Here is a 576,716-nt window from a genome sequence, read left to right as displayed (position 1 = left end):
TTATTGGGTATATGAGAGATTTTGATACAGGCATACAATGTATAATAAGCACAATAGGGTAAATGGGATATCCATCACCTCAAGCACTTATCCTTTCTTTGAGAGAAACACTCTTAGGATCCTTGCACATGTAGTCATGGCAAGATTTTGTTGTATTTTAGAATTCCAGACAATATGAAGTCTAGCCCAAGTCTACACAGCTAAAGATCTTAAACTGAAAGTTCAGGACACATGGACAACAAAACATGGTTGCTAAAATGAAGGGGAGCATAAATAAACGCACATCATCAAAGTAAGAAGGCATAAATAGAATAGTAAGGAAAACTATTAAATAGAGTGAATTGTATAAATGGAAAATGGGAACTTATATGGAGAAAAACAGAAGAGGGAAATGATATAGAAGTGTTTTGTTTCTCTCCAAAATTACACAAATGTGATTCCAGGCATTGTGATGAGGAGCCAGGAAGAAAGAATAAACAAGAAATTATAGGCACATAGCAAAGGAGAGTGGTTAGCATATAGGACTTAGGCAATGTAGTGCAGTATTATGGAAGCTGAGAAATCTAAGGAAGAATAATTATTGCTCAGCTGGGACGGTACTTTCCTCCTTGTTGGATTCCTGGATATAAAGCCCAAAGAGCGCGTGACTTTTCTGAGAAGTTTCACTTAGTTTTCATCAGTGTTCTCCATTATCTGATTAAATGATAAATCTGCTTTCATTTAAATATATGTATTCAATGCTTGCTAGGTAAGAGTTACACAGGATAGGTGTCTAGAATTTAAAGCAGGGATATTTCCTTTTTTTTTTTTTTTTTTTTCCCTGAGGTAAACTTTGAAAGAAAAGCAGAAGCAAAAATAAAGGTAAAGAGATTAAAAAAAAAAAGACATTGAGGCTGGGTGTGGTGGCTCATGCCAGCACTTTGGGAAGCCAAAGCCAGTGTATTGCTTGAGCCCAGGAGTTAGAGACCAGCATGGGCAACATGGCTAAACCCTATCTCTACAAAAATACAAAAAATCAGCCGGGCGTGCTGGCACATGCCTATAGTCCCAGCTACCCGGGAGGCTGAGGTGGGAGGGTCATTTGAGCCTGGGGTGGGGATGGGGGTACTGGGGGGGTTGTGTGGAGAGGGGTTGGAGGAGGTTGCAGTGAGCCAAGGTCACACCACTGAACTCCAGCCTGGGTGACACAACCAGACCCTGTCTCAAAACAAACAAACAAACAAACAAACCCTCCCTAAAACAAAAGGACATTAGGCATTTAAAAGTGTGCTTTATTGTAATAAAAAAAAATAGCTCAGACCCACCTCTAGCTATTTGAATCTATCTCTTAATCTTTAAAATGGACTTTTTTTTTTTTTTTTTTTTTTTTTTACCTGTAGTAATTCCCGTGTGATTTTTAGTTTTCTTTGGTTTCTAGATGATAGATACACCAGATTCCTCATAACTTATACTCTGGCAATAGGACCATTAGGATTCTGAAAGTATTTCTTCCCGTTTTGACTTAGTAGGCTTTCACATCAAATACTGTGACATGCCTCTGAATTTCTCTCTCTGTGGCCAGGAATAGAACAGTCTAATACATAGCACTTTCTTCCCTCTTGCCTTTCCCCTCCCCCTCATACACCTGTACCCCACGATTCCTCCTTTCATGGCAGAACTGTGACTGTAAAGTTGTGTTATTCTTCCAGCAGTGAACTTCAACAGAAAGGACAGGGCTCCTAAATGAATAAATTTGTATCTGGTTGCCAGGACCTCCAATGATCTGAATGTAGTTTTGCTGTCATCAAGAAGCCCCCTTTTTCTCTCTTCCATTAGACTAAATATAAATCTTTGGAATTCTTGCTAATGTTAAAGTAACAGTTTCCTAGACTTCAGAGTTTAAGTGTAGTCTCATAGGATTTCAGACCTTTTATTATTTTTTCCCCTGGCCTTTTCTTATGGCTATGAATAGAGGAAGTTGGAATGTATCTTTTGTGATTTGCTCTCTTACCTTCTAATTTGAAGAGCTTCTCAATAAGCTCGAATTGTTCCAAATCAAAGCTTCTGCAAAATAAAGTGGTTTGTAATCATATACACTTTTGCACTGTTGGCACATGTGCTTGGCTACTTTTTTAATATAAAGTACTTTTGGGTACCTTTCGGAGAAGAGGATAATTCAACGATTTATTTAAGAGTTGACTCCTCTGGAGCTTTAATATCATATCAGTTTCTTAGGAAGGCTAGCTGCTGGAAAGTTAATGTGTGATGACCACGTTCCCTGGCTGGGGGTAAATGAGTGCTATGGGCATTTTTTTGCTTTAAGTGACTTGATTGGGTACCATCTTTCATGGCACCTGGAAAGCCAATTAATAGAGAAAGTGAGTTATTAATCTTTTTTCAGCTGTGCAAGAAAAAGAGTCAAAATATAACGGGTACATTCTTCTAAGTGTGAAAAATTACCCACTTTGTCTATTTCATATTTCTTAAATTCCAAAATTAATGACTTTTCCGGAAAAATGCATGTATCTCTGTGGACACAGAGTTTATGAATGCAAGGGGGCATTGCTGGAGAGTTGAAAGGAGGACTTCTGGGTAGGAGAAAAAATCATATACACCTTGAAATGTACATTTTTCATACTTTCATATGATTAGTTTTTCAGAAGGACTGTTGTGGAGATAAGCTGCTTTTCTAAAAGCAGCTACATTTAGCTGATGCTAAAATAGGGGTGATAGGTAGTGGTTTTGATTTTAAGTCACTCATAGGTTATTTTGCTGGGCTTTTGGCAATTCTGCTTTTGGTTGATAAAACCACGTCTCAGATTTAGGTTCCTATGCAACTGCTGGAATACTAAGACATTGTAGATAAAGACTCCCTGCTGGCTTCCTACTGACAGGACACCTGATTGGTGACCTGTACTTCTTACTGTTCCACACATTTGTATCTTTCTCATACTGCTTGTTCTGCTAGGAACACTTTCACCACCTTTACCTGGGAAACCTTGTTCATTCTTTAAGAATCAGCTCAGTCACCATCTCCTCCTGGAAAGTCATGACTGAGGCTCCAGATTGAGTTCAGTGCACTTCTGTTATAATCTGGCTCTTCCCCTTATGGAATTTGACTAGAATTGTAATGATCTGTCCCTGTGTCCATCTTTACTATTAGAATATTAATTTTTCTAGGCAGTGTGCCTTACTTTGCCCTAGAAAGACTGCTAGGATATTCTAACACTCATCACAGTGCCCAAAGATGTTTTTTGAGTTCAACCAAGACCATGATTAAAATGGAATTATGAAGGTCTGCATTCAGATTCCTTGGTGGCAGTCTGCCTAGGAGGCAAGGGGTAGATGAAGGGAGTCTGTTCTCAGGCGAGTGGTTGGCTGCTTTTGCATGAAGATCAAGTAAGATCAGAGTAGTTGTCATTTGACAAATTCCTTTCAAGCAATTGCTTCCATGTGTCAGAAATGGTTACAACAACAATTGCTACCATTATGCATTAATGATAATGCATTAACAATAATGCTTATAGCATTTGATTTCCTATAAAGTGTTTTTCAAATATTTGTTATATCATTTGATCCTAACAATGACATTGAGAAACAAGGATTCCTTTCTATTACATTTTGCGGGTGAGAAAACTGATCCTGGAATGGATTCATTCATTCAACAAAATTTTGAGTGTATACTATGAGCTAGGCTCTGAGGCACAGGAAAGTAAATAAGACAGATACGGGCCCAATCTACACAGAGCTTACATTTTAATGGGAAAGACAGACCCTAAAAATTAATTACATAATCAATTGTTTAATTTCAGCCTTGATTAGTGCTGTGAAGAATTAAGTACGTGTCTGTACACATAAAAGAGAGAACATGAGACCAGTGGAGCAGATCTTGTATGAAGAGTTAGAAAAACAACTTGTATAAGGGATGGGTATGTTGAAATAAAGGAATGGGCAGGAGTTATCTGGGGAAGGGAAATGAGGAATCAGGGCATGGGAAGGAGATTTACACCTCTGAGCAGCTAAAAGGAAAAGTGTAGGTAACCCTGGGAGAGTGGGGGGAAACAGAGCAGGTGATAGGCAGATGAAAAAAAAAATTAGTGGGTTTTGTTAGTAAGAAGCACACGAAGACTGTTAGGTTTGTTCTTTACCACAACTTCAAGCAATTGCTTTGGGGGAAAATGACTTGATATAAAAAGAGGAGAAGTGAGTTGGCCAGAAAAGTAACCACAGAGCCTGAGATAATGCAAAGCACCAAACGTTTTCAGATCTTAGAAGCCTTTTAACACATTTAAAGATGTTTATTTACATCCCTACTCCATGGTGATGAAAGCTGACCCTGAGCTGGGTCATCTCAATTTTCTTTCCTATTGAGTTTCATTGTGGGGTGTTCACTCCAAGTTTTCCCAGGTCTTGTTGTAGCCGGTGAAAAACTATGAACATATTCAGCCTCATTTTAACTAAATTAACTAGACTTGCAACCTCAGTGTCAGCGAACAATGAAAGCTTACCACTGAACATATGAAACAAAAATGAAATTAGCCAGCGGTAGGAAACTACAAACAGCTGAGGCATTCAATTGTTAGCCATTTGAAGGATTAACTTCTAAATCATGTAGAGCTCCCTTGGTAGTTTAACTAGTTGGACACTCAAGGGTATATAAAAACACACTTTAAAGTAGAAATGTATTTCTTCACCTATAAAATAGAGATTTATTGGCAGGTTGTGATATTATTAATACTGGATTTCCTTGCCTTGGCCCGTGAACTTAATCATATTTTCCTTTGCTTTCCTCACTTTCAGTCTTGCAACTAGGTTTCAAAACAGATACCATAGAATCAACTACATCTCCAGTCAGGTAGGAGGACATAACCGTCTAGGTGGACTGCTTAAGAATTGTCTAAAAATCTCTGCTTATTTCTCTGGAATTCTACTCTTGCCCTGTGCTGTTGTTTTCCACACTCCAGATTTACACAGCTCATTGAATATTCAACCAGGCTTAAAGATTTTATTTGATGGTTATTTCAATAATAATTATGGAGGCTGCCAAACTCTCCTTACCCTGTTAAAAAACAAACAAAAAATAAACCTGCCATCATAACAATAAAATCTCACCAGTAAGATGTTTTCACGATATCTCAAAATTCAGTTTGGTGGTTCTTGCAGGATTGGTAGACCTGTTCTGAATTTACAGCCAAAGAAACTCAATTAACGGCCATTACTATCAATTATTTTTGTACATTTCAACAGCATTTGTTGAGAACCCAGAAGCTTTTTTAAAAAGAATGTTGGCAACTTGTATTTTAATATTTCATTAAAACAAGTCCACTAGTTCACCTATGTAGGTGTTTATTCAATTGGAGGCTAATTGAGTAATTAGGATTGATGAATTTTATATGGAGTTTTTCTTTTTTTAAACCCAGGTTAGAAGGCAGCTGGAAGAGGCTATTTTCTGACTGTTTCCTATTATCAGAATCTCTCTCTATGTAGATGTATCTATAATTTTCCCCATCACCAAATCATTTTCAGGAAAGAGCCACAAACTGGCATGTTTCTTTTCTTTCTTTATTTAAAGAGGCTGAAGTGAAAGGGGAAAAAAAAAAGAGTGGAATCACCAAGAAAACCCCAAACAAATAAAGTGCAAACACAGAGTGACAAGCACACTCAGACTCTGGATTGGTTATGGATGAGACGACAAGTATATGATGAAATTAATGACCCTCTGTCAACTTTTTAGATCTCACTTTTAAAGAGAATGGACCAAAAATCAATAGCCCCCAAACCACCAGTACTCCAGTGAACCAGTCTTTCATTTATCTTGCTGTTGGCACTCAGATAGAAATGCAGCCAAGCACAGCACAGAGCCTTCACTGGGAGTCATCATCACAGGCAATGTTGGAGCACCCCAGTTAAGGGTCAAAGGTGTGTACCAAGGCTTCTTTGAGAAGGACCCGCTTCTAAATACCAATATCAGTGTTCGCTTTATTCAGCTGAAGTCCATTTGGCATATGCACATCCAGTGTTTGGGTTTTGAGAGGCTGCCTGTTGGACTGATGGATTCCTAGCCCAGCAATAGTAGGGGATGGCCAGGGATTGTACTCACTCTGGTTTTATACCTTGATTCTTCAAATTTTATATCTCAAGTGTTCAGATGGCAACAAAATACAACTTTAGAATCAAAGTAAAGTAGACATACAAGTTTTAAAGATGTGAGTTTGTAAAGACATGTGATTTTTACACCATGACTGCATCATGGTTCCTAAGTAGCATAGTGTTTGAAGAACTCTTGTTAGAAAAGGAGCAGGTAAAATGTAGAGTTTATATTCAGACTATTATGAGCTAAAGCCCAGAAGATCTGTAATTGAGCAAAAGAAGAAAACATTTTAAATACCAGATGAGTTGTAATTGAGCTTGTAATTTTTATGGGTATTCTTAGAAGTAATCACTTACCTCCAAGGTCGAATTTTCTAGAAATAAAATTGGTTAGTATATCATGAGGATTTTCTTACAGTGAGAAAGTCATATTAAAATGTGAAAGATAAATTAATCTATACTAAGTGTTCAATAGCTCTGTTAACAGCTGAGGCCAAAGTGAAATGAAATGATGTCATTATGTTAAAATGGATGTCAACACACACAGAAAAATTCAGTGTAAAATGAGAGAGATCACATTTTGATGATAATCTAAGACAAGCGAAGTGTTGGCCATTTATCTGGCTTTGTCCAAATGGAATTTAATCAATGGCTGTCTTTAAGGTTTTTATTTTATTTTATTTATATAATGAATACTTACAGAGCACTTACTATGTGCCAGCCGCTATTCTGAGCACTTTATACATAATAGCCTATTAAATAACAATACTAGGAAACAGATATTATTATCCCAGTTTTACAAATGTGGAAAAAGCACAGAGAGGTTAAGTAACTTGCCCAAGGGCACATGGCTAATCAGTGACAAAGCTGAGATTAAAACCCAGGCAGTTCAACCCAGAATTCATGCTCCTAACCTTTAAACAAGGTTGTCTTAAGAATGAAGAACTTAAAACATCAGAGGGAACTTAAATAAAGTACAAATGTATAGGTGAAAAGAGCTTAAATTGAGAAATTTGTTAGTAATAAGAATTTTGTTTTTATTCTGATTCTAATATAAGTATTCATTGTAAGATTTTTTTTTTTTTTTTTTTTGAGACGGAGTCTTTCTCTGTCCCCCAGGCTGGAGTGCAGTGGCGTGATCTCGGCTCACCGCAACCTCCACCTCCTGGGTTCACGCCATTCTCCTGCCTCATTGTAAGATTTTTAAAAGAAAAAATTCTTCCACATAAAAAAGAGGTGAATTGAGGAAACGTTTTCAACATTTTAAATATTAAATATATTTGACTTGATATTTGGAGCCTGAACAGTGACAGTAAGGCAGAGAAAATCAGTAAACACTTTAAAAATTTACTATTTAATGTTTAATTTAATTTCTTAGTAGAAGAAAGAAAATTTGAATTTTGTATTCTCAACATAGACAAAGATTTGATGATTATGACCATGAACAATGGTGGAGTTGCTCTTCTTCTCACCTGAATTGGGATAGCTGTATACAGAAGGAAGTTATAATATATTATAAATTGATATAGAAAAATACCATTTAAGGGGATACATATGGCCATAAAGCTCAATAGATTGAATAATATACAGTAATCCATCAGTTTCCTGAAGAATTTTCCCCACTTTCCCCCATGTAATGCCCTCCGAATTTGCTTATTCTAATCCAGTGAGAATTAGAAAAAGCAGGTAGAACAAGAGTGAATAAAAGTAATAAGCAATGAATGAGGGTCCATGGTGCTTTTCAAAAACTAGAGTGTGTGAGATTTACACTGCGAGACATCCTGATGGACAACAAGGAAGGTTTTTGGATAGTGTTTTGAGGTTTTCTTTTGTTTCCAATCCAACAAAGAATCTTGCTGTTATGAAAATGATCACAGAGGTGTGCTTTACATTTAAATGCACATGCCAAGTGTAACTACATTTTTACATTCCAAAATTTAACAGACAACTGTTTTGAAATGCTTTCAAAACAAAAATATTCCGTGTCTCAATTGCTTTGGAAATGTTAGCAAAACTCCACATGTTAATCTTTAATATGGCCATATGCAAGAATCCTCACACAAATGTTGTCTCACGTGATATAGGAATGGCATCATTACCTTGGATGTCCTGGCTCTGACATCCATTGTGCTGTTGTTCTCAAGGGTTCTTTGGCCGGTGAGGTGGGCATGTGAGTCTTCTCTTCTGCCTGGTTTCCACTCTGTGGGTGTCTCTCAGCAAGCTTTGCAGAAACTTCATAGATTAAGGAGGAACCTTCATTAGTCAAGGGCATATATCCCTTGCAGAAAAATAGGTGAATTAAAAAAAATTTTTTTTGCAGTCATACTTTTAGTTCTCCTAACAAAATTATATTTGATAAAAATATGATAGGCATCTGCAGTTGGTATCTGACACCATGACAGTGAAGATGCAAATTACCATTTAAAGGGAAACAAAGGCCATCTTACTGCAGTCTCCCAACTACTCCCAAATCCAATGGCAATTGGAGAAATGAAAAAATTTAAACGTATAACTTGATCCATGTAAATATTTAAGGTTTCACTATCAAAGTAGAACAAGTTACACAGAATTTCTCATATGGCTAAATCATCTAAATGAAAAATTCAAATATATTTGAGGATGACCTTAGAGTTTAAAATATAATAATTTTCTTATTTTTATTCTGTTTCCACTCATACTGATTGAAGCTCATCTATCTGGAGGCAGAATCTACCTCCCTTGTTCATTTTATCCTTTAAGTAGAGATGACACTCAGCTGCTTAAATATTGCTTAACACTTTTAGCAAAACCAGATGCCAAGCTCCATTTTGTACACTTTTTTTCAGTTGAAATAACCAACTTAACCATTACAAATTCGTCTTTAAAACAAACCATCTGAACAACAAACTAAATATGCCCAGGGAACAGGTGGAGTTCTTATGTTTTCACATGAGCATCAAGCTAATATCTGTGCAAGATGAATGATGCCGTACAGGAATCTCTGCTTAATCCTTCCATTTCCCAGTGGGGTGGTTTCTTTTTTAATGCCCGGTGCCTGGGAAAGGGAGTCCATTTCCTTCTACTTAACTTGCATTGTAAAATTACACATGTGTGTTATTTTGTATGCTCACAGACATATAAATGTGTGCCCACACTGTCCATGAAATATCTTGAACTGAGCATTTGTCCAAGTGCTTCATTAGCTTAAATGATGAAAATGAGTTTTTATGCTTGCCAACAGGAAAATTTTTTGTCCTACTGAACCGGGCTTTGAAAAGCAGTTTATATCTCAGCTTCTTATTTGGTAAATAAAAATTAGTCTTTATGTTTCTCACATGAGGTTGTTCTTTAGTATTTGCATTTTTTACGAAGTTTCATAAACAAGCAATTTAGACACAAGAAAATTTTGTTTTTAAGAAATTTTCAAAATAATTATTCTGTAAATCCTAGAACATAGACTATATTTGCCTTTGGCATATACATTTACAAATAAAGACTACCTTTACAGCATTCATTAATGGCAACAATATTACTTGTTGAGTTTGAAAGAAAAAACCCCAAGCCCCTATCCAAGACTGTTTCCAGTTTTTCGTAAGGATGTTTTCCAGTGTGATACAGATAAATAAATTTAACAGCATAAAAATTTCAAGTCTTCATTTTTTTCCATTAAGCTAAATAGAAAATTAACTGATTTGAGTGCTACCATATGAATTCAAGAAACACATATGGGACATCTAATTTTTGCCAGGAATGTAGTATACACTAAAGATTAATGTTGTAAAAGCAAAACTTCTCACTCCTTGCTCTCAGGGAGCTCCTAATCTAGAACATTGTTGTCTTCTTTTTTCTCTCCTGCCTGCTGGCAAAGATGGGAAAGAGCCCTAAGTAAAAACATCTGGCTGTCTGACATTAAGCCCATCATTCAGCATGTGTGCAATTTTCTCATCAACAGCTTAGTCTTTTGGTGTAAGAATAATATTACATCTATATAATGCTTGAACTCTGGCATGTTGAGCTGTTACCTTTGATTGAAAGTATAGGCTTTCCCTGCTATCTGCTGGCTACCTTCACTGGCTAGAGGACTGAGTTGTTGGTAGAATTTGCCTCTCACTGGATCTCTAGGTTCATGGAAAATCTACTCAGAGGTGTCTAAAATTTACACTTTAGAATGCCACCAGGGTCTGGCGATTGAGAGCCCAGTTACATGCTCTGATAGTGAATTTGGAAAGGGATAACAAAGTTGTATAACAAAGATGAAGTAAGAAGGTAGTTCTTCTACAAAAATATCCGCCTATTATTTTTTGGTGACTAAATGTAGACCTAAAAGGCATGGCATGAAACCATCTCACCAGGGTTCCTACTGCTCCCATTGGTCTGTAAGATCCTCGGAATTGGCTGAAGCCTTTGATTTCCCAAAAGATGCCTTAAATCATGCTTTCTATAAAGGTTAAAGAACTACTTTGTCAGCTAGGTGTTTTGCTACCGCTACTTTTGCACACACAGGTAGCTGTGATTAACATATGCTTCTATAACTTATCACTTCCAAAAATTTATTTTTTCAAAAATGGAGAGCAATAGTTTGTGTTGTTCTATTGTTGTTTTTTTAGACCTGTGTGAGCTGGTTCAGAATTGCTGGGAAATGTGGCACAGTGGGAACCAAGAAGCCTGGGTCTTTCATTGCTATTTATTGGCTAAACGACCTTCGCCAAATCTCTGAAAAGTTAAATTTTTCGTATTTGAAAAATAAAGATTCTGTATAAGTAGAGGCACAGATTTCTTTGCAGTCCTAAAATTCTAGAGTTCTTCAAACTTTGCCATGATGTCAGCTTCCTCTGGGCAATAACACTAGCCTGGTGTTTGTTTACATCTTTTTTATGTAAAAATATCTTTCTGTTTGAACATCCATCTGCACCATGGTTTCTGTCCCAGATGATGAGTCTGATAAGACCACAGCTTCGATCATTTAGAAGTTGATCATTTTACAGCTAATGTGTCAACTAATTTAGATAATAGATGAAGTAGGAAAATAAGAGAGTTGGGGTGGGGCAAGTGGAAGATTCAACCCTAGCAGAACTGAACTGTTGTGTCCGATATCAATATGCCCTGTTCTTGGGAGAAGATCCTTGGTACAACTGCTTGTCTGTTTTAGAAAAAAAAGAAAACATTGGTTTTCTCTAGGAGCTGGTATTTAAGGCTGCAGGTTTACTGGCTGAGAAGGAACAGGAAGGCAGGAGGGCACCAAATAAAAGATAAGGATTATTTTCCAAAAAGGCCCTGGCCAACTGATACCTGAATCTGGAACATGATCTTCCATATATCTTGGACTTTCCCGTAAATTAATTGGTTCCCCTTTGTGGATGTTTTTGGCCCTTTTCTTATTTAATCCTTGTGTGGCACCATGATTTGCTATCACACTGCCATTTCCTCTTTGTGCTTTTGACAAAACCTGAGTCTATGGAACCTGTAGTGGACGGGGCTAATGGGGGCCTAGTTGGTACTTGTCCAATTTCTTGCAAGGAGACTGAATCCACTCTCAGTGAGATTTGTTCTGAAGGGCAGAAGCCAAGTCTTGTCATGTAAAATAATAAATGTGTTTCAGATAACATATTCTTGTACTTTTTTCCTAGAATAATTAGAACATTCATACAAATAGATTTAGTCTCCTTGAAATGTATTTAATTGCCTCTGTTATAAATGACTTGTAAACATGTCCATGCCATCTAATCTTTCTGATTCTCAGTTTGTAAAATGAGGGTGCTGAACTCTATGATCTCTAAGGTCTTTTCCAACTCTAAATTCTATGACCCGATACTTCTATTGTTTAGACAAAAAATAGGTCTGTTCTGAAATGTTCTGTAAGTTAGGCAGCAATCCAAACTGACTTTTTAAGAATTCACATAAGAAAAAAAAATATTCTCACATAGAGTTCTATAGGATGAAGAGAGGGCCCATTCACTATTTGTTTGCTCTCTGTGGGAAAGCTATTCTTTTTTTTTCCTCTTTGAACAATATAAGGAAACAACTTATCTTTTACAATTTTTGGATTCAGTTCATGGAGGGTGTCAGTATTGTCTAGTGTTCCCAATGGGGACGTGGGAGTCTGAGATCCCAGGACTGGTTCCCAGCTTTTCTGCTCCTTTTGTGACCTTCAGAAGCCACAAAACAACTCTCAAGACTCAGTTTATCTGCCTGAGAAATTGGGCTCTTACTTCTTTACCACAGGGAAAACCTATTCTTAAACATTTTGGAAAAGGGTTACAGCAGCCTAAAGAGTTAAGAAGATTAACTTTAGTGTTTCGGGGTGTATACTAATGCCGGTCTTGGGTGCTTCTCCACTACCTAGCACCAGATGGTTTTGTACAAGTAGTATAGGGTAGAGCATCACAGGCCTAATTCAGAAACTATAAGAATCCAACCAAAATGGGGCTGGCTTGAACTGGAGGTGACCTTAGTACACCTGAAACAGATTTGCTATGTAAAGTGTTAGTAAATCAAGTTGAAAGATAAGAAAATGTAGGATTTGGGGCAGGGGACAGGTTGAGGGGGAAGAGGGAAGACAAGCCTGATGATTTTGTTGGAACCATCTACTTCTATGTAAACAGTTATCATTTAAATTAAAATGAATCTTAGCTATAGCTTGGGCTGAGCAAATTGTCCTGCATTACTGCAGATATTTTCAGTAATAACTGAAAACTAAAAGCAAGCTTCCTATATTGTCTGGTCAACTTTTCAGGTAAAAACAGTCAATAAAGTGTGAAGAAAGTGTGACAAACTTAATATTGTTTTACTGATTTCTCCAAATTAACATGAACCAGTGAGGTTTTACTATTGTCAGAGACTTGAAACAATCCAGATGTTCCTAAAAATCTCATGTATGGAGTGGGTAAATAATATTGCATATAGTTTCATAGTAACTGCTTGATTCAGAAATAGGTTGTAAATTTCAAATCAATCCCTAGAACCTCACTGCGCAAAACACCAGGTCGACAAAATAATTATGTTTGAGGTTTATGGTTTAGGATCCAACTATAACATCAGATCAGCTTTTGTGAGTAAGAGTACTATTTGATCAGGATTACATCAGTAAGCATGAAATGTGCACTTGGATTTCCCAAGCACATGTGAAAATGGGAAACGCTCTAAAACAACCTTCCCAATACAGGTAGAAATAGCCGTTTTGGATATGTACTCCTTTGGCTTTTGTGTAAGGGAATCAAGTCATCATTCAGACATGTTTAAATGCTGCACTTGAGCTGCTTTTTTGCAAGGCATGAACATGCTGGAGCTGCACCATGATTCATCATATTAAACTTCATTTGGTAGAAACATTACAAGGGAACAGGTTCTCTGTTTCCTAGGAAGTGCCTCTGCTCTACATTACTTCCCAATCGCCCTGCTCACCACTGCCCCTTTATTTGTTTGTAGCCTGTACCCTTAGTCCGGTGTGCGGCTACATTTGGACCAGAGACCCCCATCCTGTGAAAAATTTAGATGGCTATAGCAGTAATCAAAAATACCAATAAAGTGTCACCAGTCCTCACTGGTGATGTGGGATGGCGGGTGAGTGAGATATAAAAATAAATCATGAGGCAAGACATGATTGCTGCTCAGGCAACCATTTCCAAATGTGAGTGCACCCAGGTTGCATAAATGGTTCGGAATATTCTCCGTTAGGCCAAAAGGCTTGCAGATAACAGCATCAACTCATCAGGCTCCAAGGCTCCCAGGGACTTGGGAGCAGAAGAGTTGTTGCTCAAGTGGCCAAGCCAAAAACATTTATATCTGGGTGCTGTTGGATAAGTGGCATCTGCTGACAGGAACTGCTTGGAGTAAAGTTGGTTTTAAAAAATAAGCACCACAGCTCTCTGTGTTTAATACAGGACACCACAGCTATATTTGCTTAATGCGGGAAGCTTTCTGAGGTGTAAAGAATGGTTAAGTAAATGAGTGGGATACCATTAATCTTGGTTTGTTTCAGCACTACGTCTTTAGCAGTTGAAGGCGGGGGTGGAAAAGAAAAAGACTTGCTCCTAGCTCATAACCTGAGTGTTAAAACTGATGTCCTTCCCATTAAGGCCTGTAAACTCATTAGCACATGGCAATTTATCCTCTTTTATTTCTTCTCAATTATCCTATCATCCATTGTATCTGGATCTGATTACCCTTTCCCAGAGTCAAACATTATCTTGTAAATCATTTGCTTTAAGTCCAAGCCTGCCATTGCGCAGCTTGGGATTTGCTTAGGCAGGTAATAAATCAATTAGTATTAAACCTATGGTGTCATCTATTTTCTTTCCTTGTGCTTAGAAAAAGGAACACCTGAAAACCTAGCTTAGATTACATCACATTTTTGTGTATGCTTTTGAACAATACAGAGACATTTGCTCCTATTCCAAGGGGAAGAAAAGATAAGGGAAAACAAAACAAAAAAAAACAAAAAAAGAAATCCAAATCCTCAGTGAGGGCCTGGAAGACTGATGGCATTACGGGTATGTGGCCCTCATATTTCAGAGGTGGCATTTTTAGTAATAATTGGGAACATCTATTATTCAAACATGAACATCAGAGATTCCATTTAAGATGATAGTCTCATTTTTATCCTCAAAATACAGTTATGGAGGCTAAAAGAAGATTGTGGTTCATTTTTTTCTTCTATTATTCTTTTATGTATGTTCTGTTTCTTAGCACACATACAAGTTGGCCTGATATGATCAGATAAGAAGAGTGAATAATTTTTAGGTGACTGTCCTCTCTTCCCTTATATATTCTAAAGGATGTCTCTTCTCCCTTTAAGTACTATACTAATTTACTTCATCATTTTATCTGCACTCCTGGAGCTAGTGCTTAATCCTGTGGCCAAGTTTCTGAACAGATAGCCCAAGCAAACAATTGTAGCTCAAAATTAAGCCCTGTGAGTTCCTAAATTAAAAGAAAAAAAATCCTCTTGGGCATCTCAACAATGAGTAGCCTCTCCTAAGTGATGCCCCATCCATGGGCTATATTAATTAGTGGAGATTCTGGCCCTCCTGCTTGGGGAAGGGGTGCCTGGAAGGGACTGTCAAACACGTGGCAGGGCCCCAGCAGGGGAGCTGGTTTTAGCTATGGAGAACAGTGATAGAGCTGTGAACAGAGCTGGAGAACGATGAGGTTGGAGGGATTGGATGGCAATTAACAACAACTGGCCCTGGGTCTGGCTGCTGAGACAGCAGCCAGCCCAGCCCGCTGGATGTACTTTCCTCTACATCCTGCCGCTGACCGGCCTCACATCAGGGCCTCCTGCCTGCTTCCAGTGGTTCTTCTGGTTTCAGTCCTGGTTTTCATGTTAGAAAAGCACACCCAGCGAGAACATGTGTGTGTTCTTCCTCCTATGGGTGGAGGGAAGAATCCTAATTTAGTAGTTTGTTTATTACTAATACTGCTTAAACTTTCAGTGCGTAGTATTATGGTGGGTACAGGGGTCGCAGATAACCATACAGCTATGTGGTCCCACCTTTATGGAGGGGATGATGGAAAGCACCTCTGGAATGGTGCAAAGTCCCTCCCCTAGGACAGGGAATTTGAATCATGGAGTGGGCTTGTTAAAATGCAGACTCTGATTCAGCAGGTCCATGGTGGGTTTGGAATTCTGCATTTGCAACCAGCTCCCAGTTGACATGGATGCTGACAGTCCATGGCACTTTATATTTTCTTTTCTCATGGCAAGAGTAACTTTTCAGCCATTTACCCTATTATAGTCATTTACAAATGCATCCCTTATTTCCCACTAGGTTCCAAGCCCCTTGAAAATACACTGTTACTGACTTGGTGAATATATAATGATTAATTGCCTTGATTTGTCAACTAGGGGTTCTGGAATCTAAACCCACTTCTGCTGCAAATGAATTTTGTGACAATAATCAACTTTCACTGAAATCCCCCCATCTCTGTATTGTACAATGCAGGGGGCAGGTGTGGACTAGAATTTGGGTGTTATTTAAAAGCAAGAGCAGGACCCAGGTGTGAATGAAGGAAAAGATTCATGTAGTGATGGGTCACAGGGAACCCAAGAATGGATATAATGTCTTTAGGGCTCCGGCATTTTTTTTTCTTCCCAGGATGTGGATCCCATGTTGCCAGACCTTATATATTTCCAAGAAGCTGGAAATCTGATTTTTTAAATTAATGTAAAAATCCTCTCACTTTTAAGTGTTGACAAGTAAAATCATTTTTTTAAACGAAAAGAAACACTGATAATGAAATAATAGACTTTTGCAGGCCAAAGACTGCCTATGTTTGCCGCCTCTGGCTTGGACTAGGCTCAAAAGCTTTCTACCAGAAACACATAAGAACTACATTCACAAATAGCAGCCATGTCAAACCAATAAGAGCAACATTCATGATGGACAAACCAAACCAATTCCAATGGTGATTTGGAAGTAGCTGGTGTCTCAGAGCTCTGGACATAGGATCCTGCGTTTCATATGTAAGACTGGTGGAAGGGGCTGTACGCTGAGCACTGGCAGGTCATATGAGCTCTCTCAAAGGTATTTGCTCCATGTATGGCTTGTAGTTGGGTTTGTTCACATGTTTACTGTTCTGGAAGTTGTGAAACATGTTTCCAGTTTTTGAGGTGGCTGTACTCACCTGTAAAATGTTCCGAAATTATGAGAGTCATTCTCATAGAGATAATGGGGCTTATAGGATAATCCAAAGGAGGTGATAACTCATCAATCAGAGAGTAATAATCTTTACCTTTTAACTTCTATGATCCCTTTAATAGGAACCACTTGTTCAACTGTCAATGTTTTTCTCTCGACTCAAGTGCCATCACCAGCCCTGATTAGAGACTACTACACTTTTCCCCAGAGGTGGTGCAGTATAAATGCAGAGATATACTTTATTTTACATGGATATAAATATCCCTAAATTAGGGTGTGCACTTTCTTCATATAACTTTATTTGGTTGCAGAAAAGAATTGAGGGTCACAGAAGAGTATTATAAGAGCTGCATCTTCAGTAGTTCACAACAGATCCATACCTATCCATCACTTTCTGATGTTCAGTTTTTCTGACTTGAGTTCTCTGGAGTTAACCTTATAATGACACTTAGCCTATTTAAATTCTTTTTTTCCCCATCCTTCTTAGATTGTGTAATTGTTACATTCACATGAAGATGTGTCATGTCCTGAGTTTTATATCCTGGAAAACATGTAGTAAGTCAAACTTGCTCAGACATGATGACACCGCATAGACATGGCTGATTGTAAGAGGAGACAAATGGTTTAGTCTTAGATGTGAGATAAAAACTGGGGTTACTGGCAAGCATTAAATATTTATAAAGCAGCCAATCTTTGGTAGTCATCAGGGAGTATTTCTGTATGAGGCATGTCAGGCTTTATAATTAGTTATGGGACTTATTATTTTTTGAGTTTTTTGCCATGCTATTTTCTGCCTATGAAGGCCCATTATTTTAAATATGTAATAAGAAGAAAGAAATATTGTTTGAGAAAGTGGTCACTTTTCAGTTTTTAAACTTTTGAATAATAATTTATGTGACAGACTCAATCTAGTAGTGACTTTGAATTTTTTAAAATTACATTTTCAAGGATAGTGTTACACCAAAATAAAGATCCTGAACTTTAGTGTAAGATAAAAATAATTCTAAATTTAGGTATCTTCATCTGTCTTAAAGCTTTCTCCATTAGGAATAATGAAAATAAAATAAAAGACACAAAGTAAACTTCACATTTTCTTCTGGAAAACACTGTACTTTTGATTCTTAGCAGAAATGGCCTTGTTAATGCTTATGGCAGTTGTAAATATAACTAAGAAAGGGCTTTTTTTTTTTTTTTTCTGAAAGAAAGTTGCTGCATTACCGTCATAAGTTTCTAAAAACTCTTAAGGGAGAGGAAAAGAAAAAAATCCTCCAAACCTTAATAAAAGTTCCCAGCAAAACCATTAGGGATTTCAATTATGAAGCTGTTCTCAAGACTCTTGTAAAGGTTATTTGTTGAACAATTTCTCTCTAACAGTGTATGACAAATTACTCGCTTGGCACTGTAAATGATGCACAAGCCCTTTAATTAGAATATAGCACTCGATATCTTTAAGACCTTCTAACATTTCTTAGTTAATATTATTCCTCATGAGCCTTTCCAAAGAAATGAGGACTTGTTTGTAGAGTCAAAATGGGTGATGGAGGAGGGTGGACAGGGACCTTGCACAGGGCTGGGAATACCCAGAAGCCACACAAAGAAAGGAAGGCTCTGACCCCAACAAGTTTTGATTGCAAAGGCGACTCTGATAACAGAGTTTTTTTTATTATCCATTGCTTTTAGCCTTATTTACCATCAGGCTCTCTTGCCACAAGCATGCTTTTTAGTTCTGACAGCCCTGAATTATGGCCATTGTGGGATCCTATCTCATTAACTGAAATGGGAGAATAAAACATCAAACAATCATAAAAATAGTTTGGCACTGTGAAACCACTTAGGAGCAGCTGTCAAACAGGTTGGAAGATAAACTTCTAAATAAAAAGAATAGAGAGAGCTGCAGTGTCCTGCCATATGCTTCCTCGGCATTATAGACTCCTTAATAATATGAAGTGCCCGTGTTTATGCAGAATAGGCCAGACACTCCATATATGATATTGATTATGCCTTAACCCCAATTTAGTAAAGACCTACTCCTCCTTTTCCTAATCAGATATTGCAGAAGCAGTTTTCTGAAAGAAAAAAAAATGTCCCTAATGCCAAGCCATATTTTATCTGCGAAGGCTGTGGCGGGAGATAGGGCTTTGTCTTGCCACTGTCATTGTGGCTAGGAGCCCAGTTTTAGGACAGCAAAGCCCCTCTGGGGCTCTTCTCCAGCAGTTTCCATCCAGCGATTCAAAAACATACATCTTTATCAAGCTGTTGTTGTCAGACAACATTAGATAATTAATAGGCCATTTGTCAGCCTGCACAAAACATGTTAAAATCCCAAACACAATCAGGATAAATATAGTTGCTTGCTCTCTGAAGGCTTTTTGTTCTGTCATGCAGCCATTGCAGGCAGATATTTGCTATTAAATGAGACTCATTATTAATCACATCTAATGTTAATTAATTAACCACCTCTGTATATTGAGGGCTCTCTGTGACTTTCAATTGTTTTAAGAAGCTAATTGGTAACTTAGCAGTTTACATCTAAGTTACTATTTCTCATTCCATTCATGTCAGGATTTTATTTGGTGAAATATATTTGTTTGCATTTGAGAAATTTCCCCTAAAAAGCCAGCAGTTAAGAGTCTGTGCGTAACTATGCAAGAAGTGATTAGGGAATGAAAGCTATGGAAAAATATGTAGCTGCCATTGCTTTTTCTCATGCCTAGCTTATTGAAATTTTTTTTTGTTATTTTCAAACCTTACAGAAAAATAGAAATATTCAAATCTAATTTTTAGTAGATGATGAAAATAAGGATGATACCCAGGGTTAGCCAAATTAGGTATTCATTCATTCACTCACTCATTCAATAAATATATGGCAAGTATGTGTGGTCAGCTATTGGTCAATTCTAGGTCTTGTGGGAAACCTGGCCCCTCTGAAGCCAGCACAGAACTGCATTTTAGTTGTTTGAAACCGTGAGCTACTAGAAAGCAGGGACTCGACATCCATGATACATGTCCCCTTTGTGTCTAGTACTGTGTTCCTTTACGTGGTAGATGCTGAGTTTGCATTCCTAGAACTGAACCAACAAATTCCAATACAATGTAAATATCTTCTAAATTCTGATTGACTCATGCAGGAAGATGCATAATATAATTAACAGAAATAATATTATCAACATTGCTCCATCATAGGTTTATGTAGTGCATTTCAGTTTACCAATGGATTTCCCATATGTTAACTTATTTCATTTTTAAAATGTTAACTTACTGAATTAAAAAATTTTTAACAATCATTTTTGTCCTACAAATAAGGAAAAGGCCTGTGTTTCCTAAGCAGGCTCAAGCTTGACTTCTGTCACTTGGCCTTTCAAAGAAACCAGCTTTGCTCTGCCAGTCTACCAAGCCGTAGTTGGGCATGCGGCCATGAGTAGTGATGACCTGGCTTACCAAAGCATCTGAGAATATTGATTGATGTCTATTGGAAGATTTGATCCATTCAAAGTTTTTTTTAAAATCGATGGCTATTATTTGGGAAGGACTACCTTGAGGGAACACATATATAAAAAAGCATTACTAGAGACTAGTACTTTGAGAAGAGGAATTATTTGAACATTTCATCAGATAAACAGACAAGCAGAAGGGGAAAAACCGTTCCCCATCTTTGTGCTTTAAATTATCAGTTAGTGGTGGGGCTTTATGCCTCAGTTTAAAGCAAACCATGTCTATTTTAAACATGCTCACAGGATAGCTTTTTTCCACATCTATTATGAAAATATTTTTAATGTCTTCTGTAATTCTTATTTGTATGTAATTATGAATGTCTCACTAAGTGATAGAAATTTTGTGTAAACTGTATTTTACATAGAAATAAAAATCACAAAAATAATTACATAGAAATAAAATTACAAGAATCATCAATGGTATAATACACTAAAGACATCTCTCTAAAGTGTAGCATACAAAATATAATTTATAACATTGCTCACTGAGACCTAGAATATTTTCCCTCACTATCTGGAACTTGTTAGAAATAGGCATAAGAAAGAATGGGACATTTTCCAAAGTTGATGACATGGACGGTGGAGTACCTGGAGATATATGTAGTGTTGAATAAACAGGTAAACATGTAACAAGCAAACCAAAGACCCAACAGCCAAGCCAGAGCTTTCTATCTACTTTCCCTTCTCTTTATAACCACTGGAACCTCTTCACAGCTAAGATGGTTAATATTTTCATAGTACATATTCCTATACATTTTTACAAGTAGAGTTCTTTTTATGTGTAAGACTTTTTTTTACAGAATACTTTTTAAATTGGAAATAAGATTTTGTGCACTTCTGAATATCACATTTTGCTTTTTTTTTTTTTCATCGTCTTAACTAAGGTCTAAATGAGAGAGAGAGAGAGACAGAGAGAGAGAAGTATTTTCAGTCCAAATACATAGGGCATGAAAATCTCACACACACATGCATAGGACAACTTCAGAGCTTAAATTGTTTTATCCCTGTTGAAGGGCTGTTGTTGAATTATACGTAGGGTGGAGAAGATGACTGGATTAAAAAAATGTCCTTTAGCTAACAAAGATCTAGATTGGAATTTAACTTGAACCAGTCTGAGTGATATTCCAGAGGCTTTTATTGCTGGAAATAATATTGAATGGAAAACAGTTACACTAAGTGGAAATATTTTATATCATAGGTTGCCATACTCTAGATTATAATTATATGGCTTTTGCATTCGGTTCCCATTATGAACTTGTGTAAGATCCTTTTCTTCTTATGCAGAGTCTTGGCCTCGTTTGTAATAACAGCTCCTGATGCACAGCTTTTGTGAAAGTATCTGCTTTTACTTTTTAAAGGTAAACTCAGTGGTATGTATGTGTAAGGAAGTAGGGATACTGGCCACGTTGACTAAATCCATTGTCGGGATCTGTGTGTTTTCACGCTCTCTCTCTGAGGTAAAAAATGAAGGCTCCCTTCAAGAGAACACAGCGTGACTACTCCAACTGTCTTCTCTGGCCTCTTTTTTTGTCATCATTTTTTTTTTTTTCATTTTGTCCTGAAGATGTAAGCTGCTGTTGTCTAGAGGGAGAGGAAAAGGTTTTTCCTAGGGATGTTAATTTCAAGGCTGAGTAGTTTCCAGTCACCAGGCCTTGCTGGAAGTTTCCTTCAAGATTTGCCTGGAGGCAGCAGGGGCCTATTTGTCTCACCTGCAAGGAACATGGCCTTAAAAAAAATAACAAGAACTTTTGGAAGCTTTTTTAATTAGCACCTTGGAGTCTTTGGCTTTAGACTGCTTATTTGTTAATTCTTGTGGTGATTTTCTTCCTGGTGCTGTGTGTTTAAAGTATTAAATTGTGAACTTCCCGTACAGTCTTCAAAGCTTTTTACTCAAGTTGCCAAATAGGTTTATGTTAGTGTCTTGAGCATGACACATATTTCAGAAATAATATTTGTTCTGGCATAGCCTAATAACTATAAAATTGAGATGCAAACCAGAAAAAATTTCTTTAAAGTCCGTAATGCCATTTTAGAGGGAAATATTCTTTATTCCCTAGACAGAGTAAGAAGCTGCTCTTGTCCAAATTATGAGTTGTGAAACCTTCAGACATAAAAGAAAGCAAAATTGTTGACATGTTATTGGGATATAACTTTTCTCCCCAGTGTTTCTTTGTTGTGGAGAGAATAAGGAAAAATAAAACAGCAGCAATCTTTCTACAATATTCTTACAGAGGAAAAAGAATTAGAGGGAATATGCTACCCAAGTTTACACCTGCTTTGTACCTCTTTGGTCTCCAGTTTGACACCATTAAGGAAAGTGAGGATTTCAGCCAATCACAGTTGATGGTTTCATTGTATTTCTTTTTTTCTGATGGTATCACATCCTATATTTCTTTACATATTGTCTCAGACATACATGCATGTTGTTGGATAATGGGATATTCAGCATAGCTTACCGCCACCCCACCAAATTATTAAGCTATTTCAAAACAAGAAATAATGCTGAGGGAAAATTTGTATTAGCTTGATTGATTATCTTATTTTAATCCATATTAAAGCTTTAAGTCTCTAGGCGTGGCTCTTTACTTCTAACACCTCATAAATTATAGCTATAATGAAGCAGTCATTTATCCTGAGCTGATGATAAATGGCTTGCCCTAGGAGGAACTAAAGAATAGGCAAGTAGATCATTTTCATATTTGGTGAAAACAATATTAAGTACCCAGACCTCAGTGATTGCCCTAATAAATGAATAATCTGAGGTGAGGGGCTTGGCAGTCAGTGTAAAAAATAACCTGAGCTTTCTCTATCATTTGTCAGGCTTTGCTATGACAGCATGCATTATGGGTAAATGAGCAATCAGCAAGAACTATGTTATGGCTGGGATGTTTTTGAGAAATTTATCATATGCATTGCTTAGTACCTTAAGACCTTAAGGCTTAATGGCTATAGTGCATGACTGCAAGTGAGCACAGTTCCTATTTACCATGGTATGCTTCATTTGTGCTCCATCTCTCACCTTAAAGAAAGAAAAGACCTTTCTTGATTGAGCTTCATTTGGCTTTGCTTTTAAAACTTTAAGGTCTTTGTATGATGTTCTCTCTGTTGACAGATACTACTCCTGGTAGATTGGCTAAAGGAGATTTTGGAGATGTGATTTCAAATAAAATTTCAGGATCAAAAATTTATCATGGTATGGAGGTGTCAAAGTCTGGATTCCAGTGTACCTGAAGCCAAATGTATTATGGAAAGTGACATTACCTCCTTATAATAGTATTAAATATTTAATGGTACTTCAGAATTAAATGATTTTCCACCCTCCTCAAACCACCGAACAGTTGATCTCTTTCATTTATTATGGAATTGGAAATAACCAAGAGTAGTTGAGATGTGAATGCTTCATTGGAATTATGCAATGTGTTATGACAATGTCTGAATCACTATGGTTTGCTGCCATGTGTAGTGAAAAAGGAAAACAGGATGCAAACTCCTCTTTCCAGGCCAGGGGTCTCACATGCACACTCCTGTGGATGCTATTCTAAAATATTTGATTAAAGAGAATGTGGCTTTACCAGTACCTCTCTTGCCATAATATCCCAAATTTACAGGTTCCTTTGAAGTTAGATGTACACTGAATTAAAAATCTGGCTTTACCTCTAGTTGGATAAATTTATTTATTAGTTACTCTGAACATCATTTTACTCCTGTGTAAAATGGTGAAAACACTATCTTGAAGGATTGTTGTGTGGTACAAATGAGATAATGTATAGAAGATGCTTAGCATGTGATGGGTGACCTATAAATAAATACTAAGTTAGTTCTATATCTTCTTAAAATCCTGGTCAGGCACCTAAGCATTCTCATGGTGTATAACATGAGTGGCATTTTATAAGATATGGTAGCAAGGCTAGTTGCTCAGTATATTAGATCAAGGAGCTCATGAGACAAATTCAATTACATGAAAATATTTTTTGACTGTCTACTGTAGGTCAGGTTCCAGTGATGACCTAAAGATCACCTCGCCATTGGTCACCATCATCACTGTAATAGCTTCTAATTTCTCCCCTCTCCTAGCTCTCATCCACAGCAGTTTCCAGTTAAATTTCCAAACTACAGATCTGATCACACCATGACTCCTAGTTGCCCAGCCATTTAGCACCACAAACGAGGGTTTAAATAATATACTTCCGACATACCATTTCAGCTTCATATCTTGCCTCCTCTTTTATGCCTATATTCCAGCTATGCAGAGTTACTCACTAATCTTTCATTTGTAGGTCACATTTGTGTTTTTTCTCTGCCTAGAATGTACTTCCTTCCACTCAACTGTCTTGGCATGGCCAAATCCTCGTTCGAGATGTATTTCAAATTTGAGCTCTGGTGTGTAGCCTTTCCAGTCTTTCCAGGTTGAGATGGTTTCTTCCTCTTAGTTGTTTCCTGAATACTTTGTATGTAATAAACCACTCATCATGTTGTGCTGTAAACATCTGTTTGTGTGCTCTGCTTCCCACTATGGATTCCTTGAAGACAGTGACAGAGTCGACATTTTTACTTCTAGAAATTAACATGGTACCTGGAACACAGTAGACACTTTATAAAGGTACTTTGTAAACATAAGAATCAATGAGAAAGGTGTGATTCAGCCTTTCTTTGGACATCTCAAACTCAGAGTCAGAAAAATTCTCAGTGGGGGGAGATAGTAGATAACCATCCACCTCTTCTTGTGATCTTAACCTACAGAGCCCCACATCCTGCATTATTCATCAGTTCCCTCCCCCAATCAACTAAAATTTACAAAACGCCTGCTTTGCCTGGCCGCCTTCTAGCTACTGAATGAGAAGGTGCATTTTTATAGGAGAAGATGGAGGTGGAGCAGGAGAACTCTAGGGTATGGGTGGCAGAGGGCACCAATAAGACTTAATTCTTCCACCCTTGGGAATTGTAGACATCTTCATGAGGGGTCAAGAAACTGGGTGGTTCAGAGCAATTTCCTTTACATCTCAAGGATGAGGAAGACTTTAACTAACGTAGAATCTTCTAGATTGTAGGTAAAATGAAGGAGTTGGATTTCAATATTTTATAATGATCCCTTTTCATAACATAAAAAATTCTTAGACCTGTAAGTATTTATTTGTTGACAAAATTATACTGAAAAAAATAACTGAAAATTCAGTAACTGTTAATTAATTTTCCACTTAGTGAACCACAGTGGCATGTGCAGGGAGTGCCTAAAGCTTGGTGCACCCCTGAACGAGCCATCCTGATAGGGATGAGGGCAGTAGCACTGCATAGTCATTAGGAGCATGGGCTTTTGAATCAGGCAGACTTGGGTTCAAATCTTGGTTCTGACACCAGGTGTGTGATCATGAGATCATTCATGAGAATAGCCCCATGATTCAATTACCTCCCCCTGGGTCCCTCCCACAACATGTGGGAATTCTAAGAGATCCAATTCAAGTTGAGATTTGGGTGGGGACACAGCCAAACCATATCATTCCACCCATGGCCCCTCCAAATCTCATGTCCTCACATTTCAAAACCAATCATGCCTTCTCAACGGTCCCCCAAAGTCTTAACTCATTTCAGCATTAACCCAAAAGTCCACAGTCCAAAGTCTCATCTGAAACAAGGCAATTCCCTTCCACCTATGAGCCTGTAAAATCAAAACAACCTAGTTACTTCCTAGACACAATGGCGGTACAGGTATTAGGTAAACACAGCCATTCCAAATGGGAGAAACTGGCCAAAACAAAGGGGTTACAGGGCCCATGCAAGTCCAAAATCCAGTGGGGTAGTCAAATTTAAAGCTCCAAAATGATCTCCTTTGAATCCAGGTCTCACATCCAGGTTACACTGATGCAAGAGGGGGTTCCCATGGTTTTGGGCAGCTCTGCTCCTGTGGCTTTGCAGGGTAGAGCCTCTCTCTTGACTGCTTTTATGGGCTGGCACTGATTGTCTGCAGCTTTTCCAGGTGCACAGGGCAAGTTGTCGGTGGATCTACCATTCTGGGGTCAGGAGGATGGTGGTCCTCTTCTCACAGCTCCACTAGACAGTGTCCCAGTGGGGACACTGTGTGGGGGCTGTGACCCCACGTTTCCCTACTGCACTGCCCTAGCAGAGGTTCTCCATGAGGGCCCCGCCCCTGCAGCAAACTTTTGCCTGGGCATCCAGGCATTTCCATACATCTTCTAAAATCTAGGCAGAGGTTCCCAAACCTCAATTCGTAACTTCTGTGCACTCACAAGCTCAATGCCACGTGGAAGCTGCCAAGACTTAGGGCTTCCACCCTCTGAAGCCACAGCCCAAGCTCTGTTTGTCCCTTTCAGCCATGGCTGGAGTGGCTTGGACACAGGGCACCAAATTCCTAGACTGCAAACAGCCTGGGGACCCGGGGCCCACCCACAAAACCACTTTTTCCTCCTGAGCCTCCAGGCCTGTGATGGGAGGGGCTGCCATGTAGGTCTCTGACATGGCCTGGTTACATTTTCCCCATGGTCTTGTTACTTATGCAAATTTCTGCAGTTGGCTTGAGTTTCTCCTCAAAAAATGGGTTTTTCTTTTCTACTGCATCATCAGGCTGCAAATTTTCTGGACTTTTACACTCTGTTTACCTTTTAAAATGGAATGCTTTTAACAGTACCCAAGTCACCTCTTGAATGCTTTTCTGCTTAGAAATTTTTTCTGCCAGATACCCTAAATCATCTCTCTCAAGTTCAAAGTTCCACAAATCTCTAGGGCAGGGGCAAAATGCCTCCAGTCTCTTTGCTAAAACATAGAGTCACCTTTGCTCCAATTTCCAACAAGTTCCTCATCTCCATCTGAGACCACCTCAGTCTGGATCTTATTGTTCATATCACTATCAGCATTTTTATCAAAGCCATTCAACAAGTCTCTAGGAGGTTCCAAGCTTTCCTACATTTCCTGTCTTCTTCTGAGCCCTCCAAACTGTTCCAACCTCTGCCTGTTACCCAGTTCCAAAGTCACTTCCACATTATTGGGTATCTTTTTCAGCAACACCCCATTCTACTGGTACCAATTTACTTGTTTTCATGCTGCTGATAAAGACATACCCGAGACTGGGAAGAAAAAAAGGTTTAATTGAGCTTACAGTTCCACATGACTGGGGAGACCTCAGAATCATGGCAGGGGGTGAAAGGCACATCTTACATGGTGGCAGCAAGAGAAAATGAGGAAGAGGCAAAAATGGAAACCCCGATAAACCCATCAGATCTCGTGAGACTTATTCACTATCACGAGAATAGCACGGGAAGGACCACCCCCATGATTCAATTACCTCCCCCTGGGTTTCTCGGACAATGCGTGGGAATTCTGGGAGATACAATTCAAGTGGAGATTTGGGTGGGGATACAGCCAAACCATATCAGTGTTGCTCATGAAAGTTTGATGGGGAGTGTCTAGAAATCTGTGACAAGAAGGATGGGCTACGTCGTGACACATCTGGTAAAGGCTTTCAGGTATCTTCCTTGATGTGAGAACTGAGAGTCCTTATAAGATTTGAGAGTAGGTGACAAGATCAAAGTGATACTTCAAGAACTCTGAAAAAGATTTGGAAGTAGACAGTAAGAGAGACAGGGCAAAGGATAACTTAAACATGTTTCCAAAGTTATCTGCTATCAGTACGAAGAAAGAGCCCTGTGATGCAGTTACGAGAAACTTATGAAAGAGTGAGTTTGGGGATGAAAATATGGGGATTATAAGAAATTCTCTATTTAGTGGGATTTAATGTGAAAAGGGCTCACAGACCTCAAGAGAGTGGAGGAGCCAGAGCTAATTATCTAGTGCTGAGAGTCCTCTTCTGTCCTCAGAGAGAACTGAAGCAGTTGTTCAGAGTAGCTGGACTTTTCCCTCTGCTCCTCAGGGAGGGATTGCTAAAATAAAAGCCCAAATTGAGCTCTGCTGGGTTTTCAGATGAGCAGGGCAAGCATCAGACCCAGCACTGTCGGTGGCAAACAGCAGAAGAGTATTGAGAGGAGATGAGCCTGTTCAAACAGGATAATGAAGAATAAAATAAATGCCATGGGATTGGATAAGATGGAGGCTGTTGGCAAAGTCAGAGAAGGGCTTTTCATGGAATGATGAGAACAGAAGACAAGTTAAAGCCTTAACTGTTTGAGGGCAGATAGAGAAGGCATTCTGTTTTTTGTTTTGTTTCCCTGCTTCTTAACACTGTGATTGGTTCCTAAGATGGGCAAAGATATTACAATATAAACGTGGGTATTTAATGCAAACCTATTTCATAGATCACAATAGGTCTGGGGGGAGATTGGGGCTACATCTCTTCCCCCTTCTTTTCGCCCCACAGAGAGTAGTGCAGCGCCTTAAACACCACAATAGTTACACCATAAATATTTTATGACTGAGTGAGGGTAATGAAGGGACCTAATGTGAGGGGCATGAATGGAATCTTTGATGGTGGCATTTGGAAGAGAGTCAAGGAGCCTGCTCACAGGGAAGAGACCCCACTGGAATTTCCATTTGCAATATATTCTTTTCCATGGGATACCAATAAATTTCAAAGCAGATTGGAAGGAGAGAAATCCCAGTTCTGGTAGATACTTTCAAATATTATGAGTAGAAAACGTAATCTTTATAAACTCATTGTGAATTTTTTTTTTTTTGACGCTGTGGTGGAATAACTCCTCTTTCAAGGGGTTTATTCACTGAAATTCAGCAGACAGTTACTGAGCACCTACTGAATATTAGACACTGGACTACGTTCTGTGGAAGTGTTGAAAAGAATACAGACCTCCACTCAAATGGCTGTAATACAAAGCAATGTATTAGGGCCATAAAGATACTACTCCATTTGACCAATTCTGTATTCAGGGTCAAAAACTGTAAATAGAAAAAAATGTGAAAACCTCATCGATGGTGGTGTTTCCAAAGTCGTGGGGAACCTTGAGTCCAGTAGTAGAAAAAAGACCACAAAAACTGTTTCTGTGCCTTCATCTGCAGTAGCCTCACTTTTAGAAAACTCTTCTCATTTACTTGTTTTGCCTGTTTGCCTCTTTTGATGTCTTTATTCTTCCACTAAGTTAGTGGTTCATTGTCTCTACAATCTCCTTAATATGTGATTCTTTGACATGAAACATCTGAAGCTTCCTTTCCTGGCATGGAAGAGATTACATTAGTATACCCACCTAATTGGGATGCTTACCTGCCTAGTCACTATGGATATTTTTATCTTGTTACTAGAAACCTCTTATGTTTTCTGTGCTTACTAGAACATAAAAGCAGAATATTAAAACTTTCTGATTCATATAGAAGTTACTCATAAGAAGTGTGACACAAGCCTGGGCAAGGTGGCTTACACCCTGATCCCAGCACTTTGGGAGGCTGAGGTAGGCAGATCATCTGAGGTCAGGAGTTCGAGACCAGCCTGGACAACATGGTGAAACCCCGTCTCTACTAAAAATACAAAAATTAGCTGGGCATGGTGGTGCACGCCTGTAGTCCCAGGTCCTTAGGAGGCTCAGGCAGGAGAATTGCGTGAACCTGGGAGGTGGAGGTTGCAGTGAGCCAAGATCATGTCACTGCACTATAGCCTGGCCAACATAGTGAAACTCTCTCTCTACTAAAAATACAAAAATTGGCTGGATATGGTGGCTCATGCATGTAATCCCAGCACTTTTGGAGGCTGAGGTGGGTGGATCACCTGAGGTCAAGAGTCTGAGACCCTCATGGCCAAAATGGTGAAACCCTGTCTCTACTAAAAATACAAAAATTAGCTGGGTGTGGTGGCACGTGCCTGTAATCCCAGCTACTCGGGAGGCTGAGATAGGAAAATTGCTTGAACCTGGGAGGTGGACGTTGCAATGAGCTGAGATTGTGCCACTGCACTCCGGCCTGGGCAACAGAGAGAGACTCCATCTCAAAACAAAACAAAACAAAACATTAACCAGGTGTGGTGGTGGGTGCCTGTAATCCTAGCTACTCAGGAGGCCGGGGCAGGAGAATCACTTGAACCCGGGAGGTGGAGGTTGCAGTGTGCTGAGATTGCACCACTGCACTCCAGCCTGGGTGACAGAGCAAGACCTCTTTTTTTTTTTTTTTTTTTTTTTTTTTTTTTTTTAAAAAAAAAAAAAAAGAAGAGAAGAAGAAGTGTAACACAGCTAAAAAAAAAAGCATCTTTTATTTCTGATATTCCCATCTGCCAAAAATTTTATGCATATTTGACATAATTGCAGACAAGTCCATTGTAACAACTAAAGTGTTTCTACGTGCATGTAATACCATGGTGTTATCTGAGATTTGAGATGTTGTACATCTCAAATTTGCTAAGGAAATGTAAAATGAACACTCTTCTGTCTCCTATAGGTCTTTCTATTTTTTGATAAATATACAATTCTTGGGTTTGGCGAAAAGGACATATGCTTACTAGTATATGTCAGTGAATGTGCTAACAGGCTTGTACTGGTTCAGAGTTTTAAAAATGGGTATGATTCAAATATTTAAGTTGCTATATACACTCAAAGTATTGTTTGGTGATAGAAATTATTATTATTGTAAAATTTTTAATTTGGTACAAAATCTTTGTCATACAGCACAGAAACGTGAATATCTTGGTTGTGCTGCTTTAGAGATGAAGGTTCCGTCCAAGGCACCAATGGCGTCAATTTCTCCTGGAGAGCCGTGGACTCTGTCCACTCAGCTCAGGCTGAGCTGTCACATCAGCCAGCTTGGGAAATGGCTGCACGTGTGTCTACCCAGGCTGCCCAGAGCAATGTCCAGGATTATTAGACTCATTGTTATCTGTATTCCTCATGTCAGTGCGGTTTCTGCTCCTCTAGATTATTTAAGCTATTTGGGAAATTAATTGTGCACCTAAGGTATGGTCAGCTCTGCAGATAGGAGGATCAGTTGGCCTCTGTGCCTTTAATGAGATGAAATTTTCTCAACGATCCTGGCATTTAATCCTTGGTAGACCACCCAACATGAATCTCTCTTCATATCCAGAGGTGATTACTTGACTCATGGGTCTGGGGTGAGCTGTCTAAACTGGTGGAGAGAAGGGGCTAGTTGTGTTTAATTTCTCATCTCCCCCTCCCAACATCACCAGTATGAAGGGGAGAGAGAAGTTTCCTTCAGAAGCTTTGGAGGGCATATGGTTTATCCCTAAAAAGATGAGCCACGGTAACAGGTCTCATTACAAGTGTGACAATTGCAACTTGACATAAAATAATCCAAACCTTGTCAATTCACTCAATTGCAAACTATTTTGAGTGTCATCTTTCCCCACCCCAACCCCACTCCCTCCTCCCACCCCATCCCCAACCCTTCTAGCACCTTACATGCCAACAGCCTTCCATCTTCCTTCAATCCCTTGCTCATTGGGTTTCCCCTGCCTGGAATGCTTTTCTTGGACCTCTACTTGGCAAATTTTACTCATCTTCCAAGGCTTCCTTCGTGAAACCTTCCTTGGCCCCAGCATGGGCTCCACAACCCCTCTTTTTTGATTCTCTTTTAAAGCATTTAGCATTTCAACAAGAAGGCTTCCCAACAGGATTGTGAGCTGTGTACAGCCAAGCAAAATTTTCTTAATTATTATTATTTTATTATATAATTCTTGATATATTGAAAAGAATATATATATACATATTAAACATAATATATATGATGTATGTAGAAGTAATGGAATATAAAAATAAAATGAACACTTGTGAACTCACTGCCTAACTCAGGAAGTGGAACACAACCAAATTATTTTATCTCTCTATGTGCATTTTCCCTATTTCATTCTTCTGCCTTACTCTAGAAGTAAGCCCTCCTCTGAACTTTAATCATTCTTCTACTTTAAAAAATGGTTTTATTGCTTATGTATGTATTACCAAACAATACATTGTTTGGCTTTGCTTGTTTTTGAGTTAGAAATTTTTTCCTGGGTCTTGCTTTTCTACATGCAATATTTTGTTTCCAAGATTCACCCATGTTATTCATTTGCACTGTTGTATAATATTTCATTCTGTGACTCTACCACCGTTTATTTATTCATTTTCTTGTGGATGTATCTTTTGGGTTTGCAATTTTTCATATAAGGAATGTGGACAAGAACAGCCTCAAACATGTCTTCTAGTATGTACATACAAGACTGGAATTGGCATGTCAGGGATATATCACAAGATACTACAATATTGTTTGGAAGTAATTGTGCCAATTTACACACACACCAGCAATGTGCAAGAGTTTCTGCATTCTTCACATATTTATGCCACTTGGTATTACCCTATTTGCCAATCTAGGAGATGTAAAATACTATCTTATTATAGCCTTAATTTGTATTTGATTTCACATGTTTGTGGACCTTTTGTGTTTCCTATTTAGTGAAATCCTCTTTATGTCTATGGCCTATTTTAACTTTGAGTTTTTGTTTTAGTCTTATTTATTTTAGAAGTATTCTGGATACTAATATATTCTGGATACTAATATTTAGTTAATAATATATTAACTATATTAATATTAAATATTATTAATAACATTAATATTCTGGATACTAATCCTTAGTTAATTATATATATTTTTAAATATCTTTCCTAGCTTGTCTTTTCTTTCCTTATGCTATTTCTAAATGAACAGAAGGTCTTATTTTAATGTAGTCTGTTTTATCAGTTTTTGCTTTTATGGGTAGTAATTTGTAGGTCTTGCTTGAGATTGTCTTTAATTTATATTTTAATCTTTGCCCCCAGCATCCAACCTAGATTCACAATTACAGTAAATCTTGGTTGAAAATAATGAATTACTAAATACTATGGACAGAAGATTAATAAAAAATTATTTCATTTGACAAGCACATATGGTTTTAAATGATTGGATCGATCACTGCGTATTGGAACAAGAAAACCCGATAGTACCTGAAACGTTTCTTCATGTGCTGGCTGTGGCCAGCTCTATGGCCAGCCAGTACCCCATCCATATCCCTTCACCATTTCTGTGCATGCTTGCATGACTTCCAAATGCTTTGCCTGAGACTGCCCGGCCAGAGCATGGGGCAGGTCAGAAGTGCGAGGAATTACATCCCCTGGGATAAGCTCTCAACAAATGACTGATGGGAATCGGTGGATAAAACCCCAGATCCCTCACCTCAGCTGTGCTGATCTAGAGTTCCCCAGTGCTAACTCGATTGATAGCAAACCTTTTGTTGACTTCTGGCCCTTCTCTGTCTCACTGTCTACTCCCTTAACCCACGTTTCCTGGGACCACCTCTGAAATAAACTACGGACTCTTGAACCATTGTCTCAGGGTCTGCTGGTGCAATTAAGAATGTTTGAATGTCAAATTTTGACTCAGAAACTTGAATACTTATGATTTAGGATTGAAGAATCTTTTTTAAAAAAAACAAGCAAAATGTTCTTATTGTTATCCTGTAATTGGGCAGCTATTACTGGGTGAAGCAGAGTGAGAAGGTGTGTAGTTTAGGGATAAAGTGCGTGGGCTCTAGAGCTAGACAATCAGGGTTTGAATTATGGCTTTTTAAAAATCATTTATTCTTTTTCCTAATATTACTGTAGATGAGAGTCATATCTACCTCTTGGGCTATTATGAGGATTAAATGAGCTAATATATGTAGAGTGCTAAAACTAGTGTTTGGCTCATGGTTGTGTCATATACTTTCCTGGAGCCATTGAATAATAAAACATCCCTTGATACATTTTAGGAGGATGAGATTTTTATGCATTTCTTGTCACTCTATATATGACATTGCAATTAGGCTCTGCTAAAAGTTTAGGAAGTCTGGTCTAGCCATTCAGAAATAATTTTCTAATTGGTTTTAAGGAAAAAGTTCTAATCTAAGTGTTGAACACTACTCTGAGACCCCCTTTAGCACCTGGAGAGAAGGAAAAATGCCATATGAAAACAGGTTTCTCTATAAATCTATACTTTTCATTTTTCTTTAACTCTAGAATAGCTTTACCCTTATTTGCTGGGTGTTACAGGTGGACAAGAGGGAAATATATAAAGAAGGTTTTTGTCTCCAAGAATTACATTCCAAAAAGTTTGACTCTGTTAAATGGAGAAAGTTGTAATTTGAATCTTTGTGGTTATCAAAGAAGGTGCTTTTGTGAATATTATGTTAACTAATCTTGGAGATTCTGTCGGTGGATCCGGTTTGAGTTCCCTAAACTTTTCTCTTCTTATGACTAATAATTGCAAAAAAGTTAGTATTTGGATATCTCCTATACCTTTAACAATAAAACTTCCTCTATAGAAATTAGGCTTTATCTGAGACCCAATTTAATAGATTGATTTTAGTTAACCAATACATTTTCCTTGCATTTCAAAGTATTTGGGACATAGCTTAGTTCAGTGGCAAGTTAACTGGATTTGAAGCCAGAAAATCTGGCATTGTCCACCCCTAATTAGATTTATGACAGTGGAGAATATTAGTTTAATATTGTAAGCCTTGGTTTCCTTATCTGGGAGATGGAGAAAATAATGAAATCTAGTTACAGAGCTGTGTGAATCATAAAGTGAAATACAAAACTCTAATTGGTTCATAAAAGATTTTATTTTACTCATGAGACTTTTAAAGTACTCTGAAATTATTTTTAGCTATAGCAAAATAACTTCTTCATAATTTTTTTCTCTTATATTCTCTATGATTCCAGAAAGAAAATTATCCTTAAAATATATTTTTTCTAATGAATAAAATAATCTTGTTATGTCATTCAAACTCAAATATTTTCAGTTGTATTGATTTGGACTCTTTAGTCAGAACATAAAAATTTATTGAGAATAAAAAATTTCCAAGAATTTTAAATATTCTTAATCCAGAAAATAATGAATTAATAAATACTATGGACAGAAGATTAATAAAAAATTAATCTTATTTGTCATATTTGTTTTTCAATATAAATAACATTGTTTATCCAATTCAGTCAGTCTAACACATAGTTATTGAGCCCTAATTATGTGTTAGTTACTGTATTAGGCACTGAAAAGTGGTTGAAAAAAAGGAATTTTTTATTTGGCAACATAGTATCAATGTCAAAAGAGAAAACTATAATTTCTCCATTAATTTTGCTAATCCAAATCGTATTGAAGAAACTGACGTGTAGAAAAGCCATTTAGGGCCAGGCACGGTGCCTCACACCTGTTATCCCAGCAATTTGGGAGGCTGAAGCAGGCAGATCACCTGAGGTCGGGAGTTTGAGACCAGCTGGACCAACATAGAGAAACCCAGTCTCTACTAAAAATACAAAATTAGCCGGGCGTGGTGGCGCATGCCCGTAATCCTAACTAGTTGGGAGGCTGAGGCAGGGGAGGCGGAGGTTGTGGTGACCAAGATCGCGCCATTGTACTCCAGCCTGGGCAACAAGAGCGCAACTGTGTCTCAAAAAAAAAAAAAAACAAACAAAAAGCCATTTAGCCAGAATTTCCCTTTTGTTTTTTGCATCATAGACTCAGAACCAATTGCAAAACATAAGCACAATGTGATATTTCTTACTCAGCTATGTAAACAAAGACATGCCTACAAATAAGGGGATATGCATCTTCTTACCATATTCAGAAATAGTCAGTTGTAGTCTGCTTTTTATGTCAACATATTGTGAAAGATAATTGAAATTCCAGCGAGTGCCTAGTTATTAACAGTGGAGTTGATGCCATTATAATCTTGTAAACATCCAGACAAATACAGCCAGATACATTGAAGAATGATCAAGTGTTGTAACCCACTGTAGTGCTTAATAATGTTACCATTTTGGTCCATTATTGGAATGTTGTATCTACTTGAATTAATGTTTATAATGGCACTTTACTGCTATTGTCTGCTTGTTTTTATACTGATTTATGTGGTTATTAGACTGATTGCAATTTATGTTGAATTTTTTCAAGAAATGCAGTTTAGCAGAAGCACAAGTCATTCTAAATAAACTGAATTAAGAAATCAAAGATACAGAAGACACTAGTTTTGGCCCTCTAATTGTCTACAGCAAGAAAATATATATTTTAAAAGGAAATATGAGTTCACAAGAAGATAAATAGACACATAATCCAGAGGCCAGTTGCTGGCAGAATTTCTTAGTTTGATGTGACTCTCTTTTTGACAGTTCTCCTAAGGTAGGTTATTTTGGAGAAAACATATGTTTCCATTTTCTCTCCCTCTGCTTCCCTTTGAGTCCCCAGGCTCCACTAGGGTCACAGAAACATTAAGGCTTTTGTCACTGTGATTAATAGCTCTTAAGATCATCTTTAATTCACTCACTAATGACTGAGGGTCTTTCTGCTCTCCAAGTAATCGGGTGATGTATGAGCCGATAGTACACCTTGTGGCAGAGGTGAAAATCATTCAGGCAATGCAAATATTGTCACGGGAACAAATGTTTTCCCTGTTAATAAAAATTAATGAATTCTACCCAGGAGCTAGTTAAGGAAGCTGTGGCGAAGAAAATCCAAACACAAATAACTTCTTACTGTTAAAAATCACTTACGTATCCTTTCTAGATATAGAAAAAGACCATCATTGCTGCATATTTCCATAAGAGATGAAATAATGACAAACTATAGAAATGCACTATGTTGTTTTTAAATTATCTTTTTCAGGTTCTTGAGTTTATTTAAAATTGTGAACTTTGGCATCTTATTTGTTTTAACCTTGGTTAAACTACAGGCTTCCCGTACTGTACTAGCCTAATGAATACATTCCTCTTTTCATAGCCTAGTTAGGACCAAGAATTATAGTGGTCAGGGTTTATAACTATAAAGTGACGTAATGAAGTTTAAATTTGAAGAACTCCTTGTAACACATCATAAAAGATTGATGAAACAGACTGGAGATTAATAAGTGGTTCGAATAGTTTTGAGAGAAAAAACAACAAAAACATTTGTTAACTCTATCATTATATTTATTGAATTCTTTAAAAATAAAAACATCTCCTCTCTTAAAAATTTGCCCCACATCATTAAAGCTTTTTCCTTACTACATCTACCTCAACCCCAGTTCATTTTGTAAGACAATAAATGTACAATGTTGTGAGGTGTGCCTGCTCTTTATGTACAGACACTTGCTATAGAATTAAATCTGCTGTCTTTTTGTTTCATTTTGATAGTCCATGATTCTTTCTTCTAATGACCAAAATTCATTGTCTCAATGGAATAAATATTTCTGAAATAGCTCCCAGTCCTTCCCCTATCATTTACATCTTAGAACAAAACAAAACAAAAAAAAAACAGTAAACTTTTTAAAGACATCATTTTACCTCTCCACAGTGCTTATCTACAAAGGAACATATTACTGAGGAGGAAAAAAGCTCAACTTGTTACTATTATTTCTGGTAGGCACCCAAGGAGAGTAGCTAATTTGTTCTTCATCAATGCCAAGGACAAATTAAAACAAAAAACCTAACTGAATTATGCATTTATATGTGCTTGCTTCTAAAGTATGCTTATTTTCCCCAGAATGTTCAAATGAAAACATAAAAAATTTGACTGTATATTTGTTTAGTGTCTCAGAATGTATATATACAATTTTTAAATTAACTGAATTTTAAAATTATTGGAGGACATGTGATATTCATTATCTAAATAAACTAAATTTGAAAAATATTAAAGGGAACATAATCTTAATTATCAATTACGTTTTGACACTTGGAGAATGGGTAAAATTAAAGAGGCAATTTCTGCCCCCTCCCCATTATTAACAATAAACCCTTTTTTTTTTCCCAGATGAATTCAGATAACAGCTCTCCAATGTTAAACTTGGAAGTAGGATTTTTCTCTAGATAGGTGCTTCTCCAAACGCGGTCTTTGAATCTCCTGCGTTCAAACATTTGAAAGGTCTCACCCTACAGTCACAGTAAATCTCTGGGGACAAGCCCTGTGTATTTGCATTTTTAACAAGCACTCTAGATGATTTTTTCACAAAGGTTAAAAACTACTGCTCTCAATGTTATTAAAAGAAATTTCTTTTTTTTCTTTTTCTCTTTCTTTCTCTTTCTTTCTTTTTCTTTTCTTTCTTTCTTTCTTTCCTCTTTCTCTCTTTCTTTCTTTTTCCCTTCCTTCCTTCCTTCCTTCCTTCCTTCCTTCCTTCCTTCCTTCCTCCCTCCCTCCCTCCCTCCCTCCCTCCCTTCCTCTTCCTTTCTTTTCTTTCTTTCATTCTGTCTGTCTGTCTGTCTTTCCTTTCTTTCGAGTTTCGCTCTTGTTGCCCAGGCTGGAGTGCAATGGCGTGATCTCTGCTCACTGCAACCTCTGCCTCCTGAGTTCAAGCGATTCTCCTGCCTCAGCCTCCTGAGTAGCTGGGATTACAGGTGTGCTCCACCACACCCAGCACATTTTTGTATTTTTAGTAGAGATGGGGTTTCACTATGTTGGCAGACTGGTTTTGAACTCCTGACCTCAGATGATCCACCCGCCTCGGCCTCCCAAAGTGCTGGGATTACAGGTGTGAGTCACCACGCCCAGCCTAGTCAAATAAATTTCATCATGACAACATTGGTTCTAATATATAGAATACTTTTTTTCCATTTACATAAAATGAATTTTCCGCAATTGGGTCTCACTGTTTCTATAAACTTTTATATCTTACCCTTGATTCCAAAAGAAAAATGTTGAGTTTACACAGCTTCAGTACATACCTGGTGAGTAAAGGGTTTGGGCAAGTGCAGACAGCAAGGAAATCAAATATGAGCTTTTTGCCCAGAGAAGTTCTAATCACATAGTAAACAGTTAGAATTTACACGGGTCTTTATTTAATTAAGCCTGAGAACCACTATTTAGTTGCAGCTGGAGCAGAATCTTGGCACAGAATAGAACAATCTACTGTAGCCTTTAACCTTTTGCCTTTTAACTGTGCTTATAAGAATGTGTGTTTCTTTAAAAAGGTGCTGCATATCTTTAAGCACTGTTTGTAGTCTTTGATATAAGGGTCACCTCACTGTGCACACATTTTAAAATTCAATAGTAAAGAAAAAGAATGAAATAGATGTATAGCCTAACAGGGCTTTTTGTGTTCTATGAGGTTGAAATAATTTATCCACATGATGAACTTTCATATTTTAAATGTTTTCTGTAATTTTTAGTGAAGAAGGTGTATGTCTGTTTGTGTGTGAGAGAGGGAGACTTTGACATCTGCTTTACTGTTTCATAAGTCTTTGAGATCAGCTAAGGCTAAATAATGAGAAGAAAAAAATGACAGCCCGGCACAGTGGCTCACGCCTGTAATCCCAGCACTTTGACAGGCTGAGGCCGGTGGATCATCTGAGGTCAGGAGTTTGAGACCAGCCTGGCCAACATAGTGAAACCCTGTCTCTACCAAAAATATAAAAAAGTAGCCAAGTGTGATCGTGCACCCCTGTAATCCCAGCTACTCAGGAGGCTGAGGCAGGAGAATCACCTGAACCTGGGAGGCAGAGGCTGTGGTGAGCTGAGATAGTGCCACTGCACTCCAGCCTGGGTGACAGAGCAAGACTCTGTCTAAAAAAAAAAAAAAAAAAAAAAAGACAGTAGTACTATCACAAAAATGACAGTGGAACTATCACTTTTCTTCATGCCAAAGGGAGAGAATTAAACAAGATTCATACTAGGTCTCAAACTGTTGTCTCTCTGGCCTACAGTCAGTTTGTAGACACATGTAGTTTGGCTAACACAATGTGAAAAAAAAAAAAGGTGAAAAACCTCACTCCAAAATCCAAATTTCTGACTTATCTTGAAGTATCAGATTATTTGGCCATATCAAACCAGTTTTCTCCATGGCAACACTCAGCCATACCCGATAGCAGCTCCCTCCTTTAGATGGAGCATGGCCTCTCCTACCCCCTTGGGTCTGTGCCATCTCCTGTTGCCTTACACCTCATTTATCTGGTATGCTGGATGCTCTTAGCCATTTCTGTATGTAAGTACTAATTCATGCTACTGAATTGAGAACCCCAAACAGGAGAATCTAAAAATCTCACAACCATGTGTGTTTGGCTTTAGGATTTGTGGCAGACCAGTCTACCTAATTGTATTTACCATGGAAAATATTGAAATTAGTTTGTGTGACTTTGAATCTAATCAGGTGAGTAAATCAGGGAATCCATCAGGGAATTACAAAGTAGAGAAGTTAACTTGAGCTCAAAGTTTGAAATAAGGGCTTTTTTTTTTTTCTTGTGGTACCATTTGGCAACAGGTCGAGAGACTTTTATTTTTTCTATGTAGATCTTAGAGACCTATAATTCTGGAAGACCCTGGTTTTGATAATGTTCTACTAGCAACAGTAAGCCAGTGGGCAGTGCCAACTTTAGAAAACAATTATCAGGACATCTATGCAAGGTATCGCAGCCTCTTAGTAACCACAGGAAGTTCCTAGCCTCTTGCCACAAGCTTGAGTTTCCAAGGCTGACAGGTCTCTGCTACTCCCTTCCTACTCCTCCCACTTGAAGAAAGGCCACAAGTTCAGATTTCCCCACCAGCTAATGACTTTGGGTTTGTCTAACTCTGCTGCAAGCTCTTTGGCATAGTTCAACCTTGCTTCTTTCAGAGGACAAATCTTATCTTTTTATTAGCAAACAGGATGGCTTAGATATGTCTTTATAGGACATTTGCTGGAGCATAATTTAATATGACTCATTTCCCCTTATATATAAAGACAGTGACTGAAACAGAGAAAGGGAAAAACAAGCCCAAAAATGTTATTAGAAACTTGCACTTGAAAATGTGTAAAATTCTACTGGAGCTGGGGGATTTATTTAGAATGACTTGGCATTCTTTGCTTGGATGTCTAAATAGGCCTTGTGATACCATTTTTGGCCTCGCTTTGAACCTAGTGTAATAAAGAAGGAAATGAAAGCAAAGGTAAACCTAAAGTATTGTTTTACTCTAAATGCTTTCAGTAAAGGGTCTTGTTATCTAATGATTGGTACTAGATGGCTGGTATAAATCGTACGGTCTGTTCTTTGCACTCATGGCTAAAGGAGGCAAAGGCAAAGGAAATCAATTGGAACTAGCAGGTAACAAATGACCAGTCTTAGGCAAACATAGCAGGTAGGGAAAAATAGACTTGTGGACATAGATTACTAGGAAATAGTGAGGGAGACCTTTTTCTTCTTATTCAAAATCCAGTGCAATTATTCAAAGTAACTAATTAGACAATTATGAAACACAGGAATTGTTTTATCTGTTACCACTGTAGGCCTAGAGCCTGAGAGCTATTAGTTTTCCAAGAGCCTAAAAAATTACTTGAAAAAAATTACTGGCTTAAAAATATGAATGAAAATGATAAAATCACAATTAATAAATGTTTATTAATGTGGTACTATGTCATCCAGTCCACTATAATTCAAATCATCTAGAGTTGTGTTTTAATTATATTAAATATAGAGTGTGGTTACATTTTAATTTTTAATATAACATAGGATGCAGCTTCCAAAATTAAGTAGCTAGGACAGGCAAAAGTCTTAAAATGGCCCTGATGAAAGATTGCATTTTATAGCTATATAACATTTTCTGCCAGAGGCCATCCAGAATATTGGAAATGAGGATTTATTGAAAAACAAATTACCTTTAGCTAGTTCTATGAATGGAATGGACTTACTGTTCAAAGTAGAATCTTACCAGGGAAGGCATCAATGAACATTCTACTTCTAACTTCTCTAAACTCATGCCATTCTTAATCATTTTTCAAAGTTTAGTTTCTTCTTTTAGAGTTAAGTGCCCTTCTGCAAAGTACAAGTCAAACTATATCTTTGAACTTTCAGCTGTAAGAGAGACAGTGGGACTCTGCAACACAGAGACTACCTGATTGTGCATTTATGCCATTCCTCTTGCTTTGTTGTTGAGGATTTTTTATGCACAATATCTTATTTGATCTTCACAACAATACACTGATGTAGAGAAGTGGTGATATTATTGACTCCATTTGGCCAATAATGACATGGAGACTAAGAGGGATTAGTGACACAGTATAAGGTATGCAACTATTAAGTGTGGAAGGGCCTGGAACTAAAATCTTTTCATGTTAAATCCATTAAACCTGTTATGACATCTAGCTACTGGACATGTATGAGTTAGGATATTTCTAGAGCCGAATTTTCAAGATGTTTTCTCCTTATAAACTTTATATCTCATCTGGTAGAAATTATGTTTACTCATCCGTGCAACATTCAGGCAACAAATATTTGTTGAATATGTGCTATGGGTCAGATATCATGCTAGCCTCTGAGCTTGTGATGGAGAATAAGATAAATACATTCCTTCTATTTTGCAGCTTGCATTTGAGGTTACATTCACTGCTTAGATGGAATCTGAGTCAATGTAATCTATTATTTATACTGCAACATTATTTAATTAAAAAAGTGAATCTCCCCCACACCAACCCTAAGACAGACAGATACACACCCACACACATAACACCTATACACAGTGGTTTAATAGGAAGCTTGATTGAATTGTCCAGAAGTTTGGGGATCCTATAGCTGGAATGACAGGAAAAGCTTATATACAGCATATCTGATCAAGTATTCTGAGTTTTCATTCTGACTGTTACCATAGCATTTTATATTGACAAGGAAGTTTAGAGTTGACTCCAGTCTCTCATTTTACCTGACACTCGTGATACCTTTTGTATATCCTTAGCTAAAATTAATTATATTCTGCCTATTGTTCCTGTGGCTCTTTGGTTATACCACATTCATATATTTTTGGCTTTGTTTTCTAGTATCCAAGTGTCTGGCTCCTTCTCTAGACTATGAGCTTCTTGAAGATGGAGTCTCTTTTCATTTTCTTTGCCCCTTTCTTTTATTTTCCTCCTTTCCCAGTGCCTAGCACAGAGACTTCCAGGTGATGTCAGGGTGAAAACTCAGACCAAGGGCATTGACCTTTGATTCCAATCCCTTTTACCACAAAAGCTCTCATTCTTTTAGTTTGTTGGTCTGAAAAAGTAGATAAAAGCCTTAAGAGTTTTGTTTATAAGAAATAAATTGAGATAAAAGATACGTTGCAAGTAGAAAAAAGGTATAACAGAGTGTGTATGACCTCATGAGCATATTCTTTTCCAACAAATCTTAAGATTTATATATTCGTTTGCTAGGGCTGTCATAACAAAATATCACAGACTGAGTGGCTTAAAGCAGGGGTCTACAATCCTGCAGTACCAGTCCATGGCCTGTTATTATTAGGCCTGTTAGGAACTCGGCCGCATAGCAGGTGAGCAGCTGGCAGGTGAGCACTGCTGCCTAAGATCTGCCTCTGTCAGATGACTGACAGCATTCGATTTTCATAGGCAAGTGAACCCTATTGTGAACTGCACATGTGAAGGATCTAGGCTCTTTATGAGAATCTAATGCCTGATGATCTGAGGTGGAAGTTTCATCCCAAAACCAACCCCCCACAGTCCATGAAAAAATTGTCTTCCATGAAACAGGTCCCTGGTTTACAAAAGGTTGGGGACCACTGGCTTAAACAACAGACATTTATTTTGTCAAAGTTCTGAAGTCTGGAAGTCCAAGATCAAGGCTGGTTTCTTCTCGCTGTGTTGCCCAGGCTGAAGTGAAGTGGCATGATGTTGGCTCACGGCAACCTCCACCTCCCGGGTTCAAGCAATTCTTCTGCCTCAGCCTCCCAGGTAGCTGGGACTACAGGCACCTGCCACCAGGACATGGCCTTTTCTCTGTGCCCACGCATTGACTGTGTTCTAATCTCCTCTTCTTACAGGGACACCAGTCATATTGGACTAGGGCCTACCTTAGTGACTTCATTTTAACTTAGTTACCACTTTAAAGACTACCTCCTTATGGCCACATTCTGAGGTATTAGAGGTTAGGATTTCAACATATGAATTTGAGGAGACACAATTGAACTCAGCACTTCATTAATTTATTTCTGTCTCTAGTTACCACTTAGCTATCTTTCATACACACGTTTTGTCCTGAAAAGGAGTTACAATGGTAGAAAAGATAGCAATAATCTCTCAACTCCTCTCTGTGATGGGATGCTTTTTATTTTAATAAATATTCTCTCCCTGGCAATTCCATCTTCTGTACAAGAGATTGCTGGAAAAAACTTAGACCTGGACATAACTCACATCTGAGTGGAGATTTCCATTAGCTTCACCACATCAAGTTCACCAGTCCTTTGGTCAACACAAGTTCATCTTCTTTTTAATAACCAAATGGACAAGTTAAAGCCTATTATTATTTATAGTCAGTAAGGGCAGTGACTTTCTTTTGAATAGGTGAAGAGTTTTCCTTTTATTTTAGACCAAGAATTAATTTGTGTGAAAATGTCAGTCTGTAGTATACTCCGAACCTCATTCTTTGACATAATTAGCTACCTAGGCTCACCTAAATGAAGTGCAAATCCTTCACCTTAAAAAAATACAAAGCCATTATACTACATTAAGAGCTAAAAATAACAGTACTTGATAAAGAATACAGAGACTAGCATAGCTCTGTGACTTTAAATGATAATATATGTACTTAAACATCATAATTTTTACTAAAAAGTGAATTGGAAATGCTTAAAAGTTTACATATTAGTATTTCTGTTAAATGTGAGGGAAAGGGAATACTGATAATTAAAAAGTTCAAAGAGGCTTTAAAAAAGAATTCATACCTTGAGAAGCTCTCTGTTGTATATCCATGCTTGTTATTGAAAAAATGTAATCTAGTGGAAAGAATGTAGGCTCTGAATGTAGATTTCTCTGGTTTTCAATGTCCTCGTTTGTAAATTGGGGGTTGATTAATTTCTACCTAATAGGGTTGTCACAAAGATTTAACTTGTATACATACAGTATCTGGCACATAGTAGGCATTCATTAAATGCAGTCTCTTCCTCCTACATTCTCTGTTAGCCTTATGTTACTAACTGGATGGCTACATGATACCAACATTTTATGATTTTGCATTTGGCAAGAGGATTCTGAAGACTGTATTGCACAATCTTCTCTGCTCCACGTGCAGCTCAATTAATCTCATATTAACTGCAATTACTCTTCTAGCCCTTTTACTTCAGCAATTACTAAATTTGTGACTGCTATAAACTGGTTCTCATATGTTTCATGCTATTAGTGCAGAAAACTATTCATTGACTTTAAATCAGATGGATTTCAAAAGGTGAAAAACACTTTTGAGGTTGAGTGAACTGAGAAGGATGGAAGGCAAATATTAATTCACCACCATGTTTGGATGCTCCAGGTGTCTCCTATGAGCACAGCGATGCCATTTACCAATCTCCCGGTGACATGCCTGAGCATCAGAGGTTCCTTTTCCCTGCCTGAGTGTCCACTGTCTTGAAGTTGTGCTATAACTTTTAGCTTGGATTGTGCCTCAAGATATTAAATGACTTTCCCACTGAACTGTGTCACTAGGGTCTCCCAAAGGATCATGCACTTACCTGACAGAATCATTGGGAAAATGCTAATGACTTCTTTCTTAAAATATTATTAAAAGTTTTTAGCTGAAGTTTTCACATGGGCTTTTTGCAAAAAGAAATTTGTGTTACAATGGATGGAGCAAACTCAGCCAAAATTGTATTTTCGTGTTGGGAGAACTGTTGGGGGGAGTTTTACTAGATAATGGCTGCCATTTTATTCATTGATTTTTCACATAGAAAAGTATTTCTGCAGTGTTTATTGTAGAATATTGTTAAAATACAAAACATAGCAAAGAAAACTATAATATACAGGCTCACCCTCAGAGATAACCACCTTCCACTTTATCCATGTGTTATCTTTTCATCTTTGTTTCCTTCTGTATGGATCCTGTTACCAAAAGGCTCTATGCTATCTGCTTTGAAAAATTGCTTTACTTTTTCACTCACTGTGTTGCAAACATTTTCTCATGTTGTAGAATACTATTCTTCTTCATCATATGGCTGCACTGAATTCTACTTTGTTTATTTCCTCAAAGCTTCTATTGTTGGACATTTGATTGCTAAGATTTTTCATTATTATAAATAATGCTCTAACACTCAGACACAGTAAAATAAAGTGGCTAAGAATGTGGGCTTTTAAATATGCTCTATCGCTTACTGTTTGACCAATCAAAATGCCTTTTCTAAACCTTTGTTTCCTCAGCTGTAAAGTGATATACTGGTCGGACATACCTCATAGGGTGACTCTAAGACACTAGATATAAAGTTTTAGTATGGGGCCTAATTCATAATCAACAAATGTTACATAGGGTTGTTTCTTTATTAGATATATTTTCTTGCATAATCTTATTTCTGTAAATGGAATTTCTGAATTAAAGGTCAGATCTTTTTAAAATTTTTGATTTGTATCAACAACTATGGCCATATCTGGATAGAATTTGAGGGAATGCCTACATGTTAAATACAGATCAAGTGTATGGACAACTTGAGATTGTTAATCATAGCTCCGTTTTCTTGTGCAAAGAGCATGGACATGCACATTTCTTCTCTCTTAGTTGATAAGTGATCTGGTGCCACTGAAGTCATCTGTGTAGTACATAAAAAATTGAAAGTGCTCCAAGGACCTCTGAGACAGGAGAATTAGATTTTTATTCTGTAAGCTTATAAATTTTCATTGATTCCAACTGGTTATCTGAGGCACATGCAAGTGGGGGAGTTTCTGCAAATGAACACTAAATTTTAATTTTCCTCTTTTCCCTCGATTTAGCTTGGGACATCTGGGTCTGGCTTTTCTTATTGTAGTTAAGCTGAATATATGGTGTTGAGTGTTTCTGTAGTATATAACAGAGTCTTTCCTTCAACTGAATCTGAAACCCTTCCAAAGTCAGAAGGAGAAAAAAAAAACTAACCCTGAAAGAAATCACTTGTTTGACTGTAATAATCTACAGAAACTGGTTAAAGCATTAAACAAAAAAAATAAATGAATCAGATAGTTAGAACTAGTATGTCAGGAAAATAGAACATAAAATGCCTCTGGAATCTGTAGGATATTTTCTGGTACAAGGGGTTTCTGAGTCATGGTTCATTTACAATGTCTGTTTCCTCACTCGGGGAAGGGTTTCTAATAGATTCAAGGAGACTCTAAGCTTTGCAAATGTCTTGCTCAAATAAAGGCAGCTCTGTGAGGGAAGAGATTTGCTCTGTTTATGGAGAAAACTTGCCAGTCATGTTTCACATTGTGTACCCTTCAGAAGAACAACCATCTTCTTTCACACGATGGTCAAGATGGAGGTTTGTACAATTGTGTCTTCGAGGTCTCTGATCATAGAGGTCATGAGCTGTGACTTTTTTAGACTAACTGGAGATGGACCGCCAACTTGTTCTGGAAGTCGTGGTAGACTTAGAGAAATGCACTGCCAATCAGATCAGAAAAACTTTGAAAGCTTCCCTAAAGTTTTACTACCATAAAATCAGTTGCAGGGTTTAGCTGTGCCACTGAAAGGATGCTATTTTCAGCTTTTAAACCAGAGCATCATGGTCTTTGCATGGTAGGAATTTGACGAAACCTCAGCAGTCTTGATGATGCTTGTCTTAGTTTTCAAGGTCAGACTAAGAAATTGAGCTCTTGAGCCAGGCCTACAGGAGGTGGTCTCCCAGAACACTGAGTTTTTCTTTATTTCGATTGGAATAACTACAGGTCTGTTGAGAAGATGATGAAATGTCATGGGCTTAATGGAAGCTTTAAGCATTTGACTATAAATTCTGGCAGAGGAAGAAGGCTACATTTCTTGGCTTGTTGCATCTTAGACTAAATCTCTGGGACCATTGGAAACTGAGTAAATATCATCCGACTATGTCAGGGCACATCTGTCTTCTACTTATATCCCAGCTTGGTTTTGGTTCTAGATTACATATTACCTCTGGCAATTAATGATGGCTTAATTAATAACATAATGAGGATTTCGTATCAGAAAAGAAGTATTCAAAACTTCGGAGGCAGCTTAAGTGGGGCTTAGGAGAACTGAATCTTTGTTTTTGCTTGGAAGTTTTTAGTGAGTGTGGACAAAGTATGAGTCTCCCCTAGACCTCAGCCTCTTCATCAGAAATGGGACGGAGTTAATATTTGGTGATCCCTGCATGTTTCCTATTAATAAGGCATCTTATTAGGAATATGCTAAAAAATCTCACTAATTTCAAAGATGTCTACAAAGAATTCCCATCCAGTGATAAATCTGATTAGTTTTGATCATCTTTTGTATAGTTTCTTTATCTTCTTCCAAAATAAGGAGACATTTTCTGTTCACTGCGCTTAAATATCTGCAAGGAATTCTATACAGTTTCCCCTTACAAATAATCAGTTTCCCCTTTCAGGTGATCGGAAAATTTGAAATTGAGAAGAGTATGGTTACAAGCTCTATGGAAACATAAAACTTTTTAACGGAAAGGAACTTTAGGCAAGCCCTGCCTTCCTTGAAACCAAGAGAGGTTAATTGGCTTATGGAAAGTACCAATTTTTCTGTTTTCTTTTTCCTGTTGATACCTCCATGTGTGAAATCTTCCTTTGAGAAACTTCTGCCTTTTGTGAATCAGTGACATTGCAATGATTCTTAGAGTCTAGCTTCTTAGTGAGTCTTGCTACTAAAAGTGTGATCCATAGACCAGCAACATTAGAATCTCCTAGGAGCTTATTAGAAATGCACAATCTCAGGGTTCAGCTAGATCTACTGAATCAGAGCTTGCATTTTAAGAAGAACTCAGGTAATTTCTATGTACATTACGGTTTGGTAAGCACTAGTAGACACATGACCCCAATTTAGTTATTTTTTCTGCTTACCAGAGCACTCTTTTTAAAAATAAGGACAATTGTTACAATTTATTGTGTACCTTCTTTGCACTGTACCATGTCTCTTATTTTCAAGCTCCACAAAATTGGTAGTATTTTATTTTACGTATAAAAAATACAGATCTTCAGAAAGGTAAAGTAACTTGTCCAAAGTTGCATGCTGGTGAGCCACAGAGGCTGGATTTAAAGTGAGTATTTTTTTGACTATGAAGTCCATAAAATTTTCACTGGGTTATGCATATGGTTCAGGGGATCTGGGTAGGTGAATCTCTGCCAAAAGGCCAAATTTAATTCTTAAGTCTTATGAGTTTTTGAAAATTTTAGTGTTCTATATCTTTAAAATGTGAATAATTGTCTTTCTTGACTCCATTAAATGACATAAATTCCTTTCCATTCGAATGAATGTGATCTGAACTGTTAGACAAAAGCTTTTGGGTTCTAGGTAAACAAAAAAGAAAGAAAAGAAACAACCAAATATGAAGTTTTGTATATGTGAAAAGAAAATTTACTCTTTCTCTGTAATTTGCTGTATTATATGAATAACATATTTTGTTTCTGGTGTAAACTCAGTTGCATTATTAATAGTTTTACGTATTTGTTTTTTGTCTTGGACTTTGATTAGATTAAGCACCATTAAGGAATGTGAATGATCATGGCATTCATTTTATCCTATCAGAACACATTGGTTTTCTCTTCATTATTACACTAATTCGCAGTAAGTTTTAACATTACACACACAGCAACTTAGGCAACAAATAAAATAACAAAGGGATGTGAATAAAGTCTCAGCTAGAACTCTGACTTTCAAACATATAATTGAGAGTATTTATTGGTACAAATGAGCCTTATACTGGTAACTAGGAGAGCATCTATCTTTTTTTAAAAAAGAAACCAATAAAAAGAGCAAAAATAAAACTTACAATTGTTATTTGTTTATGAAATATAGATGATTATATAGTGAAGCATAAATAGTCTTTCTCTTAAGATTGTCCAGGTTCTTTACAAAAAGTTAAGCCCCTAATTCTTTATTCTATGCTAATTATTCTTCAGAAGCCCAGATTTTCACTTGGATTATTACAGCTAATCTATGTTAGAGACAAGAGATGTTTAATCATGTCCACCTATTTATTCTTCAGGCTCTCACCTCTTACCTTCTGGGGAAGTTGCTAACTTAGAAATACCTGAGAATTTCTGAGCCTGAGCAGTGATATCTTCCAATCGTAGTGCAGAAAAGAATTGTAAACATCAAGAAGTAAGAAATCAAGTTTTTTTTTTTTTTTTTTTTTTTTTTTAAAACCAGAAAACCAAACATGCTATAAGTGATTGGTTTGCCAACCACAGAAAGTGAAAATTCTTGTTGGTTAGCCTAGGCTATAAGAACAGGGCAGTGAAGTAAGGAGGCAGGAAGAAAGAGATCAAAGGAAAGCAAGAAGAAGACAGTGTTAAGAAGCAGAAGAGCAAACATGACACCATGTAAAAGATGCACTAGAAAGCTGGCAAGAATTAGATCTACTGCCAATGGTCCACTGACCAACAGGCAAAGGAGATTGGCAATGGACCTCATGGGGAGAAAGGAAAAACGTCATTTAGAACAGCACAGCAATCTAGAAATACTTGTTATATGGCAAACAACTCCACATTCCTTAACAGTGTCCTGAATCTGCTAAATTCTAGCATGGTACAATTGTGTTCACAAAAGTGAGAAGACAAGAAGATAATACATTTTAAAATGATCTTTCATATTAATAATAAATGATCAACATTTAAAAGCCATCAGAACCTAATCGTTTAGCCTTCAAAGAACTAGAAACCTTCCCTTTTTACCTGGTTTTGACAGATAATAGAACCCTTTCCCTTAGACCATGTCCTACCTCTTAGTCCGTTCTCTGAACCTCATTCCAGTGGGACTGGAGTTTGTCATGACTGCAGTGACGTCATCGGAGATGTAGTTACAAGAAAAATACAGTACACTGTCATCATTGCCAAATGTGCCCACTATAATATAATATTCTATGGAATGTTAGGATCCTTTACAGAAGATGAAAACATACCCTCCATAAAATTATGTTCAATGGAACATTGACGAAATACACTTTATTTTAGTTATCTTCAAGGTTCATTTATACATACCTATTTTATTTCAAAGTGCATGTTCTTGTTCAGTTAAAGCATCTTCAATAACACTTTAGTGACCATCCTATATTAAAACATCATAGTCTTAGGAATTATGGGCTTGGTTTGTGAGTTTGAAAATTCAGTTCTTCATTTTCAAGAGAAATTGAAAGTAAAAATTGAGTCATGAGGAAAGCCTATTCCTTGAAAATGATTCATAGTTGAACCAGAGGAGTGGGGCTGTCTTCTCCCTTTTCACTCCCTATAATTGCGTCCTTGGAGGAAACTGCCATTCCCTATTTCTAGGGGCTGGCTTCCCATGAGGAAATATGTTTGCTATTTGCCTCATTGTTCAGATAAAAAGAAACCACTGCTACATTTCTTCTGTTTCTTCATTTTCAACATTTCCCCATAATTTGAATTTCAGATCCATGGGTTCTTGGTATTGAAAGGAATCTTAGAGAATACCCAGCCCAACTTATCATAGGAATTTAAAGATGTAGTCATGGTGGGTTTGCTGCAGCGATTGGAGCCATAATGCAGGTCCCATGCTTCCATGCTTTGCAGGTCAGAGCTCTTTCTAGGACATCACTCTGGCTATGCCTGGGACAACTGCTGGTCTTGCCCAACGATAGTTGATTGGTGGAGAGACGCTTGAGCTTGGTAAGTGGAAGACCCACTGTCTTCCACAATGGTTGAACTAATTTACACTCCCACCAACAGTGTAAAAGCATTCCTATTTCTCCACATCCTCTCTAGCATCTGTTTTTTCCTGACTTTTTAATGATCGCCATTCTAACTGGCATGAGTTGGTATCTCATTATGGTTTTGATTTGCATTTCTCTAATGACCAGTGATGATGAGCTTTTTTTCATGTTTGTTGGTTGCATAAATGTCTTCTTTTGAAAAGTGTCTGTTCATATCCTTTGCCCACTTTTTGATGGGGTTGTTCACTTTTTCTTGTAAATTTTTTTAAGTTCCTTGTAGATTCTGGATATTAGCCCTTTCTCAGATGGATAGATTGCAAAAATTTTCTCCCATTCTGTAGGTTGCTTGTTCCCTCTGATGATAGTTTCTTTTGCTTATGAGAGGAAGACTAAATTTGATGATACTATGGATCATTTCCAGCTCTTCATTTTCTTTCCTTAAAGATACGTTGTGACTAAAAGAGATGGGGCCAAGCCAAACCTCAGGTGGCTTAAGGAGAAAAGAGGTGTGATTACTAGGATGTTTCTATATCTGAATTTAATGAGTGGAAGAATATGTACCATCCTTTCCCTTGTGGGTTTTTATTTTTCCCCTAACAAATTTGCAATTCTTTACTCAGAAAACAACCTGTAAGTGGTCAGCTTCTACTTTCTGTTTACAAGTAGCAGAGTTAAAAGTAAATTCTAGAAATGGGAAGTACACACAGACAAATTAAATGTTTTTGACAGTTACCTAAATGGCTGTTTAAGAAAGATTTTTATCTTTTTCTCACTGATGAATTGCCTTAGGATTTTCCAAATTGTTCTGCCATTGTCTCCTTTCACCTGATGTCAGTGGCCTCCAACAACTTCTCTACCTTGCTTGACAAACAGGAGTCCCTGCTAGTCATCCAGAACTCATGGGCTTTCTGGCTTGCTCATTGGAACTCAGCACCTTTGGCATGTTTCCTACTGCTGAGCTGAGAACCGACTTTTTCCCAATGTTGTCACCAATTTTCCTGTGGCTGCTATTGGTCCTACTACTTCATTCCAACTATAAGTTTTTTATTTTTATTTATTTATTTTTATTATACTTTAAGTTCTGGGATACATGTGCAGAATGTGCAGGTTTGTTACATAGGTATACATGTGCCATGGTGGTTTGCTGCACCCATCAACTCTTCATCTACATTAGGTATTTCTCCTGATGCTATCCCTCACCTTGCCCCCCACCCCCTGACAGACCCCGGTGTGTGATATTCCCCTCCCTGTGTCCATGTGTTCTCATTGTTCAACTCCTACTTATGAGTGAGAACATGCAGTGTTTGGTTTTCTGTTCCTGTGTTAGTTTGCTGAGAATGATAGTTTCCAGCTTCATCCGTGTTCCTGTGAAGGACATGAACTCATTCTTTTTTATGGCTGGATAGTATTCCATTGTGTATGAGTGCCACATTTTCTTTATCTATTTTAACATCGATGGGCATTTGGGTTGGTTCCAAGTGTTTGCTATTGGGAATAGTGCTACAATAAACATACGTGTGCATGTGTGTTTATAGTAGACTGATTTATAACCTTTTGGTATATACCCAGTAATGGCACTGCCAGGTCAAATGGTATTTCTGGTTCCAGATCCTTGAGGAATTGTCACACCTTCTTCCACAATGGTTGAACTAATTTACACTCCCACCAACAGTGTAAAAGCATTCCTATTTCTCCACATCCTCTCCAGCATCTGTTGTTTCCTGACTTTTTAATGATTGCCATTCTAACTGGCTTGAGATGGTATCTCATTATGGTTTTGATTTGCATTTCTCTAATGACCAGTGATGATGAGCTTTTTTTCATATGTTTGTTGGCTGCACAAATGTCTTCTTTTGAGAAGTGTCTGTTCATATTCTTTGCCCACTTTTTGATGGGGTTGTTTGTTTTTTCTTGTAAATTTATTTAAGTTCCTTGTAGATTCTGGATATTAGCCCTTTGTCAGATGGATAGATTGCAAAAATTTTCTCCCATTCTGTAGGTTGCTTGTTCCCTCTGATGATAGTTTCTTTTGTTGTGCAGAAGCTCTTTAGTTTAATTAAATTCCATTTGTCAATTTTGGCTTTTGTTGCCATTGCTTTTGGTGTTTTAGTCATGGAGTCTTTGCCTATGCCTGTGTCCTGAATGGTATTGCCTAGGTTTTCTTCTATGGTTTTTATGGTTTTAGGTCTTACATTTAAATCTTTAATCCATCTTGAGTTGATTTTTGTATAAGGTGTAAGGAAGGGGTCCACTTTCAGTTTTCTGCATATGGTTTACCAGTTTTCCCAATACCATTTGTTAAATAGGGAATCCTTTCCCCATTGCTTGTTTTTGTCAGGTTTATCAAAGATCAGATGGTTGTAGATGTGTGGTGTTATTTCTGAGGCCTCTGTTCTGTGTCATTGGTCTATATATCTGTTTTGCCACCAGTACCATGCTGTTTTGGTTCCTGTAGCCTTGTAGTATAGTTTGAAGTCAGGTAGCGTGATGCCTCCAGCTTTGTTCTTTTTGCTTAGGATGGTCTTGGCTATACGGGCTCTTATTTGGTTCCATATGAAATTTAAAAGTAGTTTTTTCTAATTCTGTGAAGAAAGTCAATGGTAGCTTGATGGGGATAGCATTGAATCTATAAATTACTTTGAGCAGTATGGCCATTTTTATGATATTGGTTCTTCTTATCCATGAGCATGGAATATTTTTCCATTTGTTTGTGTCCTCGCTTATTTTCTTGAGCCGTGGTTTGTAGTTCTCCTTGAAGAGGTCCTTCACATCCCTTGGGAGTTGTATTTCTAGGTATTTTATTCACTTTGTAGCAATTATGAATGAGGTTCACTCATGATTTGGCTCTCTGTTTGTCTATTATTGGTGTATAGGAATGCTTGTGATTTTTGCACATTGATTTTGTATCCTGAGACTTTGCTGAAGTTGCTTATCAGCTTAAGGAGGTTTGTGCCCGTTTTCAAAAGGAATGCTTCCAGGTTTTGCCCATTCAGTATGATATTGGCTGTGGGTTTGTCATAAATAGCTCTTATTATTTTGACATATGTTCCATCAATACCTAGTTTATTGAGTGTTTTTATCATGAATGGGTGTTGAATTTTATCAAAGGCCTTTTCTGCATCTATTGAGATAATTATGTGGTTTTTGTCATTGGTTATGTTTATGTGATGGATTACATTTATTGATTTGTGTATGTTGATCTAGCCTTGCATCCCAGGGGTGAAGCCGACTTGATCATAGTGGATAAGCTTTTTGATGTGCTGCTAGATTCGGTTTAGTATTTTATTGAGGATTTTCACGTTGATGTTCATCCGGGATATTGGCCTGAAATTTTGTTTTTTTGTTGTGTCTCTACCAGGTTTTTGTATCAGGATGATGCTGGCCTCATAAAATGAGTTAGGGAGGAGTCCCTCTTTTTCTATTGTTTGGAATAATTTTAGAAGGAATCATACCAGCTACTTTTTGTGCCTCTGGTAGAATTCAGCTGTGAATCCTTCTGGTCCTGGGCTTTTTTTGGTTGGTAGGCTATTAATTAGTACCTCAATTTCAGAACTTGTTATTGCTGCATTCAGGGATTTGACTTCTTCCTGGTTTAGTCTTTAGAGGGTGTATTTGTCCAGGAATTTATCCATTTCTTCTAGATTTTCTAGCTTACTTACACAGAGGTGTTTGCAGTGTTCTCTGATTGTAGTTTGTATTTCTATGGGATCAGTGGTGCTATCCTCTTTATTTTTTTTTATTGTGCCTATTTGATTTGTCTCTCTTTTCTTCTTTATTAGTCTAGCTAGAAGTCTATTGATTTTGTTCATCCTTTTTTTAAAAAAAAACCAGCTCCTGGATTCATTGATTTTTTTTCAAGGGTTTTTTTGTGTCTCTATTTCCTTCAGTTCTGCCCTGATCCTAGTTATTTCTTGTCTTCTGCTAGCTTTTGAATTTGTTTGCTCTTGCTTCTGTAGTTCTTTTAATTGTGATGTTAGGGTGTCAATTTTAGATCTTTCCCATTTTCTCCTGTGGGCATTTAGTGCTATAAATTTCCCTTTAAATTCTGCTTTAGCTGTATCCTAGACATTCTGGTACATTGTGTCTTTGTTTTCATTGGTTTCAGAGAACTTATGTATTTCTGCCTTAATTTTATTATTTACCCAGTAGTCATTCAGGAGCAGGTTGTTCAGTTTCCATTTAGTTTTGCGGTTTTGAGTGAGTTTCTTTTTTTTTTTTTTTTTTTATTATACTTTAGGGTTTTAGGGTACATGTGCACAATGTGCAGGTTTGTTACATATGTATCCATGTGCCATGTTGATTTCCTGCACCCATTAACTCGTCATTTAGCATTAGGTGTATCTCCTAATGCTGTCCCTCCTCCCTCCCCCCACCCCACAACAGTCCCCGGAGCGTGATGTTCCCCTTCCTGTGTCCATGAGTTCTCATTGTTCAATTCCCACCTATGAGTGAGAACATGCGGTGTTTGGTTTTTTGTCCTTGCGATAGTTTACTGAGAATGATGTTTTCCAGTTTCATCCATGTCCCTACAAAGGACACGAACTCATCATTGAGTGAGTTTCTTAATCCTGAGTTCTAATTTGATTGCACTGTGGTTGGAGAGACTGCTATGATTTCTGCTCTTTTGCATTTGCTGAGGAGTGTTTTACTTCCAATTATGTGGTCGGTTTTAGAATAAGTGCTATGTGTTGCTGAGAAGAATGTCTATTCCTTTGATTTGGGGTGGAGAGTTCTGTAGATGTCTATTAGGTCTGCTTGGTCCAGAGCTGATTTCAAGTCCTGGATATCCTTGTTAATTTTCTGTCTCATTGATCTGTCTAATATTGATGGTGGGGTATTAAATTCTCCCACTATTATTGTGTTAGAGTCTAAGTCTCTTTGTAGGTCCCTAAGAACTTGCTTTATGAATCTCGTTGCTCCTGTATTGGGTGCATATATATTTAGGAGAGTTAGCTCTTCTTGTTGCATTGATTCCTTTATCATTATGCAATGCCCTTCTTTGTCTTTTTTTATCTTTGTTGGTTTAAAGTCTGTTTTGTCAGAGACTAGGATTGCAACCCATGCTTTTTTTTTCTTTCCATTTGCTTGGTAAATATTCCTCCGCTCCTTTATTTTGAGCCTATGTGTGTCTTTGCATATGAGATGGGTCTCCTGAATACAGCACACTGATGGGTCTTGACTCTTGATCCAATTTGCCAGTCTGTGCCTTTTAATTGGGGCATTTAGCCTGTTTACATTTAAGGTTAATATTGTTATGTGTGAATTTGATCCTATCATGATGCTAGCTGGTTAGTTTGTCCATTAGTTGATGTAGTTTCTTCATAGTGTCAATGCTGTTTACATTTTGGTTTGTTTTTGCAGTGGCTAGTACCAGTTTTTTCTTTCTATATTTAGTGCTTTCTTCAGGAGCGCTTGTAAGGCAGGCCTGGTGGTGACAAAATCCCTCAACATTTGCTTGTCTGTAAAGGATTTTATTTCTACTTCACTTATGAAGCTTAGTTTGGCTGGATATGAAATTCTGGGTTGAAAATTCTTTTCTTTAAGAATGTTGAATATTGGCCTCCACTTTTTTCTGGCTTGTAGGGTTTCTGCAGAGAGATCCACTGTTAGTCTGATGGGCTTCCGTTTGTGGGCAACCTGACCTTTCTCTCTGGCTGCCCTTAACAATTTTTCTTTCATTTCAACCTTGACAAATCTGATGACTATGTGTCTTGGGGTTGCTCTTCTGGAGGAGTATCTTTGTGGTGTTCTCTGTATTTCCTGAATTTGAATGTTAGCTTGTCTTACTAGGTTGCGGAAGTTCTCCTGGATAATATCCTAAAGTGTGTTTTCCAACTTGGTTCCATTCTCCTGTCACTTTCAGGTATGCCCATCAAACATAGGTTTGGTCTTTTCACATATTCCCATATTTCTTGGAGGCTTTGTTCATTCCTTTTTATTCTTTTTTCTCTAATCTTGTCTTCACACTTTACTTTATTAAGTTGATCTTCAATCTCTGATAACCTTTCTTCCACTTGATTGATCGGGCTATTGATACTATGTATGCTTCACGAAGTTCTTGTGCTGTGTTTTTCAGCTCCATCAGATCACTTATGTTCTTTCTAAACTGGTTATACTAGTTAGCAATTCCTCTAACCTTTTCTCAAGGTTTTTAGCTTCCTTGCATTGGATTAGAACATGTTTCTTTAGCTCGGAGGAGTTTGTTATTACCTATCTTCTGAAGCCTACTTCTGTCAATTCGTCAAACTCATTCTCCGTCCAGTTTTGTTCCCTTGCTGGCGAGGAGTTGCCATCATTTGGAGGAGAATGGGCATTCTGGTTTTTGGAATTATCAGCCTTTTTGTGCTGGTTTTTCCCCATCTTCATGGATTTATCTACCTTTCATCTTTGCTCCATCTTTGGATGGAATTTTTGCGTGTTGTCCTTTTTGTTGATGTTGATGCTATTATTTTCTGTATGTTAGTTTTCTTCTAACAGTCAGGCTCCTTTTCTGCAGGTCTGCTGGAGTTTGCAGGGGGTTCACTTCAGACCCTATTTGCCTGGGTCTCACCAGTGGAGGCTGCAGAACAGCAAAGATTGCTGCCTGCTCCTTCCTCTGGAAGCTTCATACCAGAGGGGCACCTGCCATATACCAGCCGGAGCTGTCCTATATGAGTTGTCTGTCGACCCCTGATGGGAGATGTCTCCCTGTCAGGAGGTATGGGGGTCTGGGACCCACTTGAGGAGGCAGTCTGCCCCTTAGCAGATCTCGAGTGCTGTGCTGGGAAATCCACTGCTCTCTTCAGAGCAGGCAGGCAGGAACGTTTAAGTCTGCTGAAGCTGCACTCACAGTCACCCCTTCCCCTAGGTTCTCTGTTCCAGGATGATGGAGGTTTTACCTATAAGCCCCTGACTGGGGCTGCTGCCTTTATTTCAGAGATGGCTTGCCCAGAGAGGAGGAATCTAGAGAGAGGCAGTTTGACTACAGTGGCTTTGCTGCACTGAGATGGGCTCCGCCCAATCCAAACTTCCTGGTGGCTTTGTTTACACTGTGAGGGAAAACCACCTACTGAAGCCTCAGTAATGGCAGACTTCCTTCCCCCAACCAAGCTGGAGCATCCCAGGTCGTCTTTAGACTGCTGTGTTGGCAGTGAGAATTTCAAGCCAGTGGATCTTAGCTTGCTATGCTCCATGGAGTTGGGATCCACTGAGCAAGACCACCTGGCTCCCTGGCTTCAGCCCCCTTTGCAGGGTAGTGTATGGTTCTGTCTCGCTGGAGTTCCAGTTGCCACTTGGGTATAAAAAAAAACAAAACGAAACAACAACCAAAAAAAACCACAAAAAAAAACTCTTGCAGCTAGCTCAGTGTCTGCCCAAATGGCCCCCCAGGTTTGTGCTTGAAACCGAGGGCACTTGTGGTATAGGCACCTGATGGAATCTCCTGGTCTGTGGGTTGCAAAGACTGTGGAAAAAGCATAGTATCTTGGCCAGAAATCACAGTCCCTCATGGCATGGTCCCTCATGGCTTCCCTTGGCTAAGGGATGGAGTTCCCCAACCCCTTGCGCTTCGCAGGTGAGGCAACGGCTCACCTTGCTTCGGCTCACCTCACCCTGCTTTGGCTTGCCCTCTGTGGGCTGTACTCACTGTCTAACCAGTCCCAGTGAGATGAACTGGGTACCTCAGTTGGAAATGCAGAAATCACCTGCCTTCTGTATTGGTCTCACTGGGAGGTGCAGATCAGAGCTGTTTCTATTCGGCCATCTTGCCCAGGAATCCTCCTATGTTTTTAAAAGGAAATCTGCTTTTATATATTTTCTAAAACAATTTGAATAAAGTGCAGGGGTTGTTAAACTCACTGGTGTTATCTTGACCATGAATAAAACACAAAAGTAAGTGCTCAATGGTATACAGTATTTCAGGAGCTGAAATTCAGCAGTTACTGAACTGAACAGTTGAAATTTTTGAAGAGAAAAGCTGTAACCCAAACTGAGAGATTGTTCCAATCATTTGAAAAGCCAGTGGTTGGTTTATAGTCACATGAAGATTAGTGACATTCATATATGTTTCAGTTATATTATATTATTTAGATCATAATGTTCCTAATGTTCTTCACACCTGACTCAAACTTTTCCTTTTTGCCTTTCTTCTGAAGTCAAACATTATTATAATTAATATTTTTAAAGTATTTATACTGGGAAGAGATGAGACATTTTGGCATTTAGCTTAATTTTCTTTGGAAGATGCTTATTTTCCTTGTCAGCTGTAGGGGGAAAATCCTTCTATGAAAATCAATAGATCCTAGCTTTCAGGAGCATTTGTCTGGTATGACTTTGATGGCATATCCAAGAATTGCCAAAGGAGTGTTTGGCAGATTGCCAGATGAGAAACACAGGGAACATCATCTTTCTTTTTATGGAAAACAGCATGGATTTTGAAGAGTAAGATCGTTGTAATAAAAATAACCCAAAGAAATTTTTTAAAACTTTTAATTAATTTATTTTTATCTTTTAAATTTTTATTTATTACTTTTTTTTTTGAGACAGAGTCTCACTCTGTTGCCTAGGCTGGAGTACAGTGGCACAATCTTGGCTCACTGCAACCTCCGCCTCCTGGGTTCAAGCGATTTTCCTGCCTCAGCCTCCTGAGTAGCTGGGATTACAGGTGCCTGCCACCACGCCTGGCTAATTTTTGTGTTTTTAGTAGAGACGGGGTTTTCCATGTTGGTCAGGCTGGTCTCAAACCCCTGATCTCAGGTGATCCACCTGCCTTGGCCTCCCAAAGTGCTGGGATTACAGTCATGAACCACCATGCCCAGCCTTATTTTTATTTTTATATGGAGTCTTGCTCTTTCGCACAGGCTGGAGTGCAGTGGCTTGATCTTAGTTCACTGCAACTTCTGCCTCCCGGGTTCAAGCGATTCTCCTGCCTCAGCCTCCTGAGTAGCTGGGATCACAGGCGTGCACTACCATACCTGGCTACTTTTTGTATATTTAGTAGAGACAAGGTCTCGCCATGTCGGTCAGGCTGGTCTGGAACTCCTGGCCTCAAGAGATCTTCCCACCTTGGCCTCCCAAAGTGCCGGGATTACAGGCATGAGCCACTGCGCCCAGTCAGAAATTCTTTAACATAAATATTTATGTAAGGTGTGGATGGCACCTGGCCTTGCAACTTTTGAGTTCTTTGGTGCTTTTGCAGAAGTCATTGTTCTTATATTGGAAATGCCATCTGGAGTCACAATATGCAACTTGGATCAGTGGAGCCTCTCAGAGTGTGGACGTCAGGAAACCAAGCATACATCTCCTCTACAGCTTCTTCATACAGTCAGGAGGGAAATTCACAGTGCAGTGCCTATCCTTGGGTTTTAACCTGCAAGCCGAGTCCATGATATACTGATGTTCTTTACAGAAGGATTTTTCTATAGCATGAAATATCTAACAGAGAGAGTTTCAAGAAAGTCATTTTTATAAACATTCCTGCTTGTGGTTAGTTTGGGATTTGGATTCTTTAGAGAGCAATACCTTTCCTTTCGGTTTTATGACCACCTTTTTCTTAATGCTTAGAAAGCAAAGAGTTTTGCCAAACATTTTTTTTTTCTGGCAATAGTGTCATTTGGAAAATGAAAATTGAAAGGCTCGGTTTCTCTTACTAAAGTCTTCAGATATTTATATGTAGTTTAATAGTTTCATCCTAAGAAAGTAAAGGACCTTTCCACATTTGTTAGCATATGGAATGGTGATATACATATACATACACACACACACACACACAAACATATGTATATGCATATATTCACATGGAGATAGGCAAGATTACTAAATTCAGTAGTGGAAAATGGGCAGGAGCTATGCTTACAATTCATTTCTATCCCTGATTCTATCTAAATAGAAGACTAAGCATTTCATGTGTTTGTGGACTATGGGTAAGTACTTTTAATTTTTGCTAACCATTGGACAACTCTGCAGATAATAAAATAATGACAATGTTTTGCATTGTCAATTATTTTGTCCTGAAATAACTAGTCTTTGAGTTCATTGAAAACATTTAGAGAAATCTAAATAATCCAAGCAGAATGAAAGGAAAAGGGCGGCTGTGTTTTGATAGACGTCAATGAGCACGACTGGTTGAGTCTAGTTTGTGATGAGATATTTATTCCCTCCTAGGCACAGTTCCACAACTCACTTAACTTTGTAAATGTGGAGGAGAAATGTCAAATGATGTTTCCTATTTGTCTAGCACTTTTCTTCTCTGATAACAAGTATTACTCATGCTGTATTTCACAAAAAACCATGGAATCTCAGTCTCCAGGGGGAAAAGTTGAGATATTGTCATAGGCCTCTCTTATTGCCCTTCCTTATAAGAAGGCATCAGGGTACAAAGGACACAATAAGTGAGGACAGGTCTCGTAAGCTGCCAAAGGCCATGTCAATGAGATTCCAAAAGAAAAGTCGGTCTTTATTCTATCACACTGTCACATCCAAAAAGGGATAGCTGATGGACAGAACGTTTGATATTTTAAAAACTACCAAACAAAAAGCCCAGCTTTTTCTCCACAAAGTTCTCCAGAAGTATTAGGAAACAAATGAATGCAAATATAATTCAAGTTAAGGTACAATTTTAGCATAGTTGCTTTGTCACAACTGTTTTTCTGATGGCCATTCTTTGGGTAATTTTTGTGCTAAGCCATTTTGGATTTCGCCTGATATGTTGATGGCAGAGTGGTGTATCTTTATGTGCATGGAAAATAAACGTGAAAAATGACTTATTGTTGCTGTCTGAAAGCTCCTCAGTTTCTGAATTATAAGGCAAATTAGGCCTCAGATTTCATTTTTGTAGCCATAGTATCGGTGAATGATAAAAACTAGAATATCTGAATTTGTCTATATCCACACTTGTCAGAAAAGAGAAACAAGGTTAAGTAGTTGTTTAGAAAAGCCCACAATATTGGTTTTTCTCTGACTTTAGGTTACTATCCTTTCAATAGTGTTAAAATTATAATGATCAGCCTAGCTGCAATGGATGCATGCTCTTCTGTCTCATGAATCCAAAGAAAAATTGTTAGCTAATTCAAATAGTATTTGCCATGGTCAGTGAAGAAAATTGCCCTTTGAAGTGCTGCTAAAGTCATGGGAGTACAGTTATGAGGGTTTCAAAATGTGTAGCTGGAAAGTCATTCTTGCAAAGCATCTATTTGAAAAACAAACGTATTTAAAATAATTGAAAAATAAAGTAGTGCATCACACAAAACTACTCAGTTTAAAGCAGGCAGAATCTTGAAATATAGATGGCATGAGTGTAAAATGTTACAAAATATACTCACCTGTGGTTTGGGGCTAGATAGGTTGAGGATAATATTTTAAAACAAATTGCTATCAAAAACCCTTCAAACCACACCATGAAAATCCTGCAGAGTTGGTAAGTGATTTTAAGCAGAGAACACTAGTGACTCTCCTTTGGGAAAATGGAAAACACAAACAAAATAAGACAAAAGAATCATTTTCAAATTCCTGAAGGGATGTAGATTTAGGAATTGAAGCAATTTCTATTCGATTTTATCAAGTTAGAACATAAGATAAACTAGCAACAGATAATTTGCAATGAGTCTTCTAAAGCTGAAAGGAACTATGAGAGTCTTTCTTCTTAGCTCGGGCCTTAGGTTGGTGAGATATTATTTGCTCAACTTTATAAATGAGTTGACTGTGACCCAGAGAGGTTAGGTGACTCTCTCACTGTTGCAGAGCTATGGTAAATAGGGCATTCTAACCTAGGCCAATTTTCCCCCTTCTTAAGCATGTCTGAAACTACATTACTCTGTTGTGGTCTGTGAGTTTATTATTTAATATATGTGGCATCACCACATTTCTTAAGCACTCACAGGGTTGGAAACACCATGCTAGCTGTGAGGAGACTGGGATTGCCAACATCAAATCTGTGTTGAATAAAACACTTTACCTATTCTGTTTTTTTTAATTGTCACAAACCTCCTTTTAAAAAGTGTTATTCTTCTGTTTTTAACAGATGAATATAAAACTGAGGCCCAGCCTGCTTACATTACTTGCTTGAGGTCAGTGGTTAGCATACAGCCAACCAGGATTAAAAGCTAGCTCTGTCTATGTCCGTAGTGCCTGCTCTTTTTATTATTTCTGTAGTCTTCATGGGAAAGGAGAATAAATAATAGTACTGTGGTTGATAATTTCAAAGTTTTTAGTATCTGACAGGAGAAAGTTCTTCAAAGAACACATCTAAAAAAATCAAGACATCAAGACTGTGTTTTGGGAATCCTAATCACTTCTTAGTGAGAACTCTTCATTCTTGCTCTGTTGTTTTACTTACTAGGAGTTTTCCTTTACTGCATATTAATTCCTAGTCCCTGTGGTATGAGAAATTGAAGGAGCAGGAAGGCCTGCCTGGCTCAGTGGGACTAGGTTGCTATTTAGTCTGGCTGTTTCCTACCTTGCATGTCGATTGATTATCCTGCCTATCATGTGTTGACATATTTCCCTTGCTGTACTGATTATACATGGGGAGTGCTAATTCTTTTATTGGGTTAGAGTTCAAAGGTGCTCATCTGTCAGCAAAAAGTCTCTCATTTCATGGCCTGCTTGGCCTTCTCTTATATCTGTCATTTTTATACTGTTCTCGGAAGTTTTCCTCTTATTTCTGGTCCTCATTCAATAGCAAAGATCTTGAAGCATTTTCCTTTGTAGAGGGCTATTTTGTACAGTTTTGGAGACAGATTCTGTTCTTTGAAGATATGCAGAATATTGGCATTTCACAGACTGTGACTGCAGCAGTGGAAATCACACTGTATCCTGCTCATTGTTAACAACTCTGTTGGTGCAGATCTCTAAATCTTGGAATTTTCCCAAACATGGTCAGTCTCTGAGGCCAATAAGTAGATGGATCCAAACTTGGATTTTGCATGTCAATGTCACAGTATTCTGGATAACCATCAAGAAATGGAACTCCTTGGAGAAGAGTCTGAGGAATGGTGATTTGATTACATATAACAATATAAAGTCTCTCCTAATGCCTAAATTCTTTGTCAGTGCATCTGTGGAGTATAGATAGGTAAATGTTTCCATACAGATAGATAGACAGGTATTTCTTTCCTCTCCTAATTTTGGATTAAAATCCTAAGTAGAAATATCCTCAAAAGCTATTATTTTGGATTATGTGTGAGGAAGTATTTTAAAATTAGTTTGAGGCGTTTAAGATATAAGTAGCATGCCCTTCTTGAGAATACTGCCAACATGTCACGAGTACATTTTGTTGTAGTTTTATTTCAATTTTTACTTTCCTTACAGGCCCCACTTAGAATTTGATTGAAATAATAACAAATGTTCTATTACAGTAATAATAAATTACAAAAAATGTTTTTGTGAACTGGTAAGATAATCAACGATGACTGGCTTTTCTCTAAATTTTCATGAAGCTTTGACAAGTTAGCCTTCAGTGTTGATATAATATGTGTGTAAATCTTAAGTTAGAGAAGTAGCTGGAGTTGGTTGGACCAACCTTATAGAGAGGAGCAAAGTGAAGCCAAGAATCGAGTAGCCTTCTTTTGGAAAAGAAAGAAACGTAGTTGTTATTGTCAAATTTTAATGAGTTTATTTGTCATTTGATAGTTTGGGTACTGTAAATGATGGGAGAGATGGAACTATTAGAATAACCTTGAAATAAGACAGGTGCAGTGGCTCACGCCTGTAATCCCAGCACTTTGGGAGGCCGAGGTGGGTGGATCATGAGGTCAGAATTTCAAGACCAGCTTGGCCAAGATGATGAAACCCTGTCTCTACTAAAAATACATAAGAAAAAGTTAGCTGGGCGTGGTGGCAGATGCTTGTAATCCCAACTACTTGGGAGACTGAGGCAGAGAATTGCTTGAATCCGGGAGAGGCGGAGGCTGCAGTGAACCAAGATTGCGTCACTGCACTCCAGCCTGGGTGACAGAGTGAGACTCTGTTTAAAAAAAAAAGAAAAAAGAATAACCAAATAACCTTGAAATAGAATAATATGAGAATATTATGATATTATGCTTGGGCTCAAGCAGACTGGTTTTAACGAGGTGAGACACATGAACTCTCTGAGACTTAGTTTTTAAAATCTGTCAAATGGGACTGTTACCTACTTATGCAGTAGGTTTTAGGGTGACATTAAATAAGATAATGATGTAAAATGCATAAGATAGTGTCAGTCTGGCACATAGTAAGTATTCAGTAAAAGTCAAAACTTTGTTGCTTTCCATGTTCTCATTCCTATCCAAGCGAGCTTCATAACACAAACTAAAAATGATATCTTCATCAGCCTTCAATGGCTTTTCTTGAGTTTATACGCAGACAGGACTTTGCCGATTATGGTACAAAGCAGCTACACTTGCGGCTCTTTCAAGGAATTTACTTCCACAATCACATAGAGATTGATAGACTCATAGAATATGAGCTGGAAAGGACCCTGGGGGCTCTCTGCATTCAGTAATTTTACAGATGAGGAAATAGATTCCCAGAGAGATGAAAAGACTTGTTCAGAATTTCCCAGTTAATTAGTGACAGTGCCAGGAAAAGGATCTGGTTTTCCAGAAGCGTAATCTATTGTTCTTATTTATCTACCCTTCTGGTTTAGGAAACAAAGATTATGGTTGAATATCCTGAGTTGTTTGTCAGGATGAACTATTTCAAAATGTTATAGTCTTTAAAGCTACATGGCTAATTGGGGAAAAAGTCAAAGTGTATGTACGAGATATCATTAATGGCTAAACAAAATTATAGTGTAGAAGCATGGGTGGTGTTACCTAACTGTGGCTAGGGAAGTCTTTCCAAGCTAACCCATAATCTTCAACATTCTCCACACTCCTTTTCTAATTATTTGATGAAGTCTATTGGCATTTTCTCATTCTTATGCAAAGTGCTCTGTAAACCCAGCTTCAACCCCCTCTCCTTACCCTTGTTCAATTAAATTCATTTCCATATGCTACTCTGATACAGAAATTTGGGGGCCACTCCTGAGAAGTACAACTACCCTTTTTCTCATGTGCTTACATGTGAATAGATACTGAGAGATTTTAAGAATTCAAGAGGTAGTACATTTAGGGGAAGGGGGACAGTTAAGTACCTAAGTATTAGAAATAGGATGATAGTTAAGTATTAGAAAGTACTAAATGGACATATTGTTTGCTGCAAGTACACTAGCTGTATTTCTCAATATGGCTAGTTTGTGGAGTTTTATAGACTTATATGGTACTATTAACTCTGTCTGTATTGATCTGGAACATTCCAAGAAGCCAACAGCAGTCACAAGGCCTTGAGAGTCTCCCCATTGCACAAGCTGCAAATTTACATGGCAAAAAAAATCTCAGTAAGTCGAGGACACTGAATTCAAATGAAATAGTACTACACTCTTCTTTTTTTTTAGCCTGGATTATTACAACATATAAAATCCCATTATGCATATCTGAGTCTGGCTGTGATACTCTTTATCTGTTTTGAACAAATTCTATAATTGTGCCTTTATCTTATGCAGTTGTATCTCTCAGAGACTCTTTGTGGTTTAAGAAAGATCTAATAAGAGAGAGAGAAGAAGAGAAGGAGGGAGGGAGGGAAAGAGAGAGCAGGCAGTGGTGAGGAGAGACAGAGAGAGAGAAAGACAGAGAAAGAGACTAGATGCTAGAGAAAAAACCCTTTTGACCATATTGTCTAGCACAGCGAGAGAACACTAGCAAAGCTGTGACTGGCAAGTGTTCATAAACTGTTATCTTCCCCTGGGAGAAGCCAGAGTGGTCATTTTGCTGTGCTATAACTGTAGGCGTTTATTAAAAATTCATTCAAGGCTAAATCATATCACGGAACAATGAATATGGAGGACCAGATCTGTGTGTCAAAGAGAGGAGGCCATATCAGGGCCTGATTGCTTTATTTAGTGGAGTCTGTGTCAGGCAGACAAGGGGAATGGGAGGTTTCCTTGGAGGCTTTTGTGAAGCTCTATGCTTCTTCTGGGGGCTCGATTAGAATAATCAGAGGCCTTGGGAAATTCACACGGTTTTGGTGGTGCTGCGATCCATCATCATCCATCATACTTGTGCGCTGGGTAACTGGGGAGCCAAATACCAGGCCGGCGGGGTGGCCAGAGCCTTCTCTGCGTGGAGCTCTCTGGTCTGCAGGGCAGGACTCCAGGAAGCCTGGCAGTGGGAGGGGTGGAGGAGGCTTCAGAGGAATTGGCCCATCGGATCAGCCTGAGCTTGGGGGGCTTCCCCCTCCAGCAATCCCCATAGGCAACAGTGTGGGATCACTGTACTATACTTTTAAAGATTTTTGGATTGTTTGCTTTGGATTTTCTCTGCTGGGTTTGTTTGGAGTTTATTTCTAATTTATTTTGAGCTTGCTTTTTGTTTGTTGATAGGCCTTAACAATTTTTTTTTAACTCTCTGGATTGTTTTGTTGTTTGGCCTTCTCCCTCTGTGCATTTCCATTGTGGGAAAGATTGGCCTTTGTCATTTCAAATTAGGCAAGACTTGTGTGGTGGTGTGTGTGTGTGTGCATATTTTGCAGGGAGACAACCAATAAAAACTCCAGTTTATATATTTCTTATATCCTTAGCAACTTTTTTCAAACTATTTTTTTTAATCTAGGAAGAAATTTGGTTCTTAGTTATTTAAAAAAATTTTTAAACTCTTGAATCAGAATAGGGTCTAGTTCTATAGAAAAGCATTTATTGCAATATGATCTCAGAGCCAGACTGCCAGAGAGTCCTCTGTGAGACTGGGTTGCTCAACAATGACTGATTTGGTCTCTCAGTTCCCAAGCAAAAATATTTGGCAGCCAAATATGTAAATTTTTATCTATCTTCCATTTTGGGTTTTCTCAGGAAACCAGGGACTGAGTTAGAACTAAGTGCATGTACACTAATAACCAAACTTATAAATCTAAATTTTATTATGTTCATCAGTTAAGAAAATAAAATTTATCTTTTTATGTTTCAGAGGGTTAATAGAATTACTAAATTTCAAAAGCCAAAATAAAAAAGAAGCTTATTGTTTGATCTGTGTTTTAATCACTTGGGCTTATTAATATAGAGCCCCTGCCATCTTGTTTTTATTTTATTCCATATTATTTTATTTACTTTCAATGGCTATCAAGTGGTAAACACAAGCCCTCCCTAAAAGGGATTTATTGTCATTCTCTTTTGGATGGTGCAAATAAGTCCATAAAATAAATGTCTTGCAGTTCATTCTTCCTTTTATATCTCTTAAAATGAAAATCCCAAACAGAATGCCTAGAAGTATATTGCAATTTGACAGGATTTGCTTTGTGTGCATAGAGAAAATATGACTTGTAAAAAAAGGAAGTAGAGGAATATACGTACATGCTCTGTGACACTATTTTATTGGTATCTATTGCACCCATTACAATGAGACTCTTGGGATGTTGGACCTAAATTACAATAATCATAAATAATGTTAAACCATAATAAATAAAACCCAACTTCTACCCTCTCTCTGTTTTCCCTTTTCTATATTTTTTTCCACCAAGAAAATACACAAGTAAGTAATACAAAACAGATCAATTTGGGGAAGTATCAGATCTCCTCTGGGGAAGAAGGCACATAGGCTGAGGGACCTGTGGGCTGGGGAGCCACCCAGTCCTGTGCTCTGGGGATTTGGAGTTCTGGGATGGGAGGATAAGCAGGGAAGGACACTGTATAGAGAATGTTGATTTTGCAGGATTTCCTGCATATTCAATGAATGAGTTTTAAAAATTATCTTAACAAATTACTTTTCTTGACATTAAGCTACTTTTTTTCTCTCAAAGGTCTCAACAGTAGGAATAAGTAACATGTAAGTTGAATTTTGCTTAATAAATGCCTATCAAAACCGCTGAGGTCGGGAGTGGTTTTGGAGCCTTTCCTGAGGAATACCACTTCAGGCAACACTGAGCAAGGAAAGGGGTGTGTACCTGGCAAGCACTTTGTGAAGGCAATACCTGAGTTAGGATTGCCAAAGTATATTGAACAACGTAAAGTGTAGGAACATAAGGGTGATCAGGATAAAGGCACAGCTACTAATTTCAAGGCATGAGGTTTGTTAGGGAATCAACATTCCTTAAGAGTCTGCATGACCTAGTGAAGGTGTCTTCTAATGTTTTACCTGGTTTTCTTTTTCTCTTTTTTTTTTTTTTTTTGAGACCGAGTCTCATTCTGTTGCCTAGGCTGGAGTGCAATGGTGCAATCTCGGCTCACTGCAACCTCCGCCTCCAGGGTTCAAGTGATTCTCCTGCCTCAGCTTCCTGAGTAGCTGGGATTATAGGCATGCGCCATCATGCTCAGCTAATTTTTGTATTATTTTTTCTATTTGTACATGTAAGAATGACATTTTTTTCTTACCATCCCCATGCTGATCTTCTGATCTCCAGGTTTCCTTCAAGCAAAGGAAAAGCCTGTTGGTTCTACAGCCTCATTACTGTCTAGATGCCCAAGGCTCTATGATTGCCTCCCAGTGGCTCAGGGCTCCTGATTCATTGTTCAGTAGTCTAATCACTTCCTTGTTCAGTATTCCAATCTTCTCTCTGTGTCCTCAGCCCCCATATGTGACCCAGTTCCTGGGAGTGGCCAACTTTACTGATCACTGATAAATTAACTCATGACATAGTGTATGAGCTCATTGAAATTTATTTTATCCCTGTTCCACTGCCTTACTGGACTCTCTTTACTTCCTAAATCTCTCCCTCTTATTCTTCATCCTCCAGCATCACAGCCCCTTTTTTAAGCTCTCATGATTTCTGTCATGGACTACTGAAACAGCCTCTGACTGGTCCATCTGCCTTCTGCCACTTTTAAATTTCTCCTCTTTTTTTGAATCAGAGTGATCATGCTAATATCCAGTTCTGATCTTTCCATTTTCCATATTGACAATAGGAGAAAGGCCAAGCTCTAGGGTATGGCATGAATCCTTTGATTGTTTGGATCCTCACTACCTCTTTCTCTGCATGTGCACCTGCTCTCTTTCTCACTATAAGTCAGACAATACTGAGGAATGCTTAGTCTCATGCACATGCTAAGCTCTTTCATACTTTCATACCTTTAGATATGTCCTCTCTTTTTCTAGTATGGTCTTTTTTTCCCTTGTCTTTTCTCTGGGAAACAACTTCAAAGCCATCTTTCTTCTTCAGCTTATTCTTCCCTTCTTAGGTATGGCCACTTCTTGACAGCCTTCCCTAGCCATTTCTACCCTAAGACAGAATTAATGCCCCCCTCTCCACTGAACCTTGGACGTAGTTTGTTGATCATGGGTACTGTGTTTTGTTTGCATGTCTTCCTTCTCTACTGAAATGTTGCTCTGTGAGGCCAGGAATGAGGCCAGGTATTTTGGTTTCTAGAGTCCACATTCAGTGTCTGTGTAGTCCATAGTAGGTTTTTAAATGTAAATGGAAAGGAATAAACAATTAATGGTCAGAACTCTTGGAGATGATTTTACCTTAGCCCAAAGAAACAATGCTAAGTGGATCAGAAGTGGGGGCAGGAGAATTTCATGTATGATAGCAGGTTGATCAGGGCTGTATGTTTTTTGAGTTGGGGAACCTAGCTTAAGGCAGGCCCTTTTCTACCGCATCCATGGAAGCTAAGGGGAGGGAATACGTGCGCATCACGTGCTGTCTGGGGTTTGGCAGAGTGGAGACATCAATGCTGATGGTGCCCAGATCCCGGCACTTAACAGCAGACCCCATAGGTTATTAAAGCTGAGAGCCTATCTAGGAAGATTAGCTGCAGGAAGTGCTTTAACCACGGAGCAAACAGGCAGTCGCTTGATTAGTGCCTCAGACAGGCTATGGCACTGTGGTGTTGGGTTTCCATCTGAACCATTACTGGGATATTTGAGATCTGGAGCTTCAGTTCTAGCCTGACCTTGCATTTGATTTCTGAATCCATGCCTCAGCAAAGAGCCTTGTTTGCTTCTCTTAGACTGCATTTCCAAGCAGTGAGTTTTGTGTCCCCTGTTTTTGGATATCTGAAAAGGATGCTGAGAATTAACCCACATGGTGTTTGTTTAGGTGAGAAATCCTAAATAGCTTCTGGTACTAGGAGAACACAGTAGCAAATATATCTTTACGGTAATGTGTTTTAAATCAAAAGGGCTCCATATTTTCCCCTGTGTTTGAATGTGACATTCTTGATCATTCCAGACCCACCTGTCTGAGAATGCAGGAATCAAAAACAGGAGTCACTCTCGAATTTCACCTCTATTTAATCCATCACAGAAACATACTGGCTTTTCACTGTATATATATAGAAAACCACACCAGGACATTTAAACAAAGTGACACAGATCATCAGCAGATCAACTGGGAATGACGGCTCAATCAAACAAATGTATGTTGAGAATTTCCAAAGGGCAGCTCTCACAGCAGCCAAGCCAAATTTGTTTAGTATACATGAGTTAGCTGCTTAGAAACATTCACTGTGTTGCATGCCAGATGATGACTTTTCTAGGTAAACATCCATTTAGCAGCATATATCCATCCATGAAAGTGTTGGCGTGATTTTGATCTATTCTTTTGGACTCCTGAAATTATGACTTCATTCCACTCGTAGCCAAGTACCGAACCCACACATGAACCATTTAGGTTAAAAAAAAAGGAGGTGGGAGCTATACACTTATTTCAAAATGTAATATAATCATTTAAAAGGTAGGAGAAACTCCATAAAATTGACAGGCCATTTCACTTTTCTGACAAGTAATAAAGTAAGCATCATTAAAATGAACGTCAAATTTCAGGGTAGGGAAGCAGCAGGGAAAATACCTACCTTGTTCTTGGTATTTGGAATAGAATGTGGAGTATTTATCCTACCTCAGTCTAAACTTGGAGACATTCTTTTTGGGTAAGGGGTTGGGAGTTTATTTATAATTGGAATTTCATAATCAGATCCCAAGTAAGAACATTTGGATTCTTCAGAAAAGGGCATTTATTTGTCTTATTAATTCTTCTATTTGAACAATTTACTTTTCTCTTTTAATAAGTGTCACTTAAAGGATGAAAAACTGTACTGAGCACAATCTTCAAGTCTAAAACAAAAAAGCAAAATGTTTCTTTAAAAAACTCCACAAAAACATAAAACAAAACTTTCTGGCAGAACTTTCAAACTCTAGGCTCATTCTTACCATCTGCTTTGAAATCTAGCTTGTGTTGTACAAAGTTTAGCTCAGTACTCTAGTTTATTTATCAAAAGCTTCTCTTTCTGATTCTTTTTCAACTAGAAAATTCTTACTTCTGGGGGCACATTTGCAAGCAGCAAGCTTGAGAATTCTGTTTTTGGACCAAAGGGTAATTATCTAAAAAGTGTTGGAAGAGATCATCGTTTTCCAACTTTAACTTCTTCTAGAAGAAAATTTGACACATGTCACTTACTTGGGCAAGCATTCTGAATGGTCAGTAGTCTACAGTTCTAGAAAATACCTCTTCCCATGGTGGCAATGACTTCTGTAAGTGAGAGCTCCTCTGAAATCTGTCAGATTCAGAGCTAAGTGAGGTACAAAGTACAACTTTCAAAAACAAAACTCCTCATAATTAACATTTTTTTATTATACTTTCAGTTCTAGGGTACATGTGCGTAAAAGTTGGTTCAATTTGAATTTGAGCATCTAGTGTATTTATAGCACCTAAGGGAAGATATAAAGGTAAATGAAACACAGCCCTTGCCCTAAAGTCACTGGAAATCAAAATGAGGAGATGGACATAAATAAAACTCACTCTAATAGCAACAGGCAATTGACAAAAGGATATGTTTTGAGGTACGTTTTATCTACTTTGTGATCCATAAAGCAAGGAACTCACTCTGGAGCTTGAGGAGATGATGAACATGAAGAGTGGGAATGCTTAACAGATGAGATGACACCTAAACGGGGTCTGAAAGGGTTTCAATGTGTAAATCCTCAATTCTGCCTCTTTAGCAAGGCCTTCCATACCTGAAGTAGCCACCCACTCCTACATTTCACCCTGCTTTTTCTGCTGAGCACCTAAGACTTTCTGATGTTCTCTATGTGTGTGTTGGTTTAGTTTCCCCCTCTACCTGTCAGGCAGTAAGGTTCACAGGGGCAGGGGTATTGTTGGTCTTGCTCACTGCTCCCACTACAGCTCTCAGAACAGTAGGAGGCCCTCACCAGGGAGCAGAGAAATGGAGAAGAAGATCAGAAGGCCGACAATGAAAACAACACAGAGAAGCCGCATTCGACAGGATATTTATGGACACAAAATAGATGGGCACATTGACTGTGACCAGTCATAAAAGAACTTTGTGAGATCCTCAGAAAGATGTGGCTGATTTTTGTGAAGAAGGTTGAAGAACTCTAACCCTCCTACATTTTTCTAAAATGAATGTCAATCTTGATGACCCAGGATAAAGTTTTATTTGGAGATAAATTTAGTACTCATCCATGAACAAGTGTATGATATGTTCTTCAATCCCTTTATCCAGGTTTTTAAAATGGGATGTAGAACATTTTTCTATTTATATTATTATTTATGTGCCCCCAAATGTGTATAAATTAGTGGCAATCTTTAAATCCATAGAGAGAGCACTAATGTTCATGCATATAGAAATGTAGTGACTTGAGTTTGCCCCAGAATAATCTTGGACCAAGTGAGGATTTGTTGCAAACAAAAGATTTTGTTTAAATACAAATAAATAACAAAAACAATAGCCTGCCATGTTTCACATGTATTTAACTACTTCTACAATGTAAATTTCACACAGTCCCAAGGATATCATTTATCAAAGCTCATCCCAGGTATTGGGATGAACCAGAAGCTTTCAAAGTGTTGATTGATCACTCTTTGCTAGCAGTTTACTAGGATTACACAGCCATTCCAAAGTCAACAGCCCGGAAGAAAATAATACAAGGCTTGGAACAAAGGCTGGAATGTTAGGTTAGCAACTGCCTTACATTGCAGTAATACATCAATTAATATTCATAAAATGTCTAGAGGCATGACCTGGTAAAAGCTCAGAATGAGCTGCCCATGACAATTCAACCTTTTTACCCCCAAAGGAATCCTTTCTACTCCTCACTTTCATATAATAGAACTTTGGGAGAATGCTGGGTGGGATTTGCCCATCTCTGAACCTAACTGAATTTAAAACTCTTGAGAACGTTATCAAGGTCATGTCATGTATACATACTCTGGGAATATCTGTCTCATGTTCATTCATCAGCTAAGGTTTTTGGAGGTTCACCAACTGCACCATAGCAATGGAAGAGCATCAAGAAAGTTCTTCATGTTCTTTTCTTTGCCAGGTGTTTCAAAGCACACATTATTTTTGAAGTGATGGAATGGGATATTTGTGGGAGGAATTGAACTGCCTTATCCAAGAGATAGGGAAAGAGATAGGTTAATCTTTTGACTTCCCTCATATCCTACACTTTGGGCTGAAATAATGGAATAGGTTTTCGTTCTCTATCATTAAATATTGCTCATTGTTCATTGGCCAACAATGCCTCTTTCAAATGTAAACCTTCTTCCAACATTGTTTAGCCCAGGCTGCTTCCCGCATCATCACAGAAACTATGGCAGGGGAGTGTTGTGGAATTAGCTCATCTTTTTGTACCATGTCAATGACTATGTTGATCTTGTTTTACATTTGGTTTCAACAAGTGTTTATTGAGAGATTTATTAATAGGAGAGTGGTGGAGAATGAATTGTTCATGAACCATTTCATAATCTTTTGCTATCTGAGTACAGGTAGACCTGAAAGACAATGACATTTTAGATCTGTCACTTAATAACTTTTAGCATTTGTATATTACTCTAAAGCTTGCAAAAGATGCTCAAGAGCATCATTTATTCTGATTCTTATTTATTTATTTTTTTGAGATGAAGTCTCACTCTGTCACCCAGGCTGGAGTGCAGTGCCATGATCTCTGCTCACTGCAACATCCGCCTCCTGGGTTCATGCAATTCTCCTGCGTCAGCCTCCCGAGTAGCTGAGATTACAGGCATGCACTACCACGCCCAGCTAGTTTTTGTATTTTTTTTAGTAGTGACAGGCTTCACCATGTTTGTCATGCTGGTCTCGAACTCCAGACCTCAAGTGATCCACCCACCTGGGCCTCCCAAAGTGCTGGGATTACAGGCGTGAGCCACCGTGCCTGGCCTATTCTGATTCTTAATACAGCTTGGTGTCATATTTTGAAAACCAGTGTTGTCTTATAGAAATACAAATGTGAGCCACATAGTAATTTTAAATTTTCTAGTAGTCACATTAAAGCAGGTAAAACAAAACAGGTAAAACTAATTTTACTAATATGTTTTATTTAATATAGTGTATCCAAAATTATTTCAGCATGTAATCAATAGACAAAAATTATCAACAAGATATTTTACTTGTTGTATCAAGTGTTTGAAATCTCATTTGTATTTTTAAAACTTACAGCACATCTCAAATTGGAAATAGCCACAAGTCATGTGCTCCATTTTCATATGTGACTCCTGGCTACCATATATGACAGCATCAAATATGAATAAAGAAACTGAGGCTCAAATACATTAAGAGAATTTTCTGGGGTTATATAACTAGTTTGGTGGACTTGAACCCATTGTGTTCTTCTGGTTTAAACAGGAATTGGCTTGGATCTATGGTTTATAGATTATTTGAATTTCTTGCGATATTGTAAACTGATACTATAGAACAGGAAGCTGCAGATGTTATGAAAAATGATTCTATCAGGTCAGTAAGAATTCTTTATCGATAATTCTAGAAGTGCCATATAATTGGTACTTTTAAAAATAAGCTTCATATGGAATTCAGAGGCACGGCCTGGTTTGGGGATAGCTTCTATAGTTTCTGGACTCCTTAAGGCTCATTTCTGTATTCTTCCATTTTTATATTTATTTATTTAACAAATTTTATATTTATTTGTTTATTGAACATTTACTATGTACCAGACACTATGCTTGGTGCTGCAAAGGCACCAGTGAAGAAAACACACAGGGTCCCTATCCTCATGAAGCTTATGTTTTACAGTCTATAAGGTATGGCTAGTTCCTGGCAGGTGCTGCTGCAAATGTTGGTGGAAACAAATTTAGTTGGTAATGTTTGATACTGGTTTACTGTTCTTCTTCCTGAAGAACTTAGTAAAAGTCTTGAGAAAAGGACATAAATATGCATTATCCATGTAGAGACTTTTTGTTTGTTTTTTATTCCTTTTTTTAAAAAAAAGAAAAATTTGTTTGAAGAGGTTGCAATGTGAAGAGGACATGATATAAACTCTGAATTGATTGTGTTTGGTTGTTAATCTATCAGTATCTTGAGCATTTGGAGTGTGTGTTTATGTGTGCACATATGAGTGTGTGTAAAATCTAGTAGTCACTTTCCCTTTCTTCAGTGGGGCATTTTTACCATACCTTTAAGCAGACTAAAGACACAATTTGTGTGATGCCTTTTGAACATTTATGATAGAACTTCCCAATTTAGAGAAGGAGAAAAAGGTACCAGCCAATTTCAGTAAAATTGGCTTGCTTTGGCTGATGTTTTCAACTCAACAAAATCACACTGAATCATTGTAATGAACTAGAAACATTGCTGGATCCTGGGGATTTGGCAGTGAAACAGGCACCCATGCTCCCTGTCCTCATCTCCTTATAGTCTAGTGGAGTTTTGGTGGAGGTGTGCTTTAATCATCTTTCATACTTGGGCTCTCTTGAATTTGGAGTGTGCATGATCTTTTTGTGACTCACCAAATATTTATGCAACTTTGTTGCAGTTGTTTATTTGCTCATTTGTTTTGTGTATATATATTTGACCTGATGTATATAATGCTGTTTCTTGGAAGAATTTATAATACACTTCTTTTCCATCTAGAAAAAAGCAATTTGGCTCAGCTGGTTTTTCATCAGCCAAGCATTTTCATTTGACCCTTTAAGCTATTTAAACTTCGAAGAAAAATGCAGATATGCCCTACTCTTTGAAATGGTGTCGACATCCAGGAGGGTTAATTTAAAAATTCATAAATCCTTTGTACTATGCAAATTAATGACCTGTAACCTTTTTTCCAGGTGACTTCTTTTGACTCAACTATGTCCAAATAAATATGTTTATTTAGAAGAGTTCAATGCTACCAAAACCTGACACGTTAAGCATCTCCTATGGCTCACAATATGTACCAGAGATGTGGACCACCCTCTGTTTTCTCATTATGTCAAATAATAGAAAGTGGAAATCACTCTAATCCTTTCTTCTGTGTCTGCCGTACCTCTGCAAATATGATAAACTCAATCCAATTAAAAGTCATTACCTCTCAAGGCTTGGCCACAGTCTATACCCCTTTGTTTCACAATCCTCTTAATTATCTGCCTTCATCACAACTAGAATTTCTAGCCAGCATTCACTTCAGCTTTCTCTTAAAAAAATGGAATATCACTTTTAGAGTTGATCATTGAGGTCATTTTCTGTGCCATTCACTTGACTCTATTTAATGCAGCCTTATATTACATAAGTTAAATCCTCCTGGGCATTTGCCTTATCTCCCCAACAAGATTGTAAGTCCTTTGAAATCAGCAATTTCACTTTATTCTTTTTTGTGACCCCCTCATGGTGATTTACATGTAGAAGTCTTGTTGGCTAAACGATTAATGTTTTGTGGCATATGTTGGATCATAGTTGTTAAGATTTAATAGTGGTGATGAGTACTAAAAAGTTGAATGAAGTAGACATATAAATACAACAACAGCAACAAAACAACAAAGCAACAATAGCAAAAGCCTGTTAAATTATTGTGTATTCTATAGACTTCAGGTATCTCTCCTGTCTCCAGCAGATTTTCTTAACATTATATGCTTTTGATAGAATTATAACATTTATAATTTTTTCTCATTAGCAGTCATGGTTCGTATAGATTTACATTGCTTTATCCACAATATATTTAAGTTAGCAAGAATTTTAGGTGTTTAGATGAATAAAGTGAAAATTTTCTTGCTTTCTTTAGCTCTGAGATTCTACAATGCTGTTAAAATAGATATTTCAATTGATTATCCTGAGGTTTAAGCAATATGATGCCAGAAGATTTTATTTAACTTAATTAGCATAGCTATGGTCTGTTAGAAGAAGCAGTTAAATAAGGTTTACCAGAATAAATTCATAAAACGATCAGCAAAAGCACAAAAAAATCACTGAGATATTGTTTATTCTAGTGAATAACACCTGGGTCTAAGTAAGAGTTATTTTATATCATGTTGATATAAGTGGACAGCAAAATATTTTATGATTATATTACTAAATATGAAGCTCCAAATATGTGAATTTTGGGTATTCTTTTTTTATAAAGCACCTTGATGAATGAAAAGCTCCTTTTTTGAGATCTTTTCTCCCCCACCAAATAAATACAGCTCTCAGAATGAATTTTGCTACTTTGGCTTTTTGTTAAGTTACTTTGACTATTGTAGACATAGGTAGAAATTATTTGAGAAAAATTCATTATCTGGTGGGTAGTATAAGACACCAGAAGACAATAGTACTGACACTTCTCTAAGAACTCCTACTCCAGATTGGTGCCATGCCACCAGAGTTCCAGGGTGCTCTGGCCAGTCCCCATTTGAATACATCACTGTTCTGAGATCCATCAGGACTATCTCTGGTTATTTTGGAATAACTTTCAATTCTAGCTGGAAGATAAATATTGTGGTTTGGATCATTTGTAGGCTGGTGGGAGTTTCATTGGTATCACAGCAGTCCTACCTGATTCACAATAGAACTTCTGGGCTCTTTTCAGTGAAGCAGATCAAGCAGAAATACATATTTAGTTGACGTGGGAACTACCCACTGCTCTATGCTGTTTTCTCTTGGCTTACTTTGTAATGGAAATGTGGGCATGCCATTTTAGAACCTGTCGCAATGTTTCATCATTTTATGAGTTATTTGGAAGCATCAGTGAGGGTAGATAATCCCCCCAAAATATTCTGATGCTCACATTACTATTAAGAGCTTAGTGATACTCAGAAATAAATGTGAATGGCAACTGCTTTTCTACCAATAATCAAAATAAGAGGTTTCTTTAAAGATGTAATACATATATAGCTCTAGCGAACCTAGGGATAGAGGTTCTACGAGACTGGCCTGCCCAATTGCAGAACTACTTATATTCAACTCTTTTAACGCTCAGCACTTTTCCTAACCTCATCTTAGGCCTTATTTTATTTCATTGTCATATACGTTACCATCTATGTCTTCACTACTGAACTTTAAACTACTCGAGGGCAGACATTTTATCTTATTCAACTCTATTTCTATCCTTAGCAACTTGCACAGCTCCAGGCACAACGTGGTATTTATTGAATAAATGTTTTGGAATGGGTAAATGAATTCAAGTCTGAGCAGTAGCATCTTTGGCAAAGATTATCACCTCAACACTTCAATCATCGAATTCCTCTTTTAATGCTAGAAAAGGATTTAAATCTGTGCACTTTTCTAGTCTGTCCACAAAATTTCAGTTGGAATGTGCAATTGAAGCATTCACACAAAACTAGTGAAGTCTGTGACATCTGTTTAATCCTTCAGTTTTCATAGTATGGAGCCCACCAAAGATTTTGAAAGTCAAATGTATATTTATTCCACGAAGGAAACTTTATCAAGCAGTGCAAAAGTTTACTGGCACTAGCTGGTGATATAATGGGTAGCTTAAATCCTGCTAACTGCAAATAATTCTTCAACAGTGTTTATGATTGTGGTAGAGTTTAGTGAGGCAGAAGTACAGATAACATAAATATTTCGACAAAAGCCGATTGTACTGCAGCCATAAATAAATTAGACCCAGTTTGTAAATAAATTTAGTTTTTGCCAGCAAACATTTATAATCCTCTCTTGCTGCAAACGATAGTAATTTATATAGAAGAGGTCCTGAATGCATTTTTTTTTGAAAGTCAGTTCCCATTAGAAGGCAGTGCCTGGTGCCCATCAAGTGTCTTAGACTGTGTGACTCAATTAGACATGAAGGATACTGTACAGACCACCTAATGCTACTAGTTATTGTACATGTTGATAATGACAATTTCCAGAGACCATACATAGTTTGGTAGTCTATGAAGTTGTCATATTATATCATTCCCTTAAATACCTAGCTTGTGTTACCACTTAGCAATGTTGAAATTACCCCCTCTCAAATTATAAGTGCTATTTGGTGTATGTATACACAAACACATAGCACATCTGTTCATATTTTTCTGCAAACATTTTTAATCAAAATATATAATGTTTTCTCATACTTAAAAAAAGCAAAAACCTTCCTTTATGTTTTCAATGACATTCTCTTCATCTCTGTGGTTTTGAATGATTTTATATTTAATATGATGTGGTATTGGGAAACTCAATATGGGGGCCTTTAGAGCTTAGAATGGGGGCAGAAAATTGCACTCCTTAGCAACATCTAAACTTGTTTAACACTGAAGATACTGTGCTTGCAATGGGGTAGAGTTCAAGCTAAAATTAGCTAAATCAAGGAATTTTTTCCACAGAATCACTTTAAGATGAGAAAGTATTGTTGTCTTTTAGTTATCAAACCTTGTGAGAAAAAAGACCATTGCTCATTTTCAAATAAAACATTTTGAGACTCTAACAAAATTTCAATCTTCTGGGCACTCTCTGCTTCTTATCAAACCAAGAGTGTGGTTAAGTTAGTGTTCTACTGCTCGTTCATATTCCTTTTTACTGGCAAGCCATTGCTACAACTCCCTCTTCTGCCAGACATGCATAATTATTTTCTTTTCTTTATGTAAGACTCCTGGCTGTAAGAAAGCTCTTCTGTTTTGTGGTAATAGGGAAGGGTCTGCATCAAGTCAGCTGTGAAAATGAATTTGAACTTACATTTACACTGTTTATCCAGTTCTCCTGCATGCCTGTCTCTGTTTGCCATGTGGTAGAAGGTAGATCTCAATCTCATTTACTTTTTGATCTTCATCTTTTAGGGGTTGTTTTGAATATTTTCACCCAGAATATATTAGAATTATAGCCTCCTTGCTACAGAGTGCACACCATCCTCCTTCCTTTAGCGTGTAGCTCCTGAGTTTTGGTCTCTCCCTTGGAGGCAAGAAGGATCTCTGCCAAAAGCCACCAAGCCACACTTAGGTAATTATAATAAACAAGTTGGGGCTCTCATTTCACATGCAGAGCTGAATGAAGCAGAGCTGTGGTCACAGGGATCCCAGTTGTTCCTCCATTAGCAATGGCACATTAATGCTCCCTCATGTCTCTGCCCACCTTTAAACACTTTTTTTTTAAAGGAAGTAAATCCGGTCACTCTTTAGCATGTGAAGGGGTGCAGCTTTCTTCTGAAACCACCATCAACAACATAAACAAATTAGAGGTAGTAAACCACACGTTCTGCCCACACGTAAACCACAGTCCTCACCAGAGGGCAGTCTACTTAATGTGAGAATAACAGCCCAGTTTTATAAGCCTCTACTGGGAATAAATTCCAGTTTCACTGGTTAGAGCAAGGTTAGGCAGCCAGAGCACAGTCTCTCCTAGGTTACATGTTGGGAGAGACCAAACCAATTCTCAGAGTGTCTTTCCAGGAAATACATTTTAAAAGCTTTTGGTACACCAAATTTTGACCACCTTCTGGTTTTTACTATGTAGAACTGGGATTGCTTGAGTGGAATGGACCTGGGGATGAACTTGTCCAATATGCTTATTTTATGGATAGGGGAACAGAGATCCCAAGCAGCTACGACTCTCAGGCTCTGCCTCTCAAGGTTACTCCAGGGTTCAACAACATATTGACGCAAGCACAACTCCATGCCAGGACTTGTGACCCTCCTGCTTTCTCCAAATGCAAATGGCATGGTTTACAATCCTCCATCTTGACCCATATGGGAGTTGTAAAATATTCTCTATACCTTCCTGATGCTGATATACTTCCTTTCTTGACAATGGTTAGTCCTCAACTACTGTGTCCAGCCCTAAACTAATGTGTTCCGTCATCAGTAAATTCCTGACTGTGATAGTCTTTTCTTAAATACCTGTTTAAACAGTAATTTAGATAAGAATGTCCCATTTGTGTGCAACAGGAAATGCCTGCCTTCTTTTAGATACGCTGGCAAATAATTACTGTAGATATGGCTGGAATACTGAAAGGCTGTACTCTGGTCATTTCAGATTGCCTGAGGAGTAACCACCCAGTCTGCTGCAGTATGAATTCAGGACGGTTCTACTTTCCTCTAAATGAATCTGAAGGAAAATCACTTTGGGGACATAGAAAGCTTATGAAAAAAAAAAAACCCATCAGGTCCATCAGAGGTTGCCAAAAGTTTCTTAAAAATTTGTACTGGCAAAAGAAAGTCGAGGCACATAGTTAAAATGTAAAAGAAAAGCTATCTATCTGATATGTGATAAGTCTCTTCTTACCTGGTCATTCCAGTGGATATTGGTGACGGTGGCTCCTTAACAACAGAATAAGCCAAACATTAACCAGCTTGTGTTTTCCTTTGGAATAGTACTCACAGAACTTTAATGTCTTTGCGTTAGCTGTTTTAGATTCAGTAACTAGATACCAAATGGCTTTACTGGTACCCCAAGTGTGAATTTTCTAGCAATTTCTTTCCATTACCGTTTGACAAAGCTTAGTTCCATCTCTGAAGAGAAAGCTTTGGAAGAGGCGAAGCCCATTTTTTAATAGCTTAGGAGCTACTAGTTTAATTCCCAAATAATACTTATTCAGTGAAATGTCTGTGAAATTCCTAGAAGAGTGGAAAATCTCTTAACCAGAATTAAAAGCCACAGGACATGCAACAGTATGCCACAATACCAGGAGAAAAATAAAAGTTTGCTTATCAATTTAGTCCCTTATTTTCCATCCATATCACATTCTTTGCCATCTCCCTTGCTGTCTTGCCCCCAATACTTCCATTCTGAGTCTTTTTGACAGCTCTTAAATGAAATATTTTTAGGAAACACTGGGGGGAAAGTTCTGTACGGAAGACATGGAATAGCATGGTACAATGAAGTAGCAAATACTAAAAGTGCAAGGAAGCTTAGAAGGTCATTAAAAAAATTCCAGTGCCAAGCCATGTTGATAGATTATTTCCAAACATAATGGTGTCTAGAGACACGGGTTCTACAGATTCAGTCCAGTGTCCAAACACTCCATTTAAGTCTCTTTTCTTCTCACTCCCCTCTGGAGCAGGACATGCTAAAGACTATGTCCATCAGCAGTTCCCATTCTATTCCATGTCTCTGTTTTCTAAGCCTGTAATTCTGCACCCTTGCTACAGTCCTTCACAGCTTAAGTCAGTTTTCTGGAAATTCATTTTCCCTACTTTTACTAGTTTCCTTTCTTCGTTTCGTTGGGATCTTAAATTTCATTATCTTGGGGCCATTCTCATAGAAGATTTTGCTGGCCAGTTCATAGCCTCCTTCTTTGTTCTGTTTGTGCATCTGGCATTAGTTGAGCTCCACTCTTTTCCCCAAGACCAGCACGTGTTTATTCACTGTGTTGCTGGTGCAGAAGAGCTGGCTCCCGAAGTCCTCTGCTTTCTCACAAACATGCCTCTGTAACTGCTCTGGAATTGTCCTAACACGGGAAGAAGAGCATGTCCGGTTTTAATTTTGTGAGGAAATTGATGTCTTCCCCCTCCCTTCCCTGCCGCACTGTTAGCAGGCATCAGCTCATGGACTTGTGCTCATGTGCTCACGTCCTACCAGGAGGTCCCTAGTGGGGCTTTGAGGTTTGGCCGAGCCTGCTCTCCTCCTAGAGCAGGGCACACATCCTCCGCTCTCAGCCACGTGTAATCCTTCCTGTCTGCTTGCGAGTTGGGCACAAAGTACTGGCGCTTGGGCCCACCCTCTTCTTTAGTAGCAATTAACCTTTACTACAGAGCTTCCTTTGAAGTTTGCTCATGTTTTTATTACAAAACTGCAATGAGGAACATAATGGGGGGAAATGTCTAAATTTCTGAGTTACCTAATCTGTTCAATTCCCTAGTTGAGCTCCTCTTGGCAGTTGTTTCATGTAGTTATGATCTCAACCAGTCTGCCTGAGATCTCAAATCATGTTTCTGTCTCAGCCTATTTTTAAGATTAGGGAGCTATTACACACACACACACCCCTACACACAGATTGCAAATACACATGGATGTGTGTATTATATGCATATATGTGTACAGTTGAGTATAAATAATTAACTTCTTAATAACTACAGAAATCAGTCTTACTTTATAGTCAAAGTATGTATATATGCTCTTAATAAATATTAAACTTTTTAGTTGCTGAATATTTTCTATCAATGAATTAATGTGAAGAGTAGAGAGAAAAATTATTCGTGTTACTATCACTAATGATAATGCTGAGTGATAAGTATTATGATGGGCATTAATGGTGAAACTCAGGATTTTGAATGGCATCTGACCAGATTTGCAGTTAAACTAGGCAGAAAGGCCAAAAGAAACAAATGGTGAGTTATATAAAACCCGCAAAAAGAGAAGGCATTTAGGCCAGCCTTGCAAATAAGAACCGAAGAATTACGAGTGAAATGGCATTTTTTTCTAGCCTGCCGTTCACAGGCGCTCAAATAAATGAAATCATTTTTTTTTTTTCTGCTTTTCACTCAGCAGTAAATCACTCATTGGTAATCTAAGGTTGGTAGAAAAGCAACTATGAAACTCAAATAAAATTCAAGGGAATCTGTTTTTCCCTTCTGTACGTAAGGACTTTGTAAGAAAAATGTAAAAATCACAAAAGAAATATAGACTTAGTTCCATAAAAGTTAAAAAAAAATCGAAATACCAAATGGCAAATTTTCTACTAGGAAAATTTAAAATACAATATCCAAGGGCTAATTTATTTATCATTAATAAGACAGACATAAAAGCTTAATTAAAAGTGGACAAAAACAATGAACAATTTGCAAATAAAGAAGTTTGAATGACAAGAACATTTAGTTTCTGTAATCAACTGATATGTGAATTAAGCAGTAATAGATATATAATTTTCTTCATTAAAAACAAGACATAATAATAAATGCCAGTATAATTGGTAGAAGTGTAAATTGCTATACACTTTCTGAAAAGCAATCTGTCAATACCCACTAAGTTTTCTTATAGGAATCTAACCTAAGGAAATTGAAATGGATGAAAATAAAAATTTAAGTTAAGGAAGGCTCATTTTCATGATAGTTATGGTATCAGAAAATTAGAAGCAACATAAATAAAAGCCATGGAAGTAGTTCAGCTATTGTGGATTCATATAATGGAATATTATACAGCAATTAAACGTAGTTTTAGAAAATAGTAAAATATACATAAGGAAGTGTTTATAATAAACTATAATCCAGTGAAAAAGTAAAAAACCAAAGTATTCACACATTATGGCTACAATTTTGATAGAACAAACGAACTTTAAAACATATCTTTAAAGATCAAAAAACAAGTTGCCTAAGAGTTAGAGGGAGGACTGGGTTTGGACACCCAGCTAGTCTCAGCTGACTTTGGATAGATTGAATATCAGGTCCTACATCTGCAAAATGGAAGATTATTCTTATCATCATTTTCTCAATGGATTGTTTTGAGCTTTAAAATGAGAAAATGTGGATACACCTATGGAAGTTACTATTATTGGTATTATTTCTGCAGTTTCTTCTCTTTGAAGGTTCTGATATGTTTTCAAAATGGAATACTTCTCAAGTGGAAACCTATGGTAGTTATTCAAAGACACATATAAATAAATATAATCTAATCAAAATGTGGCCTTTCCCTTGGTCTCTGAGGAAATTAGAACACTTAAAATTTGAATTGAAGAGGCTGACTTCCAAGAGCAATTTACCAAATCATTTGTCTCAAATCCAAAAATATGCTGTCTTTCTTTCCTCACTCAGTCAATGACATGCCTAAAGGATGCATGAAGCAAATTACAGTAGCAGACAGCTCAGCTCCAAGAAGTTACAAGCGTTATTTATCTTTATGGGACCACTGATATATATGGCACTTCTTACCTGATACTTACCTATTGTAAATGTGCCCAATCTGTCAGTGTGATATCTGAGAAATGCTTTAATTAACTATAGTTATAGCTGAGGGAAAGGATCTACCAATTTTTCCCCGATAACAGAGATTTAATGGCAATATGATAATTGAAGTAATTTATCATTTAGATGAAATGTTTTAGCAGCTTTTTGGATAGTTCTTTAGTAATGTATATGGAGGCATTAGTTTATTTTGGTTTACGCAAATATTCAATGTGGTGTGATAAACTGCATTTGCTGTTGAAAATTTCATAATGCTAGATTACATTGAAATATTGTTGCATGTTTTGATACGTAAAACTCAGCAGTTTAATATTTTCACTTTTGTCATCACAGCCTTTTTTATATTTAATTTGGATGATATTAGATTAAAAGTGGCTTGAAAACACATTGCCTGCGCTTGCATACATATTTAGTGCTTGCATATGGATGAATAGGTCCGTGAGTTCTTCTTGTGAATTTACTTGACCTATATAAGTTGTTCTTTAGGTTTAATTGTACATTTTTGTCATTGTAAGCAGAATTGCATTCAGGCTTTAAATTAAAATTCTTCTGTGCAGCTGCCTGGGCACACACGTGTATTTTGTCTCCACAGGAACTGAAATCTAAATGCACTCGCTTAGATTATGCATTGGGAGAGTTTGTGGGTAATTCAGAGGTCACGGGATAAGCTATGCCAGTGGGAGGGCACAGATGGGCTTGTCTCTATGCTTTTTTTTTTTTGAGACAGGGTCTCACTCTGTTGCCCAGGCTGGAGTGCAAGAAGGTGATCTCGGCTCACTGCAACCTCTGCCTCCTGGGCTCAAGCAATTCTTGTGCCTCAGTCTCCAGAGTGGCTGGGACTACAGGCATGCACCACTATGCCTGGCAAATTTTTTGTATTTTTAGTAGAGATGAGGTTTCGTCATGTTGCCCAGGCTGGTCTCGAACTCTTGAGCTCAGGCAATCCGCCTGCCTCAGCCTCCCAAAGTGCTAGGGTTACAGGCGTGAGTCACCACACCCAGCCTCTATCCTTTTTTAAAGATCACTTTCATGAAACTGAAAGTATGACTGATTTGACTCTATGAGGAAGTAGGGGAAATTTTACTGATCTTTAATAGATAATTACTGTAGGAATATTGTTCTATTTATTTTGGTGCCTTTTGGTTTCCTCCTGCTTGCATGGACACATTTATAGAGTACACAATGTTTTACAATTTCTATTTCTCAAGAAAAACAAAATTCTAACAATGGGGGAGAAATCTCTTTAAGAATGTGTAAAATAACTTTGCATTTACAGTAGTTGAATGTTACAGTTCTGAAGAGATGTTTTTATAGGTTTTTACCTGTACTAAGACCATTAGTGAGCTTTTAAATGTTAGGTTGAAGTGCAAAATCTCCCTGAAGGCTAAAATTAGATGGACTTTGTTGAGTATGTTTGGACCTTAAAGTATACTTCTCTGATAATTTTTCTTTGGAGAATTATTAAAATTGTTTCCTTTGATGTTGGGTTTGGAGAAAAGTTGACAATTCATCATGTTCTATTTCTGTAGGTTTAAAGGTGCTTTGTAGGATCAAAAGTTTCCTATATTTGGTAAAAAAGTATTGATTTGGATTCATAGTTTAATAAAATTATATGTTAGATTAATTATATATTTAACAAGTGTTCACTAAACACCTATATGCAGATCACTTGGACAATTCTGAAAAAGTGAGAGTCCTAGTGTTTCCCATCATGGACCTATTTCCTAGTTGGGAATGAAACAATCATACACATTAAACCATAAGCAGCAATGCATGGTATTCGATTGCCAAACTGAGGGATAAAATTGTGTAATAATTCAAGGAAAAGAATACTAGTGTTAAATGGGATGGTGATAGGACCAGCTGGAATTTGACTCAGGAGGATGACTAGAAGTTTGTTGGGCAGAGGAGCAGAGAGAGGAGTGCCAGGCAGGAAGAACTGAAGAAGAAATGCTCACTGAGCTCAGAAGAGAGTAATAACTTTACTCTAGCTTGGGGGTTCCCTTTGAGGAGCATTGAGAATCAGATGGAAAGGAAGAATGGTTTCAAAACGACAGAGTTTTTAGTCCAAGCCTAAGAGGTTTATACTTTACCTGCAGACACTGGAGATTATTGAAGGCTGTCAAACAGGAAAATAGATCTGCCAGGAAGGTAAACTCAGCAGTGTCAAACAGGCTCGGTGTTGATGGATAGTGGAAAGAAGCTGGAGGCTGAGACCCATTTAAAGGACTATGAAAATGTTTAGGTATGAAAATGTGGATTTGAAAGAGTTGGATGAAGGTTAGAATCTTGCAAGAAGAACAAATAGCATTTAGTGACTAAACAGTTTAGAAGACAAAGGAGAGAAAATGGCTATGTTTTTTTAAAGCCTCAAACATGAATAATTAAGAGAAAGATAGTATTCATAGCAGAAAAAGGAAAGTGGACAAGAGACTCAATTTGAGGGCAGATGATAAGGTACAAGATTTTGGACATGCTGAGCTTGAATGATAATGAGCTTGTATGTTGAGAACCTATGTCCCATAGGTATAGGGTTGGGTTCTGGAATTCAGTTATGTGCTTGGTTTAAATGGCATTATCTCAGTGTTTGAACCAAGAACCAAGCATCTCATTAAACATTACTTTTGCATGTACTCTCACTTTACACTTTACAAAACTTTAAGAGACAGGAGTCATTACTTGATGGGCAATTGCTAATGAGTGTTATAGTTTGTTACAATAATGAATCTGAATAATGAAAGTCTTCTATCTTCTAGCCCAAAAAAGTCTCTTAGAAGACTTTAATTTATAGAACTGCAGGGTTGTTAGGGTCTTAAAGTCACCTAGTTTAATCACCAACTTGATGCACGAGTTAAGGATGATGCATCATCCTTAACTTGGGGTTATCCAGGCTGTAGTAGAACCCTGATCATGGAGCTGGAGGCAACCCATTTTACCTTCTGTTTTTGTTTTTTTTTTTGATATGGGCTTTCCCTCTCTTGCCAGGCTGGTGTGCAGTGACACAATCATAGCTCATTGCAGCCTTCTCGAGCTCAAGCAATCCTCCCGCCTCAGCCTCTCAAGTAGCTGGGACTACAGGTGCATACCACCACACTCAGCTAATTTTTCAAATTATTAACCTTTGACTAGCTCGATTGAAGTCTGTTTCTTTGTAATTTTCATTTGTTTTTCTTAGTTCTTTCCTTGAAGTTCTATGAGTCAAACAAATCAGGTATGACTTTCAATTTGTAATCCTAGCAGACAAGAAACATGCATTCATTTGCTCTAAGACAACTGAAATCCCCTTTGACTGGTTTCATAAAATCCCCACACAAGTTTCATAGAGGTCTTAAGGTCTCCCATGGTCCACTCGTTTACTTCAAGTGTGGCGCCGTGCTGCCTTGGGGGTCCTCAGGGCCTCAGTGCTCAGTGTCCTAACTCTTAGCTACGCAACCCTGCTGTCTGCTCAAAGGTCTTGCCACCTCCCCAGGTGCTGCTCCGTAAAGATGAGCAGTGCCCCATACAAAGCTTTTCTGATCTCCCTCATTTCTCAGTCTGGAGGAAATTCTCTGTCTTTCTGGTCCATGTCAAGGGACCCTTCCTCTCTCTTTCCCTGCTGGAAAATTTACCTAATTTCTTTAACGATTTTAGCTTTTACGAATATCCAGAGGCATCACTGGCTTCGGGTAACTTTAACTTTCTGCTCTGCATAAGTTACTGAGGCAAGGAAATACCAAGGGCTTGGTGACATGTTCAAAATTGGAAAGGAAATATAGAGAAAGAAAAAACACAAAGTAATATTCCAATAAATAATCCTGCCACACACATTTAAGCCTTGTTGCACATGGCAGCCTTTGGAATTCTTGATGACTCTCCTGCATTTATTCCAAGATAACATTGCATGACAAAACTTTCTAACATAATTTAGAATCCTGTCAGCTCCCAATTTGGAATTGTTTGGGGGTTGTAGTTACACACGTTTACTTCTTGTCTGTACTTTAGTCAGACCAATAATGAAGTTGCTGATTGTTTCCCAGATGGATAATGAATTGAACTAGCCCATGCAAGTATTGACAATTGAGGATTAGCTCATTTGATTTATGGATTCACCACAGATAAACCACAGAGGCCGTAATCTCTAGCCTCTCCCTGGCCTGTGAATAATAAAGATTTTAATGAAGGCACATCGTAACAATGGTCTTTCCTATTTAGCCTTCAAAGGACAACATAATAAGGTGGCTACCCCTGTGGAATTTTGTCTCTTCAATATCAGAAGGAATTCATGAAGTTCTTATTTATTCACAGACAATGAGTGTGTATATGGCACCTACCCTGAAATACCTTTGGAAGACATGCCAGATGCAGATGGAGTAGCCAGCACTCCCTCCCTCAATATTCAAGAGCCATGCTCTCCTGCCACATCCAGTGAAGCATTCACGCCAAAGGAGGGTTCTCCTTACAAAGCCCCCATCTACATCCCTGATGATATCCCCATTCCTGCTGAGTTTGAACTTCGAGAGTCAAATATGCCTGGAGCAGGACTAGGAATATGGACCAAAAGGAAGATCGAAGTAGGTGAAAAGTTTGGGCCTTATGTGGGAGAGCAGAGGTCAAACCTGAAAGACCCCAGTTACGGATGGGAGGTAAGAATATATTTTGAGTTAACGCATTTATATATTGCAGCTGTGTAAAGAAGAGATTGTTTAAGCAGCCACAAAATAAGCAAATTATATTTGTTACAATATGTTTTCAACAGGTTTTTAAGATTAAACTTCCTTTACAATCTCACTTCTTAATACAAGCAATGTATTGCTTAAAGATATAGCATGATAGGAAGGAACCCAACCTAATATATGGTCAAAGAATAGTATTGATTTGAAAAAATACTAAAGGAAGAAGATATGATTTTATAGTTAACATTTGGAAACATTGTCTATGACCATATGTAGCATGTGGCATTAGCAAACAAGCATAATCATATGACATGTTTATTGCATTTTATCTTTTTTGGGGTGGGGAGTTGGAGGATTGGAGGAAAACATTTGCTTTCTCTACTTTGTGGCTATGAGTTAATTTGGTTTTATTTTCATTTTGTGCTATGTTCTTCTAATATATTTTCCCTCTCTTTTGATAACCCTGCTTTAATTATACATACTTCCAGAATGTAAGCACTGTACTCATCACTGAATTATGTTGTGGTTCTTTATATTCAAATGATTTAATGAGTAATTTGTGCATCAAAACAGAGGCACAAAATGGTTATGAAAATTAGTCACTCGTTTCAGCCATATTTTTCATAAAATTCATTTGGCAACATCTAAGAATTAGAAGTTATAGTCTGATTAAAGAATCTAAGTTAAATTTATTCAATAAAGACAGGTAACTATGTTATTCTTCTGAGTGTAAGTTTTATACAGATTCAGTAGATATATATACTTTCCATTTATTTCTGTAACTTGAAAGCTTTTGTGTTTGAATCATTACATCATAATTTCTGGAAAATTTTGTTTCTATCTGAAAAACTTGTAGGCAGTTTCTGCAGGGGTAAGATATTTTTTAGAGATGTGGTTGACCTTTGGTTTCCATAGCATTTCAGTAGACAGAAATCAGATAAACTAGATTTATTTTCATATGTTTCCTTAATATTTATGATCATTAATAGAATATCTGGTTAGCTTTTAAATAGAAATGAATATTCAGTGCCTTCAGGACTTAATTTCAACTTTTTGTCCTCTTGCTTTATATGTATCCTCTTGTGAAATCTGTTCAAAATGCCATTATAAAAGCAATTCTTGTTCAAATTCTGAAATGCCAGCATCCGGCTTTGACATGATTCAAGTGAGAAATCCTTCCTTAGTTTCATTCTTAACCATAGCCCCAGTAAAGCTGAGATTTAGCTGCATTGCCTTTAGACACATGTACTGATAAGAGAGTTTTAAAAAATCACTGTAGCATTAACTGATATGTGAGCTGAATACGTTTTAAACCAAATGCGTACAAACTTTACGTCATTATTGTTCACCTTAAAATAATGGCTATAAACATTCTAATAATAAGTAACTCATTAAACTTTTATTACAAGATCTCCAGAGTTAAGCAACAAGTGCAATACTCATCAAGATTATCCAGAAGGCTTGGAATAAACCACAGCTTAATAATGAAATCATTTTTCAATTACAGGCTTGGTAAATGCAGGACTGTGCCTTTTTAACATAATACCTATGGATTGGTGGATGAACCTGGGAAAAATTCTGCATTTGGAGGAAATTAAAAAATAATTATTTTTTTCTCCTTGCAGTGAAATGTCTACAACATATACACTGGCAAATATTTACCTTGAGATATGTAAAATGATTCTTTTCATTATGTCAAAACTGAGTTGTTTTTATTGCTTGGAATTCAAGACACCTTTATAAAGTAGTTCCTGACTTTTTGGCCGAAGATCACATATTTCCTTTCTCCTCTTTCTCCTTCAAGAATTCAGCTGATGGCCAATTCAGTAGTTTTTCCCATCATTTTAACGATTACCCTTCCTTTTGAGAATGTGGCCTGTCTGCTCTTTAGGTATTATGAAAAAAACCAAAGAAATGACTTTTTGTAATTTTGGCAAACTTGTTTTCCACAGAGGAGCAGTTGAGTTCTTGATTCTTCTTAGGTTTTTTTTTTTTTTTTCTTTTAATCTTACCTAGTTAATACAAAACCCAATCATGATTAGCAAGGGCACTTTCTCAAAGGCATCTCACCCAACCCCTGCCGGATGACTTTTATTTGTCCCCATGTCATCTTTTTCTCAACTCTAGCTGTTTTTTCTCCTATTTAGTTAGAGATAATTGTGATTAACTAGTGTGACCTCTCTTTTTGATATGCCTTCATTTTTGAAAAAAATAATGAAGGAGAAAAAAAACCTCTTAGGCCTCCTCCCAAATAAATACAAACAGAGAAAATCCGTGTTCAGCAAACAATTGTTGAGGGACTACTATGCATCAGATTCTGCATTAAATGTTCCCCCAATGGAAACTCAGCCTATTATAACTGAAAAAATCATTGCTGTCTCTAGTAGGACCCTTGCTCTTTTCTTCCTGCAAAGCTCCCCTTCTTATACATTTCCTGTTTTAATGAATTCCATTGCCATCTATCTAGTTGTTCAGTCCAAAAAAAGTGTCATTTTGATACATTTCTCTCCCACATCAACCATGTCTAATTGATGGTTTCCATATTGTATTAAGTCCCCAAACTTACTTACTTTCTTTCTTTCTTTCTTTTTCTTTCTTTCTTTTTCTTTCTTTCTTTCTTTCTTTCTTTCTTTCTTTCTTTCTTTCTTTCTCTCTTTCTTTCTCTCTTTCTTTCTTTCTTTTTCATTTATTTATTATTATTATTATACTTTAAGTTTTAGGGTACATGTGCACAATGTGCGGGTTTGTTACATATGTATCCATGTGCCATGTTGGTGTACTGCACCCATTAACTTGTCATTTAGCATTAGGTATATCTCCTAATGCTGTCCCTCCCCCCTCCCCCCACCCCACAACAGTCCCCGGAGTATGATGTTCCCCTTCCTCTGTCCATGTGTTCTCATTGTTCAATTCCCACCTATGAGTGAGAACATGCAGTGTTTGGTTTTTTGTCCTTGCGATAGTTTACTGAGAATGATGGTTTCCAGTTTCATCCATGTCCCTACAAAGGACATGAACTCATCATTTTTTGTGGCTGCATAGTATTCCATGGTGTATAGGTGCCACATTTTCTTAATCCAGTCTATCATTGTTGGACATTTGGGTTGGTTTCAAGTCTTTGCTATTGTGACTAGTGCCGCAATAAACATAGGTGTGCATGTGTCTTTATAGCAGCATGATTTATAGTCCTTTGGGTATATACCCAGTAATGGGATGGCTGGGTCAAATGGTATTTCTAGTTCTAGATCCCTGAGGAATCGCCACACTGACTTCCACAATGGTTGAACTAGTATACAGTCCCACCAACAGTGTAAAAGTGTTCCTATTTCTCCACATCCTCTCCAGCACCTGTTGTTGCCTGACTTTTTAATGATGGCCATTCTAACTGGTGTGAGATGGTATCTCATTGTGGTTTTGATTTGCATTTCTCTGATGGCCAGTGAAATAAATACCCTTTATTTCCTTCTCCTGCCTGATTGCCCTGGTGGGCTTCATCCCTGGGATGCAAGGCTGGTTCAACATACACAAATGAATAAATGTAATCCAGCATATAAACAGAACCAAAGACAAAAACCACATGATTATCTCAATAGATGCAGAAAAGGCCTTTGACAAAATTCAACAACCTTCATGCTAAAAACTCTCAATAAATTAGGTATTGATGGGATGTATCTCAAAATAATAAGAGCTATCTATGACAAACCCACAGCCAATATCATACTGAATGGGCAGAAACTGGAAGCATTCCCTTTGAAAACTGGCACAAGACAGGGATGCCCTCTCTCACCACTCCTATTCAACATAGTGTTGGAAGTTCGTTCTTTCTTTCTTTCTTTCTTTCTCTTTCTTTTCTTTCTTTCTCTTCTTTCTTTCTCTTTCTTTCTTTCCTTTCTTTTTTCTCTTTCTTCTTTTCTCTGTCTCTCTTTCCCTTCCTTCCTTCCTTCCTTCCTTCCTTTTTCTTTCTTTTTTGGTCTTATACTTTAAGTTCTAGGATACATGTGCAGAAGAGGCAGGTTTGTTACATAGGTATACACGTGCCACGGTGGTTTGCTGCACCCATCAACCCGTCATCTACATTAGGTATTTCTCATAATGTTATCCCTCTCCTAGCCCCTCATTCCCTGACAAGCTCTGGTGTGTGATGTGCCCCTCTCTCTGTCCATGTGTTCTCATTGTTCAACTCCCACTTATGAGTAAGAGCATGCAGTGTTTGTTTTTCTGTTTCTGTGTTGGCTTGCTGAGAATGATGGTTTTCAGCTTCATCCATGTCCCTGCAAAGGACATGAACTCATTCTTTTTTATGGCAGCATAGTGTTCCATAGTGTATATGTACCACATTTTCTTTATCCAGTCTATCATTGATGGGCATTTGGGTTGGTTCCAAGTGTTTGCTCTTGGGAATAGTGCTGCAATAAACATACATGTGCATGTGACTTTATAGCAGAATGATTTATAATCCTTTAGGTATATACCCAGTAATGGGATTGCTGGGTGAAATGGTATTTCTGGTTCTAGATACTTGAGGAATCGCCACACCGTCTTCCACAATGGTTGAACTAATTTACACTCCCACCAACAGTGTAAAAGCATTCCTATTTCTCCACATCCTCTCCTGCATCTGTTGTTTCCTGACTTTTTAATGATCACCATTCTAACTGGTGTGAGATGGTATCTCATTGTGGTTTTGATTTGCATTTCTCTAATGACCAGTGATTATGAGCTTTTTTGCATATGTTTGTTGGCCACATAAATGTCTTCTTTTGAAAAGTGCCTATTCATATCCTTTGCCCACTTTTTGATGGGGTTGTTTGTTTTTTATTTGTAAATTTGTTTAAGTTCCTTCTAGATTCGGGACATTAGCCCTTTGTCAGATGGATAGATTGCAAAAATTTTCTCCCATTCTGTAGGTTGCCTGTTTACTCTAATGATAGTTTCTTTTGCTGTGCAGAAGCTCTTTAGTTTAATTAGATCTCATTTGTCAATTTTGGCTTTTGTTGCCATTGCTTTTGGTGCTTTAGTCATGAAGTCTTTGTCCATGCCTATGTCCTGAATGGTATTGCCTAGATTTTCTTCTAGAATTTTTATGGTTTTGAGTCTTACATTTAAGTCTTAATCCATCTTGAGTTAATTTCTGTATAGGGTGTAAGGAAAAGGTCCAGTTTTGGTTTTCTGCATATGGCTTGCCAGTTTTCCCAACACCATTTATTAAATAGGGAATCCTTTCCCCATTTCTTGTTTTTATCAGGTTTGTCAAAGATCAGATGGTTGTAGATGTGTGGTGTTATTTCTGAGGCCTCTGTTCTGTTCCATTGGTCTATATTATCCGTTTTGGCACCAGTACCATGCAGTTTTGGTTACTGTAGCCTTATAGTATAGTTTGAAGTCAGGTAGCGTGATGCCTCCAGCGTTGTTCTTTTTATTTAGCATCGTCTTGGCTATATGGGCTCTTTTTGGTTTCACATGAAATTTTAAGTAGTTTTTTTCTAATTCTGTGAAGAAAGTCAATAGTAGCTGGATGGGATGGCATTGAATCTATAAATTACTTTGAGCAGTATGGCCAATTTCACGATATTGATTCTTCCTATCCATTAGCATGGAATTTTTTTTCCATTTGTTTGTGTCCTCTCTTGTTTTCTTGAGCAGTGATTTGTAATTCTCCTTAAAGAGGTCCTTCACATACCTTGTAAGTAGTATTTCTAGGTATTTTATTCTCTTTGTAGCAATTGTAAATGGGAGTTCACTCATGATTTGGCTCTCTGTTTGTCTATTATTGGTGTATAGGAATGCTTGTGATTTTTGCACATTGATGTTGTATCCTGAGACTTTGCTGAAGTTGCTTTTCACCTTAAGGAGTTTTTGGGCTTAGACGATGGAATTTTCTAAATATACAATCATGTCATCTGCAAACAGAGACCATTCAACTTCCTCTCTTCTTATTTGAATACTCTTTATTTCTTTCTCTTGCCTGATTACCCTGGCTAGAACTTCTAATACTATGTTGAATAGGAGTGGTGAGAGAGGGCATCCATGTCTTGTGCCAGTTTTCAAAGGGAATGCTTCCAGCATCTGCCCATTCAGTATGATATTGGCTGTGGGTATGTCATAAATAGCTCTTATTATTTTGAGATACGTTCCATCAATACCTAGTTTATTGAGAGTTTTTAACATGAAGGCCTGTTGAATTTTATCAAAGTCCTTTTTTGTGTCTATTGAGATAATCCTGTGGTTTTTGTCATTGGTTCTGTTTATGTGATGGATTATGTTTATTGATTTGTGTATGTTGATGCAGCCTTGCATCCCAGGGGTGAAGCCCACTTGATCGTAGTGGATAAGCTTTTTGATGTGCTGCTGGATTCGGTTTGCCATTATTTTATTGAGGATTTTCGCATCAACATTCATCAGAGATATTGGCCTGAAATTTTCTTTTTTTGTTGTGTCTCTGCCAGGTTTTGGTATCAGGATAATGCTGGCCTCATAAAATGAGTTAGGGAGGAGTTCCTCTTTTTCCATTGTTTGGAATAATTTCATAAGTAATGGTACCAGCTCCTCTTTGTACCTCTGGTAGAATTCAGCTGTGAGTCTGTCTGGTCCTGGGCTTTTTTTTATTGGTAGACTATTAATTACGGCCTCAATTTCAGAACTAGTTATTGGTGTATTCAGGGATTTGACTTTTTCCTGGTTTAGACTTTGGAGGGTGTATGTGTCCAGGAATGTATCCATTTCTTGTAGATTTTCTAGTTTATTTGCGTGGAGGTGTTTATAGTATCTGATGGTAGTTTGTATTTCTGTGGGATTAGTGGTGATATGCCCTTTATCATTTTTTATTGTGTCTACTTGATTCTTCTCTCTTTTCTTCTTTATTAGTCTGGCTAATGGTCTATTTTGTGAATTTTTTAAAAAAAAGCTGCTCCTGGATTCATTGATTTTTTTGAAGGATTTTTCATGTTTCTGTCTTCTTCAGTTCTGCTCTGATCTTAGGTTATTTCTTGTCTTCTGCTGGCTTTTGAATTTGTTTGCTCTTGCTTCTCTAGTTCTTTTAATTGTGATGTTAAGTTGTCGATTTTAGATCTTTCCCACTTTCTTCTGTGGGCATTTAGTGTTACAAATTTCCCTCTAAACACTGCTTTAGCTGTATACACACTGTTCTTTCTACCTGGGGAACTGTTTTCCTCCCCATCCTTAGCAAGTTTCTATTCATTCCTCAAGTTTGCTTCTTCCATGATATTACCTATGACCTTTCTTTCTTCCTCTTCTTTTCTTTAGAGATAGAGTCTCCCTTTGTCTATATCACCCAGGCTGGAGTAGTTCGGTGGTTTGATCAAAGCTCACTGCTGAGCTAAAGCCATTTTCCGGCCTCAGTCTCCCAAGTAGCTAGGACTATAGATATGTACCACCATGCCTTGCTAATTAAAAAAAAAACATCTTTTGTAGAGATGGGGTCTCACTATGTTGCCCAGGCTGGTCTCAAACTCCTTTCCTCAAGTGATCCTCTTACCTTGGCTCCCCAAAGTGCTGGGATTAAAAGTGTGAGCCACCATGCCCAGCCTTATATTCTTTCTAATTACAATATATTACTACCTAAATTTTGTCCCACCAAGAAAGGTGGATCCACTTACTAAAGATGAGGGTTTTCTTATGTTTTCTTCTAAAGATAGCCATTATGAGACAACGTGGGAATTGCACGCAGAGCAGTAGAAAGCAGGCTTCTGGGGTGAACTTCTTGGGCTGAAAACACTAAAACATTGTGTAGTATCCAGATTATTTACATAGCTTCCCTAACAAAGCAAGAGTTCTTGAGAGCTTGCAAAGGTATATTCTTGTAGTGCAATGTTTTGATTGTGTTCCATATATTTTTTTAATCCCTGTGGCACTATTCTGAAAATAGTGCCATTAAATGAAATAAGCAGACTGTATTAGTCAGCTTGGGCTACCGTAACAAAATACCATAAACTGTGTGGCTTAAACAATAGAAATTTATATTTACACAATTCTGGAGGCTAGAAGTTCAAGATCAAAATTCCAGCTGCTTTGGTTTCTGGTGAGGGCTCTCCTCCATGCTTGCAGACAGCTGTCTTCTCATCGCATCCTCATATAGCCTTTTTTTGGTGTGCGAAAGCAGAGAGAGGGTTGGGGTGGGTGGAGAGAGAGAGAGAGAGAGAGAGAGAGGGAGAGAGAAAGAGCAAGCTCTGTGCTCTCTCTCCTTATTAATATAAGGACATTAATCCTATTGGATTGGTGACCCTCTCTTGTGACCTTATTTAACCTTAATTACATCCTAATGGCCCTATTTCCAAATACAGTCCTAATGGGGGTTAGGCCTTCAACATATGGATTTTAGGAGGACACACACGTTCAGTCTATAACACAGACATTCAACAAATAATTGTTCAATAAATAAATTAGTGAATGAATGGATAAACGAAAGAATGGATGGATGAATATAGGATTATGTGACTCTGAAAGAGGAGGCAACGAATAAGAGCTGAAGTTGTCCATGGAAAAATCTAGAATCTGGAATTTAGACATGTGTAATCAAGTCTTGCTTCTGTCACTAACTGCATGATTCTAGGGAAACTACTCTGATTGATTTTTATTTGGTCAATGGGTCAATAATAACTGCCTCATGATACCCCATTTTCCATGATGTGATTATTATGCATTGCATGCTTCTATCAGAATATCTCATGTATATGCCTACTATGTACCTACAAAAATTAAAAAGAAAAACTTAAGAAAAAACTGCCCCACGTCATTAGTTGTTATATAATCAGAATTACGCAGAAAATTTGGTAGTCTCTTCAAAGAAAGTTTTTAAAAGAGAAAGGTCAAAGATAACATTATAAATAGGGGCCATCTTTCTGAACTTTATTTAAGTAATAAAAAAATTAAATATATTTCCTGAGTAAGATACTTTGGAAAATCCTTTGTTTATATGTTAGAGAAATAAGATGCTTTTGAAAATATAATTTATAGACCAAAATATATGGTCTGGTAAAAATAAGCTATAGATACCAGAAACATCATTTGTATGATTTTTCTCTCAAAGCAGTATTTATCCAACCAAGAGAAACTTCAAAAATAATATTAGAGTTTGGCAGCAATTGCCACCTCACAATGCATGTGACTTCTCTCCAACAAAAAGATCTTTAAAGACTTGGAATGTGCTTGTCTAAAGGACTTGAAAATAATTAGTGATAGAAAGCTTTTTCTCAGGTTATGAACGTTAGAGTTATGGATTGATTAAAATTATTGAGTAGAAAATAATTTTTTAGAGTTCTGTTGGTTCAAGATGAGGTTTTTCTCATGTTCCCTTCTAAAAGTGGCCACAATGTAATAACATCGTAACTGCATGCGGAGCAGCGAGAAACAGGCTTCTTCTGGAGTGAGACTTCCTGGGCTCAAGTCCTCCTCAGGTGTCCCATGGGCTTGAGTGATTTGGGAAATTTTAATTAATTATCTGCCTCTCAGTTTATTACATGTCACATAGGAATAATAATTGTATCTAACCAATTAGAGTTGTTGTAAGGGTAAAATGTGACATTGTGTGTTGGGAGCTTAGCACAGAGCTGGTAGAAGAACCCAATAAATGTTAACAAGACGACAGCAGCAGCAGCTTGGCTAAAATGCAGATCTAGCATAGGGTTATTAGATAGGGCAAAGGCCAATTATTATATTTTATTGATTGATTTTTATAAGTTATTGCTCTTTTTCCAATTTCTTGTTTCCTAGAAGTTCAGTTATCTCTGGATGGTCTAATTATTTGACTCTGGGTTTGTTTGAAATGGAAGCACTGACCGGTGAAAACGAGGATTCAGGAGAGATCACAAACTTCTTGTTTACGCAAAAGAACAATTTAGGTGGCTTAGTTTTTAATACTCTGAGATAGGCCATTGAAAAAAATAAAAAGTTTTGCTTCTTTAAAATATTGCCTTGTAGCACATTTCCTTTGCCAATCTTTATTATCATTGGCCATTATAAAACTCTGCAAGTATAAGTCAGTTGATGATGCACCTGTCACGTGCCAGACCCGGCGTTGTGGTCATCTCAGCCAGAATTGCTCCAAATTAGTTTGATCAGTTAAAATACTGGCTGTGAACTTAGTTTTCTTCTTTCAAACATACATACATTTACACATAGAACACAATGACATGAGTAGAGAGTGAATATCTCTTATGTTCTGTTAAATAGGTGGAAAGGAATAGTGGAAACAGATTACATTGGAGTCAGAAATTCATTAACTAATTTTGAAGCAATGCTTGGGCAATGCATTATGTTCCCACAATGTAATCCTAAAATGTGATATTACAGTGAAGATGTGCTTCCTTGTGTCATTTTAAAAATAAATAGTTCTCACACTTTTAAATTTGATTTTAGATTCTGCAGTGACGCCTTACATATTGAAACAGGCAATCTATGTTAACTAAGACACAAATATTCATTAAAATGGCAACAACAGCAACATTGCACTTTTAAGATACCTAACAACTGTGGTCAGCGTCAGGAGGCTGACAAATAATGTATGCTTGATAAAGAAGAAGAATAAAATAATTTGACATTTTAGAGATATGCAACAGATTTCTTGTGTTTGGTTTATTTTTTACTTTTTGGCTTTATTGAGGTATAATTGGCAAATAAGAATTGTATACATTCAAGGTGTACAACGTGATATTTTGATATACATATACATTGTAAAATGATTACCACAATCAAGCTAATTAAGACACCCATCACCTCATGTAGTTACCTGTGTGTGTGTGTGTGTGTGTGTGTGTGTGTGTAGTGAAAATGCTTAAGATCTACTCCCTTAGCAAATTTCATGTATACCACACATTATTATTAAGTATAGATGCAATGCTGTATATTAGGTCTCCAGAATTTAGTCATCTTACAAGTTCCAGTTTGTACCCTTTAACCAACATCTCCCCATTTCCCCTACCTCTTAGTTCGTGGGAACAACCATTCTACTCTCTGTTTCTATCGTTTTTTACTTTAGATTCCACATATAAGTGCAATCATGAAGTATTTGTCTTTTTGTGTTTGGCTTATTTCACTTAGCATAATATCCTCCAGGTTTGTCCACATTGTCCCAAATGGCAGGGTTTTCTTCTTTTAAAAAGCTAAATGGTATTCCATTGTGTATGTACCACATTTTAAAATCATTCATCTGTTGCACTCAGGTTTTTCTATATTTTGGCTACTGTTGATATAATGTTGCAATCAATGACTGTGTGAGTGCAGATGTCTCATTGAGATGGTGATTTTATTTACTTTGGAAATATACACAGAAGTGTGATTGCTGGATCGTAAAGGAGTTGTATTTTTAATTTTTTGAGGACTCTCTATACTGTATTCCCTAATGGCTGTTCCAGTTTAAATTCCTACCAACAGTATATAAAGAGCCACTTTTCTCCACATCTTCACCAATAACAGTCAGTCTAACAGTTGACAAGTGATATCTCATTGTAGTTTTTTGATTTGCATTTCTATGATGATTAGTGATATTCAGTATCATTTCATATACTTGATGGCTATTGTATGTCTTCTTTGAAAAAACATCTATTCAGGTCCTTTTTCTCCTATTTAAATTGAGTTATTTTATTATTAATGTTTTTTGCTATTGAGTTGTATGAGTTCCTTATATATTTTTGGATATTGGCCCCTTACCAGATATATGGTTTGCAAATATTTTCTCCCATTCCATAGGTTTTCTTTGTTTTTGTTGATTGTTTCCTTTTCTTTGCAGAAACTTTTTAGTTAGATGTAGTCCCACATGTTTATTTTTGCTTTTATTGCCTATGCTTTTGGGGTCGTACTAAAAAAATTATTGCCAAGACCAATGTCATGGAGTCTTTCTCCTGTATTTTTCTCTGTAAGTTTTATGATTTCAGGTTGTAGGTTTAAGTCTTTAATCCATTTTGAGTTGAGTTTTTTGTACGGTGTGTGATAAGTAAGGATCAAATTTTATTTTTTGGAGTTAGATATTCAGTTTTTTCAGCACCATTTTTTGAAGAGACTATCCTTTCCCCATTGTGTGTTGTTGGCACCTTTCGTGAAGATCAGTTGGCTGTGTATGTGTGGCTTTGTTTCTCGGCTTTCTATTCGGTTCCATCGGTCTATGTGTATGTTTTTATGCCAGTTGCACTAGATGTCTTTGAGTAACAATATTTCTCCCCTAGGTCCCTTTAGGTTGGCTTGGGCACAAAATGAATTTTGACTGGTTTGGCATTTATTTCAGGGAAAAAGTTTAATTTATTTATGAGAAAGCAAGTGCACTTGACGAGTTGCATACTCTTAACACTAGATAACTAAGAAGTGAAGTCTTAATGGTTTTAAAATGAGGAGGAAGACTACCAGCTATCCAAAAGATTGTCTTTGATGTGTAGTTAAGAAAGAGAAATGTAATGTAATAATAAATGTGTATTACTATAAAAGCCTACATTACAAAGTATTTATTAAGCTTTGCAATATTGTTTTTAAAATAATAAATATAGTTTGGATATTCAATTTTATCTTGTGAGGAATTAAAAACAGAGAAAATGCCAAGAGAAGTGAGGATTAGTTAATGGGACCCTGAGTTTGAATGTCATTAGTGCCCAAGGAAATATTACAGATTCTCTTAGAATATAATGAAATAAAAAAAGAGGGCTGGGTGAGGTGGTTCGTGCCTGTAATTCCAGCACTTTGGATGGCTGAGGTGGGAGAATCAATTGAGCCCAGGAGTTTGAGACCAGCCTGGACAACATAGGGACACCCCATTTTTACAAAAAATAAATTAAAAATTAGCCTGGCATGGTGACACGTACATGTAGTCCCAGCTACTTGGGAGACTGAGGCAGGAAGATTGCTTGAACCCAGGAGGTCAAGGATGCAGTGAGCCGTATTCATCCTAATGCATTACAGCCTGGGCAACAAAGCAAGACCCTGTCTCAAAAAAAAAAAAAAAAAAAAAAAAAGGCTGCAATCAAGTTTATAGACATTTACCCTCCAGAAGCACCATGGACTATCTCTGGTTTTGACCTGGGCTCAAGAGGGACCTTCTTTCTTATGGAAAGGTCAGCTGTCCCCTATCCTATATTCACATATGCTGTGTCCATACCATGAGGCTTGCTTGCCTTATTCTTTCTTCTATGAAAGGTGTCAATGAAGTCCAGCATGTCTATTCCTCTTATTGCTGTTTGGGCAACCTCTAGTACTTCCAAAGTGAAGTTGGTGATGTGGGAAAGCCTGATGTCCAAATTTAAGAAAATTTCCTCAAGTATGAGGAGTCTTCTGTTTTGCTGTCTGCCTTGGTTATCAACCAGAATTTGAATGTGAATCAATCATTTTTCAAAGGAATGTTGGGTGATTTTTCTTCCGGTTAGGAAACCTCATGTAAATTGTTTATCCCAAAACAAACCCTCATGAGTTTCTTTCTTATTATTAATCACCATACTTGCATGATTATTGCTTCCCTCTTTAGCCACTAAGTCAATAGTAAAACTCACAATGAAATATTCAGGAAAGAGCCTCTTTTAATAGTTTTGACAGTTGTCTAGGATTTGGCAATTACAGGGACAGAGATTCTTTACGATGCTTAATATTCTAGAATACTTAATTGAGACCACTGCATCAGAATATTCTATTCTCTATGCCTTTTCCTTGAGGATAAATTAAGAAGCAGTGAGAAGCAATAGAAAATAACCAATTCAAATCTATCTTAGAAGGATAGGAGTTGGTTCAGCTTCTTTTCTCCCTAGTTCATTCATCAAATGAAGGTAGCAATGTGAAGAGAATTTGTTCCAATAATGATAAGTAGGTAGCATGAAAAAATGGGGAGTAGGAGGGGAACTGTACACTATTCCATTTGAATGATAAATAAAGATTTTTATTAATGTAGTGTCTTAACATCTCAAAGTTTATTTACATTGATAGAATCATACAATCATTTTGATAAAATGCTTCTCTTTATACATAATTCTGTCCAAGGTAGTGATTTTTAAAATGAATTATTTCAGCTATAGGCAAATTCAGTAAATAAATACTATACTCACTTTTGCCCTAGAACCTCTTTTGGTCTTTCATGATGTAACTGAAACTGAAGATTGGTAAAATATTGTGTGCTTTTTAAGATTATTTTCTGCATGTTAATTAGTAGAATTGTCAAGCTAAAAAATCACAAAGGGCAAGAAGTGGTCAACTATCATTAGAACAAGGAATAATATAAAAAGATGTGTGCAAATAGACACCAAAAGCTACATCTTTAAAGTTGATATTCGATATAAGATGTTCATAAAGCACAAGAAATTTGACAGTACCTTTGTTTAAAAAAGATACTTGCTTGCACTGATGGACGGTAAAGCAAACATTTCATAGAAATGGCTTATCTCACTGAAGTGCTCCACAGCATGGTGTGAGCTGGGTCCACATGACCTAAGGAGATCTCGGAGATATCTTCTCAGAGGGATATACCTGCCTAGGAACCAGACAACCAGCTTCAAGAACAATTGAAAGTTAATTGTATTATTATTGGTCATGCCACCCACTGCCAATAGACTACTTGCAGATCCAGCCCCTTTACACTGTTGAGCATTTATTCCACCAGCTTTCAGACCAGACTTTTATTCCACCAGCAGAGTGCTGCTGAAGACACAGAAAATAATTTGTTGATACTTCTTAATCTAATCCTAGGAAGTCAGCCATAGAATGTCACCTGATACAGAAACAATTTTTCTAGAACCCACACTGCACAATCTTGTATACCATCCCCTATGACACACACAGGCAAATACACATGCCTTCTTGTTTTAAATATTTATCATTTTGGAATCTACCAGTACTGTATTTGATACCTGATGCTTTCTTTAGGTAAGCATATAAATCTGGGTGCCTTATAGTTACACCTTGGCAGTAACTACAAAAAAATTGTTTAAGGTCCATCAACTTCTGTCCATCCCCATAAAAAAAATTAAAAAACAAATCACATCTTTTCTAGAAACATCACAGGGGAATTCCATGTCTAATGTTATATAAAACTTAAACCCACTATCAGTGTATATTTCTGTAATTCATTTTCTTAGTCTTTCAGTATCTCACACATCCAGCAGGTGCTGCTTTCAGACTCTCTCCTCTCAAAATTCTCACTCTCCTCATAATCCAGCACTCTGCATTTCTGTTTTTTCAGTCATACAGAGACATTTATTCAATATAGTCTTTTTCTATTCTCTGGGTTACCCAGCGACTGGATTTGGCTAATAAAGGAGGACCTAAAAGTTGATTCAGGAAGACTCCTTCTTCCTGGGGGCACAGTGGACAGCAAATAATGAATACAGTTAACCTCTGCTCTGAAATCTCTTTTATTCTTGCCATGCCTACACTTAGGGTTTTCCTTTCATAGAAGATGTGTGTGTATGTACTTTCTATGGCTATTGGCCAGTCAGTTCATGTCACAGACCCATGAGAGGTGGATGCTTTTGCCTCCTACCAACTGGCTGGGAGTGTTGTTTTCCTCTGACACTGCAGCTGACCTCACAGGCTTCCCAGGTGTGCATGGCATGGCAATGAAACCTCACTGGTTGGCAGCCACAGGTGTGCATGATTTGTTTTTTCTTTTTTTCGTTGTTTAGATTCTTGTGGTAGGAATTCAGCAGGTGTGTGATGCCAGCATAGAATCTCCACCCTGGCACAGAGGCCATCTGTCCTCAGAAAAAGGTATTTCTTGTTGATCTCGCAACACTACTGGCCTGAATCCCTGTTTTCCTGGAAGCCTCACCCAAGGGAAAGACTCTGACTAACCAATGAATTAGGATAAAGTCATCACAGATGAGTATGAAGCATTTTTTCAGATGAGTATGAGTCTCCTTATGTGAATGCACTATACAGGTAGGAGCAGGTTACCTGGCTTTGAACTCAAGTTTTTTTTTCCCCTAGTTTGAGGTGGTATTATTGCAATTATAGGGATGTAGGAAATCCTGGACCTGGTTTCTAAAGGGATATAAGCCATCCTAGAGTGCTGTTGTTGACATATAAATTTCTGCTCACGTGATTGAGACTAAACAGTAGGAGCACAGATGGAGAATCTCCCCAGGAAGTCACCAATCCTGGAGCCCAACCAGTTCAGTATAGGGCAAGGTAAACCTGAAGGTCATTCCAGACCTCATCTAGCCTTAGTGAAGGGTGGGGAGAGATTAGCTGCAGTAACACTGTTTGAGAGAACCAGATAGCAAGAGAAAGAACACAATTGCTGTCAGTCTAAGTCAGCAGTGTAGGGCTGAAGCCAGTTAACCTTTTCCAGTCCTCTCTCTCCATTACCTTACTAAGGCTTCTCTTGGCTAGGCCGTGATATCTAAAGAAATAGATGCTTTATAGATAAATATCTAAAGAAATAGAAACACACACCTTAGATTACTCAGTTTTCCTTTGTCACAGGCCCTTTCCGAATTTTTCTCTTTAGAGTGTCACTTGGAGTTTATTTGATGTTGCTTTTACCTGCATACACATTTACTTGCACAGGTGGGGATTTAGGGGGCAGGGAGGCCACATACTGATTTTCCCTCTGGACTCCCACACCTCTCTGAATATAAGCACTGGTGAGGAATGAGTCAGGGATATTGCCCCAGAACATACCCATATGGTATGGATATTAAATAGAAATACAGAAGCTTGATGCCATTTTGCCTTCATCTCCAAAAGTAAATCTAATTGCTAATTCCCTTAGGTAATAGAAATGTACCACAATGCCATGGTGACACAGGTGAGAGAAGCATTTGTTCCAAAGAGCAGCAGATGGGATCTATAAATCATACTTGGGGAAAGGAGGTGTCACATGTGAGTATCGGATAGTCAGTAGACTAGTTTCTGTACCTGCATCTTAACTTTTACAATGCAGATATGTATTTTAACATGAATTTGATATAGAGTCACTAGCTGAAGAGAAGCAACTATACTAGCCCAGGGGAGTAAAGATTAAACATCATACGAACTGTTAAAATCAGTTTTATGTCTGTTATCCTTTTGCAATGGTATTTCATATCCATCTTTAGCTATTGCTGATATGTTAATTAGAGCATCCCTTAAAACTATAGTTCTTCTATAGTAACAAGTAAATAAGATAAAACCCTTACATTGAGCCCCAGGATTGAGAAGGGTCAGCGGTATGTCTAGCACTTGCCTAGAGCTTACTTTATATCCAAGTCATTATCTCCTGTAAGAGACAAGGAGAGATAAAAATAGATTTGTTGCCCAATGGATGATACTCAAGAAGAAAAAGAATTATCATTATGTTTAATAAGAGAACTGACAAGCAATCATAATTCTTTCCATTAAGTAAATATGTTAGAAAAAATTTATTATGAAATGACACATTATGCGAGCCAGGAATCAAAGATGACATCCTTGCATTAAATACGGTAGATGCCATTAAGGAAAACAGTCAATATGTCACTAAGCCATGGCCTGTAAAAATTAAATTGATTTGGTAAATGTAAGTAAGATAGATCTGTTTGCTTTCATCATCAATTTTGAGTGGGTGAACAGGTGATGTCACCAACCTGGGAGCGATAAAGATGCAGGACCATCTGGAAAGGCAGGTGATGAATGGGCAACTGCTTTTGGATAGTGACAGTGCTGTGGTACTTTGTCACTTGGGATGCAGTACTTAATAACTTTTCAATACCATCATAATAAATTTCACTGCCTTATTAATATAGAAATGGTGAGTTATTACCATGATGGTGAGTGTAAATAACTGGAGATGCAGCCGTCAAAAGCTGATTGTCTGGGCATGTTTCTTTAAGCACACAGTTGACTCGTGATAATCAACCTATGTCTATACCAGTAGAGTTTATTGCACTTGTCAAAGGAAAAAGTAGTATTATTCAAAATTATATGAAGCTGTAATAAACAAGTTTAATATATTATCAGACTTTTCCTGTAAGTTTCCAAACGTGAGGCAGTAAATCATTTTTAATAATGTCTTTTCATGTAAAATAATGTCCTTATGCAGTAATAATGTCCTTTCTTAACTATTAACAAAACAGTCGACTTCTTTGTATGTGTTTTAAAGGGTATTTTTATTTGTACTTTTCAATCATTGGAATTCTGTGGAATGAAACCCTTTTGCAAATAAAGAGCTAAGGCAGGAACCTTAGAACATTTCATTAACAAGCTCAAAAGTTGCTGAGTACAGGCCATGTCACACGTTCCCATTTTAATTGAACAGATGTACTTAAGAGTAAACCACAGCAAACGCAATACAGACAAAATTATAAACATGTGTCACTAAGAAGCAAGCAGGAAAGAGCCTCTGATGAGCATCTGTGTGTATTTTATGAAGCCAAAGACTACCACTTCATAAGTTTGTCACTGATGTCTCCAGTTTAATGAGGAGAAACAAAATATGTAGATAGGTGTAAGTTGAAGATGAATTACTAGATCAATCACTTAGCACCATTCAGAGTGTCTGCCATTGTGTGGTGGGAAAATAATGAGATCTGGGATGCTGTTCTTATTTATACACTGAGTGTTCAGTCTGGGGGTGGAATATGGAAAACTTCCTCTTTCATGTCACTGTGGTCTTTATACGGTTTTTCGGCCAGGCTGACTTTTAATTCTGACATTGTCTTTCAGGCTGCAGTCTGCCAGCCTCTTAAATGAAAAGCCTCTCCACCATTTCTATTACTGCTGAAAAGAGAGCCAGCAGTCTATTAACAGGCAATAAAGTTCAGGAAGCCCAGGACTCATTTCTTGGGTCAGAGGTGAAAATTGCATACTAAATGAAACAAAGGTGTGCCTTGATCGCTCAAGAAGCAGCACCAGAAAGAGCACACATGTTGTTAGCCAGAAGTCGCCCACTTAAAGGGAAAGGAATAATTGTAATAATGTTGGCCGGTGGAGTTAAGTACTCAGTTGAGAGAAATTATATCAATCTGACAAATATAGCCTTCACAGGAGATAAAGTCTCTAATGACCTTAAATGCATATATTTATCATTTAATTCAACAAGCCTATTCCCTTGGGCTTTGGACCAAATACATTTCCCCTAAAGTTTAGAAATTTTTTAGTAGCCCAGAGAATAATGACCATTTGTCAGAGGGTTTCAAAGCTAAACACAGTTGGAAGCAAAGGACAAGAGGGAAAAAAATGGCTAATAGAGTCTTTCCACCTCAGAGAATATTAATATGAAGTTTTGTTGATGCATGAGCTGCGGTATTTCGTGGCTGAACAGTAGGTGGCATACAGGGTAGTGAAGAAATGGGGAAATTTTAATCTAAGCGATTTTCATCTGATTTCATTAACTTCCGAATATGTCATCAGTGTACACAGCACATTAATTTGCAGAAAAAATAGGAACACTAAATAGTCATGAAATGTGCTAGTTAAATGCGGAAAAATCAAAAGGATCCCACAGAAATGGAAGCAAAAGTTCTAATGTTTCATCAGGTAAAGTGTGTGTGAAACAGGAAAGCCCCAAGAATAAAGGGGCCCTTGTGTATGGTGGGCTTTTCCTCACTGTTATTCTTGGTCTCAACTTGATGAAGTGTATTCGTGATATGCACGAAGCACTGTGACTCTTGTGTCTCTCTTTGTGAGACTGTCCATGCCTTTGTTCCTGCTGTCAGTCAGTTGTTCTTTCTCTTGGGCAGCCACATCGGTAACCGCAGTATCTACTTGCAAATAGATTTCTGTAAAACCATATTATCCTTCAGGCCTTTACTCCTAGCCCCCACCTCTCTTTCCTCAACAATCTGGCCATTCATGTGGCATAGCTCCCTCGCTTGCTTCTTTGCCATATGTCTAGTGGTTTGTGTTTCAGGGAGGCTGTGTGATACACTGGAATGAACACTGGGCTGGGTGCCAGGAGCCTTGAATTTTTGCACACGTCAGACTTGGGACCTTGGAAAAGTCATTTGACTTTGCCCTCTGAAGTCTCACTCAGGTCTCTTGTAGCCGTAACTCTATGAGTCTTCGAATTCTGTCTCTTACACCTGCCCTTTAGTTCTTTTCATCCTCATGGGCATGCTTTATATTGTCATGGTTTTGGAGGTTTTAATTTATTGTTGTTGTTGAGAAAAGCCCACCAACAACAATAAACCAAACCTCCAAAATCAATACTTTTAATGGCAAAACCGCAATTGCTTTTACACCAACCTAATATATTGGGGCATGTTTTGAGAAGAATACAAGTTAACTTTAAATTACATAGAAAATAGATACTTGTTTTATCATTTCTCCTGTGTGAAACTAGTGTCTAGTTGTGTTTTGTACACCTGAAATCAAAGAACCTTTGATAGGTGCATCTCCTCTGCATTTTATATGTTAGCAGAGAAGGTGGCTTAAGACCAAAGCTTTGTTTTAAGAGGAAAGTAAATTGTTTAGAGAGAGAATTCTATTCCTCGCCATCTTTGAAAAGGTATGGGTATGAACTGCATTCTTTCTCGGGGTATGACTTTAGTTCAGCCTCAATATTGCATTTGGTCCTCTCAAATGTAGCATGGCTGTAGTGGACTTTTGTCAACAACAGCAAAAGAGGCAGTATAACACAGGGACCAAGAGCAGAGGTTCTAGAGATTCATGGACTGTGTTCAAATTCCCTACCACTGACTAGCTTTGTGACCTTAAGCAAGTACTTAACCACTTCTTGCCTCAATTTCCTCATCTTTCAAATGGTATTAACAATAGGATCTACCTCATAGTTTTGTGAATATTAAATATGAATATTTCATTGTAAAGTGTTGTGAAGAGCTTAGAGCAGGGCTTGGTAAGCTGTAGTGAGCACCTCAAAGCAAACTGATTTTAATAATCATCATCACCATCATCCTTCCAAAGTCGAGGGTGCTCTTTTTATCCTTGTGAAGGAAGGATTGTGGAATTCATTCTTTTGGGTTAGAGCTCTTGAGGTTGGCAGAGCCACCACACCTAGAATTAAATATTGTCCCCTTTCTGAATACCACTGGGAAGTGGCCTTCACTAGACCTAACATGTTTGAAACATTGATTCATGTTCAAATGGTTCTTTTGCTGAAGACTTTAGTAAGTGTCCCTAAACAGTGCACAGGAGGAGCACTAGGGGTTTTGGCTTCGTATCTAATTAATTTACGTTCTTGTAGTGTGGTGGAGCAGGGTTGAGAGAGGTAAGAGCTGTACCTTTAAACCTTCATAAAGCGTTCTCCTTCATCCCTAACTCCATGAAAGAAAGCTCTCTTCCAAGAGCTCCCTTTTAAGGGTTATCTCTTCTTTTACTTTTTTACTACCCCTTAATTTGGCCCCCAACACCCTTGTGTCTTGTAAACTCTGCCTCCTCAGGCTTCAGCCATATAGTGTAATCCAGCTGGTTTTCTCCAGCATGGAGAAGTATGATCTGGTTTAGAGAACTAGGGGAAGATCCACATGCTTTTATTCTAGTTCATTCTCTTCTTCAGTATGGACTGACATGGTATCTTTCAGAATAACCTAATAACAAATATGCCTCATGACAGCAAGTATCTTCCCAAGGCATCAGTGTTTAATCTTAAATGAAGAAGGCATACTCTGCCCATTAACAAGATGTTGACCTTATTCCATATGAAATTACAACCCTGTCCATCCTGTGAATTTGCTTTTTTTTTTTCCCCTGGGCTCTTCTCCATCAATGGCCTGTTAAATGAGAATGGCTGTGAGTCACTGAGAATAATATCATAACTAAATATATTGCGATAAAGTGTATGGAAGTATTTCAGATAAGTGGTAATACATCTAATCTTTTTGTACAGTCACTTGTTTATTCTTAAATTTTTCTTTAATTATGGTACCTGGTTGTCCAGTGAGTCCTGGGACTTTCTGGGCAGAAATTTGGGGATTCATAGATTCAGACTCTACAGAAGATCTATTACAGCTTTTCACATCTAAAGCTATGCTGTTCATCATTGCCTTTGAACCATAAGAAATGTCAAAAATTGTAGGAGCTTTTTTCTTCCAGAGAAATTCCAAAATATATGCTACTGGAAATGGAGGGCAAGCTGTCCAACTCACAGGATATTAGAAGGGGTATACTTGAATTATGTGGTTAAGGATTTATGGTTGAAAGTAACAGTAGCCCAAAGTTGAGTTTGCCTGAGTGTGGGTAGATGCTTCCTCAAGGAAGAACTTGAAGGGCAAGACCAGTTATAGGAGGCTGTGGTTTCCCTGGAGTGTAGTTAACTCCTTTCAGTTCTCCTAACCATTAAGACTCAATGTTAATGTCTGCTAGCATCTGCAGTATGAACTAAATTTCACAAAACTACCACATGCTATGATTCTTTACTTACTCAAACTCTGCTATAGCCTAAGGTCTCTCTTCATGCAGGGGCTTCCATTGAGAACAGTGTGGATTTAGTAATACATTTAATTGGAATGTTTAATAAGAAGTTAGAGCCTTTTTTAAAACTTGGAAAAGGCATCAATCTTGAGAACACCAGATGTGAATATAATTTTAACAAGAGAATTTTCACTTTACTTGTATCTTCCAAAGCATGGAGATTCTTCTTTGAAGATATTCATTCCATAGAATACTGTCAGCAATATAAAGGTTGAAGAATAGTTGAGTTTGACGATAGATAAGCCAGGTTAAAAATACAGAAAGCACTTGATGAAATCATGAGTTGTTATGATTCAAATTATAGAGCTCCAATACAGACTCCTGAACACTGATTTTTCAGGCACATTACCAAAGGTACTATAGTGAGGTGGTATATAATGTCACTTGGTGGGCTTCACTCAAGTGTTCATTTGAAGTTTGATTCCTTACTCACCTACCATAACTGATTGATAGAAACGTAGATCTCCAATTGACTTTAGTTTCTGCTCCACAGATCTGTTATGAATCTCACTGAGAATCTAAGATACAGTTGTAAAGTATAGTTGAAGAGTTTTGGTTTCTATGTATAGTCTAACTAAGCACCTCAGAGCACTGATTGCCAATTGCAATCCTCCAAGTTGTGTTGAGAAAAGAAAAATAAGTTATTTCACCTTCAGTTTCCATGAAATAGGATGAAAGGTACTATAATCAGGTAAGGTGACACTTAAAATATTAAAACTTTTATAAAGAAAGGCAAAATTATGATGTGATATGTGCTATAGACATAGGTGAACATGACTGTTTTTAAACCAAATTCTGGTAGAATAGATTTAGTACAGTTGGTATGAGGCTGGAGGATTAGTTAGTTCCAGCTGAGAAAAAGAGTTGAAAAAGAAGTACTAATTGCAACAGTAGGATGTTAGAATTCATTACCCACATCGGTAAGGGTTAAAAATTTAGCATAAATGAGATAGTATTTCTACCATCAGCTGTTTCTCACCAAGATTCTGTTGCCGTAGATTTGTCTGTTATCCTTTTGAAAGCCACTTATATGTTTAACTTTGTTATAAGTCTTATAAGTTTATTCAGTTCTCCTGGAAAACTTTATCTATATTTACTCTCTCATACATTAAATAGTACCTGTTAATTTTCGTGTAGGCCCTAAATTCTTCCTCCCTAGGAGGCCCTTAAGCTTAGCAGTTTAGAAAGGAGAGAGACTGCCTTTGGGACAGTTATCTTTTTGTCTGCTTGTCCTAGGGCTCAAAACCCTTCTACCATCTTGGTCTTCTGTTCTATAAAAGGAAAACGTGATTTTTTGTGGCTCTAAAGAAGGCATACAGTTCTTGATGTAATAAGCTGGCTCTCGATACAGTATTTGAAACGGGGCCACTCACAGGTAGATTACAAAAATGTCACAAGAAAATTATGTAGTAATGAAAACTGGTCTAAGTTTTAAAAAATGAGTGCCCTAGTATTTTCAGGAAGAATGGAAACCTCTATTTAATATAAGTCCTTTGGTCATTGAGATGTGTCAGAAACCCTGCCCTTTATTCTGAAGTGCCATTGTGTTAGCGCTGAAATGTAAAAATAATAAACAGCTGACATTTTAGGCACAGACTAAACATCAAGCAAATGACATTACATCAAAGCTCTTGAGAGAGTTACAAGACGACAATATGCCAAAAGAAGAAAAGTGAGAAATAGTCACAAAGTCTTCTGTTTGCAGTAGTGGATTTGCCAGTGCCAGTGCATTTACCCATGCTTATAATTAGGGAGGTTTTATTTGCATGCAAAATTGTTTTTCAAGTTGGATTTACATAAGGCGCTGGTAAAGTGCATAAAATAACACATGGTTCCAAAATTCATTCTTATTTTTGTTCATTATTAATTAATTATTATATTAACTTCGAAGTGTGTGTGGTATGTCTACCGCGTGTTTTTACAAAATGCCCAGAGAATATAGCAGTGAAAAATGATAGACTTCTTTTCCTCACCTCTTCCTTTTTGCTTCCTTTCTTCCCTCTTTCTGTCTTTATTTTCTCTAGTTTTCATTCGTTTATCGTTTCTTTTCCTTAGGCAAATGTCAGTATAACTCCTTTTATATAATGGCTTTGGTTAAATTAATTATCTATCTAATATATGTGTCACCTTCCTTCAGAGCAAATATTCATAGGATTTGACCATCTGAGGCAGTTAGTCATTTTTTTTTTGAGGATGCAGGTGGGAAGCACACCTGTAGTTAGTCTCTTGCAGGGCATTTGTCTATACCTGAAATTATTTGCAGGTGTTAAGCATGTGCTTATGAAGAAGGGAACTAGGTATCTGAGGTCCAGAAAAAAAATTGCCTCATAATTTTAATATTATTTTCTTTCTTCCCTATGTCTTGGTTTCTTGGAAAACAAATGCATGTAATTTTAACTTAATGTCCTGAATGACTGACTGCAAACAGGAGGTAGAAACGCAGCTTTGGCTCTTTTATGTGGTTCATATAAGTATTCTCTCTAGTTCTGAGGATCTATTTATATTTGACCTTTTTAGGAAAAATGCTGTAAAGTTTTCTAGTTCTGAGGATAAAATTGCTCATTAAAATCTGTGATGTGTAGCATTTTAATGAATGTTAGCCACATTTTAAGGCTATTGTTATATAGCTCTTAGTGTTCCCAGGATTCCTAATAAAGAGCAAAATTATCTAAACTATTTAATGATTACTAGTGGGTATTGGTAAGCTTTTTTATGAGCTTTTATGAAAGCCTCTTAACCATATGTCATGTACCATGGCATAAAAAATAGAAACAGAAATGCGGCAACAAGGATCTCAATGCTCTGTTGACATCAAATTTGGCAGATTTTGAAAATTCTGTGATCATTTTTCTCTTTATGTGACACTACTCTTGTTCATTCTTCAAAAACATTTGCCTTAGCTTGGGGAATTATAGATAATTTGATGCAACAGGTTTAAGTTACCATTTTCATAGTGAAAAGAATAGCTTAGCATGATCCCGATTTTCCTTGGTTTCCTCCCATTCTCAAAAGAAGCAGAGGTATTCACATTTCTTTGTCTAACAGTTTTATAATGTCTTAAGAGATTAACAGTGAGCATGAATGAGGGCCTACGGATTAGACAACAAAAAGCCTGGGACGTCCACTACCTTGCTTGCAGATTTTACATTTTCCAGCATTGCTGAGCGAGTATAGAAACTAAGAAAAGATAATAAGTACCAGAGTCTCAAAAGTGTTTAGTGATTCAAAAAATTCAGATGACATGTCAGAACTGACAGACTGATGGAGCCGTCCGTGGCAGGGCCCACTTTTTTGTCTTATGTTCGGCTCTCATACTGAGTGAATGCAGATGTTATCGCGGTACCCCAGACAGACAGTCAGTGAAATGTGACAAGCTGTCAGCAAAGTTACACTACGTTGATTTTGTTAAAACATCCACAAGCTTTATAGTTTCTTTTTATATAAAAAACTCTTACCTCATCTAGTCAAGAAAATGGAAACTGTTGAGGACATCACTTGTGCTTTTATTATCCTTAGAATACCTTGGGTTTTTTCTCTGGGGAAATTACACTTAGCAAATTAAGTAGTAATGTACCCCAAGTCTTGAATCTCAAAGTATCTCACAGTAATTGTTTTTCTTTTGATTTGTTCTACAATTTTTGCTCAATTTACATTGCACCTCAACACTTGGCAAAGAATGTTTCAAGAACAGAAGGAGTGAATTTTCTTCATTTAAATTAGGAGTCAAGATGAGAGGTTAAAAGTCTGAAGGGCCACTTTAAACAAAAAAGCTTTCTTAAAAGAAGCTTAGGCATAGAAAGTGAAACTGTGAATTTAGAGTAATTAAAAACGAAGACCTTTGCTTTTACTCTTTATTTTTAGGCACTGAAAATTAACATTGGCAGAAGAAAAATCCCCTTCAAAAACATTCAATCCGTTTATGAAAATCAATTCTGTTTTCCATGTATCGTTTAGACATTTAGATTTTTCTTATGAAATTGGAAAACAAAAAAAGAGATGAAATTCTAGAGAATCTTCACTGCTATATGGTATTTATATCTAAAAGTTAGGTTTGCTTATTAAGTGATCATTTTTTGACATCAATTTCAAATTCAATTTAACTCAGGAATTTATGTCAGAACAAGTAAAACAATAGTTAATTGAGCAAAAATGTAAAAAGAACATGCATTTGGAAACTGCCGTCTTAACAGTGTTCCTTTTAGTGATAATAATGCTATCTTTTAAACCAAAGAAGACATCAGTGATGACATTTGACTTTAACATGGCAGTTTATTTTTAGCCTCTGGGTGCAGTAATTGGTTGTTTTTTACCCCATGTCAAAGTGCTTCTGTTGTCTACAATCTATTTAATTTTGAATTACAAGTTGTTTGGTAGAAGATTACTTTGCAATCCTAGTTTCCACAAATTAACCTCTGTTTACACATTCACTTTTGAAAACCAAAGGTGAAAAGAAAACATGAGCCACACTTGTTTTGTTCCATTTATATTGTCACCAAGGACATTAACATACAATGAGAAACTGTTCTGTGATTTTGCAAAATGAAAAGTCAAGACATTTTGAAGATAGCATCTAGCCCAGTGTTTTTGTAAAACACAGAACTAAACAATCAAACGAAATTATGCATATGGAGGAAATGATTTAGAATATGTTTCGCTGCTAATCGCACTCATGCTGAAGTTTTAAATTTCATCTGTCTGCTCAGATCTATTGTGAGCCATTAAGTGGCTTCCTTTTTTCCCGACAAATTGAATGCTGCAACTGCAAGGAGCTCTTTTGTTCTTTTAATTCAGTCAGCATGGAAATGATTTTCTCATTTCAGGCCCTTTTCTGTCCTCTCTTCATTGTGTCAATAAAATAGAGTTGTGCAGAGCTGCTCTAATCAGCTTAGAGTGCTAATTCATTGCGCCGGGATGCTATCTGTGTTTGGCTACAGGTGGGCACTCTAAGGGGTCAGTCTCCAGGGGAGTGTAATTGTGTGTCTCCTGGGGCTTGTTTGCAGAATGACCTAAAGCTGAAGCCCCAGATCAGGAAGGGGGGGGAATAAACTGAACAAACATATGCCCATGCAAACATATACAGCTGTATTTTCATGGCATCCATTTACTTGGTTCGGCATCCTGAGGTTCTAGCAACATTCCTTGCATTTTACCTGTTCTCAGCGTTCTATGATTAGCCATAAAACATGAATTCTTTTAAACTTTGCACACATTTTCTAAAGGTACAAGCTTTTTGGTATTTCCAAGATACAAGTTAAAGGTTAGGCTAGGATTTAACCTATGGGTAATACGACCAAACTAAACTTAAAAAGAGAAATAGAAAGTTCCAATTTTGAAAAATATATCATTTTGTGTCCTATGAAAGTAGCTTAATACATAAATATGGAAATATTATGAACTAGTAAATTAAGCTTTATGGGGACTGAGGAATTTCTGGCAACTTTGGAAGAGATATAACGGTTAGTTGTTTGGAATAAAGAGAAAAACTGGTAGGCATTAGGTTTTTGAGATTTAACATGTTCTTGGGTAGCCTAGGGGAATGGCAGATCTTTCTGGGATTATTGTTAGTGTGAGTGTCAAAAATATGCTGTGAATATGAACTTATTTACTGGGGTTTGAGATTTTTGGTGTTAGGATTAAAAATGCTGTAACATCTTGTTTTTATTGTTTTCTAACAATATTTGGATGTTTTACTTTGATTTACATTGAGATTAATTCCACTCTCAATGGAAAATCTTCAGGACTTTATAACTCACGTTGTTATGTAATAACTATAAGCAGGTTTATGAAGTAGAAAGAAAAGAAGCAATAAAAGATTTCAGCTATGCGAATCTACTGCTTAGCTATGGAGGGACTGAACAAATATTCTTTGATTTACTTAAGAAACTCGAGATTTGCCTATATATTAGAAAAAAAGTGTATTCTGCTTATTAACAAAAGAAGTGGGGGGAAATGTCATATTATTTAAATGATTTGAGAAGAAATTTGTAGTTATGTTGTGATAAATTCAACTAGCTTCACAACATGTCAGTTTACAGAGTTTCTATTGTTATATATGAAGCTTCGTATAAGGAAAATAATTGGCTTGTGGAAATGCAGGTTCTTAAAAGACACCTAAGAAAAAAATAAGGTTATCTTCATGATTAGAAGATAGTATTTTATTTTAATTTTAAAATTATTTCCCTCTCTAATGTTTCAGCTACATACCAGAGCTGGTTTGGTTGATCTTATAACACTACTGTCTTTTGGAAAAGATTCTGAATTTTACTTAGCTATTTACATTACTTTTTTAGGGTTAACTTAGAGTAGCATCAGGAGATGAAGGCAAGAATATGGCAACTTGTATAAAACCGATCTTTTTTTATTGTCCTCCATTTGGAAACGTTTTTATATGGGGCCCCAAGATAGTCAGAATTTAAATTCCTCAGTCTCAATTAGAGCGAATTCTCCATTTTAGTTGTTATTAATAATTAATGATTTTTTTGGTATAAATGATTTTATTTCTAAGCAAAAATAGTTTCAACGTTATTTTCCAAAATTGAGGAAGTAGTTGATTCACTTAATTTTGTGTTTTAAAGTGCTTTCTTCTTAATTCCCGATTCATTATCCTATGATTTTCTTTCTTTCCAGATAACTGAGTTGGAGGCAATTTTAGCATTAGCTATCTCTTATAAACAGCCAAATCCTTTGGCCATGCTTAGGCTTATGTAGCATGAATTATTCAACGAGAAGGAAAAAAGCAGTGTTTTAGCAACTTGTTTTGGTAATTTTTATTTTTATGAAAATAAATTGTGGCCTCGTGGGATAAATCAACAATGTAACTTCCCTTTTGGGGAGAGGCTCTAAGTCACATTAGCATAGTTTTGGTCTAGAGAGCAAAGCTCTAACCCTCATTCAGCTCAAATGGGCCACCAAAGAGAGCAGAGAGAGATAAGATTGTATACTTGAGAGGGGCATTTTTAATAAAGAAATTGTCATCTCTTCTTAGGTCATCTATTTCCCTAATTCTTTTCCGCATTGAATAGCTTTGTTGCAAGAAAAATGTTGGTGAAATGATTTGGTCCTGAGTCCTATTGCAGAATGCGCTGAGTATGGGCTCAAATGCCTATTGGACAAAATGAAGTTGGTTTGTCTTTACTGTTTATTATGATTGTCACTTCTAAGCTTTACTATGATGTTTATGATTATTTCATTCCCTGAATGAATAGGATATGATATTAGACATTAAAAATTTTAGTGGTGGAATAAAATTGTTGGTTTGGTTTTTCTGCTACCACTAACTCTTAAGGCCATACTTTTTCCCCCCAACAAGTTTCAGAAAAAAAAAATATTGCAAGGAATATTTATGTGCTTTGAGTTTTTAAGTTAGACAACTCCGCAGTTAAACTACCACATCAGAGTCAAGAAGATAATTTCATAGTAAAGTTAGCTAATTAATAAGATAGTCCCTTTAATATGTGACTCCCACTTGTAGATATCTAGCCCACATATGTCTTATCTGGTGTGACAGATTGTTTTTATAAAATCGTTAAAAGTGACCAGTTTTAAGAAATTATTAACTTCCATTAATATATTTCTTTAAATCTAATTCAGTGATCTTCTAGTAGAACTCAATTATTTTCTGCCTTACAGGAAAATCTACTTGTTTTAAATATTAGTAACTACGGCTATGTAAAATGAAATGTAAAAGAAACAAAACGTATCAGATTTGAATGATTCTCCTTTCCCTATTTTAGCTAAAAAATAGAAATAAAAACATCACTTTTACTTAGTTCTGTAGTTGGCCTCCGCAAAACAATTTCTAGAATAAATGCTTATCCTTCCTAAATAAGAGGTCATTGTTGCAGTTTTCCGTGAATCAACGATGAATAGGGTCCATCTATTATCAATTCCTCAATCAGAGAAAAAAGGAAATTAAGTTCCTAATTAGGTGAATTTGGACTAAAGAGGTGGGGCATTGAAGGGATAAGGAAAATTGAGAGGTAGTTGATGCCATTTCAGACTAATGATAGGAGAGGAAATGAAGATGGGGGTGGTGGGAGTTGAGCTTGAAAGGTCAGTGACCTTATTAGGACAAGAGTAGTGGTAGATCTTCAAAAGCTTTTACCTGCAATAGGCTGACAAGGTGTCAGGTTCTGGGGATGGTCAAAGATTCAAACACTTGAGAAAGAGGATGGTAAAAATAAGATTACATATTTTAATAAGGAATACATTTGAATATTATTGACAAAAGAAAAATGACCGTTATCAGCTTTGTAATTATAATTTTTGCTGAATCATTTTTCTATGTGGTTTAAAACATTCATTTTAGGTATTAACTGAGTTTAATGTGGAATAGATAATGCTTCTTTTGAGGGTTAGATTTCACTGTTAGCATAATGAATAGTTCTCTTGTATTAATACCTACTAGAAAGATACATAAATACATTACTGTGTAGATTTATCATCTTAGATACAAAACTGCAGTTATTGACTAAAATATCTATCATACAGATGTGCAATACTTCTTTATGTAGGCAAAACTTTGAGTTTTCCTTAATAATTAAATTATCCAGTTATTCATTGACAAAAATATGTTAAAATTTGATCTTTAGCCATAGTCCTTCAGAAGTTCTCTAGCAAAGGGATTATCAGGATAAAGTGGGTACATCTATATTAAGAAACAAAAGATAATTTGTATAAAAAAATCTTTTCATTAATGTGTTTTTCTAAATTTTTAAAATACAAACGTTGTAAAGAATATAATGAGTTAATAATTCGGGTGTTCAGGAATGTAAATCGGATTAGTTAGATGAGAAAATTATGAGATTTGGGGCAATTTTTAAGCTCTTTAGGTTACATGTGGATTACTAGTACTATAATTTTATGAAATGCACTTTTTAACATTTAGTGTTCTTTACTGAGTAGCATGGGTGCTTCAGAGATGGCTTTGACCTGGATATTTTTATCCAGAAAACAAGAGATTTTTGTTTTATTATTAAAGACCCCCACTAAATAAAATATTTCAGAGTCTTTCCACTTCAATTCTCTCTGTGGTAAATACACAGCCATAGACCTGTTATTACTTTACCATCCGATAGAGATATAACATGAGTCACATAAGTAATTTAAAATTTTCTAACAGCTGCATTTATAAAAAGTGAAAAGAAATAGGTATAATTTAAATAATATATCTAACCAGAGGATCCAAAATATTGTAATTTCTAAATACAAAAACTAAATGACTGAAATATTGTACCTATTTTGTACTAAAATCTCTGAAATCTGGTATGTATTTCACACTTATAACACCTCATAATTTGAACTAGCCACATTTCAAGCACTTAGTAGCTGCGTGTGGCTACTGGCTGTTGTATTCCACATAGCCTTGGAAAATCTCGAAGACTCAATCTTTTGCAGTGTGATTCAGCTCAATGTTAGTTATGACAGAGAAGGAAGCACTGAAAGCCACTGTGGAGCCATCTGGCCCAGCCTACTCATTTTATAAATGAGGACACTGAAGGTCAAGAAGGGTCAGTTACTTGCCCAAGGTCACCCGACTACTTTGGGGGTAGAGCTTAGACCAGATTCCAAGTCTCTTCCTGAATTTTAATTTATTTTTAGTTCTGTTAAAATATGCTGCTTTTGTTGGCTGCTTATGTAAAGGTGTTAACATGTGAAGTGTAAGAGAATAACAAGCACAAAAACAGCTAACAACCAAACAAACAAAATAGGGAATTGTTCAGATAGTCTTGAAACTTTGAATGTTGAAGGAATACCACTTAGGTAAAGGATTATTTGTTAAGAATCTTGCATAAACTGCATATCACTTCATTAGACTCTATCATATTTTTATAAATAAATATTGATATTATAAGTAGATATATTAATTGAATTGTAGCCATTATAAACAATTTATTTTCGTATCTCTCTCAGCCCCAAACAGGAAAGTAATGGCAGGGCTTGCATTTCATTTTACATTGAGTTACTGGAGTTTTTAACTTGGATTATTGTGATTGAAGCCTTGATAGGAAAATGACTGAGTCCCCGTCTCATATTCGTTGGCCCACAGAGACTCAAAGAAAAAAAGATCGTTCATACTTCTGCATTTTTCTTTCCTTAGACAATATCTGCAATTAAGCCCCACCTGACAGGGCTAGTAAAATGCTGCTGATTACAATTTATCTAGAAAGCAAAGATGGGAAAGATACAGGTCTTCTTTTACAGAATTGGCAGCTGACGGTTATTGAACCTGAGCTAACATTCCCAAATGAAATGAGGTGGGGCAATTTGAGTCATATGATAACAATGTTGTCATCCTGAAGAACAGTCTCGGTATGAATCAGCACAGTTCTGTGAAAATTAAACATGTGAACACCAAGCAAATGCCACAGAACCTCCCTCAGTTACAGGCATGCATACCTGTATCCATAGGCGGGCCCCCCACTAGAGCGTGAAGTGGCCCAATGTTCCTGGAGAAAGAGAGGGGCTGCTGTCACCGACTAGACGAGGTTTGTAATAGTATCGTCCTGTTTTCACTCTTCACAGTAGAAAATTTCTACTAGGCTAACAAGGCAGAGGGTAATGAGAAACATGCCAAGTTTGAAAAAAAAAAAAAAGAGCAAGAAGGAGGGGTCTAACCTACGAACAGGAAACAAATGTGATCAATTACTCCAAGTGTGGAGCTCACAGATACCTTATCTTAGGGCTCCTTAAAATAAAAGCCTGATTGTTACCAAATGCGTCTAAGAAGTGAGGGAGAAAAACACTGGGGGAGGGGGGAAAGGGGAGGATGAGAGGGAGGGGAATGGGGGTGAACATGACTTTATATTGATGTAAAAAAATGCAGTTCCACTCTGGTTCTTAGTCTCCTGAAGTATTTAGAGAAGTGGTTAACAACCAATCATAGCCTTAACTGTGCAGGCAGTAAAACAACTCAATATTTGAAAAATAAAAGTACCCGAATATGACATGAGGGCAGGGGGAGGTAGACCTAAATAGTAATGTATCATGCTGCTGAAGATGCAGTCATTCTAAGGCATTTGCTCTGTTCTTCATAATTATTTGACTAAAATGTTTTAAAGACAGTCTGTTTTTTGAAATGATTGCAAATAAAAGGTCTATGGCAATAAATATGTAGAAGTTATTAATCTTTTCTTTGACTCAGAATTGAAATATTCATTTTTACATTAGCTGTCTGGCAAGGAAGTCTACATATAAAATGTTTACTTCTCTTATGAAATAAATAATAATAGTAATTACAGTGTTAATACCACTCATCTTAAAAGGATTGCTTTGTAGTTCCTGCAGAAGAACGAGGTAGAATGCCATAAAAAGGTGTGAGTATATTCTACTCATCCTCAAATCAGGAGGGAAATATCATAGTTAAGGCTATGAGTCAGGACCTCAGGGCTGGCGGATCTTGGCTACATATTCCCCAAATTTCCCATAAGTGCAATAGAATTAACACTATCCCTTTCTTGGAGATTCTGGGTCAGTAGGTGTTACAGGATTATGTTATGAGGTGTGACTATAAAGTAGTAAGATTGTTTTTCACACTCTACACCCAGAAACAGCCTCTTTTTACTTCAGTGAATAAAAGCATACTAATTTTTCTAAGGGCATTCACCTCATCTGGTCCTTATGCACACGTGTGCACACACAGACAGAATCTGCAATATTCCCATCTTTCTCCACTCTCACATAAACTACCACTGCTTTCTCAGGGAACATTGACAAATGCATATGGAATAGAGTTATTTCGGTTGCTAGAAATGATGTTTTTTAAGGCTCAGTGTCTTGCTGGGAAGATGCCCTGTAGATAAGCAGAGAAATAATCGCCCATTTTCAGAGGACTTTGTTAGAATGGTCTTGTCATCCTGTTCTGCCCATATTTTTCCAATTAAGTTCTAGCCTGTTGGAATCGAATGTCTTCATGGGATGGCAGACTGCTCAAGTAGGCTATTTTGCACATATTCTGTAGCATGCTTAGCAATTGGGCTTGTCAGTCAGTCAACACGTATTTATTGGGCGTTTATGTGGCGAACCAGACAAATCCATTCCCTGAGCTCTTGCTCTTATGTTCCCAGAGGCCTGTCATCCACACAGAATTTCGAATAGAAATTTTCTTTTTCAAAGTGAACTCATCTACATTTGAATTAGAAGAAGGAAGGTGAGAGTAATTGAATGCTTTTGTTATGGGTCATTTCAATTCATTTAAGTGTAGTTCTCTTATAGATATCGTTCAGTTAATTCTACCTCGTCCCCATTTTTTGTCTTTTATTTGTGGTTAGTACGATTATGAAAGAAACACATGCATATAGTAAAATTCAAGCAGTGCAGAAGTCTTTTTTCCTCTAGTAAATACTCCATGTCTCTCTATAGTTTCAACAACATCTTATATATATCATTCCAAAAAGATTACAGGAAAATACATGTACACACACACAGACATTGTGTGTATGTGGACAAAAATCTTTTTCTTGCAAATGTGTACCTATGTATTCACTTATTTGATTTATTTTTGTAGTAATATTTTGGATATCTTTATGTACCTAATTCTTTTAAATATTTATTTAATTAACTAAACATACCTGTCTCCATCCACTAACCCCCGCCACGGAGTACAACCAATGTTTTTGTTGTATCATCTCTCTAAATATATGATATGCATGTAGAAGCAAATGCATATATGTTGTTTCTCTCTTTTACATTAGTATAGACTGAGTATACCATTCTGCAGTTTGCTTTTTTCCAGTTAACCATTTGTCTTGCTGATCATTCCATATCCACATGTAGAGAACCTCCTCATTCTTTATCAATTATTGAATATAATTCCACTGAATGGATATACCATAATTTGTTTGAAGATTTCCCTATTATTAAACATTTGGGTTGCTTTTATTTTTATTTCTTTTTTGCTATTGCAAACAATGCCAAATCAATAACTGTACATGGAGCAAAAGGGCATATGCATTTATAACTATTTCAGGTTTTGCCAATTTTCCATGGCTGTGCTAACCAACCCTCCTGAGAGCAGCATATAGAAGTGCCTATTTCCCCACTCTTACACACCAGCATGGTGTGCAACTAGGTAGTGTCTCGGAGTATTTTTAATTTTTTTTTATAGTAAGAGTGAGGTTAAGCATTTCTTTTCATGTAGTTAAGGATCATGTGTAATTTTTTTTTTATTCTTTAAATTGTCATTGAAGTGCATTTTTTCCCCCCTGTGGCTTGTTGACATAAAATGACTTACCCATGGTCACATATCTAGTTAGCTACAGAGGCAGGACTAGAATTCAGCTATCGTGGTTATTAACTTAATAATTTAATATTTCTTACTGTAGTACATTAAGAGTAATATGTTATCATTTGAATCCTCCCAACCTTGGGTTATTGTTAGGATCATATGAAATAAGTTAGAATGTGAAAAAACATTTTCAAAACTAAAAAGAGCCCTGCAGAATGCATGATGATGGTTCATTTAATTTTACAAAGAAATCACAAGATTTACCACTTTGAAAATATGTAGTTCATAATGAAAACAGAATAAATAGTTTGACCTGGCTGCAGTCTGAGAGAGTTAAGGCAATTAGGTTGTTATGAGCCTTCTGGACAAGCAGAGTCCTGATTTTACTAGCTTCGTGCTGACATGTATGCCTTGTTTTTTTTCCTCCCCTAAAGAATGGAAAACATTGTACCTTCACAGAGTGATGGCAGTCTTGCTTCGCTTAAAACTTCATCACCCTCTGCATGAGCAATTTGCCTTGTTCTTTTAAAAGTTGGGGGAGGTGGAGGCAGATCATATTTGCAGTTTTTTTCTACTAGATGTTTCAAAATAGGTGGATTAAATGAAATTTCTTCATCTGTGTGTTATTGTTTATCAGAGAAAAATTCAGAACTTTTCGATAATTGGCTTTCATTGTTTTCACCAGTGTTGACTCTAGATAGCACAGAGGTGTATGCAGATATTTCCTTGGTTACTTTATCGTGCCATGTCGTTATGTAAAATCACTTCAAGGCATTTACTTTTATTTATATTTCATATTGGCTGGGCAAACTGTCTATTAATTTTGTGTGCACATAGCTTAAAGACATTAGCCCATACACAGTAATGGCTGGCCTAACTTGCATGTACAAAAGTGGAATTTAGGAGATTAACTTGCATTTGACCTACTTCAGCTCTCCTGGTAATGAGGGGTGCAGGAGCACAGAATTAATCTCTCTCAATTTGTGGCTCTCAGGGGTGCTGCTAAGTTTTAGAGTGCTTGAATTTTAAAAGTCTCCTGTTGTGCTGAGGAGTTTTTGCTACCCAGTAGAACTCTATTGACTATTGTGATTGAAGTGCTGGTTTTATCTATTGCAGCAATATTTGTGGCAAATATTATGAACGCTTGTAAAGTGAGTTAACTGCATTGTTTGGCTCAGACAGTAAAATGGGAAAAACTTGGGTCAAACCTATGGAGCCATGATGTCTTTTTTTTTCTTCCTATCCCTGAAAGTCTTAGTTTAGCCAAAAATGCATAAGCTTTAAACTGCTTTACAAATACACCAGAAGCTGTCTTTTATCGTATATTTGTTATGCAATACTGAGGTACTGCTGCTGGGAAGGTATAAGTCAAGTTGATATAATTTGGATTGATTAGCTTTTAAAAGCTTTGAAATGACAGTGCAATTATTGCTATGATGCAGGTCCCTTACAGCTGGATTAATGCATTTAGTGAACAATTTGGCCATGTAATTTATTTCTGTGGAATTCACATTAACTGTTAAATGCATTTATTCCCCAACAGTTGTATTAATACTGTGATAATGTGCAGCAGTAGTAGCAGGGATAAACTCTAAGAACTTCTCAGTCCCAGTTTAGTTTCAAATTCTCCCTTCATTTCCACTAATTTTTATCATGTAGCAGATCAGTAGCAAACTATGTGATGTCTCTTACCTCTTACTCTTCCTCTGGCTGTCCTTTAATACAAGTGAAGGGGCCAAAGGTTGACAGGAAGCCTATGGACCAGAAATCAAAGATCTGGTTGCCCCTATATCTGCATAATTGCTCCTCAAATTTCAGACAGTGGCCTTGGCCATTCACTATGCAGTGGTTTTTGTTTTAGAAACCTCATTCTGACTAAACTCATAGATTATGCTGAGTAGATCATGCTTAGTCAGTAGTTTCAGATGATAATGATTGCATAACTATAAAAGGTTCCCTTGAGAGATCATCCTGTTTAACCCTTCATTTTACTGATAAGCCAAGTGGGTCCCAGAGAGGCTCAAGGTCATTTGCTAGGTGGTGGCAAAACAAAGCCTAGAATTCAGCCTTCTTGACACTCAGGGCTTTCACTGGGACTCCGTAGAATATTTAAGATTACCCCATTTACATCTCCTGTTATTTGTCCCGCTTGAGCACTTTATACTCTTTTTAGAAATGCGAGAAACACACTGTGGTTGATGTAGTTTTTTTCAAAATACAGAGAAGGTTTACATTTAGCTCTATCTGGGAAACATCCTGAGAGATTGTCTATAAATAACCCCTAGCTATATTACAACTTCCAGGACACTGCCTAAAGTGATAATTTTACACAAAAAACACATATATGTCATTTACATTATATAGACACACATCCATACACACGCAGTATAGTATTCCAACTTATGTTCCTTTAAAAAGTAAATGGCTACGAAGCTACCAAAATGTAATATTTTCCTTCTATTCATTACAAAGATCAATTCTTTTATTTTTTATCCCAAATGTAAATACTAGTATTTATAATATTTATCAAAATGCGATGAGATTTTATATTTTTCCAACAATTTTAAGAACTTGCCAATTTTATGTCTTCAGGTTAGAAAAATAAGTTATTTTGTATTAGAAAAGCAATACTTTGAGTCTCCTTTCGTAACTTTAAAGCAAAAGTTTGTTGACATTTTGAATGTCAACAATGTTTAATAATTTCAAGGATGGTACTGCAAAATGTTTGACTAAGTATGTTCCAACCATAAGCATTTTATCTCCTTAACATGTCAGGTTGGTCCGTTAAAAAGATTTATTGAAATTAATATGTTCTGTAGAGTTGAGTGCCAAGCAGTGTATATTTTTACATATGGAGAAGTAAATTTAAAATTGTACAGTACATAAAAGGTTTTGAAAACAGTTATAAAGATTTATTTAGGCAGTGATTTAAATTTTTTTTTTTTTTTTTTTTTTTTTTTTTTTTTTTTTTTTTTTTTGAGGCGGAGTCTCGCTCTGCCGCCCAGGCTGGAGTGCAGTGGCGCGATCTCGGCTCACTGCAAGCTCCGCCTCCCGGGTTCACGCCATTCTCCTGCCTCAACCTCTCCGAGTAGCTGGGACTACAGGCGCCCGCCACCACGCCCGGCTGATTTTTTTATATTTTTAGTAGAGACAGGGTTTCACCGTGGTCTCGATCTCCTGACCTCGTGATTCGCCCGCCTCGGCCTCCCAAAGTGCTGGGATTACAAGCGTGAGCCACCGCGCCCGGCCAGTGATTTAAATTTAAATTAACAGCAACACTGACAATTTTCTATTTGTTTAGCTATTAGAAGCTATTTAACAAAATGTTTTGTAGACTCCAGCTCTTGGGCTTTTTTTCTTTTTTAAAAAAATACAACATTCCTTTTTGATTCTGGCAAGTCAGGAGGAATTCCTAGCTCTGAAGGCAGAGCCAGAGTACAGAGTTAATGTGCAGCAGTGGCCTTCTTCCTTGGACCCTAAGATGCTGGAGCCGCTCACTGCACTTTTCAAGCAGCTGCCAACATTGTCAGCACTGATCTGTCAGTAAGGATTTCTCCTGGCAAAACTCTGAAGCTACTTTCTGACATCTTCAACAAACTAATTGTTGTCTCCTGCCTCTGCGAGCCCTCTGAAGTCCCAACGAGTTAGTGTCTTCTCAAGAGATGAGAAAAAGGACTCACAAAATCAATTTATCAGGCTATTACGCATTGTCATCAGCCAAAACAAAAACCTGCTAAAGACAGGAGAAAAAGTAGAAGAAATGGGTCTCTGAGAAAAGGTTACAGAACATCCATCTTCTCTCCTCTTCTGATTGTTTCCTTTCTTTGCCCATTTTCATACCCGTTTCCCTCTGTTAAAAGACACTTTATGACAAGCATTGTAATCTCTTTAGAACGGAGGGGAACCTCTTCTTTAGGACACAATCTTTGCAAGTTGTGAGTGACAGTGGGAAAGGGTCCAATTGCCACTGAGGACACCAGGCAATAAATCATCCTCCCCTGGCATCAGCTGGCTGGATGAATCCCCACTTCCTGAGTAAGTACCAGGGCCTAGATGCGACAAAACAGCTATTGTCAGCTCCTAGTGGCCACATTCCCACTTTCTCTCTACTGAGATTTTCTATTTACTTGAGACTTTTAGCAGTGCAAAGCATATTGGGAAGAAATATTTAAATAACTACCATTAGAAAGTGAAATATCTGAGAGTTGGATAGTTATGATAGTCATCTAAGAGCAACAATTATTAGAGGAAACCTTCTGTTTTCATTGTACGTATCATCAAGCAGTTGCTTTATCACCATTAAAAGTGGCATGTCTTTTCATTTTTTAAATGTTTGATATATACAGTAGTCCTCAAAATGACTTTATAAGAGCAATGTGCAAATGATCAGGTAAACATTTTATAAATAATATGAAAAGATAGATTGCTGTAGTGATAATTTTATAATTTGGTAGAGTTAGGGCATTTTCAAATAGACACTTTGCAGTGATTAAGTTTATGTATACTATTATTATTAATATGCTTGTAAAATACTGTAAAGGGTAAGCTGAGTTCCAGTTATTTCATGTATAGTTAAAAACCATTCAAAAATCCCAAATACAACAGATATTTTATATATAGATAAAATTCATACAAAATTATTCCAAATTTGGGAAATAAAATTTTTACCATAACAGAAGTTTAAATTATACATATTTCATTATAAGCTTGGTTAATTGCTGAATATGTAATATATGACAGCATAAGTACTGAAATCTGAGATTTTTAAATAGTCTTATAACTAAGATAATTTAAAAATTATCTGGAAAACTGTATACAGAACATACTTATACCTATTGAGAACATACTATTTTGTGTTGTGAAAACTTTCTTGTGTTTTGAGAACTTATTAAAAAAATTATTTTATTTTAAATTGTTGTGGGTACATAGTGGGTGTATGTATTTATGGGGTACATGAGATGTTTTGATACAGTCATACAATGTGAAATAAGCACATCATGGAGAATGGGGTGTCCATCTCTGAAGCATTTATCCTTTAAGTTACAAACAATCCAATTACACTCTTTTATTTTAAAATCTGTAATTAAGTTATTGTTGATTATAGACACCTTGTTGTGCTATCAAACAGTAGGTTTTATTCATTTGCTCTTTTTTTTTTTTTTTTTGAGAGGGAGTCTCACTCTGTCACTCAGGCTGGAGTGCAGTGGTGCGATATTGGCTCACTGCAACCTCTGCCTCCCAGGTTCAAGAGATTCTCCTGCCTCAGCCTCCTGAGTAGCTGGGACTACAGGCATGTGCCACCAAGCCCAGCTAATTTTTGTATTTTTAGTAGAGATGGGGCTTCACCTTGTTGGCCAGGATGGTCTCGATCTCTTGACCTGGTGATCCTCCCGCCTTGGCCTCCCAAAGTGTTGGGCTTAGAGGCATGAGCCACGGCGTTCGGCCCCTTCTGTGTTTTTTTTTTTTTTTTTTTTTTAACCTATTAACCCTCTCTACTTCCCCTGCCAACCTCCCCACTACTCTTGCCAGCCTCTACTCTCTAAGTCTATGAGTTCAATTGTTTCGATTTTTAGATCCCACAAATAAGTGAGAACATGTGATGTTTGTCTTTCTGTGCCTGGCTTATTTCACTTAACATAATGACCTCCAGTTCCATCCATGTTGTCGCAACATAGATCTTACATTTTTTAGCATAATTTTTCTCAAAGAAAAGGAATGACTTAGTAGAGATTATTTAAATAACAAATCGGTAAAATCTTATTAAAAGTGAGACTTTTAGATTGTATTAGAAAAATCCTTTGTTTACATAATGCTTAAAATTCCTGAATAAGTATAAAATACAGTCTATCACCCTGGTCTAGTTCATAAACATTTTTGATAACTTACCATGTCTGTCTAATGTTCAGAATGCTTCAAATATTTGTCATTATATTGACAAAATATCTGGATAATTGACAGATTTTTTTAATGTTCCACCTGCCTGTCTCATGTAGACACAGCTCATATCTATTTCTCTCTGCAAAAATATATTCTTGTCCAACTTACCTGTCAGGCTCTTTTATGATTATGAAGAATACCTTGCAAGAAGCTGATGGATTCCCTTTTTACCCCCTAAATCATCTTGAGCTGTCACGTTGGAGCTGACACACTTTCATTATCATAAATACACACAATGCAGATGATACACCTCTTTACAATTTAGTAACAAATGGCTAAATGTATTTTTAAAACATTTTAATTGTGTAGAAAGCTATATCTGGTGCATGTTTTTCTTTTTCGTGTTGTAAAATTCAGTGATTAACTGCCGTCTTTTAATATTGGTACGGTGATGATCATAATATCAAAAGCATTCTGGCATTATGAATTCATAGTCAAGTGGTGACACCAACCAGATGAGATGATGGTGTATCAGGCTCGATGACAGTTCTATCTCAGTTTATCATCTTAACTAAAAAATAATCCTATCTAACTTGAAATCCACAGCAGCTATAAGTAGAAAATAAATCCAAACCACAGCTCAGACTTGTAACCCAACAGCTATCATAAATAATCAGAGCCTATTTGAAGGTGGAAGATGGGACATTAGAAGCTATTTACACTACTAGAGTGATGCCATCGATCAGTAGCGGCAACCCGTAGATAAGGCTCCTATGATGTCATGGTTATTTATGATGGGCATTGACAGTAAAGCTACTATGGAATTTTCTCCTCAGATAGCTTCATTCATTTTTGTTTGTGATGCATTTTGTTATTAAAGAAGCAATCAATAGCAAAAATCGTGGTGATAAAAGTATTACTTGTTAAATATGTGAAAAATGTGCATGTATGTAAGAATGTGGGACAAAAGATGAAGAATTTAAAAATTCACTGGCAGTGTTTACGTGTTCCAGCTACAAATACATAATAGATTCATTTCATATGTCTTGGGCTTTCTAATGTGGCCCACTTGTTCTTCCTCTTACATCCTATTCTCTTGTTAGAAAGCAGAGTTAAAATGTTGTGGTGCCCTCCCACTTCCCCCCACATCATGTATTTGACTTACTTTAGATAATATAAAATTTAATTAGAGAAATCACGTGTGATAAAGATAAACACCCATTGCTTTCTACATAAACCCATCTATATGAGAGCAAATTTGGTGATTTCAGTTTAGTTTTTTTTTTTAAATGTCATTTTTACTTGTTTTGTTTCTGCTCATCCTATAGCTCATCTTCTACTACTGAAAATATTCACTAGACCAGTGCTTCTCATACCTTAATATACACACACATCAGCTGGGAATCTTGTTAAAATGCAGTTCCTGATGGAGTAGGTCTGGGAAGGGCCTGAAATCCAACATTTTTGATAAGCACCCAGGTGATGCAATGACAGTCCGGGGATGCTGGTCCAGGGATCACACTTTTAGCAGCAAGACACTAGGTAAGGTGGTTATTTCCATACATTTCAGTTTTCCCTTCAAATCATTTGCCTGTATTTAAAATGGGTGTTTTTCTCATTGGTGTAGAGCAGTGGTTCTCAAACTTTAGCTGTAGAGAGCCACTTGAAGAGGTGGTTTAAACAGATGTCTGTGCCCCATCCCCGAGTTTCTGATTCAGTAGGTCTGGGGTTATCCCAAGAATTTGCACTTCTAAAAAGTTCCCAAATGACCACATTTTTGAAAACCCCTGGTGTGGAGCCCTAATTTAACATTCACATGACACTTCAAGCCCTTATGTAATGCTGGCAAGGTGGTAAGTTATAGGACAGATAATAAAACAAGGGAGGGGAATTAACATTTGTTGAATGCCTACTGTGTTTTAGGCATTGTATGTGCTAACGACCTACATTATCTCATTTGTCTTACCTAATTACCTTAATTTATTCAATATTGATTTTGGATCTACTCTATATAATATTTTCTGGGAATCATTGAAAAAAATGGCCTAAATTCTCATAGTACCATAAAAACTAAATTTTTGCCCTGTTTTCTATGTGGTTCCAAATTTTCACTCTGAGAATGTAAAAACATAGCTTTTTTTTCCCCAAGCCCCCTTTTCCTATCACTCTCTTCCTCCTCATCTGCTAAGACACTATGAGTAATGATAAACAGCAAAGACAAAAAATAACATAATCTCTACCTTCTAGGGGTTTCTAGTCTAATGAAGGAGGCAGGAATTCTACAAGATTGTGTGTAGTATAACAGCAGAATGAAATTCTTGTGAAGAAGTGCAGCCTCGCATAGAGGAATGAGATCCATTTCTTACCCTCTCTCCCTTTACTCTCCTTTTCTTGAAGCTTCTATGCTTCCCAACACACACACACACACACACACACACACACACACACACACACACCCCTAACATAAATACATTTCCTAAATACCTATAATTCAGAAAAAGGTGTTATCTATAGAAAGGTTTCTTTGGCCTAAATTACTCCAGTTTTCTGATAGCCCCAGTTCACACCATTTCAATTCAGTGGGTTTCTGTGAGGTGCCTACCATTCCAGAAATTTGGGGCACAGTGGGGACCAAGACACAGCCCATTTCTCCAGAGTTGACAGTCTAGGGCAGGGAGACCTACGAGCAAACAGGCAGTTACGATACAGGGTGATAATTATTACACTCTGTAAGGCAGAGGTGCTATGAGACCTAGCTCAGTTTATTAGGCATCCGGGGAAACTTCTTGGAGAAGTGAAATCTCAGCTGGTGCCTGAAGAATGAGTAGAAGTTCAAGGGAGGGGAGGTAGGAACTGAGGAGGGCCAGGTTCCCGGCAGTTGAAACAGCTTGTTTAAGAGCCTCCGATCCTGAGGGAGTCTGTAAGGCTGTAGATATTCAAGTAGTACAGTGTAGCTGAGCACAAACACCCTCTGATTATATGGCAACCAAATAAGTGCTATGCTTTAAACATGTGTTTTGTGAATATGCAGCACTTATGAATTCTCTTGTATTCTTGATAAAGGGAATAGGCTTTTGAAAACCTATTTTTCTTTGGTAAACAGTATTGAAAATTAGTCACAAAGGACAGATAGGCTATCATTCAGGGTTGGTTGCTGATATCGTCTTTATTTTCCTGTAATGGCTGAGTATAGATTATATTAAACATTAGTCACCATGTGAAAAATACACTTTGACACACAGACACATCTTTTCACATCTATTTGTGTAGAAGGCTGGAGGTCAAGCAAGGGGCAATGTCCTGTTTTAACAATGCCCTTTTATAAGGATTCAGTTCCAGGAACACTTCTTGGGCATCTTCTGAGTACACAGTATTTGGTTCAGGCTTCAGAGTCTGGAGGGCTTCTAGAAGACAGGGACTTTGTCCATGAGGCGTGTGTACATTCCTGGTTTTAAGGCAAGGCATACACAGGTAAACAGCAACTGGAAACTCATTCCCAGGCAACAATGACTCCCTAGGGGTTTGTATCAGGGCCATCAATTATTTTTTTTTTCTTATTACAGTGACATTTTGAGCTAAAAAGATAGAGGTTGATATTAATAACAGCAAATGTGTTCTTGAAACTGACAAAAGGATGCGTGTCGGGAATCAATAAATTGAAATCTCTTCCGAGCTTATGCTTTTGAACCACAGGTCTGAGAGGTCTCATTCTAGTGTAAATCACAGAGAGTCATTCAGATGTATGAGTGTAGAAATGTCCTACAGTAGCAAGGAAATCCTAATAATTTTCCATCTTGCTTAAAAAAATTTATATATTGTATACAGAGATTAAATGTTAACAATGGTGGTGTTCTTTCTCTCTCCCTACCCAACCCTTAGGTCTATAATTTAACTTATTGGCTAACTAAAATAACTTCTAAATTAAGCAGTGATTTTACATAAGCAGTTATTTTCCATAGATGATAAATCTTATTCATGGACGCAATCATATATGAAGACAGAATCACTTCCTATTTCATTAAAATTTACATATAAAACTTAACTACTTTGTCTTTTAAAAAATAGTTATTCTAGTCACTTGCAGAGTATCTTGCATTGAATTTCTCTCAGAAAAAATATCTAAAGTTACTGAGATGTTTCTATCAAATATTACACTGTGGTACTGTACATCAAGCCTTTTATGGATCCTTGATTTTTACATAAAGGTAGTATCTCTGAAATAAAATGCTGTTACTTTTTAGTCCTTTTCATTGAATTCATTTATTCTAGTGGTAATGCTTAATTATTTCCAAGAGCATTGTCAAGCTTTTAATAATAAATATTGGAGTTAATTTAAATGAGTCAAAGTTCATTCTCATTTAGCAGCCATCTATTTAAGTAATTTACCTGCCCAGTCATTCCCTTCTGTGTAGCAATAAACGGAAATGGCTGGAAACCTATCACAAAACTTTTAAGGAAGAAATACAGTGTTTTAATGGAGAATCCTTTTAAAAGCATGAGACAAATGGCCTGGAATTGATGCATATTAAACATGTATTTTATTTCAAGCACTGATAAGCGAATTATATTGAGTTTCTTCAGATTTAACATTATCCTCAGTAAAAAAAATAGTGTAACTTTTCATGTTTTCATTGTAATGCTTTAAAATATTAAATTTTTCTGTAGGACATGAGGTAGTCCTTTGTGGTGAGCTTTTATTTGATGAGAGAGAAATACTGTATTTATTAATATTTCTCACTTTTTACAGGAGGCTCTGCTTCTATGACTTCATTTGGCCCCCCGAAAGCTCCCTAGATTGTACTCAGGAAATGTTATTACAAGACTTTGTGTCATATTTTTTGAAAAGATGGTTTCCTGTGACTTACATAGAATAGTGTATGATTTCACTGGAATTTTAACATTTCTGCAAAAAGGGTAAAGAGTCCAGGTGGGCCACAATTACTATTTTATATAAAATGATATTAGAAATAGTAACACCAAAGATGAATCCAGAAAGCCATTTTGAAATCTAACAAAACCAAATGCTAAAAAAATCGCGAATTCTCTAAAACATAGTTTGCATGAATTCTGCCATTGCCTTATTCCTCTAAAATAATTAAGTAATAAATAATGTATAAGAACACCAAAACTAATTTTTCTGTTTCTAAATATATTAAGATAATATGAAATCATAGTTTAGTAAAATGGATTTTTTTTATAAATTCATTATATACATATATTAAATGCAATCATAATAATGAATCAAATGCAAGCATGAATTACCTATAAAACTGACTGTTAAACTTTTCTTCCAAATCATTTTACATGATTTTGAGTTAAAACAAATAAAAGAAACATAAATAATGAAAACATATTATAACACATCATAACAAGAATTGAGGTGTTGCAACTATTTTAAGTCCTATGAACTGTGGGGTTCTGAAGTCATCTTTTACTGTGTGAATCTCAGTTATATATTTACATACTTATATTGAGGATTGCACTTATGGAATATTCAAATGTCTTCTCTGCTTTCCCCAGAACAAACTTTGCCCATTTCGTAAAAGTTCTTCCCCGACCTTCAAGCGCTCACCTCAATTTTTGACATGCTGAAGGAGAGCCATAGAGGGACAGAATTGTATTCTGTTTCAGGAAAAAGACTGAGGAAGATTATCATGAGCTGAAGGAAAAGTAGCACAGAGAATACAGAAAATGCCTTCTTTCCTAGTTCAGAATTAAATCAGTCTTCATCATCACAAATGCTGAGCTCTCAGCAAACAGTTCCAAACTTCTTACTAGTGCAATTTATTTGAAGGCTGTTTTTGCTCTTTTGTTTTCATATGGCTTGTCTGATGTGTGTGAGTAGTTTTGTCTCATAGCCAACTTCTGCTTCCTTGTTCAGTCCAGTGGTGAGCAGAGCTCAATGTTCATAGTGAAAAATAGAATGATAGCCACCTAAGCATAGGAATGACAAACCCCTGAAAAAAATGACTGCGTTTTGTATAAACCAGTGGGGGCCATTTCTTTCTTTCTTTTTTTTTTTTTGTGACTGGCTTCTTTTTTTTTTTTTTATTATACTTTAGGGTTTTAGGGTACATGTGCACAATGTGCAGGTTTGTTACATATGTATCCATGTGCCATGTTGATTTCCTGCACCCATTAACTCGTCATTTAGCATTAGGTGTATCTCCTAATGCTGTCCCTCCCCCCTCCCCTATTTGCCACAGGCCAGCAGAACTGGAGCCCTTTTAGAATTGTAACACTATTTTTCCTCTTTTGAACTCTCTGTTACCTCTATTGAGGGAGTGCAGATAGGCAAGGGAAGTCTAAATAAACTTGGTAACTATGTAATTAAATTCCAAAGATAGACCCCATGATGGTTTCACCTGTCTTATCTGAAGAATTGCATTTTTCCATTACATGGCTCATTTTCTTCTTAGACTCCACCTTTGGTGGGTCACTGGCTCCAAAGGGATACATGTGATTATTTATTTGCCACTGTAAAATGGCAATTATTTATTTGCTGTTTTCTTCTTTTTCCTGATTAATTCAACAAACAAGTTTTGAAAATCATAGATGAGTTGGAAATATTTGATTGTCTTCCCATTGTACCTATTATACAGGATCAGCGTCCTCTCTGACCTCAACTATTTCTCTCTTGCAATGAATGACCTTCTCCCTTTCATCAACCAGCGTTCTCCATCTTCTGTGGTTCTTGCAGGTTGGAATCACCTGAGGAGTTTTAAAACTTCTGATCCCCCAAGGCCCATCCTGAACAATCAAATTAAAATCTATGAGAACAGGATCCATTTATCGGAAATTTATAATGCTTTCCAGGTGATTCTAACTTTGAGAACCATGTTTATAGATGGAATGAGCTAATAATGTCCGGTGCTTTACCTTATTTTGCGTATGTGTTAATTTGAACCCAATTAGCACATCGACAAAGATAAAATTATTAACTATATTGCCTCTTTCTGTACAATTTCCTTTTGAGCAGCAGAATTGATTCCAGAGCAATGACATTGGTGATTAAAGGAGGAAAATACAAATGAGTAGCTAAAAATAGTTATGCAAATAGACTGGATAAATTAGGGTTAATAAAACCAATACACTAATTCTTTACAGATTTAATCCTATGAGAAAGCAGAAGAGAGCCAGCAAAATTTGCACATTCCATTCTAGAAAGTTTTTTATTTATTTTTAAAGAAAGTGTTATTAAAAAAAAGAAAAACACTCAGAAGGAAGGTCTAGAGAGATGCCTCAAAAAGAGTAAACGGAATTGCTACCATCTGGGTTTGCTCTTATGCTTTAAAGACAAGGAAGGAAGGAAGGAAGGAAGGAAAGAAGGGAGGGAGGGAGGAAGGAAGGAAGGTGGGGAGGTAGGGAGGGCGGGAAGAAAAGACAAAAAAGTAGTGAAAAGAAAAGAAGTGGAAAGCACAGTTGTTATGTAGAATTCCTTTTTCCTAAGCAGCACAAATAAAAATGATTTGTTTTCATATTTGTTTGTTTTATATTGATTTTGGGTTTTCTTTACCTGCAACAATGATTGCTAAAACATTATATTATCATAATATAAAACAAGTTAAAAAATTAAAATTTGTATTTACTTGTAATACAAATAATGTGAAAATAGCATATCTGAAACTTTTATTCGACAAATAATTTGCTTTTCATTGCTTAGGGTAGTGGTGTTGGTGTTTAGTTTTGGGATCCAGTCTTGAAAATAAGAAGAGATCAAATTGGGGAGGGATGTCAACCAAGCAACTGGTCAAAGGAAGATTTCCCTATCTCCCTAATGTTTATTGTGGATAATTACTATATCTCCATCCTTTTATTTATTCTATATTTTATTTAATTCCTAAAATACAGTGGCTATTTTCTCCTTCTTGCTGGCGTGGCCAATCACAGCTATTTGCAGCTTTGACATGGTGCAGTTGATGGGGTTGACAGGTCACCCCTCTGTATCTCTTGTCCCTCTACACCCCTCCCCATCATGTCTAACTTTCTCAAAACTTTCTCTTTTTTTGGCTTCAGCGAATCCTGACGAATAGTTGATGCTAGACGTGCTTTATTATAAACATGTATAATTTGTAGGCAGACCTTTATATTCTTCTGAACATTTTTGGTGGTCAGACATAAAGGAAAAGGATATTGTTAATTTAAACTTCATAAAATGAAATGCTATGTTTTTGTTAGAACATCATTTTTCTAGAAAACTTTCTTTTGTTAAAAATTATTTTTTCTTTAATGCTCTGCTTTTTTTTCTTCCCTAGTTGTTTGAATCATCATGGCATTCCTTACTGAATTTTTCCACTGTCACTGCGTGCATGGGTTACCACAGACTTGGTTAATTTGTTTTGGCAGTGAAATTAACTTACCACTAAGTACTGAATCTGAATTATTTAAGAAAAATATCATTAAAGTATAGGAAACCAATAAATGCACTAATGAATAAGCATTGTTTACTGTGTGTATGTGACATTTCACAAATGTAAAATGTCTATTCAGATTTTTATCATTTTCTGAAATACTAAATATGAATGCAAATTCACATGAAATGTCCCATATGGTACAGATGCATTTGTAAGATATGGGTATCTGTGTATATAGGAGTATGTAGTAAAGTTGTTTGTATTTTGCGCTTATATTGTGTAAACCATGTACATACCAAGACAATTTTGTACATGTTATATCCCTTCCTCTTGCATGCTCATTAATCACTGAGCACTAATAACACATTTTTTTTGTCATGGTACAACAAATATTCTGGCTCTGACTCTCGTTCTGGCTCATTTACATTGGCCTGCCTGTCAGTTCAAAGCTTCAGGGAATTAATATTACAAGATTAAAATGTGAAGTCCCTTAAACATCCCATCTTATAAACTTGTGGTTAGTTTTGCAGGGAGAAAAAAAAAATAAGCCTTCGAAGGGTAAGGACTTTCAACTTTCTTGGACAAGATTTCCCCTTTCCTTCTTCTCTCCTTTTCCCTGAATAATGGAAGCCCCAGACTCTCTAGGACAAGGTCCTACCTATGTCCTAGTAATGTGATTTTCTTAGGCGTTTCCCCCTGCGGGATACGTGGTTAAACTGTGATGAGCTTTTGCAGTATTTTGGATGCTGCTTCCCTTTAGTTTGCCTTTGATTTGCACTTTTTATCTATTTTAGGATAAGAGTCTGTAGAAACACCTCAATAATCCTTTTTTTTTTAAATAAAAAAGAAACATTTTCCACAGCCATCTGGTTTCTATGTAAATGTATGCAGTGACTCTGGAGCCATCCAAATCCCAGTACGCATCTCACTTGCTCACTGACTCTTTTTTGGAGAATCAGAAGAAGAATCAAAAGCCTCTTTGAGGATTACAGAAAAGGAATTCCACATGTGTTAGTGTGTGCATGTATAGGCAATTTATTTTAGAGAAAAGCTCCACTAAAATCAAATGAATATAATCTAAACATGCTTTTAAAAGATTAAAATAAAAAGAGAGATGTATCTGGAAAGCCCTTTGAATTTTTATAGTAGGGTCAATTTATGTGGTTCATCCTATGTATTTTGAGATCAATCTTAAGTGGTACTTACAGTAAATGATGTGTTTAAGATTTCTATAGTCTTCCAGTGTGTTATGACACTTATGAAACTATAAGAAACACTCACAGTAAGCTATTCCTGCCTTCTATTATCATTCTACTGTAAGCTATTTCTGTAGATATACTGTTTTCAAGTTTTTATTATATAAATCCTCTTTACTGCCTTTTCATGGGGATGATAATTAACACTTTTATGGCTGTGGTGTATTACAAGTATCTTTATATATAACATTAGAGTTCATATTCAAAACCACTGTATTAGGTAGGTATGGTTCCCAGTCTTTAGGTGAGAAAAAACTAGATTCACAGAGTCAAAACCCAGACAATCAGTAAGTGGTAAAGTTGGGAGCTTAAAGTAACAATATATTTAGATTGCCTTTTCTCTTTATTAACTGTATGGCCAATGGCAATTTGTTTAACTTTTGTAAGCCTCAGTTTTCTCATTTGCAAAATGAGATCAATATCTATATCTTGGTGGTAGTGGTATAAGGATTAAATATATTGTATAGTTAGGATACTTGTACAGTGTCTAGAACATAGTAAACAGGGTGGGGTAGTAGTTATTATCATTGATAGTATTATTAGAGGCAGAAGTAGTCACATTTGTGGTGGCATAATAATCAACATCATTATCTAAAATTTACCTATACTTTAGCTGTAAATATATAGGTAATCGAGCACCACAATTGTCATCTATAGCTCTATAACTTACATATACATTTCTATATAGAGAGAAATACATATTTATATAAATTTAGGGTCTGTGCATAAGAGGATAAAATGAAAGCTTTATTATCCAAGTTCAGTAAAATGTCTTTTTATAATGGAAGATATTACTTAAATGAAAATGTCACTTATTTTGGTAATATGAAATTTCTTTTCTACAGATTGCATTTATTTTATTGTCTTGGAAAAAGGTCAAAATCAAGAAGAAAAATATGGATTGCTCTAGGCCTTTATAAAAAAAACACAAGAAAACTTATTTTGCCATTGCAGATGTCCATGCAAATTTGCACAGAATCAGATGTTGGAAGAGACGAGGCTATAATCTATCATCAGTTTATTAAGATTGTTCTTTGCTCTTTTTTAATCTTTTAGACACAGACTGATGGAAATATTATATTTAATGATTTTTTTCTCTGAATTCTACTGTGGAACTCAGTCACAAGTTTGAACTAAGTGTCATTATGTTTTCATATAATAGTTATCTGAGCTCCAAGCAGATTCTTTCCTCTACTTGCAAAGCCTTTCCCTCTTCTTTATCCAGTTAATTCCTAATCACCCTTAAAAATTCCATCTATAGGCTGGGTGTGGTGGCTCATGCCTGAAATCCCAGCACTTAGGGAGGCCAAGATCGGAGAATCACTTGAGCCTAGGAGTTCCAGACCAGCCCAGGCAACATAGTGAGTCCCCATCTCTACAAAAAATTTAAAAAATTAGCTGATTGTGGTGGCAGATACCTGCAGTCTCAGCTATTCGGGAGGCTGAGGTGGGAGGATCGCTTAAGCCTGGGAGGTTGAGGCTACAGTGAGCTGTGTTCGCACCACTGCACTCCAGCCTGTGCAACAGAGAGAAATCCCACCTAAAAAAAAAAAAAAAAAAAAACCACCTACCCATCCCCTTTTTAAGAAAGTCTTCTTGACTCTTGAAATAGATTTAGATATTTCTTTTGCTGACACACAAGACACTTTGTGGATACTTCTATCATGGCCCTTGCCATGCTGCATGGTAATCTGCTTACTTCTCTACCCCCTCGTGTGGTTCTTATTGGTAGATACATTTTCTTATTCAGCTTTAAATGCTCATTGGCATATTGTACATAATTTAAAATGCTCATGGGATGAGTGGGTAGTAGCGCTTTAACAGTTTCCCCTGTATCCAGAATTTTTTCAGAATTCTAATCTAAAATAATTTTCTCTTAAAAATATTGCAGTGGAACTCCTCTTTGTCATCCATTTATATAAGGAAATACTGGGGCAGGGTAGGTTATAAAATCCAACTTTACTATGAACAAGAACTGGCTCAGGAGGCCAAATATAAACTGGACAGAGAGAGCTTAGATGGCTTCATTCAGTAGGATTCCAACAGCTCTCTGGAATTAAGAATTAAAGGCACGTCTTAGTGCCCTAGAAAAGGATGCTCGATGGTTCACTTTTGCACACAGACAAACAGGCACTTGCTTGCCCACACTCTCCACATAGTTTTGAAGGTAACAATGTTCCAAGTATTTTGAGACTTCCCCTTTGGTTAATGGACAAAAACAGCTTCTGAAATAGAAGCATTATAGGAAAATTCTAATCTTGATCTAACTCAGCAATTGAATATAGCATATGGCATAATTTCTGGGCCACCTGGTAGACTGACTTCAATTATTTTTTGAATCATTAGAATGTAGCATTGTAATTAATTTTTTTTACAGATCAAGTGTAATAAGATGAATCTCTAATTTTCAAAAAAGTTAATGTTTCCCAAGCCTAAAAAAAGAGAAATGTGTATGTTTTCAAAGATAATCTATGTGCATATTAATCAGTATGTTTCTGTATTGATGTTAAATAACATTTCTTTACTTCGGAATGGGTAGCATCACCAGAGGGGATTCTGTGTAAAACTCAGGATACTAGGTAAGGAGCTAACAATATCTACCAGTAGGTTCCGTACAGTATTTTGAATAGTAAAAGATCTTGTTCTAAAGTCAGATACTCAGATGTAAACAGCCTCAAGTCTCGTGTTTTATATTAACATGGTTAGATAATGTATTCCATGAAATATTTTAGAAGCTCTGGCAATCATGTCTCCGGGCATCAAGTACAACAGTTCTCTATCTTATAAGCGAACAGGAGGTTGACCTTGTTTTCCCGTACAACTGAAGTTGGGAGCGAGGCCCTGTAGTCCTAACATTTTCATTTAGTAGGTGGACATTACTGAAAAAAAGCTACTAGACACTAGTAGAAAAAGCTGCATCAGCTTTTTCTACAACGTTTAATTCATATTGCATTCAGTGCTCTAATAATTTTTGTTCCTGCACACTATACTTTCATAGACATTGGTTAAATGCCTATCAAATTTAAGTATATTTTAACAAACTAATAGCTTCCTTTTCCATAATAGAATGTTTTAAAACACTTACATGGTGCGGAATAATTTAGTTCAGTTATATGATGACAAGACTAAACAAACTTTCTCTAGAGTTCTGGGTTTTTCATTTCGTTACTTTGCACTGAGCAAGCAAATAGAGATGAGCTATGAAATTTTAGGACTTTGCCTTGAAACACGATCTAGTTGACTTATACAATCTGAGATGTTGACAAAATGTGCAGTCAATATCCAAATAAATGCAGTTACTTCATTTTATGTCAACGGAGAAGGTGAAAAGTGCAACTTAACTGGCTTGGTAAGATTGGAAGGAGGGGCTGGGAACATACAAGAGACAACAAAGAGATAGTTGGTAAGATTTAGTGGCTTGCTTCATCAGGGGTGGTGAGAAGCCAGTGTGACAAAGTTCAGTCGGGTCAAACAAAGTGCAGAAACTTCCTCATAGACACTGAAAGGAGGGTGTAGCATGGAAACAAAATGCTCAAATGTTGTAATCTCGAGACAGCTAAAATGATAGTCGATGTGCTGTTTCTGTCTAATCCTGCTGTTCCTTTTGATTCAGGAAGTAGAGAAATCACCTTATCTCTCATGTACCAGTATGATATAATTAAAATAGGACATGCTTTTGAAGTGAAGTATTTAAGGGCTTCAAAGAAGGTGTGGAGTGTTATAGGATCAGCATATGTCTCCTTCTCAAAGGCAGTTATGAGGACACATTTATTTAACAAAGACATCCTTTTGAAAGAGGAACTGCCTCAGTAATGATAGAGTGTGTATGTAATGTCTGTCGAATTATATACATTGCCAAAGACATACGCAGTTTACTCTCTGACCTAGATCTTGGCAAAAAGACAGGTCAATGTTTTTATGCTTTTTTTCTTTTTTATTTTTTTTGAGACAGTTTCACTCTGTGTCACCATTGCTGGAGTGCAATGGTGTGGTCTCGGCTCACTGCAACCTCTGCCTCCCGGGTTCAAGCTATTCTCCTGCCTCAGCCTCCCGAGTAACTGAGACTACAGGCATATGCCACCATACCCGGCTAATTTTTGTATTTTTAGTACAGACAGGGTTTCACTGTGTTGGCCAGGCTGATCTCAAACTCCTCACCTTGTGATCTGCCTGCCTTGGCCTCCCAAAGTATTGAGATTACAGGCGTGAGCCACCACGCCCAGCCAGCTAATTTTTAATTTTTATTTTTTTACTTCTGGAGAAAATATCATCCATTTGGCTAAAAGATACATAATTTTCATTATGTTCCCAAATCAAGCTATACTACCATATATACATTATCATAAATGCATGGTAATATACATTACCATAAATGCAAACAACTAAATAATTTTTCTTTTGCAAGGTAGAGCATTTGTTTCAGATGAGCTGATGTCTATGATTTTGCATATGTGGCTATTTGGCAAGCCTTTTGTATCTGACCCTGTAGTTGACCTTGGAATTGGCTTACTTTAACCATGATGGATGTACCAAAAGATTTATTTTTGTCATCTAAGAGTTGAGTCCTAGGCTATTGGGAGCATAAAACTGTTTATTGAAAGTAGGCTTGGCAAACCTTTGCTTTCAAATAATCTTCCAGAAGCTCATCTAATTTTGCTAATTAGAAGGAGATAAAATATACCCACATTGTCCTTTACAATGACTTGAACCCTCTGCCCTTCCTTGATGATAATAGTATTAAACACATGTGTACTTATTACATTGAATATTAATTAACACGAACTGAAAAGAGAGAATTTTGTTACACACCCAAACATATTCATGAAATTAATATTTAATTTCACACAAGTACTTTAATGTCCCTTTAAAAGTGGTAAAAATAGCAAAGGCAACATGATTTTTAACTTGCTGATCTACAAAAAAATGTTTAAATAGACTCCGATTATTGAAGCCTGATTTTAATAAGTAATTCAAGAATGAAAGAACGGTCATTTCTGTGGGAAGCAAAAGGAGACCATTCAACTAGTACTGACCTTGTCACTGAAAATTAAGTTCTTTCTCTGAATCCAAAAATCAAAGCTTGAAAGGCCACTCTCTCCATAATATTTCATTAACTTTTCGAAATGAAATACCTATTGATTAGATTTTCATTCAGATAATAAATTCTACGTGTCTAATCTGTCACTTCAATTACAGTATTTACTTGTACACAAGGAAAATGTTTTTACATCTGAAATTAATAGACTTTTTCCAAATAACATACTGTAAGGGTTCAGGTGGCATAATTTTTTGTTTCTTTGAATAGAATATTCAGAGTGCATCTATCCTTTCTCTTCTAATGTTTTGCCTGTGTTGTTTTCTGCCTAGAAGTCTCTCCTCTCTCTCTGTCCCCGGATCCTTAACAAGATCCTAGTTATCTCCAAAGCCTAGTTCAAGTGTTGCCTCCACCGAGAAGCTTCCTTGAGCTTTTTTTCTAAAGCAGAATAATCCCTTCTCCTTCTCTGGGTTCCACAGCCCTGTTGACACACACCGCTGGTGTGGCCCTTATTGTGCCATGTTACCTCTGCCCTAGGCTGGCTTCTAAGCCTTTTATGGCTCATCTTTGTCATATTGCTATGTCTAGTGCCTAGCCCAGTGGCAGGCACACAGGGTTGTTGAATTTAGTGCTACACATTATGGAAGCTGAAATGTTTGTTTTGACCCTTTGGTTTGTATTTCTGCTTTGTAGAAATCAACGCAACTTCATGGATCTTTATCTTTTAATAGTTTACATGAAGTATCTCACATCTGGCAACTATCACCCCCAGACCCAATCATAAATAACATTCAAAGTTATTTTACTTCCTTTATTAAAGGGGAGCTGAAAGGAGCAGCAGACTTTGTCGGCCAACTTCTAGAAAGGAAATAAAGGCCACTCAGACGTCAGAAGATTGTATATGTTAGTTGATACAGTGCATTCAGTGTTCTTAAAGGATCAAACACCAAGTTAGTATTGAACTCAATTTTCCATCTTCTTCAACAGTGTCTAAGTTAAGAATCAAAGTTTGTTGGTGTTAAGGTGCTTTAAAGTAGAATGTCTTGGGGCTTCACATACCCTTCAGACACATTTATCCTAAGCTATTCAACAGTGCTAAATTTACCCTTTATGAAGGGGACAACTTGAACTATTTAATGCACCTTAAAAAGTGGTGGTGAGAGGTAGATATTTTTCAGTTGTTATGTCATGGCCTTTATTGAGTATTTCTGAATCCTCTCACAGATAGAAACACTTGCAAACATTCATCGGGAATTTGGCTAGCAGAGTAGTAACCCACCAGCCAAAGCCCACGTCATCCAGTTTCCAGTGGTTGCTAGAAAGATATTCCAGTGACTGTCTGAAAGCAAAAACAAGCGGACCCGTAGCTGTGCTCCTGTTCTGTGAATGGTGTGCTCTGCAATGTCCACCTTGGGGTGCTTCTGTGCACCTCTGGGCCCAAAGCTCAGTGAAAACTTTTCACTATTCATAAGGGGGTTCTCAAACCCATGCTAGGTTGACTCCATGATCTGGTTTTGATCATCCTAGATTTAGTACTCTGCTGCCTGGAAAATATGAGCTGTGAGTGGTGTGAAGAGCTGTTACTGTAGGACCCACAGTTTGCAAGGTAACTTCAGTCTGTACCAGGTGTGACTTGATTTTGCTGAGATGAGGGAGTTGGCAGAGAAGGGAGGGGGGTGGTAGAGAAGAGGCTGTGGAAATACCCTCAGTAAAAAGTACCCAGAGTTGAATCTTTTGGCTGTCAGAACAAGTTCTTCCTGGCAAACTGCGTTAACGGCATTAGCCCCAGCCCATTGTCCTTAGTCTCTTCCTGCACTTGTAGGAGTAAAGTTGGTTCTAAGTTTCTGTTATGCTCAGTAATGAGACAGAACAAGGTGACACGGAAGACAGTGAACCAGGGGAGGGAGAATCCGAGGATCTGCACCGAGTCCCTTTCTTCTAGTCATTAGCTGGGACTTTGGCACGTTGCCGAAATTCTCAGGTCAGTTTGTTCCTTTGTCAAATAATAATTAAATCTTCCCTCTACCCAGAGAGTTTCCTAAATGAACTTTTGAAAGATATTGTCTATAAAAATATTTCAAAACCTGTAAAAAATGTTTTTGACAAGACAGATGTGAAAGTATGCAGCACAGCATGTGTGTTTGAAATCCTCCAGCCACGAAGATGATTTTCTTAAAGGAGAAGTGTGTATCTCCCGTTCTCATACTCTGACTATCCCTATACTTCTGACAACTTCTAGGCGTTGGTTTCTGTCCACACAGCCTTGGTCACTACACAAGAGTGTGCTTGGTTTCCTCGTCGGTAAACTGGGGACAATAATACCCACCTCCCAGGGTTATTGTGAAGATGAAACAAAGCAACCTGTGTGAGCACAGAGCACTATGGGAGTTCGCCGAATGTCAGTTCCTCACTCCTTCCTCTCCACCCCCAAGCCTCTACTCTGGTGAAATAAAATCCTCCTTGTATAACTCAGGAAGCCCCAGGAACACATTCCTGCAAGCCATGGAGGAAAGAAATACTTCCCTGTGTCCTTTTGGAGAGAGCGGGGCTTCGGCTGGGCTGATGTCATAGCTATGCTCCTGGCTGCCTTTTGGTCAGAAGAAATTTTAGTGTGCTGAAAAATAGCCAAGGAGGCCTTTTTCCTCTGCATGGGAAAGAAGACATTTTTGTCCATCCTCCAAGTCTTCCTTGAACAGATTACTGTCAAACCCAAGCACTTTATTTATAAAAATGCCAACATACTCTGATTATTTGGCGAATAACCATGCTGCTGTCAGTGTAGAAACAGCACATAGAGTATAAAAACAATCTCCATTTTTATCATGCCTGTCACAGCTGGGAGGCTGTGGAACAAGGATGCATTGTTTGAGGGAAGGGCTGTAGAGGCAACATTCAGGTCCTTTGGTGGCCTCCTGGGCAGAAAGACTGTGGTCACATTTGGTAAACTGTTACATGTTCTTTTACTGAAAAACATCAGGCTTGCCATAAATTAGTTTCTGGGTTCAATATTGAGATCTTGACATACTGTTGCTTTTAGATAAGCATTCCCTGGCCTGCCTGTCTGTCTGCCTCTCTCTCCTCTAATTCACAGGCCGTCCAAATGCCTACGTGCTTCCATGGAACAGGAAGACAGACGCAGTGACTGTGCAACCAAAGGAAATCCATCATTCACTGATGAATTTCTAATGACTTCATATTTTACTACCACATGGAACTCCCAAATAAAGCCTCTAGAAGGGAAACACACACCCAATACTGGGAGAAGGAGGGGTAAAGAAGTGATGGCCCTTTACTCAGCACTGGTTTCTGACCTCAAGCTGGTTCCTTCTGGGTCAAGGTAGATCCTAAGGAGGATAACTCTCCTGGTTTCAGTAACAGTTGTGAAGCATAGTGTGAGTCCATATGATGACTCTGCATGTCTGAGGTCTAACAGATTGGTCCTAGGATATTACATGTTTTCCCTGGAAAACCATTTCTTTTTTTCCTAAAATGTGTTTCATCATTGTATGAGCTGCTGCTGCTTCTTTTATTTTTGTTTTTATTTTTTTACCAGAGTCTTGCTCTGTCACACAGGCTGGAGTATAGTGGTGCAATCTCAGCTCACTGCAAACTCTGCCCCCCCCCCCGCCCCCGCCCCCCCGCCCCGCCGGGTTCAAGTGATTCTCCTGCCTCAGCCTCCCAAGTAGCTGGGATTACAGGTGTGTGCCAACATGCCTGGCTAATTTTTGTATTTTTATTAGAGATGGGGTTTTGCCATTTTGGCCAGGCTGGTCTTGAACTCCTGACCTCAGGTGATATGCCTGCCTCAGCCTCCCAAAGTTCTGGGATTGCAGGCATGAGCCACTGTGCCTGGCCTTTTATGAGCTTCTCAGTGGATGAATTGGTATCATTTACCTTTAGTAGGTATTCTTTGGCATTTGCTGTTTCTAAGAATTTTTTTTTTCTTTTTACAGTGGTGAACACTCCAGGAAGAATTAACTGTATAGTCCTTCACTCCTCAAAGAGGAAACTTTATTAAGTTGTTCAGTTGGTCCCACCCTGATAAGTCTTGGTCAGGCTTGGGAAAAAAGTTTTCATGTGATTTTTAATGAAGGAGTTCTTTACACCTAGAGCCTATTGAGAGACTAGTGAGCTGCCAAGGAGGTCACATGAATATGGAGAATAAAGCGGTATACAAAAGACAAAGCCCTAGAGCCTCTTTGTGAATGAATAAAATAAAATTGGGTGTTAGCCCTTGCACCTAATTCCCAATCTGGCCAAATAGGTGTTATCTTTATACCTCTATTGGCAAGTTCCATCACATCTCAGTCGAAAATAAAGAAGAAAAATATTTGGGTCTAGATAAAATCGTGGGGTTAGAAATACTCTCAGTACCACCTAAGAGGAGGCACACACAAGATTCAGTTAATTTTCATGCTAAATCCAAGTGTCATATCACACCACCAGAAATTCCAGTAACTTCTTATAGTTCAGAAATAAATGATGGTGTTGACAGGGGGTGCCACATGTGAAGAAACCAATATTATTTTGTAAGATTATGTAAACAAAGCTGGAGATACGTGGAGAAACGGTGTGTCCTTTAATAATCCCAGCTCTGTGAGGACAGCCTCAGAAACTGGAAAAAAAATCACTTCAGTGGCTCCCTGTGTTCTTCAGGAAGAAATCCAGTTTCGTTAGTTTGATATTTAATTAGGACAGCAACCATGAGTAGTGTCTTTCCTCTTTCCTTTCCAAAAATATCTCTTCCACTGTCTGTCTTCTCTAGTGCTGTGTCTCATGTTTTGGTAAAACTAATTGTACCTTGTATCTGTACTGTTGTTCATGTTTGACCTCCTCCCTTAAGTGTTAAGCAAGTCCTCCCTGACCACCCTTGTCCCACCCTCCCTCCACAAAACCACATAGGTCCACATTCCATCTCCCTGAAGAGTCACTGCCCAACTCTTCAAGGCTTTGCTTAGCTGCCTTCTTTTCTGAGACACATTTTCTGATCAGATTGAACCAGTTAAACCAGGTTTAAACTCTTTTGTATTTTTTTTTTTTTTTTTTTTTTGAGACAGAGTCTCGCTCTGTCACCCAGGCTGGAGTGCGGTGGTGCAATCTCAGCTCACTGCAGCTTTCACCTTCCCGGATTCAAGTGATTCTCCTGCCTCAGCCTCCTGAGTAGCTATGAGTAAAGGCGCGTGCCACCATGTCCGGTAATTTTGGTATTTATAGTAGGGACTGGGTTTCACGGTGTTAGCAAGGATAGTCTCAATCTCCGGACCTCGTGATCCACCTGCCTTGGCCTCCCAAAGTGCTGGGATTACAGGCGTGAGCCACCTCACCCGGCCCACTCTTTTGTATTCTAACAGCACTTTTCCTACCCACTTAGCATTTCACAATCTACTTTTAATATAGCAGTTTATATTTTTTTGTCCAATAAGTTTTGCTTCTTGAGCATAGACTGTACATCCTTCCAGTGTCTTAGATATGAATGTTCATGGAATTACATTAGAGCGGTGGCCTTCCTATCCTGGCATGGCTGTACTTACCAAGAGGAAGCACACCAGCTTTGAAGCACAGACCCATTGCCAAATCCCCTCACGAAGACCCTGGGTTATTTTCTGGTAAGTTATTAGCCCCTCTGAGCCTCAGATTTCTCATCCAGTTACTGGCAGTTCATTTATAAAATATATTCTAGCACAGAACCTGGAAAGTAATATATGCTCACAAAAGGGCAGCTTTTTCCTATCCCTCGATCAGAATTTCTTAGCTTATGTCTTCTTGTAATAATGAAGCAAAACCAAAAACACAGTAAAACAGTTCTCTACAGTGTTGCTCAAAATGTCAAAATAAAGATGTGGCCAATAAAAAAGAAAGAAAATACAATTTCATTTCACTGAATTACAATATTGACTATGCTTTTCAAAATACACTTGTCCTGTTGAAATTCTATGACATTTTCTTGAAAATATCATGGGTTTTTCCACTGGTGGACAATCTCATTCCCTTCCTTCTTTCCTCTTATACCATGATAATCAGTCCACTAAATTGTAAGCTCTCTGAAAACGGGGGTAATTGGATTTAGATGTCTAGAACCTGGGAAAGGGTTAGTCTTTAATTACTGTTTTCTCCTGACCAGCTGTACCTCTACTCAGATCCCTCTTTCTCCTCCCTCCTCAGGGAACTTACCTCATCAATTTTTCTTTCTCTCTGTATGTCTTCAACATCACTTTCTATCCTTAGGATCACCAGATTTTCTGGTTGGCCTTAGACAGTCCCAGTTTATTCCTGTTGTATCAGCGTAAGTAGCATCCCCTTTTACCCTCAAAAACATCTGGTTTGGATGACATATGTTTCTCCTAATTATATCTGACCTTAACTTTTAACCATCCAAAAGCTCAAATTCTCCCATCCTAAAAAGACCTAACAAGCACATACATTCTAAAATCCGCATCCAATCCCTTATTTTTCTCTCCTTGCCTTCATCGTCACATGTCTTAAAAGGATTGTCTACATCCATTTCTCCATTTCTTTATCTACTATTATTTCTCCAGACAATCGTCTTGTCTCTACTATTCTTCTGAAGCTGCTCTGGGCAAAGTCACCGTATGACCTCTTACTTGTTAAATCCTTTGAACATGTGAAGGGGTCTGGTTAGGTGATTTACAAGCTCCTTCTCCACCTCTAATAAGATGCTATACATTTGAAATATTTCTTGACTCTCATCTTGTTAACCAAGACAGTTAACTTGTTGAGGTTCTATCACCCATGTGTCCGTAGTCATGTTATACCTTATCTCATTTAGTTCACACAACGACCCTCTGAAGTAGGTATCATTTCCCCACTTTACACATAGGGCAGAAGAGAGATTCGTAACTTTCTCGCTTTCTCGCAGCTAGTGATGATGGAGCTAAGATTCTAATTTCCAAAATAAACTCTGTTATTTTTCCACTACACTATTCTCTCTTCTTCCCAACCAACTGTTAACATCTGTTTCCATATGACCAATTCATTATAGATACTAAAGAGTGGTGTGCTGATTTTTTTTTATTATACTTTAAGTTCTGGGATACATGTGCAGAATGTGCAGGTTTACACATGCCATGGTGGTTTGCTGCACCCATCAACCAGTCATCTATATTAGGTATTTCTCCTAATGTTATCCCTCCCCTACCCCCCCACCCCCTGACAGACCCCAGTGTGTGGTGTTCCCCTCCCCATGTCCATGTGTTCTCATTGTTCAACTCCCACTTATAAGTGATAACATGCAGTGTTTGGTTTTCTGTTCCTGTGTTAGTTTGCTGAGAATAATGGTATCCAGCTTCATCCATGTCCCTGCAAAGGACATGAATTCATCCTTTTTTATGGCTGCATAGTATTCCATGGTGTATATGTGCCACATTTTCTTTATCCAGTCTATCATTGATGGGCATTTGGGTTGGTTCCAAGTGTTTGCTATTGTGAATAGTGCTGCAATAAACATACATGTAAATGTGTATTTTTTTTTTTTTTTTTTAGACAGAGTCTCACTCTGTCACCCAGGATGGAGTGCAGTGGTGTGATCTTGGCTCACTGCAGCCTCTGCCTCCTAGGTTCAAGGGATTCTCCTGCCTCACCTCCTGAGTAGCTGGGATTACAGGCACCCACCACCATGCCCAGCTAATTTTTGTATTTTTAATAGAGACGAGGTTTCACCATGTTGGCCAGGCTGGTCTTGAACTCCTGACCTCAGGTGATCCACCTGCCTAGGCCTTCCAAAGTGCTGGGATTATAGACATGAGCCATTGTGCCCAGCTGTGCATGTATCTTTATAGTAGAAAGATTTATAATCCTTTGGGTATATACCCAGTAATGGGATTGCTAGGTCAAATGGTATTTCTGGTTCTAGATCCTTGAGGAATCACCACACTGTCTTCCACAATGGTTGAACTAATTTACACTCCCATCAACAGTGTAAAAGCATTCCTATTTATCCACATCCTCTCCAGCATCTGTTGTTTCCTGACTTCTTAATGATCACCATTCTAAATGGCATGCAATGGTATCTCATTGTGGTTTTGATTTACATTTCTCTAATGACCAGTGATGATGAGCTTTTTTTCATATATTTGTTGGCCACATAAATGTGTTCTTTTGAGAAGTGTCTGTTGATATCCTTCACCCACTTTTTGATGGGGTTGTTTGTTTTTTTCTTGTAAATTTAAGTTCCTTGTGGATTCTGGATATTAGCCCTTTGTCAGATGGATAGTTTGCGAAAATTTTCTCCCATTCTGTAGGTTGCTTGTTCACTCTGATGATAGTTTCTTTTGCTGTGCAGAAGCTCTTTAATTTAATTAGATCCCATTTATCTATTTTGGCTTTTGTTGTCATTGCTTTTGGTGTTTTAGTCATGAAGTCTTTGCCCATCCCTGTGTCCTGAATGGTATTGCCTAGGTTTTCTTCTAGGGTTTTTATGGTTTTAGGTCTTACATTTAAGTCTTTAATCCATCTTGAGTTAATTTTTGCATAAGGTGTAAGGAAGGGGTCCAGTTTCAGTTTTCTGCATATGGCTTGCCAGTTTTCCCAACATCATTTATTAAATAGGGAATCCTTTCCCCCATTGCTTGTTTTTGTCAGGTTTATCAAAGATCAGATGGTTGTAGATGTGTGGTGTTATTTCTGAGGCCTCTGTTCTGTTCCATTGGTCTATACATCTGTTTTGGTACCAGTACCATGCTGTTTTGGTTACTGTAGCCTTGTAGTATAGTTTGAAGTCAGGTAGCGTGATGCCTCCAGCTTTGTTCTTTTTGCTTAGGATTGTCTTGGCTATACGGGCTCTTTTTTGCTTCCAGATGACATTTAAAGTATTTTCTTCTAATTCTGTGAAGAAAGTCAATGGTAGCTCATATTTTTAAATTGTGTAGGTTCTAAAAATTAGACCCACTAAGCATTAGTCACTGTCCTAGGAGTGGTGACAGTTGTGGATATTTAAACCAGAGATAAGCGAAGTAGCTGTTGCTATGTAAGCGGTGAGTTTCTGGATTTCAGTAAAATAAACCAGGATTTCATTTCTTGAAGTAATTATACTCTGGAGAGAGGAAAGAAGGATGGAGACAATTATGAATGACCTTGCATCTCTGAGCTGTTGAGAACTTCTGGATCAGTGGCTGATGTTTTCATAGCCTTTTCAAGTGAAACCTTTCAGTGAAGTCTCAAGCCACAGACCACCAGTTGACAAAAGGATTTTTTTTTTCAAGGATATTAACCTTAACTTGAGTATCATATAATGATTGTAATATTAAAGAAAAAAAACCTCCAGCCACATTTTTAAAGCTATTTAACCTTTCTGAAAACTGAGAGTTTTGAAACTTTTTAGTATCATTCAATTCATTTTGAGTGTTATCATTTCAGTGATTTGTTTAACTTTAATGCAAGAATTGGCAGGGAGTTTCTATAAAACAAATACAACTTGTGTAACAACCCTAAGCTAGTAATATTGCTGATACCACTCAAACCCTTATCCCTGGACTTCATTGCTCTGAGGACCGTAATAAGTGAAGAAAACTGTTGAATAAACTCTTTATAAGGTCCCTCACACTGGGAAATAGTTAAGTCCATTTCTTGTCTCTGGAATCATGCCCTTTTCGATCTAATTTACCAAGTATTGTGATTGGCAATATAATGAGAATTCTAAGATAGACAGATGTAAATGAGGAATAATAGGCAGGATTTTTCTTTTAACTAATGACAACGTAGTAATGAAACTTGATTAAAAGTATATGTCTTTTGGCCAGGTGCAGTGGCTCATGCCTATAATCCCTGCAGTTTGGGAGGCCAAGGCACACAGATCGCTTGAGCCTAGGAGTTCAAGACCAGCCTGGGCAACATGGCAAAACTCTGTCTCCACAAAAAATACAAAAATTAGCCAGATGTGGTGGCACTTGCCTGTAATTCCCAACTACTTGGGAGGCTGAGGTGGGAGGATCATCTGAGCCTGGGGAGGTCGAGGCTGCCGTGAGCCATAATCATGCTACCGCACTCAAGTCTGGGTGACAGAATGAGACCCTGTCTTAAAAAAAGTATATTTTTTTAAAGTGACAAATGTTTGACATATGTGAGTGCATGTGAGATCTCCTGTCTTTGTGACATTTGTGCCCCTTATCTCATTTTACATAGCCATAGACACAATATAAAATCATCAAACTTTGTTGATATGACTGCCTCACCCTCAAATGCATCCTGAGAAATTTAAAATATTTTTATAATGAAACTGTTTAATATCTGGGTATTTTTGGCAAGCAGTTTGTAGATACTGTTCTTTTATTTAAGGCCACCACCTTTTTGCAAGATGTGAGAGGGTGTTTTAATTCTTCTGCATTGTTTCTGAGCTGTGTGTTTATTTGGCAACTTCATTCTTTGAGTTGTCGAAAGAACAGAAGTTTGTAAATTATACAACACTAAACAGTGGATGCCATCCATGGCTTTTAGCCCAGGCCCTGTCAAATGGTTTTCTATTTTCTGGCCTGGCCTTAAACATTATTGTGAATTACAGAAGCATTAGTATTCATCAATTTAAATCTATTATTTTTTAATTAGTTTCTAAATCTCTAATTTTAGTTAAGAAAGCACAGGCTCTTGTTGAATATGTTGGTAAAATAATTATTGACCGAAGAACAAATAACTTTATTGTTAAATATTTAGGCTCATATTTGGCTTTACCTGTGTTAGGCAATTTTTTTTATGTTATGGGGCTATGCCTTTATATAGCATCTAGCAATGAAATATATCTATGTCATTACATTGGTGACATTACACCAATGTTGTATAATTTTGGTTAACTGGTAACATTCATGGAATAGATACATGCCATCACTAGATGACATTTGATTCCTTTGTTATTACAAAGGAGTACGGGAATTGCAAACTGATTTTAATTTGGCGCTATTTGGGTTCAGTGACAATGTGTTGAGATCCCACGGTACTGGTTACTGTTGAGGCTGGAGGGAACTGTGGTAGTATATGGCCATGAATTTATTATTCCTGTTACATACACTCCCAGAAAATGCTGTCCAAAGACCTAACACGCAAAGACACAAAGCTGTTAACTTTTTGGTAACTTTTCTTCCAGTCACCAGTAAGATGGTTGAATTTGTCTCTTTCCCATCCGCCTTGCTGCTAAAGGAGGCCGAACATCTCTAGAAAAGGTCTCTGTCTGTGTACTTTGATTCTCAACTCATGAGCACAACTGCATTTTACGAAGAATAAACAGATATATCCGAATGAAGTGTGAAAAGAGCCAAACAGGACAGTGTGAGACTTGGATGAGTGTCTGGGTCCCATCTGTTTCACATTTAGGTCCCTAGGGTCAAGGACTACAGGGCCGATTTTGGTGGCTCCCCTGCCGCCCTTCTCAGTTGCCCTTTGGACTTGTCCTGGGAGGATGGGAGATGTGGGAAAGCCTTGTCAGCTGGCTCAGGACCCACCCTATTCTGCATGCATATCTGGATTGCAAAAGCAGCGTGGGTGGCTCTGGGTCTGAGGATCAACAATCCCACTCACTCTGTGTCTTGGAAAGTTACTCAGAGCCTCAATTTCCCCATCTGTAAAGTGAGGATAATAGTAGCTGTTAAGAGGAATTGAAGGCATGGGAACTACACAGGGCCCTGCACAGTGTTTTCCACATAGTAGTTACTTAATAAATGTGCCTGTTGTTGATCTTCATAAATATTCATAAATACTTAGGAGAATAAGGGATAACTATAAATATTCCAGAATCCTCCAGCTTCCTCATAGGAATTTCTAAACTTCCCTCAGCACTTTTTAAGTAAGAATATCATTGCCTTAAAATTCATATCCCTTTCCTATAGTCTTCTCTTTGCCTTTTCCTCTCTATCAGTTTCTCCTGCTAATGCTTGCTTTTTTTTCTCCCCATTTACTCTTCCCTAGTTCCCCTTCTGTCTCTGTTTTATTCTCTTCTTTCTTTTCCCTTTTCTTCTCTTTCCCAATTTCATTCTTGGGCATCTTTTATTGTCCTCTCTTCATTCTCTTCTTATTTCTTCTTCTCATACTTTTCTATCAAAAGGTAGTTGTGAGAATTACTAAGACAATGAAAATCAGTGTAAAAAATTGGAAAGTTGACCGGGCGCGGTGGCTCACGCTTGTAATCCCAGCACTTTGGGAGGCCGAGGCGGGCGGATCACGAGGTCAGGAGATCGAGACCACAGTGAAACCCCGTCTCCACTAAAAAAATACAAAAAATTAGCCGGGCGTGGTGGCGGGCGCCTGTAGTCCCAGCTACTCGGAGAGGCTGAGGCAGGAGAATGGCGTGAACCCGGGAGGCGGAGCTTGCAGTGAGCCGAGATTGCGCCACTGCACTCCAGCCTGGGCGACAGAGCAAGACTCCGTCTCAAAAAAAAAAAAAAATTGGAAAGTTATTTTAACTAATTAAACACTAATTTTAGTTAACGGGTGACATTGATGGTGTTACATTGGAGCAGAACATGGACTAAGCAGAGACTATGAACTATGCATGTGCTATAAATCCCCTTTCCTCTTAACTCATTCCATCTTTAGAGATAAATGATCATGGATGACTGATGTTTGAGTTCATTTATTTGTTCATCTATAAATAAGTGCTAAGTATGTGCCAGGCATTGTGCAGCAATTTTGGAGGAAGACAGTTACTATGCAATATGGTCAATTCATTCTTGGTCCATCGTAGGAAGTGGTCAGTGAAATAATTGTGGAATTAATGGCCAAAGAAGAGAAATGGCTGAATGGAGCTGACCTTGTGAAGAAGACAAGGAAGGAGGAAGCTCTGGATGTTCTAGGAAAGTATAGCTAGTTCTAGCAAAGTGTAGCTACTGTATGATCTGTAGCAGATCATACAGTATGAGAAGTCAGAAATAAGATGGGACTGGGTCCATAAGGAACCTTACATTCTGAATTTTTTGTTAAGTTAGGATGTAGTAGCATATAGATTCCAAAAGTTCTATGATTTGATAAAATGGAAGTCTGTTTCTTCATCAGTGACTGGTCCTGTCAGTTGTCCTGGTTCAATTGTCTTAACTAGTTAGCATAGTCCGTCACTTATGAATACTCTTTTCATATATCCTTACCTCTCTTACTTCTCAACTGGCCATTCTGAAGCTCTAGTTTGATCTGATTCTCCACCTACTCTTCCTCTGCACCTCTCTTAAAGAACCATTTTATACCTTCTTCTGTTTACCTTAACCTCTATACCTTTTCCCCTCTTCACTGTCAGCTGATAATAACCATTATCTGTTATTTCACTGAGAAGCTAGACTAAGATGAAAATATCTACATGCTACATCACCAAATCAACCAAGCCTCCTGTATCTGTCCCCTCTTATTCTGCCTCTCCTTCTGTCACTCTGCCCTTGGTGTCTTTGCTCTAGTGTAAGGTGAATTTCCTTCCATGTACATAGGATCCCATTCTCTCTTACCTCCCGCAGTCATCCTTCAGCTATTCTGCCCTCTTCCTGTAACATCATCTGATTTTCTCTCCCGCTAGATATTTACATTAGTGTATGAACACACTGTGCTATCTTCCATCCTCAAAAACAAATCTCACTAGACCCCACTTACCACTCCAGTTATTGCATTATTTTTCTGCTCCTCTTTAGAGCAAAACACTGCAATTTACACTTTCTCTTTTTCTCCCAACCTCATCTTACATCATCAAAGAGATTCTCTTTTTAGGGCCATCAGTTACTGTCATGTTGCCAAATCCAATGGCCAATCCTCAGGCCTCATTTTACACTATTTACTTTTACACTTTGACTCAGTTATTTCTTTCTTTCTTTCTTTCTTTCTTTCTTTCTTTCTTTCTTTCTTTCTCTCTCTCTCTCTCTCTTTCTTTCTTTCTTTCTTTCTTTTTTGAAAAACTCTAGTTGCTTGAGTTCTTGCAAACCATTCACTTCTGATTCTCTTCTTATTTCACTGGTTGTCTCAGCTTGCTTTTGTAGTTACTTGTCCTCTTTTCACCCTTTAAGTATTGGAGCACCCAGAGGCTCAGTACTTAGATCTTTTCGCATCTCTCTTCATACTCATTCTCCAGGGCATTGATCTTTCCAATGTCACAGTTTCAAATGGCAGCCCTACTTGGATGACTCCTAAATTTATATCTCTGTCCTAGACCTCTCCCTTTAATTCCACATTTGGAGATCCAACTACTAGCTGACATCCCCACATGGATGACTAACAGGCATCTCAATATTAACGTGTCAAGAACTGAACTTTTGGTTTTTCCTCTCTCCCCAGACCTGCTTCTCCTAGTGTCCTCCTTATTCTATTAAGTGCTCAGGTAAAAAAAAATTGGAGTCAGCCAGGCACGGCGGCTCACCTGTAATCCCAGCACTTTGGCAGGCCGAGGCGGGGAGATCACGAGGTCAGGAGATCGAGATCATCCTGGCTAATCCTGGCTAACATGGTGAAACCCCATCTCTACTAAAAATACAAAAAAATTAGCCGGGCGTGGTGGTGGGCGCCTGTAGTCCCAGCTACTCAGAAGGCTGAGGCAGGAGAATGGCGTGAACTCCGGAGGTGGAGCTTGTAGTGAGCCGAGATCACGCCACTGCACTCCAGGCTGGGCGACAGAGTGAGACTCCGTCTCAAAAAAAAAAAAAAATTGGAGTCATTCTTGCCTCTTCTCATTCTGTCACATCTACATCAAATTAATCGTCAAATCACATCAATTCATTTATTAAAAATATAGTTAGTTGTCATCTGCTTCTTGTCAATTGCACTACCCTGGTCAACATCACCATCATCTCTTGCCAAATGAAGGCAATGTATACTTGATTGGTCTCCTTGCTTCACCCTTTGTTGTGCTGTAATCTGTTCTCCACATTGCATCCAAGGTGACTGATTAAAAACATAAGTTCGTTCCAGACTCTCTAGTGGCGTCCCAACTCGGAGTCAAATGCAAAGTTCCTACCGTGTTCACAAGGCCCTCGTGGTCTGGGCCCAGCTCCTCTCTGACCTCATCTCCTACCACCTACTCCTGTGTAATCACCACAGTGGCCACCTCGCTTCTCAAACACTCCAAATAGTCCCTACATCTAGGCCTTTGAGTTATTATTTTTAAAAATGTGAACATTTCATCTTAAACCACGGTCGGTATCAACTTTTTTTTTTTTAATCACAGGCTTTTTCCTCCTCATTTTTGGCCATCTGCAGAATTCATGAAGAAGTTCATGAGCTTGTCTTTTAGTAAAGTATTTCTTGGAGGATATTGCTCTCCATCCTTGTCCAGTTCCCATTTTAAAAATTTAGAGAAACGTAATTTTTGAAAAACAAAAGTCCAAAAAAAAAAGTAAAATGTAAAAGAAACACTTTTTTTCTTTAAGGCTTTTGACTTGATCAAAAAGACCAGGAACCAGATGAAGCCATTTCCTGTATTATGTAAACTGTGTCTAAAGAAGAAATATGCTTGCACTGTACAGGAAAGCATGGTATTGTTTCTAGTGCCATTTGACATTTCTTGCACTATAAAGCAATTGATATGTGCACTACAAGCTAATCATTTGGGGAAGTGTTTTTGATTTTGCTTAGATAGGTATATCATTCAAATTTTAAGACAGTTATTCAAAATTAGGGTGTTTTCAGCTATTTGTTTATTTTGAGAGAAAGTCTCATTTAAAGAAAGTATTATTGTAGTTGGCTATTTTGAACTATCCATGGTCTTTGTATAAACTTACCAAGTTTTTTTTTTTCTCTTATTGTATCACAGTGCAAGCCTTATTATTCATTTTCCTGATAAATATTTTCCTTTCCTAAGGCAAAGCTGGAAATTTACTTGTACCAACTGACATAATTGAATATAGTTATTATCCAGTGCTCAAAGCTCCCTGATATGCTAGACATGCCCAAGAACTCAATACTGTGACCTTTTTTAAGAGTCATTGTGAAGAATAGCATTATAGCATGATATAACTGCCACAGCCATGGTTAGCAAAAATGTAATACCTGTTTTCCCACGGCTTTCATGTTTGGATATTACTGTATCTTCTCAATCAGATGTCTCCCTTTGTAATTTAATTTATCATTTAGTTGGTAATTTTGTTGTGTCTGTTGCATGCAGGACCTCTGAACCTACTCTCAAGTAGTCTAAAATCCTTTTAGGAAGACAAGCCGTGAGAAAGAACACAGCTATGTCTGTTAGGAAGAAAAAGAGAAGTACTTAAGATTTAAAAGGGGAACAGGTCATTGCATGTGTGTATGTGTATGTGTGTGTGCACATCATAACTAATTAATGCTGAGGAGACTGTAGATCAGTCAATTATTAACTGATTATGGAAAAGGCATTGAAACAAATACAGAAGCACCAAATAATTGTTAGTGTAGGTTTGCGAACAAGAGTGACAACAATAGATACACACCCCAAAATCAAAACAAACAACCAAAACCTTGCTAGTCAATTCTCTAGGAAATCACTAAACAGCATCATAATGATTTTCCAGAATTAATGGGACTTTCCAAAATGCCTATGGTAATTTGAAAGATTAACCTGTTTGATGACACAATTTGCTATAAAACTATTAGGTTGAGACACATGGAATAGCCACTTTGTGAGTCATAAAGGACTGAGTATCAACGATTTCATAAGGTCAACTGAATATAAGTGATCTGAAGAAGGCAGAGACTGTGTGTTTTTACTTTATACCTCAGGCCTAACACATGAATCACACATAATAGGTGCTCAGCCCATGTTTATGGACTGGATGTTGAATGTGTATGAATATGTGAAATGTGAAAAAGAATTATGGATTTTTTCTAATTGAGAAAAAAAGCCTTTAATTTTATAAAGACACAATGTTATTGGAAAATTAATTGTAAAATGGCTCAAGGGAATTGTGTGCTTTGGTTATTTTTAGTGGTTACAGAGAGTTAAGAAACACTAGGTATTAACAGTCTGTCAATGAATAGAAAAAGGGAAAAGGGTCCGAGGCCACACTTGTCCTGCATTTGAGTGGCCTCTTCCCTGGCTCTGATGTGTGCTGTGCTGGAATGTTTGGTTTTGCCCGTGGTGATCACAATAGGTGCTTCTAAGGCACTTCATAGCATCACACATCCTGACAGGGTCTGCAGACATCATCCAGCCCACACTCTTGCTTTACAGGTGAGGAAACTGAGGCTCAAGGTGGCGACATGAGTTTGCCTCAGTGTTAGTCATGTGGTAGCACAATGGGAAGCAAGACTCAAGTTCCTGACTCTCTGGTTAGTGCTTTATCTCTTACACCATGATGCTTCAACAAGAATTACCCCAAACTGTGACATGGGTGGTTATATGAGCTTAAGAGTTGAGGCGGATATGAAAATAAAGCCTATTCCAGATATGGAAATAAAGCCATTTCCAGGAAATGAGAGTATTTGTAATGAAAAGCTGTAAAAATCCTAATAATAAAGAGAAAGATGTTTCCTTTTTAGGTTACATCCCACAGCTTTCTGTTTCCCTCTATATGTAATTGTCATTGATTTCCAGATGAAGTTAATTTTTGGAGGAAAGGACTGAAAAAGAAAATGGGTGTATGATGATATCAGAAGTTTATGCCTGGTTGTGAATATTATTCGTATATCTTGAATGAGTTTATTCAATTCTCTGATAATTTTTATAAGATAAAAATATGCAAATGTACATTTGCATACTCACATGGACTTCTGAGATTATTTTATAATTTTTTAAATTTAAACTTGCATATGTCATAGAAACCATTTAGGTTTTTTTGTCAAAAGAATGTACTGCTGCTTTGTTTAAAATAGTGTTACTCAGAATTCCTTTCATATCCTTTTTTCTTTTAGATCTTGCATGTTTATAGAGTCCGGTTTCAGGGGAATTCCTTTGGTAGTCTTCATTGAACGTCAGCAAAATATATTATTTTTGGCTTCTGTCCTGATTAACCCAGACATTTTAATGTGTGTTATGATGGGTTATATGATGGATAGTCACCTGTACCCTGTGATCAGCTAAAACTTGGCCACTTGAGTTAAACCTAGTGGTGGAATGTCATAATTTCCCATCTTTTGTTTGATTAATACTTCCTTTTGATGTCTGAAAGGGAAATGTCTGGAAGTGTCCATCGATGTACAGTCACACTCAGGATGAGAGGGAAGACGTGTCTTTTATGGGGAGAGAATTCAGTTGATCATAACAAGCTCACTCAGGGCAAAGCATCAGACACTCCCTTTTTTTAAAAGGAAAGAAGAAATAAACAGTTTGCTCACCCTTAAAAGTGTTGTTTTCCTAACATTTTATTGACTTAAATGCCTTTATTTGGATAAAAAATAATAGCATGTGCAAGAGAATGAACAAAATTCTTAAATGACAATTGACAAAGAAATTTTGTTACAATGCATGAAGTTATATGCAGTGGCTTTAGATTTATAAATGTATTGTTGTAAGATGTCATATCAAAATATGTCATTCTTATTTGCCCTTTGTTTTTGAAAAGTAGATAGAATATTTATTATGCCTAGAGCAGCCCTTGTGTACAAAACCATGACATTCTTTAACACAGAATTATTTAAGAACCTTACCTTCTCACTTTTTTGGAGAGAGGGAGTTCCTTATAACTCCCAATTTATAAAATATGTTTCACTGTATCTGTAAATATAAATATTCAGGAAATGTTTAATTACATTCCCAATGTTTACATAGATAGTGTTAATTGATTTGCTTTATTGAATATTTATTGAGCACCTTTTCTAAGTAACTTGGTGTACCAGCAGCACAATAGTAAAATACACAGGCCCAGCACTTGCTCTCCTGGAGTTTATCATCTAGTAAAAGAGACAATTAGGGAGCAAGTCAACATATTTACATATAATTACAACTTGTAATCAATTTGCTAAATAAGCAGTGAGGGAGAATCTACCTTGCTGTGAAATGGCAGTGAGGGAGGGGACCAGGAGAATATAGAAGAAAGGAGAAGAGTAACCTAACTAAAGTAAATAGTGTGGGTAAATACTTGAATCAGGAAATAATTTGGTTAATTCATGAGACCAAAGAAAGTGAAAGGAGTAGAACACCGTGAGTAGGGAGAAGAGTGAAAGGAAATGAGAGTGGAGAAGTAGCAGGATCTGGCCCAGGTAGCCTCAGTGGCCAGGATAAGATGTTTGTATCTTATTCAACTTGCTATGGAGCATCAGAAACTAGGAGCAATGGTTCACTATAGGAGTGGGAGGGAACTAGGTAGATGGGAAATGAGGATGGTAGGGAGGCTTTTCACTGTTTATCTTTTTTATAGTATTTGTTTATTTAGAAACATTTGAATGTGTTACCTAGTAATAGCTTTAAATTTTAAAAATTTAACAGGAAGCCATTTACACTTATAAGTAAGGATGTATCTTAACATGATGCTGCATTTATTTTTATTTATTTATTCTTTTGAGATGAGGCCTTGCCCTGTTGCTCAGACAGGAGTGCAGTGGCATGATCACGGCTTGCTGCAGTGTTGACCTTCTGGGCTCAAGCAATCTTCTCATCTCAGCCTCCCAAGTAGCCAGGACCATAGGCACATGCCACCACACCCAGCTAATTTTTGGTAGAGACAGAGTCTCACCTTGTTGTTCAGGCTGGTCTCAAATTCCTGGGCTCAAGTGATCCTTCCACCTCAGTGCTGGGATTACAGGCATGAGCCTGTACAATGATTCTGTTTTTAAATGATTATTTTGGCATTTGTGTGGAGAAGCGATTGAATGGGGCAATTCTAGGGAGGGTGATGATGCAGCTGTAACTAGAGTGATGTTAATAGATTGCAAAGGGGATTATTAAAGATTTGTTTGGAGGGAGAAAGAAAGTCTAAGAATTATTGACGTTAGGAGTAAAGGAGTGTGAGGGAAACTAGGATAATTGTTTGATCAACGGAGCCATGCCCAGTGATATGAAATATCAGGAAAGAAACCAGTTTGGAATGGATAAATCTGAAATTTTGTTTTGTAAATGGTAAACTTGGTATGGCTGTTAAATCCCAAATAGGTGGTATCAAGTGGACAGTTGGATATGTGAGACTGCACCTAAGGATGTCGTCTGGGTTGGAGATAAGAGTTTGGGAGTCATCATCTTCCATATGATATTTAAAGCTGTGATAGTGGAAGGGACCCCTTGCAGGGTAAGGAGGAGAAGAAGGCAAAAGACTGAGCCCTAGGCCTTGCCCACACTTTGAGGCAGAGAAAGAAGAAACCTTTTAGGATGACAGACGTATACAGCCAGAGCAGCAGGAGAAAAACCAGGACAGTGAGGTGTCTCAGAGTCTGCGCATGTTTCAAGAAGGATGAAAATCCAGGGGGCTCTTGTTCTAGTCTGGATTTTTGCTCTTGTCACCCAGGCTGGAGTGCAATGGCACGATCTCTGGTCACTGCAACCTCTGTCTCTCAGGTTCAAGTGGTTCTCCTGCCTCAGCCTCTGAGTAGCTGGCATTACAGGTGCCCACCACTACATCCAGCTAACTTTTGTGTTTTTTGTAGAGACAGGGTTTCACTACATTGGCCAGGCTGGCCTCAAACTCTTGACCTCAGGTGATCCGTACACCTTGGCCTCCCAAAGTGCTGGGATTACAGGAGTGAGCCACTGAGCCCAGCCATGGATTCTGCCACTTCTTTCTATTTTATATGTCATCTAATTTCTTGGAAGTTTTCATTTTTCATCTGCTGAATGGGATGAATTTGTCTGTCTGTCACACAGGCTTGAGATGAGCAATGTTGAGAATATCAGTTGAATTAATATTTTCTTAGTATATATTAATTAATAAAAATCTATTAAACTTATTGTATAATATTCAGCTTAATTATACAAAGGAAGATAATCATGAATTTTTTATTGCCTTGACAATGCTTTACTTTAAACACCTGTGCATGAGTGTCATAAAAGATATTTAAATCAGAATTATATTACAAAGTAATATTGAATTAATATGTTTACTTGAAAAGAACAGAGCAGTAACAATGTAACTAGATATAAAAGGAAAATCTTTAACCAAACTAGAGAATATTGAAATCAAAATATGTTTTTCTGTATTATCTTTGTTAACAACTAATGTGTGTCTAGGTGGAGAGACATTCCCAATAACTGCCATTGTTACAGGGTTAAAAAACTGAGTTCAAGTAAGTCATTGGGAAGGGGGAAAAAAAAAACCTTTACACAACTTTGTTAAAGCTAGAACAAAGAGTCCATGGAAAGCACCAGGTGTGACATACAAAAGATAAGGAACAAACTCTTCTGTGTACATATCACTCTTAGATTATTTAATGACTTGAAAGATGACCTCCATTGAAAGGTGTGGCATGAAAGTGAGCATGAAACAGAACACTAATCATATATTTCAGCAACTCTGATTTCCAGTGGGCTGGGCCTTGGTGCTGACAGTCAACGTGTCCATTGTAAGACAGGTTTATTTCTTGCATAAGTTTACCATTATCTTGGAAGCCCTGGTTACTGGCAAGGCACTCTCTGCCTGCTGCCCTCCATGTTTGTTCTTTCTTTCTTTTTTTCTGCTACTTTGGAACTTAGATATCTGGTCTGATTTCTAAAGTACTTTGGGCTTCCTTGTGTTGGAATTTTTTTCCAGCCCCCACAATTAGGCAATCATTTATTAGTCCTTGTCTTGTAATTGAGATGCACATTATCATTCCCCTTGGCTTCTGTGATGACTTGTTACACCTACCTTTTCCACCTCCTTATATCATGAGATTAAAGCACTGAGTGAGCTCAAGTAACATAATAAAATCTGGAATTAATTAACTTCACTGAAGATGATTATATTATGAATTAAGTAGCTCCTTCTCAGAGTGTACTGTAACTACCACAATAAATAAACCTATAAAAATGCGGTTTTCAGGGGGTTTAATTTTCAAAAGAGCCTTCACTAATTCTATTAATATTTATTGAGTCCTATCAGTACCTATTGTATCTAACCTCATTTATTCTGATTAGAAATGTCTTTCCTTTCACAGTAGTGTAAATTTACTGGTGAAAGAATAAAGAAATCTTAAGCTACCCTTTCAAAGATCTTATCGTTACAAATTTTTTTGAGTATCAACTATGAGCCAGGAACCTTAGCACAGAGGCTTGCACGTAGGAGGGACTCAGCACAAGCTTCAGGAGAGAAATTGAGTGGAAAGAGAGATATCTAATTATAAAAACTAACTCTAAGATGGCATTTTAAGAGACAAAACAGAGGAAGTTAAAAAGATACAGGAACAGGAAAAAAGTACACCAAAGTTATATTTATAATCAGCAAACTAATGAAAGGCTTTCTTAATTATTTTATACTTAATACTATGGTAACAATGTTTTCAAAGTTATCGGAATTTTCAAGTTATTGATTGAGGTGATAGGAAATATTCTATTTAATGTTGCTTTAGCTAGACTGCCACTTTATCTTCTGTGTAGCTCAGTAATACTTATTTTTAAAATATAAGGAAAGTGCCTCAACTTCTGAGTGGTCCAGCAGCTTATAAATGTGGCCTAGGGTACAAGAATGGTGTGTTTCATCACCATTCACATTAGATCCTTTAAATTAAATTTATATTTTTATGCATTTTATTACTTGTCAATTGGCTCCAACCAGAGGTCAATAAGGTTGAAAGAATAGGAACTGAGGATACATAAAAAACTTTTAGGTGTATTGATTTGGCTGAATTATTCTCATGGGAACAAAATACAAAGTAAATCAACACTAAAATTAATTTTTTATATTAATTCACCAACTGAACAGATGATGTATAGAAGTACGTGGAAATAGCTTAACATAGACATTTATTTTAAAATATCAAGACTGTCTTTAGATGCACAGCTGGATTAACTATTAAAAGTATTTTCTGAGCCCAAAACTATACTGATTATTTGATTCAATTGATTCATTGGAAGTGAGAAGATTGGAAAATTCCTCCAGAACCCATCTCTCATGCATGAGGGGTGATGAAATTGCTTCCCTTGAGCAAACACAAAAGCAGCTTCATTGCTTTGTAGTCACTTGGACTTAAAATTCATATTTTTTGAAAGCAACCACATTTCTTGCAGCTATTCACAGGAGTTCTCATGACCCACTCTGATAACCAGCAGTGTCTGATCTCATTGTTTGGAAGCTCATCCTTTTCTTCCTGAGAAGGAACTGTTTATCTGGCATTAGGCCAATATAGCCAAAGGAAAGGAGAAAAACTAAAAACCAAACCAATAAACAAAGTCATTTAGTGATTTGAGACAGTGAGGGAAAATGGCAGAATTGGTGCATAAAGCTTCCAATTCACTGGATTTATGGTATTGGAAACAGGATTTGGCTTTTTGAGTATTTGAAAAAATAAAGAGTTAGACAAAATTAGGATTGGATACTCACAACTTTTGGGCTGCTTCTGGTTGATACAGTTTTGAGAAGAGAAAAAAAGAAATTGAGTTTGAATGCCTTAAGTGGACTGTGTGGCTTGTTTCACACGGATTTCACCACTCCCTGTTATCTTACACTTGAGTGTTCACATCTTTACACTACCACTTAAGGTCCCAGATATTGCAACACCTGTTATGAATGACTTCTTTTTTTTTTTGAGACAGAGTCTCCTTCTGTCGCCCAGGCTGGAGTGCAGTGGCACAATCTCGGCTCACTGCAAGCTCCGCCTCCCGGGTTCACGCCATTCTCCTGCCTCAGCCTCTCCGAGTAGCTGGGACTACAGGTGCCTGCCACCACGCCCGGCTCATTTTTTGTATTTTTAGTAGAGATGGGGTTTCACCATGGTCTCGATCTCCTGACCTCGTGATCCTCCCGCCTCGGCCTCCCAAAGTGCTAGGATTACAAGCGTGAGCCACCGCGCCCGGCCATGAATGACTTCTAATGTGTCTTCCACCTCCACTGTTTTATGAATCTTTAGGTCAGGCACAGAGTTGGCATTTAGTAAACATATACTGAATAAACGAATGAATAGTAGTGATATATATCTATATCTATATCTATATATATATGTAGATATATATATATATATCTATATATGTAGATATATATGTCTGTTTCAAGTTGGGTTAGCCATGCATTCCATGAGTGAAATTTTCTGAAAATGCCATCAATGTGTGTCATTACATGGAGAAGAAAGAATGGCAAGGAACTTTCTTGTTTTGTGGGAAGGGGGAAGTTAGACTTTTGATGATGTTACAGACAATTGGCTTGGAATTTGTAGAGAATACGTAAAATGGTTTCTGTCTTTTAGTGAAAATCCAAAGAATTCTCTTGATTGGTGACATAAACTTATTGGTGGTGTTTTTCATGTGACCTTTTCGGGTGATCATTGTCTTAGAAAGGAATAATATAAGAGTAGTTGAGTATATGTCATTTCTCTTCAAACAAATATTAAAGATGTGAAAATGATCTGAAAGAGGACTCCTCAATGTGTTTAGGTTTTGGCTCTGTTCAAATTTTTCTTTCTTTTTTTTTTTTAAATCTTTTAGTTGGTTTAGTAAAATCTAGTTTGTTTCTAAAATGTTACGCCTTTTTTTTTTTTTTTTGAGACAGAGTCTCCCTCTATTGCCCAGGCTGGAGTGCAGTGGCACAATCTTGGCTCATTGCAACCTCCGTCTCCCGGGTTCAATTGATTCTCCTGCCTCAGCCTCCTGAGTAGCTGGGATTACAGGTGCCTGCCACCACACCCAGCTAATTTTTGTATTTTTAGTAGAGATGGGGTTTGCTCATGTTGGCCAGGCTGGTCTTGAACTCATGACCTCAGTGATCCACCGGCCTCGGCCTCCCAAAGTGCTGGGATTACAGGCGTGATCCACCACGCCTGGCAGATATTACACTTTTTAAATTTATATTTGTTCATAGTTTTTCCCTGGTTCAAAAAATATTCATTCTATTCATTCTTTCAATCAATACTAACCAGGCAATAATTATAATGTAATAATTGAATTCACCAGATTTCTTTTGATTATAGAGAAAAACCGACAACAACAACAAAACCCTGAGGCACACAGACTGGGCCACGGGAAACAAACTCTGCCATTTTCACAGCAGGAGGTGTTTTGCCGCCCCATGGCATTCCTGTTCCCTCTGCTTGCCCTGGAGCATTGGCACTGTGTCCAAGCTCTACCTTGAATCACTGATTCTCTTCTGTTGTCTAACACTGTGCTACATTTCTAACAGGACTTGATACATGGACATGTGGCTTCCTTTTCTCTACTTGTCTTGAAGCCTCAGATACAGGTTATATATGTTCAAGTTCAGCTATTGCTGGAGTGTCTAGTCCCGTCGAGCCCCAATTGTGTTTAAAAAGGCAAGGTAGTGGAACTCTCTTCATATTCCATATCATAGAGAGAACATTTTTAAAGCAATCATTGACATTTAGGAGGCATATATTCACTGAAAACCCCTCTTTGACATCTCCTAGAATAAGAACAGTCTTCTAAACATCATCTAGGTATTTAAACAAGCTGCACTGATGTCAGTGCTAAGCCCCCCTCCTTTGTGTTGCCCCCATCATATTGATTTATACTTGAAGGAAATGGACATAAAAGGATCCTGTATTTGGGGTTTATAAATTTTACAGAATAGGCTATAAATGAAGGATTAGTTTGTAAGTTTCACCTTGGTATTATTCTCAGTAATATAAATCCTATAAATATACTTTACTTGATTAACATGACTGAAAGCTGTCATCAAAATTAATGTATCTTTTACAGATCAGAAGCATCTTACCTCTTGGTAATTACATTATTTGATTTTCCTAGAGTAATGGGGAAAATTTTAATTTAGTTTAAAATATGAATAATGTTCACACCTGCAAACCATTATTCTGCCTCCTTAAATTTCAGGGTCTCATTCACATCATCTTACATTTCATTGCTTTGTTTGGGGATGGTGTTGAAAAAGTAAAATCATAGGACATGCCACTATTGTTGATTCTAAGTGAAAAGCCATAGGCTATCAACACTGCTAGTGCTTATTTTCTGCATTATGATAGAAAAAATAAAAGACATATTTTCTCCCAACTTTCCCTAGAGTGGATTGGGTGGCATCTTGCTTCACATGATATGAATCATACATTTTCCTTCTATTCAGATCTCTGTATTTCTATAATCACTTTGTCAACTTTAAGAGGGAGAGGAAAATGTTTTGATTGGAGAAATAAAGTCTGTTCAGGTTAGACATAATCTAGTCAGACACTCACCTTGTGCAGCTGTTTCAGTTTCAGAGAATAATCATAACATTGTGTAGAATGATGATGAGATATGTTATTATCTAACAGAATCACGCCGATAGTTAATTAATTCCACATTAGCCAACTAACATGTTAAAAGAGAGCTGTGGCTAAGGTTTAAATACTGAACCCACAATATAGAAACAGAGCTAAGAAAGATTGCTTCAAGTTAATTCATTTAACTAGTGACAGCACAAGAAACAGAACTAAAAGTTCATGTCTTAGTTTAGGGCAACTTATTGAGCGAAGCCTTGACAAATCATAATATAACCCAACAAGGTGTTGGAGTGGCTATAAAAGCTAATAGAACCCCAGGCTCCAGTATAGAAGTACAGTGACCTGATTTAATGGGGTAATGGTTAGTTCTGTTGTACTCTCCTCTTGTTGGAACCCATTTGGGTTATTGTCTTTGTTTGGGGACACTACATTTTGAGAGAGAGATTCATGAACTAGAAAACTTCCAAAGAAAGGGCACAAAGATAGCAAGAAGTGAGATCATGTCAATAAATGGAAGGACCTAAGGATATTTTAGAAGAGAACACTTAGAAGGTACATGAGGACTAGCTTCAAATATCTAAAGGGCTGTCATGTGCTACCATGATTAGACTTGTTCATTGTTTTTACATCAGCAGGTATGAAATTAAGACTATGAGTCTAAAACTTTAAGAGGGTATAGAACATTTGAACAATTATAACTGTTTTGAGTCAACTGGGTTAACTAAAATGTTGTGAGATAGTATAACCATAAGTATTTGACAAATGCTGCAAGATCATTTTATAAATGTTTTCTATTTGAATGATTTATAAGACAGGCTATCATGTAAGATTCTAAGGTTTCTTCTTAGTATGTAAATTCTGATTACTATAAAATATCATTCATTTTCTTACTATGAGAGCAGAAATTCAATCTTTAGTGGCTTGCATTCTCTTTATTAACAGAGTCAAATCTGTAATTATGACAGTGGGCTAGGCTGCTCTTAAACAAAGGTTATGACTTCATGGCAATAGGCTGAGGGCCAAGAGATAATAATCTTAGGCTGACATAAATCTGAAACAATCCATGAAATTGTTGAAAGACATTATCAGAGTGCACTCAGTTAGGCTCACCTCTGAAGCACAGCACAAACAATGAGTCCCTTAAGTTTTGCAAGGTTTCTATGAGGGACTCGTGGCTGTCTCAGACATGTGAGGGAGTGGAGGGGAAAGGAAAATGAAATGATATGGAAGGAATCAAGAATCAAGAGCTTTGTGACATCAGTACATATCCACATTGATAGTGAAGGCTCTCTCCAGCCTATTTGTAAAAAAAAAAGTATGCAATTTGTTTATTTTTATATTTGATTTCTTTGTGGGGCAAAGAGCAGGAGACCAAATAGCATCAGAACTTGAGGTACATTAACCAGAAAAAATGTGTAGCTATTCTAGTGAATACACAATTTGAAAGAAAATGTGGTCGTTAAAATTCCATAGTGGCTGAGCAGTGTGCTGGTATATATGGAATTATGTATATGGAATGGGGCTGTGATTCATGAAGTTCAGTAGAAAAGAGCTCTGTAGATCAGATTCCGGGTTCGAGGGACTTTGAGATGAGGTCTGTCTGGTCTGACTGGGGTGAACTTTACTTTGAAAGGTCTTGAGTGATTTGCTGAAGGACAAGCTGTTAGTAAAGACACAATGGCGTCTCAAACCTAAATCCAGTGACCTAATCTTATACCCCAGGCCTGATCTGTACTTCATTTTATTCCAAGAACATTTTGATCCTGGTAGAATCAGGTGAGGAAGGAAGAGCAATCACAGCCTGGGCGGGAAGGAAAATCTTGAGGAGCTCTGGTGTGGGTGTGCACTGGGTGGGGAGCCCAGCCCCTCCTCTTTGCCTCGGTTTGGCAGCGGGTTTATAGTCTTCATGCTGGGAGAGCTGATTTTTGAACCATCTGTCTGCAATAAACGGGCCTCCTGAATGTGGTGTCTTGGGCCCTAATCCTTGAGTAATGACTGTAGGTGGAAAGTGTCTCTGAGGCAATTCCTAGTGAGAACTAGGAGTCCTAGGAAGGATCTATTTATTAAAAATCAGCCAACAGCAATTTTCCCTTTAACTGTCTTCTCTGAGTCTTTGCTCCTTAAATATTCATGAAACTTGCAGTGATTTCAGATTAAAGATCTCTCCAAGATAAATAGTTCCCAGAATCTTATATCCATGGCAGTATCTGAATTCGTTTCTAAGTTTCCCCTATTATAGTTTGAAATCCCTTTGCAAAGCTTGTATTGCTTTCATTTACTGAAAATGAACAATGCTGAGGCAGCACCCAAAGGACATTAAAACCCCATTATAGTTCACTTCCTGAAACCACACATTCGGTCATCCTGCAGGTAAAATCACTTCCCCGTGTGTACAGGGGAGTGTAGTGTTTCCTTCTCAGTGCAGCTGCAATGTCTCTAAAGTAGTGTCTTTACTAAGTGTTTGTTGAATGAATAAATAAATTCAGATTATTTCATGTCTCAAGTCTTCTTGTGATTGAATTTGATTCTTAGAATGGAGATGGAATCCATGTGGCACATTCTATTCTAAGTATCTTCAAATCATTACAGTACCCTAGGGCCAAATTCAATCTTTGATTTGAATTAAATACTAACATAATTTAATTAAATACTAAAATTATAGTATAAGGAGATATGTATATATATAAATTGATGGAAATATTAATAGATGTCAAAATATGGTTTATATTATATGTATTGTATATCAAATGTTATCAATATGAAGACATGTTTCTCTCTGCGTCTTCATATTGATAACATTTAATATACATATCTCATAATACATAAAATTCAATACATATATATCTTTGTGTATAAAGAACCATATGTGTCTTCATATTGATAACATTTAATATGGTGTATATTAAGAAGTATTTTTATATCGATTTCCATTCTGTTTTATTCTTTGTAAAGTAGAAGGCATATAAATACAGATACCATAAAGCTAATCCACTCCGTAAATAAAAGACGTTTTTATAACACAGAGATTTTTCCAAGAAGGAAATTGGTTCTTCTACCACCCTCTAAATTGCTCTTTATTAAAAAGAAATGTGTTTGTTCAGGTTTATTTCTCCCGATGCTGGATGATAATATTGCTGTGGATGATGTATAATCAGTTTTTATGGTGATGTTCCCACAAAAGGAGTGGTTTGGAAGTGAACAAGTTACTCTATGGTCTATTCAAAATTCTCCCTTTGTCGTGTTAGGCACTTCTCCTACTGTTTCTGTTTATGGTATCAAATCATAAGGACCTTATGTAAAACTTATTTCAAACATTTGAGATTTTAGCATACTTTTCAGATTATTACTTGAAACTCTCCTGAAAGTTTGCGCATTTGCCATGAGGAAGAATTTAATAACAACACAGAGTCTTTTGGCTCTCTGACTTTTGTCTTTCTGAGGTATTCTTTCCTCTTAAGCTAAGCTGATCAGTCAAGATTATCATTAATGTTTACATTGAGATAGCAAAAGCTGATTTTTTAAAAATATAATAATTTTTTAATAATTACCAGCAGCATTTGAGTCAGAAGAGATACTTCAAGCTGAACTGTGTGGTAGGTTCCTGAGCTGCCTCAGTGCTGTTGCTTCTGTTAAAAAAAAATCAGTTGTAACAAACCCAGGCAAAACAACCTTACATGGTCAATAGAATTTTTAATTGCAAAGATTTCCTCTGACGTGAGTGTTAATGAATGTCAAAGCAATAACATAAAAAGACATTACTTGTTTAATGATTGATAGAATAAGAAAAACACAAGGTCTTTTGTCAGATAAATGACTACTGTTTGGTGTTCCTTTACCTCAGGAGTATCAAAAGTGATCTCAGATAGGCAATAATAGCCCAGGAGCTAAGGCAGCAAGTATGATGTAGCCTGTTAGATTATAACCAAAGGAAGAAGGCTAATTAATTTGTATCAGTGTACTTGCTTTCTCACATGGCAATTTTGACATACTTTAGCATTTTTGGTTTGTTTGGATCCTTCATTGAAACTTTCTGAAGAATTTAAATAAGCATATAAAATTGTATGGGACTGGCTTTGTATATCTACAGTGCAGGTGTATTACTAAAGACAATTTAATTATGTCTCCAAATTGTTGAAAGAGCACAGCTGGTGGTGTTTGGTTTTGTACAGATGTTGCTGTGACACAGATCCATAACATGAAATGACAATGGTGACATCTAACAATTGCAAAGTAATAGCCACCAATGAGTTTTGTTTTTCTTAGCTATAGTTTACACCTCTGGGGTGTCTAATATTTGCTGTGATATGCTCTTTGCATGCTTAAAGAATTAATGGTGACATATTCTGTATGATTAAAATAAAATTTCCACCATCTTTACAAGTATGAGAAGCATTGCAGGTCAGTTCTCAGGTTCATCTCAGGCAAAACACCTTTAAGTTTCAAAAGTGCTAAGTCTATTCTTGTTATTTATTTTCCTCACTCCTTTATTACTATAATTCCATTACTTCTTTGTGAATCAAGTCATGTTATGCTCCTTGTAATTGGCTCTAGGAAAAGCTGGTAAACAATCTTTAGGGGAACTAGGCGTGGATTTCAGTTGAAAACTCTGCCCATGTAGCTAATTCCTATTTGCTCAGAATGCAGTGTGTTTACTGATGGTCTACAAAGAACTTGTGTGGATGTAATCTTGCTGGCAAATCCACAATACAACATAATCATGGCTTCTTACAGAGCAAGTTTATTGCAACTGTTGAGAGACCATGAGAAGTAAACCTTCCTTCTGCGTCCACCAGCCTGCTGCCAAGAATATTTCTTTGGCATTCTTGCTCTTCTCACTCCCGCTCACTCTGTTCTCACAGATCTGGGAGTGTTACAGGATGCCACTTGTCTGTCCTGCTGATTTTCTCATGTCCTGCCTGAAAACTTAACCTAAGATCATTGTTGTGAGTAAGAGGGCAATGACTTAGGAATCCCATAGCTGGAGGGGGAAAGCAAGGGGCACTACAGACTGCTGGGGAGGCATCTATGTGGGTCTGGTCAAAAAAGTGACTTGAGAATGGCGAGGCTCAGGTTTCATTTCCCTTTTCACTCATCAGGTGTTTAAGTTACTGGAACCTATTCTTGAGTGCTAAAGGTGTTTTATCTGAACAGAGTATGGTTGAATCAGGCCAGAGCGAGGTCAGTTGGTTCAACCAATATGTTACTGTTGTATGAGAGCTGAAAGGCCTGAAAAAGGAAAACAAACAAACAAACAATCAATCAAAACCTCACTTTCTTCCTCCACTTGTCCATGAATATACTTGTGATTGTAATACTTGTTTTTTATTCTGTTTGTGCAGTCATTTCTAAAGGTCTGTGAAAAGGTGTCTTTGCTTTGTTTTGTTTTGGTGGAAGTAGAGAGCAGCACGGGGAATGTCCCTGGTACAATTTACCCAGAAACTGAGTATTTATGTTGACTTTAAGGAGAAGAAGAAGAAAGGAAGTTTTCCCCAGGTATTTGAGGATAGGTAACATTGATGTTCAAACATAAAAAGAATTTGAGAGAATGCTACTAGTTTATTTTATCATCTTGCAATGTTGTTTTAAAGGCATAATGGAAAGGTTTTCTACAAGTACTATGCCCTGCAATAAAGTAATTTAATTCATTTATAAAAATCTCAACTTTGAAATACTATAGTGTATTTTGAAAGTGATATTGTACTTTTTAATGTTTTTTCATAATTATACATCATCATCTGAGACATTTCTGATACCACTTTATAATTTTAGAATAGCAGATTCAACTCAACCCTTTTAAAAATTTAGGTACATTGAAATTTGGGTATGCTGCCACCAGGTGGTGGCAAATCCTTTGAGTCACGTGTTACTGTAATTTAACTTTTTTTAACCCTTTTAAATAAAGGCAATAGGAAATCTTTCTTTAAACAATATCTTACTCAGAAACCCAGTATATAAAATAGATAAAAGTCAACCTAGATCCTATGGTGAAAGTGGGACAGGAGATTCAAAGCCAAAGGTTTGTGCTCATATCTTTCCTCTGATGATCTCTGAGGAACCTCAGGAAGACAGTTTGAAAATCCCCATCTCAATTATAATGCACATATTTTACCTAACATTAACATAGAAAACATTTTTTTTTTAATAAAGAAAACTAAGCAATAGAAAAGATAATCTTCTAGAGCAGGAAGAAAGACTGAGAAAGCATTTATCAGAGCAAATGGAGGAAAAAGAGGGTGCTTGTGGATCTGGATCAAATGTGATGTGGTGAGTGAAGCAGGCATGGGCAAAAGCATGAATATAAGCCCAAACTGCTGAGAACTCTGTCCAAGCAGACCGAGCTCTGTTTGGGCACAGTCAGGATGTACTGGAGATTTTGGAAGAAGGACTGGGGCAGGAGGGTATGATTGTCCTGAGAGTCAATGATTGACTGAACTTCTTCAGATGTTTAGATTCATCATTGTCCAATAAGCTCCTTAGAGCTCGGGCTGGGATCCCAGAGTATAAGGTCATCAATTTAAAGGCTGATGAGCCTTGAGCTGTATTTGGTTGTTTGTTTGTTTTTCTAGTGGCTTCTCTCCCATGTGATGAGAGAGGACAGAACAGACTGCATAGCTGCCTGTTTACCCAGCTCCATACAATGGGGACATTTGAGCAGAGACCAGGCTACTGCTTCTGCCCCTCTTGAGCCATGTCTTGGCTAACATTTTTACTCTGTTTGTGACCTTACACCAGTGCCCTCCCAAATGATCAATACATTAGTTAAAAGCAATGTTTTTCTCTGTGTTTGGCTAACTTTCCCCTGAAAACACCTGCCAGTAGAAATTGCAAACTCTCCCAGAAATTATTTTCTAAAATGATTATTTTCTCTCAAAATATCTTAAGATACGGAACCTAATGCAAGCTTTGAACAGACATGTAGATAAGGCAAGTATAGTGATATAACTATCCTACATTACAGAAAAACAAGATCCTGGAGGGTTAAATGGAAATATAACTTAAAAAAAAACTCACTAATCAACTAACCAAGAAAACCCATAAATAGTTAATGATAAACCAATAAAACCACTAGGGTGTCTTAAATCATATAGTTGTTCTAAGAAGTGTGTGTATATAACCTACATGCAGTAATGAGTTTCTAGTTGACATGATAGAGCAAGGTTAGAAAGAGGAAATGTTAGAATTAGGCAAAATGATAGAAAATGCAAGAGTGATTGGAAATAGCCCTGAGCCTCTCAGGCTGAGGTCTCCACCTGAGGACTGTGATCAGGTTATTTCAGTGACTCTCACCTGTTACTGGGGCTAGACACTGTAGATCACACTGGCTGGTAATCCATAAAGTATCAATTCATTGATTCAATAAATATAAGCTGAATACCTACTATGTTCCAGGCACTATTCTGAAATCTAGACAAACTCCATACCCTCATGGACTTTTTAGTAGGGGTAAAGAAAATGAATAAATACAGAAACAAATAACTATATAATGTTTGGCTGGGGTAGGGGGAGGGGGGAGGGATAGCATTAGGAGATATACCTAATGTTAAATGACGAGTTAATGGGTGCAGCACACCAATATGGCACATATATGCATATGTAACAAACCTACACATTGTGCACATGTACCCTAAAAGTTAAAGAAAAAGAAAAAAAAACTATATAATGTTTGGTAATGATAATGGCTATCAAGAAAAGTGAAGATGAGGAAGGGGATAAAGAGTAAAGGGGGAATGGTAGCACTCAGAAGGTTTGGTACTTAGAGCAGGGGTCAGGTATAGCCCCTCTAAGCAGGGACACTGGAACAGAAACCTGAAAGGAATAACAGTGAGCCATGGGGCTAGCTTCAGAAAAAGCATTTCAGCCTAAGAGAATAGCAAGGTCAAGGCGGCCGAAGAAGAAACCAACTTGATGTTTCAAAGAACCAGAAAGCCAAACACACAAGGCTAGTGCGAATGAATGAGAGAGGAGCAGTGAGGTCAGAGAGGAAGGGCCTCAAAGGCCATGGTGAGGAGTTTGGACTGAATGTGATGGGAAGCCAGGAGAAGGCCCTGACAGCTGTGTGGTGAATAGATGGTGGGGTGAGCGTGAAACCATGAAGGTGAGTTAGGAACCTGCTCTGGAATTCCAGGAGAGTCATGATGGTAGCTGGGATTAGCACTGCTCATGCCAGATAACTTTCTCTCAGACTCTCAGCATGCTCAGTTGATTTGTTCTAGCTGACTCCTCCTGAGATAGGTATTTAAAAGACAAATGTCAGCCACCCCTTTGCTAGTCATGGAGGTACCTATTATTAGTTATAAGATGGCCTGGAGCTGAGGTCTTGGACAAGTCACTTCATCTCACTGAGCTTAGGTGGTCCACATTGGGTCCTTTTTAGGTCTGACATCCTCTGAGCCCTAATTTTTGTGATTGAGCCTTAATGAGCTCCACCACCCAAGATGACCACAGGGGCAATGGAAATCATTAGAATGCCCCATATGCCTCTGAATTGAATATAATTTGATCCAGATCTTTTTCCATTCCCTGGGAGCCTGCAAACATTCTGCGATACCCAAATTCAGATCTTTAGTCTCCTATTACGCGGATTTAGGAAACCCTGATGACAAGAATGGTCACTGGGTAGAGATGGTTCCACCAGAAATCACCCTCCCCTTCCCATACCCAGCTCTCATGCACTTCACCCTTATGGTTCTCAAAGTGGCCCTGCGAGCCTTTTCAGGGCCCTCTTTAATATTCATTTGAATCTGATCTTGTGGCTCTGGGAGATCACTGGGAGATAACTGAGATATCTTGCATCTCCTAAATTAGCCTGCACAGAGCTCACAGTAGAATTCTGGCATCTTCTTCAGAAAGCAGAATATCACTGGGTTGAAACAATCAATCCTGAGTTTCAGGAAGGGATTCTGCAGGGGCCTTTCATCCTTGCACAGTGAATAGATGCTGCTTCATCATCTATCAGTTCAATCTTTTTATTTATGTTTATCTTTATTTTATTTTATTTTGAGATGGACTCTCACTCTGTCACCCAGGCTGGAGTGTGGTGGTGCGATCTCAGCTCACTGCAACCCCACCTCCCAGGTTCAAATGATTCTCTGGCCCGTGTAGCTGGGATTACAGATGCACTCCACCATGCCCAGCTAATTTTTGTATTTTTAGTAGAGACGGGGTTTCACCATGTTGGCCAGGCTGGTCTCAAACTCCTGACCTCAAGTGATCCACCTGCCTCGGCCTCCCAAAATGCTGGGATTACCAGCATGAGCCCCAATCTCTTTAAAATACAAAACGCCAAACTAGTTGCACAATCATTTGTGGTCCAGTATAAGGGTCATGTTTCATGCCTCATACACAAATGGTAGACAATAAATTTTAAAATGTGAATCTGTTGAAACAAATATCAGCTCTTGAGTTTTTGCTTGAAGTGTGCAGCTCCCTGTGGTATTATTCACATGATCAGATTCTACAGAGGAGAATACCTAGTATTCAAGATGACACTCAAATTTAGACACAGGATCAAATACTGATGTGAAACATGCAGGTAGATCTCCATACTAAACAAAGCAAAAGAAAGTTTTATTGGATCAGCATGTATGCACTGCCTAGCAAAGCATTTCAGAAGGTTCTATACATATGAGGCTTGAAATAGAGCCCACTTTCAATAATAGATGCTATAACAATGACCATATCCAATGGGTTAATTAACTTGTCTTTTAGTTTTAGAAATTTTGACTTAGTTTATGAGGGAACAGATTTTCCTAGTTTTGATGTGTTCCATACCAGACATTTGCCCACTTCTAAATATAAACTGATCTCCCATACTGACAGAGAGGATTGAGCATTTCTGAAGTAGGCTGAGGTAAAGGAGAAATTTGAGAATTTCCTGAGGAATTTAGAGGAAAGCATAAGCCAAGTTTTAGGGCAATTATATTTACTGCTTAAAATTAATAATTATTATACTCTTATAAAATATGTCATGTTACAATTAGTCATAATAGATGACTAATTTTCCCAGGAACTCAGTTCTTCCTTGATAGTGAGTTGGAGGCCGCATACTTTGGAGAAAGCCCTAGAGAGCTGGGCTTATTCAAGTGGGGGAAATGAAGGATAAAGGGTGATTTATTGACTATTTTCAAATAATGGATTTTTCCAGTAAGGAGGATGATGTTGGACTACTGTTCACCGAAGTTTGAATAATATGAAATGAGCTTCGACTGAAGGATGCAGGATTTAGGTAAAGTATATAGAAGGATTTCCTTTTAATAAGTGGAGTTCAGCATAGATGGATTCCCAGGCCACAAAGGTGGTAGTGGTAGTAGGCAGGTGGCTAGTAACTGTTGAAAACGTGAGAAAACCACCAAAAGTAAATGAAAGTATGGAGTGTAAGTCGTGATTTTGTTTGTTCTGCTACATTCTAAAAATTGCAATTTTTTCATGAGAATGAAACATGAAAACCACCGCCATATCCAAGTACAGTCCCTGATCCCATTTAAGAAAACTCCATGTAACATAGACCGAAAACTAATTTTACCCAACCCAACTCGAGAAATGATTTTTTTGCCATTATCAAAGCATTTTCAGTATTTATGATCTAGAAATAGAGCTTTATTCACTTTTATGGTACGATTCTATTCAAAATTAAAATGCACACCATCAGCATCATCAGAGTTTGTTGGTTAAGTCATCCAACGGTTTTTAAGAGCACAGCTCTTTACTTGCATCCACAGCATCTGAGACATGCCATTTTTAAAATCTGTGTATGTGGCTGTCACTAGGAGGTTCATCTCAGGTCCAAGTACACAGTCATGTAGGTCTGGAGCTATTATTTTTTTTCATGCATCCTGTGGGTGCACATTCATGGTCTCTACAAAGTCACTTTTTTTCTATATATGTTTAAAGGTTATTTTAAAATTATAGAGCAATTCGTGAAACATTTGCAATTATGAGATCATACTCAAAGGAATAACTAATAAATCTGGGTTAAATAATGTTGACTTTTTAAAAAATGATTTCATTATGAGATGTCTTTAAACATACAAGTTAACCTTGATTGTAGTTTTTTTTTTCCCAGTTACTGTGTTTTTCCCAAAAATATCTCAAGTGTGCCCCCATAATGTACAGAGACTTTGTTAACATTTGAATACAGCATGCTTTGTCTTTTCTAAGGGATTTTTTTTGGGGGGAAATGATTTCTTTTATTTGGACAGATTAAAGCATCTATTCTCTCTAACACTATTGTTTAGGGTAGTATCGGGGCTAATATACTTAAGGTTACTGTTGTCGGCTTCTCAAGGTGTAGTCTAAGCATAGAACCTTTCATTAAAGGGCAATGCTACAGCAATCCAAAATAGTTAACACTCCTCCTGGTGCCTTCTCAAGAAGAGAGTCATGTCCCAGAGGTGGGCTCACCATGCTACTTTTAAATTATGCTTCAATCTGATGACTTCAACAGGTTGTAACTTCACTTAGTGGCAAAGCTTATTTTCAGGTTTCCATATATGAGACGCAAAGAAATAACTAGCTAAATTTGTTTCCCAACCTCAGATGAGAAGTTAAAACTCCTGCTTCTATTTTCTAAGTCCTCCTCTTTATTCCCCTGCCCAAGCACTACAAAACTCATCAGGAATTAATTTTTTTTAGCCAAGTGGTAATAATTTGATTTTAGTCAAACTCTCCATTGGCCTAATACAAATGCCGAGTAAGAGATGAGGGTTGCACAGCCTGTCAGGGGTAGCTCAAGTAGCTGTTTGTTCAAAGCACTTGCTGAAGCAGAAACAACCCTTTTTGTTTTGAAAGCATGTTAATGTGATAATGAAATGCACAAAGCAAAGAGGTTCATCCATATAAATGGGTCATTTAAATAATGAGCAAGAAGGAAGGATGTGGTTTGGTGTCAGTGCTGATTAATTAGGACATAAAAATAAATAACCATCCCAACACTGGCTGCCTCCCTTGAAACTTACTCTATTAGTGGGCAATGAAGTTAATGCAATTGACAATATAATTACAGGTTAGTGAGCAGAACAATCCACAAGGAGGTTCTTGTTTCATTTACAGCTTTAATTAGCTAGATAGCATCTCTTTGTTAATTTTCTCATCTCTACCTTGCTAATCTTCCGGTCCTCACAGAAACAAAAAACCTGCTGTTTTCAACTAATTTCTTAGAATGTTTTGGGTACCACATATAGATATATAGTATTGTTCTAGGTATTCAATTCAACTAACTTTTATTAAATGTCTACCATCTGATATTCACTGTGCAAGCACATGCTAGTGAGTTTATAGAACTGTACTTCAAATAAATGCAACGACGTCCACCAGCGACTTATTTTTATTGCTCTCTTCTCTGGAATCTTTTTGTCTTTCATAAAAAAAGTTCATAAAGTTTCTAAGGTCTGGTGTTAGTGGACTGTGTTGAAGTTGATGGCATATTGTCAGATTTATTCCTTCACCAAAGAGTTAACCTTGAGGCAACTTTATGCAATCTATTTTACACAATCGTGATTGAGGATAACACAGGTAGTTGAAAGTTAATTATCAACTCTGCTTCAAATACTGACGGAACACCTAACTTGAGATCTATTAGCATCACTGGAGGTCATTGAGACTACTGGAAGGGCACTTGGAACACACACACACAGACGCACACACAGCAGATTACATGAGACAGCAACAAAACCCCATAGAATACCACTTCAGATGCCTCCCTCACCCCAGTAAGCCTCAATGTGATTTGATTAGTATTTTCTTGTTACTGTTAAATGATGTCTCTGCTGCTCGTTTTGGTTCAGGACAAATCAACTGCCAATTGCTAAATATTCTCAAAGCACTAATTTCATTCTGATAGACAGAACCTTTTCAATGTTATATTCAAAAAGCCCGTTTTTAACCTTCCAGTGTAGAAATAACTTTCTTATATTGTGAAATGAAAGAAGAAATCACAATTAAGTTGTGTTTTGGAGAATAAAGAAGAAAGGTACTCTTCCTGTTGTAGCAATGATTTGTATCAGATTCCTTCTCTAAGATTTGTACTTCTTATATTTATTTTTCTTGCCTATTCCCCAGGTTTTTAGTTCAAAGTAAATTATCAAGTTTTTTTTTTTTTACTAAAACTTGCCTCTTTCCTCTTTCTCCCCCTACCCCCCAAGTGTAAAACACGGAGAAAGCAGAATTTTCTGTTTTTTCCATAATGGTTCATTTGTATTCTCTGAACCCAAGACTAAGGCAAGTTCTAATGTCTTACTGTTTTATATCACCACTGAGGTAGCAGTGACATGCTGGCTGCTGATGAATAAATATATTTATCTAGCTTCTAAACCTGCTTACACTGTTGAATAATGAGCAGATGTTAACAATTACTCTAAATGTCTTGGATATTTTGTAAAACTTTTATCAGACTTAGAGTGGTTTATTGATTTAGTCAGAATCATGCCCTGGGCACAAAACATATTGCCGTATGGGATTCAACGTGGGCGGAATGCATGTCCATTAACATTTTAAACTCCGATACAAGGGCCCCGCTTCTGGAACCTTCTGAACAGTAGGTATCTCTAATGTGTTCTTGCTCTTCCTGCATAAACCAAAGCATATTTATTGACAATTTTTTTATGGCCTCACTTTAAAGGATGCAACAACTGTATCCTTACAATACAATTCCTAATTGTACAAATAATTAGGAATGAGAAATAATGAATATAGGATTTGAACACCAGCTTCGTGCATTTCAGGTAAACCTTACAATCCAGCACAGCAACAACTACCCATGTTTGTTTCTAAAGTAAATCAGCAAAAATCTATATTCCTATTTCTCTGGAATTATGCTTTGTTTTTTATTTTTTTTGTAACATCAAGCCATTTTAGTTGAATGATACAGAAAGTCACTTTGAATTCAAATATAAAATAAGGTCATCCATCATGTTAACAATTTAATTACCTGAGTATATATTTTTCCAGTAAAACAAAAAACCATTATTTGTTGTGTATCTTATTACTGAGTTGTTGCCTCAGGACAGCTTGGCTGTCAGTGGACAGGCTTTGTGGTGAGCAATGGTGAGATAGGGAGCAGATAAGCCTGGCAGTCCTCTGCCTTTCTTTCAGGCCCCCTCCATCTGTGTTTCCTGGAGGCCTTACCTGTTAGGGTCCTTGTAATCTTTGTGGCAACAGTGAAATGGTGACTTGTAAAGGCAGCGAAGCATGACAGAGAGAGTGAAAGGGTCGAATGAAATAGAAATGTGATATTTTCTATCTTCAGAGGGCCCAGGAAATAGGACTCCAGCTGCCGAGCTGGGGTTTGGCATTCAGTATCACACTGAGTACAAGGAAAGTTGTGAGATTTATTATTTAGGACTCATGGAAGAGGCAAATCAAACAAGGCACTAGTTTCTCTTATTGTTTAAGTAGCTGCCTTCCCAGTGATTTCAGATAAAGGTATAAGTTCAGCACTGAGGAAATGAGAAGATCAGAATAAGGGAGGCAAATTGGAAAAGAACAGCTTCTGGGTCCTTCTTGGGGCGTTGGAATTGCAGGGCTCCCTCCCTTTTGAGGACTCACCAGGTGGCAGGCAAATGTCTGTAATGTGGGTCTGTTGCTGTTTGCTTGCTTGCTTTTTAATTGTACACCCTGACTCCTACAAGTACCTATAACAACACAACCTAATACATTGATCATATAGCAACAATCCTTTCTAATCTAGGGAGTGGTGGATATAAAAATGGCAAGGAATTTTTTTCCTGCTTTTACAATTTTATGCAGTATGGTGGTTGGCAGTTTTATTTTGGCCTGATTCCTTGCAGGGAGCATTGTCAACCGTGGAAGACAGAAAACAAAGACCAGACTTAAACCAACCATTAGTACATGCTGCCTGTTTCCTGGCTGGATAATGTTACAAGAAGGGAAGGTATTCTATTCTTACTCAGGCTCTGAATTGAGGATAAGTTTTGCATTTCAGAGTGGAAGACTAATAAGCGATAGAGACAACAGGGCTTGGTCAACAACTTGGGTATGAATCACCCAGGTAGCAGAGGGGGAAGCTGCCTAGAAGGAAATCTTTGCTTCTGAACCTCATCCAGGGAGCGCTACTGGGTCCCTCTCTTGTTTAACCTGGGAGAACTCAGTCCAAGAAATACGTTCATTCTGTTCTTGCCTGAAGAAGAGCTACTGATCATTTTATGGTTAAACAAATCCACAGAAGTTTCTTCGAAGTGAATTTCACTGTGGATGATTCAGAAATTGCTGATGATGGCAAGGAGAGGGTAGATTTTCTTATGGGTTCCTTGATAACTTTACAAATGCATCTGATTTTCACAGCGAATGCATGTTTTCATAAATGGAAACAAATAAAACAGTAGGCAAGGGCTTTTTCAAATGCATGCCAAGTACATTAAACACACAAAAGTACATTCACAGCGAAAGTTGGTTGAAAACAGCTGTTTTAAAGGATTTTTGTTGAATGTAGTTAACAGCATCATCATTATAAGGCCTGAAGCAAACGTGTTACTGATTACACCCCATTAAGAAATTGGAATGCATTCCCCCAGGGAAACACCATAGCACATGCTATTTGAAAATAACAACCAGCTCCAAAATGCTCAGCAAAGACTTTGTTACAGATTATGCAGCCTATCTAATAAAGATAAAACTCTCAGGAAAATGAGAGTACATCTTATCTTAACTAATCAGAATATTTTTCACAATATTGTTTGAGTGGAGGTTTCCTTGGCGTCTTTCACCTTTTCCCCAAGCTGGCTCTGTCTACTGCAGTCACACACTTGTAGCTGAAATTCTACAAGAAACCAGATATGAAGGAAGTTCGGAGATTCAACTTGTTATTGCATGCAAATTCAGCTGACCATTTGTTTGAATGTGAAACTCTATGTCGTTCTAAGTCAGCTTCTTATCAAATGTTGTTTATCCTGGGAGCGCAGAGTATTCTTCAGGTGGGACAGAAAGCTCTGGTGGGGTCTGTGGGACATGGAAAATTTAATAAGGACCATGGGATTAGGGCTCTGAGAAATAATGTTCATGTGTTGAAAAGGCACTGTCAAAACGCCACAGAAGCAGGGCTGCAGAGCGTCTGCAGCTCAGCTGTTATTGTCCAGCCTATGTCTGTGCTGCCTGTCCACCGTGGCACAGACACGGCTCTACAAACACTTTTCATAATGGCCCAGAAGCCTCCCGAGGGCCCTGGGGAGTTAGGTAGAAAGGAATTCAAAGTCCAATACTTGGTAAGAAGAAGTTAAAAAAAAATTTTTTTAAGGCTTTTATAACTTTGCACACATCTGAAAGAGAGGTCAGATTTCTCCTGGTGATGAAAGAGTCACCGCTGGGGACTAACCTCCTTTCACACCATGGGGGCCACACCATGGGTCCTGTTGTGAAGGGCAACCTCCCCTCTCCCACTTCCTGAAAGGTGGGGTCACTGCCCGAGATGGTGAGGAGGACTGCAATGTCCATGGAAGTACTGGTGTCTTATATACACGTAAAACTCAGTGATAATTATGGCAACACTAACATGAGAAATGATATGATAATAAATTAAGAATTTTGTAGTTATTATTTCACTGTGTCATTCACATTTGACTCCTAGTAATGGGACTTTTGGTGAATGCTCTAAGCTTTGTGAACCTCTATGTCCTTATTTTTTACATGAGAATTATAAGACCTATCATATACAACTTTTGTGAGCAGCATATTCTTAGTATATATATGGGTATTTAGCTATACATTTGTATATATACACACACATTTGTGTGTGTGTGTGTGTATGTGTGTGTGTGTGTGTGTGTGTGCTCATATACCTTAAAAACAGGATGTCATCATTGCTTGGGGATTCAGGGCCTATTTGAAATTTAAGATTGTGAGAGAGGCCTAATTATTTGTTGAAGGGGAAGAATGTTCCTGGGAAAAATCCTTCTCCTCCACCAATCTGGAACTTTGGAGACCCTCAGGATTAAGCTGAGGCAAAAATAGACTTCTTAGGCTAGAGTACATCCCTGCCCAGAGTGATCAGGGATCCTAATCTCAACGCTCAGGATTCCCAAGACCACGAAGGAGGCTGCTAGAATGTGACCCCGTGGTTTCTGAAAGGTAATTACATGCCAGATGGCAGTATCTGGGAGCAGGCGGTATCGTAAATGCAGTTCCCTATGTCGTAACCTAGACTTCATTTTCCCTTATCGCATGGTTCTTGGAGTGTGGAAGGCTCTCCTTGGGCAGAGTCTTGATGGGAGAGCTCTGAACTCAGCAGAGAAGACTGGGCACAAAGCCTGGCACCAGCAATTGGCCTGTGCACCTGAAGGAACTGTTTCGAATGGGACACTCTTTACAAAGCACCTTTTGTCCAGGCTGACAGTGAGTGTGGGGAAAACTAGTGGAAATGGTGATAAGTTTATTATACCAAAACTTTGATGTAACAGATAAATCTATTATTGATAACACTGCAACCATGAGTCTTGGGAAATGTTTTTGATAACATGACACAAATATTAGTATTACCAACTATCAGTAGAAGTCATTTGCCAGAAAAAAAATACAGGTGATTTTGAACAAAGGCAATGGTGATAGGGGCCAGCTAAGAGGCCAGGTAACTGTGTAACTCTATCACCATTTCCTTTTTCAATGAATTGTGGGCAAGGTAAATAATTTTAAGGAACCTACATGTAAATGCATTTCAAAAATAATTTCACTACTTAGAGTAAAATTGATGTATTGTCCATTAAATATGAGAGAGATGCCAGTAAAATTGTACCCAGAAATTCTGGAGATGAGATCTATAATTAGAAATTTCATCTTCACAAATGAAAGTGAGCTGGAGGTACATTCTTTATCATATGAATATTATTCTGTCTTATTATTGTTTAAATAATTGAGGCAACATATTATTTTTTCTGGCAAGCAAGCTATTTTTTTATTATTATACAAATAAGTATCTCTTTATTTATTTATTTATTTATTGAGATGGGGTCTTGTTCTGTCACCAAGGCTGGAGTGTAGTGATGCTGTCACATCCAGTTAATTTTTAAATGTTTTGCAGAGATGAGGTCTCACTATATTGCCCAGGCTGGTCTTGAAGCCCTGTTCTCAAGTGATCCCTCTGCCTTGGCCTCCCAAAATGCTGGAATTACAGGCATGAGCCACCATGCCTGACCTCTTTTTTTGTAATAAGTATACTCATTTTCTTCCATAAACCCTCATCCCTTTCTCCCTAAATTCTCTAATCATTTACTGAACATCTATTATATTCTAAGTGCAGTTTAAGTTACTAGAAACAGATAGAGAAAATAGGTTGAATCTCTGATCCTGAGCAACTCATATAACTTCTTTTGTTCAAATTCTAGATGTGATTGAAGTCAGCATATACTTTGAATAACATTGTCCCCATGGAAAAAAAAGTTTCTCATAGAAATTACTGTAAAAAAAGGATCTCTCAAGTGGGTGCCCATATGCCAGTGGTTGCATTGGGGCACAGAAAAAAAAATTAAGACCTGTTTCTACTGTTATACACTCATATTTGTATTTGGATTTATCAATATCCATATTATTATATCATATTATATATTAGTACAGTAGCACAATTGATTAATTTATAAATAAATATATTAACATATTGGAGGTGCATACTCAACAAATTTTATTGATAGGGTATGTGATGATAAATGCTTGAGGGCTGCAGCTCTAGATTACATTCTTAATGAGGGCAAAGGGCCTGGCCATCTTGTTTGGCCTTTTACTGTGAATGGCAGTGTCGGTCACATTTGGGCACCTAATAAATATTCAGCAAAGAATGAATAAATGAGTAAATAAATAAACAAATGCTTTCTGTTTCCTTTACAGCTGCTAAATAAAAGTGGTCTTTTTAATAAATTCATTATTCATAACATGTGGCAATGTGCTAGACAGAATATATTTTATAAAAGACCCTGACACAGACATGTTATCTTCTCCCTAGATTTGGGTCTAATTGTAGGTCTATGCAGCATATCTGGGGGGATATCTTCTTCAGGGTTTAGCAACTTGATATCCCTCAAATCGCACTTCATGGGCTACTCCTGTTCATATTGCTTACTTGCTTGACCTTGAAAATAAGGTATTGTGGAGTCAACACTTGAAGGAATCCAAGAAGGTTATTTGGTTGATCTCGTTTGCTTTCTGGATGGGACAATACAGACAAGTAGGCTTATACTCTATTTTAAACAACTCTATATCCTCCCGCAGGAACCTAATTAAGTGCTGGAATTTGGGTTTACTTTTAAGGATAATAGATATTTGACCGAGAAAAAAATATGGTAAAGGTAAGTTCCTTAGGTTTATTGAATATTCAGTGCTTAATATTGTTATTCTTTTTCCTCTTTGTTTCAGTAGAGAGGAGGATGTAGGTTTTGTGAATTCATAGAAAGCTTGGAGGTTGGCAATATAGTCCCAAGGAAATAATGTGCAAAACAACAACAACAAAAACCCAGGTGACTAAAGTTTTGATATTTTCTGCAAATGTGTTCCTTTTACCACTTCCATATTTACGGTTCAATTAAGTCTTTTTATTTTTATTTTTTTGAGACAGGGTCTCATTGTCACCCAGGCTGAAATGCAGTGATTCAATCTCAGCTCACTGTAGCATCAACCTCCTGGGCTCAGGTGATATTCTAATCTCAGCCTCCCAAGTAGTCGGGACTACAGGGACATGCCACCACACCTAGCTAATTTTTGTAATTTTTTGTAGAGATGGGGTTTTGCCATGTTGCCCAGGTTGGTTTTGAACTCTTGAGCTCAAGCTATCCACCTGCCTCAGCCTCCCAAAGTGCTGGGATTACAGGCATGAGCCACAATGCCCAGCCCTCAATGAAGTCTTTTACAAATAAAGCAAACATATGATTTTGATGCATGACAAGACAAGCACAATGATAAAAATGAATTTAAATCTATCTGGGATTATGCTTTAGAGTTCACAAAGCATTTTCACACAATTTATCACAGTCTCACTCTTATAGCCAATCAGTATATGTTTCCCAATTTTGTGGAGAAGAAATGAAAATTTCAATAAGTAAGTGACATAACCAGGGTCTCGCTATTTCTAACCCAGAGATACTTCCTCTACATTAGTACTCCTCAGATGGCAATGTGAATGTGATTTACCTGAGGTCCTTGATTAAACGCAGAATCCGATTCAGCATTTCTGGGGTGGGGATGGAGATTCTGCATTTCTCACAGGTTTCCAGTAGGTGATAATGCTTTTCTCCAAAGATCACACTTTGAGTGGCAACATTTTGCATCATAATTGGATCCTCTGTGATGTGATTAAAGACAACCTTGCGGAGTAGCTTTGTGCAATGTGTTTAGGACATTCCAAGCCAAAGGCTTTGAAATTGGTTATGACTGGTTCCTGCGGGAGGAGAGCAATCATAATACCACGAAGAGTTAATCAGTCATTCTCCGTTCTAAACTTCTCTCAAACATGTTCTCTTCTCGATTTCACTTCTGCTGCTTCCATTCGAGCCATCAGTGTCTCTCTGCTGGGCCATCACAACAGCCCCAGATTGTTGGCATCTCTTATTTGCCATCAGCCTCTCCCACTGGCATCAGTTCTTTCTGTCTAAAATACAATGTCATTATGCTGTTCCCACCTTTAAAGGCCCACAATGGTGTTCAATTTCCAATATGATGAAATGCAATTTTTGAGCACAGCATATTAGGGGCTTCACAGTTTGACCTGTCTCCTTCATCCATACCTCCAGGTACAGCCTACACTGTGGCCACAACCCCTCCCTATTTAGCTTTAGACACTATATTTCATCTACCCCAACATCTCACATTTTCCAAATATAGTGTGCTTGCTCTTTTGCTACCATGGAATTTCATTTCTAAATCTGTTCTATTTCTTTACTAGATCTAGTGACAAAAGTTTTTACAATCTAGTGAGATACCTGGAAATGTTCCTTACATAAATATTTGTTGAATGAATATACTAGATGCCTGATATAACTACAGTCATTGTTGGATTAGTATGTGAGGTTGGTAAATAGTTACAAAACTTGAAAATAAAATAATTAGGCTTGGATATTTGCCTGGATTTCACAAAAAGATTGCTAAAAGTAATCATATTATGGTTAAAGAATGCATGGAAATTGCAGAAATTGCAGAGCAGTTTATTTAGCTGATCTTGACCAATGACATGCTTAGAGTAAAAGCAAAGGAAGGTCCTAACTCTAGGTTGTGCCTCATCCCGTGTCATGCTCTACAGAGCATCTTTCCCTTCTTGCCAATTTATTTCATTCAGAAGAGTAACAGTCTGAGTGACATGACTGATAATGTTAGCTGGCCCATTTGTATTTCTCTCCTCTGCTTCTGTTCTGTAATTTCTGTGGGACTGCTGTTCATTTCTGAGATCTCCATGGAAGAACTTTAAAGGGTGATGCTTTTAAAAATCTTGACCCTTTTGTAACAACAATGAAATATCAGTCTTGCGTTTGCAAGCCAAATAGCAGAACTTTTGCCTTTGGGGAAGCAAGAGAAATGACAATAACCAAAGGGACAGTAAGACTGTTCTGGGGCCGGGCGCGGTGGCTCACGCTTGCAATCCCAGCACTTTGGGAGGCCGAGGCGGGCGGATAACGAGGTCAGGAGATCGAGACCACGGTGAAACCCCGTCTCTACCAAAAATACAAAAAATTAGCTGGGCGTGGTGGCGGGCGCCTGTAGTCCCAGCTACTCGGAGAGGCTGAGGCAGGAGAATGGCGTGAACCCGGGAGGCGGAGCTTGCAGTGAGCCGAGATTGCGCCACTGCACTCCAGCCTGGGGGACAGAGCAAGACTCCGTCTCAAAAAAAAAAAAAAAAAAAAAAAAGACTGTTCTGTTAGAACATCAGTATTTGGTTTTTGTTAAAAAAAAGAAACAAAACAGCAAGTTGCCAGACAAGCTAATTGCTAAGTAAAATGTAGATTGAATATTGGGCAAGATGTTAAAAACATGTTTGAATAAGTAAATATTAACAATTAGCAGTAGGTTTGATTATGCTACATGAAACAAAATGGTATGTGTATAAACACAAAGCCACGTACATGCACAAACATGTAAAATATCTTTAATTTTCAGGAATGGAATTCTCTAGCTTTTCTATTATCAGGAATCTAGAAGGTTCCGTTTTCTTCTTTTTCTCTCTTTTCTGCTCCCCAAATTTCCCTTTCTGTTCTACTACTACCTACTTATCCGCTTTCCCTCCTCTTTTCTTCCCCTCATTTGTAAAACATATTTCCCAGTGAATAACTACTAACAAGCAACTTACTCTGGTCTTTTTTGTTTAGTGGGAGGAAGGAGGGGAATGTGGTGAGGAAGAAACTGACCCAGCTAATCCCAATGTTCCAGCCAGTGAACAAGACATTGGATTCTAAATATAAGACAAAGGCATGATTCAAACCTCAAGAAAGATTGAGATTTGTGGTCAGGAGCCCTAAACCCAATTCTAAATTGTGAAGATCCTGGTTTTTTATGGGGGTAGTTGATGTGAGGACGAGCAAAGCTCCTGCCTAATTTGGAGAGAATGCTTAGAAATTAAAAGTAGAGACCAAGCTAGAAACACATTTGAGTGAACTAAGCCAAATCTGAACGAATGACTTCTTAATCTAACCTAAAATTGTATCAAATGACAGGGGCATAGTTTTTATCCCTTTCAGTCAGAAGTGACTCAGCAAGCACTCCTGAGCCTGCCTAGGCCAGAGCACAGTGCAACATAGTTCATATTTGGAATGTTGGTGCTTTCAAAGTACTGAATGTTTTTAGTGTCTCCACACCTCTGGAAAAAACTGGACAGCTCCCAATATATGACTTGTCTCTTCAAGGTTAAATAAATGCTCAAACAGTGAATAAGGCAAGGAACCGACCAGAAGGAGCCTGAGTTCATCATGCATCAGGAACCTTCATTGCTCCCTTTGGACTGTGCTGGCCAAGACTGTGCTAAAGCAGTTCCATTGACTATTCAGCTCTACCTTTTCCTTATGTTGTTGTCTGTCATTCTAGTACATTGGTTATCAGACAGATTATGAGAGAATTAAGATGAAAAATCTTGTAGTTATATAGATGAACCTGATAAAACTTTCCAGCTAACCTTTGGAAACCATCCTTAGCAGGTACTGTTTCTGAGATTATTTGAAAGCTTTAATTTTCTATGTTGGCTTTTATGTTACGATTCTCAAAATAAATTTGGAAGCCACTAAGTTTTTACTGCATTCATTTGGCACACTGTGGTTTAAAGTTTATATTCAACTACTAAAAATAAAACTGATCCCAGTTAAAGGCATTTAGGACTGGATCTAAATGACTTGTAGAACTGGACTTGTCCATATGCAGACTGAATAAATCACCAGAGATTTTTGGCAAGATCAAGACCTGGCTTGGGTTGTGCATGAAATTCCGATGATAGCCCAGGAATGTCAGGAGGCTTAAGGCTAATGTGGTGCTTTTAAGAGAGAGTGAGAAATAAGAGAGCATTTCTGTATATGTTGGTACAGAGCCTGATGAAAAACATGAAGAAAATGAACAAATAAGATCCCTATACATTGTTATTAGTTAAGAGGTGCCATCATTCATTCAGTGAATGTTTCTGGAGAGTTCACTTTGTTTCAGGAATTGTGCTTGATACTGTGTTTGTAAATATAGCAACTGTTTTATTTCTCTACTAAGTTGGTCCACTTTAGAAACTTTGAACCAGGAAAATAATTAAGATTTCTTCAGGGTTAGGAAAGAAAACTCTGAGACGTCCATGATTAATGGAATGGATTTGCGCCTTTCTGGAGCAGATGGTACAGGGGCATCTCTTTGGGAGAAACCCTGGTTGGAAGTCAAGAAGAATGTTTTGTGGTGTGAGTTCCCTTGTTAGTCATATTAATAGTTAGAGCAGAGTTCACATCTGGGACCCCTTGGAGAATTAGCCATTGTGAGAACAGTGAACCAAGAGGAAACAGAAGTAATAAATATTGGAAGGCTTAATCTGATCTCTTGCCTGTCTTCAAAGGAAGCTTCATTTGTAAAGGACATGCATGATCGTGAAGAAAGGACCCCCATTAGGCAATGCAGAAATAATAAAAAACTATGTCCAAAGTCCCTGGTATAGGGAGGTTAGGGGACTGGCTCTATGCTCAACTGGGAGAGTGATGGAGCTGGACTAAAATTCATCTTTGTTTCCCTTTTCAGGGTCCTCTGCTTCATAGAGCACAATTCTTTCCTTTTACGCTACATTAAGATTTATCCGAAAAAAACTTCTGCATGGAAACAGAAGAATTAGAACCTGACGAGGCAGTTTATGCTCATCCAACTTTGTTTTTTCTCTCTTAAATTTTTCTTTCTTAAGTAAGAAAGTGTTTCTTCTCCCTTTTTTGTTTTCAGGGAGGGAATATGTTTGAGCTCCTCCTGTGCTTATGGAGTCAAGAAGAAAATGAACTATTCTTGAATACCCTTGAATACCCTTCACCCGTAATACTAAGGATGAAGATCAGAGAAACACCATTGAGGCAGATATGATATATATACCCATTTTCTCTCTTACTCTATAATGCTGCCTGATGTAGTTTGAAAGTATCCTCATAATCTAAAAGAGGGGAAGTAGTCTCATGGAGTGAAATCCTGGTACTCCTAGAAAATTATGACACCACTCGTGTGTGTGTGTGTGTGTGTGTGTGTGTATAACATAAATTAGCTCATGTTGTACGTCTTTTTGCAGTTTGTGTTTTTCCTTAAATATATTGTTCCTTATAATAATAGTAAATACTTTATATAGTGCTCACTCTGTGCTATGCACTTGCTATGCACTTTATTTAATATAGACTTGCTACATTGTTTTAAATTACATTTAGTTTGGTTAATCTCTAATTTTTGGATATTTAAGGTGATTACATTGTTTTTTGTTTCTATAAACAATGTTGTACCAGATCTTCTTATGCATACCTTCTTGGATAAGGGTGAATGGTTGCAAAGGCATAAAAAAGATCTAGTACACATCACCTGATAACAGTGGTTGCCTTTGAGGAGAGGGAGTGGACATAGATTGAGTTGTGGTTCTAGGGGCTTTAGCCTCATAAGTCATGTTGTAGACTTTTTTTTATTTTTATTTTTTTTGAGACAGAGTCTGGGTCTGTTGCCCAGGCTGGAGTGCAGTGGCATGATCTCAGCTCACTGCAACCTCCGCCTCCCGGTTTCAAGCAATTATCCTGCCTCAGCCTCCCGAGTAGGTGGGATTACAGGCATGTGCCACCGTGCCTGGCTAATTTTTTTGTATTTTTAGTAGAGACAGGATTTCACCATTCTGGCCAGGCTGATCTCAAATTCCTGATCTCAGGTGATCCTCCCACCTTGGCCTCCCAAAGTGCTGGGATTACAGGAGTGAGCCACCGCACCCGGCTGTAGGACATTGTTTAACAAAAACATAGTCTCGTATTACTTGTGTGTTAAGATCATTTTTAAAAATAAATATAAGGCTTGAAGTCCTTAGGCACATAACTTAACCAATCTGATCTTTTTACCCCCCCACTTTCAAAATACCACCTACCATAAATACTTGATGTGTGGCTATGGCAGACAAATGCAATGTTATATGTTACCATGCTTTATAAAGTGCTAAAAATATTCAAGTGACTCTTATTCTAACATACCTGGATTTCAGTCATCAGTAAAGGCACCTTAGAATTCACAAGAAGTAAATATGCCAGTGAGTGTTCCCTAGTTTTAACAAGGCTATCATCTGCGTTAAAAAAAAGAATATATATTGTGTTAGTAAGAATTCAATTCAGCATGGGAATTCACATACAGCTTTGAAATTTCATATTAACTTATATAAATACCAGCCCTCTTAATTTATTACAACTTTACTTGTTAGAATCAGGAGTACTTTTGAGAACTGGTATTGTGTCCAGCATTGCCAACCCATTTAATCTGTAACTCACATGGTATAGTTTCTGGAGCTTTGTTTCATATAGCTGTTATAATTATACCATGTGACCACCCTGAACCTGTGAGCATGGAGGCACACACATGAGCAAATTGTAGCAGTAAAAAAGAAAAAAGAAGAGAGTGAAATTACATAGTGTATTTTAAATTGCCATTTGCGTATCATTAGAAAACTAAAATATTTAGCAGGGTAACAATGTTCCAGCACAGATGACCTTGGAACATTATCAAACCTTCCTGCTCACAAGATATAGCATACTTTAAACGCCCTAGGCAGGCGACCTTCCAAAAACAGACCCAGTGACAACACCTAGATAACCATGTCAATCCTAAATGAATTTCAGTGATAAAAATGTGTATAAATATCTAACTCTATGAGGATAGAAAATGTATAGTTTGCTCCTTTCTGTGTAAGAATGTTCCCTTCTGCAGCAATCTGTTTTGAGGTCAGATCAAATGTTGCCAGTTAGTTTTGATTTCCTGGCTTTTAAAAAGTCCTTGCCTTAATGTCACTACTCTGGGCCATTCATACTATTTTAGCAGGTCCTACGATAAGCATTTCTCCATATAAGTACATGCTTTGAATAACTCAGAGGGGACACACACACACACACACATCTGTACCTTTTCAGGTAAAAGGACTTCAGTGAAAACTCTCCCAGAAACTTTGCCCTGCCTGTTTTCTGAAAGAGTTTTTTCCCTTCTAAATAAGGATTGACCCAAAGAAAGAATAAAGGTTCTTTATGGTTTAAATACGCCACTCCCTCTTATGCACTTTTATGGAGCGATGCCTTTTATTTTAGTTTATATTTTATATCTGTGATCACTTCAAAGTCTATTAAACTCTGGAATAAGATATGCCCAATAGAACTTCCAGCAGTGCTGAAAATGCTCTGTAATCTGCACTGTTCAGTGTGGTAGCCGCTAGTCCTATGTAGCTATTGAGCACTGGCGTGAATGAGGAACTTAATTTTTAACTGTATTTTAAAAAATTATCTCACGGCCGGGCGCGGTGGCTCACGCTTGTAATCCTAGCACTTTGGGAGGCCGAGGCGGGCGGATCACGAGGTCAGGAGATCGAGACTACGGTGAAACCCCGTCTCTACTAAAAATACAAAAAAATTAGCCCGGTGTGGTGGCGGGCACCTGTAGTCCCAGCTACTCGGAGAGGCTGAGGCAGGAGAATGGCGTGAACCCGGGAGGCGGAGCTTGGAGTGAGCCGAGATTGCGCCACTGCACTCCAGCCTGGGCGACAGAGCGAGACTCCGTCTCAAAAAAAAAAAAAAAAAAAAAAAAATTATTTCACTTTAAATTGTCATATGTGGCTAGTCGCTACCGTATTTGACAGTGCAGTTATAGATCATTTTGTCACATTCATATAGAACTAGAGAAACTTCAACATTTATATTGTAGACTTTTCATAAGAAAAACTACCCCCTTTAGTTCTATTTAGTATTATTTAATTTGCCTCCAAAATTTGAATTCAAACTCGATTATCCGGGGTTTGTTTTGCTTCAACCTTTTTATTTCTTCCTGCTCAACCTCTGTGCTACATTCAGCTAGTAGGTGTTTTTGGCAACTTACATCCAGAAAACAGTGTAGTGCTAGGAAATAGGAAAATATGCTTAGTTCATAATATACATTACAGAATGGCCTTATTAGATTTCTTATTCTCATTATCAAGTTTATATTATCACTTAAAACAAGTGAATGTTTATTGAAAGTGTATCTTTCCTCTATTGAAAATCAGGCAGATTTTTAAATTGGCAATACTCCTCACTCGTTTTTAAGAAGCTTTGGAGGCCAGTCACAGTGCCTCATACCTGTAATCCCAGCACTTTGTGAGGTCGAGGAGGGCAGATCACCTGAGGTCAGGAGTTTGAGACCAGCCTGGCCAACATGGTAAAACCCTGTCTCTACAAAAAATACAAAAATTAGCTGGGCATGGTGGCATGTGCCTGTAATCCCAGCTACTTGGGAGGCTGAGGCAGGAGAATCACTTGAACCTGGGAGGCAGAGGTTGCAGTGAGCTGAGATCATACCACTGCACTCCAGCCTGGGCAACAGCGTGAGACTCCATCTCAAAAAAAAAAAAAAAAAAAAAAAAATGCTTTGGAGAGGTGTGACAGTCATTACTGCCTGTTGAGTTTTAGCTATGAGCTGGCTTAGTGGCCTCCGCACAGCCATGATAGCATACAGGGACAAAGCCATCGTCTTCAAGGGTTTCCAAGAGCTAAATTGCCAGTAAGTAGGAACTTCCTGCTGCCCTATGGGGCCTTTGAATGTGATTAGGATGAGCAACGATTCTACCCAGAAGTGGGTAGAATGTTGACGCAGTAAACATGCAGATTACTCGCTGCATACACCCTAGTCTTCACACACACCGCCTAAGATAAAACTGCTATAGAGAAACCGTAGCATTCCCAAGCCCTTCTCTCTGGTTCCTTCTCTTTACTTAGAGGCCAACCAGGATGCACAGAAAACATAACTGATACCACTTAGATAATTATTGACTAGTTTTAGTGTTGATGGGGGAGGTTGAATTCCTTTTCTCTTCCTGGTTATGTTTCACTGATGCAATTTGCTTATTTCTATGTGGAAGCATGATGGTTTTTACTCTTTGTGATGAGAACTTCAGCAACTGCAACAAAGGTAATTTGGTAAAGTGCTCCTACACAGCATATATGGCTTTAACATTTTGAACTATACCCTTTTTTAATCTATCTGTGTGATTTTGAGTATGCAGGTGGTGGCGGATATACAAAATCATATAGTGTATTTGGTATACCCTTGCTTCGTAACAAATGTTCTGATGCCTTATTTATGGCAAAGGGATGCTATAGAAAATGTGTTCTTATGAATTTCTAAGTACCCACATAAAACAGCATGTGGGCAGCTGAAATACGACCAACTCATGCTGCATTCCTCTTCCTCTTGAATCCTTGGAAAGTACCTCGATTTTCCTATTGTGTAGTTGACTACCTCTTTTTCATATTTCTGTGTTTGGGGGAGGTAGATGCTTCAAGCAGGAGTTAAGGGGATGAGGTGTTTCTCCTTGGCCAGCTTGCTGTCCTCTCACCCTTACTCCAGCTCTTTCCCCCAGTCCCCTCTGCCTCCCCTCCTCTGCCCTCACCAGATGTGGTGAGGTCGAGACCTCCTGCACCCAGCCAGTGCCCACCCTATGACCCTTTTCTTTCTATTTGAAAAGTGTGAGGGATGGGGTGAGGGGAATGACATTGCCAGACAAAGAGAAGTTTTTCAAAACTGTATGTGCAACTGAATGTGCAGCCACTGACTTTTGAAGGTCACAGGGGCCGGCCAGGTGTGTAAATGATTTGCTTTCTCCCTTTCTTAACATTCTTATTGGGAAGTCGTCATCCACTCCAGCTTCTAAGATGGTCTCCTCAGCATTCAGATGTAATTTAAAATGTATACCAGGACCTTGTCAGAAAATGTTTTAAGGATTATCTTTACATATATTGTCCTCCTTTGCTATTATGTTTCTTTAATAATATATAATTTTTTTAATGACCAGGTTCCTTCTGCCCCTATTTCTTTTACCTCAAAACATTCTGGGGACAACGTAAAGAAAGCTACATTGAGTTTGTCTCACTAACCAGTTGTGTGGTGCATTGAGAGGGCTAAGGCGACTGCTAAGGTTTTCTGTAGCTCCAGGAATCTGTGATTCAATTCCTTCCAGAGCCTATGTCTCTCCCCAACTCCCATGCTAGCCACTTCTTCTCTTTGACTCCCATGAATCATGTTAGATCTCCAGTAGTCCCTGGGTCCTCCTCTGGGAACTAACGCACTTTCACGAGTCTCAGGAGGGACTCCTTTGCGTTTAACAATGTGAATTCACCCTGCCAAAGGGTTAATCTTCCAAGACTAAGTGAAAGCTGGGTAAAATAAGTGAAGATCAATGGTTGAACCCTGCCATGAGTGGGGTGTTCGATCATGCAGGTTTCCAGCCAGATTTTTAGAAATTTGCATCACAGAAGTCACCTGGGTGTCACATTCTGAGGAACGCTGGGTTAATGTGTGGTGAACAGAAATATCAAGTTTATGCCTATAGGGTAGTTTTCATTGGTATGAGCTTAAGCACAGAAAAATGGCCTTGATGGTGTTAATTTTTTTATGGGCAGTTGCACCATGGCTGGTCTCGGAATGTTAGCTGCACTGTTGCAGAACTAAAAGTGTTACCCTGAGACATTTTAAGAGAGTAATAAATATCTGGTTTTAAAACACAGACTTTATTTTTTTCTGGAAAATTCTTTTTTAAAAATTATCTTTAAGTTCTAGGGTACATGTGCACAATGTGCAGGTTTGTTACATAGGTATACATGTGCCATGTTGGTTTGCTGCACCCATCAACTCGTCATTTACATTAGGTATTTCTCCTAATGCTATCCGTCCCCCAGCCCCCCACCCCACCACAGGCCCCGGTGTGTGATGTTCTCTGCCCTGTGTCCATGTGTTCTCGAGTTCAACTCCCACCTATGAGTGAGAACATGCGGAAAACACAGACTTTAAAAAATTATAAACTTGGAAAGTCTTTTTTGGTTATTGTTGTTGTTTTAATATCGGAGTGTTAAGGATGCCTTTTCCTTTCGTGGCTTTCTCCATAAGCAACTGCTTGGCTTGGGAAGTTAGAAATTATTTGATTGTTGAAACATTGGGTATTTGTGCTTTAACAAAAATATGCCTGGTGATGAGATGTGTCCTTTTATCAGGATAATCTGGCTTCATGATGTGAAGACGTGGCTGTGCTCAGGGCTGGGGGCTGCAACCCCTGCTGTACTGTGCCAAGGATAGTCCTTTGATGTAGAGGGAGTGGCTCCCAAGAAGGACAGGTGTAATTTCCAGACCTGTATTGCATGAGTTTGATGCATACTGAGGAAACTAACTGCAACCTTAGTGGTGCTTTGGGAGATAGTTATACCATGGGAATTGACTCCCTTTGGAGAAATTGGACTTGTCTTTGTTACTGTCTACATGGAATGAAGTGCTTAGGCCAGGGAAAATTGTATCTCACACTTAAATGTGGACAAGAAGGACTCAAACTCTTGTCAACATTTTCAAAACGTAAAAGCAGTATTACAAAAAATTTAAAAACTAACAATAATTTTTACTAAAGTTTTGTTTGGCTCTGCCTAATCACTTTTCTTATAGCTTCAACTTTTTCTAAATTAATATTTTACCATGAATTTGGGCCAGTTATTGCATAGTCTTTATGATTATTGTTGTAATGAAGTGTTAGTCCATCCAGGTGCAATAATTTACTTATTTTTCCCTCTAGTGTTAGTTACTTGCATGGTTTAAATTTATACTATTGAATGTAACACCACTATGACAACAACAAAAACCCTACTGAATGTAGCTTTTACCTATTGTTGATATGTATTTAAAGAAAATTTCCAGCAGTAGAATTATCAAGATTGTAAACACTTTAATATTTGTATGCATATTATAAAATTTCTGTTCTTGCTTTCTGAAAGGGTTATAACAGTTTTCAAAGCTTTAGGATATAAGTGTACTTTACCTGCACTGAATTTAAAATTTAATATAAATATGTTTAATATATAAGTTGTGGAATTATAATTAAATATACAAATATTATAAATTGCATATAAGTATATAAAGATAGATAGATACAGATATAGATATAATCAGGAACCTTAAATTCCTACTTCAATAATACATGAAAGTGAGCAATTTTTTCATGTATTTAGGATTTATTTTTCACTTATTTGAATGTCTATTCCTGTCCTCTATTGTAATTTTTATAAATTTAACTTAGCCACTTAGCTAGATACCAACCCATCATTTAAAAATGTATCACTTATTATCCAGATTCTGATACCAGACATATAGGCCAGAACACTGTCCCTTTCTTACCAGGGTCAGTGAGTTTATAACTACTATACATTGTCCTTTTTTGTTGAGTGCGTTTGAATATGCACAATGAAATGATTCTTTTTTAATGACTCTGTAAGGTAAATGCACAAAACACCTATGCTTTGGGCTAAGTGAGTATGAAATACACACACACACACACACACACACAGACACCTTTATATACGTATGCAGCTGTTAGAAAGGTAAAATTTAAACAAAAATATTTCTATTTTCCACTTAATGGATAATTATTGCCATAATAACACAAACCTACTCTCTTTTAAAGTTTGAATAAAATTGAAGAAACCAAAGGTGTTTATGTAATTAAAAATAGCACCAAATAACTAAAATAATTAGCTTTTGGTGTTAGAGAAATCTTAAATGATTCAAGCACCTGCTCAAGACATACTTGGGTGCCAGAGATAAATGATACTCTCATTTTTCTAGCATTAAGTGAGGTTTAGTGAGGAATTCCTATTACGGAGAGCATGACTAGGATTTTTATTGAGCAGGAGGCCAACAAATTAAGAAGCATGTTTTAATTTGGCAAGAGATTAACTGGAATCCAGTTGCATTTTCTGCCATGGCAAACCTACAAAATAAAGTGATACTTTTCATTCTCGAGTCATACCCTGAGTATGTTTTGAGTTCATTGCAACTAAACTCAGTGCCTTCTAATTAAAGCGTTTTGTCCACATGTATTTGGAATTTGTTAGCAGGGAGATTTTTTTAAATAGGTGGTTTCTATTACGAGGAATCAATCAACTAATTTTTTTTTCTTTTTAAAGCTGTATATACAGGATGGAGAAATAAGCAATCCTTTTCAAAGAGTTAAAAACTTAGCACGCTGACTTCAGCCCTCACTTAATCATTAACCTAATATGCTCCTTTGGGTAGAAAGAGCATTCAAAAAAGTCTCCATGCCTCAGTGTATTAATCTAGAAAAGGAGAGCAGCAACATAATGGCAGGCTGACCACCTAGGAATAGCATGAGAACACGAAGGTAAACACATGGAAATGGGCTTTGTGTGCACTGAGAGGAATGTCATTCACAGATGCAAAGTGGTATTCAAAAACTAGTTCTCATAAGGTGCTTATTCTCTTTATTTCTTAAAGAACTCCTTGCTCCTTGAAAATTCAGACCCTTCATCTTACCAGGATAGGCTGGACTTGCTGCTGTTTACCAATTAAATCCACTTAGTAATTAGAAACTGTGTGTCGTCCGCCCACCCCTCAATCTCCCTCTCCCCACCTGAAACTCTTAAACAAACACTGGGTCTGTGATAAATGGTGCATTTTAATAAATGCTTTGTAAAGGCCAATTATGCAGTCAATATTGAGTTGTGCGATAGGAAATACAGCTGCTTAGCTATAGGGAAGATGTCTACATACTACTGGCATCTGTTTGGTAGGTAATGTTCTTAAATGGCCTGGCCTTTCTCCAGACTTTGATTATTCATAAATCTGTTGAGTGCGGTAAGTTGCACTATTAGCGTTTAATCTTTTATTGAAGCAAACTCAGGAGGCTGAAATCTATTTGCTTTAGCAAGCTTGTTCACTGATAAAAGTATGATGTAAAATTTTCCTTTTGTGAATTCCTCAGTACAAGAACAACACAGCTGGGCACAGCACAGATCATATTTATCTTTTCATTAACTAAAGTACAAGAAGATAGCATCATTGGAGGCTTATAAGAAGGGACTGCTAAAGAACAGTTCTCCTTCTGTTTGCATACCCACTTGAGAAAAGCTTTCCAAACAAGTATTTGAGATACTTGTGAGAAAAAGCTGGTTAACTTGTCCAAAGAAGACCAAGTGAATATATATAAAGTGGTCGGATTTCAGATAACATTTTTCCCCTGAGTGTTTAGGTTGGTTAAATATTAGAGGAGGAGAGATAATAACACTGTTTGTCGCCATAAACTTAGACATACATCTTTTTTTCACAAGGTTGGTATGAAAAGCTATCAAAGATTTTCCATCCCAGATGATTTAGTTTCAACTTGGTAAAGGACATTGTAGATTGTTTGGATTGTTTCCAGGAACCTGGAAAATTTGTATAGAGTTTATCATAGATACAATTTTTTGCTTCTTGTGAATAACATAATAACTAATTGGTTGTGTGGTGCTTATTTGCAATGTGCACTATACTTGGCCATCAGAGGACATCTTCCAGAATGAAATAAGTGACTTATGGCTTATATGTACTAATGTAAATTCTTTAAGTGGGTGAGTAAGATAAACTTATGGGAGTCTTCTCTTCCTTTTCCTGCGTCTCTGGATCATGAGGATTGTGATTATTCATGTTTTTGTAGTTCCTCCAACCCCTGGTAAATGGCAAGCAACTGTTGGGCTCTGAAAAAAAAAATGGACTATGCTAAAGATATGCTTTCCTTTTGTCTTTTCTACTACATCCCAGTAGTATTCAGGAAGGACTAGGGAGTATGGAGAATACAGAAGGGAGGCCCTTTTCCAGTCAAATGTAGCATTATTTCAATCACCTTGAGCTCAACTCTTGCCCAGGGCTGTCAAACATAGGCTAATGTTCCATCCCAGGGGTGAGGTTACTTTATTACCTACTGCCCACCCCCTCAGCCCCACAGGTCCCTTTCTTAAATAGAGCTAGAAGCAAGTAAGGGCAGCTCTTTCCTGCCTCCATTTACCTATCCTGGTCTTACTCCTGTTTCCTTAGGATCATCCAGCCCAACTCACTTATTTTATAGAGAAGAGACCTGAGGCCATGAGATGTAAAGAGAGGTTTTAAAGGCCATACGGTCTATGGAAAGGCAACGATTAGACACCGGGCCTCAATCAACACTTTTTCAACTTCCCTATTATGTCTGTGTGAGTAACAGAGACCCCAAAAACAGTGGCTTAAAATTTAAAAGAAATCTGAAGACTGGCAGGCAACTGCTGGTACGGCAGCCCCATGATGTTCTCAGGAACCCTGGATCCTTCTAGCTTCCTGCTGTAGTATCGTAAGGTGTGACCTCTCACGTTCTCAAGATGGTTGCAAATCGTCAGCCATGTTGTGCATGTTCTAAGCAAGAGAAAGCTAAAGAACAATGAAAATAGTGCGTGTCCATAAGTCAGTCCCCTTTGAGGGGCTTTTCTGGAAGTCTCCACCCAATGATAACTACTCATTCTTAATTGAACCTAGTTGCAAGGCAATCTGGAAAATGTAGTCCATTCTTTTTCTCTTCCTCTCTTTTTTCTTTCCTTCCTTCCTTTTTTCCTTCTCTCTCTCTTTCCCTATAATGACCTGAATAAAATTGGATCTACTAGGAAGGTTAAAAAAGAGAAAAGGAATTGATATTGAATAGGCAACTTCTTGTCTCTGTGCCCTTATACTTCATATTAAGTAATTACTTTAGGATTTGGAAGCATAATAATGTTTTACAGCAGTTTTTCCTTTAACAGTATATCCTCAAATTGCCAGTATTAAAGACCAAATGTAATATGGGACAAGAAGTACAGATTGCTTTATGTGAGTGAAACAATGGGAGGAAAGCTTAGAAACTATTGTCTCTGAACTGTGTTGGCTCTCCACGTTCAGTGAGACACTGGTTCTATTGTTTCCACTGGCTTGGAAGTGAGCCTGGAAACAAATACTGATGCTGACTTCACCTAGGTATGCTTCATAGATAACAACAAAAATCATTTAACTATTTAGAAGTAAATAGTTTGCTTATTTTGCCCTGTACGTTTAATGGTTATACCATTTTCAAATTCTTGAAATTGCAACCCATGTTAAGTAACTTAGAACTTTGACTAACAATGACATAGTTATCCAGGTCTTAATGCAGTGAAATAACTGTACTCATACACAACTTTACTAACAGATGTGTTATAGGCAACACTGAGGAGAAGTTACTTGCCAATATCTCATTGGTCATGAGATTTATGGTGCTGCCTGGCTGTGAATTTGTCTCTTACTAAGGTTAGTTTCCTTTTTTGAGTTAATTCCATTTATTTATGGTGATCTAAATGTAAAATAATTATTTAGATTAGGAAATTACCAAATTAAAAATCCTCCTTGATGTCTGACTGGCAGCCATGTTACCTCATAAATAACACTCTGTATGTACAGATTTTGTTCTTGACAGGATACAGAGTAGAGAACTCTGAAGACATCAAAGAGATTTCAAGAAGCAATAATGCTGGAAGACTCCCACACCTGGAAATCCATTAATGTTACTCTGTCCCCTGAGTAAAGAATGGCTTAATAGCACAGTACTGCTGCCTTGTACCTCCTTATCCACTGACTACCACACTAGTACTGCAGAATGGACAGAGGTCCTAGCGAAGGGAAAGGATTATAGAGAATTAGAATCTGATATGCCACCTGCATGAGAAAACATAGGAAGTACTGGGGGTAGAACACATCCTCTTGCATTAGATTCTCCTAAAGCATGTGACTTGGTATGCATTATTAACTTACTGTTTTATTCGCCCGCTTTTAGTGTTCCATTGTGCTCAGGGCTGGCCAGTGGCCTATGGGTTCCCAGCTCTCCGATGTCACACACTCCTTCATTCCAAATCTCTAGCTTGAAAAGAACCTTATGATGACACTATTCAACTTCAATCTTCCAATGATGACTTCTATGTTAAATACTAAACTCTCTCACTATTTTGAAAATGGATATTTAGAGCTACAAGTTAGAGACAATAACAGCAGTACATACTTTACCAAATAATTGTTGCACTTTCTTGCTATAGAGAAGGATATTGCAAATATATTGATTTGCAAGTAATGGAGTTTCTTTGGAGCCCACCTCACGGCATGGTCGGTCCTCTGTCTGCATTCCATCATGCCTGCCTGCCATGTCTTATCAGTGCAGAGTCCTATGAAGAGGGTTCTGTATATTAGCCACAACATAACCTGTGTGGACAAGATCATCCTTAGTAATTACTCACTGGTGGAGAAGTGATTTAGAATGAACAACTCAACAGTGCCATTATTTACCATATATCATAGCTATGGATAAGGTTGAAAAAAATCTTCCTTCAAATTCGGGTTGATTTATATGTGAAGAATATTGGCAACTGAGCTTTATCTAACTTTTTTTTTTTCTGTTTTGCTGCTGCTTAAGAAGATGCTAGTTGGTAGAGATCCTGACAGTTCTAGTTCCTGACTAATGTAACTTCTCGAAGCAACAGTTAGCCCTGAGCACAGTCCCCAGCCAGGATCTTGGCAAGGGTCCATGGGAATAATCTCTTTCTCTTGGCAGCTGCCTGAACAGCAGTTTGTGGAAAGGACTGCTGTCAGTTGGCAGGATGAGGGTGGGTCTCTACAGCACATTAATTAATGCTTACTCTTTATGTAGAAAGCTTCAGAAACTTGTATAAAATAAATAAATTAAGACAGTATAGTATGTGGTAATTTGGACGTTGTATTTGAAGCAGAGAGATGTCTCATAGTTGGAAGGATGAGAGGGTACAAGAGAAATGGCCTCTGATTATTTATTTCCTAGGTATGTTACTCAACTTCTCTGTATCTGCTTTCTTATCTGATTAACAAGGGTGTTGGATTAGAAGAATTCTGAGCTCCCTTCCTTCTAGCATTCTGTGGCTCCGTATGGACCAGATAGTCTCAGAAATGCAATATCTGCACTTGATACTTGACTTTTTATAAAATTGATTTATAACACTCCTACTTCCACAAAGCACTTGAGGCAGCTTGCAACAAAAATACAGATACAATAAAAACAAAGACATGTATAATAAGATAAATACTTAGAAGTAAAAGAAGGGAGAAAACAGTATATTCAATCAATTTTGATGAAAGCTAGAAGAAAGTATAGAATCTGTCTCTCAGCCTCTCATCAGCCAAGGCTAAAACAAAAATCAACAGCAACATCAACAATAAACCACCACCACCAATTTATAGAAAAGAAAGTAGCAGCAGTGTTTATTTTCCCATTTTGGTTGTTAGGTTCAATTTTCCCCCAGGAATTTGGAAGTTAAGTAGTATGTCATAACATTTGGCAGAGTCCACTTAGATTTCAGGTTTTGATTCTAGGGACATACAACCTGAACCTAGAATACCTATCATCTGAATCTACTCTGTATGGAAGTCATCATATTCCTATTCTATCTACTAATTGACACCATCATTTTTCTTATTTCTACATTTACTTTCACTACTGCTCTGGGCCATAGTGGGTTTTTTTTTTCCTTGTGGAATACAAAAAGAATTTTCATTTGTCATCTTTCTACCAACATACTATATAATTTGAAATATTAAAATGAAGCAGAAGTAATTTTATTTAATAAAGATTTCATTGACAGTTTAGGATTTGTGCTCATATTTTCCCTACATCCCCAGTTCCTTCATGCTAAAACAAAAGGAAAGACACTACTATGTAAGCAAACAGGCCCTTTTTAGCTATTATAATCAATCTTTATTAACCTCTGACAGTCTAATTCCTATTTACTTTAAGACAGTGAACTCAAAATTTTATTCAATATTCACTAATGAAATTAATTGAGGCCTAGAATTACCATTTCCCCTTTCATTCAACCATCCTATTCATAAATAAAATAATGTTTAAAAATGAACTCTGTGTGTGTGTGTGTGTGTGTGTCTGTAAGTGCTCTGTGTATGATCAAAAGAGAGATTCACACCTAGGAGTTCCTGTTCTGTCAATATTCGGTGGCAGGACTTAAATATCTTTCATCTTGGCCGGGCGCGGTGGCTCACGTCTGTAATCCCAGCACTTTGGGAGGCCAAGGCAGGCGGATCATGAGGTCAGGAGATCGAGACCATCATGGCTAACACGGTGAAACCCCGTCTCTACTAAAAATACAAAAAAATTAGCCGGGCGTGGTGGCAGGCGCCTGTAGTCCCAGCTACTTGGGAGGCTGAGGCACGAGAATGGCGTGAACCCAGGAGGCAGAGCTTGCAGTGAGCAAAGATTACGCCACTGCACTCCAGCCTGGGCGACAGAGCTAGACTCTGTCTCAAAAAAAAAAAAAAGTATATATATATATATATATATATATACACACACATATATATATATACATATATATATACATATATGTATATATATGTATTATATATATGTGTATATATATATACATATATATACACATATATATATAGTATCTTGAAAAAAAGGCAACAAATACCTAGTTTAAGTTCAGCTCATTGTTTAAGGTAATTTATGGGTTTTCTTGTTTTGGATCAAAGAAAAGACATGAGTGAGTATTAGGGAAAGAGGCAGCTGAGCTGAAGTAGTGATTGTTTCTCAGTTCTATCCCCAGCCCTTGCAGCGGTAGCAAGCAGCCTGGGGCATCTTTAATGTAACTCCTTGCCTCCTATATAAGAGATGTGCCTCTGTGGCAAAAACAAAATAAATTCATTTTTTCCTGTCATTGTATTAATCACAGTAATTAATGCTATCTGCCTCAACAGATAAATCTCATGGCTTCACATAATAGTTTATGTCTTAATCAATGTCTGATGCTAGGTGGTGGGGGGCTTTCTCCAGAAATGAGTTTGAGGACCCAGGTTTTCTTGTGACACTCCACTGCAGTAAAAGGCTTCTAAGTTCACCCTGGGAGGAGAAGAGAATAATGGAGAAGAATCACAGACTCTAAAGAGCCCAGCCTAACATGACCCATGGCCTTCACCTACATTTCGTTGGTCAAATTCAGTCCCATGACTCTCTGTCAGGGCAAGCAGAGCTGGGGAATGAGATGAGTAAATGTAGGAATTGATACAGTGTGGGAAAATTTGAGACAACTTTTTCTTGATATCTGAGAAGCATCTTGTGTAACATAAAACTGATTGCGTGATGAATTAGGGAGGGCTTCCCAGAGGAGATATTTTAGCTGAGCTTTTACATTTGAGTAGGAGTTTGGTCAGGAAGGGCATTTTAGGCACAAAGCCTTATTCTCCTGTTGTGAGAATCAAATACCAAAATATGTGCCAGTGTTCTTTGAAATTAAGTTATATTGTTATTATTAAAATGCTATTGTTTAGTAACAGTCTTTGTCCAAAAGTGGCAAAGCTTTATTTTAAAAATCAGGATGTTACTATTAGAAGTTAGAATGTAAGCTCATTGAGAGCAGCCAATTTTTCTTGGCTTGTGTCCATTAGTTTATTCCAAGCTCCTAGATTGGGGCCTGGCACAAGGTAGACGTTCCATAAACATTTGATGAGCAAATTACAGAACTTGGAAAGGACTCAGTCCTACTTTCTTTTTCCTGCAAAGACTAGGGGCAATTGCTTCTATTAAAATGGTCTCTTTGTAGCTATAGATAGCATGTTGAGTCAGTATTTAGAAAATGAATGTGCCTGTCTGTACTTCTGTATTTGTAAGCATAAAAACACACAGGTGGGCACTGCCCAGCAAGTGGTTAGGACCACAGGCACTGTATCACTGACACATTCTTCTTCTTTTGTTTCTTTCTTCTTCTTCTTTTTTTTTTTTTTTTGAGATGGAGTTTCACTCTTGTTGCTCAGGCTGGAGCGCAATGGCACGATATCGGCTCACTGCAACCTCTGCCTCCCAGGTTCAAGTGATTCTCCTGCCTCAGCCTCCTGAGTAGCTGGGATTACAGGTGTCCGCCACCATGCCCAGCTAATTTTTTGTATTTTTAGTAGAGATGGGGTTTCACCATGTTGGCCAGGCTGGTCTTGAACTCCTGACCTCAGGTGATCTGCCCGCCTTGGCCTCCCAAACTGCTGGGATTACAGGCACGAGCCACTGCTCCTGGCCCTTCTTTTGTTTCTTAATCTGCATGCACTTAAGAAAAAGATACTTGTGGCTAATTTATACAGAACTATAAACATCTCACATGAATCATTTGGCATGAGGCGCAATTAGCCAATAAATATAGGGCTGCATGTATGTAAAATCTGTTCCCAAATAAAAACTAAAGAAAAATAATTTAGATGTATTAATAAAGAAAAAAATATTTTTGTCTTTTAGAATATCAGTTTGTCCCTTACAGTAATGTAAAATTACATTTATTTTATCTTTAGGATATAACATTTCAAACAGAGGCTATTAATTTTTACACTATGTGTAAAGAAACAACTTGAGAGGCAACTTTATTATGGAACCAAGATCATGAAGGGGATGAATAAACCAACTACTTAGAAAAAAAAAGTGCTCTATTATCATGGAATGGTTTTCATCGTTCCTTTCTTATATTTCTGGAATCACTAGAAGTAATCTCCAATCTATGCACTGAATTCTGACATACAATAAATGCCATGATTTCATTAATGATGAAATACTTGTCTGAAGTATAACTTTTAAATATTCAGTGATGATATTCATTGACAAGTGACAACTAAATCTGTTTCTGCTGCCTGCAAAGAACTTCAGGGATAAATATTTATCCTGTTTTATTTCTCTCAGAAGCTCCTATATTGACCCAAAAGTAGAAAAATCTAGATTTTATTCCAACATATATTATCATTCTCGACAAGTGCAGAAACTGAAAAGGGAGAAAACAAAGCTCAATGTATGGCTATTTTAGCAGCCTTTGATCATGTTGGAATATGGGCAGTGAACGGAGACTGATAAACTCAAGCAGTTCTTTGCCATAAAGGCTACTTTAGCGTGAAGCCAAAAAATGAGAGGGGTAGGCTTACTTTTCGCAGATTTAACCAAGAACAATGACACCATTTGCAACCACAGTGCAGAGCCAAAAAAAAAAAAAAAAAAAAAATCATTGCATGCTTGCCAACATGTGCTCCTTGGAGAATAACTGGAAAATGAGAAACGCCTGTCAGAGATTAAGTTCTATTTCTAATGCAAGCACAAAGCAGACTGATGTCTTTTTAATGAAAATGAACATATTAAAACAGATGAGTTTTATTTTGTTAGTTTTAATGTAAGTTCTTTAGAACTCTGGTTACTGGGTATATTTTTTTAAAAAGGTAAATTTGAGAATATGATGAGTAAGTCTAGCCAATTTTGGCACCAATATAACTAAAGCTTTTAGTGGACCAAATGTCAGGGAATCCAATGTTATCTAAAAATAAAGGGAGACGAACCTATTAATACCCACTAATAAGAAATTAAAATTAGAGATTAATGAACATTTCCCCCATTTTGTACCTACTTTCAGTCATAATAGTTAACATTTAAATCGTTGCTCTGTGTCAGTCACTACTCTAAGCACTTTATATGCATTAACTCATTAATCTTTCATAAAAACCCATTTTGCAGGGGAGGAGACTAGGTCAGAAAGAGATTAACAAATTTGACCAAGATCACACAACAAGTGATCTGTGAAGTTGGGATTCAAGCTCACACTGTCAGGCTCCGGGGGCTATAGACTTACTCAACATCAACATATCACCCTGCTTTCAGCAAACACATTCTTCATTCAATGCTTTTAGTCAATATGCTCTGGACTCAGGTAAGCCCTCCATTGAGAAACAGGAAAATATGTTTTTTTGAGACGGGTATTACTCTGTTGCCCAGGCTGGACTGTAGTGGCCTAATCATGGCTCACTGCAGCTTGACCTTCTGGGGTCGGTGATCCACCTGCCTCAGCCTCCCGAGTGGCTGGAACTACAGGTGTGTGCCACTGTGTCAGGCAAAAATTTTTTTTAATTTTTTTTTTAGAGATGGGGTCTTGCTATGTTGCCCAGGCTGGTCTCAAACACCTGGGCTGAAGCAAAGTGCTTGGGCTCCCAAAGTGCTGGGATTATAGGTGTGAGCCACTGTGCCTGGCCCAGAAAATATTTGGCCAGAAGAAATAAAGCATGATCATAATAGAATCCAGAAGTGTAAGCATAGCACTAATTGATGCCCTTAGGCCCGATCTTCAAGCCAGTCATACTGTATAACGTAAGATTTGAGCCAGTGTTGGTATCTTCAGACATGTAGGAAGAAGTGATTTAACCATGGAGAGTTGTAAAGTGGCAGCTGTTAGGACAACCCAAATTGTTTCTCCAAGAGAAAACAATCCACGGTTAAAAAAAAAAAAAAAAAAATTGGGCCCTTTTTCTTTTTGTCCTGGCTTCTGTCTTGGCTACCTTGGCCACATAGTGTTGTCTGTTAAATATAATACAACTCATTAGGGCAGTCCTTGATAAAAAATGGTGTCAGCTCTAGAAACTCACTATTTAAGCTTAAAGGACTACATATTCATGATAGAGTCGAGAGCCTGAGATTTGGGATGCAAAACCATAGATGTTGTATTGTCAGTGTTCAGCATGTGACCTGAGTCTCATCCGTAAAACAGAAATGCTAGAAATGACCACTTTATTTGGTTATTTTAAGAGTTACATGAGATTAAACATGTGAATACAATGTGAAGGCACTTTTAACTGAATACAGATGAAAGTTGATATTATTAATCTTAAATACCTCCAGGTGACTTGATGGGTGTTAGGCAGTGGAGGTACTTAAAATGTTTGTAACAACACTTTTATTTAGTGACTTTGAAAAATACAGCCTACTGATCACTCTCCATTCACAGAAATTTGGGATGAGCGTATCTTCAGTTGTCAGATAGCAAGACATAATTCCTGAAGTAAGCATTATCAGAAGGTAGAAGTGAGCTGCTAACTAACAACAATGACACCTCAGAAGCACAGAGGTCAGAGAAGGGAGCCAAGAAGAGTTTGATGAAGGGGTTAGAGCAGGAGTGGTTACTCCACAGTTTAACATGGCAATTGACTCAGAATTTAGAAGAACAGCAATAGAAATACTGATGGATTCATCTTTTTAAAAAAATGAATAAAAGAAAATAACCTATGACTTGGGTAACTTGCTTCACCTCCTGGGCTTCAGTTTCCAAATTGTAAAATGAAGGTTACTGTAAGTAAATAAATTCCAAAATCACTTCTAGTTCTAATCTCTGGTTTTCCAGATCTTTCTATAGTTCTGTAGTTCTTTCCCAATGTATTTGTCATACATTTTCTGGAATCTACCTTTTCTTTTTCTTTCTTTTCTTTTTTTTGTGATGGAGTCTTGCTCTGTCACCTAGGCTGGAGAGCGGTGGCACAATCTTGGCTCACTGCAACCTCTGTCTCCCGGGTTCAAGTGATTCTTCTGCCTTGAACTCCTGAGTAGCTGGGATTACAGAAGCGCACCACCAGGCCCAGCCAATTTTTGTATTTTTAGTAGAGATGGGGTTTCGCCATGTTGGTCAGGCTGGTCTCAAACTCTTGACCTAAAGTTATCCGCCTGCCTTGGCCTACCAAAGTGCTGAGATTACAGGCATGAGCCGCCATGCTTGGCTACTTTTTCTTACACTGCATGTTCTTTGCTTGTATTTGGAAGTTACACTGCTATCTTGAAATGAGATATCAACATAGGCTTCTATCAATAGTTAATATATAGGTTACATCTCTAAAGGAAGTGGAAGCATTTATCCACACCATTACGGCAGCTCCTCCACAGCTCACCGGTTTTACTTGATGGTTGAGGAAAGGCCAAATTATTATGTGATAGATGGGAAAAGGGAAAGAAAAAGGGGATAAACTTATATATCCAAGTTTTCTCTAGAGAAGCAATCACTTTCGTCCTCCTTGGCTGAGTTGCCATAGCCCCAAAGCAGGAAGAATTAGAACCTAAAAACTGTGCAAAAATTTCACAGAATTTGGGGATTTTCTTCAATAAGACCTTGAATAAAAATGTGAAGATTAAATAGGTGACTAGCTTCAGTCTAATATTGCATAGAATAAACTGTTACACCAACATAAATATAGAGTGGTAACAGGAGATTGATCAATTTTGGTAGAGAATTTAAGTTTTAATGCCAGAAATTCAAAATTATCCTGGCAGAGGAGAAGGATATGCTTAATGTTTTCTGGAAGACACATGCAAATTACCTCATCTTTGAACATTCCCTAGAGGCTATTATTATTATTTTTTATCCCATTCCCAAGTATTACTCACAAAGTGGAAAGGGATGACCAATTTCTTAAAATGCTCTTGACACTCTTTGGTGCTTATAATGTATATTTGTAGCCTCCGCTGAAAGCTTAGGTACATGTACACCAATCTATTTATATTTACCTTGTTTTGCTCATTCTTTTTTCTTTTAAACATGGATATTATTTTAATTGAATTTTAAAAAAACTAACTACAGTATTTTCGAAAAACCAACAGAATTCTCATTTTTGGACCACTTACGAGTCGTTTTTCTTACATTCATCATCTTTGTGCTGTCTGTCTTCCTGGCAGCCTGTCATGAAGCTGTTTCTGTTTGCTCAGCTCTGGCTTTCCTATTCTAAGACTTATTCCAGAAGAATCAGCATCTTGCCCTCTCGGAAGTTAGGAGATGGCACTACGCCTACTCTACAATGACTGGGACCTTGGGAAATTATAGCTGTTGGCCTCAGTTTCCACATCTGAAAAATTATGGAAATGGGGGTATGAGAAGGTAGGAGCAGGGAGCTAGACATGCCCAGGCATCTTTCCTGTCTTATGCCTCAGGGCCTCTTTTCACTGAACCTTTTTCTACTGATGACTGAGTGTATCTACTGGATCCACCTTAAAACACATTGATACCAACATCCAACATCTCCCGAAGGAGATGTGTTACTTCTTGGACTAACGCCATCTTTTGCCCACTTGAAATCTGTGTTATTGAAGACTTATTTTTATTTTACATTCTCCTAGTAAAAGTCATGGCCATTTAGACCCTTGAAATGACTGTTAGAAATAATTGATCAAAGAATCAAATAATATCTTGGTGCTGGAAAGTGTATCCCACAGAATTATTTTTACTTCAGGATGACATATATAACCTTGAATTTTAAGTTCAGTAGAGCGGGCAATGTATTTATTTAGAGGGCAGGGCCATTAAGGAGGACTGTTTTTTCTTTTTCTTGTTTGAATTAGAAAAAATGGCAATATATCCTTTACGTCACAGTAGCACCCTAGTGGTTATCATATTGCATTAGTTACATGAGTTTTTGGGGAACATTATACAGTATATACTGCCTCCAGTAAATACACCAGTCATGCATACAGTTACATAGCCAGCGCCAGGAAATTTAGGATGACATTCCCTGCAGGTTAGTAATTCTACCCATTATTTATATTGGTTTGATTTGAAACTAGATGAAGCTAAGTATTTTTGAAGACTTTTCTGACAGAATTCTAGAGAAACCAGAGAATGAATATTTAAAATAGGTTAAATATCTTTCAAATTTTTTTTGAGAACACTTAAATTTAGTCATAATGTCAAATCATTGAGAAAGGCAGGAAAAGAGTAAAGTACTGGCACGTTTCATCTATAACTTGAAGCCATTCATAAGTAAAAATCTATCTTTGGTGTATACTTAACAAAATGATCTTTTTTTTTTTTGAGGCGGAGTCTCGCTCTGCCGCCCAGGCTGGAGTGCAGTGGCGCGATCTCGGCTCACTGCAAGCTCCGCCTCCTGGGTTCACGCCATTCTCCTGCCTCAGCCTCTCCGAGTAGCTGGGACTACAGGCGCCCGCCACCACGCCCGGCTGATTTTTTTATATTTTTAGTAGAGACAGGGTTTCACCGTGGTCTCGATCTCCTGACCTCGTGATTCGCCCGCCTCGGCCCACCAAAGTGCTGGGATTACAAGCGTGAGCCACCGCGCCCGGCCCAAAATGATCTTTAAAAATGGGTTAAAAAATTAGTAATGAGCCTGTGACAGAGTTGCTAAAGCAGATGTGGAAATTGTGGAACATCGTCTTGGCAGTTGAAGTGGCCTTTCCAGCTGGATGTCTTCAGAAAGTGAGAATTTATGTTTAAGCCACAATACAGAAGTCAGTAATATGTGAAGATGGTTGTCATAACAGTGCAAAATTTTGATGCAAACACTTGATGATTGTAAGGAACTTGACCAATAAAGTCTGTGCTGTCATAATGAATGAAGAGCAGGTTATTTGACACTTCTAAAATAGCATCTTACTTATAATGATGTCAAAGTATTTCATGCCTTTAACTTACTTACTTTGGGAGGAAACAGAAATATAAACAGGCTGATCACCGAGACTACCCCTGAGCCACACGTTTTCTTTTGTCCAATAATCTACATTTACCTATGTTCCTCGCTATGAGAGGGTCCCTGTGTCTAGTGCCTAAAAAGGGTAACACAAGCACAGAGAAAAAAAACAAAGTCTCCAGATTTTGTTTTGTGTTGTTTTTTAACCAGTTGAGAGATGGTATATGACTAGGAAGGACTGCATAGGCTCCTGACTTATAAAATGGGTACTACTCAGTTCACAAGATTGGTATATTAGTGAAATATGGTACTGTACTGGCTCTGTGTCATGGATACTTGGTGGGTATCGACTTTCTTTTCTCTTCCCCCTATAAGCAGTATACTTTTGTCAATTACAAAAGTCTATGCAAGCAATGTGAAGAGATAGTAACTGAATAACTTTGGGCAAATTATCTCAACCTAAAGGAAATGGATTATTGGGAATGTCAAACAGATTTCAGTGTTTGTGCATCCTTTCCTTTGGTAGATCTCCGATTCTTTAGAATATTTTGGAAGTGGTGGCCATGCTCCATGGCCTGCTAGCAGCAGTTTAAGCTATGCATTAAGAGGAAGAAGAGCATTCATGGACCCTGTTTTTGCTGTTGCCAGACAAGATAAACTCCGACGCTACTTCTATATCCATCATCCTGCCCTTCTGTTTGTACCATTGATTAGTTCTGTATCCACTTCTAACTTTGATTATTGCCCTAAAAAATTCTAAGATTTTTGGAATGTTTTCCAGATTTTTTCTCATTTCTTCATGAAAATTGAAAGAAATATCTTTTTCCTTTTCATTCCTTATTTTAGGGGTTATCTGAGAGTAATATCTCATTTGTCAAGAACAGAACTTGTTGAAAACAATGTCAAATATTTAACATGAAAGTTTAGGAAATTATAATTCAATGTGCATTCCTATTACAAGATACATAAAATGTACAGAAACCATGGTTTTTCCCCCTGAGAAAATGGTTTGTTAAGATAGTAAAAGTCACTAGAATGTAAGCTTCAAGATGGCATGAACTTTTGTCATAAAGAACGAAGTAGGTGCTCACTAGCATTTGTTGAATGAATGAATGAGTGTCTGCTGCCTTAAGTAGAAGAGATTCTTGGACCATTTCTTGGCTTGAGAATCTCAGAGAACAGGGCTAGAGCAAAAGCTGAAAGTCAGTTCTCAGGTTTAGGGACCAACTCTGTTGATATCCATTCATGGGATTTCACTCATGAAAGGAATGTGGATGTGCTACTTGGATGTGCTAGACTGACTCCCTACAACATAGATCTCAACCTTTATTTTGCTTCCCAATGACATCTTCTGGTTGATTATAGATGTTAATGCCAAGATTTTCACACCCCGTCCAAACAATACGCTAAGTCCTATAACAGAATGTACTCTGGTGCCCATGGGAACTCAGAAGAGAGAACTGCAACTCATTTTTTAAAAGGACATCACATGATTGTTAGGAGAAATAACCAATACAAGTGGTTTTGACAAGAAATTCTTAAATATTTCATAGGAATAACAGTGTCATTATTCTTTGGATCATCATGATATGACTCATCAATTATGCCATTGGATTCAATTCAATTTAATCTAATAAGAATGAAATGAGTGCCCACTTCAAGCCTAGCTGTGTTAAATGTAGTTGGGGTACAAAGAAATATAAATATGATTAGGGTAGATCATTTCATTACTCTTTTGTTAGGGTTCCTTTTCTAAATGCATTTATGTTGACTTTATATGATGGCATGAAATTGTGTTAAGCCATTATAAAAATTATCATTGTTTTTCTTTTCTTTCTGGGGAAAAAAGTGTTCTGCAAATATATACGTTCAGAAAATCATAAGAAGTATATATAGATGTATCTCATAAGTATGTATTTATTCTGATACATGTGTCTTATTCAGAAGCATGTATCTTATACTTTTCATTCTGAAGCTTGCATCTTATTTTCAGAATAAATATATAATACATAAATACATGTCCTCCTTACATAAAAATACATAACTCTAAGGTCCTGGTAATTAATATGTTTTCTATTGCTGTGTATCCAAAACAACTTTTAGGAAAAGAAGTCTAATAGCTCAAGAAAAAAAAAACAAAACAACAACTAAACAGCAGTGGCTTGTTTTACAAATGGGTTTGCTGAGAATTCCTTTAGTTACATGCTAAAGAGATATTTCTTGATCCCTTTGTTGGTCAGCATTAGTAAAGTTCATTACATTAGATTTAAATTATGTCAGTCACTGTCTAGGTGCAGACAGCTTCAGAAAGGCATATTGTAAAAATATAGTGAGCACTGTTGCTATTTCCAACCAAATTCAATCCTTTTGGTGTTGGATTAACATACTGTATTCATGTTCACATTTATTTATGCCTGGCGGAATTCAACTTCCTGTTTTCCAGAGGAAGCTAAGAACTCCTAATATTAAAAAATAGCTAAAAATCCAGAGTTTTAAGACTCACAAGGCTTTTGAATGTCAAATGGATCTTATAGAAAAATATTTGATGAGTTAAGTATTAAAGAATAAGAAACATATGGGTTAAATTTTACTGAAATGCACATGGGCTTAAGAATTAAGGAAGAAAGGACTTGGCAAAACATGGTTTTGGTTTTGCCAAATCCGAAGTTTGAGAATAGAGTAAGATATTGAACAAACCCAAACCGTACCTGGCTTTAGCCATCTGCTAGCCTGTTGTCTACAAAAGCCTTTTGATGGGGCTTTGCTGTTCTAAAACCACTGATGACACCTGAATTCGACATGTGGTGTCCTTTAGTGCCTCTGTGGGCTGGCTAGCCTGACTGCATAAACTTATAGTTCCATATTCTAACAGGTTTGGTGTGTCAGATTTCCCAGTAAAAATGTAGACTTTTACTAATGAAAAAATTAGCCTAAGACTTGATTGCATTTTTAATTCAATAGATGTCACATTTAAATATATAGATACAATATTTGTACAAGTATAAATTATTTTTATAAATATTTGTTATATATAAAATATTTGAATGCTACTATATTTAACTATTTTACTATATTATCATAGAACTTTATTAATGTGAATATGTACTTGGTCATATCCCATAAATCTCCATTTTCTAGCCTACCAGAACACACTTTCTGTTCTTCTTTTAGGATGCTGAGGATTTCTAGCTTTTATTATCCTTATCTAAATGCATCTCTTCTCCCCCATCTCGAATTTAAAGCTCATTTTGTGAAGAATTTTTGTTTGATTTATACTCTCATTTGTCAAAGATATCTAGGTTAGTATATATACATAAATAACTTTACATTAAACTTACTGCATGTATTGATATTTTGCAAAACATTTTAATAGACAAACTTTTAAAATGAACTCTTATATCATCTTGTCCAGAGCATTGTCTCCTAAATTTTTTGTATGTTTATGATAGTGTAATTTTACATTTGATTCGATTGATATGACCTTTTACCCACTTCTGATCAAAAACAGGTTTATATAAATTTCCAACACCGTAACCTCAATAAAATAAATGACTAAAAACTATACAACGGGTACAGAATACATGTTGGTATTGTCTGTATATTATATTGTAATATACAGTTTGGATTATCTTTTTTCCACCTATTTCTTTAAAAGCAATGCAGCAATAGATTCCTATTCTGAGTAGTCAGAACTGCCACATTCACACTTGCACAGTCAACAGGGCTTTTAATAAATGAACACTACTTCACTTTGCAAGTAGTAGTGTGATGTGCCTACATTTTAATTATACACATATTCCAAAGTTCCAAGTCTCTCTGTAGTGCAGTCCACATTTCATGCTGGAGACACTTGGCCAAGACTCAATTCATATGTCCTACAGGGTTACATATGATGTGGCTCCTCTCCCACTGGGTTACACAGGATATGAGCTGGGTCCTGGCGGCTTCTGAATCAAGAATGAGAGAAGCTCTTCTGGTGTGAATTTAAAGAGAGAAAAAGCCTGTCTCTGGCATTCAAGTCACTGGAAGTTTGGCATGTCTAGCTGGGAATAGACCTTGGCTCACAGAACTGAGAGATAACTAAACAAAGATTTGTTAAATTTGATAAACCCCCTAGCAAAGACCACCTTGCCAACTTTCTTTCTAAAGGAACTTTTCACAGCTGAACTATAAAACCTTGAAAATCAAGGATTTGTAATGGAAATGCTGACAGATCCAACTAACTCAAACTTGTACCAACCAAGCATTGCTATCATATTTTATAACTGTTTGAGGAGTTTATAGAAAGGAATGATACATTTGCTTCATGGGATCCATTTCCTTTGCTAAAATCTACCAAATGTCCCCAGAGTAGACTCCTTCACTCTTAGAACTTTCTTGATATTCTTTTTTTTAAGACTAGAAATGTTAAAATTGCTAATGTCTCCTGAGGCTTGAAAGCAACTGTTACCTCATCCTGTATTCTCTTTTTACACTTGATGAAGAAAATTCAGACACTGCCATTGGTGCTTCAGTGTTTATTAGTTATGTATTCTTGAAAACCTGTTCAACATTTTAGCAAATTTACCAAAATTATCATAGAGATGAATCTTCTTTGTGAGTTTTGAACAAGTGGAAACATTTACTCTGTTCTCAAAATGTTGGCCAGAAAATGAAAGAAAACTTAAATGCAAAAAGTTACCATCATCTTAAGGGTGGTGTAATCTTTGTACAGATATGTAAATACAAATTTCCATTTATACCTTTTTTTGAATTCATACTGCCTTTTTGTTAATCCTTAAATTTCAATTAGTTGGCCATAGTTCATGCATACTCAAATTGAATTTCATCAAAAATCGTGGTTAATGACCACAGGAATAATTAGGAAAAATTACTCACAGAAATAATAAACTACAGTGTTACTTATTCCCCTACAATAATGGAGAGTTGGCATTTGAATTTCTGAGAAGGTTTAAATATGTTTTACATGCTAGAAAAATCTGATGGGTATAATTTTCTCTAATATTAACCAGTGAGACATGATTGCTCGAGAAACAAGAGAAAAGCTGGTTGGCCAAACATATGCCTTTTGTTTCTACATTTCTCAAAAAGTTCTTCACTTGGTATGTGGGTTCCTCAGCAGAAAGGAGAAGTTACAGTTAACAAATTAATGAAAACCAAGTGATGCCTTTGAAGAATTCTTAAGTGAACCTTAACCAATGCCTTGGGCTACGTGTTCAATGCGAACAAAAAAATTAAGGTGAACTGGCCACTGCTACTAAGAGTCAATTGACAGAATGCATGGGTCATTAATTTTGTGTCCTTTGTTTTGTCAGTGTGTTTTCGTGAGGCCTGGTAAAGAAAGTAAAACCACTGATGCTGAAAATTGTCTGCTCTGTAGCTCATTTCCCCTCCCAGCATGCACTGACCCAAGGGAGTGGGCTTCAGGTCGCCAGCCCCCATTTCCCTTTCAAACACTCCCGCCTCCTGCAAGTTTGAGAACAGATCCATTGGGTTGGTGGAGTGGTTAATTCTTTGCAAGTTTGTGCTTAATCATATGCAGAATGTAAGTACCAATAAAAATGAGATGTCTGCTCACAATGTTCCCTTGTATTTAAAAAATAGATTCTGAAACAGCCTCTGTAACCTCGGTTCCTTTCAATTATAGCAGAGGAGAGTGTGAAATTTAAATTGGTTGGTTCATCTTAATTCTCTATTGTTTCATTACCAGTAACCCCTGAGGGCCACCTTTTGGATTTTTGTGCCATGAATGAGTGATATAACTATAAAATGCCCATAATACTGGGGTGGCATGCTAGGACTCTATTTGGCTTTAAACTGTGTTCTAAGCCATTGTGCCCAAAATGTTATTGCTTATCAACAATTCCACAATTCCATATCAAGGCAATCCAGACTCTATCACATTTGATTACCATAAAATTTTATTTAAAAACAGATTTTTTAAGGATCAAAGTTTTACAAAGTCGGCTACCCTATCAGGCTAGATTCTCGACTCTCAGAAAGACTTTTACAGTCTTCAAAGTAGAAAGGATGCAGTTGGCCTGAATTAGAGTAACCATACCTCTGCCTTGGGCCGGGAGCCAAGGGAGATTTGCAGATCTTAGGCAAACACTATTTGTAGGTTTAGTTGATAGTAGTCCAGAAATCATAGAATTGTGTGTTGTTCTGTCTTTTTCTTTGATATTTATCAGTAGCACTAGGTTGTGGCAGTAGATGTCAAGTCTGGGGATGATTTGGATGCAATTAGAAATGGTTCAGTTATGGTAGCTTCCCTTCCATTTATTCCTTCATTTGACTTGGTAGCCATTTAGGTGTTTATTGGTTCATTCGTTCATTCGCCCACTCGTTCAACAATCATGCCAAGCACATGATAGGTGCTAGGTTAGACAAAGATAAATTAGATAATTCCTAGCCTAAGAAACCGGTTTTGTGGGCCATCAGACATGTAAATAAATACAGTATACTGTAGAATATGCTGGAAGGTAGGGTATTTGGGAGAGATTGACAGCCTGGAACCCTGCCTATAGATTGGATGGAGAGATGAATGTACTTGTAATAGTTTACTAGGGCTGCCCCAACGAAGTACCACAGACTGAATGGCTTAAGCAACAGAAATACGTTTCCTTGCAATTCCGGGGCCCAGAAGTCTAAGATCAAGGCATTGTCAGGCTTGGTTTCTTCTGAGGCCTCTCTCCTTGGCTTGCAGATCTCTACCTACTTACTATGCCCTACTTACATGATCTTTCCTCTGAGCATGCATGCCTCTGGTGTCTCTTTGTGTTTCCAACATTTCTCTTCTTAGAAGTGTGCTAATCAGATTAGATTATGGCCCATTATAACAGCTCATGTTAACTAATACTTGTAGGTCCTATCTCCAAATATGGTCATATTCTCAGGTATTGGGTGTTAGGGCTTTAATATATGAGGACATAATCTTGGGTACCATAACAGTACCCAAAAAATAGTACTCAAAGAACAGATGAATAGAGAGATGTCAAATTAACAGGCAACAAAAGGGTATTCCTAGAACAGTGCCTAGAAATGCATCCCTGAACATGTTATACCATGTATAGAGACTTAGACTAAGAATTTATGCAATACAAACTAAGAGGTAGACTTAGCAGTTTTCCATTTTATTTGATAATTAAGCATCTACTATCTGCAAATCACTGAGTTGGGCTTTGCTTTAGGAGGACACAAGGAAGTAGTGAAAACAAATCATTTAGGGGCCACCAATCTGCTGAATTTCTATATCTTCATCACAGGTTTTCAATTCTAGCTACACATTATAATTATCCTCATAGATTCAGATTAATTGGTTTGGAGTGATTTTCCCGAGTAATTGTAATGCAATTCTAATAATATTGTCAAGTTTAGAATTATTTGAAACTTCTAAATACGTACATAATAAAAATAGTTAATATATTGTTTTTACCCTGTGCCAGGTGCTATCCTAAATACTTAAACACATTATTTTATTTAATCTTCACAACCAATCTATGACATAAGTATTATGATAATTCTCATTTTAGAGATGAAGAAATTGAGCAGCTATGTAAGTCCACTGGGCAAAAGTCACCTAGTTGGTATCATATTGACCCAAATTTCAGGTTTAACTGAATTCTATCACATTTTTAACAAACTAATTTAGAGAAATTTTTGTGCAGACAGTCTTGATGTCCAAAGATTCAGTTTAAATATATGTCAATAAAATTGTATTTTTTAGAAAATTTCTCAGTGCCAGAAGAACTACAGCATATCCATCACATTTTAGGGATTGTGGGATAAGCATGTAGTGAGTGTTTAATAAATATTTATTGTCTAAATTGCTATAAGTTTTAGAAATTGTTTTAAGAAACTTGAAATGCAATTACATCATTGCATTAAAAGGCTTTATTAATCCTTGAATAAAAGTATTAGAGGCCGGGTGCAGTGGCTCACGCCTGTAATCCCAGCGCTTTGGGAGGCCGAGGCGGGTAGATCACCTGAGGTTAGGAGTTCAAGACCAGCCTGATCAACATGGAGAAACCCCATCTCTACTAAAAATACAAAATTAGCCAGGGTGGTGGCGCATGCCAGTAATCCCTGCTACTCGGGAGGCTGAGGCAGGAGAATCACTTGAACCCGAGAGGTGGAGGTTGTGGTGAGTGGAGATCACGTCATTGCACTCCAGCCTGGGCAACAAGAGCAAAACTCAAAAAAAAAAAAAAAAAAAAAAAAGCATTAGGTGGATGGTTAGCTTTTTTTTTTTCCTTTTTTCAAGGATCTCTTTTTATTCTATATTTTTCATAGGTTTATTTATGTTTTTAAATAATAATGAATGATAGTAATTATTATATACAGTGAGTAGTTTTTCCATGATAGGGTTATACAAAAAGTTTCAGAGGTTTTTTGCAACACAGATTTTTTGCAACACAGAAGATTTAATAATAAAGATATGGTTATTATTGTTATTAACCAATACGTTGTGATGGTGTAATAACATTATATATTTTAATAATATGTAAAAATGGTCTATACCTAAAAAAAAAACCTCTTTAAATAATACGCTATTGCCAGAGAATTGGGTGTATGTTTCATAATATTATTCATAGGCCCTGGAGCTATGCATAAGGAACAAGCTATGCATAAGGAACAGCAGACATAAGGAACAAACACGTGAGAGGAGAGGTAAATACATGAAAAGTGTATGTGGGCCAGGCACAGTGGCTCACACCTGTAATCCAGCACTCTGGGAGGCCAAGGCGGGCGGATCATGAGGTCAGGAGTTCCAGACCAGCCTGGACAACAGAGTAAAACCCTGTCTCTGCTAAAACTACAAAAATTAGCTGGGCATGGTGGCACATGCCTGTAGTCCCAGCTACTCGGAGGCAGGAGAATAGCTTGAACCTGGGAGGCGGAGGTTGCAATGAGCTGAGATGGCGCCACTGCACTCCAGCCTGGGTGACATAGTGAGACTCCGTCTCAAAAAAAAAAAAAAAAGGTGTATGTGTACTGTTTCAGTTAATAGATGAGACAATCTAATTAACTTTTGCCAAGGTATGATAAGATTTAGCTTATTCAAAGCATGATAGTCTTGTGTACTGCATCTTAGCAAAGTGATCTTGTGATAGTCATGGTTTGGGATGTACCTGTTGACAAATCAGGCAGGTGTCATCTGCTGGATAAGGGCTTGGGAAGGATGTGCAAATATAGTCTTCCTGCTAGAGATTGCCAGCCACTTTACTGACCCAATGTTGTGTTTATGCAGCTTACAGTGTGTTTTTTAAGAGAATAAAATAACTTGTTCAATTGCCTTCATGATCTATCAAAGCAAACACTGTTTTGTTTATCGATAATGCTTTTAGATAAATAGTAGTTCTAATTTTTGTTTTCTAATTAGGCTCAAATATTCCCCTATGATATGGATTACCTTTGGAAAACATCATATTTTAATTGCATGGTTGCTTAATATCTGTAAATCAGAATCAGGGTCAATATCTAAGAATGTCTCATTAACTTTAAAGAGAAATGCTCACTTTTATTTGGAAAAAAAAGTCTTGGCAGACAAGCTGGGAACTACCAGATGGAGGAGGCTGTGCCACATAGATTGTAAGTTTTTCCCTCTCGTCTTATTGATGTCTTAAGTTGAACATGTTCCATCTGTCCACTCTCAATAATGAATAGCGAATTTTTCATTGTAAAGGTAACAAATTCCATATAGGGTAAATTAATTCAAGCATATAATGAAATGTGCAAGACTCAATGCTCTGTACTGCGTAGAATTTGAGGATTATGTAGGGAAGTGTGGAAATCCAATACAATTTCTATAACAGAGCATATTTTTACTTGGAGAGGGCATTAGAAACATTCTCTCCTAAGACCTCAGTTTTGTTCTCCTCTAGGGTCTAAAAGTCTGAGTGATAGGTTGTAGAAATTGTTTGAATCTGATGAATTTTTTAAAAAAATTATTAGTTCTATAAAAATGATTATTTAAAACTAATTAATTTTCTACCACCCACAGTAAAGTACTTTGCTAGCACACTAGTAAACAATTGAAAAGCACTAAGCCACCTTTTTAATGTGTTGACTATGTCTAAATCCAGCTTGTCAAATATAATATGAAGATAATGTTTTTAAATTTCTTTATTCAAAGCTTTGGCTTTTTTAAAGCTAATGTCTCTGGTTGGAATTTTTCTTCTATCTTGTGGCAAGGATGGTGGCTTTTCAACACTTAACCCTAGCGTGGCTATTCTGTTGTTTTTCGCATATTTCATTATTGATACTTCTATTATTAATAATATTATACTTACCCTTTATAATGATAACAACAAATATTATTTACATTTTGCATATTTCAAATTGTTTGGGCAGGGCTAAATCTTCATTCTGTCTCTCGATAAATGGGCACCCAGAACACTTCCAAAGGAAAACCAATAAAGGAGTCATATGATTCTTTTATTGTTAAAACAGGATTAAAATTTAAGCAGCTTCTTGGCCTGGTTACTACATCTATTTTTAAAGCCTTGATTTTTTTGCTGTTGTTTGTTTTTGTTTTTGTGTGTGTGAGGGAGTGAGGTTGTTGTATGTATCAACTGTTTGTGGCAATAAGCTTTGAAATGCTAACTCCTTAAATAGTTTAAGACACTTGGCTTCAATTTTTGGTGTGGCAATCTTTTCTTTCTGTGACTAGATTTTACTTTTTGGTCTCTCTGAAATCTGTCTGGAGTTGGAAGTTACTCTTTCTTTACTTACAGATAATTGAAGCCGACCAAACTTGTTAAAGTCAAAACCAACAACACCATGCTTTAGTACACGCCTCTGGGTTTAGTCACAGACTCTGGTAGGTTCTGCAAATGGGACAATTTATGCGGTGGCATGTCAGAAACTTAATGCTGTAATTTTCCTCTTCCTAATGGAGAATTAAGAATCTAAAGGGTCTGGGCTGTTCACATGGACCGAATCCCCACGGCTTGGGTGCAGAGGTCTCTCAAAAATTTAGTAAGTGAGAAGGAGAACAAAGATTCTTAGTTGGAGGGGAAAAAAATTAGATCGCCTGTGGCTGAGAAGCTGAGGGGGGACAGGTAGGCACAGTGGGGTGCAGGATAATGAGGCACATGGCAAATGTGATGCACAGATGTTAAGCCAACTGTAGCTCCGGCTCCCAAACTTGTGCATGCCACAGCACCATGCCTCGGGGCTATGTCTACACCAGAACATTTGCAGCAGTAAACGACGGCAACATTAGGTTCAAATTAATCTATTACTCCAGAGCTGTGAAATGTTGGTTGCTTGTTTCAGAATTACATTGCCTGTGGGTGAAATGTTTTAGGTAGATTTTAATGCAAGCTCATGGCTTTCTGAGGAGATTAAGAGGAGAAAGGGAAATTAGAACAGTTAGGAGAGTTGTGGAGGGGCACATTTCTGGTTAAAGTATATGAAAAAGTATTACATATTTCACGGGCAGGTCTGGTCTCCTGTTGGCCACCTGCTGGGACTGAAATATCCCACATCATAATGAAGGCAGGTTTGCAGAAGCCTTGTAAATACTTGAGCCCTGCAATTGAAGAAGGCAGACAAAGGGGGCTTTGGGGTCTCCTGGAGACTTTTGAGGGTTAGGCGTGTCAGGCGAATGTTCCAAATGAATTTGGTAATTTATTATTCTGCACTTGTTTAGTGGAACATGTAAAATTTTGCATTTAGGTTTTTACCCTCATGAGTTTAAGTAAACTCTGGAGTAACAGGTAGCCATGTGACGTTTCAGAGTATGTTTCGAAGTAATCTTGTTCTCCCTCTGCCCATTCTTTCACTGATATTGGCAGGTTCATTTTCACAAACCTGTCTGGGACTCAAACGCTCTATTTTTCCAAAGTGGAAAAACCAAACTTTGAATTAACCTGGATTTTTTGGTCAATTAAATAGAGTTTATTCAATCAGACGGGGGAAAAAAACCTGTTTGGAAGTATCTATAAAGAATTTTTTTTTTTACAATATTGTCGTTTTTCTTATAAAAACACTTAATTGAAATGCCTAAGAGCTGCCCAGCACAAAAGTCAATAAAAACCCTAGAATAGAGTTTATAGGGGTTGTCTATGTACATAATTAAATCCTTCAGGCACTTTAAAACTCTGCAAAATAAATGGTTATGCAAGAATAGCCTGCTGAGAGAAGAAATGCTTGTATCAGCTTTAACCAGCTGCCCTGTGTTCCATGTTTCTGGGTTGGAATGAGAAAGCTATTAGAACACTGGAAGACTGCAAGCCACATACAAATCATCTTTGTTACTGACACTTGGGGGAGTACTTTATAGTGGCTGTCAAGACCAATACAAAACATGGTTTGTGCCTGAAAAAGTCAAGTGCCATTATTCAAAAAGAAGATGTTAGTAATCCAAATAACTGAACAACATCCAGGATCTTCATTGAGTTTAGCTGCTATAGATGCAGATTTATTATTGAGTCTGACTTAAGTAAATTAACATGTAGGTTTGCATTCTAGATTTGATGGAATAACAAAGGTTAATTACTTGCAATGATCTATGCTGGAATAGGAGTAAAAGGGGAGAGCTGTATTTAGATTTAATTTCACCATTCTTAAGGGAATACTATGTGAGGGGACAGGATTATTATAGGGGGCAAAGGAAGGAGTGCTAAGGAAAAGGAAAAAAAAAAAAGCAAGCAGTCTAATGAATGTAACCAATAGAAAAATTGTAGGTTTGTTTCTCTCCCTGGCCCTCAAAGTTATGATAAATGATAGCACAAGGAAAAGATAACCTACCATGAGAGTAGGATCACCAAGGCCAAATACTAAAACTCCCAGCTGACTGGCCCATACACTGCAGCCTCTGTTCATGTTTATTTTTTCTGCTCACTCTTGGTTTCGTCAATCAGTATGATAGACGATAAGTCCTGACTAGAGCAGCCCGCGTCCTGCTCTCTCACGGTGGGTAGCATGTTGTGGTTGGCGCCGAGCAGTCGGAGGATCGCCCGCATCAGGAGCACCAAGGGGATGAGGTTCGGAGCAGTCTTCCAGCAGCCGGCTCCTTGGAGAATAGCAGGCAGGAGCGTTATCAGCGGAGAGTGGAGTTGCCAAGAAACTGACCACACATTAGTAGCTTTGTTTGGGTAGAGTCTAAGGGGGCTGTAGCTCATAGACTTGAGACACTTTCTGTTAAATCATCCCTGGATTTAAGTGTTAAAAGAAAGCTTGTTCAAAAAGAAACCAGGACTGATTGCCGCAGGCAGTCCTGTGACAGGAATCCTGAGAGTCAGGAATTTGTGGAGTTGCTGTACTGAGATGCAAATGAACATCAATTTAAAAAGAAGAGAAAGAAGAAGACTCCTCTCGTGATCTACCATTTACTTCTAAATTAACTATCTCCTAATGTGTAAAACGGCATTAAAAGTGCCTTTAAAAGAAGTCTATAAACACAATGGGGAGCTTTAGCTAGCTGGTGACATATGAAACACTGCTCAGTTAGCCGACAGATCATCAGATAGATGGAATTTCCTGAATGCTATTCACAGATCACTAATGTTGTTTATCTACTCTCTCAGCACTAATACTTTTTACATTTCATTCTAGGAGAAGATTTTTACTTTATTTCATGTATCAAAACTTCTAGAAAAATTTTAATATCACTAATTTTTTGGAAACCTTATTCTGTAGAAGCTCAAAGACTATAAAGAAAATTTAAAATGTCCTGACTTGATTCGCTGAAGTAGCCAAAGTGAAATTCTTTTGATATCTTGTGATGCAACATTGGTCAAACATTTCCTGTTCAACATTTCTTTCCTGGGTATTAGTGGTTCCTTTCTCAAGAACAAATGCTTTGGAAATATGGTGCTCTGTATAATTACAAGAAATTTCAAATAAGTGATCGGTACACTTTCCCCAAAAGTAATGCTTCTTGATAGAGTAAGGTAAACTTGACAGTTCTTTTTGTGTAGATAATTTTTCTCCATTTTAGAAATTACACTAATGTGTTAAGGAATGTTTCCCACTACCTTAAGGTACATTCCATAAACAAAATGAATAGTTTCTGATTCTCTTTATACCTGGTGTTATTGTAACTGCTGATGTATATTAAGGTGAAATTTAACACTGGAATATTAGTTTTATTTCAGTTAATTATGTTTCTAAGAGCTCATGAACCCTAAGATTTAGGGTTGGTCTGTTTCTAGTTATCCTGCCAAGTTTTTTACTTGATGGAGGGGGTCTGTTTCATTCTACTTGGCCTCTCCACCTTTGTAACCCCTGGTTTCCTCTTTTCCTGAATCACAAATTTACGTTCTCCCCTTCTGTGAGAAGATTGAACGCTTATTCAACTCCAAAATGACTATGGTCACAAAATATCAACAGTGATTTTTAATAGATCTTTGCCTATCAAAATATTGTTGCTGAATAATAGGGTAAAGGTAGTTGTGGCTGCTGATAGGAAGGAATCTGACTATTAATAAAAAGCAGACAAGGGTCTTGAAACAGTACTTCCACTGTTGCAATTTAGACACTTTATATTACTTTATTTAGTGCAACACCTGCAGCTACTCACATTGCTGGTGGCTGAAATAATCCAGGTCCACACAGAGAGGGCATTACAATTTCATTGTGCTGTTTGTGCTTACTGTTTAAGCCTTTCTCACAGGAGAAAGCATTAGCTAAGTGTACAGTAGATAATAAAAAGGGGGATTTGGGCTCATCTGTTCCCCTTAAATCTGTCTAATAAAATCTCCCCTCATAATTAGTATCTGACTCCTTTTCTACCACTGGCTGGCATCTAGAGGCAGGTAGAGGCACAAAATGGCATTTGTTTTTTAGTTGTCCCCACATTTCATGGCTTTATGGATCATCCCCTCTTCTGAGCCTTCATGATTTAAATTCCGAGACTTAGGAAACTGTATACTTCCTAAGCTTCTCTTCTGCAGAAGTTACAATAGATTTCGGGTGGAAGATGTTTGGAATCTCAACAGGGCAAAGAGGACACCTCATTTTAAGGCAATAATAACAAGCCATTCTTCATCCTTAATTGACAACTTAATTTAGATTTCGGACAAGTCCCTTTTAGTGATGCCCTATTTTAATTTCAACCCCAAATGCTGATACTCATGAATTCAAAAACACAGTCTATAAAAAGTTCCAGTTAAATGAATTTTGGTTTAGGCATGAAGATTTAGGGTGGGGGTTGGGGAATGAGGCTGAAACCCAGCTAGAGGTCATTTCTTCCTCATCTATGCTGAAACAGCTCAGAGTTCAGGGGATTCATACTCTTTTGACTTTAATTGCTCTGGGCCCACTGAGGCAAAGCAATGGTGCTGTATTTGTTTAGGGGTCAAAGAAGCAATCATAAAGGTCTTCAGAATATTTTCAAACATTTGGGGGAGATACATGGTATTCAGACATTCTGTAATCATAAAACCAGTTTCTAGATAGTTGTTGTATTTCCTAAACTACACTTGCTGAAGTTTATTTGGTTATTGAAACATTTAGCTTAACCAGTCATGTTCTTTCTACTTTATGAAAATGTAGACAGGAAATTATCAGCAAATTGCTCGTTTAGAATTAAAGACAGGAAATGAACTTCAGCAGTTGAATTCTTGTAGTAAAAAGCTTCTACCTAAAGCATAAGTAAAGCCAGCAAACCTTTTATTTTTAAGTCTGGGCTTTGTTATATCAACACAATGGAATTAGATACTCTGTCTTATTTCTCCTCAAAGTTTCCATATTGCTTTTTACAGCATCTACAACGTTTCTGTTACTAATTTCCTTGTAATTTTTAAAATGTAACTGGGGTTTCTATTCTTTACTTATTTAGAAAAAAAATACAATTTCTTGGATTACATTAATAGATTAATGTAGGATGTGACACAGAAATAGTAAGTTTGCTAGTTTATTTATTAGGATACCCCCCAAAATAAATATCTTTTTAAGTTCTCATATTATTTTTATCTGGAAGTCTAGAACTTTTTATTTGAATCTCAATTATAATATATTTTAACTTATATTTCTAAATAGTTAATAGGTTTCCCTTGATGTGAACTTTTCAAGCCATTTCTTTTTGAAAGCTATTACTTAGATTTTATTCTTGATATATTATATTGTTAGTATGTCCAATATATCAGTGGTATCTACAAAATAATTCCTGTATTTAATTTTCTTTTATATTTTTGTTGCCATTTTTATTTCTCCATATATTTCAAATACTCTAATATTCTTTAAAGTTCTCCTTATTGGTATTACATTATTTAAATAAACCACAGGCATAATTCTCCTCCAACAAAATGATTTGTACCATATCTGACTATTTTGATTACCTTTAAGAAAAAAGGATTAAACAAGAAAGAACCTCAAGCTTTAGCCAAACTGAACAGTTTACTCAACTTTGCTTGAGGTCGTCAGAAAATTCGGGTTTTGTGATTAATTTAAAATTTACTTTTATAGCAGTTCACATGTAACATTTCTTTCAGTATTTTGGAACCCATAAAAGGCAAGAATTATTCTACATTTCAAAAAATATATAGTGCTAATCTATTATTATAGATTCTCATTATGAAGATGTGATACATTCAGGTAAGATTTAAATAAGTATGAGACGTTCTAGGTTTATTGGTGTTAGCATTTTATAGGATTAATCATAATACATATTTTGTGTAAGTTAGTTTATAATCTTTTGTTAACTGACTAAATAGTGGATGTATATATTCATAGTGGTTTTTCTACCACCATTTTGAAAGTGAAAACTCACTTTTAATTTAATATTCAAACTGAAATTTCCTTAGTTGAATTCTATAAGAGATCTTAAGAGAAAGTGGACTTTCTAATCAGATTTGTTTATCTGAGTCAGCTTTCTGCCTTATGCAAACTTTTATAACAGAGTCCAAGGGATATTTTAGCTAAACCTTTGGAAGATATTGCCTCCAAATTGTTTTATTTAGTAATAATTTTATTCAGTGGTTTGTTTGTGGGGTTTTTTTTTGTTTGGTTTTATGGTTCCTTTTTGAGTTTCCCTTACATTAATCTGAAGGGCTTGTAAATTTTAGCTTGCCTATGCCTAAGAGTAAAATTGCTGTGGTCATTTCAGGTAGCAAAACATCAAACTTGATGCTCTCTCATGTTTCAGTAACTCTTTGCATGTTCCTGTGAATTTAAACCAGTTTCCTAGTATATGAGTTCATACATCTACTGAAAGAAACATGACTATATTCTAATTAGTATGAGGTTTGACTTAAATCATGCTACAGCTGGCATTTGTGGGCTAATTATCAACATTTGTTAATTTGGGAGTTTTTGAGGATATCTTTGTTTTTGCCAGAAAAATAATTTCTTTTTTCTTTCTTTTCTTTTCTTTTTTTTTTTTTTTTCGAGATAGAGTCTAGCTCTGTCACCCATGCTGGAGTGCAGTGGCGTGATCTCGGCTCACTCCAACCTCTGCCCCCTGGGTTCAAGTGATTCTCCTACCTCAGCCTCCAGACTAGCTGGGATTACAGACACCTGCCACCATGCCCAGCTAATTTTTGTAGTTTTAGTAGAGATTGGGTTTCACCATGCTGGCCAGGCTGGTCTTGAACTCCTTACCTCGTGATCCACCTGACTGGGCTTCCAAATTGCTGGGATTACAGGTGTGAGCCAACCTGCCTGCACCAAAAATAATTTCTTAATAGTAAAGAGTAAGAAAATTTGTGAAGTTAAGTACCAATATAGAGAAATCCAGGATAAATTTTAAATGGTTAAATGGTATGGGACTTCTAAAAAATGGGTGAACTGTATAACTTTAAAGTTAGCTAGTATATTTACTTTAGATTTTTGCTCTGGTGTTCAGGTATATGCAGTGATTTTTGGGGAGCATCGTCATTCTTTTGTTCAGCCAAATATGTTCATTTAACAACAGTAAGTGCCACATTTTTTTTTTTTTTTTGGTGATGGAGACACTGCAGTTACCACAGCAGAAATATGTGTTGCCCTCATGAAGCATACATTCTAGTAGGGAGGGCAGCACACCAATAAAGGAAGATTATTTCATATGGTGATGAGTTCTAGAAAAATAATAAAACTGCAGTGGAGGAAGAGTGACTAAGGGTGGTCAGTTAGCACTTAAAATACCCAATTTTATATTGAATACTGTAGTGAGTTACACAATCTTTATCTGAGTAAAATGCTTTGGTACTTATTCAGACAAGAGTTCTGACTCTCATGCTTGAGGATAAGATTATACATTTCAGTATTACATTGAAGATGTTTCATTTTTAACCAGACTAACTTAGTATATTGTTATTTTTAATGTGACCAAAGAAATATTTTCATAGAAGCTAATGCTGAGTCTTTTGATAATTTGCCGTATCTTAGTCAATCCTAAAAAATGTATTTTCTACTATTTATATATTATCCTAGTGGATATTACATTACCTACTGAAGCCTTTGGTTCTATGTTTCATCTACTCAGACTTAATTCAGGAAGAGCTTCATCCAGATGTTTTGTTTATTTGTTTCTCGATTACATGTATGAGATTTCAGAATTTATGAGATCGTAGGTCAAGTGAAAGGTCACAGTTGAGAGGTCAAGTAAGAAGCTAAAATTTGTGAAACCAAAGAAATGACAGGACAGTGCCAAATGAAAGGTCAAAAGTCAAGTGACAGACTCAGTATAGATGAAAGCAAGTGGTGAGTTTGTTGAATGTCTGAGCACGTTGAAGTGTCTCAGTAGTCATGCACAGAAAGTCAAAGGTTCTTAACCTTGGAATTCACAATTAATAATAACGTGCCACTTGTTGTTGTATAAATATATGTTACTTATTCACAGAGAAAAGCATCTATTACATACAGTCAAAGAGTCTTTTCATTCATTGATTATCAGTAATCAGGGTGACCCTTTTTTGATGATGGCTCTTTGAGGTGTATACAAAACATCCAAATTTGGGAAATCCTAAATAGGCTTTTCTTTTTGTCAGATGCATGAAATATATACAATATACACATGGCAGATCATGTGAGGTGTTAAAAACTTACTTAAAAATTAGTCAGAGAATAGATTTTTTCTCTTACAGACTTCACACTGATACCCTATCTGGTTTTATTTCTCCCCTTATTCATTTATGTATTCATTTACTCATGTTTAGCAAATATTAATTAAAAACCACGTCATTTTTAGTTACTTCCATTGCAACACTCTAAGAGAAAGTTTACTTGTGAGAAAGAGTTGCTTTTTGAAATATCATGGCGGGGACATCCTTTCCAAGTTTTATGTGCTGGATATTACGGATGCTTCTCCACTTAGGATGGGTTTATGTTCCAATAAGCCCTTTATAAGTTGAAAGCATAAATAAAAAATGCATTTACTGCACCTAACCTACTGAATATCCTAGCTTAGCCTAACCTACCTTAAATGTGCTCAGGACACTTACATTTGCCTGCAGCTGGACAAAATCATCTGGCAATACAGTACACTACAGACCATCAGTGCCCTTGTGATCATGTGGCTGACTGGATGCTGTGGCTGGCTGGCGCTGCCCTGTACCACATATAGCTAGCCTAGCAAAAGATCAGAATTCAAAAAAGTCCAGTTTCTACCGAATGCGTGTCTTTCTGGACCATTATAAAGTTAAAAAAATGATTGTAAGTTGAATCATATAAGTCAAGGAGCATCTGTCCTTTTTTTTTTTTTTTTTAAGCAAAATGGTTTGATTCCAGGACCTATGATTTGGGAGATAGTAATTATTTGTCATTTGGGGAACTAAGAGAATGAAGACATAAGCGATACTTGTTTTACATAAGTATGATATTATTACTATTATATTATCTTTTTTGTGTGTGTGAAGAAAATTACTTTTTCCTCTGCCCTGGTAACAGAGAAACAGGGAAGTCTGTAGTTCTAATTTAGATATGCTTTCATTTATCCATATAGTCTATCACTTTATATTTAAAGAATAAGAAATATTATTTATTTGGTTATTTTTCATTCCTCAAAAGTTTTACTTTTTTATTATTTATTCCTCCTTTTTTTATTTTGCAGGAATAGTAAACACTGTTTTCATACTTGAGAAGTGTGTGTGCATATGAGTGTGCATTTGTCATTAACAATAAATGGTTCTTTGGGACTTAGGGACATTTTGTCAGTGGTTTGCTTTATGGATCATACAAAGTGACCATTCTTCAAAAGCCAAGCATTTAAAGGAAGTCTCTTTCCATATTCTAGAAATAAACAGCAACATTTCATGACAAACTAAAAAAAATGAATGATAGGTTAGGGATCTCCAGCTCTAAAAAGAGGAATTCACCAAAAGAGAATTTGCTTTTATGTAGAGTCCTGTGCTTTCTTCTCATAGAGCACATTAGAGTGGTTTATTTACAAGTAAAAATCACATTGATGATAATAGAAGTCAGTGGAAAGTCAATAAGAGTTTAGTCTCTACCAAACTATAAAATTGGACTTTTAAATCATAGCGTAAGCCCTATCGTTGTCCAAAAGAAGTGTTTATTTTTCCTAAGTTTTGCCTTTCATATCACTCCCATAAATTTTTTTAAACATATACTTTGAAAAGCTAAGGGCAAGCCCTGAAGGGTGAAATATTGCAAACCAATTAAAAACAACTGAAGTGAGATTCTAAAATACAGGAGTTTTCCAACTCATGAACAATATTTAGAGAGCTGGTTAATTTTAATTCCCCTGGGAACCATAAGTCTGGGCATTAATAGGCTTAGAGTGATAAAAACAGCAATATACTATGCACATATAGATGGTATTGTCAAAAAAAGAAGCAATTAGTGGCAAAGAAAGCATAAGTATGTACACATATGGTGAGCAGGTTGACATGTAAAATATATGGCCAAGAATAAGAGCCAATGACAAAAGAGAAGTGGAAGCTGGGCTACTGTTTTAACTTACACAATAGCAAATAAATGATTTGCACACAAACACATCACTGTAGCCATCTCAAATTATTGAAGGCGCTTTACTGAGTTTACTAGATTTTTTTTAAATCAGCTAAAAATCTATACTACATGACTATTCCTTTCCTTTTTCTTTTTTCCCTTCTTTCTTTTGTTTTTCTTTCGTTTCCCTTTTCTTCCCTTTTTTTAAATTGCTTTTATATGTCTCCCTTATCTCTAGTCTTCTTTCTCTTTCCATCATTTGCTCAATGACGTAATTGACTAAATGGATGGTTCAATTCAATCTGCTTAACTTAAAAGTACTGAAGAATCTTGATAGAACCTAAAATACTGATCTTTCTCAAAGAAAGCACCAGAGAAAGGGGCCAAATGACCCTTGCTATCGTTCTCAGTGGTCATTGCTTGGATGGCACAGAGTACCTCTGTGGGGGTGGGCAGAAACTCACCTTTTCAGCCTTTTCAGGTCTGTTTCTATTCTTTCCGTGGTAAGAATTGTGTGTCCACTCCAAAAAATCTGTCTCATATTCTTCTTTGAATAAAATTATACCATAAACATTTCTATAAGAAGTTGACCTGAAGGGACACATTTACATTTCACTTTTTAAAAGTTATACAGCTGTCCCTATCAAATGTAACAGGCATATTGTAACCGTATCTACTATGTTATAGACTTTGTGTCACTTTCAAACGAAATAAGTGGTTATGAAAAGGTAATTCATCTAAAAATCTGATAAGCAGCACATATATTTTACTCCTCCATAGTCAGGAAATTGGGAGACATGCACAGGTTCACTTCCAGCGTGAAAATCATGTTACTGTGACGAATTTAGGTGCAGCATGCATGCTCTTTACAATGGAAAGTACTGTAGTATGGAATAAACAGTAATAATTTTAGTATTATTCTCCATCTTAACCCTGTTTATTTTGGCTGTGGTTCTTTTTTGGGATGTCATCTTTCCCAAAACCCAATTGCTAAAAGCTGGTTTCACTGGCAGAGAAATAAAAAAGACAGTCAAGTGAGCTTTAGAGAGTGCTGCAATTAGTTCTGTGTGTATGGAACTGCTTATCTGCCCACAACTGGGTCTGAGGAAAACTCTGCTTAGTATTTATTAGGAGTTGAATTTATATGAGAAAAAAACAGATGCTCAATTTTGCTACCTTTCCTTTTAAAGTTTAATGTGCTGTAAAATACAAGGATCTGTACAATTAAAAAGAAGGCGCTTTACCCTTTAACATGTGCCAAACGTCTTTCACTCCCTTTTTACTGCATATACCTCCTGTTTCTACAAAGCACCCAATAAGTAGTTCATCCCCAGATGACATTTCCGATACCACATGACCCAGATTGCCACAATTTGGGTGAAATAGCCTGAAGAATTATCAAATAAGATAGCTAGGATGATGTTCTGTATTCTCTGCTGTTGGTCCAGCACTATGCTTGGGACCCAGGTATTCTAAAGAGAATCCTTCAAAGGCAGTTCCAGGCTGCCCCACAATAACTGAAACATAGGAAAACCAGTATCAGACGTCACTATCTTTCTTTTGGATTTGAAAACAGGAAATGACTTGGCATTTCTAATCTTGACTGGGAGACAGGCCCTGACTCCACAATTATAGAGCGTAATTACTCCAAGCTCAGTCTATGAAGAACCCCCAACTGCTTGTTGAGGACCTGCCAGGAAACTGACCTGGGTGAATGGTCTGGAAGAGAACATGAGGTGACAAGAGGCTGAGATGCCATTTTCAAGTAAATATACATGAAAGGGCTGCTTAGAAAGGTAGAGGTTGTTAAAATCAGCTTGGCACAGGGATACACTAGAGTTTAAGCTGAGAAAAACTGGCAACATGCAGTGTTTGGGGCCTGAATCAAATATTCATTGAAGCTTTGAATGGTGTGGTTAAAAAGAATCTTTTCAAGAATTTTACTTTAAAAAATTCTCATTTTCAAACTGCACCACCAGCATAGTTTACATGCTGCCTCTTAAAAATATGTATATACATATATATATATATTTTACGAATGGTTACTGGATTCCTATGTAAAATGGGGCCATAGTGTCTTATACTCCCTCTGCAACTCATTTCTTCCTGTAAACACGCAACTCTTTGTTGATGTTTCTGATGTTACTCTCTCCAAATTCACAGCCCACTGTGATTCCTATGCCAGTTGCCATACATAAGTTCTTTGATGTGTCTCCCTTCACTGCCTTTTTTTTTCTTTTTGAAGATTATCCTTTCAGCATTAAATTGATTCCTAACAAAAGCTTTTGTTGTGGTTTGCTTATATCATGCTTGGAAGAACAGCAAATAATAGGTGACAGTGGTGGAGCTGGAAATTTTTAAAAGACATGATTCTTGGGTCCAAGTCGTTTTTCATTTTTGTTGTAGAATGGCCTCAAAATGGTAATTTTTGGTATGGTCTTTTAGAAGTTTAGAATATCTCAAAACCACCGAAGTTTAGAATATCTCAAAAAGGTGAATTTAAGAGAAACGTGAGAAATTCACAGAAACCTAGGACTAAATGCCTTCTCACATGATCAGAAAGGAGAAAAGGCTTTGGAAGTTCCTTAGAGTTTCTAGCTGTGCTGGCTAGTTATTCTGACCTAATGCATTGGGGTGGGGCAATGGGTACCATGCATGACGGTGTTGGGCTGCTTAGAACTTGTATAAGAATGGCTTAAAGTGACATCATCCAGTCTCAAATGTTTGATGCTGAAAAGACTCAGGACTGACAGCTTAGAAGGTAAAAGCCCCTACTGCTAAACGTTGGGACACTGTCCTAACTGGACCAAGTATATAGGATCTGTAGATACATTTGCATATTACTTCATTAAACAGTGAATTAGAAAATCTTGAGAACTTCCTTTAAGAAATAATATTCAAGTTTTTTTTTTTCTGTTCATGGGACCATGTATGATTTGTCTTCCATCTCCTGATATTCCCCTCACTCACTTCATGACTTCATCATACTGGTTTCTATTCTGCTCCTCCAAGATTTCCCTTCCTGGGGTGCTTCTCCCTAGCTTTTTGTGTGGAAGACTCATTCTCATCTTTTGGGTCTTGGCTCAAATACCATTTCCTCAGTAGGGACTTCTCTGACTACAGCTGTTTTCTCTGACTACAGCTGACTATAGCTGTCTAAAGTTTCCTACTTCTTTTTCTCCTAATTTCATCATCCTATTTTTTAAAAATGTCCTTCATCGCATAGGTTGTAAGTAACTTCACAACATAGGTTGTAAGTAACTTGTTAGTTTATTTACATTTACTTGTTATGATGTGCCTCTCCCTTCTTGTCCTGCCAGAATATAAGTTCCTGAAAGTCAAGAAACTTGTGAGTCTTGTAGACTTCCTCATCCCCAGTATTTAGCCTGGTGTCTGGTGCAAGTAGGTGTTGAATAATGTTTTATGGGTGAATGAATGCATGAATGAAAAAGTGAATAAATGAAAGAATGAACAACATGTTTGCTTTATGCATGCACTACATTTGAGAAGCTTCCAATTTTATTCAATAGACAGAACAAAAGGAAAAACAGGAAAAGACTACAGTTGTAAGAAATTGGAGAGATCAAGACCATAGATGCAATAACATCCAGAATTGTCAAAGATTTTATTTCCACCAAGAATATTTTGGGAATCTTTTGTAGAGGGCATGCTTCTTACGATGAATGAAGGATGAGAGAAGAGAGAGTATTTAAACAAATGTCTATGAATGGCAAGTTAATAAAAGTGAAAGTTAAAAAGACAATACATTTTCTATTTGTGTTGTTATTTTAATAATAATAACAAAGTTATGATAAAGTGGGGGAACCATTGAAGATCTTATGTGCAGGGAATGGGGGCAGGAGAAACAATTCTGTATGTGGCGGCAAGTATTCTTCTCCATTGTGAAAGTGAACCGATGATTGACCTTCAAAATGACCATCTAGGAAATTTAAAAATTGAAGTAGGCTTGGGTAAAAGTCAGACCATGGGCCACAAAAGGTAGAAGCCTCTTTTCTGCTCTTCAGCAGAAATCTTTAGGCTAAACCTATGATTCCTACTGCTGTGGGTTCTTTCAGAGCAGAATTAAACCATTTCAGAAAACAGTTATATGTGTGAGTTGGAGTTCAGAGGAGAAAACTTACTTTAGAGTTTGATATTTAAAAGATGCTTGTTATGCATCTTTTTAATAAATCAATAAGAAAATCAAGAATTAAGTCATAATGAACTGGTATCTTGGAGATACATTCAAACTTCCGTTAGGAAGACTGGCCTATTTATAACATCTGCCCACCTTTAACCTGGTATCTCAAAGAAAAGCTAAGGTCAGCTGTATAAATTGAAATCACTGCATCATTATAACATCAAGGAGGCAAGATGCTTCATATCCCATGTATCTCAAAAAAGAAAAAAGCTGGCTAACTTGATAAAGGGAACTTGCAAGCCAGAACTTTTTTTTTTTTTCTTTTTGGCACTGAAAGAGGAAATTTAGAGAGAGAATCCAAGATGGTAGACAGAGGTCTCAAAGTTCTGGCCTGGAGGGAAACGAGGTGAATATAGGAGTTAGGGCTTATGAAAAAAGGTAGCTGCCTCAAGACACCTGAGAAATTTTTTGTAAACGTAGAAGTAAATTCAAAGAGAGTATTTGTATATTCAAGTATTATCCCTAAATAGCCCCCTGAAGTATTCTTCCTTGACAGAAAACTCTTTGGAGTAAAGAAAGATAACTCAAAAATGTAATTAAGTCTGCTGTTTGGCATTTTTAGTCTTCCTTTATTTGAAATTTTCTTTGTTTAGTTTTATTTTGGTTTAATCAACTTGATGTTGCAAGTATTTTTTACCCACATTATATTATGACATGAAAAAAATTTGTAGCTGAAAGAATAGAGAAATAACCCATGAAACTGATTAGGAAATCATAGTCTCTTATATTAGTGTGTTTTAAAGCATAATAGCACCTGGTTGCAGAGGCTTCTGAAGTGCAGAGAATCTCACACTCATGAGTGCTATCTTGAGGGCATATTCACAGTAGCCACCTTACCCAAGCCACTCAGATACTTTAGGCTTAGCTTTTAAAAATGACCTGCAGGAGGGGACCAGAGCCATAGAAAGTGGTAGAAACAGAATTCACAACCAGAACCCAGACCTCAGTCAGCTCAACGGGCCTCTTTCATTTCTAAGGACCCTCACATAACTCCCTGGCTAGTGACCATCACTGACCCGGGATAGTAACCTCAGCCTCTCCATGGATTTAGGATTAAGCCTTGCCAGTCCCTGGAAACTGATCAGAGGACCAAGCAGCAAGTTTCATGGCTGACCAGAGAACATCATTTCTGAGTCTCATAAGCCTTTGGGTTCAGAAATTTTAGTTGAGATGCTGTTGTGACTTATTTGGTCACAGAGAGCTGATTGCCTCTCCACTTGCCTGTTTGGTAGTCACCAACCATCTCACATGCGTGGATGGCACTTTCTAGCTAAACTTAATCACAGTCCCAACAGGCCTAAGGAATCTCTTCAGCTCCTGTATAAGGAGTTGGTAAGGTTGGCATTTTCTTTACAGCACAGCAGATTTTTATGAAACCCCTCTGGAAGGTTTTACTGTAAGTAAACGGACCATTGACTGGAAAGCCAGAACCAGTGTTTCCAAGCCAGTGCAGTTAACACTCATGTATATGTGAGTGTGAAAAGCTTGGGCCATATAATCAGCATTATTTTATCAAGTGTTTTTGTGTTTTATTTTAAAAGCTTTGAATAACATCTTCACTGTGTCCATTGTTATCACACCCAGTGAGCCAAAATATCAGTGCATACAGTGAGCTCCAAGAGTGGCCCAGTTTGGGATTTAAAAGGTGTGTTTGAGTTAAAAGCATAAAAAGCCTTAAACTTTTAAAACTGCAGACTATTGTATCCTTCTAACTCCAGAACAGCTCCGTCTAATGCTGTCCAACTTGGCAATAAAAACAAAATGAAGAAAGCCGAAACACTTTTAGACTCACACCAAGTATGCAGTATTTCAGCCTGACAGGATTATTCCTTGGCTGGAGTGACTTACTTTGGAAGGGGAAGTTTGCATGGAAATGCCTTTGAGGTTAATTGTAATGTCATTAATGTGATGTTATAATCACATCTCTGAATTTCCTTCATAAATTTCTTTTCTATTTTTATCCTGTTTTTATTTTTAATACACTACTTTCTTGAAAAAGTCTACTGTAGTCTCACGAAAATACAACCCCCCCTTTTTAAAGCCCCGTGAAAAACTGGTTTTTGCGTAAACTGTAGTTTATAAAAGTGTGGTCATCTGTCCTCTCCTGCTTTGCAGTTCCTTTTTAGTTTTTGATTGTAACATATGCCTGCATGATGAGTGACTTTAAATGATCAAATTCAAATGGCAGCAGATATTGCACTGAGCTTAGAAAAAACAGGTCGTGTGCTAGTATTTCCATTATGACTGTTTAGTATAGTATTGCCCGGAATATGACAAAACCACCAGAGATAATTCTTTTTAAGAAAATCATCTGTTTAGCCAAATCTGTGGTAGATTTGCGGCACAGACTACAGTAGAGGAGGAACTCAGAATAAACCACAGAAACTGCTCAGGAACGCTGCAAGGCTGTTGTAATCAGATTGCTTGTAGCTACTTGGGCTGTTGTTGGTTCCGTCTGTTGTGATGAGAGCACAGGGCTAGCTACTAGGTTCTCTGGCGTTCCCAGCATTGTCTGTTCTGTTGACCTTTGAATGTATTTGTCTCAATTGTTCTTGGGCTGTGGGAGAAAGACTTTCGAATGAGAAAACAATGGCTCCCATCAGGGACACTGCTCCAAACCCACCCTTTGTTTTGGGCTCACTTTCACAGCAACAAAGTTCCAAGTTTGGTCATGCTGCCCTCCTGCCTCCTATGTGCTGATTCCCACTTCTGAAAACACATCTTGAATGTGCCTCTTGAAATGTTGTCATTTTTCTAATCTTGTTTCCTTTTTAAAACAAGCATTTTATTCCATGATTTGCACAGTTCTGCATCTATATCAATGACTTTTCACTCATTCCCCCTTTCCAATGCATTTCTTGGGTAAAAGTTTGTGTCCAGCCTGCCATTCAGGAAAGGCAAAGGTTTAGTTCAAATGTGCTACTTTGTGGTAGACAGTTGGAGTCAAATTCTGTTCATGAGATTTCTGTCTCCATAACCAGAAAACAAATCCCACTGATACCTACCAATCCTTATGATCTGATACAGAGAAAAGAAAATCTATACAGAATTCTCAGAAACATTTACTCTATAGAGCATTTAGCAAATAAATTTCTGGTGTAGAAAAAATAGGATATTGTACCAAAATTACAACAGATAGGAGACAGAATTTTAAAAGTAAGAATTATGATATTCAGAATTTATTTATATGTGTACCTGCTCTCTCTCTCTCTGGGTATATTTTATAATCAAAATATTATGAGGAAAGTTTGCATTTTGCTTTTTCTCAGATGGTAAGAGGTTTATATTTCTTTCGTTGTTCCGTAAAAATGATCTAGTCCTTTTTCCCATTAGTGAGCTATTGCTAATATTAGTACTGTGTACAGTCTGGGCCTGCTCTCACCTTTCTCTACAAATCCATCACCATGACTATTTTATAAAATAGTGAGTTTGACTAAATTGCCCAAATATTCCTTTTTCACAAAAGGAAGCTGTGGTGTCCAGCCAGTGACTTGCCTAAGGTCACACAGTGAAAAAACTAAAGATGGATGAAGTTAGACACCTCTTAAACATAGGGCAAGGATTTCCTTTTACAGCCTATGAACATCTATTCTCAAATCAAATGATTTCAGAGATTCTCCTGCCACTGCCCTGTATACAAAAACAAAAAACAAAATTTTCTTCCATAAATGGGAGAAATAAAGCTGCTTTTAATGAAGTTTTGAGATGCAGCACAAGTTAGTTAAATTCCTTCCAGTTGATAAGCACTTTATGTAAGACCTCTGTGAGTGAAACTGAAGAACTCCTTTGATTCCCCTTTCCATTATTGATCATTGTTTATAATCTCTTGAACAAAGAGAATACATCTACATTTTATATAGATGTCTAAAGGGAAACAAATCTAGTTTTAATTCCATGTTATGGTGTTGGTTTCAGGACCTTGGGCAAGTTGTCACTTGATTTTCTCATATATAAAATGGGGAGAATAACTGTACCTCCTTTGCCCATAGTAAATATTTGATAAATATTATCTCCAGACCTAGAACCAATGTGGAGAATTTCCAGAAAAGATGTATTGTTACAGTTTATGAAATTAATAATATGTAATTCACAAAGTTTAAATAGATAAAATACTTCCTATGCACTTATTATGGATTCCTTTATTCATCTCTATAATAGTTTTAGAAAAACTAATTCGAGGGACTATAGGCCCTGTGGAAACTCACACTCCACTTCTACTCTTATTCTTTTTTTATTCAAGTGATATTAGATATAATGAACATTAAGAGTAGTGTTCAAGGTTACCTTTAATGTATCCAGGGTTACTCATAATGTTTATTTTAACTCTTTGCACCAGGATTAAAAAAGAAGTGTGAGGCAGGGGTGGTGAGAGCATACTTTGAAGAGAACAAGGAGATAAATGGCCATCTGGGTTAGGCAAGATGGAGATGTGCTCAGAAATTATTTGTTAAGTTAAAGAATGTTAAAGAGACAATGAAAGTTTATGTAATAAAATAAGGAGTCCTTTGCTGATTTCTTTTCTTGTACCTCACAGATAGTTTTTGGAGCCATTCTCTTTGTAGGTTACTTATTTCCCTCACCAGTCTGTGGCCCTTAAAGCAAGGGTCTTGGCTGGGCATGGTGGCTCACGCCTGTAATCCCAGCACTTTGGGAGGGCGAGGCAGGTGGATCACGAGGTCAGGATTTTGAGACCAGCCTGGTCAATATGGTGAAAGCCCCTATTTACTAAAAATACAAAAATTATCCAGGAGTGGCGGTGCATGCCTGTAGTCCCAGCTACGCAGGAGGCTGAGGCAGAAGAATCGCTTGAACCCAGGAGGCACAGGTTGCAGTGAGCTGAGATCGTGCCACTGCACTCCAGCCTGGACAACAGAGCGAGACAGTATAAAAACAAACAAACAAACAAACAAGGGTCTTAGGATGAGCTGCCTAATATTTCATCTTTGTCTGCAAGAAAAGAAAGTAGAATAGAATATCTTTGGGTATGGGCCCTGTTTTTGAATTTGGTGTAGAGTGTTTTGAGACAAGATACAGCTAAGATCACCAGTCCTTGATAAGACAGAGTTTCTTTTCTCATATGTGCTTCCAAAGTCACAAACAATCATCCTGACTCTCCTTGGCCCACCTCAAACCACTCTATCCCCATTGGTTTGGATATGGTCAAGTCCAGACATGTCCCTCTAAGCAGCCAGGGCAGCAGAATCTCTACTTAACTAACATTAGTTCTTAATAGACTATGGGATATTGAACATAAAATCCGAATAGCTCTCCACTTGTATTTAGGATACATTTAACATTTTTCTCATAGTGTCTTATTTTTATTATTATATAATTAAGTAGATCTTATGCTAAAATTCACATAATGATAATAAATATATTCTCTATAAAACTCATTTTGGAGCCCTCTGGATCAATAAATTGGTTAGCATTATCAATATCATCTCTGCTTTGACATACCTGAAAATTACGTTTCTTTAAGTTAGGTAAATATTTAAGTATGAGAAACATCTGACCAATGTATTTAGCAGACTTTGTGAATTTTTTTAAAAAGATTGGTTTTGGAAAATACACACATACATTTTGCCAAGAACTTGCCCCCTAATGTTTAATCTTGTGGCTTTCAGGGGAAATCTAATTTGTATCCTTCGTTTATGCTCGACTCAACAGATTGTTGCACTGTTAGCCAAGTGTTGGATGGTCTTACAGCCCATGGGGCTTTTCAGGTTTCTTGATTCTCTATGGGCCCCCTTGCCTTGCTTCTCAGTCCCTGGTGGATAATGAATGCCATACATTTTAAACTCAGGCCAACTATTTAAAAATTAGGTCACACTACAAACAATGAGCTATCTCAGTATTTGTGAAAACTGCAGAATTATTTCTCTCCCTTCTTCCCATCCCCAGTGGCCACTCCGTTTTTACTGTGAGGTTTACTGGGGTAGCTGAAGATGATGACTGAAGGAAAGGATATTCCACTGAAATGATAGACTCAGGATAGAACTGTACTTTTCTATATGTGGATGACAGTGGCCTGGGAAAGGTGTTGGGGCTGCGTTTTGAGAACCCTAGGAGGCCATGGCATCCCCCTTAAGCCATTCAAACACCGAGCAACTCATTTGGGTTTGCGTTGTGTTGGATGACCACTGCAGCTTAATCAAGACTCCTTCTTGCCATTGCTTTGAATTTCCATCCACTTCGCTATTATTGCATGCTCTATCATTGCCAGGCCTTTGTTCTTCCACAAACACTCCTTGGCCCCTCTAGAACACAGTAGCAGTATTGTTGGTGATGAAGGGCAGAGGGGAAGGAAGGCTTGAAATGGGCCCAGCAGGAGCTGATGTCCTCTATCTCCTCTCAGATTATTTTCTCTCTTACCCTCAAGAAAGCTCCCCATCATACTCCTTAGTATGTATACCACACCGTATCCTAGAAGAAAGGCACCCCCGTCAGTGGGGCATAGAAAAAACCTAGGGCACGGTAGTCAACTAGAGTATTCCAGTGGCTCAGAAAAAAATTCTGGAGCCACTCTTCCTTTTCTTGTGAAGAGCTTTTGGGGTTTAACCATGGCAGGAGTTCCAGGTTGCTCTGCTTCTCTTGGTGAGGCACTTAACCTACAGGAGGTTCCACCTGAGGTCATGGGAGTCACTACTAGTGGCCTGGAACTTGAGGAAGAATAGAGGGGCTCACGGTCCAAATCAGAGGAGATGGAGTTTCTGACTTTCAGAGTAAAGCATGAATACCTTTTCCTATGTACATACTGTTAAATCAAGTGGTTGGATATTGTAGTACTATTTCTATCAATAATAGAGTATTTGTTCTATTATAGTATAACTGTAATTCTTTTTACATTGAAGTAGAACTAGGACAAACTATACCATTTGTCACATTATTTCCCAGGGTTCTAACTCTAAGAGATGAGTTCTAATTTCCCAGCAATAAATATATAGTTAAACTTTATAACCTATCACATTTTTTAATTGGAATTTATCTTCAAACCTCCTGTTAAAAATATAGGACTTTGAAATACTATGCAGCCATAAAAAAGGATGAGTTCATGTCCTTTGTAGGGACATGGATGAAGCTAGAAACCATCATTCTGAGCAAACTATCAGAAGGACAGAAAACCAAACACCGCATGTTCTCACTCATAGGTGGGAATTGAACAATGAGAACACTTGGACACAGGGTGGGGAACATCACACGCTGGGGCCTGTTGTGGGATGGGGGAGGGGGGAGGGATAGCATTAGGAGATATACCTAATGTAAATGACAACGGGTGCAGCACACGTGGCACATGTATACATATGTAACAAACCTGCACGTTGTGGTCATGTACCCTAGATCTTAAAGTGTAATAAAAAGAATATAGGAGTTTGAAAATAAAATTTGCCAGTATGGAAGCAGAGATACTTAGAGTCATTCTTATACCACAGAATTAGCGATTACTGTATCCAGTCTCACCATTTTATAGATGGGGAAACTGAGGCCCAGAATGGTTCTTCTGTGATCCCTTAGTATTTCCTCGCTTTGCATTTTCTTTTAGAAAATGTGAAAAAACTAATTGTTCCATGAAAGAAGGCACTGTTCATTATTAATGGAATTTCTTTTTATTCAATTTTGCAGTGTCTGCAACAAGATTATAAAAATGATAATTTGATTTAGAAGTCTTTCCAGCTTCAGCAAGGTTACTTTGTGGAGTTGGAGATAAATGACCAGAAGAAAACTTCACAAAATTAGTGTTTACACTTAATCTGGCAATGAGCTATAATTTGATTGGTAAAAAATTCATTTGGTGTACCTCTGGCCCTTTGCTGCTGGATAATGAAAATTTATATCTGCGTTTCAGACATCTGGGGAGGGCCTGACAGCTTTGGGGCTGAATGAAAGATGATGTCACACTGACCCCTGTCAGCATTTCCTCATAGACTGGTTACCCAAAACCCAACAGCACTCACACTTTTTTTCCCCGCTGCCAGAGCAGACTCTCGTTTTTATTTTGGAAGGTTAATGACACTGTAAATCTAATAGGCCATTTTAGTGCCATCATGTGGATATTAAAAAATCATGTGACCAGTCAGGGCACCATATGTGGGGTTCACCGTTGTCTAATGGCAGGAATAAGAGGCTGTAACAAGGTACTGAGGGCAGCCAGTGTTTGGAATTAATTTCAAAACCATAGCTACCTTTAAACTAATTCTGAATCTCTGCTAATGATTATTGCTTGCCATTTCAATGAAGTTTGCTTTAATTAGCTAGCTAATATCAGATTATGTTGGACCTCAGAAAATAATTTACCACTTATAAATTGATGAGTAGCTCATATTCTGTGGCACAGCACTGACCCACAGAACTTTCTGTGATGATGGGAATGTTCTCTGTCTGTGTTCTCCAGAAACATAGCTAGTGATCTAAGGAAATGATAATTTTAAGTAATTAAAATTTAAATAGTGACATGTGGCTAGTGGTTACCAGTTTGGATAGCACAATGATGGAGCAACTATAATGTAAGACTAGAATATCAGAAAACAACAACAAAAAAGCATTTCATTCAGGTATCTAATCTGCCTTTCATTGGTGCTATAGTGAAAAAGCCAAACTACCTGGTGACAGAGCTGAAGTCTGATTTACATTTGTATCATCATAATGCTTTTTGGACAGGGTAAAAAGATTTAGAAGAAAGTGATGCATAAATGAATGAATGAAGTGGTAACATAGATAATGAATAAATGAATGCAAGCAATTTAAGTGATTTTTTTCTATTTTACCAGTTCTTGCTGCCCTTTTCCTGAAGGACATGTCAGACAAAAGTTGTGAGATTTTACAGCCAGATGAATTCTTAGTGATCACTTAGCCCAACCCATTCAAAACCAGACCAGAGTGACTTCCAGGAGCTGCCACTGGCTTTTTTTTTTTTTTTTTTTAAACATCTCTTTACCTCTCCAAAAGCTGTGCTCTTGAGTACAGCAAAAAGCCCATAGGTCCAAGAGGGCTAAAGGCAACTGGGCACACAATTCACACTCTTTCACGAAAGAAGGTGGGAAGGGAGGGAACAATTCTTTTCGGATGTTAAGGTAATTGTGTAGCCAGATAGAAGTATGCAGAGGGAAATTGAAATAATTTCTGAATTTACTCCAAAATGTTACTGAAGTATTTAAAAATAACCATTCATGACTATTATCTAATATTACCCTCATGAAATTAGGACAAAGGTGATAGTTCTGGCGAAGAAGAAGATAATGATGATACTATTAGTTAACATTTGTTTACTGCATATTGTTTCAAAAATGATGCTAAATTCTATATAAGGATTACTTTAGTTAATCTTTGCAACCCTGCAAGATAGTTCCAGTATTTGTCCATTTTGCAGATGAGAAAAAGAAGAGAGTGTAAGTAGCTTGCTTAAGGTTGTGCAACCAATATAAGGCAGAAATGGATTTTAAATCCAAACAGCCTGATTCTAGAATTACATCTTTAAACATTATTGTATAGAGTGCCTTTCCCTAATCTTCGATTTTCTTCCTTCTTTCCTTCCTTCCTTTATTCATTGATTTAGCAAATGATTTTTAAGCCCCAACTATGTGCCAGATATTGTTCGAGCCGCAGGAAATACACTAGTCAACAAGACAGAAAAAATTCCCGCACTTATGGTCTTTCTCTTCTACTGGTGAGAAAAGACAATAAAAAAGTTAAGAAAAAAGTGTAGCTTATTGGCGGGGCATGGTGGCTTAAGCCTGTAATCCCAGCATTTTGGAAGACCAAGGTGGGTGGATCACCTGAGGTCAGGAGTTTGAGACCAGCCTAGCCAACATGGAGAAACCCAGTCTGTACTAAAAATACAAAAATTAGATGGGCATGGTGGTGGGCACCTGTAATCCTAGCTACTTGGGAGGCTGAGGCAGGAGAATCGCTAGAACCTGGGAGGCGGAGGTTGCAGTGAGCCAAAATCGCGCTACTGCACTACAGCCTGGGTGATAGAGGGAGACTCCATCTCAAAAAATAATAATAATAATAAAATTAAATGCAAGAAAGAGAAAATAAAGCAGGTAAGAGGAATATGAAGTGTTAGCAGGTGGGAGGAACAGGTAGAAATTTTAGGTAAAGGCAGTCTCACCGAAAAGGCAATATTTGAGAAAAGAAGCAAGTAAGTGTTCTTTTCTTTTTGCTTTTTTTTGAGACAGATTTTCACTCTGGCTGGAGTAAACAGCTCACTGCAGGCAGCCTCTGCCTCCCAGGTGATCCTCTCACCTCAGCCTTCCCAGGTAGCTGGTACTACCAGTGTGCACCACTATGCCTGGATAATTTTTTTGTATTTTTTTTGAGAGACAGGGTTTCGTCATATTACCCAGACTGATCTTGAACTCCTGAACTCAAGTGATCCACCTGCCTCAGCTTTCTAAAGTGTTGGGATAGCAGGCATGAGCTACCGTGCCCAGTCTTATTTTCTAACTATATAGTTAGAAAATGTATATTTATTTACTTATATTTATATTTGTTAAAATATATATAATTGGAATATATTATATATTAGAATTATATATATTAGAATAATATATATATTAGGTCCTTTAAAAAAACTTAATGAGATCGTTCCTAGGTTAGGAGGCAAACTTATAGTTAACTGTATTCTTGACAAAAAATTAGGATGATTATATATATATATATATATATACATGCTAGGATTATATATATATATACATGCTATTATTATATATAGCAAACTAATGTATATAATATATATACCATTATATATATATATATATATATATATATACACACACACACACACACACCTATATATGTAATTTAAATTTATGATGACAGTGGATTTGGGCATGCAAGTGTGACAGAGAACTTTGTCTTTCACTCCTTCTACACCACACACCCACCCCTACATATGTAGCTACATGTGTGTGCTCAAATATATAGTGGTGTATATATAGCATCCTGATTTTTTGCCAAGAAGAAAGTTAGCTATAAGTTTACCTCCTAACCTAGGAATGATCTCATTAAGTTTTTTTTTTTTTTTTTTTTTTTTAAGACGGAGTCTCGCTCTGTCGCCCAGGCTGGAGTGCAGTGGCGCCATCTTGGCTCACTGCAAGCTCTGCCTCCCAGGTTCACGCCATTCTCCTACCTCAGCCTCCCAAGTACCTGGGACTACAGGCGCCTGCCACCACGCCTGGCTAATTTTTTGTATTTTTAGTGGATACGTGGTTTCACCATGTTAGTCAGGATGGTCTCGATCTCCTGACCTCGTGATCCACCCTCCTCGGCCGCCCAAAGTGCTGGGATTACAGGCGTGAGCCACCGCGCCTGGCCTATTAAGTTTTTTTTTTTTTTTAGAGGACCTAATATAGATTGATATTCAAGTTGAGCCAGAGCTATAAAAAGCTAAGTACCTCTGTCTGTGAAATTATTTTCAACTAATTCCTTTGATTCTGTGATACTTCGGTGTTTGCTGTTATAGCGAGATGAGGATAATGCACTGAATTTTACAGTTGTTGCAAAAAGCCCAGAGCAGCAACACTGGGGCCCCACAGACACACATCCAAGATCATGACATAGCTCAGGAGACAGCACACACACACACGCAGCTTTATAGGTAGGGGTAGGTGTGTGGTGTAGAAGGAGGGGGAGAAAGAGAAAGTTCTCTGTCACATTTGCACGCCCAAATCCACTGTCATCACAAATTTAAATTGGATATGGTGCAACATTGTCTGTCAAAATAAAACTGTAAGAGTAAGTAAAGAGAGAACTTTTTAATTCCCTGAATGATTTTGGGCAAGCAGTAGTAGGCTTTTTGATGCCTAATACAGAATGATTAAGAAATAAAAGTTAACAGTGATATGGACCTCATTCTGTAGTATGTGAACACACAAAGGATACTTTCCTAATTGGATATAGTATTCAAAATTCCACAAGTTCTGGTCACTGTGTGAGACCACAGGTTACAGGCTTTTCTGAGAGACACTCTGCCTCCCCCTGCCTCACCCTGGATGCATAGCACTCCTTGATTTGTAAAATATTCATTCCAGTCAAAAGGGAAGTGTCCTTTTGTGATCCCTGGCATCACTTCCTGTTTTTCCTTGTAAACTTCCCACCCAAGCTGTGGCATTTTTGGGATCATTGCCCGAAGTAACTTTCCATTACATTGACAAGTCAAGTGCATACATCTGATTTGAGTGTCATCCTTCCTCCAGATTTAAAAAATTCTACTGCAAATTAAACAACCCAGCTCTTGTGATCCCTGTTGAAAGTTTTATCTTCTTAAAGATCATTCTGAAAAATGAAATTTTTTCATGTCACCCAATTTTGATTAATGGATCATTTTCTTTCCTGTAACTTTTCAGAATTTGTAGATTTGTTAAACCTAATTTATTTTAAAAGCACGCAGTAGGATGTCTCTTCCCATTAAAATAAAAATATATTTCTCTTCTGGATTATCAACCTATAAGCTATATTACTAAACTTTTAGCTTTGCATGATTTATAGTAGTCAAATGATTACTGCCCTAAGCATTAACTTTACTATAGAGCTATTAAAAATATTTAATTAGAGTCACTGAGAATTTAGGATGTATAATAAAATTGTTGTCAAGGCCATGTTGTAAATTCTGATTATGTTTGTAGATGAGTGAGACAAACTACCCTATGCTGAAATTTTTATAAATTTTGAAATTATGGGGATTATATATATATATATCTATAAAATACATATATATTTTATTTTGTAAAATAAAATATGTAAAATAAATATATATATAGTTTTTTGAGATGGAGTCTCACTCTGTTGCCCAGGTTGGAGTGCAGTGGTGTGATCTCCGCTCACTGCAACCTCCACCTCTTGGGTTCAAGTGATTCTCATGCCTTAGCCTCCCAAGTATCTGTGATTACAGGTACGTGCCACTGTGCTCAGCTAATGTTTGTATTTTTAGTAGAGACGGGGTTTCGCCATGTTAGCCAGGCTGGTCTCAAACTCCTGACCTCAGTGATCTGCCCGCCTCGGACTCCCAAAGTTCTGGGATTACAGGTGTGAGCCACCGTGCCTGGCCTATTTATTTATTTTTAAACATTTCATGTATATAGCAGTGAGGTTATGTTAATTGTGCATAATTTACAAAAATGCTAAATATTTTGCTTTTTAAAAATCTTTCTGAACTTGAGCAGTGTTATCTTTAAGTACAATGTTCTAGTTTATTACAAACCCAAAATGTAATCCTATATCAGAATCTTTCCTTTGTGTTATATATTTTGTTGTCTCCACAAAAATGTTTTATTAAAAAAAAAAAGACTCCAAGAGTCTAGCTATAGTTCATGTATGCAGGCAAGAGGTGGGAATTCTCTGTGAATGTCAAATAGAAGTGACTACAAACCCATGTAGTCATGTTTACTCAGGTGCCAAAATCCAGATCATTCTGTTATGAGTTCATGTTCTAAATATATGGTTCTGGCTATCTGCATTGTGGATCATCCACCCTCCTGTTATCTACTTGTGCAAGGAAGTCAAAATCAACCCATAGAGATGGGGTATCTGTCAGTTGTTCTCTATGGTATCATACCTGTTTATTTGTGTGACTAGTAGAGACTAAACTACCTCAGTAGATTTTTATGACTTAAATTATAGGGTAATATATTTATTCTGTTTTAAGTACTCCATGTAAATGGTGGCCATGGAGATAGCTTAATGTGCATTTTTTTTTTTTTTTTTTTTTTTTTTTACAGATAAACACTGTCAACTTTTTATTGGTCTACCTACAGTATTTTTGCTATGCATATCTGTATATCTCTTGCAAAATTAAGATTGCATTTTCATAGTTTTATAAACTATTTTTCTTACTTAAGAATATATTGTGAAATTTCACGAGGCCTTTCCCCAATATTGTAAAGTGTTTTCATGAATATTATTTTAATGTATCAGATTGAAACATATAGAATTAGTAATATTTAATGTTTTTTAACCTATAATGTACTTTTTTTTTTTTTTTTACTAGAGAAGGTCTGTGTAAATTAGCAGTACATTTATTTCTTCTCATTTCGGAAATAGCAAAAATATATGCAGGAAATGGGGGAAGCCAGAAGACCTTGTGACCTGGCAGCCAGTGGTCAGATGTCATTTCAGAGATTTGGGAAGGTTTCAACTATTGCTTTTCAGATACACCTATGCCTAAACACCACTAGAAATGACACAACTTATTTCTATCCCATAGGCTTGAAATAAGTAAGAGAGAATTGCTATGAATTTGGTTAAAAGAGTAAACCTAGTGAGAAAAAAGTAGTTCAGATGGTGGTCATTTTGACATCAAATGATGGCAACCAAGTAAGGTTATTTTCACCATCTTACCATCAGAAAAGAAAGATTCGGGATTTGGAAATCAATGAAAGCAGCCAGAAAACTTTCCTATTGTGCAACAAACAAGACGTGGAAACACTCATGAGTTGACTCTACTCAGAGGTCCAGAAAAATTAAGGTTGACACTAAAATAACTTTGGCTTACATACGACACATGGCAAATGCTAAGTAATGAAAAAGTGTGTCTTTTAGGTCTAAAATTTTTTGGGTTGTGAAAAAATACGAAACATAAATCATATCAAACTATTCCTGGCATTAGGCCTTCAGGATGCATTTGTTTGAAATCAAGGGCCAAATTGCCTGGAAGAGCGAAAACTGCTAAATGCCAGCTGAGGCGGAATGCCAGCCTTGGAACTGACACATCATTTCTGGAGAGATCCATATGCACGACCCTAGTTTGTCTTCAAAGTGGTTCCCTTGAATTGATTTTGTAAATTAACAATATTAGGCCTTCTGTAGGATAGAAAGTGCATTAGTCACACTGCTCTTACTTTACCCAGCAAGGAAATCTATTGTTCTTTTGTAATAAAATGATTCTGGAAGGGGTGAGGGTGATTTTGCCACAACAGGTAAAAGGAATCACATTTAGTCTTCAGGCAGGTTTAATGAGGAATTTTAATAATGAGAGTAAAAAGTCAATGAGCATAACTTCACTAAACAACTCTTAAAGGAAAGCTAAGCCGGCTCCTGTTTTCACAAGTCTGTGTAACCATCGTTGAATGGGTTCCAAGCATCAATTGTTCCCAGTGAGTAAGGACATAGGATATGGCAAAAACTCACAGCAATTTATTACCAGAATGTTTTAAAAGAAATGGAGGATTTCAGAAAAGGAGGAGTTCCACAGATTCATGTTTAAATTCACCACAAGTGATTAATCTTTGTGTTCCATTTTTTGTCCAAGGTCGGTTTTACACACCATGTAAAATTGCTTCTTTTGAAGAAAGTCTGCTTTTTAAAAAAAAAAAAAAGGGAAAGAGGAGGAGAAAAAAAAGACAATGGGTCTCCTGGAAAATACTTCATAAGGCTTTTTTTTTTTTCACATTAGTTCTTTGTTCTTTACTTTTGGAAGAGTTTAATCTGAGGAATATTGTGCAAGGAATAGAGTGGAATATAAAATAAAGTTAAACAAACATGGCTACTTTCAAAAAATTATACTGATTTTCTAACAACTGCCTTTCTATTTTCAAAGCCCTATAAGAAAAGCCTGGGCTTTTGGGCTTTTAGTTTTCTAAATCTTTACGTGCTCTGATTTTTGCAGAGGGTATTCACATTATATATGTGTGTGTATATATATATATATATATATATATATATATATGTATTTATGATGTAGATTTTGTATATATATAAAATAAATATTAGATATTTAGATATATACAATCCTGTAGATTATATATATAAAATAGATATTAGACATATATAAATATATAATCCTGTAGAACTTTTTTTTTCTGAAAACCTAAAGACTTATTTATGCTAATGGTAGAAAATTTTGCTGTAATATAAAATAATAATCAGTTTGTTGGCACCCTTAATTAACAAAAACATGTTTATTAAAAATCTAGGTAGAAATGAATATTTTCAGAATCATCTACTGCAACATTTTAAAAAATTCATTGTCAATTACTTTCTTTACAGGATTTATTAGTATTGGGGTACTCAATGACTTAAAGTCTAAACCAAAACTCTTTTTGACTTATTGAATTCTAACCAAGAGCTTCTGAAAGCTATAACTGAAAAATGATTTAAGAATTTGTTTTTAATCAAAATGGAGTTTCCTAGAATTAGTTTTTTTTTTAAACACTCCTGGGATCCATTATTCGTGTTTGTAAACATCAGTGTGTCCTTTCAAATATGTCTTTTCTATTGTTTATATTAAAACCTGATCATATAACTAAATTGAATTTGGCAAGTATATATTGGCCATCCACTATGTTTAGTTTAGTTCTTTTAGTTTAGTTTAGTTCTCTTTCCTACTACTAATTCTACAAGGCTGAGTGAGGCCTGCTAATTTCCACTGATGCTCATACATGTTAGTTTAAAAAAAAATGTTGGCTTTTACAAAGCCACAAAGGGGAACAAATATAACTGTATTGCCTGTCTTAAACCAAAATGCTTTAGCAATTGAAAGATGGGGGCAGTGTAGACACTCAAGAAAGCTTTGGGATCTTTAGATGAATGGTATCATACAGATGTGTATTATTGCTAATTCTTTGTTCTCAATCACTTGTTTTCAAGGACACTAAAATCCATGTAGCCCCTAAAAAAGATAAATAAGGGCAAGTCACTTTTCTTCCTCCAGTCACAGACTAAAGAAATTATTTCAGATAATATATAGCCCTTCAGCCATGGGAGCAGGAAGTGTTTACTGCTCAAGTCAGGGTCCCAGTTGGTAAAATAAACGGAAACTTCTGGTTTAGTTTTAGGGCCTTCTTTCAAATAAAAACTTCATTTTCTCTGGGCAAATACATTGATTTAATTTTGTATTATTGGTAAAATATTCATAAAGTCAGGTCAGTCTTTAAAGAGTACCAAAACATAACTTTGCCCATTTTTTCTGTTTAAGGGCCAGCTAGGTTTGTTTAAAAAGAAAAACTTAAAGCTACCAAAAAGCCTATGGCATTTCTTTCTCTTATGATCTTTAAAACTGGTTTAGGCTCATCTGTTTGGAGTTATTTAGTTGTGTCCGTCTTTGAAAATGGGCCCCCATAACCCTTTTTCAATAGGATAAAAGTTGAGAACATGCAGTCAAAATGGAGCAAAAAGTTGAATATTTCATATGGTATAAACTTTTTTTAATCAAAGGAAAAGAAAAGAAAGTTGCAAAAAAAGACAAAACATGATGAAATTATCTAATTTCTCATATATATTCCTTTCTTTTTTCCTTGCTTTCTCATTTTTTTGTAATCTTCCAGAACACTTTTCAGTTTTAAGTCAAACTTAACTCCACTTTTTACATGCATATTTTTCACTTCTATAAAGACTCATTAATTCAACAGATATTTTTCAAGCACTTACAATATGCCTAAAGGATGCAAGTCAAGTATAAAGAAGAGAGATAACTATTTTTGCCCTCATGGAGCTTCCTTTCCTGTGATGAAAATTGATATTCTATCAGTAAATAAATAGATAAATTTCAAATAGTGAAAAGTACTAAAAAAAAAAAAAAGAAAGGGAAGTAACAAAGTGGGGGTAATATGACAGTAATCGAGTGACATTTTCACAGACATGAAACAGTAAATGCCTGGGGATGATAGTTACAATGAGGGGACTGCTTTAAAGGTGGGGGTGAGAGAAGATTCCCTGAAAAAGTGCTATTTGAGTATGGTCTGAACGATAGGAGGAGCTGGTGTGAAAACCAGGCAGGAGAGCATTCCAGGAAGAGGCCACAGCAGGTGTGAAGACCTCAAGGCAAGCAGGAGCTTGGCATATTTTGGTAACATAAGGAAGGCCAGGAGCATAGTAAGAACAATTAGATCACTAGGCTAGGTGAGGGCTAGAACTGGTAGTGGAGAGGTGACAAAGTGGAGGTAGCCAGTGTACTTTTGTTACATATATGTGTGTATATATATATATATATATATACACACACACACACATATACATATATATATATATATACACATATACATATATATATTGCTGACTAGAAGACTAAGACTATGTTATAATAGAAAGGTCAAGAGCTTTGGAATAGATTTAGACATGGTTATAGATGTGCCTGTGTTGCTTGTTATGTCTTCACATTGTTTTAAAAGACAGTGCAAGTAGTCATTTGTTAAATTTCCTCCCCTTACAAGCAGTTTAGCTTTTTTTTTTTTTTTTTTTTTTTTTTTTTTTTTTACCTTTTCCCTTTTATTCATTAACATTACAGCTGATTACAGCCTCTGTCCTGCAGGCATGGGAGTATGGTAGAGCTATTCAGATCATGGTATAAAGCGTCTGGGTTTTATTCTACATGCAGTAGAAAGCCATCAGAGCATTTTAACAGGGGATGGCATGATCTGATTTATGTTGTCTAATGATCACTCTGGCTGTTGTGAGAGAAGCAGTTGTGGGGTATTCGTGGAGATGCTGCTGCATTAAGTGATCATTTTGAGGAGTGTAGTGGAAGGAGAGAGAAAAAATGTGGGTAGTTCCTAGATACATTCTAATCAATCTTACCATTGAGATCATGTCCAAGGCCCCAAGGTATATTTCTCAAGCCCCATGAGAGTAGAAAGAATCCCCTGAAAGCTTTCTGATAGATTGAATGCAGATAGAGAAAATGAAAAAATCAAGAATACCACTCAGATGTTGGGCATGGGAAAACAGATGGCAGGTGGAGCCATTTTGGGGATAGAGGCAACTGAGAAAAGAGTGTGTTGGCAAGGAGTGTGCAGGAAGGAGGTACTTCAAGAGTTCCGTACCGAGGAAACTAAATTTGAGATTGCTATTAAACATCCAGATTTAGATGTCAAGTAGGCAACTGGATACAAAGGTCTGGACTGTTGTCTAGTGAGGTCAAGGCTGAGGATATAAATTTGGGAGACATGAACACAAATGATCTTTAAAGTCCTGGAACTGGATGAAACATCTCAATAAGACAGTGCACAGAGAGAAGGAAAAACAGCCTAACGTGAAACCCTCAGAAACTACAACCCTGAGAGAAAGAGCTAGTAAAGGAGATGGAGTAGAAACTCTCTGTGAAATAGGAAGCAAATTAGAAAGTTTGAGACATGCAAATCTGTGAAAGAGCATATTTAAAGAAAGAAGTAGTGGTCAATGGCACATAATATCACTGAAGGAGATAGGATCAGAGACCATTGATGGTCAATTGGACAAGACCACAGAAGAATGAGGAGATCACTAACTTCTGTGTCATGGAATGAGCACCATAGCAGAAGACAAGCCGATACACCATCCAAATAATTGAGATGGTGAATATGTAGCAGGGTGTTTTTGTTTGTGTGTTTAATTTTTCCTTTTTGTTTTTTACTAATCAATCTCATCATTGAGATCATGTCCAAGGCCTCAAGGTATATTTCTCAAGCCCCATGAGAGTAGAAAAATCTCAAAAGAGAGAGCTGTCACACATTGCTGGTAGGAATGTAAAATTGAACTGCCATGCAGTTCCATAGTTTAGAAGTTTCTTACTGTATACTCCGGCAAGTCACTCTTAAATAGTTATCCAAGGGCAATGAAAAAAATAGTTCCACAAAAAGACTTGTGCACCACACGTTCGACATACCGTTGATCATAAAATCAGGAAACTGAAACTGCAGAAATATCCATTAATAGTTGAATGAATAAATCCCCTTGATATTTTCATATACTAGAATAAACAAGACTGAAATACTGATATATGCCACTCAATGGGCAAATCTCTTAGAGTTTGTGCTGAGAGAAAGAAACTGGACACAAAGAATGCAGGCTCTGTAATTATATTTATATGAAATTCTAGGACAGGGAAACTAATCTATACTGATTAATAGAGGAAAACTAATCTATAATAATCAATAATTATTTAGGGTTGGGGTGGAAAAGGGGAAACTGACTGAAAGGGGGCATGAAGGAGCTCTCTGGGGAGGTGGAACTGCTCTCTATCTCAATTAGGGTGGTGGTTACATGGCTGTATACATTTGTCAAAAGTTATCAGCCTACTTAATGTGAATGAATTATATCTCAATAAAATTGTTAGGGAGAAAGAGAGAGAGAAAGCGAGGAAGAATGAGATCACTATTTCTTCTGATTAGCTTCTTTTGCCCTAAATCATTTTCTTATCACATTTGTAAGATCTTGATTATGTTGATAGCCCTTCATTTACTATTTCATGTCTGTGAAAATGTCACTCAATTATTAATGTCTATTGCATATTGGATAGCTCTTTTTCACAGAGTAGCTAATAATAACGCCGCCCTGTCTTCAGAAATATGTTTCTTGGTACAGCTATTTTTGTTTTTTGTTTTTGTGTTTGTTTGTTTTTATTTTTCTTTAAGTTCTGGGATACAAGTGCAGAACGTGTAGGTTTGTTACATAGGTATACATGTGCCATGGTGGTTGGCTGCACCTATCAACCCATCATCTAGGTTTTAAGCCCCACATACATGAGCTTATTTGTCCTAATGCTCTCCCTCCCCTCACCCCCACTCCCAACTGGCCTCAGTGTGTGTTATTCCCCTCCCTGTGTCCCACTTATGAGTGAGAACATGTGGTGTTTGGCTTTCTGTTCCTGTGTGTTAGTTTGCTGAGGATGATGGCTTCCAGCTTCATCAATGTTCCTGCAAAGGACATGATCTCATTCCTTTTTATGGCTGCATAGCATTCCATGGTATATATGTACCACATTTTCTTTATTGTGTCTATCATTGATGAGCATTTGAATTGGTTCCATGACTTTGCTGTTGTAAATAGTGCTTCAATAAACATACGTGTGCATATGTCTTTATAGCAGAATGATTTATATTCCTTTGGGTATATAACCAGTAATGGGATTGCTGGGTCAAATGCTATTTTTGGTTCTAGATACTTGAGGAATCGCCACACTGTCTTCCAGGATGATTACACTAATTTACATTCCCACCAACAGTGTAAAAGCATTCCTATTGCCCCACAGCCTCACCAGCATCTATTGTTTCTTGATTTTTTAATAATCGCCATTCTGACTGGCGGGAGACAATATCTCATTGTGGTTTTGATTTGCATTTCTCTAATGACCAGTGATACTGAGCTTTTTTTCATATGTTTGTTAGCCACATGAATGTCTTATTTTGAGTTGTCTGTTCATATCCTTTGCCCACTGTTTGATGGGGTTGTTTGTTTTTTTCTCATAAATTTGTTTAAGTTCCTTGTTGATTTTGGATATTAGCCCTTTGTCAGATGGGTAGATTGCAAAAATTTTCTCCCATTCTGTAGGTTGCCTGTTCACTCTGTTGATAGTTTCTTTTGCTGTGTAGAAGCTCTTTAGTTTAATTAGATCCCATTTGTCAATTTTGGCTTTTTTTGCAATTGCTTTTGGCGTTTTCATCATGAAGTCTTTGCCCATGCCTCTGTCCTGAATGGTATTGCCTAGGTTTTCTTCCAGGGTTTTTATGGTTTTGGGTTTTACATTTAAGTCTTTAATCCATCCTGAGTTAATTTTAGTGTAATTCAAAATAAGGTGAAAGGAATGGGTCCAGTTTCAGTTTTCTGCACATGGCTAGCCAGATTTTCCAGCACCGTTTATTAAATAGGAAATCCTTTCCGCATTGCTGGTTTTTGTCAGGTTTGTTGAAGATCAGATGGTTATAGATGTGTAGTGTTATTTTTGAGGTCTCTGTTCTGTTCCATTGTTCTATATGTCTGTTTTGGTACCAGTACCATGCTGTTTTGGTTATTGTAGCCTTGTAGTATAGTTTGAAGTCAGGTAATGTGACACCTCCAGCTTTGTTTTTTTTGCTTAGGATTGTCTTGGCTATACAGGCTCTTTTTTGGTTCCAAATGAAATTTAAAGTAGTTTTTTCTAATTCTGTGAAGAACGTCAATGTAGTTTGATGGGACTAGCATTGAATCTATAAATTACTTTGGGCAGTATGGCCATTTTCACGATATTGATTCTTCCTGTCCATGAGGATGGAATGTTTTCCTATTTGTTTGTGTCCTCTCTTATTTCCTGACCAGTGGTTTGTAGTTCTCCTTGAAGAGGTCCTTCACATCCCTTGTTAGCTGACACAGCTATTTTGATCCTTACTTTAACATATAAGTAATTTAAATAAAATATGCCTAAATATGTCGTAAGTGCTGCCATCACTAGTTTGGGATATCTATAGTAATGCTATTAGATTGACATTTTTTATTACCCAAATCCCACTGTGTCTTTCCTTTACTAGTAACTTGACTGCTTGAATTATAAACAGAAGCTGTTATGAGCTTTTGTTTTATAGAAAGATACCTGGAGTGAAGGCATTTCATACAAATTGTACCACAAATTTTAATAAATGTACCCAACTCTTTTGCTATACATTATATATAATGTAATACATATTATATAATGTATATATAATGCAATATATAATGTAATATACAAAATAATATATAATGTAATATTACATTGTGTATATATACATTATATATTATATATTTACACACATATACATACATACACACACACACACACACACACACATATATATTGCTGACCAGAAGGCTAAGACTATGTTATAATAGAAAGATCAAGAACTTTGGAATAGATTTAGACATGAATCTCAGACTTGTTGCCAGCTGGTGAGAGCAAGCAAATTCCTTCCTCTCACTGAGTTTTAATTTTCTTATCTGTAAAGAGGTAAAGTAATAATTACTTTTCTATCTTGTTATACGATTTAAAGATAACATAAGTTAAGTTTTCAGAACAGTGCCTGACTTGTTATACAGGCTCAAGTGTGAAAGTTGAAATTCTGTATGTTATTTCTGTTTTCATTCACATTGTCAGCATGGTCAGTGGGTGGTGGGGGAACAAGAGCTGCTTCTAAATTTCTAAGGGATTGCCAATATTGGTTAAAATCATCTCTAAATTCTAAACTATCCTTTTGAACAACAAGGTGACATTTAATGGAGCTTAACAGAAGACATGAGGCATTACCTAAAATTTTTGTATCATTTGTGATTTTTGAGCCTTTGAAACAGAATATCAGGAAAAACCACCAATATCTGCACTAGGAAGCATTCTCCTTTTCTTAGAAATCTATGTAGCTCTTCATCTCCATAAAGAATATACACTCTTTCTCACATTTCTACACATATGTACTTATATGTAGTTTTTTCAGGGTTTAAGAAAATTAGATCTTTAAACCTGTACCACCAGGATTCTGAAAGCAAATAAAAGACCTTGCTATCCAGTAAAATTTTAGAAGATCTTTTCTTATATCTATATTATTAAAAATAGTTTCTTATATCAGTGACTGCTGCTCTTCTGATTTTACCAGATATTAATTATAGCTTATACTCTGCTTAACCTCAACTCTTACTGTAAATGTGACTTCCGCCCACTGTGTATCCAGATGGGATATTCTGAGATAGTCGCTTCTTCCTGAGGATATGGAATTCCTTTCCAGGAAACATTGAGAACTATTCTTAACCTGGAACGCCTATCCATCTTGTGTCATCCCTCAGAGATACTGCACCTTCCCTGCTGCTTCTCCAGACATTTATATGCACACTGTTTACTTCTCAGCTATTTTAGGAACACCTTTCTTCCTCAATGATGAAAGCACATTACCATGAAGTGATTAGCTATGAATAATCTTATAATGCCTTTGTTTAGGAAAGAGGTCACCATGCCTCAAGATGTTTTTGTTCTTTATGCTGTATCATCATTTTGTTTACTAGAAGTAGTTTCAAACTGCTTTTAAAGTCATTTTTATTAAACATGATTTTTATACTTAAAATCTGTTTAATGTTTTCATTCGAATATAATAAAATCATAAATTATCTCTGAGCCAGTATTTGTTAACTCTGGATATTCACTAGAATCATCTTGGAATTTGTTTTTTATTTATTATGCCTGGGCTACACACTTAGAAATTTTGATTTAATAAGTCTGGGTGGGACCTAGGTTTAATTTTTTTTTTTTTTTTTTTTTAAGAGGCAGTCTCATTCTTGTCACCCATGCTGGAGTGCGGTGGTGCAATCTCGGCTCACTGCAACCTCCGCCTCCTGGGTTCAAGCGATTCTCCTGCTTCAGCCTCCTGAGCAGCTGGGATTATAGGCACCCGCCCCCACGCCCGGCTAATTTTTGTACTTTTTAGTAGAGATGGGGTTTCACCATGTTGGTCAAGCTGGTCTTGAGCTCCTGACTTCAGGCAATCCGCCCGCGTCAGCCGCCCAAAGTGCTGGGATTACAGGCATGAGCCACCATGCCTGGCCATAATTTTTAAACACTCTGCAGGTGATTTTTAAGTGGAGCCAAAGTTTGAGAGCCAATATTTTGATGCAAACATTTTTTGCAAGCATTAAAACACTACACCTTTTGGGATGATCAAGAGTTCCATTAGATCTCAGAAGAGTCAAGGAAGTCATAATTGCCAATGACTGTGATTATTAGATCTTTCAACTTATTTTTCACTAGGATCATTTTTCCTGCAAAAGGGAATTTGCTAAGGGGAGTATAATGTGCTGATAGTGCAGTGAGGAAAATGTGGAAGATTTAACCTTACTTTCATCCCAGTCCTGCCACAGACAGGCTTAGATTCCTGGACAAGATATTCTCTGGATGAGATTCACAAACATGACTACGTCAGGAGCCAGGATGGTGACATGAAAGTGTGAAACAGGAAGAGTGGACATTGGCAAGCAGGGTACTCATTCCTGTTCTAAAGGGGGCTGCTACTCAGCCCCAGCCAGTTGTTTCTATGGGAAGATGCAAGTTAAGTGTTACCAAGTCTTTCCATTTTCAAAGAGAAGTAGAAATTTCCTTTTTGGGGTGAAAATTTTCAATTATTATTAGCATCTAATCCCAACTTTTTGTTCATGTGATTATTATTTATATTGTGGGGCTTAATTTGGCCCCCAGGACACCAGTTTGCAATATCTGAGTTAAATGATTTCTAAAATTCATTCAATTCTAACACTCTAAAATTCTAAGCGATCTAATTTGGCCAAAACATGAAAATACTCCCTTAAGATGAGAAGCTTCTATTTGAATGTGTGCTTATGTCAATCTTCCTCTTCCTGAACCCTCCCATTTTTTAATTACCCCGATACCCTTAGTCCTGGCAGCTTACTCTTTCTATGCTGACCCATCCTAGAGTTGACGTCTCAAGAATTTAAATAACTCTGGCTAGTACACTGTATTTACAATATATAGGGGATCCTGGTGTTATGTCAAAGGAAAACCTTGTCTTAACTTTTCAGAAGGGAATGGAATGTACAGTACAGTGTGGCCTATAAATCATTTTCAAATTAGTATTCTGTACATCTGGAGAAGAGTACATTTCTACTCATGCATAAATTGCCTATGAACACATTTCAAAAACCTATGCTTAATCTTAGCAATGAACATTTCAAAAAGTAAATTAATATCTTCAAGGGGAAGAAATACAGTATATTAAACAGGAACCCACTAGAAACTCGATAGTTAAGAGTCTGTCAGCGTTTCCATTATAAACCCTGTTTTTGAGGGGTTTATAACTCACTTATAAAAATTCATTGTAGGCTGAGACTTGGCATGTAAGGTCTTAGCCTAGCAGCTTGATGTGATATTAGGTCTGAAAGACCTCAGATTCTTGTCAACGAGATACTATTTTAAGCCTCCAAGATGAGGTCTAAACAAAGACAGGGAGTGATTTAAACCCATAGCATCTAGGGACTGCAGAGGAAAACTGAAATAACTGCTCAAAGATCAGCAAGTCGAGCCTTGGTTTTGCAGAGTCCCACACTGTTGTCTACCCTGAACTGTACATCTTGTACTGCAGAGGATGCAGTCAGCTTTATTTTCCTATTTGGGTCACACTCAGTGTAACTTTAATTCCTCATTTGGTAGCTTAATATATCGTCTGTTGAGGTTACAGATTTAGATGAGTGTTTATAAATAAAGCTAATTAACATTGAACTTGTAATTCTTTTTTCTTTCCATTTGATAAAAGATATTCCTAGAAAGTAGGAATAGAGTATAAAAATGTCTTAGACCATTGTAAATTTCTTGTGTAAATAGCTCTGTGATATGTTGCATGTTTAAATTAGCACAATATGTATTCATTTTAAATATTGATCTTTAAGGAAGTCCTACAATAAATCTGAATGCTCTTTTGCATTACTGTTTACATTAGGTCTACTATAGATTAAGAGAGACAGTTGCCTTGTAAATTTGCTTGCAGAGTAGGCAGGGGCATATAAATAATTCTGTTTCCAATTATACAAAACAATGATGATAAACTATTGGGAGCTGTGGGACAATTGTGCAGAGCTTGGCTGAATCACAGACTCAGACCAGGCTTGTGAGTAACTGATGTGCAGCTGGAAATTGGGGCTATTGTCTGAATCAGGAAACAAATGAAAAAGGGGCATAGAACAAAATTCTATAAATGTAGCTCCATCAAGATGCAGTTCCTTTCCAGCTGTAAAGTTTCTAAAGAGTTACCAAAACTATTTAAAAACATAAAGACAGAATTGTTTGGCTTGGTAATGGCAGTAATTTGTCTGTAACAATGTTAAGTATGTTGTGGTAACCTTCATGGGGAAAACCCTAATGGATGGACTTGGTTATGGTTTAGGGTTTCCACCTTCTCCCAGTAGTGCTTCCCTGGGCTGTGGCATGAACTGGTCTTTGAACAATTTGATAGCTCAACTAAATTTCAGCTAGGAATGTTAAAACATAATGATTGTAGATTAAGAATAAATTTACACCTAAGCCATATAATTCCAAGGCCAAGATCAACCCATTCTTCTTCACATTCCTATCATCTATTCAGAAGTGCAAATATTCACATGGAAATGAGGTTGGTTGAAATGTTTAGCTTATATTGGGAAACATACCTGCTAAGCAGCTGAGAAATGTATTCATTTCAGGCTTTCCATTTGACAAGGCTCATTCTCCCAAGTAAAATACTAAGAATGCAATGACAGCAACTGAAGCCGTTCCATTTCCTCTCCTGACTTTAATCTCTCCCTAAGAAAAATATTTCTTGAAATGCTATAATGTGTGTGCATTGACACTCTTACTTAGATATTTAAATAGGCTTGACCTATTTATTCTCTATGTCCGGCAAATTTCTTTTAATGGTTATTTAAAGGGGTGTTAATTATTTTCCTGATTAATGATTATTATAATCATACAGTGCATTTAAGTTTATAAAGTGTGTTCATGTGCATTATTATATCGTTACCTCATTGACATTATTATAAGAACTTCAGTAAATTAATTGGATCAATATTATTATTTTTATCCCAATTTTTTAAATGATGAAAGGAAGTTCAGAGAGGTTAAGTGATGTGTCCATGTTTACTCATCTAGTAAGTGTCAAACTTAGACTCCAATCCAGCTATTTGAACATAAATACCACGTTCTTTCCACTGTGGTATTAAAATGATACGTTTTTAAAAGGGCTGCATTTAGCCTAGGAAGTCCCACAGAAGATGTGTGTTGATCAGTTGGCAAAAGGCACATCAAGGATTCTTGCTACTCATCTCCATGTTGCTTCCTGTCAAGGTGAAGTGGGCAGTGTGAACCATGGACAGTTCTAAACTGTAGTTTTAATCAATGGCTCCAACAAAGTTCATAGGCTCACGTTGACCATGCCTATCCTCAATATACCATGAAAATGCCTACTAAAATAGTCCAAAGGTGAGAAATGAGAGGAAGTTGGTGAGAAATGGCAGGATGATGGCTATGTTGATTCCAGGGCTTTTTTTGGTTTGCTATTTTAGAACTTTATTTGATCATTCTTTGCAGTCCCTTGTATATTACGTTTCAAGAATATACACCTAATAAATCCATCTGCTTGCCTGGTGGAGCTAATTTTGATTCCCAGAAAGTTGGACTTAATTGTTAACTCTATTTTTTTTTTTTTCACTAATAGCAACGTATTTTACCAGATGCTTTTAGTACTGAAAGAACTTTTGGGAGCAAGAGTTGGGTGGAATTTCTTGAGAAGTGTGGAAACTGAAGCAGCCAGTTGTACACTCCCTGGACATTGATGTACTCTTACACCGTGTCTGGTTAGGTGGAACTGTACCATAGAAATAATAACTATATTAAAAATGTAAAGGCCTCTGTACATTATCTCAGGGATACAGAGTATTATGTCACTACATTGGATTAAAACTTTAGATGCTGGAATCTTAATGTAAAAAGCTTCAAACCTTAATAATATAGAATTTAGTCTATTTTGTTTCAAGGCTTTGATTTTGTACAGAATTTCTGGCCAACTCTAGGAAGGAAAACATTCTGCTGTAAAGTAAAATACTAATGACTCAAGAATACTCTGTGACACCTAATTTGGTGATTGCCACCCAAAATTATATTCACCAGTTTAAATCAATTACTTGGCATAGTTATAATTACATTAATAACACTGGTTTGCTTTTCCAAATCCAAATGTTCTATGATGAAGAAATACTCTGACTCTAAATGGTTTTAATTAAAAAACCAACCATTTTTTAAAAAGGTGGTAAGAAGTGTATTTTTTGTCTTCACTTTTTGTTTTTTGAGTACATGGTTTTCAAGAAAAAGGAAAGTAATGATTATAGTAAATTACAGGAGTCAGGCAGGAGGGTAATTAACAGGTAATTATCAATAAACAATTTAACCACAAAAGCTTGGATCCCACCTACCACTTGTCAACAATAAAAGCTTAGTAACTCCACATGCCATTGGAAACAGAGTCTACAGGGAGCCCCCGAAAGGACTGCTAACATAAATAAACAATTCTTTCTTGGGAGAATACACAAAGGCCAGGCTGTGAGTGACCACATAGAATAAGGAAAGAAAAATCCAGTAGGAAGGAAAAATATTAGGAAACCAAACATTTGGTTTCAAATTTAGGAGAAAAATATGAATGTGCTTGATACTGAAGCCAGAAAAATTATCTATGAAATGTCCTTCTCATCCTATACATAAATTTTATGTTTATTTAAGCATGATTGGAAATGTACGATCATTTAGCCAAGTTGGCATTATGACTCAGGAAAAAGTGGACTTTATCCAGGGTTAAATATAGTCAACATGATTTATACATTGAATGATTGGTGAAAAATCCACCAAAAATATATTTACTATGGAAATGTACAACTAGGCTTTGAACTCATTTCTAAACTTTATAGAGACCTTGATTGGAACCCTCTTCCTTTTTAAAATGGGTCAGGTATCTATTACTCTAGCTTGAGGGTATGGGAAGTGGTTCTTAAGTAGCTAGTGAAAAGGAGCCATTTAATTCAGACAAAAAACCTGACCCTACCTAGTGTGAATAATACTATAACCATAATTTTAAATTTCATTTTGGCTCTGTTAATGTGGTATTGGGACACAATTTCAGAATAGCTAAATAAGAGATTGAATTTCATTCTAGAATAGATTCTTTCTGAATTTTATTTTTTCTACACACACACACACACACATCTTGTCTAAAATTGTAGTTGAATATGTCACAATCAAATGTACTTATTGAATATTGTCAACAATCGGTGATGTGTTAGGCATAATGCAAAGTTCATTAAGTAAACATGTTCTCTGTCATTTAAGGTGCAAGAAATAAAATTGTTATAGGACACACTTGAAAGATGCACATGCAACTGAATAAACATTGAGCAGATGTACATATTCAATAAAGACCTCACTATCTACAGGGCAAGGGTAAATGTATATTGCAGAGTGATGAGAGTAAGATAGCTTGTGGGAGTTATAAGGTTAGATAAGGAAGTCTTAAGAAGTAACCACCATCTGACCACTGATTAGTCAGGAAAGTCTTTGGGGATGAAGAGTTATCACATATACATTTTGAATGATGGTCAGCAACAAGCCTGGCACATCAGAGTAGGGAAGTCTTGCCTGCAGAGGGAGGACAGAACAATGCTAGGATGAAGCCATGGTCTCTAGGCCTGGGCAGAGAAGCTCAGTCCTGAGCAGATAGTGTATGCTGTCTAGGGAAGACCTTACTCTAAAGCAATAGTTTTAATATTTAGTATAATGTTTAGAGTCCTCTAAGACCTAATTGCCGAAATATCTGACTTGACTTTGCTCTACATTTTGCCTAGACTCCAAACTAAGATCGTTTTCATTTTCTGTTGCTCGGCATTATGTCTGCCTACATTTTTTCCTTCAGATTGCCCACATCCAGTTGTATTCATTAGAACTCTGCTAAATGACAAGTTTCCCATGGTTTTCTTAATTCCCTTTTGAATTTTTTTTAGACAAACCTAGATCTTGTTAAAAACCCTCCCACTGTGTCTTCTGTTATTAAAAAGTAATTAATTAAAAAGTGAGTTTGGATACATCTATCATATAATTTGAAATTACACATGAACGTAGAGAGGAAAAGTGACTTTGAAAGATCAATTCTCAAATTTTGATTTAAGAACTGTGCTATTAGCTGAAAGAATATGAACCAAGTCCATTCTTTTGACCTTTGTAAAGTCGAACCTAGTCAATTATTGCAGCAGAGCAGGGAACCAAAGAATAGCTTTGAATTGGTTAGACCCAAACTGATTTAAGTTTGCATGTGGTTAAATAAGACATTAGTTAAAAATAATTAATGCTGTCTTTGACCTTTGAAATGAGGAAGGACATTCATTGTCCTCCCCCAGCTCCCACTCCATTCATGTGAATCTACTTAACTCTTTGCATTGCCTAAAACAGAACACAACGTTTTACTGTATCTTGATATTAAATATCTTTAAAAACATAAGCAGAGTTGTATGCTTCTTAAATGGATGGCTTTCCACCAACTTTCACTCAGATATTTAGATATACAGATATACTCAGATATTTAAAGTATATATTTTCCATGGCTCACAGCTAACCTTTGAAAACATGTAAATATACAGTGCATGTTTCATGAAATGACAGAGTAATGCTAGGATGAAACTATGGTCTCAACTAATCTAATCCCTTTGGTACAATTTGGCAAGATCTTCTTGGGATTGTTAAAAGAATTTTATTGATCATTCCCCTTTCAGGTTTCAATAAGACCCAGAAATGGGTGTAGTTATGGTGTTGTGCATGTATAACTCACAGTTTCTTAGGGAGGTTTCCCTAAATTACATTATAGTGCTTTGAAACCAGAAGGAAAAATGAAGCCAGGTGTGGTGCCTCACACCTGTAATCCCAGCACTTTGAGAGGCTTAGGCAGGAGGATCACTTGAGGCCAGGAGTTTGAGGTTGCAATGAGCCTTGATTGCATCATGGCACTCCAGCCTGGGCGACAGGGTGAGAACTTGTTTCCAGAAAAGAAAAGAAAGAAAACAAAAGAAAAGAAGTTAACATGTTTCCTCTTTCATTTTTCTCCACCATTTTTCCCCACCATTTTTCCTTTTCTGCCAATCTTCAATTCACTGTGAACAAAGAGGGCCTCTATCATCAGGAAATCTACTCAGCTCTGCTGGGGTGCTGACGGAAAAGAAAGAGCAGAAGTAACCTCAAAGCAGGTTCTAAATAAACAGTCTCCTACTTAATGTAGGATAAGTCTTTATTTTGCTCTTCATTGCTTCCAAAATTAATTTCTACTTCAAATATATTCTTTGGGGTTTAATAAGTATGCTCCACATGCTCCGAAATATCAGTTTTAAATTGACAAATAAATGGCCAGTAGAGGTGACATTGGGGACACATCAGTGGCTGTCAATAAATGTTCAGTAAACAAATGAATAAATTAACTCCATGTGGACCGTTATATAGACCACACTTATTCCATCTTCTTTATCTAAAAAACTCTTATTCTGTCTCTTGGGTCCCTATTTAATTGTTTTTTTCACAGGAAGGATTTTCCTGACTGCTCTTCCCAAATTAAATTATGTCCCAATTATTTGTTACTGTAGCACACTAAATTGCTGCTTGATCTTTTATCATATTTTATTGGGATTCGCTGTTTAATGTCTACCTCCTCCACTGTGCCGGCCTGTTATGTGTGGTGTTCTGTCCCCACTGCCTAGTACAGTAATTGGCAAATAGATACTTGAACTAAAAATTTTACAGGGAAGAGTGGCCAGGAAGTAAATTTCAACTTGAATCAGCAGAAAAGAAATGAACAGTGGGTAAGGTATGCGAAGGAAAAAGAATCTGTGGCAAGAGAAGAAATTAACTAAAAGAAGAGATGCTTGGAATGGAATGAGGGGAAGGTAAATAATGACTTTGCATCAGAACTTCATGCCTAAACCGTGGAAGAAGTAATAGGCACCAAAGTAAGGGAAGTAAGTAGTTAAACAAAAAGAGAGCACAGAATAATTTACAGTAATAATAATCAGAAATTAAAATAGAAATGTACTTTAACAAGGAAGATTTCCTCCACCTATTTTTATTTCTGACTTTTTCTTTTCCCTAGGGAAGGGGACAGCAATGTGAAGTGAAAGTTTGATATAAAGATTTGATTTAAGACATGAATTTTTCTTCAAAAATAAAACCTTATTTCATAGTAAGTAAATATAAGACATTGAACCATTTCAATAAAGAGGGTATCTATTGTTATGAATTGGTCACTACCTCCACATCATCTTTTATTGTCATAAGAATCATAAGTAGTTTACATATTTTAAAAATCAAGTTTTGGTTTTTAGCATTCACATATTTTTAAAACTCTAATGTTGGCAAATCTATGTTTTAGAAGTTTCATGAAAACGTGTTCTTTGTATCATTTTGCACAAAAGGAACATGATTTGGTATTTGTTTTTAGCAAGTCTGCCAACCACACAGAGTTGTTCTTTACCACAGACTTTACCTCTGCCTCCAATTAGAAAACTATAGCCCATAAGAAATATCATTGAAAGATCAATGATAAATCAAACGCCTGTCAGTTGCTACCTCTTTCTGAGGGGAGAAGGCAAAGTCTGCTATAGCAGAGCCAAGCCAGTAATTTTATAAAGAGATCAGTCATTTTCAGAAATCTTTAACCCTTGTTCTTTATTGAGTTCATCACTTCACAAACCTCAGTTTGCACACACAAAATTAGGGTGCACATCCTTATCATTTTAAGTCCATTTCCCTTTTTGTAGATCATTCACAGGAGCACTTTTTAATATACAGAGATAATTTTATGATGTAAATTTAAGTTTCTTGTGATTCTAAAATGGATCCTCTGGCTTTAAAAGCATAGCATTTGAAGTAGTCACTAACATTATCATATGAATTGCCTTGTAAACAGATAACACATAAATATGGCTAAGATCAGAAGCTGCTAGAAGTCAGTCATGAAGCCTCTGAGTATATGGATGAGCAGACACCAACCAAAGTAGACTGGGATATACTGGAGACTTTATTCATTTATCATAGTCCACACACACTGCACTTTTTTTATTTTATTTTTTATTTTTATTTATTTATTTATTTTTAACTTTTAGGTTCAGGAGTACATGTGCAGGTTTGTTATATAGGTAAATTGTGTGTCATGGGGGTTTAGTGTACAGGTTATTTTGTCACCCAGGTAACGAGCACAGTACTCAACAGGTAGTTTTTCAAACATCATCCTCCTCCACTCTCCACCCTAAAGTATGTCCTGGTGTCTATAGTTCGCTTCTTTGTGTCAATGAGTTCTTAATGTTTAGTTCCCACTTGTAAGTGAAAACATGCAGTATTTGGTTTTCTGTTCCTGCGTTAGTTCTCTTAGGATAATGGCCTGTAGCTCTATCCATGTTGCTGCAGAAGATATTATCTCATTCTTTTTTTCATGGCTGCATAGTATTCCATTGTGTATCTGTACCATAATTTCTTTATCTAGTCCACTGTTGATGAGCATTTAGGTTGATCCCATGACTCTGCTAATGTGAATACTGCTGCAATTAAAATACAAGTGCACGGGTCTTTATGGTAGAACAATTTATATTCCTTTGGGTATATACCCAATAATGGGATTGCTGGGTCAAATGGTAGTTCTGTTTCAAGTTCTTTGAGAAATTGCCACACTGCTTTCCACAATGGCTGAACTAATTTGGATTCACACCAGCAATGTATAAGCATTCTCTTTTCTTTGCAACCTTGCCAGCATCTTTTATGTTTTGACTTTTAATAATAACCATTTAGGACTCTATTTTTATTTAAAGTGTGAATACTACTCATTTTTTGTTTTACCCTTATTACCACTGAATTAGGATGCTTGTTAATAAACTTCTCAGTAGGTAATTTCGAAGTGAGACAAGTAGTTACTATGTGCACTAAGCAAATATGAAAATAAAGCACACGCAGCATGTTAAAGCTTTATGAAAATCGTGAAGTATTTTACAATGTGAGACGTGTGTGTATGTGTGTGTGTTTATGAATTAATCACAAGCCATTTTGTGCCTCTAGCAACTTTACTTTTCAAACTAAGTCTTTACTATTGTTGTTGTTTTAAAATTTTTCTTTCCTCTTAGAAAATGATTATCTCAGGACATATGACAGCTGAGAATTGGGGAGGAAATATAGAGTGTCTGAGCATCAAGTGAGATATAGATATAAAATGCCATCTCATGCAGCCCAGCCATATTTAAAATTATGTTTCCTTTAGAAAAGAATGCACACACTGATAAGCTATCTCATGTAATCAATGGGCATGGCTTCCTGTGAACTCTATTCATGCTGGATCCCTATAGTTCATAACGATAGGAGAGAAGAAACGTAAAAAGCTCTCTTCCATTTGATAACTATAGAATCCTGGCTAAGTCCAAAGTTTAGCCAGAGAGCATATTGGTTTCAGCAGACTATGGTAAAGTTAATTAAGGATGATTAATGGAGCATTTCCTTCCAATGATATCTGTGACAGAACAAAGCTGTCTGAGGCTTGTCAAGCAGAATTTGAGTTGAATGAGTATTTATGTGATCAAATCTGAAGGCTGCCTCTTGACAGAGCGAGGATTCATCGATCAATTGCTCTGGCTCACAGTGGTGGGAAATTGGTCTATCCCAGTAGGTTCTGTTCCCATCCCCCATTTTTTTCATTCAGTCATCCCTCAGGCTACAATGCATCTTTAGCTTTTACCTCTGACCACCTTAAGGTGTATCAGAGAAAAGTAAAGGCAAGAGTGAAAACATCTATTATGGTAGTTCTTGTCTTACCTGAATTCATACAATTAATTTCTCTTAAGCAGAGGGTTATAAAGTGACACAGGCCTGAGCAAGGAATTAACTGGCATTAATAAAAGTTATCTCACAACCTAACAAGAAATGATTGTGAGCCTAGTCAAAATTATCACCTTTTCCGGTTATAAAATTGTATGCTGTATTCCCTTATAAAATTGTATGCTGTTTCTTAAGCTACTATAGAGTCAAGTAATTCTAAATATTATCTAAAGAACAAACACAGTTTATGCTGCAGGTTTTTGCTTTAGTCACATTCTACAAACTGCAGTCTTCAGATTTGCATTCTCAATATGACGGTCACTGGCCCTGCAAGGAAAGGCCCTGTTGGGCATCAGTTCTGGTTAGACCAAGCATTGATCTATCTGGACAGCAGGCTCATTTCACCTGGGGTATTCAGGATCTTGTTTAATTATAGTGGGACATTGACAATGCAGAGGTATGATCAGGGATTAGCTAAAATAGGTATATTTGTTTTACAAGGGTCTTGCAAGTGACTTCATTTATATTATTTGATGATCACAAAAAGTTCATGCAAATAGAGCAGGTATAACCATTCTTATTATGTAGATGTGGAAACTGAGATTGAAAGATGTTCTATAACTTGCTAGAATGATATAGCTGTATGTGGCTGAGATGGGACACGGATCCACAGTCCCATGTCTACCATAGTCCTTCATCTCTCTTGTAGACTACTGTCTTTCTGGGTTGTGGCTGACTCCTTATTTGCACTCTCAAATGATAGCACAATATTTGCACGCAGAATGTAAGTGTAATTATGTGTGTTTTTAATGGTCAAAGCCACTTAAGCAGCTTCAGTCTGATATTACTTTGGCAGATGCTATATTTAATTCTGAGGTTGAAAGACTGACTGCAACTTGGAGTGGCAAATTCTGGCACAGCCTGTCACTAGGACTCCTGGTGATTTCAGCAGTAACACTCAACTGCATTTAGTTTCTTGATAGTGTCAGCATGGGAAATACACAAATATGGCTTTCCAGATGTGTAAGCCCAACAATTCCTGAGATATGTTGTTCAGGAGGAAAAAATATAGGCATGCATGCCTATATGATTGTTATTGTTGTTGCTGTTATTTATTAAGATGTTTACAAACAAGTTTTTTTACCATTAAATTGCATTTTATTTTATTGTATTTTATTTTTTATTATACTTTAAGTTTCAGGGTACATGTGCACAATGTGCAGGTTTGTTACATATGTATACGTGTGCCATGTTGGTGTGCTGCACCCGTTAACTCGTCATTTAGCATTAGGTATATCTCCTAATGCTATCCCTCCCCATTTCCCCCACCCCACAACAGGCCCCGGTGGGTGATGTTCCCCTTCCTGTGTCCATGTGTTTTCATTGTTCAGTTCCCACCTATGAGTGAGAACATGCGGGGACAAACAATCATTTTTAAGATTTTTTTATATAGCAGAGAAGGTACCTTGTTAGTCCTTTATCAGAAAATTGTACTTGTTTCCCAAATCATGCTTATTCATCTTGAAGGGTACAGTAACTGATTTTATAAGCTACATTCTCACTGTCTTTGAAAAGCATATATGAGTAATTATTCAGTAAAATTTGCATTAAATTTTACTTAAAGATTTTGTAATCATTTGTCATTACAGTATTAGTATTTGGAGGAAAAGTTTGTTATCTTTGTTATTTATTTTCAGAGTGCAACATGAGACATAAAAAGGAACATTATTTAATAAAAGAATTGCCAATGGATTAGGTTAATTTCAATTAATATTCATTTCTCTTTATTTAGGCTTAAACATGTAACACTTAACTATAACCCTTAAACTAACACTAACCATAGTTTTATATAGCTATAACTTAAACTGTAACAATGAGTTTTAATTTCTAAAATCAAAACTTTTGAAATGGGTGATCAACATTCCAAAAATTCAAAATGAGCTTTAGCTTTTTAGCCATGTTATCCTTGAGAATTAAATATTTTTTATTTAATATTTTTTTCTTTAAATGTTTTCCCATGAAAATATTGAAAGGCCTTATTCTCATCTGCTTTTCCTTTTCAGATATTTTTTGTGTAATACCACTGAAGACCCCTGTATAGTTCTAAAACTTCTTTAGGCTAATAATTCCTTATTCTGTAAGATATTTTGGGACAGGAAAATTTATTTATTTTAACTTTAGAGAAAAAATCCAAAGATCAGAAAGGAATGACTGAAAGACAGCAATATAGAGAATTGAAATCTTCAGTTTTTCATTTATCCACTCGGCCCATTTGACAATGTCTTCTGATATTAGCTCACTCAGAATTCCAGTGATGTTCAACAAATGCAGAGTTGAGAACTATTTTTTTCCTTGTTACGCACACTATATTTCTATGGATACTCTTGGATATTAAGCTTTGTGGGTAATTATATCACAGTCTGCTATAGAATTTGAAAGTCTGTCAACTATGATTAAGTCAAGTCTTTGTCCATTCAGTATTTAGACAATTGATTTCTTAAACCTAAGTGCAGGATTTTCATGTATATTAAATTTTAAAAATTAATTCAGACACATAGCTCTGACCTGGTAAGATAATTTAATATCTAGCTTCTGTTATTTTATAGACTTTCTACTTTTACCCCATATTTGCTCCCTCCCTTAGGCATATGTCATTTCAATATTACCCCTGCCCCCAGCATCCAAGTCACTGATAAAATGTCTGAATGGAATAGGATAATTTCCAGGTTGCTATTGAGCCATTAATTACCCGTTTGCATATTCTTGAGCCCAAATATCCAACAAGCTCCAACGATACAAATAAACAACAAGATATCACTTCTATGTTTCGTGTGAATGCATGACATCACCTTCCAAGTTACTGTAACTATGTAGGTAACAATAATTCAGGGTAGGTCTTTATGCAAGTTTCGCAGGTCTGCACTGCAATTGCAAAACGGATAGTCACACTGTCTGTAAAAGTATGAAAGTACTTCCGATTGGAATGAAAATCTGGTCATTCAGTGAACATCATTAATTTTGGTGAGTTGGACATGTTTAATTAAACACTCTTGATTAATCTTATGTGATTGGAAGGAATACGGCAAATGCTGGTTTGGCAGTTGGCAATTTAAAAACAAAAGGAAGTGTCCATGCATAATGTCCATATTCTTCGGTAATACTTCCTACTAGGCTAATCATAGGATAATAGAACATAGCACATTGGCCATAATTTTGTCCACATGGTAGGTAAAATACATTAAAATCAAATAAAAAAAATTTGAGGTTTTAGGAAATGCTAAGAAAACTTGCTCAGAGAGGAAAACTTACATATATATTTCACTGAAGATATTAGTAGTTATGTCTGAATAATGTTACATTCGATATATTGTGCATCACTGCCTTGAATTGCTAAACATGTTTTACAAGGTTATACCTAAAAGATATGGGCTCTGTTATTCCAATTCAGTATTTTTAGAAAAAAATCTTCAACAGAAATAAATAAGAAAGCAAATAAACAAAAGTTAGAGTATGAGTTCTCAGTGAGGAAGCTGAGACTTCATTCCAGACCTATAATAAACTGTTGGCTGTGATCCTCAAACCTATGCACAGGATTTTTCATTTTTAGGTTCCTGAACAGTCCAGTAAATCAAGCTTTTGCATTCTAAGACCAGGTAGAATCAGCAGAGACACAAACTGGCTAATGCCATTGAAATGGTGCTTACAGCCTTACTCCACCCCCCCTATTCTTTGTTCAGTATCTCCGATACACACGCTTCTTTTTTTCCATTTTTTCTTCACAATCTAACATATATCTGCAGTGTACAAAATTCCACCGAATCAGATTTTGATGTTTTTACCTATGTTTCTCCTCTGTTTACTACACGGCAAAGAGATTTTTCCTTCCTTCCCTCCCTCCATCCCTCCCTCTCTCCTTTCTTCCTTTCTTTCTTTCTTTCTTTCTTTCTTTCTTTCTTTCTTTCTTTCTTCCTTCCTTCCTTCCTTCCTTCCTTCCTTCCTTCCTTCCTTCCTTCCTTTCTTCCTTCCTTCCTTCTTTTCTTTCTTTCTTTCTGTCTCTTTCTTTTTCTTTCTTTCTTTATTTCTCTTTCTTTCTTTCCTTCTTTCTCTTTCTTTCTTTTTTCTTTCTTTCCTTCCTTCCTTCTTTCTTTTCTTTCTTTCTTTCTTTTCTGTCTTTCTTCTTTCTCTCCTTCCTTCCTCCTTCTTTCCTTCCCTCCTTCCTTCCTTCTTTTTTCCACTTCTTTCTCCCTACCTTCACTCTCTCCTTACGTTCTCCTCCCTCTACCAAAAACATCAGAACAAAACCCACTCCAACATGTTTTCTCCATCTTACCTTCAGCCTTTACTGCCTTCCTCCATCTTATCTGATCTATTCACCCTTTTCCTTTAGGTCTCAACTTAGACCTGCCTTCATCTGGGAAGTTTTATATATTCCCTCTTGGTCCTCTTCCTTTACCCCCATCCCTGGTCCAGGCAGGTGCTCTTCTTTACTCCTATAATCCTGAACGTGATTGTTTATATTTCTGCACCCACCAGCAGATGATAAATGCCATGAAGCTTTGGCCTATGGCTGCTTTCTTTATGGATGCACAGCCTGGCATGCAGTCGGAGCTCAATAAATAACAGGGAAGGAAAGACAGGAGGGGGACAGGTGGAGAGACGGGCAATGCTTCTTTTTTTTTTAATAGAAAAGTATCTTAAGAGCTCTCTCAAGTTCATTTTCAGATAAAGCACAGCTACCTTCCAGGAATCTGCAGTAGAGATGGTAAGGAGTCAGCATCCCAGATGGGAACTGGTCCTGCTCCTGGTATCTGAAACAGTGCACCAAATGCCAGCCTTCCTATGGGTAAAATTGCCTACTCTGTACATATTGAAAGTGTAAGAGTAGATGTGGCTGCCTAGTAAGGGTGGATACATATTGATATACAACATAATTGGCCCAAACTGCCTGAGTAGTCATTTGTACTGATTTTGTCCCCTTATCTGTTTGTTTCTGGCCGTCTTCAAACTGTGGACTGGGGACCTGGGCTGCTTTTATGCATTGTACAATCTATTCCAAATTTCTCTGAGTTAAAATCTTTACCTTTGTTTGTAAGTTGGATGAGACACCATGATTAAGATATTAATAATTAGCACCTGTTTAGGAGACAAAAATGTCTGTTCAAATTTTGGATTTATCATGTATAAATGTGTGACTTTGGACAAGCCACTTCTCTGAACTTTACTTTCCTCCTCTATATGATCTGGATACCAGTTGGCCTGTGATGAGGTTTTTGAGATGATCAGATTCATGTAAATATATTTTGCAACTCTAAGCAGTATGAGGTCACAAACTGATACACATTGATAACAGGTTCATGGACATTAAGTTGTCCATCAAGAGTGGCACTGAGTTTCCTTTATCATGTGAAATAGATCATAAAATAGGAGACTTTGCTTAATTTTGGAAATATGAAGTGGGATTTGGAATGAGGGGTAGCTGTATGGAGATATTCGTCAGTGCCATCTCTGGTTTTGAGTACCTCTGGAAAAGACTCCCTACTTTATTTTTTGCTACTTTAAAAATTCACCCAGATTTTTAAAATACCTTGAGTCCTGAAAGTTTAGATTTAGATTATATTTATATTATGGTTGAGTACCTTTCTTTCCTTGCCTAGATATGTGAATACTATTTTTGTGTTGCGAGTAAGCTTAAAAATTGACTGTCTAAATATTTAACCAGAGTTATTTTAAAAGAATTTCATTATTTATCTCTTTTATGATTTATATTATCACATTCTACGTCTGCAGTTATGTTTTATCATAAGCAGCCCATCTGCTACAACAGCCAAATTGGAACATTCACATAAGATGAGTTCGGATATCATAAACATGACAAGAGATGGATTACATTTAGTCTTTCTCCATGTTTAACCAATTTAATTTGTTTCCTATGCAGAAGAGGCTCTAAATTTACTTAATATATGTTAGCACTTAGGAACATGGTTAGAAACAAGGCGAAGGTCTTAACCTATTCGTAAATAAATGAGAAGATTCCTGTCGGAGTGAAAGAGAGAGAGAGAATTTATGTCAAACAATCAGGAACTTAATACATAGTGGTCTTTTAGGATGTCCAGTTTGTGTACATACTCTTAAGGCATGATTACGAATAACTTCACTTCCTATAAACAATGTGACTGGAGAAATTACTCACAGATACAACAAAAAGGGGAAGAAAGGTAAGACGTTTTAACCAAAGCCAATAAGTGAATTACTTTCCCTGAAAAGGTTAAAAATGGCAGATTTATTTTTTGCTGCCATAATATTTGTCTTTGTTGGGCCAGCTATCTGAGGTATTCTCCAGAAGATGCAGGGCTCATTGAAACATCACCACATGACCCTAGGTTCAAAGCTACAACAGAGCCCCGAAGGATTCTTTTCCCCCTGGAGTTTGGGGACTCAAGGAGCCTTAACTGAAGGTGAAGTCTGTTGGCTGAATGAAAGTATTGATACTGCTGTAGGGAAAGCTTTCAGTGATTATACTGGATTTCCCTCTGCCCCTCGTAAAGGTCAAGTAGAGGACTTTTTAGTGCAAGCAAAAGAGTCATTCATTTTTCACTCTTTAGGTAAAGGACTTATGTCATATTATTAGTGAAAATGTGATTAACTGTTAAAGCAACATAGGTCTTAATGATCTATAAAGCCATTTCTCTCAAAGTTATGGATTCATTGCTCTGAAGTACTAAATATATGTTGTTCTAGGATCATGCGAGTCATGAATACTAAAAGTAAAAATAAACATATTTCTTTGATGATGATTTATTACCAAACAATTTGGGGCTAATACATTCACATTATAGGATGCAAATATAAATGTGACATAACTGAGTGGGCCTTTAAGATGAAGTGTCATTACTTTTGGAAATATGGGCAGAGCTGCAACTTCATCACAGCCTTTGTAACATAATGTTTTGAGAGACTGTGACTGATGTTTCAACTTGCAGCAGCTTGGTTTCTAAATTCTGTACTTAGCAAGAGAATGGTTTCATTCAGCTTCATTGATGACCTAAAAACCCATATGTGGGGATATCATATGCCATTGTGAATTAGTATGCAGAGTTGGTAAAATGAGATTGGGTGGCTCTTTTCATGTAAGACACTGAGTTCACAATGAGCACAATGGCAGAGGCATGGCAGCAGCAGACCTAGCAAAAAATACGATCACAATCCAATGTCCATAAAGGTAGGCACCAATAGCTCCTCCGTAGCCTATTTGGAAATACTCCTGGAGTACTGTGTCTTGGTCGTACATCATAGTTATTTTTCCTTATTAAGACAAAGACCTGTAATTACCCCCCAGATTACTCAGATAAATAAAAAGCTACACAAAAGGTCAAATTGACCTTGTTTTCTTCCTTAAGTCTCTATTTTTTTCTTCTGGTCCTCTCCATCTTCTCATTCGAAGACCACAATTTGCCATTTATCTCTTTGTTTCTCTCAATATTTCTTCTGTTTATTTCCTCTTCTCCCTTACCTTTTTCTTCTTTTATTTTAATCTCCCATATTCCCCCAATTCATCCTGTTTCTTGCTTTTTGAATCAGGGTAGGAGATATGCTGACATTAAGTATATTAATAGTTAGATTCTTGGCACTGTCAAGAACTTGCTCAAAGGAAAAAAGATTGTCAGGTATTGAGAGAGAATTGCATTCCTTAAAATAGTGATTATGTGATTCTCTTTCAATTTTTTTTATTGGGATCACTCATTTTATTAAGAGAATCTAAGTAGATCTCTTCATTTCTCAGCAATTTTTTAATTGGTACAATAAATAAGATAGCTATAATGGTATTTGTGCAAGGCTTTAAAAAATAAGTTAGTAACTAGAAAAGAGGACAGAGGGAAGCAAATGATAGAGCAAAGTACAAATTATATGAGCACTGCAGACTGCTATACAAGTTAGACAGCCCCAGTGTGCGTCTAATTTATGTAGCTGATAACCCAAGTTAACAGAGACCCTGGCACTATTATGGAGGTAATATTTTCTCAAGGATGTACAGTCTTAAACAACTTCTTCCTGTATTAGGTTCATACATGCTTTTCTTTAACATAAAGCAGGTATGTCTGGTCTGTTGTTCCATTTCATTTTCTTGGAAAAATAAATTTATTGTAGGCCAGCCGAATGGAAATTCTGCTTACTGTTTACGACAGAACTTGCTCTCCCCCTTTCCTGTATTACCCAGGGAATTAGTTTAATATAGAGTCTTATTCCACACCCATTTCTTTATTTTTCCCTTCTCCATCCTACTTTTCAGGTTTCTGTTTCAGAAACTATATTGCCACAGACCAGCTGGTAGCATTTAGCAACCACCTGCACAAGTAGTTCTGTTTCCAATGGAAGAAAATTTAGCTTACATAAGGCAAAAAACTGTAATGTGTTGGCTTTTCCATTTTTATTTGTATTTGTGTATATTTTCTTACTCATTGATGAATGTTCTGCTAAGTGAAACTTAACTCCTTGGTAAAGAATGAGAAACAGTATGGTGTAGCAGTCATTTGTTTCAATAACGTTTGGTTAAATTGAAACTCTGTCAGTAAGGTGAGAGGTTGATCATAGCCAGGAAGAGACTCTTAAAATCTGTAACTTCTTTGAAGGGTGAGAAAGGCACCCTCTTGAATTGGAAACTTCTACCATGATTTTCCAGGTAATAGTCCCCACTGGCGACTATGAAAAGCATCATGATGTGTGCTGGATTCCACAGAACAGCACTGTACAGTCAGACTTCCAAGACCTCACAGTAAATAAATTACTTTTCTATTGCTTCGGAACAAGTTTAAACCTCCAAGTTTTTGTTAAATTATTCACCTAACTACCTACTGAATATTGATCATCACTGCACTACCAGTGACTAATATATCAAGCAACTTGATGTCTTAAATCAAGGTAGCTATTCTGTAAATGAAACCCTATTTACAAATAATATCTGCTGACTAACCTACGTAAAGACAACTGCAGCTCATAAGTCACCTTTGCTTGCCTCTCTCATTTAATCCCCAATCATCACTTTATTTTCTAGGTGGAGGAACTGAGTCAGAGCAAGACTAAGTGATATAGTCAAGGTTCCTTAGCTAGCAAGTGTAAACTCATGCAGACTTTTAGCACAGTCATTTGAGGAGAAAAGTTCAGCAATTCTATTTTTTTATTGAGGGGTAAAAGTTACTGGGAGTCACACAATATAGTTATGCAGTTATTACATTCAGAAATCTGAACCATGCAAATAAATGCTAGATTTCTTTTTGAATCCAATTTTAAAATGGAAAAGATCCTAGAATAAATTTAATATGATATTTTGGCTTTATAGGTTAACAAATTACATGTATGACCAAGGTCACGCAATAGTTAATGGCAATGCTGAAATGGGAACCAAATTAAGTTAGTTAGTTTCCTTCCTTCCTTCCTTCCTTCCTTCCTTCCTTCCTTCCTTCCCTCCTTCCTTCCTTCCTCCCCTCTTCCTTCCTTTCCATCTTTCCCTACCTTTACTCGTGCCCAGCTTTCTTCTTTTCTCCCTTATTTCTCATATGTTTGAGCCCATGTACTGAGCTGGTCACTACTCATCTAAGCTAGGTATTGGAAATAAGCTGTAACTACATCAGATGCTTTATCTGCCCTTAGGAGATCAAGTGAGGGACACAGTCCAGTGAACTGATACAGAAGCATAAGATACTAGGTATGGGCAATTTTTGGGTGAGATACACAACCAAGTCCAGGGGGAGTCAGAGAAAGTTTCCTTGAGGGAATATTGTCTAAGCCAACACCTGAAAGATGATTATTCCTTTATTCCAATAAAAGGAAGTTGTATAATAGCAGAAAATGATGTGTAGTCATCAGCCCAAAGACAAAAGAAAGCATGCGAGAGCCCATGAACTGACATAAATTCAGTATGAGTGTGGGAGGGCAGAGAGAAGGATGAGAGAAAAGACTCAGTTGAATTACCCTTAAAGGTAAATTGAATTCAGCCTGGCATTAGATGCTTGTTAGACATCATTAGGAGGTGTGCAAGAAAATACTCTTAAATTATGATAGAATGATCTAGGGTAGTGAATGATAGAATAGTAAATCCCCTAAGGGTACAGATTATGAACTTTTCTTGGAGTTTAGAGGCGAAAGAGGTTATTGTGAACCATAGAAAAGAAGGCTTCAAGGAAGACTTTTAAAGATAACTACCACATCTGTAGGGCACTACCTTATTGCATTTCTTTTCTTCATGAACAAATAGTCTTTGCTGTTTGTCTCTATCTCCTCAATTTCCATTCACTTTTTATCTTATTGCAAACTTCATTTTGCCCACAACACCTGAAAAGGTATGTAATATTCCCCAGCTGCCAGAGTGTCAGTTTTTCAGCCCTTCATCCTCCATAACTTTCACGGGACAATTCTTGCCTCTCGGACTCTATGTCCTCTCTGGCTTCTAGACCGTGGTTCATTCACTTCTATTCTGCTCAGTGTCCTTTTCTGAGCTATCCTTATTCTCCCCTCCACAGTTCTCAGATGGTGTTTCCCAGGGTCCACACTTCAGCGCCTTCATCTTCCTGTACTCATTGATTCTCCTGGGTCATGTCCATCAAAAGATACTATCTACTTATCCATTATAGACTTCGAAATCATTATCGTAGGCTCTAAACCTGTATTTCTACCCTCTTGCTTAATATTGCCACCTGAACGTTTCCATTTTGCACCACTTCAAATAAAGTGAAATATATCCTCCCTCTCCTTATTCCCTTTGGGGTTAATAGGCTCACCATCTACCTTATTTCTCAAGCTGGAACTTAGATACCCACCTTGCCTTCTGGCACTCCTTTTCTCTTCTCCCATGTCCAGTGATTTGCCAAATGTAATGGTCTGCACTCCAGAAATATTTCTTGATTCTGCTTAATTCAAATCACTCTGCCTTTCCCTTAATTTAAAGCCTTACCACCTATTGCTAGGACTGCATGTAAGAGTATTCTAAATGGTCTCCTTTCCATTCGAGACCCTGCTTTTTACCATCAAATCTGAGTTAAACTTTTATTTACTTAAGGCATTACTCTGGCTCCCTATTGTCCATAGCAGTAGTTTCTCACTGTGTTCTGCTCAGTCCCAAGACCCCACGGGACACCTTAAAGAGTAGCACTGGGGAAGGGAAAGCCAGGTGGATTGACCTCCTAGCTCCTACCTCTTCCTCAGGCAATGCACCATCACTTTTTACTTGTTCAATATTTCTGGGTTTGCTTAAGATTTTGCTTGAGGAAAAAAATGTATTCTGCACTAAAACATTTTGAAAATTAGAAAGCCAGCCTTGTTAGACTGATATACATGGCCCTCAGTGATTTAATTCCAAACGTCTTTAGCTTCATTTCTCCCCTTTCGCTGCCCCTCACCCTAGTCATCATTCAGAATTCTCCTGAAAGCATTGTGCTCCTTCACCACTGTGTGGCTTTGTTTATGTTCATTTTCTCCCTTTGAAGTCCATGGTCACTTTTATTCTTCTTTTTCCCTACCTTCTCTACCAGGCAAATTCCTGGTCATTCAACTCAAATCTTACTCTTGTAGCTGTCCCCAAGAAAGTACCCTGCAGAAAGACATTCATCATAAATATCTTCTACAGTCCCGGCCGGACGCGGTGGCTCATGCCTGTAATCCCAGCACTTTGGGAGGCCGAGGCAGGCGGATCATGAGATCAGGAGATCGAGACATCCTGGCTAACATGGTGAAATCCCATCTCTACTAAAAATACAAAAAATTAGCTGGGCGTGGTGGCAGGCGCCTGTAGTCCCAGCTACTCAGGAGGCTGAGGCAGGAGAATGGCGTGAACCCTGGAGGTGGAGCTTGCAGTGGGCAGAGACCACGCCACTGCACTCCAGCCTGGGAGACAGAGTGAGACTCCGTCTCAAAAAAATAAATAAATAAAATAAAATAAAATAAAATAAAATAAAATAAAATAAAATAAAATAAAATAAATATATATCTATCTTCTACAGTCCTTAACGTATCAGTTGCTTCTACCTCCAGATTGCTTTCTCCCTGCCTTCTTGGAGGGCAGGAAGTGGGGAGTGGCTCTTAAATTTCTACCCCAGCTTATAGGTTTGTGCCTGTGAGGCAGGAAGAGCTGCTCGGTTCAAATGACCTCTGGCTCCTCCTCCTCCTGCTGTTGCTGCTACAATGGTAAAGCCAAAGAACATTTTTCAGCAAAAGGGTGAAATATCAATAGTGGCATTTTAGGTATTTAGGATGGTTGATCTTAAAGTCAAGTGCAGGTTGGGTAAGAAGGGGGAAGTCTAAAGTCAAAGAAATAGGGATCTGAAGGAGATTCTTACAATAGTAAAGTGTGCATTAGATTAAAATCTACTACAGATTCATCGCTGAATTAATGAGATGAGAGACTATATCTCACAGGAGAAAGGTGGAAGGTTGAAATGTGTTCATTGTCTTCAGAAATCCTACCTATGGCAATGAGTGCATTTCTTCATTCCATGGAGTCCAGATAAATCCAGATAAGCTCACTAGCCCTCTCTATCCCCATCACATAGCTAGGGTAACAGTAGCAACAGCAACAACTTGCCTTTGTTACTATGTGCCAAAGAATGTGCTATATGCTTGACTTGCATTACCTCATGAGAGATAATGAGATTAGTATTGTAAGTACTATAGTATAATCTTCACTGTAGAGATGAGAATCATGAGGTTCAGCAAGGTCAATTAACTCGCACAAAGCCTCGTACCTAAGAAGTTGTGGACCTAGGGCAGAAATTCATGTATGTCTTACTCCTGAGCCAGACCTCAACTCCACTTGCTGTTCGATCTCAGCAAGCTCTGTTTAGCCAAGTATTTTTTTTGTATCTAATATCTGAATACTGACAGGTGTTCAAGTAACATCTCATTTATTAATGCAAATCAGGAAAGTTAGAGTTCCAGAGAAGTGAATTCTCAATATATCTGAAGATCACCTGTTTGAGCCCTGTAGCTTCCATAACGTTGCCATTAAGGATGAAAACTTTTCTAAAATCATTAGTACAGAAGGCCAGATAGCCAATTTGGCCTTGTTTGATTCATGTCCTAAGTCAAAGCAAATTGACACCAAATGACTTTCTGTTAAGAAAAGTATATAAGCTTTGGCACATGGGCTTAATCTCTGTGCCACCAAAATTAAAGGGAATTTCTCTACATTTGTGAGTTCTTGGCTGAATGTAATTGAAGTTGCTAGAGAACATCCCTGTAAACGCAGACTCACAACTTGCTTTGCTGCTTTCAGTAAGTTGGATCTCTACTGTTTTTTCAAAGTGTAGTCAGTGGAGCTTGTGCATCAAAAACTGTGATACTGTTTTAAAATGCAGATTGTTGGACTTAATCCCAGATTTATAATTTAGAATCTTTGGGGGTAAAACCTGAGAGTCTGCTTGTTTGCATGAAATAACGAACACCATAAAGAAGAGTATGGTGATGGTCTTTTGAATAAAGTGAGAATAAAAGTGCCAAGCACAGTTGTTAAAATATGCAGACATTTAATAATAGCTGTTAGCCTTGGCAGCTCTATTTTATATTACACCCTGCCAAATGCCTTTCAACTAGTTACTTTCAGAGGTAATTAAACGTAAACATCTCAGCTCTGAATATTTAGACTCAGTTCAAGTAGCTCTAGCACCTAACAAGATAATTCCTCTTCCTATCCTTCTTCATCTTGTTATTTAGCTTTGATTTGTATTTTTCATCTCCAGATATAGAAAAATAGTTTTCTAAGGTTCTCTTCTGAGCAAGAATTCTATATGTGTTTTATCAGTTAATTCTCATAATAACCTGCAAAAAAAGACATTATTAGCCCCATTGCACAGATGAGAAAGCTGAGGCTTAAATAGCTTAATTAATGTTCCAGGGTCACAGAAGCAGGGAGTTGGTTTGAATCCAAGTTCACCTGACTCCATAATCCTGCTTTTCCTCAATATACAATTGTTTCTTCTCATGTGGCTCCTTACATGATAGGTGCAGGTATAACTACAGTTTAAGTTGCCTATCCAGGACCTCTGGGTCACACTGTCACTAACCCTATTTCTATGACACATCTCTGGTACTTTTGGAATCCTCACTACTCACAAAGTTACACCCTTGGGAAAAGCAGGTAAATGGTATCATTTAAAGTTTGAGGCATAATTGAAGTCTTGAATTATTTTTAGTAGCAGGTTTTTAAAAAACACATCTCACTAACCTAGTTAAGAGTTGGTGTGTGGAATCAAGGGCTGACCTGTTCCTCTGGAACCATGGCTGATTTTTTAGTCAGTGCTGAGCAATAGGACTTTCTAGAAAAATGAAAATGTTCTATATCTGCATTGTCCAGTACAGCTGGCATTGGTCACATGTGGTTATTGACCTATATGGTTAATGGCACTAAATAGCCAAACTATTAATTTTGATTTTAATTAATTTCTATTTAAATTTAAATAACCACATGTGGCTAGCAGCTACCATATTAGGCAGTGTAGGTCTGGATAGATCTACAGGAAGACAGTTAAGTCAAGTCGTTAAGGATTCAAATCTGGAGCCAAACTGACTGGCTCACTAGCCTGTGTGACTTTGAGCAAATTACTGGGCATCTCTGTTTTTCATTCCTTTGAATATAAGGTGGGAATAATAATAGTATGTGCCTCACAGGTTAGTTATGAGGATTACATGAGCAATTTTATAGAAAAATACTTTGTATAATGCTTCACACAATAGTAAGAGCTCAGCAAAGTTACATCAGTTATTATAACCCTTATTAGTTCCACTTCCTACATAATTTAAGGTTGCTTGCCCTTTTTTAAGACTGGAAATCTCCTTAGAAGTGTTGATAACATGGTAGCTGCTAAATATATATGTGTTGAATTAAATTTGTGACATCTCTCCGATTTGGAACTTTCGATACACCCAGCCTGATATATAAATATATATATATCCACACACACACATACATGAAGAGAATACTGGAAAGGACCTCAGAAAATGCCTTCCCTTTTTGAGATATACAATAAGAAAGTGCAAGTCTGTGGTCAAAATGAATCAGAAGGAAAGAAAGTGAAGAAGCTCCAACACTTACAAAGACAAAACATGCAATCCTATCATCTTTTGTCTCATGCAACTCAAATACCCAGGATCTTTAAAAACTCTATTTAAAGTTTGAAATGGATGAGGAGGTGATCAAGGAAAGGGACATGTTAACAGGACACATGATAAGTAGTAGGAAATCATTTCTTATCAGGTATATTACAAATCAATCTTTGAGATATTTATTGGCCAGTCATTATATAAGTATCTTGTGCATCAAAACATACACACATGGCTAAAGGGACTTGTATACTACACATAGTGTGTATGTATAAGTGTGTTTGTGTGTGTCTATACATATATTAATATTGACATTAAAATTAGATGGTAAAACATTTTCATTTAGTGCCAACCAAGTCTAGCCACGATAAATCAAAAATGTGACTACCTTGGCAAGCCGTAGCTTATAAAGACCTTATAAATAGCTATACAAATAATTTTCTAAATGGAAATAATATTGGGCCTGAACTTTAAAGTATTATAGATAGGAAAGAGAGGAAAATAATTGCCTTTTTAGTTTGTGACTATATTGTAAATGCCAGACAATGGAAAAACTAGTAAAATTAAAAAGGAATTCCGAAATTAAAACAACAAACTGGCTCAAAATTGTCTTTTTTCTTCATCTGCATTGTAGATTAAGGTTGACTACATTACCAATGAGTCATTTTAATGGAGAACAACTCACGCTGCTTAGTTTATGCTGAGCTACAGGTCTAGGACTGATGGGGAGTCCTGGGGGAGGGGACTCAGCAGATAACATACTATCAATGCGAGCTTATGGCTGCTTAGTTGACAGCTTAAAAAGAGAGACCAGCTGCTGGACTGAAGGAAATATAATATGTCCTTTTAATGAGCTGAATTTGAAAAACTTTTTGAGGAAAAAAGAAGCAAGGTATTCATGAAGGGCTTTGTTTATCACAGTTGCCAGTCTACATCTTTATTAGCTTGTAAGAGGTGCCAAGTGTAGATATTTGTCAGTTTACTATGGAGTAATTCTGTCCTTTTAAAAACTTTTAGTGGCATGATATTGAGATGGCCCTATTGTTACATTCTTGTTTAATTGTTGACTTTGTGTTGATTTTATTATTCGAGTAGGCCCCACCTATTGTTTTAGAGGTCAACGAGCTTTTTCATTGCATTTCATCTGAACTGTAGCCCCTAGTCAACCGCACACTTTCTTCTTAGGCAAACATTCTGCAGCAGCTGGGTTGGAAACTATCATTCCACACATCACAGCAAATCTTAGACGACTTGAGTTTAATTATTCCCTGTTGACTGGCTTTGCCATTACTAAAATCTCTTTTAACACACTAGCATTGAGAGTGGAAGTGTAGGGTTTCTTAGCTCTCAGCACAATAGCTTTTGCATTAATATCTCATGGCTTATTTCATAGAGCAAAGGCCTACTTGTGGTCTTTAAAATTTGTTTAAACATAAATTACAAAGAAAGGCATGGGTGACACATAGCTATATATAGTGAAAATAAAGCACAGCAGTAGTCTTACTTTGTAAAGAGTGAATATTTCTTAAAAAATAATTTTTTTGCCTTTCAAGTGAATGTCAAAGGGATTTTTAACCACCCTTTTGTTTTCCCTAGTTTTTAGAAAGCATTTATGTTTTATTACTCTGTTAAATAAATATTGTGGGCATAGTATATTAAAAATTGAACTTTTCATTATGCGTAACAAACTATAATTTCATGATTAATAGTGCTTAATCTGAATGTTCTGTGAAAACTTCGTACAGCCAAAAGTGTTCAGTGTTACTAAAGATTAGCCACCTCACAAAAGAGACGGTTACGTAATTGTTTTCAAGAAGGTTTGTAGTCTTTAGAGTTATGAGGAAAACAATAAAACATTGGATGTTGGATATCTAGCATAACATATCCTAGGATTTATCACAACCTAGAAATTAAGTAATACAGAGGAAAAGAACTGAAGAATTTATATTTTAAAAATTCATTTTGAAAAATCAAACATGGCAGAACCTATCATGGGGGCACTATTGCTTTCAAGATTATGTGGGGCTGGTGAACATTATCTTGAAGCTGGCAAACATGACCTGATTGCACTAAATAGATGGCCAGAAACTTCTCTTCTTAGCTGGCTATACATTGTCCTCCCCAAGCTTCAAGCTTCTAGGTTACACCTGCAGAAACCACTGGAACACGGTAGGATGGACTCTGAGAAACTAATGTCCTTCTTGATGATGATTCTTTGACTCTGCTCTATTTGGGAGATAAGGCACATCACTAATTTCACAAGTAATCTTTCAAAACCCCGAATCTGATTATATCTCTCCTCTGTCAGAACCCTCCAGGAGTTTCCCATTGTGTTCATGATAAAGCTCAAAATTCGTTTAATCGCTCATGCGGCCCTCCATCATCTGGCTCCTGCAAATTCTTCAGCCTGCCATCTTTGTACATTCTTCGCTCAGTTCCTGAATTTCTCTCAGTTCCTTAAACTTGCTTGCAGGCTTTCACACATTTATATATACATGGATTCCTTCCTTCTTTCAATATTTATTGAATGCTGACTGTGTCAGGCACTATGCTGATTGCTAAAGGCTATGTAGGAGAATAAAATAGACATGGTCTGTAGCCTCCTGAAGTTTATTAACTACTCAGGAAGGCAGAAATGGGACCAACAGTTACAAAACCTGTACTTTCTTCTTTTTATCTTGCGTATATCTACCACATTCTTTTTTCTTTTTTGTTTTTTTTTTTTTTCGAGACCGAGTCTAGCTCTTGTCGTCCAGGCTGGAGTGCAGTGGCTGGGATCTCGGCTCACCACACCCTCTGCCTCCTGGGTTCAAGCGATTCTCCTGCCTCAGCTCCCCAAGTAGCTGGGATTACAGGCCAACATGCCCAGCTATTTTTTTGTAGTTTTAGTAGAGACAGTATTTCACCAGGTTGGCCAGGCTGGTCTGGAACTCCTGACCTCAGGTGATCTGCCTGCCTTGGCTTCCCAAAGTGCTGGGATTACAAGCGTGAGCAACCGCGCCTGGTCCTCATTCTTTTTATTTTTATAATTTTTATTATTTTTTAATTTTACTTTAAGTTCTCGGATACATATGCAGAAAATGCAGGTTTGTTACATAGGTATATGTGGGCGATGATGGTTTGCTGCACCTATTGACCTGTCCTCTAAGTTCCCTCCCCTCACCCTCCACCACCAAACAGGCCCTGGTATGCGTTGTTACCCTCCCTGTGTCTAGGTATTCTCATTGTTCACCTCCCACTTATGAGTGAGAACATGTGGTGTTTGGTTTTCTGTTCCTGTGTGTTAGTTTGCTGAGAATAATGGTTTCCAGCTTCATCCATGTCCCTGCAAAGGACATGATCTCATTTCTTTTTAAGGCTGTGTAGTATTCCGTGGTGTATATGTACCACATTTTCTTTATCCAATCTATAATTGATGGGCATTTGGGTTGATTCCATGACTTTACTATTGTAAATAGTGCTGCAGTAAACATACATATGCATGTGTCTTTATAGTAGAATGATTTATATTCCTTTGGGTATATACCCAGTAATGGAATTGCTGGGTCAAATGATATTTCTGGTTCTAGATCCTTGAGGAATTGCCATCCTGTCTTCCACACTGGTTAAACTAACTTACATTTCCACCAACAGTGTAAAAGCATTTCTATTTCTCCACAGCCTCACCAGCATCTATGGTTTCTTGACTTTTAAATAATCACCATTCTGACTGGCATGAGATGGTATCTCATTGTGGCTTTGATTTGCATTTCTCTAATGATCAGTGATGTTGAGCTTTTTTTCATGTTTGTTGGCCACACAAATTCTTATTTTGAGTTGTCTGTTCATATTCTTTGCCCACTTTTTAATTGGGTTGTTTGTTTTTTTCTTGTAAATTTGTTTAAGTGCCTTCTAAATTCTGGATATTAGACCTTTGTTAGATGGGTAGATTGCAGAAATTTTCCCCCATTCTGTAGGTTGCCTGTTCACTCTGATGATAGTTTCTTTTGCTGTGCAGAAGCTCTTTAGTTTAATTAGATCCCATTTGTCACTTTTGGCTTTTTTTGCAATTACTTTTGGTGTTTTCATCATGAAGTCTTTGCCCATGCCTGTGTCCTGAATGGTATTGCCTAGGTTTTCTTCTAGGGTTTTTATGGTTTTGGGTCTTACATTTAAGTCTCTAATCCATCTTGAGTTAATTTTTGTATAAGGTGTAAGGAAGGAGTCCAGTTTCAGTTTTCTTCATATGGCTAGCCAGTTTTCCCAACACCATTTATTGAATAGGAGATCCTTTCCTCATTGCTTGTTTTTGTCAATGCCTACCTCATTCTTATATTTCATGTTGCATATTAAACATCCTTTCCTGAGGGAGACTTCCCTGATCCTTCCCTTATGTTAGATCCTCTTGATATATGTTAAAGCTAGCTTGTCCAATCTGTGGCCCATGGGCCACATGCAGTCCAAGATGGCTTTAAATGAGGCCCAAGAGAAATTAGTAAACTTTCTTAAAACATATGAGGGTTTTTTTTTGGTGTGTGTGAGTGTTTTTTTTTTTTTTTTTTTTTTTTTTTTTTTTTTTTTTTATCATCGGCTATCATTAGAGTTAGTGTATTTTATGTGTGGCCCAAGATAATTCTTCCAGTGTGGCCCAGGGAAGCCAAAAATTGGACGTTCTTGTAAAGAAATAAAACGAACCATATTAGTAGAAACTAGACCTGAAGAATTTATAAAAGCCTCACTTGACTCTGTGACATCTAGGTTCTTCTTGAGTTTTTATTGGTCATCTTCCCTCACTTAGTGATATTTAGCTCCTGTGGTTTAAAGCCATGTCTAGATGTTTGCATGAGGGTCTGCCATAGAAGGAAGAGAAGAATACATCTGAAAAGCATAGAGGGAATTATTGTTGAGTACCTACCCATCTTAAATATTTTACTGCTATTAAAGTATTTAGTCTTTATACAAACATTGTGCAATGGGTCTGGAGAACGTAGCACAAGAGCGCAGAACTCTGGAAATGGTCCACTTAAATCAGATTCTGCTGCTGGGACCTTTCTGTTTCTTCAGTTGTAAACGGGAAATAATACAGGTTGAGTGTCCGTTATCCACAATGCTTTGGACCAGAGTGTTTCAGATTCTTTTGGATTTTGGAATATTTGCATATACATAATGAGATATCTTGGGGATGGGACCCAAATCTAAACACAAAATTTATTTGTTTTTTATATACCTTAGGCACATAACCTGAAGGTAATTTTATACAGTATTTTTAGTAATTTTGTGCATGAAACAAAGTTTGCATGCATTGAATTGTCAGAAAGCAAAGATATCACTGTTTTAGCCACCTATATAAGGACAATCTGTGGTGTCATATAGGCACTCAAAAACGTCATATTTTGGAGCATTTCAGATTTTACATTTTTGGATTAAGAATGCTCAACTTGTAGTATTTATTTCTTAAGACTATTGGGTGACTTAAATGTGATAATAGATGCAAAACCATGAAAACGTGCCTGGTATGTTGTAAGTGTTTTTGTTATTCTCATGTTATATATGAGGAAAAAGACTTGTGAGTTAGGTAACTTTTGAAAATTGTAGAGCTAGAAACAGAAAGCAACAGAGGTGGGATTGGAGCACAGTTCTGTCCAATTTCAGGCTCTAGTATCTATTCTCTATACCAGATGGGTAAATACCCACCCAGATTGACGCAAAAGGCAATCAATAGGTACCAGATGAGACAGAGTGATTTTAAAAGCCTGGGTTTTAAGAAATTGTCTTCATGTCTGCTTTTCATGAATAAAGTTGTGCTTGATTTCTTATGTAATGAGTAGCAGTGGTCATTTGAGTAATGTGGTAGATGGTGGCATAAATCCCTAGGAAACAGAATATTCTTCTGTTTAATTTTAAAATGCTGTGTGTCAGGTTCAGAAGAGAAGATAAGGAATGACCTCGTCTTATGCTGACAAGTTGCTTTCTCCTAACATACTTTCAGGTGGAAGCTATTTTTCAGAATTTCCGATCCAATATCTTAGAATTGCAAGAAATCATGATTTAGCAATAAAATCCCTGCATTAACCTGATATGGATAAAATATATCTTTAAACAATTGTCAATAATTGAAGTATTTTGATATAACTGATGTTTAGGCATAAACTTGAATCTAGATTTTTCTATTTATAAAGAGGTTTTTACTCAAGATTTTTCTTGCATCACATTCTTTGCAATTATAATTTTGCTACCTGTCCTTGTAGTCCAGAGTAATTAGAAAGGAAACCTCTGTAGTTTTGATGTCATGCATTAATTCTTGTCCATTACACTAGTAATGTATCAACAGTGCCAGAAGGAAGTGCTTGGTGGTAGGATCATTGCCAATTTGTTCAAAATTTAGTTCCACTTTAATTATCTAATATAAGCCAGAGAAAAAGGTACCTAAGACATTTTTTTTCTGGTCTTGGAAATGCTAGAGTTTACTGGCGAAATGTGTATACATGAATAGATACATTTAAAAATAATACATAGACTTCCAATTGTGAGACTGTGGAAGCATAGCAAAATGCCCATCACTGGGAGTTTGAAAATTTGCCACCATTTCTGGAGATGAAATCTTTAAAATGATAAGCATGAGTTAGCCTGGCAAGTCAAGGGTAGACAGGATATGCTGGGCAAAGAGACATTTACCAAAGCAAAGGCTCAGAAGCTAAAACTTTGGTTCAGGTAAATATTCAGGTGAATATGAGGACTTACAATCCCATTAGTACTTATAAAGTCCAAAGTATTACATAGAAAGTAAGAGAGCATGAATGTGACATGGTGGTTGAGGCTACATGGAGTGCCTTAAATGTCCTGTGAAGTTCCTTGGCCTTCAGCCCGTCAGTGTAGGTAGTCACATACAGATAGTCATTCAAGGACTTTAAGCAGGGAATTAACATGATTTGATTTTTACACAAGATAAAGTACTCTGGCTATATTTGGCAGAATGGATCGCACCTGAGCAAGTCTGGATGCAAGGAGTTGGGTGCTATAAAATGGGAGAAGATAAGCAATAGTGAGAAGCATTTGATACGAGAAATATTTTGGAAATGCAATTCATAAAGCTTGAGGATTGGCTGGATTTGGGATCTGAGAGAGTCATAGAGGCTGAGATAGTACAAGCCAGAGAAAGAGGGTGAACACAAAATGTTTTCAGAGTTGCCAGACTGAATTTAAGATGCCTCTGGGACAACAGGATAAACCAGTTTGGAGTTCAGAGGTGAGCTTGTGGTTAGAAGTATTGTCAGGGAATTACCAGCATTGGGGACAGAGGGAGGATTAAAGCTTTGAGAGTTGTTGGAAGAGAGCCTAGTGGGCATGTTAAAGGGAGAATAGGCTAAGGATAAAATCTTGGAGGAAATTCAGCATTTCCTCAGCTAGCAGAGAAAATGATCCCAGGAGAGCATCCTGAAAAATAATCCAGAGAAGTAGAAAATGAACTAGGAGAGGGTAGGTCATAAATGCCAAACAAGGAGATCATTTCAAGAAGGAGGAAGTGGTTGTTAGTATCAAATGCTGTAATTTTCATAAATATTTTATATTTGTTCTTAAGCTCATTTTTTTTGCATTTATTGGTGATAGAAATAGGTATTATGTGAATAGGGCCAAAATGAAAATAATACGTCCTTTTCTTAGAGTAAACTATGGAAAAATCACATTTTGTGTAAATATAATAATTATAATAACAATCCTTTAACTGGTAGTTATATAGTACGTAGGGTTTATAAAGTGTCCTCATATCCAGTGTCATTTGCTTTTCACCTGAATCCAATAAGACAAGTATTGGGACCTTATTTTTCTCCTTTTTTCAATTGTAGAAGCTGATGCACATTGAAGCCAAGCAACTTGTCAGGGCTTGCTGCTGGTTAGCTGTAGAGCTTGCACAGCACAGTATTATATCCTTAGCCCCCTGACCCACTGAGGGTTCGTGATACCATGTTAGAAATCCAAATATGACTAATTGTCCTTTAGCCTAAGGACACAAAGTCTTCACATCCATTCCTCAGGTTTATTCTTTCCTCTTAGTCATTATCATTCAAAATCTTCAATTTCATAAAGTTGCAATAGTCAAAATATCAATTACTATTTTATCTAATCTCTTGTGTTCCATTTTTCATATCTATGGGTAAAATTACAGCTGTGATTTGTTTCTTCTGAGATTAAGTGTATTGGGGGATAATTTTTATATGGATAGGCCTTTAATTATATATATATACATATACAAGGGTACCTGCAGAAGTAAACGAAGTGAAAACCTGTAATACAGTGGAAAGTAAGAAAAGACATTGACATTTGTCAGTATTTTGTATAACATTGGGAGATAATATCCTGAATAAAATAAATAATAAACTGTAAAAAAACAAGAAAAACTTAAATCCATGTTTATTGGAGATAGCATGATTATATTACTTGATACAAAGTATCTACCATCCAGTTCTTACACATGAATTACATTTTTCTTTCAGATCCAATCATGGGCAGATCTTTTTTTTGGTAATTTTTTCATATATCCCTCTTGGTAAAAATTTATAGTATCCAGAACAAAGGGAGAATTTCTATTCTTTTTTATTCCTCAATTCTTTCTTCATCAGTATTGCCTGTTTCATACAGATTTCACACGAGTTTCTGTGTCTTATGGTCTACTTTGGATAGAACCCATTGAATGTTGGTTTAATTTCCTATTGCTCATTCTGGAATGACCTGGCATTCCTTTAGTATTTATGTTTCCTCTCTTGGGAGCTTTCTATTTTGTTAGAGTCAGTTCTCTGTCTTCCCTTGAGAAAACTAAGGCCAAAAGTTTTCCCCTGCCCTACCCCTTCATCTATATTTTAATAGTTTGCTCTTCTAGGCCAGTTTTCCTGTTTCTCTTAGTGGTCTTTCCCATTTTACAATAGTTGAGGAATAGCTTCTTATCTTTGTTATTATATATTTTCACCATTGTCTTCCTTTGGAACTAACATAAAATAAGTGCTTGACAAATGGTTATCAAATGATTTATTCCAATAATTATTTATCTCATTTATAATTATTTTCATTTTTTGGATAAATTTCTAAATACCATTTTAAGATCATTTTTTACTACTCTTTTTAAAGGATTACAACAGCTATGGTATAAATGTTAAAGAGCTTTATAACTCTGTCATAAAACAATATTTATAACTTATTTTCTCAAATATGTATTGGATACCTACTATGTACAAATCACTGGATAAGACATGAAGAGAGACATAACGACAAGGGTCCTGTCTTTAACAAGAATAAAGTTTATATAGAGAGTCCAGAGTGGATGAATGTCTGGCAGCCTACCTGGAGTTACTGGTTCTTATTAATAGGTTTATTCATGAGAACCAAAGCAATTCAATTCATTCTCATATATCCAGTAAATGTTTCTAACTAATAGAAAAGGACAATAGCATCTTACAACATATTTTTCTTTAAAATCTTCATTATTGTTTCTTTGCCAAAGAAGGTATTTTCTGATAGAAAATTAGTATGTATCACATTAAATTATGCATGTGTATGCTTAGAGAAGAGAGATATTCTTAAAATAATGCTAATAATTTATAAGCATACAGTGACAAAAAAAAGAAATTCCAGGAGTACCTTTGAAATCTTCCTATTAATTTAACAACATTGAAAGCAGAATATCCATTCTGGAGTTTTATCATATGTATATGGAAGACTGTTCTGTAATGTATAAATGAAACACTGCCCAGTGGATTTAGAATTTAGAATTCAAAATTGAGAATCAAATTGTCTATGGTGTGAAAAAGGACATTATGGGTAGAACCTCAAAACCATCAGTAAGTTCACTTTTAAATGGGTTAATAGAATTCCTTTCCAGCTGTTGAGTTCAACGGTGTCAAGGGGAAAAGCTCCCCAGCTGCTATTTTTACTTGAGGGAACACCTAGTTCTCCCAGTCCTATGTAAATTACCGTGGGGATGCCCTGTGAAGCATTGTGGAATGTTGCCCAGAATTAGAGAAACTGGCTCATAATGTAGACTAGAGAAAAAAACCATAGTTCTAGCCACTTTGTGTTGAATGGAAAAAAAATATTGGCCAAGTGCACATATTCAGCATCCACAAAAGTGTATATACATTTGAGCTGTGACTTCATCTGACTTCCTACAGTTAAGTACATTGGGAAACAATGTAATTTGAGGGTTGCTTCTGAGAGAATGCAGACGCTTAGCTTTGACTTTTTTTTTTTTTTTTTTTTTTTGACAGAGTCTTGCTCTGTCGCCGGGCTGGAGTGCAGTGGCACGATCTTGGCTCACTGCAACCTCCGCCTCCCGGGTTCAAGCGATTCTCCTGCCTCAGCCTCCCGAGTAGCTGGGACTACAGGCATGCGCCACCACACCCGGCTAATATTTGTATTTTTAGTAGAGACGGGGTTTCACCATGTTGGCCAGGATGGTCTCGATTTCTTGACCTTGTGATCCGCCCGCCTCGGCCTCCCAAGGTGCTGGGATTACAGGCGTGAGCCACCGCACCCGGATCAGCTTTGACTTTTAAGGTCTGATTTGGAACAGACCATTTTAATGATTAAAATAAACATCTAAATCCACAGAGGTAAAAATAGAGTGGTTTGATCAAAAGAGGGTTTGTAGGCATGTATATGAAATAGCTTTTGTGATAGTCTGGGGATTTCATTTCCAGTATGAACTACATAAATGGCTAAATATAATTTTCCTAAAATATTACTTAATTGGGCCAGTAGTAGATATCATCTAGGCCTTTGTATTTTGGCTGGCTGGTATTTGCTTCTTTCCCATGGGAAAAAAAAAAAAAAAGTAGAACTGCTCTCATATAGAATTGAATAGAACAGAGTATCTTGCTGACCCTCTCTGTTTATTAAGATAAACTTCTGATAAGATGGTTAACCAGGAAGTTGAAGTAGTTCAGGGAAACTAAAGGTTACTTCTTGCTCTCACTATCTGGTGCACATTATTTCACATTTTGGAATTATATTCTGAAGGTTTTTTTTTAAGTACAAGAGGTACTGAATTTTGGATGACACTTAGGTTTCTTTTCTGTGGGTACTGAGTAAGTGAGAAAAAATGTCAATATTTTTATTTGTATTAACACTCCTGAGATCAGAGCAAACATTTAGTAATATGAGAGAAAGTATGCCACCTGGATTCTGGAATGTTTGCAAAGAACATAGCAGAACATGTTTGAAAGTAAAATCACCATCATTTACATTTATAAATAATTGTCATATCATATTGATTATTTCAGTTTGAAGTAATGAGGTTAATTTAACTTATTTTGATAACTGCGAAGACTGATTTTCTTATCATAGTTTCAAGTCTTTCTTATCATAGTTTCAAGTCTTTCTTCTACTTAATATTACTGACCCAGGGAAAGGTTTGACCTGTGACCCAGAATAGGATATTAAGTATTGTGTTTCTGCTAAAAATCATGTGTAATTATTTTCCCTACACTAAATGATAACATAGAAAACAAATTCTTTTTGAAAGCCATTTTCCTCAGGTAATGCACACTGTTAAATTTAATTTAGTATGTGTTTATGGGGTGAACTAGTGCTAGATGAAGAGGAAACATTACCTGTAACTTTTTAAAAAGTGGAAACGAAAACCTGAGCAAATATAATTTTATTTTTGCCTGCATATTTTTCTATTAATAATATGTCTAAATTTTATCTATATTATATGAAGATATTTTATCTATAACAATCTATTCTATTTTTATCTAAATTTTCTCTATCATAATTTTATAGATAATTTTATAATAACCTATTCTAAATTATAAATGTTTTGATTTTATTTTCTTTGAGTTTTTCTTTATGTTAAATAATGTACTTTTGTATACAAATTTACATTTTTCCCCTAGTATTCCAACTTTTTTTTTTTTTTTTGAGATTTTCCAATTGTCTAGTTCAAACCAGAAGAGTTCCCTCAATGAAAACTAACATACTATTTATTTATAGTTCCCTCTGACTATAAGGTTCAAGGACCAGGAATCTAACAAAGTAAACTAATGATCTCTCCAAGATAGTTTTTCTTTTTTTAAAAAAAAGATTAGATGTAGAGTCATATAGAACTTTTAATTCTATATAAGAAGTGAATTTATAACTTTTTGATTTGCCCATAACTAATCATTATGCAATTGATATTAACAAATCTGACCTAACAGGATTTTAATGTAAAAACTTGCAAAATTTATTGATTTCAAAGCTACAATTCTTTAAACTCATCTCTCTCAGCCAAATGAAGATAACATAATACCATAATTTAATAAAGAACCAAGTAGTTTAATTTGAAGAAATGGAACCAAAAAAAAAAAAAAAAAGCAGGCCAAGTGTGGTGACTCATGTCTGTAATCCCAGCACTTTGGGAGACTGAAGCAAGGGGATCACTTGAGTCCAGCCTGAGCAACTAAGCGAGACCCTGTCTCTAAAAACAAATAAACAAACAAAAAACACAACAAAAAACAGATTATACTGTAAGGTAAAAAACTATTGGCATTATCTCTACAATCTAAAGCATTTCTAAATAAAATTGATTATGAAAAGTCTAAAACTAGTTTTAAAATTTCTTCTAAAAAATGATGAAATTTTTTAACAATAGAATTGCAATTGTTTTCACGTCTTTTTTAACCCAGGCTATGTTTACATGTGACAAGCTGCTATTCCCTCTCATTGCTCATGAATGTAGAAGAATGTTTTAAAGATATATCCTTTTACGGAATCAGAGTCCGTCACTGGGTGGATACTAACACTGTTAATTGAAATAGGCAACCCAACAGGGCAAGTACTCAAAAGTCATTTAGAGTATAGATGTAGATTTGTGTAGATTCTAGTATGTTTTATTAAAAACAATTTTGAAGCGGTGTGTGTGTGTCTGTGTGTGTGTATATGTCAAACATACACAATCAATTTTTCTATATTCGGGTTACATGTCTATTCATAGAAGTATAGATCACATATCTATAAAGTATACTTTCAATTATCCAAGAAGACATTAACTTTTTATGGAGGAGGAGTTAGGAGGTAGTGATTATGGTGAAAGGCAATTATAGAGGATTTGCAAAAGTAATTTAAACTACTGTTAATCATCTGAATCATCTACATATTGGGAGTTTATTGTGTAGAACCACACGGTAGATAATAAATACCATGGCATCTTTTCTTCCATCATGCAGGACTTTGAGTTCCTTGAGCAGTCACACACATCTTGGAGTGATGCTCTATTTTTCCACTCCCTGCCCATCCTTAGCACACAGCAATGCCTGACCACATAGAAAAGGCTGGAAAGCCCCATGGCATGCAGTCAAACTGGAGGAGTTAGGTGAGAAGGAGAAGGCACAGGGGGTGAATATGCAGCTGGGAATTTCCATCTAATGAAACCTCTAAATGAGAAACAAATACATGCAGAAAAAAGTGAAAGCCACTATGAAACAAATAATAAATAACAACCTGGGCAACATGGTGAGACCCCGTCTCTACAAAAATTTTTTTAAAAATTAGCCAGACACGGTAGCATGCACCTGTGGTTCTGGCTACTTGGGAAGCTGAGGTGAGAGGATTGCTTGAGCCTGGAAAGTTAAGGCATCAGTGAGCCATGATTGTACCACTGGACTCCAGCCTGTCTCTGGCAAATTTATTGATCTCATAGCTACAATTCTTTAAACTCATCTCTCTCAGCCAAATGAAGATAACATAATACCATAATTTATAAAGAACCAAGTAGTTTAATTTGAAGAAAGGTAATAAAAAAAGGGCCAAGTGCAGTGGCTCACACCTCTAATCCCAATCCTGTCTCAATCAATCAATAATTATAAAAATAGACAATAACATTTTTGCTATTTTTTGCCAAGCAGTTTACATAATTTATGTACATTTATGAACACAGTTTATTTCTGTAGTTTGTATATTTAGTGCATACAAATGTTTGAACTCTTAGTTTACTCTTTTGGATATAAAACAGTAAACCTGTTGTTAGATGTAAGATGCAATTTAACTCTGTACATTTGCAGTAAATAACAATATTCTGTCTCTGTTTTTACATGGATTATTTTTGGTTTTACATTGATTTGACATATTGCATGATTGCTATTCACTCCCTCTTCATTACCTTACTTATAGTCACATAAATAAGTACATAGATATATTATCATGCAAATTTTTACCAGGGAAGGATTTGAAAATAATTTTAAAATATTAATTTGTTTTGAAAAACTCTTGTGTATTTGTTCAGAGTGATGTTAAAAGAGTGATAAAAATTTAGACAATTCAGATAATGTGCTCTGGAATGTTCAGTAAGTAGCACCTTTGAGAAGGCTAGAGTCCTGAAAATAAGCAATGCACGCCCCCCTTCCCTACCATACTGTTATTATTATTGTTCCGGTGTACATTAACCTGTTGTTTTCTACAGCCAATACACAATAAATAGAAAGCCATTGGCATTTTTTGAAGAAAAGTTTTATGTTTCATTCAAGAATAAATTCTGTCAGCAACCACTGCTGCAAGCGTTACCTATGAAAAACCTGTGATACTAATGGGAAGCTATTAAGATGAACAAGTGAAAGAACAGGAATTAAAAAGAGAATTTCTCCCTGCAGTTAGGGAGATGGGATCCTTCAGTGAAGAGTGGAATTCATGATAGACATAGTATGACCCAGCTGTTTGGGAACATTAAAAATCCCTTCACTTAAGCTGTTGAAAGCTGCAAAAAAGACCAAATGTTTTCCATCTCAAAACACATTTTACTCAGCTTTGTTTTGAAAGCTGCTATCTAAACATTTTTTAAAAAAATAACCCAGCATATTTTAACATGATTCTTTCCTTGGGTGCAAATCAGCAGTTATAATTTAATTTAGGAAAGAGAGTGAAAAACGTAGAAGGAAGAGCCACATTTTATTCTTCTACCTTCTTGTTTATCTTTCCTTAAAGTACTTAAAGGACATAAAACAAGGAAATAAAAAAGTCACTAGCATACAGTTTTGTTAGCTTATCTTGTGAACGTTTAACATTATGCCTCAAATTTCGTATGGTACATAAAGTGTTTTGCCTTGCAAGATCGTGTATACAGCACTTCAAAAAAGCCAGGGGGACAGCTCACTAAATGTAATAGATGTGTAACAGCAGATCTTTAGATCTCTTGTATTTAGCATGACAACGTTGGGTTCTGTAGGTGCTTTAAACATGATCTCTAAAACCACATACTTTTTTCCTAGTGATGAAAAACATAGACTAATTACACACTTCTGGTATGCTATAGATGGCTAGACCATCCGGTACAATTGCGACGTTTGGTTATATTGCATCTCCTTTTGTCACTGAAATCAATCAATTTTACAACTTCATTTTCTTAGTGCATTTTCATGCTAATTTTCACTAGAATGAATGCTCAACTTAAGCTTAGTTACTGTTTGGAAATGTTTGTCAAATGGTGCAGTAAACAGTTTACTTCTATTAACAGTTTTAAGAGGTGAAATGTTAGATCTTTCCGATGACATGTATCTATATGTGTCTTCACCAAAGTCTTTAAGAACTTTCACTAAGCGTTTTCAAAAGATGTACCGAAACAGAGGAACCAATTCCCACCTTAAGACTCACTTTCATAAACCAATTTATTGCCTGTGAAAACCTATGTTGACTACTATGTAGACAAAACTTTTGTCAGGGAACTTCACTAGGAATGTAGCTCAGACAAGGAATATGACATGAGGTCAGTGTCATCCACCCAGGATGCAGACCACAAGTGCGTTTTGATGATAAAAGTACAAGGAAGTTTAAAATAGTGTAAATAATCAGATAAGGAAGCAAATGGCAAGGACAGATATGCTAGATTTAGGAGGAAACCACCACTAACAACCCCAAATGACCTTCCCTGAGCTATGAGACATAATTATGGTTTAATGACATAATGTTAAAAATCAAATATAATTGTTTTTATTAGCATACATTTTATGACATAGATTCATAGCTGGGGACAAAAAATTAATTATTTTGCCTTCTTTTATTTTTACCTTTGTGTTTTTAGGGAAATCTAAGTGAAAAATGTAAGATGAGGATAGATGTTTTTTTTAGGGTCACTTTTGGGAACCTTAGTAGATTAAAATTTTACTTCCAAGAAGTGCCTCTCTCCCTGTATTAAGTACTGAATTCCTTTTTGCATTTATCTTTTCCTAAAGGACTATTGTATTATTCGGTTTTCATGCTGCTGATAAGATATACCCAAGACTGGGCAATTTACAAAAGAAAGAGGTTTATTGGATTTACTGTTCCACATGGCTAGGGAGGCCTCACAACATGGTGGAAGGCAAGGAGGAGCAAGTCACATCTTATGTGGATGGCAGCAGGCAGAGAGAGCTTGTGCAGGGAAACTCCTGTTTTTAAAACTATCAGATCTCGTGAAACTCATTCACTATCATGAGGATGGTGCAGAACAGACCCACCCCCATAATTCAGTCATCTCCCACTGGGTCCCTCCCACAACATGTGAGAATTATGGGAACTACAAGATGAGATTTAGGTGGGGACACAGAGCCAAACCATATCAACTATAATTTAAATATATTTAATCAATGAAAAGCTAATCGAAAAAACAGCATGATGCCACAAACCAAACATTGGTTCAAATTTGTTCTTACTTTGATTAAGGTTGAGCCTTGGCAAAATCATGTTGTTTCGCTGGCCTCCATTTAATTACTAGTACACAGCATAGATTGCCTGATGTCCCCAGAGTATATTTTGGTCTTGAAAATACCCCCTAGTGGTGCTTCTTTTATTAATCTAATGTTTATTATTAAACTGAGGTTAGGGGTCCTAAGAGTCCCTGTCAGTCAGTGGTTGGCTCAGAGTGACCCTAAATGCCAACTCCCAATTACCGAGGACATGATATCTTTGGCATCTTAACAGACCAGTCTTTCAGGTCATTATGTCTGAAATAGTGTAGCCTTGGAAAAGAACATGGCAGAATATACAGGCAGATCGATCAGAGTTTGAATCCCATTTTGAATACCTACCAGTTGGGTGACTTTGGGCTACTTCTTTACTCAATCTTATTGAGTTCAGTTTTGTCATCTGTAAAACAAGGATAATAATCACCTTATAGTCAGTGAGTTGTTACATGAAATGATGTATACTAAGCTTTCTACATAGAATAGGCACTTAATAAAGATTGTATTATAATTACTATTTTTTTATCATCTTGCCAGTGTCTATTACTTCTATTACTTCAGTGACTTGCTAATTGGTCACCCAGGATACACTTGCCCTGCCCCTACCCTAATACACTTGCCACATTGTTGCCATTGGAGTTTTCAAAGATGAGAATTTGGCAAGGATTATGTCTGATTTGTTTCTGAAAGAAGGAATACATGAGTGAAATTAACAAGACTGACTAATGTTAGAAATAAAATATTTAAGTACACTTGCTTTAAAAGAAAAAAAATGAATGGATATCTTTTGCCTACATATCCAATCTTAGCCAAATTACTTACAAAGAAGTTAAATCCAGGGGCTTACTTTTAAGTAACTACAGCACAGAAAACTGCACTGAATAGTACATATTTAGGCATTATGCTTATGATTTAAAAGTGTTTTGTGCTTTTTGTTATTATTATTATCATTATTGCAAATGAGTTGAATATAATGTAGATATAAAGTCCTTGGTTGTTAAACAAAATAGGAAGACCCATTATCTGAAATAAAATATTTCTAGTTTGCCTACAAAACATTATGCCTGGAAATGAACCCTTAGTGTGTTAGTCATTATTATATTAAAAAAAGAATTACTCTTACTGCTTTCATATTTTACCAGAAGAATTATTTCTAAATTTTCCTTTAATTTATTCTGACAGATTCATCCAGCACTGAGTATGAAACTGTCTGGTATATTGGAGTCCATCGGAAAATTAATCTATTTTTTTGGAACACACACGTGAAGATAAACATACCTCACCTATTACAATCTATATTTTTAAAACATGTGAGGATGATTTTATACACCTAATGAACAATAGTATGCTGGGTTTTTTGCAAAGCAGTTAAATGAACATTGAAAATATGTTTCTCCTAAGCTCCCAGTAATATTATTTTCCACTTTTGCCTGTCTTTTGAATAACAGCAGGTCCCACCTCTTTCATGAAGCTTCCCCTACCATGCCATCCTTTATCCATCTCCCTTCTGTTTGAATCTCTGCAGCACTTATCGTTCGAATGACATAATTTAGTACTTAATGACGTACAGTCTTGTACTATTTGTCATTCTTTCAAGTAGCTTAGTCTTGTCTCTCTAAATAGATTGCATGGGACTTAACAGCAGGGACAATGGTTTAATATTAATTTTTTGTTCCCTCTGCCTTCTAAACCTTATCCTGCAGCATATTTGGTTTGGTAATTTTCAACCTGTGAGTCAAGAGCCAAGGAATCAGAGAGAGTGGTGTGGGGCTAGGGAAATATCCCAGAGCTATTCTCTGATGGTCTGAGGACATCAGGTAACTGAATTCTTCGTGTCCACCAAAGAGCTGTGGCTGGTGTTCTTGGTATCTATTGCTGTACCACAAATTATCCCAAAACTTAATGGTTGAAAACAACAGTAAACTTTAGTGTTCTCAGTTTCTATGGTTTAGGAATTCAGGGGTGGCTCAGCTAGCTGGGAAGTTGTGGTCCAGGGTCTCATCAGGTCGCAGGGAAAACGGCAGCTGCAGTCATCTAAAGATGGGACTGAGGCTGGATAATTTGTTTTCCAAGGCCACTCTTTCACGTAGCTGGCACATCCTAATTGTTCCCTGCATAGGCCTTTCTACAGGCTGCATCATATCCACAGAACATGAATGACAGGGAGAGAGAGAGAGAGAGAGAGACTCTTCTTTTTTAATAACCAAGCCTCAAAACTCACATAGCATCCCTTTCTCCTCATTCTGTTTATTGGAAGTGAGTCACTAAGCCCAGCTTACATTCAACATGAGGAGAATTAGACCACTTTTTGAAGAAGGGGAGAGAAAATTTAAAATTTCTAAATATATTTTAAAACCATCACAGATGGGCATTCAGTATATTTATCTTCTCTCTTTACCATCAACATGGTACCTGGAACATGGAGAGGATAAATGAGTGAATGGCTTGTCTTTAATCTGTGACCAGTATTTTTTTTAATCAGGAAAAAAAAAAGTCTTGTGTCTTCTTTTAGGTCTATCCATATCCTCTAAATTCTGAACTGTTGGCTCAGGGAATTTGTAAATATCCATGTCAGACCCCTTTTGATGGCAATGTCAAGGTAAGAACGTAAAAATAAGACTGTGCCTCTCTTGCTGTATATAAGGATGCTGAGGCTCAGTGGCCATTGCCAGCACTTATATTAGGGTTGGTCTTCCCAGTAGTGGCAATAATTCACCAGGATCCATGCACGGTTCCGTTCCCTTATGACTAACTATAGGGTGTGGTATGTAACCAATGGCCAACCCAATAGATTTTTTTCATTGGATTTTAAAGCTCCTTAAAGGTGGTGACCATGACTTAATCATCAATGTACACTAAATGTCAAATGATGTGCCAGGATATAGAAGATTCCTCATAAATACTTGTGGAGCAAATTGAACTAAGTTGGTTTACGTGTTGAACTCATTGTCGCGCTATTGCAACATAAACTCCCAGCCAGCAGAACCAATTTTTGCACCCAGAATTGAACAGCGTCTACTGAGGTCCTCTGGATTCACACTAATGTCTTATCCTGTATATTGTCCTTCCTTTTCTGTGAATGTTTCATCTTCTTTTTACCACATTCTGAAGAAATGTATATTTTTAAAACATTTTTAATTTTTAATTTTTGTGGGTAGGGTACATAGCAGGTGTATGTATTTATGGGGTACATGAGATATTTTGATCCAGGCATACAATGCATAATAATATCATCAGGTTAAATGAGGGTATCAATAACTTCAAGCATTCAACTTTTCTTTGTTTTACAAACAACTCAGTTATACTCTTTTAGTTATTTTAAAATGTACAGTATATTATTTTAGTTATTTTAAAATTTATAATAATATATTGTACAATAATATATTGTACATTATTTTAAAATGTACAATAATATATTGTACATTTTAAAATAACTAATATATTGTTTAATATATATTTAAAATAACTAATATATTATTATACAATATATTATTGTACATTTTAAAATAACTAAAAGGTACACCCTGTAGTCACCCTGTCGTGCTATCAAGTACTAGATCTTATTTATTTAGCTTACTTCAAATATTGAGGAAAATGTAGTTCACACGTAATTTCTGTTCAAGGTTTATTTTAAAAGACACATATCATTTCTAGTGTAATTTTGAAGATTCTTATTTTTCTTCATATTTTTTTATCTGTCTCCAAAAAAATCCTTTCTTAGAAAATGTTTTTCCCCATTCGGATTGCAATTCCTGGCTTAGTGTTTAGACACCATTATGAAATTGTATTCCTGTCACTTATTTTGGTTATTCTTCTCTGGCTCTGTATGTTTCCATCTCTGTTTCTGAGAAGCAAATTGCTGCCTGAGTGACCAGAAAATAAATTAAAGGGACAAAATATTTGTTTCTCTTTTGACATAAAGATGGCTATATAAAAATCCACCACCAACAAAAAAACCACAGAGGGCATTTGCATATGAAGCACCAACGATTTTATTGAGTTAGAACTCCGTTTAATAATAGCTCATGCTTACTAGGTGCTTAGTATGTGCTAGACACTAAGTTAAGTGCTGTGCATGGATTACCTCATTTAATCCTCTCAATAGCCCTATGAGATACTTTTTATCATTATACTCATTTTACAAAGGAGGAAACCAAGCTGATAAGTAACGTTACATATGTCACACCCCAAGCACATAGCGAAGCTGTGATTTGAATCCAGGCTGCCCCACTGCAGAGTCTGTGTTGTTAGTCAGTATCCTAACTTCTTTTTTAAAATTTTTATTTGGATTTATGCTGTCTCTCCAAGTACTGTGCTTCTTTATGAGTCTCTATTTACCAGATATTACACTAAGTGCTTTATATACTTCACCTCAATTGTTTAACCCTAATAACTTCTTAGAAGTCCCATTATTGCGATTTTATTTTATTTATTTTTTTGAGACGGAATCTCGCACTGTTGCCCGGGCTGGATGCAGTGGCGTGATCTTGGCTCACCTCAACCTCTGCCTCCCGGGTTCAAGCAATTCTCCTGCCTCAGCCTCCCAAGTAGCTGGGATTACAGGTGCCCGCCACCATGCCCAGCTAATTTTTTGTATTTTTAGTAGAGACAGGGTTTCACTATGTTGGTCAGGCTGGCCTCAAACTCCTGACCTGATGATCTGCCCACCTCGGCGTCCCAGAGTCCTGGAATGATTACAGGCGTGAGCATGCCTGGCCCGCAATTTTAGAGATACTAAAAGAGAGGCTGAAGAAGTTGAAGCAACTCTCTCACTATGACATAACTGGAAGCAGACTCCATCGGAGGGTCTAACATCAGAAGGCTATGGTCTAGCAGGAAACTGTGGATGCAACTGATTGCTCATGAGGCCAAGTGTTTTCCTTTTTGCTGAGAGGAAGCTTGTAGTTTACTGGGCCCTAGGAAGAAAACTTCCTACCTCATTATGGCAGCTTACCATGTTCAGCCCATCACCCTCCCTGTGAAAGGCCATGGGAGGCAGGAAGTTTGTGAAAACAGATGACTGGCACTTCTTCCTAGGTACGGGTGATTCGAGAGTTGAGTTATGAGAGCCATGAACCTCGGTTACCACCTGGACCACACACAAAAAATTTTGGGGACGAGAATAATTAGAGAAGTGCTGGTTTGCACCCCTCTACACATAAAAACACACTAATTGTCTCAATTATTTATCTTGTCATTGCAATGGAATATTTTTCATAAATGAAACCAAATTCAGTGAATTTACATCTTACTGAGAGCTTAGGTTCTACAGTGAGCAGGTAATTGAAAATCAAGTATAATCAAAATTTTTCTCTGTTCAGTTCTTGAACCATCCAGTGTTGGAATGGATCACCGTGGCTTTGGCTGAGCACCAGAGGAAGTGATATATTTGCATTCAGAGGATGCATGGTGTGAAAAATACGTATCTTTAAACCTGAGAGTCACACTTGATGGAACACGATACTCATAGTACAAAAGGCATTTGAACACTGATTCCTTTTGAGGAAACAGATGATTCGTGTTTCTGTCTCATGCTTTTTCCTGGGTAAAGGCTCATTCATTCTCCCTCCCTCTTTCTCTCTCATCCATACTCCCTCCCTTCCGTTTCCCTCTGTGTAATAGTTGAATATTAGTAAGTTGAACGTGTATATGTTGTGACTTCACTGTGTTTTCCAAGATTAAAATTCAGCAAAATATATTTTGTAAATACTTTTATAATGACCTTCTTGAAATCTTCCAACACTGATTACCACGGAGATTATTTACGGACAATGATAAACAGTTTTATGGTAATTTCTCCAGGGACGACAACCACCACCACATTTTTTAAAAGTTACATAGCTAAAACACTTAGTGAGTCATTTAAATTTAATTAATCAACACATTTTTTTTTTGAGAACTTTTGAACTTCGCCAGCTCTTGTAGAATGGATGTGGGGAGGAGGAATATAAAATTCTATAAGGCACAATGTAATACTAGACAAAAGTATGAGTTTAAAATGTTAAACCTGTAGTCATTTCAATCACCTTCCTAGGCTCATAATTTCAATGTTCTCCACATCATGATCCAGCTCTATGGTTTATTTATAAATTGGCAGTCCAGATTATATGTGGAGAGAAATTATGTGTGAATCAGGGTGCATATTTTTCTTTCCTCTTTAAGTATTTCCATTCATGTCCCTTCTGGCATCCCCCCTTCTAGTTGTAGGGCACTGTGTTAGCAAACTTGGATTTGTTTTCCAGCCAAGAACTACATACAAAACACAAATACCTTTGAGAATCTGCTTCTTGGAAGTTGACCAGTACTTAATTCTGGAGTCTATAGACAGGCTATATTAAGATTTTATTTGAAATTGAAGAATTGACTCAACAAAATTTACAGAAAGATATTTTCAAAGCTACAGCTGAAATCAATGTCCATATTTTCACAATGATATAGAGATTGTATTGGTACTTTAATTGCTATTGGAATATTTTGACATTTTACCATTTGATATGCATCATAAGATGTGACACTCACTAAATGGATTATAAACTAAACATACTTTTCTGGCTCTGTAGTGTTGTTACTTTATTTTTTAAGTGTTTGGCTACAGTCATTGAAATAGTGAAATGAAATTTTAGGATTTCCAATGTAGAGAAAGGAAAAATGTTTCATAAAATCATTGATAATAACAACACATTCATTGTTTCTTAACTCTACAACAGACATCATAACCAAGTATAAGTAATATGCAGCATCCACCATCAGAGATTCGGAGTGGGGCAATTATTCTGAGGCCAGAATTGCCTGACTAAGCCTTCTTCCTTCCTTTAGTGTACACCTCTTTAGGTGTACTTTCAATAGAAGCAAGCATGTTCAATAGAACACAAATTAATCACAGCCATTAGTGCTCTTTGCAGAGAAGACTGTGTGGTCGCTCCTATGAAACGTTCTCTTTCTCAGGATGATGAGTTAATTCATCTGGAACAACATTAGTTCATCAAGGTTTGTGGTTTATCTAAAGATCAAATTCCTGTAATTTTGTATGCCATCTGATTTAATGTCCAGTTAGTTTAGTGGTTAGACAGTCATGGGCAGGCATAACACATGAATCTAATATCAAAAACTGGAAAAAAGGCGAATTCTTAAAGGTTTAATTCAGGCATCCTTAGACAGATATTGCACTGCTGCTTTTCTTTCTCCTAGGGAAATACATATCTAGATAATGCCAAATCTTATTCAGAAAAGTCTAAATAATATAAAACATTGCATGTGAATATGCCCATGGTAAAAATCTCTGCTTTGGAAGGACTTTTAATGGGGGAGGATAGGAAGAAGTGAGTTGATCATGAAATGAGATTATATATATTCCTTTGGAAGGTTCTCAAATACAATTGTAATAGTTTGCAGGCAAAGGTTCGATTGGCTAGAGTTTACTGATAACCTACTTTCTTTGTGAGCTTTATAGACTTTCCAAATGCTTTCAAGTTGAATAAAATGTGGAAGTTTCATTTTGTCTTTATTTATTTATGACTGTTTTGTAGGGACTTTTTTTTTATCAAGAGTTGAGAACAGTCAGTTGATAGAAAAATATATGTATGGGGGATATTTATGCTTTTCTGAAACAAAGTAATATAAAGCTTTATTTACAAAATTGCTTTCCTTAGGTGTTCCAGTGGAAGAGGAGAGAGGCTTTCATATAAGTTTAATTACCTATGATGATGCCTGGTCGAATAAGTCAAATAGGTCTCTTTACTGAAGGACTTCCTAGACTTTTAGAGTTTTAGGCTTAAGTGTATTTAGCACATTGGTGCTCATTGTGAAGCTCCAAGAAGGAGCTACCTTTATCCATTGGGTGAAGTTAGCTCTGAGTTGACCTCAGAGCCAATTTCCAGGGAGTATCTGATAATAACTTTTCTAATAACCAATTAGAAAATGCTGGCATGAAGGATGTTTCCTGCCATCAAACAGTATACAGGTAGATTGGCTGATCACAGAAATATCCCAAGAGATTTTAAGAATAATGACTAATCAGTGAATGGTTTTAATATTACACTTAAAAATTTCAAGAAAGAGGGCCTGGAAGGCTTTGCAGGAGCTTGATGAATGGAACTATCACTTTGCCTACTTGATCTATTGTTTCATCTCCTGAATGCCGTCAGTATCAGAGGTAAGAGAAGTGAAGGACCTACATCAGCGCAGTTGAAGGGCTGAGAGCTTCTATTCATATTTACAGCTGTTAACCAGTGCTAAAGATTTGTGTAGAGGAAACAAGCAGGAAGTGGGCCTAGAAAGAAAATAAATTTGACATCAAATTGTAGAAGAGGAGATTGCATTTTGAATTAGGGGCTTTATTTTCTAGCAAATCGGGATCCATTGGAGTTTTTGTTAGTGCGATTTTTCTTTTGGTTTTTGCTTTTTACCTTTTGTGTTTAGGTAAAGCAAAGCATTGTTATAACTTTGTTATTTTAGGAAGACTAATGTTTGGTGTAAAAATGCCACAAAAACTCAGGCCTAAAAGGGCAATAGCCTTCACTAGACCAGTGCCAGTGGGAAAATGAGCACCCTGTAGAAACAATTTAACAGACCAACTGAACCAATGACTATATACTGGGGACAAGTGAAGGAGAGGAATCCAAGATACCATCCAGGATTTGTGCCCAGAGAAAGGAGAGAGATGGTAATGAAATGGAAACATGGGGTAAGGCGAGTATGGCAATATTGTGCTATCTGGAGAGGCAGCAGTGGTAGGAATTCCTTTCTAAATCCCTGAAAAAGAATCATCACTGCATCAACTGATTCGTAAGGGGGAATAGTGTTAAATAACCAAGTTTGCTTGGATGTAAATAAAGTAATTCCCCATACATTTAGCCATAATTAATTTATTCTTACAAAGAGTCTCAAAGACAGTTTAGTTTATGATGGAAAGCTGCTATTGAAGATGTCAATAGGAACAAAACTTGATTCCGTCCTTAAAAATCGTACAATGGTCCTTAGGAGGACAAGAGCATTAAGGACACACCTTACCTGTAAGTAAGGAAGAACTGGCTATAAACCAGGAGAGATGCACAGATAATTTGGGTTGAAGGATGAAAAGGTCAAGCCTGGGTGGTAAAAATCAGCGGGCATAAAAAATGGTTGGTTTAGAAGTATAGATAAGATTTTATCTAAGATAACCAAGGCAAAATAAATTATAGGCTGAGCAATAAGAATGATAGCAATTAAAATTATAATAGCAATACCAGTAATAATAGCTATTTTCTATTGACTATATCCCATATCCTCTTCATGATTCTAAGTGATTTACCTACATTGCCTCATTGAATTCTCAAAAAAAAAAATGGAATGAATTTATACTGAATTGTTAGGCAATTGGAAATCACTGAAAAACTGTGAGCAAGGGAATAAGTAACAGCAGATGGTTGAGAGGATTAACATCAAGGACTTTAAAATGGTGGAAGAAGAGTGAATGTTGGTCAGAGGATCTGGTAGGAGATCATTGCAATAATTCAGACTAGAGGTAACAGGCATCCAAATTAGGCATTCAAACTAGGTGAGAATGGAAGTCAAGGAAGGACCTGATCCATTTTTTTTTTTTTTTCAACAAACATCTACTAAATACTTGATGTCATGCATTATGGACTCTGGGCAATAGGGGCAAAAAAGATAGACCCAATTCCTGCCCTCTTGGTACTTAAAGTCTACCTACCAGGAGACATTGTAGAGAATAAATTTCCTGGCCTTGGTAACAAATATTGACCTAAAACTAGTCCAAGATGTGTGTGTGTGTTCCTACCCTCGTTTTTAGGGCTCTGGAACTCAATGGTATTCCACCTTTGCCTCAGAATACTCTCTCTTACTGATTGGCAGAGAACACAGTGGGTAGAACAGAACAAACTCAGCTGCAAGCCAGACAGAAAGACATCTTCATGGGTAGCACAGCTTGAGAGAAAAAAAACATTTTTCTTAAAATTCTTCCCTTCTAAGGTCAGGGTAAGGATTAGGGCAACTGACACTGGAATGGAAGAAAGAGGATACAAAAATACTTACACTTTGCCGTTCCCCAAAGTATAGGCCAGACTATCTTTCTCATTGTGCATGTATGTAGAAGTTTACTCTAACCCATTACACAAACACAAATACTGTGAAACTTATAGTATTTTGACCTGTTCCCATGAACTCAGGGCAGTTCACACTCACGTTACCCAATTTATTTTCCCAACACTCGTAATAGTCTGATATTATGAAACTTTCATGGAAACCAACTCAAAAGTTAAGTGACTTACCCAAAGGTACACAGCTAGGCATGGAGACAGGAGGAAAATCAAGCTTCCAACAAACTTTCCCCACAAGATTATGAGTCTAAACGCACTCTTAGATGGTGTTTCTAAAGCTCGAGGGAAGAATCTGACCCTGGAGTTATTGCATAATGTGCTAAATACTGTATCGAAAGATTGAATTAATTAAAATTAATAAAATAATGAAAAATGAATTCCTCATAGAGTTGAGGTTTTTTCCAAAAGCACTTACTACCTCACTTATTTAGTCTCAAGTTAAAAAGGATGAGGGAGTTCACCTTTTGAGACTAATGATAATCATAAGCAAAGTTATCTTTTATAAAATAAAAAGATAATAGTACATTTTTCCTAGTGATATAAAAATACCAATTGTCTGAACAACCAGATTGATATGTTATGCATATTTTGTGAATGTCTCAGTTTTTGTATTTATTTTTTCATCATTTATTTCTTGAATATATCTTGTAATGAATACACATCAAAGAGTTAAACATCCCTACTTTTGGGAAATATTCCTCTATTGTCTCTATTTTGCTACCAAAATTTTACAGTATTTTATTAACATTTTTATTTTATCATAATATTTTCATTTAAACTTGGTATAACTTTGTTGCTGTGCATCAACCACTCAGCATCATAGCTTAGGACTGAAACACATCAACATAGTCCAGCAAAAAATATTTTAAATATGGCAACCTTAACTGGAGTTTAGAAAAATAAAACTTTGAGTACAATAATTTATTCACCAGAGCTGTTGTTTCAGCAAAGTACTTCATCTTAGTTTCCAAAGAGCTGCTAGTTGTTACTAAATATATTTTAAAATAGAAGCAAAAAAGAAATCCTCTCTCATTCTGGCCAAATATACTATAAAATATTAAACTTTTAAAATCTTTGGCATTTTGGAAAAAGATCAGCTAGGTGATTATGCTTGTATAGTTAATTAATAAGAAAGGAAGTAGGTAATGGTTCACTGGGGAAACTTTTGTTATCACCATGTCTATTTATGAAGGATCCCATGCTGTAGGGACAATAACGGGGTGCTAATTCTGAACGCACACAGTGCCGTCCTACAAAGACATCAAGATTTGTAGGAAATCAACCCTCCAGCAGTCCTGGCAAGCCAGACTGACCCCGGCAAATGAAAATAATCAAAAGTAATTAGAAGCGTGCTGGACTACTCCTCGGAGAGCCGAATAGGAGAGTAAACATGCCCGAATCCTCGAGCCACTGCAAAGGCCCATGTCTGAGCTGTTAGGTGCCCTGACCTTGTCCACATAAAGATGTGATTTATGAAGTGCAGGGCACAGCAGCAGGGCTTCTGTCTTCTCCTGGAGAACCAAATTACTGAGGTGGAGATTAACATGCTTTCAGTCGGGCCCATTTCCAGACCAAGGGAAATTTTTTATTTACATTTTTTTTTTACCTTTAATTTCCTCTTTTCTAACAGCACACCCCAATAGATAAAAAAATCAATAAATAAATAATGAAAAAAATTTAAAAAGGCAGAGTCCACCAAGAGTCACCAGTAATCTCTCTCCAGTGCAGTGGTGATATGTGTGTGGGGCTATGGACAGTCACAGCATTTTTGTTGGTAAATTTGTATTGTGCTGGACTGTTTCACTGGATTTGTCTGATCAAAGCATCACAGAATTCACATTCATGCTTAGAGAACCAAGTTTGCAAAATAATTATTAAATTAAAGAATAGAAAGTATTAAAATTAAACAGAATATCACCTTAGATTTCATGGCTTTCTGATCTAGTTTATCTTGCCTAAAGGTCATGCTTCATTACAAAGTTTACTCTATTAAATAAAAAGATTTGGGAGAAGAAATTGTGGGTGGTAGAGAAGTTAGAGGAGTAGGAGAAAAGACAAATTGGGAGAAATATTTATATATGAATCAGTGGGAAGTCTCTTGAGTCCTAAAAGACATACTTACATTATTTCTTATCTTTGTGTCAGTTAGGTTAGGTAAGATTTTACAAAATCCTATTCTGACATGGAAAAGGAAGCATTGATTTTCTTTTTAAACACACATCAATATCTATACACGAAGCTAATTTAATTAGCAGGCACTTATTGTTCAGCCAAATGTCAATTTCTCAGATTATTTCATGCTTCTTGACATGAACTGTATGAAACAGGATTTAACAGAATATCCATGAATAAAACTCCACTTGAGAAATGTAAAAATGCACATGTACGTTCTTGAAAAGCTACAAAAAAATAGTGTTAAAACAAAAATGTTAGGCTTGGAGTTTAGTGTATATTTAGCCACCTCAAGAAACCCAAAGCTGCAGAATTAAGGGAACTTAGACTGAGGTTATAAAGTGCCTTCCTCTATAAACTAAAAACATAATGTCAGGGTGAATGGGAACATAGTTTATTAACTTTACGGTATTGAAAACTGCCAGCAAGTTGTCTTGTTTTTAAATATTGTCCTCTGCAGAGTGTTACAGTGCTGTTTGTCCACAGGAAGCCTATTAAAAGTGGACAGTGCAGTCATTTCATCTGGCTTTGGCTGGACTGCTTTTCTTTCCTTTAATGATGTGCTGGAATGTACCATGCCCATAGGGTCTCCATTAGCAGAACTTTTACTTCTGGGACGACCATGAAGTTTAAGGCTTAAAAGAGGCATCAGTTTACAGTCTTGTGGGAATCACTTGAATACTGGAGCACTAACTTCTTACTGCTTTAACTAATATATTGACTTATTTTAAATAAACAGTTACACAATGAAGGCAGAGCCAGTGGCCTTATTGGAAATCTTTGGGCTTTTTAAAGATTCTGCAATCCACACAGCTGGGGAAGGAAGGAAGGGGCCTGAGGAGGGTTTATGCCCTTTTCAAACCAGGAAGAAAACACATTAACCTCTCCCACCCCAGCCCTGCCATCAGCCAAAGGGGGATCTTTACAACTCCCAGAAAATCTATCAGCTCACACTCAACCCTCATATTTTCCAATGCCCTTTTCCTGGTAAACAACAATTAACAGAACAAGAAAGAAAAAATAATCATTCTTTCTGGAAAAAATGTTTTTAAAATCTGGTTCTCTTTTTAAACATCACTGATGAATCATTCCATTTTCTGCTTTCCCCGAAGCTATACATTTGTTATAGTTTGTTCTCCTACTCCATCCCCTTAATATTTAGATCATCTGTCCTGATACATGTTTGCAAATTAAAGCTGGTTTGAGATTATAGTAAAACCATTATTTTTAATAGCCCATTTCAAGGGCAGTGCTAAACACTGCAGAACACGCATGTTACTGATTACTGCTGAGCAGACAGCGGCTTTTGCAGATTAATTTGTAACTGGGAACTACTGTAAACAGATTTCACCAGAAATCCCAAGGAATAAAGGGAATTGGTGATGGTATTTGGATCCTTGTATTTATTTACTGTTTTAGAAACCTTCTGATGGAAGCTAACAGAGGGAGAGGCAAGCCCCTTGCAAAAACCTTTCCCTCTAACCTTCTTTCCTGTTTCATTCATTTATTGAGGAAGACGGATCAGATCTTCTAAATAATTCTTATTTAAATAGCAAGAAGCCCCTTTCATGAGAAACAAGGCCAGTCTAACTACTGTGGGATTTCAGAACCCTATCTTTAAACTTTAAGTTGCGTCAAGAAAAAGTGAGATGACTCTGCCTTTACATGAAGTTATTGTTATATACCCAAAGGAGAAGGGGAGTGGGATGGGGTGGGGGAGAGGGGAGAGACAGACAGAAAGACAGACAGACAGAAAGACAGACAGACACACATACACACACACACACACAGAGAGAGAGAGAGACAGATTAAGATTTAGTGTTTTGTTAGCTTCCTTTGCCCAGGTCCTTCTGATGATTTCCTTTAGTCTTTTTCACAATTTATTCAGGGGAGAACAAGACTGATGATGACGATAATGATGATATTAATATAATAATAATGATGATGCAATGAATTCTCCATTCTTCTAGGTACATCTTCCAAGGTCTCGGAGGGTAAGCGTTCACTCTTGGTTATATTTGGGGAAGAGAAGCTCAGACGTAGGAATAGCCTTCGCTCAGGCTGATGTCTACAGGCCTGGACTGCAATGTGCCCTCCTCCCGTTGTGAGGCTCGGGAGGACGCAGAACGGCGGGCGAGGCGGAAGGCAGAGCTGTGTTGCCGGCGCCTGGCAGGCAGAGGCGGTTTCACCTGGGTGGCTGGAGCCGCCGGCGCTGCGCTTTATTTCGGAGCGCAATGCCATCTACCGGCGTCCTGCCGTACCTGCAAGTATCCAGACCTTGAAAGTCGCTCCGCCTCCCCCAACCCGAAGCCAATATAGGAGAAAAAAACTCGGAGGCCCTTTCCACGAAATCCTAATTTAGCCAGGACCTGCCAATGATTCCACACGACCTTTTGTTTACCTACCGACGTTTCCTCGTTTTGAAAGCAGTTTTGTAAAGGGCAAGGAGGTGGGGGCTGCAGGGTTGGGGCAGGGGTTGGGGCGCTGAACTCCCAGACCCCCTGATCAGGCCGCACTATCTGAAGCAATCGGTTCCCCAGATTACTTGTATTTAATACACAATGCATCATAAAACAAATCCCTCATCCTGACAGGAAGAAAATAGAACAGCTCATAGCTCGAGCCGGTCCAATTTATGGCTAAATTAAAAAAAAAAAAAAAAAAAAAAAAAAAAGCTCCGACAATGGGCAAGTTGAGGAAGGGCAGGAAATCAATGGCCACAAACCCGGAGCTCTTAAAGGTTCTCAAGCGCCCAACTCTATGGGAATATCTGACCGGGTTTTAGGTTATTTACAAAGGATTTTTCCTGTCCTACCTACCACTGCTGTGCGACTTTCTCTCAAACAATGGCTATTATCTGAAATAACAGTTCAATGTCACAGATAACAGGCCACCGAAACGAATTAGTCACCACCTCTTGTCATTTTCTCTCCCCCAATCCCTCCCTTTTGCTACTATTTTTGTTTTTAAATCAATATTTTGGGAAAATATAGTTCTGCTGGATTTACACGTTTATTTGCACTTGGAGAAAACAAAAAGTGGGTGGCACTTGTGTTATCCCGTTTGCAGCTAAAGTTTAACCGTCAGCACACTTTCCAGCCCCTCTTGCCCCACCTCTCCCCGGCAAGTGTCCCTAGACTCGCTTACTTTGCTTAACTTTCCATTGTTGAGCTGGGGAGTTGGATTTTGTCCATTTGTTTTTATGAATGGAGTTTTGTGATAAAAACGCGTTTACTTCCATTTAGCCAGTGGGATTTACTAAATCTTACAAAGTTGGCCATGAATAAATCTGTAGACCCTTTTATTTTGCTATGTATCCCCTGTATTCTTTCTTCCAATGTCTTTTCTACAATGTGTTGGTTTAAATGTACCCAGGGTATATTAGAAAGCTATTAAACATAGGATAGTGCCGATTACTAAAAGCAGCATTTATGATGTTAAACGTTCAAAAATAATCTGAGTTGTCAAATTGCTTATTGCACTTTTTGGCTTTCAAGGTGTTTTAATTAATGTATCAAAGAAAATGGCAAAAACTCACCAGACAGTCATCAATCTCTCTAAACCCATAATACGCTATTTAGGCGGGTTATATGCCAATAATTTTTCAGATTTTAAAATATCTTTAAAGAAAAATATGATTTCAAAATTTTGCACGCCCTTTCCCTGACCTAGCTACCAGAATGAAGCGAATAAATTAGAGTATGAGTTTCAATTAAAAAAAAATTTTTTAATGCTTAGCAGAAAACTGGAAATGTACATATCAACTTTTCACTCGAAGTTGCTGTTTTCTGAGAATTTCTAAACTATTTATATTTAGTCTGAACTAGGGTCCCTATACCCTAAGCTTTATCCTCGCCCCCTCCAGCGCTACCTCTCCCCCGTACCCCCGCCCCCTCCTGCCTCGGTGCACACACCCTCACACCCCTGAAAGCACTTCTCCACCCTTCCCCATCCCTCCCATCCCCCATCTCTCTCTCTCTCTCTCTCTCACACACACACACACACACACACTTGCGCGCGCGCGCACACACACACACACCACACTTGTGCTTTCAAGACATCGAAACAGAGGCTATTTCCCTGGGGAAAGAAATCCTGCCTGGCGAGATCTCCCCATTGGTTGTTTACCCGGAGAAATCTACATGTTTAAGGGGGATGGTGCATCCATAATCAGTCTGTCCCTATAGGACTTGGGTCTTGGCGACCTTTTTGTGACCTGCCCCGCCAGAGGAGGCTGCTGTCACTTTAAAAATTTAAAAGAGGAGCCCGTCTGGCTTCCGATCAGATCACTCTGGGCGGCGGGAGATAGCTCCCTTTCTCCTTCGCCCCGGGTTCTTTCTGGATGGCCGAGCAGATCCTCTTTAAAGAGACAGTTCATGAAATAGAAACCCGGCGGCTGAGCTTGGAGTTGCGAAAGGGGACGATCCCGTGAGGGTCCAGGACCCGCGAAGGCGCTGCGGAGGATCTGAAAGGGGGATAGAGCTCCCCTCGCCTCCCCAGGCCCCCCACCTTTTCAAACTCTCCTCCTCCTGCTTGTTTTCCCCCATTGGAACTGGGAAGGAGAAGTAGAAGTTTTAGTGGGTTTCAGATAACTTTCATTACACATCGGGCTGATAAGAGCAAGAGAAAGTGAGAAAAGAGGGAGGTGATGTGAACCAGAAGGAATAGCTCCGAGCTCATTTAGGAAGGGGGAAAAAGCCAAAACACACCAAACCCGGGTCACCCAGACGAGAGAAGACTTCATTTCTTGTATTAAAAATACACTGTTGGCGGACAATAAATCCGAAACGCGTGGTCCTGGAGAGCAGATCCTAGAGACGGACAAAGTTGTCAGAGACCCATTTGGAAATCGAGACGCGAGGCTTTTTAAAAATTATTATTATTATTTTTTAACATCTCGAAATGTTGCTCGGGATCGTTTGAAAGGATTTTCGTGCAGGAGCGTTGGGGGCTGCTGATTATTTTATTTTGTTTATTTTCATTCTTCTGTGATTGCCTATTATTGCTGAGTTGAGGCCATAGAAATCTAAAGGTAAGAGAACTCCTCACTTTAAAAGGAAAAAAAGTCTGGGCGATGTGAAAGTTTGTCACTTCGGACAGTTTCCTGCCGGGGCACCGTTTCTACGGGCGCCCCCCGCCCCCAGCCTTCTTTCCTCCTCGCCCGCAGTCTCGCGGAGCCCTGCTGCTTATCTACGTTGCTAAGCCGGGCGATTTCCTTGTTCCTCCTGCGAAACGGTGCGGTCTGGACACGTCTCCGGGGTGGGTCGTCCGGCCTTCGGTGGGTTTCTCTGCCGGCTTGTCGGCCTCTTTTCCTTGCGCTCTTCTCCTCCTTCCCCTCCCTCCGTGTGTCCCTGTCCGTCGGTTTCGGGGACGCACAAGGTGCGGTTGCCAAAATCTGAATTCCTGGCACTGGCCACGCGACTTTGGAGCCGCTCTCGGCCGAGTTCCACCTTGCCAAGTAACAGCTTTGCTGTCCAACATCGTGTGCTGCTTCGCGAGAAAGTCACATTCGGACCCTTTGGCTAGATTCTGGGGATTTTTTTTTTTTTCCTTTTGCTGTTGGTTTTTTGAAAGGGCCTTTCTCTAAAGTCTACCTAAAGGTTTTTTTTTTTTTTTTTTTTTTTTTTTTTTTTTTTTTTAAAGCTATCTTTGGAGCTTGACAGCTTTTAAAAACACAGGAGTGTGTTATATGAAATGACTGAAGATGTGTCGTTACTTTATTTTATTCGAGATTTCCGACACGATTAAGACATTTGGGAGACAAATGCAGTTCTGCTAGCAAATAAAAAGTGAATAATTCACCCTGGGGGCAAACGTTTCTGGAGAAAGCTAAGCTTTTGTCTTGGGGCAAGAATATTGAGAGGAAGAATGTTAATATGATGGTGAAATCTTTGAATAATCATGTAACAGATTATATAAAAAGACATTCTTTGGAAATGAACCTTTTTAAAAATTAATTTTGCTGTTGACAGTGGCAATGCTAATAATGTTAACACGGAATAAAATTACACCTACAATTTTTATGTGCATTGTATGTAATACTTAACTCCCTGCTTCTGTAAAAGGGAATGCTTGAAAGCTAAGGGGATGGATGCTTCTTGACTTTGAAATTAACAAGTTTTCCACGTCTCTCTGCAAATATGAAATGGAATTAGTGTTGCATTTCACTGGCTTTATTCTATGTCCTTTATTAAATATTTCTTTGGTGTGTCAGGAGAACTGCCTTTTTTTTTTTTTTTTTTTTTTTTTGCCATTCAAGGAAACAAACAACAAAAGATCAACCAGAAACCAAACAGACTGAACAAACCAACAAAACTCAGCAACAAACTCCAACTTTTTACTATTTAAAAATGTTCATTGCTATTATTTATGTACCTTCTCAACATCTGGGATGGGGGGAAATCTCAAGTTGCCATTTGAGTTACTCAGCACTGAGAGTTGAAGAAACATCTTAAAGTTCGTAATTTTATTGATAACAAATTTTTAGAATTTGTCCTCTTAATAGAAAGGATATTTAAATGTACACTTCTGTTGTTAGTGTAAAGAGATGTCCTTGAAAAAGAAGAGTTTGATTTCTGTGTGTGTGTGTGTGTTGTGTGTGTGTGTGTGTGTGTTTAACAATATCCCTATCTTATGTTCGATTTTTCTTTTTTAAATTTTGGGACCACTTATTGCCCTTCAATTTTCTCATGGCCAAGGGCTTATTCATAGGGCTTCTTGACTAAAGCCCTCGGAGCACTGGGTTTTTCTTGAAGTATATGGTGAGTTAATGACTTGAATCTGCAATTGGGTGATTGCCTGAATTCTATGCAAAATTGCTTTTGGTCTCAGTACTCAAGAGTTTAATTTTAACTTTTATGTAGGTATGCATACAGCGGAGATCTGTAGGAGTTATTTAATTCAATGATTTTTGTTCTAGGTATATTGCTTAGTCTTTGATAGGAAACTTCCTCGTTTATATTAACTGATTGACATAACATTACCAGCCTTTGTAGTTATTCACCATCAGGCCAACAACTGTACAGCTTTTAATATTGATGTTTAAGACATTATTGCTGTTAGTGAATCAGAATAGCTTGGTTTAAGTACACAAGATCTTAAAAATGGAAATTTCCCTCTTCAATTTTGTTTAGTGTGTCCTAACTAATGATTAACATTTAGATGGGCCAAATGTAAAATTTCATGAAAAATAACAAGATACAAGTATACCTAATGATGGTAGTTCGTTACAGTATTTTAATATATTTTTTATTTGTTAACAAGCCAGCTTTGTTATTTTGCTTACTAGACATTAATACTGAAACATACATTGACATGTATTAACTAAAACCTGAGTTTGCCATACTTTGCATGAGTGTTTCTGAATCGATTATTTTAATTTGTTTTTCTTTAGTTTGGTTGGAAGCACCTATAGGACAAATCTTATTATCTCCTTCAATTAAGAGTGTGATTTAATTGTTTCATGATGATGAAATGCTATGAAAAAAATTTAGGTGGAAATTTTTAAATTAAAGTGCAAAAATGTGAAAATATATGCTTACATGAGACTATACAAATAAGAAATATTGACTATAATGTTTAGAAATATTTTGTTAATATATGCTGTTCAGTATTATTTTTTGCAAAAATCACATTGGATAAAATTAGCACTAATTTATGCATATGAAAATAAGCATTTTTGAAACCAATTAATCAGTTTTTGTAACAAATTGCAAGTGCTTTATTCCTTTTTTAAAAAAGCAGTATGTTGTCATTGTCAAGGTAACTTCACATTTCCCCTCTGTTAATGTGCCTGTGATCTGACTTTTTTTAAGGATCCAAAGAAGGAATATACATTTCAATGAAATATTTTCAAACAACTGATTATTTTAATGAGTGGGCCAATATGGCAATTGATTGTTCTCATCTTCTTCCCTCCAGATCTTAGATGAATTTTACAATGTGAAGTTCTGCATAGATGCCAGTCAACCAGATGTTGGAAGCTGGCTCAAGTACATTCGATTCGCTGGCTGTTATGATCAGCACAACCTCGTTGCATGCCAGATAAATGATCAGGTATGTTGTAAAGATTTTCTTGTCTTTCCTTGAGAGCACAAAAGTATCAGTGGAGCCTGAAGAATAAAAATCACAGTGAGCTGCAGTATACCCTTGTGGCCTGTTTGTTGATATTGTGAAAGATAATGCACAAATATAAGTAAAATGCAGAACAAAGTCATATTTAGTACTACTTTCTTTACATTCTTTGGGTAGTCTATTCACTTTGTACTAGTATCCTTCATAAATGCACCAGTTTTCTTGGTGTGACTGAATGATTTAAAAACTGAGTATTATTACTGCCTACTGTTCAGTTTTTCTTTGCTATCATAGTAGGTACATTCATGAAAGGTATTGAGCTAATCAAGAACGTCTTGTGAATTTATGCAGAAATTGGAAGTGATATACTTGAAATGTTATATAGGTTTTATTTGAAATGTATATGCATAGTATCAGTGTGGTCTTATCTAATTATTCATTTTATATTGATTTGCCTAATTATAAATGAGAACACTTACTTTTAGATTAATTAAAATAGTTTTTTTGGTATATGTTAAAAAGTTTAAAAATAGCCCTGCTGGAAATTGCTTTGTGACATTATGGAGGACCATGCAGTGAAGTTGACTTTAATAACAATAACTGTGAAATAAAGATGATGAAAATATCGTGAAACATATTTTACACTTAATAAAATTAGGTTATGAATCTTATAATATAATATGACAATACCTGAAATAACAAGAAATTCAGCCCGTTAATTTTTGTTTTATAAACATTGTTGAGTTAGAATTTAATTACGTTATAATCATTTATTTCTTTTAACCCAATGGTTTCCTAAATCAAATATGTTTCAAAGACCATATTGAAGTGGTTGCTTGGCAAATCTACTATGAAATCACCATCAAGAAGAAGAATAGTTTAAATTAAATGTTTACAATTGAAAACTTAAATAAAGCTACTGTCAATTGGTCTAAGACTCTATTTCATTCATTATTATGAGATTATTCTTTGGCATCTTACCAGCTACCAGATAATTTTTACTGACTAAACGGTGTAAGAGGTAGTAAATTGTAAAATTAGGTTTAAATGGAAATCATTTAAAAATCTTCAACATATATCAAAAATAATAAACCAATCAATTGTTTTTTCTCCTTGCTATAAGAAAACAAGAGGAATTATTGACAAGGGAAAACATTATTAAATTAGCTATTGATTGTGAGCAGAAAATATTCCATCTATCATATGAGTTAATGTCACCATCAACAACAAATATTTTTTGAGTACCTACTATTTGTAGATGTGAGAAATACATAGGTATTATGAGCGAATTAATGTTATACTCCTTACAAAAGCAACTGGAGGACCTCAATTGATAGCTTTAAGATGAAATAATATAATCATATCATAATAATTGTTTGCTATTCATATTTATTGACAATGGAAGCTATTTCCTTAGATAAAGCTGTTGTAGAATCAGTGAAAAGATGATTTAAGAACGGGACTTGTAGTCAATCTAAGTCTACTTGCAGCCATTTTTTTTCATTTAATATTTATGTGTGTAGTGTTTTATAATAACTGTACTCTTATTGGGAATCTTGATTGCATTAAAAAAGGGAAACTGTTTTCCTGTTTCTCCCTATGTATTACGCTACTCAGTAGAGTAGGCATTTATAATTTTACCATAGTTAGTTTTGAAATATACATTGTAAAATCCATTGTTTTCAAAAGAAAATATGCCAGTTTTATGCCTTAATGAATAGCATGTTTACTTATTTTGACTAAAGAATCAGAGAAAATACTTAATCTGAGAAAACAGATAAGGACAATATTAGACACATATTTTTCTTAAGTTGTAATTTTTAACTCTTATGCTGACAGAAATCTAAGATGCTAACAGAATGCATATCAAATAATATAATTGTGAAATTCAAGTAAATTCATCCATAAACAACAAGAGAGGAAAGTCAGAGGTAAAAGTCAGATTTGTATGATACGTGTAGATGTACACAATCACTCTTAGCCCAATTGACAAGACAAAAGGGAACAGACACTCAAATAGTGTATGCATATATTAGAAGCATATTCACCTATAAGCACATACGAATATTCTAAAATCCAATTAAAACTAGCAATTCTAGACAACTTTGAAATGTGAATGTTGGAGTAGGTACAATGATAAAAGAGCTGACTAAAGAGATTCTCTAGGTCTGTTTTTTGCTCTCTTTTCCACGAGGAATGGGAGCTGCCAAATGGTGAATAAGCACAACTCATCACATAATGAACACTCCCATTGTGGGAGGTATTATTTAATATTTAGCTATAGAGAGAGACCCTGGTATAGGAGTAATTATTAAGCATTAATGACATCAACTCACCTGTCTAACACAAAAGCAAATGGAACGCTCTACAGGAAATTATAAAAAGTGTTTCTCTTTGCTCTGATTTTTAGATACAGATAAAGTTTATCAAGTGAATTTTAGAGCAAGACAGATATAAATCCTGGACTCTTAAAAAAAAAGGAATTTGAGATGAAGCTTTCAATTGCAAGTTAGTCATGGTAATAATTAGGTCATCTAACAAAGAAATAAAAAGATTAACCAGGACAAAACAAGAGTGTATAAATTGTACTTTACTTTTTCAAAGATACATATTTTTAAAAATTCTAATGTTAAAAGATCAAGTTTAATCAATTTGGATCAGTTTTTAATGATATGGAGGAGCCATATTAAAGAAAATAAATGTGCTTGCTAAGATTATAATACAGTTTGATAGTAGTAGGACAGTCAAAATGTTGTATGCTGGATAACCTGTATTTGATTTCTTTGTGGGTGAAGAAGTTCTAGAAACAGCGTGGATTTTGGTTTTTAAGTAAAGTTGATAAAAGATGTAATCTATTTTGTATCAGAAAAAAATAAAAATGAAAGCCACGCAGTTACCACTTTCCCTATACCTTTCTACCAGCATTTTATTTAAGGAAATTTTCCTGAGTTTAAATTTTCCAGTAGATTTCTGTGAGTTATTTCATTTCAGATTTTTTTTTTCAGACAGAATGAGCTTTGTGGCAGCTTTCTTTCTTGTCAGCGCTGCCTAGAAAGACTCAAGTTTTGTGATTTTAGATGTCTCTTTCATTTCATGCTTCCAAAATTATTGCAGGGATGTTTTTGGAGATACACATTCTGAAAACATTGACATCACTGCTAAACCATAATTTCTAAGTAGCTGTGGCTTCTGACTGATATCTTTATTCACCCTTGAAAAAATATATTAACTACAGTAATTTATCTCTATGAAAGAAGCTACACCAAAGACACTAGTAAATTGAGTCACAGTCACACTCAAGTCATAAAATAGTAGATCCATTAAAGATACCCAAGTCTCTTTATCCTTAACATTCTAATTATTCTTCCTTAAAGTTTCTCTGCAATGCTACATAGTTCTAAGGCTGTGGCATGGTGTTTAGCTGGAAATTTTTACTGAGACAGACAATGCTTAAATATTTACATTCTAACAACCTGAAATTATCCTTGGTTGCTTTCAGGAGCAAGAACTGGCCCTGAAAGGCAGAGCAGGGTAGGAGCAAAAGCAGAGAGTTGGTTAAGGAAATCTCTTTCCAGACTAGGTCCTCAAGAGGACTAATATACAGAGGAAGCATAAAAATGTTTTTTTTTCCATTATTCAGAGGTTTCATTTACATACAGAAGCACCCATGTGTTTAATGTGAAGTAGACCAAACATCTACATGATTTACTGTTTGTTTGTTTTTTTTTAAAGAAAACTGGTTATTTAGATATTCTTTCCTTTAAAGTCTTGTAGCTATCTTACTTTTACAAACCCTTTTGATTGGTGGATGTAACTCATTGCTTTAGATTTGGGTGGTCTCATGCTGTTCTCACCTCTCTCTCCATCCTTGATTAAGTCTCCTTTTGACCCCACATATACCCTTCGTCTGGATCAGAACCAGGACTACCTACCCATAGACCCCCATCCACCTCAGACAAGGCCAGTTCTCCTGTTTGAATAGATTCACAAAGTTTGGGTACTTATGGAGTAGTTCTCTGGACACAACAGCTTTACTCTAATACTTCTTCATAGTGAAAACATATTGGTAATGATCAGAGAGTCACTAAGACACAATTTACCTAAGTTGGCTTTTTAGATTTAAATGAGACCTGCCTTTCCACTTACAATTAATACAATTTATGTAAGTTGACTTTTTAGACTTAAATGAAACCTGCCTTTCCACTGATAGTTAGAATGATCTGGGCGAGTACTTTGGGATAATGTTTTGTATATGTTAGTGTGTGTGTATTCTGTACCATAAGAAGGAACACAATTTTATTCAAACTCCTGGCCTGCCCTAACATGGTCTATGAGTAGAATAAAGTTCTCAGAAACCCAAGACATTATTAATCTTGTCATTTACACAAGGTGATAAGTCCTTTCATTTTTAAGTAGGCCCTTGACAGCTGGTATTTAGTAAGTAGAATAAGAGAAGTCTGCTGTTCACTCTGAATAAAAAGAAATGTGTCGATAAGAGATTATCTAATGCCTGATGTATATTTTGAAGAAATGAGTTACAGAAGAATGAGTGCCCCTCAGAGAATACAAAGTCAGAATTCACTTAAGGATTCTGCCAGCTCCCTTGTGGTTAATGAACGGCAACAAGACTCTACAGTGTTTTCAGTTGGAACAGGCATTGTTCTCATTTGTGCTTTACCTTATAAAGTTTTAACTGCTTCCAGGACAATCATAGCTGATGTGGCACCCCGCGTTCACTCTCCTTAGGTCCACGTGAATGATTATATCAGACTGCTGTGACACTAGAACAGCATTTTATTGTGAGCTTATTATGGGCTCAATTATTTTCTTTGGATTTTACTATGAAAAAAATCGACTTTCCTGCATCATTCAATTAGTAAAATTTGTGCAAAACAGCAAGGTAGGCTAGCTATGTATACTGCAAAAATGTAGTTTGTTACCCTCTTTACACTTTTTAAAAATGTTTGTGTCTACTGTCAGGTAATTTGTTAATTTGCTCTTCCTTTACAAGGGTATCTGTCCACATTTTGTACGACTTCTTTTGATGTTAAAGTTATTATTGGCTTTGGGCATTTTCTTTGCTTTGCTTTTAAGTCAAGTTCCACTTTTATACCAAAGTTATGCTCTGCTGTTTTAAGATGAATGCCAGCTGGCAATACCCAGAGACTGGCTTTGTGAACAGTGCCTAAGCTGACTTTGGGGGGATGTTGTCTGGCTGACAAGTTACTTCCTTCACCTGAAGATGAAACTCTTTCAAACATAGTTTGCCATTTGATTTTTACATCATAAAACAAACCTCACCTCATCCCCTGCCCCTAATGAAGTTTCCTTCATGTAACAATACCTAGGATGCAACACTGACATAACACTAGGATTTTTGTTAAGATTCACAAACTGCATAAATTGAAAGAGAGGGTGACCTGAAGTATTAAGTGTACACTTTAAGTAATTAGTGTTTGCATGTATATATCACCTTTCATTCAGGAAGATCACAAAGCATCACATCCATAATAGACTATAGTTATTTCTGGGAGGGCATATAAAAGTCATAAGAATGCTTTACAAGCCATGAAGGAGGATAATGTTTTGGTCAAGGACACAAGAGAAGCCTCCAGCCAAGTAAAACACCAAAGATGATCTTTTTTAGCTTCTTTGTAATGTAATGATGGAACTCTTCCCAAAGGTTTGGAAACCATTCACAATGATCATCAGTTTTTATACAGTCAGATGAAATGACCACATTAAAGACAGGTGGCTAATGGATATTTTTGGGGGGTCTGTAGAGAGACCCTCAGAGGTTATTTAAGGAGACATCTTGCAAGGCTTTCAGGCTGGGTACACTGTAAGCTTCGTGTATAATAATGTGCATCTTTATCAATTGCCCTATTTATGCAAACTAGAACTAACAATTCTCTCTCTGTTTTGTTTCATTCAATAAGTTATACTTGGTTTTCTCTTCATGTTACTGACAAAGAGATAAAGATGTGGAGAAGAAAAAATTTCCCCACCAAAAATATCTTGGTCTCGTGGAGTCATATTTTTCATTTAGGAAGTGGATATAGCAAGGCAGTACTTGATCATTTTCAATTAATATTTTCTTGTCTTTAGACTGTGACCCTGAAGACAAATATGGGATACTTCTTCTTTGGAGAAACTAAGGGTGATTTTCTTTGGCAATGCTTAGCCATGATAAAGCTTCCATAGTGTTGGACAAATTTAAGTTCTGTCATCCATCTCTGCTGAAGACACTTCTCTTTACCTCTTGTTAATTAGGCTCAGAATGTATAATAGGATCCTTCCTCCAGATACTCCTATTAAACTTTATGTCATTCCTGAATTGGAGTTTCCCACATTACTATGGATAGATCAGGGTCCAGACTATGTTTCCTATTGCATATATTGTATCTGTAGACTTGATGCCACCTCTCTGCAGTACCAAGACTGACAGATATGTCCATATGAAATGCTAACTTTGTTCAAACATGCAAACAGCTACCTACCTCCTCTCCTACCCACCCTCCAATTGCTGAAGTTCCATTCAGCTTTTCCTTGTCTTCAGACTAGTAAATTGAATGAAGGTATAGAAAATAAAGCATTTAGGTCAAATGTTGGGAGCTGGAAGAGGAAGAAATCAACTGTTAACTTCAAAGTGAAAAGACACCAATAGCCAGAAAAGGTTTTCTCTCAGTCCAGATTTTGCTGGGAGTACATTTCTCTATTATTTCGATTATTACAACTTCCTGCATAGGTTGAAGGTCATTCATAATTCATGCTTCTGTCATTTTTAGACATGCCAAATGCATTCTATTAAGCATAAATAAAACTTCCAGTGTTTGATCAGGAAAAATAAACGGAGATTCATAACAATAAAGCCTTGTTCATCTTTTTAAAAGTAAATGTGTTTTCCTTCTTTCTTATTTTCCCCCTTGTGTGCAGAACTTTTCTGTCTCAACAATACAAACATAATACTTCAAATCAATCCACAGATAAAGAATCTGACAGATTCCAGATTTTTTTTCTCTAGTATAATAAACAAGACCCACCTGATTACCATTTGAAAAAACTAATGATCGAGGATTTGGTTGAACGCAGTCCTTCAAAGTATAAAATAGAGTTAGACTGAAAGTCTTTTATGGCATATTAACTTTCCTATCAAAGTGCTTATGAGTGTCTATGCCTGCTTTACTGCTGTCATCTTGGACTTAACCAAATAAAATGAGTAATGATATATGATTAATTCTAATTCCAAGTATATATAATATAAATTTTATAAAACATAATATACAATTACATATAACTTGTATGATTAATAAGAATTAATCATGTGCCATGACGCATTCATTCTTATTATATATAATTATATATATGAGATTGCTAATATGCAAATTTAAAAATTTCTCCAAAACATATACTTTGCCATATTTATGTCAAATTATAAAATATGTAATATATCTAAGCACATTTATATTTATAAATAACACCACATGAAAATGTACAGTTTGGAAGTCTAAATTTGCTAAGTCAATTTCATATCACCACTGTCTTTTATACTTAGCATTGTATTAGCTGAATGGATATTCTCTTTGCATTTGGAGCTGCTTTCAGGGTTTGATTAAAATAAATTAATTATAATAATTCTGTTTAGGGCATTTAATTTCTATATACATGTATAATATTATAATTATGCCTTAAGCTGTGGGTTTTACCAGTGGTAAAACTGAACAATTTTGGATTTCTAGTTTTACTTTTCAACTATTTGAATCATTTAGAATTTTAAATAAACATTTAGAAATTTCACTAGTGTGCTATTTGAACAAATTTTAAAAATAAAAGAACATGAAGAAATCTGTTACTAAAACATTTACTATAAAAACTTATCCTTATAAATTGAGGTATCCAGAGATCCAAATATAATATTCATACTTACAAAGGTATAAATATTGCTTTATATAAAAATAAAGAGTCTAGCAAGATACTGGGAAAATTTAATTTTTTATGTGATAAAATGAAAAAACCATCTCAACTGGCAAAAATTTCAGATGTATGGGAGTTAGGTTACTTCATAACATGTTGTGCTTCTGGATTTTGGTATTAGCTACCAAATAGAAAGTTTTGGAGGAGTTAACACGGTTTTAAAATATTTATTATGACTTTTTTAAAAAATGGAATTTCCATATAATCTATTTTCTTAAACTATAAGGCCCCATTCTTCTTATCTTTCACCTTATATTGGGAAGAATTGAGTTTTTCCTTCTCATAGAACATTCTGAGAGAGAGAGCAAAAATAACAAATGAACAACCTTTTCATATTAATTCAAAATTTTCTAAGTGTTGAAGATTTTTGAGCCTCTCTTTATTTGTTGGGGGTATATTCATTACAAAATTTCAGATCCAAGATATTTTTATTTTGAATCCTGAGAACTTTTTACATAAAACCCTGATAGGAGAGGAGACCCATTATTAACTCTTTTATGGAACTTAACAGATTAATTGACTCTCTTCCATTTTTCTCCAACACAAAAATGAGAGAGTTATATTAGTAGTGTCTCTGCTTCTGGCACATAACACAGATGGTATGTAATTCACTGGACAGCAGTATAGTCGAGATTTTGGGAATACAGTGATTTTAAAGACATTATAACTCTATTTTATAAGCATGGTCAAACATACTATATACAAATATGTGAGAAAATCTATGTAAATCACTTCCTTGTTGCATTTTTATTTGCTGAAAGATCTATTTTATAACATAAAAGTATATTTTCTGAAAGGCCTGATTCCTCTAAGATGACATCCCATTATTTCCCCACTATATTGTTTCAGGGCTACAAATTGTCATTTTGTTTTGGTTTAAATTACTCCTGTCACTTCTCAAATGCCTGCTGGCATAGCATTAATGTTATTAGAAAGTAAATTAAATTTATATGTAGACATCCCTAGATTCAAGGATTCAAATTATACTTTTGGGCCATTGTAATTAGCAGAGGAAAACAATGTTGCTTAAGTGTCTCTAAAACCCTAAGGGATGAGAGGTAATGAAGATCAGGTGGTAGAAACACCTTCAGAAAAGGACTAGATTGGTAAGGGTGTGGCAAATGGAACTTCGAGGGACATTCTTATGGCTATATGGGGAAGCATGCCCAGAATCTGCCCTCATTATATCTGGCGCTTGCCAGTTCTTTTCAAACCTCAGTTTCATGAGCACCATAAAAACTCACTTAAAATTGAAAAGAACACCCTGAAGTTAAAATCCACTTTGCTTTTCTTTGCCTTTCATGGCTTGGAATGTCACCTTTTACCTCCAGTAAATAAAGCCAACATCAACACTCTTCCGTGTCTTTTATTTTTTATGCACTCAATATTCTTCACATGACAATCTGGACTCTTAAAGGGAAATTACAGTAGTGATCTATGTCTTGGCAAAGAGAATTGTCTTTATAATATACAGTTACAGTGTATCCATCAATTTCTTTTGTTTCTTAGACTGTTCACATTGGATTGAGTAAATCTAAAATGGAATTAAAAGAGACATGATTAATAGTGGACTACAAAGAAATAATGATATCATAATACTCTCTTAAAATGACCTGACATGTGTGTCTAAGTAGTATTCCCCAACAGAGACAATTGCACTGTTTTACTGTCTTGTAGGGTATTGTCTCTTTAACCTCACTATTTCCGAGAAGCCACCGAAAAGTTCTAATATGTCACAATTCAAATGTCAACATGTTGTTGGAAAGGAAGCTAATAAGTTAAACCTTTGAGAGATGCCAAAAAAAGAGGTGATTCAAACTGTTGAGAGAAGTCCATTGTTTTCTAAGGGGAAATAGAACTCCAGAATGAAATAGGGTACTTATAAGTATTTAACTGGAAAGTTTAGGGGAAAAAAGCAAACTCACACATTATTTTATTATTATTTTAAATCTGGTAATCTTTAAAAAGAACTGTTATCAGTGTACTTCCAAGGACAAGAAAATGTGAACAGCTAGGGTTAATAGGATACAAAGTGCAAATAAACTATTTTTTTATAGAAACGGCACGTAACGAGGAGTAATTTTCCCAAGATAGTCTGGATTCTATCTGTGGACAAATACAAAGAATCTTAGGTTATATTATAACATATTATAGCAACATTTTATGTTTAGCATTGTTTTCTATAAACCAGCTTCAGGTGGTTCAACTACTATTGAATGAAAAAAATTATTTTATTTTGACAGGAAAGAAGCTAAGCAGAAAATACTCCTCATTAAGTTATTTTTCAAATTTAGCACAATTTTGTGCTCTGGTCTTGTTATAGAAAAATAAACAATTGGACTTTAGAGCCACCTACTGGAATAAAGAGGCACGTACAAAGTCCTCATCTTTCCAAAATACAAATAGATAAATAAAATTAAAGTATGAGCATTTCTGCTGATCTTATATAAGAGTATATTCTTAGAATATGATGGTGGTTGTTGTGTTGTTGTTTTGGTTGTGTGTGTGTGTGTGTATGTGCGTTGCTCAGACATTTAGAATCTGGACTTTTTTGGCTTAATAAGATTGATTCTGGGCTGGGCGCAGTGGCTCACTTGTAATCCTAGGACTTTGAGAGGCCTAGATGGGCAGATTGCTTGAGCCCAGGAGTTTGAGACCAGCCAGGGTAACACAGTGAAATCCCATCTCTACCAAAAAATACAAAAAATTAGCTGGGTGTGGTGTTGCATGCTGTAGTCTCAGCTACTCAGGTGGCTGAGGTAGTAGGATCACCAGAGCCCAGGGAGGTTGAGGCTGCCGTGAGCTGTGATTATGCCACTATACCCCAGCCTGGGCAACAGAATGAGACCCTGTCTCAAAAAAAAAAAAAAAAAAAAAAAAAAAAAAAAAAAGAGATTGATTCTGTTTGTGGACATTCTTAGGAAGATTGGGAGAAAAGACTCATTGGCACTGTTAGAGAGAAGAATATATGAGGCAAAGGAATAATTTCCTTCCCAGAATACTGTAGGGTTTTGCAAAGATACTGTGGTATAATATAATTGGTCTCATTTTCACCAGTTAATCGTAGAACTTCATTCTTTCTTCTAAAACCTCTGTCTGATTATGGGGGATTGTTTAATAAATAACCTTAGAATGAAATGAAAAACTAATGACATTTTTATGGTAGAATGAATAAACATCTAAAGATTTTCATGCTTAAAAGCTTTTCTAAATGAAAGAAAAAAAAAAAAAAAAAAAACCTGGTGCCTAGACACGTAAGTTGGACAATGACTTGCCTAAGTCACCAAGCTGCTTAGGGGAAAGGCAGCGGCTCTTGGAAATTTCAGGTCAGGGTTCTTTCCACACTTGTTCCACTGCTTTTCAGTCAGTCGTTAACAGATTTATTAAATGCTTCCTCTCCTCAGCACTTTGCTAGAAAGCAAGGGGAATAAGCACCACCCCCATCACCCCGATAAATGAATCAATAAAACTCATAATGCCTACTTTCAAAGAGAGAGAATCAGGAGCTGGGCCTGAGGGCAGGACCCGGGTATGGGAGCACCCTTCTGACTGGTGAGAGAGGGGTTAAGTTTTGAAAAACGAAATACTGTCCTTTGTTGTCATGATCCTTTATGTCATGTCCTTTCAACCTATTACCTTCCAAACACATTGTTGAGAAGGTGCTACTTTTGCAAACTTGCTTAAGTGGGGAAGGTGCAAGGTAAGCTAGGCTACTGCTGGAGAATTCCAGGCAGGATTCAACTCTGTGAGTACGTGTGGTTTGCTAGGATGCTTTGAGGATTCAGAGAAGGGAAAGTTCTTCGTTAAACATTACACAGGATATATGTGATGCAGCTAGCCTTGCATTAAGAAAATTTGATTTGTGAAGCAGGATTTGGAAAAGATTTGTGAACTGGCTTGAGAGTCACGGCTTTCCATTTGTCACCAGAGGGCTGGTTTTCAGTATATAAAACAGGAAATCACACTTCTTTTGATAAAAAATAAAAAGATGTTTGTTAAGGCGTTTGTACAGGTATCTTAGTGTATATCTTGCCCTTTGTTAATATATATACATCTCTCTCTTTCCTGATTCCATCCGCCTTTATTTTGTCTTTAAAGATATTCTATAGAGTAGTTGCAGACATTGCGCCGGGAGAGGAGCTTCTGCTGTTCATGAAGAGCGAAGACTATCCCCATGAAACTATGGCGCCGGATATCCACGGTTAGTACCACTCACGCCACCCTCCTCATCACCTTATCATTGCGACTATAAAGTAGCATCGAAAGCGTCCATTGCTCCTGGTGTTTGTTCGTTTCCCTGGCTTTTCAATGTCAGTTTTAACAAGTTCCTTCTCTTGAAGCAGCTATTTTCTTGGTTTGACATCTGGCCACTATTACAGTGAAGCTGAAGTAAGCAGAGGTCTTCCTTAAAGTGGAGGTCAAAGGAATTTTGAGTATTTGCACAGAACCTAACCTAGTTAAGCCTTTTGTCAATGCATTAGTTTATGGTGAGAATCCTTTCACTGTGTAAGGGGTCTTTCAGGGAGCTTGATTTTGAGCCTTCCTAAATCAAGGGGATATTTCTGTCATCTAATGTTCTATTACTGGGAAAAGTGTTTCTACTGCAGGAAAATCTTAGCCAATATGACCATATGGGAGGGGTGTCAGGGAAGGGGCCTTGGGAAAAATGTATAGATGAAGAAATTATAGAGGCAGAGGAATTTTTATTTGCCAGAGGCCTATTCTAAATCAAAAGATAATAAAAAATAATGATAATCAGTAGTGATACATGTTTAGGTCAGATAAAGAGAAAATTTTGCTTGTATTGATTTGTATCATTGAGATGGAAATTTAATATATATTTTTCTTCTTCCTCTTTTTGTGCCCTAGTATAATGTGATTTGGTTCAACATAATCTAGTGGCATCTTCAGAATATTTTGTAGTTGGAAGGTCTATTGGGAAGGATTACCCATTCCAACCTACCATAGAGTCAGGGATCACCACCCTTCATCCTTTTAGCATCCCAGATGGGAAAATCTCAGCTTTTGCTTTTACATCTCCAGGAAGCTGCCACTCTTGGCGGGTTCTCTTTACTTGAACAATTTTTCCTTTGGACTGCATTCTGCCTGTTTGTAGGTTATACAAGAGTAGTTGTATTTGCAGGGTGAGGGGGAGGGCTGGCGGTGGGGGCGGGGGGCGCTTTTGGTACTCATTTTCCTCTTAGCAACTCTGACATGCAAATAGCTTTAGAAACCTAGAGTTCCCAATTAGCCTGGTAGAGTTTGAGCCTGAAGAGGGTGTCTGGCCCAATGGGAAACGGCTCTTTGGCAGCAAGGAGTTCTTAGATGATGAAGAACTGCAATCTGGGCTTTCTCTGGTGCAATGAACATTTCATCTGTAAATGTTAGACCTAAAAAGGTTTTCAAACAATTATTTTTATTTAATATTAATGATTAGGTTAATACTCCAAAAGTTCTAAATAGAAGTGACTATTCTTTTAGGGCTGCCATTCATAAATTACTTTCCTTTACAACACTCTTGAACCCATCAGTTGCTTCTTGTTTTCAATGTATCATGTTTACATCCATACATATACTACGTGTGTTACATATAATTCTTATAATATTTAAATGATGATTTGTATTTTATACTTCTAGGATTCAACTCTTCCTAGGAAAGAAAATAAAGCACATGTATTGCACACCTACTATATGATAGATATTATATACTCTCTCTATATTGTCTCATTTACTCTTTTATGCATAGAACCTGTGGGAAAGAAATTATATCCATTTTACATATAGGGAAATTGAACCTAATTAAGGCTAAGTAAATTGTCCAAGAATGCATGGCTAGTAAGTGGTGGGGTTAGCATTCAACCCAAGATCTTTGCTGTCTCTGATACCTAGGCTTTTTCCATGCATTATGTGGCCTAGAGATTCCGTTTGTGTTCGGACTCCTGGCTGAGGTCCTAAATATAGATCTTAAACATATGAATAGTATTACAGACTATACGAAATGTTTCTCCTAACCAGCTAATGTCATTGAGAATCCTGTCTTTAGAGCCAAGTTGATTTTTTTGGAACACCTCCCTCTCCCCACCCTTTAAATCCAAAGACAAACTGTTGAATCCACATGGTAATTTCTTTACCTTTCTGTTACCACTGTTACTGGTTTAGTTTAAACTAAACCAGCATCTTATGTGGATTTCTGCAGCAGTGTCTCTCTTGGTCTCTCTGCTTGACTTCTCATGCTGAAACTGGGGAAAAGTCTTCTAAAAACCAAGTCCGAATATATCCCTGCTTTCCAACTTTCAATGGCTGTTTTCCTTCTTAGCATAGACTTACAAAGCCCCTGGTGAGCTGCACCCCCTCCAGCTTCATTTTCCACTCCTCCCTTATGTGTGCTCTGTGAACCTACCATACTTTACTACAGCTCTACCTTTCTGTGGATGTGCCATGTGCTTTTTTGCCTCCATCTCTTCCCATTTCCCGAAATGTGCCCCCTCCTTCCACTTCACCTGGCTGATTCTTACTCATTACAGAGCCTTTTCTGAACCTTTTCCCTAGATTTGATGGATTAGTCCTATTTCTGTAGGCTCCTAGAAAAATATAGGACCTTTAGGTCCTATGCTTTCATCTGCCATAAAATATATCACAGTCTGTTTGTTCATATGTATATCCCCTTAAATTTCTTACATATTCATTCCCTAGCAAAATGCCTAACATTTGGTAGGTGACTAAAGTATTCCCCCCAAAACATTCAGTCAATGAACAATTGAAGAGTAACATCTTCCTTGGTCATAGGTCTATAAAAGAGGGATTATGTGTCATATTGTTTGCCGTGGGTATTTTTTAGCAGTGTGAGCTGTTTTCAAGACTTCTGTGATTGTATCTGTGTGATCTGTGCAGCATGTGGCATTATGAGTGGGCTGAAAGCTATTCAAAAGGCAAAAATAGAAACAATGCCATCACTATCTGACATTTTATAACCTTGTTATCTCTACACCCCACTACTACCATTTATTTATCTTATTGATTTAAAGTGCAAATTAATGATATGTTTGCTATTTAACAAAGCTATGCCAATTAGCACTGACCCTGGGGTAACATAAATTAGCCTAGAAGGGTACTAAAAACATCCTGTGTCCCATTATTAGTGATGATGAATGTTAAACTATTTCCAAGTTTGCTGACATTAACCAGGCTTAAGCATGGCTCAGATAGGGACTCTGTGTCCCATGTTCTTTCCAGATAATATGGCACTGGCATAATAAGAAGTGTATGGAATAGAAATGGTTTCAAAACCTTACATAGCCACATAGCTCTATACTCCCTGACTGTTTACATTTGACTTCTCTGAACCTGAAATCCTCATCTGAAAACTAGGATAAAAATCTGACCTACAATTCCTCATAATCAGGTTTTAAGGAATGTCAGTAATCCACGTACAGGGTTGAGAAAATATATGATGCTCAGTAAGTCGTATTTATTATTTTTAGTATTCTCTGGACCTGAAAAGGTTTAGTCAAAAAGTTCTACTGATCAGGAGGATATACTCTAGTCACATCCATTGCTTATGTTATTGTTCCAGTCTCTGTCCTGCGTTCTTCACATATGATATTTCTAATCCACATTAAAATTGACATGATAGAAATGACAATCAAATAAGACCTATTATATCTTGTAAAATTTGGTAAGATTGGCTGGTTTGTGATGGCAATTCCTGACCACCCAATCCTAGTAACACCTGAATTGTTTTCACAGAAGAACGGCAATATCGCTGTGAAGACTGTGACCAGCTCTTTGAATCTAAGGCTGAACTAGCAGATCACCAAAAGTTTCCATGCAGTACTCCTCACTCAGCATTTTCAATGGTCGAAGAGGACTTTCAGCAAAAACTCGAAAGCGAGAATGATCTCCAAGAGATACACACGATCCAGGAGTGTAAGGAATGTGACCAAGTTTTTCCTGATTTGCAAAGGTTAGAAATGGCATGTCGTACCATACAACTTGTGTATTTTTTCTGCAATGTTATGCTGAATTTTGAGGCTTTGTGCAGATGGAAAATTTGGAACTCCAATGAGCTGAACAAATGCACTCGTGACATGTTCAGAAATCATATTTGCCTGGATATTCTCATCTGTAAAACATTTACAGTGAAATTGGAATTAGTTATTTTGATGTCAGATGAAAAATAATGTTATATTATTATTAAGTAGTGTTATTAAAAACTGAAGGCTTAACTTTATAGTAAATTGTGATTTAGAGAAAATATAAAGAGTGCTGGAACAAATTAAAGTAATCATATGTCAAGAAACAATAAAGTTACCCCTAGGAACATTTAGATGATTTTTTAAAGGACTAGATCTGGTATTCACTTAATGACAGGTAAATAATCTTTTGATAGAGCAGTAATTCATGGATTTAATTTCAACACTTGATCTAAGCTGCATATATATAAAAGAATAAGAGAAGCATGTTTGATTTCCCAAAGTGTTGAATTTCCTAAAAGGAAAAAGAGAAACACGATAATGTAGATGAAGTAATTCCTTAACACTTATTTTTAACACAATGGAAATTATATTTCAGTGACATATTAACTTTTTATAGCCTTTTGAATTTTATTCTATAACTTTTTAAAATTGCTGATAACAACACTAGAACCTACTTTTTGAAAAGTATATACTAATTGTACTACAGAATGGTCTTTAAGATCAGAACAGTTTAGAACAGTTAATGGATTTTTTAAATTTGTTTCTACCTAATGATTTTTGCCTTGGTCCACAAATAATTTTAATAATTGTATTCACTATTTTGCTTTTAAATCTGGAAATTATCCTTGAAACTTGTAATCAGAATTTTAAATGAACATCACATTATATTTAAATGGGAATGGTAGTATATCAAATGGCCTTACTCAAGAATGGGAATTACTCAGATTTTGTCTTTGACAGTCCAACTTCAGTTTACTCTTTTGTTTCCTTTCCTTCTTTCCTGGATCCTTTTCTTCCTCTCATTTTCACCTCATGTATTGCCCTACATCCTCTTCTTCTGGTTACGCCTCTTTTAGGAAAGGATTTCATCTAGTAGTTCTTACTTCCTACTAAGAGTGTACAGCAATACTTCTTGGGTGGAGAAAGCCTCTTAATCTGCCTAGCTGTAAGATTAAGCCTGAGTCAACTCTATCTAATGCGGAAACCAACTGTTAGTTCAGTTGATTCAGTCAAACATTTAGTAGAAAACAAAAAGGAAATCTAATTATCTGTCATTGCATGAATTCTCAACATTTATATTTTGGTAGTCCAGCCATATGGATAAAGCATGTCACTATGCAATTGAATGCTAAACCTCCAACTGGTATTTTTGGTTATAAATTATATAATGTAGCCACATTCAGAACCTTTATTTTCTGAATATTTTTTCCTTTATTGAATGCTATGTTGTCACTTTATGCTTTAAATGACAAAAATTACTTTCTGGATATGATCTGTTCTTCTGCTGTCTATTCTTAATGTAAAATCTTGAGAAAAGAATGCAGACAAAAAAATAGGAGCAAGAAAGAAACAAAGGTCGATGTGCAAAACGTGAAAAGAACTGAAAAGAACTCAAAAGGCTGATCAAGGCTCTATAGATTGAGATAAAATTCCATGAAAAGCAGAGAAGTCTCACTGACTGACTGGATTGCTTCTATGTTTATGAAAGCAATGCACATTTACTTTTGTGAAAATGACTTGCTTTTTCGTGCTTTTTATTACTGATTAGCTGGAAGCTAATAATACTATGCAACAATATGGAGTTTCTGCTCGATTAGGAGAAGCAAAGAAGGGAAAATTCCTTTTGCTTTGTTATCTTTTTACCCCTACATGCTCATAATATACTCATAATATACTCTTAAAATTAAAACATATCCTTGGAATTAGGGGGAGGAATAAAACTCAACATATAGGCCAAGCTTTTGCCACAGATTTCAGGGTTTATGATTTGATATATAGCATAGTGGAATATATATCATAAAATGGCTTGCCTGTATGGGTTGCTAGGGACGGAGAGTGAGAATTGCAATCTGTACAGTGATTTTGGAGGATGTCCCTGACTCATTTTAATGTTAACGACAGTTGTTGGTATCTCTGTCTTAACTCTTTTATTAACATTCCACTCTGTAACAAACAGAGGATTACATATTGTAGATAAAGGTAGGGCCTTTCTTATGGCTCCACACACCTGTACTCTCCTAGTACCTTTTGTTCAGAGAGATATCACCACCTGTGATCAGAATAGCACTTCCAACTCAGTTGATTCATGGGGCAGGAAAAATGAGTTCTTGTGCCAGTACGAATAGAGTTGTGGGGAGGAAGCTGAGAAAGAGAAAATGAAGAAATGCATTTCTAATTTACCAAGATATGAGAATGGGCACTTCATTTTCTTAGATATACTCCCACTCACACAGTCTGTATGACCACCGGATAATTTATTCTAGGTGCACAAAGGTCTTAATTGGTACTGAAATTTATAGTATTCATCACACAAAGAAATAAAAGAAAATAAAAGAATGCTTTCATGGTTGGTACTTTTTCTTTTCTAAATAACTTTTTTAATGTGGAGCGCTTCAAATATACACAAAACTAGAGAGGGGATAGGATTTTTAAAATCCCATGTGTTCAGCTTTAATAATTATCACATGAAGCCAATCTTGTCACTATACCTGCTTTGAATTATTTGAAACAAACCCTGGACATTATATCATTTTATTCAAAAATAGTCCAGTATGTGTCTATAGAAAGTAAGGACTCCTTAAAAACGTAAGTTCAATACTACATTAAAAATAATTTCTTAATATTATCAAATATTCAGTAAGAGCACAAATTTCCTCAGTTATCTCATGAAGTTTAGTGTTTTGTTTGAATGAAGATCAAAATAAAGTCCACATATAGCAATTGATCGACAAGTCTGTTATGACTATTTGAATCTAAAGGCTCCCCCAGAAGGCAGTCTCTTTCTCTCTGTGTCTCTCTCTGTCTCTTTGTCTCTGTCTGTCTCTCTCTCCACCACCTTCTTTCTCTTATTACAATTTATTTATAGAAAATTATAGAAGAAACTGAGTTGGATTCTGCTGTTTACATCATTATGGTGTTAACATCTTTCTCTATCTCCTCTAATTTCCTGTAGACTTGTAGTTACATCCCAAGCCTTCGTTGGGATTTATGCTCAGTGTTTCAGCAAGATTTCATTGATGGTGCCATTTATTTCTACCTGAAGTCACATAATGGATTGCCTAGATTCATTAATTCTTTAGGAGCTTCAAAATGAACGTATTCTGACTCTATCATTGTTTCATCATTTATTATCTGGATTAATTTCGCGTAGAGAACCTTCCCTTCATAGCCTATTTGTTTACCCGAAGTGCAGTTTACATAGGAAAAGCAGATATGTACACAAATATTTTCCTTTTATTTACCAGTTTTAGGAATAATGATTTGGCTTTCCTGCAGCTTCCTTGGGAGACCAGTGAGGTTCTGTTTGTGTTTTGAATATCATTATTGATAAAAGAGTTGCTGTTCTTCACTTGCCCCACCTTTGGTCAGTGGGCATCTCTTCAGGTTGGAACCCTAATTTTTTGGACATTATCTATAAATGTCTTGCCTTTTGTCATAACAAGATGTTGAAGGGCCATCTTGTGAATTTCATAGTTCAGATTTGAAATAGGCTATTTTACCACGGAGCTCTGGTTACTTTATTTGGGGGTACTATCCCAGTGTGTTATGTGTGTATGCATTTAATCAATAAAGGTGTTGCAGACACCTTCTATCACAGTAATCCATTATCTATAATACTTGCTTTTCATTATATTCATGCAGCTTTCATATACAAATTTTAGAAAATGGGGGCAAACATTTGAGAAGATAAAACACTTTAAACTTTAAAACAGAGAAACTATGCTTGTGAGAAACTTCTAATCACGTTTTTCTTTTAGGGGACTTAAATATTGCATCCACTTAAAATATCACACACTTTTTTGCTCCCCAATTCTTAGGTTTTATATATTATGTGTGTGTGTGTGTGTGTGTGTATATATACACACACATATATCCATGCATCAGTCCATCCATCCATCTGTCCATCTTTGATTCACTAGAGATTATATACATTAGACAGAATACTTGCCTACATATTTTTAAGCATTTCCTGTTTGAGTGTTTGTGTTTCAGTTAAGTGAGTATTAGCAATACGTGTTGCTGTTAGAATTGTGTAGTGAATCCAAAACTGGACAAATAGCTTGTTGTTTATCATGCTCTTAAATTGGCAGATAATCCTTGCCAGCTGTATCAGATTTATTTTCTAACAACAAGAACACATCTTCATATTGGTGACACAGTCCAGGAGACATAGTCCAGGAAACATAAAATGCACTTCCGTCTGTCACAAGCCTGTTTCTGCTCTTTCCTCCTTCTCAGTTCAACTCCTTTTCCTTCTTATTTCTTTAATTACCAGTTGGATTAGCAATAAAATGATGTTCTGTTTATGAATGCATCCTTTGTCTTTTAAAATCTATTGTTCTCTTAACAGCCTGGAGAAACACATGCTGTCACATACTGAAGAGAGGGAATACAAGTGTGATCAGTGTCCCAAGGCATTTAACTGGAAGTCCAATTTAATTCGCCACCAGATGTCACATGACAGTGGAAAGCACTATGAATGTGAAAACTGTGCCAAGGTACAGTGAATTTGTAGGCTACTTGGCCTCTCTATGTCATCCTGCTCTCTCTTAATCCATCACTTGCTACGATATATAAAAACAAGCCTTCAGAGGGGAAACTATAAATATCTTGAGAAAAGTACACTGAGTGTTGTATGCTAAAAGGCATTAGTAGAGTGTATAAAAACACTTAGTGGGTATCCTTTTATTTTTGTAAGGGAGGAAGTGAGGCTTAATGGTGAGTTCCAGAACTAGGTGTCAGACATCCTTGGTAAATTCCTGGTTCCGCTACTGATTTGCCAGTGTGGAGTTGTTTTATGGCCTTGTGGAGAATGAAAATTTTATCCAATTCACGTTACTGATTTCTTTTAATAGCAATTTGTGAGGAAGTCACATAAAATTTCTGAATGCCTATTCAGAAAGAATGGGTGACTCTTACATTTGCAGATTTTTCTAACCAAGGGCTCACCATAAATTATGACTTGGTTCTAATTAAAATGTATAGAGCCTCTGTCAGTGCTGAACAACATAAGGATGATATGGAAGTACTCAACTTAGACCATAACTGTGAACTGTGGTAAAAGTAATTCACTTCTTTTAATTTCATGTTTTTTAATTAACTCAAAGATGTCCTGGTGTCATTAAAGTTGCTTTCTATTTCCAAAACACATTTCCTAGCATTTTAATAGCTTTTTTTTTTCATGCCAATGGAAATTTCTGTACCCCACCAGGTTACTGGGTAATCATTCTCCTGTGTTTACCTTGTTCTATGCACATTAAAATTTTGTATGTTTTTTTCTCATAAAAATTAAAAATACATTTGAAATTTCTTTAGGGATGTTTTGCTCTCAGATGTGTTGGGTGGCTTTTTTATTTTTGTTTTTAGTACAATGTCTAAAGGAATGGTTTTAGCTTGCTAGTAATTCACTGAAAGAGTGTTAGAATTTAACACCCTAGGGAAACTCTTTAAATAGATTTAAGGTATGCTAGTCAAAATCCTCCAAATTTTTGTACACAATGTGTCTTTATTTAAAGGGTGAAAATAGCACACCAGTTTTAATAATGGCATAACCAGCATTTTATTATTCAACTCAAGTCACTCTAAATGGTATCAAAAAGGCCTTGAATATGGCCTAATAGTGCCATTCATTATTTGGTTCAACTGATACCAGTGGATACACCATGCTAAGGATATAGAGCAGAATAATTTACAGTTCCTACCCTAGAGGAGAGTACATTTTGGAAATTGGAGGAGAGTACACTTTTGGTCTTTGGGGAAAAGAAAAACAAAACAAATAAGCAAAATTTCTTCTTGAGTCATCCCGGGTCTTCTTTATTGTGCCCTTGAGTTAAGTTTCTTGATTAATCAGTACTCATTTCCTAGCAGGTTTTCACGGACCCTAGCAACCTTCAGCGGCACATTCGCTCTCAGCATGTCGGTGCCCGGGCCCATGCATGCCCGGAGTGTGGCAAAACGTTTGCCACTTCGTCGGGCCTCAAACAACACAAGCACATCCACAGCAGTGTGAAGCCCTTTATCTGTAAGTTTTCAACACTCCAGCCCTCCTTCCCACATCTGTCTCTTCCCCAAAAGGCACTGTGACCAGGAGAGTGGCTGCACATGGCCGTTAGAGGGTCACCATGTTAGCTATTTATGGTCCAATCCAGTAGGGCTATTTATGATTACAAGTAAATCTTTTATAATCAGATCCATGGTATTTTGTCCTTGATTCCTGAGAAGTTGTTTTATGATTTTCTTTTAGAAGAAATCAATAACAGGTAGAGAAAAGAAAAGTCATTAGATAATCAAAGGGAAACCTCCCCAGGTTGTAGGATTTAATCAGGACCATCAGATTTGTCTCATATTGTAAATGTTCATGGCTTTGTAAAGCAGCACATAGCACCCATCACTAAACAAGATGAAATGATTAAAAACCTGTTCTGGATCAGAAAGAGCTGGAAGAACCCCACCTGGGAAGTAGGCTTACGGCTCTGTGTGCATGTATGTGAGTATATGTGTGTGGAGAGAGCAAGGGGGATGAAATGCTTTTTAATCTACCCATTGTTGCCATCACAGGCTGTCGGAGCTGTAGTTCTCTGCTACTTGAAGAAAAGCAGAACATTTTCGCTTAGATGCTGGACATGCTGTTTCTCTTACCCACTGCACCAAAGCAAGTTTATAGGCAGTGTGCTTTTAGGGGACATCGGATCTGACCACCTACTTAGAACATCCCTGTACAGAGCACTGTCGTAACATCCTTCAAATACAATAAAACTCAGCTCTCATTTGCTTTTTCTTCTCTCTGCCCACTCCTGTTCTCTGTATTGTGCTCAAACATTTTATAAGTAAAATCAGTTGTTCTTAGTCTACCTGGGCAAAAATTCTGGGCTTCTTTTAATCCATTGCTTGGCTGGGCATATAAATACAATGACTTATTGAGTTGTGCTGCAAACTTCAAGACTGATTTTGGACCCAGACACACATAGAATTGGTTGAAGCATACTCAGCACTTGGCAAGACCTCTGACTTTGGTTTGTAATAGGTATATGAGACACTACTACAGGACCTGATGGAAAAAACTAATTTTCAGTGCCAACATGGAGATGCCAGAGACTAACTCTCCTTTGCCTTGACACAGCTTTCTTTTGTGTGTCCAAGCACCAAAAGAGCTTTTCTTTCCTTTTCCAGCTTACACTAGAGTCCTGTTTTGCTCATATGTTCTTCTGTTCCTCGGGTGAAGAGGACTAGCAGATAAACAAAAGGGTGCTCTCGTCTCCCTTGGGGAAGCTCTGTTGAAGGTCACGGGAAATAAAGCATTCAATAGAAATTTTAGACTTCTTGTCTCAAAAAGACATTCCTGACTCTTAAGTCTTAATGTCCTGAAAATGTACTTGGAAGTACTACAGGCATACGATATTAAATAGTTCATTTATTTCTGATTCCTCAGAAATAAATTTTGGTAAGTTTTATTATGTTTTTATGTGAGAACAAACTAGAATAAACCACAAGGAATTCTGATCACTCATTTAATGCTTTCTCTATTATTTAAAATAAAAGTCAGAAAATATAGACTTCTACTATCCAAGACTCTGGGATCTGAAATTTTAATTGTGTTCTAGACAAGTGTTACTTTAAAGTGCCATAGGGTGTCCCTTTCCAATCAGATTGCATAAAGTATTTCCCTTGAATGTATTTTCAGTAATTATTGGTAAATTTAAATAGCAGATGGCATTCTTCAAATTTAAAATCTGACAGAGAACCATGGAGTAATTATGAATAATAGCCATGTAATTTCAGAACAAAAGAGTTTAAAGATCAGGAAATGGTGTGGAGACTTGAGTGGAGGAGGTTCACCTAGGGCTGATATCTGTTTCTCACCAGAAGGCCACACACCACGATTTACCCCCACTGGTGTGTTTATGGCAACTGTCTCTTATTACATTGTGCTGCCACGCTTGGGCCCAAAGTCACCAGTGCTAAGGTAATTACTCACTGCCTTTACAGAAACCTCCAGCTTTCCCAAATAGAAACCACATGCTCTAATAGGCTGAATATATTCAAAATGCCTCTTAATTTGTTTAATAAGTAGAAAAATGCAATGTTAACTGCTGGCTAATTCCTTATTACTGAGAAAATTACAGTAGAGTATAGACTTCAACATCAATTGAACCAGTTTACCTGGAGGCCTGATAGTTTGTGGTATGCCAGGCCAGGACTTCAAGTGCTGAAAACAAAGCCTCTGCCTAAGAAAACATCCCAGATTCGATGTTCTTGAGCCCAGACACAGACCCACTCAGCCATGTAACAAAGGCAGCCACCAGTAAAGTCAGCTGAACTTCTGTTACTCCAACAGAGAGAAGCTCTTGATTTTTTTTTAAAGCCATCTGATTGTAAGAAAGAAGTGTAGAGAGCAATATTCACTTGCCAAAAAATGGCGAGCCTTTGAAAAACTCTTGTCTTGGTTGAATACTCATCAAGACATTTTTTCAATGCCTTTTAAGAGGCATTGCTTTCTTACTTTTTATAATTCCGATAATAAAATGTTGTTATTGGTTGTAGCTAAATTATTCTAATATATCTAGTAAATGTCCGATGTTTCTACCTTCTCCATTATTTGATTTTAATTAGTGTATCAAACAATTTAAATTAGATGTATATTTATGGTGTATGGTTAAATTGTATATACTTTTAAAGCTGACTCTGGTCAATATATTCTGGTAAAATAATTTGAAAAGATAGCACCCACATCTTCTATTCCCATTAAAATGCATGTTACAGCCTCTATAATGTTGTGATTCATCCCACAATTGAAGGCACCTTTAATATTACCACTTTGATATATGCAACAATACACTTTAACCTTTAGTAGTAAAAGAAAAAGATATACCCTCACTTGGTACTTCCTGTTTGGATGTATGTGGGATAATCCAAGTTCTGGGTGAGTTTTGCTTGACTGAAAGTCTATAAAATCTCCTTGACATGAGTTTTTTTTTTAATTATTATTGCTTTGACATAGAAGCACAATCATTCTGCCCTTAAAGGCAGCCATCGTATGAAAGCAGTAACTGTTGCATTTTGTCTTCAATTTAATTTCTTAAAATAAATTTGCTTCAACAATTACCAACAAGGTACATCTTGTTTCTGCATGTATTGAACATGCACAGAAGTGTTAAAGTAAGCTCACACATAACGTGGCTCAATCCTGTAAAGTAAAATAAAAAATATGATGCTCAGGGTACTGATACTGTAATCCCGCTGGACCGTGAAGTGAGTGAGGATTCTTACCTGGTAAAGGAGTTATTAAGGGTTACAAAGTTTGGTCTTAAAATATACTTGGCTATAGTGGCACATGTGTGAGGAGGGAGATTCTACTTTATTGGCAAATTCTTAGCAAAGAGGCATATTTCACAGCTGTGTCCTTCTTTCTGGATTAGAGCTTTCACAGTGCTCTCCCCTACTGACCATAGTTGGCTATAACACACAGAAGTCAAGCCTGAGATAACCAGTGTAGATATGACAACAAGTGGACATGTTTCCCAAGGACAGGGGTTTCATAAATGCAGGAAGGTTAGCACAACCACTGGTGTGAGGGGAAGTCAGAGGACGTGATCATAGTTCATGGGAACCAGCAATGCAGGATGGGCTACATTCAATTTAGTTTCCTTTGCAGGCTTAAAATAGAGCCATTGTAAATTATGTCAGTCTTTCTCAAATCATGAAAATGATTGTTAAAAAAAGTCTCAGAATACACAATGTGCATTGTTGTGTGGCTTTGATGTGTGAATGATGAGAGCATATGATATAATACCAATTAAATAATAGCAGGGCAGTCACAGGCTTTTTCCCCAAGGGGAGAGGCAATAAAGATGAAGTTTCTGGCTGAGGATGTTTTATTTTGTTTTGGTGCCTACAAAATAGAATTTTTAAGTACTCTAAAATTTGAAAGGGGTTCTTGTTGTGTTTTGTACGTAATGCATTTTAAGACTTTAATTTTCAACATTATATTAGTATAATAATTGTGTGGAGAATCAATGCATGATGGAATTTAACTTTTCATAAATATTTAAATACACAAATATTATGCAAAATATTGCACAAGGGTGTGACAATATATATATATATCTATATATATGAAATATTTGTGCTGCCTCAAGACATTTGTCAGGTTGGTTGCCTTGCTTTGGAATCTAGTGAAATGGGGTTTTCTGTGTTTGGAGCACCCAGATTGGTGCCTCCAATGTCTTTTACTGGCTTCCTAATTGAAATTTTGAGTAAACCAATTGTGATATTTGCTAAATTCAGAAGCAATTGACATAAAGCCTGAGATTGTTTTTTGTTGTTTGCACACAGGTGAGGTCTGCCATAAATCCTATACTCAGTTTTCAAACCTTTGCCGTCATAAGCGCATGCATGCTGATTGCAGAACCCAAATCAAGTGCAAAGACTGTGGACAAATGTTCAGCACTACGTCTTCCTTAAATAAACACAGGAGGTTTTGTGAGGGCAAGAACCATTTTGCGGCAGGTGGATTTTTTGGCCAAGGCATTTCACTTCCTGGAACCCCAGCTATGGATAAAACGTCCATGGTTAATATGAGTCATGCCAACCCGGGCCTTGCTGACTATTTTGGCGCCAATAGGCATCCTGCTGGTCTTACCTTTCCAACAGCTCCTGGATTTTCTTTTAGCTTCCCTGGTCTGTTTCCTTCCGGCTTGTACCACAGGCCTCCTTTGATACCTGCTAGTTCTCCTGTTAAAGGAATATCAAGTACTGAACAGACAAACAAAAGTCAAAGTCCCCTCATGACACATCCTCAGATACTGCCAGCTACACAGGATATTTTGAAGGCACTATCTAAACACCCATCTGTAGGGGACAATAAGCCAGTGGAGCTCCAGCCCGAGAGGTCCTCTGAAGAGAGGCCCCTTGAGAAAATCAGTGACCAGTCAGAGAGTAGTGACCTTGATGATGTCAGTACACCAAGTGGCAGTGACCTGGAAACAACCTCGGGCTCTGATCTGGAAAGTGACATTGAAAGTGATAAAGAGAAATTTAAAGAAAATGGTAAAATGTTCAAAGACAAAGTAAGCCCTCTTCAGAATCTGGCTTCAATAAATAATAAGAAAGAATACAGCAATCATTCCATTTTCTCACCATCTTTAGAGGAGCAGACTGCGGTGTCAGGAGCTGTGAATGATTCTATAAAGGCTATTGCTTCTATTGCTGAAAAATACTTTGGTTCAACAGGACTGGTGGGGCTGCAAGACAAAAAAGTTGGAGCTTTACCTTACCCTTCCATGTTTCCCCTCCCATTTTTTCCAGCATTCTCTCAATCAATGTACCCATTTCCTGATAGAGACTTGAGATCGTTACCTTTGAAAATGGAACCCCAATCACCAGGTGAAGTAAAGAAACTGCAGAAGGGCAGCTCTGAGTCCCCCTTTGATCTCACCACTAAGCGAAAGGATGAGAAGCCCTTGACTCCAGTCCCCTCCAAGCCTCCAGTGACGCCTGCCACAAGCCAAGACCAGCCCCTGGATCTAAGTATGGGCAGTAGGAGTAGAGCCAGTGGGACGAAGCTGACTGAGCCTCGAAAAAACCATGTGTTTGGGGAAAAAAAAGGAAGCAACATTGAATCAAGACCTGCTTCAGATGGTTCCTTGCAGCATGCAAGACCCACTCCTTTCTTTATGGACCCTATTTACAGGTAAGCGTGTATGGAAGATGATGAAATATGAGCAGATGTATGACAGGTGGTATTTACACTGTAAAGTGATGGCTTTTTAACACATCATTTTTACTATTATAAAACAGAGTGAAGTTGTTTGATCTAGTGAACTCATTTTTTATTCTGAAAGTTGGATCATTGTGTTTGAACTTATTTTTGGATGGTTCTGAAGTTGGGGGTTTGGAATAGGCCTACAGAATTTTTTTCCCTTGACAATAAATTTATTTTTAAGCACTTTTTTTGGAGTGGAAAATATGGGAAAGTCATATTTAAAGTAAATTGTCAAGTGGCGGAAGAATGAGGATCCTGAAGGATTAATGCAAATATGCGTGGGTACTAAAATGGGTCAGGTTATTTGCAATGGGGGGGATACATAACAGCAAGAGTCCACCCTTTGTTAACCTACCAACACATCCTTAATAAGGGCTGGCCATATTGTTTCTAAATAAATCTCTCAGGAGCCCCCAAGTAAATGAAATATTAATCACAGAATATGTTTTGTATATAATATGAGTAGTTGACTTAAAAAATGTCTCTGTTTAATAGCTTCATTTTCCGGTTTCCTTTGATGTAGCAAAAAAATCTTGGGGTGAAACATACAAGTTTAATAAAAGGCCTTTTTGGCAATATTCAGTAATATTCACTTGACCAAAGTGATTTAGTTTTAAAATACTAGTTTTCTTTAAATGGGTATGAATAATATGTTTGTTACATATTTTGAATATTACAAACATTTTCACATTTACTTTCTCATTCTAATCTTGAACATTGTCAAGAGTTCATGGAACATGTGGATAATTTTTTATTGAACTTATCTAACATTGGAGTATTTTCATAATTTGCCTATTTCTCTTTCGTGAAGAGAAAATGTGCTATTATTTAATTCAACAATATTTATCAAGTTCATTTTACTTAATAGGTACTAGAGCTGCAAGTTCTTCTCATTTAAAACTCTTCTTCTATGTATATTATCTACAATGTGTTAACAAGGAAACACTGTCAGCATGGAAAGGACTACCCTCATTTGAATATGATAAAGTAATATCAACGGACAATACAAAATATCTCAGTGCTGTCAGTACCAAGTTTGGCTGTTTTTTAAAATTATTATATCTTAATTCCTTTGGCAGTCCTGTTACTAGAGAAGGAAAAAAAAGAAAAACATGTCTTCCATATTTTGTGTGTAGATTGTATGTCACACTTTTTGGGTAAGGTCGTATTTCCTACTCGATGTGTCTCAGTCCTTTGTTAAGATAATTTTTAGACTTTCCTTTTTGTACCCTCTCGATAGCAACTGGCTTCTGGTTCTTCCACATATCTCTTGCATTCATCCCCATCACCTACTAGCATTCCTCTCACTCACTGTGATCTCCAACAGCTCTCTGGTGCTTGTCTCAATTAAGACCTAGGCCTGTCATTTTGCCAAACTCATGAAAGACCTAGAATCCAGTTTTAGTGTCAGACTCGGGTTGAAATCTCAGCCTTCTCATGTCTGAGACTTTAAAAAATATCATAAAATGGACATAACATCACCTACTTCAAAAAGTGAAATAGTGTATGCAACACACATATATCACATATACAATATCAATAAGTGGTAGCTATTTTATTCTGCTTTAAGAGTGCACATGTCTAAAAGTTTTTTTAATTACCAAGTTGGTAAAAGAAATTAATTCAATGAATTAATTCAACATAGGGATATTATTTCCCTATGTGCTTAATACAAAATAGAATGGCAAACATTTCTAAAGCAGAAGGGATATGTAGGTAAGTTTTATGTGTCTCTCTCTACCTTCAGAAAGCTCCCCATTCTCTTTTCACCACACCCATCCTATCTGCCTGCCTTCTTTATCAGCAGTGGCATCCAAAGAGCATATATGCTCTCTATCTCTGAATATATATTAAATATAATTTACATAAGATATGTATATATCAATATATTATGCTATATGTTTAAATATAAATATATATTGAGAGAGAGAGAACCTCAAAGAGTGGCTAGCAGTGTATATACTTGGAAATGCCCTTGCTATTATTGACAAATATGGAAGGAATAAAGTGCATATTTGAGAGAACACCTTCTTGGTAGAAAATGGCTCTAATATTCAAAATCAGCCTTGACCTCATGATTTCAAAATCATTAAGCATTCTTGTCTACATTTGGAATGGAAAGGTACTGAATTCGTGACAAATGCCTATAATTTAGTGACTCCTCATTTTTCATGTTTTCTCATTATTCCTATTCCTAGTCATTCAGTAGGGTTTTTCCATTATAAATAGGATCTTCTCTCCTCAAGCACCTAGAAGTGTCATGAGTAATCTCCAAGAACTGGACAGATGTCTTTATATTCTTATGAGTGTGCTTCCCAGAAACCTACCATTGACTTTATTGTTAGCTCCTTTAAATGTCAGTGATTATGTAGTGATTGATAACGTGAGACTGCTTCATCTACAAAATCTAATTTTAACCTTTCAGAGTAGAGAAAAGAAAACTAACTGACCCACTTGAAGCTTTAAAAGAGAAATACTTGAGGCCTTCTCCAGGATTCTTGTTTCACCCACAAGTAAGTATTTTGGATTTGAGATTTCCAGCTTGTAAACTAACTTGTTGATCCTGAAAAGCAGGTGCAATGAAATGAAAGACATCTTGAGAACATTAGGATTTCCTATGACGCTGGTGTGGAAGAACACAGGAAATTCTAGCAGAATTAAAACCCAAGCTCTTTAAAGAAAAATTAGTTAATATATGTGTAAAAAATAACATGACTTCAGTGTTAAATGATTGTCTGCTATTAACTGTTTATTGAGTTAAAGTGCATTTTGGAGTGAGCAGGATTCATTTAAGAAAATAAATATTCAAGGTGTGTTTTGTGTGTGGTGGTTGCTGATACTAAGAAATAGATCATACTGTGACTCGTCCCAAACTCATGAAGGTCATTCTTGTTCTTTTAGGGCTTAGATAAAAACAGGAAATGAGTCTACCTGACAAGTTGTTACCATAGAGGGTGAAGGAATTTATCTAGAGACCACTGAGCATTCCAGCAAAGCTCTGTAATTGCACAAGAATTCACCACAATGCACAGTGCTATTTGCAGAATAGAATTGTGTTCATTTATCAAAATATATAGTTTACCATTACAAGGAAAATACAAAGCAGCACTATCTCTAATTGGTTCATCTTAAAGTCCTTATACATTTAGTAATTTTAAAAACAGGTTTACATATCAATCACCATCTGGAAAATCGTATTGAAAGAACAAATACGGTATATAAACATCTTGAATGTGGTTTCTTAATTTAAAATTCATTTTACTTTTGTTTAAAGGATGCAAGCTCTGGTCTTTATAGATAGCAACATTTTAATGAAAATTCTTAAAAACAGAATAAACTAATTTGTTCTGTTGCAATATGTTCAAACAAAAAATGATGGTTCTCTAATAAAATCAGGGGAAGTTTATGTAAGCTGTCTTATGGAAAGCTATGAGGTAATTAAATTAATTAAATAAAGATCATGGGATATGGTTCTTTTTCCCTTTTCCTTTCTGTTACCTCTTTAACAATTTTTCAAGTATCTTTCTAGAGTCCTGAATAAAGAGTATGAGAGTTGTAACACAATCTTCTGGGTTAGTTGGGTAAATCTACTATTGCTAAAGCACTCTCACTCCCTTTCAAAATGAGATAATATATGGTTTAGCAGTAAAAGTTTCAGAAACATTCCAGTTAGTATTAATCTTATATAGGAAGACTAAAGAATGTTATTCACATAATTACTTTATGGAAAAGAAGTAGGTTAAAAAACTGGTTAAAAAACCAGTTTATTGGGACTATATTTTATATTTAGACTGATCTAAATAGTACTTGTAAAGTTTCATAGGCTAATGAACTGGACTGTAGCAAATATTTTGTGTCAGATATTGTACAAAAAGTACATCTCTCTTGATACTTCCCTTATAATTATAAATAAATACTTATGAGGATATAATATTCATATATACATTAATGTTACAAAAATTAATTACAGTAATATTAATTACAGTAATCAAGTGATTTTCATGTTCTGATAATCTTTACAATTTAGTAATTAACCATTTCAAAATTGAGTGCTATGGGTTCACGGTAGAATGGAGAAAAACCAAAAAGGGATTCAGTGTCTTTGAACATCTTAGTCTACCTGGCTCTTAGTTTTCCCATTTGTAAAATGAGAGAGTCGGGTGTAAGGTTTCTATCCACTTTGAAATTCAAAGATGTTTTGCTAACCAAGGTAAATTTACCAGTTCATAAGATGGGCAGTTTTATCAACCATTAATTCTGTATGAATTCGCAGCTGTTAGCAATATAGTAGGTATATATTTTTTTTGGGTTTTTTTTTTTTTTGAGACGGAGTCTTTCTCTGTCGCCCAGGCTGGAGTGCAGTGGCGCAATCTCTGCTCACTGCAAGCTCCGCCTCCCGGGTTCACGCCATTCTCCTGCCTCAGCCTCCCGAGTAGCTGGGACTACAGGTGCCCGCCACCACGCCCGGCTAATTTTTTGTATTTTTAGTAGAGACGGGGTTTCACCGTGTTAGCCAGGATGGTCTCGATCTCCTGACCTCGTGATCCGCCCGCCTCGGCCTCCCAAAGTGCTGGGATTACAGGCTTGAGCCACCGCGCCCGGCCATATAGTAGGTATATATTTTAAAATAAAACCATAAGAGAGCAAAGATGTTATATTTATCGTTCCCAAAGTTAATTAAGGATCACAAAAGATAAGGCATGTGTCCAGTGCTTCCAGCATAGCGGTTATTCCTGAGATCTTCACAAACACACCTGTGGGAGCACAGTGGCAGTGATTACCTCCTACACCAGAATGTCACGTCTTGGTGTAAGGGATTCCCTATTGCTGCATGTTGCTATTAGAACAGGACCCAAGGGTGATGATCAAAATACTTAAAACCTGATGCATCATGAATACCTACCAATCAGAATGGATTTCTGCCATTCTGGAGCAGGATACTGGAGGCTCTTGCTGCACCAACTGCCAATGTTTTATTCGCTGGATAATGGGACTATCTGAGGGGTGTTTGGGGAAGAGGCCAAGGAAGCAGGGGAACATTCAGGTTACTTAGGGCAAAGGCTATTTACCAACTATTACAGAAACATTTCATTGTTTTTATAACCATCACGGCTGTTTTCGTGTGTCATGCTATATATAGCTGGGATACAAGCTGGGATACAGGTGAGCCCTCTTCCTCTTTCATCACGTCTTACCTTTCCCAGGGAAGCTGGAAGAGTTGGCATTTATGTACACAACATATTTAACATTGTGCTTGGCATGTGGAAGGACCTAAATGAGGAAGAGCTCTTATTAGTGGGTGCAAAAGCGTTTTATTATAAATATAAATATTTATGCCCAATTTCTTTGCCAGGGCCATGCCATGTACCTAGGAGTACTTGAAAAGATGCTTATTGTATTCTTGGCATGACCTCACTGCAGAAGTAAGGGGGGGCACAGATTAAGGAGCCAAAACAGAATGACTTGCCTCTGTTCTTAGCGCTTGTTATGATTTCATAGCTAATGTGCTTGCATAAAACTGTTCATTGCTTCATTTTCCATTTAAGTATATTGGAGCAAATCACATGGACCCTCGCAGCTTCTGGATCTTCATTTCAAAATGGGAATAATATCTGCCCTATTTCTTGGGTTATCATAATAATAAAGGGGGGATAAAATTCTCAATGTTTTAGGGAAAGGAAAGAAGGATGCTTCATAGAGATATTCTCTGGGCAAGTCTGGTTTTACAATTTTTGTATATCTTTATATTGTTCCCAGCATATTCCTTCCCATTCCATAATTCCTAGTCAGTGATAAGTGAACACCTCAGTAAATAAAAATTTTTTGAATTTTATTGAAAGATTATTAGGTTGTATTATTGCATTTTGGAATAATACGTATTTTAAAAATTCTGTCAAAAATACTTACAAGAGGCCGGGTGCGGTGGCTTATGCCTGTAATCCCAGCACTTTGGGAGGCCGAGGCGGGCAGATCACCCGAGGTCAGGAGTTCAACACCAGCCTGATCAACAGAGTGAAACCCCTTCTCTACTAAATACAAAAAAAATTAGCCAGGCGTGGTAGCACATGCCTGTAATCGCAGCTACTTGGGAGGCTGAGGCAGGAGAATCACTTGAACCCAGGAGGTGGAGGTTGCAGTGAGCCAAGATTGTGCCATTGCACTCTAGCCTGGGAAACAAGAGTGAAACTCCATCTCAAAAAAAAAAAAAAAAAAAAAAAAAAACCAAGACGAAAAACAAACAAAGAAAAACTTGAGGATACATGAGTGCATACATCAAAATTAAAAGATAAATGCTGAGGGTCTAAAGTCTTCTCTTACTTCAATTCTTGAAGAAGCATGTTTGCTCTATCAGGCCAGGTGAGAACTATTTAGTCTTCTAGTTTTCTTTTACAAATAAGTTAGTTTACTCTAAGGGAGAAATAAGCATTGTAGAGGCTTTCCCTGCATATGTGATTGAAAATTATTTATGGTCACTATAATTTTGAAAAGGAGTTGAATGTTCACAAATAGGTAAGATGCAGGGAATGTTATTACTGTGTGACCTCTGAATGTCCATTTCATTTGTTCTTATTTTGGATCCTTTGCATTCACATTGATAGCCCATTTGAACATCCATGGAAGTCATTTTGCAATTGTAAAAGTGGCTATTATTCCTTGGTTTGATTTTCCTATACTTTTACTATTATTTTTGGTTATTTGCACATTTTATTTCCAAATGTTTGGCTTTGAGTACATCTGCAACAGACTCTCTTTTACTTACATTTCTGTCCTTTCTTCATTCTTTTATATTTTCTTTCTTTTAAATTGACTGATTACCCTGCTACTACATTCCAAGGAACTGAGGAGACAGTCTTTTCCTAAGTTATAATTTACACATTGATGTGAAAAATCACTTAAATCTTCTGTTCTTCCTCTTCAATTTTGCTTTCAACAAGTGTTTCATAGGTTAGATTTCTTCTGCAATCAAGTTTTCATCCTTTAAAAACTATATATATTCCTTATTAAAGATACCAAAACATATATAAGCAAAATATATATCTCCTTTAACCAAGCAAAATGATATTTTTAAGCATATATAACTTTTGTGTCTCCTGGAAGAGCTTCTAACCCACTGAAAGTTTTCCCAGTGAATCTTGTCATAAATTGTCATCAATAGCTAGATCTTTTAAGTTTCCCATTAACATTCTTCACTGTTCTGACTACTGATGGTCTGAGTCCTATACTAATAAAAAGCAAGTAGTGAATTTCCAAGTGCATTATCCTTTCATTATCCTTTTGTTATTCAGTGATTCATATTTGAGTAAATATGTTTTCTTTGTTATTAACATTATAAAAATGGAAGAGATTGGATTTTTACAGGAAATGGCCTAATTTTTAGTTATTAAAGTAAAGTAAGGATATTGTTTTATAGCAAGTAGTAATTAATAAAAAGGAAGCATCTGCTTTGCTATAAGATTCGCTAGTAGGTAGCATTTAGCTTTCTTGTGAAAATGAACCTTGATTCAACATTCCATTTAGGTAAACAGAGGAAATTCAGCAGAGTTATAACAATATTTAATTTTTATTTCCAAAGCTTTTACTCAAGGTACAGTTACATGATAAGCAAAAATTACTAAGTTAATACAAATGTTAATTTCTCAAAGGATAGATTGCAATAAAGATACCAACACAGAAGTAATTTTTTGTTTTTGTTTCAATTTTGCTCCCAGTTCCAACTGCCTGATCAGAGAACTTGGGTAAGTTTCCTACTTATATTTTTGACTAAAGTGATGTACCATTAAAAAGAAAACAGCTTACATTCTAAATTGCTGTACAGACATAAATAATTCTGAACCCGTTTCCATTACATGATTTGGCTCCAGCAGATAGTTACCCTGCTCTCTCAAGCTGCATTCTTTCAGTTATAATTGGGCATTTAGTGAGCTAGAAATTGTTTACAGAATGATTTTATTCGATAAATCTGATCCATTCCACATAATTATACCTTGATACGGAACTCTTTCTGGACACCTGGGAACACGCTGTTAAACGAGGCTTCGAAGTGGGTCACTAAGTGAAAACAAACATTATTTGGTGGAGCCTGTATCAGCATGTAAAGATGCTTTTGATAAAGCCTTGTAAAGGATAAAACCTGAACTTGTGTGTAGATACAGGCTGACATGGGAATTCACATCCATATATCCCAGGGCAGAAATTGGTTCTGGCTATTTGAAGATATGAAACTAAATGTTTACAAATTCATATGTAACTAGTGAATGGATCTTTTAGCATCTAGTTTCACTTCCTTGACTTTCAGTTCCTATTTCCAGATACAGTCAGTTTCAGTTAATAATATTAGGAGATAGCTTTATTTTTTATAGTGGAAGATATTTACCATACAAAGAATACTGCTTATTTAGTTTTTACCCCCAAATAAAACTCGGTCAGTGGAAATAACATATAGTTAAAAATATTCTCTAAGTATATGTGTTTTTGTTTCTCTTTTTCACTGAAAATTATGCTGATTTCTGATGAATGGGCAAAATCTTGGGATATAGTTTAGCTGTCCTTTTAAAGTCACTGAATAATTATATATAAACTTAGTTGAAGCATTTTAGCACTAACCTATTTCCTCTATTTGATGTTAATTTTTCTTTACGAGAAATTCCTTCATTTTATCCCTTTTGTGGAATATGTAAAATTTTGATTTTTCTCATTCCGGTAGACTTTTAAGGTTTAAGTTTATTTCAAAGTATACAAATATTTATGGAGAGAGAGGGAGAGAGATCAACCCACTAACTTAGGCAAAGTTGTGCAATAGATGGGGTTGTTTTCTGATTATCCTGGCCTGCATTTCCAGTATTCTTCCTTTGCCTTTCCTGGTAGAGATCTGTCTTCAGTATTGTGCCTCATGGTCCTCATCTTTTCTAAGGTACAGTATGACTTTGACAATAGCTCTGTTGTTAGGTGGTTGAAGCTTAAGGTGTTGACCCCCTACACACATGGCCAATGATTGTACCAACTTACAAAGGCAATATAGACTTTAAGTTAAACTACCTTTTCTTATAATACAACAGCATAGTGATTGCCGTTGCAATGCTTTGAAACATTCTCATTCCATTGAGTCACAGGTTTTTCAGAGATGTGAGTTACATTTGTATTATAAAATAGATATTAGCAGGAAATATTAAAGACATATGTTTATAATTTTTTGTGGTAAAAAAAACCTCTATGTGGATTGTTTGTAACACAAAGGATACATGCTTGAGGGGATGAATATTCCATTCTCCATGATGTGATTATTCCACATTGTATGCCTGTACGAAAACATCTCATGTATCCCACAGATAGATACACCTACAATGTACTCACAAAAATAAAGAAAAAACTAAGTGATTTCATAATCATGACTGCTGAATATGATACATGGAGTGAGATAACCATAAAATTGGAATATTTACTTCTCCCCCATATGACCATGATTTTGAGATTTCTCAGGATTATCAAGTGAATAAATATAGAAAACTACCAAATCTACAAACTTTCCCATCATAAGTTATTTATGAAAAGTTAGTTATTTTATGATAAAGTCATGTGTAATCTAATTTGTAAAACATTAGGTCACATAATTCATGGTGTCGTTGGACATATCATTTCATATAATCAGGTTGTCACTTTAATAGTTTTAATGAGAAACCTTTTTATGTCATTAATTATTGGCTGCCAGATAATAAATGTTAAGTGCTTAGGACCCAGTTGATAATATCTTGCCTGCTGAAATGTTTTTAAAAATACTAACTTTATTTGACTAGAGAGATAGCTACATTTTTTGGTAGGAGCTAGGGAATTGTGTCTAAATATTAGTTTGCGTCAGTATAAAGTTAATAGCCTCTTGGGGACTGGAACAGGGTGAAATGACTTCCTCTTCCAGACATCTGGCTGCAGATAACATCAACTATTATATATGTAAATAAAAATTACTGTTCCATAGGAAAAAAACTGTCATTTACTGATCTTAGATTAGCCTATGACATTAATGGATCACAGTGTAATATATTTTTAAAATATATGATCTAACTTTTACCCCTTTGATTTCCCCATTCTCAGCAAATTCCTTATTCATAGTAGTACATATTGCTCTTTTCATTTGATTTTTTCATAATTTAAAAACATATAGCTAGATTCTGTTCCATATATTCCAGGTTATCTTGATTTTTAAAATTTAAAATGAATGTCAAAACTTACTATTTCTCCTGCAAAAAAGTGTGTTACTTTTGGAGGAACATCACGTGAGTCAGACCAGATAGCAAGAGAAAGCTGGGATTTTGATCTGTACACTCAATGGAGCTCGTGTTAATCCAATACCTTAATCTAAGGTATTGACTAGGGCTGATGTTGGTCACAGAACTGCCGAGTTACCCCAACTGGCAGATGTCTGAGTCACTTCTGTTTATCTTAATGTGGAAACTTATTCTTTTCAACTGAGGTCAAGTGCTGTAAGAGCACATATTAGGAAGATGAAAAGAAGGATTCAACGAAGGCTTTTATGTTGCTTCAGTGGTTGCTGGCTGGGCAGAAAATGTTTTGTGTACGTGTGTATGTGTGTTAATAGTTACCCTCAGCTCGCTTCCCATCTTCTTTCCCTCCCTTCCCCACTCCAGTTTAATCCTCTTTTCATTTGACACCAGAAGCCAAAGGTGGGGGCAGCTTGTAAGACACTTGCATAACCCTTATTCTTTTTCCTGTTACCTTTAAGAATGTCATTATTTAGCCATCAAGCCCGTAATATATTTTCTTGTTTCTTGATGGTTTTCCCAAATCGAAACAGTTTGAGGTAAAGTAATCACAGTGATCTTTCTTCAAAAGGAGCTAGCTATTAGCAGCTACTAAAGCAAGACACATTTCTCAACAGCCAATTGCTCTCAAATAACTTGAAGGACTTGTAGTTTATGTGTGCTGAAGATGAAAGCCGAGAATAATAGTCGTGAGTAAGCTATTTTCCGTATAAAAGGAAACGTGTTTCTATAAGATGTTTTGTTGCAGGAGTCTTGAGTATGTCAGCAGGATGGACACTCAAATGATTTAAAACCACTAGATAATGAAATTGTACTTAAATATTAAATGTACATAAATAAAACATTTATAATCATTACCCATGCATTAACTGTTCTTCCCAATAAATGTGTGTGATCATGACCCTTACCCATGCTTGTTACTAGTGCTAATCAGTTTGAAGGCCAGAGGTCATTTTTCACTCAGAAAACTTATTTCTTGCTGGGTGGAATATCAAAATGATTCTCTACAAGGAACAATTAGAAGGAATAAATGCGAATACAAGAGTGTCATAAAATATTTCTGGATTGATTTTTTAATAAATAAATCCAGAGTAAAATGGACATGCTAATGGTCTGTCTAGAAGGGAATAATGACCATATTCTGCAGAGACAGAATTTCCTCCAACCTCTGTGAGCAGCAGCATCATTCCATATCTCTGCCCTGTGATCAGTATGTGTCAAAATCCTTCATAGTGACAAATGTGCTGTCCACTTGCATCTGTGGAGAATGTTTTAGCAGCTGAGTGATTATGAATCAAACCCCTGAGCTTATAGCCCTTACCGCCTCCCGATGCATTCACATTTGTCGTCTGACAAGTAAATGTATCTTGACTTTCCTCTGAGATTTTTTTGTACCGTGTTTGATGAAAGACATTTGGCAAATTGGCAGTAGTACCCTGTACGTTGCAATTTGTAGCTATCATTAGGAGTCCGGGCATGAAATGAGAGGGCAGGCTCCAGGATAAAGGGGGAAAAAAAGAGAACTAACTAGAACATGAATAGTCACTTGAAGAATCAAACACACAATATTCCTTTTGTGAGAAGAGATCACGTTCAGGCCATGCTGTTAAGACTTTGCTCTGCTTTAAGAAGCTGATGGTATTCTGTCCAGCTGTGTGTCCACAGCATATATGTCTTGTTAATTTTTCCTTCTGAGTAGGAAATGTTGCCTTTTATTTTTAACTTGAGCTCATAAATTAGGCCTCCATCTCTGTCCTGCTGTCTCATTAGCAAAAGGATAGTTTCTTGGGTTGACCAGTTGTTTGAATTTGCAGTTATCATCTCAGTTCTTATGTGTCTTCTGGTCTATCATCACAGCTTTTTGAGAATTTTATGTAATGCATATAGAATGCAAACACCTTTTAAAATAGCTTCTTGAGCTTTCTAATGGCACACTGCCCTGAGAATCAAATAAATAATGGGTGAGTTGATTTAACAGGATGGCCTGAAAGTTTGTTTTTCTACTTAAAAATTCAGTAATAAGCAGCTTCCAAATAAAATGTGAGCCCTGAGGAAACCCAACATGTTGAGAGGGTCAAAGGAAAGGGGAGAGTCCCTCTGGCTGTGGAGCTTAAAAATCAAGCTAAGACTGGGCACAGTAGCTTGTGCCTATAATCCCAGCACTTTGGGAGACCGAAGCAGGTGGAAGGATTGCTTGAGACCAGGAGTTCAAGACCAGCCTGAGCAACATAGTGAGACTCCATCTCTACAAAAAGTTTTTAAAAAACAGTGATCAAGCCAACTTTAAAAGTAAATGCCATCCTGTGCTTGTGACTCTCAAATAAGTGTGCAGGTGAACAAAAACTTGAAGATTATAGAGAACAAAAATTAGATTACTGGGGGGAAGAATTGGACAGGGATAGTTTTCTTTCAAGAATGTTTCTCTAAAAGTATGGTTACATAAACTGCTCCCCCTGTCTTACAAGGTACGTGCCAAGTTATGTTATATGAAATTATATTAACATATGATGAACTGTCATTTCAACTTAGTCTTTGTCTTTGATTAAATTAATATTTAATCAAAATTCTTCGTATATTATCCCACTTAAAAATATGGCATATCCAGATGTTAATTTAATGTAGTCTTAGGCAATACCCTCCTATACATTTAGTTTTTTCTTTCTGAGTCACACATATTTGGCTTAAGCTGTAATTTTGTAACACTTCATGTTCTCCCATGCTTTCAGTTCTTTTCTTGGGACTGCATGGTTCTTATGGTTTTCATTGCCTAGGCAAGGCATATAGCAACTTTCCCTATAATTTCCATTATGTTAATATCCATACCATGATACTAATGCTGTCATTTAATCAAACAAAAAGTTAACTTGGCTTTATTAGCTCTCTTATGTATTCCAATGTTCAATTATATATCAGATTATGATAAAATGGCCTAACCAAGGTCTTATGGAAAAAGTTCACTCAGCATTTTATAAGCTTGGTTCTACTTATGGTATTTCCCAAATAAATCAATTCTGTTTTTGTTTATTTAATATTGGGATACTACAGTCTCTTTCTACAACCCGTCGCAGATTTCATGCTTCCCTTTTAATGATGTCCTTGGTTTGCCAGAGATTATTATAGAAGACAAGATGCCAAACGCTTCATGGTCCTGTGCTTTTACCTTTCAGATGTCAGCTATTGAAAACATGGCAGAAAAGCTAGAGAGCTTCAGTGCCCTGAAACCTGAGGCCAGTGAGCTCTTACAGTCAGTGCCCTCTATGTTCAACTTCAGGGCACCTCCCAATGCCCTGCCAGAGAACCTTCTGCGGAAGGGAAAGGAGCGCTATACCTGCAGGTAACTGCACAGTTAATTGTGGCTGACTTTCCAGAAATCTCCCCTCTGATTTCAAAAGGCCTTGCTGTTTGTTTTGGAAATTATTCCTGATTAGATGATTAATAGCCACCATAATAGATCTCAAGCACTTCAAAGTGTTCTTCATTTAGTGAAATATAAAAATAGTGTTTTTAAAAAATTATTAAATGTGAATTTTAACACAGGCCATTTGGTTGTGATAAATGAGGTTGGAAACAATCCAAATACTATCTACTTGTCTCACTTTGATATTTATGAATTTTCTTTCACAATTAATTATTTTCATCTAAAGGTATACTACTACTGTCCTCAAGCATATATTTATTAATTGTCATGGCATTAAAGAATAAGGCCATTAATTAAAGACAAGTAAGGTCCATAAGTGAATAAAACTAGCTAGTAAATTTTTTGTTATTCATCAGTAGTAAAGCTTATTTTATGTTTCTCATTTTGTGTGTGATTTTTTTTTGCTAAATAAATTATGCTTATAATTTCTGAATCATCTTTAGAAATGTGTAGGTATCTGACTCAGGCATATCACTTTATCTGCTCTTTGAAAAATATGTCACTTTCTTTCCAGAAATAAAGCTTTTATGGGTACATACCTTGATGGATGAAGTCTCAGGATTTTGTCTGATCTGATACCACTCTATGCATAGGGAGTTATCACTGTGGCTGACATGTAAAATGAGTTGAAACATTTGAAATCTGTTTACATCAACCCAGAATGAGAAACGCTCATCATATTTTTATCCCCTTGTCTGGTTCAATTTTGTGAATGTAAAAATATTAAGTTAATAAGAGAGATGTATAGGAGTAATCAAAACTAAAATCTATTTTCATAAATTGCTTGCTTATACCTGAACAAATTCAACCAGATCTTAGAATGCAGTCTTTATTTGTAGAGTTATTTATATTAATATCTGTGAAATGACTTTGTTGTAAATTTTAAATACCAAAGAAATGTGAATTCCATGCAAGATTAATTGAATCAGGAATAAGCATCTGGCTGCTGTGTGGCTTGAGCGAAATATAGTCGACTGTGCTGACTTTCTCTTATAAACATCTTTTCATAACAGATACTGTGGCAAGATTTTTCCAAGGTCTGCAAACCTAACACGGCACTTGAGAACCCACACAGGAGAGCAGCCTTACAGGTTTGACAATGATATTTGCTAAATATCTTGATAAATATTGTAATAATTAAAGTGAGTTCATGGACACGATTTCATAGGAGGCTATTTTATGCATGTCTGAATATATGTCTATTCAATTTTGAGTCAAGAAAGAATTGACTAATGGCTAGGATCAAAATTAGAAGAGTTCCGGTTTCTTTAATCAAGGCTTCCTACCTCTCAGTTTAAAAGTTCTAGCACAGTGTCTAGGACAGAGTAAGTATTTAAGACATGCTAGCCATTTTAAATATTATTTTTTATTATCATTTGTTCTCTTTTCTTAATAATTAGGATGATCTTAATTGACAAAAATCATAACATTGCAGCTTTCCTTTTCCAAGCCTCAAATCTCTGCTACGCGTTAACAACGCATATGTACTTTATTCCCCCAGCACAGCTAAGTCATTTTCCATGGGTTCCAATAGTAGGTTTAAAGAATAGATTTTAGGCTGGGCATGGTGGCTTACGCCTGTAATCCCTACGCCTGTAATCCCAACACTTTGGGAGGCAGAGGCAGGTGGATCCCTTGAGGTCAGGAGTTTGAGATCAGCCTGGCCAACATGGTGAAACCCTGTGTCTACTAAAAATACAAAAATTAGCCGGGTATGGTGGCTCACACCTGTAGTCCCAGCTACTTGTGAGACTGAGGCAGGAGAATCCACTGCACCTGGGAGGTGGAGGTTGCAGTGAGCCAAGATTGCACCACTGCACTCCAGCCTGGGTGACAGAGTGAGACTGTCAAAAAAAAAAAAAAAAAAAAAAAAAAAAAAAAAAAAAGAATAGATCTTAAACCTGGGAAGTCTTGGGAGAAGAAAATGTGAAACTAGAGGTAGGACAGATAAAATAGAGTATATTATAGAAAAAGGGACAATTTTATCAATAATTTCCTAAATTACCTCTTAGTTTATTCTATTACATGCCAAAATTAGTCATATGACACATTGGACACATCTAATTTTAATATTGTTTAGAAAGATTGAAAATAGACAACATTTCTCCTTCCAATTTTAAAATATAAACTACATTATTTAATGTTCAATGCCTTGCACACAGTATTAGGTACTCATATTTCTTCAAAGAATGAATATTATACAACTTAAGTAATATAATGTCATTCTCCTTTGAAATTCTTATACATTGCATGTATGCAAAATTACTTTTTCCGAGTGCTGTTTTTCTATTAAAACAAAAAGTAAGTTATTTGTCAGATTTCAAATATTTTTTTAATGGTAAAATAAGAAAATGGGTCATTTGAGGATAATTGAAATCTTAGAAGAAAGCTAGAGGGAGCTAAACTTAAAACATCAGTTTTCTCAAATTCCTTGTTTTCCTACCTGTTTTATAGATCACTAATTATAAGTGATATATTTCCAATCTATACATGATAGAATGCACTTGATATAACAGGTCTCAGAGAGATGTAATACTGGGAAGTTTTAGATGATTTCCCCTTTTGAGAAAATTCTATTACCAGAAATTCTGCTTAAGTGGAAGGAAAGGTTTCCACACTCATGTTTTGTTATGGCAAGAGTACTGGAAACTATGTTATCATGTTCATTTTACTCTTTCTTTGTACATAAATTCAATGGTTTTATTCCACCCAATAATGGCGCTATTATTGTACATATACATATTTTTAAACCACAAACCAGAATTTTGGTATAGCTGGAGAGCTTACACAATTATTTGTCCAGCCCGTTTTTGGTTTTTTTTTTCCTTGCAGAAGAATTCCAATGAACAGTGTAGAAAAAATGAGGAAAACAAAATCACAATTAGGACACCACAATAATAACTGCTACAGGCAAGATCAATTGAATGTTAAAATGAGTGGATGTAGTGAACTAGATAGATTTTATAGTTTAGCTAATATATCAATGTTGGTTTAATCGTTGTGACAAACGTGCCTGAAATATATTAACAATAGGGGAAAATGGGTACTATATACTGTCTTTGCAGCCTTTTAATAAATCTAGAACTCTTCTAAAACAAAAAGTTTATTTAGGCCGAGTGTGGTGGCTCATGCCTACAATCCCAGCACTCAGAGAGGCTGGGGCAGGAGGACCACCCAAACCTAGGAGTTGAAGACCAGCCTGGGCAACACAGCGAGACCCCATCTTCAAAAAAAGAAAAGTTTATTTAAAAAATAAAAAAATTAGTGAGTGAAAGTTTAAAGAGAAACAGGATATTTGCAGAGCCCCAAAATATCTTCTGCAAAATATTTGTTAATTAGAAAGAGAAAAAGTAATAACCTTATAGTGGAGAAACCTGGCAGATACTACCTTATCCAAATGATCAGGGTTAACAATGCCGGAAGTTAGACATGTCAGCATCATGTACCCTTGATAGTATGCACTGAGAGGGCATATTGCCTCTGTGCTATTTTCCCCCAAAATGTATAACCTCACTCTAATGAGAAAATATCAGACCAACCCAAATTGAGGAAAATTCTACCAAATTCCTGATCGGTATTATTCAGAAGTGTCAGGGTAATTAAAAGCAAGGAAAGACTGAGGAACTGTTAGAGACTGTAGAAAACTAAGGAGACATGACAGCTAAATGCAATGCGGGATCCTAGATCAGATCCTGGAACAGAAAAAGAGCACTGGAGAAAATTGGTGATATTAAAATAAAGTCTGTATTTTAGTTAATAGTATTGCATCAGTGTTAATTTCCTAGTTTTAATGAATGTTAGGTAAGATGTTAACACTGGAGGAACTGAGGTGAAGGGTATATGGGAACCCTTTGTACGATCTTGGCAACTCTTCTGTAAGTCTAAAATTATTTCAAAAAGAAAAAAATTAAAGAAAAAAATTAAAATGGTATGTACATGATACACGAGTTGTCTGCTTCCTGTGGCTGACTTGTGCCTTCTGGAAAGTTCTATTAGGTGTTAATACTTTATATGTAGTAAAAGTTAAACATGGTCCCTATGAAGAAAATTGTCTCCTCAGAAAGATAAATATCAGTAGACCACAAGCTCCTTGACAGTGGAATCCACTTTTTTTTTTTTTTTTTTTAATTTTTTATTTTAATAGACAGTAGGTCTCACTCTGTTGCTCAGGCTGGTTTTGAACTCCTGGCTTCAAACAATTCTCCCACGTCAGCCTCCTGATTCTTCGCAGGAGGAGGGATTATAGGCAGGTACCACCATGTCCCCGAGAATCCATATCTTATTCATCTCTGTGTCCTTGATGCATCAGCCCCTCTGTTTTACAAATGAAAAAATTCAGATTTACATATGCTAATTGCCTTCTGCAAAGTCTGGTACTAATAGAGTCAGGATTAAAACCCAGGCCCAGAGCTCTCACTTCAGCGTTTTTATTTTACATCGTGATCTCAAAGGCTCGTCTGACCTCCATGTCTACATCCAACAACTAGAAAGGCTTAATAGTATACTGCCCATGACTGTGTTACGTGTTCATTTTAAGAATTTCTAAAACTTAGGCGCTTATTGGAGTTGTGCAGAAAGAAATGATTTTTTATTTAGAGTGTTTTTCTTCTGGCCAAGACTTTAGCAGAGGAGAGATAGAAATTAACAACTGATCTTTGGTTAGAACATGCTTATTTAGATTTGAGAAAATGATGCTTAGTAGATTTGGAGAAGACTCTTTGTGGGCAAGCAGAAAGTTAGAAGCGTGGCAGAAACATAATCTCTCTTCCTCATGATTTGTGTAGAAAGTGTTTTCAGTGAAAAATTTTTTTTAAAGTGTTTTGTGGGAGTATGTTTACTCTAACAAGGTTTTCTAGGTTATTTTGCTAAGCACAGAATAAATTGTGCTAAATATAGCATGGTTCTCATTGCAGTGGGCCTTGGAGGTAAACAGAGTTATTGCAGAGAAGGTTGTAACTTTCTACGCATTAAAAAAAAAAAAAAAGGGGGCTAAAATATTACAACTACCATAATGTGGGGTTTCACACATTTTTTATTAATATTGTGAGGAAAGTTGAAGAAGCTTATGATGCCAGAACAGTTTTTTAAGGGGGAAAAATTAAATCAGTACTTGTGTTGGTTTATTGATACTATGCCAAAGTAACTAGTTCAACAGATTATTTTTCCTACTGAACTGACTAGACTTCTGGCATCACATAAGGACAGCCACAGAAGCCCAAGAACTCTAGTGGAATGGGGTGACTTCTGCTTTAGAGCACTTGAACCACTGACTCTGCATTCAGAAGTGGGAGGAGAAGGGCCCTTCACACATGGAAGGATGAGTTAAGAATTTTTTGTCCTCTAAGATTGAAGTTTTCATTTAAAAGTCATTTGGAGGCTGGACGCAGTGGCTCACAACTGTAATCCTGGTACTTTGGGAGGCTGAGGTGTGTGGATCACTTGAGGTCAGGAGTTCGAGACCAGCCTGGCCAACATGGTGAAACTCTGTCTCTACAAAAATACAAAAATTAGTCTAGCGTGGTGTCACATGCCTGTAACCCCAGCTACTTGGGAGGCTGAGGCAGGAGAATCGCTTGAACCCAGGAGGCAGAGGTTGCAGTGAGCCGAGATTGTGCCACTGCACTCCAGCCTGGGTGACAGAGTGAGACTCCATCTAAAACAAACAAACAAACAAAAAGGTTATTTGGGGAAAGTTAACTTTTTTTTTCAAGTAACATGCCCCCCAAAATCATATAAACAAATGATGGCAAATAATGGAATCTTTACCTTAAAATTACAGAGGACAATACCTTCTCGATTACTAAAAACCCTTTTCTTCTTCATTAATGAGAGCTAGGGGAAGGAGGCCTTGCATTTTTATATTTTCATTTTATGACTAAAGGAAAGCTTTAAAAATAATTTATGATATTTTTATCACATGGAAGACAGAAACAACTAACCAACCAATAATAAGTGCTTTCATGAAAAACTGACCTGATTCAGACTGCTAGAGACTCTTTCAGAAAAAGAGAAATGAAAAATAGGGGGTAATAGGAAGGGAGATAAATGGAAGCCCTTTGCTTTTATTCCAAAAAGAGAACTTAGTGGCATTATTATTTTTTTTATAACAGTTTAAAGATTAACAGAGAAAAGGCTTTGTGGTAGCTGATTCTTGGATATCAGACTAAGTTATTTACATTGTTTTAGTTTTAAAAGTCTAGAATGTTGATTGCTATTTTGAAACTGATAATGGAATTTTCTTTAGGATTAGCAACTGAGAAAGTGAATTTCCTGAGAAATTAATCAGACTGAAATTTTGAATTAAAAAGTGATATTTTATTGTATTTGAATACTATATGAATGTTTTATGTTTGTTTACAAAAAAATTAGTTGTATTGTCCTAAGCAAAAGATGAAACAATGCTACTGTTCCTCAATGTGCTTTATTTTATGAGGTTTACTTAAAATATTGGTACTGATTAATGAATTTGGGAGCAATCAAATCACTAATATTTTATTATGGTTTTTGATAAAGTCATGAAAGTCTTTAAAGCAATCAGAGTCTATTGGAATTGAAATCTTAATTGTGTGAATAGCATTCTCCCTGTGCCTTTTCTTTAAAATGTTGTTTTATGAGTGGAGATGATTTTTGATGGCTGGCTAACTAGTCTTGAGAAATACCTTTTAATGTGCTTGCAAATATTTTCTCTTTGTTTATTTTTCAGATGCAAATACTGTGACAGATCATTTAGCATATCTTCTAACTTGCAAAGGCATGTTCGCAACATCCACAATAAAGAGAAGCCATTTAAGTGTCACTTATGTGATAGGTGTTTTGGTCAACAAACCAATTTAGACAGACACCTAAAGAAACATGAGAATGGGAACATGTCCGGTACGTAATAAATTGTGTTATAAGTCAAAGATGACTTCTTTTTCATGTTTTAAAAGATAATAAGATAATGTGATCTTTCTTCTTTTATTCCATTTTGACGCCAAAATCAGGTCTTATTGTAAAAATTCCCAGCAAGTTTCTGTTGAGATTTTAGAATAATGTGAGCAATGTGATCATTAATTTATAATTCAGTGGCCTTATTTGGATTATGTTTTTATCTTCCTGATGAGTAATTTTAAGCAAAGAGGACAATGACCTAAACTCACAGGAGACTTATGAAACAAGATTTCCTAAATTACAGGAGACAGTCTTTTCACCTATTGGCACAGAATGTGGCCTCTAGGCATGGCAGAGTTTCTAGAGTGGCAGCCCCAGAATGTCACCCTCTGAATATTAATCTAGAAAGCATAGCTGCTTTTGTAAAAGGCCTGCAGCTCAGAGAACCTCTCTCGGTAATTTTTGTTAAGACTAGGAATATGAGACTATTGACATGATCAGAGCAACCCATGGCAAATGATAGTGGTGCTTTGTTTTTGTCACAAATTCTTATATGAAATTAAGACAAAAGTAACTGGCATAAAACTAGATGCCAGTTACTGGGACCTTGCCAGCACATATTTAGCAGAAGGGATTGTAGGTTTTCTAGTCTTTGGCTTCTAATAGTTAGATAATAAGTCATTAAGTAACATTTGCCAGCTGGCATATGTGTGCAGAGCCAACCTGTGCAGTCACAATTTGTCTCCAGAGAATAAAGGTTATGCTTTGCAGGTAGGGGAGGAGAGATATGGAGTTCAGGCAAAGAGATTTAAGAACAGAAAAAATTTGGATTAATACAGACTGGCAATCTTTATTTATGGAATTTTTAAATTATTAATCTTTCTTCCACTATAAAGGCACATTGTTTATGATCTTGTCTGATTAGTACTTAAAAGTATATACTGTTTGTCTCCCTCAAAGTCAGCAATTTAATGACCATAGTTTTAAAATATTAGATTTTAGGTAGAGAAGTATAATCCAATCTGCAAAACTGGCCACACTAACTGTGTGTACCCTTATAGCATACAACTATAATTAATTTTCTTATCAAAGTTATTTTAGGAAAAAAGGTTAAATATGTAACAAACATGTCAAAGTTAATACTTGTTGACCAAGATTATAACCTCTTTTAGGTGAGGGGATGTTCTAACCTCTTGTTTTTGTCATATAGACTATTGTGATGAACTATTATATTATAGATACTTTGTAGGCAAGATAAACAACAGGAAGCTAATGTTGGTGTAAAGCTCAACCACATATAAAGTGCTTAAGTTTAAAAGTTGTTTAAGTTTATGTAAGCCTTACACCAATCCAGTGATACAGGTATTGTGAGTCTTGCAGTTCATGGGCAAGGAAGGGGAAGATCATCCTGTAATCAGCATATCTAATATTGTCCTTTTAATACTGCACCGGCCCCTGGACTGGAGTGTTCTGAATCAACTCACAGATTCACCCAGCAAACCAGGATGCAGAATTTTCAGTGTGCCTTTAAACTGTATTTTGTTATACGCTTTAGCATAGCAGCCAAAAAAACAAAAAAAGAAGAAGAAGAAGGCATGTTGACTGCAACCAGGACTTCATATAGTGTGTCTCTTGGCAGAATCTATTTAAGACTTGTTCATAATTTGTCTCACTCTAAATTCTCATTATATGAATACAAACATTCTCATGTCACAATAGAGGTAAGGAAAAGCTAGTGAGAGAAGCAACTTCTTTGCGAGACTGTGCTTCATGATTTCAATGGTTCAATATATTCCCAAAGGACTGTCATGGGCATGGGTATTATGGTAAATTGGGGAGACTTTGACCTTCTAAAGTTATTATTAATATTCATAGGGCATGTTTTAAGAAACAACACTGATCAAATTCATAAGGAGTGAGTTTCCAAATAAGTTGCTAGATAAGCAATAATCTTTGTCATAAAAGGCTTTCTGCTCCACACAGGTACTGCAACATCGTCGCCTCATTCTGAACTGGAAAGTACAGGTGCGATTCTGGATGACAAGGAAGATGCTTACTTCACAGAAATTCGAAATTTCATTGGGAACAGCAACCACGGCAGCCAGTCTCCCAGGAATGTGGAGGAGAGGTAAAGCTGTCTTTTACTTTTTAAACTCTGTGACGACTGAAATGAACGTGTTTTAGAATATACGTGCTATGCTCACTTTTGTGGCACTACTATTACTTCAGTCACCAAAGGCTGGTATATATTTAGTACATATTAAATACCAAATGTGCTTCCAAGCATTTTATATGTATTAATTTAATTTCACAATAACCCTATGAGATAGCTACTGTAATTTTAGCAGTGAAGGAATGGAGACATTGAAGCTTAAACCACTGTGTCAGAGGTCACATAAGTAATCAATGGGATTCAACCTGAGCTCTCTGGTTCCAGAGCCCATAATTTTACCAGGATTTAGCTATTTGATAGCTGAATAGAATCTGTGATCAAAATTTCAGAAGTAGAAGAGAAAGCCATCACAGGGATTCAGTTGAATCACTGATCAATAGTGGTGACTATTATATATCATAAATTCTATATATTACAGGTAATATATGATTCTATATATCTGTATTTTACATATATACATTTAAGTATATTCTGTATATATGTAATATACATATTATAGTGCATATGTATGTATGCATTTATATATGAAATACCCATAGAGTTTCCCCCAAACATATTTTACACAGAAACTTTTTTAGTCTTCTTAAGATTCTATCGCTACTTTATGTCCTCTTAAGTGACTACTCATCTAATTCTGGTCTGTTTGTTTTAGTGGGTATGACCATCCTTGTTTTTACTGACCTGATGCACTGGCTCCCTTTTATCATCACCAACATTAAGCATGAATAGCTTAATTCATTTAAAAAAGCTTTTAATGCTGTTAATGATAATACTTAACAGTTACCCAGCACTTCACATTGCATATGAAGTTAATGAAACACTATTTCACCAAAACTACTGGATTTAATTTTTCTTGTCTGTAAGCTATAATTAAATATCTATTGTTGAGAAGTCGACTTTTCTGAACACAACTATATAGTGACCTGTTAAATTCAGGTGCTACATTGTAAATTTCAAAATAACATGAAATTAGTTAAAAGTTCCATTATTTTTCATTATACAAGTATTGGGTTAGTGTCCTCTGATTTTGATGTTATTAAAAGTCAAATTAATTATTTTATGTAATTTGTTCAAGGCAAACATCAAATAAACATTTTTTACTAAAATAACAACAACAAAAAAACGACCACTTCTGTTCAACTTGTATAAAAGTGTATCTAAGAAAAACAAGAAAAAAGATGCTTCCAGTCTCTGAGAAGTCTGATAACTATACCAGTGTGCAGCTGGATGTATCTTTCCCTTTACTTGCCCATTTGTGTGTGTGTGTCTGTGAAAGGCAGAGGAAGCAGATGATCAGAAGTACAAAGTAGCAAGAACAAGCAAGAAACAGTAACAATCAGACACTTTGATAATGATATTATTTACTTGATGCAAATACGAACTGTTGAACAAAACACACTATTTGGGTTCTGAGATGCCTATTCAAATTTTCTAGCCTTTAACTGGCGATTTGTGAGCCTGTATAGTTGCAACATCTGGCTTCAACATGTCTAAACAGCACAGAAATAAGAAGGTTGAGTCATCTAAGTTTTTCCCCTGAATTCCTATCAGGCTACTTTTGATGAATAATTTATTCTCTCTCTGTAAATTGCCACATTTGAAAACTTAATTAACAAATAGATTTTCTTAATTATGTTGGCTTTTGTTACTTTTGATTTTCATTCATGCACTCTTTCGTTCTTTTACTTTTTCTTTCATTTTTTTTTAAATAAAAATTTTAATCCACTCATGCAAGCAAGTTGGCAGTGTATTTGGAAACTAATTTATGTCTGTGCAAAAGATGTTTTCACCATTCTTTGATAAAAGAGTTTAAGAGATTGTTTTTATTAAAAGCTTAATAATGATATGACTTTCTGGTCAAATGGATTTTTACTATGTGTGTTTGTCACATCCAGAATTGTTTTATATATTTTTTAATCCTGGGAAATCTGAATATTAAATTATACTCATTTTTGTTATGTGGGAAAGTGATGGGGGTAACATTGTAATACCTGAGCTTTTTCCACCCTGGTGTTTTCCTAAGAAACAAGGAACTATTTCACATTCAGACTGTAAAAAATAATTTGAAAGTAGTACAAATAAGTGAGCTCTCAATTACTTCCAAATATGGGTAGAGTGGTTAGGTGGAATATACCACAAATGTCATCCACTGTCAGTATGTACCAGCTGTTTCTTGGCAACTACTTTAACGTTGTCTTTGGACTTCTAGATTCACTTTAGGCATGTGTATTGAAGCTACTGCCCATGAGTGATATGAGTTTTCCAGAAATCTATTATTTTAAATGATGGGTACTTACTTATATGGTAATTAGGTAAATTGTGCTGAGAACATATTTATGTGCCTTTTTATATGATATATATAGCAATATCAATTATCAAGCAAAGTCTGATAAGAAATAGGAGACCGAGATTGTTTTTCAGGTTCTGCCAGAGGCTTCATTTGTAATCTGAACAATCATACAATTATTTTTTTCTTTATCTTCCCATTTGTGAAGTCACATTATTTTTTCATGGTTGACGTAGAGCATAAACAATAAAACATTTCCGATGTAAGTGTTGAAAATCTAAACTGTTGTTGGGAAGACATGGTAAAGGAACAAATTACGATTTTAAACATGAAACCAACAATTGGACTTTTTTTTTAATGCTTTTGAAAGAATGAATGGCAGTCATTTTAAAGATGAAAAGGCTTTGGTGACCAGTCAAAATTCAGACTTGCTGGATGATGAAGAAGTTGAAGATGAGGTGTTGTTAGATGAGGAGGATGAAGACAATGATATTACTGGAAAAACAGGAAAGGAACCAGTGACAAGTAATTTACATGAAGGAAACCCTGAGGATGACTATGAAGAAACCAGTGCCCTGGAGATGAGTTGCAAGACATCCCCAGTGCGGTGAGTACCTTGGGTGACTTTAGAAACTAAGCTAGAGTAGATCCATGTACATTGTAATTCCTCCTGTGATAAGCAATTTGTGAGTTATAAATCACAAAAATTAAACTTGAATTAGTAAGGGATACTCGGTGGATCAGATTTAAATAGATGAAAAGAAGGTGACCATCAACATAATCCACAAGCATATAAATACATCAGGTTTGGTGCAACTCTGATTAACCTGAGGTGGGAAAGATAAAATGAAAATTACATAAGTACACAATCATTTATTGTTAGACTCTACCTATAAAACTGAAATAAAAATAGAGATTTTGCATTATCTAATTATATAATAATCTGGTATGATCATCAGTTAAGTATAATTGAGATAAATTTCACTTCATTAGATATATATGTGATCTATATAGAGGATAACTTTTTAAATGAAAAGAAATAACCAAACAGTTAAATTGATGGGACTATTATATTTTCATGATGGATGTTGACTAAATATTGTCATAATTAGCTTTACTTTAAATGGAAATTATGAATATATGAATTCTGTCTCTGCACATTACTGACTAATGTGTCACTGACTTTAACTCCTTATCTCAAATATATGCTTGGCTTTAGTTACTAAAAATCTTAACAGAAATGTAGTTTTAAGACATGATGTTTGTAAATATTTATAAAAACCCAATAATTGATGCATGCTACTTTACCTTGCAGATACAATATGAAGTTTGTCAGTTGTATAGATAGATTCAAATGAAAGTGATTTTATTAGATAACCAATGAAAAGAAAATTTGTGTTTTTCTTTGCTTCATTTTAGGTATAAAGAGGAAGAATATAAAAGTGGACTTTCTGCTTTAGATCATATAAGGCACTTCACAGATAGCCTCAAAATGAGGAAAATGGAAGATAATCAATATTCTGAAGCTGAGCTGTCTTCTTTTAGTACTTCCCATGTGCCAGAGGAACTTAAGCAGCCGTTACACAGAAAGTCCAAATCGCAGGTACAGATTTTCCCATAGTACAGCATCATGGTTACGTTATGCATGAAACGTACATTTCCTGTGATTACCAAAAAGCAAATATTCTATCTTTGAAATATTTTAGAATCCAAACGGGGTCAGATGCCTTTCTAAAAATTTTCATATCTTTACTGTGTTTGTTTGTGACCAAATCCAAAATAGTTAAGCAAGAAAGCAATTAATTTAGCTGCATTCTGCGTAGAAATTTTATGACAAACCCCATCCTACACTCATCTTTCCCTGACTTTGTAATTCTCTTACTTCTGTACAGTTAGTTCATCATGTTTGTTTGCAAATATTTATGTATTACCTCAGAGTCATTTTCCGTGTCTATACTTTTGTCAATGTAATTATATTTTAAGATTTTGCTGAAAAGTGAATTCTATTTTTTGTCCCCTTTTGTGTCTAGTAAATTGTTAGGTGTAGTTAATTAGCAAGTCATCTCATGTTGTAATTTAATAGTAAAATGAGGATCAGAAATGAAGTGAGTTGCCAAAGGTCTACACCAACTTATTGGCAGATTTTGAAATAAAACCTGTCAATTTTAAATTCAACAAATGAATGAGTGAATGAATGGTACTCAAATTTATTAGGCTCTACAACATTGTATCAGCACTATGGTAACTAAAAATAAATCCATCTAAGGGTCCATAAATAGCAATTAAAAGGGCCTCAGTGTTTTTGTTACAAAATAAAGGAAGTCGGTACTTTTTTGTTTGACATCCACACTCAACCGGATTGTTCATTCAGGTCAATTAAAAATAAAGAAACTTCCTATTAACATATTTATTGGGCGCTGTGGTCTAATTGCCTGATCCATTAGTTCATTTTGTAGGTGGCCTGACCTGCAATGTGACCATATTAGTTTGTACATTTGGAAATGATTTTCTATTTGGGTAAGATGTCTGGGTTGGTCTTAACAGCAAATGTAATAATATCCCAAGGAAGGTGGGAAAAACATTGTGTCAATGGGATAATACAAATCATTAAATAATATTCAATTTAGTAAAAAGTTCTGAGATATTATGTATGGTAATAGGCAAAATAAATGTTCTTTCTCAACTGAAGTCAAAGCAGCCAGCATCTGCAGAGGCTCCCAGAGCCTACCTCCATGAACTTAAGAACATCACTTAAAGACTATAGGTACCATTTCTTCATTGTAAAAGGGGTAAGTGGATTTTTATTCAATGGGGATAAAAATGAAGTTTTCAGTTTTTAACATTAAAGGTAAACTAGCTAGAGTAGACATTTCATTTTTACTTAGAGACATCCATAAGAGGTGGCTAGTATTTTTTTTTTTAACCCTTGATTTCCCATTCTTCCATCTTTGTTGATTAGACATAACTTGAGTATCAAGGTTTTTGGTTTTTTGTTACTTGTTTCTTTGTTTTTGAGACAGGGTCTCACTCAGCTGCGAAGACTGGAGTGCAGTGGTGCAATCACAGCACACTATAGCCTCAACTTCCTGGGCTCAAGTGATCCTCCCACCACAGGCATCTGGATAACCGGGACTATATACACTCACCACCATGCCAGGCTAATTTTTCAATTTTGTGTAGAGATGGGGTTTCACTATGTTGCCCAGGCTGGTCTCAAATTCCTGAGCTCAAGCAGTCCTCCCACCTCAGCCTCCCAAATTACTGGGATTTGTATAGGTGTGACCATTGCACCTGGCCATGGTTTTTTCTTTTTAAATTTCTTTTAATTAGTCCACCAAAAATGCTTCTCATTTATTGTAAGATATAATACCTAAACACTCCAGAAACTTCCAGAAGTGATAGAAAGCAAAAGGGCCTGAAAACCTACAGATAAGGGACATAATTATAACACATTTTAGTACCAGCATTTTGACATAAAGTCCCAACCCAGCTAGACTGTTACCGTTGTAAGAAACACTAGCATTTTGCAATCCTAAGTCATATTTTTCTTGTTACTTGATCACGTTATATAGATTAGTTTGAAAATGGTCAGGCCTTTTTGCAAATTCACTTTATTTCATAATATTCATTCATTCATTTATTAACTACCAGCTATATGCTGAGCACTGATCCTTATATATGAAAATGTTTATTTCCTTTGATTACCAAAAGGCAGATATGCTGTTTTGCCATTTTCTAGAATCTAAAGGCTCAGATGCTTTAGTCAAAGCATTCATATATTTATTCTGTAATTTTATAGTCTGAAATTTTTATAGTGATTGAATTGAAAATAGTTGACCAGTATAATAGTAGCTGCATTTTGCATATGCTCTTCCTCAAGAAACTCTATCCTGTAAAAATTAATTTCATGGTAATAGGTACTATTTATGTATTACCTCAGTCAGGCACACTGAGCTAAACGCTTTATGTAAGTTAATGCGTGTGATTCCTCCACAACTCTTGGAGGCTAGTACTGTTATTGCTATCATCTGTTTTATGGAGGAAAGTAAAGCTTAAAAGGTTAAGCAACTTGCTCAAGGTCACACAGCTAGGTGAGTAGAGGCAGGTTTAAAGCCAGGATTAAAACTTTTAAAATTCCAAAATTTTCTTTGTACTGCTTTATATCTTCCCAAACATCAGAATTTGTTTTAACTCTTTCAGAATACTCTTTATCTTGTTCTCTAAAAGTAGGTACATAATCAGAATAGATAATTTAGGTTCAATGCTCACTTAACCCATACTTTAAACTCTGCCAAAGATAAGTACTCTATATTATTTATTCTTAATTTCTTAGGATCTAACACAGAGCCTGGTATAAGAGTAGTTGCTTAAGAAATATTTGTTACATAGGCGGAAGTGGCTTGCGGGCGCCGGAGTTGAGTGCTTTCCGGTGAGGCGACCGCCGCAGTGGAAAGTGCAGTAGTGGGAGAGGAGGAGGAGGAGGAGGAAGAGGAGGTGATGGCGACGGACCTGGGGAGGGGGAGATGCTCCGTCTAGCTGAGGCGCCACCCAGACTGCCGTCACCCTTCTGGGTGACATACCGGCCTTGGGGCCATGATTGATTCCGGAGCGCAGTTAATCAAGGCATAATGGCATGGACTTGACACAGCAAGCAAAAGACATACAGAACATAACAGTCCAGGAAACCAACAAAAATAACTCTGAAAGCATTGAATGCAGCAAAATAACAAACAATGGATCTCAAGTTCAACAATTCCAGGAAATATATTTATTTCTATCACTGTGCCATCCAAAACCCAAACAATGTCACCAAACATCAAGTCAATTGAGGACATTGTGGTACTTGGCATGAATCTCAGCAAGTTTAACAAACTTACTTACTCAGTTTTTCATATGTGTTGCTGGAGTTTTTGTATTTTACCTAATTTATGGGTATTTACAGGAATTAATATTTTCAGTGGAGGGTTTTAAGTCCTATGGCTGGTACCTTACCTTAGTGCAGTTTGCCTTTTGCTCCATATCTGGCCTAATAGAACTTCAGCTTATTCAGGACAAAAGGAGGAGCAACACCTCACTCCCGGTACCAATTTACTGCTATTAGTCCATTTTCATGCTGCTGATAAAGACATACCCGAGACTGGGAAGAAAAAGAAGTTTAACTGAACTTACAGTTCCACATGGCTTGGGAGGCCTCAGAATCATGGCAGGAGTCAAAAGTCAGTCTTACATGGTGGTGGCAAGAGAAAATGAGGAAGATGCAAAAGCGGAAACCCCTAATAAAACCATCAGATCTTGTGAGACTTATTCACTACCACGAGAACAATATGGGGGAAACCACCCCCATGATTCAGATTATCTCCCACTGGGTCCCTCCCACAGTACATGGAAATTATGGGAGTACAATTCAAGATGAGATTTGAGTGGTGACACAGAGCCAAACCATATCAAAAATGTTCTATAAAATTACCTTCAGGTTACGTGTATAATGTATATATGAAACATAAATAAATCTCATATTAAGAAAAAAAAAAAGAAATATTTGTTAAATGGATCATGAGATATTGTAGAGGTCCAAAAGGCAAATTGCATACATAAAAGTCAAATGTGTACATTTAGAGCGATGACCCAGCAAATCAAAAATCAGCCTGCAAGGGTAGATTTTCTAACTGAATGCAATGATTACGGAAGAAACCACAGACTGGCCACATGTCTCAGCATGACTCCCAGAGATGAAATTCTTCCTAACAACAGAGGCATTTTGTCTTTGTTTACAGACAGTGGAATGTCTTTGGCAGGACTTTAATGATTCCACTTCAGCAGCATTTTGACAAGCAAGTTTAGCAATGGATGAGACCAACAATAGCAAATCAACAGTGAAAAGTTCACTTACAAGTCAAGACCAAACATTTCATTTGAATATTTTGCTTGGCAGTAAATAGGGGATTCTCTGAACAGTTATTTAAAATTTGACATGATAATAGGGAAGAAAGAGTACTTCCTCACAGAGCACCTCCATGCACCTTCTGCTCAGCAGACACTGGAAAACAAGTTGATTAGGACACTGTTGGGTCTTGTGTTTGGTTTTATTTTTTCGGTAGAGCTGATTTGATCCACCTCAACTTATGGGTGCCAGGACTGAGTATGTCAAGCATGGAGGGAAACTGGAGAAAAGTCAATGGATTAAAAGTTGGGCAGAAATACATTTTAGTTATGCTTCTCCCACTGTCTATCTAATTGAGTGACTTTGGGCAAGTCACTCAAGCATCTTCAGTGCTTTTGGTTATAAAATGTAGGAGTCAGGCTGTATCCTCTACTAGGCCACAGCTCTGTCAAGGTAGGTCTATATCTTATTAATATTTGAGGTTTCAGTCATAAGCACACAATAATATTTTTGGTGAATTGAACATACGTAGTGGATGGATGACTGTATTTATAGTTGAACAGGAGACTGACTGATTTTTCTCAATGGAGGCACTATTTGCATTTTAGGTAGGATAGTTCTTTTTGGTTCTGTAGCGCGTGTCACTTTTGGGGCCCCTAGGCACTAAAGGCCAGCAGCAATCCCATGTGATTTCTACAAAAAAATATGCCTTCTTTGCCAAACACACCCATGAAGGATGCCCCTACTCAGGGTCCCATCCCTTTCCATTTACCAACAATATTCTTTGAACTAAAAGTGATGTTTTTCAAATGCCATTTACTGAGTCGCTCTCCTTTTTACCCCAGGCGTATGCTATGATGCTGTCATTGTCTGACAAGGAGTCCCTCCATTCTACATCCCACAGTTCTTCCAACGTGTGGCACAGTATGGCCAGGGCTGCGGCGGAATCCAGTGCTATCCAGTCCATAAGCCACGTATGACGTTATCAAGGTTGACCAGAGTGGGACCAAGTCCAACAGTAGCATGGCTCTTTCACATAGGACTATTTACAAGACTGCTGAGCAGAATGCCTTATAAACCTGCAGGGTCACTCATCTAAAGTCCAGTGACCTTAAACTGAATGATTTAAAAAAGAAAAGAAAGAAAAAAGAAACTATTTATTCTCGATATTTTGTTTTGCACAGCAAAGGCAGCTGCTGACTTCTGGAAGATCAATCAGTGCGACTTAAAGTGATTCCGTGAAAACAAAAAACTTGCTGGGCTGAAGGCATCTTCCAGTTTACCCCATCTTAGGATATGAGTGGGTGAGAAGGGCAGTTGAGATGGCAGCATTGATACGAATGAACACTCCATAGAAACTGAATTCTCTTTTGTACAAGATCACCTGACATGATTGGGAACAGTTGCTTTTAATTACAGATTTAATTTTTTTTCTTCGTTAAAGTTTTATGTAATTTAACCCTTTGAAGACAGAAGTAGTTGGATGAAATGCACAGTCAATTATTATAGAAACTGATAACAGGGAGTACTTGTTCCCCCTTTTGCCTTCTTAAGTACATTGTTTGTTTAAAACTAGGGAAAAAGTGTATGTGTATATTGTAAACTATGGATGTTCACACTCAAAGAGGTTAAGTCAGTGAAGTAACCTGTTCATCACCAGTACCGCTGTACCACTAATAAATTGTTTGCCAAATCCTTGTAATAACATCTTAATTTTAGACAATCATGTCACTGTTTTTAATGTTTATTTTTTGTGTGTGTTGCGTGTATCATGTATTTATTTGTTGGCAAACTATTGTTTGTTGATTAAAATAGCACTGTTCCAGTCAGCCACTACTTTATGACGTCTGAGGCACACCCCTTTCTGAATTTCAAGGACCAAGGTGACCCGACCTGTGTATGAGTGCCAAATGGTGTTTGGCCTTTCCTAACATTCCTTTTTTTTGTTTGTTTGTTTTGTTTTCCTTCTTGATGAACTAAATACGAATAGATGCAACTTAGTTTTTGTAATACTGAAATCGATTCAATTGTATAAACGATTATAATTTCTTTCATGGAAGCATGATTCTTCTGATTAAAAGCTGTACTCCATATTTTATGCTGGTTGTCTGCAAGCTTGTGCGATGTTATGTTCATGTTAATCCTATTTGTAAAATGAAGTGTTCCCAAACTTATGTTAAAAGAGAGAAGTAAATAACAGACTGTATTCAGTTATTTTGCCCTTTATTGAGGAACCAGATTTGTTTTCTTTTTGTTTGTAATCTCATTTTGAAATAATCGGCAAGTTGAGGTACTTTCTTCAAATGCTTTGTACAGTATAAACTGTTATGCCTTTCAGTGCATTACTATGGGAGGAGCAACTAAAAAATAAAGACTTACAAAAAGGAGTATTTTTCCCCACTGTGTGGTATTTTTCCTTCATGCAATTTTACTTTCCTTTTGGGATCCAATGATTTAAAGATATGATGGCTGAGATCTTGATGCCCTACAGATATGTGGAATGTAGAGTATGTTTGTTTTGTTTTGAGATAGATAGCATAAGTGATGATAGTTCTTGGGCAACAATGAGTATCGCTCATTGTTCTGAACTTTCCCCATGTGGTGCAGTCAGGGCTCAAGTGCACCACAACCCAGTCCTGGTATCACTTCATGTTCACAGCATCCACTTAAATTAGGACAAAGAGCGACTTACAGGTTTTCTACGGATTGTATGCCAAAAGGAACTCAGTTTCTTATTTTTGTTTCTCATTATGCAAGTAGTGTTAACTGATTCACAAAGGGGGGAAAACCTTTGACTTTTCTATGCTCCTTTTAAGTTTTTGTCCACATGCAAAATATCCTTTTTTCATTGTTATAACCCAGTGTAAACATGATTTGTTTTTTCTTTCTTTGCTTGTGTCAAAAGACAAAAAAAATTACACTGCATAGTGCTACAAATTCTTCAAAATAATAATGTAGCAGTTTCCCAATATTCCATCATTTGATCTACTATAATTTCCTCCACCACTTTAATTTTGTTGAAGATTTTTCTGCTATTTGCTAGTCAGCAATTATATTTTAATTTTCAAGCATATAATTGTTTCTGTGTGTTCATATATGTATCTACAGAGTTGGAATGTGAGTAGTAGTACTTCCATAAGATAAATTCTCTGCCGGGGGAGCAGTTATTTATTTTGTTGCTCTTTAAGCATAATGCCAAATTGTTTTAGAGTAGACTTATTCCAATTTTGGCTGATTGTAGAGATTTAACAAGGCCTGAATAAATTAGTATGACATGTGCAAATAGATTCAGACCGATTTTTTCATTCATTTGTTTATCCATTCTTAGCCATAATATCAGATACATAGAGAATCTCCTTGCATCCTTTCTAAATGTGGGTAGAATAAGAATTAAAAATATAGGGTATGTTTATTGATTTTTTTACAGAAAGTATGCACAAGAAGTATTCAGAAAATATATTTAAGCTATAAATCCATTAACTAAGGCAAATAAGAATTTAGTATTTACGACATAAGAATGGCATATTTGAGAAAAGAGAAATCTGGAATATGCAGGGCATTTTTCATTGTTTTAAAGAATGTACCAGGCTGGGTGTGGTGGCTCATGCCTGTAATCCCAGCACTGTGGGGAGCTGAGCCAGGAGGATCACTTGAGCCCAGAAGTTCCAGACTAGCCTGGGCAACATGGCCAAGCCCTGTCTCTACAAAAAATACAAAAATTAGTCAGGAGTGGTGGTGCAGGCCTGTAGTCCCTGCTACTTGAGAGAGGCTGAGAGGTGGGAGGATCACTTGAGGCTGGGAGATGGAAGCTACAGGAATGTACCACTGCACTTCAGCCTGGGTGACAGGGCGAGACCTTGTCTTAAATATATATACAAATTCTGAAGCAGTTCAAGTATTCCCAATGCAACTGGCTTCTTGTTAGGCTTTGAGCATAACCTTTCAGTTGTTTGCTAAGACTTGGTTCCTCCGAATTCCAAAAAGGCATTCAACCTTACATTTTTGCTTGTTTCCTCCATTTATTTAGCCAGTAGCCCTTCACCACACGGCCTTGGAGAGGGACAGTGAGATATGGTGGAGATAATCTCGGACCTGGAAATTGAAGGCCTGGGTCTGAGTTCTGGCTCCACCACTTAACTGGCTTCAAGGTCTTGGGAAAGTCATATATCTCCCATTCCATCTATGAAACAACAGTAATAATAACTGCTGCGCCTACTAATTCATTGGGTTTCTGTGAATGTCAACAATCAAAATAACTTTTTGAAAATATTTGGTAAAATTTCTGTAAATACATTTTATAATTTTCATGGTAACAGTCAAAAGGAATAGAAAATGTGTGTGTGTATACACACTAAGTTACGAGGAAAAATTTATAATACAACAGAAATCTAAACTTAAAAAAAAACTGGATATGGCACTTCAGGGAAAAGTTAGATATTTCTTGAAAAAAAAATGTAGGTTTAAAAAATAACACAAGCTGAACTTTTTTAAACACATAAGATGCCCAGAATTATTGTTTATTTATTTCTTTTTCTTTTTCTTTTTTTTTTTTTTTGAGACAGAATCTCCCCTCGGTCCCCCAGGCTGGATCTCAGTGGTACAATCTCAGCTCACTGCAACCTCTGCCTCTCAGGTATAAGGGATTCTCTCACCTCAGCCTCCAGAGTAGCTAGGATAACAGGCACGCGCCATCATGGCCCGCTAATGTTTTTTGTATTTTTAGTAGAAATGGTTTTTCACTATGTTGTCCAGGCTGGTCTCTAACTCCTGGCCTCCAGTGATCCACCCACCTCGGCCTCCCAAAGTGCTGGGATTACAGGCATGAGCCACTGCTCCCAGCCCTGTTTTTTGAATTGACAAATAAAAATTGCACGTATTTGCGGTATATAACAGGATATTTTGATATAATGCATTATGGAATGGCTAAACAAGCTAATTAACATATGCATTACCTTACTTTTCGTGTGTGTGTGAGGAGAACATGTATAATCTATCATCTTAACAATTTTCAAGTAATCAATATATTGTTATTAATTATAGTCACCATGATGTATAATAGATCTGCTGAATTTTTTTTAGTATAATTTTTGAGGACTCTCAAAAAAATTCAAGAAAAGGTAAGAAAACACATTCAAAGAGTAGGCACATTCATAATTTTATTTTTAGATAATGACCATCTACCAATATTAATTTCCGTAAAGAATAAAGAAAATTATTTATTCATTTTTTAACTGCCTGTTATGTTGATAGCACGCTGGAAATGTGTATATTCATTACCGTAACTAACATTCATAATAGGCCTACCAGCCGGCAGTCTTATTCCTGTTTTACGGATGAGGAAAACTGGAGCTCAGAAAATTTAAGAACCTTACTCAGAGGAGCCCAGCTGACTGCCTGGGAATCCCCGAGGGCTGACTCCTTAGCCCACACTTAACTGAGAGTCTCAGACCTCCCGGTTCAGGCACAGCTGAAGAAAAGCCAAAATGGGGCCGGGTGCGGTGTAATCCCAGCACTTTGGGAGGCCGAGGGGGGCACATCACGAGATCAAGAGATCAACCATCCTGGCTAACACGGTGAAACCCTGTCTCTACTAAAAATACAAAAAATTAGCTGGGCGTGGTTGCGGGCTCCTGTAGAGGCTGAGGCAGGAGAATGGCATGAACCCAGGAGGCGGAGCTTGCAGTGAGCCGAGATCACGCCACTGCACTCCAGCCTGGGCAACAGAGAGAGACTCTGTCAAAAAAAAAGAAAAAAAAAAAGGCCAAAATGGAATATTCCAAAACTGAGGAAATGTGCATCCCTCTAACCCCCACAGTGAGGCTGTCAGGATGCAAATATGCCGAGGAGACATTTAGGCGTCTGACTCTTGGCTGTGAAGGTTTTGAAAGGTGAGCACTAAGGACTGGTGTCCAGGCTTTTTAAATTCAGGTTATCTCAAGTCAGAACCAACAATACTAGTGCTTTTGAAAGATTCTAGACTTCTATTAAGAACTCAATGGAAGATGGCCAAATAGGAACAGCTCCAGTCTACAGCTCCCAGCCTGAGCGACACAGAAGACGGGTGATTTCTGCATTTCTGTTTGAGGTACCGGTTTCATCTCACTAGGGAGTGCCAAACAGTGGGTGCAGGACAGTCGGTGAAGCGCACTGTGCGCGAACCGAAGCAGGGTGAGGCATTGCCTCACTCGGGAAGCACAAGGGGTCAGGGAGTTCCCTTTCCTAGTCAAAGAAAGGGGTAACAGACGGCACCTGGAATATCGGGTCAGTCCCACCCTAATACTGCGCTTTTCCAACAGGCCTGGAAAACGGCACACTAGGAGATTGTGTCCCGCACCTGGCTCGGAGGGTCCTATGCCCACAGAGTCTCGCTGATTGCTAGCACAGCAATCTGAGATCAAACTGCAAGGCGGCAGTGAGGCTGGGGGAGGGGTGCCCGCCATTGCCCAGGCTTGATTAGGTAAACAAAGCAGCCAGGAAGCTCGAACTGGGTGGAGCCCACCACAGCTCAAGGAGGCCTGCCTGCCTCTGTAGGCTCCACCTCTGGGGGCAGGGCACAGACAAACAAAAACTCAGCAGGAACCTCCACAGACTTAAATGTCCCTGTCTGGCTGACAGCTTTGAAGAGAGTAGTGGTTCTCCTAGCACGAAGCTGGAGATCTGAGAGCGGACAGACTGCCTCCTAAAGTGGGTCCCTCACCCCTGAGCAGCCTAACTGGGAGGCACCCCCCAGTAGGGACAGACTGACACCTCACTTGCCTGGGTACTCCTCTGAGACAAAACTTCCAGAGGAACTATCAGACAGCTGAATTTGTGGTCTCATGAAAATCCACTGTTCTGCAGCCACCGCTGTTGACACCCAGCCAAACAGGGTCTGGAGTGGACCTCTAGTAAACTCCAACAGACCTGCAGCTGAGGGTCCTGTCTGGTAGAAGGAAAACTAACAAACAGAAAGGACATCCACACGAAAAACTCATCTATACATCACCATCATCAAAGACCAAAAGTAGATAAAACCACAAAGATGGGGAAAAAACAGAGCAGAAAAACTGGAAACTCTAAAAAGCAGAGCACCTCTCCTCCTCCAAAGGAACTCAGTTCCTCACCAGCAACAGAACAAAGCTGGACGGAGGATGACTTTGACGAGTTGAGAGAAGAAGGCTTCAGATGATCAAACTACTCCGAGCTACGGGAGGAAATTCAAAACAATAGCAAAGAAGCTAAAAATTTTGAAAAAAAATTAGAAGAATGGATAACTAGAATAATAAATGGAGAGAAGGGCTTAAAGGAGCTGATGGAGCTGAAAGCCAAGTTTCGAGAACTACGTGAAGATTGCAGAAGCCTCGGTAGCAGATGCGATCAACTGGAAGAAAGGATATCGCTGATGGAAGATGAAATGAATGAAATGAAGCGAGAAGGGACGTTTAGAGAAAAAAGAATAAAAAGAAATGAGCAAAGCCTCCAAGAAATTTGGGACTATGTGAAAAGACCAAACCTACGTCTGATTGGTGTACCTGAAAATGATGGGGAGAATGGAACCAAGCTGGAAAACACTCTGCAAGATATTATCCAGGAGAACTTCCCCAATCTAGCAAGGCAGGCCAACATTCAGATTCAGGAAATACAGAGAACGCCACAAAGATACTCCTCGAGAAGAGCAACTCCAAGACACATAATTGTCAGATTCACCAAAGTTGAAATGAAGGAAAAAATGTTAAGGGCAGCCAGAGAGAAAGGTCGGGTTACCCACAATGGGAAGCCCATCAGACTAACAGCTGATCTCTCGGCAGAAACTCTACAAGCCAGAAGAGAGTGGGGGCCGATATTCAACATTCTTAAAGAAAAGAATTTTCAACCCAGAATTTCATATCCAGCCTAACTAAGCTTCATAAGTGAAGGAGAAATAAAATACTTTACAGACAAGCAAACGCTGAGTGATTTTGTCACCAGCAGGCCTGCCCTAAAAGAGCTCCTGAAGGAAGCACTAAACATGGAAAGGAACAACCGGTACCAGCCCCTGCAAAAACATGCCAAATTGTAAAGACCATCGAGGCTAGGAAGAAACTGCATCAACTAACGAGCAAAATAACCAACTAACATCATAATGACAGGATCAGATTCACACATAACAATATTCACGTTAAATGTAAATGGGCTAAATGCTCCAATTAAAAGACACAGACTGGCAAACTGGATAAGGAGTCAGGACCCATCAGTGTGCTGTATTCAGGAAACACATCTCACATGCAGAGACACACATAGACTCAAAATAAAGGGATGGAGGAAGATCTACCAAGCAAATGGAAAACAAAAAAAGGCAGGGGTTGCAATCCTAGTCTCTGATAAAATAGACTTTAAACCAACAAAGATCAGAAGAGACAAAGAAGGCCATTACATAATGGTAAAGGGATCAATTCAACAAGAAGAGCTAACTATCCTAAATATATATGCACCCAACACAGGAGCACCCAGATTCATAAAGCAAGTCCTGAGTGACCTACAAAGGGACTTAAACTCCCACACAATAATAATGGGAGATTTTAACACCCCACTGTCAACATTAGACAGATCAACGAGACAGAACGTTAACAAGGATATCCAGGAATTGAACTCAGCTCTGCACAAAGTGGACCTAATAGACATCTACAGAACTCTCCACCCCAAATCAACAGAATATACATTTTTTTCAGCACCACACCACACATATTCCAAAATTGACCACATAGTTGGAAGTAAAGCTCTCCTTAGCAAAGGTAAAAGAATAGACATTATAACAAACTGTCTCTCAGACCACAGTGCAATCAAACTAGAAATCAGGATTAAGAAACTCACTCAAAACCGCTCAACTACATGGAAACTGAACAACCTGCTCCTGAATGACTATTGGGTACATAATGAAATGAAGGCAGAAATAATGATGTTCTTTGAAACCAACGAGAACAAAGACACAACATACCACAATCTCTGGGACACATTCAAAGCAGTGTGTAGAGGGAAATTTATAGCACTAAATGCCCACAAGAGAAAGCAGGAAAGATCCAAAATTGACACCCTAACATCACAATTAAAAGAACTAGAAAAGCAAGAGCAAACACATTCAAAAGCTAGCAGAAGGCTAGAAATAACTAAAATCAGAACAGAACTGAAGGAAATAGAGACACAAAAAACCCTTCAAAAAATTAATGAATCCAGGAGCTGGTTTTTTGAGAAGATCAACAAAATTGATAGACCGCTAGCAAGACTAATAAAGAAGAAAAGAGAGAAGAATCAAATAGATGCAATAAAAAATGAAAAAGGGGATATCGCCACTGATCCCACAGAAATACAATCTACCATCACAGAATACTACAAACACCTCTATGCAAATAAACTAGAAAATCTAGAAGAAATGGATAAATTCCTCGACAAATACACTCTCCCAAGACTAAGCCAGGAAGAAGTTGAATCTCTGAATAGACCAATAACAGGTTCTGAAATTGTGGCAATAATCAATAGCTTACCAACCAAAAAGAGTCCAGGACCTGATGGATTCACAGCCGAATTCTACCAGAGGTACAAGGAGGAACTGGTACCATTCCTTCTGAAACTATTCCAATCGATAGAAAAAGAGGGAATCCTCCCTAACACATTTTATGAAGCCAGCATCGTCCTGATACCAAAGCCTGGCAGAGACATAATCAAAAAAGAGAATTTCAGACCAATATCCTTGATGAACATTGATGCAAAAATCCTCAATAAAATACTGGCAAACCGAATCCAGCAGCACATCAAAAAGCTAATACACCATGATCAAGTGGGCTTCATCCCTGGGATGCAAGGCTGGTTCAACATATGCAAATCAATAAATGTAATCCAGCATATAAACAGAACCAAAGACAAAAACCACATGATTATCTCAATAGATGCAGAAAAGGCCTTTGACAAAATCAACAATGCTTCATGCTAAAAACTCTCAATAAATTAGGTATTGATGGGACGTATCTCAAAATAATAAGAGCTATCTATGACAGACCCACAGCCAATATCATACTGAATGGGCAAAAACTGGAAGCATTCCCTTTGAAAACTGGCACAAGACAGGGATGCCCTCTCTCACCACTCCTATTCAACATAGTGCTGGAAGTTCTGGCCAGAGCAATCAGGCAGGAGAAGGAAATAAAGGGTATTCAATTAGGAAAAGAGGAAGTCAAATTGTCCCTGTTTGCAGATGACATGATTGTATATCTAGAAAACCCCATCGTCTCAGCCCAAAATCTCCTTAAGCTGATTAGCAACTTCAGCAAAGTCTCAGGATACAAAATCAATGTACAAAAATCACAAGCATTCTTGTACACCAATAACAGACAAACAGAGAGCCAAATCATGAGGGAACTCCCATTCACAATTGCTTCAAAGAGAATAAAATACCTAGGAATCCAACTTACAAGGGATGTGAAGGACCTCTTCAAGGAGAACTACAAACCACTGCTCAATGAAATAAAAGAGGATACAAACAAATGGAAGAACATTCCATGCTCATGGGTTGGAAGAATCAATATCGTGAAAATGGTAATACTGCCCAAGGTAATTTATAGATTCAATGCCATCCCCATCAAGCTACCAATGACTTTCCTCACAGAATTGGAAAAAACTACTTTAAAGTTCATATGGAACCAAAAAAGAGCCCGCGTTGCCAAGTCAATCCTAAGCCAAAAGAACAAAGCTGGAGGCATCACGCTACCTGACTTCAAACTATACTACAAGGCTACAGTAACCAAAACAGCATGGTACTGGTACCACAACAGAGACATAGATCAATGGAACAGAACAGAGCCCTCAGAAATAATGCCACATATCTACAACTATCTGATCTTTGACAAACCTGACAAAAACAAGAAATGGGGAAAGGATTCCCTATTTAATAAATGGTGCTGGGAAAACTGGCTAGCCATATGTAGAAAGCTGAAACTGGATCCCTTCCTTACACCTTATACAAAAATTAATTCAAGATGGATTAAAGACTTAAATGTTAGACGTAAAACCATTAAAATCCTACAAGAAAACCTAGGCAATATCATTCAGGACATAGGCGTGGGCAAGAACTTCATGTCTAAAACACCAAAAGCAATGGCAACAAAAGCCAAAATTGACAAATGGGATCTAATTAAACTAAAGAGGTTCTGCACAGCAAAAGAAACTACCATCAGAGTGAACAGGCAACCTACAGAATGGGAGAAAATTTTTGCAACCTACTCATCTGACAAAGGGCTAATATCCAGAATCTACAATGAACTCAAACAAATTTACAAGAAAAAAACAAACAACCCCATCAAAAAGTGGGCAAAGGACATGAACAGACACTTCTCAAAAGAAGACATTTATGCAGCCAAAAAACACATGAAGAAATGCTCATCATCACTTGCCATCAGAGAAATGCAAATCAAAACCACAATGAGATACCATCTCACACCAGTTAGAATGGCCATCATTAAAAAATCAGGAAAGAACAGGTGCTGGAGAGGATGTGGAGAAATAGGAACACTTTTACACTGTTGGTGGGACTGTAAACTAGTTCAACCATTGTGGAAGTCAGTGTGGCGATTCCTCAGGGATCTAGAACTAGAAATACCATTTGACCCAGCCATCCCATTACTGGGTATATACCCAAAGGACTATAAATCATGCTGCTATAAAAACACATGCACACGTATGTTTATTGCGGCACTATTCACAATAGCAAAGAGTTGGAACCAACCCAAATGTCCAACAACGATAGCCTGGATTAAGAAAATGTGGCACATATACACCATGGAATACTATGCAGCCATGAAAAGTGATGAGTTCATGTCCTTTGTAGGGACATGGATGAAACTGGAAAACATCATTCTCAGTAAACTATCGCAAGGACAAAAAACCAAACACCGCATGTTCTCACTCATAGGTGGGAATTGAACAATGAGAACTCATGGACACAGGAAGGGGAACATCACACTCCGGGGACTGTTGTGGGGTGGGGGGAGGGGGGAGGGACAGCATTAGGAGATATACCTAATGCTAAATGACGAGTTAATGGGTGCAGGAAATCAACATGGCACATGGATACATATGTAACAAGCCTGCATATTGTGCACATGTACCCTAAAACCTAAAGTATAATTAAAAAAAAAAAAGAAAGATTCTAAATATTTTCTTAATAAGAGCCTTAGTTACCATGTTTGCAAATTCCTAGCAGGTGGCTTAAGTTTCCTCTTTAGTTACTCTTTTTGTAAAAAAAAAAAAAAAAAAAAAAATTATCCAAAACCTACATTTTGAATGTATTAACACGGAAAGATTTAAGCGCTTTCTGAAATGTTTAGCAGACTCATCATGACAGAAAGCAAGTGCAGCTAAGAAGTGTTCTCATTTCATTCTCTCCAGGCTTAAAGAAACTGTTAATGAATGGAAGGAATGCAGAGAGAAGTGGGAAGAATGGAAGAAACTTACCAAACTAATTGGGTCCAGGAGCCCTGAAGAGACTTCAGTGAACTGGACAGATATTCCACAAGATAATTGGGTTAGTATTAAATTGTTCCTTATATTCTGCATAACCATTTGTCAATACAAGAGGCTGTCCTTGGTGCAACATGTATTTCAAAAAAGAAGAGAACTGCTTCACATCCATTAGAATATAGGCTAATATTTTTAAAAAATCACTGGTGAGCGTGTGGAAAAATTGGAACCTTTTGGACTGTTGATGGGAATATAAAATTGTGCAGCCACTATAGGGAATAGTATAGTGGTTCTTCAAAAAATTGTGATTCCACTTATGGGTATACTCTCAAAAGAATTAGAAGAAGGGTCTCTAAGAGATATTTGTACACTCATGTTCATAGCAGCATTATTCGTAGTAGTGAAGAGGTGGAAGCAACCCAAGTGTGCATCAACGGATAAATGGATAAACAAAATGTGGTATATACATACAATGGGATATTATTCAGCTTCAAAAATAAGGGAAATTCCGACACATGACATAACATGGATAAACCTTGAGAACATCATGCTAAGTGAAGTAAGCCAGTCACAAAAAAACAAATAATGCCACTGGGCATGGTGGCTCACGCCTGTAATCCCAGCACTTTGGGAGGCCGAGGTGGGTGGATCACTTGAGGTCAGGAGTTCAAGAGCAGCCTGACCAACATGGTAAAACCCTGTCTCTACTAAAAATACAAAAATTAGCCAGGCGTGGTGGCACACACCTGTAATCCCAGCTCCTCAGAAGGCTGAGGCAAGAGAATCACATGAACACAAGAGGCAGAGGTTGCAGTGATCTGAGATTGTGCCACTGCACTCCAGCCTAGGTGACAGAGCGAGACTTTGTCTCAAGAAACAAGACAAAACAAAACAACAAATAATGTATGATTGCACTTATGAGGCACCTAGAGTAGTCAATTCATAGGAAAGTAGAATGGTGGTTGCCAGGGGCTGGGGGAGGTGGGGAATGGGAAGTTGTAAATGAGTATAGAATTTCAATTTTGCAAGATGAAAAGAGTTCTGGAGACTGGCTACACAACAGTTGAATGTACTTACTACTATTGAACTGTGCATTTAAAATTTTAAGATGATAAAATCTTTGTTATGTATATTTTACCACGAATGACAAAGAAAAAAAATACAATCCTACTCTGTTTATATGGTTCTTTTGACTGAAAGAATTTAATTCTATTCAGCTCAAGGAGAGAAGCAAATTATCAGGTGGATGTGGAACAGCTTACACAATCAAAGGGAAATCTGGAAAACCAGGCCTCATACACAACTCAGAACCAGTGGGTAGGCAAGAGCAAGAACCAATAGGTAGCCTTGGGCTGCTATCATCAAGATGTATCAATTGTCATCATTTTCAGTCTTTTTTTTTTTTTTTTGTCCCTCTGTGTCCAGATTTAAATTTTAGAAATAGAGTAAGAAATTAGCCCTGCTTGAGATCCCAGCACCATCAAGAGCACCATTAATCCCACCTGTGGGGGGCAGGAAAGACTAGTTCCTATACAGTCATATAGAAAGACTCCTTACAAATAAGTGGGAATAAGTTATGGACATCAAAAACAACAAATATCTGTACCACCTGTATCACTGGAAAACTAACATATATAAGGGCCAATAATTTCAGGGCCAGACACATAATTTGTTAATGTCAAGGTAGAGGGATAACATAGATAGCACATACAAAATTAGAACTGAACCAGAAGGACCTGTAATCCTAAAATATTACAGTTCTCTAATTGTCTTAGAGAATTCTTGAATTGTTTTGCTTTAAATGCTTCAATTATTAATTTTACTGATGACTCTGCAAGACTCACAATGAAACTGTAGCCAAGTAGCCAAGTGTTACCGAGAATTAAAGCAACTGATTCATAAAGATATTTGCAACTTCTTTGGGGGTGTATGCAAAAAACATAGTCAGGAAGAAACTAAAGCTTTTGTCTAAATCAAAAGCATTCAATAAGTCAATATCTAGAAAGGAGAACAGAAACCACTCTAAATATTTTAAGCAGAGAAGAAGGATTTAATGCAGAGGGTTGCATGCAAGGGCATTGGAAGGGCTAGGAGAACAAAAGGAAGAAAAAGATGTAAACGAGAGACCAGGAAATAACTAATAACTAAGGGCCCTGCTCCGCAGGGAGTTACAGGAGTGTGGCTGCTGTTGCTGCTGCCTGGATGCTGCCCTTATTGCGGTTGCTGGAACCACTGATTGCCTTCACTTACCTGTCACTATTACTGATAAAGTCACCCCTCCTCCTGCCTTCTCACCTCCCTCAACTGCTTTCCATGGTACCTCACTGGAAACCAGGTAGCAAGACAGTGTCGGGGGTGTAGATTTGGCTCATCAGGGCCCCTAGGATACAGTGGAATAGGGGAAAGGTGCTGGTTACCAACAGACTATACCTGGCATAGAACTGCCTAAACTGGACATACATACCTAGTTAGTGGAGAAAGCCTCCAATAGCTCCCCATTGTTCTTCAAATGAATATCATCAGGTTGACATGGCCTCCAGGGGACCCCATGACCTAGTTCTTGCCTACCTGTTTAGTCTCTCCCTACCTGCCTTTCTCAGATTTACTGGATTACTTTCAGTCACCAAATTCAATTTCACTTCCAAGGACTGTGCACAGTATATGTGTGAACTTGGAGCACTCCTATCTTCCTCCAATCCAGAATCCCACCCTTCCAGTCATCGCCTATATTCTCACTTGGCTAAGTTAATTTATTCTTCAGATTTTAACATATATGTTAGTCTTTCAGTGAAACGTTCCTTGATATCTTCTCACTTTCTCTCACCTATTAGTGTAAATTAACTAGTCCTGTTATATCTCCCATCAAACAATTTGCCACACATTCAATGCACCTATTGCAATTTGTAATTGTATACATAGATATTAGTGTATTATTTAAGAACTCTATTCCTAATCTCTTAGGCTCCATGAATGAACTAACTGTATCTACTTTGATCAATGCTGTTTCTCCAGTGACTACCATGGCACATTGTGCCTATTCTATACATTTTATTAAATAATGAATAAATAGATAAATTATCTAAAAGGACATATACCAAACTATTATTCAGGGTTACCTCTAGGGAGTGCAGTGGGTAATTTTTTATATTATATATTTTTGACTATTTTAATGTTTTCAATAATAATGAATTACTCCTGTTTTATTAAAAATATATTTCTTTTTATGAGCATAACCCATGATAAAGAGATTATCAGTTTAGGAATTTATCCTAAAAATTTGTTATCATTACATACTAAGATTTGCCAACATGGATATTGATTAAAACATTGATAATAATAAAAAATTATTATCTACAAAGTAGTCAGTGAAAGAGACTCAGAGAAGTAAACTATGCTGTCTGCCTGTTTAAGTACATGAGCAGATAATCTCGATATGTTATTAACTGAAGAAGCAAGTTACAAATATCTGGAAGCTATATCCTGTAACATTTTACTGGTTGGCAAGATTATGCATGAATTTCATTTGCTTTATTCTTATTGCTTGTCTGCATTTTTACATTATCTAAAAGAACGTGTGGCTTTTTAATAAGACAAGCTTTACAAAAACAAACAAATTCTTTCAAATTAGTTAAGCAAAGAGTAAATTATGTAAAGAGAACAAAAGAAATCTTGTGTGTGAGAGTGACGGGCCTTCTAATCATGCACTGTGACGGAGGGCTGAGCCCAACCTGCTCACTATGCAGGTAACACAGTGAGATCTCAAGAGGGATGGTGGTTTTGTCTAACGTGCAAGATCACGTAGCTGATTTGGAGTCCAAACCCAAGTTTCTCTTTTCTAGGCCACTACAATGAGGAGTGGGTTATGAGCAGAGTGGGGTAAAATCCTGGTATCCAACAAAGGAGGTCGGGTCAAAGGCTTCTGTAATAAGTTCAGGGGTTAGATTACCTCCAAATGTGCTCAAATTGGCTCTATGCCACAAAAGCCGAACTCGACTTCAGCTTGTTTTCGTGTGTCGCAAATGAAAGAAAATATGTCTTAATGGCAACAAACATATTGTCTATATTATAAAAGTAGAGTGTATTATCCATTTCCCACATGTTGATTCATAGCAATTTCATTCCTGTTTGGAGCTCTAACTACTTATCAGAAATGGTGATGAACTAATAGTGATGAACAGAAATAACCAACTAAATAGTACTGAGCTCCTGTAAGCAAGAAAGAAGTGTTAAAAGCATCTTACGTAAAAATTCTGCTGTATTTTGACATCTCAGAAGGCAAAGCTCACTTTCAATACTTTCTCTCCATTATTTCCCTGCAGGATAAAAAGTTTTGGCTCCTTCCAAGCATTTCTTGTAGGAAGCAGTATCTTTAAATCAGGTTAAAGAAATCAGGAGAAAAAAGAATCAGAGATGTCCCAAAGAAGCAACATTTACGAGGCTAGCAGGAGGCCAGCTAGTGTCATGACCTTGTCAGAAAATATGCCCTTACCACCACCACTGAAGTCATCCTGGTCTGTGATAATCATATGCGCGTCGTTTTAAAACAATAATATATTATTTTAGGAGGGATGACATATTAAGTGATTTCAATCAGCATTAGTGAATCTGATCCTTTTCTCTGTGATAGTTATGGGAGGAAATGTATTTTTAAGAGGTCAAAAGAGGATGAAAATGGATGTAAGGGGACAGATTTGAGGCCCTCCCTGAGGGGGTAAGACTGGGCTGTAAGAAGCTGAGGATGGTGGCAGCCATCTGAACAATCTGTCTTCATGGGCCAGGAGAAGGTGCCATAGGTGGAGAGAGAATACAGCTTTCATTTTCGTTTTGTTTTGCTTTGCTTTGTTTTTATTAAGGACCAGTTCTTTCATCAAAATTCACTTTCTAAAGATGAAATTAAGGACTAAGGTCTTCAATTTGACAGAATAAAAAGGCAGTAACAGAAGGATAAGTTGGAAATCTCAATGGACAATTTTCAATAAGTGAATATATTAGGATAGTAAGAGTAGGAAGATTCAACTGGCCCTATGGCTTTGTAAACCTCTTCAGAGCAAAACACGCTGACTAAAACCTAAAGATTTAGATTGTTTACTTCCAAATGTCTTTACAGAGAAACATAGTCTTTAGGAAAAAGCATCTCCCTGTTAGTATCACTAATTTAGTGTCAACTGTTATTTAAATGGGTAAATTGATGGCATTTTCTTTACTGTTCTTGCATGTATTTAAAATTAAAAGTTTGCTGTTCATATTCTTCTAAGTCCAATAATTTTTGTGTATAACTAACACAAAAATTAGTTGCTGGGCCATTTCATTTTTTCCTAAAATACCATCCAAAGATATAAAATGTTAAAGAATAATTAGAGATGGCTCATGCCTGTAATCCCAGCACTTTGGGAGGCTGAGGTGGGCGAATCACCTGAGGCTGGGAGTTTGAGACCAGCCTGCCAACATGTAGAAACCCCGTCTCTACTAAAAAAAAAAAATAAAAAATAAAAAAATTACAAAATTAGCCAGGCATGGTGGCGCATCACTGTAATCTCAGTTACTCAGGAGGCTAAGTCAGGAGAATCGCTTGAATCTGGGAGGAAGAGGTTGCGGTGAGCTGTGATTGGGCCATTGCATTCCAGCTCAGGCAACAAGAAAGAAACTCCATCTCAAAAAAAAAAAAAAAAAAAAAAGAAAGTAAAGAAAAGAAAAAAGAATAATTAGAGAAGAAAGTGGAATTGCTCTCATTCATGTTGGCATTCAGAAGCACTTTGGGACTATCGTGTAGGCTTTACTGGGTACCACAGTTCTTAGAAAGGCAACAGCAATGTTGGAAGGGCACAGATGTAGAGTCAAAGAGATCTGCAGTCTTATCCTTTTTGCCACAAACTAGCTGTGTGATCTCACCCAAGAACAGTGAGCCCCACATTTTAATCATTTAAATAGCAACACAACTTTTGCCTTATCTCTAAGCCACTTGTATCATTATTTATTTAACATCTCTTTGTCTCGATTCATTTTTTACAGCTTGATAATTTTATTTAACATCTTTTTGTCCCGATTCATTTTTTACAGCTTGATAATTTTATTTGAAAAGAACATGTAAATAGAAAACTATTTGCTATAAATATAACTTAGAAATATGCACAATGAAAAACTACAATATTATTAGATTTTAGTGAGATACAGTTGCTCTTTAACTTATGATGGGGCTACATCCTGATCAACCCATAGTAACTAGAAAATATCATAAATAGAGAATGCATTTAATCCACCTAACTTACCAAACGCCATAGCTTAGTGTAGCCTCCCTTAAACATGCCCGGGACATTTACATTATCCTACAACTGGGCAAACTCATCTGGCAACACAGTATGCTGTATAGCATATAGGTTCTTTACACTTGTGGTTGTGACCTAGACTGAGAAAAGATCAAAATTCAAAATTGGAAGTACGGTTTCTACTCAGTGCATATTGCTTTTGCAGCACAGCGACATCGAATCATCATAGGTTGGGGACCATCTGTACTTGTGGTCGATGTTACTACATATTGAAAAATACACATTCTTGTTAAGGAGATCCATGTAACTAGTTCTGTCTAATGGAACGTTCGGTGAAATGACATTTCACATTACTGGTCCAAGTAATTTTTTTTTTTTTTTTTTGGAGACGGAGTTTTTCTCTTGTTACCCAGGCTGGAGTGCAATGGTGCGATCTCAGCTCACCGCAACCTCCACCTCCCGGGTTCAAGAGATTCTCCTGCCTCAGCCTCCCGAGTAGCTGGGATTACAGGCATGCACCACCATGCCCAGCTAATTTTGTATTTTTAGTAGAGATGGGGTTTCTCCATGTTGGTCAGGCTGGTCTTGAACTCTGGGCCTCAGGTGATCCGCCCCCGTCGGCCTCCCAAAGTGCTGAGATTACAGGCGTGAGCCACTGCACCTGGCTTACTGGTCCAAATAATTTAATTGCATTGCACAATTCTCTCTACCCTCTTCCTATAATGTGACAAAGAAGAAAGCTGCAGGTTTCAGATGACACAGTTGTAAGATGGTGGAGCCTCAGCCTTGGTCCCTAAGTGACAGTGGTGCATACCTGCTTTCATCCTGAATATAAACCCATATAGGGCATGTACTGTAAATAAGAAATGTGCTTTTGTTCAGTTTAGGCTCTGAGACATTGGACGTATCTTTTGCCCACAGAAAAACCTAATCTGTCCTGATTAATACAACCCTGTTTCCTACCCAACTGTGGGCTTTTGGTCTACTTGTTCTTTATTTAAAAAGGGGATATTATGAAGTGTTAGAGAGAGGTTAAAGAAATATTAGCTCTAATTTGAGACTTTCTTCCTTGTGTGTGATGAAAAACTTAAGAAAAATTAAAATGAGAACAATTTTCTTTCATGTACTTCAAATGTATCCCCATTCCTTAAAATATAATAGGAAAAATCAGTCAACTCTTTGCTTTAAATTTCATTATCAAGAAAATGATAGGAAACCACTGGCTTTATGATGATGAGAGAAAAATATCTGAAGATGGCAGTCACTTAGCATAAAATAAAAATGTTTGGCAGGCTATATTTTAATGTTTCATGACATTTTGCAGTGTAGCACAGTATTTTAAAGGGCAAATATTTCTTTAGCACTATTTTAGGCTCTGGAGACAGAAGAAAGGATGAAATTTTGGTTGGGGCAAGCTTCTCTGAGCAGATGACATTCATGTAGAGACCTCAATGTTGGAAAGAAGTCCTCCATGAACGATCTGGGTGAAAGTGTAGCAGGTAAAGGGAACAGTGTGTAAAGATCTGCAGACACCCTGATAGATGTGGTGAGGGAGTAGAGTCAAGGAGATTAGATACCCAGGGAACAAGTTGTAGAAGACACAAAAAAGTGTCTCATTTGAAATATGAACTGTAGAACTAATTGAGGGTTTGGCCTGCAACGTAGCCTAATATTACCTAAAACAATAATTATCACTCACTGACTTCTTACCACGCACCCAGCACTGAGGATAATGTTTTCTTCCACTTCGTTTTTTAACCTTCACAACAATCCTGCCTGTGAGATGGCAGTATTATCATTCCCATTTTCTCATCTAGAAAATGGAAGCAAAAGAGGTTAGGAAACTTACCCAAGACTTACACAGCAGGTCAATAAAAGAGCTGGGAACCCACCCAGGTATATTTGACTCCAAAGGCTGTGCACTCAATCACTCTTCCATCCTGATGACAAGGAATGCTATTTTACTTTTCCACTGATTAACCAGCAATTCCATTTTTCTCTATTAACTATGTCCTGCTCCTTGTCTTTTGAACATTTGGATTCTGATCATGAAGACAGCCTAGGATATATCCATGTGCTTAGAATTTTGCCTGTATAAACAAAACACTTTGCAGAGGAATGCAAGGGTTGAGGGTTGCAAGAACAGTCCAGCTATGCAGAATAGGATGGATGCCACTTAACTTTGACCAATTACTCACATATGTCTTGAACAAGAAAACTATTTGTTGGTTTCCTACAATTATCCATGGAACAGTGCAAAGTTCTGGGTCACTTCACGGTAGGTGGTTGCTTTCCAAGCAGTCATTTTTGTATGTACACGAGTTTGTGTGAGTATGAAAGGATGGAGAGGGAATGCAGAGGGCAAGTGAAATGACAGATGGATTAACAGTTGGCCAGTGGGATGTGGTATTAACAAGTTAGCTTCAAAGAGAATCTCCCTTTATGTGAGATAAACTTGTCATAGCAAGAGGAAGCACAGTGCAAAATGCACATGGTTTGAAACAGATATACCCAGGTAAGAAATATGCCTCTGTTATTAACTAATACATGACCATAGTAAGTTATTTTCTCTTTGATCCTCAGTTTCTTCAACTGTGAAATGGGGATAGCAATAACCACCAAATAGTTTTGGGGAAAAATACAAACATTGGTTGCACATGAAGAATTTAGTGCGAATTCACGTTCAGTAAATAGTAGCCATAATCAGTTGAGTTTCACTGTAATCCCTCATTATATGTTTCTTTTTAATTTTTTTTTTTTTTTGAGGCAGTCTTGCTCTGTCCCCCAGGCTGAAGTGCAATGGCACGGTCTCGGCCCAGTGTAACCTCTGCTTGCCAGGTTCAAGTGATTCTCCTGCCTCAGCCTCCTGATCTTTTTAATTTTTATTAAGTATTTCATTCATCTTTTTAATAGGTAGTTTCTGCTCCTGGTAAAAATTCAAAAGTTCTAAAAGAGTACAGTAAAAAAATAAGCTTCCTTTTCTCACTTGGCAACTTGGTTCCCCTTCAAATATGCAAATCCTATTACAAGATTCTTTGATATTTTTCTAGAAGAGACGTGTATTACTCCTTTTATTTCTCTCACAAGTGGTAGCATACTATATATTTTTAATTTTTTATTTAATTTACTTGAGATCACTGCATATAAATTCAAATAAAACTCTCTTCTTCTTGTTCTCCTTCTCCACTTCTCTTTTTTCAAGTACATAATATTCCATTGTATCATAATTTGATTGGCTAGTCTCCTACCACTGGACGTTTGGGGTGATTCTAATATTTTGCTATAGGGAACAGTAGTTTAGTTAATATCTTGGTAAAGAGTCATAGAATTGCAAGGTCAAATATTATGGGCAATAAATGCACCTCTAAAGATTTGCCACTGGTTTACATTCCCACCATTGGTATGGGAGGGTACTTGTTTCCCCAAACCAAATAATCCAGCTTCTCTTTTTTTGCATCTTTGGAAATCCAAGATGATAAAATATGATGCATTTTTTTATTATGAGTGGGGTTGTGTGAATCTTTTCATATATATTAAGACCATCAGGGTTTAAACAAATATTTATAAGGTGTCTGCTTAGTTACCTCTTTCTACGTTTTGCCTGTTTTTCTGTTGGGTGGTTTTGTTTTCCAAGGAGGTCTTTACTTAAGGAAATAGCCTTTAATTGTTATAGTAATTATAACTGTGTTAGCTTATCTTTGTTATCTTTTATTTTCACTTTGTGAAGATTGTGTATTTTTGTAGTTGAATTAATCGGTCTTTTCTCTTTTTACGTTTACTCATATACAGACAAATGTTCCACACTGATTATTTTAAATTTCTCTTTTGTTCCATCTAAAGTTTGTTTTGTTGTAAGGTGCAATTACAAGGTAGAGATTCTGTTAAGTTTCCTAAACATTATTTAATAATAATTGGTCTTTTTACCACTGATTTGAAATGTCCCCTTTCATATATTCGATTTTTATACAAATTTTGGTTTATTTTGGTGACCTTCACTCTTTTCATTACCCAATCAACCTACTGATAAACCAGTAACACAGTTTTAATCAATATAGCCTTATAATAGGTTTTATAGGTTTCCAAGCTTTTCTGTGCAATTATGTATGTTGTACATAGCTCATTCTCAGAACCATTTTATTATATGGTTAATGATACCTCCCTTTCCTTCACCCTCCAAAATTGTCCAGTGTACATTCTGCACAACTAATGAGCCAACCTACAATTATTTAAAAATGTCAGAATTTCTTGGGTATTATCACTTGTTCATTTAAAATGGACTTTTAAATCAGCTTATATAGCTTCATAAAGTCTTATTGACTTGTGTTTTTTTTTTTTAACTGGGATTCATTAATTTTACAAATTAATTTAAGTAGCGTTGATACCTACCTCATCCCATACCAAAAAATAAAATCAATTCCAGGTTAATTTTATATATAAAAGTAAAAGACAAACAAAAATTTAAGATAACATATAGTCAAAATATCTTTATGACTTTAATCCAACTTACAAGGGACATGAAGGCCCTCTTCAAGGAGAACTACAAACTACTGCTCAATGAAATAAAAGAGGATACAAACAAATGGAAGAACATTCCATGCTCATGGGTAGGAAGAATCCATATTGTGAAAATGGCCATACTGCCCGAGGTAATTTATAGATTCAATGCCATTCCTATCAAGCTACCAATGACTTTCTTCACAGAATTGGAAAAAACTACTTTAAAGTTCATATGGAACCAAAAAAGAGCCCGCATCACCAAGTCAATCCTAAGCAAAAAGAACAAAGCTAGAGGCATCACACTACCTGACTTCAAACTATACTACAAGGCTACAGTAACCAAAACAGCATGGTACTGGTACCAAAACAAAGATGTAGACCAATGGAACAGAACAGAGCCCTCAGAAATAATGCCGCATATCTACAACTATCTGATCTTTGACAAACCTGACAAAAACAAGAAATAGGGAAAGGATTCCCTATTTAATAAATGGTGCTGGGAAAACTGGCTAGCCATATATAGAAAGCTGAAACTGGATCCCTTCTTACACCTTATACAAAAATTAATTCAAGATGGATTAAAGACTTAAATGTTAGACCTAAAACCATAAAAACCCTAGAAGAAAACCTAGGCAATACCATTCAGAACATAGGCATGGGCAAGGACTTCATGTCTAAAACACCAAAAGCAATGGCAACAAAAGCCAAAATAGACAAATGGGATCTAATTAAACTAAAGAGCTTCTGCACAGCAAAAGAAACTATCATCAGAGTGAACAGGCAACCTACAGAATGGGAGAAAATTTTTGCAATCTACTCATCTGACAAAGGGCTAATATCCAGAATCTACAATGAACTCAAACAAATTTACAAGAAAAAAACAACCCCATCAAAAAGTGGGCAAAGGATATGAACAGACACTTCTCAAAAGAAGACATTTATGCAGCCAAAAGACACATGAAAAAATGCTCATCATCACTGGCCATCAGAGAAATGCAAATCAAAACCACAGTGAGATACCATCTCACACCAGTTAGAATGACTATCATTACAAAGTCAGGAAACAACAGGTGCTGGAGAGGATATGGAGAAATAGGAACACTTTTACACTGTTGGTGGGACTGCAAACTAGTTCAACCATTGTGGAAGTCAGTGTGGTGATTCTTCAGGGATCTTGAACTAGAAATACCATTTGACCCAGCCATCCCATTACTGGGTATATACCCAAAGGATTATAAAACATGCTGCTATGAAGACACATGCACACATATGTTTATTGTGGCACTATCCACAATAGCAAAGACTTGGAACCAACCCAAATGTCCAACAATGATAGACTGGTTTAAGAAAATGTGGCACATATACACCATGGAATACTATGCAGCCATGAAAAGTGATGAGTTCATGTCATTTGTAGGGACATGGATAGTGCTGGAAACCATCATTCTCAGCAAACTATCGCAAGGACAAAAAACCAAACACTGCATGTTCTCACTCATAGGTGGGAATTGAACAATGAGAACACATGGACACAGGAAGGGGAACATCACACACTGGGGCCTGTTGTGGGGTGGGGGGAGGGGGGAGGGATAGCATTAGGAGATATACCTAATGTTAAATGACAAGTTGATGGGTGCAGCACACCAACATGGCACATGTATACATATGTAACAAACCTGCACGTTGTGCACATGTACCCTAAAACTTAAAGTATAATAAAAAAAAGAGATAGACAACCTCAATAGAAAAAGATAGACAACCTCAACAGAAAAATAGGCAAAATGCATAAACAGACACTTCACACAAGAGGATATCTCAATATTCAACTTCATCAGAAATCAAGGAATACCAATTAAAAAGCCTCAATGAGATACTGCTTCACACATACCAGACTTAGAAGAGTAAGACTGACAATATCAAATGTTCGTAAGATTTGGAGGAATGGTAACCCTCCCGCATTTCTGGTGGGCCTATAAATTGGTATAATCCCTTTAGAAAATGGTTTAAATGTTATCTATTAAAATTGAAAATATATTATCCCATATGATGTAGCTACTCAACAGAAATGTGTACATATATGCACCATAATTCATATACAAAGGTATTCACAGCAACCTTAATAGCTCTAAACTGTAAGCACTCTAAGTATACATCAACAACAGAATACATGAGTAAACCAATGATTGTGGTATTTTTATATAGGAAAATACTGTATAGCATTAAAAATTAATGACTGCAGCTACATGCGACAGCATGGACGAATTTTCCAAACACAATTTTAAGTGAAATAATTTAGATGCAGAGAATACATACTGTGTTACTCAACTTAAATTGAGTCTAAAAAAGGCAATACTAATCTATGATAACAATAGTGAGAATAGTGGTTACTTTTGCATAGGAGGGAAGGAACAATGATATAGAGAGCTTAAGATGGAATTTCTGGATGCTAATTATGTTCCATTTAATTTAGGTGATGGTTACATGGGTATGTTTGTTTTATGATAATTGATTGAGCTGGCACTTATGATTTATGTTCCTAACTGTGCTTTAAAACACGTTAACATATATGTATGCATACAAGTAAATATAGCATTTTACCTTTAATCTGCTTGCTATTTCATTACTATCAAGTTTTAAAAGTGAACTTATTTTACATATTTTATAATAAATATTTTTAAAATCCATTAGTTTCTTGTCTTATTCCTTTTTCCTACTTCAATGTGCATTCAATTTCAGGCCTTTCAGGTGTTTACTCACTTATAAATAACATTCTTATATTGCTATTTATTCATTGGTTTCATCTTTAGATACTCTCTTCAGATTCCTATTATGGAAAGTAAAAATTTAGTTGTCCTGTGCAATCCCTCCACACTCCTTCCTCCCGTCTTCCCAATATAGTTACATAACAATTACTGAGTAGCTCATAATTGTTTAAAAATTATGATAATAAATATATTTTGCATATGATTATATAAATATTATTCACAAATCACTAATGCATTACATTTTATTTTTTATTAACTCTTGTTTTCCCGGAGTTAATACTTAACCTAAGAATATCTTAATCTTTTCCAATCTACCTGACAGTCCTTACCATTGACATAAATGTGTACATTTTATACATTTCCTCTAACTTGTTTTTCATAGTTATTAAAATACCAATCATACAACTATTGTCTGCATGAAGACTCCCCAAATGGTTATATTAATGCAGAAACTCAATTCATTGTTCTCTAGAAAACTACCTTCCATAATGTTTCCTCTGTAGTTTGGTTCACAGCATCAACTAATAGAGATACCTGTCTCTACTTTTCTGCTGCATGGAATCTTTCACTGAGGTCTGCCAGTTTCTCCTCACAAAGTTCTCTTGTATCTGGTCCAGTGTCTTCCTTTTCACCCTTTTCCTCCCTGGCTCTAGTGTGGCTGATCAAATTGACTTCTGTCTGGTTTCCTGGTTCCAGTCTATTCACACATCAGCCCTTTACATCATTAACAGATTTATTTTTCAAATCACAGGTCTGATCATATTATGTTGCTGGTAAAAACATTTTAGTAATGTATTTTGAAGACAATTATAATGCTATGCTACCATGAGATAACATAGAAAAGTTCTTATGATATCATGGTAAAGTGCTGAAAACAGAATTGTCTATAAGCTGCAATTAAAATCTTGTAAAAGTTAGCATATACATTGGAAGGAAATACATCTCACTGTTCATTGTGAGGGTGGGAGAGGAGGAGTTTACGGATTTTTTTTCCCCCAACACAGGAGAAATTGTGAAGTTTTTATGAAACAGTCTGTGAACATACACCCAAAATTCTACCCAAGTAAGTCTCCAGATGCTTTGCAGACATGGAGAAGACGAACCCCAAAGGATGGTGTATAGTTTAACCAGACAGACAATGGAGGGAAGCATATTCTAGGCAAAAGAAACCCCTGGGTAACAGCCCAGAGCATGAAAGAAATTGCTGGCCTCAGGGAGCTGAAGTTTGGATGGAGTTGGATGCATACGGGGAGGGAGTAGCAGATGAGGCTGGAGAAGCCAGATGATCACAAATCCCTCAATTGATGAGAACAGTGTGGATTTATACTGCAGGCCATCATGAGGAGCCACTGTAGAGTTTCACAGTAACAGAATATGATCAGATTAAGAATCTAGAAAGCTCCCACTAGGAGAGAGGTCTGTGGTGATCACGCCCAAAAACAGAAATTCTGGGAAATTCTACTATTTCAATGACTGATGACATACTAAGCACCCAAGAAAGACAAATAAGAAAGAGCAGAGAAAAAGGGAGAAAACTGGGACGGTCATGTGACACTGAGAGAGGAGAGTTTTGAGGCGGGATTGGTCAAGTGTCAAATGGACAAAACCAGAAAAACATTATCGATAACTTTAACAATAGGGGTTGCAAGATAGAGGTAAATAAGCCAGATTACGGTAGCTTTGGGAAGCCCACCTGTTGTATTTCCAGGGCCCAAGGCAAAAGTATGAATGGCGGCAAACTTACCACGCGTATAACATCTCAAAGCTAGGAACCAGTAGAACGAACTGTTAAATGTGTTCTGTAGTCCCAACTTGGTAAATATACCTTGTAGTCAACTGGAAGACCAGGCTTGAATTTCAAACTCTTGCATTCCTGAGTTCTGCTCTAGAATATGATTGCTTGGAGAGGTCAGTCTGAATACCCTGTACCTCCAACAGAAGATCCTCCTTTTTCTTCCCATCCCGGTAAACCTTATATCGTGAGGAACTCTGTATACACACATGTGTGTGTGACCACTGCAGCTACAAGTCCAAACTCTGTCCACACCTCTTTCCCTGCTAACACCCAACCTATGGCCACTCCTTGGCTTGAGGTATGCCCACCAGCTGTGTGCTCTACCCTCTAGAGAACTGACTGGAGAAGCATCCCCACCCAGAAAAAAGATGGAAAAAGCATATTTACATGCGTGGGGGTAAAACACATCCTTGAGAGAGGAAGAGATGGGGAGATACAGTATTTGAGAGCGTGAAAAGAGTGGAGTGGCTCACAGAGCAAGTCCTTGCAGGAGGTAAGAGGGGTTAGGAACTAGTGCAGAGATCTATGAAGAGGGCCTTGGCCTTTGCAAGGAGGGAGGGAGGGAAACTATGAATGCAGATCAATTTTTAGGTGGAGAGGGAGCTTAATAGTTGTTCATACTCTAGGCTTTCACTTTCTCTGTGAACTAGGGAAAAGCAGGATTGAGACAAATGAGGAGAGTATGCCTGACTAAGGCAGTGAGCTGCAATTCTTAGAGAACTCCTTATTGCAGTGCTTGGGAGAGGTGCTCAGATGAGTGAAAGACCACCAAGTGGTCTTCAGGATTAAGCTGAAAATAATTCCTGGTTGCTGCAAACTGTGTGACCATGGGATGGATTTTTCTTGGCTGTGAAGAAACGGGAGACATGGTGTTCACTACAAGGTAAATGCAGGATCATGCTCAAAGGTGGTTTGGTGAACATTTAAAGGGCAATTACATAAAGATTTCTGAGATTTTTTTTCCTAATATCAAGTCTCTGAAAACAAAAATGGAAAAGATCTCCTTCCTCTCCCCAAGCAAAACTGCTTGTTAGAAGGGACTCCAAGAATGCACGCCTCATTTCCAAAGTCCTGGGTAAGGAAGAGAGCTCTACTTCCCTTAAGAATTATTTCAGAGCCTAACAGTTATTGTAGCCAGGAAGCTTATTTTCTCTCCTCCTGATATTCAGTCCAAATTATGTTCTTCTTGATTTCAACCTATTATTGTTAGTCATTTCCTCATGGTTAGCTTAGGAATCTCTATCCCTTCCTGGTATTTATACCTTCCAAATATTATGTCGACTTATCACCTGACATGGCAATAACTGTTTAAAAATACATTTTTGGTTTATATATAGGATGATGGTTTCACATCCTATAAACACACTATACATGGATGTCTAGGGAGTAGGGAAAATACACTTTTGTGTGAGTGAATATATGTTGGCCATATATACCTGATATATGTAATTATAATCTTCATAATCATTCATTTCAGATTTGCCAACTTGCACATGTGGAAATGTTCAATTTGTAATGTGATTATAACACAAAAACAAAGCATGTTTGATACCTGTGGCTTGGTCGTTTCATAGTAAGTGCAGAAAATTCTAAAAACCGTGTTACATTTCATATTCCTGGCCAAGTCAAACTCTGAAAGTAGCTCTATAATTCTTGGGGAATCTCTTTAAGCAGACTTGTGTCAAGGTCAATTAGAATCCAAACAGCCTTTTTCTAATTGGGGTGAGGTATGCAGTTGAATAATTCTGTCATTAAGCAAACCCCTTATAAAGGTTACAACTCCAAGGCAAACCTCAGCCCCAGGGCTGAATAAACACAGGAGAATAAGAGTGCAGCATTCCACGACTGGCACCTTCACCCCATAATCCCTGAGGAGAGTGTTTTGGATTTCTGTCTATGCTATTGCCATCCACTTCTCCTTCTATCCATACCATTTCTCATACCTAGTAAGGATATAACAGAATTAAGGGTACGAATGTAACTTTTCTATTAGCTTTATCCCTGTCAATAAGCCATACTGTTTTTCCTTCTTTAGAATAAGAATAATGGAGAATTCTACAGAATTGGTTCAATTTTTGGGTAAATCCGTATTGACTGTGGCATTCATGGTTTATTCCAATTTGAACTCTTCTGTCTTTCTAAGACTTATCTCTCCCTAACTTTTCTCATTCCCCCAAGCTCAAAGATATGTATCTTTGTTCATGCTACTGCTTCTGACAGCGATACTTGATCACTCATAAAACCTCACAAGCTTGAGAAATTGGCTGATCTCGCTCAAATCCTGTCTCCATCAGTTATAGCCTGTGTGACAATAGGTAAGGTATTTAATGTTTCTAAGTCTCAATTTCCTTGGCTGTAATGGTTTACTTTAATAGTAAACTTACAGTTTTGTTTGGGGGAAGTAGAATTAAATTAATATGCTAAGTGCCTAGTAAAAATCATAATAATAATCATAGTAACTAATTTCGTGGTGTAGGCAGGCATTCCCGAGAAAGAGACTTAGAAATGGAGACTTATATGCAGGAAGTTTATTGGGGATTGTTTTTGGAATTAACACCTGTGGAGGTGAAGGAAACTGAACTATGATGCAGTCACAATGAAAACCTCGGCCTGTCTTCTGGAGAGCTCGGGAGCTGGGAAGGCCTTTAGAGTTGTCACAAATCATGGCGAGGGGTCTGGTTCTTCAATTCCAGCATCTACTTGTCATTGGATAAGGAGTGGTCCTGCAGAGGAAGCATGGTCTTGGGTATCTTCATCTGAGGCAATTTCCAACAGCTGAAGGACTGATGAGTAGTGAAGTAGAGACATGTGGATAGCACACTACAGTATTCAATAGAGACTATTCTTGCCGGGAGTGGTGGCTCATGCCTGTAATCCTAACACATTGGGAGGCCAAGGTGGGCTGATTGCTTGAGCTCAGGAGTTTGAAACCAGCCTGGGCAACATGGCAAAACCTTGTCTTTACAAAAAACAAAATTAGCCTGGAGTGGTGGTGTGTGTCTGTAGTCCCAGTTACTTGGGGGCTAAGGTGGAAGGATTGCTTGAGCCCAGGAGGTCGAGGCTTCAGTGAGCTAAGATCAGGCTACTGCACTCCAGCCTGGTGACAAAGTGAGACCCTGTCTAAAAAAAAATTAAAAAAGAAAAAAGAAAGAGACCATTCTTGGCACTTCTTTGATCCACTTCCTGGGAACAACTCCTTCATAGTTCTGTTGGATGTCTTTTGCTGAGGAAACTTAAAAGAAGAGTGTTAGTGGTATGAACATCAGATACTGCTGCTGTAGTTGGTCTTGAGTCTGCAACTGATACTCATTCTCTCCCATCTCCGTCATTTTAAATTCTCTTGGTTAGCACATGAAGGTTTAGATGACTTATCTTATGGCGATGATCCAGAATCTCATTGCCAAGAGGTCTGATCTCATTGTCACCATACCTTTATCGGTCTGTGGTTACTTCATTTCTTCATTTACCATCAAAATTGGCAAGGGAGTATCAAGAGACACCCAGGTGGATCACATGAGTACTGAACATATTCCTTCCTGACCCCAGTGTATGACAGCAACTCTCTCTACTCCTGATGGTCAAGGTTAATTATCCCTGCTAGCATGGTAATTTCTTTCTTTGCTCTTGGTGTCCTGACATGCAGAGACCAAAGTGATCAGGCAGCAACTGCAGCTTAAAGCTTAGTATAATATCTCCTTCTGAAAGCACTTCCCTTTAGGTATTACAGTCCCTAAACTTGCAGGTATGGGAAGCACCAATTCCCCAAGTCAATAAAAGTAATGGTAGAAAGACCACTCCTGTTTTCTTTCCTTGGGTCTTGGACCCAGGTATTCTAAATATTAAAGACAGAGAACCATATAATGGTCGTTGGTTTAGGTTATATATTGCATCATGAAGTACCCTATTTTATGGAGGATAGGGTCTTATCTTTATAGTCTATCATCTCCTAGCTGGCTGTAATTGCACTATTCCATTACTCTATCAGGCCAGCTGGGTGGAGTAGTATGTGATAATAACCAGTGGCTCCCATGGACACGTGCGCACTACCACACTTCCTTTACTCTCAAGTGTTCCATGGTCCAATGTGATGTTATGTGGGATCCTGTGTTGGTAATCAAACTCTGTGCACTCTCAGCTAATGGTGGTGGGTGAGGTCCTGCAAGCAAGAAATGCAAGTCCGTACTTAGAATGCATGTTGATTCTGTATAAGATGAGTTGCTGCCCCTTTCGAGGAAGAAGGGGTCCAATATTGTCAACTTGCCACTAAAATTGATGTCCTTGAGATATGATACTATAAAGAGCACACAAGTTGGACTCTATTCCTCACAAGCTGGATATTTGACAGTGGAAATAGCTAGATAAGCTTCAGTGAGGGAGAGCTCAGGCTTTTGGTCTCATGCAGATTGTCCATTCCTTCGTCAGGCTATACCATTCATGCATCTATTGTGCAAGTACTGGGGCTGCTGATGAACAGTCTGGCTGACATCAGCTGACTAGGTCATTCATTCTTTTTTCTTCTTCTACTCTTCCAGCTTTATCAAGGTACAACTAACAAGTAAAATTGTATATATATATGAAGTACACAATGTGATGATTTGATATGTGTATATATTATGAAGTGATTACCATGATCAAGTTAATTAACACATCCAGCATCTCACATAGTTACTTTTGAAATTTTATTTTGCTGAGATGCTAAAATCTCTCTTAGCACATTTCAAGTAAACAATACAGTATTATTAACGAGAGCCATCATGCTATTCATTAGTACAGGTTAGAATGTATATGGTCTCATAACTGATTGGATTGTTTACTCTGAAGGAATCTGTAGCTTGGTCTCCAATGTAGTCACCACTTCTTGATCTATTCAGTCTAACTAACATGATATCATTGATATAGTAGACCAATGTCATTATCTTCAGAGTATCCATATGGTCCAAGTCCCTGGGACAGGAAATGGGAGATTTAACATAGCCCCAAGGAAAAGAACATATGTAAATGATGTTGTGTGTGTCAAATGAATATGAACTGTTCCTGATCTTTCTAATAGGATTAGAAAAAAATTGCATTCACCAGATTAGTGGCCATATATAATAAATGTATCTGAGTCTTTATTAATCTGCCCTAGCAAATACACCATATCTGGTATAGCAGCCATAATTAGGACTGGTTGAATTTTTAATGGTCCATTGTCATCCTCCATGGTTCATCCCTTGCCCGGTTTCCAGACCTGTGCCTACTTTATTCACTTAAAAAAGGTTAAAAAAGCAAACATTTTAATAACTATTATATGTGCTGTCAGCTTCCACCTCAACCTTAGTGCTCGATGCAGTAATTGTTCCCACCATGCTGCTTCTGTTATTATTCCAGCTCCTATCATCCCCACTGTTATCAGGAAGGACAGTTCTATAGACACATCTCCTATCACTAGCCCTGGCCTATAGAGGACAGCTATTACTGAACTTCTCAGTGGTACTGGTTCTCCTCTCACCTGCACTTCTTTATCATCTACCCTCATGAAATGTACGCACTGTACATGACCATTACTCTCAACTTTTCTTTATTTATTCTTCCTCATCTGCCTGAATACCCTGGTAAATAAACTTCACTTTGCATGGGCCATAACTTTCAGCAAACTTCCAAGAGCTATCTTAGCAACGTATTAGCTTCATCTCCCAAGGTCATTTTCCAGGGCTTTAAGTCCTATGTGGTAGTTGAGTGTTTCCATATTAATCAACTCTTCCTAATCTAATTTTATATTCTACCCTCCTTAATCCAGCATCCTCAGAACCCAATTTTGTACATACTGCCCTGCCATCTGTTGCCATATGTTGGTTAGGTCCTGTCATGCCTTTGAAACACAGACCCTTTCCTCCTTTAGCATACTGCAGCCCTTCCCTGACTGGGTTATGTTGAGGCTCAATTCCAGTTACCGTAGTTCCCCTTATCCTGTGGTTTCACTTTCTGGGGTTTCAGATACCTGAAGTCCCAAAATATTAAATAGAAAATTCCAAAAATAAATAATTTACAAGTTTTAATTAAGTTGCACAGCATTCTGAGTAGTGTAATGAAATCTTACTTTGTTTCTTTCTGTTCCATTCAGGACTGGAATGATTCGTTTGTCTGGCATAGTCCCACTTCATATGCTGCCCACCTGGTGGTCACTTAGTAGCCTTCTTGGTTACAAGATCAACTGTGGTAGTGTCCTGCTGCTTGTGTTCAAATAACCGTTATTTTACTTAATAATGGCCCCAAAGAATAATGGAGTAGTGATGCTAGTATATTATTATAACTGTTCTATTTTATTATTAATTATTGTTTTTAATCTCTCACTGTGCCTAATTTATAAATTAAACTTTATCATAAGTATATGTTGAGGAAAAACTTAGCATGTATGAGGTTTGGCACTATCTGTGGTTTCAGGGATCCACTGTGGGTGTTGGAACATATACCCCATGGATAAGAGGGGCCTACTGTATTACCTGAAAAGACATAATGGGAGGTAGATCCTGAGAGGCAGATGGATTGTGCTGCAAACACACCTATGCATAATTTTCAGACAAGGGAAGAGTACTGTCCTTGAACAGGGACGGTGGGCCACTTTTTCAGGTCTAAAAAGCTCTGGAGAATCTGGAGATTCAAGATGTTTTCATGCATCAACACGATATCCCCACTTCAAGTCCCATCATCCCACTGCTTCACACGTACGGTCCCTACATTAGCCTTCCAGAAACGATCTCTTTTGGAGCTTTGTTACTCTTATGAGCCCAGTCCTCAGCTTTCTCTGCCCTCTGGCTGCAGGAGCTAAGAATCTTACTGCATAACAAATAACCCCCCCACCCCCAAAATCAGTGCCTTGAAATAGCAATAAACATTTATTATTTCCCGTAGTTTCTTTGGGTCAGGGATTCAGGAACGGCTTTGCTGGGCAGTCTCTAGCTCAGATCTGGCCATGAGGTTCCGTTCCATGTCATTCATGCCTGTACTTGTTAAAAGGTTTGACTCAAGTGAAATAAATATTCACTACTACATACCTGGCAAAATATTCTTGCTGTTTAGCTAGGCCTCAAGGTCTCTCTATAGAGCTGTTTGAGTGTTCTTATGATATGGCAAGGGGCTTCCTCCCCAGAGAGAGTGATCTAAGATGCCAATACAGAAGCTTCAATGCACTAATACACACACCATTACTTTGGCAGTATTCCATTAGGCATATGGAACATGCTGGTTTAGTGCAGGAGAGAACTACATAAGGGCATGAAAACCAGGAGGCAAGGATCACTGGGGACTGTTTTAGAGATTGCCTATCACAGCATCCCATCCAAGTTTACAGCTCATAAAAATTTTAACATTCACACCACTACTGCAAACCAGTGATCATTGGCTTTCTCCTTATACACCTTTGATGGGGTCCTCATTGCCAGTCGGCCAGCAGTGATCAACTGCCAAAATTTCATTTTTGAGCCTGCTTCCTTGGATGAATCTTGGCACCAAGTGACAGATTTCCTGGAAAACAGACCCTGATGAAGAGATTCACATGTAAGAAGTTTATAGAAGGTGCTGTCAAATTTAACATTTGTGTGGAGGAGGAGCATTGGAAGCAAGATTGAACAGAGGGAGAATTGAATTTTTAGGCAGTATCAAAGACCCCAACTGATATAAGAGGAATGCTGTAACTATAATTCTGTAATTCTTTAGAGTTGTCTTGAATTAAGACAAGGAGATGAACCTTTATAACACCCCATCAACCAGTGATTAGATACATAGGATATTATAAATAATATAAAACATAATATTATAAATAATATCCTATGCATCAGTGATCTATCTATCTTCCATTGTCTCTCTATCTATCCACCAGAATTTTACTACTTTCACCATTTCCTATTACTCTTGTCCAATGCACCATAGTACCTTATCATGGCCCACAGTACCCTTGAACCCTAGCTACCTCTCCAGACTCCTCTCTGACCATGCTCCCTGTAGCTCACTCCCCTCTAGCACAAATGCCACTTTAACAGACAGGCCACATCTGCACGCCTCATCTTAAATACCACCTCTAGACACTCTATCTTCTTACACTACTATATTTTCTTTCATAGCATGTTATCATCCAGTATTATATTAGATGTATATTTATTTATTTGCTATATGTTTATCTTTCTCACTAGATTGTGCTCTATGGAAGGTCATGGTTTAAAAAAAAATTCACCATTTATCCTCATTACCTAGAACTGTGCCTGATGTACAGTATGGACCTGATAAATATTTGTCAAGTGAATGCATAAATTCATTATTAACTTCTTGGTGTTATAAGAGATTGCATCGCTGACCTTTATTAGAAATATTTGTGGGTTATGATTAAACTGATGAAGCCACAGGCCTCTTTTTATGTTCAGAATTGTCTTCTCTGAGTTAAATTTGGCTTTAATTTTGAAGACAAAAGGCAACATTCTGTTTTCTAAGTGGCTGTATTTCCTTTTGCATTGACATCCATTTTGGAACACCTATTGTACTGTGAACTTTGCTCTTCTGGAATCTATTGTTTGGCTTTGCACCAACATAGAATCTCTTAGAATTAAAACAAAAGAGATTTAAAAGGATAGCATATCACCCCATTTTCCATGGCTTAATTTCAACTCCTGGCATCTAAAATCTCAGGTATTCCCAAGACCAATCTGATCTGGGGACTGTCAGGGACCCTGCTCTCTCCATAGTCTCTCTGCTACACAGCTTTGTCATTGCTCCTTAGTGTAAATGCTGGGTGTTAGGGGAAATGAAGAGGAGCAAGGTCACTAAAATTCATTTATTCCTATTTGGCGTGTGAGTTATGAGAATCTAAGTCTTTCTGTTATTACTTTGAAATGGTTTATCCAAGTTCAAACAATATTTACCTTTTAGACATACACCTCTGTAGCAGCAAATCTACAGAGGTTACGTGCACCTCTGCTCCAGTATTCATCCAAAGCCACATCCTTGTGTCTCTCTGAAACATCTAGGAGATTCTCTAGGAGAGTCTTAGACAGCAGAGAAAACACTAGCACTTTGTAAGACAAGTTCACAAATATTTAAGAGTTACATAAAATTTAGCCAGGTGTGGGGAACACTTCAATTTTTTCATTTTTTTTCATTTTTGTGTATTTGATTAACCATGTTATATTACTAGAATGTAGTAAAACGTAAACTCCATGAGAGCAGGGATTCATTTCTATTTTTTTTCACTCTATATCTAAAATATTTAAAACAGTTCCCAGCTTATACAGGCACTCGATACATAAATCTACCTATCTATCTTTCTTTCCTTTCCTTTTTTCTTCTCTTCTCTTCTCTTTCCTTTCCTTTCTTTCTTTCTTTTTTTTCTTTCTTTTCTTTCTTCCTTTCTTTTTTTTTTTTTTGAGATAGAGTCTCACTCTGTCACTCAGGCTGGAGTGCAGTGGCACAATCTTGGCTCACTGCAACCTCCGCTTCCTGGGTTCAAGTGATTCTCATGCCTCAGCCTCCCAAGTAGCTGGGATTACAGGTGTGTACCACCTGGCCCAGCTAATTTTTACATTTTTACTAGAGACGGGGTTTTACCATGTTGGCCAGGCTAGTCTTGAACTCCTGACCTCACGTGATCCACCTGCTTCAGTCTCCCAAAGTGCTGGGATTACAGACATGAGCCACCATGCCTGGCCATGATACATAAATTTATTGAAAGAATTAAGATTGGCTATTTTTTCTGCCTGCATGAATTTGATATCTCTTTATATCCATGTTTAGTTATACAAAGCATAAATAAAAATTTTATTACTTTTATTTTTTTGTGCAGAAATAATCTAACCCTTTTAGAAATATGTTCTTGATTTTAGAAGTTGTCACAGAGTGTCTTGCCTTCCCTGATCAAGGTTTGAGGTTTCAAGAAGTGTGAGCTTTTCGTCATCTCCAAAAATCTAAGAAAATTAGGATTTCACATCTTTGGAATGCCTGGTATTACATCTAGGCTTACCATTAATTCATTTTTTCTACAAATATGTATTGAGTTATATTTTATGTCAAACACTACCCTTGCCTAGAAGGCAGTACAGTTGTTTTCATTGATCTTATACTCTGGTGAAAAAGCTAGACATTGAACTAGTGAATTCAACTAAAATGAATGTTGCTGTGGGAGAAAACATTCAAAGAGGTGACCTCCCTGAATAAATATACTTAATTTGAAATCCAAAGGCTGAGTTGAAGTTATCTAATCCAAGGGTGGTAGAACAAAGTGTTTCTGATAGAGGAAGTAGCAAGCTAAAAGGTCTCAAGGGGATAGAAATTTTGGTATATTTCTATTTTTGAAAGCAAATTTTATGGCCTAGAGCTCTGAGAGCAAGAAATGAAGTGGTACATAATGAGCCCAGAGAGTATGGCAAGACCCAAACTCCTGGTCTTGAACAATATTGGGTTCTTGAACAATATTTGTTTTTAAACTGAGATCTGACAAGCCTGTTTTAAACAGTGGATGACATGATCAGAATTGGCTGAAAAAGTAACTCTAGCTTTAGTGTGGAGAATGGTGTTAGAATGACCTTGGGAACACAAATTAGACGTCCCTTAAAAAATCTTTCCTGAGAAACAATGGTGACTTGGAGTAGGATGGCATCAGTAGAGATGAAAAGCCTAGGGAAACAATGGACTATTTAGGAGATAGAATTGCCAGGACTTATGAAGGGTGGGATTTGGCAATTGAAGGAAAGGGCAAAGTCAATAATAACTTTCAGATTTTTGGCTAGGGCAATGGGCTAAATGGTGGGCACATATACTAAAATGGGAAATACTTGGCTGGTTAAATGGTAGTGCCCATTTTCCCAGCACTTGGCTGACGGTCTTTACCATTTTGTCACTGGTACATCCAATCTGCTTGGCACAGCAAATTAGAGCAAGTATTGGTAACTGGACTCAAAAGGAATTGATGAAATTTTGTTGGGAGAACTTGAACTACAAAGACCCAGAAATGACAGAGAGATGCTGTTGGATACTGAAATGCTGTGGGAATATAAAGATGATATGTTGTTGCTGCTCTGGCAAACCAGAGCCACATGCAAGTTAAAATTAGGAAGAGGCAGGGAAACCAGAGCCCTTACAGGGTAATCCATTCTGTAGAGATAAATGCAGTGGACTTAAAGAGAGCAAGGGAGAGAAGAGACCATGTGGCTTCTGAGAGAAAGAGGAAGGGGGAGGAGATGACTGACACTATTTTGTTTTTCATGAAGCCTGACTGCACTGTTGAGTTCTGCAAATGTCTCCTTTATTTTTCAATAATCTGCTTTTTAAAATAAACGATGCTAGAATGAGGTTTTGCTCATTGCAACCATTTGATGTCTGTCCCAGATATTCTCATAAGGAAGAAGATTCCTATTTAACATACCAGTTGATATATTTTTCTTCTCTATATAAAGCTGCATCTTTCTTTACACAACTTATATGCAATTGTCCTTGGGAACCACATTGAATAATTTAAATTCCTTTACTATACGACTCTCCATTAAAAATCTTAGGGCATCTCCTCTTCAAGTCTTTCATTCTCCACACAAAACATCCATAGTTACTTTAAATCTTCCTAATATGGTTTGATTTTCAGACCTCTCCCCGATTCTGTCACACTCGTCTGAATATCTTATGATTTGTAAATGCCTTTAAAATAAGGGACTGAGAATTAATGCAACACTTCAAGCTCAGAGTAGCATAAGACTATCACCATCCATTGTAATTTTGCAGCAACTAAATCCCTTTTCAGAAAATTCTTGTATTTGTGCTTTTTTAAAGCATAAATATGCTTCCAGAAAAAATGCCCTTAAAATAAATTATTTGATTTAAGACACTATCACTTGGTAAAATAAAAATATTCTTGTAACACATGTAATGACATTGTTATTACCAGTTACTTATGCCTTAGCTTCTGGCCTTTCCAAGGAGCCAGCTAGAAGATGATATCTCCCTATCAAAATGAATTGTAAAATATTATACATTTTGAGAGAACAAGATTTCCTGAGCCAGACCACACCCAGTAATGCATGGAACTGGGGTAGCAGCTGAACTTCTATATAAATGAGAATACTGGTGGATTGAGTAGGTTTGGAAAAGGTATCAGCATAAGGAAGGACAGTCAATGAGAGCTGAAAAGGTATTTGAAAAATATCAGTTATAGGTAGCGGTTCTCTGCTGACAACACATTTTTTCAGGGCTGCTAAGAGATAGATCCTTTCTTAAGATTAATCCAGGAGTGGAAAGTAGAGGGCATATAATTTCTGTTCTTCTGGTCATGGTGACTACTCATGACCAAGGAGGATAAGAATAGGAAGAATGCAGCAAGAAAATCTACAAGTAGCTGTAGATCTATTGGTCTCTGCAGCCAGGCCCCATGAAGTGGGACACCATTCTAAATATATTAGATAAGGTGATACTTTAATATCTGATCCTGGAAAGACCTTATAGAGGAGAGTCAATAATTGTTAAATTTCATGTTTTTGATGTGTGGGAAATTGAGAAGTAAATGTGAGAAGGCTTTTTCCATAGTTATAGATGACTCCAGGAGCAGAGCCATGCATAGACACCTCTTCTTCAAACATAGTTCAATTTCCAGTCATGCTGAACCCTGCCAATTTCAAACTGATCCTATGTGTTGGCAATCTGTCCACACACAGTAAGTGATCATGCAACACACCTTCTGCAGTGAGGCATTAGCATTGGCATGTGTCAGAGGTTACCTCTGCCAGTAGAATGGCGGCCCAACTGTGGCTGAAGCTTAAGACACAGAGTTTTCTCACTGTCTTTCTTAGCGAGATTTGCCTGGGGAAAGAAGTGCTTTGTGAAAATAAGGAAAGAATGAAAATAAGATATTTTCTCACATCTTCTCAGGTCTGTCTTAGAAACACATTCTGGAGCTGTAGGTTTCATTTAGCTTTCATAAGATCACAATGCTTAATCTCAGTAGGGTTATCAGTTCTGTCAGGTATTATAAACCCTCCAATCAAGGCAGTGGGAACCAGTGTTTCTATTTAATACCCGGAGAAATGGTGGAAGTCGGCGATTGATACCAACACAATGATGGGAAAAAGTGTCCAGAGGTGCTACTCACATAATCTCATTTTACAACATCTTGAAAATTCAATAGAAAGGACTCCACTAACAATACCATTACACACTACTGATTATTGTTCTCAAATGTTCCTAAAGCTCTAAAAGCATAACTTAACAATAAAAATGCTCTATAAATACATCTAACAATGAACGTAACTGTATTTTTTTCCTTTAAAAACAAAAGCACAGTGTTAGTCACAAGTCATATAATTTTACTTAAGCAATTTCTTGGCTAAAAGTGCATTATCATTTTTAAAACATTATCTAAATCTAAATCTAAGCATAAATAAATGAGCTATTCCTTGACATTAGAAAGTGTTTCCAGATAATTTAGAAAAGGTGAAGAATATTGCATCTTGGATTAACTACTACTTATTTAATATGTGATATTTATTTTTAGATATATTTTGTTTATCATGAGATTTGTCTCATTTGCAAAGGCATTTGGAAAAAATAAGCAGCATTTCCTTGCAAAAAAAATATATAGTTTTCAAATTTCCTGCTATTTGTGTCTATGATTCTTAGTTTTATCTTTATCCATTAAGATTTTTGGAATAGCATATTTTTCAAATGAGTTAAAATTGTAGGAAGTTACTGCTATATCCTGTCCAAAAAACAAACAAATAAACAGCTGAGAACTATGCATGCAAAGTGTGTGTTAGCTCTTGAAAAAGGATTACAAGCTAGTTTAGAAAAATATATTTTGTGCTTCCTGTTTGTACTCACATCATGGAACATAACAGTCTACATTACTAAGAAAAACTGCCAATATTATTTCCCTAAGAATATTATAGTATTGTATTCTGCAACTCAAAGAACAAATAAGTAATTTTTGACTTAATATCAATACTAAAATATCTAGCATATTAATCTTCTAGTTGATAGTTCTAAATTTTAAATTATTTGAATGTTTTTGACAACAGTGAACCACAAAAGTAAGAACATCCTTAAAAAGATTTTCAAAAGTATTAGGAAAATCCATGTACTTTTAAAAACTTCATATTTATATTAAACCCATTTTTAGAGTGTCATATGGAATTCTTTGAAATTTATTAAAACTTAAAAATGTTTATGCAATTAAAATATGAAGAGCAAAAATTTAAAAATAAAGCCTGTATGTTTTAATTATTTAATAATGTCCTAAAGTGTTATATATTATATATTGTTAAATTCTAATATTGATGAAGCTGATGTGTCATTCTTAAAATATATCCAGAATATCTTTTTCATAGCTGTATTATCAGGAAAATTCTCTAAGACCTGTTTTCTACTATGAATCCAAAAAACTATCTGCTTTCATTTTGTTTAAATTCTTTTGGAAATGATTATTTTAGGCTATATTCTTGGATGGTAATTTTATGTATTCAGTCAGATTTGTTTACGGTTTTTATAAACAACATTTATTGGAGAATGCAAGAATCATCAGAAGAGAAAGTTTTAACTCCCTCAAACATAATAAAATGATCAAACGTTTGGAATAGAAACAAATTGTAAAAATGTGTCTTAACTGAGACACATTGCCCTAAGGAACCATGCCTTTGTGTTTGATGATTCTTCCATAAAGCTGAGTTTATTTTTAAAAATTGACCCTTTTAATGTAAGAAAGTTGATGGAGAAAGAATTTCACTTACGAGTTTTTCCACTAGACACTATAAAACTCCATCATAGCACCTTGCATTTTTGGCATCTGCAATTGAACCCCACAGCTGAGTGCTGCCAGATCTTATTTTGAAAAATGGGCTTATGTCTCTAGGATGCAAATCATCTGGATGAAAATTCAAGTAAAATAGAAAAACCTGCTTGGTCATAGAGGCCCTATTTTAGTTTAGCAGTGAGAAGATCAAAACTTCAACGAGACACGAAGAAAGTTATGGGGAGAAAAGACCAAGAAAAGAGGAAAAGGCAATAGCAAAAAGAGATGGAAAAGAAAGCTAGGTTTGGTTTGGAAAGACAGATTGCATTACATGCTTCTTGGTGTTGTTTCACTCAAATAATGTTGCCTTCACCTCAAATACTGAGATATCTTGTCTACAATGTAGACTGCGTGTGATCATGTTGGTTGGAAATATTTCGACAATTGATTTAAATTTTTATTTTTCCTTTGGATAACTAGTGACATTTTAACACCATTTTCTTTGCTGAAGAAATTGAGATTATTGTATATTAATAAAGAAAAATTTTCTAAAACAGATTTGAATATTTAAAAGAGATACTAGAATAAAACTTTAGTTAACTTGAAAATACAAGTGGGAAACTTTTTGGAGAGCTGGATCATCCTTGATGACTTTTAATTAAATAAAAACTGAGGACTTCCCTGTTTCCAAATATAATGTTTATAATGTGAAACTATTCTTTATTCTTTTCCATTTTATTTATAGATACCGTATTTATCCAAACTTTCATTTTACAAGGTTTTACATTAAAATTCTAATGAACTATGTACTCACTTTACTGAACAACTCGGTCAATCTGGAAAGTAAAAGCATTCTAAGAGAGCTCAGCATGCATGGGTGGTGCATATGAAATTCAGTTTTGTATGTGCTTTATCTTTCTAAGGACAAGGATTCAAAACCAAATCTTGTAACCAGCAGGAGCAGAGGAGTGTCATAAACTAAGGAATTCTAAATAATTCATGGATGTGCATGGAAATAATGTTTTAAAACTGAAGTCAGAAGCAGCTGCTACGGGAGGGTTTTTTAAAAAGAGTCACAGACAACGATCATATTATTTCAGATTAGCTCACACCATTGTGTACATTTACAATGCAACATCTGTATGTTTCCATTTGTTTGGGAAAGAAAATTTAGGAGATTTAAAACGCACCAACACTGCAAATATAAAGAATCTCTCCACTTCTTACAGACGGTATGTATGTCTCAATAGTAAGAAACACTGTTGCACTGGCAGAATCTACTCTAAAATGTAATTCTGTATTTTTAAAAGTTAATCTAAACCTTGGATCTTAGGCCAGAGAGTCCCTATTCACAAAGTAAGTACAAAAATAAGACAAGTTATTACTTTTCATCTTCCTCCTTTATTTCACAAATGCCCCATTCTGATATAGGATTAGGATAAGGATCATTGCAGATGGTTGGCAACAAATACAAAACTAGTCATTATCCAGGTAAGCCATTCACAATTTTAAAACTGAACAATGATATAGAAGCAAATTATTTATTATTCATAATCCCCAGGTTAGAAGTGTGAATGCAGTAATGGAAAAAGGAAAGTAATCAAAACTGTATGAGGATAAATACTCAAGTAAAACAGAATATTATTTAAGATCTCATTTGGAAAGGAGATAACTGATCACTATATGAGTGGAACCATTCATCTTTAATTTACTTAAATTGCTTTTACTCCAGGCTCCCATTTCATGGCAGAACTGTTGTTCTAGCTCCGTAGACTGACATGAAGATAATACTTATAAATATATTTGCCACTGGATTTAGATATTAGAAGACTCTAAATTACCCTAACTTTTCAAATAAAATAATGAATCACAGTGAACAAAATGCTTTATGAAAATAACTTAGTAATATCATAGATTAAATAATACATTCTTGAAAGTAACTTTTATATTAATATTTTATATTAATATTTTACATTCATTTAAATATTTTTCTTGAAAGATGGTAATGTTGACCCTGTAACAAAAAACAAATTATTCATCTTTAAAATTTGGGACAGAACTAGCTTCTTATCTCTTAAAACTCAGTATAAATTACCAAATTTATAATTTGGAATCTCTCTTTCTACCATAGTATGTATTTGATCCTGTTTAAAACAAGAGGTTATAAAAAGTATATTATGAGGTTTTTTAAAAAAGATATTGAGAATACTAAAATAATTTATATTGTTGAATGCTAGAATGGATTCTAATATTTTAAGCAGCAGTTATTGTTAATCAGGATTTAGATAGATTTCCTAATGCACATTACTAGGTTACTGTAAAATATTGGCCTTGTTTTAACACAGATCTATGTATAGTCGTAAGACTGCAAATAAGCAAAATTCAATTTAGAACTAACTTTTAAAATATATACCCGAAATTGCCATTTTTTTTTCTTTCAATTATCCAAGGTGCTGTTTTCTGCTTTTATTTAGTATTGGTCTGATACTTTAAAATATCCTCTGTGAAGCTGACTCAAATCAAAGCTAAATATTTCATCTGGTCTGTGACCTCCATTAATCAGCTCTTCCAAAAAATTACAATTTAAAGCAATGCCACAATCTCCCCTGTGAATTGTAGTTCAAGGACAAGAGTTACAATATATACACCACGTGACTTAGCAGTAGAAACTTGGTGAGTTGTGAGGATATGGATTCAGTCCTGATTTCACTGAGCACTCAGAACTTCTGTTTTGACCATCTTGCTATTCTGCGTTGATTTGCTAATACAAATAATATGTACAGGGTGCAAATGTGCAATCTTTTCTTCTTTTTCTTTTGGTCTTTTTATCTTTTTGGGGGGTTCTATTTCTCAATCCTGAAGTTCCCCTCACAGCATTCTCTTCAGTTTATTGAAAGAATGTGACATGAAGGAGAAGCTACTTTGTATGTTTCCTATCATGTGAAAAAAGCTCACTTCCATTTGCACATAGGTCAGCAACGAGGTTTCATCTCCTTTACCAGCTTTCATCTCTGTAACAGCTACTTGTGAGTTTTGTTGTGAGGTCTCATCCAGGCTCTGAGAGAAAGTGTGCTGTGATCAAGGGAAGATGCCTACCTCTGAGTGCAGAAGTGAAAAGTTTCCATTCTAGATAGAGGGGCAAAGTTCTGCAAATGACCAGCTATGCTTTACTGAAAATCAGAAAATAATTTTGAGTTATTTATACGTCTATTTCAACTGATCTCTGGCTCTATCTGAGGAAAATAAATACAGCCTATAAAAATAAACGTCAATAGCTTTAAAAGTCAGAAATCAATGATGGAATAAGTCCTCACTTGGACAGGAGTTAACTTACTTTTGCCTAAATCTAAGCAGAAAAAAAAAATCATTTAATCATGTTTCAGCACATTAAAAAAATTAGTTGACAATTGGTTACTTGGGCTTGGGCTCAGCTATCTGTAGTGAACATTATTTCGAATTTGGGTTGCAAGTGCTATAGACAGAAGAGCAGGGGCATACCAAAAACAAACAAACAAATACTCCCAAAAACAAAAAAAGAAAAACCAAGTTTATTCAGTCAAAAGAACCATTTATTGACCAAAAAGAAATTTGGGAGCATTTCAAGAAAACATGTACATATTCTGAAAACTAGTTATGATTGAACTCTTCAGTGAGATTGAAGATTTTTTCAAGTTTAGATTTCTTTCTGGTAGGGAGAAACACTATTGTCTTCATTTCAGAAGTAAAAGTTTACCTACATTTCCTACCGCCCCCCCCATCCCAATGTAAGACGTAAGACATTATCCAAGTATTTTGATTATATTTAATGGTTAGAAACATTTTCCACTCCAGGTCTGATTGGTCTTGACTGCTGTGTTGCTTTTTACTTGGAAAAATAGCTAAGGAACAGTCATTGCAGTCATTTAAAAAAATATTTCTTTTTTCTAATTGTATTCACAAAGCAAAGAAGAGAACTTTTTTTTTCCAGAATGGAATATGTAAATTTTGAAATACGCTTACATAAATTCTCTCACGTGTATACAGTCACTATTTCTCATCAGTAGCATATGTACAGATATAGCAGTCCACAAATGTGTCTGATTATTGAGCCCATCAATTTCACTCATACCAAATAAAGTAGTTTGACTTTATTATTTACATGATTCTTAAAATATGCAGTCTATTGACCACACAAATAAACATGGGCTTTTGGATCAGTATAAAGCCTGGTGTTTATGAACAGGGTTCTTTGTGTTTTTAACAATATCTGGCACATTTAAGCAAAACTCTTTACTGAAACATGGAGCCTGGATAATTGTGTGCTTCGTGATCTATGCCCGGCAGGGGCCCCAACTCTGCTCTTCAGGCAGACAGGAATACAGAAATCTGTTATTGCAGTTTGACATTTTCTTTGAATGATTAGGTCAGTTGGTAAATCTCCACTTCACAGTTCTTAGAAGCCCAGATTTCCCTTTATAAAGCAATGTGGTTCTGATTATAGCATTATTGAAATCCAGACATAGTACCTGTGTTCTGCTAGCAGTTCTACTCCTTGCTTTCTTTGTTAACATAAGCAACATATTGACCCTCTCTCCCACTTCTTTGCCTGCAATGGATGAGAAGATTGAGAAACCTAGGGCTTGTGGTGAGGAGAGTGAAGACAGAGTAAATATTATGTACATTTCAAGTTATGGTATGATGCTCTAAAGTTAGAAGAAGAAAATAATAATGAATATTACTAAAAGTAAAAATGTTCTTGTACTGTAGAGCTATGGCTCATCTGTTTTGTAGTTTAATTGTGACTGTCACCAACAAGTTCAGTGTGTTAGACCATATAATTATATTTCAGAGGAAGACCACCAAAGATTTCTAGATATACCACAAAAAGCCCTAATTCTACCCGATATTGTGTGACAATTCTGGTTTGTGGCACCATCTTTGTTCACCTGACTTACATGGTAACTTTCTAATCCCTTTTTCTTCTTTAAGTCTTGCTCTCCTATAGTTCATTCCTTACATAGAAACCTGAATTTTCTTTCAAAATTAATGTAAATGAGTTAGCTTCTCTTTCCTGCTGGAATCCTCCAGTGACCTCTCATTATACTCTAATCAACATCCAAACTCCTTTCTGTGACATCAAAAGCTTAACGTGAGCTGGGCTGTATCATTTCCCTGACCTCAATTCTTACCACTTTTCCTCTTTCACACTATGTTCCATTCACAATGGCCTGATCCTGTCTTGAAACCCTCAGGCTGGTTATTCCCTCTTCCTGAAAGACTTTTTTCCTGCCTCATTACACTGCTAACGTCTCATTCATACTTGGAGTTCCAGCTGGTCCATCATGTCACCTCCTCAGAGAATTCCTGGTCACCTAATCTAAAGAAACCTCTGAGGGATTATCTATCATCCTACCTTATTTTATTTCCTTTAAGGCACTTATTAGTCTCTTATATTATCTAGTTGCTTTGTTGTCTCACGTGTACATTTTTGTCTTTCTGTACAAGAAAGTGTGCTCCCTGAGGAAAATATCTTATTCATCGTGGGCCATTGCCTGGTCTGGCATAGTTACCCAGTGGGTGAAGTAAAGAGCAAATCATTGAGTTTATCTAAACTCTCTAGTCAGAATGAAGCTCAGGAAGGGTTCCAAAGTCTTTGTCTACTACAACCAACTCAGGGTCCATGAATTTTCATTCACTTGTGTCCACAGTTGCTTTAATTCTTATGAGAGCCCTACATTCATTTAGTTTCTATTAGTACCTAGAAAGAGAACCAAACACATTCTAGATGCTTGGTCAATGTTAATAGAATTGGAATCTTAATATTTTATTTTCAGCAAGTTGAGCAGCCTTAGACTTGCCATATACTTTATTAACCCTACTAAAAAAGCCAAGCTTGTAAACATAAAAAGAAAATATAGTGATAACACTCCCCCCAATTTTCATGTCAGCAAGATACTTTTCTATAATGCCTGAAATATGAAGGCTAAGCCAGCTGAAAGTTAAAAATAATACTTGGAGTTTTTAAAGGAACATATTTCAAAGAGTTTTCACATACCACTGCACTGTATCTGTTCACATAGAATTTAAGGAAGTGTTCTTACATTCCCTTTTCCAGACAGAATCAATGTTAGGTGACTCATCCAAAGTAAAGGAAGCACCCTGTGTTTCTTGTCCCCCGCCTCACTCACAACCCTTCCCTCCTCATCTCCTGTATCTTTACCTTCCTATTTACTGTTTGAATGCCTTTGCTCTTTTTGGTTCCCTTTAGATTTTCTTAAAAATTGAATTGATGGTCTTGTTTTTCAATATATTGTTTAAAAGCACACACAAACAAAAGACACAGGAGTGAAAAGAGGGTGATGTTTGGGGAATAGAAAAGAAAGAGAATAGGGAGAGATTGTGGTAAAAATCAGGAGATCCTCAGAAATTCAAGGAACCTTTTTACCAAAGAGGGCAAAGGCCAGTGCTAGATGAATAACTCCTTTTCAATGTCAGCCAGAAGGAAGATTGTGAATGACTCGTACATTTACTCATCATTATGGCAGTGCTCCCTCTATTGTATAACCAGAACCTCCATGTCCTATTTCTAAGCCATCCTGTGAACCACACAGTTGAGGTCATTTAAATGCTTTAGCTATCAAGTACAATTTCATGGGTTGCTAAAGACTATATTGTCAGATGTGATGGATAAAACATAGTCATTTACTTCCTTTTGTGCTCTCATGTCTCCATGACATCATTTTTTATTTTTCTGTGAAGGATAAAACACACTCTTAAGGGTGATAGGGTTGTGGCCAACTAATAAGAGTAGCAAGGATGCCTGTCCTGATTCCACAAAGGAAGAAGCATTAAGTACAAGAAACGGGCAAACACTTAAGGAGATTCAGGCCATTGGTGGTGGGAGGGGCTCTGAGCTGGCTCACTGGACTGCGTTGCCTGCACCCACTGCCACAGCCTAACTCTTAGTTCCCACAAGTGGAAGCAAGGATAAAATTACAAAACACTGAAATGTGGTTCCCCAAAGATATCTTGTAGACATTTTGTTTTTCCCCATATGGAAGGGTTAAGTGATAGGAGGAAAATGAGCCTCAAATGTTTGAGAAAATGCTATATAGAGACAAGTATGAATAATTAGGGAAAGAGCTTTTTTTTTTTTTTTTTTTATGAAAAGCTGTGGGGGCTCTATGTATTGATGCATGGAATACCTTCCCAGTTCCAGCTACATCATTCATGGGCAAAGTACAGAGCCTCAGTTTGACATCTTAAGATGGAGATGACATCTGTTTATCTTGCACTTTTATTTTGAGATCTAATCTATTACTAGGTTTGTAAAAAATATTTAGTAGTTGATAATTTTAGAAATTATAGAAATAATTTAAACATGGTTAAAAATAAATACTTGCTAGTAGTTTATACTAAGAAACATAGTATTCTTTTCCAAATATGTAGTAACTGGAACTTTCTTCTGTAATTAATTTTATTATTATATCCTCAGCTATACAGAAGGCATATTAAGTAAAGGTTGAATGCCAGGTCACTGGCCTGTTCATGGGTAAAAGGAATGAGGGGGACTTTTATTTTTTCCTAAAAATAAAAGCTGCTTACATTATAAATTATGAAAATCCATTTCAGTTGATTTAAAAAAATCCTAGTTATATTAGCTGCATGTAGACAAAATCTCCATATACCCTGGTAGCTTGTTATATATTTTTCTTTCATATTATGAAAACGTAGATGTCATAAATTATATTTTATTAAGCCATGTTTTCACTACAACTCACTACATAAGGATTAAATTTTAAACACCTCACAAATTCACCAAACTAACTCTTAAGATTATCTGAGGATTTTCTTCTTCTAACATAGAAGTAGCTTTTCGTGATTTTACTAATTTAAAAAGTAACACATATTGTTAAAATAAACCAAAGCAAACAAACAAACAATAAAAAAATTCAGAATCTACAAGAAGTTCTAAAAAAGAACAAAAAGAAAATCCTCTGTAAGATGATTACCCAGAGATAATTGCTGTTTTGGTGTATATCATCCAAATATTTTTCTATGCAGTCATTCGCAATTTTTTCCTAAGTGGAATTATACTATATATAATGTTTTCAACTTTATTTAAAGTTAAAATGTTCCATGGCTTTCAATGTCAATATATATTTATAGTATTGTAATGGCTTTCCTAATACCCCATTTGTATGACTATACTTTAATTAATTTAACAAATTCTTCTTCTTTGACATAATTTAGGTTTTTACTTTCCCAATTATTTTTACTTTAAAATCTACACTCTTATTAGTCTGATTGTTACCACAGGATAAATTCCTAGCAGTTAAATTATTAGGTTAAAAATGCTAAAAATTCACATAAACAATTTTTATATGTATATTGAGTATATAATTCTAATCTTGTGAATTGCCTGTTCATAGCCTTTGCCTACTTTTCTACTCTTTGTTCATCTTTTTTTTCAGACTGACTCCTCATAGTACTTCACATATTAAGGCTATTGCCGTTCATTTTGCAAATTCATGATTTTAAAATTCATTTTTAAAATTCATGATATCCAAGATGCCAAGTAAAAAATGGCCAAGTTTGTATGAGCAGAAAAGGGCAGGGGCATATAAAGAAATAGGTATGGACTTTTAAGAAAGATTCAGGGTATCCCTACATACTACTTAAAATAGTAGCTGAATTACAACATAAAAGGATAGAATTTGACATTTAAAAAAAAGTCCTATAGTTAACATTGTAAAATATCGGCCATACTTTAGAAAGAGATGCTGGAATCTTCTGTGGGACTTAGTAAGTGGGACACATACCTTTTGGCTTGCACAATCCACAGGGATGTGTTGGATGACCTCTCAAGATGTCCCTTTGCCCAGGGTGACTATTGTTTTCCATTTTCACGCATGAACGTGAGGTTCCTAAAAGCTCTAATTCAAGGTTCTTTTCAGTTAATTTACTGATGCTGTCTATATTGTCCTTCTTAAATCGCTTAAAAAAAAAGATTCTAAACTGCATTGCCAAGTTTAAGAACAAATATAAGTAGGTTTTTTATTCATTTCTTCCTAATAGCAAAAAGTACACACACATTAAGTGTGACTATGAGTCATCTTCCTAAGCTTTAATTTCTTACTGCTCTCTTGTGGCCATTCAAATGAACTGTCCAGATGCTTTTTTTTTTTTTTAACAGATCCTATATTAATAGAAAAAAATTTTCCAAGCAGAGTCATTCAATTTTGTTCATGCAGCAAATTTGCAGTCTTTGACATTTGAACATTAAGGCCATAAAACAATTAATTTTATTATTAAACACTGGGACACGGTTGCAGAATAAGAAAGGCCTGTAAGCTTCTTGTTTTTCAGTAAAACCAACCACATTGTTATTCATCTATGAAATCAAGAGGCTGAAGTTTGAAATATTTCTGGCCATTCTGAAGGTAAAATAATGCAATTCCCAACTTGTTCCCTTACTGTGGTTTTAAGAATATCAGTAGGTGCAGGGTGCAGTGGCTCATGCCTGTAATCCTAGTACTGTGGAAGGCCAAGGCGGGTGGATCACCTGAGGTCAGGAGTTTGAGACCAGCCTGGCCAACATGGTGAAACCCCATCTCTACTAAAAATACAACAGTTAGCTGAGCGTGGTGGCGCATGCCTGTCATCCTAGCTACCCAGGAGGCTGAGGCAGGAGAATTACTGGAACCTGGGAGGTGGAGGCTGCACTGAGCCGAGATCTTGCCACTGCACTCCAACCTGAGCAATAGAGCGAGACTCCATCCCCAAAAAAAAAAAAAGAAAAAGAAAGAATATCAGTAGGGTCTAAGTTTAGTCATCATAACTTAAAACAGCCTCTTTTTGGGGAAGAAAATAATTCAAATAATGGCTATACATAAGAGTACAAATAAGATATAGATAAAAATTTATTCTATTGCAGTTTGGTCATGTAATACTGCCTGTAAGTAGAGAGGACTCTGGAATTACAGTCTTAGCAATGTTAAGAAGACAAAATGAATTAAATGCTTTGCAGTCCTGAGTATCACTCATGCAAACTGTGTTGTTGTCTAACATCTCTAATTCATTTGACCTCAATTCCTGTGACTACAGGTATTAAAAAATAGCAGCTTTTAAGCACAGTTAGTATTATAGTTACCCTGCCATAATTAGCATATGTGTACTTGTATAGTCAGCCGTCCTGTAAGATGAGGTCCATGTTGGGCATTATGATATAGAGCTGAACTCAGAGGGTCCGAGATTAAGTTCCTTTAAATAATGTATACTGGAGCAGCATTTATATGCCAGGTCCTGTTATACTATAGTAATCACCTTCCCCCAGAGACATAGTCTCATAGAATTTGTAGTCTATGGTATGAGACAGATAAAAACAAAAAAGGACATGAAGGAATGTGAAACTACAACAATGAAAAGTGCTATGAAAAAGGATATCAAGTGAGGAAAATCAGATGAGGCTTTCCTGAGGCTGTGATGATACAGCTAAGATGTCAAGATGAGTAGAAACTAATGAGGCAAAGAGGAGGGAAAGAGGAGAAGGATCAATCTATGCAAAGGCCTTGCACTGAGAAGGAGCAAGAAACTTTTAGTAAAAGGAAGCTATGGTCAATGACTCTGCAGTAAGAAAGCAAAAGGAAATGTGGGATGATTTAAAGCTGATATATGTGTGTTTTGTGAGCTCAAGCAGTTAATTTGTCTTTATTATACTAGTATAAGAAAGTTATCAAAATGCTCTAAGTAAGTGATGATAGGCTCTCCTGTTTGTAAAGATTATTCTGATTGATATATGGGAAGAGGATAGACAGGAGTCAGAGTGATGAGAAGAAAGCCCTTTGAAAGGTATTGCAATAGTCCAAGTGAAAGATAATGGTAGCATTGACTGGGATGAGGAATATGTGAATAAAAAGATATGGAAATTCTAAACTTCGGGACTTAGTGATGGATTGGATATTAAGGGTCAGTGCGACAGAAGTAGTGGAGATAATTTGTGGATTTATAGCTTCATAACACATTGAATGCTGGTTATATGTACTAATAGGGGAATACCAGAGGTAACCAGTTTAGGGAGAAAGGGTGAGTTTAAGTTGTATATGAGACAGTCAAGTGGAGATGCCAAGAAGAAGGCACTTCGATATGTCAATCAAGAATTCAGAGGAAGATTCTGTCATAGAAAAATATTTGAGCAAATTTGGTCTTCTTTTTTTTTATTTACAACTTTTTGGATAAAGGGGGTACATGTGCAGGTTTGTAATATGGGTAAACTGTGTCGTGGGGGCTTGGTATAGAGATTATTTTGCCCACCAGGTAATAAGTATAGTACCTGATAGGAATTTTTTGATCCTCTTCCTCCTCCCACCCTCCACTCTCAAGTAGGCCCCGGTGTCTATTGTTTCCTTCTTTGTGTCCATATGTACTCAGTGCTTAGATCCCACTTATAAGTGAGAACATGTGATGGTTAGTTTTCTATTCCTGTGTTAATTTGCTTAGGATAATGGCCTTTAGCTCCATCCATGTTGCTGCAAAGGACATGATCTCATTCTCCTTTTTTTGGCTGTGTAGTATTCCATTGTGCATATGTACCACATTTTCTTTAGACCACTGTTGATGGGCATTTAGGTTGATTCTATGTCTTTGCTATTGTAAATAGTGCTTCAGTGAACATATGTGTGCATGTGTCTTTATGGCAGAATGATTTATATTCCTCTGGGCATGTACCCAGGGATGGGATTGTTGGGCTGAATTGTAGTTCTGTTTTAAGCTCTTTGAGAAATCTCCAAATTGCTTTTCACAGTGGTTGAACTAGTTTACATTCCCATCAGCAGTGTATAAGTGTTCTCTTTTCTCTACAACCTCACCAGTATCTGTTATTTTCTGACTTTTAATAATAGCTATTCTGACTGGTATGAGATAGTATCTCATTGTGGTTTTGATTTGCATCACAAATCTCTGATTTGTGATGATGAGCATTTTTTCATATGCCTATTGTCCATGTGTATGTCTCCTTTTTAGAAGTGACTGTTCATGTCCTTTTGCCCACTTTTTATTAAAGTTGTTCATTTTTTGCTCGTTAATTCAAGTTTCTTATAGATTCTGGATATTATACCTTTGTAGGATAGTTTGAAAATATTTTCTCTCATTTTGTACATTGTCTGTTTAGTCTGTTGATTTATTTTATTTTTATTTTTATTTTTTTATGGTGCAGAAGATCTTTAGATTAGTTTGGTCCTATTTGTCAATTTTTGTTTTTGTTGCAATTGCTTTTGGTGACTTTATCATGAAATCTCTTCCAAGGCCTATGTCCAGAATGGTACTTCCTAGGTTTTCTTCTAGGATTTTTATAGTTTGGAGCCTAATATTTAAGTCTTTAATCCATCTTGAGTTGATCAAAGAAGAAAAAAATTGTTAACATGCAAGCAGTTTAGGCAATAATAAATAACATCTACTATCTATAGCATCTAATGTTTCAGACATTTTCTCAGGGCTTTGCATATATTAACTCATTGAATCCTCCCACTGATACTATGATGTAGAATTATTATTATCCCCATTCTACGCATGAAGAAAGTGAAGTACAGAAAGGTGAAGTGTCTTTCTTGGGATCACACAACTAGTAAATAGAGGAGTTATGTTTCAAACCAAGGCAGTTTGACTTCAGAGTTCTGGACTAGAAGCAACAGCATGCAACCACTGGGGTCAGACAAGAGTGATCCCGGCCTTTGCCTGAACACTATTCACAGGAGCACATTGGCCAATGGAGGGGGAAGGTCATGTAGCAGCAGTGATAGAACAGACATTTAACATAAATATTTGCTGATTGATTGATTGAACTGGACATATCATCAACATTGCAGCACAAAACTTTTTAACAAGGGATCTGAGGTTTTAGAGGAATAAGCCTGCCAGCACTATGGTAGGCAGACATTTCCTGAAGTCACATTGCAATGCCTCCGATGAATTGCCCACCAATGCCAATTAAATGTAGTTGTAGTTAAACCTTCAGGGTGGTAGGAAATGATATTTAGGACAGCTTAGGATTCACTGGGGAGTATCCAGTCTACAATGCTATAGTTTCACACATAATTTGAGAAGGAGATGTAGGAAGATGAAAGGCAGCTGATCGATGTCTATGTGGACTAGAGATTCTTCATTCAGAGCAAGTCTGAGAATGTTTAAAACTTTAGAAACAAGTAAGGCTTTTAGCTCTTTCAGATGTTACACCATGTCCTCTGAAATTTTCCTTCAAGTGCACATAACTCTTTTTTTTGAGATGGAGTTTCTCTCTTGTTGCCCAGGCAAGAGTGTAATGGCATGATCTTGGCTCACCGCAACCTCCACCTCCTGGGTTTAAGTGATTCTCCCACCTCAGCCTCCCGAGTAGCTGGGATTATAGGCATGCGCCACAATGACCATCTAATTTTGTATTTTTAGTAGAGACAGGGTTTCTCCATGTTGGTCAGGCTGGTCTTGAACTCCCGACCTCAGGTGATCTGCCTGCCTCGACCTCCCAAAGTGCCAGGATTACAGGTGTGAGCCAGCGCGCCTGGCACTCATAACTCATTAACATACCTTTACAAAGCACTGACTTTTCAAATGAACAAAACAAACAACAGCAACAAGAACAATAATGGACACAGCAAATAAACCAAAGAGAAAAATAACACAATTAAGAAAAAGTACCTGTCTATGTTTGGGTCTGCAGGACCTGGCTGTATTAATGTGAAGTATGCAAAACTATTGAGAATTTTCCATATCAGATCTCTAGAGGAGTCATCATTCCACACATTTTTGAATTCTAGAACATCACCAGATGTCTCTAACCATCTTCCAGATATCTCCAAGTACAAAACTAGGCGGATGCCTGGTAGGATCAGGCACTATACAGATTAAGGTCAAATGTGGGGCTTTTATTCAGTTGCTGATTGAGGTAGCCAAAAAGAGCTTTGTATACTTTGTTCTTTTCCTTTTGGAGACACACATGCTGTGTTGGTAGGGATCCCTGGGATAGTTGCTTTTACAGTCCTAGGGTTTCACTCTGTGCAAATTCTACTTTGTGATGAGACTTTCTTTCTTTGGACGTAAATGTCCTCTAAATTAATTAAAGCCTGGAAGCCTGAAATTAAAAGCTGGCTGCAGCAACATACTTTTAGGTACAAGTTGAATGTAGGACTAAATGTTATGTTTGAAATATAATAATGTGATTAGTTTTAGCCAATACAATTTAAAAGGACTTGTACGTTACTAACGCATGGACAGTCAAGCCCCTAAATTCTCTTGTAAGAAATCCATGACTGTACCCAGTTTATCTTCATGAAGAGAGCATTCACATCCCTCCTTGCAGGTAACAGAAATTCACCTAGAACTTACATCTGCTCAAACCCACTGGTGGAAATGCTGCTTCTCCCTAACTGGAGGAGTTAAATACAGCTTCTTGTGACACACATGCTTTCTGAAAGGGTGATTTCATCACTTTCCTCTAGCAGCGCCACCCTGCCTTGCTCAGCCCTGAGATATTCCCTTAGGTTAGTAAGTTTTCCCCCATCTAGAAAGGAAGTGTTAAAGTTTGCTTTTGCTCAATGAAATAAAAGAGGATACAAACAAATGGAAGAACATTCCATGCTCATGGGTTGGAAGAATCAATATCATGAAAATGGCCATACTGCCCAAGGTAATTTATAGATTCAATGCCATCCCCATCAAGCTACCAATGACTTTCTTCACAGAATTGGAAAAAACTACTTTCAAGTTCATATGGAACCAAAAAAAAGCCCACATCGCCAAGTCAATCCTAAGCCAAAAGAACAAAGCAGGAGGCATCACGCTACCTGACTTCAAACTATACTACAAGGCTACAGTAACCAAAACAGCATGGTACTGGTACCAAACAGAGACATAGATCAATGGAACAGAACAGAGCCCTCAGAAATAATGCTGCATATCTACAACTATCTGACCTTTGACAAACCTGACAAAAACAAGAAATGGGGAAAGGATTCCCTATTTAATAAATGGTGCTGGGAAAACTGGCTAGCCATATGTAGAAAGCTGAAACTGGATCCCTTCCTTACACCTTATACAAAAATTAATTCAAGATGGATTAAAGACTTACATGTTAGACCTAAAACCATAAAAACCCTAGAAGAAAACCTAGGCAATACCATTCAGGACATAGGCGTGGGCAAGGACTTCATGTCTAAAACACCAAAAGCAATGGCAACAAAAGCCAAAATTGACAAATGGGATCTAATTAAACTAAAGAGCTTCTGCACAGCAAAAGAAACTACCATCAGAGTGAACAGGCAACCTACAGAATGGGAGAAAATTTTTGCAACCTACTCATCTGACAAAGGGCTAATATCCAGAATCTACAATGAACTCGAACAAATTTACAAGAAAAAAACAAACAACCCCATCAAAAAGTGGGCAAAGGACATGAACAGACACTTCTCAAAAGAAGACATTTATGCAGCCAAAAGACACATGAAAAAATGCTCATCATCACTGGCCATCAGAGAAATGCAAATCAAAACCACAATGAGATACCATCTCACACCAGTTGGAATGGCCATCATTAAAAAGTCAGGAAACAACAGGTGCTGGAAAGGATGTGGAGAAATAGGAACACTTTTACACTGTTGGTGGGACTGTAAACTAGTTCAACCATTGTGGAAGTCAGTGTGGCAATTCCTCAGGGATCTAGAACTAGAAATACCATTTGACCCAGCCATCCTATTACTGGGTATATACCCAAAGGAATATAAATCATTCTGCTATAAAGACATACGCACACGTATGTTTATTGCGGCATTATTCACAATAGCAAAGACTTGGAACCAACCCAAATGTCCAACAATGATAGACTGGATTAAGAAAATGTGGCACATATACACCATGGAATACTATGCAGCCATAAAAAATGATGAGTTCATGCCCTTTGTAGGGACACGGATGAAACTGGAAAACATCATTCTCAGTAAACTATCGCAAGGACAAAAAACCAAACGCCGCATGTTCTCACTCATAGGTGGGAATTGAACAATGAGAACTCATGGACACAGGAAGGGGAACATCACACTCCGGGGACTGTTGTGGGGTGGGGGGAGGGGGAAGGGACAGCATTAGGAAATATACCTAATGCTAAATGACGAGTTAATGGGTGCAGCAAACCAACATGGCACATGGATACATATGTAACAAACCTGCACATTGTGCACATGTACCGTAAAACCTAAAGTATAATAATAATTTAAAAAAATACAAAAAAAAATTATTAAATAAAGTTTGCTTTTGTCGAATTCACACCTGGTGATCTCCTATTTTCTGTATTAAGGTGAACTTATTTACTCATTTCCATTTTTAAAACCAGATAACCAGATAATTTATCAGGTACACATGCTATTGTCATTGTCAGCTCTGTCATAGATTGAATCATTTTTTTCTCTCTCAAGAAAACATTCAAAATGGAAAATGGTAATAAGGATGCTATTATAGAGATGACATTGAATCTGTTCTAATTTTAAAAAAATTAATAGGCTTTGGTACTTTATTACCAGTAATCACCAGGAACATACTTCATAACTGATTATCACTGTGGCTGAGTACTATTTCCTAAGACAAGTGTCTGAGAGAGGTGTGACTCAGAATGAAGAGTCAGACCCACTGATGGGCTTATGACCGTATGCTTATCGACTCCTCATAACTTTCATGGAGGAGGCCTCAAGAAATCAGACTGTGGGACTCAAGCAAGAGCTCTGTACCTGTGGAATGCACAATAAGACTCAGGCAAGGAAGAGAGATCAGAAGTCTAGCAGACTCTGACTTTCCATATCTGTCCTGACATCATTCATTTTAGCTCATTACTCTCAAAGTGTTATTGAATATATTTCTATATAAAATGTGCTTTAGTAAATAAAGTAACCTATTCATCCTAATTAAAATTGTATTAAGAACTTAATTATGAGTAAATGCTCTTGAATTACATTTAAAGTGCTCAGATATCCAAATATTAAATTAATATTTAGTGGATATTTATTGAACATCTAGTACATTCTCAATTCTATCTGCAGATATATCAGAGAGCAGAATAGTCTCAGTCATCACAGAGTTTACTTTCTTGATTGGGAACTAAATAATAAAAAGCAATTATAATAAAATATTATAAGTGTCAATAGAGGGTAAGTACTAGATGCTAAAAGAATAAGTAGAAAAAGGCACCTAATTCCATCGCAGGGCAGGGTCCCATGATTGCCTAGAAGACAAGATAACTAAGCTGCTGCTTGAGGGATGGCTAGGAATTAGGCAAAAGGATCTGAGCTTAAGTAAGAGAGTTCCAGCCAAATGGAATGCCATTAGCAAAGGACTTCAGGGAGAGATGGTTTCAAAGAACCAGAAGAAACTGCCTCCATGTCTGGAGTCAAAAATCCAGTGAGGAGGTGGCAAAATTAAGCAAAAATCAGCATATGTTAAACTTCTAAGCCACATTAAGAATTTGGACTTTGTCCTAAGACCAATGGGAAGCCATTGAAAAGTTACATATGTGGGAGTGTGGCAAAATTAGATTTGTATTTTAGAAAGACTGCAGGCTGCTCTGTGGAGAATACATGTATCCCTTGCTATGCACTTTATTAGATAGTAAGAACTCACAGTTTTCACCTTAGTAAGAGTGAGGAGACTTGGATAAATTTTATACAAAATCCCTTGTCTTGAACCTCTTGCTACTCACAATACCAAACAAATTTAGATAACATAATGTCCTTTCCTCTCTGAACTCTTTACCGTCCAAACTGAGAAATCAAATAGATTCAGAGAACAAAGAATTTTCTAAGTTTAGATGAGTAACAATGGAGGCTGGAGGAATAATTAAGGTAGTAGTAAAGGAAGTAAGTTGCAATGACCTAAATATTTGAGAGAGATGTAGAATAGAGCATCAATAGACCACTATGATAGATTTACTTCTGGCAGGGTGGGAGAAGCAAGAGTAATGGAGGCAAGGGAGTGAAGGATATGGCACAATTATTTGTTTGGGGGAACTCAGTGGTCTTTCTACTGCTGTGTTAAGAAGTAAGGAGACAGGAGGGCCCTGACGAGGTGGCTCACATGTCATCCCAGGAATTTGGAGGCCGAGGTGGGCAGATCACCTGAGGTCAGGAGTTCAAGACCAGCCTGTCCAACATGGCAAAACCCCATCTCAACTAAAAACACACACACTATATATATATATATAATATAATATATATACACATTATATATATGTGTATATATACATTATATGTGTATATAAGTACATTGTATATGTATATATTATATGTATATATAACATATGTATATATTACATTATATGTATATATGTATATATTACATATGTATAATATAGGTATATATACATTTTATATATAACATATGTATAATATAGGTATATATACATTTTATATATAACATATGTATAATATAGGTATATATACATTTTATATATACATACATACACACACACACACACACACACATATATAATGTTATCCAGGTGTGGTGTTGTGCACCTGCAATCCCAGCTACTTGGGAGGCTGAGGCAGGAGAATTGCTTGAACCTGGGAGGCAGAGGTTGCAGTGAGCCGAGATTGTGCCACTGCACTCCAGCCTGAGTGACAGAGTGAGTCTCCATCTCAAAAAAAAAAAAAAGGGAAGTAAGGAAACAGGAATTGTTTCTGATAAAAAATGGAGTATGGGGATCATAGGATGTAGAATATTATAAATTCTGTTTGGGACATACTGAATTTAAGATCTAAGTGGGAGATCGAAGTGCAGCAGTCCAGGAAGCATTTAGATGTTTGAGTCTGAAGCTAAGGAATGAGGGCTGAGCTAAAGATACAGAATTTTTAGCTATTGGCTTATAGATGGTGTAGGAGAGACTGCTATTTGTCTGCTAAAATCCACCCTCTTCTTTCTGAGGATATGCCCAACTGAAGTCACATTTCAGAGCTCTCCTGGTGGATCCATGTGGTCATTTGGCCACATATTTACCAGTGGATTGTGGACAGATGTGACATGTAATTTACGTATCATTTCCACCCCTGAGAGTTCTTATTTTTTTCGCCTCCCTCAGGACCCTATATTTAACAGCAACCCAGCTGCAAACAGCAGCCACTGATGATGCAGGGATGCAGAGCAGCAGGAGAAAAGAAGCTGGGTCTCTGAGTGACTGTGTGGAGCAGAGCCATCCTGAACAACATACCCCTTGACTTTTAGGTAAGGGATAGATAAACTTCATTCCTTAAGCCACTCCTCTTTTTTTATGGTAGCTTTTTTTTTTTGTTTTAATGGTAGCTTAGCCTTTATCCTAGACAATAGAGATGGCAATCCTAAGAAGGTGCATTAGATACCCCAGGGAAAGAATGTAGAGTGAGGAAAAAAAGGCAACATGATAGGATTTTGTGAAACATCAATATTGAAAAAATATTTCTGAATTGTGAAAAAGGGGTGAGAAGGTAAAACCTGAAATATAGGAGGAAATCAAGGACTGTATGTTTTCATATAAGCTGGGGAAGGAGAGTTTCAGGAAAAAGAGAGTGGTTTTTACGGTCAAATGACGCCAATAGGTCAAATAAGAACAGGGGAAAAAAATCTAAGGTATTTAGTGTCAAGGAAGCCATTGATGACTTCAATGAGAACAGGTTCAGAGGAGTAGTGGAGTGATGAGATGGTAGAGAAATGAAAAAGAGCCTGCAAACTCAGAAAGCATTTTTAAGAAGTTTGCTGTGTCAGGAAAGAGAGACAGAGCCAGAGTTATAGATGGAATTGGAATCAGCAACTAATAGCTAACATAGCTGAGTACCTATGAGGACCAGGTACTCTTGTAAACATTCTACACATATTTCCCATTCAATCTTCACAACAATCCGGTTACATTAATTCTATTATGCACACTTCACAGGTGGGAAAACCAAGGCAAAAGACATGGAATAGTTGTCCAAAGCCCTGTTAAGTTTTGGAGTATACTTAATCATCTTGTGCTATATACACCTGCTGGTCTGGCAGTCCAGGAAGGTTATAGATGTGGGTTATTTTATTCATAACACTGAGAAGCTTCCTATTTTAACTATTCTTGCTGAATTGGAGATCAGTTTTAAACTTAGGCCCAACAAAATGTTTAACGTCTAGGCAAAGAAAATTAGTTGTTCCATTCCAACCAAGTTCAGAAACTTTTTTATTTGCCTCAGTCTCTGAGCCCTGACTAGTGAAAGAACACATCTAGATGTTCTGTATTAATAATAATCATCATTGATATGGCTTGGCTGTGCCCCCACCAAATCTCTTCTTGAATTGTAGTTCCCATAATCCCCACGTGTTGTGGGAGAGACCCAATGGGAAGTAATTGAATCATGGGGGCAGTTACCCCCATAATGTTCTCATGACAGTAAGTTCTCATGAGATCTGATGGGTTTTCTAAGGGGTTTACCCACTTTGCTTGTTACTTCTTCTTCCTGCTGCCATATGAAGAGGGACATGTTTGCTTCCCCTTCTGCCATGATTGTAAGTTTCCTGAGGCTTCCCCAGCCATGCTGAACTGTAAGTCAATTAAATCTCTTTCCTTTATAAATTGCCTGGTTCCGGGTATGTCTTTATTAGCAGTGTGAGAACAGACTAATACAATTATTATTTGTTAGTCATATCATGAGTTAGAGTAGTCTCCCCTTATGCATGGGGTAACATATCACTACCTGCAATGTACGCCTGAAACTTCAGACAATACTGAACCCTCTATGCACTATGTTTTTTCATTCCTGATAATGAAGATTACTATTAAGTGACTAAGGGACAAGTAGTACAGGTAGCTGACAAAGCGATGATTCACACTCCAAGCAGGACAGAGTGAGACAATGTGAAATCTCATCACACTACTTAGAAGGGGCAGGCAATTTAAAACATGAATTGTTTATTTCTGGAATTTTCAATTTAATATTTTTAGACCATGGTTAACTGTGGGTAACTGAAACTGCAGAGAGTGAAACTGCAGATAAGGGAAGGACTACTGACTGATTTGTGGGTTCATTTGAAACTGCTTGCTTTGGATGCCAACATTATTTAGCTTGCTTGTTAGTTTGAAATAAGCACCAAGGGATCTAGAAAAAGAGCTAAGAAAATATAAAAGAAAGGATTTCTGGGAAATGTTGAGGACTCAGTTACTACAGCAGAGACCATGAACTTAGTATGCCATCTATCTGCAGAGTTATATAATTTCCTGTAAATTATGTTCAGTCACTGAGGTGAATATGCTGAGAAGGGAGATGGTTGGATTCCTCAAGACTTGGGTTTCTGCCAGTAGATGATGGAAGAATAATGAGTCAAAAAGTTAGGATATTAAGAACAGAGTAGTTGAAATGATGGCTCATGGGACTTACACTATGTAGAAAAGGAAGACAGGGGAGAGTTGATTAGGAGAAAGAAGAAGGGTCAAGGGTTTTGAATGTAAGCGCCACAAGAGCAGGCATCTTCGCTGGGTTCACTCCAGGAGATCTGATGTCTAGAACAATATAAGGTACTAACAGGGCTCTTCATAATATTTGGTACAGTGGCTAAACAAATGAGGTTAAAAAATTCATGGGAAGTAACTGGGCAACAGTCAGAGAATACGAGTTTTGGGTCAAATAATTATAGATTCTGAATTTGAAATAGAAAATCTGGAGCAGTTTCAGATAAAGATGAACGTCTCCGATTTACAGCATTGTGGTGGACTCCTGAAGGGTATTGGACTGGAAAAAGTCACTCGAGACGAGACCAACGTGCTTAGAACCAAAGATTTGCTTGGGCTGAACAGAGGTCTTGCCAGGCACTCAGGATAATAGAATTTGGAGAAGAGAGAAGAAATGTAAGCCCAGGCACCAAGACGATCAGTGAACGAGAAGGAATGATTAAGAAGCTGGAAGACAACACACTGTGATGGACAGACAATAGTATGACCAAACGGTATATGAGTCAAATAAAAAAATTCCAGCTACCTCCACTCAATAATAATAATGGTTCATGTGTTCCATTCGCCTGGTTAAAGTGACCCACAATGGAAGCTTTATAGTCCGATATACCTGTTTTCATGGTCTAAAATAAAATATTGATTGCTCATCTGGAAAATTATTTTATTCTGTGCCATATGGTAAGAATCTTGCTTCTTTTTTTATGTGCCAACACTGGGTGAATTTATAAGGGCAGATTTATTTGACGAAAGTTATCAATCGGTAAAAAGAAAACACATTCAATCTAGTTTAAGTTTCTGATATTTGTGTAATAATGCATTTGCAAGTTCTTATTATTCATTATTTTTTCTAGATAGGAATTTTCTAGGCCGGGCATGGTGGCTCACTCCTGTAATCCTAGCATTTGGGAGGCTGAGGCGGGTGGATCACCTGAGGTCAGGAGTTTGAGACCAGCCTGGCCAACATGGTGAAACCACATTTCTTCTAAAAATAGAAAAATTAGTTGGGCATGGTGGTGGGCACCTGTAATCTCAGCTACTCAGGAGGCTGAGGTAGCAGAATTGCTTGAGCCCAAGGGGTGGAGGTTGCAGATCGTGCCACTTCACTCCAGCCTGGGTGAAAGAGCAAAACTCTGTCTCAAAAAAATGTGTGTTCTACTCCTTCTTTATTCTTTTTTTTTTTTTTTTTTTTTTTTTTGAGACGGAGTCTTGCTCTGTCTCCCAGGCGGGAGTGCAATGGCACGATCTCGGCTCACTGCAAGCTCTGCCTCCCGGGTTCATGCCATTCTCCTGCCTCAGCCTCCCGAGTAGCTGGGACTACAGGCGCCTGCCAACACGTCCGGCTAATTTTTGTATTTTTAGTAGAGATGGGGTTTCACTGTGTTAGCCAGGAATGGTCTCGATCTCCTGACCTCGTGATCCGCCCGCCTCGGCCTCCCAAAGTGCTGGGATTACAGGCTTGAGTCCTTCTTTATTCTTATTGCAATGACATGCATGATTGGAGCAAAGTATGTCAAATATCTTGGGTTGGCCAAGGCCTTTTATTTTTCATAGTGGTATATTATTTGCTTGTTGGTGTAGTTTGAAGTTAACTATATTCAAATTTGACAATAAAAATATTTTCTTATAAGTGATCAGTTTTCATTTTGATGATGTTATGTAAAGTGCTAAGTATTTTATCGTGTCTTGAAACTGAAATTTGTCTCAACTTTTTTACAGTGTGTAGAAGCATGTAAAGGTCCTTTGTTCTATACCTAGAAGAGAAAATGGAAAATTGAGGCAATCACAAATTTAAGTATAAAAATAACTTGGTTATTTCATTCAAAAACATTTTTAGCTGAATTATCTGAATATTTGTCTAATTGTCCTCGTTTATTTCTGTCCAAGGAGATACAGTGTCTGAAACAGAAACTAAATAAGAAGTTTCTGATTCTTTGATTAAAGAATAGGTGAAAATGTTTTGACGTCTGTGCTATAATGGATAGAACCTATCCTAGTCAAAAAATCCTTTATCTTGATTGTCAATAGCTAGAATTTAGGGATAGAAGCCAACCAATGCATAGGTTGTTTCAGAAAGGAGTGTTTTCTTGCTGAACTCTTGCTTTCCTTTGTCTTTTTTAAGTTGAACGTCACCAGGCACTCTTTGATAGCTTGTTCCAGTATTTGCTAGTATTCTTTTCCTTTCACTATTTCAACTATGCTAGTCAAATGAGTTTCCATAGCCCTGTCCTCAAACGTTGTATAGGGCATGATGGCTTGTTTTGTTTGGCAAAATTCTCTAGAACGTGATTCATTGTCTGCAGGTGATTCATGGTTAGGAAATTAATTCTGAACTCTGCCAGTGATTGCGGTTGATTAAAGTCCAGAAGTCCCTGCCGTCTGTTCACTAGCACTCTTTGTCAACTGGAATATTTCTATAATAAAAAGAGCCGAAAGTAGATGTGCTTGATGCATGGAATTAACATGCGTGTTTGCATCTTTTGAAACAGCTACTCAAGCCTATGCAATTTTAACACTTGGCATGAAAATCATTCGAAAAGTGTCTGACTGAATGAATCACATTTTACAAATAAATATCTGTCAAATGGTGCAATTACTTCAGATCCAGTCATTAAGCAATAAAATAAAGAAGTAAATAGGATACATCTGCTGCAAAGTGCTATAGATATGTGAGTTTCCTTCTCAAGTTACTTGTCTTTAATATTTTAGCCTAATTGGTAGAATGGTTCACTAGAAACATCTACCACTCAATCTAATTATGGCACCAAAAAAAAGGGGGGGGGAGAGGGAAATAAGGCTTTCTAGGCTAGTCCACAGGAAAAGAAAAAAAAATTCACTTATACGAGTAAAGAAAGCAAAGAACAGAGATGAGCATAAAGCATTTCTTTTATGTGTCACTATGAGGAATACTGTAAGATGAAGGACCACACATTTGAAAAATAATACCAGCAACCTAAGGTGTTACCTACTTTCTTTCTGTATCAAAACATCTCGTTGTGTCCATGCAAAAATCAAAGCAAATTTAAGGAGACTGTGATTTTTGTTAACAAATGGAATTCTCTGTGTGTGTGTGTTTTCTTTAATGAGGAAAGTAAGTAAAAGAACAGGGATTATATTAGCTTTATAAATTCTCTACCACTTTAAGTTTATCAGTGGTACACAATTTATATTCAACAGCAGGCCAGGCAATGCATGAGGAAAATATGGCTTTTTGACACATAAACAGACAACATCAAATATTGGGTCTTCTATCTCCAATTGGCCTCCTTTCTATATAAATAATTATGAGAAGGACATAAGAAATAGGAAACCTGTAAATAGTTTAGTGAAATATTTGAAATAAGTTTTTGCCTGTATTTTATTATAAAAGTAGTACTTTTTGTTGTTAAAACTTTAGAAAAAATAAACGGAAGAAATGAAAAATTACACATAATCTTACCACTCAGAAAATTAATATTGCTTCCTATGCATCTCATGGTTTTTCTATATTTTTCTCTGAATACTCTTAAGCCTTGACCTAAAGATGCCTCCCAATTCTGTTCTCTTTTGTCCATCTCACATTACTATGAGAAGAACATGCTCAAGCCAGCTTATTATCCCAGGGAGGAGGAGAGACACGTGGAGCATATGGAGCAGAGCTGTTCCAGCCAATCCATAGGCCTACAGTGATGCATGAGTAACGATAAATGCATTAATGGAAATAAGTAATAGTTGTTTTGGGGTGATTTGTTATGCAGCAGTAGCCAACAGGTACAATGTGAATAGATATAAATATATTTACTCATACACACATTATATATATGTATATGCAAATGTGTGAGTATATATGCTCACACACATTATAAGTATGCTCTCTATATGTGTATGAAATATGTATATAAAACAAAATCAGAAGCACAATGTCCTTTAATGTGTTCTTTCAGTGACTATATTACCACACTTATATCAAGTGTAAATAAATACTTCCATCTTTGTCTTCCTGCGAGAGTGTGAGGTTGGTGAAAGCAGATACTAACGTATGCTACAGCCTGGCCAGAATATAGCCTACAGTAAGAACTAAAAAAGTACTTGCAATTAAATTAGAATTTTCAATAATGTCATTTTAATAGCTATATTTTATTCCATTGTATATATGCATATATAATAATATACCTAATCGGTCCCCAATTTTTATTCCTGTTGAAATTGGTGTATAGTCATATAGTTAAGTCTCTATACACATGCCTGATTTTTTTCCTTTGGAAAGACTCCTAGAAGTAGAATTTTGGATCCAAAGTTATAGAAAGGACAGCTATTTAAGTAAAAACTTTTCTATCGGCATCTTAGAAATCATGATTTGGAAAATGATTTTTGGTTTTTGTTTTTGTTTTTTTTTTCTTCTTCTAATATGGCCTTTCTAAATTAAGGCGAATAAAAGAGTGGTCTCAAATTTTTCTTAGAACAGGAAAGTTTAATAGTAAACATTTTTTTCCCCTTAACATTAAGAAATTAAGCCGTAACCACTTTCCGTTCTGTCATTTTCTCTTTCTGATTCTTTGGCTTCCTTTCATAGCTAGTCGATGAAGATCTTTTGAGATTTACTATGTGTGGAACACTTATGGTTATTAATCTCTTCTCTAAAGGTACTATTGTGCTCTTCCATTTCACACTCAAGCAGGTATCTGGAATAATAGTGTAGAGACTATAAAATCATAGGCTGAAATGCCAAAGATAGTACCAATCAAACCCGAGAGAAACAATCTCACCTGCTTTTGTGCACACCCCTATTGTCTGACTTGAAGGGACCTTTCATTGCCTTTCAGTTGAGACAGGTTTCAAAGCAAAGACCAGGAAGTTGACTAGAGGCCCAGAGGAATTATTAGCAGTCATAAGAGAGGGTACACATGCTAATGCTGAAGAACTTATACACAGTATTTTGCTGAGGATACCCTTTAAAAGGAGCCCTAATTGTGTCTGAAACTCTTCCTTCCTCATCTCTAGGGATCATTCTACAATGCAGACTTCACGGCGAACAAAGACATTTGCTTTACAGCTTTCTTTGTAGTACCTGTTCAAAGTATAATAGGCTTGTCAATCCATGGTAATGTTATTCCCACTTTCTGTTAAGCACTGTATTTATTATAAAACATAAATGATGGTGGGCTGACAGATTTTGTTAGTACAGACACTGGATTTTAACTACGCACAGCCTATTTTAATTGATGTGTATTTCTATAGCTTAAAAAACTTTTGTTGGTTGTTTTCCAAATGTGACTAATTTGTATTTTGATGCTGATATTATATTCAGTTCAGGGCTGTAGCTAAGGAAATACAATCAGAAGAATTTAATTTTGCTTTGAAATAGGTATATGATTTGTAAAGATCAGAAAAAAAGAGGGGGTGGGTTTCTTTGAGTTTTAAATGACTGCAATTTTAGCCCACTTTTGATATCACAATTGTCTTGGACTAATTTGAATATAACCCCTTGTAGCAGGGTTGAATCATTTTCTCCAGGATCACAGTTCAATTCTGTATACAGAATAAAAACTGAAAGGATTTAAAAAGTGTTTCTAATTGTGCCCCACCCCTAACACCCACAAAGAAGGCTGTGTCTTGTCACTGTTGTACAGTTATGCTTGTAAGCCACTTAAATCAAGCCAAATTTACAGTTGGAAGTACCACATTTCAGTGAAGATTTTTCCATTGATGCACAAACTTCAATTTAATAAAAAGGCCACTGGATTTTGGAACAAATATGAAAAATGATACTCTCTATTTATGTTGGAAACGTTGAAGACATGATTCAAAGATTACCCTCATCCTCTCCCACAAGAAAAAACAGATGTATACATATATTCAAAATGATATGAATAATGGGGGCAATTATTCAGATATTTGGCCTGAAATATTCCGATGTACTAGATAAAAGTGTTTTGGTATTTTGGGGATTGAATTATTGAGGTAATTGAACCAATTCACCATTTTACTTTGCCTCTGCAAGTATAGCAGTACCTTAATTATAGTCCAATTTACAGGGTTTCTTTTCCTCCACAGACACTTCAGGGATACTGGATTTCAAACCAGAGAATATGGCTTGATCCTCTGTCACCCTGATTAGCCATGTGACCACAGACAAGCCACTTTCCCTTCACTGGTTCTGTTTCTTGGACTAGATAAAGACTATAAAGCATTCTCTGCACATTTTATGAAATTATGACAAGGCTAAATAACAACATGAAGAGCTAAGATTTATTGATCGCCACGTGTTTTATATACACAATCTCCTTTAATTTTCACAAAAATCGCCATTATGTAGAAGAATTGATGTTCAGAGAAATAAAAAACATTGTGAAAGTCACACAGCTAGAACTGTACAGAGCCCAGACTCAAACCCCAGACTCGAATTCCAATGTATACGTTATATGACTTCTAATGAGGCAAACTCCTGCACATAAATAAGGGATTATTTTTCATATGATTCCATTCAGTGCAATGAACCAGGAAACCTACAGACAGTTGAGCAAACTCCCATACTGGTGGGTATTTAAAATTTACAGATTTTTCACCTTTTTTCAGCAATGATTCCAGCACATTTGAACAAATGACTCTTAACTGTGTCACTGTTGGGGCTGTCACCACATGTTCATGAAAGACATGTGAAACCTGTTAGCTTTGGCACCACCATCAATAATAACTTTGCCATTTCCCTCAGCTTGGGAACCAATCCCTGGGGTTGGATTTACTAACACCAGCATGAGGTCCCTTATCTAATCAGAGCTAGACTTAGCCATATTTCAGTGCATTTGACAAGAAATGATGTAATGGTCTTAGCAGAAAATGAGATATGCATTTGACATTTGAATATCACATAGTAATATGATTGTCAACTGAATTGCAAATAATAAGTTTAGTAAATGTACAGTTTAAAATAAGGTAAGGTTTTACTCTAGAGTTTTTCTTCCTTGGTCATCATGCTACTTTCCCACACACATGCATTTATGTGTTGACATACTTACATACTTACTCACTTATCTAAGAAATAATAATAATATGCCTGTGAAAACAACCAGGTTGTGTCTGTTTTAAATACAGAGAAGTCACCCTTTTCCGTGCTCAAGATTTTCCCATATACTGATGAAGAAAATTAAAAATATTTCTGTTTGGATTCCTGCAGTGAAAAATTTCCCATCTGTTCACCATCTCTTTACTCTGCGAATATTTCAAAGGTAATAAATAGCATGTTCCATCCTTTATAAGCTTCTACCAAAATTCCCACCAGACTACACAAAATATATGCAAAGTAGGCTCACTATCATTTGCATAGCTTAAAAAAGGGAATATTTGCAACTAAGAATTTCAAAAGAAAATATTTGACTTTCTAGAAATAACAAATAAGGTATAATATACAGCAAAATTCCACGAAATATAGAAGTGCTACAAATAGGCTAATTTTACATTAAACTGTTGCTAGAAAAACTGCAAACAGAGGTCAATCTTTGACAGATCTAAAAATACAACATGTGGATCAAATTTTCCAGTCACAGCTTCATCTCTGTAGATTTTCTTTCCCTTGTAAAAAATCTTGCTATTTCTGCAGAGGAACTGATTAAACTGTCCACTTTAGTGCTGAGCCACGTATTTCTGAAAATGAGCTTCAGCTGACAATGCAGTCTATTTGGGGTGTGTGTGTGTGTGTGTGTGTGTGTGTGTGTGTGTGTGTGTGTTTGTGTGTGTTTTAATCTATCCAACACCAGCTTTTAGGTCCTACATTTCATATTTGACAATTTGCCTTCAGCATAAACTCTCTTGTAGTGGCAGCTGCTTGAATTTTCACATAAATGGTATTCCAGCTGAGAACTATATCAGTATAGCTATATCATTGGAACATATATTTTTAAGCCTTTTCTAATAATTAACATACATTGTCATGTATTGCTCTCTGTAACTTTTGGCTTTTACCTTAGTAAAAGAGGACAATGGTACACATTTTTAGGTCAACTCATAAACTTCAGAACAATTGAGCTAGAAGATGAAACACTTCTTGTAATATTTTATAACAATGTCTTAGAAAAACTTGCTCTATCATGGACCCAGTTTTCCCCTAGGACTTAAATCACAACCGAAAGTGCTTTGTTTCTTTAGGCCACTTAAGTATCATTTCACAACATAATGCTCTACTAATGCTAAGACGCTATGGAGGAAATACTTTGACTAGAATATATGTTTTATCCATGCCAGTAAACAACAAGATATCCTGAATAAGCAAATACGCTAGATAATTGAAGCTCATTCCTTTAAGTCCCCCAATTTTTTGTGTTAAAATATATACATGTTTTCACAGAATTTTCCCAAAAAATGTACCTCCTAACAAGCCTGAACATTTTTGCATAATTCAACTGGAGGGCAAATCTAATAAATATTAATTGTGATGCCTCTCTGGCTGATAATTTCCTTGCATAGGCATGGCACTAATATACAGGTTTGTCCCTCAGGAACCATTTTAGTTCTGTGTGAACTCTTTCTCATGGACACAGCTGATTGGCTCATGGTTAGACACCTGACTTGAACTGGGTAATCAGAGTCCTTATCCATGATTTTCAGACAGAATTAATACAGGGAATAGTCCTCAAATTTAGACTGATGGGAGATACAGACTGTGATGCTAAAGTACTGCTGGCAGGCAGGTTACCCATGACATGCAGGGAGGCAGTCTGCAGTAGGAACAAATGATGAAGAGAGGCCAAGGTGAATAGAAAGACAAAAGATGCTAAGAAAGAAGTTGAAATTTTTTATCCGCTTACCTCTGAGTCATAGCTTTACTTCTGTCCTTCCAGAGATTAGAAAAGTAGCCCTCTTATGAGTTCCCTTTATTGTCTAACCTGGTTCTACCTGAATTTCTGTCACATGAAAGCAAAGAATTCTGATGACATTATCACATATCTGTATTGTCTACAGCTGATTCAGGGAAACTTCTGAACACTAAGCTATTGCAGGACAGATGAAATGGGTTTTATGTGAACCTTATCCAGTGTGATTTTCTGAAGCAATGGAAGTATTTACAATAATTTTTTTCTTAAATATGACAACAGCACTGATTTTAGACATAGCATTATCTTTTCTTAGACATCTCCATATTGTCTTGATGATGTAGGGTTTATGCTATGATGAATTTCCATCATTATACTCTTATAATTCAGTGACACCTTCAGGAGCTTTTTGAAATAGAAGAGGCTGTGTCCCACTAAATGACCCCAGACAACTGCGCTTTGTGAGATATTGGGTTTGATTTAAAAAGATTCTCTGTCATTCCCTCATTAGCTTGCTGTGGCCCTTGTATCTGCCTCTAGAAAGAGGTGGTTTGAGAAACAATATGGGCATTAGAGGTAGGAGATATGGGTTGGCCACAATGTGAATAGTTGACCTTTGGTAGGTTATTTTAATATTTGAGCTTATCCTCCCTCTTCCAAAACTGGCATAACAGTAAACTTCCAAAGTAGATTTTCTAAAGAAAAAATTTAAAAATGTATGGAAAATACATATTAGGAGTTCTACAAATCCTGGGTCATTTCTGGCAAGTACTTCCCCTTACTTCTAATTTATCACTCCTAAATTGTTCTTGGCTAGGAAAGCATATCTGAAGATATGGGATTTGAAGCCTTGACAGTAAGTTAAAGATAATTTGACTTTTTAAAAAAATCACTTTAAAGATTACTTATTTAAGTATTGCTTAATTTAAAACCACTTATCCACATTTGAGTGCTCTCTACAAAGGCCTCATCATATGTTTAGACAAACACTTTCCCATCCTACCATAGAGAATGCTCATTTGCTCATTCCACTCTTGGGCAGCTATGATTATTAGAAATTTCTACTTCCATTGAGATCATTGCACACTGGAAATGTTTCTACCTATCACTGCCAAACAGGTGGTAGTATGTGTGTTTCTATATAATCACTATTCAAATATTTGAAGGATACTGTCTTGTCCTCCAAACCTTCTTTTATCTAGGTTAAAAATGTCTACTCATTTTACTTCATCTTTCTTAATCATCTTTTCAATATCATCCAGTTCATCATTTTTGAACTAATGTACATCAGACATTATCTGAGTCACTTGGAGTAGAATCCAACTTTTCTCACACCAGCCCAAGATTTTATTTTTTGATAACTACAGAAGATAGCTATCAAACAGAGGAATGTTTATATTCAGAATTAGATTATCAGTGAACCCAAGCTATAGCCTAGTGCCCTTCTCATGAATCAGTAGAAAACTTTTCTCACTATCAATCAAAGCTCAATCTAGTTTTATAAACACATACATATTATATATATACACACATATATATACATATATACACACATATACACATATATATACATATATATACACACACACATATATATATATACCAATTACAAAATCCTTTATCTTACCATTTTTTGAAACTAGATGTTTGCATTTTTTATGTGGTTCTGTCATTTCAATTATAAACACTTTTAGTACATTGAGCTGAACTTATTTAAGTATTTAGAATAGGTATCTTAGTCTATGTTCTGTGCGATAACAGAATACCACAGACTGGGTAATTTATAAAGAATAGAAGTTTATTTGGTTAATTGTCCTGAAGGCTGGGAAGTCCAAGAGTATGTTGCTGGCATCTGGCAAGGGCCTTCTTGCTGCATCATAACATGGCAGAAGGGCAAGGGAGAGTGCTAGACAGAGAGGAAAATCAGGCCAAACTCATTCTTTTTATCAGGAGCCCACTCTCAAGATAACTATCCCACTTATACAATAACAGCATTAGTCCATTCATAAGAGTGGAGCCTTCGTGGCTTGTTTACCTTTTAAATGCCCCACCTCCCAATACCACTTCTTTGGCAATTAAATTTCCACACAAGTTTCAAAGGGGACATTCAAACCATAGCACTAGGTGTTCTTTTAGAATCATAACTGTTATTTTGATTTAACTCTAATCAATTCAATTATTGCTCTATATTTTTTCAGCCTGGAAAAAATTCTGCTTTCAGAGACTCACTTTCTCTATTGCCATTTACAAAAATTACTCCAAGTGGTGCTCCAATTTTTTAATTGCTTTTCTTTGAATGCCACTGAGAACTGAAAAGCTCTATTTGATAAGTTTTCAGTGTGTGTGTGTGGGGGGGTGGGGGTGGGTGTTTATGTTAAGGGTAATGTAATTTAGGACTTCAACCCAAATGGCCAGTGTAAGAATTAAAGCCAACTGCAAAACTTTGGCAGGAACAGTCCTCATAAGAGAACATTCTCAAGTTTGATAATTTGCTAGAAGTGTCACATGACTCACTGAACACTATTATATTCATAGGTAAAGTTTGTTACAGAGAAGGGGTACAGATTAAAGTCAACTAAGGGAAGAAGCACATAAGGCAGAGTCAAGGAAAAGTATCTAACATGGAGCTTCCATTGTTACTTTCTTGGCATCGATTCTTGACAATACACAACCAGGAAAACTCACCCTACCCTTTTGTGTCTAGAGTTTCCATTGCTGTTTAATCACATACTGCCCATGTAGTTGAGCTTTTCTTTTTCAACCCCTTCTAGAGGTTGATACCTGTAGTCTCCAGTCTCTTCTGGAAGCAAAACTGATGCTGCATGACCCAAAGCATCTATCATAGATTGCCTTATTAGACTGTCTGTTGGCTAAAACTCACAGGCAAAGACACTCATATCAGACATGATATTCCAAGGACCTAGAGATCACTTCCCAATATTAAGGGTAAAGGTCAGAATTTTCTTTGAATAAAGTTAATTCTCTACTCTGTAACTATAGACAGTAAACTCATCTATTTTATTTTAAACTTTTTAAAGAAAGACATCTCATTGAACGTTTGTGTTCTCCCTGCCCCCAAATTCGTATTTTAAAATCCTAATCCCAATATGATGACATTGGTAGGTGGGGCCTTTGGGAGGTAATTAAGTCATAGGTCTGAATCCTCATAAATGAAATTAGTGCCCTTATACGGAGAGACAGGAAAGAGATTTTACTGTTGACCATATGAGGATACAACAAGTAGACGGCTGTCTGCAAACCAGGAAGAATGGCCTCACCAGACTGAATCTGCAAGTGTATCGATTTTGGAATTCCCAGTCTCTAGAACTATGAGAAATTAATGTTTGTTTTTAAAGTCACATAGTGTATAGTATTCCATTATAGCCTGAACTGACTAAGACGTATATCGCCGTTCTCCACAGAATATGACATAGGAAGATGCTCTATAAATATTTTGGAGTAAACGAATTAATGTAAGCACGAAACTTCCTGTTTTTACTGGGATTTCACTACTTTCTTACACTCAACTTTGCTTACCTGCCCTTATAATTTGTTATAGGTCTTTAGAAACGCTAGGCCCATTTTATAGAAAAATTCAGATTTCTGTTTTTTCTTTTATGAAATCAGAAGCTATGACAGAGTCCTGAATGACAACAATTTTGGGAGCTGAAGAGCAACTGTCCGCATCCTACAGGACACCTCCCCAAGTTCATCACAGTTGACACCCAGTCTGCTCCACACACTGTATTTTCTGTCATTTATTTTTTCTTTGGTGGTGCTCTCTTCCTAATGGGAATAGTCAAGTGACCTTTTCATGCAACAAGGGTCCTGACCTATTTGGAGGTTTCAAAGAGAACCTCGCTGAGATAATAACTGATAATAATTAATTTAGAATGATAAAAAGTAAACATAAAATGCATTTTTAAAAGATACAAAATTAGCGTGAACCCAGGAGACGGAGCTTGCGGTGAGCCGAGATCACGCCACTGCACTCCAGCCTGGGCGACAGAGCGAGACTCCGTCTCAAAAAAAAAAAAAGATACAAAATTATACCTAAAAATAAACTCAGTGCTATATCAATCTCTTCAGGTAAATGTATGGATTTAAAGCCATTCCAGTAAAATAGATGCTAAAGGTCCTATAGAAGAATAAATAAGTGAAAATAAGAAAAAAAGTCATGAAAGAAAAAATAATGAGTGGTGCTTTCAAAATTAGATATGTTACTAAAGCTATCATAATGGCTCTGGTGTGCTACCACCATATAAACAGACGAATAAATGAAAGGAAATGGAAAACTGAGAAAAAGACTCGCAACACATTCATTATTTTCCTCAGTCCAATTATTTATAGCCAGAGAATATCACATGAAGAAAATTTGAAATTCATACCATATTTGAATGAACACAAATGTATTGTTTTGCATACGGAAGTCAAGCAAGACAGTTGAATAAACAGACTTAGATAATCAGAAACAACATGTGCTTACTAATATGATATAAAGGATCCATCTTAATTAGTAGGAAAGAATGGTTTAATCATTGGGAAGGAGAATGGCATAATTTGTTGATTATTTGGAAAAGATAAAGCTTTCTTCCTACCTCATAATATTTTAAAAATTGCAGATGGATTAAAGTGTTATAAAGAACACAGTTTTAAAGTCATAAAACAAGTACAGATGAAAATACATCATTTCTTGGTAGAAAAGCAAACAATTAAAAACAGAATTGTTAATAAATTCAAGTGCATAAAATAAAAAATGATTCTCATAAATTTTCAAAAATAAATAATGGTAAACCAGTGAAAATAATTTTAAAATAAAGTAAAAATAAAGAGCAACTGTTATTTATGAAAAGTATTATAAATTAATAAGATACGTTAATAAGGAATATTGATACAAGAAAACAATAGGCAACTTATACAAATTATGAACAATATAAGAAAACATTTGCACCACAATTATCAAAGAAGTATATTAAAATGTTAATAATAAATGGTTTTTCACACATAACATTGGCACAAATAAACACAATGGCACAAATAAACACAAAGATAATATTCAGTATTGGTAAGGGTGGTAGGAAATAAGGACAGTCATGCACTATTTTCAGAGATGTAAAATAATGCAGCTTTTCTAAAGGTCAATACGGATAATATTTAGCAAAAGCCTTAAGAATATTCACACATGTGAGTCAGCACCCTCACTTAAAGGAATATATTCTAAGAAAACATTTTGAGCTATTAAAAAAGATTGATGCTCATTTTTTTCTTCTTTGTAACAAAAATATTTAGCAATAGGCTGAGCATGGTGGCTCATGCCTGTAATCCCAACATTTTGGAAGGACAGAATGAGAGTATTGCTTGAGGTCAGGAGTTTGAAATCAGCCTGCAGAACACAGTGAGATCCTGTCTCTGAGAAATTAAATAAATACATAAATATTAAATTGAGAAATTAAATATGTATATATGTGAATATATGAGTTTCATGCATTCAGCAATGGAAGTATGGTAAAATGAATAAGTTATGGTTAACAAATGAATTAAACATAACCATGAGAAAGTGTATTAAACAAGTATTGTAAAAGTATTGTAAAATATATACATATAAAATTTTACAATTATATAAATAGAAAATCTACTAGAAGAAAGTACACAAAATATTAGCAGTAATCTGTAGAATTTTTTTCTACTTTAATATATTTTTAATTTGAACATTTTCTTTTTATTATTTATGTATTTTCTAATTAGAATAAATGATATATATATGCATTCTTACAACACACACACAGAAAACGCTGATTAACCTACAGCCTCAAGCAATTCCATTTATTTTTCCAGAAGTACATTAACTTCTGTGTGTATCTCTATAAACTTTTAAATATTAAATATATATTCTATTGCAACCAGAAAGATTTAACAATCATAGGTCAAAATATTAAGGGCAGTATCTACAAGCCCATCTTCAGGACTGAAACCATATAATGATATAGCAAAGAAAGTTATGTTGCTTTGTGCTCAGGTAAATCACTAATCTTGACTATCCCCATCTCACCACTCCTCAAAATAGATAATATTGGTTCTCACTGAGCACCTTCAGAACTTAATAAAATGCTTTAGTGGAGGTACAGAGGGTATGTTTCCAACAATGACTATGCACTTTATTAGGGAGAAGATGTATTCCCAGTCTTTGTGATTTTGCTTTGAACGCACAAAATTTTTACACAAATTGCTACTCATTTTTAAACAGAAGAAACATATTGAATGCAAACTGAGACTCTGCTCTCGCTTTATGAGAAGGAAAAAACAATGGACAGAAGTATGAATCAGTGATGGATTATTCTGAGCTTTGTATGACACAGCTGCATATTACAGGATTTGTGAATACCGTATGTCCACAAGTTTTTGTAAATTGAGGAATATGTAAGAAATAGAGAGTTTACTATAATGGAAGAGCAACCAATGTTACTTTTAAATTGACCTTTACAAATGGCTGACTTGCCACAAAGAGTAGTTGGACTTTATGCTCAAAAGCTAAGCAAATGGTTCAACATTTAATTTTTAAGATGATTAGCCTACATGTTTTTGATAGTGATAGGAGGAGGTAGAGTCGCTTAATTGTTTAACCCTTATTAGTTGAATGTCTCCTACGTAAAATGTGCCATGCTGGGCTCTAGGGGTCTAGTGAGGGTGTGGAAGTTTCTTTGCCCTTGTGGAGCTCATGGTCTGCCTAGAAGGAGGTATAGGTTTAAATATTTCCAAAGTATTTTACTGTGGTCAATGCTATCACAGAGGTTCTAGGAGCCATGGAAGCACAAGAAAATTCAAATGGTGCCCAAAGGAAGTGATGTCTAGGTTAAGAACCGCAGGATGAATAAGATAAATTCGTGAGATTGGGAAAGAGAGGTATTGCGAATAAAAAGAGAATGTTCCAGCAAAATAAAATTTCCATCAGTCCCAGAAGTAGAAGGACATATGCCACGTTCAGAGAACTGAAGGCAATTTTCCATGGCAGAAGACACACAGAGATATGATTGCACAAGTAAGTAGGGCAGATGGTGAGTGGCCCTATCAGCCATGGAGAGCAATTAGAACCTAATCCTACGGGCAGTGCTGGCAAGGCAAGTGACAGATCAGATTTTGAATTAGAGATCACAGAGATTGGGGTAGAGAGACCACTGAGGAGGTTGCTGCAATTCTCCAAGTGGGAAATCATGTGGTGTGCAATGAGTGGAGGCAGTGTAGATAGAGAGAAGCAGGGAGATTTCAAAGGTAAAAAAAGACAAGTCTGAGATGGCTGAGGATTGCTTAGGAAATACTGGACTCCAGGGTGAAGCCAAAAGTTCTGGCTTTGGTGCATGGTGGTGAGATTAAAAATTAAAAATAAACAAAGCAAGCACAATATGTGGGGAAAGTATGATGATTTGGCATTGGATAAGTCAATTTGAAACAACTGAGGTTATCATACAGAATGTGCAGAGGGCAATTGTATATATAGATGGAAAAGGAGACATTACAAAAGAGAATGAAATACTAAGTGCAGTAAGAAGCCAGAAAATTATAGGTCTTATATCAAAAAATAATCATCCCTCTCCAAATCTTAGTATATGTGTTATACATAAGAGTGACTAAATATATATTTTCTCAATTAGTTTGTTGAAATACAATTTATACACCACCAAATTCACCAAATTTGAGTGTACAATTTTATGATTTTGTCAAACGTATAGAGTTGTGTAACTATCACCTCAATCCTGGTACAGAACATTTCTGTCATTTCTAAAAGTTCCCCTGTGGTCCTTCACTGTCACACTGCTCCCACTCCTAGCCCCTGACTACCACTGATCTGCTTCATCACTATATTTTTGCCTTTTATAAAATTTCATATACAGAGTAAACAACCTACAGAATTGGAGAAAATATTGTCAAAGTATGCATCTCACAAAGGTCTAATATCCAGAATCTATAAGGAACTTAAACAAACTAACAGGCAAAAGCAAACAACTACATTAAAAAAAAAGGAGGCAAAGGACATGAACAGGCACTTTTCCAAAGAAGACATACATGTGGCCAACAAGCATATGAAAAAATGCTCAGCATCACTAATCATTAGAGAAATACATATCAAAACTATAATGAAATACCATCTCACAAGGGTCAGAATGGTTATTATTAAAAAGTCAAAAATTAACAGACACCAGTGAGGTTGTGGAATAAGGAGAATACTTATACACTGCTGGCAGGAATGTTCAGCCACTGTGTAAGGTATTTGGAGATTTCACAAAGAGCTTAAAACAGAACTACCATTCAACCCAGCAATCCATTACTGGGTATATACCCAAAGGAGTATAAATCATTCTACCTTAAAGACACATGCACATGTATGTTCATGGCAGCACTTATAAGTGGGAGCTGAACATATGTGGATACAAGGAAGGGAATAATAGATATCAGGACCTACTTGAGGGTGTAGGGTGGGTGGAGAGTGAGGATCGAAAAACTACTTGTAGAAGAAATACCATTTGACCCAGCAATCCCATTATTGGGTATATACACCAATGAATATAAACCATTCTAATATAAAGATACATACACACTTATGTTAATTGCAGCACTATTCACAGTAGCCAAGACATGGAATCAACGTAGATGTCCTTCAGTGGTGGACAGAATAAAGAAAATGTGGTACTACTTTTTACTGCTCAGTAGTATTTTTTTATATGGACACACCAAAATTTGTTTATCCATTCAGCAGAGAATGAACATTTGGGTTGCTTGACTATTATGTATAAGGTTGCTGTAAACTTTTAAGAACAATTCTCCGTGTGAACATATATTTTGATTTCTCTTGGGTAAATACATAAATGTAAGATTGCTGGGTTTTATGGTTCTTACTTCGTAAGAAACTGCCAGCCTGTTTTCCACTGTGGATGTATATTTTACATTCCCATCATTAATGTAAAAATGTAAAAATGTTCCACATCCTTTCAAAACCTGATTTCATCAAGTATTTAAGATTTAGCCATTTCCATGTATGGTATTTCATTGTAGTTTTAATTTGCATTTCTCTAATGATTAATTATTTGGTTAAATCTGCTTGGTGTTCTATAACCTTCTTGTACTTGGATATTGACATCTTTCTCTAGGTTCAGAAAATTATGTTATTATCCCTTTAAATAAACTTTCTACACCCATCTCATTCCCTGTCTCCTCTTTGAGGCCAATAACTCTTAGATTTGCCCTGTTGAGGCTATTTCCTAGAACCTGTAGGCAGGCTTCATTGTTTTTTTCTTCTTTTTTCTTTTTATCTCCTCTGACTGTGTGTTTTCAGATAGCCTGTCTTCAAGCTCACTAATTCTTTCTTCTGCTTGATCCACTGTGCTAGTAAAAGATTCTGATGCATTCTTGAGTATTCCCATTGCATACTAAAGGGAAAATTTAAGAGTTATTAGCCTTAAATAGGAAGTAGAGAGAGTAAGAGATGGGGTAGAGAGTTTATTCAAAGGGATACTATCAGAAAACTTCCCAAACCTAAAGAAAGATATCAACATTTAAGTACAAAAAAGTTATAGAACATCAAGCAAATTTAACCCAAAGACTACCTCAAGGTATTTAATAATCAAAGTCAGGTTAATAATAATAATAATACGTAATTTGAGTCTTCTTGTGAGCATCTCAATCTAAACTGATTTTTTTTTTTTTGGAGACAGAGTGTTGCTCTGTCACCAGGCTGTAGTACAGCGGCACGATCTCTGCTCACTGCAAGCTCCAACTCCCTGGTTCAAGCTACTCTCCTGCCTCAGTCTCCTGAGTAGCTGGGATTACAGGCATAGTCAGCCACGCCCAGCTAATTTTTGTATTTTTAGTAGAGAAGAGGTTTCACCATGTTAGCCAGGGTGGTCTCAATCTCCTGACCTCGTGCTCTACCCGCCTCGGCCTCCCAAAGTGCTGGGATTACAGGCGTGAGCCACCGCGCCCGGCCAATCTAAACTGATTTTAAGTGAAGAGGGAATCTATCTGTTCACTAGCTGGAAAGGCTAAGTGGTGGGTCAAGGCCCATTGAATCCAGAGGTCCAAGGTTGTCAGTAGTCTCCCCTTCTCTTACATGTTTAGTTCTCTTTCTTCCTTCTCAGACTTCCTCCAGGTGGTGGCAAGATGGTTGTTTGCAACTCCAGACTTTTATTTCAAAAGCTTGGCAAAATGAGTAGACAGAAGGAATCTTTTTAAATAATTGTTCTGGCAGAAAATGAGTCTTGTGTGGGTGATTTTCCCTTTCCTGAACCAATCACTGTGGCCAGGAGAAAGTGATATTCTAACTAGCCAGGTCTTGAAAATCAGGGACATTTTACTAGATGTTGAAGATTCAAAGCTCAATAGGATATGATCTTTGATCTTTCAGACTTAGTAAACTGTTTATACTGTACTATGAGTCACAAAGGAAGATTGGTCAGTTGTATCATTCAGTTAGTGATTAGGAAGACGGTCACAATATGTTTTCTATCTTTTGACACTTTCTTTAGTATCCTTGCTTGCTACTGTAATACACTGTGCTACAGTAGCACAGTGGATTAATAGGAAAACAGGCAACAGGTGAGCAAGCTTTGAGAAAAGAACATAGCAACAGAAAAACACTAAATCACTACACTAAACAAATTACATGAATATAAGAGAAAAATAATACTAACATTTTAGTATTAAAAGACACCTCTCTCTTTTTCCTCTTTCATACCTGATACACTTAGGTGGTCGTGTTTGAATACTATGTGACAATGTTGATATTTTTTTTTGTGAATTATGTCCAAGACTAGACAGTTGAATAATTGAAGGCAGAAAAAAATCAGTGCCTTTTGATTTTTGTATTCGCATAAGGCCCAGGATATAACCTTACTCATATTAACATCTCAATGAATTATTTATTGAATGTATGAATGAGTAAATGAATAACTAAGGATTGTTCTGCATTATTATGTGTGAGACATTCTATGTGCTTTACATATATTTGTCCATGGTATCCTAGTAATCCTCTAAGATAGATTCTATTTATTCCTCATTTTGCAAATAAGAAAATTAATCCACAGAGAGTTGCTATTTGCCCAAGATCTTGTGAGGATCAAGTTTTAAACTCAGGCCACCTGATTTTTGACCACTCTAAGTTGTCTTTCTTTTTTAAAGAAGAAACTTATTGAAATACTTTGTTATAGAATAAGAAACAAAAAATAAATATTGCATATTTTAACAGTCAAAAGCAATTGGTCACCCATGAAAAGTAAGATTATAATTAGCTTAGAAATGATCAAAGCACAAGGGTATTATCCATTAACTGGATGAGTCAAATGATGATGTAAGAAAAACCCTTCGGTGGTAAGCTAAGACAATCACCTGAGTGACTGTTAGTCTATAAGAGGGCTAAGAAATGATTATCTATTTGTCCTTAGGTAGCCAAGTAGAAATAAACAAAATTAAGTGACAAGTTGTTTCAACAATTGGTGATGCAAAGAGACCATTCTGAGTTCATTAGACAGCAAATTACTTGACATACAATAAAGCTTAGTAAACCTCAGCTATTACTGTAGAAGAAACCTAAGGCTTTAACAATAGCAATAGCAGGAAATAACCATAGAACTACCACTAGAGTGACCTGGGACTCCTGTTTGCAACTATGAGGATATAATTTTTTTGTTTGTTTATCTCTTTGATCTGTGACTATTGCTGTTTATCTTAACTCCTACATTTGAATAGCTTACGTTGATTGTTAATAATCATGGAGGGCTCTAGGAAAAATTGTAATTTGAGTAAAATTTGTTTGTTGCTTCTTTCCTTTTCTTTGAGTATTGTCTTAGGATACTTTTGATTTTCTGAAACCTAAAGTTACACTAGCTTAAATAATAAAACAATTATTTTACTCATGTTAGAGAAAGTTCAGAAGTTGGACACTCTTTTGAGTTGACCAATTAGCTCACAAGATTATCACAGATCTAGTTTGTAGTTTTCTCTTTGCTCTGACAGTCACTGTGTTAATTTGCTTCTGGAGCGGATTCTCCTCTTGGTCACAGGATGGCTGTCAGTAGCAACTAGCATCCTTTATTCATGCATCCTTAGATGCATGAGTTAGATGTAGACTGAGTGAAAAAGTGTGGCTACCTGTGACAACATCTTGAGAAACTGAAGGAACATATCATGTAGAAATCAATTATTATAGCTCACCAAGTCCTTGATACAATAATGAATAAAACTATAGTTAAATTCATAGACCACAAATTGCAAGGCTGCCTAATTAAAAATTTTAGTTTTAGTTTTAAGAAAAATTTATGTACCTATTGCCATACAATTCGTTATATCTATAGCTCATCTATTTATTGTCATCATAAAAGTTTCAGCCTATTTTTGAGTAAAAAAGGAATATTTTCTTGTGATATCGAGTTTAATAGTTATTTTCCAACTGCTATTGACTTGAATCACTGATACATTAGTTAGAATGTCCTTCAACCTGTTTTAGAGAATTGTATTTGCTCCATTAACATTGTAAACACTTTTTTTTTATTAGAGGTTAATTTTGCTTACCAACCTTGTGACACATAAATAATGACCACACTGTTCCTAATGGCAAGTCAGTAGGCAAGAGGTGAACATTTTCTTAATGAATCAGAAGTATATTTTGAAAGCATTTCTCTTCATGTAAGGAATTGCAACTAACAATTAAAATAAGTGACTAACAGATTCGTTTAAAAAACCAATGCAAAATCTTCCTACTCTGCACCTAGAAGTCTTCAGCATGTATCATTAGCTAGCTAAACACACACACACACACACACACATGCACACACACAAATTTTACTAGTATGTAAGCCAAAATTATCTGAGACAGGTCTCAGTCAATTTATAAGTTTGTTTTGCCAAGTTTAAGGACATGCCTGGAAAAAAAGAGCATTGAATCACAGAAACAGTCTGTGGTCTGTGCCTTTCTCCAGAGATGATTCTGAGAGTTTCAATATTTAAAGGGGAAAAGCAGCCTAGAGGGGAAAGAGGAAGGGTATGGTCATCCACATGTTGCAAGAGAAAAGAAGCAGGTGGGGAATTAGTCAGTCATGTATTCCTCTCAAGCTCAGTAAATTGGCACTTTACATAATTTAAGGTGAACATAGAGTACTTACCTGTGGAGATATTTAACCTCTTATCTGTAGCTATCTGCTTAGAAACAAAAGAAAAGGCAATGTCTTGCATGACTCAGCTTAATTTTTTCCTTTTGGCTTAGTGAATTGGGGTCTCAGATTTTTATTTTCCTTCCACAAGTATGAGGTTAAAAAAAATGTTATATTTTACCAATCAGCTATACTCTTTGGTTTGTGAAATCTTGGATTAAATGAGATGGCTTTTACCTCTCGTGTTAAATGCTATTGATTATATAAGAAGCTATGGTTGGTACAGTCAAGGACTTTGCCATCTATGTCAGAAAACAATATCCATCCATGAACAATAGATAACAATATAAATTGTGAGTAGTCAATCCCAAATTCTGCACTGGAGATTTTAAGTGCCGTAGGGAACACTCCAATAAACCACTGAGGCTCAGATGTAACTAGTGGCTCATTGTCTCTGACACCCTTCCATCCAGGAATTTCTTTTTTTTTTTTTAATTATACTTTAAGTTTTAGGGTACATGTGCACAACGTGCAGGTTAGTTACATATGTACACATGTGCCGTGTTGGTGTGCTGCACCCATTAACTTGTCATTTAACATTAGATATATCTCCTAATGCTATCCCTCCCCCCTCCCCCACCCCACAACAGGCCCCAGTGTGTGATGTTCCCCTTCCTGTGTCCATGTGTTCTCATTGTTCAATTCCCACCTATGAGTGAGAACATGTGGTATTTGGTTTTTTGTCCTTGCGATAGTTTGCTGAGAATGATGGTTTCCAGCTTCATCCATGTCCCTACAATGGACATGAACTCATCATTTTTTATGGCTGCATAGTATTCCATGGTGTATATGTGCCACATTTTCTTAATCCAGGCTATCGTTGTTGGACATTTGGGTTGGTTCCAACTCTTTGCTATTGTGAATAGTGCCACAATAAACATACGTGTGCATGTGTCTTTTTTGAAAAGATCAACAAAATTGATAGACCACTAGCAAGACTAATAAAGAAGAAAAGAGAGAAGAATCAAATAGATGCAATAAAAAATGATAAAGGGGATATCACCACCGATCCCACAGAAATACAAACTACCATCAGAGAATACTATAAACTCCTCTATGCAAATAAACTAGAAAATCTAGAAGAAATGAGTAAATTCCTCGACACATACACCTTCCCAAGACTAAACCAGGAAGAAGTTGAATCTCTGAATAGACCAATAACAGGCTCTGAAATTGAGGCAATAATTAATAGCTTATCAACCGAAAAAAGTCCAGGACCAGATGGATTCACAGCCAAATTCTACCAGAGGTACAAGGAGGAGCTGGTACCATTCCTTCTCAAACTATTCCAAGCAATAGAAAAAGAGGGAATCCTCCATAACTCATTTTATGAGGCCAGCGTCATACTGATATGAAAGCCTGGCAGAGACACAACAAAAAAAGGAATTTTAGACAAATATCCCTGATGAACATCGATGCAAAAATCCCCAATAAAATACTGACAAACCAAATCCAGCAGCACATCAAAAAGCTTATCCACCATGATCAAGTGGGCTTCATCCCTGGGATGCAAGGCTGGTTCAACCTATGCAAATCAATAAACGTAATCCAGCATATAAACAGAACCAAAGACAAAAACCACATGATTATCTCAATAGATGCAGAAAAGGCCTTTGACAAAATTCAACAACGCTTCATGCTAAAAACTCTCAATAAATTAGGTAGTGATGGGATGTATCTCAAAATAATAAGAGATATCTATGACAAACCCAGGAATTTCAATAAATGGAAATAACTAATCATGATGTATTTGGCATTATGACCCACATTCATAAACAAGCAAAGGGACTTTAACAATTATATATTTAAATTACAGGTTATATGTTTCAAACTAGAGCTAATGTAAAATAGCAATGGTTACACAGAAATCAAAAAAGAGGATTCTGTAAAGTGATTCTGAAAACTATTGTATAACATAGTGAGTCTTGTGACTTTTATGAAATAAATATTATAAAATAGGTAGAATTTAAATATCTGGCATTACAAATTATTTGTAATTCTGGTTCAATATCAGCATATATATATATAGTTATTTTGTTTGTTTTTTTAGGGAAAATAAAGTAGAATTTTATACTTCTAGGAGGGAAAGATTCTTTAGCAAGTCAAATACTTTGGACCATCAACCAATGGTGCCAGGGGTTTTTGGAGATCCATGACATAGAATATCCAGTCCTTGCTTGTAGATGTGTATAACCTGGTAAGGGAGAAAATAATGAAGCATTTGAACTATCAGGAAAGCAGTTAAAAAATAAAAGTAATTCGTGTCTTGTTGTAAAAATGTTCACTAATGCCAACATGGTTTTAACAAATCTAAAGTAATTTTGCCATGATTTGTTTTACTTGCCTAATTATAGACACAGGCTGCACCAGAGTATCCTGAGCCCAGGGAGTATTTCATTTGATAATTATTTTCTAATAGTTATTTTTTTCTCTTGAGTCTAAGAAGTAATCCCATACTAGGAGCAGTGGCACCTTCGAAGACTTCCTATTGAGATTTCAGAAGAAATTCTTTAGAATATTTTTTGTGCACCTGGTTCTAGGGATCCTCAGCTCCTCTCTTGGAACCCTTGTTCCCATTCTGAGCAAAGGTCAAATATATCTATTTCAAACTTTTTATTCGGGTTTGTTCTGTCTGTGTCATTTTTTTTTTTTAGAGTTGTTGCTGTGATACTATGGTTTTAAAAGATGTGAAAAGAATACCTGTCTGACTTATACCTTGCCACAATCTCCTTAAACTTTGGGGTTGGCCTATAAATGAAAGAAAAGGAAAAGGGGAAACAAGAGAAGCAAGCAAGAATGAATAGGAAAAGGGCTTTGGAAGGGTGAAAAAGTCAATGTTTTTGTTTTTGTTTTGTTTTCAGGTGAGGGAAGGAGAAGAAAAATAATCTACTCTTTTGCCTAGATAACATGAGTCATGAACTTGTGGTGGAGGTGAAAATAAACTCCTGGCCCTCCATCTATGCTCTAACCACGAGACTGCCATTTCCTGCTTAGTTTTCAGAAATATATTTTATCGACCCTAAACTTGTTTGATATATAAAATGAATTTAATAATCTTAGGCTCATATAAAAATAGAATAAGATTTATCAGTCAAAAGAATTTCCTGACCAAGGATGCACGGCATTACCTTAGGAACACACCCCAAACCACATCATTTCTTTAATGGTGCCTTTTAAAAATTCCTGACCTCCCACCACTTCTGCCCTGACAGATTTTTCCTGTTTTAGCAGTATACTCTTATCCCATCAAACAGCTTTCAGCTGCATTATTTATTTGGGTAAAAACAACAGGAGTGGAGATGAGGGGCTTATCAATTCCAACTTACACAGTAAAATGACTGCAATTATCGGGTTTGGAGTTACTTTCTTCTTCACCTCTTAAAACTTCCCGCACATTCATGTTCATGCGATGAACATGGTAACTTTCTGATTGCATTTCAACCTCACTATTGTGTTTGTCAGTTCAATACCTTTAATAGCCCTGCCTCTGTGTTCCCCTGAAGCTACTGTTGGTACCTGGGGTTTCACTATTTGGTCTTCTAGTTTTACATCAGAAGCAAGGGTTTACCAAAAGTTCCTGACCCAACCCTGGTTGCAGCATTTCCTTGTTTCCTCAAGTAAGTCAGAGCCCTGTGAGAGGAATTGCTCTGAAGGGTAGGGGCTGAGGCCCAAGTGTTTTAGTAATAGGTTTGGGGTAAGCTGGACATGTCCTTCATGACTAGTCTAAGCACATTAGGAGTGGGGATCTGAACAAGATAGGCAACATGGTAGAATAGGGAAAGAACTATTCTGGAAGCAATCTAGGCAACTTAATACCTAGCCTCTCTGACCCTCAGTCTTCTCCCCTCATCAAAAATACCCACGCAGAAACAATAATGCCCACCCTAGTTACATCACTGTTATCACGGTGATCAAATTTCATCATGCACGGTAAAATCCTTTTAAACTCTTAAGCACTTCACAAATTATCAGCTTTCATTAATATGAATTCCCTGAACACTATTTAAGCTGTTTGCCCCAACACTGTGGCTGTGGAACTAGCTTCCTTGAGTCCAGTTACACAACCATCTTTCTCCATCTATTGTACTCAACACCAGCTACTACAAAGGTGGCATAGGATATCTATGGATATCTATGATAAGAAGGTTGCTATCTACTGCCCCATACTGTATTTCCTGATTAAAACAAAAACCCATTTGTGATCATTATTCTTTTCTTTCATTCTTCACTCTATGAAATTTTTTTGTGATAATTTGATCCTGGTTTTGTAGAAAGAGTTATCTCAAGGTGTTTCTCTTGCAGGAAAAGTATCAAGACATCTGTGGATGAGTGCTGATATAGTCGCTGGCAACCTCTCTTCCATTTCCTGGTTGGCCTATTGTTTACCTAATTGCCAGTAATAATATTTCATTGTGTAAAGAATGTTGGCACCAGGGGCCCAAGTTCCAGTTTATTGATGGCTCAGAGCTTATGAATTGATGCCCTCAGCAGGTTGCTGCCCTGATGAATGGCAATTACTGTGGCTCCCACAGAGGCAATTGTAGCCAGAGCATTTACTCCTTTCAAATAATTGCCCCTGAGAAGCTGAACAGGTAATTGTAACATCTGAAAACCATGCTTTTGGCTCAGAATCAAAGAGTATTAATATCCATAACAGAGGTGTTTTGGAATGACCCAAAAGAGTTGTTAAAGAATAGTCTCTGGAGTGTTTAATTTTAAGAATTGGAGAAACCTTAGTAAGATCCCCCCTCCCTAATGCAAATTAAAATGTTGTAAAGACACCCAGATAACAGTTAGGGGTGCCCACCTTTTGATGTTGTAATATTCTATAGTGATTGGTTGATTTTAAACTATGTACCTATCAGTACTTCTCCTTAAAATGCTTCAAACACCTTGCTCAAGCCAGTATAACCTATCCATTAACCCCCAAAGTGTTATGTGCTTATTCTCACCCAGAATATTTGTTCATACTACTCTTTAAAACCATTCAATAAATGTGTGCTATGAAAAATAATGAAAAAAGTAGAATTATTTGGAATATAATTTAATTTTACACTATGATTTAGATGAGTTTAACAAATTTCTAAAGCCCCTTCAATGTAGATTGTGCTTAAATCTTGGAGTCATACATGTCTTCTATAGACTCAAAGGATTATCACAGTTTGATTTCTGTTTATTTTGGTGCTGTGGGAGAAATAAGAAATAACCACATAGTATAGCTTCTTTGCTTAAACTTTACTTTTAGGAAGAATATTGCACAAAATGAGAGAGCATATAAGGAGACTAACTCATGATGGTTTGGGAAAAAATGAAAGTAAAAGGGTAACAGAAAATACTATAAGTATAGAGTCACACCTGTAGCTTTAAGGTCTTTTGTGTGGAATAAGGTTCAGACATCTTTAAGAATGGCATTAGAGGAAAGGAAGAAAATTTTTTAAAGGGAAAAAGCTTTTCAAAACAAATGAGGATATAGAAATATCATAAACCAGCTTTAAATTCTAAAATACTTGATGTTTAAACTCTTTTTTTCAAATTGTTAGAAATAAGGTCAGTGTACTGAAAAGAGAACTGCCAGGTATGTTCTCCTGTAGAGCCAATCAAAGCATCATCATTCAAAGTGCCAGGGACTTAAAAAATATTTTAGTATCATCATATTTCAGAATGATTACCAGTGCCAAGAGGAGTGAGTAGAAGTCTTCAGAGTAAATTATGAATCAGTTCGGAAACACTCAACTATTAGAACAAAAACTATGAAAAATTGATCATGAACTTAGATAAATATGGGATAAAATTGTGAACATGAGTAAAATGAAGTACATAGTAATTTTATAAATATATACATGCATGCACAACTAGAAGGACCTAAAGGATGCCAAGATAAAGATAGAGTTATTCATGCAGCCACAGACATAAATTACCTTAATTTTTATTTACCTCAAGGTTTTAATACACAAGAATCTCCTTCTTATATAATCATGGTCTTGATCTGCTAATTAGATTATTGGAACTGAGAGATCTATAGGCTTGTTGAACTGAACATGAATTTTAGACAGCATTTGTTCCAGGCATCTGTCTTAAGGCAGACAAACATCTGAACCAAGAATGACAAACAGGTATGAATTTAGAGGCCAATTTCAATCCATTTGTAGTGGACAGCCCAGAGCAATGCTGTGAGGAAGGAGACCTGTGCCTCATTTATAATGTCTGCCATGATGCCATGCAGGAAACTTCTCTGGTCTAAATTGTTCAGGCCCAGGAATATCCCAGACACATATTGGGACAGAAGCTGGCTTGAGTGCCATGCATTTGTCCTTATTAGTCTAAACTATTTAGTGTTAAAGAAGGTAGAATACAGACATTCAATCACTAGGTACTCTGGAGTATAATTACAAAGTACAGGTGTATTTAACCTGGATTTTCTTTCACCAAAATTATCTCTGACATATTAGAGGATTTTAAAAAATTGATTTCTATATCCTGAGGAAATCTAAAACCTTTCAGGCTATAAGCTCCTTGCCCTTCATTTCTTTAAGATTTTGGAGATCTGCAAAAATGTGGGAAACGGCAGAGAGCAACAGTCATGTTCTGTAAGTGAATGGCGTCCACGTCAATGGCTATTCTTACACCATGCTCTTGTCATTTAGATGGCTACAATAGCCTAAGGCCTCTGTCTGCTCTATGATTTTTTTCCCCAACTAACTCTATCCACATGCTCATTTGAGCCATGTAACCATAATGGAAATCATAGTCAGTTATCCCAATTGCAAACTATTTATACCTGATAGTCACGCAGCATAAAAAGAATTATTTATATTAAAGATGTGTCCAATTCACTTTGTGGTATGCTTTATACGATCACAATAAACTCTGTTGATTCCAGACCTTTTTCCACAGAGGCTCAGCTCTTTGGCATGGTCTCCTACCATAATTTAAAGCAATCAGAAGACATTAAAATCCTCCATTGAATCCTCTGACCTTGAACGATTTTCCTCTCTTCCAAAGGCTTGTTCAGTCCTTCTGTGTCCTTTCTTTGGTCTTTGCTTTCCACTTTCACCCTAATGCATTCATTCATAAATTCAGCAAACATTCACTGATAATTACCTTTAACCAGTTAGGAAATATGTGCCAGTCACTGCAATAGGTACTTTCTGTTTTTTCTCTTGGTTCTTCATAGCATTCAAAAGATTTCAGAATTACTATCCTCATGTTATGGTTGAAGGAATTGAGGATTAGAGATGTTGAGTAACTTGCTCAATATCACGCAGCTAGGAAACACTCAGTTTGGGATGGGAGTTTAGCTATCTTCTTTCCAGTGATTTCCCTCCCTCCCTCCCCCTCTGCCCCCCAACCCCCTACTTCCCTCCCTTCCTCCCTTCCTCCCTTCCTCCCTTTCTCCCTTCCTCCATTCCTTCCTTCCTTCCTTCCTTCCTTCCTTCCTTCCTTCCTTCCTCCCTTCCTCCCTTCCTCCCTTCCCTTCCTTCCTTCCTTCCTCCCTTCCCTTCCTTCCTTCCTCCCTTCCTTCTTTTTATTGGAGACAGAGTTTCACTCTTGTTGCCCAGGCTGGAGTGCAATGGCGTGATCTCGACTCACTCCAACCTCTGCCTCCCAGGCTCAAGTGATTCTCCTGCCTCAGCCTCCCAAGTAACTGAAATTAGAGGCATGTGCAACCACACCCAGCTAATTTTGTATATTTAATAGAGACAGGGAGTTTCACCGTGTTGGTCAGGCTGGTCTTGAACTCTTGACCTCAAGTGATCCATCCATCTCAGCCTCCCAAAGTGCTGGAATTACAAGCATGAGCCACCATGCCCTGCTTCAGTGACTCTCTTTCACTTGCAAATCACTGCTTAATACTGTGACATGTGTAATAATAAGACATTATCTAAATTTTTATGGAACTTGCAAATTACAAACGTATCTAATTCATTACCTGTTTCATGTCCTATATCTATTCAGTCATATGGTTCCATCCTCTTCCCCATCACTACTGCCACTAATATGGTCCTGCCTTTGTCACCTCATACTTTGTACCAAAAGTCTCTTCATTAACATCCTAGACTCTGGCATTTTTCCCTTACACATAATCTGCATGCAAAGTTTTCTCTCTGCTTAAAGACCTAATGTAGTACTTTAACTGGTTTATATGAAATCCCATGAGTAAATACAAAGGAAAATAATGTAATTTATAGTTTATTTCACATATTATTTATTAGTTTATATTACATCTATTCATTCAACAAGTAATCTTTGTATGTGTAGTCATTATTAGTCTCTGTCAGAGATATAAAGAAAAATCAAATTTGGTTTTTTGGGCCAGAACACTCTTGGGGAAAAGTGAGAATTTAAGGTCTGGACACCAAGAGCTATGATTCAAAGAAAATAATAGTCTTGCAATCAGAGAGTTTCAGACTAAGAATTCATGAAAGGAAACAGATGAATCAATCAGGAATCATCAAGGAGGAGGAAGCATTTGGGATAGACCTTGAAGAAATACATTTTAGGCTTGTGCAAATAGAGGAGGCTGAGAATGCATTGTAAAGACGCAGCCAGTGTAACTGTATGAGGTGTTGGGGAATGCCATGCAGGCCAGCATCACTGGAGTTCTGGGGGCACAGAGCATATTCTGCTCTGACAGCTCTGTGCTCTGCTCTTGGATACTCTTGGTGGAAGTCAGTATTTCTCTTTGGTTTTATAACACTGTTCACCTAGTGAACTCTGCTTATTCAGTTTCTGGAGTTTCCTTAAAATAATTTGTTTTTCATTTTTCTTTTACCATACCTAAGGCCTTTTCTATACTCTGAAAAGTTTGATTATATTTGGCCTTGTAAAAGTTGTCACCAAATCTGTGTGCCAGTTGTCTTCCCAGTTGGATTAGAGTCTCTTCAAGGACCAGGAAAGCATTCTTTTAATCTCACATAAAACAGAGCTGAGAGCTGAACACATAGCAGGCACTCAATAAACTCGGGATGCTTTATTAGGTCTTTAGTTAGGTATGTATGAAACAGTACACAGAAAATGTAGCTGAAAATTGTTAAATGACTATTTCAGATTAATCTCGAATTGTTAGCTATGGAAAAAAGTAAACATCAATTTTAAAAAGGACACCACCAGATAATTCTTGGCACATTCTGCTTCTGTTAAAGATATTTGTTCAATCAAAAACACTCATGTTGGATGAATATTGTGGTATGTATCTGGTTTTGAAGATCTGTCTTAGGAAAATACCAGGAAAGGAAAAACCTTACTTACTTCAGTTTTAAAGCACCATTCTCAAGCTGGTGTTCATATCTCATTAACTAATTAGACTGGGTCGTATGCTTTTTCACCAGAATTATTTTTACAAATATAAAGAAGTCTATTTCCTTTTCCCCATTGAAATTCAAATTTACCTATTCATGTAGAATTATCACTAGATTAAAATTCATAATCTAAAACTCCTGTGTAATTTGAACAAATTCTGTTTTTAAAATCTGCCTATGGGATCACCCGACAGAACTAAACTCACTCTGTTAAAAGAATAACTTATGGGAGTACTATCAGAAAAGTTGAGAACCCCAAATATGTACACACAACATGAACATACACTGAATTGACATGCAACTGGTAAGTCTCATAAGCTCTACTATGTAAGAAAATTAAAGGAAGAAACTTGCATTATTTCCCTCACTTCTACTTCAGCTTGGTACTATGTGGGGATAGGAAGGGTTTGTTGAGTCAATGACACTAAAGCTGGATATCAAAGACTAAGCAGGATTTTCCCAGGGAGAGAGGGTCACGTTAGGTGAAGTAAGTGAAAGTTCAGAATGAAGGTTCAAAAGTCAACAGGATTCTATTGATTACATTGTATAAACTATGGACTAAGAGTTGTGGGGAAATAATGATGACTAGAAAGTGTCCCCCCATCATAATCCAGTAGAAAAAACCATTTAAATAATTCCATTATGAAACATATAAATGGAATGAGACCAATATTGGAAGGTTTTCCAGATAGAATGGGATTTGGCCTAGACCTTGAAAGGAGAGTAAGAATATGGGAGGTGGATTGAGGAGGAAAGGGCCCTTCTGGTGAGGAAAGAGTGTGAGTGTGCATATGCCACCATGACAGGAAAGTGGTGCTCTGGTTGAAAAATTGGGAAACAGGGGTTTAATGACAGTGAAAGCTGGAATGGTAGTTTGGAGTTGAATGATAGAGTTCTTTGAATTATGGATCAAGCACCTTGAACACTGAGTTAAGGAGAGAGTGTCATAATTTGATTTCTGTCTTGAGTTTAGCATATAAGCCAAGTTAAGGGATTCTGGGGAATTATACATAAAGGTTAATTGTCACTGTAGGAAGAACGCAGGAAAAAATTGTGTTTAATGTCAGGAGAAGTGGCTAAAGATGAAGCTTGGGAAAATCTTTCATACTAAGAAAGAGAAAAAATAGGGAAACCAAGAAACATTAAGAAAGAGACTGCAGAGAGACAGAGATAAATGTTCTTGTACACCAAGTCTTAAAAAGAAACAAAACGAAACAAAAAACACACACATTCAGACACATCACCAGGGAACTTGTGGCACCTTGGCTTGTTGGATCTTATCAAAGATTCAGCATATGTGCTATGCAATTCTCTGAAGCAGGAGGCGATACAGGACCTATCCTATGGGATATAAGCCCCACAACGCTAATCTTTCACTTTCTCTTTAACCATCTTATCTAACCCAAAGTTCACTTAGTCTATGCGTCTACAGAGTCACTCTCTAAAAACTCCTCATATGTCATTTTGTAACTTAAACCAAATGGGATAATTCTGTACTACAGTTTTTACAGTCTTTCCTAATGGCATCTACTAATCAATATGAGGAGAAAGAAATGACTAGAATGGCATTCTAAAGGGTCCTGAAAGAGACTTTTTTAGATCCACACAAAATAACGATCCAAAAACTCTCTCTTTTTTTTTTTTTGAGACAGGGTCTTGCTCTGTTGCCCAGGCTAGAGTGCAGTGGCGCAGTCATAGCTCACTGCAGCCCTCAACTCCTGGGCTTAAGCGATCCTCCTGTGTTAGACTTCCAAGTACGTAGGACTACAGGCGCCTGCCACCACGCCTGGCTAAAATTTTATTTTTTGTAAATATGTGGTCTTGCTATGTTGCTCAGGCTGATCTTGAACTCCTGGGTTTAAGGGATCCTCCTACTTTGCTCTCCCTAACTTCTGAGATTACAGGTATCAGCCACCACACCCAGCCCCAAAAATCAATTTTTTTTTTTTTTTTTTTTTTTTTTGAGACGGAGTCTCGCTCTGTTGCCCAGGCTGGAGTGCAGTGGCACCATTTCGGCTCACTGCAACCTCCGCCACCCGGGTTCATGCCATTCTCCTGCCTCAGCCTCCCGAGTAGCTGGGACTACAGGCGCCTGCCACCATGCCCAGCTAATTTTTGGTATTTTTAGTAGAGTCAGGGTTTCACCATGTTAGCCAGGATGGTCTCGATCTCCTGACCTCATGATCCGCCCGCCTCGGCCTCCCAAAGTGCTGGGATTATAGGCGTGAGCCACTGCACCCAGCCCAAAAATCTATTCTTTAGGGTACTTTATTATTAAACAAATAATTAATTTAGAACACCATTCTGTAAAGTTTTTTCCAAACATTTACCCATTTATTGGCCTAAAATAGTTCACATTACTTTATATTTTTTCAGTAACTGTGGGATTGTAATAACATCATTATCACTTTGATTCCTGATACTGGTTATTAAAACTCTCTCTCTCGATCAGTGTTGCCATATTGCTATTAATTCTATAGTAAAATAATATTTTTGTTTAATTTTTCTATTATAGAATTGTTTTTATTTTATTAATTCCTACTGCCATAATATAATTTCTTTTCTTTTACTTTCTTTGGGCTTCTAGTTCTTTTTTTCTAACGTTTTGAAATTGGTAAATACTTTTTTAAGCTTTCTTCTTTTCTAACATGAAATTAAGTGTATATATTTTCTAAGCATGGACTTAGCTTCTGTATTTTAAAGTTTTGATATTTATATTTGATAATCATTAAATTAATTTTGTAATTTCCATTGTTATTTCTTCTTTGATGTATAGGTTATATAAAAGTATATCGCTAATTTTCAAATATTTGGGAACATAAAAACCATTTTTTATTATTGATTTGTAGTTTTATGCTACTGTGGCCAATGAACATATTTTGAATGGTTCTGGTTTTCTAGTTTAATTAAGATTTGCTTTGTGACACAACATATGCTCAATTTTGATCAATGTCTCAAGGGCATTTGTAAAGAATATGTCTCCTGTAGGTGTTGGGTATGATGTTCTACATATGCCATTAGGTCAAATTTGCTCGTCATGTTATCAATTCTTCTATACCCTTATTGATTTTTTTGTGTATTTGCTTTTTTTTGAGATGGAGTATTGTTCTGTTGTATAGGCTATAGTGCAATGATGCAATCTCAGCTCACTGCAACCTCTGCCTCCCTGGTTCAAATGATTATCCTCCCTCATTCTCCTGAGTAGCTGGGACTACAGGCATGTGCCACCATGCCTGGCTAATTTTTTTTTTTTTTTTGGTACAGATGTGGTTTCGCCATGTTGCCCAGGCTGGTCTCGAACTCCAGAGCTTAAAAGATCCACTCATCCCAGCCTCTCAAATTGCTGGATTACAGGTGTGAGCCACTGCGCCCAGCCTCCATTTGCTTTTGTCAGTTTTAGATTGAAGAATATTAAAGCAATTGTAGATTTTTAATATTTTTTGTAGTTCTATCAGTTTTGCTTTTATTAGGTAGAAACATACTTAGAATTTGAACATTAACAAATTCCTATTTTAGTTCTGGTAATGATTCTTACCTTAAAGTCTACTTTGTCTGATATTAGTATAGCTATACAAGGTTCCTTTAGTTTATGGTTTACAAAATATACATTTCTTTTCCTTCAACTTTTAGCTTTTTTTTATCTTTAAAATGTGCCTCTTATAGATAGTATATAATTTTTATCATTGCTTTTCTTTAAAATTCAGCCTGATAATCTTTTTCTTTTTTATAGCATATACTTCATTTTACTTTAATATATTTTCTTATATATTTAGTTTTAAATCTACCATCTAACTATTGTTATATTTGTGACAACATTTCTGCATCCTTTTCCTTTTCTCTTGTCTTAATTTGTCTTCCATTAGCTTGTTAATTATTCATTTTTCTACTCTCTTAGTGGTTACTCTATAAATAAAAATTTGTTCTTTTAAAAAAAATCTAATATCAATTGGCATTGTTTCACCCTTCCCCATAAATACAAGAAACAGAATACTTTAACTTCATTTATCACCTTTATGCCTTTTACATTATCTTATTGTCATATATTTTAATTTTACATGTTTTAAATTCAATAAGACATTATCTTTCGTGTTTTTATAAATCAATATTTCCTCAGATTTGCACTCATATTTACCCTTTCCGTGGTTGATTATTCTTTTTCACATTTTCCTGCTTTCTCTGGGATCATTTTCTCTATCTGAGGATCTCCCTCTGGTATTGCCTTTAGTGTGGGTCTGCTGATGATACATTCTCTCAGCTTCTGCTCATAATAAAATGTTATTATTTCGCATTTTTTTGAAGAATATTTTCCCAAGATGTAGAATTCTCAGTTGGCAGTTATATATTTTTTTTCCAGTACGTTGAAAATATCATCCCGTATGTTCTGACCTCCATCACTGCCGATCAGTCTTATTAATTTGTAGGAAATATGTCTATCTTGGTTTGAAGTTTTACTGTGATGAGCCTAAGTGTGGTTTATTTTATGTTTTGGAGTTCATAGTACTTTTGACTCTACTTAATGACTTTCTTGTTAAGATTTAGAAAATTATCTCTCCTTTCTTTCTAGGACATCTGTTAAAGAAAAAAACTATTCAATGATACTTGATAAAGCATGGTAAGGGAGACATTACTCAGGACCATTGGGATAGGTATGGGAACCACTGCAAGGGAGTCTTGCAATAAGGGAGTGACACTGAACTCAGCTCCAGATATAGCATGGGCCACTGGGAATTTTTAGCCAAGGAGTAGTGGAAGGATCAGTGGATGGAAAATTACTAAGAGGAAACTCAACAGTAAGGAATATTAAGGAATATTCTTAATAAATTTACCTAAGGGGATTCTTACTAAAGACAGGTCAAGGGGATCAGACATCATGTGCAGGGTGGTGAAGGATGAAGAACCTGATCTGATATAAAGGATAATTAGATATTGAGGACGAGGGGTCTTGGCTAAACTTACTTAGCAGGGTTCTTTTGCTAAAACTGGGTTTTATGAGGAAGTGCACAGATGGGCCCAGGAGAAGATTCAGAAGCCTGACTAGTTTGACTAAGCAAAATTCTCTCTCACACTAATTACAACTTTAGTAGCTTTGTTTATTTACCCCCTACCACATCCTAAATTTCCTTTATGTAGTTTTCTGGAGTTTTGTTTGTTTACTTTTATCCCTTTTTTCTCTCCATGATTCAGTCTGTATATAATTTTTTTGTGACCTGTATTCCAGTTCAATAATCTCCTTGCTATGTCTTGGTTGATGCTTGCCTCATCTATTGTGTTCTTAATTTCAATGATCACATTTTTTATTTCTAAAATTTTTATTTTATTGTTTTGTGGCTCTCAGTTCTATGCTGAAGTCCTCTATCTTATCATCTAATTTCTTGAATAAATAAATTATGGTTGTTTTAATGTCCATGTCTGATGATTACTATTTCCACATTTCTTCAGGGTTTGCTTTTCTTGTCTGTTTTTTTCTCTTGGTTTTGGACCATGTGCTCTTTCAGACAGTTAAGGTAGAAACAGATTATTCTAAACCAGTCAGATGGGCTTTAGTCTTTGTGAGGGCCAGTCTAATTCCATTTTAGCCCATACTTAAAGTGTGGCCCTTTGGGGAAGCCCAGTTGAAAACTTGGGGTCTTTTCTAGGGTTTCTTGTTGATGAGTCCTAAACTCCAATTTTTGCTACCCAGTCCTCCCAAAGATCTATTTAACTTCTGTGCCTCTTTGCTTTTGCAAGTGAATCAGCAAACAGCGGAGGGAAAATGGTGCAGGACATCGGGCTCATCTTTCTACTTCTGTCTAACCCTGTGTCTTGGATATTTTGACCTTTGTAATCGTTACTGCCTTAATAGCTCCCAATTCTTAAACAGAAAAATATTCTTTCTATCTATCTATCTATCTATCTATCTATCTATCTATCTATCTATCTATCATCCATCTATCTATCTATCTATCTATCTATCTATCTATCTATCTATCTATCTCTATCATCTATCTATCCAGCTACCTTCCTATCTATCTGGGTGGGGGAGAAGAGAGAGAGATGCATTTGTGTGTATGTGTGTGTCTATGTGTTGCCCAGTTTTTTTTTACTTTTGGTGGGAGGGTTCCTCTGCAATATACTAGCCTACCATTACCAGAAGATGAAAATGTCTGTTATAAACTCTTAAACATTCACCATTTGTTAATAAATTTTTTTCTCTGAGAACAATTAGCAAGAAACCCTGAAATGCAATCCTGAACTGTAAATTGTGTTAATAAAATTTGTTACCAAAAACAGAAATTAGGAAAGAAAATGAGGGAGAGAGGGAAGAGAGGATAAATGATTTTGCCAGAGAAATTGGAGAAAGCAAAAGAGGAAGAGGAAGAAGAAAAAGAGGAGATACCAAGGAAAAGTTGAGACAACAGATCATTACGGATCTCCAGATAGGTTTCATCTTGAGGCTGTATCTCCACTTTTCTGATTTTTCATATCCTATATCTTTCTTGTATTTGTCACTTCCTGTCCCTTCAACTAAACTGTCTGAAAAGTTCATGGCCAGCCCAGTTACTGGATGCAACCCAACATTCTTTATTCAGACTCTTTTGGGTTGTAGATATACACATGTATGGCCTGCACTTGTATGTACTCCAGCTGAGACTGAACTTTCTCCTTATTTCCTTCTCTACCTGTGATCCTCTTTCAGGCCTTTCTTGGTGTTCTTGACCATCTGACTGATATCCATATTTGTCTGTATTCTGACAAGACAGAGCGACTCACCTAACTTCAGAACAACATCATAGGTGCCAATACATAGCAGACCAGATACGCTTTCCAGAATACCCCTCCAAGGTTATTCCAGACCTAAAACTAAGCCAGGATTTTTTCCAAAAATACATCACTATATTTTGTCTTGGGTGTTACTTCCCTACTTGGCAAGCTAGGGCTAGAAAAACTGGAACAGAGATTTCCTGTTAGCCTCTCTTATATTCTTTTCTTTCATATATATATCTTTTACTTGTACTGTCTTTACTATGACACAGTTGCCACAGCTTTCACAATGATTTATAGCCTATCAGAATTTAGTGAAAGATCTACATTTTGTCTCCTATTTTCCTCAAAAGTGTTTCAGCTAAACCGTTCTCTTCATACTAAACAAATGTTTTTGTGTGCATAAATAATCGACTGAAAGAATATTTTATTTTATATTTCTACTTTCATATTGTAGTTCACAGAACTCTCTAACTATACATGTTTTCTCTTTTTCTTAACCTAGTGTAGTCAAACCCATCCTTTGGGGTCATCTCAAATCTTGATGCCTCTGTGTTATTTTTTATTTTTTAATATTTACTGTGACTAATCAAAAATTTTCTTTAACTAATACCACAACCATTTTATGTAAAGATGCCTTGCCTCCAGAAATCGATGGAAACTCCTTTGTAGCAGGAAAAACATCATTTCCTTATAATACCTATGTTGTTGACATGTTTATAGTTTACAAAGGATTGCTACCTATTTAGTATTATCTCTCTTAATCCTCAAAGAGCAGAGTAAAGTAGGAAAGTGCCCATATTACCGTTTTAAACATGATGGAACTGAAATGTAGGGAGGATAAGTGATTTGCTCAAGATCATACCCTTATTAAGTAGAAAAGCCAGGATTGAGCTAAACATTCTTATGCTAAAGTCTGTGACCTTTCTACTACAGCATACTGTTTTCTACTTTTAAAATTCCTTTCAGCCTTCAACAAAGTCCTTCACAAGTCATAAGAGATCAACGAAAGAATAAATGAATAGATTATGCTTTTGTCCACTTGCCACTTACATATTTATTTAGAAACAGGCCTAATTGGTATTTGCTTCAGAGTAAAAGAAGAATTCCTCTGCAATTGTGGAATACATATAAAGATATAAGAGCAGTAGTCAATGTAAGGAATGACTAATAACAATTAAAAGTCTCAATGCAAAATATGAATTCTGTGGTGTTATGTTCATGTTTCTAAGTTTGGAATTAAGCTGTTCTCAGCACTTGGGTAAATAGGCTCACTTAAATAGGCCAAGTTCTGATCTTGTGCCTTAACTGTCTTGTCTTATTTAGATACATAAATGGGTTCTGCCTGGTGCATGAGTATGCTTTTAACATCTGAAACACATACAGATAACATAGCCAAACTAACAGTATCATCATCTGCCCTTCCCTGACCCAGCTCTCTTGAAGACACTGTGAGGCATTTTGAGTCAGTTTATATTGCAGGAAATAACTTTTTTCTTTTTTCTTTTTTTTTTTTTTTTTGGCAGGCTGACAGGCCGAGACCAGATCTTCCAGCAACTGGCTTCTTTAGTTCCTGGAAGGTTTTGAAAATGTTAGACTATCTGTGCATTGTGCATTGCCTTTCTCACATGTCAGTAAAGATTGCAATGTATTATCACCACCACTAATTTACTTTTCTGACCGAGAAACATATACCTTAAAAAAATGAGAAAAGAAAAAGAAATCTTAATGATAGCTTCTTGAACACTTTAGGCATTACTGTAAATTAGCTTTTGTGCTAGAACAGTCTGTTTGGTGCCAGGAACAATTCGAAAGGCTTACAATACAAAAAAGGTAAGGTTTTAACACAATGTAGTCTAGACAGAAATTGTGCGACAATAAACTCCTTATTGTAAAATTAAAAAAATAAAATAAATAATGCAAAATTGTTTTTATTTACCTCTTGGTGCTGGATCCTGCCCCCTAAACTAGGGTATTTTTTACTGATATTTCCTCTATTCCAGAATATTTGTTTCGGGTAACTCTCCTGGCCATAGACAGTGATTATAAAGAACAAGAATTGAGGCTGCAGTTTAACTTGTGTCCAAATTCAGATTGGCCATCATCTCTGCAGCTCGGCTCTGTTGTGGCCAGTTCTTCAATGTACCTGTGTTGGGGAATGTAGGTCTACAACCCTGCCAAGATGAGGGCCAATTGTTTCATAAATTGGCAGGCCTAGAGCACTGCTACAAGTCAGAACAGTGTCCTAGCAACCAAGTGACTTACTTACTAAATTATCTCATTATTCTCTTACTCCAAATTGGGAGAAAGCTCATAATTTCCTTCCAATATATTTTCCCGTCACAATTCAGTTTATTTTATAATTACATGCAGGGAAAGAGGTTTTCACTGTGGTGGTGGGTTTCTTTTCCTTACCATTTAGGGTCTTTTAAATTAGAATACATTCTTCATAAATATATATGTATATACACATATATGCACACATACATATATAAATTAAAACTTCATCTGTTGCTTCCTTTAATCTCTATATTTTAAAAATATACATTTTTTTCTGTTAGTTTAGGACCAGTTCCAACTTCGAATCCCCAATTTAGATTACATGCTCTGAAACTAACTCCAAACATTTACTGAGTTTGAAGGTCACAGTGCTATTGATTGATTTCTACTTATAATGTATGTTGTCCTAACATGAGTTGTGCTTTTTTCTATAACGTTGGGCTAAGTCCAAAAATGCAAGGATCAAAGCATCTGGACTTGTTGCTTTCATGTTTGGCATATAAAGGGGCTGGCAGTCACCAATGTGGTCTTGGCTGGGCCCTACTTGTTTTCATTCTCTGATGTGAAACAGTTGGGAATCACAGACCCTCCAACAGCTAGAGTGGACTCAATAAAAATTGGCTTAATAATCTGCCAAGCATTTGAAAGTGCCAGTCTCCACAATTTTTCAGCAGTTATTGGCCATGACATGCTTCTTTCTTTCCTTTCTTTCTTTCTTTCTTTCTTTTTTAGAAAAGAATTTGCTGTGAAATTAGTTTTGAGATCAACATTTGAAATAAGTAAACTATTCATCACAGCAAACCAACTTTACTATCTTTAATCTCATTTTATTCGTTATGTTACATGTCTCATTTTTCTTATATGATGACTTCTTTTATCCATTTGTTTATCTGTTCTTTAAAAAATCAATACGATATATAACAAATAATGCAGAGACTGCCCACATTTGACAATTCTATTTAAAGTTATCTAATTTTAAAAAATTATTTAGTTATCTTAAAGCTTGTAGTTACTTATACATAAAATGTTGTATATTAAATATTAAAATTCAATTCCAATAAAAGTATTGAACATAACTATAAAGCACTATATTAGATGTGAACATGTATTTTCATTACGGTAAGAAATTTTCCAGATTTTTTTTTTACATTAAACTCTAGGGAAATGTACTTTTTTACCTTGAATTTTGTTGCCATGAATACTACTTCGAAAGGTGGAGCTGTTAGCTAAGGCTTATAAATATTTTTATTATTTAGGTATTTCATTGGCTTTGAATATAGTTTTATGTTTATCACCATTTTTACCTTTCTCTACGGCCTTGTTTTTCATCAAAAGATAGTTATAATTAGCATGCATTTTAAGTGAATTGTTAAGATCTTCCAAGAAAAGGCTATACTAGTGTAAGTTTAATAGTATTGGTAGTGGTTATAGGGAGCTAAATTGGGAAAGCATATTAATATTTTTGCAACTAAACTAGAGCCCTTATTTGAATTTGAACTGTTACTGCACCCATTGCAATTAGACAAAGAGAAGCAATAATTAGCTTAAAAATTGGAAATAAATTATCATTATTTGCTAATGACATATTTGTTTCCCTGGGAAGTTTAAGAAAATGAATTAAAAGGCTTCACAAACAATAAATACATTTTGTAAGTTTGTTTGGGATATGTTACTATATCAAAATCACCTGCCATCATGTATCAAAACAATTATAAGAGGTAAAAGGGATACTGCATTTACAATAGGGACAAAAGTGAAATGGAACAAGATAGCAGGAAATGCATAAGATCTATAAGAAAAAAATCGGAAGATACTACTGAAGAAACAAAATAATATTTAAGTGGAAATGAATATATTTTTAGTAAGACACAACATCTTAAAGATTTTCCTTAGTGTATATATTTAGTTTTAAATTTGTAAGACAAAGATGTTTTTTGGAAGTGGATATGCTGTTTCTAAAGTTAATGTATAAAAACAGACAAGTGGAACAAGAACAATTCTGAAAGATGACAATAATAAGGAAAGAGCAAGCCCAATATTAAAACACATTATAGTGGTACAATAATTAAAACAGCATAGTGGCACATGGATAGACAGACTGATTAATACAATAGACTGAAAGGGCCATAAATAGATTCAGATATATACAGGCCTTTAGTATATGATGAAGGTGGCATTGGAAATAGTGGAGGTAAAGTGTTTATTCAATAAATATGTTGGAACAACTGAGTAAACATTTGGTAGAAAATGAAGTTGAATCCTTACCTCACATTTGGCTACATCAAAATGAATTCCAAAATGAATCAAACTTTTCAACCCATAGGAGAATGTTTTTATAATCTGAGTGAGAAAAGCGTTTGCAGGTCAGATGTGAATCTAGAAGCCATTTAAAAGAAATAAATTCAATTGCACAAATGCTATAGAATTCTGCATGGATTAAAAAAGGAAAAAAGTAAGAGATAAACTAAAAGCTAGGGAATCTGTAAATGACATAAAATTATAGGCATTATTTTAATAATATTTGAATATTTCATTTGAATAATTAGGTAATAAGGAATCCAATGAAATTTGGGCACAGGATGCCAAAGACTGGGAAAAGGGAAAATAAATAGCTCTATAGCAAATGACAATATTTCAACCTTATTAGTAATGCAAGAAATTTAAGTTAAAACTATATTGAGACATGATTTTTTACCTTCAGTTTAGAAAACAAAACCTAAAAGTTGATATATTACATTAATAAGAGTGTGGAAAAACCTGCTTTTTCATGAATTGATGTCAATAAAGTGGAATTTTCTATAAGTAATTTGACAACGCCTAAGCTTTTTACATGTATGTGCCCTTTAGCCAAGCAATTCAGCTTCTAGGAATTTATCATGCACATATGGTGGCTCCCGCATAGAATGACATGTATCTGAATATCTATTGTGAAATATTCTTTATTGGGAGCATTAAAACAACCTAACTGGACTTTAATGGAAGTCTAGAAAGAAATTATACCACATCTATAAAATAGAATATTATGCTTCTATAAAAGGATGAAGCATAAATTAGGAATTTTATTTTTCTAATGTAAAAGTAGTCTAGAGCTACCACTGTGATGCCATTCTACCAGCAAGGATTCAGGCTTCTTCCGTCTTTCTGTCATTAATTCTCATGTGTGCTTTACTCCCTACCTATTGCAAGGCGGCTTTTCCATTCCCAACATTTTATTGATATTTCCACCCGAGAGAATTAGATTGTACATTTTTCAATCTTCCAAATAACATTCCTGAAAGAACCAATAATCAATTTCTGCTTCCCTCTCATTGGCCAGAACTGCACTGAACAGCCATCCAAATGGAAAGGTACCTTGGAACTGTTATGTTTTAGTTGGGCACATATCTACCCTGAAAAGAACAGACTTCCATCATAAAGAAGGGGAGATTGTTGAGTGGGTAAGAAAAAATAGATGTGTGTGTATGTTTGAGTGTGTAGGGGATATCTACAAGGAGGAATAAGAAACCAGTGGTCTGAGTTTTCTCTTAGGAGGAAAACTGGGGTTTACTAATTAAAGATGTACTTTTTACTATATAACCTTATAATTTTGGATATTTTTATTAACATATAGATGTACATATTTTGGGAGTACATGTGATATTTTGGTGCATGTATATAAGGTATAATAATCAAATCAGAGTAATTGGGATATCCATTGCCTCAGACATTTATCTTTTCTTTGTGTTGAAAACATTTTCTAGCTAGTTTGAAACATATAAGAAAATATTGTTAACTATAATTTCCCTACTGTGTTATCAAATACTAGAACTTATTTCTTCTACTTAACTTTATTTTTTTACCCATTAACTAACTTCTGTTCATCTCTCCCACCCCCCTTTCCTCCTCAGTCTCTGGTAGCCACTATTTTACTGTCTAACTCAGTGAGATCTACTTTTTCAGCTTCCACATATGAAGGAGAACATGCAATATTTGTCTTTCCATGACTGGCTTATTTCACTTAATATAATGACCTCCAGTTCCATCCATGTTGCTGCAAGTGACAGGATTTCATTCTTCTTTTATGGCTGAATAATATTCTGTTGTGTATATATGCCACGTTTTCTTTGTCCATTTACCCATTGATGGACACTTAGGTTGATTCCATGTCTTGGCTATTGTAAATAGTATTGTAATAAACACAGAACGCAGATATGTCTTGAATATACTGATCTCCTTTCTTTTGGAAAGATATACCCAGGAATAGGATTGCTGGATCATATAGTAGTTGTACTTTCAGTTTTGTGAGGAACTTCCATACGATTTTCAATGGTGACTATACTAGTTTACATTCCCCTCAACAGTGTACAAATGTTCCTCTTTCTCCACATCCCCATCAGCCTGTTATCTTTTGTTTTGTTAACAGTAGCCATTCTAACTAGGGTGAGATGATATCTCATTGCGGTTTTAATTTGCATTTCTCTGATGACTAATGATGTTGAGCATGTTTTTTATATACCCATTGGCCACGTGTATGTCTTCTTTTGAGAAATGTCTATTCAGATATTTTGACCGTTACTAAATTATTTGTGGGTTTTTTTGTTTTTTTTTGCTATTGAGTTGAGTTTTATGTATATTCTGGTTACTATTCCTCTGTCAGCTTGCTAGTTTGCAAATATTTTCCTCCATTATGTAGGTTTTCTCTTTACTTTGTTAATTCTTTCCTTGCTGTGCAGAATCTTTTTAGCTTGGTGTAGTTCCATTTGCCTATTTTTGCTTTTATTGCCTGTGCTTTTGAGATCTTAGTCAAAAATCTTTGCTCAGATCAATATCCTGGAGTGTTTCCCCAATATTTTCTTCTAGTAGTTTTATAGTTTTAGGTCTTACCTTAAAGTTTTTAATCTTTCAAGTTGATTTTTGTATACAGTAAAATACGGGTATCTAATTTTATTCCTCTGAATATGGACAACCAGTTTTGTCAGAACCATTTGTTAAAGAGATTGTATTTTCCCCAATGTATGTTCTTGGTGCCTTTGTCAAATATAAGTTTGCTGAAAGTGCATGGCTTTATTTCTAGGTTTTCTATTTTGTTCCATTGGTCTATGTGTCTGTTTTGAAGCTAGTACCATGCTGTTTTGGTTACTATTGCTTTGCAGTACAATTTGAAATCATATAGTGTGATACCTCCAGCTTTGTTCTTTTTGCTCAGTATTGCTTTAACTATTTAGGTGATTTTGTGGTTCCATACTGAAAAATGAATTTAGTAAAGTTGCAGGATACAAAATCAACATAAAAATCAGGATGCTAACAGTAATCCTGAAAAAGAAATCAAGAAAGCAATCCCATTTACAATAGCTACAAATAAAATACGTAGGAATCAGTTTAACTAAAGAAGTAAAAGATCTCTACAAGGAAAAATACTCCCCAAAGCCATCTGTTGTTTCAGTGCAGTCCCTATAAAAACACCAATGTCATTCTTCACAGGAATAGAAAACACAATCCTAATCTTATAATAATCTTTGAATTTTATAGCTCATGCATGTAAGACATATTACCAAAATATTTTCAATCAAAAATTTGCATTACCTTTAAAATGCTTTTCAATGAAATTCTTCAAAATTTCTAATTCACATATTTCCTTTAATCAAATTCTCTAATACTGAAAGGATACTTTCTACCATACGATTGGCACAATTATAAAAATCCATTAACTTTCTTTCATGGACAGCAGGATTTCCCATCATATCAGCTGCCTAGTGCACCCAACCAGTCTGTTTCTCAGAATGAAAATGACACAATATTCCATGTCCTGTTTCTTAAGGGGTTGCCTGCAAATAATGGAATTTGAAAAAGTTGTGTGTTTGAAAGCTAGAAGTCAGATCTACTGTACGAAGATCTATAGCATGCAGGAGTTTACATTTAACACAGTTCAACGTTTTACACAGTTGACTATTTCATAGTCCTATGATTTTTCTTCTTAAATATATATTGAACTTGAAGAATATCCTATATCAGTTGAATACTGCTTTTATGATGTTTTAGAAGCCTTTGTAAATCAACAATATATTAAAATCCCCACTTTCTTTGTAAATTAAATATGACATTTCCAATAAACAGGTGAGGCAACTAAAAAAAAATTAAAGACATTTGATTTACTCCAAGGCTTTCGAAACGCTAAAAGCAACAGCCTAAAAAGTAACCAAGTTGTTAGTTGGTTGTTCAGAAAGGTTGTCTTTAAGCCCTGGCCAGAATATGCAAGTCTTGCAGTTTTCCAAACCATTAACCATATCAGTAACACAGATACACAGAGAAGAATGTTGAAGCCAAAAGGAACTGAATGTGTTCTTTGTGCTCCCTTATTCTGTGTCCTTCATCAGCAAGGCTGTGTCTTATACATTTCAACCTTTAAGATGTTCACTAAGTTTCCTCTTCCTTTATCCCAAAGCTGCTAAGGAGGGTCTTGAGGAGGAAAAGGGTGACAATAACGCTAGTGTGTAGCATCAAGCCAAAGAATGAAGCAGCTAAATAGTAATTGTAACCTGTATATATTTGTACACTAATACTGCTGCTTCCATAGTAAACATTTTGGAATTCATTTCAGAATACTTTATTAGGTAAAAATTTTAGGGTTGGAAACTTCTTTTATTATTTCTTGAAAGCATCTGCAAACTTTCAGGTTTTCACTATTTGCACATATAATCTTAAAAAACTAAGAGGGGTGCCTCTATGAGGGAGCATATGTGAGACATGGGGAACATAGGGAGGGGTCTGGGGAGAGAGGAGGAAAGAAAACAATGTTAGGTTATACAAGTCTTGTATCCTTAAAGACAGCTTGGAGACATGGAAACCATATGTGAACTTTTAGCTAATAAAATAAAATGCCAAAATGTGGTGGCTAAAGCTATTGCACCCAAAATGTAATTGGACATATGCTCATTTACTTGCTTATAATCAAAACATTAAAAAACTGTTTTGAACTCAGGCTAGGTGTAAGTATTGGACTAACTTAATTTATGTAATTATCTCACATGGAAAGAATGTATTGGTGCCATGGTGTTATTATTACATTATGAAAAGTAAACAATGTATAAGCTGGAATAGATAATACTTAAAACAAAACCAAAAAGTTCCTATTGCCCATGTTGAAAAAAAGGAAAACAACTTATTAATTTCACGCTGAAGCTATTTTCCGATGAATGTGCTATTTGGCTAGCATGCTTGCTGTAGGTTTATCATGTTCATGCAAATGAATGTCAGTCTGTTTTGATAATCAATGCAAATTTCTTTTCTTCAATCAAAAATAACAGCTTTTACTAGTCTGCTGAAACTGCCAGCATGTCAGGCTTTGGTTGCTAAACTCAGTTTATACACTGCATGAATCTGGATTTCACATGTGAATTCATTCAAGAATATCAAAATAGTATTGGGCTTCCCCTACCCAAAGGCTCTTTTTAGTTAGTTGTTGTATTTATCTTCATTTATTGATTTCTTTGCTCATTCATTGGTTGATTTATTAAACATGTAGAAAAGCACAGTTATTAAAAATGCAATTGAATCCTGAAGTAGCTCATATATGCCAGAATTTATTAAGGTTTAAATATAGAAGAAAGAGCAAAAGTATATTGAGTTTTTTTTTAATTTAAGCAATTATGAAGAAAGATAAGAAATTTGACTTAATCTAGAATAAAGAACTATTTATATGTTTTTATTATTTCAGAAGCCATTTGAATAGGAACTTGAAAGGAGACCAGATGACAGAATTAAATGGAATAAATTAAAAATCAATTTTCCTTACTCAAAACAAAGTAGTATAAGAAACTAAACACAAATGACATACGTAGGGAACATTTGTAAAGCAACTTTTCACCCTTTGGAAGAGAACATCATCCAAACTGAGTAACAATGGCAGGACTTGGCAACCCTGTGATTCACATAACTCATTATGTGAATCATTCATAATGATTTCACAACTGAATTACCTTTTGCTATATGTATCTAAATACATGCTTAGTAAGAAAGTCACAAAACATCTATCTGTGTATAATTAACAAATTATCGAAAACTTATTCTATATTTAAGATACAAAGAATTATCTTAGGTAAAGTTTATTGCAAAAACATTTTTGGACAAGGTAAATTTGAAGTTAGATTAACAAGATTCCACTGGTGAGGAAAACACATCCCAGACATGTGATCGATATAAGCAAAGTCTCAGAGACTAAGAAAACAGGGTAAGATTGGAAAAAGGAATACTAGTGGACCGAAGAGAGTTGATCACATTAGGAGATAATGTTAAAAATCAAGGAATATTTTAAGGAACTCCAAAGAAAAAGTTATTAAATTGAAATCTGAAAATAAGTATAGCTGATTTCATACTTTAAAATACGTACTGAGTTTAAAAACTAATTACGTAGTTATTATGATTATATTTTTAAATGCTGAAGTGAGATAAGTAAGATGAGGCTAATAGAAGGCATATAGACATCCCTATAGTTAATTTTTTAGTTTTATATTCAAGATGGACTAGAGCAGGGACTTCCCATGAAATGATTAAGACTTGGTATTGGTGACTATTGTGTAACCACTGAGTCAGAATTGTGCCCTCATAGTGTCTAGAGCATAGAAACTCAACCACTGAAAGGTTAATTGACTGATTGAAAAAAATATGAATCCAAAAATCATTAGGGGAAACGAATCATAAAGTCATATCAATTTACAGCAAAGCAAAATATGGCAGAATAGCAGTAAAAAGTAAAAACACCTTTACTTATTTTTCCCTTTCTATGAGAGAAAATCATATCATAAATAGTAGAGGGGAAAAGAAAAGACCCTTATCTTATGCCTTTACTAACTCTAGAATATCTTTCTAATTTTCCTAAGTTTATGCTCAGTATTCAGATGGGTATGGACCTTCCTAAATCAGTGACCAGTGTAGCTATCAACTCTACAAATTCTCAAAGCTTATTAATCTTTTAGCAGATTAAAGGTTTCTAATTCTTGCTTAAAGTTCCAGAAATAAACCTTTAAAAAAATCACAAACATATATATTTAAATATACAAATAATATATATTATAAACCCAGGTGATCCTTGAACAAGTTTGAACAATACAAGTTTGAACTGTACAAGTCTACATATGCAAGGATTTCCTTCTGTTTCTGCCACCCCTCAGAAAAGCCAACCTCTCCCACCTCCTCCTCCCCGTCAGCTTACTTAATGCGAAGGCAACAATGGTGAAGACTTTTGTGATAATCCACTTCCACTTAATAAATAGTAAGCATATTTCCTCTTCCTTATGCTTTTCTTAATAACATTTTCTTTTCTCTAGCTTACTCTATTGTTAAAAATATGGTATACAGTACACATAACATACAAAATATGTGATAATCAAATGTTTGTGTCATCAGTAAGGCTTCTGGTCAACAGTTCAACAGTAAGTCAATTAGTAATTAAGTTTTTGCAGAGTCAAAATTTATATGCAGATTTTCAACTGTCCAAGGGGTTAGTGCCCCTAACTCCCAAATTTTTCAAGAATCAACTATATATATTGAAATCTCTCATTTAATTGGGATCTAATTAAACTAAAGAGCTGCTGCACAGCAAAAGAAACTATCATCAGAGTCAACAGACAACCGACAGAATGGGAGAAAATTTTTGCAATCTATCCATCTGACAAAGGTTTAATATCCAGAGTCTACAAGGAACTTAAAGAAATGTACAAGAAAAAAACCAAATAACCCCGTTAAAAAGTGGACAAAGAACGTGAACAGACACTTCTTAAAAGAAGACATACATGTGGCCAAGAAACATATCAAAAAAACTCAACATCACTGATCATTAGAGAAATGCAAATCAAAACGACGATGACATACCATCTCACGCCAGTCAGAATGGCGATTATTAAAAAGTCAAAAGCCAACAGATGCTAACAAGGTTGGGGAGAAAAAGGAACATTTTTACACTGTTGGTGGGAGTGTAAATTAATTAATAGTACAATCATTGTGGAAGAGAGTGTGGTGATATCTCAAAGACCTAGAGTCAGAAATACCATTTGACCCAGCAATCCCATTACTGGGTATATACCCAAAGGAATATAAACCATTTTATTATAAAGATACATGCACACATATGTTCATTGCAGCACTATTCACAATAGCAAAGACATGGAATCAACCTAAACACCCATGAGTGGTAGACTGGATAAAGAAAATGTGGTACATATACACCATGGAATATTATGCAGCCATAAAAATAAACAATATCATGTCCTTTACAGGGACATGGATGAAGTTGGAAGACATTATCCTGAGAAAACTAACACAGCAACAGAAAACCAAACACCACATGTTCTCATTTATAAATGGGAGCTGAATTATGAGAACACCTGACACATGGCAGGGAACAACATACACTGGGGCCTGCTGGGTGGAGGGTTTGGGGAGGGAGAGCATTAGGAAGAACAGCTAATGGATTCTGGGCTTAATAGCTAGGTGATGGGATGATCTGTGCATCAAACCACCATGGCACACGTTTACCTATGTAACAAAACTGCACATCCTGCACATGTACCCCTGAACTTAAAATAAAAGTTGAAGAAAAAAAAATAAAACTCTGATTTATTAAACGCTAATTACATGCCAGGAAATACATTAAGTGACTTAATCACACAATAATGGTTAAAAATATAAGCTTTAGAGCCAAACTGCCTAGATTCAGACTCTAACCTTGTTATTGCTAACTTGGTTACCTTTGACCAGGTATCCTTTCCCTTAGTTTCCTCATCTTTGTACAATCTAAATAATATTTGCTTTATGCTCCATAGGATTGTTGTGAAAATTAATTGAGACATCACAGACAACGTGCTTAGAATAGTGGCCAGCATAGAATAAGCACTCAATACATGTTAATTCTCACAGCACTACACAAATGTGAAAATGGAAGCTCATAAATTTTAAGAACTTTGTCTAAGTTCACCCATCTAGTTACTAATAGAGCTGAGATTTTAACACAGGTACATCTGGCTAGTCTGTCTTCATAGTGTTTCATTACTATTCAAAACTCAGACCTCTGCCTTATCCTTCAATTGGCCTACCAGGTGCTGGTACCAAACCCAGTCAGCCTCACAGAGCACCATCTCCCTCCTGCCCCAAAACTGTCAAACATTCCTTACTCTCCCCTGACCTCTGCAGAATTCAGTGAACCTAAGCTACAGTTCCAAAAAGTCAGCTCATTCATTAAAGAAAAAAAAGTTTCAGTTTCTTCAGAAAAGCCAGAACGGCTCTTCAGTTTGTTTGTTTGCTTAGGATCATGTAGCTCTCCAAGAAAAACATTTAAGATTTTGGAGAGTAGTGGACTTTCAGTGTTGAAAAAAAAGTGACATGATAACTGGACAGAGTTGGATCCAGAGCAGGCAACAGCATATAAAACCAAGAGACACTTCAACCATTCTGTTAAAGTTAGAAAAATCCATTACCAAGTTGTAGAAGGAAAACAACTTGCGGAAATATCATCTAGGGCCGAACGTTTCCAATCAGTGGTACTCCATTCATTATATGCTTGAGTGGTTCCAGGAACAACAGAAGACTGTGCAGTGTTACAATGCCAAGGACAAGAAAGGCAACTCAGCCTGTCGGGCTGACTTCCCCTCACAGCAATCTGAATGTTTCAGGCTTCTCTTCCTTTGCCCAGATGAGTTAGTCACTTGGGAAGTGAAGTCGTAGCCAAGGACTCCTTTCTCAAACAAGTCTCCTTGCTCTCTTGTGGACCATCTGCTGCTTCTATAGTCTTCAGGCCTAGCACACATGGTGCCCTATTTGAAAGGGGCAAGCATGGCATTTCAATCCCTCCTCATTTGACTTTCCCTTAAATCCTTAGATTAAGAGCTTTCATCAGCTGAACACCATTTTTTACAGTATCTCTACTTTTTATACTATACCTACAAAGCAGTTTTTTTAATACTACATCTACAAACCACTTTTACCAAAACTAAGAGAGCTAGTTGCTTAGTCTTGAGATGGCAGTACTTGATTCACATATCTGATGATGTTTGCTAAAAAGTGTTGAAGAATCTTTTAGAAAGAATTGGCCACTGGGGTTTACAAGACAGGGATGCTTTGAAAGCTCTCCCACTACAGCATAGCCCAGAGATTTTTTTTAGATATCTATGTTCTTATCCCTGATTTTGGATTGAACTGTGGTTAATTTGAAAGGGGCAAGCATGGTGTTTCAATCCTTCCTCATTCGACTTTCCCTTAGATCCTTAGATTAAGAGCTTCCATTAGTTGAACACCATTTTTCACAGTATCTCTACTTTTTATACTACACCTACAAAGCAGTTTCATTTTCTATATGAGAAAACTGATGCTCATGATAAGTTTAAAAGACCACACACTAGCAGGTGATAGAAATGGGGATTGTACTCAGGTCTGATGAGCTCCAAAATCCATGACCTTTCATGTGGCAGAGTTTAGGTTTTGAAGGATGAAAAAGTTAAGGAATAATATAAAACCTATACTAAAGTGTAGAGAAAAGGATACAAATGTTTTATTTGACCAAATCTAGAAGATTGATGCCACTGAAAGAAATGAAAAGTTTTGGTGGATATAACAGAAAAAAATGATTTTCAAGTAATCATGGTTCACTGCAACCTCAACCCCCTGGGCTCAAGTGATCCTCCTGCCTCCATCTCCTGAGTAGCTAGACTACAAGCATATACCACCATGCCCAGATAATTTTCTTATGCTTTGTAGACATGGGAGTCTTGCTTTGTTGCCAGGCTGGTATCGAACTCCTGGGCTCAAGTGATCTTCCCACCGTGGCCTCCCAAATTGCTGTGAGTACAGAATGAGCCACAGTGTTTGGCCCAAACATGTTTGTCTAGTACCTATTTTGTCATCGAAGAAATGAGTGGGGCAAGAGAAAATCAAATTGTAGCTTGCCTGGAGGCCCTACACATTAAACAGACATATTGTCAATAGACAAAACATGGATAAAATATGCATCCACACTGAAACATTATTTAAAAATTCCATTTGACATGCTTATTCATTTGCATTTCTATTTTATTATTTATACTGGAATAGTTAAATTCTTCTTGAGCTTAAGCACACACATCCCAAACCTGCTTTGTAATTTAGCTAGCAATATGTTTACGGGTTAAATCTTAAACATGACCTTAAAATCAGTGGAAAAAAATGCTAATTCTTAAATGGAAATATGAAGTTTTGGTAATAAGATCCTAATATTAAGACTATATTAAGTCTTAAGACTATCTGAGGTATTAAGCCACGTTTATCAAAACTAAGAGAGCTAGGTGCTTCGTCTTGAGATGGCATTACTTGAGTCACATATCTGATGATGTTTGCTAAAAAATGTTAAAGAATCTTGTAAAAAGAATTGGCCACTTGGGTTTATAACACAGGGATGCTTTGAAAGCTCTCCCACTAGAGCATAGCCCAGAGATTTTTTTTTTAGATATCTACATTCTTATCACTGGTTTTGGATTGAACTGTGGTTAATTTATCCCTTAACCTTTTGGCTCTCCTCTAAAACATTTGTAACTTAAAATAACAAAACTGGCTTCATTGATTCACTTTATATTTTCCATTTTCTTGGGTTTGTTCTAGTATCTCCAGCTCAGGAAAGAATAAATTTATGCAGGGCTTGAGTTAGGGAACAGCTGGTACTAAAAATGTTTCTCTTCTTTAAGCCCTCTCCCCTCCTTATCCAAACAGAGAAAAGACAGATCTGTTTTCTCCTACTCAAAAGGAGTGGAGTGAAATCCAAGTCCTCCAAAAAAAGAAATGGAATGCTGTTCTACCTCACTATTCACTCCTACTTTTGGACTCATACCATTTTTAGAATGTTAAACCATTTTTCAAAGACATTAGCCTCCCAAGAGGTAGGTGAGGATTAATTCCAGTTTGAGCAACATGTAAAACATAAAATTTAATAAAAACAAAGCAACACAAACAGGCTGGATACCACTCTTTCTCTTCATTTTTAGATAATGAAGTTATAACATAAAAAACAACCCATAGCCTTTGCAGCATCTCAAACTGCATTCTCTTGACTCTCCAACCCTCCAAAAAGAAGTTTGGGAAGACAAGAGCTTTTGAGAAATTGCCAGTTAAGAAGTCAGTTTGGAAGCCACTTAAAACCAAAGTTGTGTAATTAGAACTGTTGGTCTTAAGTATGTGTTTGAGTAATGTATTAAATGGCATTAACATGGACAGTAAAACTCTTGCATTATTTTCTTCCCTGGGGGCATATAATACACAACTTCATTGACTGGAGCCAGTTTAGTAAATGGGGCAGAAAATGCCTGTAGAAGTGATGTAATGTTATGAAGAAAGTGGAGCATAAGACGGCATATAAACTCTTAATGGCATTGTTTCCTAGATTCTCCATGTGCAGCAAAGTGGATATTGTTGCTGCCTTTAAGGGAACAGCCTGATTACAATTAAAGCACTAGTGTGTTCATTTCCTGGCACACGTATGAATGTGGGGTACAGATTAGAATTTATTTCATCAAGCTTTAATTTCATTTTCAGCCCCTTAAAAGTTTCATATCTTTTAAATATGCTGCCAGCAACCTGTTATCTGGTATAATGAAAAGCAGTGTAACCACTCACCAAATAAAATCCCATATAAAACCTAAACCTCAGTTTCACTTTTCAGGCACTGGTTTCATTGCCTCTTCCACCCACCCTTTCTCTCTGCCGGAGCCCCTAATGAGCAGCAGCACTGGCCAAATCCTGCCAAGTGTGAGCAGGTGGGTTTAATGGGATGTGAGATGTAGCTTGCCTTTAACCAGACTACCATTCACTGGCAAGATCACATAGATATTAGGGGGGTAGAGAGAAAATTTTGAGCAAGATGTTTACAAATAATAAAAATAAATCATACTGTTTTATATTCATACTTTATTTATTTGTATGATACACATTACATGTCATAGCACCTTAAAGAAAAATTTCTGGAAAGATTTTGTTTGTCTTTGATAGATGCAATGTAATAGATTTCTAGCTGGGAGGAAAAAATTCTTTTCCATTTTTACAAAGTTCAGAAAAGCAGAAACTGTTTTGGACCTTATCACTATTGATTCGTTCTTTCATTCATTCATTTGTTCTTTCAAAAGAAACCATGAAGGAGCTTTCAAAGTAATTATTTTTATTTATTTCTTAGACAAATCAGTGAATACAACTATGGGGTTTGTGAAACAAAACCAAAGTTATTTTATTGTTATTTTGGCTTAATTATATAGAAAATTTTTAACAAGTAAATCTTTTATGTTAATAGCTAATACTATGTTTTGTTTAAATTATGCTCTATGTATGTCGTGAGAAGAAAGAAATATGCTAAAGAAACTCAAGGGTGAATGTGGGAATCAGAACACATGATGTGATATGGAAGGTATTTTGAAAGTGATGAAATATTTTATAGATTTACAAGCTTATTATTATCTTTAGAGGTAAAATGGTGTAGAGGAAAGAATGGACAAGGAATTAGAAGTCAAGTACAAACTATGCAACTAGATGGTTGTATGGACCTCTGTGGGTGATTTAACCTGTGGGTGACTATTTATTTAGTCACTCTAATTCACTGTCTTTTTCCACTGCTCAGGCTTACTGTGAGAGTTAAGTATATTTAAAAGCACTTTTTTGACGTGTAAAACACAATAAATAATTTTGAAATTAGAAAATTGTGTTTTTATTATAGTCACTATTTAGGAAGACTACAACTAAGTTGCAGGAATAGGAAAGTTTCAGAAACCTATCTCATACAAAAGCAGGAATTCAAGTACTTCAGAAAAGTTTATTTATAACTAAGATTAATATCAATAAAAGACGGTACTTAATTAAATGCCGTTGAAACTGGAAATATAAATACAATTCACTGATGTCTTAATTGACATTATATTGATAATAACCATATTTGTTATTTTTAAAATTTATATTTTACTTTTTAACACATAGAACAATATAAAATGTGTTTTAAAATAATATTTATTCTAACAAATATGTTATTTAGTGCAAGAATATACCCAACAACCATGAGTCTAACAACTGGGACATAAGCAAGAATGTATATTAGTCAGTGCCCTGGTAAGAAACAGATGACATACTTAAAAGGATTTAACAGATAATAATAAATACCAGACCAACAATTACTAAAAGTTCCCATATCTTGTTCAATTATTGTGTTGTCAGATTCTTAGTTTCTGCCAACTGAGTGAGTATAAAATCTCATTGCTTCTTAATTTGCATTTCCCTTATTATTAATGAAATTGAGCTTCTTTGTATAATTTTGGTTGGCAAAACGTTTTCTCTTATTCAAAACTGCTCATGTCTTTTGCCCAGATTTCTACATGGTAATTGTATTATTGAGTTATAAGTTGTTGCTTTTTTCAAATATTTAAGACAATAATCTTTTGTTGATTACATGTTTTGCAAATATCTTCACAGAGCTTCTGACTTGTTTTTTAATTTTATTTTGAAAAATTGTTAAATTAATCAATCTTAGTAATTAATCTTTTCTTGTGGAGTTAATGCTCTTTATGCATTGTTTAAGAAAGTCTTCTTTACCCTAGTTTCAGGGGATCCCTCCTATAATTTCTTTAAAAACTGTTTAATATTTACATCATTAGCAATTCATTTTAATATGATGAAAGAAAGGGGCTAACTTAATTTTTATATGAATTAACTTGTTTCTCGCTGCATTTATTGAATAATCTTTCATTTCTCCAGCCATTCCAATTCTGTCTGTGTCAGTTTCTCCTATGCCTAAACTTGTATTCTGTCCTATTGATCATTCTGTCTATCCATGTACCAATATCGTACTTTCTTAAATACTACAGTTTTATCATAATCCTTAATTTCTATTAGGAGAAATCATCCCTCATTCTTACTCACAAGTATCTTAGCTAGTATTGTCTCTTTTCTCTTCTATGCAAATATTAGAATTTGATTATAAAACTCTGTTCAAATTTGGACTGGAATAGCATTAAAGCTATATATTAATTTGAGAACATTGGATATTTTTATAACAGAGGCTATATCCACATATAAAATATCACTCCATTATTTGAGGTTTTGGTTAAATTATTTGGATAAAGTTTTAAAATATTAATTTGTCTTATACATCTTTTGTTAGATTTTCCCTAGTAGACTACAATTTTTATTGCTATTACAAATAACACTGTAAAATTTATACTTTCTCTTTGTTGCTACTCTATAAAAATGTAATTAATTATTGCAAGTGAATCTAACATTTTGCCAACTTGCTATATATCCTCATATTATACTCAACTACTCTTGTTAGATTCCTTGGTGTTGTTCCTCTCTTTCCAATCTTATATTTCTCTTTTCTTTTTTTAGGGCACTAAGTTAGGATGATTCAGGCTTACCTTATAGCCAAGTATACATGTAATCAATTTTGTAAATATTATAAATGTGGATGAGAAGAATGTATATTCTATAATTTGGAGTGTAGAATACTATTAGATCAATTTTTAAAACCTTTTCTGTATGTATATTATTTTTCATCTGCTTAACCTATTAATAATTAAAAGGTATGATGAAATTCCCACTATGGAGATGGATATACAAATTTTATTGTACTTCTACTTATTTTTTCTTTATATATTTTGAGGCCATTTCATTAGGTTCATGCAAACTATATCTTCTATGTGAATTGAACTTTTATTATTATTATTATCTTTAACTTTTATTTTAAGTTCAAGGGTATATGTGCAGGCTTGTTTCATAGGTTAACTTGTATCATGGAAGTTTGTTGTACGGATTACTTCATCACCCAGGTATTAACTCCAGTACCCACTAGTTGTTTTTCCTGATCCTCTTCCTCCTCCCACCCACCATTCTTTGAAAGGCCCCAGGGTGTGTTGTTCCCCTCTAGGTGTCCATGTGTTTTCATCATTTAGCTCCCACTTATAAGTGAGAACATGCGGTATTTGGTTTTCTGTTCCTGTGTTAGTTTGCTAAGGATAATAGCCTCCATCTTTATCCATGTCCCTGCAAAGGACATGATCTCATTCTTTTTTATGACTGCATATTATTTTGTGGTGTATATATACCACTTTTCTTTGTCCAATCTATCATTGATAGGCATTTAGGTTGATTCCATGTCTTTGCTATTGTGAATAGTGCTGCAATGAACATACACATGTGTGTGTCTTTATAATAGAATCATTTATATTCCTTTGGGCATATACCTAGTAATGGAATTGTTGGGTCCAAAACTATAAAAATCCCTGGAAGACAACCTAAGCAATACCATTCAGAACATAGGTACAGGCAAACATTTTATGATGAACTTTTATTATGTGATGACCCTCTCTATAGCTAATATAGTTTAAAAACTTGATATCCATGTAGTTTTTATTTAACCATTTAAATCATTTTCAGGTATACAATTCAGTGGCATTAACACATTCACAATGTTGTGCTACCATTACCACTGTCTCACTGTCTTGGTTCAGGCTGCTTTAATAAATACCATAGAGTAGATGGTTTAAACAACAGAATTTTATTTTTCAGAGTTCTGGAGTCTGGGAAGTCCAAAATGTAGGCACGAGTAGCTTTGATGTCTGGTAAGAGCCCCTTCCTGGTTTGAGGATGTCTATCTTCTCACTGTGTCCTCACATGGTGTAGAGAGAGAACAAGAGCTAAAACGTCTTTCTCCTCTTATAAAGACCCTAATCCCATCATGGTGGCTCCACCCTCATGACCTCATCTAAACCAAATTACATCCCAAAGGCCCCACCCTCTAATATCATCCCATTGGAGTTTAGAATTTCAATTTATGAATTTTGAGAAATACAAACATGTAGTTCATACCAATTACTCTTCATTTCCAGAACTTCATTATCCCAAGCAGAAGCTCTGTACCCATTAAATAATAACTTCTCACGCCCTCCTATCCCCAGCCCCTGGCAACCTCTATTCTACTTTCTGTTTTTATGAATTTGACTATTCTAGGTACCTCATGTAAGTGGAATCATACAGTATTTGTCCTATCATGTCTTGCTTATTTCACTTAGCATGTTTTCAAAGTTCATCCATGTTGTAGCATGTAACCTAATATAGTTTCTGTGCTACAGTCTATTTTCAGTGGTATTACATTACTTGTCAGCAGTCTTTTAGCTAGTATTTGCCTTGTATATCAGTTTAAATCTTTTAATACAGTATTTTTATCTTTATGCATTAGGAATGTTTCTTATAATCTACAATAGCTTGTTTTTCTCAATTCAATTTGAAAAATCTTTTTATTTTTTTATTTTATTTTTTTCAGGGGAAGAGTCTTGCTTTGTAGCTCAGGCTGGAGTGCAGTGGCATGATCACAGCTCATTACAGCGTCGATCTCCTGGGCTAAAGTGATCCTCCCATGTCAGCCTTCCGATTAGCTGGGACTACAGGCCTGCACCACCATGCCTGGCTACTTTCTGTATTTTTTGTAGAGATAGAGTTTAGCCATGCTGGCCAGGCTGGTTTTGAATTCCTGAGCTCAAGTGATTTGCTGGCCTTGGCCTCTTAAAGTGCTGGGATTACGGGTATAAGTCACTGCGTCCAGCCACATCTGACTTTTAACTGACATTAAAATTATGGTTATTTACATATTGGTTAAAACTCATAACCTTTATTTTCAGATCTTATATTATTTTTCTCCTTTCTTGTCTTTTGTAACTGATTAATTGAGGTTGAGATTTTTGCTATTTTTTTCCTTATTTTCTATTTTATTTTTTTTTTCTCCACTGCTTCGGACTTTGGACCCCCATTTTACCATATTTAATGTAAAATGAAACAGTATATTAATCCCTACTCTTCAAACTGAAATGTCTTAAAGAATGTGCATTAACTATACTCTTGTTATTCTGTAATATACATTAATTCTTTAGAGACATTTATCTAAGTCTCTAATATAAAACAATAACACACATTATACAATTACTTTGGAGAATAAATGATAAAACCATAGTGCTTACTTTCAAGAACTAGAGACCATAGCACATCACAGCATGGATTTGGGGGAAAAAATATGGGTTCAGGTTCTGACTCTCCACTTATTATTTGGCCCTGGGCAAATAGTAAGATGGGTGTAAGAAAGATGGGTCTAAGTAAGTTAGGTGTAATAATATCAATGATGCAGCATTCATTTATATATTCATTCATTTATTCATTGGTAAATATTTGTTTGAACTAATGTATGACTGATTATGTATCAAATGCTGGCTATGTAGTGATAAACAAGATATATACTCTGCCATTATAAAATTTACTGTCTTGGAAAAACATAAATTTTAAAAAATTATACAAATGACTAAGACAAATTCTCAAAAGAAAGTGGTGTGCCATAAAAGGCTCTGTTAATGATATTGTATATAAAGTATTTGGAATGTAGTAAACACTCAGTAAATGATAGTAGTATTTTTATGGATAATAATGTCAATGTCTTAGGAGTTTATCACACATAAATATTAAAAATGAACATGTTATATAATGAAATACCAAACCGTGTGTATTTAATTTTCTTAATGACGCCAAAAAAATGAGATTTGAAAAATGATCCATGGTATTTTCAAAAGCAGAATTCAGTGCAGTCGATAGAAACAGATGCAGAAATGTCAAAGATGAAGCAACTGGGAGAAAAGAACTTCAAAACAGCAATTATAGCTATGTTTAAGCAGTCAAAAGAAAACATGAACACAATAAGGAGAAACATAAAAGTTATAAAGGAACTAACTTAAACTTCTCAATTTTAAGCACATCTACATGAAAATTTCACTGATAGAATGAAAAGCGGGGGTGATATCATGGAAAAGAAAAGCAGTAAATTTAAGAGTGTAACAACAGAAACTTGGCAAAGTACATTTAAAAGTAAAAATACTAACAAACAAACAACAACAAAAAGACAAGTAAAGAACTTCAGTGGTTTGTGGAATAATATTAAGCAATTCAACAATGCATATTGGGAAGTGAACTAATGTATCCAGGAAGTGGAACATGCAAGGAAGATTATTGTGAAGGCTTGAGATTTGATGTTGTTCACTCTGTTGGAGTTTGGAAATGCTTGAGACCTGTTACTCCTTTCTTCTTTCCTTTTTCTTTCTTTTGGAATGGAAATGTGTACCTATGCCTCTCCCATCATTGCATTTTAGAAGTAGATAACTTGTTTTCACAGCATCACAGATGAGACTTTGGACTTTTAAGATAGTGCTGGAACAAGTGAAGACTTTGGGGGTAATCGTGATGGAATGAATGTATTTGTATGTGTAAGAGACACTAGTTTTAGGGGACCAGGGGTGAAATGTTATGATGTGAATGTTTGTCCCCTCTGAAACTCATGTTGAAGCTTAATCCCTATTGTAACAGCATTAAGAAGGTGGGAAATTTGGCTATGGAATTTGTGAGGTGGAACTTTTGGGAGATACTTAGGATTAGATGAGGTCATAAGTGTGGAGTACTAGTGGTATTATAAAAGGAAAAAGAGATATCTGAACTAGCACACTTAGTTCCCTCACAATGTGATGCCCTACTGTACTACTGTGGGACTTTGCAGAGATTCCCACCAGCAAGAAGGTTCTCACTAGATGTAGCCCCTTCACCTTGAACTTCCCAGGCTCCAGAATTGTAAAAAAAAAAAAAAATATATATATATATATATATTTTTTTTTTCTTTATAAATTATCCAGTCTCTCTCTCTCTCTTCAAATGAGATGAGGGTCTCATTATGTTGCTCAGGCTGGCCTCGAACTCATGGCCTCAAGTGATCCTCCTGCCTCAGCCTCCCACAATGTTACGATTACACACATGAGCCACCGCACCCAGCTGATTATCCCTTCTCAAAATGAACTAAGACAAGTAATTAAATGAAAATATGAACACAGTAAGGAGAGACATGAAAGATTCAAAAGAACCAAATTACACTTTTAAACTTGAAAAATATTTGCTTAAAAATTTCACAGACGGAATGAAAAGCAAAAAAGACATTATAAAAAAAATTGGTCTGGTGTGGTGGCTCACACCTGTAATCCCAACACTTTGGGAGGCCAAGGCGGGAGGATCCCTTGAGCCCAGGAGCTTGAGAGCAGCCTGAGCAACACCATGAAACCCCATCTCTACTAAAAGACTACAAAAACTAGCTGGGCAGGGTGGTGCACACCTGTAGTCCCAGCTACTCAGGAGGCTGAGATGAGAGAATTCACCCAAGCCTGGGAGGTGGAGGTTGCAGTGAGTTGAGATCATGCCACTGCATTCCAGTCTGGGCCACAGAGTGTGAGCCTGTCTCAAAAAAAAAAAAAGAAAAAGAAAAAAGAAAAAAGAAAATCAGTAAATTATTGAGGGTATTAACAATAGAAACGTGCTCTCAGAAATAATGCTGCATAGCTACAACTATCTGATCTTTGACAAACCTGACAAAAACAAGAAATGGGGAAAGAATTCCCTATTTAATAAATGGTGCTGGGAAAACTGGCTAGCCATATGTAGAAAACTGAAACTGGATCCCTTCCTTACACCTTATACAAAAATTAATTCAAGATGGATTAAAGACTTACATGTTAGACCTAAAACCATAAAAACCCTACAAGAAAACCTAGGCAATACTATTCAGGACATAGGCGTGGGCAAGGACTTCATGTCTAAAACATCAAAAGCAATGGCAACAAAAGCCAAAATTGACAAATGGGATCTAATAAAACTAAAGAGCTTCTGCACAGCAAAAGAAACTACCATCAGAGTGAACAGGCAACCTACAGAATGGGAGAAAATTTTTGCAACCTACTCATCTGACAAAGGGCTAATATCCAGAATCTACAATGAACTCGAACAAATTTACAAGAAAAAAACAAACAACCCCATCAAAAAGTGGGCAAAGGACATGAACAGACACTTCTCAAAAGAAGACATTTATGCAGCCAAAAAACACATGAAGAAATGCTCATCATCACTGGCCATCAGAGAAATGCAAATCAAAATCACAATGAGATACCATCTCACACCAGTTAGAATGGCCATCATTAAAAAGTCAGGAAACAACAGGTGCTGGAGAGGATGTGGAGAAATAGGAACACTTTTACACCGTTGGTGGGACTGTAAACTAGTTCAACCATTGTGGAAGTCAGTGTGGCGATTCCTCAGGGATCTAGAACTAGAAATACCATTTGACCCAGCCATCCCATTACTGGGTATATACCCAAAGGACTATAAATCATGCTGCTATAAAGACACATGCACACATATGTTTATTGCTGCACTATTCACAATAGCCAAGACTTGGAACCAACCCAAATGCCCAACAACGACAGACTAGATTAAGAAAATGTGGCACATATACACCATGGAATACTACGCAGCCATAAACAATGATGAGTTCATGTCCTTTGTAGGGACATGGATGAAACTGGAAAACATCATTCTCAGTAAACTATTGCAAGAACAGAAAACCAAACACTGCATGTTCTCACTCATAGGTGGGAATTGAATAATGAGAACACATGGACACAGGAAGGGGAACATCACACTCTGGGGACTGTTGTGGGGTGGGGGGAGGGGGGAGGGACAGCATTAGGAGATATACCTAATGCTAAATGACGAGTTAATGGGTGCAGCAAACCAACATGGCACATAGATACATATGTAACAAACCTGCACATTGTGCACATATACCCTAAAACCTAAAGTATAATAATAATTAAAAAAAATAGAAACATAACAAAATAAAGAATAGTTAAAAAGAAAAATAAAAGGAATCTCAGAATTTTGTGGAGTAACATTAAACTATCTGTTATATGCATATTTGGAGCCCCAGAAGGTGAAGAGAGACACGAAATGATATAATGACTATTTGAGAAATAATGTTTCCAAGTTTTCACAATGTGATAAAAACTGTAAACTCACAGATAAAAAAGCTTATTGAAGTGCAATCAAGAGAATCACATACATACACCAACACTCAGAGGCACATTACAATTACTGAAAAGCAATGATAGGGAGAAAATCTTACAAGTAGTCAGAAAAAAAAGACATATTATATAAAGTGAAATAAAGATAAAAATAACAAGACACTTCTTACCAGAAACTAAATAAATAGGAACAACATACTCAAGGTCTTGGCCTCTCAAAAATCTACCAATTTATAATTCTATATCCAGCAAAAATATGCATACTGTCAATCAATCCCAAAGCAGCCACTTAGAAAATAAAACAGAAAGTCATAAATAATATACCAACAGCAGAGATAAAATGAATCCCTAAAACATACCCAGTTAATCAAAAAGGAGGCAAGAAATAAAGGAAAGCAATTGAATAAATAAAAAATGAATTTAAAAGAAAACAAATAGCAATAATGTAGACTTAAATGCAACCATATAAACTCTTACATTAAAAATAAATGCACTAAAATTTCCAATTAAAAGGTAACAATTATCAGATGACACAAAAGTCTGCCAATAAAAACTAACTCTGAAAACCTATAGCACAAAAAGGTTAAATGTAAATAATTTAAAAATATATACCATGCAAATAGTAATCATAAGAAAGCTAGAGTGACTAAATTTAGATCAGGTAGATTTTAAACTATGTAATATTTTAGTGATAGATATATTTTGTAATGATAAAATTGTCAACCAATCAAGAAGAGAAAACAATCCTAAACACATATGAATCCAGTATTAGAGTTTTAATACACATTAAATAAAAGCTCACAGAACGGAATAGAGAAATAGGCAAATCTACAATTATTGTTGGAGACTTAAACACTGTTCTTTTAGTAATTGATACAACAAGTAGACAAAAAACCAGAATGGATAGAGAGGACCTAAATGGCATTAAAAACCACTTGACATAAATAAAATTTATAAAACACTCACCTAAGAAAAGCAGAATATACATTTCTTTTACATGTATATGAAACATTCACCAAGATAAACCATATTTTAGGCTATAAAATAAGTTTCAATACATTTCAGAGGGCTGAAATTAAACAGAGTATGTTCTCTGACTACAATTAAATTAAATGAGAAATATCAGAAAAATATACGAAAAACCCTAAGTATTTGTATAAAGCAAAACAAAATATCACTTCTATGTATGTATGGTCAGAGGTAAGCCGTAACAGAAATTTAAAAATATTTCGAATTAAGCAAAAACATACATATATATTTAAGATATACCGAAATGTGTAGGATGCAGGTAACACTGCCATTAGGAAGAACAAATATAGCTTTAAAAAGCTTTTGTATAGAAATGAAACAAGTTGCAAAATCAATTATCTGAGCTTTCATTTTAAACATATAAATTAGAAAATAAATTCAATGTAAGCAGAAGACAGGAAATTATATAGATGAGGACAAACATCAAAAAAGTAAAAAAATGTAGTAATTAAAGCAAGAATAGGATTTTTGAAATCTTGATAAATACTTTAAAGAAATGATAAATTTTTAGCTAGAAGAATCAAAGAACAAAGAAGAGGAGACCTAGACTACTAACATAAGAACTGGAAAACGTGACATCATCACAGTTACTAAAGAGTAATAAGAGAATATTGTAAGTACCTTTATGGCAATAATGTTAACCTCCTCAAAGAAATAAACTGCTTTGTTAATTGCCAAAATCAACTAAAAAAGAAATAGAAAATCTGAATAGGTGTGTATCTATCAAAAAAATTGAATTTGTAATTAAAAACCTTCTAACAAAGTAAACTCCCAAACCAGATAGTTTCACTAGTAAATTTACTCCAAAGCCAAAGACTTTTTGAGAAAATGACACACCAGAAACTTTCATAAACATTAACATTAAAATGTTTAACAAGCCGGCGCAGTGGCTCACACCTGTAATCCGAGCAATTTGGGAGGTCGAGGCAGGCAGATTACCTGAGGTCATGAGTTCGAAACAAGCCTGGCCAACATGGTGAAACCCCCATCTCTACTAAAAATACAAATATTACCTGGGCGTGGTGGTACACACCTGTAATCCCAGCTACTCCGGAGGCTGAGGCAGGAGAATCACTTGAACCCATGAGGCAGAGGTTGCAGTGAGCCGAGATCATGCCATTGCACTCCAGCCTGGGGGAAGAGCAAAATTCCATCTCAAAACAATAAAATAAAATAAAATAAGTTTAACAAAATTTTAGCCAATTAAGTTTAACACTTTTAAAATAGATAATACATCGTGTTAGGGTTTATCTCGGTGATTCAAGCATGATTTACCATTTGAAAAGCAATCATTGCAATTCATCATATCAACAGAATAAATGATTATCATAATAGATATAGAAAAAGCTTTTGACAAAATTCCACAGCCATTCATAATTAAAAGCACCACACATAAGAGTAAATGGGAACTTTCTCAGCCCAATAAAAGGCACTTAAGACAAATCTACATCTATCATTATATGCATGGATGAAAGACTAATACCATTCTACCTACGATTGGGAAAAAGTCACTATCTACACATCATTGTACTAAAAGCCCCAGCCACTTAAGTAAGGCAAGAAAAAAAAAATAAAAGACACTCAGACTGAAAATAAACCTTTTTATTGGAATATTTGAAAACTTAGAAATTCGTAAAGAATCCACAAAATTACTTGCTCGTGTTACTTGAACTAGTAAGAGAGTTTAGCAATACTCAGAATTTAAGATTAATTATACAATTCATTTCATTTCTACATACTTGCAAAAACAAATAAAAATTGAAATTAAATAGCGCTTACAATAGCATCAAAAACATAAAGTATTTATATGATGGTTAATATTGAGTGTTAAGTTGATTGGATTGAAGGATGCAAAGTGTTGTTCCTGGGTGTGTCTGTGAAGGTGTTGCCAAAGGAGATTAACATTTGAGTCAGTGGACTAGGAAAAGCAGACCCACCCTTAATCTGGGTGGGGACCATCTAATCAACTGCCAGTGTGGGCAGAATAAAGGCAGGCAGAAGAATGTGGAAAGACTGGACTAGCTAAGTCTTCTGGCCTCCATCTTTCTCCCAGACTGGGTGCTTTCTACCCTCGAACATCAGACTCCAAGTTCTTCAGCTTTTGGACTCTTGGACTTAGACCAGTGATTTGTCAGGGGGTCTCAGGCCTTTGGCTACAGACTGAAGGCTGCACTATCCGCTTTCCTACTTTTGAGGTTTTGGGACTTGGACTGGCTTCCTGGCTCCTCAGTTTGCAGGCAGCCTATTGTGGGACTTCGGCTTGTGATTATGTGAGTCAATTCTCCTAATAAACTCCCCTTCATATATACATCTATCCTATTAGTTCTGTCCCTCTAGAGAACCCTGACTAATACAATTTAAGAGTAAATTTATTAAAATATGGGTAAAATATTTCTTCAATTTGATTAAAAATGTCTACAAAAATATACAGCTAACATTATATTTAATGATGAAAAACTCAAAACTTTCCCACTAAGATAAAGAACAAGGAAAAATGTCTTCCTTCACTACAGCTTTTCAACATAACAATGGAATACAATAAGGCAAGAAAAAGAAATGAAAGGTATACAGATTGGAAGGGAAGAAATCAAACTGTCTTTGATGACATGATTGTCTATGTAGAAAATTTGAGACTTAACCAATAAAAAAGTTCACAGAAATAATAAGCAATTATATTAAGGTTGCAGGATAGAAGATTAATTTACAAAAGTCTTTTGCCTCTTTCTTTCTTTCTTTCTTTCTTTCTTTCTTTCTTTCTTTCTCTCTCTCTCTCTCCTCTCTTTCTTTCTTTCTTCTTTCCTTCTTCCTTTCTTTTTTTTTTTTTTCTCAAGGCCTGACTCTTCTGTCACCCAGGCCAGAGTGCAGTGGTGCAGTCTCAGCTCACTGCAACCTCCACCTCCTGGGCTCAAGCCATCCTCCCACTTAGCCTCCTGAGTAGCTGGGAATACAGGTACGTGCCACCACACTTGGCTAATTTTTGTATTTTTTGTAGAAATGGGGTTTCACTATGTTGCCCAGATTGATCTCAAATTCCTGAATGCAAGCGATCCGCCCACCTTGGCCTCCCAAAGTGCTAGGATTACAGATGTGAGCCACTGCATCCTGCCAAGTCTATCACTTTTCTATGTCTCAGCAATAAACAAGTGTAATCTGAAACCAAAAATGCAATACCATTTACATTAGCATTCTAAAAAATAAAACACTCAGGTATAAATCTAACAAAGTGTGTACGAGATCTACATGAGTAAAATTAGAAAACTCTGATGAAAGAAATCAAAGAACCAAATTAATGGAGGTATTCCAATGTTATAAACAGAAAAATGATATTGTCAATGTGACAGTTTTTTCCAATTTGACATACAGGCTCAGTGCAAACCCAGTCTAAACTCCAGCAAGTCATTCTGTGGATATTGACCAACTGAGTCTTAAGTTTAGATGGAGAAGTAGAAGACCCAGAATAGCCAACACAATATGAAAGGAGAACAAAGTTGAAGGATTGATGCTACCTCCTATAAAACCATAGTAATCAAGACAGTGTTATATTATTAAAATAATAGAAAAATAGATCAGTGGAACATAATGGAGAGCCCAGAAATAGACCCACATACTATAAATATAGTCAAATGACCTTTGATGAAGAATTAAAGGCAATACAATTGAGAAAAGATAGTCTTAAAAATTATGTTGAAATAAACACACATCCACATGCAGTAAATTAAGCTAGACACAGATCTTACACCCTTTATGAAAAGTAACTTGAAATGAATCACAGACCTAAAAGTAAAACACAAAGCGGTAAAACTTCTAGCAGATAACAGAAGAAAATTCTAGATAAGCTAGGGTTAGGTGATCGCTTCTCAGATATAAAAGCAAAGACACAGTCTATAAAAGAAAGAATTGCTAAGCTGAATGTCATTAAAATAAAAAATTTTTACTTTATAAAAGTTAAGAGAATGAAAAGAAAAGCCACAGACTGGGAGAAAATACTTGCAAAAGGCAAATTTGGTAAAGGACTATTATCCAAAATATACAAAGAACTTTTAAAACTCAACAATAACCCAGTTTAAAAATCGGCCAAAGACTTACAGACACCTAACCCAAGAGGACATATACATGAAAAATGAGCATATAAAAAGATGCTCCACATAATATGTTAACAGGGAAATGTAAATTAAACAACAGTGATATACCAGCTCATACTATTAGAATGGCTCAAATCCAGAACACAAACAATACCAAATGCAAACAGGGATGTGGAACAGCAGGAACACCCACTCATCACTGGCAGAAATTCATTGCAAAGTGGTACAGCCACTTTGGAAGATAGTTTAACGATTTCTTACAAAACTAAAAATACTCAACTTAAAATTCAGTAATTATAGTCCTTGTTATTTACTCAAGCAAGTTGAAAACATTACACAAAAAACTCCACACAGATGTTTTTAGCAGCTATACTGATAATTGCCAACACTTGGAAACAACCAAGATCACGTTCAGTAGGTAAGTTAATAAATAAATTGTGGTAATCCAGACAACAAATATTCAGTGCCCAAAAGAAATGAGCTATCAAGCCATAAAAATACATGGAAGAAATTTAAAAGCATATTACTCAGTAAAGGAAGCCAATATGAAAGGGCTACATACCACATGATTACAACTATATGACATTCTGAAAAAGGCAAAGCTAAATTAGTGATTACCAGAAATGAGACTGGAAGGAGGGATAAATAAGTGGACCAGAGGGTATTTTTAGGCCAGCGGATCTATTTTATACACTATAATGGTGGATACATGTCACTAAACATTTGTTCAAACTCACTGAATGTAAAACATCAAGAATACACCCTAATGTAAACTGTGGACTTCCAATTATAATGATGTATTAATGTAGATTAATCAGTTGTATCAAATGAACTACTATGGTGGTGAATGTTGATAATAGAGGAGGCTATGTGTCTGTGGAGGTTGGGGTTATGTGGGAAAACTGTGCTGGATTTTGTTGTGAATCTAAACTGCTCTAAAAAATAAAGTCTATTAAAAATGTGGGTAAAAGCTATACTCTAAAATACGTAAAACATTTTTTAAAAGAAAGAACTAGATGAGTGGAGCAATTACGTTATATTCATAGATTGTTGAAAGACTCAACATCGTTGAAATTAAAGTGTAGATTGAATTCAATGTACATCAAAATCCCAGGGGTTTTTTACAAAAATAGAAGTTTTTCTTCTATTTTTCTAAAATTCATATGAAAAGTCAAAAGCTCTATCTGGAAATACCAACAGAATGTTATAAAAGAGCAGCAATGTTGGAGAATTTACACTATGTGAATTTAAGATTTACTTATTATAAAGTTATCTTAAATAAGACTGTGGTCTTGGCATAAGAATAGGCAATAAGTTCAATAGAACAAAATGGAGATTCTAAAAATAGACTGATGCATACATAGTCAATTGATTTTTGACAAAAGTGCCAAAGTAATTCAATGGAGAAAGGTTGGACTTTTCAACAAATGATATCAGAAAACTGGATATCCAAATGGAAAATAAAAATTAACCTCAGTCTTTAACTCAGCCACATGTAAAAATTATCTCAAAATGGACAATAGATTTAAATATAAAAGCCAATGCTATAAAAATTTCTTTAAAAAAAAGCATAAGAGAAAATCTTTGTGACCTTGGAAAAGGCAAAGATTTCTAGAATACAAAAAGCACAAACATAAAAAGTTGATAAATCTGACTTCATCAAAATTTAAAATGTTTTAGTATTCAAAAGTCTCCATGAAGAAAATGAATAGGCAAGACAGGTGCTGGCAGAAAATCTTCACCGTACATATATCTGAGAATAATATGTATTTTACAATATAATAGTAAAAGAATATAAATCCAATTAGAATGAGTAAAAGGCTTGAAAGTTTTACCAAAGGTATATAAATGGTGATAAGTCATGAAGAAATGTTCAAATGCATTAGTTCTCATGTAAATACAAATTTAAACTGCATGAAATACCATTACTCACGACAGAAACAGCTCAAATTACAAAACTAAAAATACTCTTACCTTAAAATCCAGTAATTACAGTCCTTGTTATTTACCCAAACAAGTTGAAAACATATTATCTACACGAAAACCTTCACACACATGTTTTTAGCAGCTTTACTGATGATTGCCAATACTTGGAAACAACCAAGATCACTTTCAGTAGGTAAGTCAACAAATAAATTGTGGTACATTCAGACAATAAATACCCAGTGCCCGAAAGAAATGAGCTATCAAGCTATAAAAATACATGGAAGAAATTCAAGAGCATATTACTCAGTAAAGGAAGCCAATATGAGAAGGCTACATACCACAGGTAGTGGCAAGGATGTGAATGTGGAGAACTATGGGAATGTAAAATTGTACATCCCTTTGTAAAACATTTGTATAGTTTCATATAAAGTTAAGTATACACTTAGCACATGACTCAGCACTTCCACCTCTAGTAATTTACCTGAAAGAAAAAATACAGGGAAGGATAGTTGGGGGCTGGGGAGGAGGGGGGGATGGTTAACGGGTACAAAAAAGATAGAAGGAATAAATAAAATATACAATTTGGTAGTGCATCGGGGTGATTATAGTCAATAATAACTGAATTGTACATTTTAAAATAACTTAAAGAGTGTAATTGGATTGTCTGTAACACAAAGGATAAGTGCTTAAGTGGATGGATACCCCATTCTCCATCCATGATGTGCTTATTTCACATGGCTTGCCTGTATCAAAACATCTCATGTAGCCCATAAATATATATACCTACTATGTAGCCACAAAAATTAAAAACAAAGAAAAATATAAAAATAATTTTAAAACTGGACAAAAAAGGAAAAATACAGACATGTCCACCCACACAAAGTTCTTTCACAGCAACTTCATTCTATAATTGGAAACAAAGTATCAAATAGGTGATTATGGGAAATCCATAGAAATAAATAGTATGCAATGATAATGAATAAATTCCTGATATTCAACAATATGGGTAGCTCTGAAACACATTACGCTGAACAAATCACACCAGAAACAAAGACTTCATACTATATATTCATTTTATATGAAATTCTAATGCATAGTGATAGAAATCACATTAGTGGTTGGGAATAGGGTGGCGATTACTGGGAAGAGCACAGGAAATATTCTGGGGTAATAGAAATGTTCTAAATCTTCATTGTGGTGGTAGTTACAAGGGTATACAGATACAGTCAACCCTCCTGTAAGTTTTGCATCCACAGATTCAACCAACCGCATATTGAAAAACTAAATAACAATACAACAGTAAAAGAATACAAATAAAAATACAGCCTAACAACCATTTACATAACATTTATATTGCATTGGGCATAATAAGTAATCTAGAGATGATTTAAAGTGTATAAGAAGATGTGTGTAGTTTATACAGAAATCCTACACCATTTTGTCTAAGGGAATTGAGCATCTGAGGATTTTGGTATCTGAAGAACATCCATTTCTTCAGATGTTCCCCAGATATAGAGGGACAACTGCATATATTTGCAGTGATGGTTACATAGGAACATTTTATCATGTATAAATTATACTTCAATAAAGTTGATTTGTTTAAGCAGCTTTCAGCTTCCTGAGAAAGATATGCATACATAATACAACATTAAATGCTAATATATATCATGATATGTTTCTAAAGCCATAAGACAGTTACTCATTCCTGCACTTATGTCATTAGATTTTTCTGTTTTCAAAATTTTTCTTTTAGAAATTCTGTCAAACATTATATTTAAAAATCATTAGAACTTTGTTACCACTTTCTCAGACCTATTGCCCTGGTAATGAGAAAGTCATTTTTACCCTTTAAAGGTGCATTGGCTTCGGACTTAAGGCTTCACATCTGAATTAACACAATTTAAAAAATTATTCTATGTCAAAATAAATAATAAAGGGAATGGTAAAGCAGTTTTTGAAGGGTGTTTGGCCTTCTTTGAAGCTATGCTCTTTATATCGGCTGTGAAGAAACAAGATAATATCCTATTTCTCCCTACGTAGAAGAAGGACACTTGGGGAATCACACCTGTGAACAGTAGTTTGTAGATGTGGAATCAGATCCGGAAAAGAAAAGGCAAACTCCACTGACAGATTAAATGAAAAGTAAACAGGTTTGTTTAAGGTAATGACAATGAGATGGGTGTTTTGACAGGATTCATGGTGATGAAAAGTTCAAAGAGTCTTTACCCAGCTTGAGATCTGTCTTCCATCTCACCCTTAGTCCCTTAGTCTTTCACCATGTGAAGGGCAGATGGTAGATAATGTCATCATGACAAGTAGCATTTAACACACATCAGACAGTCATCAGTCTATTCCCTCATTATTAGAATCTGTACTTCACTATATTCTTTTTAGTCAGGAACAGAATACACAACAAACAATCCCACTAAACCAGATATCGTGTACTGATTGATCTCATTTTACAACCTGGTTCTTATATGACCTTGTCTTTCTGCTCTCACTATGTGATATGGCCAGACCCTGCTCTTTGTGAGTGACAATCAGCTCTTATTTCTCCAAAGTAATATTTGTAAGAATCCCAGAAAATAAAAAATACCTACGCCTCAAGAAAAAGTCAGCAGCGTTATTACTAATGACTAGTACAATTAATACATTAGCATTGCAGACTGAAAGGAATAGGAGACTAGAAAGCAAAGTGGTTATGCCAAAAGTTTGGGAATTGGGTTGACAGGTTTGTTTCCTGGTTTTCCTGCTTTCTAGCTTCATGATCTTTTGAAACCCACTTTTTCATATTTCAGATGAGAGTTCTAATAGCTACTGTAGGCTTTTTTTGAGGATTCGGAGATAAGGAATGCAATCACTGATGACAGTTCCTGGTACGCTGTTTGGTGTATAGTAGCTTTGTTTATCATTACAGATTTTATTAGGAGTTAGGATTCCTGACTCCTGATGCTCATGGACAGCTCCAGCAATGGGCAAATCTTAATTTTATGCCCATGTTTCCTTTTCTGTAAATTAGGGTATGACACCTTTCCTATCTATCCAGATGGATCATTAAGAGAATCTAATGGGAAGGAACTCTGACACTTGCAATGGCTAATTAATAGTGTGGCCACTTTCTCTGTATCTGTGGTGGGAATAAAGAGCGGAAGTCAGAAAAAGTGAAATTTAAAATAATTTTTTTTAATTGGCTCAGAGAGCATTTTAGAGAAGAGAAATGTATAATTGCATAAATTACAAAGTTTGAGTAAGACAATGAGGGTGAGAAACCTGATTCTATTAAAATCAGAATAAAAATCATGCATTATCCTGAAAGTATATACAAATGTGAAGAATGTTGGAATCTAGGAAATTATTTTTTAAGATTGTTAGGAAGTGAAACTCGGTTCTTTGTTTGGCCTGCTTCACCACACACATACACACATGCACGCGTGCACACACACACACACACACACTTGATTCTATGTGATTAAGAGCTCTGTTCCTGTCATTTTCAACATGCCACTGCTTCCCAGAACTTGGGGAGGCTTTGTGAGACAGGGCTCCCTAGTTCTTAAGTGTCCTTCTTTGCATAACTCTGGTTTCTGAAGAGGTATGCCAGAGGAAAAGTGCACACTGTGTCATTTCCAGGATTTACGGGGAACCAAATGCTTGAGTCAGAAGTTGCCAAGTACACATTTCATTTTTATTTAAAAGACAGTTAATGTCTAAAGTTGAAAAGAACACAAACGATTATTAATAAAATAAGTAACAGTAACTAACAGCTGAGAAGCAGATCTTTTTTACATGTAGCAGATGATGCTAATTTGCAGTTAGGTAGCTAAAGTGGGCTCCTAATAAAACGAGAATCAGTTTTCCGAATGACGGTACAGTAAGGCATTGGATTCTCTTTGAAGATAAAGAGGCAGATGGGGCATTTTGATATGTCACTGGAAAAATCATTTTCTCTAGTTGTGCTGTAATATTCTGTTTATACCCCTGACTTCAGTGCCACGACTTGGCAAGGAGCTACAATGGCTCACAAATGGACGCTTATGGGGGCATTAAATGGTGCAGGCTTAGTTGCAGACTGGAGAAAACGAAGGGGCTGATGGTAACTGTAAAAGTGGACCTTTCCAGTGAACGGTGATATATAAGACTGATGACTAATAAACATACCCTACATGGGAAACATTTGAGTGATGACATCTTTTTTCTTTCACCCTTTTAACTAACCACAATAGCTGGGATTTTACTTAAGGAATATATGGGAAACAGACTAAGCCCCAAGGCAGATCACCCTGGCAGCTGTAGAAAGAGAAGGCTACACTTTCCCATGTATGTTATCTGCATTTTTCTATTGATTTAACATCTGCCAGGGGGATCAGCTTGGTCCCCTGCATGCTGCACATTGGATGCCCAAGTCTGGTGGACAACGGTAGCTTCCTGCTCTAAGAGAAAAGAAACAGGTTATTCAACTGTGGCCATGAGGCCCCTGGCTCTAGCCATGGCCGTGCTGCTTGGCTTTTTGGACAATTATACCCACAAAGATTCCATGTTATCTTAGGCACAATTCATTTCTCAACTACTTCTTTCCCTGTGTCTCAACAAGGAAGATATGTGCACTTCCTTGATACTCACTCATAGGGATATTATGATGATCAAGTGACAAAATTTTTATAATTTTGCAAAGCATAAATCATAGCGCAAGATGTCATATTATTGGCTAATGCTATTTTGAAGCAAAGAAAGGATTTCTTTAAAACTTGTCAGTGTGATTTACTATGTCCTAATGTTTGCCTGTAGATATATATTTTGGGGTGCAAAATTAGCTTGGTATGCTATTAGATTCTATCACATCACTAAGCATATTCTTACTCTTTTTATCTACTCTGTTTCCTCCTATGTTGCTATACTAGTCCATTCTTTCTTTGTTATGAAGAAATGCTTGAAATTGGGTAATTTATAAAAGGAGGTCTAATTGGCTCACTTCTCTGCAGGCTGTACAGGAGGTACGATGCTGGCATCTGCTGAGCTTCTCAGTGTGATTTATTATGTGCCTAAGGTTTGCCTGTAGATATATATTTTGGGGTGCAAAATTAGCTTAGTATACTATTAGACTGTGTCAGATCACTAAGCGTGTTGTTACCATTTTCATCTACTCTATTTCCTCCTATGTTGCTGTACTAGTCCATTCTTTCTTTGTTATAAAGAAATGCCTGAAACTGGGAGGTCTAATTGGCTCAAGTCTCTGCAGGCTCTACAGGAAGCATGATGCTGGCATCTGCTGAGCTACTGGGGAGGCCTCAGGAAGCTTACAATCATGGTGGAAGATAAAGCAGGAGCTAGCACATCACATGGTGAGAGCAGGAGCAAGAGAGAGAGCGAGCAGGGAGGTGCCACATTCTCTTAAACAACCAGATCTGATGAGAACTCACTCACTATCATGAGAACAGCACCAAGGAGATAGTACTAAACCATGCATGAGAAAACCACCCTTATGATCCAATCACTTCCCACCAGGACCCATCTCCAACACTGGGGATTACAATTCAACATGATATTTGGGCAGGTACACATATCCAAACTATAACAGTTGCTAAAATCAGCCTGGTGCAGTGGCATGTGCCAGTTACTCAGGAGGCTGAGGCAGAAGAATCACTTGAGCCCAGGTGCTCATGTCCAGCTGGGAGACAGCAAGGATCCACCTCTAAAAAGTAAAATACACAACTTGCTATTTCTTTCTATTTTTGAACCTAAGTAGATGACTTTAGGCACACAGGCAAATCATTCCAGTTTTTTGGATATTTTCAGCAACTTGCTTTTCTCTCACTAGAAAAAAAATCACTTTAAGATGAAAAAGAACATGTACCTGTTTATTCTCTTCTGGTCATTCTAGGACCATATTCTTGGTCCTCTTCTGGTCATTCTAGGACCATATTCTTGGTCCTACCATCGGAAAGGGAAGGGGGCACTCCTTTGCTCAGATATACACTTCTTCATATCAACATAAACATAAACTATTTCTTGATATCTATAGTACCTCAAAGTCTATCGGTCTTCTTATTTTACGTTCATTATACAATACTCAAAGCAGATTCAAGAGTCCAGCCTCTGTGTTAGAGAACTAAATGAGGATGTTAAGGTCAGCATGACTTAACATGACAATCAGGTCAACATGACCCTTTTCAGGACTAAGTGCTAATACTGTGGCCAGCTCAAAGAATAATGCTGTCCCCCTCCCCGCAGTTCTTCCTTTCATCACATTTGTTACGAAGACAAAATGTTCTATTTAGAGTCAAGATTGCCTATTTAACATGAGGTGGAAAAAGAAATTATAGAGTTATTTAAAAAGTTCTTCCTCCCTACTCTCCATTCTCCACCATTACCCCGCCCAACTACATAAACATTAAAATCCAATCTAGCCCTCGTTGTGAGACTTAGGAAGGCATGTTTCTATTGGCAACCAAGTTCCTTAACATCACTGCACACTGACTAGAAAGGAATCAGGATTGACGAAAACACAAAGGTAAGATTTGTTCTAGATGATTTATTCTGCTGTAATTTCTTCCAAAAGCTCCCTATCCCCAAAACACACACACCCTTTTTCCCTTAAATAAATAATGAGCTTTGGAAGTCCTTTAACCTGTTTTTCTTATAGACATCTTTCTAAAAGAAAATAGAGACAGTATATTCTGGAAGTTTACATAAGTTCCAAAAAAGGAGTCACTCTGTTTCAACCCTCACTACAGCAGGTTTCTTTATGGTGAGTATGACAAAGGGCAGGCTGTGCTGCAAAAATGCCAGCCATCTCTGTGTTCAGAAACCTCCTATCACTCTTCTTGATTTGACATGAAATATTAAACACCAGTTACCAGCAAAAACTTATTGAACACAGATGTCCACTATCACTTTCAAATTGCTAAAGTCAATTTAGGTTTATATATTTTCTTTGCTTCAGCATTCGCACGCAACGCAAATGTTCTGTGACAGTAATGATTTCGCAATATACCATTTCAATTAGGAAAGCACGTTGTATATGTGTTTTCATTTTTAAAATGCCTATTTCTTTTCATTTTGAAGCTTTATGTCCCTCAATAATAATGGGACCTTGGATTGAAAAATAAATAAAAAGAAAGAGCTCCACCTACTGATTCATTTTACAAACGTTTTTTCTGTTCTACTTGAAAATGCTCTTTGGCACAACAGGACCTTGTGAACATGTAACTCAAACTGTTTGGTTTGAAAAAAAAAAAAAAAAAAAAAGATACAGGACTTGCCCCCATGGAAAGGAATTGGTTAGAATGGAGCTCTGTCTGTCTCTGTGACTTAAAAGGCCTCCTCCCCTTTTTCTGTGCCCCTCAGAAGACCTAATTAATAAGTCTGCTTCAGGTTTAGTGCTCCCCAGGGATATGGGTTAACTGTGGCATTCCCTTTTGCTGGGTTTCACAGAATTCTGGCGAGTCACACATTTTGCTCTACTACAATAATCGTATTCATGTCACTGGCCGCCCCTTCCTTCTGAAGGACTTGGTGGGCGCCCTTTGAAAGGATTTACAGGGCCATTTCTCCCACTGGTGAAGCTGGAATTGTTCAATGCCTACTATACTACTCCCCCACCCCCACCAGCACCTAGACTCAAGTGATTTCGTAGGGAAGTGAAGAAAAACATCCACTGGGAACCTGGGGTAACTTAAGGAGGCCAAGATTAATTACTTGAGGAGGAACCGCCTGGGCTGGACACCGGGGGTGCGCATTGGGAGCAGCAGCTGGAACGATGGCCTGTTGTGATGTCTGCCAGCTCTGGTCCTGCTAGCTCAGTTGCTCAAAAGCTTCCAAAACCATTTTTAATTCCTGCCTTGGAGCTACTTTTAGGGACGTGTCCCCAGGAGTCTCTCACTGTGTGCCAACCCATGCAGTTTTGTGTTGTATCACATGAGACAGATGTGACTTATTGGGGGAATATTCTAACCTCTTGATGGGTCAGAATGTCCTGGGCCTTCCAGTTTGGACCCTGCTTCCTACATTATAGAATTTCTTTTAAGAAGAACAAACCCTAGACTGTATTTGTCTCATACATTTGAGCAGTGACTATAGAAAATACTACCAATGGGCAATAAGATGATATCTGGAAACACACAATGGAGTGGTTTCAAGTCCCCTACCTTTGAACCTGTCTGCTCAGTCATGCATTCCATAGACATGATTAACTAACCATAAGACCCAGGTATTCGAAGTCTGAATATAAAATGTTTATTCTTCCCCCAAATGATTCACACATCACCTATCACTGCACAGTTGCCAAACTCTATGGTTTTCTTGTCACACATAAATTCACTAGCTGACCACAGCCAGGGACAGAGATTTCTTATAAATCAAATAACTACAAACATTAGAGAGAGAGGGAGGGGACTCACTGCGACGTTTCAGTCAATCAAAAATATGTGTAATCAGAGTCTACTTTGTTCAAGGTGCTGTGCTTGGTGCTATGGGAATATTTAATAAAATATGACTGGCCCTAACTTTGAAGCAAGGGAAATATCTACCTCACATTGGTGCTACGAGGATTATATGCAATTACCCAGCCCAGCGCCTGGCACATAGTTGGTGATAGGTAAATGGCCACTGTTATCTTTTCTAATAATGTTATATTTAGGCAATATTTAAAAAATAAAAGAGATGCCCCAAATGGAAGAGATAATGGATTACAAAATAGTTGACCAAGACACTGATTGTTTTGAGATCAGAAAAAAAGGAAAATTCTTGGAATCTGAAATAGGTTTGCTTCATGCAAATTATATTTTAGCCCTAATTACAATTTACTATTTTGGGAAGCTCAATAAGTTCCAGGTGCTAGGCTGAGCTCTTGATAATTTCATCTCTTTTTGACTTTCACAATCAAATGATGTAGATATGATCACTCCTATTTCACAGATGAGAAAATGAGGCTCAGAGAGGCTTAGTCACAAAGGCCTGACACTGATGCACATGATTTTTCCACCTAATCAAACTGTCTCCATCATAGAATTATAGTCTATTAGAGCTAGAAGGAAATGCAGAGGCCAGCTTGTTCTAATTGCTAACTTGACAGGTAAAGAAGCAGAGGTCCAGAGAAGAAAAGTGATTTGCACAAATTCACACATTTAACTAGTGACATAACTGAAATTAGAAACCAAGGCTTTTGGTTCCAAGTTGGTGTCATTTTCAACATTTTCACGTTTTTTCCCAATGAATCTTAAATCAATAGCACTTATAAAATACAAATGTAAAAAGACTGTGCTAAGAAAAATCTTTGTGCTTCACATCAATTTTACATTACCTGTCTTTTTGCTGGGTAAATACTTAATGATTTCCTATTTCTGAGAAATCATTCTCTACCTCACATTCCACTCCATTTCACCACCAGCACACCCCCAACACTCACAATACGCACGACCTATTTTAATTCAGAAGGTAAAATGCAGGCTAAATTTATATCCCAGCATGTGGGACTTCTTTTTAAGCCGAGGCTTAATTGAACCATTCCCTGCCCAAACTCACTTTTCTTTGGGATTTGGAGCTAATCTGTTTACTAAGAACTATGCAACCTAGGACAAGTATGACAAATATCTACTAATAGATATTAATAATTCAACACAGAATTCTTTTACCCTTTGCTCATGAATGGTCCCAAACTCAATCAGAATACCAGTCAATCAGATTGTCAAGTGAGATGAAAACTTTTTGTTCTCCCTAATCCTTTTCCTTGGTCTAAAATAATTATACTGCTTTGTCCCTCTTTTGTTTCTGTTATAGTGCTCTACCATTTTCTAAAGTTTTCTTAAGCACAAAAGCAAATCCAAAAATCAGTAGTTGATTTGCTTTATCTTATCTTTCAGTTCTTGAATTCTATCCTTTTTTACTTTTCTGAAAGTTCAATTGTGTGTCAGAAAGCAAACATCTGTGTAACCCTCAAGACTACCAAATAAAATATTGTCAGTGTCCTTTGTGTCCCCTCTCAATCATTGCCTCTCAAAGTTACCATTACTATGAATGGTAGGTAATTGCTTTTGTTTATATCATCTAAGCTGGCATTGTTAAATATTTCCTTTTGTCCTGTTTTTGAACTAAATTTAAATTGAGTCATACTATACATACATATATATGTATATATGTGTGTGTGTATATGTATACATACGTGTGTGTATATATATACACATATATATGTATGTATATGGCTTCTTTCACTCAACATTATTCCGTGCACTCATGGATATTCCCCAAGTTGTTTAAAAATTCTACTATTAAAGACATTGAGTAGTTTTTAGTTTTGACTATGATAAGAAATGCTGCTATGAACATTTTTATGCATAAATCTTAACATAAATGTTTTGCATTATCTTAGGTGTACATTAAAGAGTAGAATTACAAGGTCATAACCTATGTGTATTTTCAGCTTTACATCACATTTTTTCCAAAGTGATGTAGCAGTATACAACCCGATCTCCCTAATATTGATTACTGATATTCTAAAATTTAGGCTTTTTTTATAGGTGGTTTTAATTTGCAGTTTCCTCATAACTAATGATGTTGAATATCTTTTCCTATATTCTGTGTGTTTACTCGATATTTGTCTATCATTCTGTGTGTGTGTGTGTGTGTGTGTGTGTATGTGTGTGTGTGTTTAGTGCCTTTTCAGTTGTCTTGTCCTTTTTTCTATTGGGTTGTCTGCCTCCTTGTTATTCACATGTGGAGTTCTTTATATAATCAGGAAACAAGTTCTTTGCCAGCAATATGTGTTGAAAGTATGTTTTCTCTCTTAGTATTTTTGCCTTTTCACTTATTTTATTTATTTATTTATTTACTTTTCTGAGACAGAGTCTCACTCCGTCTCGCAGGCTGGAGTGCAGTGGCACAATCTCAGCTCACTAAAACTTCTGCCTCTCAGATTCAAGCAATTCTCCTGCCTCAGCCTTCCGTGTAGCTGGGACTGCAAGCACGCACCACCATGCCTGGGTAAGTTTTGTATTTTTAGTAGAGAGGGGGTTTCGCCATGTTGACCAGGCTGGTCTCAAACTCCTGACCTCAGGTGATCTGCCCACCTCGGCCTCCCAAAGTGTTGGGATTACAGGTGTGAGTCTCCACATCCAGCCCCTTTTCATTTTTTTAATGGTATATTTCAATGAACAGAAATGTCCAGTTTTTATATATAACCTGATTTGTCAATCTTTCTCTTAAAGTTAATAATTGTTTCCCATTTAATAAATTTTTTGCCTGTAGAGATATTATGACTATATTCTACTATATTACCTGTTAGATGCTTTGTTATTTTCCTTTGCACATTTAAATTTTTAATACATATGGAATTGATGTTGGGTATTATGTAAAGCAGGGTTCAAGCTTCTGTCATTTGTTTCTCTGCATTGTAAGTTTTCCCAATACATTGTTAAAAACACCACCACACCACCATATCCCCGATATTATAGTACCACTATTGTTGTAAATCACGTTTCTCTCTCTGTCTATATATAAATATATATATATATCAGTCTGTGGATGGGTTATTGATCCTATTGATTTGATTATTTATATCTTTATAAACCAATATCATGCTCTTTCAATTACTATAGCATTTTAAGTTTTGACATACAGTAGAGCAATGCCAACCATTCATGGTTAGTTAAGGTGGAGATGAGTCTGCAGAAAATACAAAGAAAGAACATCAGAGAAATAATAAAATATCCAGGGCTCAATCCTTGGACCACTTCTCTTTTTTGTCTACACATTTTCTAGGTCATCTCATCTAGTCTCATGGTTTGAAATATCATCTGTATACTAACGGATCAAAACTTTATTTCTCCAGCCTGGAACTCTTCTCTGTGTCCTGGACTCAACTCTCCCAGAGCCTGAATAGCCACTTGAAAATCCAAGAGTCATCTCAAATTTAACATGTCCCAAACTGCCTCCTCATATCTACTTCTCTCTAATAAACTTTTAGCTCTTTTGCAGTCATTTCCATCTCAGTTAAATAACAATTCGATTATTCCATAAATCTTGGTGTCCTTTTAAACTCTCTCTTTCTCACACTCTACACCCATTGCATCAGCAAATTCTTTTTGTTGTGCATGAAATTATATCCCAAATTAACAACATCTTCCTATTCCCACTGCTGACACTGTGGTCTAAACCACCGTTTTCTCTTGCCAGCTTCTAGCTGGTCTCTCCGCCTCTGCCTGGAGAGAAGTCTCCCATAATCTATTCTCTACGCAGAAAACCTAATTATTATTGTGTTATTGTTCCTTTTGAAAATAGCTTAATGAATTTTACTTAGAGTAAAAGCCAAAATACTCATTATGTTAAACAATCACCTAAATAATCTGATTCTCTGATATCTCTTTGATTTCATCTATTAATGTTTTTCCTCTTACTCTCTCCTTTCCAGCTACCTTGGCCTCAGACATTCCAGGCATGTTCCCTTCTTGGTGCTTTCACTTGAGTTGTTCCCTCTGCCTGGAGCATCATCAGTTGTCTCCCTGCAGATAGCTATGTATCTGAATTCCTTATTCTGTTTTGTCCTTTAATCCAAAGTTATCTTCTCTGCGAGACCATTCCTGGATACCCCATCTAAAATTTCAGTCTGACATCCTTTCATATTTATTTCTATGCCCTATTTTTCTCCCAAACACTTGTAACATTTAACATACTGTCTAACATGCATGTTTTACTTATTTATAGTACTTATGGCCAGGAGGGGAATATGGTAAATGTCCACGTAAGTGAGTTTATAAATCTGGTTGGTTGAGGAGTCCATAATCTACTCTATAGAATGTGCCTAGATGCCGCTACATAGTATCTCCAAAGGGCTTGGCTGGGAAGACCGAATTTCTTTGAACTATGTTTTGAAAAAATTATTCATGATTGTTCATTTCTGTGCTTCATGAACATATTTGGACACTTTGTCTTTTAAATATAGTTGAAAGTGGGGAAGATGAAGAGGTAGAACAGGGACAAGAAGAGAAAAATATGCATATGCAATTCTTGGCACTTTAAAAAGTAGTTGAAAGTTATATCTATAGGTTTAGTTATGATGGTGTCAGTGCAAATGTAGTAAAGCCTGAAATCTGATTGGCTTTATAAAAGGCCCAGTTAGTTAATTCCAGGTCACTCACAGTAAATATAAGTTACGGTGTTGTTAGAAAATATTAGCACTATCCAAGCACTACCACTCTCCTATGAGGCATTCAGTGAGTGAGGTGACTTTCTAGATGAACAAATGGACATTTTGGATTCAAAGACTGTGTCTTATGGATTAAGTAATGTCTCCCCACCAAAGACCTTGGAAAGTATTATCCCATTACCTGTGACTGTGACCTTTATTTGGGAATTGGGTCTTTGCAGGTGATCAAGTTAAAAGAAGGTCATAAGGGTACAGCCTAATTCAATGTGACTGGTATCTTTATAAAAAGGAAATTTGGACACAGACTGACATGCACATGGGAGAATGCCATATGAAGATGAAGACAGTGATCAGGGTGATGAATCTACAAGCCAAGGAATGCCAAAGATTGCCAGTGAACCACAAGAAGCGAGGCAAGAGGCATGGAACAGACTCTTTCTCACAGCCCTCAGAAAGAACCAGCCCTGCCAACACTTTGATCTCATACTTCTATCCTCCAGAACTGTGAGACAATAAATTTCTGGTGTTTAAGCCACTCAGTTTGTGTTACTTTGTTATGGCAGCCCTAGGAAGCTAATACAGTCCCTATTCTTTTATAGAACAACTTGAGTAAATAACATCTGACTTGTGACCATGTTCAAAGGAAAATAATTTTCATCGAGTAAGATTGCCAAGCATTGAAGAGTCATTATTTTAAAAATAAACTTTCTTTTTTAGAACAGTTTTAGATTTAAATAAATACTGCAGGCTGGGCACGATGGTTCATGCCTGTAATCCCAGCACTTTGGGAGGCAGAGGGAGGCAGAGGCAGGCAGATCATGAGGTCAGGAGTTTGAGACGAGCCTGGCCAACATGGTGAAAACCTGTCTCTACTAAAGATACAAAAAATTAGCTGGGCGTAGCTGCGAGCACCTATAATCCCAGCTACTCGGGAGGCTGAGGCAGGAGAATCGCTTGAACCAGGAGGCAGAGGTTGCAGTGAGCTGAGATTGCACCATTCCATTCCAGCCTGGGCGACAGGGAAAGACTCTGTCTCCGGGAAAAAAAAAAAAAAAGAAAAGAAAAAAATTGCAAAGATACTACAGAGAATTCCCATTTCCCCCCAACCACATACACACACAGATTCCCCTATTATTACCATCTTACATTAGTATGGTATATTTGTTATGACTAATGAACAAATATTGATACATTATTATTTACCCTTATGAATGGATTAGTGCCTTAAGAGCTGCAGGCAAGTAGTTTAGGCTCTTTTGGCTCTTTTGCTATTCTAAGAACAGGGCATTCCTTTCCCCCAGAGAGTGCAGCAACAAGGTGCCATCTTGGAAGCAGAGAGCAGTCTTCGCCCAGCATGCAACCTGCTGGTGGCTTTAATCTTGGACTTACTAGCTTCCAGAACTGTGTGAAATAAATATTTTGTTACACCAGCACAGATGAACCAAGATACCATGTTACATTTTGCTGTCTTGTCTTTTTAGCTCCTTTTGGCTGTGACAGTTCTTGACTTTTCTTGGTTTTGATGACCTTGACCATTTAAAGGAGTACTGATCAGGTATCTTGTGGAATGACTCTATTGTGATTTGGCTGTTGTTTTTTCTCATGATTAAACTGAGGATTAGTCTTTTGGGAACAATCACAGAAGTATGTTACCCTTTTCATCACACCATATAAAGGGTACATACTATCAACATGATGACATAATTGTTGATGGTAATCTTGATCAGCTAGCTGAAGGAATATTTTTAAGGGTTCTTCACTGTAAAGTTACTGTCTTCATTCCCTCTTTCCATACTGTATTATTTGGAAAGATGTCACTATGAGCAACTCATACTTCAGTTATGGAAAGTTATGCTTCACTTCATTTAGGGTGGAGAATATACATAAATTATTTAGAATTTATCTGCATGATAAATTTACCTCTTTTAGTCCATTTATTTATTTAATAATGTCTTATATCAGTATAGACTCATGGATAAACATTCATGAGTATATTACATAACATTATTACAGTTCAGTATATTATAGTCTGAATACATTATAGTTTGGTCATAATTCAACACTAGTGATTTTATTGTTGAAATTGTTCCACCTTTAGTCATTGGAAATTCTTTCAGTTGCCTTCTGCGTTCTTTTGACTATTAAAATTATCTCTTTCTTCTTGAATGAACTTATCTCTTTCTTCTTTAGTTTTTGCCTTTCAAAAAATTGGTCCATTGAATCTAAGTTATCAAATTTGTGGCCATAGAGTTATTTGTAGTATTTTTCATTATTCTTTTGATGTCAATAAGAACAGTAGTAGTTGTGACCCCTCTTTCATTTCTGATATTGTTAATTTTTTTCTTTTTTGTCTTGATTAGATTACTTAAAGGTATAGCAATGTCATTGGTCATTTCAAATATTTGTGCCCTAATTTCTATTATTTCATTCTATTTGCTTTAGGCTTAAATTGTTCTTTCTGTATTTTCCTAAGTCAGAAGCTTTGATTATTTCTTTTGGATCCTTTTTTCTAATTATTTGCATTTAATGCTGTAAATGTCACTGTAAGCCGGGCACTGTGGCTCACACCTGTAATCCTAGCACTTTGGGAGGCTGAGGCGGGTGGATCACTTGAGCCCAGGAGTTCGAGACCAGCCTGGGCAACATGGCAAAACCCCGTCTCTACAAAAATTACAAAAAATAGTCAGGCATGATGGTGGGCACCTGTAATCTCAGCTACTCAGGAAGCTGTGGTGGGAAGATCACTTGAGCCTGGGAGGTCAAGGCTATGGTGAGCTGTGATCATGCCACTGTACTCCAGCCTGGGTGACAGAGTGAGACCTTGTTTCAAAAAAAAAAAAAAAGTCACTCTAAGCACTGCTTGTGTTGTATCCCATCCTTTTTAATATTTTATTTTCATTTTTATTCAGTTCAAGATATTTTTTATTGCCCTTAAGACTTCTTTGACCTACGTGTTATTTGGAAAGTGTATTGTTTAATTTCCAAACACACTGGTATTTTCCATCTGTCTTTCTTTATTGATTTCTAGCTTAATTCCATTGTGATCTCAGAGCATCCTCATATGATTTCTATTATTTTAAATTTATTAAGATGTGTTTTGTAACACAGAATATGGTCTATCGTGGTGAATTTTCCATGTAAGCTTGAAAAGAATGTTTATTCTGCTGCTGTTGGATGAAGTATTCTATCAATGTCAATTAGATCCTGTTGATTGATGCTGCTGTTCAAGTCAACTATATCCTTACTTTCTGGCCTGTTTGATTTATCAATTACTGAAAGTGGTGTGCTGAACTCTTCCATTATAAGAATAGATTGCCTATTTCTCCTTGCAGTTCTATCAATTTTTGCCACGTGCATTTTTATACTCTGTTGTTAATTACATATACATTAAAGATTGTTGGCAGGGCGCGGTGGCTCACGCCTGTAATCCCAGCACTTTGGGAGGCCAAGGCGGGCAGATCAGGAGGTCAGGAGATTGAGACCATTAACCCCATTGAAACCCCGTCTCTACTAAAAATACAAAAAAAAATTAGCCAGGAGTGGTGGCGGGCAACCGTAGTCCTAGCTACTCAGGAGGCTGAGGCAGGAGAATGGCATGAACCTGGGAGGTGGAGCTTGCAGTGAGCCAAGATCATGCCACTGCACTCCAGCCTGGGCGACAGAGCTAGACTCTGTCTGAAAAAACAAAAAAGATTGTTATGTCTTCTTGGAGAATCAACCCCTTTACTGTTATTTAAGGCTTTTCTTTATCTCTGACATGTTTTCTTGTTCTGAAGTCTGCTTAGTTTGAAATTAATATAGCGACTTCAGCATTCTTTTGATTAGTGCAACGACATATCTTTCTCCATCTCTTTAGTTTTAACCAATCTGTGCCATTATATTTAAAGTGGCTTTCCTGTAGATAACATATGGTAGTGTTTTTTAAAAAAATCCACACTGACAATCTTTGTCTTTTAAGTGGTGTATTCTGATAATTTATATTTATTTATTTATTTTAATTTTTCCTTGTTTTTTCTTTTGTAACTTTTATTTTAAATTCAGGGGGTGCATGTGCAGGTTTCTTATCTGAGTATATTGTGTGATGCTGAGGTTTGGGGTACAAATGATCCCATCACCCACATACTAAGCATAGTACCCAAGAGCCTTTAGACTCTCATATGCCCTTTCCCATCTAGTAGTCCCTGGTCTACTGTTGCCATCTTTATGTCCATGAGTATCCAAGGTTTAACTCCCATTTATAAGTGAGAACATGCAGTATTTCAGATCATTTACATTTAAAGTGAGTATTGATAAAGTTAGATTAGTATCTACCATGTTGTAACTGTCTTCTATTATTTGCATTATTGTTATTTGTTCCCCCTCATTTTATTTTATGCTTTCTTTTTTCTTTTTTAAAATTATTATTATACTTTAAGTTTTAGGGTACATGTGCACAATGTGCAGGTTTGTTATATATGTATCCATGTGCCATGTTGGTGTGCTGCACCCATTAACTCGTCATTTAGCATTAGGTATATCTCCTAATGCTGTCCCTCCCCACTCCCCTCACCCCACAACAGTCCCCGGAGTGTGATGTTCCCCTTCCTGTGTCCATGTATTCTCATTGTTCAATTCCCACCTGTGAGTGAGAACATGGTGTTTGGTTTTTTGTCCTTGCAATAGTTTACTGAGAATGATGGTTTCCAGTTTCATCCATGTCCCTACAAAGGACATGAACTCATCATTTTTTATGGCTGCATAGTATTCCATGGTGTATATGTGCCACATTTTCTTAATCTAGTCTGTCGTTGTTGGGCATTTGGGTTGGTTCCAAGTCTTGGCTATTGTGAATAGTGCCGCAATAAACATATGTGTGCATGTGTCTTTATAGCAGCGTGATTTATAGTCCTTTGGGTATATACCCAGTAATGGGATGGCTGGGTCAAATGGTATTTCTAGTTCTAGATCCCTGAGGAATCGCCACACTGACTTCCACAATGGTTGAACTAGTTTACAGTCCCACCAACAGTGTAAAAGTGTTCCTATTTCTCCACATCCTCTCCAGTACCTGTTGTTTCCTGACTTTTTAATGATGGCCATTCTAACTGGTGTGAGATGGTATCTCATTGTGATTTTGATTTGCATTTCTCTGATGGCCAGTGATGATGAGCATTTTTTCATGTGTTTTTTGGCTGCATAAATGTCTTCTTTTGAGAAGTGTCTGTTCATATCCTTTGCCCACTTTTTGATGGGGTTGTTTGTTTTTTTTCTTGTAAATTTGTTCGAGTTCATTGTAGATTCTGGATATTAGCCCTTTGTCAGATGAGTAGGTTGCAAAAATTTTCTCCCATTCTGTAGGTTGCCTGTTCACTCTGATGGTAGTTTCTTTTGCTGTGCAGAAGCTCTTTAGTTTAATTAGATCCCATTTGTCAATTTTGGCTTTTGTTGCCATTGCTTTTGATGTTTTAGACATGAAGTCCTTGCCCACGCCTATGTCCTGAATAGTATTGCCTAGGTTTTCTTCTAGGGTTTTTATGGTTTTAGGTTGAACATGTAAGTCTTTAATCCATCTTGAATTAATTTTTGTATAAGGTGTAAGGAAGGGATCCAGTTCCAGCTTTCTACATATGGCTAGCCAGTTTTCCCAGCACCATTTATTAAATAGGGAATCCTTTCCCCATTGCTTGTTTTTGTCAGGTTTGTCAAAGTTCAGATAGTTGTAGATATGTGGCATTATTTCTGAGGGCTCTGTTCTGTTCCATTGATCTATGTCTCTGTTGTGGTACCAGTACCATGCTGTTTTGGTTACTGTAGCCTTGTAGCATAGTTTGAAGTCAGGTAGCATGATGCCTCCAGCTTTGTTCTTTTGGCTTAGGATTGACTTGGCGATGCGGGCTCTTTTTTGGTTCCACATGAACTTTAAAGTAGTTTTTTCCAATTCTGTGAAGAAAGTAATTGGTAGCTTGATAGGAATGGCATTGAATCTATAAATTACCTTGGGCACTATGGCCATTTTCACGATATTGATTCTTCCAACTCATGAGCATGGAATGTTCTTCCATTTGTTTGTATCCTCTTTTATTTCATTGAGCAGTGGTTTAAGAAACTCACTCAAAACCGCTCAACTACATGGAAACTGAACAACCTGCTCCTGATGACTACTGGGTACATAACGAATTGAAGGCAGAAATAAAGATGTTCTTTGAAACCAATGAGAACAAAGACACAACATACCAGAATCTCTGGGACACATTCAAAGCAGTGTGTAGAGGGAAATTTATAGCACTAAATGCCTACAAGAGAAAGCAGGAAAGATCCAAAATTGACACCCTAACATTACAGTTAAAAGAACTAGAAAAGCAAGAGCAAACACATTCAAAAGCTAGCAGAAGGCAAGAAATAACTAAAACCAGAGCAGAACTGAAGGAAATAGAGACACAAAAAACCCTTCAAAAAATTAATGAATCCAGGAGCTAGTTTTTTGAAAAGATCAACAAAATTGATAGACCGCTAGCAAGACTAATAAAGAAGAAAAGAGAGAAGAATCAAATAGATGCAATAAAAAATGATAAAGGGGATATCACCACTGATCCCACAGAAATACAATCTACCATCAGAGAATACTACAAACACCTCTATGCAAATAAACTAGAAAATCTAGAAGAAATGGATAAATTCCTCGACAAATACACCCTCCCAAGACTATACTAGGAAGAAGTTGAATCTCTGAATAACAGGCTCTGAAACTGAGGCAATAATCAATAGCTTACCAACCAAAAAGAGTCCAAGACCTGATGGATTCACAGCCGAATTCTACCACAGGTACAAGGAGGAACTGGTACTGTTCCTTCTGAAACTATTTCAATCAATAGAAAAAGAGGGAATCCTCCCTAACACATTTTATGAGGCCAGCACCATCCTGATACCAAAGCCTGGCAGAGACACAACCAAAAAAGAGAATTTCAGACCAATATCCTTGATGAATATTGATGCAAAAATCTTCAATAAAATACTGGCAAACCGAATCCAGTAGCATATCAAAAAGCTTATCCACCACGATCAAGTGGGCTTCATCCCTGGGGTGCAAGGCTGGTTCAACATATGCAAATCAATAAATGTAATCCATCACATAAACAGAACCAATGACAAAAACCACATGATTATCTCAATAGATGCAGAAAAGGCCTTTGACAAAGTTCAACAACCCTTCATGCTAAAAACTCTCAGTAAATTAGGTATTGATGGGATGTATCTCAAAATAGTAAGAGCTATTTATGACAAACCCACAGCCAATATCATACTGAATGGGCAAAAACTGGAAGCATTCCCTTTGAAAACTGGCACAAGACAGGGATGCCCTCTCTCACCACTCCTATTCAACATAGTGTTGGAAGTTCTGGCCAGGGCAATCAGGCAGGAGATGGAAATAAAGGGTATTCAATTAGGAAAAGAAGAAGTCAAACTGTCCCTGTTTGCAGATGACATGATTGTATATCTAGAAAACCCCATTGTCTCAGCCCAAAATCTCCTCAAGCTGATAAGCAACTTCAGCAAAGTCTCAGGATACAAAATCAATGTACAAAAATCACAGGCATTCTTGTACACCAATCACAGACAAACAGAGAGCCAAATCATGAGTGAACTCCCATTCACAATTGCTTCAAAGAGAATAAAATACTTAGGAATCCAACTTACAAGGGACATGAAGGACCTCTTCAAGGAGAACTATTTTATGCTTTCTCTAATTTAATTGAGAATTTTATTTAGCTCCATTTTATCTCCTCTCTTTTCTTGAAAAAAAAAAAAAAAAAAATCAGTGGTTGCCCTAGAGTTTGCAATATATATTTTTAATGAATCTAAGTTTAACATAAAATAGTACTCTACCATTTCACTTGTAGCGGAAGTACCTTGTAAGAGATTATTCCCAATTCCTCTTCCCATTTCCAATGACATTGCTATCATTCATTTCACTTATTTGCATGCTATAATTATTCAGTAAATTATTACTATAATTGCTTTAAACAATTATCTTTTAGATAAATTAAGGATAAGAAAGATAAAAGATTTTATCTTACCTTCATTTATTTCTTCTCCAGTGTTTTTCCCTTATTGATATAGTTCCAAGTTTTCGGACCTATATAATTTTCCTTTTTATTTGTCTGAGAATGTCCTTGTATCTCCCTCACTTTTGAAGAATGATTTTGGTGGATACAGAATTCAAAGTTGGTGGTTTTATTTTTTCAAAACTTTAAATATTTTACTCCAGTCTACTCTTGTTTGCATGGCTTCTGATAAAAAGTGCATTGTCATTCTTGTCCTTGCTCCTCTCTAAGCAAGGGTGTATTTCCCCCTTCTGGCTTCTTTTCCTGTTATTTATTTATTTTTTTTTTGATAGAGTATTGCTTTGTCACCCAGGCTGGAGTACAGTGGGCTCATTACAGATAATAGCTCATTACAACCTCCAGCCCCCAGGTTCAAGTGATTCTCGTGCCTCAGCCTCCTGAGTAGCTGAGATTATGGCATGCACCACCACGCATGGCTAATTTTTGTATTTTTAGTAGAGATGGGGTTTCACCATGTTAGCCAGGCTGGTCTCGAACTCCTGGCATCAAGTGATCTGCCAGCCTCGACCTCCCAAAGTGCTGGGATTATAGGCATGAGCCATAGCACCTGGCCCCCTCTGGCTCCTTTCAAGATTTTCTTCTTGTCTTCAGTTTTTTACAGCTTGAATATAATATATAAAGTTATATATTTGTTATTATCCTGCTTAGTATTCTCTGAACTGTGTCTGCCATTAATTTTGTAAAATTTTCAGCCTTTTTTACTTCAAATATTTCTTAACTTTTTTTTTTTTTTTTCCTTCTGGTACTCCAATTACCTATACATTACACCTTTTTTTTTTTTTTTTTTTGTTTTGTTTTTGTTTTTTGGGACGAAGTCTCGCTCTGTCACTCAGGCTGGAGTGCAGTGGCGCAATCTCAGCTCACTGCAAGCTCCGCCTCCCGGGTTCACGCCATTCTTCTGCCTCAGCCTCTCCAAGTAGCTGGGACTACAGGCGCCCGCCACCATGCCCGGCTAATTTTTTTTGTATTTTTAGTAGAGACGGGGTTTCACCGTGGTCTCGATCTCCTGACCTCGTGATCCACCCGCCTCGGCCTCCCAAAGTGCTGGGATTACAAGCGTGAGCCACCGCGCCCAGCCTACATTACACCTTTTAAAATTGTTTCACAGTATTTGGATGTTCTTTTCTGATTTTTTTTTCTATCTTCGAGTTCACTGATTCTATTCTCAGCTGTGCTTGGTCTGTTTGTGAGTTCATCAAAGGCATTCCGAATTTCTGTTACTATTTCTGCTTTCTAGGATTTCCTTTTGATGATTTCTTAGGATTTTATTCCTCTGCTTACTTTATCCATGTGTTCCCGAATGTTGCCAACTTTTTGCATTATAGCCCTTTGGTTATTATTAATAGCTGTTTTAAAGTCTCTGTCTGATACAGGTTGAGCATCCCAAATCTGAAAATTCAAAATACCCCAGAATTCAAATATTTTTGAGTGCTGATATGATTCAAAGGAAATGCTCACTGGAGCATTTTAGAGTTTGAATTTTCAGATTTGGGATGCTCAACTGGTAAACATAGTGCAAATGTTCCAAAATCTAAAAACATTTCTGTTCCCAAGCATTTTGATTAAGGATATTCAAAAATCTATGCCATACTCAAGTCAGATTTTTGATGTTTGCTTTGTCTGTTCAGATCGTACTTTTTCCTGCCTTTTAGCATGACTTGTAATTTTTTTTTTTTTTTTAAAGGTGTGTCAGGTAATGGAAAGTAAGGTGAGTATGTCCTAGTGTGAGGATTTATATTAGTCCAGCTAGGAGTTGGGCTTTGTTTAATATTTGCTATGGCTGTGCGTTCCAGAGGCTTAAAACTTTTATAGTGTCCTTTTTTTTGTCTCCCCTATTTTCTTTGGACTTTTCTAAGAAATTCTTTGATAGAGTCTGCATCTTGCAGTTATTTTAGCTTTAACCCACTGTTATTAAACGGAGTCCTGTTGGTATGGTTGTAAAACACTGAAGGGGTAAGCTTTCTATAATCTTATGATGACATTTCAGTTCTTTTAGTGAGCCTGTATCCCTGGCCTGTGTCCTTCACAACTGTTTCTTAGCTTTTTACATCCCTTAAGTGATACAGGAAGGCTGGGGATAAGGGTGTAGGCTAGGAGTAGGGGGTAGGCTGGGTTGGAGTCAGGAAAATGCTTTTCCCTCAGGTGATTTTGGCAGAGGTTTTGGCAGACAATTTTCATCCGAAAAGTAGGCTTTTGTTACAGAGAACACTGAGAGCATGTTTCACAATGATTAGTTTTCACCTCAAATTCCCAGAACCACAAAGTGATCTTTCTTGGCTCTTTACCATGACAACCTGGTGGAATTCCTAGAGGTTAAACCCACTACAGTGTTGAGGCCCTCATAGGACAGTGATTGCCCCAGGAGAGAGAAGCTAGCAGCCATAGTTTAAATACAGACACTCCTTGACATACAATGAGTTAAGTTCTATTGTAAGTTGAAGATGTCATAAGTCAAAGATGTATTTAATACACACCTAACCTACCAGATGTCATAGCTCAGCTCAGCCTACCTTAAACATGCTCAGAACACTTACATTACCCTACAATTGGGAAAAATCTAACACAAAACCATAATAGAAGTATGGTTCCCACTGAATGCATATCACTTTTGCACCATTGTAAAGTCAAAAAATTGCAGGTTGAACCATGGTAAGTTGGGAACTATCTGTATTCCTAAGGATAAGTTCAGTGGAAAATAGAGCTTCAATCCCCACCAGGACTCAGACAAAGCCCCTAGGTTGATCTGTTCTAGAAATTACAACTCTGTCTCAGGAACATAATTGGGCAATTGTTCTGTTATGTGTTATGGGTTTGGTGCACTATTCTAACATATTCATATTTAATTTGCAGATATCTTTCACAAGCTATCATGTATAATTAAACATTCAAATCAAATCAAAATGTGAAAGCCATCATTTAAAATTTCATAAATCTGTATAAGTAACATCTATTGTTATTTGGTATTACCTACTCTATGATCTTTGAATACACATAAAGACTCAATGCAAATAAAGATTCATTTCTTTTATTTCTCAATCCTTACTATTCTTCCCTTACCAGGTTAATTCTTAGAAGCAATGATCCATCTTTTCTACTTGAAATTCTCTCTCCTTGTTGCTGTTGTTATTTTAATAGGTGTTATATTTTAGAGCAGTTCACAGAGAAATTTAGTGAAAGGTACAGATTTCCCATATACTCCCTGCCCCCACACATGCATAATCTCTCCTACTATCAACATCCCACATCAGAATGGTTCATTTGTTACAACTGATCAACTTACATTAACACATCATCACCCTTTATCTATAGTTTACATTAAGGTTCACTCCTAGTATACATTTTATGGATTTCACAGATGTAGGATGACATGTATCCATTCATATAGTATCATAAAGAATAGTTTCACTGGCCTAAAAACTACTCCTCTAATTCATCCCTCCTTCTCCACATTCCCTGACAACCACTGATTCTTTTATTGCCTCCTTAGTTTTTCTTTTTCCAGAATGTCGTGTAGTTGTAATCATACAATATTTGGCATTTTCAGACTGGCTTCTTCCACTCAGTAATATGCATTTCAGGTTTCTTCATGTGTTTTCATGGCTTGATGGTTCATTTCTTTTAGTGTTCAATGATATTCTATTATGAAAATGTACCACCATTTACTTATCCATTCACCCTACTGAAGGATATGTTGTTTGCTTCCTAGTTTTGGCAATTATGGATAAAGCTGCTATAAACATCTGTGTGAAGTTTTGTGTGAATGTAAGTTTTCAACTTTTTGGGTAAATACCAAGAAACTCACTTGCTGGGTCATATGGTAAGATTGTTATAGCTTTATAGTAAGTCTTAATGTTGGGTACTATTAGTCCTTCAACTTTGTTATCTTTCAATATTGTGTTGGCAAGTCTGTTGTCTCTCCACATAAACTTTAGACATAGTTTACAAATATTCACAGAATGATTTGCTGGAATTTTGACTGAGATTGCACTGAATATAGATCAAGGTGGGAAGAACTCACATCTTGACAATATTATATTTTTCTCAATGAATGTGGAATATCCATTTATTTACTTCATTCATTTCTTTCAGCAGTGTTTTATGTTTCATCATAGAGATCTTGTACATAATTTTGTTAGATTTATTCCTAAGTGCATACCTAAGATATGCTTAAGGCATAACTCATTTGTGTTTCACTTTATTGCACTTCACAGATACTGTGTTTTTTACAATTAAATGTTCATGGCAATCTTCCATCAAGCAAGTCTATTGGTGCCATTTTTGCAACAACATGTGCTCACTTTATGTCTCTCTGTCATGTTTTGGTAATTTTCATAATATTTCAAACTTTTTCATTATTATTATGTCTGTTTTGGTTATCTGTGATCAGTGATCTTTGATGTTCCTATTGTGATTGTTTTGGTATGCCACAAACTGTGTCCATATGAGATGGTTAACTTAATCAGTGAATGTTGTGTGTGTTCTAACTGACCCATCATCCAGCCATTTCCCATCTCTCTCCCTTGTTTTGGCCTCTCTATGCCCTGAGACACAAAAATATTAAAATTAGGTCAATAATAACCCTACAATGGCCTCTAAGTATTCAAGTGAGAGGGAGAGTCACATGTTTTTCACTTTTTTTTTTAACTTTTAAGTTTAGGGGTACATGTGCAGGTTCGTTACATAGGCAAACTTGTTTCACGGTGGTTTTTGTACAGATTATTTCATCACCCATGTATTAAGCTGTTTCTCACTTTAAATCAAAAACTAGAAATGATAAAGTTTGGTGAGGAAAACATGTCAAGAGCTAAGGTAGGCCAAAATGTAGGGGTCTTCTGGAAAAAATTCAATTATCCACAATTTTCCTTTGCATTGTGAACTCTCCTTAATTCTATAAAGACTGAGAGAGGTAAGGAAGCTACAGAGGAAAAGTGTGAAGCAAGCAGAAGTTTGTTCATGAGGTTTAAGGAAAGAAGTCCTCTCCATAACATGATGGTGGTGAGTGAAGCTTCAAATGCTGATGTAGAAGCTACAGCAAGTTATCCAGAAGATCTAGCTAAAATAATTGATGAAGGTGGCTACACAGAACAATGTATTTCCAGTGTAGACAAAACAGCCTTATATTGGAAGAAGATGCCATCTAAGACTTTCATAGATAGAGAGAAGTGCCTGGCTTCAAAGCTTCAAAAAATAGGCTACCTCTCTTGTTAGGGGCTAATGTCATTGGTAACTTTAAGTTGAAGTCAATGCTCATTTATCATTTTAAAAATCCTAGGGCTCTTAACAATTATTCCCAGCCTACTTTGTTTGTGCCCTATAAATGGAACAACCACACCTGGATGAGACAGCCTGTCTGTTTACGGCATGGTTTATTGAATATTTTAAGCCCACTACTGAGACCTACTGCTCAGAAAAAAGGATTCCTCTCAAAATATTATTACTCATTGAAAACACACCTGGTCACCCAAGAGCTCTGATGAAGATGTGAAGGAGATTAATGTTGTTTTCATGCTTGTTAACACAACATCCATTCTGTAGTTCATGGATCAAGAAGTAATTTTGACTTTCAAGTCTTATTATTTAACAAATACATTTCATAAAGCTATCGTTTGCATAGATAGTGATTTCTGCAATAGATGTGTACAAAGTAAATTGAAAACCTTCGGGAAAGGATTTACTGTTCTCAATGCCATTAAGAACATTTATAATTCATGAAAGAGGTCAACATATTAATATAAACAGGAGTTGGGAAGAAATGGATTTCAACCACCATGGATGACTTTGAGAAGTTCAAGACTTCAATGGAGGAAGTAACTGCAGATGTGGTAGAAATAGCAAGAGAACTAGAATTAGGAGTGGAGCCTGGAGATGTGACTGAATTTCTATAATCGCATGATCAAACTTGAATGGGTGAGGAGTTGTTTTTTATAGATGACAAGGAAAGCAGTTTCTTGAGGTGAGATCTATTCCTACTGAGGATTCTTTAAACATTGTTGGAATTACAAGACAGCATTCAGAATATTACATAAACATAATTAATAAAGGAACAGTAAGATTTGAGAGGATTGACTCCATTTCTGAAGGAAATTCTACTGGGGATAAAATACTATTAAATAGCATCTGACATTACAGAGAAATCTTTGGTGAGTGAAAGAGTCAATCAAGGTAGCAAACTTCATGGTCGTATCATTTTAAGAAATTGTCATAGCCATCCCAATCTTTTCTAAACATTACTCGGATCAGTCCACAACTATCAACATCAAGGCAAAGTTCTCCACAAGCAAAAAGATTATGACTTGCTGAAGTCTCAGATGACTGTTAGCATTTGGAAGCAATTCTGTATTCTTAAATGAAGGGACATATATTGCTTTTTAGATATAATGCTTTGCATACTTAATAGACTACATATAATGTAAACATAACTTTTATATGCATCGGGAAACTAAAACACTTTTGTGACTTGCTTTATTGCAATATTTGCTTTATTGCAGTGGTCTTTACCTGGACCCTCAATATCTCAAGGTATTGAGATATTTTATTTTTTAGGATGGTAATGTAAATGGTATTGTGTTGTTAATTTCAAATTACACTTACTCATTGCTAATGTATAAGAAAGTGATAGACTTCTGTATATCAATCTTGTATCCTGCAACCTTGTTATATTTGCTTATTAGTACCAGGAGGTTTTTTGCTGGTTCTTTCGGGTTTTCTACATAGACAATTATGTCACTTGTGTATAAAGACAGCTTGATTTCTCCCTCCCTCTTAGTTGTGAGACCTCTTTCTCTTGATTTTGTCCTTTTGTCTTCTTGATCTCTTCTCTTAGCAAAACATATCGTCTAGAGCATATGTAATTCATCTACAATAACATGCTGTCTCTACCAAGATTTTTTCCTATGCACTCAACTTTGTCATAAATTGACTTCCAATTAAAAAAGCCTGAATCCCACATGGGGATTATAAGGAATCTTAGATCATTTTCTCTTGCTTTCATACATTTAACTTATATATAACATGAAAAGGAATTAAACCACAGCCAAGAGTATTTCTGATGAAAAAATAAAATTTTTAAAACTCATTTTTAGATATCCATGGTAATTCAACATATTTTATGGCTCCAAGAAATCAATGAAATAATCTGGATTATAATTACCCGGAATAGGCTGGGCACAGTAGCTCATGCCTGTAATCCTAGCACTTTGGGAGGCTGAGGTGGGAGGATTGCCTGAGCTCAGGAGTTCAAGACCTGCCTGGGCAACACGGTGAAACCCTGTCTCTACTAAAAATACACACACACAGAAAAATTAGCTGGGCATGGCAGCATGCACCTGTCGTCCCAGCTACTCAGGAGGCTGAGGCAGGAGAATTGCTTGAACCCATGAGATGGAGGTTGCAGTGAGATGAGATCACGCCACTGCACTCCAGCCTGGGTGATAGAGAAAGACTCTGTTTCAAAAAAAAAAAAAAACCTAGAATAACCATTTTAATACCCTGAAAATAAGAAAACTATTAAAAAAGAATAATTCAAAATGTTTACTATATATAATGTCTCTTTAACACAAAACAAAAACAATATTAGCATTTTATTTATAACAGACCAAATGTCCTGGTCCAGGCAAACAAAATAATAACAATATATATTATTAAAAAGTTTCCTTTGATCGTACAACATGAATTTTTCCCTAATTCTCAGCATGTATTCTCAATTATCAAGAACATAAAAATAGATACTTCCTGATAGGCAAAAACAAAAACAAACCCTTAGATTCTTAGATTCAACAATGGTGTTTGATTTTCCAAAGGGCTAAATGATTTAAACAGATATAGAATAGATCTGTGGTGTTAACATTTCTTGGAGGAGCAATTATGAAGAAGATATCCAAAGGGGTGTCTTAGTGGAACAACACTGGATAAAAGATTGAGAAAAATTACTTGAGGATTATCTCAGATGCAATTTGTTATGAGTTGAATAATGTCTTCTCCCAAAAGATATGTTGAAGTCCTAACCCCCAGTACTTCAGAATGTGACTTTATTGGAAATGGAGTCATTGCAGATGCAATTAAGATAAAGTCATACTAGAGTAGGTTGGATCTCTAACTAAATCTGATTGGTGTCTTTATAAGAAGATACCCATGTAATGAGATAGAGACACAAGATGAATGCCATGCTAGCCATGCTATGCATCTGCATTGTAAGGCATGCCAAAGATTAATAGCAAACCACCAAAAGCTGGAAAAAGAATTCTTCCCTACAGGTTTCAGAGGGAACATAGGCCTGCCAACACCTCGGTTTTAAACTTTTACCATACAAAACTGTGAGACAATAAGTTCCTGTCTTTTTGAACCACCCAGTTTGTGGTACTTTGCTATGGCAACTGTAGGTAACCGATACACATTCTTTCATGCATTTATTCATATGCTAATCCACAAACATGTTGCCTTCTCTTTGCCTCCATCTTCTCATTAACTTATTCCTTTCAGTACACCTCCTCTTCCCTTCCAATGCAAGAGGCAGCATCATTGCTAGCCATCTTGAGCTCTTAGAACAACTGGAGTATTTTGGGTCACAAAGGAGTTGATATGGTTTGGCTCTGTGTTCCCACCCAAATCTCATGTTGAATTGTACTCCCATAATTCCCACATGTTGTGGAAGGGACTTGGTGGGAGATAATTTGAATCATGGGGGTGGTTCCCCCATACTGTTCTTGTGGTAGTGAATAAGTCTCACGAGATCTGATGGTTTTATCAGGGCTTTCTGCTTTTGTGTCTTCCTCATTTTCTCTTGCTGCCCCCATGTAAGAAGTTCCTTTCACCTCCCACTGTCAGGCCTCTGAGCCCAAGCCTGCACATATATCCGGATGGCCTGAAGCAACTGAAGAATCACAAAAGAAGTGAAAATGGCCGGTTCCTGCCTTAACTGATGCCATTACCTTGTGAAATTCCTTCTCCTGGCTCAGAAGCTCCCCACTGAGCACCTTGTGACTGCTGCCCCTGCTTGCAAGAGAACAACCCCCTTTGACCGTAATTTTCCACTACCTACCCAAACCCTATAAAACTGCCCCACCCCAACTCCCTTTGCTGACTCTTTTTGGACTCAGCCCACCTGCACCCAGGTGATTAAAAAGCTTTATTGCTCACACAAAGCCTGTTGGTGGTCTCTTCACACAGATGCACGTGACATTTGGTCCCAAAACGAATTTGCCCCTGCCCAGGGCTGGCAAATTGACTTTACTCACAAGCCCTGAGTCAGGGAACTAAAATACCTCTTGGTCTGGAAAGACACTTTCACTGGACATGTAGAGGCCTTTCCCACAGGTCCTGAGAAGGCCGCCGCAGTCATTTCTTCCCTTCTGTTAGACATAATTCACTTTCTTGCTCAGCCCCAACCTCTCCCCAGACACCAGCCCTCTAGGCAACTATCTTCCAGTCCCCCAGCAGGCTAGACAGGAAATTCACCAGGTTGCTAATCTTCTCTTGCCTACTCCAGATTCCCAGCCATATAAAGACACTCTAGCTGAACAATCAGTTCTTGTTAAGAATCTGACCCCTCAAACTCTACAAACTCATTGGACCAGACCCTACTTAGTCATCTATAATACCCCAACTGCCTCCACCTGCAGGACCCTCCCCACTGGGTTTACCATTCCAGAATGAAGTTGTGTCCATTGGACAGCGAGCTTGATCTCTCCTCTTCCTTCTAGAAGTCACAAGTACTTATCCTACTTCCCTTAAACTCACCACATTTCTAAAGAACAGTAGTAACCCTTATGAGCCTAATACATCCTTTCATTTTGTTAGATCTATTCATCCTTACCTTACTCTTTGCAATAGGGCTTTACGCAGCCACCCCTACTACTTAGACTGCATCCCAAAAACTTTTCATCCTTGCTGTCTTCTGTCTAGTCATACTCTTATTCTTCATTCTCACCTATCCATGAGTGCCCACCCGTCTACACTACTGGCTTATATTTTTTCGCCAAACCATCATAGCTGGTCCTGGTCTTATCCCCTAACCACCACTCTTAACTCCCTCTTACAGTGGATAAATGACCTTTGCTGAAAAAACACACTCCAATTCTTTCACCCACTTTACATTTCTAGTTTTGCCTTACACAAGGTATCTTCTTCCTCTGTGGCTCCTCCACCTATATGTGTCTACCTGTTAATTAGACAGGCACATGTACACTAGTTTTCCTTACCCCCAAAAATCAGTTTGCAAATATGACCGAACAGCTTCCTGTTCCCCTCTTGACACCAACACTTCACCACTATCTTGTTTTGTTTTTCTTAGTATTAATACAATAAGACAGGAATAGGTCTGGACTTACTCACTGCTGAAAAAGGAGGACTCCGTATATTTTTAAATGAAGAGTGTTGTTTTTACCTAAATGAATCTGGCCTGGTACATGACAACATAAAAAAACTCAAAGATAGAGCCCAAAAACTCACCAACCAAGCAAATAATCATGCTGAACCCCCTTGGGCACTCTCTAATTGGATGTCCTGGGTCCTCTCAACTCTTAGTCCTTTAATACCTGTTTTTCTCCTTCTCTTATTCAGTCCTTGTGTCTTCTGTTTAGTTTCTCAATTCATCCAAAACCGTATCCAGGCCATCACCTATCATTTTACACAACAAATCCTCCTTCTAACAACCCCACAATATCACCCCTTACCACAAAATCTTTCTTCAGCTTAATCTCTCCCACTCTAGGTTCCCATGCCACCCCTAATCCCACTCGAAGCAGCCCTGAGAAACATCGCCCATTATCTCTTCATACCACCCCCAAAAATTTTCGCCACCCTAACACTTTGCCACTATCTGGTTTTCTTTTTCTTATTAATATAAGAAGACAGGAATGTCAGGCCTTTGAGCCCAAGCCTGCATGTATACATCCAGATGGCCTGAAGCAACTGAAGAATCACAAAAGTGAAAATGGCCGGTTCCTGCCTTAACTGATGACATTACCTTGTGAAATTCCTTCTCCTGGCTAAGAAATTCCCCAGCTGAGCACCTTGTGAACTCCGCCCCTGCCTGCAAGAGAACAACTCCCTTTGACTGTAATTTTCCACTACCTACCCAAATCCTATAAAACTGCCCCACCCCTAACTCCCTTTGCTGACTCTCCTTTCAGACTCAGCCCACCTGCACTCACGTGATTAAAAAGCTTTATTACTCACATAAAGCCTGTTGGTGGTCTCTTCAGATGGATGCGCATGACACCTACCGTGATTCTGAGGCCTCCCAGCCATGTGGAACTGTAAGTCCAATTAAACGTTTTTTTCTTCCTAGTCTCGGGTATGTCTTTATCAGCAGCATAAAAATGGCCTAATACAGTAAATTGGTACCAATAGAGTGGGGCGTAGCTAAAAAGATACCTGAAAATGTGGAAGCGACTTTGGGACAGGGTAATAGGCAGTGGTTGGAACAGTTTGGAGGGCTCAGAAGAAGACAAGAAAGTGTGGGAAAGTTTGGTACTTCCTAGGGACTTGTTGAATGGCTTTGACCAAAAGCCTGATAGTGACATGGAAAATAAGGTCCAGGCTGAGGTAGTTTCAGATGGAGATGAGGAACTTGCTGGAAACTGGAGCAAAGGTGACTCTTGTTATATTTTAGCAAAGAGACTGGCAGCATTTTGCCCTTGCCCTAGAGATTTGTGGAACCTTGAATTTGAGAGAGATGATTTAGGGTATCTGGTGGAAGAAATTTCTAAGCAGCAAAGCATTCAAGAAGTGACTTGGGTGCTATTAAAGGCATTCAGCTTTATAAGGGAAGCAGAGCATAAAAGTTTGGAAAATTTGCAGCCTGACAATGTGATAGAAAAGAAAAACCCATTTTCTGGGGAGAAATTCAAGCTGGCTGCAGAAATTTGCATAAAGTAACTTGGAGCTGAATGTTAATCCCAACACAATGGGGAAAATGTCTCCAAGGCATGTCAGAGGTTTTCACAGCAGGCCCTCCCATCACAGGCCAGGAAGCCTAGGAGGAAATGTTTAGTGGTCCAGGCCCAGGGTCGCAGTGCTGTGTGCAGCCTAGGGACTTGGTGCCCTGCATCCCAGCTGCTCCAGCTGTGGCTGAAAGGGGCCACTGTAGAGCTTGGGCCATGGCTTCAGAGGGTGCAAGCCCCAAGTCTTGGAAGCTTCCACCAAGATGATGTTGAGCCTGCGAGTGCACAGAAGTCAGGAATTGAGGTTTGGGAACCTCAGCCTAGATTTCAGAAGATGTATGGAATATCCTGGATGCCCAGGCATGTTTGCTGCAGGGGTGGGGCTCTCATGGAGAACCTCTGCTAGGGTAGTGCTGAAGGGAAATGTGGAGTCTAAGTCCCTCCTGGGTCCCTGCTAGGCATGCCCACTTCCCGTAGGGGCCACAGAGGCCTCACCACTTAGTGGAGCTGAGAGAAAAGGGCCACCGTCCTGCAGACCCCAGAATGTTAGATCCACCAATAGCTTATGTCAGGCCTCTGAGCCCAAGCCAAGCCACTGCATCCCCTGTGACTTGCACGTATACATCCAGATGGCCTGAAGTAACTGAAGATCCACAAAAGAAATAAAAATATCCTTAACCGATGACACTCCATCATTGTCATTTGTTTCTGCCCCACTCTAACTGATCAATGTACTTTGTAATCTCCTCCACCCTTAAGAAGGTTCTTTGTAATTCTCCCTACCCCTGAGAATGTACTTCGAGAGACCCACCCCCTGCCCCCAAAACATTGCTCCTAACTTCACCGCCTATCCCAAAACTTATAAGAACTAATGATAATCCACCACCCTTTGCTGACTCTCTTTTCAGACTCAGCCCGCCTGCACCCAGGTGAAATAAACAGCCATGTTGCTCACACAAAGCCTGTTTGGTGGTCTCTTACATGGACGCGCATGAAATTTGGTGCCGTGACTCGGATCGGGGGACCTCCCTTGGGAGATCAATCCCCCGTCCTCCTGTTCTTTGATTTATGAAAAAGATCCACCTACAACCTCAGGTCCTCAGACCCACCAGCCCAAGGAACATCTCACAAATTTTAAATCGGGTAAGTGGCCTCTTCTTACTCTCTTCTCCAACCTCTCTCACTATCCCTCAACCACTTTCTCCTTTCCACTCTTCAATCTCTCCCTTCTCTTAATTTCAATTCCTTTCATTTTCTGGTAGAGACAAAGGAGACACGTTTTATCTGTGGACCCAAAACTCCGGCACCAGTCACGGACTGGGAAGGCAGGCTTCCCTTGGTGTTTAATCATTGCAGGGATGCCTCTCTGATCATTCACCCATGTTTCAGAGGTGTCAGACCACGCAGGGACACCTGCCTTGGTCCTTCACCCTTAGCGGCAAGTCCCGCTTTTCTAGGGGAGGGGCAAGTACCCTAACCTCATATCTCTGCACCCTGATCCCTTATTTCCGTGCCCCGACCTTGTATCTCTGCACCCCAACCCCTTTCCTGCTTTTCTGGAAGAACCCCCGAACCACTTCCCTCTGTGTCTCTACCCTCCCTTTTCTTTAAACTTGCCTCCTTCACTATAGGCAACCTTCCACCCTCCATTCCTCCTTTTTCTCCCTTAGCCTGTGTTCTCAAAAACTTAAAACCTCTTCAACTCACACCTGACCTAAAACTTAAATGCCTTATTTTTCTTCTGCAATCCCGCTTGACTCCAGTACAAACTCAACAGTAGTTCCAAATAGCCAGAAAACCGCACTTTCAACTTTTCCATCCTGCAAGATCTAAATAATTCTTGTTGTAAAACAGGCAAATGGTCTGAGGTGCCTGACGTCCAGGCATTCTTTTACACATCAGTCCCTTCCTAGTCTCGGTGCCCAATGCGACTCGTCCCAAATCTTCCTCCTTTCCCTCCCGCCTGTCCCCTCAGTCCCAACCCCAAGCGTCACTGAGTCTTTCTAATCTTCCTTTTCTACAGACCCATCTGACATCTCCCCTCCTTGCCAGGCCGAGCTAGGTCCCAATTCTTCCTCAGCCTCCGCCCCTCCACCCTATAATCCTTTTATCACCTCCCCTCCTCACACCCGGTCCAGCTTACAGTTTCGTTCCACGACTAGCCCTCCCCCACCTGCCCAGCAATTTCCTCTCAAAAAGGTGGCTGGAGCTAAAGGTGTAGTCAAGGTTGATGCTCCTTTTTCTTTATCCAACCTCTCCCAAATCAGTTAGCATTTAGGCTCTTTTTCAACAAATATGAAAAACCCAGCCCAGTTCATGGCTCATTTGGCAGCAACGCTGAGATGCTTTACAGCCCTAGACCCTAAAAGGTCAAAATGCCGTCTTATTCTCAGTATACATTTCATTACCCAATGCACTCCCAACTTTAAAATAAAACTCCAAAAATTAAATTCCAGCCCTCAAACTCCACAACAGGACTTAATTAACCTCATTTTCAAGGTGTACAGTAATAGAAAAAAGTTGCAATTCTTTCCCTCCACTGTGAGACAAACCCCAGCCGTATCTCCAGCACATAAGAATTTCCAAACGCCTGAACTGCAGCGGCCAGGCGTTCCTCCAGGCCTGCCTCCCCCAGGAGCTTGCTACAAGTGCCAGAAATCTGGCCACCAGGCCAAGGAATGCCTGCAGCCCGGGATTCCTCCTAAGCCACATCCCATCTGTGTGGGACCCCACTGAAAATCGGACTGTTCAACTCACCTGGCAGCCTCTCCCAGAGCCCCCGTAACTCTGGCCCAGGGCTCTCTGACTCCTTCCCAGATCTTCTCGGCTTAGCAGCTGAAGACTGACACCGCCCAATCGCCTTGGAAGCCTACAGGACCATCACAGGTGCTCTGCATAACTCTCACAGTGGAGGGTAAGTCCGTCCCCTTCTTAATCAATACGGAGGCCACCCACTCCATATTACCTTCTTTTCAAGGGCCTGCTTCCTTTGCCTCCATAACTGTTGTGGGTATTGATGGCCAGGCTTCTAAACCTCTTACAACTCCCCAACTCTGGTGCCAACTTAGACAATACTCTTTTAAGCACTCCTTTTAGTTATCCCCACCTGCCCAGTTCCCTTATTAGGCAGAGACACTTTAACTAAATTATCTGCTTCCCTGACTATTCCTGGGCTACAGCCACACCTCATTACCACCTTTTCTCCCAGTTCAAAGCCTCTTTCACATCCTCCTCTTGTATCCCCCCACCTTAACCCACAAGTATAAGATACCTCTACTCCCTCCTTGGTGACTGATCATGCACCCCTTACCATCTCATTAAAACCTAATCACCCTTACCCCACTCAACGCCAATATCCCATCCCGCAGCATGCTTTAAAAAGATTAAAGCCTGTTATCACTCGCCTGCTACAGCACGGGCTTCTAAAACCTATAAACTCCTCTTACAATTTACCCATTTCACCTGTCCTAAAACCAGACAAGGCTTACAAGTTAGTTCAAGATCTGCGCCTTATCGACCAAATTGTTTTGCCTATCCATCCTGTGGTGCCAAACCCATATACTCTCCTATCCTCAATACCTGCCTCTACAACCCATTATTCTACTCTAGATCTCAAACATGTTTTCTTTACTATTCCTTTGCACCCTTAATCCCAGCCTCTCTTAGTTTTCACTTGGACTGACCCTGACACCCATCAAGCTCAGCAAATTACCTGGGCTGTACTGCCTCAAAGCTTCACAGACAGCCCCCATTACTTCAGTCAAGCCCAAATTTCTTCCTCATCTGTTACCTATCTCAGCATAATTCTCATAAGAACACACGTGCTCTCCCTGCCAATTGTGTCCTACTGATCTCTCAAACCCCAGCACCTTCTACAAAACAACTCCTTTCCTTCCTAGGCATGGTTAGCGCAGTCAGAATTCTTACACAAGAGCCAGGACCACACCCTGTAGCCTTTCTGTCCAAACAACTTGACCTTACTGTTTTAGCCTAGCCCTCATGTCTGCGTGCAGTGGCTGCCGCTGCTTTAATACTTGTAGAGCCCCTCAAAATCACAAACTATGCTCAACTCACTCTCTACAGTTCTCGTAACTTCCAAAATCTATTTTCTTCCTCATACCTGACGCATATACTTTCTGCTTCCCAGCTCCTTCAGCTGTACTCACTCTTTGTTGAGTCTCCCACAATTACCGTTGTTCCTGGCCCAGACTTCAATCCAGCCTCCCACATTATTCTGGATACCACACCTGACCCTCATGACTGTATCTCTCTGATCCACCTGATATTCACCCCATTTCCCCACATTTCCTCCTTCCCTGTTTCTCACTCTGATCACACTTGGTTTATTGATGGCAGTTCCACCAGGACTAATCGCCACTCACCAGCAAAGGCAGGCTATGCTATAGTATCTTCCACATCTATCATTGAGGCTACTGCTCTGCCCCCTCCACTACCTCTCAGCAAGCTGAACTAGTTGCCTTAACTCAAGCCCTCACTCTTGCAAAAGGACTATGCGTCAATATCTATACTGACTCTAAATATGCCTTTCATATTCTGCACCACCATGCGGTCATAAGGGCTGAAAGAGGTTTTCTCACTACACAAGGGTCCTCCATCATTAATGCTTCTTTAATAAAAACTCCACTCAAGGCCACTTTACTTCCAAAGGAAGCTGGGGTCATTCACTGCAAGGGACATCAAAAGGCATCAGATCCCATTGCTCTAGGCAACGCTTATGCTGATAAGGTGGCTAGACAAGCAGCTAACTCTCCGACTTCTGTTCCTCACGGCCAGTTTTTCTCCTTCACATTGGTCACTCCCACCTACTCCCCTGCTGAAACTTCCACCTATCAATCTCTTCCCACACAAGGCAAATGGTTCTTAGACCAAGGAAAATATCTTCTTCCAGCCTCACAGTCCCATTCTATTCTGTCGTCGTTTCATAACCTCTTCCACGTAGGTTACAAGCCGCTAGCCCGTCTCTTAGAACCTCTCATTTCCTTTCCATCATGGAAATCTATCCTCAAGGAGATCACTTCTCAGTGTTCCATCTGCTATTCTACTACCCCTCATGGATTGTTCAGGCCTCCTCCCTTTCCTACTCATCAAGCTCTGGGATTTGCCCCTGCCCAGGACTGGCAAATTGACTTTACTCACATGCCTCGAGTCAGAAAACTAAAGTATCTCTTAGTCTAGGTAGACACTTTCACTGGATGGGTAGAGGCCTTTCCTACAGGGTCTGAGAAGGCCACCACAGTCATTTCTTCCCTTCTGTCAGATCCAACCCCTGCCCCCAAAACATTGCTCCTAACTTCACTGCCTATCCCAAAACCTATAAGAACTAATGACAATCCACCACCTCTTGCTGACTCTCTTTTCAGACTCAGCCCGCCTGCACCCATGTGAAATAAACAGCCATGTTGCTCACCCAAAACCTGTTTGGTGGTCTCTTCACATGGACGCGCATGAAAGCTTGCACCATTCGCCTGGAAAAGCGGCAGACACTCAGTGTCAGCTCATGAAAGCAGCTGGGAGGGAGGCTGTACCCTGCAAAGCCACAGAGGCAGAGATGCCCAAGACCGTGGGAACTCACCTCTTGCATCAGCGTGACCTGGATGTGAGACCTGAACTCAAAAGATATCATTTTGGAGCTTTAAAATTTGACTTCCTCCCTGGATTTTGGACTTGAATGGGCCCTGTAACCCCCTTTTTTGGACAATTTCTCCCAGTTGGAATGGCTGTATTTACCCAATACCTGTACCCCCATTGTATCTAGGAAGTAACTAGCTTGCTTTTGATTTTACAGGCTTATAGACAGAAGGGACTTGCCTCCTCTCAGATGACACATTGGACTGTGGACTTTTGGGTTAATGCTGAAATGAGTTAAGTCTTTGGGGGACTATTGGGAAGGCATGATTGTTTTTGAAATGTGAGGACATGAGACTTGGAGGGGCCGGGGTGGAATGATACAGTTTGCCTCTGTGTCCCCACCCAAATCTCATCTTGAATTGTATTCCTATAATTCCCACGTGTTGTGGGAGGGACCCTGTGGGAGATAATTTGAATCATGGGGGCTGTTTTCCCCATACTTTTCTTGTGGTGGTGAATAAGTCTCACAAGATCTGATGGTTTTATAAGGGGTTTCCACTTTCGCATCTTCCTCATTTTCTCTTGCTGCGCCATGTAAGAAATGCTTTTCACCTCCTGCTGTGATTCTGGGGCCTCCCCAGCCATGTGGAACTTAAGTCCAATTAAACCTTTTTTTCTTCCCAGCCTCGGATATGTCTTTATCAGCAGTATGAAAATGGACTAATACAACAGTAAAATTGGTAGGAATACTTAAGGTCATTTAATCTAAGTATATTTTTACCTGTGGTGAAGCTGAATCTCAAACAGATTATGATAATTTATCATAATGCCCATGATAATTTTAAGACAAAAAAGTTGTACTAGAACATGGAGCTGCAGACTACAGGTTGGTTTTTTGTTTGTTTTTCACAATATGCTGGTTTTACAGGCATTGTGAATTTAATCTAACTTTATTCACTTCAACAAAGGCAATTTATTATTTGTATGCTTTTATTAAAAATACATTTCCAAATGTAAAAATAACGGCTTTGTCAGGCCTTTTACACAGATTTCAAAGGATCAGACTAGCTTAATATAACTATAATACACTCCCTTTTGATATTATTTTGACCTGAATGTTACATTCGGCATCAAATCATTTTTGGCAGTGCTTAGAATAAAGGGGGAGTATCTTCCATGAAATATTATATCCAGAATACATTTACCCTGGATCTTCACTCATTCATTTTCAGTTGTAATAATGAATTTTCTTTCCTTATCCTCAAGGAAACAGTCAAATTGAAAAACTCTCTATAATCTTCTCAAGGAGTCAAATATTTCTTCCCAATCACAATATTTACTATGGGAACACAAAATGTTTTAACTTCTGTTGTCAAGTGAAACGTTTCATATTCTTGCTCATGACCCAATACTGCCCTTGGTTTATGTTTATACTCTTCCTGAGATGGAATAGAGGTTGGGGTGAGAGGGAAAAAGTCTCAAGCTTAATCCAAGATGGTAGACTATGTCACTAACTATGGGCACGCATCAAGTCAGATATTCTAGATTTTGCCTTCCAAAGCATGGAGTTGCACTCCTCATCTTTTTTTCTCAAACAAAACTGATAAAGTGGTATTACGGAAAAGTTCATGCTTCAAGGAACATAACACAGTACATTTAATGCATCAATTTTATTCATTCAGCAAACATTTATCTAAGGCCAGCCATGTGCAAAGCACTATGCATGGTCCTGAGGAAACAGCACTAGGAAAGCATAGATAGTTTACTTTGACATAGTTTTAAACTTGGTGGAAAAGACAAGAACTGAGTAAGAATTTAAAATGTGCTCAGTCATATAAAGAAAATTAGGGTGCTAGGAGGACTTAAAATATGATCAGGGAGTGTGTTGGTAGCATGGCTGTTTTAGTGCAGAGAAACAGAAGGCTCCTCTGAGAAAATCATGTCTAAGCTAAAATTTCCTGGATGCACAGTACTCGGGTAAGCATGTTGAGTCTAATTGAGGAAGATTATCATATTAAATTATATAGGCCTGCTTTAAGTGAGAGTTAAATTCCTCTTGCTCTACAAGGCAATAAACAACTTCAGAAAAAAGTCTTTAGTAAGGCTAACACTGGTGTTTAGAACGTTTTCGAAAAGTAAGTTGAAAACTTCTTATGCTGAAAATTTATTATAAACAATTAGGAACAACTCATTAGTATTCCGTCTTCAAAAATGGAAATAGCAATGAGAACGTGCTTTTTACAATGATATAGTAGTTTACTGTAGCCAGCCTCTCAATGCAAATGATAAAATTGTGTGGTTGTCAGAATATTGGCTACAAAGGGGAAAAGAAAAAATCTGAGGCAGCAGTTTCTCTTAATGTGGTAACAGCCTAGTCATAAAAGAACATCTTACTTCAGTGTCATGAATATATGAATGATTCCTGTAGTTTACCGTGAATATTTTTACCGTTTACAAGAAAACAGCTGTTACAACTAAAAGAATGATTAGCTGCTAAGTACATAACAAGTTTCTTTTTAAGACTGCTTTCCAAAGTACCCCCATTTCACCTTTCACTTCATTTAGGTGCATGCATATTGACATAAGAGGGCATTTCCAGAATTTTCTGGATTAAGTAGAAGCAAATTCTTAAATAAGTCCATAAGGTAAAGTTTCTGCTACTCTCAGAATTTGAGCATTTCATTGAGTTTACTCCATCGCATTTTCAAAGAGTAAAATCCTTCTCCCACCCTCCAGAACATATCTTCAAGGTTAATGTTTAAGAATTAATTAAGCCTAACCACCTCTTAAGAGATAAGTAAGTAAATAGGCTAGTCATGATAACAAGGTTTCCAAGAGTAGACATAAAGGAATGTTAATGCATCTTTCATAATGGAAACAATAGCTTTAAAATCTTAGACTTAAAGTAACTATGGTTACAAAGCCTTGTACTGCTTTACCTTCACTTGGTTCCTTTCACTGGAGATCCACCTCTGTCATCAGAAGAGAGTCTCCTTGTGCTAATGGCTCTCAGTTTGTCATCATGAGAATATAAACATTAAATACCTTATGAACTGAGGGTGTAAATTTCTTTATCTGCTTAAGAAATGTCTTTTCAAGAAGGAAGATTTAGTCAACAAAGAAGAAAGTGTTCTCAGTTTAAGCTAACTTTTTAAATAAAAAGCATTGGCTTTCTGTTGTACCTGAAGTGTTTTGTTATCAATGATTACCAGGCCAGCTCTTCAAGTCTTTGTAGCCATCTTCCTGATGTTGACTAACTACTTTCAAAAGAATCTTTGCAGATACTTAGGGTGAAGAGGTTAAGAAGAAGGTATTATCAGAAAAGAATACTGGATTTAGGATGAATTGCTGATGACATCTTCTAAAAGAGCGTTAAAGACATAGAAAATTGTTGGAACCATAACATTGGAAACAAAGCAGGACTCAAATTATTTATATAACCTATTTTTCTAAATGATATAAAATACATAAAGAAAAGCACATGAAAATGTAAACAGTGGTTATTTCAGGGTGGGATTGTGAATGATTTGGCATAATATGCATATATTACTTACATAATTAAATAAATTAAATTTTCCATAATAATGTATTTTAAACCACAGCCCCATGGCTTTGGCAATTACAAAAAGGACTTACTGTGTATCATCAGAGGAGGTTGGTTAACAATATCAGGAGCTATTAAAGCACTGATTTTTTTACTCAGAGAAAAATTAATGAAACATGAAAGCTACCTTCAACTATCAGAAGAACTGTCAAGTAGAGGATTGTCAAGACTGGAGGTTCTATAACAACAGCACTTGTCTTAAGAAAGACATTTCTAGCAACGAAGGAACAGACTGATACTCAAGAATTATGGATGGCATTCAAGAAGAGGTGAGGTGGATATCAGTCATATGGTAATAAAAATGATTGCTCCACTGACTGAGAACTAAAACAGGTTTTTTTTAAAAGATCCCTTTCAACCTTGGATTCTATTATACATTGCCAACATATTTGCCCCACATTCTACAGGTCAAAGGTGTTGGTTTTTCTTTTCTTCTCTACTTTTAACCCATCTGACTCCCACCTTCTTCCTGTATTGCCAGAAGGTGCTGACTTTCTGTGCAAAGAATCACTGGGGCAAATTGCCCTTGAGAACAACGCTAAAGAGTGGCAAACTGTTCGTGATAAAGTCTCTGATTTAAGTAGAATCAGAAGTGACAGAAAATAGTGACTTGTTTAATTTACCACAATGTGTTATTTATGTACAATAAGTGGCGGGGCAGGGCCCTTGACTTGGGGCTCGCGGGGGCTTGAGACAAATCACAGAGAATAAGATGGGTTCTGATTCCAACAATTCATCTAATTATCCAGACAACCCATGCTATCCGTTCCTTCCTCCATCCCCATTATTCTCTATATTATCTCGCTCAGAAATGGTCAAAAACATTCTCTGAACAATCTTCCTAAACATCCAAGTCCCCTAGTCCAGGGTATTCTTTGGGTGATCCCCAATGAGTGTGATACCCTTACCTCTCACTGACTGTGAGTAGGAAGCAAATGTTTTTACAACACCATACTTTTAGGAAACAACCAGAGTCCCAGAAACTTTTCTTTCAAATACCCATGACCAATTATCTTCTAACAAAAAGAACTTCATAAAGGTATTTAGAATTTTAGGCAACTTAGATATTTAGAAAACCTATTCTACTCAAAGGTGTAAATACTAGAGGGATAATTCAGCTGTTTGGGTATGTTTCTTTGATAATATTAAAAATGTGGATTTCTTTTACTTTGCTTCTGAAATACAAATACATGCCATAGACGGGAGAACTGTAACATCCAGTGCTTAGACCAGCTTTCTGCACTCAGCAATGAAGGGGAGATAAAGTAACATGTTTTCTTCAACCATCACAAGGTTCATAGCTGAGACTCCTGTAACGAAAAACAGATTAACAAAAGAAAAACATCACAAAGTTATTTAGCCATAGTTCTACATGACATAGAAGCCATCAGAAATGAAGAGCCAAAAACGCAGGGGAACTGTGTATTTTATGAATAGTTGTGCAGAAGAAGTATGATTGGATGACAAAAGTGTATGATCTAATGGTAATAAACTGGAAGGAACATAGCAAGGTCTGTCTGTCCAGATTCTTCTTAGCCTCTCTAAGAGGTGTGACACTTCTTCTCCGCATTCATGGCAGAACACCTGTCACATTAGGGTCTTCGGGGGAGAAGGGAGGGAGGTCAGAGACTCCTGCTTCTGTGATTTTTTTGAGGTTCCTTCAACTTAAAATACTAAGTACACTAAGGTGACATCTTTTGGGTTATTATGTTCTGAGCCCCAACATTAAGAATGTGAAATCTGTGTGCCATTATTATTGTTGTTAATGGTATTACTATTAACAGGTGGAAAATCTATATTCTATAGTTCAGATTCAACTTATATTTATCATCTATATGTTCCAGATGATGGGCTTTTTGTTTTCATTTAAACCACTGTAACTTTGAGTGAGGAATTTTGTTCCTCTCTGTCCAGATGAATAAATGAAGTTCAAAAGATTAAGTGTGCTTGGCTCACAAAGCTGCCCAGACGTAGAGCTGGGCTGCAAGCTAAGGTTTCCTAAGTCCAAGACTGAGGCAAAGAATTTACAAAATGCCTTCGCCTGTTTCATATATAATTAGCCAAACAACCTGTACTGCTTAATAATCATAATATGAAAATGTTCACATTAACCCATAAGGTAGATAGAACACCATTATTCCCTTCCTGAGACAGATGTGTTAAACTAGTGGCCAAGACCACTCAATTGGTACAGGACCTATGTTGGATTCAAAGTCATGTTTCTATGAAATTCTTCCTCCTGTTGTGAAGAAAAACGTTGTGAAGTACAATGACGCTCAGGGAGAACAACAAATATTAACAGTGACAAGCCCTAAATACCTCTGTTTGTCTGCAATATCTTGGCCTTCACATAACACACATTATAATTAATTATTTATCAATATAGAGGCTCTTTCTTTGCTAACCATCTAATTCCTATGGATGAGTTATATTTCAAATGATTCTATTGGTAGATTAAGAGAAAAAATTGTCAAAATTGAAGTCTTAAAATGGAGCTAGAAGATGTGGCCAAAACGGATGAAAGAACAGGTGTCTGCCTTTATTCTACACTACTTCTGACTGGACTATGAAAGAGCAACACTCTTATTGTGGATATGTGCTAAAGAAAATAAAAAACAAAGTTGAGTTGTTCAGTGAGTCTTATGAATATATGGAGACATGTTTACTTGAATTGAAAATTGAATTCTAGTCTTCTTAGACTGTGAGCTATATTGTAGAAGAAGAGGCCAACAAAAGCCTACTTGTATTATCTAATCATTCTCTCTTTTGGGAGCACTCTAATTTAGCTAAAACCAGGATTTGAATTTGGCCTAGCTATAAATTAAAAGACTACTACATGGTTATGTAACTCTGCTCAAAAGTTTATTTGCCCTTACATTAAAAAACAACTCAAGTTACTCTCAATGGATTCATTAAAAACCTGATTTTTCCACTTTATAGCTATTTTGCCTGGCAGATGGGATCTGGTTTTTTCCTTATGCTGCATTTTTTGAAACAAGTATATATGGTGGGAGAGCAGCACATTCTCCCACCAACAAAAAAGCCACATTCATATTTCAATAAAATTGCATTATTTGGCATCTACTGTTCACACATGTTCATTTGGCTATTGCTAGTCCAAGTCAATTATAGCCACAAGGGGAGTGGGTATTTGAAATTTAAACAAGGAGCTTTAAATTTTGTGAGAGAGAAGAGGCCTCCTGACAGGTAGATCAGTCTCTAATTCATTTTTAATGCAGTTGACAATTCTATAAATCATTTGTTTTTCTCCCATTATATACTAGCTCCTGTGCTATAGAAGCCTTAAAAGAAACTTTCTGTATAATTTTGGGTAGGGGTTTGAGGGGTAGGTAAGACTCTTTGAAGGAGCCTTTAAGGATGAATAACTTTGCCATGCAGGAAACAGAGAGAATTGCAAGCAGAGAAAATGTATGGAGGTGTGGTGATTTCAGGACTAGGTCAAGTTCTCCTTATGTAGCTGAGGGCACATAGTGAAGAGGTATAGACACAATGGTAGAAAAGGTAGATTTTTTGCTATGAAGTGCCATTATTAAATGTTTTTGAGTGAAGAATGTAAGCTCTATCACTGTGAATACTGAGAAATGGAGTATTACATTCCACAAAATGAAAAGAAAACTAGCAAAGAATGTCTATACCATAGATCTGAAGTTAACTGGACTGTTAACTAGGGACAAAATGCATTTCAAAATATTGTTATTAAGCTAAGAATAAAAGTATGCAATGCTATAGTCAGCTTAACTGAAAAAAATATTTTTTTCCATTCTCATTTTTAAGGATTTGATTGGGGGTTGGGAGAGAACATGGTACAGATGGAATTACTGTGAACGTTTTTGGTTAAAGTTAAGGTCCTTCAGAGATACTGTTTGTTTAACCACTGCTTACATACATGTCAAAAGAAAACACTCAAAGGACAAAATGCACTCACAGTGTTTTTTTTATGCATCAAAAATAAAGGTGGTTGAAAATGTGACTACCTGTGTATGTCCTGATTAGCAACTGGAGTATGAACTCATTCTGACTTGGATTCATCAAAATTTTATTACATTCCAAAATTTACAGGTATGGATTTTCATCCTAGATGGTAGTGTTTTATAATTGCATGCATGCTATAGTCAAGAATGTGGCCTCTGGAATGAGGCAAACCTGAGTTCTGCTCCACTTAGGAGCCATATGATCCGAGCAAGTTATAAGATTCAACTTTTAAAAATGAAAATCAGACAGTTAATCATATCTACTAGTTATCGTGAAGATTAAGCAAAATGTTGTAAACATGCTTATATACTGTCTGGTATATTCTAATAACTTTATGCAAGTCATTAGTCAATTATGTAATTATTATAATCACCCAAAGATAAATGCGCATAATCAGTTTGAGGAAAAATCTGTAAAAACAACTTTATCTATACACTAGAGCCAATTGATTCACTGCATTTTGCTTGATTAAATCATGAACAAAAGGGTAATAATGTGAGCATATATAATATTTTATTGCAGGGGCATCCAATCTTTTGGCTTAATTGGACCACACTGGAAGAAGAAGAATTGTCTTGGGCCACATATAAAATACACTAACACTGATGATAGCTGATGAGCTAAAAAAAAAAAAAAAAAAAAAAAATCACACAAAAAATCTCAATGTTTTAAGAAGGTTTATGAATTTTTGTTGGGCTGCATTCAGAGCTGTCCTGGGCCATGGGTTGGGCAAGCTTACTTTAGTGCTTAAGAAGTATTCTCTCACAAGCAAATAATTTGGTTTTTGCACCAATCCTGTGAGTTAGAAAATATAAAATATTCCTATGGTTTACAAAGAAGAAGAAGAAAAAAGAAAAAGAAAAAAAGTATAAAACATCCAAAAGAAAAAGAAAAGTACCAATAAATTCATGCCAGAATAGACCAAGAAGACAAAGGAAAAATAAAAAAAAACTCTCAATAAGATTAATTTGTCCTGACTGGTTCTTTCAGAGAACTAGAGTGGAAAAACATGATGTCACCTAGTGAATTGATATTGTCAAATCAAATGATGGGGATCTAATAAATATCAGATTTATTTAGCCTTTGTAAATAGCTGGCTGTTGATTTCTCAAGTGTAGATGATTCGCCCCAATAGTAGGGTTTCAGTTATAAGTTTTTTTTTTTTTTTTTTTTGACACAGAGTCTCACTCCGTAGCCAGGCTGGAGTGCAGTGGTGCGATCTCAGCTCACTGCAACCTCCCACCTCCCAGGTTCAAGAGATTTTCCTGCCTCAGCCTCCCAAGTAGCTGGTATTACAGGCACGCACCACCACACTCAGCTAATTTTTGTATTTTTAGTAGAGACAGGGTTTCAACATGTTGGCCAGGATGGTCTCTGTCTCCTGACCTCATAATCTGCCCACCTCAGCCTCCCAAAGTGCTGGGATTCTAGGCATGAGCCACTGCACCCGGCCTCAGTTATAACTCTTAACACATAACATTATCACAAAGAAAACATATGATAAAAACATCTGTTTAAAATGAATGCCATACACATAACACACGTTTATTTTTAAAAAGTACATTGCATAAAGTTTTCATTTATTTTAAAAAATTATATGTATATAGATCAAAAAACAGATGCCATGTTTACCTTTCAACCAACAAACTAATACAGACTTTAAATCAATAGTCCTCAAACTATGTAACCTGGGAAAAGGGTTCCATTGCTTAATTGAATATGATCAATCTTTCTTCAAGTTCGCATTTGATTAGATTTTCTTATTTAACATTTTCACCAATAAGAGTTTCTTTAAAAAACGATGCCAAATAATTATTGAGTCTGGCAAAGGGAATGTCCAAGTAATATGAATTGATGAAATTTCTCAGAAAAGTGATTATATCTAACTGAAGAGTTAAGAAAATTTTGTGGTCCTATATATGCATGTTTTAGATTTTTATATAATATGCATATAATATAGTTTCTCTAAGAAATATTTATTCCAGCTCATATATTATTAAATATTTTAATAATTCATGTTCCACCTTGAGTATAATGATATTCAGATGTTCTATCTCCCAATTAAGTTTGAGAAACACTGTTTTAGAAGGACACATATCCAGATTATTCATTTAATTCATTATTTAATTGTCTTAAATTTCCTTGAATATGTCTTAAGTAAAACATGAGCCAGCAAACTTGGTTAGTCAAATTCAAGGGGAATAAACTCATTAATATTTTATGGGGTTCTTATCACAAGAGTTCTTAAACTAATGAACAGCAAAAAAAATAAAGTGAATGCAACTGTTCCTTATGGCTACAAATGAGGTACTGACCAATAATGCTTCTCAGAGGTTTATTTGGCACTTAGATAATGAACTTAAAAAAAAAAGCCATGTTTGTGTGGATTAATTCTGAGAATTGTGTTTATCATTCATTACAGAAATTGTTAAGCTGTGTCAACTGAAGATATTCTTAAAATCTGTAGACAAAATAGTGTTTAAAATATAAAGTTTGAATAACATATACCAAATAAGGTATGAAAACCATTAATATTTAAATTACTTTCCTTAAATGATGATGAAATCATTACAGGACCTTGAATCTCTCATTGGCTTTAATTTCTTATATTTGTATTTAACTACTTCTCCCATACACAGTGTAGAATCAAGTAAATGGTGACAACTCAAGTTTTAAAGGTCTGTAACACTAAAGCTGGAATTCAAAGGGATTTCTGTAAAGTAAGATTCACTGACCCTCCTTGCCAAAAGAATGTCTCACATCTCAAAAAGGGGAATCATGCTGCAATAAACACACGCATCCATGTGTCTTTACGGTAGAATGATTTATACTCCCTTAGGTATGTATTCAGTAATGGCACTGCTGATCGAATGGTAGTTCTTAGCTCTTTGAGGAATTGCCACACTGCTTTCCACAATGCTTGAACTAACTTACACTACCACCTACAGTATATAAGTGTTCCCTTTTCTCTGCAATCTTGCCAGCATCTGTTATTTTTTGACTTTTCAATACTAGCCATTCTGATTGGTGTGAGATGGTATCTCACTGTGGTTTTGATTTGCATTTCTCTAATGATCAGTGATATTGGGCTTTTTTTCATAAGTGGGAGCTAAATGATGAGAACTTATGGACACAAAGAGGGGAACAACAGACACTGGGGCCTACTGGAGGGTGGAGGGCGGGAGGAGGGAGAGGAATAGAAAAAATAACTGTTGGGTACTCGGCTTAGTACCTGGGTGAGAAAACCATCTATACAACAAACCACTGTGACAAGAGTTTACCCATATAACAAACCTACACATGTACCCCTGAACCTAAAACAAAAGTTAAAAAAAAAAACAAACGAAACGAAAAGGGAATAATCAAAAGACATAAGATGAGAGACATGAGAAAACAGAGATTAAGAGATGAGAAAGTCTTCGTTCTCTGATTTTTTCACTATAGGACCGAATTCTCTGATTAGTCTCAGTTTTCTTGCTTATGAACCAAAAAGACTGGGGAAGCTTTAAAGTCTCTTTAAATTCTGACTTTTGTGATTGCAAGCATATAAGATTCTCTACTCTATAATTGTTGCCCCTTTGTTTTCTTTGGTTATCCAACACATAATATAGCTAGGATAACTATTCCAAAGTATGAATAGAGTCTGTAGTTTAGCCTGACAAGTTGAGATTAGGTTTATTTCCTCATTTATTAATTTTAAAATTTAAATAGATGTCTATAAAAACCATGTTGAACTGCAGGTATCTGTAAGCAAGAAAGATTTTTCTCATTACTAAAGTATATATATATATATTTGTAAAAACTTGAAATTTTAATGTCATTTTAACAGAAGATGTCTTAAATATATAATCCTAAAAGAAACTCCCAAACTCATAGATAGGTCTATGTGTATGTGTGTGTTTGTGGAGAGCTGTGGGGTAATTCATGTTCAATATTTTATTTAATAAATAATATAAAATTCAGTAGCCAAAATACTTAGATAACTCTAGCATTATTAGAATCCTCACACTTCAATCACGGCATGCCAGCAGC

At 36.8% G+C, this 576,716-nt stretch overlaps 2 protein-coding genes, 1 long non-coding RNA gene and 1 pseudogene across 9 annotated transcripts in view; 2 read left to right on the top strand and 2 right to left on the bottom strand.

Annotated features, from left to right (window-relative positions):
• LOC134733308 (uncharacterized) overlaps positions 1-24,441 on the bottom strand; it is a 29,056-nt gene extending 4,615 nt beyond the window's left edge. The window contains exons 1-4 of the long non-coding RNA XR_010116791.1: positions 24,373-24,441; positions 8,169-8,347; positions 5,092-5,158; positions 1,991-2,043 (exon numbers count right to left, since the gene is read on the bottom strand). This is a non-coding gene — a long non-coding RNA (uncharacterized lncRNA). The remainder of the gene's footprint in view (positions 1-1,990; positions 2,044-5,091; positions 5,159-8,168; positions 8,348-24,372) is intronic.
• A 66,454-nt stretch (positions 24,442-90,895) lies between these two features.
• MECOM (MDS1 and EVI1 complex locus) lies at positions 90,896-393,569 on the top strand. Of its 7 annotated transcripts, none has more exons than XM_063621585.1 (16): positions 90,896-91,233; positions 332,197-332,331; positions 344,422-344,524; positions 348,070-348,286; positions 352,870-353,017; positions 354,387-354,540; positions 358,851-360,207; positions 362,705-362,792; positions 367,989-368,015; positions 373,721-373,887; positions 374,985-375,062; positions 380,675-380,844; positions 382,825-382,969; positions 385,672-385,908; positions 386,721-386,904; positions 392,028-393,569. In XM_063621585.1, exons 1-16 carry the CDS (start codon positions 90,943-90,945, stop codon positions 392,160-392,162), a joined length of 3,636 nt encoding a protein of 1,211 aa, XP_063477655.1. In that variant the 5' UTR covers positions 90,896-90,942; the 3' UTR covers positions 392,163-393,569. The 7 variants fall into 7 exon arrangements, with proteins under 7 accessions (XP_063477655.1, XP_063477661.1, XP_063477656.1 ...); XM_063621590.1 differs by lacking the exon at positions 90,896-91,233 and adding an exon at positions 329,465-329,554 and having other exon boundaries at positions 354,384-354,540; XM_063621588.1 differs by lacking the exon at positions 90,896-91,233 and adding an exon at positions 329,492-329,554.
• On the top strand, positions 389,414-390,817 carry LOC134733066 (adenosine 3'-phospho 5'-phosphosulfate transporter 2-like; annotated as a pseudogene).
• A 179,075-nt stretch (positions 393,570-572,644) lies between the features above and the next one.
• Positions 572,645-576,716, bottom strand: part of LOC134733069 (uncharacterized) — a 26,078-nt gene continuing 22,006 nt past the window's right edge. The window contains exon 5 of the mRNA XM_063621663.1: positions 572,645-572,909. Within this exon, the coding sequence (XP_063477733.1) occupies positions 572,802-572,909 (108 nt within the window). The 3' untranslated portion in view covers positions 572,645-572,801. The remainder of the gene's footprint in view (positions 572,910-576,716) is intronic.

This window comes from Symphalangus syndactylus, chromosome 17, assembly GCF_028878055.3.
Source record: "Symphalangus syndactylus isolate Jambi chromosome 17, NHGRI_mSymSyn1-v2.1_pri, whole genome shotgun sequence".
In the NCBI taxonomy this organism is placed as follows: domain Eukaryota; kingdom Metazoa; phylum Chordata; class Mammalia; order Primates; family Hylobatidae; genus Symphalangus; species Symphalangus syndactylus.
This window is presented reverse-complemented; position numbering and strand designations above follow the sequence as displayed.

Bases quoted from the DNA above. Each gene is read 5' to 3' on its own strand.
- MECOM (XM_063621585.1), top strand. From the start codon at position 90,943: ATGCCAGATGCAGATGGAGTAGCCAGCACTCCCTCCCTCAATATTCAA. The intron at 354,541-358,850 runs GTAAGTTTTCAA...GTTTGCACACAG, and splicing joins CAGTGTGAAGCCCTTTATCT to GTGAGGTCTGCCATAAATCC. The intron at 373,888-374,984 runs GTAACTGCACAG...TTTTCATAACAG, and splicing joins AAGGAGCGCTATACCTGCAG to ATACTGTGGCAAGATTTTTC.